The 495,196-nt window shown below is 34.0% G+C and overlaps 3 protein-coding genes and 2 long non-coding RNA genes across 34 annotated transcripts; 2 read left to right on the top strand and 3 right to left on the bottom strand.

Moving 5' to 3' along the window:
* The first annotated feature begins 41,586 nt into the window (after positions 1-41,586).
* Positions 41,587-286,136, top strand: SPEF2 (sperm flagellar 2). 13 transcript variants are annotated; one of them, XM_074282687.1, is made up of 38 exons: positions 41,587-41,736; positions 54,483-54,585; positions 75,188-75,440; positions 79,547-79,717; positions 82,641-82,781; positions 84,380-84,444; positions 97,307-97,487; positions 112,700-112,888; positions 115,161-115,348; positions 130,869-131,037; positions 143,886-144,105; positions 146,189-146,331; positions 147,248-147,311; positions 149,270-149,328; positions 160,223-160,326; positions 160,835-161,079; positions 162,249-162,360; positions 168,682-168,839; positions 169,363-169,515; positions 174,525-174,596; positions 180,333-180,404; positions 190,118-190,266; positions 194,021-194,148; positions 194,250-194,388; positions 196,494-196,631; positions 213,524-213,678; positions 216,637-216,820; positions 221,150-221,279; positions 232,815-232,934; positions 234,340-234,478; positions 242,074-242,303; positions 255,695-255,801; positions 258,332-258,514; positions 269,931-270,023; positions 276,788-276,973; positions 281,298-281,507; positions 281,742-281,864; positions 285,490-286,136. In XM_074282687.1, exons 1-38 carry the CDS (start codon positions 41,679-41,681, stop codon positions 285,571-285,573), a joined length of 5,418 nt encoding a protein of 1,805 aa, XP_074138788.1. In that variant the 5' UTR covers positions 41,587-41,678; the 3' UTR covers positions 285,574-286,136. The 13 variants fall into 13 exon arrangements, 12 of the variants coding, with proteins under 12 accessions (XP_074138788.1, XP_074138791.1, XP_074138790.1 ...); XM_074282690.1 differs by lacking the exon at positions 79,547-79,717; XM_074282689.1 differs by lacking the exon at positions 180,333-180,404.
* Positions 96,778-101,737, bottom strand: LOC141551253 (uncharacterized). Its single transcript, XR_012484815.1, has 4 exons — positions 101,566-101,737; positions 101,135-101,496; positions 99,063-99,248; positions 96,778-96,985 (listed from the first exon to the last, which is right to left on the bottom strand). It is a non-coding gene; the product is annotated as an uncharacterized LOC141551253 (long non-coding RNA).
* Positions 286,137-379,463: 93,327 nt separating the features above from the next.
* IL7R (interleukin 7 receptor) lies at positions 379,464-410,124 on the top strand. Its single transcript, XM_074282661.1, has 8 exons — positions 379,464-379,663; positions 385,591-385,729; positions 392,018-392,178; positions 395,376-395,533; positions 397,969-398,137; positions 402,998-403,097; positions 405,493-405,568; positions 406,113-410,124. Exons 1-8 carry the CDS (start codon positions 379,585-379,587, stop codon positions 406,599-406,601), a joined length of 1,371 nt encoding a protein of 456 aa, XP_074138762.1. The 5' UTR covers positions 379,464-379,584; the 3' UTR covers positions 406,602-410,124.
* On the bottom strand, positions 389,967-406,990 carry LOC141551250 (uncharacterized). Of its 2 annotated transcripts, none has more exons than XR_012484813.1 (3): positions 406,873-406,990; positions 402,713-403,083; positions 389,967-390,258 (listed from the first exon to the last, which is right to left on the bottom strand). It is a non-coding gene; the product is annotated as an uncharacterized LOC141551250 (long non-coding RNA). The 2 variants fall into 2 exon arrangements; XR_012484812.1 differs by lacking the exon at positions 389,967-390,258 and adding an exon at positions 404,840-404,983 and having other exon boundaries at positions 402,982-403,083; positions 406,873-406,978.
* Positions 410,125-421,876: 11,752 nt separating the features above from the next.
* Positions 421,877-462,038, bottom strand: CAPSL (calcyphosine like). Of its 17 annotated transcripts, none has more exons than XM_074282664.1 (8): positions 461,572-461,600; positions 441,934-442,013; positions 441,362-441,567; positions 434,106-434,283; positions 433,459-433,668; positions 430,510-430,602; positions 423,935-424,052; positions 421,877-422,399 (listed from the first exon to the last, which is right to left on the bottom strand). In XM_074282664.1, exons 3-8 carry the CDS (start codon positions 441,496-441,498, stop codon positions 422,359-422,361), a joined length of 777 nt encoding a protein of 258 aa, XP_074138765.1. In that variant the 5' UTR covers positions 441,499-441,567; positions 441,934-442,013; positions 461,572-461,600; the 3' UTR covers positions 421,877-422,358. The 17 variants fall into 17 exon arrangements, 14 of the variants coding, with proteins under 14 accessions (XP_074138765.1, XP_074138767.1, XP_074138770.1 ...); XR_012484809.1 differs by lacking the exon at positions 441,934-442,013 and adding an exon at positions 429,242-429,281 and having other exon boundaries at positions 422,325-422,399; positions 461,572-461,659; XM_074282666.1 differs by lacking the exons at positions 441,934-442,013; positions 461,572-461,600 and adding an exon at positions 461,929-462,038.
* Between the last annotated feature and the right edge of the window lie 33,158 nt (positions 462,039-495,196).

The following is a 495,196-nucleotide window of genomic DNA, read 5'->3' as shown; positions in this document are numbered from 1 at the left end:
ATCTCTCCCTTCCCCAACCTAGTTGATAAAATCTAAGAAAAGGAAAGCATTGAAGTTAGTGTGTTAAAATAATTTCAAAGACATATCAATCTCCTATCTCTTTACAAAATAGGAAGAAGTTTCTCTCATAATACAAGCTTGTTGGTTCTGAGATATTTTTTTACTCTTTTTTTTTAATTTTAATTTTATTTTATAATTATAACTTTTTTTGACAGCACATATGCATGGGTAATTTTTTACAACATTATCCCTTGCACTTACTTCTATTCAGATTTTTTCCCTTCCTCCCCCAACCCCCTCCCCCAGATGGCAAGCAGTCTTATATATGTTAAATATATTACAGTATATTCTAGATACAATATATGTGTGTAGAACCAAATTTTTTGTTGCACAGGAAGAATTGGATTCAGAAGGTAAAAATAACAGTTTACACTCATTTCCCAGTGTTCCTTTTCTGGATGTAGCTGATTCTGTCCATCATTGATCAATTGGAATTGGATTAGCTCTTCTCTATGTTGAAGAAATCCACTTCCATCAGCATACATCCTCATACAGTATCATTGTTGAAGTGTATAATGATCTTCTGGTTCTGCTCGTTTCACTCAGCATCAGTTGATGTAAGTCTCTCCAAGCCTCTCTGTATTTCTCCTATTGGTCATTTCTTATAGAACAATAATATTCCATAACATTCATATACCATAATTTACCCAACCATTCTCCAATTGATGGGCATCCATTCATCTTCCAGCTTCTAGCCACTATGAAAAGGGCTGCCACAAACATTTTGGCACATACAGGTCCCTTTCCCTTCTTTAGTATTTCCTTGGGATATAAGCTCAGTAGTAGTATGGCTGGGTCAAAGGGTATGCACATTTTGATAACTTTTTGGGCATAATTCCAGATTGCTCTCCAGAATGGTTGGATTCTTTCACAACTCCACCAACAATGCATCAGTGTCCCAGTTTTCCCACAGCCCCTCCAACATTCATCATTATTTGTTCCTGTCATCTTAGCCAATCTGACAGGTGTGTAATGATATCTCAGAGTTGTCTTAATTTGCATTTCTCTGATCAATAGTGATTTGGAAAACTCTTTCATATGAGTGGAAGTAGTTTTAATTTCATCATCTGAAAATTGTCTCTTCATATCCTTTGACAATTTATCAATTGAAGAATGGCTTGATTTCTTATAAATTAAAATCAATTCTCTGTATATATTGGAGATGAGGCCTTTATCAGAACCTTTAACTGTAAAAATGTTTTCCCAATTTGTTACTTCCCTTCTAATCTTGTTTGCATTAGTTTTGTTTGTGCAGAAACTTTTTAATTTGGTGTAATCAAAATTTTCTATTTTGTGATCAATAATGGTCTCTAGTTCTCCCTTGGACACAAACTCCTTCCTCCTCCACAAGTCTGAGAGGTAAACCATCCCATGTTCCTCCAATTTATTTATGATTTCGTTCTTTATGCCTAAATCTTGGACCCATTTTAATCTAATCTTAGTATGTGGTGTTAAATGTGGGTCCATGCCTAGTTTCTGCCATACTAATTTCCAGTTTTCCCAGCAGTTTTTGTCAAATAATGAATTCTTATCCCAAAATTTGGGATCTTTGGGTTTGTCAAAGATTAGATTGCTATTTTTATTCACTATCTTGCCCTGTGAACCTAACCTATGCCACTGATTAACTAGTCTATTTCTTAGCCAATACCAAATGGTTTTGGTGACTGTTGCTTTATAATATAGCTTTAAATCAGGTACACTTAGACCACCTTCCTCTGACTTTTTTTTCATTAGTTCCCTTGAAATTCTCGATCTTTTATTCTTCCATATGAATTTTATTGTTATTTTTTCTGGTCATTAAAAGAGTTTCTTGGGAGTCTGATTGGTATAGCACTAAATAAATAGATTAGTTTGGGGAGTATTGTCATCTTCATTATATTCTCTCGGCCTATCCAAGAACACTGAATGTCTTTCCAATTATTTAAATCTGACTTTATTTTTGTGGCAAGTGTTTTGTAATTTTGCTCATATAATTCCTGATTCTCCTTTGGTAGATATATTCCCAAATATTTTATACTATCGACTGTTATTTTGAATGGAATTTCTCTTTGTATCTCTTGCTGTTGGATTGTGTTGGTAATGTATAAAAATCCTGAGAATTTATGTGGATTTATTTTGTATCCTGCAACTTTGCTAAAATTCTGAATTATTTCTAATAGCTTTTTAGCAGAGTCTTTGGGGTTCTCTAAGTATACCATCATGTCATCTACGAAAAGTGATAATTTGATTTCTTCATTTCCTACTCTAATTCCGTGAATCTCTTTCTCGGCTCTTATTGCCGAGGCTAGAGTTTCTAGTACTATAGTACTATATTGAAAAGTAATGGTGATAGTGGGCAACCTTGTTTCACTCCTGATCTTACAGGGAAAGGTTCTAGTTTATTGCCATTACATATGATGTTTACTGAAGGTTTTCAATATATGCTCCTTATTATTTTAAGGAATAGTCCATTTATTCCTATACTCTCAAGCGTTTTTAGTAGAAATGGATGTTGGATTTTATCAAATTCTTTTTCTGCATCTATTGAGATGATCATATGGTTTTTATTAATTTGATTATTAATATGGTCAATTATACTAATAGTTTTCCTAATATTAAACCAGCCCTGCATTCCTGGTATAAATCCTACTTGGTAATAGTGTATTATCCTGGAGATGATTTTCTGAAGTCTATTTGCTAATATCTTATTTAAGATTTTAGCAGCAATATTCATTAAAGAAATTGGTCTATAGTTTTCTTTCTCAGTTTTCGATCTACCTGGTTTAGGTATCAGTACCATGTCTGTGTCATAGAAGGAATTTGGTAGGACTCCTTCAATCCCTATTTTTTCAAATAGTTTACATAGCATTGGAGTTAGTTGTTCTTTAAATGTTTGATAGAATTCACCTGTAAATCCATCTGGTCCTGGGGACTTTTTCTTAGGAAGTTGGTTAATAGCTTGGTCTATTTCTTTTTCTGAGATGGGACTATTTAGACTACTTACTTCTTCCTCTGTTAATCTGGGCAAGCTATATTTTTGAAGGTATTCTTCCATTTCATTTAAGTTATCGAATTTATCAGCATAAAGTTGAGCAAAGTAGCTCCTAACTATTGTTCTAATTTCCTCTTCATTAGTGGTGAGTTCACCCTTTTCATTTTCAAGAGTAACAATTTGCTTTTTCTCTTTCCTTTTTTTAATCAGGTTTACTAACGGTTTGTCTATTTTGTTGGTTTTTTCATAAAACCAACTCTTAGTTTTATTAATTAATTCAATAGTTTTTTTTACTTTCAATTTTATTAATCTCTCCTTTTATTTTTTGAATTTCAAATTTTGTGTTTGTCTGGGGGTTTTTAATTTGTTCCTTTTCTAGCAATTTTAGTTGTAAGCCCAATTCGTTGGCCCTCTCTTTCTCTATTTTATGCAAGTAGGCCTGTAGAGATATAAAACTTCCCCTTATTACTGCTTTGGCTGTATCCCACACATCTTGGTATGATGTCTCATTATTGTCATTTTCTTGGGTGACGTTATTAATTATGTCTATGATTTGCTGTTTTACCCAATCATTCTTTAGTATAAGATTGTCTGAAAAGGATGCATTTACTATTTCTGCCTTACTGCATTTGATTTTGAGGTTTGTATGCCCTAGTATATGATCAATTTTTGTATAGGTTCCATGAACTGCTGAGAAGAAAGTATATTCCTTTCTGTTTCCATTTAGCTTTCGCCAAAGATCTATCATATCAAACTTTTCTAGTATTCTATTTACCTCTTTGACTTCTTTCTTATTTATTTTGTGGTTTGATTTATCTAATTCTGAGAGTGCAAGGTTGAGATCTCCTGCTATTATAGTTTTGCTATCTATTTCCTCTTGCAGCTCTCTTAATTTCTCTTTTAAGAATTTAGATGCTGCACCACTTGGTGCATATATGTTTAATATTGATACTGCTTCATTATTGATGCTGCCCTTTAGCAGGATATAATGCCCTTCCTTATCTCTTTTAATTAGATCAATTTTTGTTTTTGCTTGATCTGAGATGAGGATGGCTACTCCTGCTTTTTTGGTTTTCCTGAAGCATAATAGATTCTGCTCCACCCTTTTACTTTTAGTTTGAATGTCTCACCCTGTTTCAGGTGTGTTTCCTGTAAACAACATATAGTAGGATTCCGACTTTTAATCCAGTCTGCTAACTGCTTCCTCTTTATGAGGCAGTTTGCCCCATTCACATTTATGGTTAGAAGGACTAATTCTATATTGCTTGCCATCCTATTAACCCCTGCTTATGCTTTTCCCCTTTCCTTCCCTTTCCCCCCACCCTACCCAGTATTAAACTGGTGAACACCACTTGCTTTTCACAGCCCTCCCTTTTTAGGATCCCTCCCCCACCTTAAAGATCCTCCCCTTATTTTACCTCTTTTTCTCGAAATTTCTGTATTCCCTTCCCCTTAGCTTACTCCTTCCCTTTCACTTTTCAATGAAGTGGAAGAAGTTTCACCATAAATCGAATATGTCTATTGATACACGCTATGTTCATCTCCCTCCTTTCTTTCTCTCAGATGTAATAGGTTACCTTTGCCTCTTCATGAGGTGTAGTACCACCACTTTACACTTTTTTATGATATAATTTCCTTTCCACCTCTAGTTTCTAAGACAAATTGTACATATGTTCTTTACATATTTTTTTGACAGAAGTATAGTTCTCAAGATTTCTTTTTACCTTTTTAGAAATCTCTTGAGTTCTGTATTTGAAGATCAAACCTTTTATGTAGGTCTGGTTTTTTCATCAAAAATAGATGGAATTCATTTATTTCGTTAAATGTCCATCTTCTTCCCTGGAAAACGATGCTCATTCTTGCTGGGTAAGTTATTCTTGGCTGCATACCAAGTTCCTTAGCCTTTTGGAATATCATGTTCCAGGCCTTGCGTTCTTTTAATGTGGACGCTGCTAGATCCTGGGTTATCCTTATTGTGGATCCTCCATATCTGAATTGCTTTTTTCTAGCAGCTTCTAATATCTTTTCCTTTGTCTGATGGTTCTTGAACTTGGCCACTATATTTCTTGGCGTTTTGATTTTAGGGTCCCTTTCAGTAGGTGATCAATGAATTTTTTCAATGTCTATTTTACCCTCTGTTTCCAGAATGTCTGGGCAGTTCTCTTTGATAATTTCCTCAAAAATGGTGTCCAAGCTCTTTTTTTCCTCACATTTTTCAGGGAGTCCGATTATTCTCAAATTGTCTCTCCTGGATCTGTTTTCCAGGTCTGTTGTCTTTCTGGTAAGGTACTTGACATTCTTTTCAATTGTTTCATTTCTCTGGTTTTGCTTGACTACCTCTTGGTTTCTCCTTGAGTCATTCATTTCTACTTGTTCCAGTCTAATCTTCAGTGATGTATTTTCTTCACCCACTTTTTTTATATCTCTTTGTAATTGTCCAATTGAGTTTTTATCTTCTATGGAATTTTTTTCCCTTTTATCCATTTTATTTTTTAGAGAGCTGTTTTCTTTTTCCAGCTCACTAATCCTATTTTCCTTGGAGTTGTTTATCTTTTCCAGCTCACTAATCTTGTTTCTCAATGATTTGATTTCTTTATCCACTCTGTCTTTGAATGCATGGGATGACTTCTCCAGGCTCTCTTGCCAAGCTTCCCTTTCCTTTTCCCATTTGTCTTCCAGCTCTCTTGTGAGAGCCTTTTTGATTTCCTCTATGAGGTTCTTTTGTATTGAGGAGCAGCTTATATGCCTCTTAGGGGATACATCTGGGGACAGTCTGTTCCTAGTCTCCTCAGCATTTGAAGTCTGCTCCCTCTCCACACAGAAGCTGTCAATGGTTAGAGCCCTTTTGAATTTTTTGTTCATTTTGTCAGAGTAGGAATCAAAGAAAACAAACTGACAAGAGAAACAATTGGTCTGTTTTGCGGGGGATGGGGCTGGATGGTATTAATGGGCTTCCTCTACAGACTGGGGGTAGGGCAGCAGAGAGCCACTAACAGAACAGCAATGACTGTACTGAGTCTGCGCTCTGAGGCTCTGAGAAAGCACCGAGTCAGTCCAGGTGGGGGTTGGGCGTGGCCGGGCTCGGAGAGTCACTGTCTTTCTGGGGTTTTAATCTTCACCTCCGGTGTTTACACCCTCTCTGTTGCTCCTGGCTTGCTGCCAAGACGGAGCATCCACACTGGGGCAAAAGCCCTTTCACAGAAATGGCAGAGATCACACCCCTCCCCCTCTGGTCTGAGCTGTGTGAGCTGCCTGTCTTGCTCTGGCTGCCTGCCCTCAGTCTGTGCCCAGTCTCATTGACCCTTCCCTGAGCAAACACAGACCTTTTCTGGCGACTTTCAAGGATGTCTTCTCTTGGTGAATATTTGTGGATTTCTTTCTGGGTCAAGCATTAAGTCTGAGGCTTGTCATGAAGTAAGTTCTGAGAGAAAACGAGGAGCTCAAGCAGCTGTCTGCCTCCACGCAGCCATCTTGTCCGGAAGTCCGGTTCTGAGATAATTGAGGTAGAAGAGAATATTTTTAAAGTATTATAGAGGATGGCAAAGGGGATATTTCTTTCTTTCCCCTTCTTCAATGGATGTGACTTTTTGAAGACACTTACCCTATAGAAGATACTATATCCAGCAAGGGGGAAAGTTAGACAATATAAATTGAGACAGGAAGAAGCTTCAATGTGATACTTGGAAAAGAAATTCAACCATGGATTTAAAAGAAAATTAACCCTAGATGTTTTGGATATAGCAGTGGGGAAAAAAGGCCTAGAATGTACACTGACCAGCAATTCCAGAAATGTGTTGCCTTGGACACAAGTATCCTCAACATTTGTGCCAACTTGTGTACTATATGTGCTCATTCTTTCAATTGATTGTATATTTTTGGGACAGTGCACTCTAAGGTTGGGGAGAAGTGATGTTGTATAGCTATTGTTCTCACTATGTCATCTTAGTAACTAATTGCTTTTACCTTGAATAACTGTGTCCACTGGCTAGTTATTAAAGGTAAGCTTTCTGGTAGGGACTCATGAGTTCTACATCAAGGTAATATTCTTAAATCTTGAGGTATTATCCATTCTTGAGAGATCACAGCATGAAAAATTCTAAATGGCAAAACAAAAAGGTTTCCTACACTATGAAAGCTCATTCAAGACATTTTTGATTGGTCTACATATTTGCAAAGATTTACTGTATAGATTGTCCATAAAACCCTTGGATGTCTTTGTATTGTAATGATCCACTGTCTAGATGCATGATTTTTTTTTCTTTTAGTATTAGTTTATGATTGAGTAGTCAGTTTTCAGACATATTTCCCTTTTAAGTCATAGCGCTTGCTTTTAGGAAAAATTTATGTGGCTTAAATCTGTTGTATTACTGTCTCCATTTAAATATGGATACTGATATAAGGAGTATATATATATATATATATTATATATATGTATATATATATATATATATATATATATACATATATATATATATATATATATATATATATATATATATGTATATATATATATATATATATATATATATATATATATATGTATATTACATCCTTAGATTACTGGTGCCTGGAAATTAACCAAGAGAACCATGTGTGAACTCACTTGTGTTAATTTTTTTTTATTTTGTTAGATATTTCCCAATTACTATTTAAAAAATGTTGAATTCCAAATTCTCTTCCTCTTTCCCACCCTTTCTCTTCTATTACTAAGGAATTTGGCTTCAATTATATATGTGAAGTAATGCATTTTTCATATTATCAATGTTGCAAAAGAAAACACAAACAAAATAAAATAATAACAACAAGAAAGTTATTTTAAAAAAAAAAGCATGCTTCAATTTGCACTCAGAGCTCCTCATTCTCTCTCTAGGGATAGATAGTATTTTTCATTATAGGTTTTTAGGAATTGTCTTGGATCAGTATTGATCAGAATAGTTAAGTCATTCACAATCAATCTTCATACAATATTGCTATTACTGTGCATAAAGATCTTCTGGTTCTACTCACTTTTCATCCATTTATAAAAACCTTCCTAAGTTTTTTGAAAGCATTTTGCTTATCATTTCTTACATTTAATAGCTCACCAATGTAGATATAATTGTTCAAGGTACAAGCAGTTAGTTATTATGGAATACAACAGCATTGCCTCACAATCATATACCACTATTTGTTTAGCCATTCCCTAATTGATGGGAATCTCTTCCATTTTCAATTCTTTGCCACCACAAAAAGAACTGCCATAATTATTTTTGTACAATTGTGTTCTTTTTCTTTTTCTTTGATCTCTTAGGAATTTAGACCTAGTGGTATTTTTGTGCCAAAAGGTATGCAAAGATTTATAGCCTTGCTTGTTCTAAATTGCTCTCAAGAACGATTGGACCAGTTCATTTTTTAAAGAGAATATTTTGGGTAAATATATACTTATTTTACTGTGTCATAATTCCAGATAATCTGTCTCTAATGTTATGGATTGTAGTTACATAGAAAAAGGTATTCTTGATAATCCTCAAAATCTCAAATCAGAACTAGAAGTGTTTAATCTCTTTCTGTTAGGGAGATAATTGTATATTTGTTTGATTTCTTTTCAAATTACCCTGCTTGTCCCAGTAAGGAGTAAGTTTAGTCTTTAATTTGGATGGTTTTATATATTCTAGGAATCAAATACCAAAATTCCATGTTCATAATATTTTATAAAGAGCCAGAGGAAGATTCATTCAGGACAGTTTGTTTTCTTACTTGAAGATGTCAGTCCTTTCTTGCTATTAGGAGTCTTTCTGGAACCACATTTTCCCTTTTAGGAGAAATTTTCTTTTCTTTTCCCTTTTCATTATTTTCTTTGGGTTGGAGAAGGCTTTTGTGACTTTGTAAATTATAAAAATTTTGTAAATGATAATTTCTTGTTAAATTGCATAATTACATTTGGGAGGGTAATAGTAACATTTAAGTAACCAAATATGTTGTAAATATGAACCTTCTTGAAAGAATATCAATTTCTGGACTGTTGAATGTAGGCTATGCAAGATTCTTTTGGAGCCTTTTAGGCTCTAGATATGCTACTTGAAAGAATGGTCAATACAGGATTATTCAGAATTGGGAATATGAGTAAATGTACAAAAAGCAGCCAATTAATTTTATACAAGGCAGGAAATAAGTTGTTAAGGTGTTAAAGTACAAAGACATGTCTATTTTCTGTTATCACAAATTGTAAAATTGTTGTGATGAAATCAGAGGAACAGCTTGCCATTGGCTGACAAGAGTTTAGCCATATTCCTTGTAGCCCTTAAAATTTCAATTAAAATTGTCATCCTTGAGAGGTTTAAGGAAGAAAGCAACTTTGTGGAAGTTGGACACCAGTGCCTCTGCCACCCTGCAGTGACACAGACATGTGTACCTCACTGTTAATGTGTTTCATTCTTACAACTAATACTATAGGTCTTTGTGAGAGTGTACCCTGGATTTATGGTAGGAATGCTATATGATTTTTCTCAACATTCCATTTTAATAACTGCCTTTATATTGAATTATTTGTTTCTACTGGCAGCTTTTAAAGGTAATCAGCTGAGAGTATTTACCAGAGATATTCTGGAACCAGCTCATGCAGGTTCATTGAGAGCCAATTGCTAAACTTTTTTAGTGTGAACATTAATATTCATGAAATTTAAACTTATGAAATAAAGACTTGATTTATTATTTTGTTGGTTTTCTAAACTTAAGTGATAGAGGAAGTTGTACTGTACAGATTAAAATTAAAGAGCAAATTCATATTTTTAAAAGAATTAGTTGTTAAAAATTCACCAACAAACCTCTGGTAAAAACCCAGACTATCCTCTAAGATGTTAGGTAGTTTTTACCTCTCTAAGTGCCTGAATCCATAACTTGAGTGAAAGTTGAGAGAAATAACCCATTAGGGATGCTATAAAGATATCCAGAAAAATGAAAAGGGTGTTATAAATTATATAAAGTTGCTTTCACAAGTGACAGAAAAGTGGCATAAATTCAGAGAAGTTGATTTTACCTCCCTCAAATAAGCAAATTGCGACTTTCAAAGCTGAATTTTGTGAAGGAGGGTTTGTGTATGTATATGTTTCTCTGTGTAACATATTTGTGTGCATACACATAAACACATAATTTATGCATCTATATGTGTATACACAAGTATGTGCATTTATACAAATGTATATTGTGTTTGCATATATGAACATATACTGTATATATATATATATATACATATATATATATATATTCTTATAACCTAAGATATATGTGTAGGAGTCTACTGCTTAGATTTATATCAGATATTAAGTTAATTTAGGAAAAATGTTTATCTTGAACAGTCATAAAGAAATTATAGACCATATAATAACTTCAGTGTCTGTTTGAAAGAGTAAATAAATTCTTACCATGATTTCAAAAAGAGGCCTTTACAAAATGTCAGCAGGGCTTGAGTGAGAGAAGAAAAGGAGAAATAGTAGGGAGAGGTGAGTAAGGTAATAACCCAACTTTGAATCTGAAGTTCAATGGTTCTCTGAATTTCATAATTCAAAGGAATTCATTTCTTAACTACAAAAATTAAAGTCACACATGTTCTTAGATATTTCAGGTATAGGATAAATTTCAAGCCCCAACTTAATGATAGTAAAAGTTTTTGTGAAATTGGTAAATTTACTGATCAGGATGAGTTTGTCTATATAAAAGATTTCTAATATGTAATCCTAGAGAGTCAGAGAAGAATCTAAAAGGCATCTAGTTCAACCTGGACTCGAACAAGTATATGTTTTACAATATTCCTAACAAGGGATCGTCTAGCAGTTTCCTCCATCAAAGCTCCAGTCACAGAGAAAGAAGATTCTTTAAAAGAGGTCCATAGAATCTTTACTCAATTCTCATTATGGGGAAGTTTAGTTTTTCCTCTTAATTCAGGCTTTAATTTAGTACATTTTTCCTTTGATTAACTGTACCTAATTCTGCTATGCAACAGAGCATATCACGAGCCTTCATTATTCTTTCCTTATTCAGGCTCAGTATCCCCATTTTTTCTGACATAATCTCAATGGCTTCCAATCTCGGTCCCCTATCTCAGTCCCTCTCCTCTAGGTTTTGTCTATCTTAACAATAACCCTCTGAACACAATATTCCAAATATAGTTGGATCAGAGTAGTCTGTCAATACTAATCCTTGCCTACTCTTAGATGCTACGCTTTTTCAGCTTGAAATTACATTAGTTTTTGAGGCAGTCATATTATACTATTGACTCATATTGAGCTTTTAAAATCCACAGGATTTTCTCAGTTTTTCAGAAAACCTACCATATATCCTCAGTTCAAATATTTTCTGCCTGTGAAATCAGTTAGATTTGCTATTTCAACAATAACAGCTACAAATTTTATAATCCTTTATCTAAACCATTGGAAAAAAATATATAAAACTAAGCCCAAGAAGGAGCCCTAGAGAGTCCGCATTATTTTGTTCCAAGCTGATATAAAACCTTTGATATCTATTTTTGTGCCCAGGCATTAAAATAATTCCAAATCTCCCTAAATAAATTTGCATTTAGCTTGTAATCTGTCCACAAGAATGTCATGTTTAAAATATATATATATATATATATATATATATATATATATATATATATATATATATATATATATATATATATATATATATATATATAGTTAAATTGTACCTATAAAATCTTCCTGGTATATTTTCAGTTTATTAATCCTGACAGCAGAAGAAATGAGAATAGTTGGGGCATGACTTATTTTTAATTAACTGCTCTTTTTGTCAGAAAAGGAAAGGAGGAAATGTGTAAATTCTCCTTCGAGATGAATGAAAAAACATATGTTAAACACTTATCATGCATGTATCATTGTGCTAATTGTGGGTATGCAAAAATAAAAAAGACAAGATCTGCTTTATAAGGAGCTCATAATCTAATAGAAGAAGCTGGCACTTATGAAAGGTTTAATTTATAAAAGATTCCATGGTCCTTTGGGGTGCAGAGGCAAAGAAAATTTTAATGCCCCTTGAATATAATTTCTATTGTTAGAATCCTACCAATGTTGAACTCAATATTCTATTGATGTTGATAATGCTCAAGGACTCTGGTGCAAGAACATTCTTTCCTGAGTTTGCAGTCACTATGATTGTAGCACCCATAGAAACAATTTCCAGACCACATCCTCATGGGACCTGTTTCCATAGTGATGGAGACTGGGTCCCAGGTTTGGGGAATACTGACATTCCCAGGGCTCTTGGGTCTATCAGCCAATTGTTGGCAAATGGTATGTCTTTAGTATGATTGGTGATGAGAAAGGATAAATAGATGAGAAATTAAATAAAAGCTTGGAACAAGTCATCATGAAACTTTTTATTTTATACAGACTTTATAAAATTTGATTATTTAAAGGGACACATATAATTTTGTTAAATATGGATTTGTTAGATACATATTCCCATTACGAATAATAATGATATAGAATTAGATTTTGGTAATATTTTATTTGGAGCTGTTTAATCATTTGGAGGATCAGAAGAGGTTGTTAATAGTATATTGCATGGACTGCTATTGATATGGAAAGTGAACTTCATTTATATAGAAATGATACATACAATAATTTGATATTTTCTTTTGGGAATTACTGGATGACTCACATGATAACAGATCTATGGTAGAAAGGTCCTTAAAGGTCATAGAGGTTTGCCAAGCCCTTTTTAGGGCTGCTTATCCACCTTTTGTATCCATCTAGCCCTCAACTTCTTAACTGTGGCTCCAAAAAGCTATATCTCAGTAGGAGAGCTAAACAAGATTGAGGACTGCAGGGGTCCAGCCTCTGCAAAGGGTCCAGGCAGCTGAGCAGGAAAAATAGGGTCAGTGTCAAAGGAAGACAGGAGTTGTGGTTTAGTTTGAGTGAGGAACTGATGGAAGTGATGCTCTCACTTCTCTCAGGCTCCTTCAGGATTTTTTTTAAATACTGTATCATGATCATATACATTTCTTTAGGTGAACATAGTCTTCAGACATGTATCTGACTTATTGACCTTTATATATTACTATATTTGACATTTAGTATTTGAGTAAGTTTTCTATGGTAAAATGTTATTATTGCTTACATTACACAAAACTAATAATGAAAGGTAAATGTTATGCAAGGTGAATTTTGTTAGTTTACTTATGTCTTCTTTGTCAATGCTATGGATTGTTTGATTCCTCTATTTCCCTGACTTGGAACCGTGTACATAGGCATTTAGGGCAATTCCTAGTTATACATTAACCATCTTTTGGTTCCTAGACATACTTCTCTTTTCTGAGTAATTGGTAAGCACCATTATTTCCTAGGTCTTTGGATTCTCTCTGATAATGACAACGCTTTCCATGGTGTTCTCTCCTTTATCATTTTTCTCAGTGAGAGATTAGTTTTATTAGGACAGAATATGCATGTGGAATCATTTCTAGTTAACTTGCCCAAATTCCCCTTGTCACTAGACTTTTTTAGATAATGTTTAGTGCTGTAATCAAGCCAATTATAAGTAGCATGGGAAATAGTAGTCCACTAATGAGAATCATGGAAGGCAATGTCGTTCCTGCCTAAGTGCTGTGCACATTTGATCTCAGTGCTGGGCTTTGCCAATTGGCTTAGAGATTGCGGCTTCCAACAGAGGGTGAACAAGTTTCAAACCCATTGGTGAGTTAGAGGGGATGTCCACCCAAAGTATGTGAAGACTTCCTCAAATAGAATGGCCAAATGAAAACAATTTCTTCCAATGGTCTTGAAGGTGACTAAAGCAGAAAGCTTAGAGCTTGATCAGACACCAAAGACATTGTGGATGTCCACTGCATCTTGGGCCACTGCCAGTCATCCTGATTTTTGCCTTGCCAGTGTACATCACCTGAGTGGGCTAAGCATCCCAATGAAACTGACCTTTCTTGAAGTCCTTCTAGCCTATCTTGAGCTGGAGAATAGTTTCATTCTGTCTCTTCATAAGCTTTGTAATTCTAGATTCTGTTCAGAAGTTTAAGTTCATCTGATTTTTGAGGGAAATTGGGAAAGTTTGAGCATCTTCCTGACTTCACTCCATTATCTTGCATTAGACTTTGATGACTCTGAAAAGAGAGGGTGATGATTGACAAGAGTCAACATATCATTTATGACATCATTGGCTTTCTTTGTAAAACAAAGGACAAATAACAACAATTAAAACCCCTCATTTCACCAATTGAAAAGGCTGAAGGAAAGTGATTTTCTCAAAGTCACTTGAGCAATAAGCAGTTGATCTAGGATTTGAACTCAAGTCCCATGATTTTAAGATCAGAACTCCTTCCCAAATATGAGATCATTAAATTGTAGAACAGGCAGAGGATAATTTGGACAGCTAGAATTTAGTAATAGTTATTAAGGGCATTAACTTAATTAAATCTATAATGTTAATATAGCTGTTAATTAATCTATAATTAAAGATGGCAGAGGAAAGGGAAATGTTAGCTGATTACTGGTCAATCCTGGATCACTCATCAACATACTAGCTATGTGAATTTTGGTCAGTTGTTTAACTTGTTTGCCTCAATGTCCTCATCTGTAAAAACAAGTATAGCATCTACTTTGCAAAGCTGTTAAAGGATCAAATGTGATATTATGTATGAAGCATTCAGCATAGTGTCTGGCACATAGTAAGCACAATATAAGCACTAATTATTCGGGACAGTTCTGGTGCAATTGTGAACTGCTAGACAATGTATGTATGAAGACTTTAGATAGTATTTAGATAGATACTGAAGCGGTTTATCACTCCAAGCTCTTCATGTAAAAGCAAATGAGGCACTTTTGAAACATATTGAGAACTGAAAAGGTAGTTTAATGCTCTACTAACAGTGGAAGATTTGGCCACTGTGGCTCAAAAGTTGAAAATTCCCTTCTATTCATGAGAAGCTTACCAAATCATTGAATATAATTGAAGTTTGATTCTAATGAAGTTAATTGTAGAACTGGAAATCAATGGGCAGAATCATTCACCTACCACCCATGTTACTGTGGGCTATGTTGGAGAAACATTCTCTCAGATTATTATATTCCATCTTAGAAGTTTGCTGGGCAGTATCAGCCATGGAGAGCAGAGGAAGGACCCTTTTAAGTAACCTTCAAAAGAGATCTGATCTTTTGAAATAGAGGGAATTTTAAATAGCATACCTTATGAAGAGAGAAGCCTATGTGAACCCATATGAGAGGAACATTCAAAAGGGACAAAAAATACTACACAAATTACAGGACCTAAACTTTACACTCTGCTATTACAACAAATTATTTGAATAATGTAAATTTGGTGGGAAGAGAGCTTGCCTACAGTTGCAAATATTTTCCACTTATAGGAAAATTTCATTCAAGGTAAAAACACTGTGGGGCTAAAAAAAAGGACTTTTTTATGATTATATGGTAGTACTTATTAGCCCCCATTCTCCTTCCTTTCTAAGGGGAACCTTAAAGGGTGATGCTAAGTTTTGAGTAATTTAGAGCCCAGGGGAAAAGTGGAGTGTACAAGACAGGGAGAATTTTGTTATTTATTTATGCTCTCCTAATCATCAATTACAATGTTATTTTTTCGGTTATAATTCTTGACCTATTAGAAGCATCTGACAATGATAATAAGCTACTCTTTGAAACTATTCTCTCAATTTCCTATATTCCCTTACTTTACTTCTTTATCTGTTCCCTCTATCACATTTCCCCCTTTTTTTTTACCAACCCAAAAATGTATCTTCCAAGAGCTCCATTTTAATATGTATTCTCTCTTTCTCTTATATTCTTTAGTGACCTTACCTATTACAAAGCCTTTTACTGTCACCCAAGTCAATATCTTCAGTTAAATCTTTGTTCTGGATTCTAGTCTTGCATTTACAACTGTCTACTATCACTTGAATATCCTACTAACACTTCAAATCATCCATTGTCAAAACCCAACATATCATGTTTCCCACCAAAATATATCTATTTTTATCCTTAACACCTCTTTCTATAGATCAGTGAAATCACTATACTCTTCTCACTAAAACTTAACATTTTGATTTTTATCTTTGACAGTTTCCTGTCCATTGTTTCCCATCTCCAATCAGTCACTAAACCATGTCTTTTAGACCTACTTGCTGTCTCACATCTGTTTCCTCCTCTTCATTTTCTGGACCAGCATTCATGTAAGTCCTCATTACTTTTTCCTGGACTATTGTGCTAGCCTACTAATCTATCTCTCTCCTCATTTCTTTTCATACTAAAAGTCCTTTTACACAGAGAGTTACCAGATTAATCATATTCTCTTATATTATCTTCAAAGTCTTCCCATTAGATATTTCTCATTATTAATTATACCAAGCAAGTGACAGAATTGACAAAATAGTGACAATGTGGTATCTGGTAGAAATGAAAATCTGAAAATTCTAAAATTTAAAGTGAAGGTCCCAAGGTTTTGCAAAGTATGTCAATTCCTCCAATAGATTTTGATGGTTCTTGGCTTTATATATTTGTATCCTTTTCCAATAGATTTTGTATATCTGAAAACTATTGCTGTTGCTGTTCAGCTATTTTTCAATCACATTAGATTATTCATGACCCCATTTTGGATTTTCTTGGCAAAATTACTGAAGTGGTTTGTCACTCCAGCTCATTTGACGAATGAAGAAACTGAAGCACACATTTGAAGTGACTTGTGCAGGCTCATATTGCTCATAAGTATTCAAGATCCGATTTGATGTATTGATATATTACAGGAAATTTTTTCTAATTCTATCTTCATTGATTTTTCATGAAAAAGCTAAACGGCAAAGATTTGGAACAAAATGGATATCCATTAATGGGGGAAAGGCCTTAAAATTATAGTATTAAATATCATTGGTTACCAAAAAAAGGAATATGTGGTATTAAATAAACATGGAAAAATATGCATGAATTGATTTATATAAAAAGAAATAGAATCAAAAGAACAACATAAACAAACAAACAATATAAACAAAACTACCATAATGTACATTCAAAGGTCCCTAAATCAGAAGTTGAACACTTGAGTTGCTAAAAAAGAATAGCATACATGCCCTGTCATGGCAAAAAGGTATAGAATTACTAAGGTTTACTATTGTCATATGAAGCCATGCTTTATATGTTTTTGAATGATTGTTCTTCTTTGTCACAAGGGATAGGCCAGTCTATTATGTAGATACAAAAATATTACTAAAATACATATAAAGAAAAATTAGCACATTTGCAGTCACTTTTTAGCTATGATTTTGGATGGTGTTCATCCTCAGAGATCATTAAACCTAGGGTAGCTTTCTGGGTATCTATATATAGTGGGGGAACATAAAACAGAGTTCTACAAATCTTTAGAGTGACATGTAGAAGTTCTTGGATTAACCAAAACTATCATTTTCCCATACATTTTTTGTTTTCTTAATTTTTCTAGGATACATGTACATTAACTTGTTTTTAAAATACACATTTCTTTATGAGTCATATTGGAAGAGAAAAATCAGAACAAAAGGCAAAAAGCATGAGAGAGCAAAAAAGAAATAAAGAAAAAAGTGAATACAGCATGTCTTGATTTACATTCATTCTCTATAGTTCTCTCTCTGGATGCAGATGATATTTTCTTTCCAAAGTTTATTGGGATCTCCTTGGATCGGTGAATCACTGATAAGAACCAAGTCTTTGAAAATTGATCATTACACAATCTTGCAGTGCACAATACTGTGTACACTGTATTCCTGGTTCAACTTGTTTTGCTAAACATCAGTTCGTGTAAGTCTTTCTAGGTCTTTCTAAAATCAGCTTGTTCATTATTTTTATAAAACAATAATATTCCATTATTTTCATAAACCATAACTTATTAAGCCATCCCCCAATTGATGGGCATCTACTCACTTTCCCACTTTTTGTCACCACAAAAAGAGCCACTACAAACATTTTTGCACATTTAGGTCCTTTTCCCTCCTTTATGATTTCCTCATGATACAAAACCAGTTGGAGCACTGCTGAATCAAAGGGTATGCAGTTTTTTCTGTATACAGTAATTTTATTTTATTAAAGCTATTTATTTTTCAAAACATATTAATGGACAATTCTTCAACATTAGCCCTGGCAAAACCTTATGTTCCAATTTCCTCCCTTCCCCCACCTTCTCACCTAGATGGTCAGTAGTCCAATATATGTTAAACTTAGTAGAAATATGTCAAATCCAATATATGCATTAGAAATTATCTTGTTGCACTAGAAAAATCAAATCAAAACACAAACAAAAATTAGAAACAAAATAAAATGCAAGCAAACAACAAAAAGAGTGAAAATGCTATGCTATATTGTGAACCACACTCAATTCCCACAGTCATCTCTCTGGGTATAGATGCCTCTCTTCATCACTAAACCATTGAAAATGCTTTGAATCATCTCATTGTTGAAGAGAGCCACAACCATAAGAATTGATCATCGAGGGTATACCCAGTTTTATAGCCCTTTGGCATAGTTTCAAATTGCTCCACAACAATATATTAGTGTCCCAATTTTCCCACATCTCCTCCAATATTCCCATCATCTTAGCCAATCTGAGAGGTATAAAGTGGTACCTCAGAGTTATTTTAATTTGCATTTCTCTATTCAATGTTGAGTTAGAGCATCTTTTCATATAACTAGAGGTGGCTTTAATCTCATTATTTGAAAATTGTTCATATCATTTGACCATTTATTAATTTGGGAACAAAACTAGAATTTCTAATAGAAACTCCTTTCTACCTTTTAAGTCAGATACATTTACCTATGAAACTCTATTGCTGAACAAATCAACATCCAGATTCAATCCTTGATATGAGCAAATAATCATCAGTGGGCTAGAAAACAGTAAGCTTTTCTATATATTGATTAGTTATCAACAAAGGAAGTTCATACTGTGTTATAACTATTGATTTTAAAGTTAAAAACTCTTAACATTTAGAAATACAGCTAGGATAGATTGACTTTTACTTTTCAATTGGTAGTTCCTCAGTTCTGGAAAGTCTTGTTAGATATTCCAGATGTACTGAAGAATTACTGACTGAAAACAGAGTTGTGTACTTGGAAGAAGAATTAAGGAAACTTTAGCTAGAGAAATTTAAGAAGTTCAAATGAACTATAAAGAACTCTACAAAGAAAACTATATGATTGAATGAAAACAAATTGTAAACTTCATTTTTATCCTGAAGCTCAAATTTATTCTACTGTCATTTCTAAAATGAAACTCAAACTGAAAACTTGATGATTATGTTAAAGTTTTTATTCTTATTATTAAAGCTTTTTATTTTCAAAGCATATGCATAGAAAATTTTCTTTTTTAATTAAAGCTTTTTATTTTTCAAAACAAGTGCATGAACAATTCTTCAACATTAGCTTTTGCAAAACCTTGTGTTCCAATTCCCCTCTTGCCTCATGCTCTCCCCTAGATAGCAAGTACTCCAATACATGTTAAATGTAGTATAAATATATGTTAAATCCAATATATGTATACATATTTATACAATTATCATGCCACACAAGAAAAAAAGAGAAGCAAAATAAAATGCAAGCAAATGACAACAAAAAGAGTGAAAATGCTGTGTTAAACCATACTCAGGTCTCACAATCCTCTCTCTGAGTGTAGATAGTTCTCTTTATCACTGAACAATTGGAACTGATTTGAATCATCTCATTGTTGAAGAGAGCCATGTCCATCAGAATTGATCATTGTTTAATCTTGTTGTTGCTGTGTATAATAATCTTCAAGTTCTGCTCATTTCATCTGGCATAAGTTCATGTAACTTTCCCCAGGCCTCTGAAATCATCTCTCTGGACATTTCTTACAGAACAATAATGTCCCATAATATTCATATACCATAATTTATTCAACCATCCTCCAACTGATGGGCATCCATTTAGTTTCCTGCCACTGCAAGAAGGGCTACCACAAACATTTTTGCACATGTCCCTTTCCCTCCTTTAAGATCTCTTTGGGATATAAGCCCAGTTACCTTAAAGTTTTAAGAAACAAATCCGTTACACATTTTTAAAATTAAATTAGTTCTTAATCTTAAAATCTACCAAGCATTCTCTAAAATGAAAGACAGGCAAATGTCTTTACATACAAATCAGTATCATTTTGAACATATTATGAAGAAATTACCCTATCTCAGAGAAACTTTTGACTTATAAACAATAAACACCAATAAAATAACTCTAGATTATCAAAAATTAGTGCTTTAATAAATAGAGGATTTCAGCCAGTTTTCCAGTAATGTGTTACATTTATTCCTTCATTAGTTTATTTATTCATTAATTTGTTTGCTGTTTTATTTGTTTATTCATTCATTAATTCATTCAATAAACATTCTAAGGACCTGTAATGTGAAAAACACTGTGGTAGGAACCTGAATAAAAAAAAAAATTAAATTATATAATTCCTAACTTTCACAAGCTTTCATTTTTTGGGAGAAAACAACATATATACAAAAGGGATAATATAATGCAGACCAAAATAAGAACAAAAGTGAGATCCAAAATATTCGGGAAAGTTAAATAAGAAAGGTTTCATTATGTTGAAGGAATAAAGAAAAGTGTCATGAAGCAAGTAACATCTCTGATAAACTGAAGAGGAGAAGAATTTCAGTATGCAAAGATGAAGGAATACCTCCCATCAGTGGGAACAGGTAATAAGGAAGAAAGATATAAGATAAGGTAAGAAAATGAGAGGTAAGAAAAAGAGAAACCAAAACCAGTAGTCAGTTTAGTATGTATATAGAATATGTAAGAAAGGAGTAACATGAGATAAGAAACCTTAAATGCCAGGTTAAATAATTTATTGTGCTTTATAGTAATAGAAAATCACTATAGAGTTTTTGTTTATTTGTTTTTACTGAGGCAATTGGGGTTAATTAACTTGCTCAGGGTCACACAACTAGGAAGTGTTAAGTGTTGGAGGCCAGATTTGAATTCAGGTCTTCCTGACTTCAGGGCTGGTGCTCTATCCACTGAGCCACCTAGCTGCCCCACTATAGGTTTTTGAATAGCAGAGTGATGTTATACGTATCCTTTGGGAAGATTACAATGACAGTTATGTGAGAGGCATAGTGCATCAATATGGCTGGGTTCAAGTTCTATTCCTGACACATACTGATTGTGTGATTTCTAACAAAGTTATTTAAGTGCTCAGTGCTCTAAGCAATGCTCTAAGACTACATTTTGGAGAGATGTTCACCCATATAAGTAATGAGAGTCTTCTCACCAAGATGTTCCTTATACCAATGAAATCATGGGTCTCATATATACAAAAATATAGCAAATCTTTTTATGATAACAAGAACTTCCTAGAAATTAAGGATATGTTCATCAATTGGTTAGACAAATTATGCTATATATATGTTATGTAATACTATTGTGATGTAAGAAATAAACAGATAATTTAAAGGAAGGTGGGAACACTTATATGAATTGATGCAAAATAAAGTAGACAGAACGGGACAGTTTATACAATATGACACTCTAAAGACGAACAACTTTGAAAGCTCTGTGATCATCTATGACTAAAAAATAATTAACACCACAAGTCATAATTTTACTTCAAAGAAAAGTTTCATCACAGTACCCACTATATAGTGTTCTCAGAGATAAAACTTCAATGAATTGTTGGAATTCCTTGAAATGCCACAAAATTAATCTTGTTTGGAAGAATTTAAGTAGATATTATATATTTGTATGTATATATATATATGTATATCTACATATACATATATACATGCATATTTACTTATACATATACATATATGTGTGTGTATGTATGTATATATATATATATATATATATATATATATGTTGTTTAGGAGAGGTGAGATGTGAGATCTGTCACAGCTGTTATTCCTTCCACCAATTTTGTCTCCAGTGATAAAAGTATTTATAAAATATCTAATTATGCATAATACTATAAAGGTAACAGACTTTGCTGCTGCTTTCTAATAATTTACAATCTTAGGCAAACTGATATCTGATATTCAGTAACTAATTAGTTGATTAATTAATTAATTGAAAGTTTTAATTTATTTGTTGAATTTGATAGATACTTATTAAATATGGGGACACATAATGATGTTCTTCATCTAGGGAAACAAGATTTTTAGTTTGGAGATGAAAAGTCTTAGGAGAGACATGGAGAAACTTCAAATAACTGAAGAGCTATCAGATGGAAAAGGGATTATATTTGTTCTGACTGATGCTGGGGCAAGATTTAAGAACAGTGGCTAAAGATTTGAGATAAATTTATAATTTTTCAGAAAAACAGTCTAATGATTGTTGGTCTAGATCTATGATTTTTATCAAAGGAGATCAAATATCCAACTGTAACTATTTTATCTTATAGACTGGGGCACTAACGAGTTGGGTGACTGATCTGTGATCACATGGTTAGAGACAAAACTGGGAGAGACAAAACATGTAGTGGGTATATCAGAATGACTGTAATCCAGATGAAACGAACCAATCCATTCTCTGAAGGGAAGAGCTGCCCCACACTAACAAGTATACAAGTTCTCACACTTCTGTACTCAGGGCTCCCTCTTCCAGAAGAGGAGTGGGGCCCACTTCTAGCATGAAATATTCAAACAATTCCCTAAGATTCTTCTTTAATAAATTTTCCTCAATATCAGATTTTCATTGTCAAGAGTGTTATTTCTAACAGCCATGGTTGCTCTCCAGGATGATGGCATGAAGCCTTTTTTTGATCTCACACAACATATAGATTTACCTGTTCTCTCTCCTAATAGAATCTAAGTCTTTGGGAGCCAGAAATTTTCTTAATCTTATCTTTATCTTTTATCCACAACATTTACTTAATATGGTGCCTGAAAATAGTAGGTATTTAGTGTTTATTAATCGATGTCTCTTTCTAGGTTTGCCTACTTCTAATAACTTCAAGATTTCTTCTACAGGATTTTCATTTATCTCCTATCCCCTATACTGATCTCCAAGCTTCTGTTCTAAGGGTTTTTTTCTCACTTTCATTTTTTTTTTTTTTTGCTTAAGTGATTTCACTTATCTCAAAGTAGATATCAATAAGCCCAAACCTAAACTCTCCCTCTTCCATATCTCCAAATGTTTATCAGCTACTTCTACCTATCATTTATGGCAACATTTCTAACTCAGGGTGTCCAAAATGAAGCTCAGTGTCTTGCTCAGCAAACTTACAACTCCTCTAAATCCTATTGATTCTATTTCTACTATACTTTTCTCATCCTTCTGCTTCCTTCCACTGACATGGCTGCTAATCTAATTAAGTCTTTCATAATTTGTCACTTAATAGTTATATTAACCTTTGAATAATAGCTTTATTATTGGACCAGAATCTCTCTCTTCTTTTCAATCCATGCTCTAAGTGATTATAAAAATAGTCTTTCTAAGGCACAAGGCTGATTATGCTATCTCTCTTTTGATTTTTTAGGACTGAATTCCTACAAATGTTTCAGAGTGGCATTTAAGACCTTTCACAATATGACTTAATGTACTTTTCTAGCTTTGTTTTCTCTTATTACCCTTCACACATTGGACATTCTGGCCAAACTAAATGACTTTATGCTTCCTAAATTTGACATGCCTTCCCATAGTCCTCTACCTTTGCATTGATTTATGCGCCATATTTATAATTCACTTTTTCCTCATCTCTACCTTTTGAATCAACCTAGGTTTCTTTTCTTCTATCCCTACTCCTAACTGCTCATTACCATGAAAAACTCATACTTATAGAAAATATACATGGATTTTTAAAAGGTTTGTACAAGTTTACAATATCCACATTTAACTCTTAAGAGAAGTTGGGAAATATCTAACCATTAAGGTACTTATAGAAATCAATTATGTCATTTAAGGTGCTTTTATTCTTTGTCTATATACTATTCCCCCTCTCCATCCTCTTTATGAGAGACTGTAATCTCTCTCTTTGTGGAAATGGACTTCCTTATTTTTATTCTTATCCATAGCACTTCATATTCAGTGTTTTTCATATAGTATTCTAGAAAATGTACACCAAAAATGTATGAGCAAAACACTGAGTCATCCTGAGAATCTGACATAAACTAAGATTGGGAATGGCAGCATAATGTCACTTGGTAGAAGATTTCCTACTCAATGTAGCTAGGTGGAATGAAATTCAGTGAAATCATTGTTCATTTGAGTCATCTGATAAATATAGTTGACAAAGATTTCTATGGTTGATTTAATCTATAAAACCAAGATTTTCATGAACCTTTGCTGGTTGCTAAGAAAGGATATGAAATTATGACTGCTTAAGTTTGATGTTACTGAACAGGTTATTTCTCTCTAATATTAATAACCAACTTTTGAATTAGACTAAGATTTTCCCCAATTTCCTCATTCAGAAATCAGTCCCTATATGTTATTCATCCAACCTCTGAAACTCAAGGCTTACAATAAGATGAAATCTTGGGCAAAATTCCCTCAACTGGGGAAAAATACATTTGATCAAAGGTAGAGAAATTCTAGTTAGCCACAAGGTTGATTATGGTACTTTCTTGCCCTTCCTATTGATTTTTTTAGGACTGAATTCCTACAAATGTTTCAGACTGGCATTTAAAACAATTGTTTTTGTCAAGTCTGAGTAGAAATGAATTCCCTCCTTTATCTGGATTTCCCTAGACTGGGGTGTTCCAGCAATAAATAAGTCTCTGTGTCCAGGACTGAGTAATTAGTCATGCCACCCAGACCCTTGGAATAAACCCACTGCTCATTATAATATTCATTCATTCATAAGTTATCAGAGTTGATTGCCACTTGTTAGGAACACCCACTCTTCCATGGCTTATAGGTGTTGACAGGCCTGTCTTTGATTTATGAGAGACAGCCAAATGACCATCCTTTTATTAATTGCTCACTAGCCATACTTAACATAATGGTTGATTGACCAGAAATTATGTCTCTTGAACATGTTCTGTCACACAGATAAGTCATTTGTAGCCTGCAGAATTGGGAAGACTCATTTCTAAATTTAACTATTGATGGAGGAGGTGAAAAGGAATAGACAGCAGTATGATGGAAAAAATACTATCTCTGAAATCAAAGAATGTGGGTTAAATTCTCAGACTCTGCTTCTTATTGTCTATATTACTTTAGGTAGGTTATCCAACCCCTCCTTATCTTTGTTTCCTCATCTATAAAAATATGGAGGATTACATGATAACCAAAGTCCCTTCTAAATCCAAGTCTAAGTTGAAGAAGTACTCATGTTTGATTTGGTACCTTTATTAGCTTAAGTGAGGGAAAATAGAGAGTAAGTAAAATTTTATTTTATTTTGTAAAAAAGGTAAAAAAAAAAAAAAAAAAAAAAAAAAAAAAAAAAAAAAAAAAAACTTTGATAAATGAGCACTGAATCATCTGGCCTAGTCACATATTACATACACCATTATACATGAGATATAAAATTGGTTACTATATAATTTTATTCAAAGTTGGATTTTTTCTAAAGGCAAAAACTTAAATATTTCACTGAATTCAATAAAGTACATATACAAGTAAGTAAATGTCTGGTAGAAAAATATGGCCCATGAGAGAAAGCATCATGGCTTTCTATGGAAAATTACCAAGCAACTTCACAACTCCTGAAATGAAGCTGAAATTTTCCAGGAATTGTTATTTCTCTCTTTAAATAGCAAGAACTAAAGTCTATCTAGCCAAAGACTAAATCAACATCTATTGGACAAAGTACCGAGAAAGTGAACAAAAGGAAAACAAAACTGTATTTCACTTTTAGGTGCAAACCAGGTGATCAGGATAGGGGACACATACTTACACATAAAATTATGTGGAAGGCAGGTATCAGAAATAAGGGTTGGGTCAGTTGTGATTTAACAAATGTAATGTGGAGTAACAAAAGCTGGGAAAAATGTTGGTGGGACAAGAGTCAAGCAATTAGGTAAGAGAATTATCAGGCAGATAATTGGAAAACAGAGACTAGCTTTAGATAGGAAATTTGGATTTTGGAGAAGAGCATTGGAATTGGATCAAAATGTCCTGGCTCTTCTTATTGTTTATGTGACTATTCAATCCTCAGTTTTATCATTTGAAAAAAGAAAAAAAACCAGAGATGAATCATTATTATTGGATTCCTCATGTGGGTAAATATTAGCTTCAAACAAGATAATGTATGCAAAAACATTTTGGAAACTCTAAAGAAATATAGACATGTCAAAACTTGAATTACTGTATATTGTAGGAAAATCAAGAGATCTTTATAAGTGAGGAAGCCTTTGGCTTCTGTTACAGAAAGATTTACATTCTTCCTGCTTAAGCAAAATCTCATTTCAAAATGAAGTGGGCTAGTGGGCTTCTCAGGAGACAGTAAGAACACCTGGGATGTAATGGAGGAATGGTTAGCAGACATTGGCATTAAAAGTTGCAAAGAACCTTCCTGCTTGTCAATAATATTTTCCCATTTTTAATATCATTCAACTTTGAAAGTAATCTAGTTATTTCTGAGTTTACTTTTTGACAACTATGAAAATCCTGTCCATCCCTAAAGCATAAACACAGTTAAAATCAATCGGAATAATGTAAAAATAAAATTAAAAACCCAACAGCATAAAAGGCTGAGAAAATTCTATTTTTAAAAATATATTTGAATTGACAGTTTTTGCTTTTCTGTCTCTTACACTGCCCAAGGATCTTTCCTTTCCCTCTCTAGAAAGTCACTTAGAACAAAAAATTTTTAAAGTGGGGAAAAAACTTCAGCAAAGCTAATCAAAACATCAAAAATGCCTGAAATTATATGTTGTATTCCACAATGTTTCTCTTCCACATCTACAAAGAACCATAACTCCCTCATAGCTCTTCTTTGCAGACAACCTGAATCACTATAATTTCCACAGGATTTAGGATCAATTGTTTTATTTTTTTGCTCTTTCCATTTCCATTACTTTTAGTCTGTATGTATATTGTTTTCCTTGTTCTTTTTTCTTCACTTTGTCAGTGCTGAAAAGAAAGGTCATTTTTTTTTGCATTTTATTCTTCATCTTCCCATCATCATCTCAATCAGGACAATCTTCTCCCACCCAATTTAATCAGAGATAAGAATCCAAAAGCAACTCAGATGTTGCTTTCTGTCACTTTTACACAATTAATTATTTAATGTGGAAAAAAATATAAAGGTTATTAGATATAAAAAGATATAAAATAAGATATAAAGGATATAAAGTTATTAGGAAATTCATTTAAAATAATTTAATTTTTGAATTATTTGTGAAGATTTTTTTTCATCTTAATGTAAGGAAACCTCTCATTTTTATTTCACCCTGTGTGGGACAGTGAAGCCAAATTAAAATCAAAGACTCTCAAGATTTAAGAAAAAAAAAAAGGATTTATTATTATCTCCCAAGAAAGGGCAACACCCCACAGACAAGGTGTCAGTAGAAGAATACAAAGCACAAACTGCAAAACACAAGATTTATTGACTAGAGGCCCCCCACCTTCTTCCCTGACCTTTTCTCCCATTGTGTGGAGGAGTCCAGGCTTACATTCTAAGCATATAAGTCCATCCCAGAAACAAAAGAATATTATAAAATAACAAACTCTTCATTTAAATTTTCCTAGAGAACTGCTATACAAGCAGATACTCTCTGATGAGAGAATTCTGTTATCTGAATTGCCAAAGCCATCATCGCCTTTAAAAGAACTACTTAAATGTTCATCCAAGACAATCTAACACTTGCAGCTTTTTAGCTATAGCTCAACTTGTTATTGTAAAGTCTCCAGGTCATATTCCCTTGAGAAATCTTTATTCAGTTTATTCCATTCAGTCCTTCCTCTTTATTTATTAAACTTTGAAGACCTCTCACACCATTCTTGATATATTTCCTCAACCATCCCAGTCTCTAATCCCTTTGAGTCTGGTTTGTTCTTTTTCTCTAGAGGGTCCATCCTCCTCAGAAACCTATTTTCAGTTTGATTCCTTGGTCCCATCCTCTAAAGGTTCAAGTCTAACTGAACTCCCTCTCCATATTGTTCAAGCTTTCCTCTGTGGAAATTCCAATCATGTTCCTGAGGTTAAATCTTCCCTGTAAAACCTACTTGTGGGCTATCCCATAGCTGCTTCCTTCCTTTGGGTTAGCCCACCACAATACTCTGCCTAGTAGTGTCTTTTCCCTTCCCTCATACCAGATGGTGTCTCCTCTAACTCCACTATGCTTCCCAATCCCACTTCTTCTCCTTACAGCTAACTAACCCTTTTAGGGTACTAAGTCCCTTTTAGGATTTAGTCTGACAGCTTAGGACAGTACCTCATGGTACTCCCTTTCTATGGGGAAACTATGAGTTCCACTGAGGAATTTGTTTTTCATATGCTCTCCCAAATCTATTTTATATTTACCATCCCTTCATTTTGTCTGTAACCTATTCTCCAAAATAAATCTACCTTTTGCCAAAAAGAATGGCCATTATGAATACTACACATGGTTGAATTCCAACTTTTGGTGCCTGCCATCATTTGGTGACAAACCCCACACCATAAATAAAATTAGTGAGGACCAGGTCTGGAATGAACCTGGAATGTGAATCTACTTTCTGATGCCTTTGGCAATTTCCTTCACTACCTGTCCATTATCATCAATTTTCATGCAGCAAAAATTTAATTTCCCACAAACTATCTTCTTCAGCCAACAAGTAATCTAATACTAATCTATGTTGGAGTACTGCTTTTCTAGTCTGAGTGGCATAGTCTGCTAACACATCCAGTGCCTTTGTTGTCTGGTTAACAATTATTTTGACCATGACTTGGAGTCTAATGAGCCTATTTAGCATTCAAAACGAGGTTCTGTATCCCCAACTCCCATCTGGGGCCATCTATCACCCCAATCATTTGTGTTCCTAGTAATTAGAGTGGATAACCTTACACAAATAAAGATTCCTATCAGGAAAGTCAGCAACAACAGAAATGCTAAAAGAAACAAACAGGCATATACATCTAGCAACTGATAAATGAATAGGCCAAAATACTCAGTTACCTACTTATTTAGGATATAATGAGCACCTATTTTCAGATAAACTATTGGATACTTGCTCTAATTATAGAAATTTGGGATAAGAGGAAAAAGCAGAGACATAATTATAATACCATCATAACTAGTCCTTCAGGCCTCAGCCTGAGAGCATATACATGACAGGAGACAGCATCCTTAGCTAATTGTATGCAATAACAATTCCACCTTATAACCAGACTCAGGAATAATTAGGTAGGTTCTTATTCAAAGGAACACCACTGGAAAACTGGGTCAGAAGGATCCCACCTTAAGTGAAGGCCAAGTTTGTCCTCCCAACACTTCACATTGGTATGAGTAACTTGAGGCAAATTCCTTTCAAATGGTCAATTACTGGTTTGATGGTTTTGATGAATTCTGATTCAAAACTTCAAATAATATCAACTACAGTTTTAAGATTTTTTTTCTCAAATAGCAAGTCTTATTAATCAAAGCTTCAGGTGAATTTCACTCTTAAGGACCACATATCCTAAAAATGTATTGACTATAATCTTACATTGAAAACAGTAAGAGATTCATTCTAGAAAGTTCACAGCTTATCTTCATATCTAAGTATATGGGCTTTAAATCCAATATTTCACAACTTACTTTGTTTTAAGATGCTCAATAACCAATCTTTATCAAAACATGTTCAGATATTAACCATGTTCAAAGGGACAAAGACAGAGATTGTTCTCAGAATCTCCCTAGACAATGGGAACAGCTTTAAAAGGACTCAAAACAACCAATTAAAAGTCACATAGAATATAGAATATACTGTCCTAATTTCACATTAAAGGCCTCATTTCTAAAATATATAGATAATAGACTCAAATTTATTAAAATTTAAGTCATTCTGTGTAAACTGTGAGCATTTTTTTTGTTATTGTTGTTTTGTTTTGTTTTTCTTCACAGATTATTTTTACCTTGCGAATACAATCCTTCCATTGCAACAACAACAACAACAAAATTTGGTTCTGCACATATCTATTGTACCTAGGATATACTATAAGATATTTAATATGTATGGGAATGCCTCCCATCTAGGGGAGGGGGTGGAGGGAAGGAGGGGAAAAACTTGGAACAGAAGGGAGTACAAGGGATAATGTTGTGTAAAAAAAAAAAAAATTACCTATGCATATGTACTGTCAAAGAAAATGTTATAATTATAAAAATTAATAAAAAACAAAATAAAATTTAAAAATATGTTAAAGAAAAAAAAATTAAGTCATTCTCCAATTGATAAATAGTCAAAAGATATGAATAGGCAATTCTCAGATGAAAAAATGGAAACCATTTCTAGCCATATGAAAAAATGCTCTAAATCACTGTTGATCAAAGAAATGCAAATTAAGACAACTCTGAGGTACCACTACACACCTGTCAGATTGGCTAAGATGACAGGAAAACATGATGAATGTTAGAGGGGATGTGGGAAAATTGGGACACTGATACATTGTTGGTGGAGTTGTGAATGAATCCAACCATTCTGGAGAGCAATTTGGAACTATGGCTAAAGGCTATACATCTGTGCAAACTCTTTGATCCAGCAGTTATTCTACTGAGCTTATAAAGATATAATATTATTAATATTATAATATATTATTAATATTAATGATTTATTATATCTAATAAAATATTACTTAATAATTAATATATTATTAATTAATAATTAATATATTATTAAAGAGATAATAAAAGAGGGAAAGGGACCTCTATGTAAAACAATGTTTGTGGCAGCCTTTTTTATAGTGGTAAGAAGCTGGAAACTGAGTGGATGCTCATCAATTGGAGAATGGCTAAATAAGTTATGATATATTAATGTTATGGAATATTATTGTTCTATAAGAAAAAATCAGCCAGATGATTTCGGAAAGCCCTGGAAAGCCTTATATGAACTGGTACTGAGTGTAATGAGCAGAACCAGGAGATCACTACACATGGCAGCAACAAGACTATATGATGATAAATTAAGATGGAAGTGTCTCTTTTCAACAATGAGATAATTGAGGCCAGTTCCTATAGAGAGCCACAGCCAGTGGGGGAAATCTCAATGAGGTATAAGACCCTTCAACCCAGAGGAAACCTGGTAATGATGTCTGATTTGGCTTACATCTCCCTTTGGGGCATCTAGGTCTTCCTAAGAAGTGTGTGTATGTGTGTGTGTGTGGGGGGGTCACAACCTATGTTCTGCTTGAAGCAGAGATACTATGGTAAAAGAGCATTTACATATTAATATCAGGGTACTTATAGTTAGCATTTGCTCAATGTGCTGTGGTGATGCAATGATACTACAATTAGCACATGCTCCGTGTGCTGTAGTGATATAATTGTATTAAGGTATTTAGGGATGGAGAGGACTTGAAATAACCTGACTCCATGCTTGACCATCCCGCTTCATCACTTCTCCCCTAAGACCAAGACCTCGAGCTTGTCCTGAGATCCTACAGAGAGCTAGTCCAGATGGTATATTTTGTCACCACAGCATAGAGTCACTAGAAATCATAGTAGATTTTGACACCCCCAACTTGGGGGCTCTAGAAAGCATACTACAAGTTCCAATGAGCTTGTGGTAAAGAGAGCCATATATATCCAGAGAGACAACTGTGGGAACTTAATGCGGATCACAAAATAACATTCTCATTTTTTTGTTGTTGTTATTACTTGCATTTTATTTTCTTTCTCTTTTTTTCCTTTTTGATCTGATTTCTTATGCAGCAAGATAGTTGTATAAATATGAATGTATATACTAGATTTAACATAGATTTTTACCATGCTTAATATATATTGGACTAGTAGCTATCTAGGGGAGGGGTGGGGAGAAGGGGGGAAATTGGAACACAAGGTTTTGCAAGGGTTAATGTTAAAAAAAATTATCCATGCCATGCATATCTTTTGAAGATTAAAAAAGCTTTAATAAAATTAGAACTGTATATATATATATATATATATATATATATATATATATATATATATATATATTGGATTTAACACATATTTTACCATATTTAACGTATATTGGATTACTTGCCATCTAGGGTGGAGAGAAGGGTAGGAAAATTTGGAACACAGGTTTTTCCAAGGGTCAGTGCTGAAAAATTATTCATGCATATGTTTTGAAAATAAAAAGCTTTAAAAAAAAAACTCTATCAGAATTAACATTAATTTCTCCACCCTAAAAAATGTTAATTCAACTTCCTCCAATCAAGAAGTACCTATAAACTTTTCTGGAAATATAAATAACAGATATAATACCAATATTGTTAATTGCCTTTAAGCACAATTAATCCCCACTCCTACCAAATGACATTCCTAATTGTGAAGTCGATTTTAGACGTTATAAATTGTGTTTAACAATCCATTCTTGAGGTTCCTTCAAAGGTTCTTTAAACCTGGTATTCTCAGCCTCCAGACTGGAGTCTCAAGCATCTGTAATTTCTGGTAAAGTCCTTCTCACACTGCTTCTTCCAGGACATAGTAAGCCCCCACTCTTTAAGAACCGCAAACTCCAAAGGTGTTGTCTAGGTCAACAATACTTTCTTCCTTAGGTCTCAAAGGGATGAGAACAATGCCAGTATATAATTCTTTTAAAAAAGCTTTTCCCTTTTCCTCCCAAATGAAAGTAAACCAAACAGCATCTCATATGTGAAAAGCCACAGATCACTTCTGTGGACAGTTTTAATTCTTTAACAAAGCAACAAGCAAACATTTGGTCCAAGACAATTTAGTCTACAACATCAATTTATTAATCTGTTTCTTAAAAATCTGATTCATTCTTTCCACTTTTGATGAGAGTATATGCCCAGGTGTATGGAATTGCCATTCAATTTGCAATCCCTCCCCATTGTTTTTTTATAAAACTTTAGAAATAAAATATGTTGCTTTATCAGAATCAATGGTCTCTACCAATCTATACGATTTCTTCCAATGTTATTCCCACTAAATCCCTCTTAACACTTGGAGAGCTCAGGGGAAAGCTTCCACCCATTCATTATCTCAGTTTCCCAGCTAGTGTTATTTGATTAAAACCTAATTTGAATATTTTGGAGCCAGGCTCCCTCCCTCCAGAAACACTTCTTCAATAGCTTATTTATCTTTAGACATATTACCCACTTTTCAGATACAAATTCTTCTGCACTTACATATTTCCCTGTACTCCAAATTTTCTTGCTTTTACTTTTTTATTAAAGGGAGAAAGCAAATCTTAAGATTCAGAACATAGGTAATACCTAAATAACTTTAAACTAAATATCTCAAAATCTATGCCATATATCCAGCTGGGCTGCCAATTGTTAAAGTAAAGCTCATACAATTTTTAGAAATTATCCAGTATACATTTTAGAAAGCAATATAGTAGCTTAAATATATTTCATCTAATTAGGAGATACAAATGTGTTCTCTTTAAGTAAATTATTAGAGAACCAAAATTTTTAATTTAAAATCAAATCAAATGCAGATTTAAATTTCTAATGACAAGACTTCAATATTAATGCACATATTTCTAAAAACTTATACCAGATTAAACAAGTTCACAATTTTAGCATGCACTAATTAATAGTTATTATCTCATACAATTTCAGAATGAGAATTCTAATTTAAATCCACAGTCCTAAAATTTAAGGTGGCAGAAAATTACTCTTTCAAGTCCATCTGCAGGGCTTTAAGAAATTGGCAGACTTTAGGACCCTAGAGGAGAGGATCAGAAAAATTTAAATCCAGGTATCCAGCTACAGGTCTTTGCCCATTGACTAGCCCACTCACCATGGCAGAAATGCCAGGAGGACATGTCAAAGATGTTGGGCCACCAATGCAAATCCCAGATAAAAATACAATAGAGTAACTCAACTTAGCTGACAAACAGTGCCAAACAACTTAACACTTAGACTCAAAAACCCCAGAATGTGCTAAAATATTTTAACAGTTCTGTAACTTCAACTATTTCTGCAGACCCAAATTGGCCAGTTCTAGGTCCACAGAAAGATGTTAGTTGTTTTTGTTTGTTTGTTTGTTTGTTTTCTTTTTCCCTTTGGTGTAACAGTTAAAACCTTTCCCTATCTAAGAACTAATCCTTCCTCTCTCTAGCTAAAAGCTATAAATAAGTCTAATCATGAACAAAACAAGCACTTTTAAATCCCAAACACACACACACACACACACACACACACACACACACACACACACACACACTTACTTTTCTAAATCAATCAAGCTCCCTTTCTTGGTCCCACCTTGAGGTGGAAGCAAGGAGGGGAGTACTGGAGTCCAAGCCACAGGAGCCGGCCAGCTGAGTATTAAAGGCTTCTTTGAATTTACAACCACTCCTTCTGAGATGGACAGATCTTCAGGGTGAGTGGCCCTACCCAAATATAACAAGAATATTTAATCTCTATACGTTCTGGTACTTCAATTCTTTCTAACGGGCTATCTTCCCTGGACACTTATTAGGTCCAGCTAGATTATTCTTTCCCAGGATTTATGGTATTTTATCTTCTTTATGGAGCATTCATAGGACCTTACCAAAGGAAAATAGGAAAATCCTTGTGGACTCGAACAGTTTAGAATTTTTCCAATATCAAAGGAAAATGAGAGCCTTTTGTATACTTTACCACCTAAATTCCCTCAATTCCAATCCCAGTCACCCAGAAAGTTCACCAGTTCTTGGCAAAGGGAAAGATCTAACCAGTCTCTCCCCACCTCACCGGTTGCTTGCTCTAGCTGGACTGTTCTTTACCTCACTGATTTCAAACTTTTCTCAACTGGTATATCTTCTGAACCAAATTAATTCTTTATCTGTGCTAGCCCACTGCTGTTTTTGCTTTCTCCCAGTGTCTCTCTTCAGAATTTTACCTGATTGAAGTGTGAATTCCCTTCAAGAATTAGATCACAAGTCACAACCAGATTCTGATTTCTTTCCTCCAATATTTGTAGTATCTTTGGATTTGCATATATATTTTATATTTATTTGTCTATAAATATGCCCTCTGGTAGAATGAAAACACCTCGCGGACAGGACTTTTTCATATTTTTTCATTTATTCCCCAGTACTTATCATGGTATTTGGCATATACTATGCCATCAATTGAGATAGCTAGAAGGCTCAGTGGAGAGAATGACAGTCCTAAAGTCAGGAAGACTCATCTTCCTGAATTCAAACCTGTCCTTAGACACTTACTAGATATATGAACCCGGACAAATCACTTAATTCTGTTTGCCTCAATTTCCTCATCTATAAAATGAGCTGGAGAAGAAAAAAACAAAGCACATCAGTATTGTTGCCAGGAAAGCCCAAATGCAGTTACAAGAAGTTGGACACAATCAAAAGAGATTGAACAATAATGCCATTAATAAATGGCATTTTTGGCATGTAAAAGACATTGATAAAGGCTTCTTTTTTTACAGGTTAAATATATTTCCGATAAGTATGAATTTTTTCATTCTTTGCATTTATATCTGCAAGTTAGGATAGTACCTGACATATAATAGACATTTAATAAATACATGTTTTGACATAAAATGGAAATATAGAAATATCACTTTTGAAAGCTTTCTTTTGCTTACAAAGATCTTCATCATTAACAGCAGCTGATTTTCATAAAATAGTTAAATAGATGAGAAAGCATGCATAGAGTTTATTTGTATGTTTTCTTGATCAGCTTTTTTTCTGATGCCAATAAGATAAAGAATGAAAAATGATGAAAGGTGTAAAAATACAAGATCCTTCTTTTTTGCTGTATATTGAGTACCAAAAATCACTTGGTTTATTGAAACAAAAGAGGGCTTTAAAGGCACTCTTACAATAATGCTTCTGCTATCTGCAAAGCAAAATTATTTGAGACTTTTTGGAAGACAGAACAAGAGTAAAACAAATGTTTGAAATGAACTTTTGATCATAAATATTATCAGGAATAAAACAGGGAGAAGAATTATTTGCAGAAGCACATGAAAAAAAGTGGCATAGAAGCTTAGAGCACTATACCTGTGGTAGGAAGATTCATCTTCCAGAGTTCAAATCTGGCTTTAGACATATAAACATTATGTGATCCTGGGCAAATTACATGACTTTGTTTATTTCAGTTTCCTCCTCTTTAAAATGAGCCAGAGAAGAAAATGGCCAATCATTCTATTATGTTTGCCAAAGAAATAAAAAAAAATGGGATCATGAAGAGTTGGTCATAATTGAAAAATTAAATAGCAACAACATGCTTGGCAAAATTGTTCCCTATTAAGAAGGAGGAGATCTAGCAGAGGATCCAAAGATTCCCTGTGGATGGTAAAGCCCTCCTGATGTTTCTCTTGGGAATACCATTATGCTGGTTGAACCAAGCCTAGGAGAATTAAAGAAGCCTGTGGAAGAAACTCGTAAGCTTCCAAAAGAATTTTGCCTAATCATTAACACAGAGAAAACTAAGTGAATAAAATTGTTTCTTACACAGATGATTGTTATGCCATTAAATAAACAACCTAAAGAGCTTGTTTATTAATTTATATAAGGATGTAGAGAGATATACTTATATAGGGAATATCTGGTGTGGAACTTCTCTCTAGCAGTGTAGGTTAATATCTTGTCTCCACCATTAGTCTTTAGAAAGATGCCGGGAGCACTGAAAGGTTAGACTTCCCCAGGTTCACGTATATTTGGTCAACCTCTTTCTGGAAGTGACTGAAGATGTGGAATAAAGGGCCCCTGCTCTCCATTCAAGAGAATGCGCAGACTTATTCCAATCTGGAGCAAGAAGATGCCGAGCTACTACTACTAATATCTCTGGCTTTCTCTCTATACCTCGGTCTCTCTTGAGAATTAAGAAAACTCTGGTAACTTTGGAGAGAACAAGTTCAGGGGAATAATAAGGTTGACATCAGACTGTAAGGCATTAAGAAGAAACTGAGAGGGAAAGTGGAAACACCTATTACAGATAACCTTTTCAAGGATTTTAGCTACAAAGTGCAGAAGAGATACAAGATTATGACAGGGATAAAAGGATCAAGAGAACATTTTCTGAATTTGGGAGACACACGGGCATGTTTGTAGGCAGTAGAGAATGAACCAATAAATAGGAAGAGCTTAAAATTAAGTGATGGAGAAGTGATGGTGGAAGGTGAAATCTATTGAAAGAGACAAGATGTGTCACTTGAGCATGTAGAAGAGTTAGCTTTGGTAAGGAGTAGAGTCTCTTCATCATAAGAGAAAGGAGTAAAGGAAGAATGTAAATGAGTACAATGAGATTATGTTTAGGGAAGAAGAGGGCTCTCATAGTGAGTAACCATCAATAATCAAAGTATTTTAGATCTAAAGGGACATTTTTGTTGTTGTTCAGTCATTTCAGTCATGCCTAACTCTTCATGATCCCATTTGGATTTTTCTAGATTTTTGTTTGTTTGTTTGTCTTCTGTGACTTGACTGGGATCTTAAAATAAGTTAGTGGGCAGAGTTGGAATTTGAACTCAAGTCTCCTGGTTACTAAACCAGTGCTCTTTCAACCCTCTTTCTATTACTTTAAAACATACAAATGTTGCTAATTAAATACTAGTCCATGCTATAAGTAGAGAGGAATCTGAAACCTTAAATCTTCAAAGGGACCAATAACCTGAATGTTCAAACTCACAATGATGAATGTATTAGAAACACTGAGATGATAAAAATAGAGCTTTCTAAAGGTATGTGTGTGTGTGTTTGTGTGTGTGTGTGTGTGTGTACCACTTTACTAAAAATGTAACCATCAATGACATTATAGTTTATCTGCTGTTCACCCTACCTATTTAGGAAAAGAAAAAATACAAAACAAATATAAACAAGTACTCTCTGGCTCATTTTCTTAGAGCCAGACTGGTCATATCTCCCTTTAATGGTTATGTCTCTCTCTAGGAGTAGCAGTCATATCTCCCACTACTTGCTATCAATTAGCTTTTACACTGATATATATATATATATATATATATATATATATATATATATATATATATATATAGAGAGAGAGAGAGAGAGAGAGAGAGAGAGAGAGAGAGAGAGAGAGAGAGAAAGAGAGAGAGAGAGAGAGATAAAGACATAGATAGATGGATGATGGATGGATTTCAAAAATATAAGCAAGAAACAAAAGAACTTAGATTCTCCTGCCCAACACCTCAGTGACACATTTTGCCCTATCTCACCTGAATTTCTGTGGTTATGGTTTCAACCTTAGGCCAATTTCTATTTAACAAATTCATTTCTAAATACAGTTGGTTGAGCTGTTGTCTCAGCTATTAATTAAATATCGAGAGCTAGAACTCTGGAGAAGTACACTTGAAACAAGGTGTTAACTCAGAGGAATTGATGATATAATGGTTATCTAGTTAACATATATACTTAGTACTTATCATGCTGATGTAATAGTTCTCTAAGTTCACACATAATCAGTACGCTGTAATGACGTAATTACAATAAGGTATATAAGAACCCACAAGGACTAGAAGAGAGATGCTCTGTCTCCCACCATCCTGGTGGCTCTCCTGCCTTCTGCATTCCTCCACTGAGACCAATCTGAAGGTCCCTCAGAAAGCTAGCCTGGCCCAGGCAAAAAATACAGACTGTGAAGGAGATAATAAAGACTTTGGACTTTATTCCTGACTATTTATGTGGTGATTATTCTGCTGAAATCAAGGCCCATTCAGAGGACCTCCAGAGATCTATCCAGAACATTACAAGGCTATGTCCCAAAGGTCACTCCTTGCTTCTCTGGAGAGTGGCACTGCAATACCTGAAAATGTCAAATTCTAGTACATGGTGCCCATTCATTGGGATATCTAGTAGCCCAGATACATGTTCTCCTGATTTATCAAAACTTCACAAATTTGAAAGCTATAATTCTTTCACCTCACACAGAAAAAAACAGACCAAGAAATAAGACACATTTGATAAAACTACATATATGCCTAAGATGGAAGGGCCCAAGGCCTTTCACCTTAAAACCATTTATTTCTCACTAGGTTTTATCATAAGTAAGAGCAGAACTGCCAAGAGAAAGGGAAAAAATGGTCAAAATTCCGACCTTTTGAAAGTGGCTTGAGTTCCATTTTTGTAACTGAAGCCAATCAAATAGGCTGCCATCCTACTCTAGGTTAGCAGTACAGAACCAGTAACAGCATGGTAACACATAATTCAGCATCCCTCCAAGGAATTTTCATTACATGTTATTGCAACACTCTCAGAAGCAGACTTCCAGCTTCTTTCAAAAGAGAAACATGATCTGGGTATGTACCAATTCCATTAAACAGACAAAGCAGATGGAGGCCTATTCTCAAGACAACTTGATTGGGCCCATGTTCCACCTGAAAATAAAAGCTGAAGTAGAAGCAAAGAGCACAATCTTTCCCTCTATAACTTCAAGGGAGATTAGGGACAGGTTACATACTCTTTACCACATGGAATAGAAACAAAAAAAGTCCCATCCAAATAGCTATTTCTCTTTTGAAAAGCAGAATCACCAGCTCCTGTGGATGAGAAGTCAATAAAAGCATTACTTCATCTTTCCAAAGCTTCCAAGTTCTTCAATGCAAGGCCATCGCATGGCCATAAAACAGCCAGGAAGTTCATCATCTTTTATGTTCCCAAATGCTGAGTCACTATGTCTCTGGAGTCCCTAGGAGTTGCCAGGGAAACACCTAGAATATACTCCCTGGGATGATTCCTAAAGACCAGTTTAAATTCTGCTACAAAGTAAATTAGTTTAATTCTTTCTATGCAGACAATAAAGCAGCAAATAAATATTTTTAAAGTAATCTTTTAAAAATAGAAATAAATATTTTAAAGCAATCTTTTAAAAATAGAACTTTCCACTTTGATACTCCTAAAAACAAATCACTATCTTTTAAAAGCAAAATTTTTCACTTCAAGGTTTATAAAAAGTCAACACCTCAGGGGTCAACAGATATTTTTACTACATTGCCTGCATGAAACACAATTTTCTAAGCAATCTGGAAAACATTTATTCCAATCCACTAGTTTATATGTTTCTGAAATTAAAAGTTTGGAACTATTTTCCCCAAGGTAGCTATGGTCATCATTTAGAATATGCCACTAGACTGACAACAAACAGAATTGTTGTTAAAGCTACTTCTAGTCCTATATTGTGACCTTTTACAGTGTGTTCTGGGATAAAGTGTGCACTGTAGGTTTTATGAGATATTTTCCCCAGGCTCTGGTGACTATTTAGAAACTTAATGTTTTGTTTTGTTTTGTTTTTTTCCAATTTGTCTAACTCTAAGGCAAAAAATTTCAACATACCAGGACCTATTCTGCTGACCATAAATCTCCCACCCATTTGAGTAATGACTGCAACATTGTAGGTGTGCTAAGACTTTCCTAGCTCTGCAAATAATATTTCCAATTCCTTACAAGATGCTATCCTGCTTGAAACAGCCAGTCCTCAGATTTATCACCCTTTTGGAATTACACCTAAATAGGAACAAAATGATTTGATGGGGTTGAAGTTATAAGGAAAGAGGGTAGTTTTGATACTCTGAGAAGAATTGAAGAACATTTAGAAGATAACCTAAAATAAACAAACAAAAATCAATATAAGATGGCTTGACCAAATTGAACTCAAGGTTGATGACAGCTTATTAGAAGTATTTTTTTTAATATTGTGTAAACACAACTAATGAGTTCACTGTTAAGAATTTACATTCTTTCACTCTGATCACACAGACTAATTTCAAGGGATACTAACATTATGATACAGAACATTAGTTTTGGGACATTGAAGAAAAGAACAAGGCAGCAGGAGGGAAAGCAAACCAGGTTTTGTGGACTTTCTGTAATCTCTAAATTCTAAAAACTGACAGGCCTGTTAAGTGCCATGTAAAAAATGCTGATTTAGAAGAAGTTTAAAATATTACTGCCTTCTTTGAGCAAGGAGTCCCTTTGAGCAAGGTCTTTTGAACCTCAGTTCTCTTATCTGTAAAATGACTTCTTTTGTAGGTAAACTCCAAAACTGTTGTTGTTGTTGTTTAATGCAATTTAAAATTATAAAATAGATGAAAGGAGGTTTTATTGACTTTAAAAAAAAAGATAATAGGGTAGCTATAAGGGGGAAAATGTAAGTCAACATTAAAACCTTTTTTTTTCTCTTTCCCAATTTAAAAAGCATATTATTTTTCTTTCTTTCTTTCTTTCTTTCTTTTTTTTTTTTTTTTTTTAGGCTTTAAAAATTGTTTTAGAGGTTTAACTTCTTCTAGTTCTGACTTGGAAATATTTTCGGTGTATAACTTACTCCTTCTTTCAAATTCTTCTGCTCCCTCCCTAGGACTTTTTTTCAGATGCCTGTATCTTTTACCATTAATTAAGTCGAATCCCGAGAGCCTCTCACCTGTTGCACCTTTGGGGCTTTTTGCATCTGCGCGCTACACCTTTCGGGCTGCCTAGCCCCAGAGCCAGGACTAAGCGTCCTCTTCCCCAGAGGCTGCTTAGGACTTGACTCCGCCTCCATACTTAGCGACGTGGAGCCCGAGCTAGGAGACGCGCCCTTCGCTACAGGTTGCCCCTAACAACGAGAGGACGCGTCCCTCTCAGCCAAACGGATCTCTCTAGCCTGCAGGTGCTTGCTATACAGGGGAGCAGGTGAAGCCATGTCGGACATTGTATGCAGGTGGTTAAACCAGGAGGTGAAGCTGTCCCGGACCGTGAGTGAGTGACCGCCGTGGGGTCTGGTGGGGTTGGAGAGGGGAGGGAGAAGCCCCTTTCTCCACTGAGTTGGAAGATGGAAGGGCAACCTGTCTTGAGTTTTTGGTGCAGAAGGCCTAGGTAACGGCCCTTAGGCACAGCATCATAAGTAGAGCTGGAAAGGATCTTTGACATTCTTTTCGAAGTTATTTTCAATCCCCTCAATTCTATGGGTAAGGAAACTGAGGACCAAAGTGATTTCCTTGAGCCCTCAGGGGTAGTAAGCATCATAGAGCGGGTTCTTACTCCAGAGATTTTTTTAGCTTTTAGAGGGCCATGGATTGACCCCCTTTGGCAGTTTTTAAGACCCATTCTCAGAATAATGTTATTAATACAAAAGATAAAATACATATATTCACAAAGGAAAACAATTAATATAGTAACATAGTTATTAAAATATTTTTTTCTAAAAGTTCTCAGATCCCAGATCGAGGGACTAGGGCTGACCCCCTTAGCTATTTTCTTCAGTAGCCTTTGATTTCTCAGCCCATCATGGAACTAATCCCATAGGCCTTCTCTTTCCAATCCCCATTATAATATACTGCCTTGTTAATGTAATTAAAATTTCACATAATTTCATATCATAAGGAATTTCCTTTCTCATTTGAGCAAAAAAAGTTTATGAATGTTTCTTTTACTATATAGAAAGAGGGAAATACCAGACATTAAAAACAATACTTGAAGGATATCTTATATTATAGATTTATGAGCAGAAAAGACTTTAGATTATCTTGTAGAAGCCTCTTTTTTAAAAGTTAAGGAAACCAAGGGTCAGAGAGATTACATTATTTGACTTGATCAAGCGTGAAGTACTGCAAAGTAATATAATTCAAATTTAAGTCCTTTCGACTCATATTTAGCCTTCTTGATATTCATCTTTGTGTAACATCAATTATCCTTGCCTTGTGTTGGATTTCCCAGCAGTACACACTACCAGAGCAAATATATGACAAGCAGTCATATTTATAAAGCATTTTTAAGGTTTGCAAAATGTTTTGTACACATTATCTAATAAGATTCTCACAGCACTGCTATAAGTGCTATTATACTTACTATTTTACATGAGAAAACTAAGGCATGTATAGGTTGTCTCATTTGCCCATTTTCACACAACTAATAAGTATTTGATATACAGCTTAAGTCTACATCATCCTTAATTGTATATCCAACACCCTATCCACTACTTCTACATAATCATTAAGAGATTGTTGTTCAGAATTCATCCTTAATGCCCATCAATTAGGGAATGGCTGAACATATTATGGCATATGAATGTAATGGGATAATATTGTTCTATTAAAAATTATGAGCAGATAGATTTCAGTAAAACCTGGAAAAACTTACATGACTGATACTCAGTGAAGTAAGCAGAACCAGGAGAACACTGTACACAGGAATAGGAACATTGTATACTTATCAACTTTGAAAATTTAGCTCTTCATAGCAATACATAGATCTAGCACAATTCCAAAAGATTCATAGTGGAAAATGCTATTTACATCTAGAGAGAGAATTAGGGAATCTGGATGCAGATTGAAGCATACCATTTTCACTTAATTTTTTCTCATGGTTTTTACCTTTTGTTCTGATCCTTTTTTCACAACATGACTAAGGTGAAAATATATTTAATATGATTGTACCCATATGACTTATATCAGAATGCTTTTTGTCTTTGGGAGGGAGCAGGAAAAGGAAGGAGAGAGGGAGAAAAAATTGGAAATCAGAACCTTATAAATGTTGAAAACCATTGTTAAGTATAATTGGACAAAATAAACTACTATCAAGTAAGGAAAAAAAGGATAATCAAAAATACTATCTCTGAAGTATGACAATAACTTTATCACTAAATCTCTGAAGCTAAATTTTCTTTTTTTTTTGGTTTTCTTTTTGTTTTTTCTTTTTATTTATTTTATTAAAGTTTTTTATTTACAAAGCATATGCATAGGTAATATTTCCAACATTGACCCTTGTAAAACTTTTTGTTCCAAATTTTCCCCTCCTTTTCCCTACCCCGTCCCCTAGTTGGCAGGTAATCCAATGCATGTTAAATATGTTGAAATACATATTAAATTCAATATATGTATACATATTTATAGTTATCTTATTGCATAAGAAAGATCAGGTCAAAAAGGAAGAAAAAGAAAAATTAACAAAACATAAAACAAGCAAATAATAACAGAAAGAGAGAGAATACTATGTTTGTTTCACACTCAGTTTGCACAGTCCTTTCTCTACATGTAGATGGCTCTTGTCTTCACTAAACAATTGGAACTGGTTTGAATCATCTCATTGTTGAAGAGAACCATCAGAATTGATCATTTTGTAGTCTTGTAGTTGCCATGTATAATGATCTCCTGGTTCTGTAAAGCTAAATTTTCACAACTATAAAAGAAAAAGGTGGGACTAAATGGTTCCCAAGGTGCCTTCCAGATTGTAATCCTCTGATTCAATTTAGGGCAAAGGCTTACTTAAATTGGAATTACCCCACAACTGCAAGATTCTGCAAAAATGATATTCTAGGACTAGACCTCCAGTGGTCTAGTACATAAACAGATTGCTATATCTTTGCAGTAAAAGATGGGATTAATTTCTGTGATGACTTAACAGCCTTTATGCCTTTGTCCCATTACTGAGCAAATTTCAGCTGCCAGCAGACTCATATGACACATTTTCACAGCAATATGCCACATCAGTTGTGCTGGTTTGATTTGTCCCTATTCATTTGAAAAAAATTCATTATACATTTGGTGTCAGTTTACCTCTTGACTTTTGCTAAAGAGATCTATAAATCTGTCCTTATTATGGTACCAATCAGCTTTTAATAGCATTGGTTTCTTTAATATAGTAGTTACAGTGTAATTTCATGTTAAGGCCATTTCTACAAAGTGAATCAAATTTTTTTAGAGATAAGTTAGTCCTACTTTGTGGATGGGGAAATTGTATCCAAAAGAAATTAAGCACCACAAATATCAGCTTTCATACAGTAGTGACAAATTTTCACTAACAGTCACTGGATTTTCAAAAAAAACATTGCATTATGCAACAGAATCTGAATACTGTTCCTTTACCAAATTCCAACTCCTACACTGACAAATAATAGGCAAAATAAAATACTCAGCTCTCTCATGGTCCCACTGTGTATCTTGTCTCCCTAAAATATAATAATAGATAATATTTGGTATCTTTTACACACTCAAAAACTACCTCTTCTTTCATTACACAACCCAAAATTGCAATATTAAATTATTAATTTAGATTTCTTTTTAGTAAAATTGTTACCAGATTGCTTAGCCTAATTTGGCTTATTTATTGGCTCAATACAAAACCATTTGCTCAAGAGTCTCCAGGGCTCAATTGCAGCATTGAAGTGCTTAAAATAGAAATATAAAATTATTTTTTAAATAGCAGAAGAGTAACACCATTAAAATTGTAATCAATTTTGGTAATGCCAGCTTGAAAAAAGAGGACTTGTTTTAAGTTTAAAAAAATTAAAACTCTTCAAGTCCTAAAGACATGGGTTGTTAATGGAAAATTCCCAGCTTATGCTTTCCTGCTGTACAAACCTGGTGCTTGTTAGCAGAAATACCCTTGCCTAATATAATGCTCAAAACCCCATGTACTCTCACTATATATTACATGTAATTTTTTTTTCATTTTAACTGCTGGGACAGTATATTGAGAAAAAAAGACAAATCCCCAGAGAAACAAACTCTAGACTATGATAGTGCTTTTTAAAGTAAAGTTATACCTTGGGTTGTACTTGGAAACAGACATCACTGGAAAACATAAACAAATGGTGTAGTATCTCCCTTTCTGTTAAAACACATAATTATATAAGCCATTCTGTACTGCCTACACTAAAACTTATAGATGATAATAAGGAAAATGGGCAATCATATTCTAGATAAAGGAACTTGAAGAAAAAAAATCTAATTTTCCAATTGCAATAAAGAAAGAATTACTGATTATAAAGCCATGAAAGTTTTTGCAGAAATGTGCTTCCCCCACCCAAATAAACTTTGTTTTATAGGATTTTTTTCTTGATGGTTGAACCATGGAAGGATATTAAGAAATTAACTCTTGGATCATTTATTTCTTTATATCTCCTATGATAGTCCATATGCTATCTTCATGTAGTAGAGTCCAGAATTTATGAAGCAATGAATAATTTGTTATGCTAGATTAATTTCCTTGGCCAGAAATACAAGGATTCAATCATGGAGGAATGCTTTTACTTCACAGCTCACTTACTGGTCCCAGTTGGAGTGAAAAATGAGAGGTAGATTTTGATATTTCTTAGGAAAGGTATGCCAACTACTAGCCTTTTACTAGCCTGGATGTCAGGTTCCCAATCTATGAAATGAGCTATTGGGACTAAGCTACCTTTTAGTCACTTCTAAATTCTACAATCCAGTGATAATCCTAAAGATCTGCTCAAATATTAGAAATAAAATATGATTGACAAGATATGCCCTTTTGTTGCCTCAATGACTGTGATTCTGCTTTGCAGATTGAAGAGAAAAAGCCAAATCTGTTGAATGTTAACTACTATTGGTAGCTGGAAAGAGCCAAGAGTTTAGTCAGTCATATTTTTCTGCATCTCCCAGGAGTCATAGAATTTTAAGGTGAAAAAAATCTATTTGGAGAAAGAATGATATTAAGGGATCTTTAACTGATGATAGTTAATATCCTCTTAATCCTTACTATATTCAGCATTTTCATCCTAATGACAATATAAATTTGGCATCTACTACCTTCATATGCCAGTTAAAATAAAAATTGTAGAGATCAGTAGGTTACAAATGAGTTCCGATACATGAAAATCCAAATCTATTTAAGATTCTGGCATTGAGAACTGAAATAAAATAACTACTTTATACACAGCCATTAAACTAAAAATATTCATTAAGGTAAATGTAATAATAATTTCTTTCAGAAAATAATCTAAGGGCTAAAGAAATTAGTTAAAATAACTACTAAATTAGAACAGAACATGAAAGACTAATCTTAGCATAATTATTTTTTAGGTTTAAACAATTCTTTATTAACAGAAAAGATTACATGGATGATAATACTGCCAAAAAGCTTTTGAATAATTCTTGATGCTTTTTCTCACTTTCCCCCTAAGAATATGATCTCTATTTTCTTACTCAAGGAAGAAGTTATTCACTCATTTGGTCAAGTTTATTGTTGTTCACTTGTAGTATTGTTGCTCAATAGTCTTTGTGATCTCATTTGGAGTTTTCTTGGCAAATATGCTAGAGTGGTTTGCCATTTTCTTCTCCAGATTATATTACAGATGAGGAAACTGAGGCAAGTAGGCTTAAAGGACTTGCCCAGGGCCACACAAATAGTAAATGTCTGAAGCAATATTTGAAACCAGTTATCCTGACTCTAGGCTTGGTATTCAATCCACTGCACCATCTAGTTGCTTTTCAGTCAATAAACATTTGTTAATGAATACTGGTATAATGCACAGTACTGAATACTTAGAAAACTCAAAATTAAATCAAGCCTTCTGCCCTTAATAACTTTACAGTCTTCTAGGGATTGAGTTACAAAAAAACCAAACATTTAATTTAGGTAAATGGAAACGCTTTCAACTCCATTTAGCATCCAAACCAACTTAAATATACAAGAATTTCAAAGGACTGTCGAACTATTTTTACTAGAATATATTACTTTTAAATAGTTATATGGACATATGATATTCAATATATGTCAATACTGGATTAGAAAATATCATACAATGACTTATATTTCTTATGTATTACAAATGCAATGTGTTTAACTAGATTTTGTCAAAGTTATAAAGTACTATTTAAAGGAAACAATGCATAGTAAAATCTCCAAATAGTTTCCCCAACCACCCCTGCCCCCACTCCTGGATGTATTCATAGTATAACGTAGAATTTTTTCCTTTTAGATTAATATTGTTGTATAATCAGAAAATTTTATAGAGAGAAACTTTGAGCTAAACTTTTTTTCTCTTAAACATTTTATTAAACTGAGAGGTTAAGGCACATGCATGCCTAAGGTTTATTAGTGGCAGATCCAGGTCTCCAGTGTAGGACTTTTTCCACAGATGATCACAATCCTGATTTGTCTCAAATTTCAGACACTATGTTCATCAAAAATTTTATTCCTTTTGGTATCGATGCAACAGTTTGATTTCTTTATTCTGTGCATAACCTGGAACTATTGTACTTTATAACAATATGGCTCAGAATGAATATGAGTTGAGATAGTGAGTATAATAGCATTTAGGCATTGTACACATTAAGATCAGACTATTCATATCATAAAACTTTGTATTTCAAATTCCCAAGAAGAGGATGATGGGCAATAAGGTAATAAGGTAGCAATTGAGGTTTAATATTAAATATTAAAGATTTTTGTAATTTCTATTAAATGCTTGAAAGGGATGGGTTATCAGATATGGTTTCAATCTCATACTGTTGAAAAAAATTAAAAAAGAAGTAAATCTGTTTTTCAAGTGGGCACAGACACAGGTAGCTCTTTATTTGTTGAATGTGGGTCTTTTAATGAAGTCATCCAAATTATAGTAGTATTGTTCAATCATTTTCAGCCAGATATTTGAGTCTTTGTGATGCTATTTGGGATTTTCTTGGCAAAGATACTGGAATGGTTTGCCACTTCCTTTACTATCTCATTTTACAGATAAGGAGACTGAAGCAAACAATTGTTAAGTAACTTGCCCTGGATCACACAGTTAGTAAGTGTCTGAAGCTATACTTGAAATCAGGAAGATGAGTCATCTTGACATTCTAGGCTTGACATTTTATCCACTATGTCACTAAGCTGCCCCAAATAATAGAATAGTATCTAAATTTTATTGTTAATTTTTTTCCATTGAGCAATGTAGGGGGGAAGGGGAAGAGAAAAAGAAAAGAAATTTGGAATGTAAAGAGAAAATGCTAAAAATTGTTTTTACATGTAATTGGGGAAAATAAAATATTAATTTTTTTAAAATTTCATTATTAATGATAGAGGAAAAGAAAGGTGCTGTTTTTCTAATAATACTATAAGAATTAAGATTTTCTAGAATATATTCTGAGTTCTTTTTCATTAGAAATGTTTATATAGAGCTTAACTGACATCTTCTCTGGCCTATTAGAGGAAATGTTCAATCAGTAAGTTAATAAGTATTTATTAAGCACCACCAGGCCTTGCACTAATTATTAGGGACATACAAAAAAAGGACTGTCCCATCTCCCAAGGAAATTATAGTTTAATTATTGGGAGATTAAGTAGAGAGTTGGACTAGAAAATATTTTAAGTACTTTTTGTATTTTCAAGATTCTCTGACTACCTCAATAGTCTTAAAGGACATTAACTGATACCTTGGAAGGTCATCCTCATTGATGCTCCATCAATCAATACAGCTCAGCTATCACATAGCTTAGGAAAAAACTGAGTTATGATGCATGATAACACCATATTTATACAGGAATTTATACAAAAACAATAGAACAGAGTTCTGTATTAAATAAGTTTTTTTTTTTTCTATTGTCTGTTGGAAAGATCTAAGGATGTCTCAGTTCTGGTTCAGGGTTAAATGAAAATGTAAAACCTGACCTATGTTATTATTTGGAGTGGAAGCTTTTGCTGTAGACACAGACACACAGACTCAGATACATATACATTCATATATGTTGTATATGTATATATGGCATGTATAGATTGAATGACATAGATATGTGATAGAAGCAAGCAAATTATTTGAGGATTGAAATGAAATAGAATGTTAAGCACAATAAAATAATATATTTGGGGGAGAAGAGGACAAGAAGTTAGTGACTAGATCATTGCCTTTTTTTCTCTTGCAAATATAATTATTGTTGGACTGAATAAATGTGATTACCAGGTAGGAATGAGAAAGGAATAAATGAGAAGGTATTAAGAATAAATTTAGCTACTACCCTCAATAAATTCAAATTACTGGGCTCCTACAAACCTTGTTGAATTTTTGAAAAAACTATAGAAGGTATATGTTGTCCCACTTTTTTTAAAGAGAGGAATGAGTGGGATTGATAAACTGTAGATGAATGAACTTAATATTGTATCCAAGAACAATTCTAGGACACATTAAATGGATATGTAGCATCTGAAGGTACCCCTATACTCACATATGGATTCTTCCAAACAAACTAGGCCAGGTTCAATGTATTTTGTGGGTTCACACTTATAAAAAAAAGCTCAGGTGCCCTTAGCTAGACATTTACTTTTAAAAATCAGCCAGAGGACACAGCTCGTAAAAAATTCTTTCTAGGAAATAACATAGGAAGGAAAATAGCAACACAATATTATTTATATAACCTCAGGAATACTCTTCCACAAATAGTCACACTATCATTTGGATAATAATAAGCATTTATAGAAAAGCATACAACATGTAGGGAGCATGGAGTATTCAAATTACACATTTGGAAATGAACACCAGTGGGGGTATGTATGGTTGTGGTGCATGTGTAAAAGTACATGTGACTAGAGCACGGGGAGGGAACATGTGGGAGGGCAAATTCAATAAGTAACCCCTTCTTACTCTGCTCCTACTGGACCTCCTCCCAGCAGGTCATTTGTGACTTGTAGTCCCTGCTATGTAAGTGTCATGACATGGTTGCTTTTGAATGTTGTTCTCCAAAGGTTTCATGGTACCTGCTTAATGTCTCTGTTTGCTGCCAGAAGGAGCTACTTAGTAGCACAAGATTCTCTCTCTGCTTCCTCCTTCCAGCTTCTGATTTTAACAGGAGTCTTATTCAGCTGATAGCCTCATCCAGCTGGTCACCACGCTAGGGAAAATTGTAGAAATGTTTTTATTCTCTTACACTAAGTGCCTGTGATTCTCCAGAAGAACTCTGTCTACAATAGGCTTTTCCTCTGCAAAAAGAGAATTCTTGTCTGAGAATTCTAATCAAGATCTTTGTAATACCAAAAGACCAGTTGGCTACCTAATATCTGCAGGTATTAAGTCTATTTTTTAAACTTTGCCTTCTAGGTCACCAAGAATAATATCTTGGTCTCAAGGCTCTTGAATAATAATAATAACATTAATATGGTGCTTACTATATATTCCAGGCATATACTAAATATTTTACTATTAACTCATTTTATCCTCACAACTCTTGAGATGTAGATACTATTCTTTTCCCTATTTTATAGATAAGGAAACTGAAGAAAACAAAGGATATGCCACTTGCCTAAAAATCTGACAGGTAATTAGAAAATTTGGGAGCAGCATTCAGGGGTTCTCAAACTACGGCCAGCGGGCCAGATGCAGCCACTGAGGACGTTTATGTGGCCGCCTGGTTATGGCAAATAGGCTGAGGGGTGGAGACAGAGTGTGAGCTTTTGTTTTTACTATCGTCCGACTCTCCAACTGTCTGAGGGACAGTGAACTGGCCCCCTATTTAAAAAGTTTTGAGTACCACTGAGTACAGTAGTTAGAGCAGTAGGCCAAAGGTCAGAAGGATCTGAGTTCAAACCCAGCCTCAGATACTTATTAGCTGTGTGACTCTGGGCAACTGTGTTAACCCGGATTGTCTCAGAAAAGAATCCAAATATTATCTGCTAATATCAATTAGATTGTCAAATTGCATCTAGTCAGTATAATTTTACAGACTAAGGGCCTCCAGATTTTTCAACTGAGTTTTCTTTTTTGTTTGAAGGGAAAGGAAAAGGGCAAAAAACTTTATTGTGTATATGTATTTTGCAACAAGTTTGGTGTTTTTTTGTTTGTTTGTTTGTTTTAGTTCTGCCCTATCAATGATTTATAAATATTTAGAAAGTTAGCTGAAATCATTAAAAGCCAGCATGTCTTTACTAGGCATGCCAGAATGTAAGAATAACCCACAGTTCCTATTGTGATAGGGTGCTGTTGAAAGACTCTTGTTATTTGTATGGACAATCTGAGGAGATGTTAATTATAGGATAATACTATTAAATCGATTCACTAAAATTAATTGCTCATACAGAAGTCTTCCCTACAGTGCCCTAAGGATCTATTTTTGACCCTGTGCATGCATCTGGGTTGAAAATGTAGCAGATGATCAAATTCACAGATGACATATAACTGTGAGAGAGAGAGGATTCTAAAAGACTGATGAATGGTCAAAGTACATAAAATGAAATTTTAATAGAGATAAATGAAAATTATACATTTGGGTTTTTAAAAACCCACTTCACAAATGTGAGATGAAAGTTATATGGCTGGATAGCATTTGCTGGAAAAGTATCTTGGGGTCATAATGAACTAGAAGTTCATCATTGAGAAGGCAGTGAAGAGAATGTTGGCATCTAAACTGCATCAAGAAACATATATTCAGAGGGTTATTCTACTTTTATTGTACCCTGGACAAAGTAATGGAATATCTAAGCAATGGGAACTGAATTTTAGGAAGCATATGGATCACCTTGTCATTTGAGAAGAATAGCTGAGATAGTAAGTGAACTGGTGAACTTTCCATATGAGATATAATTTAAGGAAATTGGGACATTTGGGAAATAAAAAACATAGTGGGAAACTGATAGTTTTACATATTTGAAGAGATTTTATGGAAAAAGCATATTATTTGGACTGCTTGGTCATAGAAATTAGAACTAGAGATAGTACATACAACTTTAAAATGATTCATATTTCAGCTATATACATAGAAAGCCTCTTGACAATTAGGGCTGCCTAATATGGAATTGGTTGTCTCTCTTCACTGCCTTTAAGGTCTTTGAATAGAATTGGATAACTATTTTTCTACAATGTTGTACAAGAGTCTTTTGTTTGTATTGAATAAGATGGATCTTTGTGGTCCCTGTCAATTCTAATATTATGTGTTAGGATATAGTAATATTTTTACATCTTCCTTCTTGTCAATGTAGTCGCATATTTAACTCATCTGCTAGGGCATTGTTATCTGGAATAAATATTATTAAAGAAGAGATTTTGTGACAAATTGTTTTTATCTTTAGCAAAGATTATATGTAGGATTTTCAATATCATCAATAGGATCTAATCCTCAAATTTCAAGGTGTTCATCTTTGAAGTTATATTAAAATACTAAGAAGGACATGGAGAAACCTTTCTCATTATTCCTTAATATCAGTGCCTTTCCCCTGAGGTTATCATAAATTTATCTTGCATATGTCTTCTTTGTATTTTTTTTCTGCTCATTGTCTCCCTCCATTAGATTGGGAGATCCTTAAAAACTAACTTAATTTTTTTTGTTTTAATTTTTTATCCCCTTTGCTTAATCAAGTACCTGGCAACTGTGATGTTAATAAATGCTTAATTACTTAACTGATCACTTCATTTGATGCTAGACAATTAAAATAGCATAATAAGATTCTCTAAATATTTTAGCATCCATGCTTTTGTTTTTAATTCTAGCATTATAGTCATAGAATATTAAAATTACAAGTAACTCTACAGATCATTTCATTCAACTCTTTCATTTTACAAGTAATTAGAGAGAGAGAGAGAGAAATGAGATGATATATAGTGATTCAAGTGCAGAGACAAAGTTGGGATACAGTTCTCCTGAGCGAACATCCAGTACAGTTCTACTATATGGTTTTTAGTTTTATCAACTTCACTTCTGTTTTATCTATTTCTGAATGTGGTTATCTTTGGCAGCTAATTGGAACAGTGGATAGAGTACCAAACCTTAAGTCTGGAAGGATTCCTCTTCCTAAGTTCAAATTTTGCCTCACACACTTAGTGGTTGTATGACCCTGAGCAAGTCACTTACCCCTATTTACCTGTTTCCTCATCTGTAAAATAAGGTGGAGAAGAAAAAAGCAATCCACTCCAGTGTCTTTACCAAGAAAATTCCAAATGGAGTCCTGAGCAGTCAACTCTTTCCCTTCTTTCTTCTTTCCCTTTCTCTTTCCTTTCCTTTCCCTTTTTCATTTTCTTCTTTCCTCTCCCCTTTCCCTTTCCCTTTCCATTTCCATTTCCCTTTCCCTTTCCCTTTTCCCCTTTCCCTTTTCCCTTTCCTTTCCCTTTCCCTTTCCCTTTCCCTTTTTCCTTTCCTTTCCTGATTGGAGTAATTTGTCCCCAGGAACTCTGTTTACTGCAGACTGCCTAACAAAAGCTCTTATCTCAATGTCTTTTCTCTTATATCTTCTTTTGTGCTTCTGTCTTTGCCACTGTTACTAATCAACAACTGTAGTCAACTACTGAGTACTCATGTAACCTGGCCAAGCATGAATAAAAGAATTCATCTATACTGTGCCCAAATTGCTATATTTTGGCAATACTAAGTTTATCATCCACATCAGCAAAGGGAAACTAATATCATTTAGTTGTCTCTTTTTCTTTTTCAAAATTCTGCTCTTTACCTTCTCCTAGCCATATACTCTCATGATGGCAGGTCTGTGAACTTAGTCCCTCCTAAATCCTCCAGCATACAGAAGGAGGGAGTTAGGAGTAGGCTTGCTCCCAGATGAACTTGCCCTCCAGTCAGGGCAAAGAGAGGAGGAGACTTCTATTAAAGCTCAATTGTCTTTTTTTGTTTTTTGTTTTTTTTGTTATTTTGTTTTTTTGCCTTTTGGTTCCTGGAAGATGGGTTACTATTTCTCAAAACTCTATTTTTATAACTCAATGAATTTTAAAGAATTTTTGTTTTGTGTAATTTTAAGAGTTTCATATGTGTTATAATCACTATTTTAAAATATTTACATTTTTTAAAATTCAGGTCCAAAGGCACTTGAAAAAGATTTTTCTAATGGCTTCTTACTTGGAGAACTCCTGTACAAATATGAACTTCAGGATGACTTTTCTCAATTTTTAGAAGGCAGGTAAGAATACTTTTATGCACTAACTATTCTTATTGTTGGAACTTCATGAGACTGTTGAGCCAGAATGAAAAAAAAAGACAAACAAATGTGCCTTAGAGGCTACAAAGGTACATGCCTGCCCACAATTCCACTGGGCTACTGAAAAGTTTTAGGAAATATTCTCATGGCTATTTCCATGCTTTTCAACTTGGAGGTTGAGAAATTAGCTTGAATATGTTGTAAATGGCAATGGCACCGACAGCATCAGAATAGATTGTCTAATCAAAGTCCTCCATACTTTTTTACTTGAGGTTTACAACAGTACTTGATCTAGAGAATACAGAGGAGGTCTCTGAAACCTTTTGAAAGGATTTACAAATTCAAAATTAGTTTTTATTTCTAGTATTATAAACATAAATAAAATTCACATAATCAAAAACTCTTTGGACAGATCCTCAATAATTTTAGTAGTATAAATAGTATAAAATATGATAAAAAGTAAAAATTTTTAAAGTATAAAGTTTTGAGAACAAAAGTTTGAGAACTACTGATTTAAAGAACCAGTTACAGATTGTGTGGCCCCCTCCTCTCCTGTAAGGAGAGGAAAAGGAACAAGAGGCATCTGGACAGAAATGATCACATCATAAAAGTAAAAGTAAAAGGATACTTATGGATAATGATAGGAAGCTCCACATGTATGGAATACTTTGATGCTAGACCATACTCATAACAATACCTTCTGGGGCCTCTCCCCACCAGTTCTTAGAATGCTACTACCTGTTTGGTGCCCAGGTATCTCCTGCTCTATATCTTTTCTCTGAAGGGGGTTGAACAGTCAGGCTCAAGTAGATAAGCACTGGTAAACCTGTGGGTTCATGTAGTTTGGGAGTGAGTTGAGAGTGAGACTGATTTTAGTGATTACATAAGGGATTGTAAGTGAGCCAGTGTAGATCCTGGCTGGATATTTGTGAACTGATGTGAGAAAAGTGGTTGCTCATTCTGTACCCACATTTCAACATATATCAGTTGACTTAACTATGATCAGAAGTCTATAAGACTGATAGCATATACCACACTGGACTCATGGATATGAGCTCTTCCTAGTTTGTTTCCATGAAATGATTAATCACACCTTGGAGTGATTAAAGACATTTCTAGTTATGATTGGCACTGCTTTAGTAATTAAAACATTTATGGTGTCATAGATTTGAAGAGACTTCCCCCACTGATGTATATCACATCTCTCTTATGTGTTCTTTGAGAGTGGCTCTGGCCAAAAATTCATTATCCCATTATTCATTAGCCACTCAATAAAGAGTTTCTCTATTCTTTAAAGAATACATAGCCTGGCACTAGTTCCAGTATTGAAAGCAGCAGAGCAAATTGGAATACATACTGAATTGCAATCACAGGACATGGATTCGAATCCTAGTTCTGCAATTTAATATCTTGACAAATATGGATAGCCATTTTCTAGTCCCCCATTTCCATAAAATGAAAAGTTTGTGCCAGATATCTTCTAAGAAACCTTCAAGCTTTAAATGTCTAATCCTGTGATCCATTCTAACTTGTATTTCCAGTCCATTCCAACATGTGGAATCCTTCCAAAGCCTGAGGTCTCTTCCATACTCTTACACAAGATGAGCTTGTTGTTGTTGCTGTTTGTTGTTTTTCAGTCAGCTGTGTCTAACTCTCCATGACCCCACTCAGAGTTTTCTTGGCAAAAATACTGGAGAAGTTTACCATTTCCCTTTTCGGCTCATTTTACAGATGAGAAAACTGAGGCAGACAGAGTTAAGTGACTTGTCCAGGATTACATAGCTATTAAGTTTCTGGGACTACATTTCCTCCAGACTTAGTGCTCTCTGTGCATGATGAGGCAGTAGTGAAGGCCTTTAGCAGAGAATAAAATATCTCTAGAACCAGCAAATTTCTTTTGTGTTTTAAAATGTTTTAACCTCCAAAGTTAACTTTGAAAAGCATTCTTTTCAAAATCTAAGCAACAGAGAAAAAGTTGTCTCTTTGTTTAGGAGGTATTTTCAAACCATAGTCATCTCTTTTGTATTACAATCACTCTCAAACTCCATTATTTCCTCTGTTTGGTTGCCTCCTTACACATCTCCGGCCTCAACCTTAGAACTTGTATTTTGTTGGGGATCAGCTATTTACAACATCAAGTTGAACAGAAATATTTTGTGCTTGGTAGAAGGTAGTATTTTTGGTTTTGGATTTTTTAATGCATAACTAAAAGATGATTGTAATAAAAATAGTAAGAGTGGGTCTCTAATTATTGAATTTAATTCCACCCTTCAAGCTGAAAGGAGCATGCTAAAAAAGAGGATAGCCATGTGGTTTTATTGACCTAGAAGGAGCACTGGGAAAAATTGTTCTTCTGTACCCACTTCCTTCATTACTTCCTTCATTATCAATCAAACAATAAAAATTTATTAAGTATCTACTTTTAGGTAACTGTTGTGGTTAATGTGGGGTTACAAGGACTAAAATGAAAGACACTTCTTTGAAGGAACTTATTGTAGTCACTTGCAGGAGAGAACATGAACACATACTGATTTTAGAGAGAATAAATTTTAGAGACAACAAATTAAATTGAGGAGGAAGGATTCTAGTGGTTGCAAAGATTATACGAATCATATTCCTACCTACCCTGGAGAAGCAGTAGGCTAGAGAGAAATCTTGTTGTGCTAAATATACTTGAATCTTGAGCTAATTTCTAAATTTCTAGGACACATTATTTTAGTAATTCCCTTCCATACATTACCAGTTTTCCTCTCCCACTCCTGCCTTTCTCTTTTACCATAATAAATCCTGTGAGGGATGATGCAGAATAAGATTAACCCCAATAGTTGAAACATTTTGAGTTACTGGGTCAATTCTTACTTTTTCCTTTTTTCTCTTGCATGAGATCAGGCATGGTCTTTGAAGGCCATTACTGTTCTGATATATTGTCATATTCTGGTATCTGGTGATGATGACTTTGTTGTTAGAATGGTCCTTTGGGGACAGTCATTTCTAAACTGAAGGAAATTATTCATACCCCTGCTTCCCACATGCCCTCATATTCTACAGAAAATCTAGAAATCACACCTATGATCTCAGCTACTAAGAGGACTAAGGTTGGTGAATATTTTTCCCTTGGGAATTCTGAGTAGCAGTCAACTAAGCTGATCAGATGGTCTGCCCAAACTCCAGTATCAATGTGGTGATAATTGGGAACACCAGGCTGCCTAAGAAGGAGTGAACTGGCCCAGCTCTGAAACAGAGCAGGTCAAAGCTCTAGTGCTGATCAGTATTGAAATCAATCAGGTCCATGAATACCACTAACTTCCTGGGCAATGCAGTCCTTAAAATAAAAATAAAGAAAAGAGCATAGGATAGTAGAGAGAAAAAAGAACAGAATTTAGATTTTCCAGACCTTTGGGAACTGGGTCAAATTCAGTACAGAATGTCTACCTATAATCATAAGGGGTTTATTTGTAAGTCAGTCTTAGCCAAATGATGTTATGTGACATTCTAGGGTCACCAAATTATATCAGGGTTCTTTCTGAAAGGGATAAATTTGATTTCCCACTAAGGTAAACATAATTTTATCCTTCTGGATCAGTACTGGGAAACCAGATATTTGAGCAGCAGAATAATCAGCCATCTTCAATCTTTGGCCTTATCCTTCCTCTTTAGACTATACCTTTTTGGCTGTCATATAAATCAGTAAACATATTCTGGGGAAAAAAAAAGATTTTCTTTTCTCTTAACCTTGAAAATATCACTTTTAAACCAGTTTCCAATTCTGTGGTCCATCATCTTTTGAAATTATGTTTAAAGTTTGAAAAAAAAGTTTAAAATATTTTTAATTAAGAAGCATTAATTTTCTCTCCTTCCCACTTCCTTGCCAAAAGAAAAGTAAAATCTATGCTGATTATATTCAGGATTATGTTTCATTCTGTGTGTCATTTTTATCACTACTAAGAAGATGGACAACTATTTTCATTATCATTACTTTGGAATCATGGCTGATCATTGTATGGATGCAAGATCTCAAATATTTCAGAATTACTCCTTTTCATGATGTTTTTATTGTATAAATTGTTCTGATCTGTTTACTTCACTGTGTATCAGGTCATATAAGTCTTTGCAGGTTTCTCCAAAGTGCTTTTGGCCCTTTTCTCATTTATTGGGAAAAAATATTCCATTACATTCATGTAATATAATTTATTCAGCAATACTTCTTGGTTTCCAATTCTTTACTACTACAAAAAAGCTAATATAAGTATTTTTGATAATATGGGTCTATTTCCTATTTCTTCCATTTCTTTGATCAAGTAAGGATATCATAAGTTAGCATTTTTTAGAGACAGGGTTCCAAATTGTTTTCTATAATGGCTATTCTGATTCTTATCTTTACCCAAAGTTCTTGAATGTACCTGTTCTCCCATAGTCCTTCTAACATTTGTCATTTGGGGAGGTTAATTCTGTCAACTAATGAGTACAAGGTAGAACTTCAGGACTGCTTTAATTTTCATTTCTATGATTATTGCTGTTTTGGACTCTTCTTTCTTATAGTTGATAGATTTCTTCCTTTGAAAACTACCTGTTTATATCCGTTGACTATAATTGAGGAATCATGCCTATTTATCTTTACATTTTACATTTTTAACATGCATAGTTGAAATCTAAAGGGTAGCAATAGGAACTGAATCTGTGATTTCACTGTTATAGGGAATTTCTTGTACCAATGAAACTTAGCACCTTCTCTAAAAATTATAGGCTTACAGAATAACTTAGAATACTGAAAGGTTAAATGACTTTCTAAGAGTACCAAAACTACTATGTGCACCCTCTCTAAAAATTATAGGCTTACAGAATAACTTAGAATACTGAAAGGTTAAATGACTTTCTAAGAGTACCAAAACTACTATGTGTCAGAAGTGAGAGTTGAATGTGGGTCTTCTTGGATTAGAGGAAAATTCTCTTTATGTTATATTGCTTCTCAAATTGGAGTAAAAAGTGCGTTTTTAATTCAGCTTTAAAAAGGGTTCTAAATAAGTTAAGAATGTAAAATTGTTATAATCCAATTTTGAGCCTTCCTTATAGTATGGAGGTGACTGAATTCTCAAAAGGTATTTAAATAGAAGACAAGCTCCATAGATTTTGGCTAGAAACAGACTTTGGGAATAAGCTCAGACATGAAATATGTATTTCTATCATTCAAGAACCAAATAGCCCAGTATGGGGTAGTTAATCACCAGAAGAATGATCCTAATTTTTCAGTAATGGAAATGTGAATGAATTGTGATCTTTATTGCCACTGGAAGAAGTTTCTATTTTAATGAAATCATTGTTCTTTCCAAATATCAAAATAAAGTACTAGTTTGAAGGCATTTGCCTTGGTAATTGCCCATGCTAGGGACAATATTCCTCATTCTGAAAGAATGCCTATCAATATGGTTAGCTCTCCTGTTTAGGGTGAAAAGTGAGCAGAGTATGTTCAAAAATGAACATGGATTTCCCTGGGAGAGTGAAATCTCCTCCCTGTACAAGAGAGTTATTCCCACAACACATTGGGCACCAAAGGAGGAGAATGGAAGTCCCATGACAAATAAGAAGAGAGGGTAGAGAGGGAGAACACTTTTCCCAGAATACTTATCTTGGTTCTTAAGAAGTCATCATTTACATCATATGCTCTGCCTCTAGAGTAAAGAAGCCCTTAAGGCTTAACTTACATACAAACAACTGTAGCAGAGAGCCCATAATGATGATTATGTTGCATTTATTGAAGCTAGATTATGGGCTCACCATTTCCAATTTGTGAATAGATTATTGTTAGGTTCTTACTAAGTGGTAAATTGGTACTTGGCATTTCTCTAGCTCAGGGTTCACACCTTTAGTTCAAATCTTTAAAGGAGTTTACACTTTTAAACTTCTGAAAGGAGTTTACACCTTTGAAGGAATACTTTAAAGTAGCTTGCTCATTGGTCAGTAAGGAGTTCCCACAAGCCCCTGGAGTACCCACAAGCCCATTCTCTGGGAAGATAAAAGGAGGGGCAGTCTAGAAGGAGAGCAGTCTGGATTGGGGAAGAACAAGACTTCCTGAGAGATCTTCAGGGAAGCTGGAGGAGATTCAGAGCCAGGATTCAAGAAGAAGGGAATTAGAGATTCTACCTTCACTCTGGCTGGAGGCTCCAGAAGCTTCCCAAGAAATCTGCTTACAGAGAAAAAGATTCGCAGACAAAATAAACCTCCTCCCAGAGAAGTATTACAATTGAGAGAGAACAGAACTTTATAGTTTGGCACCCCACGTTGGATGTTTTAATAGAATATAATTAGGCAAAATAACTTCAAATAATTACTTTGATTTCATCTTCGTTGATGGTACACTCATTTATTTTTGATGTAGTAATTTGGTTGTCTTGATTTTTTAAAATCAAATTAACCAATGATTTTTCTATTTTTTTTCCCTGAGGCTGGGGTTAAGTGACTTGCCCAGAGTCACACAGCTAGGAATTGCTAAGTGTCTGGGACCAGATTTGAACTTGGGTCCTCCTGAATTCAAGGCTGGTGCTCTACCCACTGCACCACCTAGCTGTCCCCTGATTTTTCTATTTTATTTTTTCTCATAAAACTACTGATTTTATTAGTTCAATTTAAAAAAAAATTCTGATTTTCAGGATTTCCATTTTGTTATTGAATTGGGAATTTTTAATATATTCTTTTACTTTTTTTTCACTGCATGCCCAAGTCAGTGATATGTATTTTTTATGTTTTTTTTAAATGTTTATAAATATACATTTTCCCCTAAGTATGCTTTGGCTGAATCCCATGAATTCTGCTATGTTGTCTCAAAATTATTCTCTTTATTATTCTCTTTAATAAAATCGTTGGATTTGTTTTCGAACTTAGTCTTTGGAATTCGATTAATTTTTGCTTAACTTTAATCTATGTTTCCAAAGCACTCTATTGAATGTAATTATTGTCCAAAATAGATACATTTAATAGTTCTCTTTTTCTGCATTTGTTTTTTGGGGGTTTCATGTCTTGGTATATGATCAGTTTTTGTAAGGGAACTATACAACTAAAAAATGCTATACTTCTATTCTCACTTTTCTCCAAAGGTCTATTATGTCTAAATTTTCTGAAACCTTTGTCTCCTAAACTTATTAATTTTGTGATTATAGGTACCTAAAGGGAAAAGCTAAAGTCTTCCATTGCTTAGTTTTACTATTTCTGTAACTTTTCCTTTAAGAATTTGGATGTTCTTACCCTTTGATCCAGCAGTATCTCTATTGGATCTGTATTCCAAAGAGATAATAAAAAAGGGAAAAGAACCCACAGGTGTAAAAATCTTTGTAGTAGCCCTTTTTATAGTGACAAGGAATTACAAACTGAGTGGATGCCCATCAGTTGGGAAATGGCTGAATACATTATTGTATATGAATGTTATGGAATATTACTGTTCTATAAGAAATGATCCCCAGGATTTCAGAGAAGTAATGATAAATGAAGTAAGTAGAACCAGGAGAACATTGTACACTGCAAAAACAAAATTATACAATTATCAACTCTGATGGACATGACTCTTTTCAACAATGAGGTGATTCAGGACAATTCCAATATTCTTGTGATAGAACCCTCTACACCCAGGACTATGGGGACTAAGTGTGAATCATAACATAGTATTTTCACCTTTTATTGCTTGCTTGCTTTTTCTCTCATTTTATTTTCCTTTTTGATCTGATTTTACTTTTGCAGCATGATAAATGTGGAAATATGTATAGATGAATTGCATATGTTTAACTCATTGGATTACTTGCTGTCTAGACAGAGGGTTGGAGGAAGGGAGGAAGAAAAATTTGGAACACAAGATTTTTCAGGGGTGAATGTTGAAAACTATCTTTGCATCTATTTTTAAAAAGCTATTAGTAAAAAAAATAATTTAGATGCTCTGCTATTTATTACATATGTTTAATCTTTCTAGTAATTGTGGTATCTTTTAACAAAATGTTTTACTGATCATCTTTTTATATAGGTCTGTTTTTGCTTTTTTTTCCTCTGAGATCATGATTACTATTCCTGCTTCCCCAAATTTTTTAACTTTAACTAAAATGTAATAAATTTTGCTTTAGCTCCTTATTTTTTTTAATTCTATATATTCTTTTTTGTTTCAAGCACATTTCTTGTAGACATCTTGTAAACAATATTATATTATACTTTCTAACATTCTGCTTTATGTTTCCATTTTATGGGTGAGATTATCCCATTCACAGTCAGTTTTGATTAAGTAGTTCCCTTCATCCTATTTTCTTCTGTTCTCCTGTTTATCTCTTTTTATAATGTTCCTCCTCAAAAGTCTATTTTCCTTTTAATCAGTGCCTTCTTTAATCTTTCATCATCACAACCTTTTCTCAACCATTTTCTTTCCTACTTCCTGTTAGATAAATTTCTTAAACTCTGTCTCTCTGAGCTTCTTTGTGTGTGGGTGGTGGTGGGGCGACATTTTTGTCTCTTTGAACTAATTCGTGAGAGTTCAGTTCAAACATTACTCATGACCCCCCTTTTCCCCTTTTTTGTGTAAAGCATTTGTGTAAAAGTTCTTCCTTCTGTGCCTCTTTATATGAGAGAATTTCCCTCTTCTCCCAATGCATCCCTTTTTCTCAGACATTTGATTTATTCAGAGACTATTCCAAAACAATCATTCAGATCCATACCTTCTGTCTTTGTAGGCTCCTTCTAGCAACCACAAAAATAATAGTTCTGAGAACTTATAATTATCTTTTCATATAGAACTATTAACAGATTAACTTTTTTTCTCTTATTTCTCTTTCCTGTTTATCTTTTTTTATTTTTCTCTTGAATCTTGTGTTTGAATGTTAAATTTCCTAGTCACCTCTGGTCTTTTCATCAGAAATGTTTGAAAGTCCTCTCTTTAAATGACCATTTTCCTTTGAAAGATTATACTCAGCTTTGCTTGGTAAAGAATTCTTGGTTTTAATCCTAGCTCCTATGACTTTTCAGAATATCATATTACAAGCACTCAACTCCTTTAACATGGAGCTGCTAAATCTCAGTCATCCTTAATATCATAGAACAATATTTAAATGTTCTCATTCTGACAGTTTGCAATATTTTCTCCTTGACCTGGTAGCTCTGGAATTTACCTATATAATATTCCTGGGAGATTTCATTTGGGATTTTCTTTCAGGTAGTAATTGGAGGATTCTTTTAATTTTTACTTTACCCTAGGAACTAAAATTTGGGGGCAATGTTTTTTTATAATTTCTTGAAAGAAATGAAGACAAGGCTCTTTTTTTCTTTAATTACTATTTTCAGGTAATCAATGAGTCCCTAATTGTTTCTATTTGCTTTTATTTTATTGGTAAGTTGTTTCTTCTAATTATATATTTTACTTTTTCTATTTTCTCCATTATTTTAACTTTGTCTTATTGTATCTTGATTCTCTTCCATGTGTCCAATTCTAAATTTTTAGTTAATTTTTTCAGTGAGCTTTTGTATTTTTGTCTACTTCCATTTAGCCATTTATGCTTTTTTAATGACTTATTTTCTTTAGTGAACTTTTGTTCTTTTTATTACTATAAAGCCCATTCTCTTAAAAATTTTTTCAGTATTTTTGTGTCTATTTTATGGTTGTTATTGTTCAGTCATTTAAGCTCTATCTTTTCATGACTCATTTGGGGTTTTGTTGGCTAGGCTTGTCATTTTCTTCAACTCATTTTACAGGTGAAGAACTGAAGCACATATAGTTGAGTAAATTGTTCGGGATTATATAGCTAGTAATTGTCTGAGGACAGACTTGAACTCAGAAATATAAATCTTCCTAATTTAAAGACTGGCATTGTATCCACTGTGCCTTCTGTCCAAGGAAGCTACTTCATTTACCAAGCTATTCTCTTTTATGATTTTTCTTGCAAATGGTTTTCACCAAATTTTTCCTCTACCACTTTTATCTCTTTATTTAGGTTTTATTGAATTCTTTTTTGCACTTGTCAAATCTGCACTTTTTTCTTTGAGGCTTTTCTTTGTAGCTGTTTTCACTTCATTTTTTTCTGAGTTTGTGTCTTGATCTCTCCACTGGGAAAGGACTGTTACTAGAAACTGAATATGAGCATATGAATTGCCAGTCAGTGCCAATTGTAGGAGAAGAAGAAGAGGAAAGGGAAGAAGAGGAAGAAGAAAAGGAAGAGAAGAAAGAAGAGGGAGAAAAAGAGGAAGAAGAGGGAGAAGAAAAGAGAAAGAGGAAGAAAAAGGAGGAAAGAAAAAAAGAAAGAAGAAAAGTCTAATATCCTTTTGTCAACTATGCTACTTCAGAATTTGATTTGACACATTATTTTATGTTATTTGGAAGCGAATTTGGGAAGAATTTGGCTGGGTTGCTGTATCTACTCCACAATTTTGGCTCTTTCCCAGTTTCACTCCTGAACTATAGTCTACTATCATCAACAGCTTGTTGAACATTTACGTGTGTGCATGTATTTAAATGTATATATATATATATATATATCCCATGGACATCTCAAAATTAACAGAATTCGTTACCTTTCTTGTATTCCAAATCTTTCCCCTTTCTTAACTCGTTTATTTTAAATCTCAAGAGTATCATCATCCTCTGTCATAAACTTAGAAGGCAACCTAGACTCTTCCATTTCCCTTATTTCCTGTCTTATTGGATGAGAAACCTTCCCTATTATATTTATAGTACACTTTAACATTATTCTCTTTTCCACTGACATGATCACTAGTCTTATGCAAACTGTCATCATCTCTTGTTGGGAGTAACTTATCTGCTTTTATGTCTCTCAATTTATCCTTGATATAATCACAATATTTGAGAGATTGTAGCCATTGCAGTCCAATATACCTAATGAGTAACCATTCAGCCCCTGTTGAAGACATATAAGGAGGGGTGGACATTCTACAGCATATTAATATCTTTCTTAGACCATGATGGTCAGAATTAAACACTACATAGGAAAAAGTCAGATAAAATCAGAATACAAAGGCATTCTCACTTATATTATTTGAGGAAAGCAACTTCTCTACCTTCTCTCTGTTGTTTGATTCTACCCCCATGTAAAGAATGTAAATGAATTTGTATTGTTTGCTGTAATCTATAAACTTCTAAAGATACTTATATTGGTAAACTGAGGTTCTTTTCTCTAAACATTAGAATTTCTGTGAAAGTGTCCCTCCTTTATTTAGAGATTAGCAAAAAATATTGCTAGGTCAAATTCAATCTTGTATTTTAAAATGTTAAAACTAGTCTTAGGTCAGAGGCCATAGGAAAATAACTGGTGAGCCAGATTTGTTCCTTAGTTGTAATTTTCAGACCTATGTTCAGACCCATAAAATATATTTAGGACTTAGATTTAGAATTTCAAGGGGAAAATCCATAGTAAACACTTATATAAAATCTTTGACTTCTTACTTGTGAGAAAAACTGAAGGCCATTATCCCAGTACCAGACAGGCAGTTAAAGAGGCAGAACAACTGAGAAGATTCACAGTCATATCAAGTGCCTAATTTCTTACAAGTGATTATTGTTGCTTTCTCTTTTTTACTTTTCCCCCTAAAATCTGTGCAAACATTTTCTTTTCTTAGTAATAATATTACACATTCACATCCATCTGGCCCCTATTTGGCTCCAAAGCGATCTAACATTATAAATAAGGTCATTTATCTTATTTTCTTGAATAAATAAGGAATTCTCTCTTCTTTCGCACCCCAAGCAATTACTTGGTCTGGGGAAAAAAACACAGAAAAGTTAGCTCTGGAAATGGTAGTAATGGATAGAACGTTGGTCACTATCCAAAAAAACTGTCTGTGAGTTATCAAAAAGTGAAGTGTTTCTCTAATAGATGTAAACCACAAATAAAAAAGTAAAGAAGTCTCATTTGGAGGTAGTATATAATCTGGGACCAGATTTGTAAACCCATAGAATAAGGCATAGGAAAATATATTTATGAAATTTGTGAGATTAAGAAATATGAGAAGTAACTGTACTTAATAAACTAGTGTTTGATAAACTTGAGCATGAAAATTTCTTAGGGAATGACATAATATTCATCATGAACTACTGAAAAAACAAAGAAGTTTATTGATTCAAAAATTGTTTCAACTCTCATTTTAAACCTCAAGAAATTCCAAATTGGTATTCAATAGATATACAAAATCATCTTATTTCAAAATAGAGGAAAATAGATGGGAGTTGTATTTTGAAATGGGCCAGGAGAAAAATTAGATGGCCGAATAAGAAATAAAACATCACAAAATAAAAAACTGAGTGATTTGGATGACCTGAAATTGAAAAGCCTTTGCATGAAATATATTAAACCTGAATGGAAAGTGCTATTTGGGAAAATATTGTTATATGAGGTAACTGTTAATACTCTGATAGACAAGACATATAGGAAATTAGCACAAATATTTAATACTAAAAGCCAATTTTTGATGGATTAGTGATCAAAGGATATGAACAAAGGTCATTAAAAGCATTGCAAATAGATAACAATCAAATAAAAATGCTCTAAGTAATGACAGAAATATACATCAGAATGAGCTTGAGATTTTAATCTCTCACCTATCAAATTTTCAGAAATAGTAAAACATAGGAAATAGTCAATGTTGAAGGAAGTCTGGGAAGACAAACATATGTATACACTTTTGAAGAAATTGGTTTAACCATTATGCAAAGTATGTGGAATTATGCCTGTCAAAGTGACAAATGTGCAAACAGTTTGTCTTCACTGCTAAGACATCATACATATCCCTCCAGGAATTTAAAAACATAAAAATGGTTCCATGTATGCCAAAATATTCCTGAAGCACTTTTTATAGTTCAAAAAAATTGGAATCAAAATAGATGTTGATCACTTAAGAAAGGCTAAGCAAATTGTGGTATATGATTTTTCAAATTGATGAATGTGAACAATTTAGAGAAACATAAAAAGACACATAAACTTATCTATAGTAAATAAGTCCATAGTAAAAATAAAAAGAAAGGAAAAATACAAAGAATGACTATTAAAAATGTAAATTGAAAATAATAGAATAGAATGTCAGAATTCATCAAATAAACAATAGAAGCAAGAATCAGAGATAACTAAACACATTAACACAATGCTTGATATACCTAGACATGTAACTTTCATATTTAATATGAACTGTTGAAAAAAATGGAAAACAACTTGATAAAACCAAACAGTTTAAACCAACATCTTAACACCATGCATTTTGTGAATTCCAAGTGGATATTCAATAAATATCAAAGATTATCTAATTTTAACATATAAGAAAATAGAGGTATATTTTGAAACTGGGGTGTTCAGTTTCAAATGAGCAGGCTGATCATTTGAATTGAGAAAATGGATCTTCCTTAATTGCAGAAGTGGAGAATAATAGATGAAGAATATCATACAGTATCAAAAACTGTTGATGTGTTGATTAATTTTTACAGAATTTCCCTCCTATATTTCAACAAAAAGCTCGCTGAATAAAAGAGCTTTCTCCAATTTTTTCTTATAATTTATCTAATTATTTAACCTCTGCAACCCTTTCTATCTCTCTATTCATGTGAAATACACCATTATTTTCATGACAGCATTATTGCAAATGCTTCTCATAAGTACTGCAGTATGAAATAACCAATTATACAATGAAATAGTGTTTCTTGTTGCCTTTAGATGCTTGAAAAATTTATAGCAACTCTTTATCTCTCCAAGGTGAATCTATAACTGGTTACCTTCCCATGTAGCAATGACTACCTTTCTTCTGGTTATTTTTATAGTGATAATTTCAATATTGACATGATTCAGTGCCTCCACTAGTATGTTCACTCATTGGTCATTAGATAAGCATCTCACAGTTATATTACTAAGAACTATTACCAAGAAATTTCAGTAAGGAGAAAACCTGAAGAGCTGTGATAATGTGGTAAGTAGGTTTAGGAAATGATACATTAATTGTTCTCTGAATGAAAACTGGAGTTTTATGATATAATGTAGGGCAGGAGAAAGACTTAGAGGACCTAAATGTGAAAGCAAAGGATTCAGATGCTTTATCACTGACTGTAAGATCCTGGAAAGTCACTTAATCTCTGTGAGATTCAATTTTATTATGTATAAAATAAAGGAGTTGGACTAAAAAGTCTTTAAATTTCTTTCCAGCTCTAAATAATGATCCTATGATATGAAGATGAAGAGAAAGTATTTTTTCAGATATGACGGACCACCTGTTCAATGACATTCAGGCAAAGTATAGTATATTTATGTAGGGAGGGAAAATAGAATTTTAGAAGAGTTTGAACAAACAAAAACGAGAATAATTTAAAACAAGTATAAGGATCCCTTAACAAAGCAGGGAATGATATGGAGAGTGAGGCAGAGAGAATGTTAGAAGAAATACTCAGTAAATGCAGAGATTAAACATTCTGCATAAAGTAAACACTTCCATAACAATATTATAGTTGTGATTCTCAACTTGTAAAATTCATCAAATTTTGTTCCATTTATTAGGATTTCCACTTCACCATACTTCATATTTTGTCCATTAATATGTCACCATCAAAGTGTAATAAAAGAAAAAGCAACTCTTTCAAGGCAAATTCAAAGAAATAATCTGACAATCACTAATTTCCAAGAAAAACAAAACAGCTTATTTCAGAAAGTCACAAAAGAAAGCAAAATCTTATATCTAATGAAACTCCAAGTTTAGCTCTCCTAGACATAGTTGCCAAATTGAGATTGCCAAATTAAACCCTTAATGAAAAGCCTTTGCTGCTACCAACATTGCCAACCAGCTTGTACTAATTTGTAAGTAATCCTTGGGCACTACCTTCAAGCTTACCATCCCTGGTGTCAATCTGGCTCATGTAGCCAGTATCCAAGACTTCAACTTACATCAGCTACAAAAACTCAGAAAGTTAAATTCTTGGATCATTTCAAAGTAAAATGGATCATTCTCAGAATCAATGGAAATAACAGTATCTGCACACATCTATGTGCATTATCTCCACATATTAAATTGAGTTCCCTCTTACCACATAAGATTGTTGTGAGATAAATGTATTTATTAGTATGGTGTGTGAAACATAGTTGGTCCTTGATAAATGATCTTTACCTTCCCCTTAGCTTCTGTCATTTGCTTCTATTTATTTTGCAGTACTCAATTCATCTTGTTTATCTAAATGCTTTCTATTCACTATTTCTTCCTGCCTAATAATGTTCTGTTGCAATCATACAACATTAAGTCTTTTAGCTATTAATCCACTCAATGGGAACCTGTTTTGTTTCTATTTCTTTGCTATTGCAAAGAATACAGCTATGTCTATTTTTGGGATATAGGGAAATTTTATTTCACTGGAGTGTATGTCTAGAGAGGCATTCTTTGGGTCATAATTTATGAACAATTTAGTCATTTTTCTTTCATCATTCATAATAGCTTTCTGAAACGGTTGGGCCAGGTTCTCTAAGAGACCATTTAATATTGCTTTTCTTCTACACATCCTCTTCAACATTGTTTCCATCATGTGTCATCTTTACCAATTATTTGTGAGTGAAATGGAATTTGTATCTAATGGTTAGCCACCTGACACATAGTATTTTTTTTGTTAAACATGGTAATAGTGTATGTCAAATCCCATATATGCATACATATTTATGCAATTATATTTCTGCACAAGAAAAATTAAATAAAACAAGAAAATAAAATGCAAGCAAACAGCAAAAAGAGTAAAAATTATATGCTGTGATCCATACTGTTTCCACAGTCCTCTCTCTCAGTGCAGATGGCTCTTTTCATCACAAGACCATTGGAACTGGCTTGGATCCCCTCATTGTTGAGAAGAGCCACATTCATAAGAATTGATCATTACATAATCTTGTTGTCATGTATAATGTTTTCTTGATTTTGCTCATTTCACTTAGCATCACTAAATGGAAGTCTCTCCAGGCCTCTCCGAAACCATCCTGCTAATTCTTTCTTATAGAATAATGATGTTAACATTCATTATACCATAACTTAATCAACCATTCCCCAGCTGATGGGCATCCATTCAATTTCCAGTTTCTTGCCACTACAAAAAAAGCTACCACAAATCTTTTGCACATGTGAGAGTCCCTGTCCCTCCTTTAAAGATGTTTTTGGGATATAAACCCAGTAGAAATACTGCTGGATCAAAGAATATGCACATTTTAAAAGCCTTTGGGCCTAGTTCTGAATTACTAAGCATTTTTAAAAGAGATTGTTGATTAACCAACCTCAACATTTTAATTTGCTTTTCTTTTACTATTAATGAATTGGAGCATGTATTCTTGTGATGACATATAGTTGACAATTCATTTGAAAGCTATTTTTTCCAACCTTTGAGTATTTATTCATTGGAGAATGGTTCATGATGTTACAAATGTATCACATTTGTAACACTGATTTTTATACAAGCATATTTTCCAAGACCACAGATTTTCTTTTAATCCTATTGCTTTTAATCCTATCCTATTCACATGAAATATAGGTTTCATACTTAGATTGTTTTTAACTCTATCCATTGCTTGATTAGGAATTATACTTCTAGCCATATTTGAGAAATATTCTTGATCTCATTTTCTTATAATTTTTAAAAAATTATGTGAACTTTTATATACTGATGAGCTGTCTATGCTAGGCATATTGTAGTATGTGGTCTAAGATGGTGTTCTAAATGCCATTTCTTCCTGCTTTTAGTTTTTATAGATCTTATCTAAAAGGTAGTTCTTCAACTCAAGTTATATTCTTTGATTTAACAACTTGCTGGATTATTGTCTGTGTCTTTTTATATTGGTAAACCAGTTTATTATACCTATAGAAAACTCCCTCCACATCAGAGTTACTTTTCTTCAAATCTAAGACAAAATAGTCATTTTCTTTAATATTGCCATGATTTCAACCCACAACTGTTTCCTCTTTATGAGTGAGATACAAGACTAGAAAAGTAATTCCCTTTGTTAGCTCCTCCATCTTTCGAAGGATGAAATTATTGTTAAGTAAGCCAAGAAATTATCATCTATTCTGCTTTTGGCAGAGAGAGTGAGTTCTAACTAGATGACTGAAAATTTCATTACACTATGCCTCAGTGCTAGGTATTAAATCTGTTTCATAAACTCTTCTCCTATGCATGTAGTCAATAATGTATTTTGCTGACAATATCACTTATGTTTCTGCCTCCAATGATATACACATAAACATTCTTCATCATTCTTGGCTCTTCTCTTTAGCGATCATTTCATCAGATATATTATAAATTAAAATGTCACTCTACTACCAACCCTTTTTTCACACCCAGTACTTACTGAATATGATGCATAGTTCTGGAGTCCTACACTAGTGTTGGATTCTATACCACAAAGATTTACGGACACTTATGAAGTCAAATTTGCTTCTTTGTGTGCTAATCTGTATTTCATCCTGTTATGTACATTTCTGTATTAATATCTGACATGTGATCTTTAGTTCTGACTCTCTTGGGGGGTTTTCTGTGTTGAGAATTTTGAGATCTTTCTTGTTGCTGTTCAGTTAATCATGATCTTTGTGACCCCATTTGGAATTTTCTTGGCAAAGGTACTAGAATAGTTGCCTTTTCATTTGCAGATAATTTTCAAATGAGGACATTGAGGCAAGTTTAAATTATTTGTCCAAGATTGTACAGCTAGATAGTGTCTGAGATTAGAAGTGAATTTTAGATTCTCTCATTAACAGTAGTTCTGAGGGAAAATGTTAACCTAATCTCTCTCTCAGCCTCAGTGTATTCATCTATAATATGAAGATTTTAGTATTTTATGGAATTGTTGTAGTAATCAAATAAAATCACATATGTAAACCACACTTGCATACTTTAAAACACTAGATAATAGTACTACTTTTCATTATTGTTATTACATTCCTTTTGAGCAAAACTGAATGATCCTAGTCACATCCCCTAACCCCTCCTCAGAAAAAGCCCACTTCTCCTTGTAATGTTCATTTCTTGTTAATCACTCAGAATTGATTTCCACCTTCAGGAACACCCCTTCTTCTAAGGTTATATAAACATTAAGTATTTTTTATCTAAGAGAGATGGCCAAATAACCATCTTTCTATTAATAATGTGCTAGCATTATTAATAAAATGACTATCCAGAAAAAAAAAGATAAATATATGCTGGAAAGGAAAATAAGGCTACTGTCCTTAATAAAGTCTGATGCAAATAATTTTAGAGAGAATATTATCAAGTAAACTACAACAGCATGTGAATTAGAATAATTGTATATTATGACCAGATTTAGTTTATACCAGGAATGGGAGATATGCTCAACATAAGGAAAACTATGAATATAATAAATCCTACTAATAATATAAATAATATAATAAATCCCATTAATAATATAAATAATATAACATCATTAAGTCAATAGATACTTAATAGGCTTTTGAAAATCTATTACCTATTTCAATTTTTTAAAATGTTTCTAAAAATCTTAGGAATAGGACATATTCTTAATAAAGCTCTTCAAAGAGCACTTATTTAAATGTAAGAGCAAATGTATATAATGAAGAAAAGTTACAGAACTTAAAAAAAGCAAACAAATAAACTTCAGCAAAGTTTCAGGATATAAGGTGAATCCATATAAATCACGTGGATTTATATATAACTAATAAAACCTCACAAGAAGAAACAGAAAATTGCATTCAAAAGGAGTAGGATATTTGGGAGTATATCTATTAAGATTCCTCAAGAAACAACATAAACCTAATTGTGAAATAGTAGGGTTTTTTTAAAATCCAAAATACTGCCAGTATTGAGGGAAGGGATCTTACTATTTAACAAAAACTAGTGGGAAAATAAATTATATTAAGGCCAAAATCTCACATTAGATTTCAAAATAATCTCAAATGGATATGTGACCAGACATAAAAGTTCCTATCATAAACAAATTAGAAGTGTAAGGAATTATGTTTTAGATTTATAGATAGAGTTTATGATAAAACAATGCATAGATATAATTACACAGGATATGTAATTCTTATTACATAAAACATGAAAGGTTTTACACAGCAAAATCTAAAATAATAAAAATTAGAAGGGAAATAGGTAGATGGGGAATTTTTTTATGAGCAGACCTTTCGGATGAAGGTCTCATTACCAATAAGTATGTGGAATTAGTTTAAAGTTATGACTAAAAGCTATTCTCCAATAGATAATCAAAGGATATAAAGATATACTTTTGAAAGAGAGAAACAAGGTATCAACAATCATATTTTTAAAATGCTTCAAATCACTTTAATTAAATACTTAGAAATTTTAAGCAATTCTGATATTACACTATATATAGGACTGTTAAAGACAACAAAAGCAGAAAATAACAAATTTGGAGGAGGTTGGAGAAGGACCCTAGTGAACTCTTAATATTGAGCTGTAAGTTTGTCTATCTAACCATTCAGGAAAGCAATGTTGGAACTATGCCTACAAAGTTAATCAGCTATACAAGTATAAGAACTCTACCTCAAAGAAATTTTTCAATAAAGGAAAAGGATCTATACTTCCAAAATATTTGTAAGCAGATCTTTTCATGATAGTTAAAAATTTGAAACTAAAGGAGTATCTTCCTATTGGGGATTGGTTAGTGTGGTACAAAATAATAATAATAATAATAATAATAATAATAATAATAATAATAATAATAATAATAATGGAATGTTATTGGCACATAAGAAATTATGAATTGGATAGTTTCAAAGGAATCTAACCTTACTGAGACTCAGGTTCCTTATTTGAAAAAGGAAGGAGTTAGAGTAGATGGTTTCTATGGTCTCTGCCAGTTCTAATTTGATTGGAGGGTCTTATGATTACTTTTGCTATTGTTGTCATGTCCAACTCTTTATGACCATAAGACTACAATTGTTTTCTTGGGGAAAATACTAGTGATTTGCTGTTTGTTTCTTTATCTCATTTTACAGATTAGGAAATTAGTAAATGGGATTAAGTGGCATAAATCACTGAGCTAGTAAATGTCTGAGGCCAGATTTGAACTCAGGATTCTTCCCTAGCATTCTTATCAATTGAGCCATCTAGCTGACCATTATGACTACAATTACAATGGCTAATAATCGGTGGAGCTGAGAATAGAATCAAGGCCTCCTGACTCTGGGCCTGTGTTCCTTGGTATTTGTTTATATGAATATGTATATGTACTCACACATTTGTGTATATGCATACACACAGATATGCATATATAATATGTAGGTGATTCATAAAGATATATATGTGTGTATGTACTTTTTTGTGCATGTAACTTTCTCTAGAAATTTTGAAATCTTAAAGTACAGAAATTTGTCCTTTTCATTCAAACCTAATATATAATAAATCACTGTCGTGATATGAAAAAATGGTATTAAACTTTGAGTGCATGGGAAAATAAAACTTTTTAAATGTCATACAATTTGGAATTGCATAACATGAAAATACTTGTTACTTGAAATATTTGCTTGAAAAGAAATATTTACTACTATAATTAATGTTTTCATAGCTTATATGTAATTGTTTAGATAGATCAATATTTAATAATGCATTTTTTTTTCATTTTAGGGTTTCCAATGTCAAGCTTAATAACTTTTCTCGCTTAGAACCAACATTCCAACTCCTGGGAGTTCAGTTCGATCAAAATGTGGCCCAAAATATTATGACAGAAAAGCATGGCTCTGTAACGAAACTTCTTTACCAATTATACATTGCACTCCAAAAAAAGAAAAAAAGTGGACTGACTGGAGTTGCAATGCAAACAATGAGACCTTTAGCACCTGCAAAACTACAAAGTATGAAGAGTGAAATTTATAGAGAGGTAAGTATGCCTGTAGAATTTAATATATTAAACAGTGTGAAGAAATGGAAAGAACTTCACGTAATTCCATTAGAGTTCCCACTGGATTTTTGAACAGTGTTATCTTTTTTGTTGTTGTTAATGTTTCCTTTTGGGGCAGCTAGGTAGCACAGTGGAGATAAAGCACCAGTCCTGAAGTTAAGAGGGGCCAAGTTAAAATCTGGTCTCAGACATTTAACACTCTCTAACTGTGTGACCCTAGCCCTAGGCAAGTAACTTAACTCCAATTACCTCAGAAAAAAAAAAAAAGAAGTAGTTTCCTTTTTATTGTATTATTTTTGTAGTAATGGTAGTTCAGAAATAAATTATTCCTCTTAACATAACTAAGTGGTATAGTAGGTACAGTGATGGACTTGAAGTCAGGAAGATCTGAATTCAAATCTAGTCTCAAATAGTTAATAACTACAATCCTGAATTCAAATCTAGTCTCAAATAGTTAATAACTGCAATCCTGGTCAAGTCACTTAATATTTACCTGCTTTAGTTTCTGCAAAAGTAAAATATGGATAATAACGACACTTGTCTTCCAATGCTGTTTCAAAGATCAAATGAAATTATATTTATAAAGTGTTAGACATAGTGCCTGTGTTTTAATAAATAAAACTGATATTTCCTTCTTTGCTTCCTTCCTTTCTTCCATCTATCCATCCTTCCTTCTGTTTTCCTTTCTTCCTTCTTTTCTTTCTTCTTTTTTCCTTCCTCCTTCCTTTCTATTTCTCCTTCTCTCCTTTCTTTCCTTTCTCCTTTCTTCCCTCTACTCTCCCTTCCTCTTTCCCTCTTTCTTTCCTTTCTTCCTTTCCTTCTTCCTTCCTTTCTTCCATCCCTCCTTCCTTCTTGCTTCCCTTCTTTCCTTTCTTCCTTCCCTTCTCTCATCCCTCTCTCTCTCTTTCCCTCTCTGTCTCTCTCATACATATACATACACATACACACAAACACTTAAGGTTAAGAATGACATGTATGACTTAGCTCTCCCTTATCCATGTATCTTGTCAGGATCATTCAGTATTAGAGCTGGAAGGGATCTTCTTACAGATATTTAACAAAATAAGGAAATTGAAGCCAAAAGTTGTAATAGCTTGTCCAGGATCACACAGCAATCAAACTGCAAATGCAGAACTCAAATTAAAGTCCTCTGAGGCTGGTTAGCCTTCTGTCTTTCCATTATGCTGCATTTTTCATCCCTAGAGAGTCTATCAATGCCACCACCTAATTTAAAACTTCTTCACTTTGTCTTCCCTGCAGTAGGTTCTTTATTGTTCTTATCGCCTCCAGGCCCTTTTCCTTCCAAACCATCCTGTACATTATTGCTAGCAAAATCTTCTAATGATATTGCTCAGATGATCTCACATCTCTTCAGTCTATCCTATCCCATAACTATGGGGTCAAATCCAAACTCTTTAATGTGGAATTCATAAGATCCTATGACTTTATCATTTAGAATTAAAGAGCTTATGGAATACCATCTGCTAAAGATCAAAATGGAAAAAATAAACTGTGGACCAGGACTATTGACTAATTTCCCAATAGCTGAGATTTAAATACATGTCCTCTAACCAGCATTAACTATCCTACACTTCAAAGCATTCAATTTATTTTGCAACTAGTTCTCAACTTACCTTTTGGGTTTTAAGCATTAATTGTACCTGACTCTATAGCCAGATTGGTATTTTCATTTTTCTTTAATATATTTCATATATTCCTACTCTCTTGGTTTGCTTATAATATTCCTCCACTTTGAATGAGCCACCCTCTTTCCAGTTTCCTTTTTGACTATACTCCTCCTTTAAGGTTTAGTGACAGCACAGCCTCTTCCATGAAGCTGGTTGGCAGAGGCCACTTATAAACTCCAGTTTAGCATATTCTCTAGGAGATGCTTCAAGCTTTTTGATTTACTCCCATACATTGTTAGATAATATTTTATATGCATATGTTTTATTATGTTTTATTTCTATTTGTAAGTCTATATTGCAAATCCTAACAGGAGGAATCATGTAATATATGCCTATATCTTCCCCAATTCCTTTACATAGTACCTTGTGTGTGGCAGGTACATAATTTGTAATGAGATAGGAATGAGATCATGTGACTTCATTGACAGTTTATAAAAGAAAATAGAAATTATTTTCTGCCCTAAGAAATTTGCTTACATTGAGCAACATATACTATTAATTTTCTAAACTAGTGGGGTGACAGGTAGCATTTTATTAATACAGTAGTCAAAACAGAGTCATTCAGTCATATAGGAAAATGTAATAATTATTCAGACCACTAGTTGGCCATAGCAACTTAACATGGTCCATACCTGAAAACATCATGAACACACAAAATCTCTTCTATTTTCCAGACATCTTAATGGAAAATGATAACAGTTAGGACTCAAAAAAAATGAAATAGTTAATGAAAGAAGCAGTGTTTCTCATTTTATTTAGTATTAAAAAATATAACTATAAGAAAATATTTTTTTACCTTTTATTTAAATTTTAAAACTTTTTATTTTCAAAATATATGCATAGGTAGTTTTCAACTTTAATCCTTGAAAAACTTTTTCTAATTTTTTTCTCTCCCTTTCCCCACTCCCCAAGTAATCCAATATATGTTAAACATTTGTAATTCTTCTATACATAAGGAAATAATTTTTAAACAAATATACCAGTATTCAAATGGCCAGAAGGTTCTAAAATTCTCCAAAATTAGTCAGTCACCATGAAAAACTTTTTTATATTTATCAGAATTGCCGAAAGCATATTTAAAATTTCTCTTTAGGAATCACTTTTAAAGGTATATTATAAGCAATATACTTTCTCTACCCTCCCCCTCAAAAAATCAGCCTTCCTTTGTATATAACTAAATGAAAATGTTAATATTATAAGATGGAATTCTTTGTAACTTATAGATACTTGAGAAAATCAAATGCACCTTCAATACACCAAAACTTAAATAGCAATGGAGATCAGTCAATAAACAGAGTGTGTATTATATGCCAGATACTATCCCAAGTGCTGAGAATGCAAAAAAGAAGCAAAAGGCAATCATTGACTTCAAGGAGCTCATAACTTAGTGGGCCAGATAACAAATAAACATATACAAACAAGTTATATACAGGATAAAGAGGAAAATGTTAACTAATAGAAGACAGTGGAATTAAGAAAAGATGAAAAAGACTTGTTACTGAAAAATGGAATATCCAAGTGATTCCATTGTCTTTGAAAGCAATTCTCAGCAGCATCTTCAATAAAAGCAATTTTATTCATTCATTCAAACAAATAGTTATTAAATGCCTTTTATGTGCAGAGCATTAATTTAAGTGCTGGAGATATAACTTTTAACTAAGATCCCAAATGTTTATCTCATTGAGATAAGTGTATAATGCCAAGAAACTCTTTTAGAAGGTCTTAATCACATACTCAGATTTAGACCTTTTGGTATGAATGTCAAAAATACTCTTATCAGATTGCTTGGCAAGATGTCAGTCTCATCTCATGGAAGGTACATTGCATCAGGATAATCAAGAAGTAAAAATATTAACTCTTATGAGTCATGTTGCCTTTACCACAGACGATTTGTTGACCTATTTGATTTCTAAAATTCCCTCCAAATTTAAAATATTTGCTTGCCAAATTACTTTACAATGCAGAGACTGGTAATCTAGTGACTTCAAGAAGCTAATGTATATCATTTCTTTCCTAGTTGCTAAAGAATGGTTTAAGTAAGTTGTAAGTTAAGGAGAATTTGTTAATTTATTTTTCATGTGATGTTGATTCAAATGAAACTTAATTTTTTAAAAATATCAAATACAGGGCAAAGAATTTCATTAGAGTTGCAAATGAGAGATTATTATATAAGAATTCAAGTGTTTTGTCTTTAGTTTTAGTTCAAATTTTCTTCAATTTTTTTTACTTTATAACTAACATTTTAAAGACATTTTCTAATACACTTGTTTATTTAAAAATTAGTTCAAATTATTTGTTGAATATTTAAAAATTTTTATTGTAAAATTGTTATTTAAAAGAAGAACAAGTCCATTCATTTCTAACCTTAGGATGTTTGGAAATGCTTTCTTTATTTAGAGACTTAAGAACCTGGTGCCTCGACAAACTGATTTGAATCTAAAACGGGTTTCAGAAAAGTTTCAAGCAAAGTTTAAACAGATGGAAGAAAAAATTAATCGTGTACATTTTGAAAATGCCCAAAAAATTATTATGTTAAAGGAAGAACAAAGAATACAAGATCTTGAAAAGGTTCTATAAAACAGTATTTTTGGAGAAAAAAAAATTGATGCAAAAGGCCAAAGATATCAGATTGTGTCAATTGTAATTTCCTGCCTATAGTGTATTAGATATGAGCACTGACATACAAAGTTAAATTTCCCAAATGCCTATCATATGTCATCATCTCAGTGCTTCTGGAAATCATTTCTAGGCACTGTTTTATGGAGGGATAAGAATTCCTCCTGCATATCTTGACAGAGCTGCTACTATAATCTGGAGAGTTGTCCCATTCATAGAAGGCAGGTCCTGCCATCATTACCAAAACAAAAGGCTAATGTTGAGTACTGTCAGGAGTAAAAGAAAACATGGCAAAGGACTGTTGGGATCTGCTCCTATTGGGGCACTTTCTCCTGCTTTTATGAATTATTTCTTAGTAGTCTTGCTTGCTTTCTCCCTCTCCCAATGCCCTGCTCCTATAGATTCCTTTTACTTACTCCCTTTAGAAACTGCCTCAGCTGCCTCTTTAATACCTTGCTTTGACCACCCACCTGCAAGACCTAAATTTTCTTTAAAATATCTTTAATGAATTCATATATATTTTTTAAAAACTGAAAAGGAAAATGGTATTTTAAACCATTGAAAACTTTTATGAGAATTTTAGGATGATGGATATATGAGAGGTATATACATACTATAGGCATGAAATTACAGTTCCTATTGCTATTGCACTATAAATTTATTTTTTTGTTTTTTATTCTTGTGTTTATAATGCTAAGAAACTAACATCTAGGATCTGAATGTGATTTAACTAATAAATAGATACCTGGATAAGGAATGATTCAATGTATATCCTCAAAGGAAAAAATTTAAAAAATAAATAAAATTAGAAAATTTTGTGATTTAAATAATACAAAGAGAACAGAGAATTGGGCTCCCCAACACCACACTATTTTAGCAACTGCTTCTCTTTTAAGAAGTAGTTCTGAAAATTTTGTCAGTATTGCTTTCATTGCAGTGAGGGTACAATTATCCACTTAGATGCTACTACATAAATGAATCAAAGGAAGACTCCCAATGGAACACTTTAGTACCAAATTTAAAATCAGAAGTCCTCAGAGAAAAAACAGGGAAGGGAAGGAGGGAGGGAATGAGAAGAGAAAGAAAGAGGGAAAAAGAAAGAGAGAGGGGGTAGAGCAAGGGAAGAGGAGAGGAAACAACCAAATAATTTTTTAAACCATTTTTTGGTAAGACAATGCAAATGTAACAAAATAAGGCTCGTATTTCCCCCATTGTGGAAAAGAATATTATTTTAGAAATTAAAATTTTATGCTAATTTATATATGAATATTCACTATGCATTATATTTATATGATAATTGTATATATTATATAATCATATATGTAAATTGATATTCTTATCTTCTACATTTTAATTTTCTCAAGTACATATGAATTTTCATGGTTCATTTCAGAAATTATAAATTTACTAAATGTCAAAAAATTTAGAATGATATGTACAAAGGAAATGGCAGAAAAATAATTAATTTTTGAGTGACCTTTATAGAGTTGTTCATATACTCACTGCCTCCATTTCCTCCCTTCTTTTTACACTTTTGCCATCTCACGTCCAATCTCACTTCCAATCTTACCCCTACTGAAACTTCTATCTTTAAGGTTACAAAGAACCTTTTAGTAAATTGTTCAGCCTATGTGATTTTTTGTCATCATCTTCCTTGAATTCTTTACAGTTTTGATCTCTGTTGGCTATTCCCTATTTTGAGACGTTCTTTTTCTCCTTTGGTCTCTATGGCATTTATTTCCCTTTGTTGATTTTTTTTCCTGTCTAATCCTTCTGATCACCTTTCTTAGATCATCATCTATATATGTACATATGTCATTAGGCCTTTGTCCCTTTCCCTGTTTTTCTATTTTATACTTTGTTATCCGCTTTCATAGATATATCATCTCTACTGAGATGACTTGCACATCTATACATCCAGTTCTCATCTCTCCTGAGTCTCTCTTGTCATCAGCCCATTGGATTTCTCTTAGAAAAACAATAGGCATCTCAAACTTAACCTTTACAAAATGGAACTGATTTTTCTTCCCCCCCCACAAAAAAAAACCCCTCCATTTCCCAAAAGAGCCCATTTCTATTGAACTGAATTTTAAATGTTATTTAAAATCCCAATATTTTGCCTAATAAGTTGATGTTACTTATCTGAATATATACTAAAGATTTGAACCACAATTTATGTTTTAGATTAAATTTAAAGAATTTGGGGTATAACTACCTAATTATTTTCATAAGAGTGCCTAATTGGCAATTTTAAAAAATATATATTTTTCCTCTTCATCATGTCCTAATAATTCTGTTTTCAAAAAACTATTATTTCTTGCATATAAGAAATGATAACCACAAATAATTCAGAATTTGGAATAAATTCTTAAATTCATTGTTTAAATATTGTTGATTTGTTGGTAGACTTATTTAATTGACCTGTTTTCAACAGGAATTTTCCAGAATCTTTTAATAAATTCCAATCTCTCTGATAGTTTTATTTTTCTGCCAGTATTCCACAAGCATGACAATATGTTATCACTTCCCATCATATGATAGACTGGGAGCTATATATTTCCTATTCTTTCAGAACCACATAACCAGCACCTTCATATATCAAAAAGGAAACAAAGGATCATAGAGGACAGTAGATTGGCAAGCCTGGTTTACCTATTACTAATATGTTTTTTCAAAATTTGTCAGATCATATAAATGATAAGTTTTGTTTTATATATATATATATATATATATATATATATATATATATATATATACATACATATATACATAAAGGACATCAATTTCTTTGATGTGTTCTATGAAATTTTTTGTTGATTGAATTTTAAATAGAAGAAAATGACAAAAAGAATTAACTTTATATGTAAATACACAGCACCGCTTAAACAGAAGACGGCAACATGAAATGATGGCTAGAATTCAAGCCGCCATTTTACAGATTCCAAAAGTCTTACCAAACCGTACTTTGAAAACTATTGAAAAACATAAAATGATGATGAAGAAAAAAGAGGAAGAGGTTAGTTATCTTTATTTTGTATAATTTCCTATCTCATTGCCTAAATATAGAATTTTAAAAGGATAAAATAGATTTGAAATACTGAACATGTTAGGCAAATTCCTCAAAATTTTAGTCCTACCATGCTTTTTTGTCCTAGGAATGATTGTTATTCTTATTAAATCATAAAAATAATCATAAAGCTTAAAGGGACTAAAAAACCATTTTATCTATCCATGTACTTTACAGTTGAGGAAACAAGACTCAGAAAAGTGAGATGACATTCCTCTCTCTGCCTCTTAGTATAAGCTTCAGTTTTTATTTCTGTACTTCACTTTGTTTACTTAAAAAATAAGAGCAATAAAATATGTACAACTTACCTCATAGAACTGTGAAGATCAAATGAGCTAAAGAATTTGAAATGTTTTGTAGCATTTTTTTTTTGGAGTCTTTTCAGTTCTGTCCAATTCTCTGTTATCCCATGGGGGGGGGGTGTGGGGAGAGAGAGAGAGAGAGAGAGAGAGAGAGAGAGAGAGAGAGAGAGAGAGAGAGAAACAGAGAAACAGAAACAGAGACAGAAAGACCTTTGCATTTATCAGTCATTATATTAGATGAGCATAATCTAATTACATTTGGATTGCAATTTACTGGACTTCAATTATCACATGAAGACCACTAGATAGCTCAGTAGACAAAGTAACTGGGCCTAGAGGCAGGGCCTAGAGTCATATCCAATCTCAGATATCTACTAGCTCTGTGATCCTGGGCAAACAGTTCATTTCTGTTTGCCTCAGTTTCTTCAGCTAGAAAATGGGAATAATAATGGTACCTATATCCAGGTGCTTATAAAGATCAAATGAGATTGCATTTTAAAAACATTTAGCATAGTGCCCAGCTTGTAGTAGATGCTATATAAATATTATTAATCCTATTGTTATTATTATAATAGGCAGTATACTGTTATGTGAATGTCCTCACTGTATAATTGTGTAGTATTCTAAAACACTCTTTCATAGAAACCTCCTCTTGAATTTTTTAATATTAAAAAATATCATCTAAACTTAGTAAGGAACTCTCTTATTTTCAGATTTCATTTCACTACAAAGTTCAGTTTATTTTTTCCTATATGTGCTAACATTTAATTAAGAACTTATTATGACATAGTACTAATGAGACTTCAGAAGAATATTTAAAATGTTTAAAAGGGAGGGAGGAAGTATACTTTTATATTAATCTGGTCATTATGGCTCAGAAACAGATTTATTATCATAATTACTTTGGATCCTAGAATGACTTATCTTTTGATATAAAAAATATTCACAATCATATATAGAATTTTGATCTGTTTGGAATAGAGGGGAAATTGAATATGATAATTCTCCTGACCTCTTAGGCAACATTTAAGTTGCTAAAAGTAAAAAAACAGTATTCCTTTTAAAACAAACCTGTAATTCAATCTTTTCACTAATTCAAAACTAGCCTTGAACATAATTAACACAAATTAATGATATCTGACTATAGCCTATTATGCATAATAACATTTTATACATTCTAATATAGTAATTGAGTGTCTTTATTTTTTAGAAAAGTATTAACTGACAATATATATATTTTTTTAGGATGTGCTTAATGAAATTAAGAAATTTGAAGTGTTAATAAAAAAGGAGATTGAAGCCAAAGACAGGTGAGATTTTGAAATAGCTCAAAATTTATGAAACTGTGTTCTGCTATAAAAGCTTAACTACCTAATGCAAACTGATGTTTTTAATAGGGGAATAAACAAGGATATGCTGAAGCCAGATCACACTATCTCTCAAGAAGTGATTATTAAATTTTATATGTGAGCATTATTTATATTTGGAAATTGGCAAATGCTAAAAATCAGACAATGATTTACTTTCTTAGCAATTATATGTACTTAGGAAAGTAATGGAAAAAATGTTTATAATGCAGATTAAACTTTAAAATGTTTTACATGTAAAATTTCTCTCCAGAGATCCACATGCTCATCATTTACCAGCACATCTCTAGGAATATTTCACATAAATTATAATACATAATAGTACATGAAAATGTAGAATGGTGTAAAACAAATTGCCTTGTGAGATTAAAAGGGGAAAAGACTGATAACATTGGGGGTAAGGCTGTTTGTTTAGGACTATGAAAATGGCATTTGATTTGAACCTTGAAAGATGATAGTGGATCAACAGATGAAGGACAAAAAAATGGGGTATTATAGGTTTTGGAAACAGTATTGAGCAAAGGCACATAGGATTAAAAAGAGCAGATTGTGTTTGAATACCAGAATAATTTAGTTGTTTGGCATATAGAGTGAATGGATTGAGTAGTATAACAAAATAAACCTAAAAAACTTGAGTGATGCCAGTTTGTGGAGGGCCTTCAAGTTTAAAGTCTACTTTATAGGAGACAGGAAATTATACTTAAGAATTTGGAGCAGAGAATCAAAGCATAAATTGTAGTCTGATTAGCAATATGAAGGAGACATTTTTTTGGAAAAGAGAGGAAAACTGGAAAGTCCTCTTAAAATGCAGGCAATTCACAATTCCAAAGACCTAGAAGATCAAAGAAAACATTATAAAATAAAATTTAATCAACAAAGATAAGTGATGAAATATACTAAAACTTAAAGAATACAACTAATACTGTTCTAAGGTAAAAATTAATATATCTAAATTATTTAATGAACAAAATAAAGAACAAATCAATGGAATTATAATTTTAAAAATATTTAAAATTTGAAAAATCTTGAGCAACAAAAATGAAAAAAAAAAAGCCTAAGTAAATAGCAATGTGAAAATTGTGGTAATTAAAGGAGAAATTAATTCAATTGAAGTAAAAAAATACTACTTTATAAATAAAATAAAGAGCCTATTTCAAAAGAAGCAAATAAACAGCTAATCTTATTTCAAAAGAAAAAAAAATTGGTCATATCAAAAAAGGAAACAATACTTTGAAAAAGAAATTAAAGTATTAGAAAGTACTTTGCCTAATATGCTTACAAAATCAATGAGTTGGAGAGAAAAGATAAATTCTTACAGAAATATAAAAATATTCATTAATAAAAGAAGACATTAACTATCATTAACTATGATATTTAATCAGTTAAAATAATAGAGAGAAAGGCAGGTATTTATCTGAGCTCTCCCTAGCATCCCTCAGATCAACACCAGATCAAGCCTCTAAATTGATTTTGGAGTGACAAAACCAACAAATATTTAGAGTGTAACAAATTCCCAGCAGAAGATATTTTGGAATAACTTCAGAAAAATTCTGTTTCAATCAAGCATTGCTGGAGGGGATAACAAAGGAAGGCAGACGTGGCCAAACACAGGCCACAGGGCAATAACCCAAGACCTGTGGCGTATGTGCATCAGGGAATGTATCAGGAGACTCTTAGCCAAAATACAGCAGCCTTGGCTACCCTGTCCTGGTTATGAACCAGTAGATGAGCAGATTAGCTGTGAAACATCCAATGCAAATACCAAACAAATAGTGAGCCTCTGAACCCCAGAATCATGGGACTAACCATGCCCACCCAGCACCAGAAGGAATTGTAACACCATTCTAGAGGATTCTAAAGCCACTGCCATCTGTAGAGGAAGCTTGGAAGAATCTCCCCTCTGCCATCAGAGGGGACCTCAACCTTTTAAAAAATAAGCAAAAATGCAAAAAGAACTCTGACATTTATGGAGAAAGAGAAGGAAAGTTTTCAAATCCTGAGGATCTTAAAGGAAAATCATCTAGATCTCTTAAAGATAGTTAGAAGGAAATGGTGAAAGGAAATGAGAACTTTTTACAAGAGAGTTTGAAAAAGGAAACAAATTATTTGAAGAAAACTTTTTTAAAAAATAGATTTATTGAAATAGAAAAATCATATAATTCATTACAAACTAAATTTGAAAAAATAGAAAAGGCAAATAACTCCTTACAAAATAAATTTGAAAAGGAAACCAATTCATTAAAGAACACAATTTGTGAAAAGGGAAAAAAATGAACAAAATACCTCATTTAAAAGTTAAATTGGCCAAATGCAAAAGGAGATTAAAAAAAGTTAGGTGAAGAAATTAAAAATTAGAATTGAATAAATGAAAGTGAATGACTCAATGAGACTTCAAGAATCAGTCAAACAAAACCAAAAACATGAAAAATATAAGAAAATGTAAAATACTTCATTGAAAAAACAAATCTATAAAATATATCTTGAAGAGACAGTCTAAGATTTATTGGACTTCCTTTTTTATAATAAAAAAGAGCCTAAACACCACTTTTCAGGAAATCATCAAGGAACACTGCCCTGATGTCCTAGAACTAGAGAATAAAATAATCATTGAAAGAATTCACCAATCACCATCTGAAAGAAATCCCAAAATGAAAACTCCCATGGACATCATAGCTAAATTTAAGATTTATTAGAACAATGAGAAAATATTGCAAGCAGTCAGAAAAAAAAACAAGACAAAACAAAACAAAACAAAAAACAAATATCAAGGAGTCACAATCAGGCTTACACAGGACTTAGCTGCTTCTACTTTAAAAGGATTAAAGGGCTAATGTCTGATACTCTGAAAAAACTTGGATTGCAGTCTAGAATCAATTACCCAGCAAAATTAAGCATTATCTTCCCAATGTTTCAAAAATGGGACATTCAATAAAACAGGTAAATTTCATTTGTGATGAAAATAACAGAGCTGAACAGAAAATTTGATCTCCAAATGCATAACTCATGATGAGCACAAAAATGTAAAAAAGGAAGAAGAAAATAATTTTCTTTTAAAGTTAAAAGGCTTATATCCCTATATGGGAAGATGATATCTTTATATCTCTGTTATAAATATACTTAGAGAGTACAGGTACATTTCATTTTTATTGTAACATAAAAAAAGAATCAGAGGATGAAAGAGAATTCTACTAAAAGAAGAGGGAAATGGAGTTAAAATGGTGTGAAATATATATCAAGGAGAAGCACAAAAGACCTCTTGCAATTGAGAAAAAGAAGGGAGGATGATAATCATTGTTTGAATCTTACTCTCAGACATATTTAGATTCACAGAGAAACTTTTCTGATCCAATAAAAAAGGAGGGAGGGAAAGGGGATAGGAAAAGGGGAAGCTAATAAGAGGGAAAATAGAAGGGGAAAGGTATAAAAAAGGGGAAAGTCTTTTAAAACGGGAGAGCTGTTTGAAGTAGGTAGGTCTCAAAAGCAAATTACAAGGGAGGAGAGAAAAGGGGAAAGGAAAAAGAAAAGTATAACTTGTGGAAAACAAGATGGCAGGAAATACAGAGTCATTTAACGTGAATGTGAATGTGATGAACTCTCCCATGAAGTGGAAATGAATAGCAGACTGGATTAAAAGCCAGGATCCTGCAATGTGTTGTTTACAAGAAACACATTTAAATCTGAGTGATACATTCAGAATAAGGGTAAAAGGCTTGAGCAAAATCTAGTAAGCTTCAGCTGAAGTTAAAAAAAAAAAAGTAGGAATGAGCTCAGATGAAGCAAAAGCAAAAATAGATCTAATTAAGAGATAAGAAAGAAAACTATTAAATAATGACGTAACATCAATAGTAAATATATATGCACCAAGTAGTATAACATCCAAATTCTTAGAGAAGAAAAAAAATTAAGAGAGCTGTAAGAAGAATTAAACAGCAAAATTATACTAGTGGGGGATCTCAACCTTGCTCTCTCAGAACTAAATAAATTGAACCACAAAATAAATAAGAAAGAAGTCAACGAGGTAAATAGAATTTTAGAAAAATTAGATATGATAAACCTTTGGAGAAAATTGAATGGAGACAGAAAGGTACTTTTTTTTTCCTCAGCAGTACATGGACACTATACAAAAACTGATCATGTATTAGGGCATCAAAAACCTCAAAATCAAATGCAGAAATAGTCATTGAATTTTTTTCAGATTATGGTGCAATAAAAATTACATGCAACAGAATGCCAGATGAAGGAAAATAGACCAAATATTAACCGGAATGTAAATAAAGAGATTAAAGGAATTAGAGTAGGTAATGAGGAAATCAAGTTATCACTCTTTGCTTAGAGAATTCTTGAGAATCAAGTAAAATTACTAGAAGCAATTCACAACTTTTAATAAAATTGCAGGATTCAAAATAAATCTACATAAATTATGAACATTTTTATATATTACCAACAAAGTCCAGGAGCAAAAGATAAAAAGAGAAATTTCATTTAATATGACTATAGATAACATCAAATATTTGGGAGTCTTATCTGTAAAGGCAAAATCAAGAACTATATGAACACAATTACAAAACACTTTCCACACAAAGTCAGATCTAATCAACTGAAAAAATATCAAGTGCTAATGGGTAGGCCCAACAAATGTAATTAAAATGGCAATACTACCTAAATTAATCTACATATTAAGTGCCATACCAATCAAACTCCCAAGAAATTCTTTTACAGAAATAGAAAAAATAATAACATAGTTCATCTGAAAGAACAAAAAGTCAAGAATTTCAAGGTAATTAATGAAAAAAATGCAAATGCATATGGCTAAGTTGTATCAGATCTAAAATAACAAAATCAAGGTCATCAAAACTATTTGGTACTGGCTAAGAAATAGAGTAGTCAATCAGTCCAATAGGTTAGGTTCACAGGACAAAATAGTCAATGACTATAGTAATCTAGTGTTTGAAAAACCCAAAGGCCTCGGTTTTTGGGATAAGAACTGACTATTTGACAAAAACTATTGGGAGAATTGGAAACTAGACACTGAACAATATCCAATATCGTATGCCAAAATTAGATCAATGATTTAGACATAAAGAATTATATTATCAGCCAGGATGATGGAAAGGACACACACATCTAAGCTTCTTCTTGCTGTCAGAATACTTTATTTCATGACAAGGCCTCAGAATTAGGGCTCGATTGAAGAAACCCATGAATACTTACCAACAGAAGATATCCTCAAAATTCTCTGGAAAAAGGTCTGTTTTTGCTCATGGTCAGGGATGATTAGGTCAGACTGAAGGCAGGCAGGGAGAGCACAGCAGTGAGAGTACAGAAGGCAGCTCACACAGAGCAGACTTGAGGGGGGTGGGGTGTAATTTCAGCTGTTTCTGTGGGGAGAACTTTACCACAATATGGTTATTTTGCCCTGGCAGCAAGTCAGTAGATCAGCAGAGAAGTTATAAACATAGGCGATAAAGACTATAACCCCAAAAAACTAGGGTCTCTTGGGACCTGGCCACACCCACCAGGAGTGACTCAGCATGCTCTCAGAGTCTCAGAGCACAGATGCAGCACAGCCATTGCTGTCCTGATAGTGGCTCACTGCTGCCCCCTGCAGTCTAAAAAACTTGGTAATATCATCCAGTCTCCCCCCCCCCCAAAAAAAAGACTGCATTTGCTTTTTTTGTTAGTTCGTTTTCTTTAATTCTTCTTTGACAAAATGAGCAAAAAAGTAACACGTGCTCTGACAATAGAGAGATTCTATTTGGATAGAGAGCAGACTTTAAACCCTGAGGAGATTAAAAACAAAATGTCTCTAGATGAATCCCCAAAGAAGAATATGATCTGGTCCTCAACACACAAGACTCTCATAAAAGAAATTAAAAAGGCTCTGGCAAGAGAGCTAGAAGAAAAATGGGAAAATGAAAGGGAAGCTTGGCAAGAGAGTCTTGAGAAATCATCCCAATCATTTGAAGATAAGAGTGAGTAAAGAAATCATATCCTTGAAAAATAGAATTAGTGAACTGGAAAAAAGAAAATAGCTCTCTAAAAAATAAAATTGGAAAAATGGAAAAAAAAATCCATAGAACAAAACAACTCACTTAAAAACTTAATTGGACAGTTAAAAAAAGAAATTTAAAAAATGAGTGAAGAAAATAATTCACTAAAAATCATAATTGAAAAAATGCAATTGAATGACTCAAGGAGACACTAAGAATCAGTCAAATAAAACTAAAAAAAATGTCAAATGCCTTCTTGGGAAAACTACAGACCTGGAAAATAGATCTAGGAGAGACAATCTGAGAATTATTGGACTTCCTGAAAAATATGATGAAAAAAAAGAGCCTGAACACAATTTTCCAGGAAATTATCAAAGAGAACTGTCCAGATATTATAGAAACAGAGGATAAAATAGACATTGAAAGAATTCATCAATCACTTACTGAAAAGGTACCCTAAAATCAAAACTCCAAGAAATGTTGTAGCTAAATTCCAGAACTATCAGATTAAGGAAAAAATACAAGCTGCTAGAAAAAAATCAATTCAAACATAGAGAAGCCACAATAAGGATTACCCAGAATCTAGTATCATCCACAGTAAAGGATGGAAGGGCCTGGAATCTGATATTCTGAAAGGTATGAACTTGGAATGCAGCCAAGAATAACTTACCCAGCCAAAATGAGCATTTTTCCCCCAGAGAAGAATATGAACATTCAATGAAATAGGTAAATTTCATCTATTTCTGATGAAAAAACTAGAACTAAGCAAAAAGTTTTATTTCCAAATATAAGACTCAAGAGAAACTTAAAAAGGTAAAAAGAAATCATGGCAACTATATTTCTGTCATAAAGATACATAAAGAGCACATATATAGTTTGTTTAGAAATTAGAGGTAGAAAGAAAATTGTACCAGAAAAAGAGTAAAGTGGGGATACTACATCTCATGAAGAGGCAAAGGAAACCTATTATATCTGAGAGAAAGAAGGGAGGGGGATAAACATAGTGTGTATCTAATTATCATCAGAATTAGCTTAAAGAGAAAAATATTAGACATATTTGATTTACAGAGAAACTAATCCCACCTCATTGAAAAGTGGGAGGGGAAAAGTGAAAAGGGAAGGAGTAAGCTAAGCGTAAAGGAATACAGAAATTGTGAAGAAAAAGGGTAAGAAAGGGGGAGGAACTCTAAGGTGGGGAGAGGGATCCTAAAAAGGGAGGGCTGTGAGAAGCAGCAAGTGAGCAAGTGATGCTCACAAGTTTAATACTGGGGAGGGGGGTAAGAGAGAAGAAAAGGAGATAAGCATAAGCAGGAGTTAAAAAGATGGCAAATAATACAGAATTTGTCATTTTAACCATAAATGTCTATGGGGTAAACTCACCCATAAAGAGGAAGCAGATAGCAGACTGGATTAAAAGCCAGAATATTACAATATGTTTTTTACAGGAAACACACTTGAAACAAGGCAATACATACAGAGTAAAGGTAAAAGGTTGGAGCAGAATCTACTATGCCTCAGGTGAAGTCACAAAAGCAGGGGTAGCCATACTGATCCCAGATCAAGTAAAAGCAAAAATTGCTCTAATTAAAAGAGATAAAGAAGGGCACTGTATCTTGCTAAAGGGTAGTATAGATAATGAAGCAATATCTATATAAAACATATATGTACCAAGTGGTATAGCATCTAACTTTTTAAAAAAGAAATTAAGAGAGCTACAAGAAGAAATAGCAAAACTATAATAGTGGGAGATCTCAACCTTGCACTCTCAGAATTAGATAAATCAAACCACAAAATAAATAATAAGTCAAAGACATAACTAGAAGTAACTAGAAAAGTTAGATATGATAGATCTTTGGAGAAAACTAAATGGAGACAGAAAGGAGTATGCTTTCTCAGCAGTGCATGAAACCTCAAATTCAGATGCAGAAAGGTAGAAATACTAAATGCATCCTTTTCAGATCACAAGGCAATGAAAATTACATTCAATAAAAAGCCAGGGGAAAACAGACCAAAAAATAATTGGAAACTAAATAATCTCATACTAAAGAATGATTGGGTAAAACAGCAAATCATAGACATAATTAATAATTTCACCCAAGAAAATAACAATAACGAGACGTCATACCAAAATGTGTGGGATGCAGCCAAAGCAGTAATAAGGGGAAAGTTTATGTTTCTAGAGGCCTACTTGCATAAAATAGAGAAAAAGAAGGTCAATGAATTGGGCTTGCAACTAAAAATGCTAGAAAAGGAACAAATTAACCCCTAATTAAACACTAAAACTTGAAATTCTAAATAAAAGGAGAGATTGATAAAATTGAAAGTAAAAAACCATTGAATTAATAAAACTAAGAGTTGGTTCTATGAAAAAAAACAGTAAAATAGATAAACCCTTAGTAAATCTGATTAAAAAAGGAAAGAGGAAAATCATTATTCTTAAAAATGAAAAGGGAGAACTTGCCACTACTGAAGAAGAAATTAGAGCAATAATTAGGAATTACTTTGCCCAACTTTATGCCAATAAATTCAATAACTTAAATGAAATGGAAGAATACTTTCAAAAATATAGCTTGCCAAGATTAACAGAGGAAGAAGTAAATTGGTTAAACAGTCCCATCTTAGAAAAAGGAATAGAACAAGCTATTAATCAACTCCTTAAGGAAAAATCCCCAGAACTAGATGGATTTACATGTGATTTCTATCAAACATCTAAAGAAAAATTAACTCCAATGATATATAAATTATTTTTAAAAATAAGGATTGAAAAAGTCTTACCAAATTCCTTTTATGACACAGACATGGTACTGATGCCTCAACCAGGTAGGTTGAAAACAGAGAAAGAAAATTACTTATACCTAAATCTAGTAGATTGAAAACAGAGTAAGAAAATTATAGACCAATCTCCCTAATGAATATTGATGCTAAAATCTTAAATAGAAACACAGTTTGATAACTTTTTGAGTATTGCTTTCCAGAATGGCTGGATGTATTCACAAGTCTACCAACAATGTATCAGTGTCCCTGTTTTCCCACAAACCCTCCAACATTGCGCATTATCTTTCCCTGTCATTCTAGACAATCTGACAGGTGTGTAGTGGTATCTCAGAGTTGTCTTAATTTGCATTTCTCTGATTAATAATGACTTGGAGCATCTTTTCATATGGCTAGAAATAGTTTCCATTTCTTCATCTGAGAATTGTCTGTTCATACCTTTTGACCATTTATCAATTGGAGAATGGCTTGATTTCTTATAAAGTCAATTATGAGTGATGGAAGTGGATATCTTCAACAAAGAGAAGATCTAATTAAGTTGCAATTGATCAGTGATGGACAGAAGAAACTACACCCAGAGAAGGAACATTGGGAAATGAATATGAACTATTTGCATTTTTGTTTTTCTTCCCAGGTTCCCAGATTCCCAGAAGATTCCAATTCTTCTTGTGCAACAAAAGAAATTTACAGTTCTGCACACATATATTTTATCTAAGATATACTATAACATATTTAACATGTATAAGACTGCCTTCCATATAGGAGAGGGGGTGGAGGGAGGGAAGGAAAAGTCAGAAGTGAGTGCAAAAGATAATGTTGTAAATAATAACACATCCATATGTTCTGTCAATAAAAAGTTATTAAAAAAAAGAATTATAAGTTTGAAGAAAAAGCTCTCAGATCTGTGGAGAAGAAAGAACTGGAGTGCATTATTGAATGCAAAATTGGTGATTTTGATTATATTAAGTTTAAAAGATTTTGTACAAATAAAACCAATGTAGACAGATTAGAAGGGAAACAATAAACTGGGGAAACATTTTTAAGTTCAAGGTTTTCTGATAAAGACCACATTTCTTCTTTTTTTTTTCCTGAGGCAATTGGGGTTTTAAGTAACTTGTCCATGGTCACACAGCCATGACATGTTAATTGCGTGAAGTCAAATTTGAACTCCTGTCTCCTGAATCCAGGCCTGATGCTCTATCCACTACACCAAGTAGCTTCCCCCCACATTTCTAAAAATATATAGAGAACTGATTCAAATTTATAAAAATTAAAGCCATTCCACAATTGATAAATGTGGATCAAAAATATGAACAAGCAATTTACAGCTGTAAAAATTGAAATCATTTCTAGTCATATGAAAAGGTGTTCTAAATCACTGTTGATAAGAGAAATGCAAATAAGACAATTCTAGTTAGCCCTTCACACCTTTCAGATTGGTTAAGATGACAGGAAAAGGTAATGATGAATGTTAAAGGGAATTGTGGGAAAACAGAGACATTAACTCATTGTTATGGAGTTGTGAACTGATTCAACCATTCTGGAGAGCAATTTGGAACTATGTCCAAAGGAATATTAAAATGTGCATACCCTTTGATCCAGCAGTGTCTCTCCTGGGCTTATATCCCAAAGAGATCAATCAAAGGAGGGAAAGGAATCCACATGTACAAAAATGTTTGTGACAGCCCTTTTTGTAGTGTAGAAACTGGAAAATGAATGGATGTCCATCAGTTGGAGAATGGCTGAATAAGTTATGATATATGAATGTTATGGAATATTATTTTCTATAAGAAACAGAAGCATGATTTCAGAGAGGCCTGGAGACACATTTACTGCTGCTAAGTGAAGTGAGTAGCAACAGCAAGATGATGTGATGATCAATTCTGTTGGACGTGGCTCTCTACAACAATGAAATAATTCAGGTCACTGAATATAATACAATATAATATAATATAAATGTAATATAATATAATATAATATAATATAATATAATATAATATAATATAAAATATTCCATAATATTTATATATCATAACTTATTCAGCCATTCTCCAATTGATGGGCATCAATTCAGTTTCAAATTTCTTGCCACTACAAACAGGGCTGCCACCAACATTTTTGCACATGTGTGTGTCCCTTTCCCTTTTTAAAGATCTCTTTGGGATATAGGCTCAGTAAAAACACTGCTGTATAAAAGGGAATACATAGTTTAATAGCTTTTTGAGCATAATTCCAGATTGCTCTCCAGAATGGTTGGATCTGTTCACAATTCCACCATCAATTTATCAGTGTCCCAGTTTTCCTCATCCCCTCCAACATTTGTCACTATCTTTTCCTGTCATCTTAGCCAATCTGACAAATGTGTAGTGTTGTCTTAATTGCATGTCTTAATTAAGAGTTGTCTTAATTTGCATTTCTTTGATCAATAGTGATTTGGAGCATTTTTTCCATATGACTGCAAATAGTTTCAATTTTTTCATCTGAAAATTGTCTCTTCATATCCTTTGGCTAGTTATCAATTGGAGAATGGCTTGATTTTTTACAAAGTTGACTCAATTTTCTATATATTTTAGAAATGAGGCCTTTATCAGAACCTTCAAATGTAAAAAATTTTACCAGTTTATTGCTTCCCTTCTAATTTTGTCTGTATTAATTTTGTTCATACAAAATCTTTTAAACTTAAAAAATCAAAATTATCTATTTTGTGATTAATAATGATCTCTAGTTCTTCTTTGGTCACAAATCAGGATGGGTATTTTATAGGGAAAGATAGGATGGGGATGGGAAAATGTTTACTCTGTACTCATTTGGTTAGATATTTTTTACTTAACTATTAGCCAAATTTTGAGGAAAAGCAAGGAATAGGAACTGTGGCAGAACCCAAGCTTTCTAGCACCCTGTGTACTAGGACCTAAGTTCCTTGCACCTGAGTTTTTAGCTAACTGCAACCTAAGGTCCCTGCACTTGTCCTGGTGGGCAGCACCAACTTGTCTTTCTTTCCCTGCACCTAACTACAACCAGAGGCCCTGCTGGGGCATATTCCAAATCTAAGTCCAAATTCTACTTCCTCTGTTTAACTCAATTTTCTTAACTGTAAAAAGGTAAAAATAACCCCTAACTCCCATGATTGTTAAGAACAACAAAGAGGAATCTCCTAGTTCTTCTTATAATAAGGCTGTCTCCATTAGTGCTATTAGATAATGGTCCAAGTCTCCTAGAGTTAGTTCATACAGGATCATCAGGATAGTACTTACCATAGTATAAGCACAGTTAATGAGGACTACAGGAGAAAAGGACAGAGATTTTCATTGAGGGAGATATCAAAACCATCCCCCTTAAGGAATACTTAGTCTTTGAAAAAAATCTACAGAACATATATTCTCCCTAACCAGGAATGTTGGTCTTGAGATGAATGTCCCTAGTGATTCAGTCTCAGATTCCTCATTTGTGAAATAAAGAGGGACCAGATGGGATCCATTTTAAATCTATGTCTTATGATTTCCCTTTACTCTGATTTGCTTCTGATTTTTTTATTTACCCCTGGGATGAATTTAACATTCTCTGAACTCCTTGCCCTATCTCCCCCCCTTCTCTGGTAGTACAGGAATGCTTCTCACTTAGAACTCTTCTGAGTTAGACTCCTTGAGTTGTGTTCTCTGCTGGAGCAAGTACCTGAGCAGCCAATAATGCTTCAATAATGGGATAAGGGCTGATCCAGAGGCCTGAAAGAAAGGGAAGTAAAAGGGAATTAAAAGAATAGAAGAACAAAAACAGGGAGAGTTGAATGAGAAGGGAGTTGTAGTAGGTTAGACAATTTTGTAATAGGAAAGTCAAAAAGAAAGGTCTATAAAATTCAGAGCTAAGTATCATATACTCATGGCACAGAGTTTCTATTATTTGGCTGAATAGCTTATCTATATTCTAAAATTAATCAAATATTACTTCCTCCCAGCCAAAGTAGCCACCTATTAAATTATGCCATTTCCTCATATAGAAAAGTATACAAATTGTACTATCTTTTTTGTAAACATTGTTTTTCCTAGTGGATTAAAAATTCCTAGTGAATCCCAGACAGCTGCTGACTTGTTAAGCACTTATTCGGATGAAGAGTACATGAAGAAAATTCAAAAACGCCTAGAAGAAGATACCTTAGCCCGGGAACAAAGAGAGAAAAGAAGAAGGAAATTGTTAATGGATCAACTAATAGCTCATGAAGCACAAGAGGTGAGATTACAAAAGTCTAAGTTTCATAATAACATAAAATTGTAAACTCTGGGATTTTTTTCATTTTAAAAGTACTTTTATTTACTTTATAAATTTGAAATATTTTTTCATTGTTGTTATTGTGAAATAGTTTATGATCTGAAAATAAGAGCAGATTTTTTGAATGAAAGAAAAGTATTCAAATTTATTTAAGACTTTTTTGAGTTGTAAACAATTCATTTATTATAAAGATAAAGGGAAAAGTTTCTTTCTAAACAATATAAAAATTGGTTTATTTCCTAGATTGGTAATAATATTGGTATGCATGTTTAAAACTTAAATATATACATATATTTTTAAAATTATTATATCTTCTACTTACCTAGATAATCTGAATTTATATTATATCAAAATTGAACATATTATCAATCACTGTTCTTGAGTTAAAAAGTGGGCCTTTCTATGAGAATTTCAGTCTTTTCTTAATAGATATACTTTTTTATTTTAGGTAATAAGGCTAGAAATTCAACAACAATAATTTTAAAGTTAATATACACTAAAATTTATTAGATATTAAAACAATAATCTCTCAACTATATTATTGTGGGTATTTCAGACTATGACCCAGATTATAACCTTATCACCTTTACAGAGTTGCTAATTATTATGTGCTACTGTGGACAATAATATTCATCATCCATTGGCTATCTTTCTTGTAATATATCTTTCCATTCTTGCCCTTTTGGGTGTTTACCATGTTATAAAGGAAGCATTTTTAGCTTCTTATAAGACCCTTCAGGACTTGCCACCCATGGCAAATACTTTAGGAAGGTAAACTTCAACATGCATAGTGTTAACATCAGAATATCATTTTCTCTCTAATTACATATTAATAAATAATTATATATAGGCATGTGTAATTTACATGGTAATATATATATAGTACATTTTTATGTATGTGCATCATATATATACATAGTATATGTGTACATATATATGTGTGTGTATACTATATATATATACACACATATATAAATATGTAGTATATGTATATATGTAGTATATATAAATTAACATCTCATTCTTCCTTGTGACATGGAAATTAAATCTATGATCACATGATCTTCCCTGAAATTTTTTTACAAGTATCATCATGCATACATGGTATTGAACATAGAGATGTTTCTATGGCTAGAACATAGAAAAGTATCAAGCTTTGGCAGCTTCTATCACTAAGGAAAGTCTATGGATATTGTTCTGAGGAAAAATATATCTTATTCTTGAGGCCACACTAGCTAAGTATGAAGAATTCATCCCTTAGATTGGCCATATGATGACGAATTTTGGCCATAACAACTCATGGAACAAAGAAAAACATAGCATTGTTTTTAGTCCTGTGTGTATCCTGTCCTTTTCATTTCTAGAGTAGTCATGATAGGCTAATCATGATAGAAAAGAGAACAGAGGGCATCAATAATCACTTAGTTTCCAGACCATTGTTAAATATTAACTTACCTATTGGTACTATAAATATGAGAGATCAAATCCCATGACCACTTAGTGAATGCATGATAAGAGGAACTAAATCAGTTCTACCTTAATAGTTTGATAAAACAGAAGACAAAAGGATTCTGAAGCTAAATGGAAGAGCGAGCTCTTAGTTCTTCCCAGTGCAAATATAGGATCTGCTGGATTTTGGTTTCATCATTGGCACAAAGGCAACTAGCAGCATCATTTCAGTGATATGTCTATGGTCACCTTTGGTGGGTTCTTGATGATAATCTGCAAAAAGATTTCAAGAAAGATCACAAGGTTACAGATTAAGAGATGGAGAGGATACATCTAGTCCAAATCCTTTCATTTTAAAGAAAAGGAAGTTAAAATCCAGATAAGTGACTTTCTTCTCTATACCATTTACCATTGTTACATAAGTAATTGGTGACAAAGTCAATATTTTAACCAAGATCTTCCAATTTGAGATTGTGTTCTTTCTAGGGTCATCTGAATAATGCAAGAGATAGAACATTTTCACTGGAATAAGGAAGATCTGAGTTTAAATATGGCCTCAGACACCACTTAGTCATGTGATGCTAGACAAATCCCTTAATTTCTGTTTACCTCAGTTTCCTCAACTGTAATGTGGATAATAAAAGCATTTATTTTATAGGTTCTTGTGAACATTAAATGAGATTATAAAATGCTTGCAAAGAGCCTATTATGTAATAGGTGCCAAATAAATGCTTATTTCTTTCTCCTTTCTATTTGCACCATACTGCCTCCCTAATTGTAGCTTATGCACCAAGTCATGAGAGGTATCAAAATCCTAAATATCTGATAACATCTTCCAAAATAAATTAATGAATAATTTGATAACAGAATAATTTTACTGAGAAGATGGATATAAAGAAGGACAAAGAACAAATATATTTGAAATTGTGGTTCCATAATGTGAAGTGAAAGAGAAGGCAAAGACTTATTGACTTTGCAGAATACTCAGACCTGTATGCTTATTGTCAGAAATATTTCCCACAAGTAGAAAGCTGAAGAAACTCTGGACATGGTAAACAAATAAAGTAATATTCAAGCAGACAGAATATAAGTATATTACAATCATATATTGACTGGACTAATATCAAAACCAAATTATAAAATAAAATCAAAATGAGAAAGAAGCTATAAAATCAGTTAAACCACTTCTGTCCTGATTTATTTAAACAAACTATTAAGGATAAAAATAGGAAGTAGATAAAAGAACAAATAGTGATACAGCTTCTATATCTTAAGGAACTTTAATTGTAAACCAGATGTCATAATGGAGCCAAAAGGCCTTAGAATTAACAACAAACACTTGATTCTCTTTGCTAAACAGAGAGATATGACAGCCAAGGGCAAACTATGGCTTAGAATATAAACTGATTTATAAGATCTGCAGAAAAGGAGAATGGAAGATAAGAAACACCACAACTTTAAAAAATGGTAAGATGCTCTATAGATTGAGGGTGAAAGAGAATGGGACACATTTGTGAAAAGCTTAACAAGAAATCCGGTTAAGTTAAATGTTCTGGAAAACAAATGAAAACAATCCATTAAGGTTTCTATAACAGATTATTTTCTCCCAACAGTGAGAGTAGAGCCATAAAATTTGGAATCTACTTGAGTAGAGAATGCATAAGAAATTAGAAATGATGCTAAAAATAATGAGAACAAATGAAGTAGAGCAAACTTGAATTCAGTTTTGCTGGATGAAATTCAGTTTTTATGTTATTGAAGGACTGACCCATGAAACAACCAAAAATTATGGGGAAAAATCCTTGATACTATTGCTGACAAATGTAACCAAGAAAATTCCAGAAATGCATACTAATATGTATACTTTTCTATCTCTTCAAAATCTTTATGAGAATGAATTGAGATCATTTTTTCATAGCATTCTTTTCATACTTTCATATGATGAAAAGAAGACAGACTTTCCAAATGATTTTTTACAGCAAAATCTATATAGGATATCACTAACTCCATATTCTACTATGGTTATTTTTATTAGCTTTAAAACTTTTGATCCAATAATCTAAACATTCCTTTAAAGGCTTCTGACTAGCAAAATTTCTTCCATGTTCATGTTAAAAACATATGAAATTCATCGAAATATAAAGCAATAGGTAACTTACTTTGACAAGTCTTTGGTTAGTAATTATTAAGTGAAGCATAAAACAGTCATTTCCTTTTGATGGGCGTTTGTCATTTTCAGAAACAATGTGTCCAGCACAGAGTTCAAGTGGCAGATGAATTCTTCAGATCGTCCTGTTAGTAGATAATATTGTGCCATTTGAGTCAAATTCCAGAAAATGGGTTTCCTAATTTAAATCCATAGGATCTCAAAAAGAATTAGACCTAATTATCCATACTAAAAAAAACCAAGGTAATGAAAATGGCAGTTGTCTGTCACTTTGGTTCATCAGTGAATGAATGTCTTCTGGACCAACACTGCAAATCAACAGGATTACTGAAAAAGAAGAGGAGAAGCAGGCTTCTGTTTATTTGAGAAGTTGGATCATCTCTTAAAGATTTCAGTGACTTTAAGCTTCCCTCATCTTTTAACATCAATACTCTGCCACCAATACTACATAGCTAAAAACCTAGAATACCACAGTCTCTAAGTGATTAACAAAAAGCACCATTGATGAGTTAATCAATGCAATGGTGCAGCAAGTAGACTGCAAGTGAAAAGTTGCTCAAGAGAAGGGATGTGGAGGTTATCATCTGACTTATATATGACTGAGAAAGGTGGTGGTCTGATTGGGTAACTGAATGACAGATTAGGTGCTCCATTGATACCCTCACAATATCAAGAATTCTAGAGGAAAATTCCCCAGAATATTGAAGGTTCTTCCCATAGGGAGGATATAGACAGAAGCAGCATAAAACAAGGAGGGGACTGAAGTTGAAGATTGTCCAACTGGATTTACTGATACTGGATTTACTGAACTATCAAAAGATCCATGTTATTCATATCTTATTTTTCTAGGGTTTTTAAAAATTTTATGTCAAAGTCTTTCCATGTCTCATCTTTATTTCCTCCTCTAATTTTAGAGGGGCTTTTTCTGATTATATAAGGACTGTTTTTGTCCTCATATTACCAACACCTAGCACAGAACCTTGAAAACAGTAAATACTAAATGTTTATTGAATTAAATTTCTTTAGTTGTTTCACAATTATCTATAAATTACACATATGTTAATATATATTTTATTAAATGGTATTTTGCAGATATATTTTGTTTCACATTATATTTTTATGGTACATATACTTTTAGTAAACACATTTTTAGATAAATCAGAATTTAATTACCATTACAGGTGTATGCTTTTTTTGAGACATAGGAATCTTTATCAATTCATCGACACTCTCTTCATTTTTTAAAAATAAGGAAACAGTCTGAAAGTTTTGAAACATCCAATATCATGGATCATTTAGTGGAAGAGTTAGAGTAAGACTGAGTTTTTTTTTAATTAGATCTCTTCTTAGTTAATTGAAGGAGAGTGTGTGGTAGAGATTAAATATCAAATTTTGGAACATTAAATCTCAGTGGCCCTCTGAATGAAAACTTACTTTCCAAATTTTATTTCTTTTCTGAGAATATCCTTTGCACTTATATATGTGTACTGATATTTTCCTTGTCTTTGTCATCATTATGCCATTGACATTATCAACAATACTTTGATAGATAAACAAAATACTTTGCACAAAGATGAGGTTAAGGGATAACTACTATGCAAGGATTTTCATCTCTAATTCATGGATGAGGAGCCAGATTCAGGGAATTCTATATTGGGATATATGGCTAATAAAACTGGAACTTAATTTGAGGTCTGCTGATTCCAATATTTGTTCTCCTATGATAGATATTGTTACATCCAAGAATAAGTGGTATTGCATATTTTCCTAACCACACAGAGATAGTATATATTCTCCCCAACACAAACACATGCCTTCCTTCTCATATCCAACTACTGATAAGAATCAGAAACAGAAGGGACCATAAATATATTCTAGCCTGTTCTTTCATTTTAAAGACAAAATTAATGCAGCAAGGGTTTGAATCAGGTTTTCTTACTCCAAGTTTTATTTCCATCTTCCTTCTGATTTCATCCTCCCTTATAACAATATAATTTGCTTGCCCAAGATCTCCTCTTGCACAATTACAGAGAACTTTTTTATATGTTTCTAAGTAGAAAAAATTTGAAGAAGCTTGAGAAAAAGAAAAAAATTCAGATTAAAAAAAAAGAATTCATGTACTCCAACACCTCTTCCATATACCCTTTTTTCTTTGTTGCCTCTCCTACAAATCTTTGAAGTTTCTTAGAAGTAAAAAACTCCTCTTCTATTGTCATCTTTTTGAAAAGCATGTGTGTATGTATATACATATACATATATGTGTATGTAGTTATGTATATATAAGTATGTATATATATGTTTATACATAATTATATATATGCATATGTGTATTTATACTTTTCAAAGATATGATGATATACATATTGATATAAAAACATGTCCAAAACACATATGTATACACACATATATACATCTGCATATACACATCCACATACATATGTGGTGAGCATATGTGTATAATGTGTAGTTTCTATGCACACATACATAGATGTATACATAGTCCTTTGGCATCAGTAGAAGAAGTCTGGCTCAGTTATAAAAATACAAAGACATTCAACTAATAGAAAAAATTGTGCTATGACTTGGTAGCTTAAGTTCTGACATCAGAATAAGGATTTCATATGTGACACTTGAGGAAATCATTTAACCTATTGATGTCCCAGGCAACTTTTTTTTTTATGTCCCTGACCATAGATTTGCTTTGGCAGAAAAAGAGAATTTCCCTGGAAGTTCTTTACTCCAATCAAATCATGTGTCCAGTAAAATATAAAATACATAGTGTTTTATAATTTTCAAATCATTTTAACATACATTCTCCTATTTGAATCACTTCTTCCAGATAACATGATATCTTATTTTATAAATATGATCGTGTCTACATTTCAGAGTTGTGAGGAAAATGTGATGAGATTTATGAATATTCTGCAAACTTTAAACTATTCATTTTACACTCTGAAGCAGAACTCTGGAAGGTTTTTTTTTAGATCTTTAACAACCTACTTTCTCTTTATTAGAATGTATAGCCAGAACCTTACTATTAATGCTTCTTGATATGTTCTCTAGTTGGATATAATTATGTCAGTAAGTTCCATTAAACTGTTATGAACCTCTACTTAATTTTATATTTTACCTTTTGTTTAGAGCTTGGCATTTTCATGTAAACCTTGGCCTATTGGTTGAAATGAGATAGCCTAATTTTAATGATTGTTTATATCCCTACTGCTAGATAATGAGCTTTCAATATCACAGAAATTCAATTTACTGCTTACTAGTAAATAGCATAAAATAAAAGTTAATGAGCTTTTCCAATATGAATTTGCTTACCTTGAAAAGTTGAATTATCCCCACTAAGCATTAGTAAGAAATACTGTAATTCCAAAGAATGTGGCATTATTATCACCTAGTTGGCCACTTGGGGAATGTTAATAGTGTATATAGTAACCCTGCTCCTTGTCACCTTTTCATGAAACAACAGTAATGGTTCTGCAGTGAGAATAATCATTCGATATTTTGATAAGCCTCAATACTGAAATAAGAAAAAACAGCCAATAATAAGCATGAATTAAGTCCTGCTCTGTGTCAGGCACAATGCTAGTTGGGGGAGGGGTGGTATAAAATCAAATGTAAGAGAGTCTCTGAAGGTACTTCAAATAACCTGTATTCTAATATAAAATCAAAACGCACTTATATAAATAGCTATACATATATAGGATGCAATGTCCATAACCTTAGGCAGAGAGAAACTACAAACATCTGGGCAAGGTAGAAAAGGCCTTCCATAGAAGAACATAGCTCCAGAACTGACTGTTCAGGGATACTGAAGATTCCAAGAAACAGAGGTGAGAAGGGAGACAATGTGGGTATGGATAATGCTTATGCACTGAGATGCAAGATAAATGTCCCCCTGGGCACAAGGAGAGCAGAATATGATCCCAAGTAAATGGATAGCCATAGTGGAAAGTGGAGGAAGAGGTAGGTTAATTGTCTGAGCAAGACAATGACTTTGAGGCAGAAAGATTGAAGAAGAAGAGAAAACAAATCAGGGTGATATGAGAAGACTTTTTATATGAAGGAAATTATATTTCTTACACTATTAAATCCTACAAATAGCTCAATAATAATATAAACCAGCAAAAGAAGCTAAATAACTTATCTGTAATAGTGCAACTCTTAAAAGTATAGTCAGGTATTTAACATGATTAAAATATATTCAATTCATAATCAAAGAAAAAAGTATTATTTTTTATTTCAAAGCATATTTCCAAATCTTTCTTCTCATATTAACCAACTGAAGTCTTTTTTTAAAATGTTTTATTCAGCTTTTTAAAATGAAGCAATTATGTTTAGTGTATGATCAATGTTTCATTGAGAAGATGCAATTACTTTCCATAAACACATATTTCCTGTTGGGTTATAATATGTTGTTTCCTATTGAATTAAACATAATCCAGAAGCTTTATTTGCATCTTAATTGAAACTAAAGGCTTGCTTTTGTTTAGGTAACAGACTATTAAAAGAAGAAATCTTCACTTTCAGTGCTTTGTTCTGACTTGCCTCCATTGTGTAATTGATGAGAGATTGTAATAATTTTATAATGGGGGTGAATAATTAGCAAAAATTATTAATTGTCTATGAAAAATGTGAGACTAGGGATAATTATTAGTCCATCAAACTAATTTGTGCTTGATTTTGAATAAGTACTCTTTTAAAAAATAATTCATCTAGAAGGAAAAGATTATCTGAAAAAAAAGAAATATAATTTTTGACTACAACAGTTAACCAGTTCTTCAAATTGTTATGTAATAAAGACAACTTCCTAGAGAATACCTATAAAATATCCACCAAAGCAATATTAGAATAGTCCAAATATTGTTGACTTGCCCTTGTTTTAATCATACTTTTGATCCTGCCAAGTGCAAACAACCTTTACTTGATATACAAGGGTACACGGAGTTTCCAGAAATGGAAAGCCATGTCTGGTTCTTTTCTGTCATAGAAAGTGCCCAATGGGCAGATCACTCACTCAACAGGTCACCGGAAAAATGACCAATTGCACCTGGAGTGGTCCTATGCTGAGTAATATTGTTGTTTTGAATCAATTGACAGTCGTGATGGTACAGGATTTTAGTAAAGTTCAACAGTGGGAATTAGGGCTACTTTTCCTTATTCTATACTACATTGGCAAGGAGAAATGAATCTCACAATCATCTTTTTTCCAAGTTTTGAGGTGATCATCTGCTACCACTGTGGATTAAAAGTCACAACATCAAAATAAGTAAAAAATAATAGATACAAGTCACAAGACTAAGGTTCTCTTTTTTCATATCTAAAATGAATATAACACTTGCCCTTGAATCACTGTGCTTACAAAATTAAAGACTTAAAACAATAAATGCACCATCAAATGAGTATTTGAATATATTCTTTTTAAGTTTTGCTTGAGAACATCCAAATGCTAAATTGTTTGATGGAACTAAAACAGCCAAAAAAAAAAAAAAAAAGTGTATGGCAATTTGATCCACAATAGAGGCAACTCAATTTCTTCTCCCTCAGGTTTCTCCTGTCAAATCGCATGACAAAAGTACCTGTGTTTCATAGTTCTTTTTCCTTACTCCATTCATTTGTCAGTTCTTCAATGCTATGGGGTCCTCAGATGGATTAAAAACTCTGAGCCTTTTTCTGATCAATGAAGTATTGCCATCTAGTGGTATGAGAGAATAACTGTGGGCTGATGCAATGGGCTCATTATATATATGGAGAATATGTGTGTATATAGTCACTGTTTTTCAGTTCAATTTAATAAATATTAAATCTTTACTAGATATAAGGCAGTACTCTAGGTATTGAAATTCATTGAAAAATGAGAAAAGAAAAGTAGATGTGTCTTGTGTTAAGATCATACATAAAAGTGTTTTATAATAAGCTTATAAGTAGATCTAAGTGACACAGTAGATAAAGTATTGGATTTGGGGAGAGTAAAACCTTGAGTACAAATCTTTAGACATTTACTAGCAATGTGACTCTGGATCAGGCACTTAATTTCTATTAGACTCAGATTCCCCATCTGTAAAATGGAAAGAATTATACCCACCTAAATCACTGAGTTACTGTTTAAAGATTAAATAATATGACATATATGATATATACTTTACAAACTTTAAAGTATCATATAAATATTATCTATCCTCATACACCAAGTGCCAATTAACCATAATTCCTTTTTCTCAAGTACAGTATCAAATTGCTAAGTAAAGAGAAACCACATATAAATGCTTGAGTTTGGTCATTAAGATCACCAAAATATAAAGATCTTATTGGATATTGACAAGCCATTCATCTGAATACACCCTAAATTGCTTAACATTTCAGACAAACACACCAAAAAGAATGTTAAGAGATTTAAAATTAACTGCCTTTGTGAAATGAAAGATATCAAATATAGAAGTCATAGGATTATTATATTATAAAACTGGAAAGGATAAATACTGACAAACTTGACAAGTTCTCTTATTCCTATTGAGAACATCTTAATATGGGGGGAAGGAAGCACACCAAGTTTTCAACTGAACTTTTGCTGACTCCAAAGTTATTTGATCTTACAAAGGTATGATTTGAATTCTCAATTCTCAAGCTATCATCTTAGCTCTTTCCTCCCTTCCTTCATTATCAGACTTCTAAAAAAGAGTCTACACTCTATGTTGCTACTTATTCTACTGACTGACTTTTTTCCAGTCTTGATTTCTATCTTCACCACTGAATTAAAATTGCTCTAAAATAATTCTTTTGCCAAATCTACTGGACTTTTTTTCAGTCTCTACCTCCCTTTACTATTTGTAATTTAAATTGGATGGATAGATTTATTTATAGATAATATAAATATTTATTTACTATGTCAATAATAATGCCAAGCACTATGGCTACACATAAGAGCAAGCAAAAAAGTCCCTGCACTCAAGGAACATATATTCTATTCAGAAAAAAAAATCTTAAAGGGAAGCTGGAAAAGGAAATGATACTTGTGAAATAGCATGACTGGAGATGTGGAAGATCTCACTGGAAATGAGATAGACGTTTGCAACTCAGAAGGATCAGGTAAAAGATAGCCTGTGAAAGTCCAGGGTATCTTTAGTGGTTGAGTTCCATTCACGTGAAGAGTGGATATCATAAAGTGAAGTATAGACAATTTTGGCAACTTTTCTTGAGTTATATACAATATTTCTTAAGTTATTCCTGATGCAACCTGATCAGAACAGAGAATAGTAAACTGCCGCCTTATTAATCAAGTAAGCATTTGACACTCTTGATCCTCCTCTTCTTGATGAATCTAGTGCTTCCTTAGCTTACATGATCTGTACTCTTAAAAGTGCTTCTCCTGTTCCTTAAAACTATTTCTCTCATCTTCACTGGAACTTTTTAGCTTTCCCTTCTTTTTAAAAGGAGGGGAGTCTTCTCTTCTCTCTTTATGCTATCTCATTTGACAACTTCTGCTCCCTGACTTGAATTTCCCTTCTTTTAATTATCATTTTTAATTATCATTTTAATTATCACTCCACCTCCACCTGGTAAAATGTTTCTCTTCCTTTAAGGTCTGGTGCTTTGAAGGGCTGAATGATTTCCATCTCACCCCCCACCTTTCTCAAACTGGAAGTGATTTTCTATTCTAAATATCTCCAAATATTCCAAATACACAGGCTTGATTTTTGCATTTATTAATGCAAAATTTAATGTGTGTTATCAATCAGTTATAAAATATTAAGTACCTTTTGTGTATGGCCAATGTGTTAGGATGTGAGAATATACAAAAATGAAGCAGATCCTGTCCTCAAGGAAGGGATTTTTATTTCTTATTTTTTATCTCTTCTTCTAGTATATTGTTTGTGCAGTTATCTTAACATACTTTTGCTTGCTAAATTGTAAGCTCTTTGAAGACAAGTCCAAATTATCACACCCCCTTCCCAGTTCTATGTAATACTGTAGGAACAATGCTTGCTGAATGTTTGCTTGTTTTGTATAGTTGTGGTAGAGGAACTGCCTACATAGACTTTACTGTGATATATAAATGAAAATTCATAGAACCATAGATTTAAAAATGGAAGGCACCTTTGAGACCAGCTAGTCCAGCTTCCTCAGCTAATAACCATCAGAAATAGGATCTGAATCTAGCAAGACCCGAAATTTATCCACTCTACCATGCTGCTCCACTTTCTGAGTTGTTAGTTCTGCTGCTATTATTTATCTTATCAAAGCTTCAGAGTGAAGGTTCTTTCCATTATATTATGTGGGGGTGAAGGGGAAGAAAATATAGCATCCTTCCCTCAAAATCTTCTTTTCCTAATTTCTATCTGTTGGTAGCACCAGAAATCATAATTATTTAAACTTGAAATCCCAGTCAAACCTTTCCCCCTTTTTTCTTTATTCACCAAATTTAGTAAATGCCAAATCCTATTGATTTTCTGACATCCTTTTGATGTTAATATTTCCTGAAAATGGGATAGATCACAAACTTCCCATGCCTGATAATTATGTGTGACTCTTAGACATTCTCTATCCTCAAACCATCTATCGGCTTCTACCCAAAAAGCTAGTGTCTTCCTGGAAGCAGCAAAATATGGTGGAAAGGATATTGGACATGGAATCAGAGGTCCTAGGTGCAAGTTCTCACTTTGCTGCTTTCTATCTATATAACTTAGGATGATTCACTCAATTTCTATAGACTACAGTTTGTATCTGCAGGCCTCTAAAGGACAGGTCTCAAATCTCTTCTAGCTCTAGGATGGGCCTTATCTTTATGTGGGTTATCAATGGAGTGTCAGATCTGTCCACTCTTCTTTCTGGTTAACTACTTTCTTTTCTGGTCAATATTTCTCTTATTACCTGTCCACTTACTGATTTCATTCCTACAAATATCTCTCCTATTATCTTCCTTCTTTCTAATTACAACCTCAATCATCTAGGATTTTGTCACCTCTTTCCTTAACTGGTGTAACAAATCTCCAACATGTATTCAAGCCTATTTCCAGTTAATTCTTCATACAACTACCCATGGGATTTTTCCCTACACCATTCTGATCACATTATTCCCCTGGTATAAAATATTTTTGTGATTTCCAGGTCACCAAGTAACTTGGTCAATCAAGTAAAATACAACTCCCTGAGTTTAACTTAAAAAGCTTTTCACATACTGGCCTCAAAGATTGTGAGGAATGCAATTTGTAATCCTTAAAACAATTAAGTGCAAGTTGTCTTTCTAGATTTATTTCATAGCTTAGACTACTCTACCATTAAGTATTTTTGTCTTATCCTCTCCTGTCTCTTTGCTTTTCTCTTAGTTTTTTTTAAGTGGTCTCACTCCACCTCCACCTGGTAAAATATTTCTCTTCCTTTAAGGTCTGGTGCTTTGAAGGGCTGAATGATTTCCATCTCACCCCCCAACCTTTCTCAAACTGGAAGTGATTTTCTATTCTAAATATCTCCAAATATTCCAAATACACAGGCTTGATTTTTGCATTTACTAATGCAAAATTTAATCTGTGTTATCAATCAGTTATAAAATATTAAGTACCTTTTGTGTATGGCCAATGTGTTAGGATGTGAGAATATACAAAAATGAAGCAGATCCTGTCCTCAAGGAGGGGATTTTTATTTCTTATTTTTTATCTCTTATTATAGTATATTGTTTGTGCAGTTATCTTAACATACTTTTACTTGCTAAATTGTAAGCTCTTTGAAGACAAGTCCTATGTTTGATTTCATTTTTATAGTTCTGTAGGAGTAGGTGCTTACTATTTATTGAATTGAACTGAATAAAATATATAAAATCCTGTTATTTTAATCTTGATTTTCATAGAAATTAATTTCTACTCTGTCTTCTTAAGGTCTGAAAACCATTGAAACATGGAACCTTGCTGTTAAAAAAAAAGTTTCAGTTTTTAAAAATTTAATAATTTATCTGAACATTTTAGATAAAATTCCAATATTTCAGATTTCCATCTATCAATCTCATAGTTTCCCCTAATGATTCTATAACTGCCTACCCTCTCTTTCCATGGGGCTGGAAGAGGCCCTAGTAATACTATAATCCAACTCTTTTTTTTTCAGATAACACAATCAAATGCCAAGAGAAATAAAATGATATATCTAAGTTCACATTGCTAGCAAATGACAGATATAGGACAAAAACTCAGGTCTTTGGATTTCCAGTTTAATACTCTTTCCATAATACTGGTTTTTATTCAAGGTTTCTATCTAAGAAGCAATGTAGAATAAATAAATATTACCTCTCTCAAATAGCTATGGTGACAGCACTCCACACAAACCCACCTAACCTTTTCTTTATCTCTTCCTCGGGGTAAATATCCCCATCTTCCATAATTGTTGTTCATGCTAATATTTCAGTTTTCCTATTGGTAGCTAATCATATTTTCTTTATAGTCCATTTAACATCTTTAGCTAAAAGTTGTTTGCATTATTTTCAGATCTACATAACAGTGTGGTACATACCATAAAATTATCTAACCACAGGACAGCTTTAAAATAAAGTAAAATGTTTTTCATAGAGTAAGATTATTTATGATTAAATTTCAAAGGAAGAAATATTGCATTTGGTATGTGTTAAATTACAAAAAATTATTTAAAATATCCTCACCTTGCTATTTGCAAAACTTAATGTAATGCTTTGAACTCTGCTGTTTAAGAACTAGGACAGCTGGGTGGTTTAGAGCCCCAGGCCTAGAGTCAGGAAAATCTGAGTTCAAATCCAACCTCAGACTCTTGCTAGCTGTGTTACCTTGGGCAAGCCACTTAAACCTGTTTGCCTCACTTTCGTGATCTGGACGATCTGAAGAAAAGGTACAGCAGACCAAGAAAAACTCATTTGGGGTTGTAAAGAGTTAGCCATGACTAAAAAAGACTAAACCACAATTTCTAGAATAAAAATACAATGTTAAAATTTCTAATATTAAATTTAATTTTCAAAATTAAAAATATCACACATTTTTAAAGAAATATACCACCTGACGTAGCTCTCTTCAAGAATGAGATGAACCAAATCAGTTCCAATAGAGCAGAAATGAATTAAACCAGCTACACCCAGCAAAAGAACTCTGGGAAATGAGTATGAACCACTACATAGAATTCCCAGTTGCTCTATTTATGTCCACCTGCATTTTTGATTTCTTTAACAGGTTAATTGTACATCATTTCAAAGTCCGATCTTTTTGTACAGCAAAATAACTGTATGGACATGTATATGTATATTGTATTTAACATATACTTTTAACATATATAACATGTATTGGTCAACCTGGCATATTGAGGAGGGGGTGAGAGGAAGGAGGGGAAAAATTGTAACAAAACGTTTTGCAATTGTCAATGTTGAAAAATTACCCATGCATATATCTTGTAAATAAAAAGCTATAATAGAAAAATTAAGACAAAAATAAAAAAGAAATATACTATCTAAACTAAATATGATTAAATAAATACAAATTATAAGCAACAGGCATTTTTGAATTTTACTAAGTTTTGTAAATAATTTAATTTTAAAATGTATTTTTAGGAGGCTTACAGAGAAGAACAACTCATTAACCGTCTAATGAGACAATCTCAGCAGGAGCGTCGGATTGCTGTGCAGCTCATGCATGTTCGACATGAAAAGGAAGTTTTATGGCAAAACAGAATTTTCAGAGAAAAACAATATGAAGAAAGAAGACTGAAAGATTTTCAAGATGCTCTTGATCGAGAAGCAGTAAAATATATCTTCCTTAAAATTTTTTGTGTTTCTTTTTGATCCATTTTCCAGAAAATATTTTGCTTCTAGAATTTAAAACATTGCTTAAATATGGGGTTTTTAAATTTTTTTTGTTTTGTAAACTGATACATTCAAGACAGAGAATTGGTCCTGGTAAAGCAATAGGAAGACATAAATAGAAGATGGTCAGTAATTCAGTTAAAACTAAAACTTAACTTGTATTTTACTTATCTAGCTTCATGTATGTGGACTATTAAAGCAGATTGGCATCCAAAGAAATTAAATTACAAGTTTTATTTTTGAATTGTCTTCCATTCTAAATTTTCATCTGTGTACTAAAATGTTTAAATAGTTTGGCTTTGGATAAGATTTAATTTATAGAATAGATAATGAGAATGAAATTTTAGGTAGCTGAGCCTAATCTGTTTGCTTATATTCAGGAACAGTAAAACAGAGAAGTTGTTATTGTTATTATTGTTTCATGGTAAATATTTCTACATAATTACAATCTAACACACAATAAATAGAACTTCTTACATATTTTCTGTCTCTTAACTAAAACTTGCAAATCCTCTAAATTCTCACACCCAATGAAGCTTAACCAGCTCTCATTTACATCTGCTCATAAAATAATTGAAAGGTAAGGGGGATTCTAGACTGCAAATACTAGAGAAGATACTGATAGTACCTAAGTATATGGAAAAATTATGGTTCTGAAGACTAGGTGTGTGAATAACATTAAACATGCCTGGCTACTAGTTAGAATTTAATCAAGAATTACCATACCAACCAAAGGCACTTTTTCCTAAAAAAAGAGGTTGGAAATACCCATAAAAGGGAAGATATGGCCAGAAAGATATGTGGAGCTGTAATGCCGGAGAAACTGAGGCAAGATAGAGATTAGAGAGTTTTTAATATTTTATTAATTGGAGAGTTTAATTGACTAGATAGAACTCTTGTCTCAAAATATCCAGTGACAAATGGGAGAATGTCAAACCCTTTTATAGCTTTCAAACAAAGAAAATAACAAGAGCAGGAAAAGTTCTTACAGAAACTTTTGGTTCTGTCAGGATGGGGAGAGCAATAAAATCTTACTGAAAAGCCAGAGTCATGTTTGAATAAACAGAAGTAAGGATGTCAATTGAAGTATCCGGAATGATCTTATCTTTTAGAGGGATAGTGTTAAAAATTCTTTGAAAGCAGAGGGAGCTAGGAGCCAGGATGCCTGATCTGTTCCTCATCTCCCATTGACAATGTATAACCTTAGAGCAAATAGTCCTCAGTCTTAATGAACCAGAGGGGTTTTACAACTAAAGGGGACTGAGGCAGAATAGTTAAGGAAACTGAGATAGAACAATTCAGGGAAACTCAGTCAGGATGATAAGGGAAACTAGTGCAGGGAAACTGAGGTAGAACAGCTCAAGGAGACTGTGGCATAACAGAGTCATCCCATACACATCTCAAGGACTCCATTCTCACCTGCTTTGGATAAAAAGTAGGTAATTACACTAGCTTCTCACAAGTTGCAGTGCCAGTATACCAATTTTTGGCAAGGTCCAAAATACAATGTACGGAACATTAAATGACAAATCCAGGTCTAGGTAGCTTATTACAGTAGGTTAGCAGTGATAGTCTGAGTTCTTTCTCCTTTCTCCATGTTATCATTTTGGGTATTGCTGTTGAACAGATAGGGAATATAGTCAGAATCTCCTCTGACTTGATTATGTTGTTTTGAGTATCTTGTGTGCACCATAGTCACACTCCTTGCCACTCCAGAGCCAAGACATAGTACACCTAAGAGAGTCTGCATGCTTTTTTTAGCTTAAGTACTATATTACTGAATCTTCACAATTCCAATACAAATGGGGAACTTATTTTGTGGTATCCCTCCTGATAGTCAATAACCAATCTGTTTTTATATTCTAGATATATTAAACTAGAGCAACTAAAAACAAAAGTAATTTCTGGAGCATTTTAAGAAAGGTTAATTTTGCTTTAGAAAGTTTCAGTGGTACCCACTGAATAAATCTTTTTTTTCATTTAAAAAAGATCTTTCTAATATAAACTCAAAGTAATGTAATATAGTACTTTGGTCAGTTTTAACCAGGGCTGCTCTTTCATCCCTATGATCTAAATTATCTAGACAATTATTTCATCCATTTACTTTGACTTTTTGTAAATGTACATTTTTCCAATGATGTTTGCACAGGTATTTGTATCGTGGTTGAATTAAACAATTATTTACAAAGGTACTCATTTTATATTTTAGGCCCTTGCAAAACAAGCCAAGCTTGAATATGAAGAACAAGCCCAAAAAGAAATAGAAATTCATGAAAGAATAGCGGCAGAAAGAGCTCAAGCTCGTTATAAAAAGCATTATTCAATGTGTACAGAAATATTGGATGATATCATTGATCTCTCAACTAAAGTAGCAGAATATCGAAACTTAACTCATAAGTAAGTATGTGCTTTTAATAATCAATGCAAAAAAGAACAAATAAGAAGAGAAAGAATAGGAAAGGGTTGGTAAAGTCTTAGACTTTGGTAAAATAAATTCAAATTTTTAAAAGTACTGGATTAGCCATAAATGTTATTTTAATTAAAGCAGTTATGAGATGTAGGAATGTGGACAATCATTATGCTTCTATCTGTATGTCAGATTTTCTATTGATAACAATAGCTCTATATAACCAACATACAAAAGGGAATAAGATATTTCAAACTTTCTAAAGGATTAAAAGTATTCAAGAATTTAAAGTATTATCATTGTAGCCATAAGTATATCCAAAAACATGCCTTTATGATATCTGAATAATAAAGGTTTTAAGTAGTTCTTTTGTAAAATGTATGGGGTTCATATTAACTAGAGTAATAACAATAACAACAATAGTAGTAACTTTATAGTCCTTTGAGGTTTATGAAACACTTTCTGTATTTTCTGATTTTAGGCTTACAACATCCTCTATGAAGTAAACACATTATTCCTATATTATCTATTAAAAAACAACTGAATTAGCAATTTATTAGGTAATATAGTATAAAACATTTATGAATATATCCGTAAAGACATGATGAAATCACACATGTATTTAAGTATTCACTTATATACTTTCATAGAATTCCCTTAATTCAGCTAAAGGATGGGAAAAGTTTTCCAAAAGTGATGTTTCATTTTTGCCGTAACGCCATGCCTACCCCAAGTAAAAATAGATTTGGGGCATTAGCTCTCAAGCAATTAAAATGAAAACTAAAGCAAAGTCATAAGTATTCAGGAGTATATTAGTAATGAGAACAAGTCCTGGGAATCAAAATGAGATAAAGAAACCATCTTTCTGACTTCCTGACCCTTTCTTGTTCTTCATATAAGAGGGTTAGGAGTCAGACAAGGCTCAGGATAATAGATATCAGATAATAATGTCAATAGGAAGTTCATGGTCTTGGGGGGGGGGAAAGTCAATTCATTAGAAACTAATGGAGCAAGGTAAAATAAAGTTAAAACAAGCAAACCAAAAAACAAATAATAAAACTAGGTAATGGGGAAAAAAACCTTAAGATCTGAATGAGGAAATGATAAGCATCCTTCAGAGGGTCCTTAAAAAAAGCTCCTTAACAAGGACTAAACTGTGAAATTTGTCTGTATCCTCAAAGTTTGTGAGCAGAGGAGTGATATAGTGTGATTAGGAAGATTATTATAAGAACTTAACATAAGAGATGAATTGAAGAGGGAAGAGCCTGATAGTAGAGAAACCAAAAAAGGATGATCTTACAGAAAGAAATATCATTTGTCACCAGGCCCTACATCAAAGCTTAGGCACCAACATCTTTCTTTTTTTTAATTAATTTGTTTGTTTTAATATATATGTTGCTTTTTGAATCATGTTGAAAGAGAAAAATCAGAACAAAAGAGGAAAACCTTAGGAGGGAAAAAAAATAGAAGAAAGAAGTAAACATAGTAGTTTTTCCACATCCCTGTTAACATATTATTTTTTCCTGTCATCTTAGCCAATCTGAGAGGTGATATGGTATCTTAGAGTTGTTTTAATTTTCATTAATCAATAGTCATTTAGAACATTCTTTTATATGATTATAGATAGCTTTAATTTTGTCATCTGAAAATTGTTCATATCCTTTGACTATCAACTGGGGAATGACTTGCATTCTTATAAATTTGACTCAGTTCTCTACTTTAGAAAAGAAATCTTTATCAGAAACACTGGCTGTAAAGATTTCCCCCCTAGCTTTGTGCTTCTGTTTTAATCTTGTTTCTGTTGGTTTTGTTTGTGCAAAACCTTTGTAATTGAATGTAATCAAAATTGCCCATTTTGCTTTTCATAATATTCTTTAGTTCTTCTTTGGTCATATATTCCTTCCTTCTTCAAAAATCTAATAGGTAAATTATCCATTGCTCTTTTAATTTGTTTATGTTATTATTTATACATAAATTATGTATCAATTTTTACCTTATTTTGAGATGAAGTGTGAAATATAGATATGACATATTATTTTCTATCTTTCTCTACTATTTTTTTTCAAATAATGAGTTCTTATTCCACAACTTGGAATTTGGTGATTTATCAAATACTAGATTACTATCTAGTTATAGTGACTATAAGTCCTAATTATTATGTCTTGTATATCTAATCTATTCCACTGATCCATCTCTCTATTTCTCAGCCAGTACCAAATGACTTTGATGACTGCTGCTTTATAATGTAGTTTTAGTTTTGGTACTACTAATGTTGGTACAACACCCTTTGTGGTTTTTTCATTAATTCCTTTGATATTCAAGATGTTTTGTTCTTCCAGATGAATTTTGTTATTTTTTCTCCTTGTATAAAATAATATTTGGCATCAGTATACTACTAAACAAAGTAGATCAATTTAGGAAGAATTGTCATTTAGCTATCACTATTTCTTAAAGGATTTTAATGTAAATAACTCAGCAACTAAAAGACTAAATTATCTCAGAAACAACTTTGTCAAATAAATGTTTGATCACTAAGCTATGTGACAATAAAAAGAAATTATTGTTTAATATTATTACTACTAGTAGTAATAGCTGATATTTAAGGTTAATTTAATATTTAATTAATTGAATAGCATTTTATAAACATCATTCATGTGATTATACAATAGTCCATTGTCCATATACATATACATATATAGTTATATGTCCCTATTATATATATATATGATAATCCTCTGAGAAGATGTTACTTATACTTTTGTTGAAGTCAAATATTTGTTACTGAGACAGATAACCATCTTGATTGTAAATATTTATTGAAGAATGAAGCTGGTAGACATATGCTTAGAAAAGTAATGCCACTAATCATTGAGAATGTCCGACACAATTCAAATGGAAGAGGCTTTTTTAGAATTTCCTGTTTACAGATGAGGTTGTGCTAATTATATAGTCTTGAACCATTTTATGATTTTCTACATATAATTCACAATCAGTTAAATTACTTCAGCCAAACTATTTGCACTAGGGAAAATCAAGTGGACAAAGAATATATTTTGAGATAGACTAAAGCCTGTGTGGATTGTCCACTAGCACATAGATTTTGGGTTTACAATGTAAATGAGCAGTAATCTAGATCTAGAATGGAATAGGAGGAGAAGAATGGAGTAGATTACTTTTGCAATATTGTGCATCACTTTTAATGAATCCCTAAGCCCAAGCTTCTTTCTAAAACAAAGACCCATTTAAAGTACCAACAGTCCTCCAGGGATGTTATCATGAGTATGAAACATGAAATAGTATAATATCCAAAGAACTATAGTTCCAGCCAGCCAAATTTTAATAGAAGGACAAATGATGCATAGAAGATATGAATAGGTTAAAGGCTATTAACACATGATTAAAGAAGTATGTAATAAAGAAGATGAGCTTATTGTGTATTAGGAGTAAGAGATAATATAATAAATAAGCCAGGTTCTTCAAAAATATCCATGTGATATCAGAAGATAAAGAATATATATCTAATCACATTGTTTAGAGCCTCTGAGGATGTTTATAGGAGTATGCAGAAATACACTTAAGATTGAGAATACATTGGTCAGTTTTAAAATAGAATACCACTGGAGGGCATACTTTCATTCAAACAATCACAAATCCATCAAAGTATTGAAGTAAGTACAGGATTGATTTGAGGAAAGAGAGACTAGAAGTGGGGAACCCAATTCTTACAATTACAATAATCCAGGAAAGAAATCTAAATAAGGATGATGATTTGGTGTTTAGCAAGGAGATCAGACTATACCAAAATTGATAGCTATTTGCATATCAGAAGAACAAGTCAAAAGTTATTCACAAGTTTCAAAATTAGATAGCAAAGTGTCATCACAAGAAATAGAGATTAGAAGCCTCCTTTTTTTAAAGCAGGAGAGCAGAGAGAGGATAGTGATAACCAATTCCTTTTGAGGTTTAATAATTTCAAGATGTTAGTCTTGATTGATCATGTGCTTTAGGTTTTAATTGCAAGGTGCCATAATTACCATATGTAAGTTACTTGTATAGGATTAGACATGTTTATTGAAAGCTATATAAGATCAGGTAGAAATCAGTAGCCACCTCGCTTCCCCAATCTATTTATACTATTCTTAAAATGGCAGGTCTTTAAGCACAACTGGCCAAACCTTTATTTCCCATACACTGCAGTCCCCAGTAATCAGAGGTATGTGATAATAAGCAGATCTTTGCCCCAGTACTGAGATAGCTATATACACTCCTTAAAAGGGAGTTTTTGTAAATCTTTCTAGAAGGCTGAGTACAAGAGTCCTGTGTCTTAATGATATCTTCTAGTACATTGTTATATCAGACATTTCAGGAGAAAATAAAGAGTAGTGGAAATTTAATATATAGGAGATGAATCACCATCTCTAAGTGGGACCTGCAAGAACAAAGAGAATAAGATTCTTTGGAGACAAAAATCTTAAACAGAAAAGCAAAACACAAAGGCATGTGTACATAATGTTCATACTATTCAGTGGAATGAGTAACAATTGATTTTCTCCACTGTCCAGCTTTTCCACCTTAGAAACATAACAGTTAATGGGAAAGACATAGATAAGCAAGCTTTTATTTTCTGTCAATGTGGCAATGCCATAAGTAAATCTAGAGAGCCAAGAGCTAAGAACAATGACCTCTTTAAATGTCCACACTATTAAAAATAGCAGTTCATCAGCAGACCCATCAGATCAATAATTCTTTCTAACACCAATTTGTTCCTCTAATTTACTTAAGTCTACTAAAATAGAAGTGCTCAATCCAGTGTTTGAAACCAGGATTAATTTAAGATCACTAGTAAACATTAAGAACAATAGCACCAATGGATTCCACTTTTCTCAGTAAATTCCACCATTTATAATTGTTGCATTTTAAACTAGTATTAATATTATGGAGCCATTTATACTTTTTTTCTTTCTCCACATTAATGCCATAAAAAATGTAATTGTTGTATAGTTTCAATGTGGTGTCCAGCTTTCAATGGACTATATTGTTCTCTGTCTCTGTTGAACTTTTGATGTCTTGTCAAGGTTTCATTGCCCATAGTTCATATATATAAACTATTAACATATATATGCACTAAAAATGCATATGTGTATGTGTGTACATTTTCATTATTCTAGTAGAATCCCAACTAAAGCAGAAATCATAGAAACAAGTTAATAGTTCCATAAAGCAAAACAATTACATTATAAAATATACTGATACAGTTTAAAATAAACTTAAATTACTAAATCTACCAAGATGTAGCTCCATAAGCACATATTTATATGTGTATACATATATATATACACACACACACATACATTTCTATAGCTATGTAGCTATGCATGTAGATTATATAGAAATTTGTTGTTGTTCATTAGTTTCAGTTATATTTAACTCTTTGTAACCTCATTTGGGGTTTTCTTGGCAAATACACTGGGTGATTTGCCATTCTCTGATGAAACTGAGGCAGACAGAGTTAAGTGATTTGCCCAAGGTCATACAGCTAGTAAGTGTCTAAGGCCAGATTTGAATGAACTCAGGAACATGAATCTCCCTGACTTCAGGCCTGGTTCTTTCTCCATTATAGCACCACTTAGCTGCATATATATCTATAGATAGTATGTACATGTGTGTTTATATATAACATACATGAATATATATATATGTATATGTACATATATTTATATATATATATATATATATATATATATATATATATATATCTTCAGCCCTCATATAATTTAATTTAATGTCCAGATTACCATACACCTTATTTTTTTTCTAGTTCACTTTTCTAATGTGAATGGAGAATCTTATTGAAGTATGGCATTAACCTTTTCTTATCTATATATCATTATGACTATTTAATTCTCCACTTTTCTGCCCTTGCTGACAAAATTTGTATTTCAGCAATACTCCTAAATACATATAAATTATTCAGACTCACCCTCACTTCATCATCTTCTCTACATGAAGCATCAAAATTAATTCTGACACTTCAGCATTATATTGTAGGCTTTTTCTTTTTATTTCCCCACTGTGAAATTCTTAAGGCAAAAACTGCTAACTTGACTGGAATTATAGCAACTTGTTCTTTTAGGGCTCTGCATTTAGAACTCCTTTTCAAATAACAAAAATCAATTTAAAATGTTGCTGTTCAGGCCAGAGACAAGTATAAGAATTTTGTGTCTAGAGCCCTACATTTTTTTGTGGATGAATGACCTTTGTAGATTGACTCCCTAAAGGCCTCCATACTTTTCTTTGGTTATAAAGTTATAAGACCAATGAATCACAAATTATTCAATAGTTTAAACTTAGGAAAATCAAGAGAGAAGAGTAGGCTCAACACTGGAGATATTTAGGAAAGAGGAAGGATAATCTCGAACAAAAATCTAATTTCTTCTAGTCTACTAATCATAGAAGCCAATAGTGGTGGTAGGTAGTAGTGGTGATACTGGTGATGATCAGAAGAGGAAGAGGAGAAAGGGGAAAGAATGAAGAATAGGAGAAGTAGAAACAGTAGGACAACAAATGTTAGGAGAATATCTGATATTTATATAGTGCTTACTATATACCAGAAACTATGTTAAGAACATTACAAATATTATTTATTTGATCCTCAGAGGTAGTTGCTCTATAACAAAACATACAACTTTTTCAAGGTAGAACATCACTGAACACAGTTGGGAAACTTTGTAATCTGCATCTTTGAAAATAATAATAATTATTATTATTATATAAAATTATTTTCCATATAGATGAACAGGCTAGTGCTCCAGGATAGTAGCCTCATTGCAAATAACACTTTAAATTTCTACCTTTAATTCAAATGGGCAAAAATTATGATAGTCAACCAGGAATGAAAGAAGTATATTCAGAAACTGACTTGGCACTTAACTCTCTGTTATTTCTTCTCTTAGTGGCTGATCTTCCACTTCATGGTGGTAGGATTTTATTACATTCCAAATATATAGCCAATCAGTGAATTCTTTTTTATCAAGCTCTGGAATCTTATAGTGGTGAAAGTATTGATGTGCATTGTTTTATTGCCCTTTTATTTCATGTGTTTCAGGATTCCTTTTTCATACAGTTTTACTTTAAAGAATAATAATTCACATTTTCCCTAAGATAAAAAATCATTCCGTTCCATTAACATTGTTTTACAAATATCAATTGCAAAGTTGTATGTTTCTGAATTATTATTCAGAAAGAAACTTTTTTCTCTTTTTTTGTTTAATTTTAATATTTTTATTCTGAACTTGAATTCCAGGATAAGAAAGTAATTCTATATACCCAGCAGAACACAAAATATTTTATATGAAACTATAAGTCATCATATAATTTGCTTTAAGAACCACAAAGTTTATAATTTCTACAACTTTCAAAACTATTGCTGATCTATGCTTCTTTCTATTCTTTTAAAAGAAAATTTAAATGGCCTTTTTAGGACAACTATTGCTAATAATCTTTTCTACTCCAACCCTCCTCCACCCCTCAAAAATAAGAAAAATCTTGAAACAAGCATATATAAGCACAGTGAATCAACACTATAGTAATGTTCCACAATATATATGTCCCTTCACATTGAATCAATCACTTTCTTGTCAAGAGGTGGGAAACAAAACTTTTCATTGGCCTTCTATTATCTTTGCATTGATCTGAGCTTTTAAGTCTTTCAAAGTTCCTTTTCTTTACAATTTTGCTATTAATATAAATTATTCTTTTGGTTCTATTTAATTCACTCAAACAGTTCATATTACACAGTTTTTTGTGAAATTATTTTGTTATTTCTTATAGCATAACAGCATTCTATTCTTATCATATTAACATAGTATGATTTATTCATCCTTTACTCAATTGGTGGATACTCAATCATAAAATCTAGCAATCTGAACTCTCTCTTTGTTCCTCATTTCTAGACCACTGTGTTCCCTCTCTAACCTTCCCTTCTCTTCCTTCTTTTCAGGCATTTAAAATGCAAGCAATTTACTCATAGAGTCATTTCTCTTATTTGGCCATTCCAAGAAATACCTTTTGAAGGTATTGAGTGTCTAATAGGACAATGGTTAATCTCTTTCTTATAGCATTAGCACTTCATCATCATACAATCCCTGCAATCACCTAAATAAATGATTGAAAGTCCTTTATTTCATTAAATATCTATCTTCCTCCATGGCCCTATTTTCAGCTTTATATGGTAAGATTCTTGAACATAAAGCATTATCTTTTGCTTCTTAGAATATTATATTAAAGATGTCCTCTAATTCATAACATAAGTTGCCAAATCTTGTGTGATCTTCATAGTGTTTCCTTGGTATTTGATTCCATTGTTTATAACTGCTTGGATTCTTTTCTTTTACATGAAAGTTCTATATTTGAACTATAATCTTTCAGGAAGTCATGAATAGATTTCTCTTCTCTTTACTTTTCCCTTTCATTCTAATAGATTATGAGAATTTAATAGATTCTAATAGTTTTTACTTAACACTTTCTTGAAATAGAGTGTCTTAAGCTTTTGTGTTTTTTCTTTTTAATTGTGGTTTTCAGGAAGTCTGAGAAGTCTGTCTCCTTAACTTGTTTTCCATATCATTTTTTGTTTGTATCAAATCTTCCATTTTTCTCTTTTTTCAATTATTTTATTTTGTTTCTAATATTTCTTGATATCTCATGGAGTCATAGATTCCTATTTGCCCTACTATAGTTTTCAGGACATTCTTGTATAAGGTTTACTTCTCAGAATTCTAATTCATTTCTTCTCTTTTCATTTATTTCCTCCAGAAGTTTGTTTAATTTTAATATAATAATAATAGTTTATGTGTACACAATATTTACTTTGTGCCTAAGTATGCTAAGTGCTTTACAAATACCATCTTTGCTCTTTCCAACTACCATACTATTATAAACCCTGTTTTACAAATGAAGAAAATAGGACAAATACATTAAGTAGCTTGCCCAGAGTCATGCAACTAGAAAGTATATGAGACTATATTTAAGCTCAGGCCTTTGTGACTCAAATTGGGCACTGAGCTGTCTTCTTGCTTCATTTCTTCCAGATATTTATGTAGTCCTGGTAAAAACTCCATTTCCTTCCATATAGTCTCTTATTACATTTGTTATATATAGAGTTACTCTTTCTTTCTAGGTTGTATTTTGAGCATTTGTAGAAGTACAATAAAATTTAATACTGGTTACTGTGTTCTTTGGTTTCTTATCTTTAGTTTTTACATTTAATTTAGCAGTTAAATTAGAAGTTAAGTTGATAAATTTGAAATCACCAATTTCTATGGAATGGTGATGTTAGAAAATTTTAACAGGTTGAAAAGTTAGTTGATCATAAGAAAGTGGAGAGGACAAACATAAATATCTTCCAGGAGATTGGGAGTTTAAAAAAAAGGAGAGCTTTCAGGGTGATAGTTAAAGAAGATGGCAGGATCAAGAAAAGGAGAGCATCTTGTCCATATTTGTAAACAGCAAAAAATTAGATCATGAACAAGGCTCCCTTATTTTCTAATCTCATGTCTTCTATATTGAGCTGTTCTTTATAATAAAGGGAAAAAACTCAATTAAGCAAAATGACTATATGATATAATATGTAAGCATGTGACATTGTGCTTTGTTAGGCAATATATCCCTGGTAAAAGAAATTGTTTTTTGTTTGTTTGTTTGCATTTTCATTTTGGGGGATAAAGAATGATCATCACAATTAATATGAGTTTGATCGTCTTTTGGTGGCATTTTCATTTTCATCATTGTAATCTGTGTATGCTGCTCCTTTGATTTCACTTATTTTATTCTCTACCAACTCACATAAGTCTTTCCATATTGTTCATATTCATATCTTATATTCATCAGTTTTTATGACATAATAGGATTGCTTTCTATAGCAAAATTCAGCCATTTTCCAAATATTTCTAGATTTGTTTTTGCTCCTCTTCCCCCACTTTTCGTTACCACAAAAGTACAATTGTGAATATATTATATATATATGACCTCCTTCAGATAGATATACATCTGTTGTATTGCTGAATCACTGGATATATTCTTTTCTAGCATAATTCCAAATTATTTCCCACAATGATTGAAGTTAAAACTAAATCAAAATTCTATTAGTCTTCCACTTATTGACTGTTTCTGTTATTTTTTGAGCTAGGATAGATAAATGAGATCTTTTATGTGAGGTCTTGTCATATAGACATCAGGGTTGTTTTCATTTTCTTTCTATTATTGATTTAGAGCTTTTCATATGGTTATTGAAATGATATGGTTCTTGATATATTGTAATCATGGATAATCATTGATAATTTTGTCTTCTTTTGAAAACTGTCCATTTCCTTGAATACTTATTTGTTGTGGAATTGCTTTTATACATTGAATCAGTTTCCTATGTATATTGAATATTATAGGAGATTTTTTGATAAAAGATTTCTTTAATTTGACAGTTTGTCTTATTCTTAGTTATAGTGATTTTGTTAGTAAAAGCTTATCAAATCTTACATAATTGAAATTATTTATTTTTTTCTGTTTGCCTTTATGTCTTTTTTTGTTAAGTTACCCTCTAACCACTTATTGACAAGGTGTTCTCTTTCTTTCCCATCATTTTTTGAATGATTTGACTTTTTTTGGTTTTATTATCATTACTTTTAAATTTTACAGTATAATCAATTCTCTTTAATATCTCCTCATATCAAATTTTTCCTTTTACCAAAAAAAAATATTAACTTTTAACTATGATAGCAAATAATATTATATTCACTATAAGCCTCAAGTATTTTTATAAAAAGAAGAGGTTCATTAATTTTGTTTGATTTTTGGTTTGGTTTGCATCTATGATTTCACTAGTGTAGGAAACTCTAAATATGGAAATCCTTTCCACCAGCAGATCAATAATTCTTCTTCAACATTTTCTTTCCTTCTTTTAAAACATATATATACATATATATATACATATACCTATGTATATATATATATATATATATAAAATCATGCTTTTCTTTTTAAATTTGTTAATCCAGACTTCTTCCCTCTCAATACCTCTCCACCCTACTGAAAAGGCAAGCAATATATTACCAATTACACAAGTGAAGTCATATAAAACACATTTTCATATAAATAATATTTCAAAAAAAGTGGGCAAATAATGTTTAAATTTTTACTCTGATAACATCAGTTATCTCTCTGGAGGTGAATACTATTTTTTCATCATGAGTCCTTTGGAACTAGATCAGAGTAGTCAAGGCTTTCACAATTGATAATAATTACAACACTATTATTCTATGCAAAATGATCTGGTTCTTCTCACTTTGCATCAGTTCATATAGGTCTTGTCAGCTTTTTTTTTTTTGAAACTACCTCCTTTAGGGGCAGCTAAGTGGTGCAGTGGTTAGAGCACCAGTCCTAAAGTCAGGAGGATTTGAAATCTGGCCTCAGACACCTAACACTTTCTAGTTGTCACTTAACTCCAATTGCCGAAGGAAGGAAGGAAGGAAGGAAGGAAGGAAGGAAGGAAGGAAGGAAGGAAGGAAGGAAGGAAGGAAGGAAGGAAGGAAGGAAGGAAGGAAGGAAGGAAGGAAGGAAGGAAGGAAGGAAGGAAAAGGAAGGAAGGAAAAGAAAGAAAGAAAGAAAGAAAGAAAGAAAGAAAGAAAGAAAGAAAAGAAAGAAAGAAAGAAAGAAAGAAAGAAAGAAAGAAAGAAAGAAAGAAAGAAAGAAAGAAAGAAAGAAAGAAGAGAGAGAGAGAGAGAGAGAGAGAGAGAGAGAGAAAGAAAGAAAGAAAGAAAGAAAGAAAGAGAGAGAGAAAGAAAAGGAAGGAAGAGAAACTACCTTCATCATTTCCCACAGCCCAATAGTATTCCACATTCATATGCTGCAACTTACTCAGCTATTCCTCAATTATTGAATACCCCCTTGATTTCCAATTCTTTGCCATCTCAAAAAGAACTGCTATAATTTTTTGTGTATACACGCACGCACACACACACACACACATACATATATATATATATATATATATATATATGTACACGTATACACAAATTATAGCATATATATATATGCATATAGAGAGAGAGAGATACAGAGAGATGATAGGTAGATATATACATACATACATTCATAGGTACTTTACTTTTTCTTTGATCTTTTTTGGGATACAGGCCAGGCCTAGTAGTGGTATTGCTAGGTCAAACTATATGCATAATATTATAGACCATTGGGCCTAGTTCCAAATTGTTTTCTAGAACAGCTGGACCTGTTTACTATTCCACCACTACTAGATCATTAGTGTACCTACTTTTCCCTTATCCCTGCCAACATTTTGTCATTTATAATAAGTGCAAGATAGTATCTCAGATATTTGAGTTTGCCTTTTTCTAATTAATAGTGTAATTCTGAACATTTTTTCATATGATTATAGATAGCTCTGATCACTTCTTCTGAAACCTGCCTGTTTATATTCTTTCAACTTCCACCCCAGTAACATAAACTTTTCCTAGAGACCTTCTAAATGTTTTTAGGTTATAAAAATATCTCATCCTGGCCTTTTGTTATCTCTGCCATTCTTAAATTTGATTTGTGGTGTTATTTTAAAGTTTTTTTTCAGAGAGTAATGTTGAAAAAGTTCATTTGGGTTACCCCTAATTGCTGTCTTGGCTCTCCTGTATAACTTATAATCTTGGAATACTCAAAGGAGTAGGAGCTTGTTAGTGAGTTTTCATCCCAACTTGGATTCACACTAGAGCTAGCATAAACACCACTACATGCTGCCCTCTTGTTGATTAAAATTAATTGTATACTTAAAGTTTTTATATACTACTTTAGTTCTAATCAAGTTGTAATGCATTTTCTGAACCTCTTTACTTGAATGTATAATCAACATCTCAAATTCATTGTATCCAAAAATTAGTTTATTATTTTAATACTATCTTTTCTCCAAATTTTCTTTCTTCTTTTTAGATTACCATCATCCTTCCAATCACAAATGGTTTAACCACAAGAGTAATGCTCAACTTTTCTCTCTTCTTTATCATGACTTCCCCATATCCAGTCAGTTGCTAAGTCTTAATTGCCCTTTCTACAACATCAGTCACATCTATCCCTTTCTTTCACCTTATCTATTTATCACTTTAGGTCAAGCCTTCATCATCTCTTGCCTTTACTATTACTATAACCTCCCATTTGATCAAAAAGAGGGCTCATAAACTTCTAGAGAAGCTTTCTCTAGCATGCTTCATTGAACAGTTATCTTCTATAAGTTAAGTAAAATGTTGCTTTCTTTTTTCTTTCTCATTTTCCCCCTTTTTATTTGATTTTTCTTGTGCAGCATAAGTGTGGAAATATATTTAGAAAACTTGCACATGTTTAACAGATATTAGATCACCACTGTCTAGGGGAGAGGATTAGGAGAGGAAGAAAAATTTGGAACACAAGATTTTGCAAAGTTCATGTATTTTCTTTGCATGTATTTGAAAAATAAAAAACTATTAATTGTTTTAATTTAAGTAAAATCTTAGTGAAGAAACTATAAAATTGCATTCCAAACCTTATTCATTGGGACCAAGGTAAATTTAGAAAAGAGGGGCTCTGTGAATCTTATTTCTTCCATTGCCCTAACTTAGCAGTCTTTCTTCCATTGTCTCACAAGCATCCTGACTTCCCAGATCAGCAGTAAACAGTTCTTAACACCATAGGTAGCATCATTACTTCACTTTTATTATCCTCCTAACTGATTTCTCTGCCACCAGTCTTTCCCTTCTTCAGATTGTTCTTTACCTAGCTGTCCAAGTAATCTTCCCCAAAGATTCCCCCAAGAAGCAAGAAAGAGCACCATGTGGAAGAAGCATGCATAGGGTCTCACTGAAAGTCAGTGTTGGCTTCAGTGTGGTACAGGGAGATTGAAGATAAATACATTGATACATTCTTTTTATGATTAAGGATTTTTAATATCTCCTCTGATAAAATATCAATTCTTCACCTTAGCATTTAAAGCCCTTTATAGTTTGCATCCAATCTACCTTTTCAGACTCATTTCAAGTGATTTGCCTTCTTGTACTCCCCACTCCAGACCTGCACTCTGAAATCAGTTATATTATCTCCTATCTCCGTAAAACTTAGTGATTCTATGAAGAAAACAACTGCATGACTACAAAAGTATTGATATGATAGCAGGCAATTGAAATATGGTTGTTATATACATAAGCTAAGATTATATCAGCCTACAGATAAGCAAGACAGTTGTCTCAGATCTTCTGTGTATTTTATTGTATAGATAAGATCTACACAGATATTTTGCTTTGCTTTATTACAATAGTGATGTGTATATGTTTGTATATTTCACATCACCATCCCAAACTGACTTTAGTGAAAAAGTAAATATAATTATCAAATAATGGAAAATAGAGGCAGTGACTGCAAGTGTTAAGTAATGCTTTGACAATGTAAGATGCAATGACAATAATCAAAGTTAAAATTCATTTTTAAGCCAAGCATGAAATAGTATATATTTTATTCAGAGAAATATACAAAAAATTGGAAGAGATAGAAAAAATAAAATAGAGTTCTCTGACTTTATGGGACAGATAATTCAACAGAGAAAAGCAATACATGCAAAGGTAATATATATAAAAGAAGTCATGACAGTTGTATGTAAAAAGTATAAAGCAAAGACTATAAGAAGTTGGAGGAGTGAAAGAGTTAAGAATTTTACACACTGTTCAATGAAATAAGGCTTCATAGATGTGTTCATATTTGTATTTGAACTTTAACATATGAATGTAAAAAGTAAAGGTAACAGAGAGGACAATACAGAAGCAGGAAAGAGCACGATGTGGAGGAATCATGCATAGGATCTCACTGAAAGTCAATGTTGACTTCAGTGTGATACAGGGAGATTGAAGATATATACATTGATATATTCATTGATACATTGATACATACATTGATACATTGATACATTCAATTTAAATGTGATTTTGAATCTACAAATCATAAATATGATGAAAATTTATTTCTTGAAATAAAATTACTAATTTTGTGCCTCTCAATGGGTTTTTGACTCCTTTAATACAATACACATACATGTGATTGTACACATCTACACACACATACATACACACATATATATAGATAGACATATACATATAGGTACTCGTATTTTCTATATCCCCTTATATAATATAAGCTTTTTTAAGGATGGCATAGCATCTATGCACCATTCCTTTTTCTGTCAGTAATAGGGCTTTGTACTTTTAGAGGCTTAACAAATTTTGTTCAATTGAATTGGATCAATTAAATAGGCATTGCTACTTTTGTCATTCATTAAATAAGACATAGAAATATCATATGATTTAATATCTTTTATATCACTTTCTATTTATACTCATTAAAGTAGTATTAATGACATTGGTATGATAACACAAAGACTTTATTCCAGGTGGATATTTAAGTTAGCATTAATCTCTTGTGTTTTTTTTTTTGTCTCTGTAGTCTTATCCCAATTAAAATTATGCGTGATTGGAAGGAGCTGTTTTTTAGTGGAAAACCAATTTATGAGCAAGCTTCCATTGACCCCATGCCTACTCGCTTCACTCCAGAGCAACTAGTAGAATTATCCAAGAGGACTTTACTAGATGACAATGATTATGAGGAGTACAAGGTACCTACCTAAATGTAGGACAATTAAAGGAATTTACTTGAATAAACGATTTCTCTTTAATATTTTATGTTCTGTTGTGATATATTCACCTGATTTTAGTGTTATTCATTTTTAAAAATAGGAATCTACATGGTACCACAGGATCCCATGCTGCCTTCTTGTTTAGTTTTATTTTTTAATTGCAGTGATAATTAAGTGGAAATGTATCAGCATCATTTTGAAATTTATTTAATAATCACAGAAGTGTCGTAGTCTCAAAGTATTCAGTGAAGAGAAAGAAAACATCAATCTTGATTTATAAGATTTCATAGACTTCAGAGTTTTAACATTGTAATAAAACTATCATTTTTTCATTTTCCTGTAATTTCTTTTCCATTATTTCAGATAGCCCCATTAAAAATTGCTTGGTAGTAAGCCCTAAAAGACAAGTCAATTGTTTACACAAAAAAGTTTTGTGAGAGACAATTCTGGATATAATATAAGAATTATAACTTAAAACTGTTAAGCAGAGAGGAGAAACAGTAGTAATTGGGCAACAGTTATAAACAGAGTGAGAAGATAAAGGAATCAAGATTGGGCAATGTAGGCTGAATAAGAGACATGAAACATTGAGTCCATTGTGAAACATTAGGGAAGGAGTTTGAGAAGAAAAATCACATGGCTTGAACAAATTGAAGTGATGGTCATTTGGACCTTAACTAAGTAGTAGGTAAATCATCACTGTGATATTAAGCCCCAAAGAAAAAAAAGCTATCAACAGGGGAAAAAGAAAATGAAACATATTTCAGAAATGCTAGAGCTAAATTTTCATGATACTTTAAATAGAGTTAGTCTGAATTAATAGAGTTATATAAATACATGCTATGCATGTTGTATTGTAGCTATAGGATTTACTATATCAAATATGTCCATAAAAAGTATGAAAAATGATAGAATGTCCCAGACTGAATACACTTTATAAAAACCTTGCTCTCTTTTACAAAGTAGTTAAATATTGAACTGAAGTTTAACATACTGTGTTTACTTACAAGTAAAAATTAATTTTATGCTATTGCTGAAACCACAAAATATAAACATTCTGCTTGTTTTTCATGTTAATAGTAAGTCAAGGCACTTAGCACAGACTTCAATTTAGCAAAGATTTTTCTGTGTGTGTGTGTGTGTGTGTGTGTGTGTGTGTGTGTGTGTGTGTATGTGTAATGCTTACCACAGTAATATGCTTTTTTACCCACATCCTAAACCAACAGATATGCTTGCTTTTGCAGAAAATTATCAGTTTTTGTTAGGAGTGTGTAAATGTCTAGCAGGCACTGTCTTTGTTGTTTTCTAAAAAATGAAAGTTGTTTTCAAAAGTCCTATTTTATACATATATGGTACCAACAGGTTAAATTGTAAATGAACTCTCCATTGAAAGAAAATAAAATAAGTAATGTGTACATTTAAATATATTTGTTTACATTACATTTTAAAGTGTGTTTTGAGGAAACTATTAACTTTGTCAAATTCTCACGTTTTTAGAATTTAAATGTTTTGGAGATCAAATTTTATCTGAGCATACAAGTAAAAATGAAGTCTTATGACCTAGATTTGTAAAACATATGTAAAACATATATGTAAAACAGTTTGTTTGAAGAGTTAGTAGCTAAACTGTAGGATTGTAATAAGACTCCAGCAAAACATTGTAGGTTAACTAGAAAAAGTAACTAATCACTTTAATTAATGCTAAATTCATTCATTTTTTTCAATACAGCAAGCAATTGTATATCTTGTAACTCATCCAATTAGGGCAATATATAATGGATCTGGAAATATTTCTAACAAATGAGAAAATTCAACCTTCACTACTGTCTTATTTAGAGGCTTCATTTTATAGTTGCATCTGTATGTTTTTGTTTGTTTGTTTTGCTGAGGCAAGTGGGGCTGAGGCACAAAGTAATTTGCCTAGGGTCACACAGCTAGGAAGTTAAGTGTCTGAAACCAAAATTTGAACTTAGGTCCTCCTGACAGAGCTAGTGCTCTATCTACTGCACCACTAGCTGCCCCTAGGCAGCTTTTAAAGAACTACCCTAATAGAACAAAATTCTGGCAGGTTAGACTAAGCTAGAAAGGTTTTGAGTAAAGATTCAGTAGTCAAATCCAAACTTGGCATATGAAATTCTTATATTGACAATGAATTTCTAAAGAAGTTTTGGGCTACAGTAGCTCTAGAAAATCACCTGCTAAATGTCAATATGACCTTACACTACACCAAGAAGTAGAGTGTTAAATGAAAAGAAGGTAATAATTTTCTTGGGTATTGCCCTGGTTATAACACATCTGGAAGGCCATCACTAAGCTGGAGAGTATTTTGAATGATGAATGGTTTATAGTATAGATGAGTTGAAGAAAGTAGGAATGTTTAGCCTGGAGAAGAGAAGATTTAAAGGCAAGTAATAACCACCTTCAATTATTTGGAGGGCTGTCATATGTAAATTGGATTACACTTACTCTATATGGCCTCAGAGAATAGAAATGAGAGCAATGGGGAAAGAAAAACTAGTAATTAGAGCTATTCAAAATTGGAATGGGCTATCTTGGGAGATAATAGATTCTCCCTTACTTGGTGTCTTTAGACAAAGGCTGACCAACCAATTATTAAGCATTTTGTATATGAGATTCTTATTTAGATACAACTAGATGGCTGCTTATGTCCCTTCCAGCTCTGAAGTATTGCAATAAGAGTGGATCAGATATCCACACTAAAATAAATAAAAACAAATCATGAAATTTTACTGTTTTTAAAAGTCATTTTACCTTGTTGTTCTTAGTACAATGTAGGTCACATTGTAAGTGCTTAATAAATATTTATTGACTGTTTACTGACTGACTAATGCTCTTTCCACATAAAGTATAAAACAAGCTTGAGAATTAAAAAATCTGAAAAAGAGCTCCCCCCTAACAAACCATAAATAACATTAAAGAAGATTTCTGAAGAGTAGTTCATGTTTGATTCTTAAATCAAAGTTCCTGAATCCCCAACAAATATGTTTTTCCCCTAATGAAGAGCCATCAAAAGTTGACTTACAAATGAAACAATACAAAACAATATCTCAACTATCTCTAAAAGAGTTGTTGCTATCTAATTCTTTGTAACCCCCTTTGGGGTTTTATTGCCAGAGATTGTGACATGCTTCTACATTTCTTTCTCTAACCCATTTTATAGATGACAAAATTGAGGTAAACAGAATTAAGTGACTTGCCTGGGATCACACAGCTAATCAGATTTGAATTTAGGAATATAAGTCTTCCTGACTTCAGACCCACTACTCCATCTACTGTGTCATCTAGCTGCCTTTTCTATTAGGTAATGATTTCAACGGACAACATTTAACTTTAAAGGATACATGTAACTAGCATGTTTTTTTTAACATAGCTATAAATATAAGTGGCATTTGGCAACAGGGCTGGTTTTTTGTGGATAAAGTTAGTTTCATAAGAGTTGGTTGATAAGAATTTCTGCCCAAGGGACTGAATTGGAGTCTAAACATGTAAAGTTAAATAGATGAAAATGTGAATACTGGGAATACTTCCATTTACAGATTCTTTGAATCGCTATGAATCCAACCCATAGCTATATGAAATCAGTACCTTTAACAATTGCTATTTCCTGAAGCATGTCATTTAACCTTTAAATGGCTCTAATTGTTGAGAAGTTATTTTTTATACCTAGCCTGAACAAGACTCTGCATTTTCTATCCATAATCCCTAATTTTGTCTCTTGGTGCCAAGAACAAACTTCTTCCATTTTCTAAATAACAATAATTGAAATATTTGAAAACAGATACCATTATTTTTCTCTTCTCTGGCCTAAGTATTCCCAGGTTCTTCAATTTCTCCTAAAATGGTATGACTCTCAGGTCTCTTCTCATGGCCTAGATATTCTCTAAATTACAGAAATTCTTCCTAAATTGTGAGTCAGTACTTGATCCATCTGATCCAAGCAGAGTTCAGAGTGACTATAATTCTCTTAATTTAAACATTATTTCTTTTTTAGTGCAGTTTAAAATCACTATAGGTTTTTTTTTTTTGGCTGCATGTCAAACTGTTGAATGATTGAACTGGTACTCCCAGATCATTTTCACTCAAACTGTTGTCTAGTCAAGCCTCCTCATTCCAAAGGTCTTAGGATCATAGATATAAACCTAAAATAGAATTCAGAATTCAACCAGTCCAACTTGATTATTTTACTGACAAGGAAACCAGAGTTCGCAGGATTTCCCCCAAATTACTTAGATAATAAATTTCAGGATCAGAATTTGAACTTAGATCCTTTAACTTCAAAACTATTTTTTGTTCTGTTCTGTTCTGTTATTAACCTCAAATACTTTTTTAACTTAAGTAGAGAATATATATTTAACTTGGTTCTTAGCAATTGAAGTTTTTTTAATTCTATCATATCAGGTTTTACCACCCTTCCCAGATTAATGGCTTCTACTGATTTGACCTAAGTGCGGTCCAGTAATCAGTTAACTATATACATATATATATATATATATTATATATATATTATATATATATGTGTGTGTGTGTGTATGTACATTATTAATTACAGTGATTAGATTATAAAATGGCATTCTTATCCCATATGAAAAGGCAAAGAAAAAAAAGGGAGAAGAGACAGAAAGAATTAGAGAAAGAAGAAAAGAGAAAGAAGGAAGAAAGAGAGGGAAAAGGGAAGAAAGAAGGATAAACTCTTTGATAATAACTGCTAAGCTCTTCTGTTCTTCAAAGATCCTGGCACCACTCAAATCTTGGGTTCCATAATTTTATGCATGGTTTCATTTTTTTTCTTGTTAGAATAAATTTGGGTGTGAATTACCTAATCACATAAAAAAACTTATCAATCCCATCCCACCTAGGGAAAATAATCACCTTCCCCTTAAACACCACTGAGTTTATTAGTTGATTCATTGCTAACTGGAAGATGATGTAATAAGAGAATTCCTGGTAGACAGAAAGATTAGTTTGTTACCTAGTACCCTTTGTCAGATATTTGTTGCCAATATATATCCAGCTCTTGTGATCTAGTTTTTTGGTGTGTATTTATGTGGAACTAACCACAATGTGGGTGCTTCCAAGGAAGTTGACAAATGTCAGAAGCAATGGGTATATTGTATCTTCCAACAGATTCTTCTCCCCATTGCAAGAAAAGAAATCTTTCACCAATTTCCTTCATGAATATTGATGCAAAAATCTTAAATAAAATATTGACAAAGAGATTACAGAAAGTTATCCCCAGGATAATACATCATGACCAAGTAGGATTTATATCATGAATGCAGGGCTTGTTCAATATTAGGGAAACTATTAGCAGAATTGACAATATCAATAAACAACCTAATAAAAATCATATCTCAATAGATGCTGAAAAAAGCATTTGATGAAACAAAATACCCATTCCTATTAAAAACACTAAAGACTATAGGAATAAATGGAGTAAGAGTAGCATTTATTGAAAATCATTAGCAAGCATCATATGTAATGAAGACAAAGTAGGACCATGCCCAGTAAGATCAGGGGTGAAACAATGCTGCCCACTATCACCATTATTATTCAGTATTGCATTAAAAATGTTAGCTTTGGCAATAAGAGAATAAAAAAGATTAAATGAATTAGAGTATGTAATGAGGAAACCAAATTATCACTCTTTGCAGATGATATGAAGAAATCTGTCTTGCCATCCTAAGATAAGATGTTACCCAAAAAAGTTAAATAATAAAATTAATAGAATCCACTCTATTTGGGATTGTGGCATTTTTTGGTGAGGTGGAGTAAAAAAAAAGAAATATTTTCTAAATACTAGTAACCCATGAAATTTTATAATAAAAATTATTTGTTCTCAAACAGATACTAATATTACTGTAAGTCCTATCCCAAAGTCTATTGCTTATCCTAAACTGTATCACATAGACATCAGCTATCAAAAAAAATCAGAAAATAAATTCTGAGACCAATTTTGGGTTCCCACTTGCCCATATAAGAAAACAGTTCCATAATTCAAATGCACTAAACCAAGAGTTTAGGGGAGGGAGGAAAGAGGGAGACTACATTTAATAAAAACAAAACAAAGTCATTTGAACCTATGTAAGCTATGTTGACAAATGCTAAGGATGATCCCAAAATAAATAAGGCATGATCCCCCACCCTCATGGTATGGGGGTGGAAAGAGAAGTAGATGTTTTATATAAATTGCTATAATATAAAGTTAAGTGGATAAGTCCATAGGAGAGAGGTAAACAAAATGTGGTACAAGTTTAGAGGAAAGAGCACTTCTGGGTGGGAATTATCAGAAAAGGTGGCATTTAATCTTGGCCTTGAAAGTGATTAGAATTTGAACAGGCAAAATATTGGAGGAAGGAGAGCATTGGTTAATGGCAAAGTAACAGAAGCCCACCAAAACCAGGTGCTATTTTTAAAAGCAAAACTGGTAACTATTACATGGAGAAAATTCACATCTAAAAGTTGGTGAGCCTAAGAAATTACTGTACCATCTATATTTTAGTTGGTAACATTTAATTAGTTAAATCTATCAAAAAGAATTTGTAATTTTCAGGTTTCCATCTTCAAATTACACATTGTTCTAGATAAATATACAATTAGTGACCTCAAATATATCCCACAACAACCTGTTTTCAGGGAATGCTTGTTTTATGGGAGAAATGTTCTATAACTGAGTAATGGGATGAAAATATCAATATTTCATCAAAATTCATGACTAGAAAGCAGCCCAAGTGTTCCCAGGAACATGGTAGAAAATCTTAGAACTGTCATACTCCAGCAAAGTATTCAGAGTTCAGTTGAATTTTCACAATGCTACTTTATACTTGTTGCCCTTATGCATCCAGACTCAATTTTAGCATCTTCAAAGATATAATATAGTTAGCTGTTGGGTGACTTACAGATATCTGAATAGCTCTGAAATAAGGGGATATGAGTGCTGGTGAACTAATTGACTGACTTTATATTCAATTCAAGATTATAGTCCTTAATTTTCATTATTTTACAAATAATACTTTCCAATTTTAATATAAAATATAAAGACAATATCCTTCTTTACAAAAAAAAAGTTGAGAAATTCAAATAAACCTCTATTTTGGGGGAGGTAGACATAGGCTGGGAAATAATTTTAGGAAGAGTCTGATTCAAACTAGGGTTTGAATTACAAAAGGTAAATTTGGACAATATTGTACAAAAACTCCCTGAGATTGTTTCAAGGTCTAAGAGACTGTGATAAGGACAATATGGAAGGACTATTTCAGCAGCCTGTTTAAAAAAAGGATTTTCCTAGAAATCTTTATATACAAAAAAGACTTTTTGACTTGTTTGAAATTGTCACTGACTTAGGTGCATATTTCTTTTGATCCTACCATGAATATAGCTTTCTTTGTGTATTTTCTATAAAGAGAAGATACAATTATAGGATTAATGAAAAGAAATAGTACCTTAACTCCAAGTATTTGGGAAGTATAAAGACATAGCCAAAGAACTACAAGGTTCATGGAAAATGTAGTATTTGAGTTATCTGTACATAGATTATATCTATAATGTTTAAAGTCAATACCAAACAGAAGGGAAACCATCTTATGGGTAAATATTTCAGAGATTTTTAAGTTATTTCTTCCTACATATAATGTACACAGGTAAGGATTATATTATATATAGTCCTTCAAAATAATAGTTATATTGTATATAGTCCTTCAAAATAAAAATAATGATACTAGCTAATAGTATATATGTAGCTAGTAATATAGCTATTAAGCCAATAGTATCTAATAATATAATATATATACTACATATGCATATATAGTACTTTACAGATTTATATATTATTCATAATATATGAGAGAAAAAACAGAGCTCTTTAAATTTTGCAAAGCACTTTATAAATATTAACTAATTTTATCTAAACAAAAATGCTGTTAAGTAGATATTATGATCATCCCCATTTTATAGATAAAGAAACCATTTAGAGGAAATAGACTGGGATTAAATTATTTACTAGAGTCACACAGCTAGTAAGTGTCTGAGACTGTCTTTGAGTTCAGGATTTCTTGACTTCTGGTCCAATATTCTACCTACCATACCACCTACATGCTCCATGAAGTATCAGAATCTTTCAAGTTTTTAATGACTAAAATATTTCCCATAATCATCTGAACTCAAAGAAGTGAGGAAGAAGGAATCCTGGTGTCAACTTTTATCATTTTTTAGTATGGAAATATCATGGATAAAATAATTGGATCCTAGGAAATAGGATCTAAATGTTATAGGCTTTTACAGAATGTTCCAACTGAACATTTTTACTATCTATAGAATAATGCATACTCAGATTCTGAAGATTAAATCTAACATTACCTAAGTCATTTCCAGCGTATTAGTTGTATCCCACAGCCCATATTCCTAAGTATAGATGACCCAGTAGAACCTTTCTCCTTTTCAGAGTTCCAGAATAGGAATCTACCAGAATCAAGAAAGCCCTTAAATTATGAGTAGAGTGGCTCAAGCAAGCTTATCCTCAATGACTGAATTAATTCCCTGTCTAAAATGAAAATATTCTAGACAATTCATTTCAATTTGTTATTAGTGTGATCTGCAGAACTCTGTGGCTTATAGTACTTCAAGAAATTCTCCCCTCTACAAAACCATGAGTAGAAACTAAGCCAAATGAATTCTGTCTCATTGAACAGTGGCATAGGTAAGGGAATCAGTTACTAACCCCTTTGGTCCAAAACGATAACATTCCCCTCCAGTAGTTGGAAAATCTGACTAAATGCTGTTTTTATGCCAAGGTTGGAGGCATCGGAATGAGGGATTTATCTGCCATTTTAAAGTTTTCAGGAATCTTTTAACACATTCCTATAATATAAGCAGAACAAATATTCCATTTTATAGGTGAGTTTAATATAGTTTTATATAGTTTGTTTAAAACTTGAAAAGCCCAAGAGTCTTACCCATATTTACTATTGACCTTGGTACCAAGATGAAAACCCTAGACTCCAGTGCTCCTCACTTTATATATATCTGAATCCCTAAGAAGCAGTAAAGTTTCCATGGACCCTTATCATTTAGCACTTGTGAAGTAGTGCAAATTATGAGCAGTGAGGGTACAAGGAACATGCACATGAGTCTGCAGACTTAATTCTCAATATATACTGGCTCTGGATTTTTGGTACTTCTAGATGTTAGTTAAGGGAACAGGCTTGGGAAACTCAAATCAGAGCATGGTGACAATTGGCAGACGAGTGATCTAGGTAAGTAGAAGGGATTGGCAAATACCACAGCACCAGGGGGGTTGCATATCTTCCAGAGAATCCATTAATATGGACAACTACAAGTAAGTCCCAAAGATGGCAGAGATGTTATGGTCTGGGATATTCAGTGGGAGGAACAGATACAAGAAGGTCACCAATTAAGTATAGGAAGGCCAACAAAGGGCAGTGTATTAATAGGGTCCTCAGAAATACTATTAGTTATAAGGGTTACGACTGTAATTTTATGTGGAATCTGTATTCTTAGTTTTTCTGCTGTGTACATAGGGATGAAGGGGTTGGAAGAGAGAAAGTAAAAGACCCATGAGCATTTATTTCTGTGTATGTGAGTCAAACTATCAGTAGACCCTTATCAGGGGCATGAGATTTGCTCTTCTAGAAGATTATTATGGATGGTATATATACAATCAGAATGAAGCAAAAGATCATCAATACATCATTTTCTGGGTGTGAACTTGTAAACAACCAGTTTAAAATATATTGTCATATAATCTAAATAGTGCATTTAGGGACCTAATTTTGAGCCTGACTTGAATTCCTTTCCCATCTACCAACTTTCTAGCTCACTTGCAATGTTTTGTTTAGGTTTAAGATAGCCCATAAGTAACAATTTTTGTTGCCATTTTCTGTTGCTTAGTCTATGGCAACCATAAATCAAACAACACAAGGTTTAAAGCATACAAATTGTGAAATAATACATCAGAAGTTAGTAAACATTTTGATGCATGTAAATCCATTTTGTGTCTAATTACAAACAATTCAGATAATTAATAGAGTAAGGGGCAAAAAAAGGAAAAAAAAATCACTCAACCTAAAGTGAAAAATCTTGGGGCTATAAGTAGCAACATGTCACAGAAAAAGTATTTCACTGGGAGTCAGGGAGCCATTCTCTTTTGCTAAACCAAGAATTTTGGATAATAGATATTGATTAAAAGAGGCATTCTAGTAAAAATGAAGACAAGGAAATAAGTGGGTAGTTAATCTCTCATAACATTGATATGAATAGAATATAAGAACTAGCAGCTGTCAGAAGTATTTTGAACAAAAGATTAAGGTTCTTTAGGATCCTAACCATTTAATAAATATTTGGGGAAATTGGCACATTACTTATATTAAACAGTTAATATGAGTATTTCATATTAATCGAACAGAGAAATAACTAAGGATAAAAAATTCAACTTGGAAACTTCAACTTATAACTTAATATGGAATCAAAATATATTGTCATCTAATGACAAATCATTGGCCTCCATTAAACCCAGGATTCTCTTTAATCTCTGAATCCTCAACCACCCTGGTCTTATTCAGTGAGATTATAATTTTTAACCAATAATATACATTTAAAATGATCCTGTTTGAAACTAGGCATGGACCCACACTTAACACCACATACTAAGATAAAATCAAAATGGGTCCATTATTTAGGCATAAAGAACGAGATCATAAATAAATTAGAGGAACATAGAATAGTTTACCTCTCAGACTTGTGAAGGAGGAAGGAATTTGTGACCAAAGGAGAACTAGAGATCATTATTGATCACAAAATAGAGGATTTTGATTACATCAAGTTAAAAAGCTTTTGTATAAACAAAACTAATGTAAACAAGATTAGAAAGAAAGTAACAAGTTGGGGAAACGTTTTTACAGTTAAAGGTTCTGATAAAGGCCTCATCTCCAAAATATACAGAGAATTGACTCTATAAGAAATCAAGCCATTCTCCAATTGATAAATGGTCAAAGGATATGAACAGACAATTTTCAGATGATGAAATTGAAACTATTTCCACTCATATGAAAGAGTGTTCCAAATCACTACTGACCAGAGAAATGCAAATTAAGACAACTCTGAGATACCACTACACACCTGTCAGATTGGCTAAGATGACAGGAACAAATAATAATGAATGTTGGAGGGGGTGTGGGAAAAGTGGGACACTGATGCATTGTTGGTGGAGTTGTGAAAGAATCCAGCCATTCTGGAGAGTAATCTGGAATTATGCCCAAAAAGTTATCAAACTGTGCATACCCTTTGAGCCAACAGTGCTACTACTGGGCTTATATCCCAAGGAAATACTAAAGAAGGGAAAGGGACCTGTATGTGCCAAAATCTTTGTGGCAGCCCTTTTTGTAGTGGTTAGAAACTGGAATGAATGGATGTCCATCAATTGGAGAATAGTTGGGTAAATTATGGTATATGAATGTTATGGAATATTATTGTTCTGTAAGAAATGACCAGCAGGGTGAATACAGAAAGGCTTGGAGAGACTTACATCAACTGATGCTGAGTGAAATGAGCAGAACTAGGGGATCATTATATACTTCAACAACAATACTATATGAGGATGTATTCTGATGGAAGTGGATATCTTCAACATAGAGAAGAGCTAATCCAATTCCAATTGATCAATGATGGACAGAATCAGCTACACCCAGAGAAGAAACACTGGGAAATGAGTGTAAACTGTTAGCATTTTTTGTTTTTCTCCCCAGGTTATTTTTACTTTCCAAATCCAATTCTTCATTTGCAACAACAACAACAACAACAACAACAAAATTCGGTTCTGCACATATATATTGTACCTAGGATATACTTTAACATATTTAATATGTATGGGAATGCCTGCCACCTAGGGGAGGGAGTGGAGGGAAGGAGGGGAAAATTTGGAACAGAAGGGAGTATAAGGGATAATGTTGTAAAAAATTACCTATGCATATGTACTGTCAAAAAATGTTATAATTATAAAATTAATTAAAAAATAAAAAAGAGGAAAAAAATAAAATAAAATAAAATGATCCTGTTCAATGAAACCTCATCCAGAAAATGATTGGGAATTGTTGTTTAAATCTATGTGCGATATAGATGATAAATACTGGAACATGTTAATAAATACCAGAATAAATCAGAATGGAGCTAAATGCTTAAGCTGATTAGAATTGAGTGGTTTTAAAACAATATTGTGGTACTCCATCTTTTTTCTTATGATTTTTGGGGGTTTTATGTAAACTCATATTGGTGATGGAATCCTTAAGTTTATTTGCTACAGATACATGTACTCTTTAGGCTATTAATAGTGGAGGTGGATAATTGCTCTTCTTTGGTTTGCACCTAAGTAGCTTTTCTCCTCACTAATTAGATTATCACCATCTGTCTTGATTGTCTTCTCTATTATATCCATACCTAAAAGCAGGATAATTCAATTAATCCCTTTATGTGAGATTATGATCATTCTAGTTTCTTTTGGCCTTTATATAGTATGCTTTTTTTTTTCCTTTCCATTTGAGAGTATTGTTTAATCATGAAAATTATTGTAAAGAATGTATGAATTATTATATTGATGATTCATGTGATCAAAAATACAAATGGCTTGCATGGTATATAGTATATGTACTATATGTATACTGTAGTTAGTATATGTACTATATGAAATCATACTAAGTATGATTGCATTATATATTATAGCATATAGTATATGTTGCTTAATTATATATTATACAAATTATTATACATTGAAATATGCTTCCTATTTACATTTGTCATAGACGTTGACTGGAGAATGGGCCATCCCAGAAGAAATGGCTGATATTGTCCCACCTTCCAATAACAATATATTGGGTCATGTGCTTCGTGCAGTTAATGAAAAAGTTAATCCTCCAAAACCAGTAACTTATGAGTCTCAGATTCCTTCCTTTGCAACTAAAGGATGCATGTTGGGAAAGACATGTAGTGGGAAAACCAGCTGTCTGAAGATTTTGGAAGAAGGTAGATTTTTAAAAAATATCTAATAGCTGCCAAGCTGAGTGTCAAATATAACTTAGTGTTCCTAGTCATTTATAAGAGAAAATATACCATAATCTTGGCATACCATTTCTTGTGGGAAAAAAAAGTAAAAGGTCTTGTAAGTTTTAGCTTAAAAGTTCTGTGTTGCTTCCAGTTTTCCACTTATCTGCTCAAAGATATATGGTTCTGCTTAATTCATTTTTCATCAATTATATAGCATCTCCCATGTAAGCCTTAAATTCTTTGTATCTATTGTTTCCTATTTCACATTGTCTTCAATTCCCTCATATACCACAATTTTTCAGTCATTCACTAATTAAAGGTATTTGCTTTGTTTCTCATTCTTTTGCTTTCAAAAATATTTTGGTTGTACTTTTCGATATGTTTTTCACTTCTTTGGAATATATTACCAACAGCAAAATTAGTGGCTTGATTATTTTTCTAGGATAATTTAAACTTATTTTCCAGTTGACAGCCTATCAACACAGTCTTCCAAAAGCTCCAACAAAATTGATTAGTTTCATCTTACATCATCTTTTATAATTTGAAGGACATGAAATATGTTTTAATTGGCTTTTATCTCACTATTAAACATTTGGAGAATTTTTTCAAATGGTTATTAATAATTTCCAATTTCTCTTTTGAAAACACTTCATAATATTATTCCACTCTTTATTAGGCAATAATTCTTGGACTTAAATATGTCATTTCTCATATATTAGGAACTTCAGAATTTGTGTGGTTTTGCACTAACAGAAATCAAAGGTATTTGATGCAATTTATTTCTTATACTTTACAATGTCTCTTTTCATTTTTGTGAATTAATTTCATTGATTTGTGTAAAAGTTTTCTTTAGTTGTCTTTATCCCTTAGTTTTGAGTTTTCCCTTAACAACAACTGTCAAAGACAACTCTTTTCAATCTTTATGGGTTTTTTTAAACAACAGTTACTTTTTATATACAGGCAAACATATTTAATTTTTCTCTACTCGAAGGTAAAAGATCTTGATTCACACCTAAGTTTTACCAAACAGTTTTCCATTTTCCCAAGTAGTTCATGGTGAATTAGGTGCTGTCCCCTAACAGTTTGTTTTGTTAATTAGCCATAATTTTATGTGCTGGAAACTTGCTGTAATTCATAATAGAATATAAATCATAATGAAGGATTTAATTACTAATTTAAGAATCTCCTTTTCAAAAGGCATTTTATGTTCATGGCAGCCCTTTTGTGGCAAGAAATTGGAAACTGAATGGATGCCCATCAATTGGTGAATGGCTGAATAAGTTATGGTATATGAATGTTATGGAATATTATTGTTTTGTAAGAAATGACCAGCAGGATGATTTCAGAGACACCTGGAGAGACTTGCATGAACTGTTGCTAAGTGAAATGAGCAAAACCAGGAAATCATTGTATACAGGAACAGCAATATTATATGATGATCAATTTTGATGGACGTGGCTCTCTTCAGCAGTGAGATGATTCAGACCAGTTCCAATGGTCTTGTGCTCAAAAGAGCCATCAACATCCAGAGAGAGGACTGTGGGAACTGAGTGTAGTTCACAACATAGCATTCTCACTCTTTTTGTTATTTTCTTTCCTATTATTTTTTTCATCATTTTTTCTGGTTTGATTTAATTTTTCTTGTACAACAAGATAATTGTATAATTATGTGTGCATATATTGTCTTTAATATATTTTTACCATATTTAACATATGTTGGACTACTTACCATCTAGGGAAGGGGGATGGGAGAAGTGGGGAGAAAACTGGAACACAAGGTTTCTCAAGAGTGAATGTTGCATAATTAATTATGCATATATTTTGAAAAATAAAAAGCTTTAATAAAAAATAAAAAGCCTTTTTAGAAGAAAAAAGAAAAAGAAAAAAGGCAATTTTATATACAAGGCAATACTAGGGTACAAGGCAATACTAGGGTATAGATCCCAAACCAAAAAGACACATAATCTAAATGAAGAAATACATCTTACACATAATTGGTGCTAAATAAACACTTTTTAATTGTTTTAATTAAACTAACTCAAAATATTCCACTGTATCTTAGCTTTCCACATCGAGATACTTTCTATTGATGATCTGGTTCAAGAAGCTATTCAAGCTTATCTTTTAAATGAAACAGTACCTGAAAATCCGGATAATATTAAAAAAGAAGTTGTTGAAAAAGAACCTCTGATAAATGAAATTTCAGTAAGTATAATCCTAACTTGTTTTTCAAATCTATTACTATAGAATTATAGTGTTGGAAAACAAATTTCAGATTATTTTTTATCCTTACATTTTATAGTTATGGAAACATTGGTTCCAAAAGTGATTTAATTATGATTAATAGCAGAGATAGAACCAAAAAAAAAAAAAAAAGCTATCCTTTTTCCAGAATCATATATTGCTTCAAAGTAAGCATATTATCTTGGAGTTCTTAAATCTATTCAAGTACAGACTCTGGAAGGTACATGGACACACTTGGAGTATAGAATTTGGCAAGAGATAAAATGAAAGACCAACCTCATTGTGTTTCAGAAGACCAAAACCAAAACATTTGGTAAAGAGGTGATTCTTTTTTGTTGTTGTTGTTCATAGATAATCATCACAACTATCTCTTGAGGCCTAGAATGGTGGAGATCTGTCTCAGTGCTATTAGTACCTACATTGATGAAATTATGGATACTTGAAAAGTATTGAAGGAAGTAAACTGGGAATCAAATACAAATCTATAGAAATTATAATTCTGCTGTTGAGAGTGGTTTTTTTTTTAATTCTTGAAATATACGACCATTTATTGTAGATATCAAATCTTCACAATAAACATGTCCATCTTTCTCGTGTTTCCCTAATAGCTGCCAATTAGTGAAGATCCAAATTTGCACTGTTTGATCAAGGGATGCTTGTGATAAGCTAGACTTTTAAAAATATTGTCTCTTCCTCAGCCATAGGCTTCCCATGTATATTGCTTATAAAGAATTATAATCCACTAAATTATAATCAGAATCTCTGAATCAACTTTAATTTCACTTATTTTCAAGATATATGTATTCTGTCATTCAAGCTTTATTACAGAAACCTGAAATTATTAATTTTACTAAAATTTAAATAATTTTGATTTTAGAATGAACCACAAGAGTCAACTTCAGAAACAACAGTACAGCCCAAAAGAGAGTCTGAGATAGAAGGTAAAACTCTATTGAATTCATAGAGTGGTAAATAAATTAATGAAACATTTATAAGCACTTAACTATGTGTTACGCCCTGTACTAAGCACTGAGAATACAAATATATAAAGAGAGATAATCTTATTTTATGTAGATGATATTCTAATAAATAAATTATAGGTAGAAAGGCTAGGAAGGGGTGTTTTTGTCTGTATAGCTAGAGTGGAGAATTCTTATCCATGGCAGCTAATTTACATGTCCTCTCAAGAAATCCTTTCCATATTTGATGACTATGCAGAGAGAAAGAGATAGAAAATCATGGAGGTGGGATTGGGGTTTGTGTTAAGGGGAAGATGTGGGTACTTTGGCAGGAAAATAGCAAAATACTGAATGAATGATTGTCAGTTTGAATGAATTATGAAGGCAAAGCATGGTCCAGGAGCTGGGGCCACTTATTTGAGTACTAGAAAGAGAGTTCCCATGATGAGTAAATGAATTTCCTGATTCATTCAGGGCATGGATTCTGGATGTCCAGGATATAAAGTATTGGTTTAGGTGGGGAGAAGTGTATGTAATGTCATGCTTAAAAGCAATGGTGAATTGAGAGAAGGATTGGCTGAGGAGAGGTACATGCTCATGATCAAATAGAAAATTTATGTTTTCTTTATTCCACTTAGAAATAAAACAAAGAAACAACATTGGGATTTTTTCACCTTCATTTTTCTTTAAATTGTTACATATATATTTTTTAAAAGAAACTTGGAATTGGAATAATAATCAGATCACTGATTACCATTTCTTTATTTGTTTTATACAGGCACTTAATAGAATTCCATTACTTAAACTATGTGAATAATGTATAACTTACTTTAGAAAAAAATCAGCTATTTCAAAGTAAATTTAGTCAAGCTAGCCCAAAATTTAATATTTATTTTACTTGGGATCTGCTTCTTAGTCATTCATTCCCTTTGTTAATTATCTTAGAGAAACTCAACATTAAAATACAAAGTGACTTTGGTATATTAAATAAGTTTATAATTTTCTACCATGCTATTTATATTTCAAGCATCACATCATTAGTACCATCACATGGAACAGAAAGGAATTTATTACATACCAACCATTATGCTAAGCATTGGTTATACAAGTAAAAAAATAAAACAATCTCACTCTCAAGAAACTTATAGTCTAATTAGGGAAAACAACACAACACACACATATATATCTGCATGTGTATTACACACACATATGTATGTGTATATGTGTATGTGAGTTCAGCTGTGAGTTGGATGGCAAAATCCAGGTGCCCAGAAGGCATAATAGTAGGGCAGATGGTAAAGACAAGTGACGTACCATGTTTTCAAAAGGATACTAGTTGATGACTTGCAATTCACTATCATTGTCACCATAAAAATTAAGTATTAAATTTAGTTTTCAGTACCATTCCCAAGGTCACTTGCTCTTTGCATCTTTCACTGGTAATGCTGAGTTTTCCCATACCCCATTGCATTTATACTTAAAATCAAGATCAATTATTAGAAACTTGAAATTTTCAATTTTATTTATTGGTGGAAAATGTATTTGACTCAAATCCTACACTTTCTTAAAATCAATCCTAAGGAATATGACAACTTTTTTGTAAGCTCCTAAGTTGTTCAATTAGTGTATGTGTTAATTGCCTATAGACTTATAGTTTTTTTCTTCTAAACACTTGGACCAAGATCCAAAAAAATTAAAAAAAAAACCTAACTAAATAATCAGCATTAAATTAAAACAATACTAATAACCAAAGTAAAAGTAATATGAGAGAAGCGATTGGTCTATATAATGAGTGGTTTTACTATTAACTCTTTCATTAATAATTAAAGAAATAAGTATTTCCAAAAAAAATGGGCTTCTCCATATGGCAAATGTATACATTTACCTGTTAGATAAAAATATTAGAAAAAACCAGTTCTAATCATTTCTCCTGTCCCTAGGTGAGGATCTTGTTAAAGCACCATCAGTTCCAAAAAGGAAAGAAACCAATGTGACAAGAGTAAGTAAAGCATTCTGATTTTGACCCCGAAAGTCCCAAAGTAAATCCTGAAGCAGAGAACTCAGTTGTCATTATATTTCTCTTTAAATATAATAAATCAGCAAAATATTTTTTTCTCATGGGAAAATATATTGGCAGATTTGCCAGACACTAACAATGCTTTTTCAAATCTATTACCCATGTATGATGCAGGAAGCAAAAATCAATATTATGATTTTGTAAAATAAATACTTTTTTATTCTCAAAATATATGCAAAGATAGTTTCCCATAGTCATCCTTGCAAAACCTTATGTTTTAAATTTTTCTCCCACTGTTTCCCCACCCCTCCCCTTGACAGCAAGCAATCCAATCTATGTTAAACATGTTAGCAATTTTTCTATACATATTCCCACATTTATCTTGCTGCACAAGAACAATCAGATCAAATCAATTCTGTTGGACATGGCTCTTCTCAACAATGAGATTGTAGAGGGCTGGAACTCTGAAAAGGTGTACTTGAATCTAAGATAGCAGAGAATTTAAGGCTAGTTACCCACTCAATGTGAGATGAGGGTTCTATAAGCATATATTTAGATGATATGATATGGTAATGTGATGACTCTCCTCAGGATTAGCCCTTGCTAAATGTGTGGGTGGTGAGATAATCATAGGCAAGGATTGGAGGGCTAAGGGAGAGAGATCAGAGTCTCTCTGCCACAGAATGCTGAGGAGAGAAGACTTCAGACTCCAAATTCAAGAGTCCGGGATTCATGAGCCATGTGGTAGCTTGTCTGCCTCCTTCACTTCCCCTCCTAAAAACTAAAAACTTTGACTGATCTTGACTCTTGACTAATACTGAGACCCTCTAGAGAGCTAGCACAGGCATTTTATAAGGCTATTCATACCTGTTCCAATGATCTTGTGATGATGAGAGCCATCTATACCCAGAGAGAGGACTATGGGACTAAGTGGATTGAAACAGATCATTTCACTCTTTTTGTGTGGTTTGCTTGGATTTTATTTTCTTTCTCATTTTTTAAACTTTTTGATCTGATTTTTCTTATGCAACAAGATAATTGCATAAATATGTATGCCTATTTTGAATTTAATATATATTTTACCATGTTTAATATATATTGGATTACATGTCATCTAGGAGAGAGTTGGGGAGAATAGAGGGGAAATTGGAATACAAGATTTTTCAAGGGTCAATATTGAAAAAATTATCCTTGCATATGTTTTGAAAATAAAAAACTTCAATTAAAAAAATCAGATAAAAAAAGGAAAAAAAACTGAGAAAAGAAAAACAAACAATATCAAAAATGATGAAAATAAAAATGTTCTGATCCACATTCAGTCTCCCATAGTCCTTTCTCTGGATGCAGATGGCTCACTCCATCACAAGTTTATTAGAATTGATCTGAATCACCTCCTTGTTGAAAAGAGCCATGTCCATCAGAGTTGATAGTCATGTGATCATCACATAATCTTCTTGTTTCTGTGTACAATGTTTTCTTGGTTCTATTCATTTCACTTAGCATCAGTTCCTTTAAGTCTCTCCAGCCCTTTCTGAAATCATTCTGCTGATTGTTTCTTATAGGACAATAATATTCCATAACATTCATGCCATAACTTATTCAGCCATTCAACAATTGATGTTCATCCATTCAGTTTCCAATTGCTTGCCAGTACAATAAAAAGGACTGCTGCAAACATTTTGCACATGTGGATCCTTTTCAATTTTTTAATGATCTCTTTGGGATTCAGATCCAATATAGACACTGGATCAAAGATTATGTATAACTTGATAGCCCTTTGGGCATAATTCCAAATTGCTCTTTAGCATAGTTAGATCAGTGCACAACTCCACCAACAATGTATTAGTGTTCCAGTTTTCCCACATCCCCTTCAACATTTATCACCTTTTCCTGTCATTTTAGCCAATCTGAGAAGTATGTATCTCAGAGCTGTCTTAATTGCATTTCTCTAATCAGGGATGATTTTTTCATGACTGGAAATGGATTTAATTTCTTCTTCTGAAAATTATCTGTTTATATCCTTTGAGCATTTATCACTTGGAAAATGGCTTGTATTTTTATAAATTTGAGTCTATTATCCATATGTTTTAGAAATGAGGTATTGGATGTAAAACCTTCCCAGTTTTCCGCTTCCCTTCTAATCTTGGCTGTTTTGGTTTTGCTTGTACAAAACCTTTTTAATTTAATTTAATCAAAATTATTATCCATTTTGCATTACATAATATTCTCCACTTCTTCTTTGGCCATTAATGTCTTCCTTCTTTACAGATCTGAGAGTTAGACTATCCCTTATTCTACTAATTTGTTTATAGTATCACCCTTTCTGTAAAAATCATGAACACATTTCAATGTTATCTTGGTATAAGATATATGATATTGGTCATGCCTGGTTTCTGCCATACTATTTTCCAATTTTTCCCAACAGTTTTTGTTAGACAGTGAGTTCTTATCCCAGAAGCTAGAGACTTTGGATTTGTCAAACACTAGATCACTATCTTTGACTATGATATCTTGTGAACCTAATCTATTCCACTGATCCATTACTTTAACTTAACTAGTACTAAATGGTTTTGATGATTGCTGCTTTATAATAAAGTTTTTGGTTTGGTACAGCAAGACTGCCTTCATTTACTTTTTTTTTCATTAACTCCCTTGAAATTCTTGACCTTTTGTTCTTCCAGATTAATTTTATTATTTTTTAGATATGTAAAGTAATTTCTTAGCAGTTTGATTTATATGGCACCGAATAAGCAGATTATTTTAGACAGAATTGTCATTTTCATTATATTAGCTCTGCCTATTCATGAGCCTATTCACATTCTTCCAATGTGAAAAGTGTTTTGTAATTGTGTTTATATAGTTCCTGACTTTGTGTTGGTATGTAGAGTCCCAAATATTTTATATTATATGCAGTTATTTTAAATGGAATTTGTCTTTGTATTTCTTGCTGCTGGACTTTGTTGGTAACATATGGAAATGCCATTGAATTATGTAGATTTATTTTGTATCCTGTAACTTTGCTAAAGTTGTTGATTATTTCTAGTAATTTGTTAATTGGTTCTCTAAGATTCTCTACATATACCATCATATCATCTGCAAAGAGTGATCATTTTGCCTCCTCATTATCTATTCTAATTCCTTCAATTTATTTTTCTTCTCTTATTGCTAAAGTTTACTTAATACAATATTGAATAGTAATGGTGACAGTGGGGAACTGTTACACCATGATCTTATTGAAAAATGCTTCTAATTTATCCTCATTGCATATGATGCTTGCTGATGCTTTTAAATAGATGCTACTGATCATTTTAAGAAAAACTCCATTTATTCCTATAGTGTTTTTAATAAGAATGAGTGTTTGGATTGTTGAATGTTTTTTCTACATCTATTGAGATTATCATATGATTTTTGTTAGTTTGACTATTGATATAATCAATTATGCTAATAGTTTTCCTAATATTGAACCAGCCTTTCATTCAAAAAAATCCTATCTGGGCATATCCTGATGAAAAGTTGCTTCAATCCCTTTGCTAATTTTTTATTTAAGATTTTTGCATTGATATTTATTATAGAAATCGGCCTTTAATTTTCTTTCTCTGTTTTGACCCCCTTCCATTTGTTCAAGTCTAATTTTAGTGAATTATTTTCTTCAGTTATCTTTTTTACCTTCTTTTGCATTTGACCAATTGAACTTTTAAATGAGTTTTGTTCATTGTATTTTTTTCCATTTCACCAATTCTATTTTTAAGAGGTTGTTCTCTTTTTCTATTTCATCAGTTGTGTTTTTTAAAGAATTGTTTTCTTCAACCATTTTTATATTCACAGGTTCTGATAAAGGCTTCATTTCTAAAATATATAGAGAATTGAATCAAATTTATAAGAATCCAAACCATTCTCCAATTGATAAATAGTCAAAAGAAATAGACAATTTTAAGATGAAAGAATTGAAACTATTTCTAGCCATATGAAAAGGTGCTCTAAATCACTATTGATCAGAGAAATGAAAATTAAGACAACTCCAAGATGCCACTACACACCTCTCAGATTGTCTAAAATGACAGGAAAAGATAATGATGAATGTTGTAAGGGATATGGGAAAAGTCGGATACTTGTACATTGTTGATGGAGCTATGAATGGATCCAACCATTCTGGAGAGAAATTTGGAATCTGCCCAGCACCAAAGGCTCCATGCTCCCATAGATCTGATGGTGCTGCCAACTTCATCCCAGAACTGGGAAGATGTGGCCAAATGGAGCTCTCACAGCTAGTCTGATGATCCACTGGTTTCTGAATCAGGACACAGTAACAGAGTAGCTAATGTTACTGTATTTTGTCTTAAAAACCTCCCACTCGAGATCTCAACCTTGCACTCTCAGATTTAGACAAATCAAACCACAAAACAAACAAGAAAGAAATTAAAAAAGTAAATAGAACATTAGAAAAACTAGGTATGATAGACCTTTGGAGAAAACTGAATGGCAATAGGAAGGAATATACTTTCTTCTCAGCAGTTCATGGATCCTATACAAAAATTGACCATATACTAGGACATAAAGATCTCAAAATTAAATGTAGGAAGGCAGAAATAATAAATGCCTTCTTCTCAGATCACAATGCAATAAAAGCTACATTCAGTAAAAAGTTAGGGGTAAATAGACCAAAAAGTAATTGGAAACTGAATAATCTCATCTTAAAGAATGACTGGGTGAAAGAGCAAATTATAGAAACAATTAACAATTTCACCCAAGATAATGATAATGATGAGACATCATATCAAAATCTTTGGGATGCAGCTAAAGCGGTAATAAGGGGAAATTTTATATCTTTAGAGGCTTATTTGAAGAAAATTGAGAAAGAGAAGATTAACGAATTGGGCTTACAACTTAAAAGGCTAGAAAAAGACCAAATTATAAACCCCCAACCAAAAATTAAACTTGAAATACAAAAATTAAAAGGAGAAATCAATAAAATTGAAAGTAAAAAAACTATTGAATTAATAAATAAAACCAAGAGTTGGTTTTATGAAAAAGCCAATAAAATAGATAAACCTTTGGTAAATTTGATCAAAAAAAAGAAAGAGGAAAATCAAATTGATAGTCTTACAAATGAAAAGGGGGATCTTTCCACCAATGAAGAGGAAATTAGAGAAATAATAAGGAGTTACTTTGCCCAACTTTATGCCAATAAATTTGATAACTTAAGTGAAATGGATGACTTCCTCCAAAAATATAGGCTCCCTAGATTAACAGAGGAGGAGATAAATTGCTTAAATAGTCCCATTTCAGAAAAAGAAATAGAACAAGCTATTAATCAACTCCCCAGGAAAAAATCCCCAGGGCCAGATGGATTCACATGTGAATTCTACCAAACATTTAAAGAACAATTAGCCCCAATGTTATATAAATTATTTGAAAAAATAGGGGATGAAGGAGTCCTACCAAATTCCTTTTATGACACAGACATGGTACTGATACCTAAACCTGGTAGATCGAAAACTGAGAAAGAAAATTATAGACCAATCTCCTTAATGAATATTGATGCTAAAATCTTAAATAAGATATTAGCAAAAAGACTTCAGAAAATCATCTCCAAGATAATACACTATGATCAAGTAGGATTTATTCCAGGAATGCAGGGCTGGTTTAATATTAGGAAAACTATTAATATAATTGACCATATTAATAATCAAATTAATAAGAACCATATGATCATCTCAATAGATGCAGAAAAAGCATTTGACAAAATCCAACATCCATTCCTACTAAAAACTCTTGAGAGTATAGGAATAAATGGATTATTCCTTAGAATAATCAGGAGTATATATTTAAGACCGTCAGTAAGCATAATATGCAATAGAAATAAACTGCAACCTTTCCCAGTAAGATCAGGAGTGAAACAAGGTTGCCCACTATCACCATTACTATTCAATATAGTACTAGAAACGCTAGCCTCGGCAATAAGAGCTGAGAAAGAGATTCAAGGAATTAGAGTAGGAAATGAGGAAATTAAACTATCACTTTTTGCAGATGACATGATGGTATACTTAGAGAACCCCAAAGACTCTGCTAAAAAGCTACTAGAAATAATTCAAAATTTCAGCAAAGTGGCAGGATACAAAATAAATCCACATAAATCCTCGGCATTTTTATATATCACTAACAAAATGCAACAGCAAGAGATACAAAGAGAAATTCCATTCCAAACAAATGTTGATAGTATAAAATATTTGGGAATCCATCTACCAAAGAAAAGTCAGGAATTATATGAGAAAAATTACAAAACACTTGCCACAAAAATAAAATCAGATTTAAATAATTGGAAAGACATTCAGTGCTCTTGGATAGGCCGAGCGAATATAATAAAGATGACAATACTCCCCAAACTAATCTATTTATTTAGTGCTATACCAATCAGACTCCCAAGAAACTATTTTAATGACCTAGAAAAAATAACAACAAAATTCATATGGAAGAATAAAAGGTCAAGAATTGCAAGGGAACTAATGAAAAAAAACTCAGAGGAAGGTGGTCTAAGTGTACCTGATCTAAAGCTATATTATATAGCAGCAGTCACCAAAACCATTTGGTATTGGCTAAGAAATAGACCGGTAGATCAGTGGAACAGATTAGATACAAAGGACAAAAAAGGGTACATCTATAGCAATCTAATCTTTGACAAACCCAAAGATTCCAACATTAGGGATAAAAATTCATTATTCGGAAAAAACTGTTGGGAAAACTGGAAATTAGTATGGCAGAAATTAGATATGGATCCACATTTAACACCATATACCAAGATAAGATCAAAATGGGTCCATGATTTAGGCATAAAGAGGGAGATAATAAATAGATTAGAGGAACAGAGGATAATCTACCTCTCAGACTTGTGGAGGAGGAAGGAATTTATGACCAGAGGAGAACTAGAGATCATTATTGATCACAAAATAGAAGATTTTGATTACATCAAACTAAAAAGTTTCTGTACAAATAATACTAATGCAAACAAGATTAGAAGGGAAGTAACAAATTGGGAAAATATTTTTAAAAACAAAGGTTCTGACAAAGGTCTCATTTCCAAAATATATAGAGAACTGACCATAATTTATAAGAAACCAAACCATTCTCCAATTGATAAATGGTCAAAGGATATGAACAGACAATTCTCAGAGGAAGAAATTGAAACTATATCCACTCACATGAAAGAGTGTTCCAAATCACTACTGATCAGAGAAATGCAAATTAAGACCACTCTGAGATACCACTACACACCTGTCAGATTGGCTAAGATGACAGGAACAAATAATGACAAATGTTGGAGGGGATGTGGGGAAATTGGGACACTAATACATTGCTGGTGGAGTTGTGAAAGAATCCAGCCATTCTGGAGAGCAATCTGGAATTATGCCCAAAAAGTTATCAAACTGTGCATACCCTTTGACCCAGCAGCGCTACTACTGGGATTATATCCCAAAGAAATACTAAAGAGCGGAAAGAGACATATATGTGCCAAAATGTTTGTGGCAGCTCTTTTTGTTGTAGCTAGAAACTGGAAGATGAAAGGATGTCCATCAGTTGGAGAATGGTTGGGTAAATTGTGGTATATGAAAGTTATGGAATATTATTGCTCAGTAAGAAATGACCAGCAGGAGGAATACAGAGAGGGTTGGAGAGACTTAAATCAACTGATGCTGAGTGAAATGAGCAGAACCAGAAGATCACTGTATACTTCAACAACGATACTGTATGAGGATGTATTCTGATGGAAGTGGAAATCTTCAACATAAAGAAGATCCAACTCACTTCCAGTTGATCAATGATGGACAGAGGTAGATACACCCAGAGAAGAAACACTGGGAGGGGAATGTAAATTGTTAGCACTAATATCTGTCTGCCCAGGTTGCATGTACCTTCGGATTCTAATGTTTATTGTGCAACAAGAAAATGATATTCACACACATGTATTGTACTTAGACTATATTGTAACACATGTAAAATGTATGGGATTGCCTGTCATCGGGGGGAGGGAATAGAGGGAGGGGGGGTAATTTGGAAAAATGAATACAAGGGATAATATTATAAAATATATATATATATATATAATAAAAAAAAATTTAAAAAAAAAAAAAAAAAAAAAAAAAAAGACTGGTTCTGAAGGAATCTCATACAATAATCCGTCTCTAACATAATGCCCGTGTTTGCATGGAGCAGATGTTCTCTTCAGATGGTGCTTTGTTTGTATGATGCCTTTTATGGGTATTCTGAGCAAAATTAAAACCTGTAGCATCAAAAAAAAAAAAACAAAAAAAAAAACAAAAAAAAACCTCCCACTCCCTGCATGAGGCCTCTCTGCTCTGGACCACTCTGCACTGTACTAGACTGAGTTCTTTCACCCCCTATCCCTTTCCCTACCTTGCCACCTGCCCAATTGAAACAAACTTTTCCTAAAATCCTTCCAAGATAACTTCTGCTGGAAATTCGTTAAACTCCAAATATTTGAGTTCCATCATTCCGAAATCCATTGAGAGGCTTAATCTGGTGTTGATTCTGAAGGAAACCAGAAAACGCTCAGGCAAAGTCCTGTCTATTCTCTGCCATCGTGGTTCTGCCCCCAAATATAATTAATTTTATTAATAACTCAGTAAAATTGTTATTGAATCTTACCAAAATAGATAAGCAGACACTTGGAATATATTGTTGAGTGGCAAAGAATTATTTTCTGACTTTTTTCTCTTTTATATTTTGATTATGATTATGTTTGCTTTTCATATCCACTTTACTTTTCAACTTGCCAGAATTTATTCTTAAATAATACTAACTAGAGAAAATTATATTTATATCATAATAATTTTCTTAAATAATTTTACTAAATCTAAGTATTATGGATCTGTAGCATATATACCTGTATTAGTAAAGTTTAATTACATTTTTCTTCTGACTTCATACTGTTATTCTCCACCAAAGGACAAATTTTTCAAGTGTTCTGAATTTCAAAACTTTTTCAAGGTTATTTTTGAGAGACAAACATAGTAGAAAAACAGAGATTTGGCTTCAAAGCCTATTTCTGATATAAATTGACTCTGTGCCATTGGGCAGATCCCTGAATTCCTTGAGGACCTAACGTCTAGATGAGTCTTCAAACTTTAAATTCAAAGAAAGCACAACCTACACAGGAAGAGTGAAATTGCAGGCACAGCCCTCTCCAAATCCTATCCCTAAATCTTCACATCTTTCTGTATTTAAGTGATCTGTTCTTCAAGTAGATATTCACCATAAAACATAATTTCCAAAGCCAAAAACCTAACTTTAGATATATCATAAATACATATACTTGGAATGACTGCTACTACGACGACAACGATGACTACTACTACTACTACTACTATTACTACTACTACTACTACTACTACTATTGCTGCCACTGCTGCTGCTAATACTACTAGTAGTAATACTACTACTAATAATAATGACAATTATTATTTTTTGATGATTATTATTGAATGGCAATTATTCCTATTTTTATAGAATTTATAGTATTTTAAGGTTTCCAAAGCATGTTGTAAATATTATCTCTTTGTATTCCCAAAACAATGCTTGAAGGCAGGTACTATTATGGAATTGAGCATCTTAATGACTTAGTACAAATATATAAGTCGTAGAATAAAAATATCTCAAAATTCATTAGATGATGGAGAGTCAGTAAAATCAGCATCATATATAAATAAAAACTAGGCTTGCTCACTTGGCTTTTAAGAGATTTGTTCTCTCAATTGTTCATTATCCCATAAATGCATAACACACCTACTCTGCTTTGAACTACATCTTATTTTATTACTGAAAAACAGTTATTTCAATTCCATAATTTACTTATTTTACTAATTAATTAATAAAAATATTGTTCTCATAAGCCTTTGAGCTAACAATGTTTTATATCATGATTATAACTGTCACCTAATCATGTCTACTTGTAAATAAAACTTGAATTAGGGAGTTATTTTGTTGAAATATTGATTTTTTTAAAATGTTCATTTTGGCATGGGTATGACTTTCATACACATTTTAGTTTTTGTAGCAGTCTTTTCTATAACTGAGACAACAGATTTTGAATAACTGACTTAGCACAGCACTATCAGACCAAGGATTTTTATTAGTATTTGAAGTTTCTTGAGAACAGAAATGAAATCTTTCATGTCTGTGTATTCCTTATATTCTTGCTGATAGCAGACACCCAGTCGATATTTATTGAATGGATGAGTTTCTCACAGTGAATGGTGAAGTTCTAAAATTCTTATTTGTGACTTGTTCCATCCAGAGTTAGCTAGGTCACATGGGTTTCATCAAAAAGGAGCCAAGATGAGCTAGAATTCTTAGGATATTGTCATGCTAATCAGCCCTTTTCACCAATACTTCTGGCCTACCTTTCAATTACTTAAAACTAATTAACAACCTAAAGTAAAAATTATATTAAATGAACACATGATCCTGGGTTATTGGATAAGCCCAGCTAGACTAGAAAGATAGTAAGCTTTCAGAATAGTTTTCTTCTAAAATCTCTGCTTTGGCTAGGGATACACAACTCAATGCAATAGTAGACTGATTACAAAACTTAAGGCTTCCAATCCATTCTTCAAGCCTATCATTTTTTAATGATCTCTTTTATTGAGCCTTCAAAAAATTTTATTTTCTAAAAACTAAACCCAAGAATGGATAATTACTAAATTATATTTTCATAATTACTAAATCTCTTTTAGATTATACTACATAGCTACTTCTTAATGATACAATCGTTTCAACAATTTTGATATTATTGCACCAAAATGTTGTCATTTGTATTGTTTTTATTATATATACTGTATATCCTAATTGCTTATTTCCACAGCTTAGTAACCGTGCTCAGCTTGGCGAAAAATGTGAAAAATTGCTGAAGAAAGGAAAAAGTATCCCTGATGTACTGCTAATTCAAATCATGGTGGATGCCATTAAGTATGAATCAATTTTTTGTACTATCCTTAATACATTCATAAACTTGTTTAATTATGTATAGTTCAAGCACTAGATACTAAATCCCTACTCTTATAACTAGCACAGTTTAGCATAATGGGAATCCATGAGCTTAGGCACATACTGCCATACTGAACTTCCAGCATATATTTCATAATAGTTTAGCTAAAAACAAACAAATAAACAAACAAAAGATGGCTTGCACAAAAATAGTGAGAGATACATCTGGAAAGGTAAGAAAAAGACATTTTAAAATGTCTTAAATTAAAGACCAAAGGGTTTGAATTTGATCCATGAAGATGTAACCATTGAAGATTTTTAGCATGATAATGATGAGACAAGGAGACATTTTAGGGAAGATTAATGTGCTTTGCTCTAAAGTCGAAATATATACAATGAGTTTTTCCAAAGTTTTTAATTATAGTATTATGATCATGATTAGCTTTGTTTTTCCTAAATATTAGTGATTTCATGTTCTTTCAAACTTTAGTCAAGTACCTGTAGAAAAAGGATGGATCTTGGATGGTTTTCCAATGACATTAAATCAAGCAAAACTTCTTGAGGAAGCCCTTACCGGGTGTAACCCAGATCAGCAAGACCGAGAGGGAAAGAATTACAAATCTACATTGGCATTTGATCCAACGGCTCCCAAAGATCCCTCTTCTCCCCCACCTGCACTTGACTTTGCTATGTTGCTGGATATAACTGATACAATGGTGCTGAAACGTGTGGTGGGTAAGTTGGACAATTCATGAAAGAAAATTTTCAGACCTTTGTAGCATCTGTGCATTGAAAAGATGAGTGAAATGTATCATTAGAAGACATGAAATAAACTTCAACCATTTTTTAAAAAAATCTTGACACCTAACCCTAATTCTTTCTAGAATGGCTATTACTATTCAACTCTATACTCTGTACTTTGAAGGCATCTAACGTGAAAAGCCAAAGGCAACCTCACACTAAAATCCCTCAAAAAAATAACCTAATTGGAAGATGCACTCTTGGTGTAGCATTTTACATTAAGGCTCACCCAGAATTTTGAAATGTTTTGAAAGTTTTAATTGTGCAGATGCTATTCTCAGCATTTTAAAATTGAAAGGAACCTCAGAAACTACCTGGTCCAGCCTAGACTTGAACAGGAATCACTTAAAAACATATCAGACAAGTGGTTTCCCAACCTTCATTGACAGATTTCTAGTAGGGGAAGTCCACTGGTTCTGAAAGTACCCTCTAATAATTTTGGCTTGTTATTATTAGATTATTAGAAAATTCTTCTTTGTGTCAAGTCTAAATTAGCCACTTTGTGGTTTCATTACTGTTAGTTTTTTTGTTTGGAGACAAATAGAATAAGTCTATTCCCAAATAACTGTTTTAAATATTTAAAGACAACTAGCTATTAATTTGGAAAGGAATAGTGCCCCCAAATATATCTGCAGCAATGGAAATTAAGTGAAAGCTTTCATAGCCAGATATTTGGAGGTATGATAGAGATTTTATTATTTCTGAAATCTTGCAATAATACGTCTATCTGAATGCCATTTTTTCATTTTCCAAGGAAGTCTAATGCAGAAATAGAATACAAGATAGAAGTCTTAATTTAATGACTATCTTCCTTCTAGCCATGATTCCCCTACCACATCTCAAGTAGGTAAAAATCTATCCTGCTTATCATAAATCATAAACATATATGTATATATGTACATATGTGTGAATTAGGAACATATATAATATATAAATATATGTTTAAATATATATGTATAAATATACATAAAAATGTTAACCATTTCTGCACAAGAACTGACCAGCATCAAATTAGCATTTGAGATAGGCATTCATTTTGGCAGGTAGAAATGCCAGGCATTTATAGCTTTTTAATATTTCATAATGAAACAATTTTTATATAGGAGAGAAAACAAGTTCCCTTGACCCATCTTATGGATTGAGCATGAGAAGTTCAGAACAAAATCTTGAAGATCAAGAAAAGACTGAGCTCTTGAGGGATCAGATACAGCACAGGTCTGTTTAACACTCATTTTTCCTTCTTTTATTTAGTATTGATTTAATACTTAGAAAATGAAGTTGCAGATACTTTGAAATTACCGAAACTTGGGAGAAAATGAATTGATTGAAGTATTTACTATTTTTTAAATTCTACAACAAAAAGGGGCTATTATATGAAGAAATTCTTTTTTTAATTTTTAGTGAGATTTTATTGGTATTTTTTTCTTATTAATTTTATAATTATAATTTTTTGCAATACATATGCATGGGTAATCTTTTTTACAACGTTATCCATTGTATTCATTTTTCCAAATTTTCCCCTCCCTCCCTCTACTCCCTCCTCTAGATGACAGGCAATTCCATACATATTTAATGTGTTACAGTATAACCTAGGTACAATATATGTGTGTAAAACCAAATTTCTTGTTGCACAGTAAGAATTGGATTCCGAAGGTATAAGTAACCTGTGTAGAAAGATAATAGTGCAAACAGTTTACACTCAATTCCCAGTGTTCTTCTCTGGGTGTAGCTATTTCTGTCCATCATTGATCAATTGGAAGTGAATTAGATCTTCCTTATGGTGAAGATATCCACTTCAATCAGAATATATGTTCATACAATATCGTTGTTGAAGTGTATAGTGGTCTCCTGGTTCTGCTCATTTCACTCAGCATCAGTTGATGCAAGTCCCTCAAAGCCACTCTGTATTCATCCTGCTGGTCATTTCTTACAGAACAATAATATTCCATAACATTCATATACCATAATTTACCCAACCATTCTCCAATTGATGGGCATCCATTCATTGTCCAGTTTCTAGCCACTACAAAAAGAGATGCCACAAAGATTTTGGCACATACAGGTCCCTTTCCCTTCTTTAGTATTTCCTTGGGATATAAGCACAGTAGTAGCACTGCTGGCTCAAAGGGTATGACAGTTTGATAACTTTTGGGGCATAATTCCAGAGGTAAACTATCCTATGTTCCTCTAATATGTTTATGATCTCATTCTTTATGCCTAAATCATGGACCCATCTTGATCTTGGTATATGGTATTAACTGTGGATCTATATCTAATTTCTGCCATACTAATTTCCAGTTTTCCCAACACTTTTTTTCAAATAATGAATTCTTATCCCAAAAGTTGGTATCTTTGGGTTTGCCAAACACTAGATTGCTATAGTTGTACACTATTTTGTCCTGTGAACCTAACCTGTTCCACTGATTGACTAGTCTATTTCTTAGCCAATACCAAATGGTTTTGGTGACTGCTGCTTTATAATATAGCTTTAGATCAGGTACAGCTAGACTACCTTCATCTGATTTTTTTTCCCATTAATTTCCTTGAAATTCTTGACCTTTTGTTCTTCCATATGAATTTTGTTGTTATTTTTCTAGGTCATTAAAATAGTTTCTTGGGAGTCTGGTATAGCACTAAATAAATAGATTAGTTTAGGGGAGTATTGTCATCTTTATTATATTTGCTCACCTATCCAAGAGCACTTAATGTCTTTCCAATTATTTAAATCTGACTTTATTTTTGTGGCAAGTGTTTTGTAGTTTTGCTCATATAATTCCTGACTTTTCTTTGGTAGATGAATTTCCAAATATTTTATACTCTTGACAGTTGTTTTGAATGGAATTTCTCTTTGTATCTCTTCCTGTTGCATTTTGTTGGTGATGTATAAAAATGCTGAGGATTTATGTGGATTTATTTTGTATCCAGCAACTTTCCTAAAGTTGTGAATTATTTCTAATAACTGTTTATTAGAATCTCTGGGGTTCTCTAAGCATACAATCGTATCATCTGCAAAGAGTGATTTCCTCATTACCTACTCTTATTCCTTTAATCTCTTTCTCAACTCTTATGGCGGAGGCTAGCATTTCTAATACAATATTGAATAATAATGGTGACAGTGGGCAATCTTGTTTCATTCCCTGATCTTACTGGGAAAGGTTCCAGTTTATTCCCATTACATATGATGCTTACTAACAGTTTTAAATATATGCTCCTGACTATTTTAAGGAATTGTCCATTTATTCCTATACTCTCAAGTGTTTTTAGTAGGAATGAATGTTGTATTTTTTCAGATGCTTTTTCTACATCTATTGAGATGAGCTTTAGCAGATGCGTGCCTCCTCTCCACCATCTTGGCCAGAAGTCAATAGTATCTATTTAAAACTATCAGTAAGCATCATATGTAATGGTGATAAACTGGAATAATTCCCAGTAAAATCAGGAGTGAAACAAGGTTTCCCACTGTCACCATTACTATTCAATATTGTGTTAGAAATGCTAGCTTTGGCAATGAGATGAAAAAGAGATTAAAGGAATTAGAGTAGTAATGAAGAAACCAAACTATCACTCTTTGCAGATGATATGATGGTATACTTAAAGAATTCCAGAGATTCTACTAAAAAGCTATTAGAAATAATCTGCAACTTTAGCAAAGTTGCATGATATAAAATAAATCCACATAAATCCTCACAAATAATTACCAACAGAAGACATCCTTGAAATTTGCCAGAAAAGGTCTGTTTTTGCTCGAGGGTGGGTATGAACAGATCTGGCACAGGCTGAGGGTAAGCAGCAAGAGATAGTGTATGAGGATTTATTCTGATGGGCATAAAGTTGGGCAAAGTAATTCCTAATTATTGCTCTAATTTCCTCTTCATTAGTGGAAAGTTCTCCCTTTGATTTTTGTCTTTCCTTTTTCTAATCAAATATATCATGGGTTTATCATCTATCTTGTTTTTTTTTTTTTCATAGAACCAAATCTTAGTTTTACTTATTAATTCAACAGGTTTTTTTCAATTTTATTAAATTTTCCTTTTATTTTTACAATTTGAAGTTTAGTGATTGATTGGGGAGGGGGTTAATTTGCTCTTTTTTTAACTTTTTTAGTTACAAGCCTCTTTCTCTATTTTATGCAACTAGACCTCTAGAGATATAAAATTTCCCCTTAACTCTTTGGCTGGATCCTAAATATTTTGGTATGCTATCTCATTATTATAAATCTCTTGGGTGAGATTATTAATTGTGTCTATTATTTGCTGTTTCACTCATTCTTTAGAATGAAATTATTTAGTTTCCAATTACTTATTAGTCTATTTTCCCCTGGCTTTTTGTTGAATGTAATTTTATTGCATCATGATCTGAAAAGGATGCATTTACTGTTTCTGCCTTTCTGCATTTCAATTTGAGGTTTTTATGTCCTAATATATGGTCAATTTTTGTATAGGTTCCATGGACTGCCAAGAAGAAAGTGTACTCCTTTCTGTCTCCATTTAGTTTTCTCCAAAGATCTATCATATCTAACTTTTCCAGTATTCTATTTACCTCTTTGACTTCTTTCTTATTTATTTTGTGGTTTGATTTATCTAATTCTGAGAGTACAAGGTTGAGATCTCCCACAATTATAGTTTTGCAGTGCATTTCTTCTTACAGCTCTCTTCTTTAGGAATTTGGATGCTATACCACTTGGTACATATATGTTTAGTATTTATATTGCTTCATTTCTGCCCTTTAGCAAGATATAGTTTCTTTCCTTATCTCTTTAATTAGATCAAAAATGTTTTTGCTTGATCTTAGATAAGGATGACTATCCTTGCTTTTTTGACTTAAGCTTTACTAATTATTGCTTTAATAGATAGCTATCAAATTTTGCTCCTCCTCGGGCTCACAAAAATATCTCATTCTTAAGGAAAGAACTAAGACTTCCTTGCTTTGGTAGCATAAAGACCATTGGCTTTGACCAGCTCTTTCAGAATAAGCAGACATCCCTGTCTGAGAGCCAGAAAAAAAGCCTCTCCTGTCTTTTTCCCTTTAAACTCTTGGCTATTGAGTTCTATTTATCTCCCAGCAAAAGAGTATCAGCTCTGAGCACTAAATTCTTTAGAATAAATACACAGGTCCTCCCAGTTAGCTAATGTTCTTTCCTGGCCTTAGTTTTCAGATTTGGGGGGGGTCCTCTTTTTGAAATCCTCTTTCTTCTTCCAGAGTCTTGGGTTGCCTCTGTCATATACTTCATCCTTGATTATAGAGAACATACTAAATAATGTTTAGTTTTCAATCTATAAAGGTTAGACTAATAGCTAATAATTGATACTTGCCAATAATTACCAAATAGCTACAGGGTTCAGAGTTCTCCAGTTTTCCAATTCTAAATCTCTTCCATTTTCCCCTGTAGAAAAGGGATAGAGAAAGTCAAAAAGATAAGCTAAGATTGAGATCTTTGCTATTTTTCCTTAAACATATTCCACCTTTTTGTGCACAAACATGGCCAACAAAAACTTGAACCCCCACAACCTTACAACAGTAACTTTTATATAAAATTGATATGTCATTCACTGAGTTTTATATATAAATTTAAATTTAAAATAAGTAGAAATTAAGTACTACTGAATTTGTTCAATTCATATCGTAGATAGGATGCTTGCTAAGAAGTAAGAACATGCAAGGAAAATAATTGCATATCCATCAGACCAAATTGAAATTTCTTATATATAGGATAATTTTCATTACATGAAATCAGAAAGATTTTGCACAAACAAAATCAATGTTGATAAAATTAGAAAGAAAAAAAAACTGGAAGGGGGAGGGATTTTTACCACATTTCTGTGATAAAAGTATCATTACAGAAATACATAAGGAGCTCAGTCAAACTTAAAAATAAGAGGTAACTGTTGACAAGTGATCAAAGGATAAAAATAGTGGTTTTGAGACAAAAAAAAGTTATGTATAGTCATTCAAAAATATCTAAATTACTGTTAGAGATAATGCAGATTAAAACAATTCTGAGATACCATCTCATACCTATTAGATTGGCTAATGTGACCAAAAAAAGGAAAATGACAAATGCTAAAGGAGATGAATAAAAGCAAGGGCATTAATGTATTATTAGTGGAGCTGTGAAACCTTTCAACCAGCCACTCTGTAGAACAATTTGAAACTATGCTCAAAGGGCTATAAAACTGTGTATGTCCTTTAACCCAGCAATATCACTACTATCCCAAAGAGAGAAAAGAATAAAAAGGACCTATTGTCCTGTAAGTGTGTGTGTGTGTGTGTGTGTGTGTGTGTGTGTGTGTGTGTGTGTGTGTGTGTAGGAACTCTGTTTATGGTGGGAAAGAAATGAAAATTGAGGGACTATCCATAACTGGGGAATAGTTTGAACAAGTTGTGGTATAGGATTATTGATAGAATATTATTAGGTTATTAGAAATAATGAGCAGAAATTTTGGGGGGAAAACCTGTCAAGACCAAATGATTTTATAATAAAAGAAGTGAGCAGAACTAGGAGAACATTGTGCACTCTACTAACAATGTTGACCTGCTCTGATACAATTCCAGAATTCATAATAAAAAATTCTGTTCCCCCCTCAGAAGTTAGTGCATATTGAAACATACTTTTTTCTACTTTATTTTTCTAGCTTTTAACTTTTTTGCAGCATGACTAATATGGGAAGATATTTTGCATGACTTCCCATGTATAATCAATGAATGAAAGACGGAGCTGGAGAAACGGAGAGAATTTGTAACAAAACATTTTCTAAATGAATCATTTTGAAGAAAAATCCCTCCCACTTAATTTACATAATTACTTAAAATATTTAAATGTTGTATAATTTTTATTTAATTGGGATTTTGATTCCCTAAAATCAAGAGCTATAGATGAAATCATTTAACAATATTCACTAGAGGAACCTGTAAGACTAAAGAGAATGAATTAATCCACATAAGAATCATTTGAACTCTATTGACTATCCATTATCGTGGAAAGAAAAAGATTTTCAAAATTGTTCCAATTTCTCAGTTTCAAGTGAAATGAGTCCATCTAAATAGTAGCCCAATCAAAAAATCAGGAACTTCCCAGGTCCCCATTTACAACAAAACATTTTATGCAGCACCATGTATTAAAAAGAACTGGACAGTTCTGACAAGTCTGATGGTCAGAGTAGAATTTAGTTTTCTGCCCATGTGTGTAGAAAAAGTCTACGTCATTTCTTTGGATTTTTATTTAGCTATGAATAAAATGTTAAATCATGTTTGAAATGATGAAAAATTCTAACTACATCTTTTCCATGTAAATATTTCTCCAAAGCATAAAAAAGAAATATTTAATAATACCTTTAAAATTTAAATGCATTGCTTCTAACCATGTTGATTGTGCGTATATAAATAGATATTGCTTTGTATTGCTTTGTTTTGGGCATTTCTTTTTCAAGTTTAGCAAGTGGAATAATTTTCCACCTTACCCATTTTTAATAAAAGGCTGAAAAATGCAACTTACAGATTGCTCGACTAATTGATAACACTGATCTTTTGATGTTATAGAATTTTAGGTTTCTTGGACAACTGGCCAGAATTGGAGAAATGGTTTTCAGAAAAACAAGACATCTTAATCAAAATCAATGCAGAAGTGGATAAAAGGGCCTTAGCCACAAAAGTACAAGAGTATTTTATTGCTGAATTGAGGGAAAAAGAAGCTAAAGGTAATTGTCATGTTTAGGACATTGTATTAAACCACAGGTGACTTATCAGGGCAAAGCACAGTAAAACCATCATCTTATTATTTTTGGAAACTTATGTGTCACTTAATGGAGCCTGAGATGCCATTAGCTTTTATGACTAATATGCCTTAATAACCACTTCCATCTTGACATATGTTCCAACAAAGTGTCACTTTGAAAAGTTGAAATCAATCAATCTCTTGTTGATTCTAATAAAGCCATAAAGTGGGTGCTTGCTTTTTGTCAATTCCCTTTGTCACAGTTCCAAGTCGTCAAGATATGAGAAGACCAGTTTGAAGCTATTGATAAACTATGTTCATCAGAAAGGATCTAGGGTCCATGAGCCTCTCCATAGAACCAAAGCTTATAGATCCAACTCCACAGTCTTATCAGATTAGCAGATTCTCCAGTTCACTCTGAAATATATGTTTATAGTTATTTAAGTTTGAATAATGTGCTCTTATACTACTTAATAAAAATGTTTTCTATCTGTCCTTTTTTGAAGCTAAAAAGAAATTAGAAGAAGAAGAAGCTGAGAGGAAAAAGAAAGAAGAAGCCCTTTTGTCTGAACCTCCACCTCCACCTGCTCCTGAACCAGATAAAGGAATGGAGACTGAAAAGGAGACAAAAGGGAAAGGTGGAAAAGGGAAAATTACAGGTGACTGATGAAATGACGTATAATCCTGATTTTTCATGTCTCATATTAGTTTTGGAGATAAAATCTAAATTACAGTAATAGCCCATTCACCAAAGCCATGCTTCTCACTGCCTCAACCATCTGGGACAAAACAAAGCCCATTTCATTCTTACTGAGTTAAACAAGCATGAAGATACTTCTTTGCCAACATAGGACTACATGTAAAATATAGCAATTAACAAGAAACTGCAGTGCAGACAATGCAACCAGTATAAGAAGTGACCATTTACAAAGGGAGGAAACAAAGGGATGATAAATTCCAGAAAAATTCCCACAATCTGTTCATTTGGGGATATTTAATGAAAATTCAAGCAGTGCTTTACAACTTAAGGAGGGCATCAATGTGTTATAGCGCAATATAATAATTGATGTTACTATAGACCTATATCAAGAAAAAAAAAGATGATTTTAAGTCTAATGTTTAATCAGGTTGGGAAGTGGTATATATTATAAAGATTTCTACCAAAATGATTTTTTAAATTATTTTTGATGAATAAAAGTTTTCATAAACTTAAAAATCCACTTTAATTCATCGATTAACCAATTACTTATTATGAATAGGTTTCCAATATGTTTAAAGGGAATAAACTGAATGCTTCTTCTGAGGTTCAATTCCCACCTCTGACAAATTACTACATGTACAACCATAAACCAGTTAATTAATCTCTCTGAACCTCTGGCAATATAGACTTATTGATTGAGTTAGGATCTATGAGAAGGGAGAGGGTCTTCCTTGCTATGAAATCATAGATTGTGAACAAAATGGCATAATTTGGAAGAACTGTGATAAGCACCAGGTAGGTACAAAGATAATTAGCATGTAATACCTGCCTATATGGAATTTATAGTCTTATAGGAATACTCATTTTCCAATGATGTTAGGTAAAGGAAGCATTAAATAATAAATAAATGAAATGTAGATCAAGGAAGGGAACAGTTTTCACAGTGGTAGAAAGTCTCATTTGTTTTCCAGGTGATGAATGTCTTTCACTGACAAGAAAGAGCAATAATCTGAAGTCTATTTTTCTTTTGGCATATGCAGTACTGATATTGATTCCAAATTGGGAATATTATTCTAAGTCAGAGAACTTCACAAAGGTCAAGCATATTCCATAATTTTCCTATGGGTTTGTATTTATCAAACAGACATAAACAAAACTTTTCCCTGGTCAAGTCCTTAGAAAGCCTAGTATAAGAGAGTTGGTCTCTGAAATTTCAGGTTCTAGTAGCAGAAAGCAAGATCTTATACTGGGATAGTCAGCTAGGTGTAAAAATGCAGCCACATGGTAATTCCTTTTAAGAATTACAAATTAGTGCCTTGAGTGAATAAGAAAGGAAACAGTGATCAAAACAAAACAAACAAACAAAAAAAAACAAACAGAAAAACAAATAAAACAAAAGAACAAACAAAAACAATTGTCTGCATTCTGGTTGAACCTCAAATTAAAAGACAGTGGAAGAGATCCAATAGGGGTCACTGTAAGCGGCTCCATGCAGCAGTCATTTAGTCTTAAGGAAGGATCCAGTTCCCTAGGAGAAGGGAAGAAATAAGAGAAGGCCATCAGAATCCTTTGGAATGGCCCAAAAAAAGTAGTAGGACTTTTGGCGTCTTCTTCTTTAGCTTGGTGGATTTTCCTGGAAGCTAAATTCCTCCACAGTGTTGCTTCTGCTTAGAGCCACTCTGGATCTTCTGGATCTTTTTCACTGGCTTGTAAAGGATACTGAGGCTGCAGAAATCATTGCTTGGCCACTGGCATTGCTCCCTTTCACTGAAAGGGACTTTAATTCCCTGAAGAGATTTTGTCTATATTTCCTAAATGAATCACCAAGGCACATCTCATTTTTACATTTAGTTTAATACCCCATTTTGAGATTATTTATGCTCTCTAACAGAGGCCTGGGTCTTCAGGCCAACTCTGTCACACTTGGAACTTTGGAATACTGAACTAAATTCAGAAATCATTTCTTCTCTAACTTCCTTATATTAGAATCAGCCACTGACCCATTGACTTAAAGTGAATAGATTATTCTATTTGATAGATTGTGGACACATTTTGGCCTTATGCTTCCTCAATATGAAGAATACCTTTTGATATTTTTATTCAAATTTGTTAAGATTGTTCAAATATAATTCTAGATTTTTTAACATACCTAAAATCCTTATTATACATAGCTATTTTTCACTTCTGTAATTTATGTATGAGACAAATTCTTTGTTTTTTTTCTAAAATAGTTATATAGATTCAAATAAAAGACTTAAATTTAGTAATATTGAAATATTTTCTTTATATTACATTGGATCCTTATCTTAGATTGAATAGTAAAATGTTTATCAATATGCCATTAAAGACAAATGAAAATTTTCTGGATTTGTACTAGATAAAAAGAAATATGCCTCTTGAATAACATCCCTGGAAGATTTCAGATAAACAGTGATCCTATGGAAATTTTTTCTCTTTAAACTTTCCTCAGAATCAGTGGCAACAAACATAGAAGTCTTTGAAGTCTAGAAACAAGTAAATCAGTGTCACCTTGATTCTTCTCTTTCAACTCAAGAAAATATAGCAATGTTTCCATCTACACCTCAAAGAATTAAATCATTTTACTGTTCCCAAATTTTCCTCCAAACCTGGACTTCTGGCCAGCCTAATATTGATCTCTTACCTGACATCAATGCCCATTACAACCACTAGCTAACAGATGGTTGCCCAATTTTCAGAACTATTTAAATAAGTTCTTGTGGAGGACCCAGAAAGCTCCTCAGATTATCAAATGTTAGCTAAACTTCTAACTAAATACAACAGAGAGTTTATATCTACAGGTATGTGCATTGCTACTATTTGAGGGAGAAAGAAGTTTCTTCCTAAACTAGTTCTACACACACACACACACACACACACACACACACACACACACACACACACACACACACAAACCATAGTATTCACTAAAATCCAAACCCTGGTCATTTTCAACTCAGAAAAAAAAAAGTTTAATACTAAAAAACTTATTGGAGAAAAAAAGAAGACATTTCCTAAATAGGAAACTGGCAACTCATCACCTTAAAAAAAGCAAACTCCAACCTATATAAGTCTATTCTTCAACCCAGATTCCTTCTGAAATCTTAGACATGGTGACCTGGTATTCACTAAAATGTCAGGTGAGAACAATGACTTCAAAAATTTTTGCTAAATTGCTGAAATACATGATATTTTAAAGTAGTGTGATTGTTTTATATATGTGTCATGAAACCTTTCTTTAGGTTTGGCTTTTAATATGAATTGCTTTTGACCTCAGAGTTTAGAAATTCCTGAAAGTATGACAAGGTCATTTATATGATTTCTATGTACATATTCTAGAATAATATAAATACATGTATACATACGTATATGTACTATACACATATGCATATATATTTTACTACCATATTCATTTGATGGATTTAAGCACTCCACAATTATTGGTAAAATAAAGAATGATCTTTCTCCACAATAAAGTAAGGATATTTGTATTGGAATAAAAAGTCAATATCAGCAAAACTTTTAAAATTAACTTTTGTTGCACAAATTTGTTAAAGGTCATAGGCATGACCTCAACTTCTCTCTTTCCAGCTACCATCTCCTGTTAGCTTGGTAGGAATTGAGAAACATTGAGGGCAATCATAACTTTTAAAATCTTTCTTATAATTGGAAGCAATATGTTTAGACTAGCTAAAGCTATAAATAAACAAGAGGCTACAACTAGCTTACAACCCACAGTTTCTTTGCTTTTATCAGAGACAATAGGACCTACACATTTGTCTAAGCCAACCAGAAACTAAATGGTAATTCTCATTCTTTATCAGAGTCTTAAAGCATTAAAAGTTTGTTTGCAACCTTTAAAAACTGTATTCTTGAATTCTCTGAATTGCAGGAACAATAAATCTGTTATTGCTTCAAAGAGTGAGTGTACATGTCTTTATTTTCTCTCTAATTAAGGATAGGGCTAATTGCCAGATCCTTTAAAAAAAAAAAAAAAAAAAAAAGGTATCAAAGTGTTACTCTCCAAAGGCGTCATTGTGGGGAAGAGACATATGCACAACCATTTCATGCAACAAAAAAGTTTCCAAAAATATACAGTAATTTTTTGATAGACTGATCTAAACCCTATACCTTTATAATCTGATCTTTAAGTTTGTGTTGATGCCAAATCACTTAACAATTAATAATTTCACCTAGCCATTCTACTTACTAAAAGAGTAAATTGAATTGAGTATAACAGTGCTCAATATTAGTTGTTTTGTTTTGTTTTTCTGTCAACTATTAAGGTTCAAATTATGATACTAGCATGGTACTCCAGTGTCTGTCAAATTCTTGATTAGTAGAAATGGTAGATTATGAAAAAATAGAAACTAAATAATTAGGGCTCCCTAAAGAACATCAGATTACAATTTTAAATTTATTCTTCCTTTTTGTTAGTTCTTCCCAGTGAATTATATCCAAGCATTTCATGTCAGTACAAGGTTATTTATTCAAGCAAAACAAAATGGAAAAAATAGGTGATATTATACAAATAGCATAGTTATATTTTCTTCTATACAGAGTAAGTAACATTTGCTCAAATGACTTGATTATCACAAATGCTAAGATCATCATGACAGTCATGTCTTTGAATTAAGAATGGATTCAAGGGAATTTAGAACTTAATTTGGAAGAATTCATATCACTTCAATTAGAGTAGTCAGCTCCACCAAAAGTGGGCTAGACACACCATAGAATTTCAGTATTCAACCTGAATTCATATTTTTGTATATCAAAATTCTGGAGCAATATATCCATAGTCTTTTTCTTCTAATTTTCATTGCCATTGTAGTTGTATGTCAGTACCACCATTATAACAGGTTCAGTATGATAAGTGGCATTTAAAGTTTTGAATATAACAGGACACTTTAAAAACCCATCAGTGATATCTATGTATTGAATTTTGTCTAGAAGCTGGTAAAAGAGAGTCTCCTCCTAAAGAAGGAAAAGGAAAGAAAGGTGAAACTTCTCCCAAAGACAAAGGTACAGAAGTTAAACTTAGTTAAATTAGTTCTACATTTTATAAATATGTTAGTGAATAGACTTTTGGTGTTAGTTACCATTGTATTTCCCACACAGTTATGAATAGTAGGCAGATGTGAGAAAAAGTTTTAGCCTTCACCAGAGCTAACTCTCCCCAACTCATTCTTGAGGTATACATTATTTTTTTTTCTTTTAACAAGCTTTTAATTTTTCTCTCTCTCAACATGCTATTAAAAAGGGGAGAGGGGAACAAGGAGTAAAACCCTTTCATCAACTATAGAAAATCAAAGAAAATAAATTTTCATAGCTATAAGGCCTATCTTATTAAGCAAAATGTAAAATCTATGTTTTTAATATTTGTATTTTTGCAACAAAGGGATTAAAATTTGTAGTGCAGCTATATCTCCACAAAACCATTTTAGTAGTGTTCTAAAATGCTGGTGCACATTTGATGTCCTTTTTTACTAAGTAGCATTAATATAAAATACATATAAACCTAATCCAGGAATCTTCTTAGCTTTTTTTTTTTTAATCATGGATCCTTTTTGCAATCTGGTGAAGCATATGAAACCTTTCTTGTGTATTTATAAAGTCATAAAATAAAAAATACATAATATTACCAAAGAAATAAATCATATTGAAATACATACTAAAATTTCAATAGAATGGAGAAATCTTGGTTCTAATCCTATTTTTGCCATATTGATAGCCAATTTTCCCAGCAACTTCTTTATTGAATAAGTATTTCCATTGTGTTTTGTTACTTTGGTACCTTGTTTTGTTTCCATTGTGTTATCAAATACTAGAAAGGGGTCCATTTACAAAGGGGGTAGGAGGAAAAAGCATCTTTATAACTTTCAATTGTGCTGTGAATTCCACATATAATCTGTGGCTATAAAGTGGTGAGACTGATTTCCATAAATTCCACAAGGCATCTGTTTCCACAGTAGATGTCAGAACTGTCATTTGAAACCAGGCTTCTGGATTCTAGGAGTCCACAGGAGAAAATTGTAAAAATTTAGATAAGGATCTGAGCTACTGTGTGTATTTTTGTTGGTTTTGGTTTTGTGTTTTTTTTCTTTTTTGCATTGCCTTTGGAAAAGGCATTTAATAAGCAAAACATATAAAAGTAAGATTGAAAGATAAGGGTTTAAATACTGAAGAGGAGAAAAAACATTAGATTACTTAAAAGTACTTAACTTGAATGATCAATCTCTGCCCCAAGAAAACTCATAAATGAGGCACAAATGAGGCTTTCCTTTTAGTAAATAGGTTGGGACTATGGATGTGGATATAAAAAGTCAACAGAGGCACATGTGTGCATAAATTATACAGATATATACACACATAATGAATTACATACATATACATACATGTAAACACACATATACATAGATCCTTTTGACTTTTTTTTTTTTTATCTTGTGGACTCTTAAGACAAAATTGCTTTTGACTGCTTGTGGATCATATCTAAGAAAGCCCTGTAGTCTTGATGTTCTCAGCTGATTCATCTACAAAAAGACATTCAAATAACCTCCTTACTGCCATGGAAAGTCCAATTCAATTTAATGTTTTGGATGTCTTTAATGAGCACCATTAGTGTATGTGTGTATGTGTGTGTTTGTTTCAATATTTTAGATCTCATATTGATACTGATAATCAGAGAAGCATTGAACCAAGTTATCTCTGCCTTTACAACTATTTAGGAACCTTATATGACTTTAACAACCTTTTGGGGAAACACTTTCAAGACTATTTTGCATTATTGAGCTAAATACTTTTGGTGGGGAGTAATATGGTCTTTTTTGGTTATTTTTGTAATTCATCTTTTTCATTGCCATAGCTAACATTTTTAGGTTTCAAAATGAAAGTGAGAATAAGCTATCTGTTCCAGTTAATAAGTGTTCTTTTATTATCACAATAAATTTTATTTGGGCTCTTAAATGCTTTTAATTATGTTAAGAAAAAACCTTATGTTCCCATGCTTTTTAAAATGTTTAAACATGAAACCACATTATAATTTATTATTGTTTCTGAATTTATTTATATTATCATTTGGTTCTTGTTATGTTTATCATTATTCTTGTCTTAGTTCTTATGTTTATCATTGCTATATAAAGGGACCATTGGGCTTAGTAAGTAAAATGCTAATATCAGAGTCAGATCTCAAGACCTCAAGCTCCAAACTCTGATCCTTGTTGGCTCTGTGAACCTGAGTACTTCTTAGTGGTATCAGTAATACCTAAAGTAATATTTTCAATTGAAGAATAGCTGATAATTAGAATTAGTAGATAGGTTTTCCTCATTAATAACCTATATGGGTGAAATTATAGGTCTAAAAACCTCCTCTTCTATCCCCAGCCTAAATAAAATTAATATGCAAATTTTTCTAATACTGAACCATTTCTATTCCTGATAAACTTAATGTAATCTTAATTTATCCTGAGCATGCTTTTATTATCTTTACATACCTTTTCTGTAATTTTAAAAATTAATAATTCTCATCCTTCTTTGGTTTTATCCCTTATTTTATATTTCTCATGGGAAAAAGTTAGACATTTTCCTCTGTTTTTGAAAATAGCTCATTTGGTATAGGAGTTATTTAAATGTTTGATAGTACTCTCTAGTGACTCCATTTGATTCTTTTGGTAATTTTCTCTTGTTAATATGCTTTTATTTATTTGATTAAATAATTATCAATAACATATTAAAAATAACACTTATTTTATAAAAATTCAAATTCCAAATTGCCTTCTTCCTTCCTGCCTCTTCACCCTTCTTGAGAAGGCACCCCTCTTTGAATTAGGTTATATATGTGAAGTTGTGCAAAACTTATTTCCATGTTAGCCATATTGCAAGAGAAAACAAGAGCAAAAAAAAAAAAAAAAAAAAAAAAAAAAAAAGCAAAAGGACAGTTTTTAAAATTTGCTTAAGTCTGCAGAACAAAAAATTCAAAAAGTAACAATTTATTGAGGAATTATGAAAAGCAGGCGGAAAATTCCAACAACCTAATCATTTGGGAATATTTAATGAAAATGCAAGTAGTGCTTCACAACTTAATGTGGACATCAATATATTATGTTGTTCATAAATGGTTTCAGCCATGCTCAACTCTTTATGTCTCCATTTTTGGATTTTCCTGGGAAGATACTAGAATAGTTTACTGCTTCATTTTCCAATTAATTTTACAGACTAGGAAACTGAGGCAAACAGAGACTTGCCCAGGGATACGTAGCTAGTGTTTGAGGCTGAATTTGAATTCAGGAAGGTGACTCTTTCTGACTCTAGGCCTGGCATTCTATCTATCATGCTACCTATATGCCCTTACCTAATATATATATATATATATATATATATATATATATACACACACACATATATATATGTATATACATGTATACATACATATATATGTATATATATACATATAGGTAATGTGTTATAAACCTGTACAATAACTGATGTTTTTCATCACTAGTTATCAAAGGAGAAAAATGTTACAATATGTTTAATGTTTAATAAGGTAGGAAGGGGTTATATTAGAAAGATTGCTACCAAAATGTTTTTTAAAATTATTTTTGCTGCTGAAAGATTTCAGTATATTTTAAAGGCCACTTTTATTCATCCTTTGACCAATCTCTTTATTATGAATCAATTCCTAATGTGTTTAAAGAGAGGTAGAATGGCAGGTTCATCTCCCATTTCTGACATTTACTAGATATGCATAGCCAGTTATTAATCTTGCTGAATTTCTGACAATATTTCAAGACTTACTGAGTTTTGAGTTAGTATCTGCTTTAGACAAGAGATTCTTTACATCAATGCAATCACAGATTGTAGACAAAATGGCATAATTTAAAAGAACTGTGATAAGCACCAGGCAGGCACAAAAGTAATTAACATAATACTTCTCCACATCAGTATCTAAGTGGTTGGAGTGCCAGAGCTATAATTAGGAAGGTTTATCTTACCAAATTCCAATCCAGCCACTCACAAGCTGTGTGACTCTAAGTAAGTCACTTAAGTCTGTTTGACTCAGTTTTCTCATTGGTAAAATGAACTGGAATAAGAAAAGTCATACTGTTCTGGTATTATTGCCCAAAACAACAACCAAATCGAACAAATAACAAAAGATGACTAAAAAATAACTTAATAATCATAACCTTTTCATATAAAAATTTTAGTCTTTTATGGAATATTCATTCTCTAATGATGTCAGATATATGAAGCATAGTAATAAAAAGATAAAATGTAAAGTCAAAAGAAGAAACAGTTATATCTGAAATCAAAATTGCTTCTATTCAAAGACTCATTTATTTTCCAGGTCATAAATGTCTTTTAATAAAAAGAAAGAACAAGTTTCTAGTGCTATGTGCAATACTCATATTTATGATTCTGAATTGGGGATATTATTCTATGTCAGTACACTCCATAAAGATTAAGCATATTCCATAATTTTCTTATGGGTTTGTATTTATGATATAGACACAAACAAATTCTTCCCACATCAAGTCCTTAGAAAGAATGTAAGAGGATTGACTTCTGAAAGTCCAGGTCCTAGTTGCAGAAAACAAAGATCCCATAATGGGATATCCAGCTGCCTGTTAAAATGAAGCCATCTATGAATTACAAAGCAGTGCCTTGAGTGAATTAGAAAGGATGATCTGGTATTCTATTTCTTTTAGGATTTGACAGATTTTGTTGTGATCTACCTAGTTACAGGATGTACAGTATAGTCAATAAAGCAGAAGTAGATTTTTTTTTCCCCTGGAACTCTCTTGCTTTTTCCATAATTCAACAAATGTTGGCAATCTGATCTCTAGTGTCCCTGCCTCTAGCTTGCACTTCTGGTTATTCTCAGTTTACATACTGTTGAAGCCTACTTTGCAGAAAAGAATCTTGCTGACATGGGAATTGAGCATAATTGTTCAGTAACTTGAATAATTTTTGTAAGTGTATTTCTTTAGGCTTGGGACATGACCTGATGTTTTCCAGTCCCATGGTCAAGATGAATTTTCCAAATGTACTGCCATATTGAGTATATCTTAATCATTTTATCTTTTAGGAATTTAAATAGCTCAATCGGAATTATGTCATCTCCACTAGCCTTATTGTTAGCAATACTTTCTAAGACCCACTTAAAGTGCATAGCTTATTGGGGAATTGGTCAAATTCTTCATTAATAAAGATAGTAGACTTTTGGGGGGAAGAACTAAATATTTAGGTCCTCCTAAAAAATCAAATTTCAACTTATTATTCCTTTTTTATTGTTTGTTGATTCTTCCTACTAAACTATATTCAAGTGTTTGATGTCATTACAAGGTTATTTAGACAATGAAAATAAAATGGAAAATTGGTGCTATTAGACAAATAACAAATCTATTTCTTTCTACAAAGAGTTACATTTACTCACATGATTATCATTCATGCTATAGGTTCAACTGTCAGTGATAGCTTAGGGGAATGGATTCAAGGGAAACTAGAACTTAATTTGAAAGAATTCATATTGTTTCAGCTAATGTAATCTTATCCACCAAAGGCTTGGGTTTACAGCCAGACACAAAAACAAAATTTCAGTGTTCAACCAGAATTTAAATGATTTTTTCATCTATCATTATTTGCCAGCACCACCATATAACAGGTTCACAATAATAAGTGACATTAAATGCTTGATAATATTACAGAATATGTTTAAAGACCCATCAGTGATATATCTGTGTATCGGATTTTGTCTAGAAGCTGGTAAAAGAGAGTCTCCTCCTAAAGAAGGAAAAGGAAAGAAAGATGATACTTCCCCCAAAGGCAAAGGTACAGCAGTTAAACTTAGTTAAACTTGTTTGGCTAATGTAGAACACTGCTTCTACTAATAATAGAATAAATAGTGTTAGTGTACATTGTGTGTATTTCCTGTGAAGTTATAAATAATAGGCAGATTGAGAAAAAGTTTAGCATCAAGGTTAACTTCTCTCAATCCACTTCTCAAATATACATTAATGTTTTTTCTATTACCAGTCATTTTCTCTACCTCCATTCAGAAGAGAGGAAAACTCTTGCAACAAATATGCATAAATCAAAGGAAATATGTTTTCAAAAGAACCAGGCTTATTTTTCAAAGCAAGATTTAAGATGCATAATGTTTTCTACTATATTGAAATTATTGTCACAATAACTTTGAAGTACAGTTATAGCTTTACAAAATAATTTTAATAGTGTGTTCTCAAATGCTGATGTTTGATTTCCCCTTTACTAGAAATTATTATGTTATGACTATAAATCTAATCCCAAGAATATCCTTAACTTTTTTTAATCATACTCTTTTTGTAGTCTGGTAAAGCTTATGGAACCCTTCTCAGAATTGTGTTTTTTAAATTCATAAAATATGAAGCTATAGCTTAAAAGCAAATCATATTAGTATGGCTATAAAAATTTATAATATAATGGAGGTTAAGAAATCTTGGTTCTAATCCCATCTTTGCCATACTGCTATCTAATTTTCTCAACTTCTGTATTAAATAAGTATTTCCACTTTCTTGTGTTTTGTTACCTTGGATTACCAAATACTAGAAAGAGGTCCATTTACAAAGAGAATAGAGAAGAAGAGCATCTTCTTAATTTACAATTGTGCCATGAATTGCATACATAATGTGTGCTCAGACTGATTTCCATAAATCCCACAAGGTAATTAGTTCCAAAGTAAGTGTCAAGATTTGAATACATACTTCTGGATACTAGGAATCCACAGAAGAATACACTAGGTTGAAAGATGTATTCAAGAAACTATGTCATGTACCCTATTACTCTACAGTTATGAAGAAACCTCATTTGAAATTTGTGACAATTTAGATAGGATCTGGGTTATCATTTGCCCTTTTTGTGTTGTCTCTGGAGAAGGGGTTTAGTAAACAAACTATATAAAACAAGATTGAAAGGTAAGTTTTTAACTGCTGAAGAAGAGAAAAAAAGAAATTAGATTACTTATAAGTACTTACTTGGAATGACCAATATCAGTTCAAGGAAAAGTGATAATGAGGCACAATCTTTTTTTAATTAAAAGATGAGGAATAATATATGTACATATAAAAAACAAGTCTGTGTGCATGTGTGTATAATGTATATACATACACATGCATACAAGTATACACACATGTAGCAAAGGTGGATTCACAGATATCTCTCTGTTGATTTTTTTTATTGTATTTTCCCCTGTGTGGATTTCGACACAGATTTCCTTTGAAGCTTTTAGGTCACGTTGAGGAAGTCCATAAAATGCTTTGAGTCTTGATACTCTCCATCTACAAAGAGAGATGTTTGAATAACCTCCTTACCACCATAGGATCCCTTTTCAATTTAAAAAATTTAATGTGTCTGTAATGAATACCATTACTGTATATGTCTCACCATTTTAGGGCTTCCTTGATATTCATAGTCAAAGAACCATGAACAAAGTTATTTTTGTATTTTCAACTATCCGTGAATCTTACATGATCTTAATATTGATGTAAGACCTATTAGGTAAACATTTTTAAAACTATTTTGTTTTATGTTGGGGTTTTTTAAGGTAATTTCATTAATTTTTTTTCTCATTGCAATAACATTTTTCATATTTTAAAAGTAAAAATGAGAACAAACTGTTCATATTAAGAAATATCCTGTGGTCAAAAAATTATCATATGCTATCAAAATAAACAACATTAATATTATGTTATTCTATATATGTATGTATTTATTTCATTAAATATTTCTTAATTGCATGCAAAAGATTTTTTAACATTTTATAAAAATTTGAATTTTAAATTATCTTCTCCTTTCCACCACTCCAAACTCCTTGAGAAGGCAAGCAGTTTAATATTAATCATACATGTGAAGTCATACAAAACATATTTCTATATTAGTCATGTTGTGAAAGAAAGCATCATTTAAAAAACAGATAAAGTAGGAATATAAAAAGTGTACTTCAATCAGTATTCAGAATTTAACAGCTCTCTCTTATTTATCATCAGTTTTTTGGAATTTTCTTAGATCTAAGTAACTACATTTCACAGTTATTGTTATTGTATAAAGTATACTCATGATTGTTCCCTGCACTTTATATTATTTTCTGAAACCGTACTACTCATCATTTCTCATGATAATATTCTATAACAATCATATGCCACAACTTACTTGTTCAGCCATTTACCAATCGATGGTCATACAAAAAGATCCATTTTCCTTTTCTTCTCTTTGGGATGCATACCTGACAATCACTGTGTCAAAGGTTATGCATGGCTTTATTGTTTTGGGGGTATAATTTCAAATTGTTCTCCAGAATGATTAGTTCACAATGTCAACAACTTCACTTTTACCATATTTCTTTCGTCATGTGTTATTTTGCTTTTCTGTCATGTTAACCATTTTGATATGAGTAAGATGGTATCTAAGTTGTGCATTTCTCTAACCAGTTATAATGAAAAGCATTTTTTCTCATACTGTTAATATCTTTGGTGTCTTATAAAAAACTAACTTTTATTATCATTGACCAATTATCAATTAGATATGGCTCTTTGTTTTTTATAAGTTTGAGTCAATCTCTTATATATTTAAGAAATGAAAACTTTATGCAAAGTAAAGCTTATTGTAAAGATTTTCCTAATTTCCTGTTTTCCTTCTAACTTTGCACTAGTTTTGTTTGAAGATTTTTTTAATTCAGTTAAGCAAAATTATTTTACTTTCTGTAATGTTCTCTGGCCCATTTTTGGTCACAGACTCTCCCCTTATCCTTAGATCTGACAGGTACATTTTTCCATGCTCCCCTAATTCAGTATAACATCCTTTATGTATAAATAATTTATCAAATTTTATCCTATCTTGGTATTCAGTTAGAGAAGTGGTCTATATATAATTCCTGTCATGTTAGTTTCTAGTTTTGCCAGTAATTTTTGTCAAATGGTGGCTACTTGCCCCTAAAGTTTAGATCTTTGGGTTTGTGAAACAATAGATTACTATCATCATTTACTATTTTGTATTACATACCCAATATATTTCACTGATCAGCCATTATATTTCCTAGGCAATATCAGATTGTTTTGAGGATTACCACTTTAATATAATTTATAATCTGATGCTGTTAGGACACCTTTTTTGACATTTTAAAAATTGATTCTCTTGATGTTCTTAACCTTTTGTTCTTCCAGATAAATTCTGTTTTTATTTTTTCTAGCTTTATAAAATAGTCCTCTGGTACTTTGATTGGTATGACAATAAATAAGTAAATTAGAATTGTTCTTTTTATTATATTGACTTAGCCTACCTATGAGTAATTAATATTTCTTCAATTGTTTAGATATGTCTTTGTGTGTGAAGTATTTTATCAAATAGTTCTTTGGAAGGTAGACTCCCAATTAGTCTACATTGTCCTCAGTTATTTTAAAAGAAAATTCTCTTCCTACCTTTTATAAATGAGTTTTTTATATTGTATATAATGCTGATCACTTATGTGGGTTTATTTTAAATCTTATAAATTTGCTAAAGTCATTTTAGTTGATTCTGTGGAATTCTCTAAGTATACCATCACATCATCTACAAAGAGTGATAGTTTTGTTTCATCATTGTCTATTTTTATTCTTCAATTTCTTTGTCTTTTCTTATTGCTATAATTAGCATTTCTAATACAATATTAAATAATAGTGGTGAAAATGTATATCCTTGTTTCACCCCCAGGAAGTTTCAAATTTATCCCCATTATAAGTGCTTCCTGATGTACTACTTACCATTTTAAGAAAGGCTTCATTTATTCCTAGGCTTTTTAGTGTTTTGTGAGTGATATTTATTTTATGTTGTCAAATATAATTTTGTTTTTGTTATGATATAGTCAATTATGCTTGTAATTTTTCTAATATTGAACCAATTCTGAATTCCTGGTAGAATCACATCTGATCATAGTGTATGATCTTTGTTACATATTGCTATAATCTCATTATTACTATTTAAAATTTTGCAAGAATATTCATTAATGAAGCATAACTATAGTTTTCTTTCTCTGTTTTAGTTCCTCCTGGTTTAAGTATCAAAACCACATTTGTGTCATAAAAAGAACTGAATGGTGTTTTAACTTTTTTTCAAATAAGTTTGGTATTGGAATTATTTGTTCCTTAAACGTTTTGTAGAATTCATTTCTAAATCCTTCTGATTCTGAATTTGTGTGTTTGTTTGTTTTTTTCCCTAAGGGAGATTATTGCCAGCTTGTTCAATTTCTTTTCTTAAGATAGGGTTATTTAAGTAATATATTTCTGTTATCTGAGCAGTTTACATTTTTGTAGATATTAATTCTTTTCACTTACATTGTCAATTTTACTGTCATATAATTGAGTAAAATAATTCTCAAGAATTGCTTTAGTTTCATCTTCATTGGGTATATTTTCCCTTTTTGTTTTTGATACTTGTAATTTGGTTTCCTTCTTTCTTTTTAAAAATCTTTATGTATTTTATTGATTTTTTCATAAAATAAACTCCTTGTTTTATTTATAAATTTAGTTGTTTTTTCATTTTTAATTTTATTAATATTTCCTTTGATTTTCAGGATTTCCATTTTGATTTTTTATTGGAGACACTTAATTTTGTTTTTTTTTCCCAAGTTTTCAATTGCATACTCAATTCATCTGTTTTTTCTTTCCTTTATTAATGTATACATTTAGAGATCTAAATTTTCTCCTAAGTACTGATTTGGCATAAGTGAAAAATTTTGGAATATTGACTCTATGTGGTCATTTTCTTTAATAAAATTATTGTTTCTGTGATTTGCTTTCTCACTTAGTCATTCTTTAGGATTAGTTTCTAATTAAATTTTAATCTATGTTTTAATTGTCCTATATTTAATGTAAGTTTATAGCATTATGGTCTGAAAGGAGTGCACTTAGTATTTCTGCTTTTCTCCATTTGATTGTGAATTTTTTTGATTGTAAAATTTTTAATGCTATAATAAATAATCTGTTTTTTTGGGGGGGTGAAAGTGACATATGCAACTAAGAAAAGGTATACTCCTTTCCATTTCCATATAGTTTTCTCTGGAGGTCTATCATAACTAACTTTGGTAAAATTCTATTCATCTCCTAAATTTCTTTTTTCTTTATCAAGCTCTAGAAGGGAAAATTTGCAGTACCCAAATAGCATAGTTTTACTTTATTTTTTCTTGTGTAATTCATTTAATTTTTCCTTTAAAAATGTGTATGCTCTGAAATTTGGTCTGTTTATGTTTAGTAATCATATTTTTTTCATTTTCTATGATGCCTTTTAGTGAAATGTTTTTTTCCCACCTGCTTATCCCTTTTAGTTAAGTCTATTTTTTTGCTTTTGCTTTGTCTAATATCATGATTAGTACCATTGTCTTTTTGTTTTACTTCAACTAAATCAGCATAAGCCTCAGCTACTTATTTTGCTGTTTCAAGTGTATTTCTTATAAACAGCATACTGTTACTAATTCTGGCTTCTAATCAATTCTGATATCTGCAATTATTTGATATTTTCTTTTTATTATTTTTATGTCTCATGGAGTCATTAGCTTTAACTTGCCTAATACTAAATTTTAAGGAATTATTTCCTTCAGTGAGATTTTGTAGCTCTTTTTCCATTTTACCAATGCTGCTTTTAAAGAAATTATTTTCAGTTGTGAATTTTTTACCTCTTTTCCTATTAGACCAATTCTGTTTCTTAAAGTATTATTTTCTTCATTATTTTTTCTGCCTTTTTAACCAAGATGTTAATTATCATTTTAATAATTGTCTTTCTTTACTCTCATTTCATATTTTTTCTGTCATTCTTATTTGATTTTGAAACTTATTTTACCTCTTCCAGTAATTCTCTTTGGGCTTATATTCAATTTACATTTTTCCCTTTGAGACTTTGCTGGTACCTATTTTGACTTCACTGTTCTTTTCTGAGTTTGTGTCTTGATCTTCCCTGTCACTACATCAGCTTTTTGTAATCAGCTTCTTTTTTTTGTCATTTGCTCATTTTCCCACCACTCTTATTTCTTGACTTTGAACTTTTTGTTAAAATTGTGCTCTGTAACCTTCATAAAGTGATAGAAGAAACATTATCTAAAACTTCAGGTTTCTTTTTTTTTTTTTTTTTGCATTTGAAATTTTCATAACTAGTTGGTGAAGATAGGAGAGTATCTGAACATAGAAGAATGTTTACTTCTCTTCTGGCCTGCACTCTATAGTCTGGGAACAACCACAAGCACTCTTTTCCATCATGAAACTGTGACCAGGGCCTCTAACTTCCTATGACTTCAAGATCTTATATGCTAATACTCCTCTTTATCCTGGGACTGTGACTCAGTACTGCTACCCAGATCTGAGTATAAACAATGCAACTACATCCAGTGTCAACAAAATGAGCCTTTTAATTTTCTTCTGACCAGTTTGTCAATCCCTGACCCACCTGTGGGCTAAGAGCTCCAAAACCATTGCTAAGGCTGATTCATTAGGCCCCAACACCTACTGCTAGTACAATCTATGTTGGATTGCTCTCTACTCTCTGAGACAGACTGTTCCAGCTGATTTTTATGTTGTCTTTGCTTGAAAAATTGTTTTACTTATCCTTTAGTGGGAGGAGTTTGGTAGAGCTGTAGGGAGTCTCTTCTTTTTCTCTGCTGTCTTGACTCTGTCCCTAAACAATCTTTAATAGTTTCTTTCTCCATCCTTCCTTTTTTCCTGCTTTTTAGTTGGTAGTTATTCCCTTATAAATCTTATTTTAATTGTATATCACCAATATTGTATGTTTCATCTTATTTATTCTTTTCTATTATTATGTAATTATAATTTTTTCTTCCACATAAAATTGTAATTTGGTTTTTTAGATGTGACTTTTTATGTCTTATTTTTTTAGAATTTGCTCTACTATAAGAATCTGATTCTAACTGGCCATCAATAGGTCCTGAATCAAGCTCCATTTGGTCATTGTTTAAGTTCAGATCAACTCATTTTGAATGTAAATAGCAGTCATTTCTGCTTTTGCCAGAAACCAAGATCATCTTCCCCATCCAGATGCATTCACTCATTCATTTATTTATTTGTTTAGTTGTTTGTTTTTTGGGGTTTTTTTTTTTTGTTTTTTTTTTTGCCTAGGTAAAAGAGGAGATTCTTTGTCTCAATTACTATTTAGCCTTCATCATTGAATGTGTGCATCCTCAGACAAACTAAGACCTGTTAAAGACTTTAGCTTAAAAAGGCAAAGGTCTCCCATTTCATCCAAGGCCATCTTCAGTCATCTTGATCCATGTCTTGACACTAAATCCAGATGGCTCTGGAGAGGAAAGTAAGGCGAGTGACATTGCACGGTCTTCCCTCACTTAAGTCCATTCACTTGCATGTCATGGTATCACTTCCTTAATATCATGGTCCTCTTTGAGAATAAAAAACAAACTACAATTCTGATTATCCAAATCTATTTTAAACAAGTAGTTATCTGTTTTTCCCTAGTAAGGGAAATTGAGACCATTTATAAATATGTTTTATTGTCATTCAGAGTGACTTTGCTGCTGAGAATTCCATAATCAGTTGGAAGATTTTTTTGTACTGATCTTCTCTAATGACAAAACCATTCAAATGTTTTAACTTTACCAAAACTCTATTATATGTGTGAGAAAATTATATCTGTCATGCTTTACATTCTGAATCTATTCCATCTGCTTTTATTTGCCAATACTTGAAAAAACTTTAATAGATTTTATATACTAATCAAATAAAATAAACATATGCAAACATACCTACTTCTCTAGAAATTAACTAAGTCAAAAATCATGCAAAATTTACCTTATACAAAAGTGCAAATATGTTAAAAGAGAAGTCTTCATTTAAAATTTTTGGATAAAAAGTATTCCATTTAATTCCAGGTGCAAAAAGATCTTGCACAAAAATGTCTTTTGCTTCTAGGCTCAGGTAACTGTCTTTCCATGTATGAAAAATTGAATTTGCTTCCACCCCTTGACTTTTCACTAATTTTCCTTCTACATTTTGATTTATAGTTTCAGAAAAAAATTAAAGTCCCGAATACCCAAAATATTCTCATGGAGTTCAATAATTGTTTCTGAATTATTCAGTTCATTACTTAAAACAGTCATGATATACTAAAATAGTTATTTTTAATCTTACTCTAAATAATGTTATAGTTCAAGTAGGAATTAAGAGGAACTTAAAGAACAGAGGAGAGATTCTAAAAGAAACAATAATGACTTACAAAGGAAAAGGTCCCAACAATTTTAATTAACCAAATGAGGCACAAAAAATTGTTTTCTCTTTCTGTCAGAACAAAATTTGATTGGTTTTCTTGCTACCACTGAACTCCATTGAGTAATGAACACTCTTTTTAAGACCAAAACATTAAGAAGAATTTGGTGTTCAAGCCATCATGTGAGAAATTATTCTCTTGGCAGTCTACATTTTTCTATAAGTCTCAATAAGATAATATATAGCAAACATTATTTGCAAAGGGAACATGCAAAGGACTTCTTTCATGTGATCTTCATAATATTTTACATGTAAGTGGTAAAAAATAATTAATCTGCAGTTTATTATTTTGGTAATTTTGTAAATATAGTATCTCAATCCCATTTGCATTAATTTTCTACTAAATAGAACTAAATACATGGGGAAATGGCATGAATTCTTTTAGGTTATAGGGAGTCTTTTCTTATTCTGATGCCCAATAGGAGAGTGCTAGCTTTGTATCCTTGGAGAGAATAGGAATGAAAGAAATAGTAAAGAAGGGTATCTTTCCCCTTGGGTCTAAGGATTAATGGCCCAACAAAATTGAATTTAGGCCATTACCTCATTCTTGGGTGTATTTTTATACCATGCCAACATTTGGGTGGTCTTTAAACCTCTCCATGACATCTGGGGCACTATTTCTATAAAGAGGCTGCCCTAATAAGTGCTTTAGAAGTACATGCTTTTCAACTTTTCTATTGCTCTCATCAGATCTGCCTCTCCAAAGAAAAGAGATGTTCATCTCCATCCTTAAATTCTACAATCTACCAAAAGGCGTCTAAAGAAAATTTTATAGACTTTTAGCTTTTAAGTTGGGAGGGACTTTTATAATTGAGGAAACTGAGTTCTGGTGAAATTAAGCTACTTGAATGACTTAATACAAACAAAAACCAGTAAGGCCAAGATTTTCTTTCTACTGTACCATGAATTCTGGACTTTACCTTTTCTGCCTGTGCAAGAAAGAGAATTGAATTTGGCAAATTATTATGACAGAGCATTTGAACCAATGTTTTTCTCTAGATTTGAAAAAGAGCCATGCCCATTGTCATAAATTAATAATTTATGTCCTAAAGTATTAATTAATTAAAATTATTATTATCATTAATGTCATTAGGGAAGGTGTTTTTTAAGTGTGATAAAGTGAAGATAGTATTTATTTACAAAGCTCCTCAAGTAGCTAAAAGAGTTAATGTACCCCTATAATATGTAATAATCAAAGATCTGTTAAGCTTCAAAATCTAACTTGTGGATATTTTCCTTATGAACCAATCTAAGTTTCACCTAAAGGAAAAGGAGCAGATAAGAAAGGTCTGGGAAAGAAATCACCTGTTGAAGAAATAAGCCCACCTCCTCCACCTCCAGGACCACCACCAGTCAAACCAGGATCAGAAGAATGGGTCTATGTGGATGAGCCACTACCTCCGGTATAGTAGTTCAGGGGGAAAAAAAAAGTATGATAAATAACTTCCAATTTTTTCATTGGCCCAAATGAATTTTCATTGAAACATCTTAGCAATTGTTTTTACCCTCATTGGACCATGATCTGATTCTTTCCCCTGAGCTAAGTAGGGGTGGTTTATATTTTATAAATATTATCTCATTAAATCCTCACAACTCTGAATATATAAGTACTATTATTAAATCATTTTATAGTTGAGAAAACTGAGACAAACAGAGGCTTAAATATTTTGCCCAGAGTCACACAGCTAATGAGCATCTAAGGCTATATTTGCATTCAGATCTTCAACTCCAGATCTGGTAGTCTATTCTCTATGCCATCTAGCTGTCTTTCAATGAGATGTTTTTTAATTGTGAAGATTAGGGGCATTACCATAAACGTAGCACACTTGGATTTCTGGCATGCATTTACAAAATCACTCATTAAATCTTAATGGATAAAATGGGGAAAGTTGAGATAGATAATCCCAAGGTTAAGTAGCTTCCAATCTGGTTAAATAAATAAGCACAAAGATTATTGTTTAATAGATTATTTCAATGAAACCAGATGAGAGGTACAATTTCTATATTTGCTAAAGGGTCCATCTTTGACCCCTATTCTTCTGTTTCACAGTTTCTATCAGTAACTTGAATGAAAGCACAAAGAGCTGCTTATCAAATTTAACAAAGAGCTAACAAATTTAACAAAGACCAAAATATTAAGAAACATAACTAACATATTGAACAATAGAGGTAAGAATCTAAAAGGAGATCAGCACATTGGATTTATGAACTGAATACAATAAGATGACATTCCACAGAGTAAATGTAAGATTTTAATTGATCACAGTTACAGGACAGTGTAGATGTGTTTAGCTAATTCCAATATGCTAACAAAATTCACATTTTAAAAAAAATCTGAAAATTGTATGATATTCTAAATTCAATATGACTCAATCAATAGTATACTCTGATAGCCAAAAAGTTTCATGGGATTTTAGGCTACATTGAAAAAAACACAATGCTCAGAAAGTTTTAGAAAAATTTGGCTCTGCTCCTTTCCAACCCTATGGACCCTTTGGTCCAGTTTTAGATTACAATTTAGAAAGACCATTGACAAGTTGAAAAGTTGTCAGAAGAGAGTAACTAAAATTGTGGGAAAACTAAAAACCATGCAAAATAGGAACTGACTAAAGGATCATGGTATGCTTAAAAAGGACCAGAAGAGAACATTTTCAATTATTGGAGATTTTTCATATGGACTATTAAGTAGATCTAGATTACTTAACTTCATAAGACACAGCAAGTACCGACAGATGGAAGTTACTGAGAAGTAAAGTTTGGTTCTACAAGATTATGGTTGAGGGGGGAGAGGAAAGATGACCACTTTCTAATAGTCAGAACTGTCCAAAAATTAGTTGCTTTTGGATGTAGTAAATTTCCCATCTCTGATGTTATAGGATATCATAGTTTTAGAGCTGGAAGGGATCCTCAAGGCCATTTAATAAAACATCTTCCTTTTATAGATAATAAATAGAGATCTTGAGGCAGGTTAGATGAGCAATCATTTACTAAGTATGTGATAGAGAAGATTCTTATTTCAGGATTCAGATGATCTCTGATCTCTTCTAACTCTGGGATTCTATGATTCCTAGATCAGCATAGTTCATGTCCTGGAATTTTTTGCAGACCACAAGTTAATATGATCGAACTATTTTTTGGCTGCTCAAAAAATTTAGACCATTTTAGTAGAAGTAAAATGGTGATCAAGGAAAGTAATAGTCACACTGTTCTTTTTTGTTGTTTGGATCACATCTTGAAGAATCATTAGTCTGGTGATCTAATTTCTAAGTAGGGCATTAACATACTATATAGTGTCTCTTACAGGGCTTCTTAATCTTTTCTGAGTCATTACAAAAAATTAGTAAAAAAAAATTAGTAAAGCTAATGGTACTCCTCAAAATAATATTCTTAAATGCATAAAAACAAAACATATGGGATTATAAAAGAATATGTTATTAAATATATTTTAATTTTACTGAAATAATCATCAAAAAAATTAGGTAATAATAAGTAAAGAATTTACCCAAGGTTATACAACTAATAAATGCCCAAGGCCAGATTTGAACTCAAATCTTCCTGACTCTAAACCCAGTACTCTTATCCCACTGTACCACTTAGCTGTCCCAAATATTTTTTAAAAAAATTCTTGGACTCTGTTAAGACTCTCTGATCGAGAAGAAAAAAATAGGATAGTATAGAACCTGGAAATATTCTTATGCAACATGCATAACAGCCTAATGGACCAGGAATTGCAGCTGAGAAAAAGAAGAATTTTCCCTTTGTAAACAGTTTTGAGATCTAATAAGTGGCAGAGCTCACTTAAAAAAATTGGGTTTCCTAATCACTAATTCATTGCTCTTTCCATAAATGATAGTTTGGTTGGTTTTTAAAGAGGCATCATATAGAAAAGTATACTGAATTTGATCTGTTTTCCTTTAGAAAATAATAAAGTAAAAAATTATATACAGGCAGATTTGGGATCAATATATTAAAAAAAGAGTATAAGATCTCAGTATAAGGAAAAGACAGTCAACATTGGCTCATCTGCCTTCAAAAACAATATGATTTCTTAATTAATTTTGAATTGGCAAGTATCTACCAAATTCAGTGCTAGACACTTGTAATTCAAGTCTGAAACCAAGATAAGTGTTGCATTCACAGATGTTTCAATTCACAACATTGTTCAGGTGGGGTGAGACAAGGAGAGGAAGGGTGTTGGGACAAAAAAAAAAAAAGAGAAAGAGCATTGATCAAATAGTATAAATGCAAATGATTACTCAGTAATGGAATGGTATTAATTAGAGGAATCAGAAAAGATATATTGTAGAAGCTAACACTTAGCACAAAAGTCTTAAGGAAAGGTTGTCCTAATTGCATAAATGAGTTTGACATGAAAGTCTTAAAGGAAGGTAAGTTATGTAAATGACATGAGTGAGTTTGGGGGAACATTGCAGGAGGCAGGATGTCAATAATGCCATGCAGAAAAAAGTGAATCTCTTATAGAAGAGATTCCCTCCTTAGAAGAGACATTAGATTAGATGACCTCAAAATCCTTTCAGCTAAAATTCTATGCTTCTGTGAATAAATAAAGAGAGCATGGACCTAGTAAAGAAACATTTTTCATTAAATAAAATATATGTCAACAACTCAAATTCTTTTGCCTTCTTTGAGTTTAGATAATTAAACATTATATAAAAACTTTGACTATATCACACATAATGCTTTTTTCTCCTTTTTTCATGCCATCCAAGGTTATACATCCAGAGTAAAATACAAGACTGTGTGGCAAAATCTCCTTTCTAGTGTATTAGCTTTATTTGTACCTTAGGAATAATGAAACATTAAGAGGCTACTTCAACAAAGGGAAATACCTCAAGTGGCTGTTACTTTTTTCTTCCAGGATATGCCATTTAATGACATGCTGCTGAATGGGAGGTTCCCTGAAACTTTCTCCTATCTCTGTCCCAACCACCCTCTTATCACATGCTGCATATGGGAAAGGAACAATTCTCATTATCCCCTAAAATATATGAGAAAATGGTGAAGTTACCAACTGCTCTTACAACAGCATACTACCCTTGTCCATTAGAACTGAAACCCCCTTGATCTGTAGTTATTATGGTTCCATTTAATTAGTTATTCATGAAATGTTGATTTGTGTATTTTACTATTTAATAGGAAATACCTCGATATTTAGTGCCTTTTTGGGAAACAATAGAAAATTCATACATAAACACAACTAAAGCAATACTGAGACAGATAAGAGATGAAAGACACAACGTGCTTTATTATCTATATGACACCAGGTGAGTAAAAGTTAATTATATCAGAAAAAAATTCCCATTCTGTTGTGGGAAGGGAAATAAAATGTTTTATTTTCCTTTGAAATTATACTAATGTACCACAGACTAAATTATCAGGAATTCCTACAACGGCCAGACCACAAGCAAGAGTTTGTATCTCAATGGCAGGATGATTTTAACAATCTCCCTGAAGATTTGTGGGATGATGAAGAAACAAAAGCTGAACTACACCAAAGAGTCAATGTAAGTCAATACTCAGTATGGCAGGCTGTTGTACAAAGAGTTCTATTTTCTTCTAATTGATATAGTGCAAAAGGTTCAACACAACACCTGGCACACAGTAGATGCTTAATAAATGCTTAATTCCTTTCTTCCTCCCTCTTTCCCTTCTTTTTTCCTCCCTCTTCTTCTCCTTTCCTTCCCTCTCTCCCTTCCTAGAATCTTGATGGGTTGGTTGAAGGAACTCAGGATATTTTGCCTGAATAAGATAATGCTCAGTGGGATCATAGCAGCTGTCTTAAAGTTTTTAAAGAGCTATCACATGGAAGAAGGTTTTAAAAAAGAAAAGTAATTTTTTGTTTTTGTCTGACCATTCATGACAGAAAAGAATTCTTTTCAAGTGCTGCCCAGATAAAAATCTAACATCAGCTTATAAAATAATTTACTACTAAAGACTGTGAAAAACTTTAGTAATATTGGTTCTATAATACCTTATATTTGTATCATACTTTTAAAGATTATTTGCCAATTCTCAATAGAGTCCAATAAGCATGCATGATTGGTACCTACAGAATAGTAGATTCTACTCCCATTTTGCCAATGAGAAAATAGACTAACAAAAAATTAAATGGGTATCCCAAAATAAAGTAGTGAACCAGTAATCTAAACCAAAACAGATCAGAAGGATTTATAGTTGTCATCTTTTTTGTAGATGGCCTCTATATCTATATACCAGCTCTTTGTGGAGCACAAGTACTCTTGCCAACTATATCAAAATGAATGTCCCATAGGCATCTCAAACTTGATATGTAGCTTTCCACCTAAAGCCTTCCTTTCTCTAAAATTACCTATTTATGTTGCATACAAAATCACGCTTCTAATCACATGGGCTTAAAATCTTCAAACTTGACTCCTGATTCTTGAACTACCCATTAAATCAGTTCCATATTTTGTCTCTTCTGCTTCCACTTCTCTCCATTTAAGCAGCCATCACTTTAACCCAGGTTCTTTATCATCTCTTACCTGAACTATTAAAATAGGTTCCTAAATTGTGCCTTTGCCTCAATTCTCTCCTTGCTCCATATCAACCTAAAAACCACAAAAATTTTTTTTTCCTGAAGTACTGGTCTGATCATGCCATTCTCTTACTGAATGAAATCCAGTGGATCTCTATTACATCTAAGGAACTGATATATTATTAGTTCCTGTATTTGGCATTTACTAATCTTTAGAACTTGGCCCTACCTTTTCATGTTACCCTGACATATCACTCCCTTTTACTTTATGGGTCAGCTACATTTGCCTTCCCACTGTTGTTCACATACAATCCTCCATCTCCTATCCTCCAATCCTAGATTGTGAATCTTTAGTCAGGCTGCTGCACCACTATGCCTGGGATACATTCCCTCCTCACTTTCTAAAATCTATTGTTTCCTTCAAGACCAAGGTGAATCTTTTTCTGAGCTCCCTAATTGTCAATAACTTCACTCCAGGAAATTAATTATATTTATTTGCTTGTGTATAACTCAATATGCAAACATGTGGTCTCCCCCAGTGAGTTTAGAAGATGTTTCCATTTTGGGATTAGTTTTCTTTAGCACTTAACACATTGTTTGATAACTCATGGCAGATACTTAATAAAATCACTCTTCCTTGAGTTGAAGATTTAGAAAATATGATTGTAAGACCAAATAGTCTTTTGAGTTTCTTACAGTCATTGATCTATCTTTATATTAAAGTATGTCATTGAAAGCATACCCAATGGTGAGGATCTTCTTAATAAGTAAACGATGCCAATTGAGAATCAGACTTTTCACTGGTATTATTAAGCCACATATCCAAATCATCCCCCCTTTTCCCTAACCTCCACCAATGATATATTTTACCTTGGTCTTTTTTCTTTTTCCTTTTTAATTTTTTTCCAATTTTTTGAAGCAAAAGTTATACAGCTAGAGAGTATCTAAGGTAGGATTTCAATTTAGGTCCTACATGACTTCCTAGCTCATTCACTATCCACTGTGCCATCTACCCACTTCATCTTGTAGACTCACCTTGGTCCTTTGTAAAAATTTCTTGTTTTCATTGAGATCATTTAGGCTATACATATGAAAAATGCTTTTTCTACTTAGGATTTAAGAGATCGTTTATGGGATATATGTGATACTCGAAAAGAAGAGGCAGAACAAGAACGAGCTTCTATTATTGATGAATCCTGGTTACAAGATCATCTTGGAATACTCATGAATCATTTCTTTTCTTTGATGCAGGTATGAATGGTCAAGTAATTACAGTATAGTTACCATATGCCATTCCTCCTCCAGCCATTATTGTTTTTGTAAAATGCTAAATTTAGTATCAATCAATCAATATTTATTAAGTATGTGTTATGTGCCAGGAATTGAGATAAATGGGGGGGAGAGGAAAATATATAGATACAAAAGACAGTCCCTGTCCTCAAGGAGCTCATAATCAGCTAAGAATTAATATTGTAAACACTGTTTATCTTTAAAATTCATTGCAATTTGCTGAAAAGGTAAGCTTCATGTAATGATTGTGGTTAACAATAACAATATAAAATTTTCAAATATGTTCCCAAATATCAACTTGCAGGCTTACATTACTTAGCACCTTGGGAGAAAGAGAATAGGTATCTGACACTTTATTGTATGATACTCTCCTACTTACCAGTCATTCAATTTAAACAACCTCAACCTCAACATAAATCAAGATCCAAAATGACATAGTATGTAAGTGGTATGAACATAACTTCCATATAGATGTGGGGTGTAATAGACTGCCCATTCTCAAGAATCTTTTCATACAGGGACAGAGCCAAATGACAGAGACAACAGACACTCATTTCTTTCTGACCTTATCTTACAACCCTCAGACTAATTTACAAATCCAGTCTCTGAATTAGCTCTGGACCAGAGCTCCCACAAATATTGGAAGTACAACAAATTGCCAGCAGAAGATAATTTTGAAGATCTCCAGAAAAGATCTCTTTCAATCAGAAATGGGACAGAGGCAGCCAGCACAAGCAGCTAAGCACAAATGCCAGTGCAGACAACTCAGAGTCTTGGGCAGTGCAGACCCCACAGGACGTGAAGTATCCACATGATGGAGAGTCTATGGGGAGGAATTTACAGCAGCAGTGTTAGCTACTCTGCCTTGGTTGTAAGCAAGTAGATCAACAAAGAAGTTATGAAGCACCCAACACAAACACAAAAGGTAAATAGTGAACCCCAAAATGCCAGAATCTCACAGGACCTGGTCACACCCACCCAATACCAGCCGTGAGTCAGCACTGACCCAGCACAACTACAGCCACTTTTAGAGGAAGCCACTGCTTGTAAAGGAAGCTTGGAAAATCTTTCCCACCCTAAAAACAGACCTTAACTTAAAAAAAAAATGAGTAAAAAAGTAGAGAACTCTTATAACAGACAACTTCTATGGTGAAAGGGAAGAACAGATAACAAACCCTGAGGAGACTAAAGGCAGATTGTCTCCAGATGAAGCCCCAAAAGATGATATAACCTGGTCTCCATCACACAAGGCTCTTCTAGAAGAAATTTAAAAGGATCTTAAAGCTACAAGAAAAATGAGGAAAGGAAATAAAAACCTTGCAAGAGGGTTTGGAAAAGGCATATAACTCATTAAAAGATAGATTCGATAAAATGAAAGAAAAAAACAACTCCCAGAAAAATAGAATTTGTGAAATGGAAAAAGAAAATAACTCCTTAAAAAACAGAATTTGTGAAATGGAAAAAAAATTCCATAAAACAAAACAACTCATTTAAAAATTCAATTGTACAAATACAAAAAGAAGTAAAAATAAATAAATAAATGAATAAAATAATTCATTAAAATTCAGAACTGAACAAATGGAATTGAATGACTCAATGAGCCAACAAGAAGAATCAAGAAAAATAACAAACAAAAAAAAAATGAAAAAATAGGGGGAAAAGTAAAATATCTAATTGGGAAAACAATCAACCTGGAAAATAGATCTAGGAGCGACAATCTAAGGATTATTGGACTCCCCCAAATACATGATGAAAAAAGAGCCTAGACACTATCTTTCAGGAAATCATCAAAGAGAACTGCCTGGAAGTCATAGAATCAGAAGGTAAAATGACCATTGAAAGAATTCACCAAACACCTCCTGAAAAAGATCCCAAAATTAAAACCCAAAGGAAGGTCGTGGCCAAATTTCAAAACTATCAGACCAAGGGAAAAATATTACAAGCAGCCATAAACAATTCAAATACCAAGGAACCAAAATAAGGATTATTCAGGACCTAGAAGCTTCCACTTTAAAGGATTGAAGGGCCTGTAATCTGATATTCTGAAAGGCAAAGAAACTTGGAATGCAGCCAAGAATAAAATACCCTGCTAAAATGACCATTTTCTGTCAGGGAAGAAGAAGGGCATTCAATGAAACTGATGCATTCCATTTATTCGTGATGAAAAGACCAGAGCTAAACAAAAATTTTGACCTCCAAATATAGAGCTCAAGAGAAACATAAAAAAGTAAAATGGGAAAAAACTCTTGACAACTATTTCTCTATAGATAGAGAATACATATACCGTGTTTCCCCGATAATAAGACACTGTCTTATTATTTTTTTGGGACTAAAAAACACCAGAGGGCTTATTTTCAGGGGAGGGCTTATTTTATCCTCCATCATGCCCCTTTTATCCTCCATCATGCCCATTTTAGCCTCCATCATGCCCCTTTTATCCTCCATCATGCCCATTTTAGCCTCCATCATGCCCCTTTTAGCCTCCATCATGCCCCCTGAGTGCTTATTTTATTCTCCATCGCTTACTGAACTTACCGAGTTTTTAGATGGTCCTGTCTCAGCTCTACTCCGCGGCGCTGCTCTCAGTAGCGCCAGCAAGCAAATCACCAGGGAAGAAGAGGATGACGCGCTCACTGCTGCAGCTCTGATTGGATGCAGCTCGGAGCGCGACGTGCGTTTCACCCGGGAGGGGAGGGCGGCGCTGCTTACTGAAGGTACCGCTACGCAGCATATAGCGCAGGGGATCACCATGATGACCGTTTTCATAGTAAGTTCGATAGGGCTTATTTTCGGGGGAGGGCTTATTTTAGCGGAATATTAAAGAGTATGTGGGTGTCTTATTTTCAGGATAGGTCTTATTATCGGGGAAACACGGTATAATGTGATTTTACTGTTAAAATATAAAATATTTTTAATTTTTGAATGAATTTTTGAATGAAAGGAGAAAAGCAAAGAGAAAAGTATAATTTGGCGTTAATAAGATGGCAGGAAATACAGAATTAGTAGTTTTAACTATGAATGTGAATGGGGTGAACTCTCCCATAAAACATAAGCAGATAGCAGACTGGATTAAAATACATAATCTTGCAAAATGTTGTTTACAAGAAACACATTTGAGGCAGAGTGATGCATACAGAGGAAAGGTAAAAGGCTGGAGCAGAATCTATTATGCTTCAGGTTAAATAATAACAAGCAGGGTAGCCATCCTGATCACAGATCAAGCCAAAGCAAAAATTGATCTAAGTAAAAGATAAAAAAAGAAACTATATCTTATTAAGAGGTATCATAGATAATGGAGCAATATCAATTTAAACATATATGCACCAAGTGGTATAGCATCTAAATTCCTAAAGGAGAAGTTGAGTGTTGCAAGAAGAAATAGATAGCAAAACTATAATAGTAGGAAGATCTCAAACTTACTCTCTCAGAACTAAATAAATCAAATCACAAAATAAATAAGAAAGAAGTTAAAGAGTTAAATAGAATACTGGAAAAGCTAGATATGACAGATCATTGGAGAAAATTGAATGGAGAGAGAAAGGAGTATACTTTCTTCTTAGCAGTTCATAGAACCTATATATAGAACCTATACAAAAATTGACCATACATTAGGATATGACCTCAAAATCTTATCCAGAAAGGGAGAAATAATAAATGTATTTTTTTTCAGATCACAATGTATTAAAAATTACATTCTACAAAAGGCCAAGGGAAAATAGTAAAAACTAATTGGAAACTGAATAATCTCATCCTAAAGAATTCATGGGGGAAACAGTAAATCATAGACACAATAATTTCATTCAAGAGAATGACAATAATGAGATAACATATAAAAATTTGTGGGATGTAGCCAAAGCAGTAATAAGGGGAAATTTTATATCTCTAGATGCTTACTTGCATAAAGTGGAGAAAGAGAAGATCAAAGAATTGGGGTTGCAATTAAAAAAATTAAAATCAAAAAAGCTAGAAATAGACCAAATTAAAAATCCCCAATCAAATACTAAATTATAAAAATAAAAATAGAGATCAATAAAATTGAAACTAAAAAAACTATTGAATTAATAAATAAAGCTAAAAATTGGTTTTATTTTTTAAAAAAACAACAAAATAGATAAACTTTTAGTTAATTTGATTAGGAAAAGGAAAGAGGAAAATCAAATTAATTAGTCTCAAAAACGAAAAGGGAGAACTAGCCACCAATGAAGAGGAAACTAGAACAATTATTATGAGTTACTTTGCCCAACTTTATGCCAATAAATTTGACAACCTAAATGAAATGGAGAAATACCTACAAAAATATAGATTGCCTAGATTAACAGAAGAGGAAATAAACTACTTAAATAGTTCCATTTTAGACAAACAAATAGAACAAGCTAAGAATCAGCTCTCTTAAAAAAAATTCCCCAGGAACAGATGGGTTTATGTGTGAATTCTACTGAAAATTTAAAGAACAATTAACTCCAATACTATATAAAGTATTTGAAAAATAGGGAATGAAGGACTCCTACCAAATTTCTTTTATGACACAGACATGTTACTGATACCTAAATCAGGTAGAATGAAAACAGAGAAAGAAAATTATAGATCAATCTCCCTAATGAATATTGATGCAAAAATCTTAAATAAAATATTAGTAAAAAGATTACAGAAAATCATGGATAAAACACCGTAATCAAGTAGGATTTATACCAGGAATGCAGGACTGGTTCAACATTAGGAAAACTATTAACATAATTGACTATATCAATAACCAAATTAACCAAAAAATGATTATATCAAAAGATGCATAAAAAACATTTGATAAAATCCAACATCCATTCTTATTAGAAACACTTGAGAGTAGAGGAATAAATGGACTTTTCCTTAAAACAGTCAGTAGCATTTATTTAAACCATCAGCAAGCATCATATATAATGGAGATAAATTGGAACCATTTCCAGTAAGATCAGGAGTGAAACAAGGTTGCCCACTATCATCATTACTATTCAATATTGTATTAGAAATGCTAGCTTCGGCAATGAGTTGAGAAAAAGATTAAAGGAATTAGAGGAGGTAATGAGGAAACCAAATTATCACTCTTTGCAGATGATATGATGGTATACTTAGAGAGCCCCAGAGATTCTACTAAAAAGCTATTAAAAATAATCCACAATTTTAGCAAAGTTGCAGGATATAAAATAAATACACATAAATTATCAGCATACATATATATATATATATATATATATATATATATATATATATATATCACTAACAAAATCCAATAGCAAGAGATACAAAGAGAAATTCCATTTAAAATAACTGTTGATAGTGTAAAATATTTGGGAATCTTATCTTCCAAAGTCAGGAACTACATGAAAAAACTACAAAATACTTTCCACACAAAGTCAGATCTAAACACTTGGAAAAATATCAAATGCTCTTGGATAGGTCAAGCAGATATAATAAAGAAGACAATACTCCCTAAACTAATCTATTTATTTAGTGCTATACCAATCAAACTACCAAGAAACTATTTCACTGACCTAGAAAAAAATAATAACAAAATTCATCTGGAAGAACAAAAGGTCACAAATTTCAAATGAATTCATGAAGAGAAGAGCAAATGAAGGTGGCCTAGCTGTACCAGATCTAAAGCTATATGATAAAGCAGCAGTCATCAAAACCATTTGGTACTGGCTAAAAGAAGTTGATCAGTGGAATATATCAGGTTCACAGAACAAAATATTCAATGACTATAGCAATTTAGTATTTGACAAACCTAAAAGCCCCAGTTTTTGAGATAAGAATTCACTGTTTGACAAAAACTGCTAGGAAAATTGGAAACTAGCATAGCAGAAAGTGGACATAGACCCACATTTAACACTGTATACCAAGATAAAGTTCAAAATGGATTCTTGATCTAGACATAAGGAATGATATTATAAACAAATTAGAAGAACATAGAATAGTTTATCTCTTAGATTTGTGGAGGAGGAAGGAATTTATGATCAAAGAAGAACTAGAGATCATTATTGATCACAAAATAGATAATTTTGATTATATTAAGTTAAAAAAAAGTTTTGTATAAACAAAACTAATGCAGACAAGATTAGAATGGAAGAAATAAACTGGGAAAACATTTTTTACATCCAAAGGATCTGATAAAGGCCTCATTCTTCTAAGATATATAGAGAATTGATTCAAATTTATAATTATTCAAGCCATTCTTCAATTGATAAATGATCAAAAGATATGAACAATTTTCAGATGAAAAAATTGAAACTATTTCTAGCCACATGAAAAGGTGCTTCAAATCATTATTGATCAGAGAAATGCAAATTAAGACAACTCTAACATACTACTACCCACCTATCAGATTGGCTAAGATGAAAGGAAAAGATGACAAATGTTGGAGTGGGAAAACTGGGACACTGATACCTTGTGGGTGGAACTATTAATGAATCCAACCATTCTGGAGAGCAATTTGGAACTATACTGGGTGGAAGGGGGTAGCCAAGATGGCAGAGAACACACAGGCGTCATTCTAAGCTCCTCTCCTACCCTCATTACTAATTACCAAATTCAGCCTCAGAAATAGTGCTTGGTTGGTAAAATCCACGAATATTGGAAGTGAACAAATGTTGTACTGCTGCAGATAATGTGGAAGATCGCCAGAAATGTTTTTTTTCTGATTGGCAGGAGCAGGCCAGCACAGGCAGGGAGGCAGAACCAGAGTCCAGCACACTGAGTGGACCAGGCTGGGTGAGGTCTCCATGGGTAGAAATTTTGGAGTGTTGCATTGCCACAGGTTGGCTGCTCTGCTTTGGTTGCAAAGAAGTAGATCAGCAGATAAGTAACACAAACTCCAAAGGTAGAGTATACTCCAAAAAACACCAGAATCTAAGGATCTGGCTACAGCCATCCAACACTACAAGTGACTCAGCACAGACCATACCATAACTGTGTGGCCCCAGTCTGCAGTGTGGGGGTTTTTGCCTGGTGCAGCCACACTTCTGCATGGCAGGGGGGCTCTGCCCAGGGCAGCCACAAATCTGCACAGCTGGGGGAGGGGGGATTCTGCCTGGGGTGATAGAACTTCCACAGCATCCGCTGCACTTCCCAGGGCAGAAAAACTTCCAATACAGGGCTCTTCCCAGGGCATTTCTGCAGCTCGGTCAATCTTAGCAGCCCATTTGCAGGACAGCTACTGTCCATATATCCATCCATATGCAGAGGAAGCTAATAACCTCCTTGCCCTGAAGGCAGACCCTAAGGGCTTTTTAAAAAATGAGTAAAAAAGCCAAGCATAGCTAATCATCAATAACTTCTATACAGAAAGAAAAAAGGTTTTCAACCCAGAGGACACTAATAGCAAACAATCTCTAGAGAAAACCTCAAAGGGGGAGGTAACCTGATCCCCATAACACAAGGCTCTCCTAGCAGAAATTATAAAAGATCTTAAAAGAGAGCTAGAAGAAAAATGGGGAAAGGAAAGAGAAGCTCTGCAAGAGAGTTCAGAAAAGGCACATAATTCACTTAAAGGAAAATTTGATAAAGTGGAAAAAGAAAACAACTTCCTGAAATGTGAATTAGAAAAGGTAAAGAACTCCCAGAGAAGCAGAATTAGTGAATTAAAAAAGATAAAGAACTCCCAGGAAAGTAGGATTTGTGAATTGGAAAAGATAAAGAACTCCTAGGAAAGTAGGATTTATGAATTGGAAAAAAGAAAATAACCCAGTAAAAAAAAAAATAGTGAAATGGAAAAAATTCCATAGAGCAAAAGAATTCATTTAAAAACTCAATTGGATATATACAAAAAGAAGTAAAAAAAAAAGCTAATGAAGAAAATAATTCATTAAAAATCAGAACTGAACAAATAGAAATGAATGATTCATTGAGACATCAAGAATCGTCAAGCAAAACCAAAAAAATGAAAAAATAGAAAAAAAGTTAAATATTTATTTGGAAAAACAGCAGATCTGGAAAATAGATCTAGGAGAGATAATCTGAAGATTATTCGACTTCCTGAAAATTATGATGAAAAAAAGAGTCTAGACACTATTATACAGGAGAGGTAAAATAGGTATTGAAAGAATTCATCAAACACCTTCTGAAAGAGACCCTAAAATAAAATAAAGATATAAAATAAAATAAAAATGAAGAGACCCTAAAATTAAAACTCCAAGGAATATTGTGGCTAAATTTCAGAACTACCAGACTAAGGAAAAAAATATTACAAGCAGCCAGAAAAAAACAATTCAAATACCACAATAAGGATCACTCAGGATCTAGCTGCCTCCACATTAAAGGATTGAAGGGCCTGGAATCTGATATTCTGAAAGGCAAAAGAACTTGGAATGCAGCCAAGGATAAACTACCCATCTAAGCTGAGCATTTTCTTCCAGGGAAAAAGATGGACATTTAATGAAACAGGTGAATTCCATTGGTTTCTAAAGAAAAAACCAGCGCTAAACAAAAAAAAAATTGACCTCCAACTATAGGACTCAAAAGAAGCAGAAAAAGGTAAAAATAACTCTTGAGAACTGTATTCTGTTATGGACATACATAAAGAGTACTTGTATAAGTTGATTTTAATGATATAATATAAAAAATGGAAATAAAAATGGAAAGGGGATAGTATAGAAAATAGAAAAGGGGAGATAAAAAGAGGGAAATTACATCCCACCAAGAGGCAAAGGAAACCTATCATATCTGAAGGAATTTAGGGAGAGGGGAGGAACATCGTGTGAATCTTATTCTCATCAGATTTTGTAATGTTCTCTTTGATTCAGTTTTCTTTGGGTCTCTGGGAGAAGTTTCAGTTCAATAATCACAAGAGTTGCCAGGAATTAAAGTTCAAATCCTTTATTGTCTCCTTTAAAGTCCTATCTCCTTCACTTTGGGCTTGGCTAGTTTTCTAGGAAGCCTACTTCTCTCCTTCGTTTTGAGATCTCACTTGTCTTCTCTGCCCTCTGAATCTCTCAGAATGAATCCTGACTGAAGCTCCTAGCTTATGTTCTCTACACTGAATATAAACCAATCATACCACTAGGAAAATATTATTTGTTGTAGGATTAAATAAATCATACTGAACCATGCTAAATTAGATAACCATTGTCTCTATTAATTCCACTGATTTAGCACCTTGTAAGAATCCTTTGTTTCAAGTTCAGAATTCTGGCCCATAACAAGATTTGGCTCAAAGAGAAAATATTGACATATTTGATTTACAGAGAAACTTTTCTCACCTAATTAAAAGGGGGGAGAGGAAAAGGGAAAAGGAAAAATATAATAAGGGAAAGGTATAAGAAAGGAAAAGAGATTCAAAAGGGGTGAGAGGGATTCTAAAGAGGGAGACCTGCATAAGGAAAGTGGTGCCCATAAGTTTCATACTGGGGAGGGGGGGTAAGAAAAAGAACAGCATAATCTGGGGATAGATGGCAGGAAATACAGAATTAGTGATTTTAACCATAAATGTGAATGAGATGAACTCTCCCATAAAGCAGAAATGGATAGCAGACTGGATGAAAAGCCAGAACCCTACAATATGTTGTTTATAGGAAACACATTTAAATTAGGGAGATACATACAGAGTAAAGGTAAAAGACTGGAGCAGAATCTATTATGCTAAAAATAAAAAATAAAGTAAAAAAAGCAGGGGTAGCCATCCTTATCTCAGGTCAAGCAAAAGCAAAAATTGATGTAATTAAAAGAGATAAGGAAGGAAACTATATCTTACTAAAGTATAGCATAGACAATGAAGCAATATCAATACTAAACATATATGCTACAAGTGGTATAAGCATCTAACTTCCTAAAGAAGTTAAAGAGAGTTGCAAGAAGAAATAGATAGCAAAACTATAATAGTGGGAGATCTCAACCTTGCACTCTCAGAACTAGATAAATTAAACCACAAAATACATTAGAAAGTAGTTAAAGAGGTAAATAGAACATTAGAAAAGTTAGGTATGATAGATTTTTGGAGAAAACTGAATGGAGACACTTTCTTCTCAGCAGTTCATGGAACCAATACAAAAAAAAAATGACCATATATTAGGACATAAAGACCTCAAAATTAGAGGCAGAAAGGCAGAAATAGTAAATGCATTCTTTTCAGATAACAATGCAATAAAAACTACATTAAACAAAAAGCTAGGGGTAAATAGATCAAAAAGTAACTAGAAACTAAATAATTTCATCCTAAGGAATGATTGGGAAAAACAGCAAATCATAAATACAATTATTAATTTCACCCAAGAGAATGACAGCAATGAGACCACATACCAAAGTTTGTGGGATGCAGCCAAAGCAGTAATAAGGGGAAATTTTATATCTTTAGAGGCTTACTTGAATAAAATAGTGAAAGAAAAGGTCAATTAATTGGGCTTGCAACTTAAAAATCTAGAAAAATACCAAATCAAAACCCCCCAATCAAATACTAAACTTGAAATTCTAAAATTAAAAGGAGAAATTGATAAGATTGAAAGTAAAAAACTATTGCATTAATAAATAAAACTAAGAGTTGGTTTTATGAATAAGCCAATAAAATAGATAAGCATTTGGTAAATCTGAATAGAAAAAGGAAAGAGGAAAATCAAACTGTAGTCTTAAAAAATAAAAGGGGAGAACTTCCCACCAATGAAGAGGAAATTAGAACAATAATTAGGAGTTACTTTGCTCAACTTTATGCCAATAAATTTGATAACCAAAGTGAAATGGATAACTACCTTCAAAAATATAGGCTTCCCAGATTAACAGAGAAGGAAGTAAATTGCTTAAATAGTCCCATTTTAGAAAAAGAAATAGAACAATCTATTAATCAACTTCCTAAGAAAAAATCTCCAAGACCAGATGGATTTACATGTGAATTCTACCAAACATTTAAAGACCAAGACCTTTACACCTGGATAGAACTAGAAAGAGAAAATGACTCTTACTTCTGCCAAGTAGATATAAAGAAAGACTTTCTGTTAGATACTGGAAAGAGCTTGTCCCCATTCACATGTCTTCTCCCTGAAGCAAATCATTGGAGTCTCTCACATAAATGCCTCCCTTTTAAGTGACCTAGAAATGCACAACGTCCCATTATGCTTACTTATGTCTCCTATTTAGCAGGGCTTTTTAACTTTTTCTATTCACAACCCCAATTCACATGAGAAATTTTTTCGTGACCTGGAGTATATTTAGGTTTATAAAATAGGTATACAAATAAAACATACTAATAATAAATTATAATTTCACAATGCCCACATTCAGTTACAAGACCCTCCATGGAGTTGTGACCCAGTTTATGAAACTTTGCTCTATAGAAACTATTTCATTTTCTTATTTGTATGCTCATTTCTGGTACTTAATATATACCTACTAATCAAGTGATTTTCTTTAACCAATCTTACTTGTATCATCCCTATGCTTTCCTAGTCATTTTCCCTATACTGGATATTCTTCAGCTTATTATTGTCTTTCTAAAATGTGAAAGCCAAAACTGAATACAATATACAAAATGTACTCCAGGATGGAAATTGAAAAATGAATACAATATTAAAAATGTAGTCTTATAGGGACAAAGCACAAGATTTCCTATGGTTATTATGACTCTATTTTTCAATATTTCTGTTAATTATTATAATTTTTGTTAACTTTTAATAATATTCTTATTTAATGTTTCAATGTTTCTATTAACTATCCATGTTACCAATTTTTAAAAAACATTGAATAGCACAAGAACAAGCACAGATCTCTAAGGATATTCTGTCAGTCAATCCATCAATAAACAAGCATCTATTAAATGATGACCTTGTTTCAGGAACTATGCTAAGTATTGAAAATAGAAAGAAAACAAGAGAAATTGTTCTTTCCTTCAGGGCATTGATATTCTCAAGGATGGCAAAAAATTTGTAGTCAGCAAAGAAATATAAGTAGATAGGAAGAAAATGAAGATTAGAGAGAAGTGAGAAGTGAAATGAAATTAATAAGTCTTACAGAAAAGATAGGATGGGGTGGAGTCATAACTACATCTAGAGGGGGTAGACCATGTCAAGAAGGAGGACTATTTCTTTCTCGAAGATTAGAAGAGGTATTGTGGGAGATGATTTCAATAGTTTAAGATTAGGAGAAGGGATTTAGAAAAGGAAGTTAATAGCAAATTACCTCAATTTTCTTGGCAAAGACTGAATCATCTCTTCAAATTAGGGAGAGGATAGAGAGAGTATTACAGGAAGTTTGAAGAAAGAATATTTTTAAACTACTTCTGTGGTGGGTGAAATAGAGAATCAATAAATCAATAAGTACAAGGATTGATTTGCTTCATAGAGACCCAGTTGAGTCTAAATAACAAATTTATAGTGCAAGTAGTCTGCATGATTGCATTCTTTCCTTCCTATAGCTTCATTTAGAGCTCTTCCTCATCTTACAACACCTTAACATAGTCTCCTACTATTTACTCTTTGAGAAAAAATAGTCCTTTTCTTGACATTGCCTGCCCCTCTGCATGTAATTCACTAGAAGGCTGCAACTAATTTCATTTCACTTCTCACTTTTCTCTTTAGTTTCTTTCTATTTATTTGTTACTTCCTTGATGACTAATGCTAGTAAGAACAGTGTCAGTTGGATTTGGAAAAGTATAACCAGTTATAGAACATAGAGACAAGGAAATTAAGAATAGAGGATCATATAAGAGGTTCAGATTAGTAAGAGAGGGTAGTATAACCAGACTGGAAGTGATGGTCTGGGAAAGTACCGAAGACCGGAAGTACTGGAAATAATGATCAAGAGGAAAGAAGGAAGGAATAGATGGATGGATGGATGGATGGATGGATGGATGGATGGAAAGACTTTTAATAAGTACTTGCTACAGGTAAAGGTCCTATGCTAAGTATTGGGGATACAAACAATAGTATGACACACTAATCTAAAAGAGGCCATTCTTTAACACGCAAAACAATAAATACAGTAAATTTAAAAGAAGTGAAGCATAGAGTGAGTTTGGTAACAAATTATCAGTAAAGCAATTTTGATTCCTTGATCATGGAACATTTTGGGGAAGATCAGAGTTAAAGATATAACCATCCCTGTAGCTGGGAGTAGATGTCAAAGGAATTGAGTTGTAAGATGGATAAAGAATGTTGGAGGGAACATCCATATGAACATTCAAGTCCCCTAGTATGAGAGTAGGAATTTAGGCACAGAGAGACTCTCTGCTCATAAAGAAAAGAGAGAATATTTTGTGGATTTGCATATAGTAAACTTCAAAGGAGTTCTTTCAGTAACCTAAGATATAGTTCATCTGGGCCCATTACTTAAATTCATCAGAACAGATTAATGTTCACCTCTCTCATTTTTTACATCAAATCCATATTAGCTCTATTATTTTGACTTAAAAGATAGATTTTAGCTCCACACAAAGAAAACTTAACAGTCCTCTTCAACAAAATAACAGAATGCTAACAGGGTAATAAGCTGACAAGGAAATTGCCCTGGCAGAAATAGGATAAATATTGGTAAGGGATCCTTGTACTAGGATAAAAGGTTGTAATTAAGATTCTTCTTATAATACAGATTGAGATATATCACAAGGGATACTAACTTGCTATAACAATATTTCTCTTTTAATAAAAGGGGAAAACAATGTAACAAAGTGACCTCTTTAGGATAGGAAGTAAATTTTATCACCCAGGATTATAAAGATCTTCACTATGTTCTTTAGCTCCTTAGCAAGCTCAACCAACAAATAAATATATATAAAGTAAAATAAATAAAAATTAAAAATCCCTAATTTCTAAAATACCTACCCTAAATAGTATAGAACCAATTTAGAATGTTCTGAATATTTTATAACCTCCAAATGATTTCTTTATCCTGAAAAGTATTATTCTTAGTTACTTGTCAATAACTAATTTGTCCTGAATACTTTTTACAGAAAGTGATTTTCATCTGTCTTATTGTGAATGTGGTTTTTTGCATGTTCCCAGGAGGGTACAGTTTTGTCAGTTGGAGACTCAATTTCTGTTGGTCTAATAAATCAAAGCATGACAGGTGCAAGTGTTTGTTGCTAAACTTTCAGATTAGTAGGCAAAGGAAAATTTAAAAAGCTCTCACTTTCTCTGAAAGGAAATAGAAAAATGCTCAATCTTTTTCTTCCCAATCATTTCACAAGTGTTATTTTCAAATATAAGAAGTGCAATTCATATGTCTATGATTTTAAATCCAAATAAGCAACCTAAAACACCTTTTAAAGTGAATGGTTATTTTAATTTGAATGCACATTATCCTCCCTCTGATAATTATTCTTTTCATGACTTTGAGTGAATCACTTAATCCATTAGATTAAGTAACCATTGGGGGTCTCTTTGAATACTCTATGAATCTACAAGCCAAAAATAACTAAATATATTTCTTTCTTGATTTATGATATGTTGCTACAAAATATTTGTGGGGGATCTAAGCTGAAACTTTTTTTTTCAGAAGAGCATTTTCCAAGAGAGGTATAACATGTTTTCCATGTCATACAGCGGGTTGTAGATTTGCTTGTTTGGAAAATATTTGCTTTTTCAGTTCAAGAAAAGACATTTAGATGTCCTTCAGTTCACTTCAACTAAGTTTCAGTGAAGATGTAATTATTTTTGTCTGTTAGAAAATTTATCATTTATAACAATACATGCTGGTTCTTGGTAGTTGACTATAAATTGTAGGATTTTCTTGGCATAATTCTATGGATTGTGTTTTCCTGAAGATAATTTCAATAGAGCTGATAGCTTCAATTTTTTGGAGTTGAATAAATTTAAGCACCAAGGAAGTGTGAGTCATTGGAAAGGAAAGGCCTGGGAGTAAGAAGATCTGCATTTTAACTTTTATGTGATCTTAGGCAAAATCATCTTACCTCTTGTTGCTTTAGTTTTTTATCTGTAAAAAATAAATTTGCTCTAAATATAATTAATAATAATAATAGATAACTTATATAAATAAATTTAAAGAATGCAATACACTTTATATTCATTACCATGGACAGAGAACATGAAACCCCAAGTCACACTCAAATGTAATCACAGTGTCTTTTCAATCATAAGGTCTTGCCTAATAATTCTACCTTAGGTTGGATCTCTACTCAGTACTGGTACTAATTACCCATTTAATTTTAGATTATAAATTAAATAAATAATATTAAATTAAATAATTAGGTAATAATTAGATAATAAATAATTATATATTAGATGAGTAAATAAATTAGAACCTTTATTCTAAAATTCCACAAAGAAATAGAAATAAATCTTACATGTTGTACATATTGAAAAGCAAATATTTGAAATATTATCCATCACAATTTGTAGTTTATGTAGTATAAAGATTCATTAGAATGTTTACAACATCTTTTGCATAACGATCAAAGAGATTCTGCCTCACTTCATAGTTGGAGTTAGAATGTTACATAATGCCAATGTGCCCTTGCCTTTCTATTCTACCTTAAGACTTAGGCAACCTAAGAAGTCAGCAGCTACACATTTAACTGATTCTTTAACGATTCTATTCCATATACAATCAACTTCTCTATAACTTTTCAGACATAAATGCCAATATCTTTTTCTGAGTAATCCACAGCATGAGTGGTACCAGTGGTGAGGGTATTATTTTCCATCATACTATGATATGGAATGGGATATGCAAGAGGATTGTGTGAAATGGTGAGATTTTACTTATCTCTTTTATATATATGTACTATCTCTCTAACTAGAATACATACTTAGAACTCCTACCAAAGTATATTTACTTTATATATGTGTGTATGTGTATATTTGTGTGCGTGTGTATATGTTGACCTATCCATCTTTAGATTTATAAAGAAATAGAAGGAGGTAGGGAGAAAGAAAGAAAGAGAGAGAGAGCAACAGATGAGATGAGATTCCTATAAATTCCTATAAATAAAAAAGTATATAAACATACTTCATTAAATCCCCATTCTTCTCAAACCTGTTTTCAATACAATCAGTGAAGATTCCTATGAGCCAAGACTCATCATAGATACATGGATTGATCGATTACTGTGCTAATAGAGGACCTAACACCAAAAACTAGAAATTCCTAGCATATAAAGAAAGAATGAGCCTTGTTCCTTAAAAAACATGAAGAACAATTTTGTCTTAAATCAATGAAGCCATCAATATCACTGACAATTACATAGCAATTTGAAGGATACAATATATTTTATATTCATTACTATGAGACAGAAAACATGAAACCCCAAGGCACCCATAAATTGTAATCACAGTGTCTTTTGGATCATGATGTCCTGCCCAACAATTCTACCCCAAGTAGGGTCTGTGCTTTCGACTGGTATTGATTATCAGTAAATATAATAACCAATATCCTACCTCTGGCTTTTAAGCCAATGGTCATAAGTAAAAAGGCAGGTACTACTTAATGAAACTATCTTGCCAGTGGTTTCACATCCTACGTTCTCAGGAATAGTATTTAGAGATGTCAATGCCTAGCAGAGTTCAATAAATATTGATTGAATACTTGATTGAGAGACCTACAAAGACCCTAAAATGTTAGAAATAATACAAATAACTCTCCATATTGCAAATAATGATCTTTTGGTTTAATTTCAAAACCTAGTAGAAATGTTCTTTTTTTTAATGAGTAAATATGTTAACATTTGCATTAGGGAAGAGGTTGCAAAGTTGAGTGATAACTTTATACTCCAAAAGGTAAGATACACATTATTTCCTGACATAAAAAAATGCTTATCAGAATTTAAATGGTAATTGGAAAGAGAGATAGAGACAGAGAAAGAGACAAAAGAGACTGTCTCATTCTTTCTTATATATTAACCTTCATGTTTGCTTTTTTTTTGTTTTTTTTGTTTGCTTTTGAAGGTGGAAGTTTCACGTTTCCAAGATACAAAGAGACTTCTTCAAGATTACTATAGGGGAATGGAAGGCAAAATTCCCATTGAACTTGCTAAAAGTGGAGGCACTCGAGTCCCCCTGATAAATCTTGAAGATGAAGAGGTGCCTGAAATCTATGCCAAGTAAGAATATGGGGGATTAATGTAGATTTTGAACTGGGTACTTTTAAATTACATTTAGGTATCTTTTATGGGAAACTTCAAATTTATAGATTACTATCTATATAAGCTCTACATTTCACTGAAAACAGCAGGCATTATTATCCTAATTTTATACATAAGGAAGCAGAATTAGAAAGACAAGTGTATTATATATGTACTTACTCCAAACAGGTTAATGAATCTGATAAGAGACTATTTAATTAGGCCTCTAATAGCCTCTCTAATTCTAGTAAGCAAATGGTATATATAGTGAAAGAACAATTTATTTTAAGATAAAAAATATAAAAAAGTTTGCAAATTCTTGACTTTCATAGGCCAACTTCCTTTACTTCTCCTCCCCAAAAGATAAGAAAATACCTAAAACATTGATTATAAAGGAAATTTCAAGAAACAACAAGTATAGCAGTCAGGAAAATCGAAGTTTAAATCCTGTCTGAAATGCTAATTAGTTCATGCTAATCAAGGTTAAATCACTATACATTTCTTGGCCTTAGTTTCCCTACTGATAAAATAGGGAGAACAATATCACTTATTTCACTGGGTTGTGAACATCAAATGAGTTAAGTAAATTACCATGTAAATGCCAAAGAAATATATTGGTTTTATTATATAATATATTGTTAGTGATATTATATAATATATTAATTATATTATACATTTACATTCTATTAGTTATTTACAAATAACAGATTAAAACATAAAAACATTTATCAGGATAAAATATTAAATTATGGAACTTGAGAGAAAAGGAAGGATTAATTTGAAAGTAATAATTTTTAATCTGTCAAAGGATAACTTCAAAATAACATAATAAATTCCCTTGATTTAGAGGGGGAAAAAGAAACAAAACACACAGTGTTTTGTCTCATATCTCTTTTGACTGAGTAACTGAGCCTAGAGGAAGAAGAGGAATAAGGGGATATAAAAAAACAACAAAAGTGATCATTGATGAGTTTACATAGCCATAGAGACTTGCTGATAGCCAGCAAGCATTCATTATGTGTCATACACTGTGTTGAATGCTTAGAATACAAGGAAAGGGAAACCACAGTCCCTTACAAGTATCCAAGTATCTTACAATGTAATGGAAGGAGACAACATGCAATCATATACAAATAAGGTTTATGCAGTACAAATGGAAGGACATCTCTGAGGGAAGGGATTAGCAACCTAGTCAGAGACCAGAGGAGGCCATTTGCAAAAGATGAGGTTTAAGCTATAGCTTGAAGGAACTGTGGGTAATCAGGAGGCAGACTTTCTAGGAATGGAGGGTGGGGTAGGCAAGGAAAAGCAGGGAAATGAGAGATGGTGGAAGAAACTGTGAAGAAAGCATGTGTCAATTATGTAGATTCCTTTAGATTTTTCTAAGAAATAAATACTTTTTAGGTTCAGCTTCACCTCTGAATAGTTATAGAAATTCAAACGGTTATCTTCCTTTTAATAAAGGTTTGAACCACTAAGCTCATATATCAGACAATCTATCATCATTTCTGACTAGAAAATAAGGGAGAATGAGAATACTGGAGAGTTCTTCCGTCTTCTCTTTAGTCATCTTTACATGATGACTTCATGATTTGGTGTGATATGTTATTGATTCTCAAAATACAAAGAGATTGACCTAAATGAAAAAATGAATGAAAAATACTACATATTATGTATCATATATACATATATATCATATAGTGTATTATGTATCAACCAATTCTATTTAAACCAATATGAATCAATATTATTTATCGCATTCTATTCATAATCACAAAATTGCAGGATTGAAAGAGAATTTAGATATTATCTTCCCTGATCCTCTTATTTTGTAGTTGAAGAAAGTCATTTACATAGGCTTCCTAACTAGTTAATAGCAGAATCAGTCTTGAACCCAGGTCTCTTGATTTCTAATCCAGCAACCTTCTTCATTCAACAAATCTAAGTATGAAAATATCTTTGAAAGTCAATTATTGGTTTTAAATTTCCATTAATTTTAATCTTCTAGCATTAGCACTCAATTCCATCACCACAGAAATGAGTCAATAATTACATGTTTAATTAAACCAATAGGCAACAGTTAATTTGGCATCTTTTCTTTGAACTTGATTGAATTGATCTTCCCAATTATAACCAGAATACATAAATTGAACATTATCCAAAACTTATACTTTACTTTTCTTAATTTACTTTCTCTGGATTTATATCTTAATTCTTTTCTCCGCTCATTGTCTTCCCTATCCAGTCTCTCTCATTCTCAGCTTTATGATGTCCTCTTTTCTCACAACATGATCTAGTGTCCTAAGTACATTTAATGATACATTGACCTAGCTCCTAAACAAGTTTTATTGGCTCCTAATAGAGGAATATAAATCCACACTGATAAAATTAACGAAATATACGAAGCTTTTCTTCCCAGAAACCACTGCTTGTTAAAACCTACTACTTATTATTTGACATACTGATTAGGTTAATTTTGTTTACTGGTATTTATCCTGAAAAATATATCTTTGGTTTTTGTGAGTTTATTGCCCCTTCAAGAATTCTTCTCCCAGGATTTTTTTTTAATTGAGGTTAAAACACGTGTCTTTAGACTGCTACTGAAGAAGCATGAGACTGGAGAATCCTTTGAGTTCAGACAGTGTAACCTATATCAGAGATATAAGTCAAATAATCAGTTCAGTTTAGTCACCCTTAGAGTGGAGGACCAGCAGGAAAGCTAATGAAGGGATGAACCAGCCCAAGTAAGAAAAATGGAGCATGTCAAAACTGATCAATATTAGACTCAGCCTGTGAATAGCATCTGTACTTTCAGTCTGGATGAAAGGGAAACTTGGATTCAAAAAAGGTTAAAGTTTGGTAGTTAAAGTCACAAAAACATTTTATCCTGAAAACGGAAGTTTAGAATCAAAACTTAAGCTAATCTTCTTTTCTAAGAATCCCTGTAGTTCCCAGGAAATTTCCCTCTATTGAAGGAATAATAAGCAAGACCAAAAGTAGAGGATCCCTGAAAAGAGGCACAGCTGATTACTGCATAGATGTTGTTGAACTCAAATTTGAAGCAGATGAAAAGACTGTCATGAATGTGTGGCAGAATGCAAGTACAGCAGTAAGCAACATGGTAAGTTCAGTGGTCTTTGATTTTATTGATAATCATCTAGTACATGTATTCTAAGTAGAAAAGATTTCTGAAGGGCTCTTTGCCCTCAAAGAAATAGCTTTCCAAGTGTAAGAGTAGGGAAGAACAAATATGGGGTGAGGAAATTGAGTTTCCACCAAGTGCCTGGGACGGGTTTTGAACCTCAATTTTCCTGATTATAAGGCCAAAACCCTTATCCATTTCTATTCCACACTCGACACACATCACCCCACCCTGAAAATTCAAGGTTTTCAGCAATCTTAGTTTAACTCCTTCATCCTTAGCTCCTACTGTTCCAACACCCAAATCTTCAGCCTTTGCTAAACAAAAAAAAAAAAAAAAAAAAAAAAAATTATTGCTTCCCAAACTTAGCAACCACATCACCTTTCTTCTTCTGCAGCTCACAATTCTCTCTTCTTGGAATCAATTGATCCTCTCCTCTCAATTTAGCTAAATCCTAGTCTTCCTTCAGACACAGCCCACGTTCTGTTTCTTCTAGAAAACCCTAACTATCCCACTCTTTATGACTGCTTCCTCTTCAGGATCTCAATGTCAGATATTTACTCTTACATTTCGTGTAGATAGATAATCGATAGATAAACAGACATACAAGATAGATATTTTATATGTATATGTAATTTTTTAAATATATATATATATAATTCAAATATATATAAATAATATATGTAAATAATTTGTGTATATATATATATATATGCATATATATACATGTATATAAAATTATCTGCCTCCCAATTAGACTGTAAATCCCTTAAAGTTTGGGACTATATCTTAAACCTCATTGTTTGCCCAACACTTAAACCCACTGCCAGTGTCAATGAGATAACATTCAACCAATTTTTGATGACAAAGTTGACAGTAAAGAGTAGAGTGAGGGACTGTCCTTTCCTTCATAATTCCACCTTTTTATATGTCCTAAAATGTTGAGGTTTTTCAATAATTTTCATGATTTTCTTCTTATAGTGCCAAATAAATCATAAGGTGTGTCCATTTTAATTCTGTTAGTTGCATTAAATCTCTCTGAGGGAGAAAATATGAGAAACTTCTTAGGTTGAAAATTGTCCCTATATTTTCGGTTATTCCTATCTTCATCATAATCACCATTAAAAGCATACTAGTGATTTCAGAAGGGTTGTTCAATGACAAGATCATCATCATCATCATCATGCACTAGTGGAAAAACAGTGGATTTTTAGACAGAAGCCTTGGTTGGGTTTGTGTACTAGCTCTGTGTAACAGCTCTTAAGACCTGTGGGAAGTCACTTCATCTCATTTGATCTTCAAGGGGAACTAGTGGAAGCATTAGTAGTGATAGTGAAAAGAGACCCTTCCTGCTCCAAGAGATTTGACTTAATTTTAGTGAATTGCCACAGGGAAACAGGATCTTTTAGAATCAGTGCTGTTCAAATCATGTCAATTCAGCACTTGGGGAGGTGTAAACAAGATGGCAGAGAAAAAGACAGGAAATTTCTTGAGCTCTGTCCCCAATTTCCTTTGAAACAACTTTAAATCATGCCTCCAAATGAATTCTGGATCGACAGAAGCCACAAAAGGATATGATGAAACAATTTTTAAGGTCAAGATAACTTAAAAGGACTGCAAGAAAGATCTGTTTCATTTGAGTGAGAAGGGAGTATAGCCTAGCACAAGTGGTATCTAATAACCACACTCCAATTGCCCTTTCTGCCCCAGCCTAGCTACTTCTCCTTCTCCTGTCATCTCCCCTCCACCCTAGCTTCCTGCCTTTCCCCTTCTCTCTAGCCCCAGCCAGCACTTCTCCTCAGCTCCTAGTCATCTCCCCTTACTCCTTAGTCTCTATCTCCTCTTTCCCCACACTTTCCTCTTATCTCACCTGCCACCCCCCACCTCCCATCCCAGCCCCCTGCTACCAACTCCTCATAACTCTATCACCTACCCCTTCACTCCATCATCTCCCCTAGCCCCCCAGCCCCTACCATCTCTCTCTTCTGTCACCTGCTACCTTTCCTTTCCTCCACCTGATGTCTTCCCTCTTTCTTCTAGTTCCTAAAACCTCCCCTTTCTTCCCAGCCCCCATCACAATCTCCTGGCCTCTGCTCCTGACCCTTCCCAGGTTCTCTCCCAAGCCGTGCCACTTCGCTCCCCCCCCCCCACCTCAGGAGCCTTGGGACAGTGCCTCCTGTACCTCAGGAGCAAAGCTCAACTTTAAGTCTTAAAATAAGATAGAAAATGAGCAAAAAAGAAAAAGAAAAAAAGCCCTAACTATAGAAAACTATTATGGTTTCAAGAAAGATCAAAACAAACCCAGAAGAGAACAACAAGGGCAATTCAATACAAGTCCTTTTCTTTACAGCAGTTTCTGTCAGTGCCTATTTTGTATGTTGTTTTAATTTTAGCAAAGCATTCTTCTAATTAGCCAGGACAAAATGATTTCAAGGAAGCAAATTAGATTTAACTGTCACACATCAAAATGCCTTTTTACAAAATCCTCACCCATCTTATTAGCTAGGTAAGTAAAAATATTGCCTTTTCATTTTAATTTCGAAACGGACCCAGAGACCTCGAGGGAAACAGCCTAGGAAAATGAACAAGATAATAATTGTTATTATCATCATCATCACAGGGATGTTGACAAAGCAGAAATATCAGATTTAAAACAAAATTACTAGCTTGTCATGCTTTCCCATAGCAAGTTGGAAATGAATTGCCCACATTTTATAGGAGCAATACTAACTACCTTCAGTTTACCAAGAATTGGAAAGCACAGTTTTGAAATTGAAACATTCATAACTAAAAAAAAAAAGTTACTAAAGTAGGTTTCTTAAACCTTGAATCTGTCAACTTGTTTTATATGCAATGTGTATTTGTGTGTGTATACTTATATACGTGTGTGTGACTATTTCAATATAATTGGTTTTCTTTATATTTCTATGTATTTTATGAATTTAAAATTTGAGAGGGATTCACAGACTTCCTTAGGTTGTCTAATGGATCCAAAGAAGGGACTTGCTCTAAAAGAAAATTCATTCAATTCCTAAAAATCTTCAATATATCCTCTGAGAAAGGATATCAAATGAATACTGCATAACATGAAGAATCAGTTTTATCAGCATGCATTTATTGAGCATCTATTCCAAACATTTGACTTTGGAGCTTCTGATCTCAGGAAGCTTACAATTTTTTGGAGAGACATAACTAATTAAACAATAATTAAGTACTAAACTTTGTGCTGCTAAATATATAATATATAAATGATGTGGGAGTCCAGAGAAAAAAGAGTTTATTCTAAGCTGATTTATCCTTTTTTCCTAGAATTTAATTTGAAATCAGTTTTCACATGGAAGTAATATAAAGAGTGATTGTGTCCTAATAACAATAAAACAGCATTTTCCAAATTATATTCTATGTAAACAGTTCTGTTAAAAAGAGATGTAACCTGTTAACCATGATAAATGTTGTAAATCACAAATAATAAAAAATATAAGTTAAAACAACTTTGAAGTTTCACCTCCCAGCAAATAGGAAAAATGAAAAAAGATTGAAATAGAGTAAAGTTTGGATAGATACAGGAAGATAGTGAGAGTAATGCATTGATGAAGCTTTAAATTAGGTCAACCTTTTAGGAAAATAATTTTAAATTGTACTTAAAATGTCTAAAATGCCATTCCCCTCTGATGCATCACTGTCATTTCTAATAGTAAGGAAGCCAAAAATAGAAAGAAAGGTAGAGCACCTAAGAACTGGGGGTAGGGTGGAAGGGAAAAATCAGCTTCCTTTAATTGAGAAATAGCTAACCAAATTGTGGCACATCAATGTAATGGTATATCACGTCACTGTAAGAAATAGTGAATGAGGATGAAGGAGGCAGAGAGAGAGAAAGACAAAGACAAAGAAGGAGAGAGAGAGAGAGAAAGATGTGAGGAGGGAAGAGGGAACGTTTGCATTTGTATGAGAATTTTACTTGAAAATAACCAATATCCTGAGCCATTGTTTATCATCCCTCCTGAAAAATATCTTGCTCACTTTCTATTGCTTCCATATAAGGGCAATATATAATTTGGAAGATTCTGTTGTTAACAAGTCAGTTTCATTTATATATTAGAAAAATTTACAAACCCCTCCTTAAAAACATTAAGGATAGATACCTGACCTCAAAAGAATAACTTCTCTGATAGAAAGACTGAGTGTTAATTTTTTTCTCTTCCTTCCTCATCCATAAGTTTAACAGAAAATCAAATAATATTCTGACCACTAAATCCAAACAAATTATATTTTACAAAAATTCTTATTATAATAAAATATCATTTCTAGGTAACTAATGAAATAAATTTAAAGAAAGATGATGAAAGTGAAAGCAAGCTAGAAGAACCTAAAGAAAAATCTCCTCAACAAGGAAAAGGTGTCAAAACTGTGAAGAAAAAGGAAGAGAAGAAGAAGAAAGGTATTCCAGAAAATAATCTATATTCTGCTGTCACTTCCTGTTAGAAAACATATACTTACAAAAAAAACTTGGAAAAGAGGTACTGGTCATAAAGGTAGAAGGAGGAATAAGGTTTAGAGTTAAGGGATAAAATTGTATTCACGTGATGTAAAACAGCCAGGGGTCATCTTCTCTAGCACATTGGATGGTCAAGATTTGTGGGAAAACATGGTTTTAGAGTTGAAATGGGGTAAAAGATCTACATGCATTATAATCTGTACCATGAGAGAAAACAACTGTATTGATAAAATCCCGGCTCCAAAAAGGTATAGAGTAAGCTGAATTAAGCACAGTCACATAAATTTTAAGGAAAATTCAGCCCAATATTAATAAATCAAGAATCTATCTTCATTCAGTCAGACAAAAGTCACAGACTTTTGGGGCTTAAAGGACCTCTTAGACTAGAAAGGCCAATTTATTCCTAGGAAATTATATCGACAAGATTTCTGATAATTAGTCACCCAACTTGTTGTTTTTGTTGTTAACTTCACCCAGTCCACTTTTGGATAGCTCTAATTGTCATAATGTCGTCATTCAAGTCTGTCTTGCATTTTTAGCTTACTATTATAAGTGAAATCAAGCAGTAAAAGACCAATCCCTGTTCCATATGATTAACTTGAAAATAGCTGTCATATTTACTTTCTGAGTCCTGTTAGCTACACTAGTATATACACTTTTATATGCTACACTATTCCTAAAATGTGATGATTAGAACTAAAAATAGTAGTTCTGGTCAACATGTCCAAAGCAACGTGTATAACATGACTATATGCATTAGACATGATGCCTCACTTAGTTTATTTTAAGATTGTATTTTCTGGCTATCATGTAACATTATAGCTAATTAAGTTTAAAGTTTAACTAATTGCTGTATAGCCTTGTGATTTTTAAAAAATCATTCTTCCATTTTTTCTCAGGTTCTGTTCCTTACTGTTGAGACTTTTTCTCTTCATTCCCCAACAGCCTTCTTACCTTAGAAAATCATCTTGTTCATGAAACCCCTTCTTCTAGTTCCTTCCAGGGCCTGAATTTTAAGGAAAGTGCCCAGGTCACTCATGGTCATTCCTTCATTCTTGCTTATGCTCTACTCCAGAATCTCAAGACTTCCACAAGGCCCAAACAGGGTTCCTTTCCCTCTTTCTCAATTCCCTTAACCCCTTACTTTCTGAATTCTTTTACATGTTGCATTCCCTTATTTGAATTCAATTTCCTTGATGACAAGAACAGTTTTTATTTTCTTGTATTTAATTCTCAGTGCTTAGCACAGTGCCTATAACATAATGTTTGAATATCTTAAGTGTATGACATTCTAATTATTCCTATCAAAATTTTATTGGATTTTATTCTGTCAAATAGTTATAATAATTTTAGATCCTAATTCTGTCATCCATCTTCTTAGCTATCCCTCCTGGCTTTTGTCATCTGAAAATGTTATGAGTTTACTGTATGCCTATAAGTCTTTTATGGAAATGGGGTGAGGAGAGATCTCTGGGGAATTCCCAAGACAAGCCTCCATCCAAATTCATATAGAATTGTTGATATCTCTATTTTTGGTGTTCTGCAATTCAAAGAGTTCCGACTCCATCAAAAAACACTACTTTCTATCTCACTTTCCATCTTATGCATAAGTACAGCAAAATATGAAAAACATTGTCAAATGTTTTACTAAAAAATCTGGGCAAAATATACAGCTGTCAAACCTGGTCGAAGAAGGAAATGATTATAATCGGCCTCATATGTTTAATAAAATCTTTCTATCTCTTTGTGATCACAATTCCCTTGGTTAGATTTCACTAACTTTTATCCTCTTGCAAGGAATGAAAGTTCAGTTCTTTGATTTATACTTACATACGGTAAGCACTTCACAAATGCTTCATTCATCCATTCCACAGATCTTGAAGATCAGAAAGAATCTCATGGCCATCTGGTAGAACTCAAACATGAAAGGAATTCTACTATCACCTATCTAACTAACAAGTGGTTCTCTAGATTTTATTTGAAGCCCTTCAAGATGGAGGAATTGACCACCTCTTGAGGTGATAAATTCACATTTGGCTAGCTTTGCTTGTGAAGAAGAACCTGACATTATGTCTAAATATTCTTCATTGAAACTTATACTTTTTGTTTCTGATTCTACCCCCTGGAGTCAAATATAACCAATATAGTTTCTTCTCTACATGACAGTGCATCATATATTTGTAGATAGCTATTGTGCCCTCCAAGTTTTCTCCTTGCCAGTTTCTTTGACCTATTTTCATATAAAATAGATTTAAGTCTCTTCACCATCTTGGTTGTCCTTGTTTAAAAACTCTCCAGCTTATCAACATAATTTTAAAATGTGGTGGTCAGAATTGAAAAGAATATGAATTCTTTTTTTTTTAATTTTATTTTATTTTTTTTTATTTATTTTTTTAGAGTAAATTTTTTTTAATTTTTATTTTATTTTATAATTATAACATTTTTTTGACAGTACATATGCATGGGTAATTTTTTACAACATTATCCCTTGCACTTACTTCCCTTCCTACCCCAACCCCCTCCCCCAGATGGCAAGCAGTCTTACATATGTTAAATATATTACAGTATATTCTAGATACAATATATGTGTGTAGAACCGAATTTTTTGTTGCACAGGAAGAATTGGATTCAGAAGGTAAAAATAACAGTTTACAGAATATGAATTCTAATGTGAGCATGTATCACCTTCCTTTTTTTCTTGGAAATCATGCCCTTCTTAATATAACCTAAGATCACATTAGTTTTTTTCCATATCACAATACTGATTCATATGGAGCTGATAGCTCACTAAAACTTCCAAATCTATTTCAGAGCAATTTCTATCCATTTTATGATTCCCTCAGTCCCAATCATATATTTGTGAAGTTGGTTTTTTGATAACTATGTACAAGACTTTATATTTATCCCCACTGAGTTTATTCATATTAAATTCATACTGATACTATAATCTTTCTAGATGCAATTGTATCCTGACCTGCCATCCATTGTTTTAGCTATCCCTCCCAATTTTGTGCCATCTGCAAGTTACAAGGGCATGTCATTAATATATTTACCCAAGTCATTGATAAAATTGATAAACAGAGATCCAAACACAAATTCCTTGAAGATATCCCACCATAATGTCATTGAACCATCACAACTACTTTTGAATGTTTACCCTCTAAACATTCAATTGGCTCTGAAACCATCTGATTATATTATTGTCATGTCTCTCCTAAATTCACCACAATAATAGTGTAAAATCAAAAATTTTGCTAAAATCTAGGCAAACTATATTCCTAGTATTTTACTTATCTGCTAGTTTAGTAATCCAGTCAAAAAAAGGAAATACTAGGACTTAAGTCTTGATGAAGTCCTATTAGCTTCTGCATTCACCATTTTTCTTGCCAACCATGTCCTTAAAGATCCATCCAGGAATTTCCCAAGTCTCAAAGTCAATATCACTAGTTTACAGATTTTCTTAATTTTTTTCTTTCCTTTCTTTTTTTACATAACGACCTTTGCTCTTTACCTACTTTTGTGGCATCTCTTCTTTTTCCATATCATTAATAACCACCAATCAGAATATAATTCATCTGACTCAGGTAGCCTGACTTCAACTAGGGTAAGTAGATGCTATCTTACCATACTTACTTATTTTTGAGTATTAATTTCCGGTAATTTTTGTTGTCACTTCAAATGTGAAAATCATTCTCCTTTGCAGAGGAAAAAAATGATAGATAGATAGATAGATAGATAGATAGATAGATAGATAGATAGATAGATAAATGTGTGTATGTATGTGTATACATATAATAAACAAATGAATTAAATAAAAAAGGACATATTACTTCTTTGACTCTCCTTTTTTTCACAACATAACTTTTTTATAAACACTTTTCTATTGGTTTTAGCTTTTCTTGCCAGCTTCAGCACATTCTGAGCTTTATCATTCCTCACACTATTTTTACAAAAATGTTCTGTACTCATATCAGTTCTCTGTTTCGCAGGCTTGCTAACTTCTTTTGTATATTTCTTTTTTTAAAAAATCTTAACTTTGCTGATGTAGTCTATGTGAATTCACATTGGTCTCTTCATACAAATCCCATTTTTCCTTATCATTGGAATTATTTCCATTTCTGTCTTCATAATCTTATTCTTGAACTTCTACTATCCCCATTGCACTGAATTTTACCAAGGAATTTTACTTTATAGTATCCTTCCTCTCTTTCCTTTTAACTCTTTGAAATATACTTTCTCAAAATCTACCATACATGTCAGATCTATTCTGATTTCCTTTTATTCACCATCACAGTTTCTAGAATATAGTGGTCCCTTACTCCCATCACTGATGCTTCCAACAACCAGACCCTCCCTAAATCACATCCATAATGTAACTTTTTCTTTATAGATTCCTCTTCTTTTGAAGGATGGAATCTTCACTAAACCATGTCATTAACCAATTTACTTTTAAATTTTATTTTTCTTTTATCTTTACTTTTAAAAGATTTTGATTTTTATTCTTTTTCTCTCTCCCTTCCCTTCCTCTCCTCCAGACTGCAATAAATCTAAGTTAAACATGTACTGAGTTTATTGACTTTTGCAGAAAGCCCCAGCATATGTCTGCATAATTGAAGTTCCCCATCATTACTATATCATTCCTCCACAAATCCTGGGTTTGTGATCTGTTTTCCAAATGTATCTCTTCCTCTTTCTGTCCAAGTAGTCTGAATTATATTCTAATGACAAAATCACTTCTGTTTTCCCCTCTTTGACCTTTACTCAAATACTCTCCATTATGTTTTCCTGAATTTCCTGATGTGACTATAGACTTCTCCCCCCATTCTTACCCTTCTATCTTTCCAGTTCCTTTTGAATAAGGTATACTCACTCATCAGAGCCAGAAATGTTATGGAATTCTACTACTGTGTCTCAATAGTACTTATAGAATCACATGTTGGGATCTCTAGGAGCTTCTATTTATTGCCTAAACTTACTGCAGTTGCATTTAGATTCTTGAGGCCATGGATTTTACCATTTGCTCCTTATTCCCTGCAACTTTCTAAGTGTTCTACTTGCTCTTCTTTCTTCCTTTTGTTTACTCTTCTCAACCTTTTTCCACTCATGATCCCTTTTTATCTGAGAAATTTTAAGTGAGAAATTATATATATAAAACAGGTATGCAAATCAAACATTTATTGATAAATAAATCAGAATTTTGAAAACACCAATATTCAGTTATGCAACCCCACATGGAATCAAGGACCCACAATTTTAAAAGTTTTACTCTTTAGTACCTAATTTTAGGGTACACATAGGAAATCTCCCATCTATTTTAATTTGAAGTACTTTCAATTAGATTTGCATGTCCTCTGACAAATACAGCTTTATCAGCTATTGTTAGGTATACTTAATCTCTGTCCAGAGCTATGTCAACCCTACATTCTAAACCATGATGATGAAATCCAAATCTCATTCTCAGGCATCTTCCCCTTAGTTTTCTGCTCACTATTCAAATTAATTTTCTTTTCAATATCTCTTGCTCTAAATTTTCAAGTGAGGAAAACAAAATATGTGCCTCCAATGGACTTCAGTTTTATGCTCAAGATTTTAAAATGGTTGACAATATTTTAGGCTTCTTCTGGAAGCATCATATATGCCTATGTGACTCCCCAGAAGAAAACAGTTGTCATCTCTTTTGATAAATCTTGAGAGTTTCTTAGATTCAGTCCTTAAGAAGACAAAAGACATCTCTATTATCATCATATTGAAGGCAGCTGCTTTGGTGCCCCTGAGCAGGTAATTAGCAACTATTACTCTTTCTTCTTCTTCTGTCCATTACTGGGTGATCTCTCATTTGAGAGCTTCTGTGTCTATACTATATTATTCTTAGGACTAGTGGCTTCTTCATCTTTTGAACATCCAAGTCTATCATTTTTTATAGGAAAGCCTCCAGTTGTACAGGAGCTCCTCTTTCTCATTCTCTTCTACATAACTTCCATTTTCTACTATTGTAAACAAAGGTAAAGTCTTGCCTCATCTACCTCAGAAGCTCTTTTGTACCTTTGTGAAGTCTTCTGTTTACTTCATGAATCTTTCATCCTGTCTTAACAATTCATTATACAAAGAGGCATTTTTTCTATTTCCCTGAACTTACATTGTGAATATTTACAATTCAGCCCTATACATATAGTTAAAACTTTTTTACAATCAATTATTGATTTTTAAAAGAAAAAAAAATTGGCAGCTAATTTGCCTACCTAGCAATCCACTCTGTTAATTCACTTAATTTTCATTTGTTCTGCCTACTTTTTCTGACTTTACTTTACTTTCCTTGTTTTACCAATTACTTTCTCTTTCTCTACTTTACCAATTCCTTTCTTTAGTTTACTTTTTCAAATTCTATTTGAAGGATAAATACTCTTCAATCTTGCTAAATCCCTCTATATCTTCCTTAGTTTTTCTTCATCTTTTTATTATCACCCAGAAGTAGAAACTGAGCCAATGATTTATATTTTCCTCTTTCAATTTTTTTTCAGTTTATCTCACATTTTGCTAAATTTCTTCTCCTAAATTCAACTTCTGATTTTGTTTACTAGTCCAGTTCCCACAAGTCACATTATTTCTTTCTTTTTATTCAGCTCAAGCCCTTCTCTCTTCTTCTATTCTTCTGCCCATAATTTTATTTCACAGAAATCTCTTCCCTATTTTTGAAAATGAGGTCATTTACACTTTTCCCATTCTGTGACATCTTCTAAAACCATTCAATAACTGCTGACAGTGTATCAGCAATCATATATGCAAGTCTTTTTAGTACTCTAATTCTTATGTATTCAATGGCTTAAATTTATCAAAGTCTTTATAATTGATTTCTCTCTTTTCTTTAAGGATCAAATATAGAATAGAAGTTCCATTCAAGAAGTGGTTACAATAAATTATTATTAGAGTAAATTGGAAAAAAGTATTAACATTTGACTTTGAAAGGAAACAAGTATTTATTAAATGCTTACTATGTACCAGGCTTATGGCAAGTGCTTTTGAAATATTTATTTGATCCTCCCAACATTACACAATACTGCAAGGTAAATACTATGACTATATCCTCATCTTACAGTTGAGGAAAGTAAGGTAAACAGAAATTAAGTGAATTGCTCAGGGTTATATAGCTAGTAAATATCTGAGGCTGTTGGATCTTAACTGAGATCATCCTGTCTCTAGGTCCAGTCCCCTATCCACTGTACCTCTGAAGTTACTATCACTTATAACTACTACACAGTATCTATATGCCACAGTCATAATAGCATTTTATTTTTTCATAATACCTGCAAAAATAGTTTTCAGTATTCCCTTTTGCAAAACTTTGTCCAATTTTTTCTCCCTTGCTTTAACTCTCCCCTAGATAGCAAGTAATCCAATATAGGTTAAACATGTGCAATTTTTCTAAACATATTTCCACATTTATCATGCTGCACAAGAAAAATCAACTCAAAAGAAGAAAAAAAATGAAAGCAAGCAAACAACGACGAAGGTGAAAATAACTATGTTGAGATCCACATTCAGTCCCTATAGTCTTCTCTCTGGATGCAGATGACTCTCTCCATTACAAGTTTATTGGAAATGGCTTAAATCACTTCTGTATACCAAAATCATTATTAAATTCTTCATTCATTTCCCTTCTCTATGGATACTCTGAAGTGTTTTGATAATATCAAAGCTTCTGTTTCTACCTGATGATTTTCATCCAGATGTTCTCTATCATGATTCTGCCTCACCCCAACAAAATGACAATGACAACAACAAACTTTAGGGTCTAGAATTTTGTTTCACATAGTTTTTATCTTCTTAACTCATAAAATTCCTTTTTTTCCTCTCTTGCTGCACGTTGTGCCTTTTCATTTCTTTTGAATGAGCCTCCTTACAGAGTCATATTTCTATCACGAGTCACATCTGAACAAATGATATTCAAGGTATCAAATTTTCCTCCACTTTTCCATTACTTCCCAAAGATTAAAGGCAATAGTTACAGCAATCACATCCACAAGTACCCTTTCAATACCCTTTATATAATTTGGCTGAATCTAAAGAGACAGAAATTTATTTAAAATGGCTAGGTGGTTTTCCTATCTTTCTCACCTACCTTAGACTTGTATTTCCTTCCAGTGATGTTTATTATATTTTTTACATTTGAGAATAATAATAATAATAATATAATAATAATAGATAACATTTATATAATGCTTACTATGTGCCAGGCACTGTTCTAAGCACTGTATCTCTTTTGATTCTCATAGCCCTGGGAAGTAGGTAATATAATTTTCTCCATTTTACAGATGAAGAAATTGAGACAAATACAAAATAAGTGACTTACAGAGGGCCACAGAGCTTATAAGTATCTGGACTTGAACTTAATCTTCCTGACTTCAAGCCCAGTTCTCCATTTACTGTGTCACATAGAAGTTGGGCAATTCTGCTTCCTCTTTGCCATCTATTAATAGCATAGAGTTTGCCTCAATCAAAAATCTCTTTTCTGTTTTATTAGCATTTTTTAAAAATCCTTTTTGTTGAATTCAACTTTTGCAAGTGTTTTGGGCATGGACTGTCCTCTGTCACAAGTTCATAGCACTCCTTTGTATTTATTCTCAGTTGTCAAAATCAATAATATATGAAGCCATATAGAAACAATGGCTATTTTTACTAGTGTAGTTATTGTTAATCCCATTTTTCCATCATTAATTATTCTTAAATTTACTTCCAAAAATTGAATTGGAATGTTTTCTATGCAGACATATGTTTGTCTTTGGAGAGCAAAAGATCTCAAAGACCACTTACCCAAAATTTTACCACTGCCATTGGGTGAGCAAATTAAGATGAAGAGTGTTAATGAAACATGCTTCAAATTAATATTAATTCTTAGATACTTAATTCCAGGAACATGTTTACATACACTGAACTATTATCAAGAAATAACATGCATTGGTGGGTAGAAAATTGACCTCCAAGTCAAGAAGATCTGACTTCAAGTATAGCCATTAGTATCGACTGGCTGGATCACCTTGAACAAATCAATTCACATTTCAGTGCCCTCAAGAAACTCTTTAAGACTTTAAGTGATAAAAACAGTTGTTATATTACATCAGTAAAAGGAAGGTCATCAAAGGGAGTTGTCTGCCATTGAAATCCCAGATCTAAATCTCCTCAAAAAAAATTAATATGATTAATACATTAACACTTCATATATCTCAATATTATCTGAGACTTATCTTAACACAGTATAGGGGTTCTCAAACTATGGCCCAAGGGCCAGATGCACCCCGATGAGGACGTTAATTCGGCCCTTCGGGTTATAGCAAATGGGCTGAGGGGTGGAAACAGAATGTGAGCTTTTGTTTTTACTATAGTCCAGCCCTCCAACAGTCTGAGGGACAGTGAATTGGCTCCCTATTTAAAAAGTTTGAGGACCACTGGTCTAGAAGCTAAAAGCCAATGAATTAAAACTTCTGAAGAATGAAAATAGATGACACACATATCTGTATGAAACTTTATACTTACGGAAAGCCACTCAGAGCCACTTACTCTTACTGTTTACCTGGATTTCTCACAAGCCTAGATCTAGTTTTTATGTCCAAATACATTAGTAGCCCTAGATTCAAAGAGGTATGAAAGAAAGTCAGAAAGTGACACTGAACAGCAAGAGTATATATTGAAAACTATAAAAAGCACATATGAAAAGTGCAAAATCAGTGCCACTGGAGCCCATTTTGCTAATGGGCAAATAGTTTAACACATTTCAGAACACTGTAGATATCATTATATTATAGAGCAGGACTTCTGCTGATAAAGAAAATCCTGCCTTATCAAGAAAAGATTGAACTATTCAGTATATTTTTGTTAAGGGTAATGTTTAAGGAGAATTCCATTCAAAATTCTTGATAATAATTTAAAAAAAAAGATCTCACTTAAAAGGATAATCATAGATGAAATATGATAACCCCATATGAGAACTCATACTTTATGATATTAGTGGTCCATGGGTCACACTTTAGACTTCTGTCCTTAGGTGACTAAAAAATGAAGCTAATAATAGTCCCCCAGAGCTATTGTGAGGATATAATGAAATCAAATTTACCAAGTTCTTTACAAAGCTTTAACACTCTACAAATCCTAGCTGTTAGCTATCTCCCAGATATTAGCATTCTCCCTTTCTCAGGATATGTTGTTGTGGTTGAGTTGTTTAAGTCACATCCAACTTTTTGTGACCCTTCTTTGAGATTTTTTCAGCAAAGATACTGGAGTAGTTTGTCATTTTCTTCTCCAGCTCATTTTATAGATAGAAAACTGAGATAGACATGAATTAAGGAACTTGCCCAAGTCACACAATTAGGAAGCATCTGAGGTCATATTTGAACTCATGAAAATGAATCTTCCTGATTCCCAGCTCATTGCCACTCTGCTATCTAATGGTTCCCTCCTCATCTATATTGGGCATCCATATTCCCAACCTTCACCACTACCATCATTAGACTATAAGCTTTTTGAGGTTAATGACTGGTTTGTTTTTGTCTTTGTATCCCTAAGTACCTACCATGTGTTGCTGTTCACTCATTTTTTCAGTCATATTCAACTCACTGAGACCTAATTTGGGGTTTTCTTGGCAAAGATATTGAAGTGGTTTGCCATTTCCTCCTCCAGCTCATTTTTACAAGAGAATTACTGAGACAAAAAAGAGTTAAGGGACTTCCCAGAGTCACTTAGCTACTAAGTGTATAAGACCAGATTTGAACTCATAAAAATGAGAATTCCTGACTTGAGGCTACATGGAAGTACTTAATAAATATTTGTTGAATTGTATTGTTTAATAACTGTATATGCATATAACACATATAGATATGTTCATATTATATACATGTTATGTTATGGGCCAGAACTTTGAACTTGAAACAAAGGATTCTTACAAGGTGCTAAGTCAGTAGAATTGATGAGACAATGGTTATCTAGTTTAGCATGGTTCAGTATGATTGATTTAATCTTACAACAAATAATAGTTTCCTAGTGATATAATGATTGGTTTATACTCGGTGTAAAGCATATAAACTAGAAGCCTCAGCCAGGATTCATTTAGAGAGATTAAGAGGGCAGAGAAGACACATGAGAGCTTAAACTCAGAACCAAGGGGAGTTCAGTTTGGTCTTCGATCTTCTTGGTGGCTGACCTGGCCTCCTGCACTTCCCCTACTAACACCAAGGCAAGACTGAAAGGCTCTCCAGAAAGCTGCCCAACATCAGGCAAGGAGATAATAAAGGATTTGGACTTTAACACCTGGCTACTCTCCTGGTGATTACTTGAACTGAAAAGAAGGCTACCCAGAGACCCCAAAGAAAACTAAACAGAGAACATTACAATGTTATTATATATGTTATATGATTAGTTATGTGTACATACATATTATTTCATATATGTTATGAAAATATTATATTTATTCAAAGCATTTTACTTCTGTAGCTCCATCACCGGAAATCCCTCCCGTGATTCTTACACCAGAGGAACAAGAGGTACTAGAAAAGCAGAAAGAATTAAAAATGAAAATAAGGGATGAACATCTTACAGCCCTTCAGTGTGAAGGTATGTAATAATCACATCATTTTCATGGAAAAACAAATAGTCTCTAAACTTACAAACGATAGAAGAATTCTAAGGAAGGTTAGTTAGCCTATGTCAGCACTATGACAGAATAAATAGATAACAAAGTAAACAATTCAGTGTCATTCTTGTTCTGTCTGTGCAGGCCAAATATCTGACTTGATGATCTGCTTTTCCTAAATTGAACAAATGATTTGGTATCACAGTATTGCTATAGAGCATGTAGAGGTTTTGGAAAGGGAGAACAGCAACTAAAAGAGTCAGTAAAGGTGTGGGATGAGTGTAATAAGGGGAAAAGTAGGGGCACTGCTGAGATTTATTGGCCAGAGAAGAAGACTGAAAGGAGACTTAAAGAAATGGGGTGAATGAAAATGGGAATGCAATTAAGAGGGGGGAAATTCCTGATTGAGTGTTCTTAAAAAATAAAATTTAGTTCTTAAGAGTAGAATTTGTTAAAATAAAAAAAATTCCTCTCCCTAAATATAAAGGAGAAGTGGCCACCAGGCAGTGCTGGGGGAAGTTGATAGATATTTATCTTCTGATAGCCCATTAACAGGTCACCTCCTTCAGTTCTGAGATCTTGAAGTTCTGAAAACCAAATGAAAAAGGAAGATTTCAAAGAGATCAGGAAATAGAACTAAATCATTATAGCCAAGTGATTAGAGACTAAAATCATCTAAGTGCAGAATTATGGGGTGGGGAAGGGTTAGAATAGTGATCCCACTAGACTTCTTAGTATTTCCTGCCTATAAAAGTTTGACATAGGAGAAAGAGAAGAACCAGAATGACTGAAATCCTATGCTTTTGTTCTGTTGTTCACTCCTATCCTACATGATTGCTATGGCTTTGTATATCTTAACCATTTCTCTTCTGTTCATCATGTACCTTTCTAACCTTTAAAGCTTGTAGGATGACATCATCCACAAAGCTACTAATGTTCCCTTAATGAGTTTTTTGATTCTAAAAGAATGGAGTCACAAAAACTTAACCCTGTGGTCTTAAAATAGTGAAATCATCAGAATATATCTTAATTCTTAGTTATAATTTGAGGAAGAGTCTCCTGCCCAGTTTTTAAAGTCACCCATATGTGGTAATTCTATCTTTGCTTCTCACTTCAGAAATGATTACAGAGGTTGATCATGTCGTGTTATCCAGACTTGAAGACCAATTCTAGTCTCAATGTAAATATTTTCTATGTTTTCCTCCTGAATTAAATAAACCAAAGAAGTTTGCTTCTTAGGAGAAGTTGTTTGCTTAGGAGAGTTGCTTCTTGTTTATGGGAATACATGTGTTCAAATCATCACTATTGGACAGGGAGTACTATTGTTTGAAACTGTGTGCATATAGAATTCAAACAGTCTCTCCCTGGCTCACTTTTTAAATACAGCACAAGCAACACAGTTCCGACTTGAGCTAATCAAGACAAAGGCCCTAACTTATATGGAAGAACTTCTAAAAAGAGCAGTAGATGTGTACAAACTGATGGACAAGTGGCTCGGAGCCCGATACTTGGCAGAAATGGCAAGGTAATGTATGGCTAAAAATTAAAGATGCTTAGCAATTTACTTGAATGAAAAAATGACAAAGATTATAGGATGAGAAATATAAAATGTTACATGTTTTTAAATCTATTGACAATATCAGTACCTACATTAACATTCCATTGAAAGTTGATCTGTCCAAGTGGCCACACAGGCTCCAACTGCCATTTTTCAAACATGAATTTTTACAGGATACTGATGAATATGGCCTTCACATTACTAGATCAGGATTTCGGGTGGAATATCAGAGAAGTAATTCCTTGAATTTCTGAATGTTTTATACCATTAGGAATACCATACTAAGAATCATAACATTTTAATGCTTGAAAGGATCTTAGAAATCATCTGGATTGTATTTCAAATAAGAAAATCAAGACCCCAAACTAAAGGTGATCCAATGTGGAGCTAAGGAGGCATTTACAGAAATCCAATCAATTTAATTGACTTGCTTAGACAATCCCCACTGTTATTTTATAGACAGTTTCATCCTATCAATTACATGAGGAAATTATAGAGACCTGGTATATTAGGAATAAGAAACTTGAATCCTAGGTACAGCTGTACCCTTAATTTGATAGATAATCTTGAATTTATATTTTCTAGGCTTCAATCACTTTATATGTAAAAATGAAAATTTGGGGACTAGATTATTCTTCCTAGCACTACAGTGCTATGATTGTTTGTATTACAATATTTCATACTGCCCATATGTGACATTTCAGTTCTGAAATCCTGGAAATTTTATCAATTTGTCATTTTCTTTACTATTTTCCACTTGCTAAAATTCCTACTCTAAACTCTTCAGGATATATTTTCAAAGCTATAATCTCCAAAGCAAATAGAGTATATCATTTTTTCAGTCTGTTGGCTATACCACACCTCTAAGGAAAATGAATAACTCATTAGTCTTGAAGTCTAAATGTAGTCATCTTTATTGTCCATAATGACAATTGGTTCAGTGTGCTATATGCTGATTTCAGATAATGGAGTATCTTTCTTTGGGACATGAAAAGTTCTTCTCATTATCATTAATGTAACAAATATTTATTTATTTAGTAGCAAACAGGTGCTAGGTGCCAGAGAGATGTGATACATTTTATATAAAACATTGTCTTTCTCCTTTGGGCACTCAGTCTGGAGAAGTTCAGAAATTTAACATAGATCTTTAGTGTTATGAAAAGCACATCGAAGAGGCACACACAGAATACTATCTGAGGTCCAAAGAGGATCATTACTGATGAAAAAAGTAATTTCTAGAAAAAAGTAACATTTGAGAACCAAGAGAACATTGTACACAGCAATTATGTGATGATCAACTGTGATGGACTTGACTTTTTTCAACATTAAGATGATTCAGGGCAATTCCAATAGTCTTGTGATGGAGAGAGCCATCTGCATCCAGAGAGGACTGTGGGGATTGATTATAGTTCACAACATAGTATTTTCATCTTTGTTGTTGTTTGCCTGCTTATTTTTTTCTTTCTCATTTTTTCCTTTTGATCTGATTTTCCCTGTGTAGCATGATAAATGTGGAGAGATGTTTTTTAAAAATACATTCTTTATAGATTATTTTTATTTTTGCCTCCCCCACCCATGGAGGACCCTTATTCCTCAGAGGTACCAAAAGTAATAGGGTATATTGACCAATCTTTTCAACCTATATCCTCTAATGAAAGTTATCACAGCTCACATTCTATGAGTTTTCTCCTTTACTAAATGAAACATTGTGGCCCAATTTTATACAAATGATTAACTTATCAGGAGTTGATGCTCACCATTTTGGCTACCTGATTACTTTTGATTCTGACTCAGTTAACTTTGAAAGGTCCCCTTGCCTCATTTTCTAAATGAATTCAATACCATCATCAGTTTTTCGAAACAGGAACCAGTGAATTAATACATCTCATCTTAGAGACTATAAAGACACAGTCATTTAATTTTCCTGAACCTGTTGTCTTAATTTTCTCATAGATTTATTGCAAGTCATAACTTTTTTGCAGCACAAGTTCAAATGTTTAAGTTTAATTTGCTTTATTATTATTTTCTCCATCTCTTTATTAAATCTAAAAATTAACCAAACAAAAAATCAAGTTCTAATTTGTAGCATTGACCATACATGCTAACCTGAAAATGTAAGAGTTGAATCCCAAGAACTGTTTTGTACTGGCTTTAATACATTTCTGGGCTTAAATAAAATCATGAATTGAAAGAGTTTTGCAAGCCTTAAAGTAATATAAGTGTCAGATTGTTTTTATTTTAGAAAAAAAGCTAGTAATTTTTTCTCTTCAGAAAATGGGTATATTTGTGTACTTATGCAAATTAAGTAATATACACATGTATATATGTGAATATATGTATATTCATAGGTTATATGTCTGTTTTATTAAATAACTGAGATTTACTTACATTCTTAAATCTCACTATCTGGCTTCTCAAAACTCAATGTCTCAGACTCAGCACAGCAAAAATTTTCTTTTCTTATTTTTTTATTAAAGACTTCTATTTTCAAAACATATGTATGAATAATTTTCAACATTCACCCTTGTAAAACTTTGTATTCCAAATTTTCCCTCCCTTCTCCCTACCCCCTCTCCTAGATGGCAAGTAATTCCTTACATATTAAATATGTGTAATTCTTCTATACTATTTCCTCAATTATCATGAGAAGCAAATTTACTTATCCCACACTGGCCAGCTATTACCCATGTTGTAGGGTGATATTCAATTGATATTGATCTTGGCATCATTTAGTCCCGTGTGGAGATCTTTCAACAGGGGAAAGTAGAAATTAGCACTAATGACTAAGGAAGTAGGACCATCCCAAGCTAATTGTCACAGAACATTTCATCAATGATGCTACAAAGAATCAGTTTGCAATGGACCTCACCAACACATATTTTGATGCTAACATTTGATTAGTTTCAGATTTGATAATGCGATACTGTAATCAGGCACAAAGCATTGGCTTTTCACAGCAATGAATGACGCAGGCAGGGCTAAAATCCAAGTGGAGTACAAAGGATTATCCATAAGTTTCTATGAGATGTTCCTTCTTTGGTAATGACAAAAATGAAAGAAATTACTGAAGCTTATAATAGGAAAACTATTAGATATGTCTCATTAAAATACCAGCCTACATCAATGATTCCAAGTGCCATTGCTGATCTCAATATGTGTCAAGTCATCAATGAGCAATTGCTGCTGGCTTTTATTATTGTTTTGATAAAAAGATTGGTTCATCTACTGCTCCATTCAGTTTCAACTTCATGAAATAATATGCCTTTCCCAGATTAATCCCATAAGCTCTAACCCTCATTACCATGTTGGTGTAGCCTAGAGTGGGTATACACATTTGGATGGGGAGAACTTTGACAACTACATGGTTAATTGTTTAATTGATGAGTTCAAGCAAAAGCATAAGGAGGTCATCTATGAGAACAAGAAGGCTGTCTACTGACTATGCAGTACTTTTAAACATATGTAACATGCCATCTCTTCCCATAACCAAAATGATAGTAAGATTGACTCCCTCTGATGAATATCTTTATCATGTGTCCATTTTGAAAACTAAACTTCTTCCCTGATGATCTAACTCTGTAGAAAAAACCCTGAAGGAGATGCCAAGCCAGATACATTATCTTTGTAGGTACTTCCACCAATATCCTTCAAGCCCAGAAATTTCTGCAGAATTTCTTCAATGGGAAGGAGTGCAATAAAATTATCAATCCTGATGAGACTGTTGCAACCATCCTTCATCCTTCTTGAGATAAATCTGAGAAGGTTCAGCACTTGCTACTCTTGGACATCACTCCTTTTTTTTCTTGGTACTGAAACTGCTGGTGGGATTATGACAATTCTAATCAAATGTAATACCACCATCTTTACCATGCTGATTCAGATGTTTATCATGTATTCAGACACATTGCCCAGTGTGCTTATTCACCTTTACAAATATGAGAGAGCAGTGACAAAGGATAACAATCTGTTTGGCAAGTTTGAGCTCATCTCCCTTGTCCCTAGGGGTATTCCTCAGATTGAAGTTAACATAATGTAAATGGCATTCTCAAAGATTCTGCTGGAAATTTCTGCTGGGTTTAAGAGTATGGAAAAGGAGAATAAGGTCATCGTTACCAATTAAAAAATATAGTCTGAGCCAAAAAGACATTAATCATATGGTCCAGGAAGCTGAGAAATATAAGACTGAAGATAAAAGCAAAGAGTCAATTTATCCTTCAAGAACTCAACTTGGTTCTTAAGGTTATAAATCAAGATGAAAAATTCCAAGACAAATTAGTAATGAAGATAAACATAAAATCTTTGATAAATATAACATAATCAACTGTCTGAATAAGAATCAGAATTCTGAGAAAAAAATAATTTGAGCATTAGTGGAATGAATTGGAAATCTGCAACCCTCTTTACTAAGCAATGTGTCTGGCGGGTTCCCAAGTAGACCAGGAGGAAGAACATTCCACAAAACTTTATAAAAGCTGAAGAACTCAAATTTATAGCCAAGACAGTGACAATTTAAAAATAACATTTAAACTGCTGTGTAAATCTGGTCATTCCTACTACTTGAATAGATTCAGAGAGAGAAGTGGACAGTAGAATTTTATCAGTACTGTAGACAAGTGGAAATGCAATTCTTGTTCTGGGGAATAAAAACTATTTAAACTTGGCATCATAAAAAAATCTGAAGTAAAATTTGTTTTCTCAAATAGTTGTTTTTTGCCTAAACATTAGCATTTGTGTAATATATATTTTAGGCCAATAGTTAAAATGTTTGTCCGTGACTTTCTGGATGTCTCAAAAGCTATTCTTCCTACATTGCAGTTTATTTCTATTACCGAGCTTAGTTGATTCTACATTTGGTTTTCTCACCCCTTTATCCTTTTTTTAGCTTCAAGTTTTTTTGATTTATATTTTCAAGACAACAGATAAATATGTTCTAATCAACTTTTGTTCAGTGTATCCAGTCCCTCGCAAAAATCTGTCATTCCTATATTTTAAGCTAAAGTCTAAAAATCCATATTAACTTTCTGACATCAAATTCTTTGTTCCAATATCAGATTTCCCCACACCTCCAACCTCTATATCCCTTTTAACAAGCAACACTGATGGAAACACTACATTTGACTCCATGATCTTTTTCTTTGGACACTTGTCTGAGAATAATATTACTGTGTGAGAGAGTACAGTTTAGTGAAGTTTAGAGCATATTTCTAAATTTTTGACCAGTTCACAGATCCACCAACAGTGTGCCTGACCTCCCACAGACCTCCAACAATTCCTCTCTCTTTTGCCAATAACTAAGTGGAGCAGTGGATGGAACACTGGGCATGGAGTCAGGGAGACTTGAGTTCAAGTCTAGCTTCAGACACTTATTAAACTTGGGCAAGTCATTTGACCTATTTGCCTCAGATTCCTAGTCTATCAAATGGGGTTAATAATATCTACTTTGTAAGAATGTTTTAAGGATCAAATGAGATATTTGCAAAATACTTAGCATAGTATTTGGCATGTAATAGGCACTTTAAAATTTTAACTATTGTTGTTATTTTCATCAATTTACCAGTCTGATAAATGTAAGGTGGAACTTTAGTTATTTTATTGTGCATTGCTGTTATTATTGTTGATTTAAAACATTTTCGGTATGGCTGTTGATAGCTCGAATTTCTTTACTTGAGAATTCTCTACTTGTATTCTTTGACAACTTATCTATTGGAGATTATTATCTTTTATTAAACTTTTATTTGGAATTTTTTAATATCTTCCCCAAAAATTATTATTTCTGCAGATGGCAGGATGTATGGTATTTAAGAAATCCAAGGAATTCAAGTCTTCAGCTATATTTATTCTCTAAATTTTTTTCTTGTTTTATTGTTTGATAAAGAACCTTCAAAAAACACTCATATCTGTTTTTATCAGAGGATTTTTTACAAACCTAAAAGGTAAACAGGGAAGATATATTTTTATATAATGAAGTTTTATAGGTGAAGAAAAGGAGGTTCAGAGAAGCTGAGTGGACAAAAGTAGGGCAGAGCTAAGACTGTCCTGGAGACTTCTGACTCATGGTCTACTGTTATTTCCATCATACTACACTGTCTCTTAAATATAATAAAGATAATAGAAGATAGACTCAGTGCACTTCAGTTTACAAAGCACTTTCTTCACAAACTAACTGACTTATGTGGTTATAGATAATTTGCTGTAATAATTGATCATAGTTGATATTTACAGACTTGAGGTTCACAAAACACTTTACATAAATTATCTCATTAAACCATGGGAGGTAAATACTAGAGTTATTATTATCCAGATTTTACAATAAAGAAACTAGGGTTCACAGTGTTAAAATTAATGTCACAATAAGTGACATGTTCATTTTTTTTAGTTATGCCCTCCTCTCCATGATCCTATTTAGTGTTTTCTTGGCACAAATACTATACTGGTTTGGCATTTTCCTTTCCTGCTCATTTCACAGATGAGGAGACTGAGGCAAATGGGGTAAATGACTTGCCCAGGATCTTCCTGATTCCAGGTTTGGGATTCTATCCATTCCACTGCACAGCTGCCTATAAATGTCTAGAAAGTGCCATATCTGAGGCAGGAACCTAGACCTAATGGCTCAGAATCCAGTGCCCTTTCCATTACAAAAGCATTCTGTATTTGCTCATTGCCACATGATTTGATTGCAGCCCTAATGATGATTATGGAGCTATTTGGAGTCTTCACAAGTGATCACCTGTGCCATGATCCATTTTGAAAACTACTTTAGGTGAAAAAGCATTATGTTGGATTGGGTGGAAAGCTAGATCCAGAGCTAGAAAGGCTTGGATTCCAATTCTGTCTCCAGTACAAACTGGTGATGAGACCCTATGCAAGTCACTTAACTTTTGAATTACCTAAAACCAATATACCCATAAGTCTGATTCCAAAACAAAAACAAAAATAACTTTAAATGATATTGACTTGTGAAAATTTTGTTAGACATAGCTCTTCTTGACATCCTATGATACTTTACAATGTTCCCGTTTATAATCTTTACTGAATTTAACCTTTAAGATTATTTAATAGGATTTAATATCCAAAAGAAATTCTTAATGATGTGCTATTCACATTTGACCGACTCTCTGAATATGAGATCAATTCATATGTGCCTTATTGTTTAATAAATTATATTTTGTTTGGAAAGAGAGATATAGTATATAATGGTTAGAGGGCCAAGGGTTCAAATTGGCTGTGTAACCATCAATTATACTTCACTTCTCAAAGCACCCTGGGCCACAATCTAAGCTTGTATATTATAGCAACTTGACCAATCTATACCCATGGAGGGGTTTCTTAAACTGAATGAAATCACAGTTTTTAAAAAAAAGTATAAAAATACACAATCCTTTTATAAAATGCCTAAATTATAATGCTCATTATCCCCCAATTCACACTTTAATATCTCTTTTTTAACTAGACAATGCATGCTGACTTGTAGTATATGTCTGTTGCATAAACACCTAATATTATTCTAGCATTTTTTGAATTGAGAATTACAACCTTTTTGTAATTTTTTTCTTTCCAAACAGTGTGGAAAAGTTAACTGAAGTGGCTCACTACCATATTGAAACTTCAACTAAGATTCAGTATGAACTTATTTTAAATGGTGAAGACTTCTTCATCAATGGTGATGTTAAAGTCTTTCCAGATCCTCTTCCTCCCATCCGGCCTCCACCCGTGGAGAAAGAAGTAAATACTTGTCTCACTATCAAACAGCTGAACACCCTTCGAAATGAATTCATGGAAATGGCACCAAAAGGTAGGGAAGATAATTATTGATCCAGGCATCTCCAAGGAAATTTAAAGTTAACCACTACAATAACATAATTGTCACTTCTTTGAAGAGGTAGGTCAAGTTTGTTCTGTTCTCCTTTGTTTTAAAGGGACATTGTACTGAACTTATTCTTCAAGATTGAGGTAATCAAGTTCAGTTATATCTTACATACCATATAATGTGAGTCATTGCAGGTGTGTATTGGGACTTAACAGAGTTAATTGCTAGAAGTTCATTGCAAGAATTTTTGCCTCAAAAATCAACAAAAACTACAAATTGGGCCTTGGTTTATTTTTTTGTTTGTTTTCAATTGTTAAGACTTAAGAAGGTAAGGGAGGAAAATGTGAATAATGCAAATTAAGCTTAAAAGCACAACCTACACATATTTTCCCTCAGAGACCTTGTTGTTAAACCCAGGATACCTCTGTGTATGTGTATATACAAACATGAACACAATGTCTCCAAAGGGCATTGTAATAGGTAGATAAATCATTTTAGCTTCAAGTGTGATTTCTTGCATCAAAAAGCTATTGACCAAATATGTCGATTGTCTCCCTTCAAGCATGCAAGTACACAGAACAAGCATGTAATGATTATCTTCATTTTATAAACAGGAAAACAAAGGCAAAAATAAGTTAGGCTCCAATATTCTGAAATCTGTCTGTGTTAACTCTTTTCCAGGCCTATTACCTTGACCTCCTTTACCTGTGTGTCCTTTTAAGCTACAGAAATAATCTCCTTTGTGAAAAACCATAGCTCTGTATCAGCAAGGCCAGCTAGCTAGAGTATTTCACATTTAATAGATCTATTGAAAGAGTACTACTCTTTTTTTGTTTGTTTGTTTGTTAGATTACTCTTTAAGCCAGAAAGATGAAGGGAAAAGGAATAATTCTTTATATGGTGCAAACTATGTGTCAGGCACTGTGCTAAGCCCTTTACAAATAAGTACATTTGATGAGATGAGATATTTCCTTAAAGGGATCCTTATTCCTCTGTGAATTCTTCCACAGTTAGGCCTTAGGAGCATCCATACCATTGGTCAAAAATATGGTTATGCATATAGGTAATGAGAATCTGAACAGGCTGTATATTGCCTTTATGTGAATTCTTGTCCCTTCACAACTGATCTTTCAACCTGGGAGAAGAGGAATACTGTTTGTATAAAAACAAGTTTTTAGAGTGAAAACAACAACAACAACAAAAAAATATATGAACAATGCCTAAAAACCAGAAAATAATTGTTTTAACTTCTCTGAAAAATGTACTCTAGCAATCTTGGCCCAAGGTCATGCCTGGGAGTTCTCTGTTTGCTGACTAACTTCAACATTCCGGGCTCAGAATGATATCACAGAGCTCTGCTTTTGCCTCTCCAATTCCTCATTCGTGATCTAAAGGAAGTGCCTAGTTTCTCTTAGGGTAATTATAATTAGGATCATTAGAGGTAGAAACTCCCAGTAACATCATTGGCTTTCATGATAATACTCATTCATTTTTTAAGTTCCTCTAATTTAGAAAAAGGAAAAAGGAAATGGTTCCTGTTTCAAAATTCCATAATTTCAGAAAGATATGGTAGATGAGTTGATGTTCATCATAAAAGTGGAAATAGAGTTTATTTAAATTTAGTAAATTTCTTAATTTTTGCAAAACATTTTAAAATACAGATATGGAGAAATAAGCATTTTAGCATTTCCTCATATCTGTTCCAATATACATAATAATACATTAAAGGAATCTCTTCAGTTTTCTGGAAATATAATGAAATATGTTTTTCTTTTAAAAATTACATTTACTATTGCTCACATACCCTCACCAGGGCTTTTAAAATCAAATTTATAAGGAATATTAACTAAATTACTTGTTGACATTTATATTCCTGTGGCATTATATTACCTTAGTTAAATAAACTAAATGTCTAAGAATGTTTACAGGAGATGATAGGTATCTAATGCTTTCGTTACTAAAGAAATTGCTTCTTCTTCATGTGATTGAACCTATTTGAATATCCAAATTATTTTTTTAATTTAAGACTTTATTTATGATAATGTTACATAAAAGGTCAAAGAATCATAGACTTAAAGTTGAAAGAGATCCTTTAGACCTATTCTCTTTCCCCATTTTTAGCTGAAAAGAATGTCAAAAAGGTTAAGTGACTTCCTACATGAAGTAAAATTTGAGCCCAGGTTCTCTGAGTTACTTTGAAACACACACATATACACTCAAAAAACCTCTTGTCAACTTGTTAATCCAAAGATTCATACCTCAGATACCATCTAGCCCAATCTTTTTTATTTTTCAAATAAGGAAACTGAGGCATGGAAGGATCAAGTGATTTCCCCAAAACAGAAAAAGTAGTAAATGAGAGACAAAGCCAGGATTCAAATACAGGTCAGCTGACTATGGATCCAGCCTCCTTCCCAATCCATCACACTGCCCTTTCACATATTCATTGTCCAGTCATTTTTATCACATCCAATGCTCCATGACTTCCTATGGGTTTTCTTGTCTAAGATACTATTTGATATTTCCTTCTCCCACTCATTTTACAGATGAGGAAACTGAGGCAAACAGGGTTGAATGACTTGGTCAGGGTCACACAACTAAGAAGTGCCTAATTTCAAAGGAAAATGAGTCTTCCTGATTCCAGGTCCAGCAATTCTATATACTATGAAACCATTTATATGCCTGTATGCCCCCTCACATGGATAACTAGAACTACTAGAATTATAAGTAAGACAATAATATAGCAAGAGCAAAAGATGATTGATTGAATCTTTGTTCACCAATCAATAATACTGGAGAACACTCCTACAAGGTCCTTTGGACCTTCAACAAAGAAAAGACTCACACAAGATGTACTTCTTCCCACTGTCATATGTTATATGAGTAACTTACGATAAATTGCTAAAACCTTATTATGTTTGTGCAGTTCTCCCATCTAAGAAAGCCCCAATCAGTTCTTCCAGCAACTCTCTCACAAATAATAGCTCCCTGCCACCCCTCCTTCCTATACTCCCCTTTATGCCCTTTCAGGAATTTAGGAAGGACCTAATATATCCAGACATCCTCTCAAACATCCATTCTACTTTTGAATTTGCTCTTCAAGTGAAATTTCTCATTTTAGTTTTTCTCCCATAAAAATGAATTTAGGGGGGTCAGAGGGGCAAATATAGTATGTCTGAAGAAATGCTTTTCTTTGAATTATACCAAAGGAGATAGAAATTTGTTTTGTATTGTTACATTTTATCTCAGGGTTAATTCCTTAGAATTTGGTAGAATTCTCATTTCAGGGCTTATTGCTTTCATATTGTCACTAACCATTACCACTGATAGCTAGAGAAAGATGAAATTAGGATGATGTCATTTTGTTCTCTTGGTGCTCTCTGTTCCTGCCTGCCAGATGCTGATTCTCTGACAACTATTTTTGCCCTGGTCACCACTACCTTTTAGTCATGGCTCAAGCAATTTAACTCAATTTAAAGGCTCACAGAGAAAATTGTAAGCTGAAAAAAACTTAATAACTTTAGGAGATCTTGGAGTGAGGGCCATTGTAAGCTCAATAGAACCAAATCAATTAACTCCCAGAAATCTAATCTTTCAGGTGTCCAAGAATGATACCAGAAGAGAAGATGGACCAGTGCCATAAAAATACATCAATTCAGTCATTTTATGTAGCCCTTTGGGAAAGCAGCCCTTTGGGAAAAACCCCATAGTTCATGGCAAATAGCACTGCAATGGGATACTTTGAGAGCCTAATGTATCAAGCACACAAGCTTTGAAAGACTTCCATCAGGAGCATCACAGTGCATCCTGATTGTAGAAATGTTACCTGAAAAAAGCCAGAATACTACAACCTGTTCTTTTGTTCAAATGAAAATTCTCCCCTATTTTTGAGGGAATTTGTAGGGTTTCCATATAGGGCTCATTCATTAGGAATATTATTAGTATTTCAAAGAAAGAACATAACTTTTCAACCTTTGGTATCTAAACCCATGAAGCATCTCAAAGTACACTCCCTAAACGGAAACCATTGGACGCTTGGATGTTTTTACGGCTGTAGCTGTTACTGACTTTGTAACCTTGAGTTACTGATTTATCTTGTGTCTAACAACTCAGGCATCTTCCACTATATCACTATGAATCTTGCTAGTTAAAATAAAGGCCTGATTAAAGAGGCTCCCCAACTACATAGTGGATCTACATTTAAATTACATCTCTGATACTGGCCATTTAATCTTGTTGGGTCTCTTTAACATGAGGAATTCGGACTATATGTTTCCCTTTTGAATCACTTGAGAACACTGAAGTACTTAACTTGAAATTCACTAGCAGAATAGCTTGACTTCTCGCAATAATAGTAGATGATCTATAGTCTATTCAGATCAAAGGCCTAGCACAGTCTCAGAATTTCCATCTTCGCTACATTATTCTATTAACAAGTCCATGTTGGGAAAACAAGTTTTATAGTTGAAACTATGATATGTTGACCATTTACTTTTAAACTTCAGTTGATAGTGAGATGTCACACTAAACTAGGAAAAAATATACCCTTATGAAAATGATTGGAATACAATTATAGACAGGAGCCTGTCTGGGACATATATATGTCTAGGGAAAATTGATAAGAAACAAAATGGGCATCAATCTGAGTCTACTAAATATGAGATTTGTTCAAAATTTAGGCATGTATTGTATTATTTTCATAACTACCTGGTTATTGTTTAGACTAGGGGTATCAAAACATAATAGTCTCAAGACATGTGAACTAAATTAAAATGCAATTGAGAAATATTTAACAAAAAATAAATAAAAATATAATAGTACATAAATAATGTTAACATGGTTTTCATAAAGTCAATATGCTATCCACAGAAATTCTTATCTATGCTTTACTGGCCCATTTCTATTTGACATTTACAACCCTGATTTTAAACCATGTAAATTTAAATTTAAACCAGAGTTACAGGTCAGTCTTTTACTGTCACCAACACTTTTTCCTGATGAGGAATATTACTCCCTTCTCAAGTCATGTTTTAAAAATCATTCTGCAATGACTTGCTCCAAATACAATTATATTATTCATTGGCTGTTTCAGGAGTAATTAGGACCCTGTGAATTCTTCCACTTTTAATTCTTGGGAGCAACCACACTTTTGGTCATCATTCTGTCTATAATAATAATAATGATGTGGCACATTAAAGATGAATAATCGCCTTTTTGAGAAATGAGGCAACTTACTGATGTCCATTATTCCAAACATGCATTATCAATTACGCATTTGTTTCCTTTCCATATAGGGAAACAAATAATATGAGGAAATTGTTATAAAAAGAATAATGGAGACTGGAAAAGGGATCTTTTTAAATAAATCTCTCAGAATCACAAAAATTTAAAGGTGAAAAGGACCTAAGGGATCATTTTGTCTAGCATTCTCATTTAACAGAGGAAGAAACAGAGACACAGAAAAGTTAAGTGGAGTGGATTGTCTAGGGCAACAGTGCTGGTGAATGGCCCAGGACAGGAAAGGTCAAGGTTCTTGAATCATAAACAACTGTTCTTTCCTTTAGGATCAATCACTTCTCATGGAATTTCATACAATTATACATGTATAATAATAACATTTTTGTATTGTGACTTCCTTCATTTACTCTGCTTATCAAAGACTACTTACATAGATGTAGTCTTCAAATCATCTCTATTATCTTCAAACATCAAGTAGCTGAGAATTAAAAAGAAGCAGTGGAGATGGCTCCCAGTGGGGAAAATAGGAAGTTTCATTGCCTTCTCTCACATTTGGGTTATAGAACCTTTTAAAAAAAAAAAAAAAAAAAAAAAAAAAAAAAAAGCGTGGCAACTAGAGTAGCAATAATACACATTTGTAAGAAGCAATTCTGTTCAGCAAACACATATTCTGTAGCTGCTCTGTTCACGATACTCTATAATGTATTGGGCAGGCAGAGATTTAACACAGCAACAGCAAGATCTCTTATTGAAAATCATATTCTACTTGGGAGTAGGGAGTTATGGGAAAGAGAAACAGAGATGAAATCTATACAAAAATAAGCATGCTAATAGCTTAATTATGATGGGAGTAAAGAAGGTAAAAGTATTCTAAGAAAATCTTTAGAAAGAAATTCACACTAGGATACAATAGAAACAGCTGGATTTTAGAGTTAGAAGGCCAGGATTTGAATACTATCTCTGCTAAATACTCCTAGTCTGGGCATTGCCATTAACCAGCACATTTAACCTCTCAGGTTCTCAATTTCCTTATCTACAAAATGAAAGAGTTAGGTGATGTAATCTCTAAATTTTCTTTGAGTTCTACATATTAAACTCCATACTTTAGCCCTAATAAATGCTTCACTTACACTGTTTGAAATATGCAGAAATCAATAGGGAAAATTTCCTCTCAGTTCCTCTTAGGAAAAAAAAAAGAGTAGAACAAAAGAAAGCAATTCACTTCTCAGTAGTATTGTGTCACCTGTCTATACTGAGATTCAAAAAAAAAACTATTAAAATGCTTTTAAAGAGTAGCTAGGTGACACAGTGGATAGAAGACTGACTCTGAAGTCAAGAAAACCTGAAGTCAAATCCTACCTCAGATACTAGCTGAGTAAATCATTTAACCCTAATTGCTTCCAAAAAATAAAGTTAAATAATTATATTTAGCATGCTACAAAACTAAATGAGATAAAATTTAGTACTCAAATCTCTTTCAGTTTTATGTAGGACATGTTTGAGCTAGTGCTCTGCTCTCTTAGGCTTTACATATCCAGGACCACGTCCATGTCATGATGAAGCAGCCTGCAGAGGAGAGCATTTGTGGAGTATGGCATGTGTATCAGCATTATATGTATAGATGTATGTTTGTGTTGATATGTAATGGGGTAATCAGCCATGCAGTACAATTAGAAAAATAAAATAGTATAAACTGTTTAGTGGAGATAATTGTCCAGAGGATTTAGGAAAGTAGGCATGTTTCATAGAGATTATGGTACACCTTGTATAGAGAGGGAGAAGGGCAAAGAGGGGAACATTAAGGTCAAATGGACAGAGGTAGGGAAAATTATGGTTCACGTTAAGGTGAGAATGTGGGGAGGATACAAACAATAAGGAGTCATAAGCTTAAAAAATAAAGAAAATAAAATGCTATATTTTCCCAGTGAATTATATATAACTATAACAAAATCAGACATGACTGAAAAGTCTTTTGTCCATTTGTTTCTCCAGCTTCTACTACTAACCCTTAACAATAAGAACCTTGAACTATCTGCCCTGCTTTCTGTGTAAATTGGGCCAAATGAGATATACAATCTTTTTTTTTCTTTCCTAGATTCTTTTCTCTAGCAAAGTAGAGAATTAAATAGGTCAAGCATATAAGGTACATTTCAGTATAAGTGTAATAACTAGTGATTTTTGCCACAAAATTGCCCCCCTTTCATATATCTTCAATCAAAAGTAACAACACTGGAGGGCAGCTAGATGGCACAGTGGATAGAGCACTGAACCTGAGTTCAAATTCGGACCTCAGACAATTAACATTTTCTTAACTGTGTAATCCTGGGAAAGTCACTTAACTTTAATTGCTTCAGCAACAATAACAACAAAAACGTAACAACACTGTCCTAGTCAACTAGTCTAGAAATCTGGTCATCTTTGACTCCACTGTCTCTCTTGCCCTTTACACACAATCAACAAGTTTTGTTGCCTCTTTTTTTCATGATGTGGGTTGCATCCATCCCTTCTTTTCCATTCCTGTCACTAGCACTCTAATTCAATCTCTATGTTCCTCCTGTCTTTCCATCCTGGATAGTTCAAATCAAATTGATTAAATTTCTTTGCTCAAAAACTTCAGTGGTTCCTATTGGAGAAATTCCAAATTCTTTATCCCTGTTATTCAAGGTATTCCATAGCTGGAACTAGACTATTTTTTCAACCTCTTCCTACAGCTTGACCAAGGAACCCCCCCCATTAATCAAATTGGTCTAGTCACTATTTTCAGAAAATGGCTTATGCTTTTCTACCTTCAAGGCTCTGTTTATGTTTTCCCCTGCCTGGAATGCTTTCTCCCCATCCTTTCCACTTATCCAAAATGTATTCCTCCTTCAACTCTCAATTCCAACTCTGCCTCATCCCTAAATATTTTCCCATGAAATGATCTTTCTTGGCTCTGTTCCTATAGTACAAGTTTATGGATCTTCTTAAGAGTCTTGGGTCCTGGGGAGGACTGATTCATGGGGAATTCCAAAAGGTTTAAGTACTACATTATCTTGTTGTCATAGTAGAGAAAGTGTCATGGAAATCATGATTATGTATCCTTAATTGTTAATTTACTTTTTGAAACTATAGCCAAAATACCATGGAAGTATTTTAAAAAAGGAAGCTCTTCAGTTGATACCAGAAGATATGCTGAAGAAAAGAAAAGGCTGAGAAATCTTGACTATTACCTACCTAAGAGAACCAACCAATTTCTGAAAATTTGGCTTAAAAAATACCCCTGGCTGGTATATGATGACAGATCAGACCTAATGTTCTGTGGCTTGTGTCGCAAACATGGGGTGAGCTCAGGAGGAAACCAAGTTAGTTTTTTTTATGGCACTAATAACTTTAGGACTGAATTTCTCCAAGCACATGACAATAGTGAAGCTCATGCCAAGGCTGCTCTAGCAGAAGCAATGGGTGTTTCCACCTTGACTGATGCCGCCAAAGAGCAGATGATAAAAAATAGGAACAAAGTAATCCTGGGAAGAATAGAAAACCTTTTTAGGTCATGTCATGCTATTGCCAAGACTGGGCGTCCCCTCAAAGACTTTGTCTGGATGTGCAAACTGGACGATATGAAGGGTGTAGATATTGGCCCAATATTCAGAAGTAACAAGTCAGCCAGAACGTTCATATACTTCATTGCCGAAGTAGAACGCAGGTCACTGAAAGAGAAACTAGAAAAATGTAAGTTCTTCTCACTCATCAGTGATAGTGGCACGGACAGCATCATAGAGGACATCAAAGTCATTTATGTACAGTTTGCGTACGAGGGCAAAGTCCATTGTCAGATTGTTGGAGTGCAGACTGTGGACAAAATTGATCCAGTAGCTATAAAAAGTGCCATTGAGAAAACACTTGAGATAAATCTTCAACTGAACCTGTCCAGCTCAGACTGGTCCAAAAAACTAGTTGGGTTTGGGAGTAATGGCACAGCTGTCATGGTCGGAGAGAACAATAGCGTGGCTAGGCTTTTGAAAGAAATCCAGCCATGTGTGCAAACAGTCCACTGTTTTGCACATCGGCTTGAATTAACATATCAAGAAGCATTGCAGGGCATTGAGCTATACAATACTGTGAATGATCTTCTCCAGAATGTCTATTATTTTTACCATGACTCACCTTCAAATAAGAATGCTCTAATAGCCATCTTTGGAGACCTTAAAATCCGCCCTGTGATTCCCTCTCGAGTTGGCAGCAACAGATGGCTCCCTCGTCTACAGACAGCTCTCCAGATCTTTCTCAAGGGATATTCTGCAATTGTCAAGCAATTGAGAACAGTAAGTATTTTTGGATCTATATTTTTCTTTAAAATAAACAAAGAAGCATACACATACCCCCAACCTCTTTCATTAAACATTATATCATTTTGAAGAAAGTTAGCTACGGTTTTATTTCCTGACTATGCTATAGATACCTGAAGACAGAAGTATCTTGGAACATCAGAAAGCTACAGAGCTCCTACAATTCCTTCTCCAAGCTGAGGTGGTCAGATTTGCTCACTTTCTACTGGACATAACCAATGTCCTCAGCATTTTGTCCCGAGTTAATCAGGATAGAAATTCATCAATAGGAGATGTATTTGCAACCCTGCAATCAACACTAGGAACCCTCAGCATGTATAAAAGAAGGTAGGGTATCTTAGATGATTGGTGAGCTAGGGCATACCCAACAAGTTTTCTTTAGAAAATTATTCAGCACTTATTTTAATATGTTTCAGACCAGGTCCAAAGGAACGCCTGACTGAGTCTGCCACACATTTTCATGGTAACCAACTTACAGGAAATGGAAATATCTCTGAAGTACGGAACACAGTCTTAACAAACCTCATAAAGCATCTTCGTGATTGTTTCAGTGACGCCAACCATGATGTGGTGAGGGCAACCACTATTGGAAGTTTCAAATTATGGCCTGGAAAGATAGATCAAGGTAAAACATATTCATATATATATATATATATATGTACATATATATACATGTATATATAGGTATATACATATATGTGTACATATATGTGTGTGTGTGTGTGTGTGTACACATAATACTGATTTACTAGCCAGTATATACTGAAATCTATGTGGATAATTTCTCTTTCTCTGACTTTTTTTTTGGTATCCATCTATAGAGTTTGGTGAGAAAGAGATATCAATTCTTACAAAGCATTATGAACCTGTGTTGGAGGGTGCCAATGTGAAAATTGATGAAGTGGACACAGAATGGAGCATGATGAAATTTGAGATTTATAATAGGTAAGAAGGAAAGCTGAGAAAGCTCAATTGTGGTAATTTAATGTTGATGCTTTTGATGTGTTAATAGATCTTTGTACATACATACACATATACATATATATAATTGGAATCCACTAATTCTTGACACTTTTCTTTCATTCTTACAGATTTCAGAACATCCGAAAGTTAACATGGGATTTTGTGAATTCCATCTACTCAATCAAGTATCCCAATATATTGACCCTAGTGGATCTAGTGCTGACACTACCTGCAAGTTCAGCTGAAGCAGAACGTGGGTTCAGTCAGATGAAACTAACCAAATCACAAATGCATTTCAAAATAAAGCCTGAGAGCATGACAGACCTTTTAATAATTCAGCTGAATTCTCCAGACATCAACAAATTTGACCCCAAGAAAGCCATCCAACTATGGAATACCTCTTGGCAGAGAATTACACCTCCACCAACAGACCATATGATAGCTCAGTCCGATTGCTCCTCAAGTTCAGACAGCCTTTATGAAAGTGATTAATATTGTGAGGAAAACAAAACAAAACAAAACAAAAAACAAAACTTGAGCTCCATTGTTTTTCACACAGCATAAAGAGGTCTTCATACAACTGTTATTTAAAAGCAAATAATCAACTAAATTTCATCTAGAAGAAATGGTATCCAGATCTACTTTAAGTACCTTACAACTATGAAGGCAATGTCGCTGAAGATGCTTTTTGCTGAAATCACCTGGATTTTTGTTGGACAGAGTCAGGCTCTGTGAATTTGAATTCTGCTCTAGGCACTTACTAGCTCTGTTGCCAGAATCTGTTTCCTCCTCTGTAAGAAGGAAATAACAATATTAACACATGGGTTCTTATGATAATTTTGTAAAAGTACCAGTACCTTGGCTACAGAATAGCAATATTGTAGTAATGGGGAAAGAGTACTGTACATGAAGAAAAAAAAAGACCTGAGTTCAAATGCTGCTTTGTTACCTACTACCTCTGTAACCACTAAATCCCTCTGAATTCATGTTGAGCTTTATTTTCCTCTTCTGTAAAATGAGTGAGTTGTTGAATTAGGTGTTTTCTGTGGACCTTTCTAGCAAATCTTCTAATGCTTCCTCTCAAGAACTATTGCAACCAGAGATCAGCACAGAGAGGACTGAGCTTCCCCTTCACAAAGACATCACAGATATACAGCAGAGTTCCAATTAAGGGAAAATTCTAAACAAATGTGATTTAGATACTTAATCTCCCAGGATCTTATTGTCAGAGAATTTCTATTACATCCTTGTGTTAAATTCACAAGTGCATCTCTTTGGTTTTCCATTATCTTTATGGAAATCTTTTTTTTTTTTTTTTTGGTATGCTCCATGACATGATTTGTCTTTTTGAGCTTCCTAGAGGTAAAACACATAAATTTAAAATATCACTTTAATATAATGTTTACACAACAGCCAATGAGATAAACTAAAAAACACTTATAAGCTCTAATTCTCTCTTACATTTCTTATAATGTGTTTTCAGGATTTTTCACAATAATAACTTTTCCATCCCCACTTTTGTTTACTTTGATTAATCTTAATGAATTTAGAAGTTATACCTTTCTAAATAATTTGAGTTTGAATTCAACATTACTAACTGAATTCACTTAGCAGGAATTCTTGAGGTCTGTGAACTTTAAAAATATATATAGACAAACCAATTTCAGTATATTTGTTTTCCTTTGTAATATTGAGTATTTTCTTTTGTGCATTTAAAAACACTCTTCTGGGGGAAGTAAAAAGGATTCATGGGCTGCACTCAATGACCAAAGGAAACACTAGCCTACTCATGGCATGTCTACATAGAGATTATGGTAGCACCTTTGTGTCATTCAGTACCCTGAACTATTTAAAAAATAATTCACTTCTTAGTAGTCTGCTGAATAACCATTTCATCTCAGAGGAAGAGAAGATTATCTTTTTTCCATCCAAGAAATTATCTATCACATTTCAAATTGAGCAATTTGAACTCCTAAAATTTTTCATTTTTCCAAAAAGTATCAGAAAATAACAAAACTCATGCAGAATTTAAGAAATTAAGACAAGTTGATCATTTAAAATATAGCATCTCTCTTTCACTCTTTTCATTTCCAAACCAAGAACATCTATGTGCTTTGGACCTAAAAAGACCCCTGATTATCCATAGGATCCCCTCCTGACTGCCAAAGGTATTCTGTGATGTATTATCAGATATTTTCTGTTGGAATTAATTCAATTCTCCTTTTATTTTTAATGCATGTGCATGAAAAACAAGAATCAGTTCTTAAGGGTAGTGATTTTAGCTGGGGGTAGGAGTACACAACTTTAGGAGGGCTAAAAAATAAGCATGCTTTTCTTTCATGTGGTATGTGGAAATGTTTAGCTAATAAATTTCTTCATCAAGCAAATACTTTTCATTCTAATAATTCAAAAATGAGATCAATTCCCTTATCTACTGGAAAGCAAGTACATTATGATACATGGGATTAGGTGAGGTTGAAGTGTCTACTTAGAACATAATAGTCATTTCCATGCATGTAAGCCATTCAACTCATGTAGGCTAAAAAAGCTAAACTCAAATAACTCCAACAATGAAAAAAATTTAAGAAGGTATATTGAATATGGGAATGGATGCTCAATACATGAAACATAGAATGGGACTGAATTCTTAAAATATTGGCACTTTTCACTTTTAAGAGAGCAACTTCGGAGGGAATTTTTCTTTTGTTTCAAAGAGGCTACATATTTAAATATTACATATTTCAAACATATATTAACCATTTAAGTATTTCTTGGTAGTTGTTTCTTATATTCTAGGAGAGGAAAAAATCCATGTAATATAATTAAATGTTTTTATTCCTTTATTAGGTTATTTGGGAAATAAACATTTTACTGATATTTTGTATGATTTGGTGACTTTGAACCTTGGAACAAACCACCTTCCTGAAGCTTGGCTACATCTTACTGTGCCTGAAGTAGGTTTCAATTGTAAATGGGTATGTTGTCATTCTCTGAGTTTGAGAACTTTAGGTTTCTGTCCTTTTGTAAGTGAATTATTATTTCTGAAGTAGGTAGTCTGGGACTAAATGTTCATGTGTTCCTGAAATAATAACTTTTACAAGGAACTCTTAAGAGGTTATCTAGTATATAGTGAATTAAGTATGGGACTGAGAGGGAAGAAAACCTGCCTTCAGATTTGGCGTCTGATGTCTACTAGTAGTGTGACAATGAACAAGTCATTTAATCCTCTCTTGAGTCTCAATTCCTTCCTTGATAAAATACAGATAATATCTACCTCAAAAGGTTGTTTTGAGGACCAAGAGAGATAATATATTTGAAGGACATTGCAAACTTTTAAGCCTACACAAATGTCAGTTATCTTTCATTTTTCTGAACTAAATACTGAAATAGTTCAGGTTCCCAATGATTCATTTTATCAAACCTTTTTTGAGAATGATTAATTTATAAAAGAAACTCTGTTGGAAATTGTAGGAAGTACAAAACACAAATCTCCTCAGAGGGCTTATAGCTTTATAGGACATATATTCAATTAATGTTAATACTGTATATAATATGGAAGGACAGAAGAAATGTATATAATATTATATAAATAATGAGAGAGGTCACTTCTACAAGGAGAAAATGAGGAAAGTTTCATAAATAAATTGACATGATTGATGTGAAACCACTGCCATTATCATTGGACAGATGTTTAGGTCTGTACCACTATACTAACAAAATCTTATTTGTTCAACCTTATAATACTGTAGACGTGGTTTAGATGCCCAGGAGGTCTGAGCTTACACTTTCTAAAGCACAAATGTGACCAAGCACTGTCCTTCATAAGAAATCTCACAGGTTCCCTATTGCCTCTGGGATAAGAAACAAATGTTGGGGTTGAGGATTTTGAAAACCCTTCACAATCTAACTCCATACTAACATTTTGAGCTGATTTCACATTATTCTCCTTCATGTAATCCATGTTCTTTGCCGAACTGGACTATTTGATGCTCACTACTGATGACAACTTCATGAAACATGTGAAAATTAGGTTTATTACAAGAGAAATGAATATGTACATGTAATCCAAAGAATCCATATTCCATACAGACATTTGCTTTTTTATAACAGTACAACCACAAATCTTCACCTAACAGATATAACATGGGAAGGGAAAAGGTACAGCAAAAGTGGAAAAAGGATAAAATCCCTCTTGCACATAGTAGGCAATAAATAAATGCTAATTCCTTCCCTCTCTAGGAAAATCAATTGGGGGGGGGGGGAAATTAAATATTTATAAAGGAATTGCTGAGTATCCAACAAGAGGCCATCTAAGATTTGATAGCAATTTTCCAATACTGGAAAAAAGAATGGTAAAATGAATTGGCCAATTGGAAAAATGGGAAGAATGCAAGAAGGTCAGGTAAAAAAGGAGAGGAAAGTTTATTCAGATAGATTACTGTGAAGAAATCAAGGAAATGAAAAAAAAATGTTTATGGAAGGCCAACAGAAGCTGAAATTATTATTAATAATAACCCTTACAAAGCAATTTAAAGTTAGCAAAAGTCTATATTTACATTATTACATTTGATTCCCAAGAATAATTTTATTTGTGGAAAATAAAAAATAACTGTCTATGTCTAAATGTATATTTAACACTGTTTAAGAACATGTACAATTTCATATATTAGAATTCTGGATCTTAAAACCAAAGGACTATTTTTCAAGTCTTAACTCTACTACTTCTGTGACCTTGTGCAAACTCCATCAGAATTTCCTCATTTGTAAAATTTGGAGTTAGGACTAAATAAATGTCAATTCTCAATATGTGATCCCTTGAATTTTTATATTTGACTATTTACAATTCTCCAGAAATAGGTCCAATTCAAAAAGGCTGTATAGTTCACAAATCAATATTTAATGGAATAAATTTTAAAAAATAAAAAAATAAACTGAGTTTTAAGTTTAGAATTCCTGAGGTTCAAAACAGCCATTGTCATTACTATAGGACTGAACAAATGTGATTCTATTAGTGCAATGCTACATAACTAGACATTTTTCAAATGATAGTTGAGATCATCAGTCATTCTCACTTTTCATTGTAACAAATTCCTCTCCTTGTTTCCCGCACCCCCTAATAGAGAACAAAATATCAAGATATGGCTCCTTTCCCCCTGAACACTGCCCTGCCCGTAAAAATTACAGCTAATGTCTTGCTTCTTTTGAAATGAAAGGGCAACATGATGACCAAGACCTGCAAGGTAACAAGTGACAAAAAGCAAAAGATCAGTGCTATACAGTCTCCATCAGATGGATGGAGCAATGGCATTATGCAGTTTAGGACAGTCTATGTCATTATATATAATATATAATTAATCAATATATCATTAAAAGGTTATTTATTGGAATTCCTTAGCATGAAAAATAATGTAACAAACATTTTAAGAGTAATATAAAATAAAAATAAATATAAAGCATGATGATATTTTCTCCTTTTATTTACAGTTACAAGAGATAACAACTTTATTAACAGTGAATTCAGAATTTGTTGACTGGCGCAAATTTTTATTAGTCGTTTCACAACCTTGGCCACTCCCATCTGAGGAAGAGCTTCTTCAGACACTGGAAAGATTTAAAGAAATTGATAAAGATGGAAAGGGCACGGTTACCCAGGAGCAGTATGAACAGGTTCTTTATGCTATATATATAATTGGGTTATACACCCAACACACACACACACACACACACACACACACACACACATGTTTTTCATTGTGAGATGGCAGAGTTGATAGAGAATTAGACTTTATATCTGATATTCTTGGGTCAAAATCCTGCTTCTAACACATACCTGCTATATAATTCTATAGAAATCACTTAACCACTCCGGATCTTGATCAAGTCAATAAACATTCACTAATTGGCAGGTTAATCAAATATAAATTCATGTGATAAAATGGATAGAGTACTTGCCCTGGAATCAGGAGGAACTGAGTTCAAATGTGCCCTCATTAACCATATGATTCTGGACAAGTAATTTAATCTTGATTACCTCAATTAAAAACAACAAAAAAGCATTTATTAAGGACTTAGTCTATGTCAGGTGGGTAAGTGGCTCTGTGGATAGAGCACTAGACCTGAGCCATTTCAAATGAACCACTAACACTCACTAGTTGTGTGACCCTTAACTTCTGTTTGCTTAATCCAATACAATGTGTACAAACAAAGCAAAGTCTTTAGCTTTAAGGAAGATAAGAAAAGGCTTCTCACTGATGATGAGCTTTTAGCTGAGACTTGAAGAAATCCAAGGAAACCAGGAAGTAGAGATGAAAGGGAAATTCAGGCATGAGAGAAATTCAGGAGAAATTCATGGGATAAGGAGGTGGAGTATCTTTTTCAAGGAAAAGGAAAGAGGCCAGTATAACCAGATCACAGAGAAGGGGATGACGGAAGTGAACTGTAAGAATACTGAAAAGATAGGAAGGAGCCAAGTTATAAATGGCTTTGAAGGTCAAATAGAAGATTTTATATTTGATACTAAAATAACTGGTTACTGTTTGGTTTGATTTGATACTGAAACCACTGGAGTTCTTGAAGGCAGGAGAAGGAAGGGAAAGTATGATAAAGTCAGATTTACACTTTAATAAAACAGTCTACTCTACTCATCCCAGTCAACTCTCTATCCATGCTGATCTTCAAGTCACAGAAAAAGTTTTTTCATCTGAGCATTCTTTTTACCAGTGAAATCACAGATCTAGCTTCTATCTCTAATCTTTTTTCCATTAAAAAGCTGCTACAAAAAAGCTACAATATTCTGTGTCTACCAGTATTGTATCTTTTACCTACTTAAAACCTAATAACAGTGTGGGTAGTATCAATCAAGCATAAGAATTTGTCAGATATCTTCCAATAAGAATGGATTGAATGATGGATTGATATTGTGTGTTCTGAACTCTGTTAGGTATTAAGAAAATGACAACTTGATTCCTTCTTAAGTAGATTATAGATGAGATAAGATTCAATACACATAAAGCACCAGGTGATACAGGAAAGTACACAATAACATGATACAGAATATTAAGTAGTGTTCATAATAAAAAATATTACATCTCTAAGTTTAGGGAAGGGTTCATGGGGGAAGATTTGTTTAAATCTGCTTTGAACTATAGGAGATGGGATTTGGAGAAGAGGGAAAGGCATTTGAGGCAAGAACTGAACAAAAGCTTAAAAAAATAAGAATGAGCATAGTATGTTCTTAGAATAGTTAGAAAAAAATAGTATAGAAAAGGAGAATGCATATTATGGAATAGTAAGGAATAAAGTAGGTCAAATCAGGAAGTTTTGAAAACCAGAAAAAAAGGATTCAGAGAATAGGAAGTCACTGAGGATTTTTGAGTATAGTATAGGAGATGTCAAGACAAAAATGATGGTTTGGCTAGATTTTAACAGTGTTATCACAAAGGATGGATTAGAAAGGAGAGAATCAAATAAGCTAGCTTATATCAGATTTTCCCAGGATAGCCACAGTCATTACACATGCATTAAACTTTCCCAACCCTGTTATTACTATTTGCTTTCTTTATCTGGAGTTTAATTCACCTCATGCATTTCAGAATCCTGGTCTGAGTCAGCCTTGTTTCCTATCTTAATTCCCCTGTGAACTATGTGAACTCCCACATTATTTTTCTTCCTGTATCATTTTAACTCTTGGGTCCTATAAAGTTTCATGAAAGTGTCCTTATCTTTCATTGGCTAAGTCTACCAAAAACAAGTATGGAAGAATTGAGACAGGATTCAAATAATTCAGATATCCTCCTTCACTGAAAAGAGCCTAATTTGTTTTAATTTGGCTGTCAATATTAAGTTCACCAGATTGCTCATTTCAGTGGTTCACTTCATCCATGAAGATCCAAAGAGATGGGGATTTTAGTGAGATGCTATGTTTACAGTCACATGCTACTGTATAGGAGAGTGTATCTCATCAATTCAAAGATTTACTATTTCCCAGTCACCAATGAAGTAAAGTAGGGCTATATGCTTATTCTCATTCAGCAATGTTATTAGTCACCTTCTATGAGGATGAAAAGATCATCAAGATCAGATATTATTGTGCTATAAGAAATGACAAGCAGCTTACAGAAAAGCCTGGAAAGACATGAACTAATGCAAAGTGAAGTAAGCAGAACCAGAACATTGAACATAGTAACAACAGTATTGTTCAATGATTAACTATAGTTGACTTAGCTTTTTCCAGGAATAAAATGATCCAAGACAATTCCAAAAGACTCATGATTAAAAATGCTAGCCACATCCACAGAAAGAACTGATAGTCTGAATACAGATCAAAGCATACTATTTTCAATTTATCTTTTTGTTTTTTTCATTTGCAAACAAATGTATAATTTTTATAAACTGTTTCTTTTATAACATGAATAATATGAGGTTTTACATGACTGAATATACATAACCTGAATCAAATTGCTTAGCATCTGAAGGAAAGGGGAGAAAATGTGGAACTAAAAATTTCATTTAAAATGAATGTCAGAAGTTGTCTTTGGATAATGCATAATAGACAATGACTTCATGATTTTCATGAGGATGAAAATGGCATCAAGGTCGGATATCATATTGACAAATTAATTTACCTTAAAAAGATCTACAAGCCAAGATTAGAGTAGAGGGAGAGTTGGTACATAACTTTTTGTTCACTAACCATGGTCTCTTAGGCTGAGTTGCAACAGAGTATGGATTGATAATCTGTCACTTGTGCTAATTTTGGCCTAGTAATTAATATTAAGAATACAGATGTTCTCCACCAGCCAGCACCAACCACACTATCCACTTGTGGAATCATCCATTAAACAAACAGAGCAATTTTGAATGTTGTGGATGAGTTCACGTACATTGGCCATATACTTTCCAGAGGTGTACACATTGATGATGGAATTAACATAGGCATTTCCAGAGCTACCTCAATGTTTGGGAGATTCTAAAGGAAAGTGTGAGACAAAAGAGGTATTAAACTACTTACTAAATTGAGGATCTACAGAACCATTCTGCTGATCTAATTGTTTGTAGGCCTATGAAATCTGGACAGTCTACCAGCACCATTCCAAGAAACTTAATCACTTCCATTTGAATTGTCTTAAGAAGATTCTGAAGTTCACTTGACAAGATAAGGTACTAGACAATGAAGTCCCCTCTCAGGATGAACTGTCAAACATTCAGACTTTATTGGGGAAAGTGCAACTCTAATGGGCTGTTCAAATGCCAAACATACTTTTGCTTAAAAATCTATTTACAGAGGACTCAAACAGAACAAGTAATAACACAGAAATCAGAAGTGACATAAGAAACCTCTCTGAAGAACCTTGAAATTGATTGTGGGACATGGGAGACACTGGCATGGGACTGTCCAGTATGATGTGCCCAGCTGCCCTGCCTGCATCAAATAATGATGAGCAAAGCATCTATGAGAAAAGCAGAATTGCAGTAGCTCAAAAGAAACAAGAAATGTGCAAATTTAGGGACATTTCTACTCCAAATATTCATAAGGACTATTTGGGCCTGATCTATGGTAGAATCTTCTAAGCTTGTATTGAACTGATCAGCTACAGTCAAGACACCCTATACCTTGACCCTGACATAGTGATGCTAGTTTTGTTCTCTTCAAGCAAAAAGAACAACATTACTTTGCAGAATTATAGAGCTGGGTCACACAGATGCATGGAATCCTTCATACCAATAAGATGGCATTAAAAGCACAGGGATTCTCCATAAGATGCACTTTCTCTTCCCCATGACCCTATAACATTGAAGAACTGTTTCAACTAAACTTTGCCTCGAGATGGATTGAAACCAAAAGTCTGAGAAGATGCCTTTACTACAGGAGACTTCTCTTGGAAAAGAGGCCCATGGAAATTTCTCACCTCAAACTACTATGGACTTGCTTAAGAAGTAGATTTGCTGGCCTTTCAACAAAGCTGATGAAATCTAGTTCTATACAATGCTCATAAATATAAAAAGTTATTTCTTCATTGGACAAAATATTGAGCTAGATTATCTGAATATTCTATTTTAATTCCTAGAAACTTTTGTTCTCTCTTCAAGTCTCTAACTGCTAAAGTTGAATTAGTGATCATATATGTGATTTTGCAAAGAGCTGGCATTTTTTAATTTATAGAAATTTTTATTATTACCTCCCTTATGAAAGAACAAATAAATAAGGCTCTTAGGGAGGGGGAAAGTTACATGCCACTATGTACTATTTATGAAAACCCTAATAAGGAAGCTATGAAATAAATAAGTGAACAAATAAATAAATGATTAAAAAGACATGTAGATATAGTGGGTGTATGAGTAAATAAACATACACAAATGAATGAATAAAGCATTTTCATCAAATATAGATTGCTATCCTTGAATCACGACCTTGCCTGGGTAGATATACCTGTTTTGGGACTATCATTGTTTGTATCCTATTTTTATGTTATTGCCTAACTGCAAATTCATAGCAACTTAAGGACTCTGATTTCAAGGATATAATAAAATGCCAAACTTTTGAAATCAGGTGAAGCAATTGTATACATAGACTCAGCAATTAAAAAATATGACAAGAAAATGTCCTTCTGAGTTTCCTTGCCATCATCTTTATCATTCACATACTACCCTTTGTCACAAGTAGTTTTACTCCCAGAGAATTTTTTGTTTTCAAATTACTGACTCATATTTTATCAGTTAGCATTATTATAGGGTTAATGAGTCAAAAAAACTTCCAGGATATAAGGTTTGCATTTGTTCCATACAGAAAAGTAGGGCTTTAAGATTGTCTGGCCATATTTTAGAGACATAGCTCAAGATATTTCCATATTTTAAAAGTAATCATGTAATAATCAAGTAAAACAGGATGTGGTTGACTTAGCCTTCCTTATCAATTTGAACCTTACCTACTTAGTTGTATAAACATTAAGATTTTATGCAGCTACAACTGATTCTTTTTTTTTTCTAAAACTATTTTTAAGCCTTTATCCTGCCTTGCCCATACTTTTGGAAACAGCCTCATAATTGGTGTTTTTGCCTAAAATCTTTCTCCTCTTTAATTCATTCTCCAAACAACTACCAAAGTAATATTCCTAAAGCACAAAGGGGGCTGACAACAGGTTACTCCCCTACTTTTCCTGGCTTGTTATGCACTATTTCCTCTCATGAAGGCTACAGTCCTGCCTAACCTCCCTGCTTGCTGTTCTTGTCATAAAAAACTAATCTCTTTTCTCTATGCCTTTGTACAGACTGTTCCCCATGACTAGAATGCATCTTCTCCTAACTTCAGCTTCTTGGAGAATCTAGTTTCCTTCAAAGTTTGTCTCAAATGTAGCTTCTAACACAAGGTTTCTCTAAATCTCTCTTGCTGCTAGTGCATCCCTCAAAAAAAAAAATAAATAAATAAAATAAAAAATAAAAAAATCTTTGTATTTATTTTTACATATTTATAAATATTTACATATTTATTCACATATTTTACATAAATACATGTGTCTCTACCAAAAAAAAATCTAGGCTACTTATAAGCAAGGGCTATTTCTTTTTTTGTTTGTTTCTCCAGCACTTAGCAAAAGCAGTGTTTGAAACATAGTAGGTATTTAAGAAATGCTTTCTGTTTAGTTGATTTTTCTTCCTAGGATCAAATTATAATTATTTCCTTTCTTATATGTGAAATATTTTGAGACAGTAATCTCTATATTAAAATGACATAATTTGTACTTGTCATAAATTTTAAAAATCAAAAATATTACAGAATTTGAAAACATGATTGTTGGTTTAAAAGATATGTTTGAAGATAAGCAATCCTGGCCACTTGACCAGTGCCTCCATGCCATTTCTCCTTAGGTTCGATTGATTCTTAATTAAGCCAACCATCTTCACCAACTGAGCATCAAAAGCAAGTCATTTTGCCATAGTGAAAAAGGAGAGGGTATGGGACTAGACTAGATCTATCCCTTCTTTTGAGGAACATGACAAACTGGTAGAAATTGTGCATTTTGAAGGGCATCAATAACTAGGAACCAATCAACAAATATTTATTGAGTGTCTACTATAAGATTAGATGTCATCAATATAACAAGAGATCTGTAGCTTCACTGGTGTGAAATCTCTCTACCAATGCAAGTTTCAACCCTATAAATATTTATAAGCTCCCAAATTGCAAAGGAATCTGCCAGTGATAAGAACTCATGTAGTGGTACTTAGAACCAAGCCAGATCCAGCCCGGTTCTTTGTTAGGTGCATCTGGTTAACTCTTTTCAGTTATCCAGAACCCATCAGAACCTACACTCTGAGCCTTCAGGAATCAAAGTTCACTTGTAGTGCACAATGAAGCAGCAGATTAGTCTGTTCATAAGAATACCTGAGCTTAAAAGACTTCATATGAAAAAGAGCTAATGTGTTATTCTAAGCTAAATGTTATTCTAAGATTAGAATCCAGACAGAAGAGAGGTCGTTGGTGGGCTGTGAGAGCCAGAGAAGTCTTCACAGAAAAGCTTAGCACTTTTTTTCTCACAGAAAAGCTCCAAACATTCTATTCTCCTTAAGCCACTAAGTCTTCTAGCCACTCTCCATACTCCACACCTCTCCTTCTATTCCTTTGAATCTCACTCCTCCTTGCCTCTAGTTTCAGAGGAAGAGGTGATCCTTCTCCATGCTAAAATTAACCTTTTACTTAATGTGTACCTTTGTTCTCTTCTCACACCTGTCATCTTGTTCCATCTCAATCATGCTGTCTCTTGCATCTTTAAACTTTGTTCTCTCCTTTTTCTTATTTCTCTCTCTCTCTCTCTCTCTCTCTCTCTCTCTCTCTCTCTCACACACACACACACACACACACACACACACACACACACACACACACACACACACACACATTCTTTCCTCTTCTTGATCTATAAAAGGACTCAGGTCTTTTCATCTTAACAATAAAAATTTCTCTTGACCCTGATGATACCTCAGGTCGCTATCCTTTCTCTTTCCTCCAACTTCATAGAAGTTTGTTTTTCTTATTATATTTATTGAAAACTAAATACAAAACAAGAAAAGAAAAATAGAAAAAGAAAATAAAAACAAAAACAAAACAGAACATGTTCATGAGTCCAGTGGAACATCAGAAAGAATTCAAAATATGTATCAATTAATTTCCATTTCAAGAAAGCATATATAATAGAAGAGATTATATATTCATGATTGTCCATCTTTTCTTTGCTTCCTTATAGGTTATTCTTTTGTTTTCTGATGCACACCCTTTACTTTGTTCTTTTTTTATCCTTTTCAGCCCTCCCCATCTCTCCCAAGCAGGCTATAGTTAGACATGGGCATATTTATATACGTGTATATATGTGTATGTATATACACATATAGACACACACTATATATATTTTTCCACATCCACCCACATATATCTGTTTACTCAAATACATATACCTACATGCATACACACATATATATATATATACATCGATTTGCATATGTATTTGTACATATATTTTATATGCATCTAAAACAATATTAATATGGCTTACATATAATGTAGTTCTCTATTGACTGAATCTGTTTGACTTTGTCTGAAATGAATAATTACTAGCCCTCCTTTTTTTCCCGAGTGAATTCTACTCTTGATCTTTTTTCCTATCCCTGCTAACTCTTCTCCTTTAATTTTACTCCTTAACTTGCCTTGCTATTACTTGGCAGAGTCCCACCCATGGTTCCCTCCCTTATCTTCTCCCCCACTATTTCCTCCCTCTTCATCCCATTCCCATTAAGCTATACATCTTGTCCTATTGCCATAGTAATATGGCATATATATATATATATACACATAGTATATATACACAGCCTTCTATATAAAACATTCTATTTTTCTCCCCCCTAATTTCTTTATAGATTTTGGAGGGTACAATATCCTTCATAGTATATAGATAGATAGAGAGATAGATGTGTGTATATGTATGTATGTATGTATATGCATACTGTTCTCTATTTAACCCCCCCATTTAATGTTACTCTTTGGGGGTAGAATAGATTTTTTTTTTACTTCCTTGTTCTCCTCTAAAGATGATTCTTACTTTCCCTATTCCCAAAATAAGGTTCTTTTTTTCTTTGTCTGTTCATTTTTTTTTAAATGAGAACTACTGATATAATCACCTCTACTCATGGGGTGGGGAGGGATGGTAATTCTAGTTTCACTTCAGTTCTTCCCTCTGACCTAGAACCCTAATTCAAAAACTCCATCTTTCTTGCAAGGGCCCTCAGCCGGCATTGTACCTGTCCCACTGCTTCTGCACTCACCAGATATACTGGTGCCTTCTTGTCCAGGGCTGCAGTTCTGCAGCAGAGCAAGGCCTCCCATTCCTAATCAGCTGAAATTCCCTCAGTCTTCCCAGACTTAGACTCCCAACTCCTGTCACTACTGGGGAGGTGAAAGTTCCTGTGGTTCAAGCTGAGGTTACCTCTAAACCCTTCTGCAGAGATAGACTGGAGGTGTTTATACCTCACACTTGGTTAAACCGTAGACCTGGAGTTGACCTTCCAGTTTTCTTAGGTCCTCCTTTACAGGAGGACCCTTATTCTGCCCTGAGTCTATTTTGTTTTCTATCAGTCTATTTTTGTCCTAAGGCACAATTTTGCTTTATTCATTGGGGAAATCTGAAGAGCTTGTAATTTTTTAACCTATTCTGCCATATTTCCAGAATTCTCCAACCTTCATTGTTAAACACTTAGAATATTTGCTAAAAAAAAAAAAAAAGCAAAGGAAGAGAAGGATCAATAAGAAATAGATAGAATACCATGTCCAGTGTACAGAGAGAGTCAAAAAAGATAAACAGAGAAGGGCCACTAAATTTGGCACTATTGTCTTATGTCAGAAAGAGCTTGATCAATACAGTTATAAGAATTTCCAAGTTATGTTGTTAGAGGTTAAGATATGAGTAGATGGTAGAGAAGTTAAGGTAGCAAGTATAGAGTAATCTTTCAAGATTCATGATAATGAACATTTCTCATCCTTTTGTCTCTAACTTTTTGTCTTAGCTTCTCTCCCTTAATCATCTCATCTATTCCCAAAGTTTCAATCATCTCCATGCAAATTTTTTTTCAAATCCATATCTGTTTACAAGATTTGCATTGCTGGGCAGCTAGGTGGCACAGTGCATAAAGCACTAGTCTTGAAGTCACAAGGACCCAAGTTAAAATTTGATCTCACACACTTTCTATTTGTATGACCCTGGGCAAGTCACTTAATCCCAACTGCCTCTGGAAAAAAAAAATTTACATTGCATAACATTTATATCTCTTTAACCAGAGGTTATTATGCATTTCTAACTACTTATTAGAAAATTTCATACTGCAAGTCATTTAACCTCAATGAAACTAGGTTCTCAGCTACAAATCATAAGGGGGTTGAAGTAGATGATTTTTCATTAAAGCCTTTGTCTCAAACTGAAGTCATTTGTTCATTCATTAAATATATATTTATTTAGACTCTATTCTAAGCATGGCACTTTGCCTTGATAATTCCCCTGATAACTGGCAATTAGAAAATTTCAAGAAAAACTACTATGCTCATATTTATGAAAACAATGTTTTAGAAAGATTGTTTTACTATGTTCAGGGAGAGGTTGAAAGCAAAACAATTTGTAATCTATAGCACTCCCCCAGGGATGAGGAATAAAGGTATCAAATAGAGTAGTACCAGTTAGAATGGAAAAGAAGGAATAAAATAATAGACACTTTGAAGGTGAAAATAGGAAGTTAGAAAGACTTGTTGGTAAATTGACTAAGTAGGATGAAGGAGAAAAAGTCAAAGACAATTGATTCTAGAATCTTGAAGCCAGCATGACCAAGAAAAGTGATGGTAGTGTCAATATTAGAAATCAGGAAGTCAGAAAAAAAAGAATTTGTCATTGATGGAATGGGATAACCATGTGGGGAAGACAAGGTTGTTTTGAATTGTAATACTAATATGTAATAATAATAGCATAAATATAAAATAATATAACATAAAAGTCAAGATGCTATAGAAATGTAGGATTAGAACCCAGAAGTTATCAGTTCTGGGGATAAAGACTTAGGATTAACCTTGCATTTGGAGGTAAGGGCTGAAATAGTAAGAATGGATGAGATTGCTGAGAGATCATCTTTAGAAAGAGAGGAGACTGGTTACTAAGTGCTTTCTCAATGGAGAAAGATGTGCCTGTGAAGGATTTAGAGAAGGAGAAATAAAGGAAGAAGTTTACAAGAGAGTATCTTGTCCCAGAAACTTCAATAGGAAAAACATTTAAAGGAGGAGACAGTAAACAATGCCAAATGCTACCAGGCTCAATAATGAGGAAGAAGAAGAAAATACCAAATTTAGAAAATTTTAAACTCACTGATAACCCGAAAATATTAATAGACTTGTAGATACTGAATGAATAAAGAAATAGGGCTAAGAAAAATAAAGAACACAAATAATAAATTAAAATGTGAAATGTTGACCACTAATTCTGGAAGCCTGGAAGCAAGAAAGTAAGACTATTCACTAAAAGTACCTGAACCATAATTATAGAAGACCATAAACTGATATCTGAAGGAAACCTTTAGATCTTCAATTCCAAACTGACCCCCCCTTTTCTAATTACAAAAACTGAGACACAAAGAAGTAAAATATCTTGCCTAAATACACTCAGGTATTAAGAAGCATCACCAGAATAATGATAAAAATAACTAATATTTATATAGTGCTTCTGCATTTACTTATGTTATTATCCCTATTTTACTTATTAGGAAAGTGGATACACAGCTAATAAGACTCAGCACTATATCCACTATGCTGTTGAACCTAAATCTAGGTTCTCTGGTTCCAATTCCATAGCTTATCTCACTACAGGAGATTATATATGCTGCAGTTTCTTAGATGTGATGTTACTTTTAAACAAAAACATCAAAAATCTATCATTCAAAATAAAATGAAACAATCCCAGATACAGAGAGATAAATTATGTTGGTTCACTTAGAAAAAAAAATTCTGCTAAATGAAAAATAATTAAATAAAATAATTACACTTCTTTTATTTATTATATAGGTTGGCTTGTGGTTTACAGGTGATACCTATGTCAAAATTCCAGAAGACCCACATGAACCTTTACCATATAATAGACCAGAGCATCTTATAGAGGTAATTATTAATTTTTTAATTGACTGTTATAATGTTTCTGAAAATGGTTTTGGTTTTCATTGCCAATATATGGGGTATTTTGCAGTTTCTACAACATATTCTTTAGTTACAGCCTGGGCTATAATTTGGGAGACACAGGTTTCAGCTCAAGTTCTAAAAATTACTTAGCCATATGAACTTTGACAAATAAGTTATTATCACTGTGCCTTAGTTTCCTCATCTAGAAAAAGAGAGGATTAAACCAAATGATAAACATTACTATTAATCACATGCCCCAAGAAGGTCAAAGACAGAAAGACCACAACAAATAACAAAGCATATGTAGTAGTACCTTTAATGATTTAAAAAAAGAAACAGAAACAAGCAAGCAAGCAAAACCTGGAAACAATGAAAGCCCATAATTGGAGAATGAATAAACAAAAAAATGGTGCATACAATTAAATAGTATTATATTAGAAATTCCAAGCAGGAATATATATATTTACATACTGTTATGCATTTATACATATTTTACATATGTTTGTGAAAGTTTCTAAAATATTTTACTTAGAACTTCTAGGGTGTTTTTTTTTCCATTTCATTATAATGATATGTGTCCTATAATTTAAAAAAACATACTGAATTTTATATATCTTGCATGATCAGATTTAATTTATTTTATATTCCTAGTAGCCATGATGCTCTTAAGTCTTGATGCACAAAATAAAATGGAAATAGCATAACTAGACTTTGGTATAAATGTTTACTTTCAGAAATACTAATATATCAAAATGTTTAATATGTAAGAGGTGATCATTTCCCAGCCCCATCTATCAATATCTAGATAATCAAGAATAATATAAGTAAAGAAGAATGGGAGATTTGAATAAAGGACAATATGAATAGTTCTATACTAGACATGTGTCTAACATCCATCCATTTGTGAAAAATTTGAACTAACTATAGTTAATTGTATGTGATTATAGCATGTGATTTAAGGGGTACAGAAATTAAATCCCTGAAGTAGGCAATTTCAGGCACAATTTTGTGTATATGCTAAGCCCTTGAGTTTGTCACACAAGATAGTACTTAAAACATTTGTAAAATGTTGGTGGCTGGGATTTCTTGTTAAAACAATGGCAAGAAATTTCACAAGGAAGTTCTGTTGCCCCACAACTACTTTAGAAATGACCTAAAAATTATATGAAATTGAAATATGGTCAAGAAATCTGAAGACAAACATTAGTAAATTCCCTTCATCCAGTCCAACACTACACAAAAAGATGGTACAAAACTGCAAGTATTGGAATAAGGGTCCCACTATGTAAATAAAGCATACGCTTACATGCATAGACAGACAATCCACAACATTCTTATGACAAGGAAAATCTTGAGAGCACAATAATACCACAGTATTCTGACTAAAAATGCTCTTCTAGAGTTGGAAAAATCACAGAATTCTAGAGACATTGAAGTGCAACCACATTGGAGTCCAGACACATCAGGGAAGATGGAATCTAATAGTAGAAGCCCAAGAAATCAATTGCAAGACTAACATCATCTGACCCGCTTAATGAAAGGCACAAGAGTGATAAGAACCTTCCATGGAACAAAATCACAAATCATCAACTAAAGCTGGAGAGATAAAACCACAAAAAGAAATAACAAAATCAAGTCATAAAAATAAAGATAATATGAAGCATCTACTATCAAAAAAACAAGTTACCTTTTTAAAGAGGTCAGTGAGAGATAATTTTTTAAATCCCTGGAAACTCTGAAACTTAAATTTTAAAAAATCTGGATATCATTTCTCAAGAAATCACAAATGAAAACTGATCTAGTAGAACTAGCCAAAAGTGAAAAAAGATTCAATCTATCAGTTACCTTCCAAAAGAAATCCCAATATGAAAACTCCAAGAAATGTTGGTCAAATTCAAGAATTTCCACATCAAAGAAGAAATATTTCAAACAGCCAGAAAGAAAAAAATTCATATACCAAGGAACCACAGTCACACAAAACTTGGCAGCAACTACATTAAAAGAGAGATAACCTTGGAATATGAGATTCCTAAAAGAAAAAAATATAAATTCTCCAATGATGAATAGTTTACACACTACAATACTTAATGCAGTCACATTGGGGTGGATAAATGCTCACTAATAAAATAGAAAATATTTGAGCAACCCTAATGAAAATTTCCCACCCTGCTGCATTCCTTTGGCTCCTCTATCATGCCCCAGGAACTTCATCATTCTGAAACATCACTTTAGCCCTGGAATTCAAATTCTTTGCTGCTTCCAGCTCTTGGAGCTCCTTCTACTAATTAAGGAAGCCTTTAATGAGGGCACTCAAACCAGCTATCTCTTCATTTCCTTTGCCATCATGCTAACCCTAAATGCTGAGTACTTCCTCCTTCCTCTTTCAGCCTCCCTTTATGTCTCCCCATGAGATTTCAAGATCCTTATTTTCAGTGGTTAGCACTGTTTGGCACATAATAAACATTTAATAAATGTATTGATTGAATTGAAACTTTGAAATATACGCATGGAAGTGAAGATATAGCTAGAGATGCAAATATAACTTGAACACTTGGAAGGGACTAAGCCACCAAATGATGATAAAATACTTATATTCAACTCTAAAATGAGGATAATAGTAGTACCTATCTCCCTGAATCATCATGAGGATCAAATGAGATAATGTTTGGAAAACCCTTAAAATAGAATCCTTGGCACATGGTAACCAGTGCTTAATAAGCTCTTATTTCCTTCCTTTTCTTTTAATAGTTCTGTATATGCCAGCCATATCTATAATATGAAAAACAGAAATATAAGTAATAAAAACATACAAAGAAGGAAAAATATTACTTTTGCATGTGATAGGATAATTTACTTAAAGAAACCTGGAGATTCAACAAGAATTTAATTGAAACAATAACTTCAGAAGGTAACAAAAATAGGAAACAAACCCACACAAATAATCAGCTTTTTTGTATATTACCAAGAAAACTGCAGGGAAAGTTAGAAATTTGATTTGAAAGATGCACAGTGTATAAAATATTTGAGATTCAATCATAATACATATACACAGGAATTATATAAATACAACTAAAAATACTCTTTATGGAAATCAACACAAGCAGTTAAAGAGAAATTGTTCTAATTGGATCATGACAACATAATAAAAATAACAACACTAACTAGATTAATTTTCCATTTTACTGAGTGCCACAACAAAAACCATTCAATTATTCTTTTATATTGCATGTACAATTTTTGCATAAGTAACTCAAAATTCAAGCTTAAGTGCATTGACCTATAAAAAAAATCTTTATATTTCTTTGGTGTTTCTCAAATTCAGGACAAGAAGATATTTTAAATTCCCCCCAAAAAATGTTGTTCTCACATTGTGAACATATCAGCTAATATTTTAAAGTTCTTCGTTTGATAAAAAAAGAAACTACCTTGATGGCAAGTACAATACCCATATAAAAAGCCTCATACAATAGGATTTTTCATTCAGTAGTAGTTGGAGGTACATTCAAAGGCCTGGCAGCCCTGCTCATAACTGGAGGAAAGGGGAACCAAGTAACTGAAGAGAAATGGGAAGAAGGGAAAGAGTGATCTACCAAACTAGGAAGGGAACCAGTATGCCAATTTCTGTCCCAGAAAGTCTTTCAATCTATGAATAGAAAATATGCCACACACATCCCACCTCTGTCTCACTTGCTTCAGTGGCCCCTGGGTATGGGCCAAGATTTCTTCCAATTATCCCAGATGATTTCTGAGCCTCAATCTTAAATCACCAGCTGAATAATCTAGTCACCATCCTTGTTTTTACATCCTCTTCCCCTGACAGCTACAACTCATTTCTTTATGTTCAGGTTTCAACAAGAAACTGCACTCTTTCTCTCCCCTCCTTATATGTCTTTTTCTCTAGCTCCTCAGTATTCTTGTTCATGCTTTACAGGTCCCATGCAACTTTGCTGACTTGTCTGATAATGACCCCAGACAATAACAGCAATAAAATTCATACTAATGTAATGCTTAAAAGTTTTCAAAGTAACCAATTGCAGATAGAAGTTGCAGAGAGGCAGATTTAAGCCTGAGGCAAGGAGTAGATTCAAATGATAGCTAGATGACAACTTATCAGTAGGTTACAGGTTAGTTGCTTTTATTGGATTAGATGGCCATTGAGGGCCCTTCCAGCTAAGGTTTTGAAATTTTGTGATCGTATACAGTGGCTACTTTCTATTCCATAGGTCATATCCCTAATTTTCTTGAATACATACCAACTAGGTAGCTATGTAGAACAGTGTATAACACATTGGGCCTGGAGTCAGAAATCTGACCTTAGAGACTTACAAACGGTGTAACGCTGAACAAGTCACTTAGTTTCTACCTCAACATCTCCTGCCTCACAGGGTTCAAATAAGTACTGGTGCATGGAAGTCATTTAATACTTATTCCATTCATCTTCCTTATGTCTTATTCTTAGTTTTACCCCAATGAACAAAGTACAATAGTAAATGTTGGAAATAAAAACAAAATTTAAAGACAATTTGTTACCTTAAGGAGCTTATATTCAATTAGGGAAATAAAACATTTTAAAATACAATACAAGTAGAGAAGAGGAACAGAACAAAGAACCTGAAGGAATGAGAACAAGCTTTCTCTGATAGTACCTGAATTGAACCTTGAAGGAAACCAAATATTCTAGGAGTAAAAGTATGGATGTGAAGCATTGTCTAAAATCAAGTTGGAAATGGAATAGATGAGGTTTCAAAATGGAAGCGTTTGTAATTATCCTAGAGGAAATATTGAGTTACTGAAGATTTTCAAGCAAAAGAATGCCATAGTTGAATTATTTTGACATGGGAAAAGATTTGGAAAAGGAAATATGTGAAGTAAAAGAGAAGAAAAAGTTTATGAAAATTCTGAGGTTGAGGAACTAGACAGATAGGAATATACTTGAAAATTAAAAGTTTGGAGGAGGGACATGTAGTGGTGGAGTTCCATTTTGGACATGTTGAAATGCCTACAAGACTTAAGATAGAAATGACCAGATAGAGCTCAAAATTGTATGTAGAGAGATTTGGGAATCATCTTCAAAGAAATGATTACTGAATCTTTTGGATATAATAAGATGACTGTGAGAAAAAAAATGAGGAAAGAAAGTGAAGAAGAGCCAGGATAGGGTGATACCTTCAATTAGGGGTAAAATATGCTTAACAAAAGAAAATGATGAGAACCATAAAAAACCTTAAGACTTGGAAAATGAAAGGGTATTCAATAGCATTAAGAGTTACAAAGATAAGAAGGATGAGAATTGAAGGGGGTAAGTCCTCATATATGGCCTTTAAAAGATATGAACTGTAAAAAAAATCTGATCTTGAAGAGAACCATTTCAGTAGATAATTCTATCAGAAGCAAAGAGTTAAGAAGTAGTAGGACATGAAAAAAGCAAAATAAAAAAGGGTCAATGGAAGTTTGAAAGAGAGAGAAGGAGAAGAGCTGTGGTATGAAAGCTGAGAGTAGAAGAGTCAAGAATTTTTTAAGGATAGAGAAAGAGAAGGAATCAGAAAAGAATTGATGGTAGGGACTAGTCACTGCCAAAGGAATTAGGAATGGATGAAATTGATGGTACAAATAGAGGTAATAGTATTGAGGAGGAGCAAATAACTAGAGACTAGAGCAAATAACACCTTCTGTCTGACTTTTCACATATCTCTGACTATTAATGTTTGTTGAACACATTGTACAAAATTTTATGTAGATTATGTAAAAGATAGCTGTCTCCTTTGAGGACAAATTTTAATTTATTTAAATATGAAAGAAATTTCCTATTAGTTGGGAAGGAGACATATTTTTTCCCATTTTTAAAGTCTTATCTATGTATGCCTTCTATCACATAATGGATGATATTAAATGACTGAGTCATTTAACTTCTCTAAGATCTGGCTAGGTTGTTGTGAGATCTAAATAATATATTTGATGTAAAACACTTTATAATCATACAGCATTATACAATTGTATCACAACTGTGACTATTAAAAATTATAATCTTAAATAATAATATATTTAATCATGTGGAACTTTATAAGAGCAGTTCAATTTAAATACACAATCAACTTATTGACATAGCAAGGAAATTGAAATGTACAGATAATCCCCCAATCTCATCATTTTTCTGATAATTCCACTCACTGCCTCCACCAAACTTCTTATTAATAAAGAAATCTAGTTTTGCTTCTTTCTCTCTCTTTTTCTGCTAATAGACTTAGAAATAGCCAAAATATTGATGTTAATATGGAGGGAAATGTCAATATGGGCCTAAATAATCTACAAACTCTATAATTAACCCCTTAGGAGTGATAAAATAGATGGCATACCATAAAAAATGATCTTCCAGTATCTCATACTGGGATAGACAGTGCTTTCCCCATAACAAAGACTCCAAAAATATTTTGTTTTATTGATGAATTGAGTTTGAAAGTACATTCATATTTCCCGATAAAACATTCTTTTTTGCAGTATAAATATACATGTACAATTTTTCCTGAAAGATCTCAAAGAATTTCTAATATATTCTATGCATTTTTTCTTTCTCAGGAAAAAAAAATCTCTCAACAATTTATTTTAGGAATGTATAATAAAACCTCCTAGCACTTTATTATTATTATTATTATTATATATATTATATTATATTATATATATAATATATTATATATATATATTATTATTATCTTTCAGATGAATTAATTAAAATTCTTTTTCTTTGACAGTTTTTCTTTGACTTGTTTGCTGACTTCAAGAAAGACCCACCAGAAGTGGACTATTTTCAGATGCTTCTTTACTTTGCATGTCATCCAAATGCTGTGGAAGGAATCTACAGAGCCCTAAGTCTAGCTATCGGAACCCACGTCTTTCGAAAAGTTGAAACCCGAGGTGTGGATGTAGAACATGTGATGGTAAGAGCTAACAACTCTTTCTGGTGGTGGAAAGCACTATATTCTGATGGCCTTTGGCCACACGAGTGTTTTGTCTTCAAACTGAAGGAGAGATAGCTTTCTTTTGGGTAAGAACACTGGCTTTGCCATCAGAAGACCTGGATTCAAATCCACTTTTGATTAGCACTATGACATTGAACAAGTCCAACTACTTTCTGTATCTCAGTCTATCAGTCTATCATCTATAAAATTAGGGGGCTGGGGTTACATAATTTTCCATCTCCAAATGCTATGATCCTAAAATTATGCACTGCTTGCTTTTCTATTACCTCTCTTTAATCTTTGGTAGGAAAAGCAATAATTGTGAAAATTGTCCCTCTCCTTAGAATGATAATGCCCATTCTTCCTTTTTTGCTACAGCGAGAAGAATTATGTTGCTCCTTCCAGCCTTCTCTCTTAATTTTTGATTTAGTAGTATCCCTTTCAGCTGTGTCCATAGCTATCTTGTTATGTTACTTGATGTATTAAACTTCCCTGGACATGGAAAGAGCAACAGATTTGATATTCAACAACCAGAGTCTGTTGCAAACTACCAATGTGATTTTGACCAAGTTGGTAAATTTGTCTGGATCTCATTTTTCCTCAATCATAGAATAAGAAGTTTAATGCAATAATTTCTAAGGGTCTTCTGGTTCTAAATATTATTATCCTTTTTCTTCTCAATGAATTAAATATTTGATGAATGAATAAATGAAAAAGAAGCCTCCTATGCTTATCCTAGCTATACTAAAAGTAGGTCTTCCTCTCTCTACTGCAGGGAAAACTTCTATGATTAATTGTATAGCCAAAGCTAGAAGACATTTTTGTGCTCTGGGCTTATAAAAACTGAACTCTCTTGAATATGATAACAGTATACCCTTCCACCTATATTTCTGCCTATTGGTACTTTTGAGCATTCACAGGAATTATGGGTGTGTGTGTGTGTGTGTGTGTGTGTGTGTGTGTGAGAGAGAGAGAGAGAGAGAGAGAGAGAGAGAGAGAGAGAGAGAGAGAGAGAGATGTAGATAGATAGATAGATAGATAGATAGATAGATAGATAGATAGATAGACCCAATCCTAAAACAACTATCTATATATGATGGAAACACATGGAGCAAAGGGGAAGAAAGGAGCACTAATCATAGCCTTCAGTTAGTAGTATCTGAGTATTCAAACCTATACTGCTTTACTCAAATTTATAGAATCAAACTACAAGAATCTCGTATTCTCTTTTCTTTCTGTTGTGCCACATAATTGACCAAATACAAATTCCCACCTTTCCAGTTAGTCAACAAACATTGAGTTAACTGCTAGTATTCCTAAGTATATTCAAGAGAAATACAAGAAGAAGAAAACATGGCCTAAATCCTAAGAAGCTTTCAGTCTTATGCCAAAGATTTTATGATGAGAGAATATAATCAAATGTATTCTAATGTGATACAAATTGTATAAAAACAATGAAAGGGAATATGAACTAAAGAACAAATTAAGTGTGGTGATTTGAGATAATTCCAATAGACTTGGAATGGAAAATGCCAATCACATTCAGAGAGAGAACTATGCTGACTGAATGTAAATTGAATTATAATATTTTCATCTTCCTGCTTGTTTTCTTTCTCATGGTTTTAGTTTTCCTTTTGGTCTGATTTTTCTTATACAACATGACAAATATGGAAACATGTTTTAAAAGATTGCACATATTTAACCTATATGAAATTTCTTGATGTCTTGAAAAGAAGAAGATAGGTAATAGAGGGAAGGAGAAAAAATTAAAACACAAAGTTTTACAAAAATAAATGTTGAAAACTATCTCTAAAATGTATTTGGAAAAATAAACTACTATTGGCAAAAAAAAGTTTAAAAAGAATGAATTGAGTTAGAAAAGACTTCATGGACAAGTGCATAAACAGCAGTGGAAATTGCAAGAGCAAAATCGAGGAAACAAGAATATAAAATTCATTCCAATGGGGAACATCATCACAGCAACATGAAAAGAAGGAATTGATGACAGTGAGAGAGGAAGGACTAAAATGAGACTAGCTCTGTACCCCCCTTCCAATTCTAAAGTATAATGCCTGTTATTTTTTTCAGATTATTGGCATTTTTAATCAAATGACATTTTTGTTTTAAATTAGAACACTGTATGGTATATGTATCCACTAGAAAGAACAAAAAGAGGTAACCCCAAAGAGGTAACGCCATTGTGGGAAAGAGGTGTATGTGTATGCTACTTCATGTTTCATCCAAGTCACTTGCCTCCCCCCTCCTCCCCTCCCCCCAGGTGTTCTGAAACACAATAAAATGCTGTATCTTCATCTTGATCCTTCCTAGCTCTAGCCCTTACTACAAAAAAATACTCTGATTCCATGTATTTTGACTGTTTGGTTTTCTATATATGAAGTCCTCCCTAATAAGACTGCTCTGAAACTTAAAAAACTGAAATTTTCAGGTTTTCTAATCCAACAATTCAGTTTTTTTTTCAATTGTCGAAATAAATCACCAAAGATGTTACCTAGGACTCTCTATCTCACTCTTTCTGCTGTTCATGCCAATTTTACTTAGTGAAGGAATTGACTTGAATCCATGGCTTCTAGGATAATCTTAAGGAAAGAAAAGAGACATTATATTTATTAATAGCTGGACAGTCTTTGGGAAACTTGTCCATTATATGAATAGTCTATGTCTAACACTTTGGTATATACAGTACTTTTGGTATATAACAGCATCAGCACTGCAGGGGAAAAAATGAGAAGCTACTTAGTAAAGTAGAAGGAATACTGAATGTAGAAGCCCAGGACCTGATTTCAAATCCCAGCTCGGCCACTTAGAACATAGGTGGCCTTGCACAAATCAACTTCATTTTCTCCATCTGTTAAAAAGAAGCAGAACAGAAGAAAAAAGGAGGAGGAGGAGGAGGAAGAAAAAGAAGAAAAAGAATTTCAAGGAGGAAGAAGACGACAAAGAAAATGACCTATAAATTCCTCTGTAACTGTATGAGAGTATCACAGGATCATATATTCTATGTTTTGGCCTTATAAAATCAGTATAAATCAAATGACATAGGCTCCTGGAGCTTTAAGGGTATCACAAATCACCACTCATTTCTATACTATAATATCTTTAGCCACATAACCCCAAGTACCTGACTTTTGAGAATGTTTAGAATGATAAGTATTTGATTTGATTGGATGACAAAAATAAAAAATAAACATAGTTTATCATTGATCAACAAGACCATTTTTTGCTTAAGGACAATGTCTTGTTAACAGATTTTCACAATTTCTCAAAAACTAGTCAAAGCTAGCCCAGATTGGCACCATTTCTGCTTTTCAGCCATCTATTCAGCTGTTTCTACAATTGCTGTTCATGTTTGCTTTTGCCTTTTCCAACTCATTTTATAGCTGAGGAAACGAGGGTTAAATAATTTGCCCAGGATTACACAACTTACAAGTATCTGAAACCAGATTTGAACTCAGAAAGATGAGTCTTCTTGAACCTAAGTTTTGTACTCCATTCACTGTGCCACATAGCTGCCTATTTATTTAGTCTATTAAAGCATTAGTTTATCTCCAAATTCTTGTTCACTAACTTTGTATAAAAATTCTCAAAATCTCTATTCTTTGATAGAAAAGAGAACAAGCTTTTCTGTCACACACACCCCCAAGTGCCTTTCTGAACTAAGCCACCTTTGTTCATAAGCAATCTCTCTCCTCTCATGCAGCCACAAGGCTGCTGCTTCCTGAACTTAGATATCTCTAACGGTGATAGAATTGAAGTGAATAATTAAAGTTTTTTTCTCATATAAAATTTTAGACTTTTAAATTATTCATTTAAGATAAAAATTGCCAGCTTTATCAACGTATATATAATAGTCATGACCAAATAGTAGAAATAATAGAGAAAAGCAATCCATCTCATCTTGGGTACATGGCCAGTAATCAAACATTCAATGAGCATTAGGCCGTGGGGATACTAAGATAAAAAACAAAGCAGTCCTATCAATCAAGGATATTATATTCTATTGGAACAAACACCAAATACATGTATTAATAGGTACAGAGATATGTTTGTGACTAAATATTGCATGTATATACAAAGTGACCTCAAAATCTTTATTCAGTTTTAAGTTTTAAGATGTGTGTATGTGGGTGTGCACACACATATGTACATGTAACCAAATAGTGATAGACACATTAATTTCCATTGCATAAGAATGGAAAATGTGTATCCTAAGTAAGTTTCTTTGTCTGATTTGTAAATTCAGTCCCACTTTCTTCTGAATCAATTTTCCATTCATCTTTCCCAGATTCCCTCTGACATTGATACAGTAACAACTGAAGGACTTGCTGAAGTAGAAGAAACAAAAAGAGGAAAAGAGAAAGTAATAATTCCAGAATTTCTGAATAAGGAGACCATTTCCATTCCAACACTACTTAAGGTGTTCCAAAGCATAAGAGATGCACAAGATAACCATCGGTTTTTTGATGATGAAAAGATGGAAAACACTTTTTATGAGGTTGGCCATGACATCATAATTGTTTCATTTCTTTTATATATTTCATATATAGGGAAACATGTTGTTCTGAATATCCTAATCATATGCCTTTAAAAATTTATTGTGACACAGAAAAAAAACTTATTGTGACCATCAGCTGAAGCTTCTTGGGATTTTATCTCCATACTATATAAAATAAATGAATTAAAATAAAATCTATCAATTAATTCAGCTTCTTTTTTTCTTCTTCCAAAGGTTTTCAAAAAAGTATACCAGGTCATAGGTAGCAATAACTTGGAGCCAGTTGAAATTGCTTCTCTTCTCAAGCACCCTTTCATTCAAGATTTACTTTTAACTTATAAGGAATACAAACTTCCAGTAAGTATTATAAGAAAGTTACTTTCTTTGCTACCATCCTCTTTTAGCATTTTAACAGCATAAAATTATTTTCATGGCTATCATCCTCTCAGCATTTTAACAGCATGAAATTACTTTATAAGCTGTCTGTCAGACACTTCTAGGACTATGTAAGATGTGTTTTATGTGAAAAGCATTTCTCCTTTATAGAAAAGAAAAATCAAAGTTTTATGATTAAAATAAAGTCCATTCTAACTTTGTCAGAAAGTATACTTGTGGTTTTATAATTAAAGGCTCCATCTATGCTTTTTAAAATCATTCTGTATGAGAATAATTATATTCTTCCACCTGATTAGTCTATTGTTTTCACAAATGTCATTATTTGATTTAATACAAAATTTATCTACATCATGCAAAAAGCATATTTTCCCAAAAGTTGCATCCAATATTATAGCAGATTTTTTTTTATTTTAACAAATCAAGTTAACAAGTATTACTAAGTATTTACTATATATCCAATCTTTTTTCTGGATTTTGTGGAAGTTGTAAAGAGGAAAATATAACTCCATCCTTAAGGAACTTGCAGTCCTATTTGGAAGACAACTTACTATTCATTGACTATTTAAGCTATATAAGGTTATCTATAAACAAGTATCTCTTAATCATTTGAGAACCTGAATTATATGATTCAGGTTCTCAAAAGATTAAGAGCTTTTGGTGAGCTGAAATAGGGAAGGCTAAAACAGGATATGGGACTTGAACTGAACCTTTCAGGATACCTAGGATTTAGAAAATGTAAAGATTCATGTGGCCCACCAAGTGGAGAGAATAGCAAAAATATGCAATAAGGAACAGACATTGTTAGTGAGGAGAACAGTGACTATTGGATATTTATAATGAAAAATTATAGAAGTAACATAGGTAAGAAGGTGATACAATGTAGAAGGCTTCTCAAGCAAGAGAATGTCTTGATATAAAGTGTATCCATTTCACCTCTGACCATATCATTGTCTTCTTGTCTAAGAAGGCTCATTTTTACTTTATATTTCTCATACTTGATCATTTAATTAACTGTGATACCTTAAAATTTTTCCTTACGCTTCCCTATAATGTCCGTTTCAATACTATAACTATCCCATTGGATAATTTTTCAGAAATAAGGAAGGGAAAGAAGGAGGGAGAGGGAGAAAGAGATGGAGGGAGGAGAGACAGAGAGAGACAGCAAAATATAGAGGCAGAGAAACAGAGAGTGAGAGACAGAGACATAGAAAGACAGAAACAGACACAGACAGAGGAAGAAGAGAGAGAGAAGGAGAAGAGAGAGAAGAGAGAGGAGAGAGAGGGGGGGAAAGGAAGGGAGAGAAACAGTAAAGGAAGGAGGTAGGGAAGAAGGGAGAAAGTGAAGGAGAGAGTAAAGGAGGGAGAGAAGGAGAAATAATAGCAACCAGAATGATTCCCTGAAAATACTTTAGCTGGAATTCTTCCTTTCATCTTTCTCTCCCTTCACATCCTCTTTGTCTTCCTGTCTACCTAAAACATCTAGTGAAATATTAGTGAGCAAATAATGTCTAATGAATATGTTCAACAGTGAAAGTTAAATGGTAAACCCTATAGTCAGATTTAGTCTCAACTCTTAACTTTTCTTGCTTTGAGTAATCAATCTCATAAAATACTCATTGTTTTCTTATAATTGGTTAAAAAAAATTCACTTACAAACTCAAGAAATAATACAATAAATCCAGCATCATTTTCCCCTCCAAACATTCACTCAGTCAGTCACTTGTCATGTGTCAGGCACTGTGCTAAATGCTGGAGATGCAAAGAAAAAATAGTCCCTGCTCTCAGTCAGCTTGCTACCCAACGGAGCAGCTATGTGCAAACAAGATAGTAACAGAATAAATTGGGAATAGTTTCAGAAGGAAGGCACAAAGATTAAGGACTGGGAAAGATTCCTTGCAGAAGATGAACTTATCTGAAACTTGAAGGAAACTAGGAAAGCCAAGAGATGAAGATGAGGGGGAAGAAAATTCAGGGGTAGGAAACATAGAGTGAAAATGCACCTATTTCAGGGATGGAATATCCTGTGGGAGGAACAGCAAAAAAGTGAGTGTCATTGGCTCATAGAACATAATGCGGGAGGAGGAGTCACATGTACAACTGGAAAAGTAGGAGGGCCATAGTGTCTGTATCCTTACACCTGTTTTGTGTGTGTGTATATGTTTTTTTAATCTCATTACAAATGAACTTTAACCACAGTGATGTTATTTTGAGATATTTTTGTAGATAAGTGGAGCAAAAAATAGAGTGTGGTTTTGAAGGGAAAAATGTTTGCTATTATAAACAGTGAGAAATGCAACATGTTGCTAAACAGCTTTTAAATTTGTTACTCATAATTACAATCAGCAACATTTTCAGATATGCCTAGGAGAAGAAACAATTGTAGCTGTTTTCCCACTAATGTGAAATCATTTTGTCATTACATTTGAAGATTTAATTCCTATGGGATGTTACCAGCTGTGTGGACTTCAAATACTCTCATATCACATTCTGAGTATTTATATAGTTCTCTTTGAATTTCTATTCAATTGAATTCCTCTTTGGTTCTATTCAGTGCTGTTTCTACAGTACCAAAATCAAGCACAGATGCATTTATTAAGCACCTGTTATGTGTATGACACTGAGCTAAAGTGCTTAGTAATATAAACCAAAATGGTCTAATGAGAGAGAGACAATATGCAAATAAGGTGAAGAAAGATTAACTTAGAGATTTATAGAGGCAGTTATCCATGGCATAGAGTACCTGGAATCAGGAATACCCAAATACAAATTTACACTTAAATATTGTGTGTGACCCTGGACAAAATATGGACATTTAAACTCTATTTTTGCTTCTTCATCTATAAAGTGGAGGTAATAATATTTACTTCCTAGAATTATTGTGAGGATAAAATTAGATAATACCTGTAAAATGCTTCTGCAAACATTAAATTGTTATATAAATGTTAGCTATTATTATTGTTGTTATTGTCACTCTTGGAGATAATGTCAGGAGGAAAGCAAGCACTAACACTAAGGGAGACAAAAAAAAAAAAAGACTTCTTGCAAAAGGGAAGATTTCAGCTAGGCTTGAAAGAGGCTGAAGAAACCAGGAGGAATAGTTGAGGAGAAAAATACATGCTATTCTTGTACTTCCCATATAAGGTGCCATTACCTTGGCATTTGGAGATACTTAAAATCTTTGAGAAATTAAATATATGTGATAGAGAGCTAAAATAATAACTTTTCTTAAAAAGCGCAAATGAAAAACTCATAATTCTATAAGAAGAACAAAAAAATACATATTAAAATCTTTAAAGGAATATAGATTTTTACCACAAAAATAAACCAGATAAAGTTTGAAGCTTTATCTTAATGTCTGAGAAATTTGTTTTTAATTCAAGGAAATGCTACTGTCACTTAAACTCAAGACATTTATGAAACACAAGAATTTCCACAAACAGAATTAGAAATTGATAAAGCTGTCTTCTGTCAAGGGGGTGGAAAATGTATTACTCTTTAATTCTTGCCATAAATTTGGTAAGTACTACTACTGAATTATTTGCTTACTTAAATGTTTATAATTGCCATTTGAACGTTTTTCTCTTAGAATATTAAAGGAATTCTTCAACGGGTTGACCAACTGCAAGTCGTCAGTGAAGGGGACCAAAAAGTTATTGAAGAAAAGAAATAAAACAAGAATAGCTTGATTGTGTCAAGAGAGACAATGATCCTTCTGGAGAGCCCAAGTGGACACATTTACTGTTGTACATGTGTTATTTTCATTGCAGAAGCAACCACTTATCAAGCTTTGTGAAGAACTGAAGACAAGGTGGTCTTTAGATATCAGGTCTTTTGGAAATTCACCTTGAAGTGTGATAGCAAAACTACAAATGAAAAGGAAGTGCTTACTTAAATAGAATGAGAATTAAGCAGAACTACATGTTGCAGGAACAAAGTACAGTGATTAAATCTGAAAGTGCCCTAAAAGACAGTGTCATCATTAGGAGAATTTAGTTCAAAATTTCCCAGGAATTTACATGATCCATGTGGTATCTGCAGTGCACTCCAATTCAATTCATAATCTTGGACCAAAGACAATTATTTCCCTATATATTTCCAAGATAAACACTGCACTGTGAAAATGTTAGTTATAGACATCCCCAAGCCATTCTTTCCTAACTGATCATCTTTTGTCTTTATCTGTAACATGGATGTTCATGTACGTCTTTAAATAAAATAATGAATTAAATTACATTATTTGTCTCACTTAAAAATAAAGTAAAAATAAAAACAGTGTGATGTAGTGGAAAAACAGGGAATTCTAATTCTAGACCTCCTACTAATCAGCTATGTAAACCTAGATAAAGGACCTCCCCTTTCTGAGTCTCAATTTCCTCACTTCCAAAAATTTGGATTAGGTTTGGATTTAGGTGATCTTTGAGGTCCTTCATAGCTTTGGAGGTCTGAGGGCATGATACTGCTTATTGACATTTGTGGTGGCACATCTCTTTACTAGAAGTGACACACAATGGTTATCCTGTCATTAGACAGGATTCTTGGATGGCATGGAAGATTCCTGGCTGTTTCCTCTCTCTTAATTATGTATTCCAGTCATCCTAAAACATAAGTTGTTGGGTTTTTTTTCTCTAATCTGCAAGTGCAATTGTAGGTACTCAAAATTTTCTGTGACTTTTCACAAATCACATTGAAAAAAGTATCATTATTTAATATTGAAATCAATACTTCTACTCCCTAGAACGATATAAGAAGGAAAAAGATATGTCCTTCTTGAGTGTCTTAGTTGGGTATCAAAAATGCAAAAGGTAGCAATGGCAATGAACAAGCAATTAGGGAGTGAGACCAATAAACAAGAGAGTGATACAATTGTGCATAAGAAAAACCAGCAAATGTTAATATTTCTACTCATTTGAAGCATCTGATATATTTGGGGACCACAATTTTCCTTCTTCAGGATATAAAATCATAAAGCCTTAGAATTAAGAAAAACTTTGATGGAGACCTGTCGTCTCCAGAAGCTGCCAGATCGCTCTCTGGGAAGAGATCTGTTGTGTCTACTCAAATCTCTCAGACAGATTCTTCTTCCTGTAGTGAACCGTTGTCTCCAGGCAGTTGTTGTTAACTCTTGTCCAAAGAAGTGACTTCTCTTCCTGCAGAGAGCCCCGTCAGGGCTGATGTAATGCAGAGTCTCTTCCTCTTCCTGGAGTGCTGTCCTCTTTATCCTCCCAGAGAATGGGCGTGGGATAATGCAAGGGCTTCTGGGAAGAACCACCCCAGCCAATGAGCTTGCCCCCTCTATCAAGTCAACCTGAGTTCTCACCTTGTAATTGTCCAGAAAACCTGAATTCTCACCTTGTCACTGTCCAGACAACCCGAGTTCTCACTTAGTAATCCTAACATCTCCCCCTTTCTTTTGATTTAGAACATAGGACAGTCATGACCTTGAAACATAAATCCATCAATATGGGAAGTATTACAGATAATTACATAAATGACCTTGAAACATAAATCCATCAATATGGGAAGTATTACAGATAATTACATAAATTACATAAGCACATAGTAACATAGTAACGTAACACATGCTAGAAGTATATAACATAATCATAAATTGAAAATTTATAAATGTCCATAAGTCCATTGTCCATTAGTCTCATCTTGTGTGAGGAAGTCCAATGATTCCTGCTGGTTTTTAAAGTTCTTTAACAGTCTTCTTATTATCCATGCTCTTTCAGTGTCAGATGTTTCTTAGATCTTCTCCTTTATTTTGAGGTCTTTCTCTTTTTCTGTCTCTCTCTGGTGGACAAGGCGAATATGACTCGTTGGCACCCATCTGATTCCTTCTCCTGCTGAAGAAATACAAGCAAACCCTCTCCCCCAGGCAGTTAACCTATCTGGTCCCTTCCATTCACCACTTTCTGGATCTCTCCACATCACCTGGCGATTATCTAAGGACAGTGGAGATGCTCTCACTGGACACTGCCCTTCTGGTGGGTTATAAAACCTGTCTGCTGGAGCCAGTGCATCTTTGTCAAAAATTAGAAAATTAATGGTATAGAGAACTAAATTTAGAAGTTCCCTAGGGCTACCTGTGGCTCCCCCTTTCTTTTGTTTTTGGAGGAGTGTCTTAATATCTCTGTTTCTTCTCTCTACTATTGCCTGCCCTTGAGGATTAAAGGGTATGCCCGTGGTATGTAAAATCTTATACTGTGCACAAAAGTGTGTAAAATGTTTGGACGTATATGCAGGTCCATTGTCTGTTTTTATTGCTTGTGGCACACCCATAATTGCAAAAGCTTGTATAAGGAATTCAGTGACCACTCGGGCTGTCTCTTTTGCTGCTGGCATTGCAAATGTGAATCCTGAAAAGGTGTCTACCACTACATGGATAAAAGATAGACGACCAAAAGATTTATAATGGGTCACATCCATTTGCCAGATTTCATTGGGTCTCAAACCACGAGGATTCTTCCCTGGAGGGAGTGTAGGAGCATGGAAAGGAAGACAAGCTGTACAGCTTTTTACTATGCTCCTAGCTTCCTCTCTTGTGATTCCAAATTGTAAACGTAAAGCTCGAGCAGCCTGATGATATTTAGAATGAGATTCTTGTGCTTCCTGAAATAAAGGACTACTGGCTAACATGGTTAGAAGGCTATCTGCCTTTGAATTTCCATCAAAAATGGGACCTGGAAGTCCACTATGTGAGTGGACATGCAAGATATAAATCTTGCCTGGATGTTTTCTCACTTGCTCTTGAAGTTCCTTAAAGAGCTGATAAATATTGGAGGCTGCAAATTTTATTTGGGCTGTGGCAATTCTTTGTACTACACCTACTGAATAGGCTGAATCAGTAATTATATTTACGTCTCCTGGGTAATAAGTGAGAGCTAGCATGATAGCAAATAATTCATTCTGTTGAGTGGATTCAAAAGGAGTCCTGATTACTCTCTTTATGGTTAAATCATGAGAGTATATGGCACAAATATTTTCTTTGGAGGCATCTGTAAAGATTGTTGGTCCTTTAAGAGGAACCTTAGAAACCTTTTCTTCAAAAATCCATTGCCAATTATGTAGTAGCCGGGTAATCTTTAATGGAGATCCATGTGCAAAATTTGGAGCGGTGGCCAATAAAATTTGCCATTCTGGGATGTTCTCACAGCATACATTAATCTGTGCGTTAGTATAGAATGTGTATATTTTTTCAGGACTTATCCCAGATAATTGTGTTACTCTCTTAATAGCCTTTAATAAAATCCTAGCCACAAGCACTGGGTAAGGTGTAAGGCTTTGTTCTGGTTGTGCTGGGAGGTTCACCCACTCAATCACTCTGTCTCCTTGGTGAAGGACTGCTGTGGGTGCCTCTTTTGTAGCAAAAACTGATATTTCCAAGGGTTTTTGAGTGACTCTTTCAACCACATTGGATAAAGCCAGTTCAACTTCTCTCAAAGCCTTTTGTGCTTCTTTTGTAAGCTGGCGTGGTGAATTTAAAGCACTGTCTCCCCTTAAAATGTCATAGAGAGGTTGTAGTTGATTGGTAGTTAAGCCTAACACTGGACGCATCCATTGGATATCTCCTATTAATTTTTGAAAGTCATTTAAGGTGTTCAACTTCTCTGTTCTTAAAGAAAGCTTTTGTACTGTGAGTGTCTTAGGATATACTTCATATCCTAAATATTGAAAAGGAGCATGTCTTTGAATTTTTTCTGTAGCTATATGCAGTTTGTAGTACTTTAATGTTTCCATGGTCCTTTGTAGACATGCCTCTAACATTTGTTCCTCAGGTGCACATCCCAAAATATCATCCATATAATGTAACAATATTACTTTTGGAAAGGCTTTTCTTACTGGAGCAAGAGCAGCTGCAACATACATTTGGCACATAGTAGGGCTGTTTTTCATTCCCTGTGGCAAAACTGTCCATTCATATCTTTTATAAGGCTCAGCCAAATTAACACTAGGCACTGAAAAAGCAAATCTTTTCATATCCTCCTTATCTAGAGGAATAGAATAGAAACAATCCTTAATGTCTATAACCCATAGAGGCCATTCTCTTGGCAACTGAGTAGGAGATGGAAGTCCAGGCTGAAGAGTTCCCATAGTTTCCATCTGTTCATTTACTCTTCTTAGATCAGTTAACATCCTCCATTTTCCAGATTTCTTTTTCACCACAAATACTGGGGAATTCCAAGGACTTAGAGAAGGCCGCAAGTGTCCTTGGTCAAGTTGTTCTTGCACTATGTCTAATAAGGCCTGAATTTTATCACTTCTTAAGGGCCACTGTTCTACCCACACTGGTGAATCAGTCTTCCACTGAATAGGAACTGGTGAAAGTGCAGGTAGGCCTTCAACAGCAGCCCTGCCTAAAAAGCCGAAGTGCTTATTTGTAATCCTATCTGCTGTAAAATGTCTCTTCCCCACAGATTGATGGGGATTTTTTCAACCACAAAAGGAGTAAAAGCTCCTGTTTCTCCTTCAAATACCCATCTCAAAGGCCTAGCACTAACTTCTGCTGCTATTGATCCTCCCACCCCAGACATATAGGTGTCTGCTTTAATCTTTGGCCAGTGACCGGGCCAATTGGCACCTCTAATAACTGTATGATCTGCACCCGTGTCTACCAATCCTTCAAATGGTATTCCGTTTATATAAATAGTAAGCATAGGTCAGTCAGCTGTCACAGCTGCTGTCCAATATATTCCTGGATTTTGTTCATTGGAGTCAAAATCTAGGCGACTATCACTAGGTTGCTTATTAGGGGTCCGTAACAATAAGCCTGATGCTACTACTTCTCCTGGTTGATAAATCATACGTTGTCTGCCTGTGTTAGTGACTGGCATATTAGATACACGTTCTCCAGTCTCCCACATCAGTGTATGGATGGACACTGTTTTGTAGGCACTCTCAGAAGGTGAAATGGTCAAGCCTACTGTGCCTGGAGGCAAAGGATCCATAGGCTCAACAGGAACAGATTTCACTTCTCCAGGGAGTATCTCGGTAGTCTCTACTGCACACAACTCTATTTTTCCTAATTTCAATCCCTTTCTTCCATCTGATTGCCTTTTGGCTGATTGATCGTGTCTTAAAATTCTCTGGATGTAACCTCGGCTGCCATCATGCCCCACTTGGGGGGCTGAAGCTGGGCCCCACCTGTCATTTCCCTGTGTCAATCTACATTCGGAGGCCCAGTGGAGGCCCTTGTGACATTTTGGACATGGAGTTTTAGGTCTTCTCTCACCCTGTCTTCTCACTGTATCTCCATATCTACACTGAGCTCTTAGATGCCCAATTTTTCCACATTGAAAACATCGCCGAGTTTCTCTAGAAGGCCCTTGCCATGAGGGACCCTGTCTTTCCACATTCATCATTGTCCGGGTGTAAAAAGCATTTGTTCCCACTGTAGCACAGCGTCTTATGATCTCCTCTAAAGGAGCATCTTTGTCTAATCCCCATATAATTCTTTTGCAAATCTCGTTGGCATTTTCCTTAGCCAGATGTCTGGTCATTATTTCTGTAGCTGAATTTTCTCCAATAGTTCTTTTAACAGCAGTTTGCAAACGTCCCACAAAATCTGCAAAAGGTTCATTGGGACCTTGCTGTATTTTAGTGAAAGCCTCTCCACGATCTTTCTGTCCAGGAAGGACACCCCAAGCTTTTATTGCAGCCTTAGCAATTTGCTCATATATTGTCATGGTATAATTAATCTGTTCCGAATTCTCTCCATACTGACCTTCACCAGCTAAGTGCTCAAAAGTGAATTGTGTGTTAACTCCTATTTCCAAATTGCATCTGACTTGAATTTTACATAATTCATGAAATTCCGCAAGCCATAATAAATTTTCTCCAGGTTCCAGTCATGTCCTTGCTATGGATTTCCAATCATTCGGGGTTAGGACTTCATAAGACAAACCATCTAGTAACATTTTGACATAAGCTGATGTAGCCCCATAAAGGGTACAACCTTTTTTCAAATCCTTAATTTTATTCAAATCTAAAGGTGCATATCTTCTCCTTTTTTTACCTACAGAGTCAGTATTTTCAATCACAGGATATGCATGTATAAAATCACTTATATCCTGTCCTTCTCTCTTAGCTTTAACCAATGCTTTTTCTAATCTTGTCATAGGCTTAGGCTTCTTCACAGGCAATTCTGTTTGTGTTTCTGCCTCTTCCCCTCTTTCTTCCTCCATCTCTGAAGGTGGGGTTGATGTGGGCCTGTCAATAATCTGTTCTCTAGGCAGGGTTGAAGCTTCTTCAAGAGAATCATACCATAATTCCTCATTTAAATCCTCTTGCTCTAGGGAAAGATCTTGATCTTTCCTTTTTTCCTCACACTTCCTCCTCTGTTCATTTTTAGAACTTTTCCTTCTCCTACAACTTGCTTGATAGTTTAAGGCTAATTGAACTATGTTGTAGATATAAAATACTTCTGCAGAAATTGAACGAGGCCCATTTTTTGCTTGAAATTCTTTCATTTCATATCCCACTAGCTTCCATTTATCTACATCTATCTTTTCTTCCTCTAAGAACCAAGGGGATGTGCGTCTTAATGCAGCCAAGAGTTTAGCAATCTGTACCCAGGTTACAAGTAAACTCTGCTCCTCAATTATGTTGATTATACTCTCTATAGTACCACTCCTGAATGGAGCTGAGGTTGCTTCTGGGGCTGGGGTTGAGTCGGCTGAGGTCCAGGGATTGAATATAGCTAACATCTGCCCCATTTCAGGTATAAGAGATTCCTGGTTTAGCCCTTAACAAGTTAAGTTCCTTATTTATCTATTAGCACGCTCACTTAATCTTTAACAAAGTTTCCTCCTTACTCACGGTTCTGGGTCAGAGAGACTGAGATCTAGATCGGAAGCTTTTCCACTGGAATCAGGACTGTGTCTGTCCCTGTTCGGGCGCCAAATTGCAAAGGTCTGGTCTAGCTCCTCTTGTCAGGATAAGCAAAAGTCCTTGCCCCACGTTGGGCGCCAATTGTAGCGAGCTGTCGTCTCCAGAAGCTGCCAGATCGCTCTCTGGGAAGAGATCTGTTGTGTCTACTCAAATCTCTCAGACAGATTCTTCTTCCTGTAGTGAACCGTTGTCTCCAGGCAGTTGTTGTTAACTCTTGTCCAAAGAAGTGACTTCTCTTCCTGCAGAGAGCCCCGTCAGGGCTGATGTAATGCAGAGTCTCTTCCTCTTCCTGGAGTGCTGTCCTCTTTATCCTCCCAGAGAATGGGCGTGGGATAATGCAAGGGCTTCTGGGAAGAACCACCCCAGCCAATGAGCTTGCCCCCTCTATCAAGTCAACCTGAGTTCTCACCTTGTAATTGTCCAGAAAACCTGAATTCTCACCTTGTCACTGTCCAGACAACCCGAGTTCTCACTTAGTAATCCTAACAGAGACCATCTAGTTCAACTTCTTATTCATTATAGCAATCTCCTCTACAAGAAAGAAATTATCCAGACTCTACTTGAATTGCTCTGGTAAGAGGGAACTCAATATATGGGGAATTTTTTTTGTTCTGTTCTATCAAAACATTTTGTTTCATACAAGCTTTTCTTAATATGTTCTTCACTCCCATACACAAATCCTCCCTTGGTTATAACAAAGAATAATGGTTAGCCAAAACTAATACAGCAACCATATCTTTTTCATGTGTACCATTATTTACCCAAAGTCCTCTGCCTTTCCAAGGAGGGAATTGTTTTTCCTCATCAGTCCTCCTAGAATAAGATTGGCAATTGCATTTAATCAGTATTCATCTGCCTTTAAGTATTATAGCCTGGGAGGTGGAGCCAAGATGGCAGAGAAGATACACATGTCCTTACTCCCTCACAACCAATTAGATAAATCAGCCTCAGAAATAGCGCTGGACTGATAGATACCACAAGGACTGGAAGCACGACTTACCAGCTGAAGAGAATCTGGAGTTTCAACAGAAAGGTCAGTTCCCAGGGGAGGAAGAAGAGGGGCCAGCCAGCACAGATGGCGGGGTGCTAGCACACTGCGCTGATCGCACTGGGAAGGGGTCTGGGATCAGAGAAGCCACTGAGATAAAGGAATCTGGCACAGGCTGTTACCTCTTCTCTGCTTATAATACAGCAGTCCAGAAGAAAAATCTAAACCACTTTAAAAATTCAAAGATAGATTAGAACTTCCCGGATCCTGGGGGTGACTCAGCAGATCTCGGCACTGTGGGTGTGGCCCCTAGCTCTCACCTGTGACTAGTTAAGAGATTGAGAAGTGGGCTGATACGGCCCAAGACAACACACACTGCCTAGCTCAGCTGAAGGCTGTGGAACTCAGTCCCAGAAGCCCCAGAGAAGCGGAACCTTTGAACTAGGGACCGCGGTTTCTGGCAGACACTTCCAGTTTGAGCGCAGGGGCTTTTCACGTCACCTGCTGCTAACATCCACGCCCCACCGGGACGCATAGGCTGGGCTTTGTGTCGCCTTTACTGTTCAGTCTCAAACCTCAGGGAAGCCGCTAGAACACAGCGCCCTCAAAGCACAGCAGTGCTAGTCACCTGTGAGGCACTTCCAGGAAGGGGGTGGGGAACTCTCTCCCAGAGCGCTCTCTTAGCTCAGGCGCAGGAGCCACTGCATCCATCCGGTCTGGGAGGAAGCTGGTAAAGAAATAAATAATTTCCTACCCCAGGGACAGATCCCAAAAGATTTTTTAAGTATGAGCAAAAAGCCAAGAAAAACTATAGATTCCTTCTACACAGAGAAAGAGCGGGTATCCAACCCCGAGGAAGTTAACAGCAGAGAGTCAGCAGATAACAACCTAAAGGGGAATGATTCCTGCCCCCCATCACATAACTCTCTCCTCGAAGAGACTATTAAAAAGCTAAGAGAGTTTGAAGAAAAATGGGGAAAGGAAAGGGAAGCTATGATAGAGAATAACAACGTCCTGAAATTGGAGTTGGAAAAAATAAAAAATTCACAGGAGATGCAGGGAAACAAAATTTGTGAATTAGAAAAGGTTAAAAAATCACAGGAAAGTAGGATTTCTGAATTGGAAAAGATAAAAAAGTCTCAAGAAAATAGAATTTCTGAATTGGAAAGAAAATAATTCTCAAAAAAAAAAATTAGGGAAATGGAAAAAATTTCAATAGAGCAAAATAATTCATTTAAAAACGAAATTGGGCATTTACAAAAAGAACTAAAAACTGTGAAAGAAGAAAATAACTCGTTAAAAGTTAGGATGGAACAAATAGAAATGAATGATTCACAGAGAACCCAAGAATCAGTCAAACAAAACAAAAAAAAAAAAAAAAAAAAAAAAAAAAAAAGAGAGAAGCTGGAGAAAAACGTCAAATACTTACTGGGAAAATCTATAGACCTGGAAAATAGATCTAGGAGAGATAATCTGTGGATCATTGGACTTCCCGAAAACTATGACCAAAAAAAGAGCCTAGATTCTATTTTACAGGAAATTATCAAAGAGAATTGTCCAGAGATAATAGAAACAAAAGGGAAAGTAGATGTGGAAAGAATTCATTGAACTCCTTCTGAAATAGACCCTAAAAAAAGAACACCACAGAATATTGTGGCTAAGCTGCAGAATTACCACACAAAGGAGAAAATCTTGCAAGCAGCTAGAAAAAAAACAATTTAAATACCAAGGTGCCACAATAAGGGTCACTCAAGATCTGTCTGCCTCCACATTAAAAGATAGAAGGGCCTGGAACCTGATATTCCGTAAGGCAAAAGATCAAGGACTGCAACCAAGAATGAACTACCCAGCTAAGTTTAGCATCTTTTTCGATGGAAGAAGATGGTCATTCAATGAAATAGAGGAATTCCATATGTTTCTAAGAAAAAAACCAGACTTAAACAAAAAATTTGATCTACATCCACAAGACTGAAGAGAAACAGAAAAAGGTACACAGAACCCTTGAGAACTGTAACTCTGTTGTGGTTATATAAAAAGTACTCAAGGATAATTTGATTTTACTGATATAAAAGAAAAAAAGGGGGGTGTAGTAAAGGGAAGGAGGTCGTTTCAGAAAAAGGGGAAGGAATGATAAAAAGAGGGAAACTACATCCCAGGAAGAGGCATAGAAAATACACCATATCTGAGGGAATTTAGTGAGGGGGAGAATCATTGTGTGAATCTTACTCTCATCAGAAGAGGCTCAAAGAGTAAATAATTGACATATTTGTTTTTCAGAGAATTTTCTCTCACCTCATTAAAAGGGGGGAGAGGAAAAGGGAAAAGGAAAAGGAGAATAAGTGAAGGGACTTGGAGGGAGGGGGAGGGATACTAAAAAAAGGGAGGGCTGCACGTCACAAGGGGGGTCTATAAATTAAATACCGGGGAAGGGGATAAGGGGGTGTCAAGGGAAAAAGCATAATCTGGGGATAATATGATGGCAGGAAATACAGAATTAGTCATTTTAACTGTAAATGTGAATGGGATGAATGCTCCCATCAAACGGAGATGGATAGCACTTTGGATCAAAAATCAGAACCCTACAATATGTTGTCTGCAGGAAACACACTTAAAGCAGGGAGATACATACAGAGTAAAGGTAAAAGGTTGGAACAGAGCCTATTATGCTTCAGGTAAAGCCAAAAAAGCAGGGATAGCTATCCTTATCTCAGATCAAGCAAAAGCAAAAGTTGATCTAGTTAAAAAAGAGAAGGAAGGAAACTATATCCTGCTGAAAGGTAGCATAAATAATGAAGCCATATCAATACTAAACATATATGCACCAAGTGGTATAGCATCTAACTTTCTAAAGGAAAAGTTAAGAGAATTGCAAGAAGAAATAGACAGTAAAACTATAATAGTGGGAAATCTCAACCTTGTACTCTCAGATTTAGACAAATCAAACCACAAAACAAACAAGAAAGAAATTTAAAAAGTAAATAGAACATTAGAAAAACTAGCTATGATAGACCTTTGGAGAAAACTGAATGGCAATAGAAAGGAATATACTTTCTTCTCAGCAGTTCATGGATCCTATACAAAAATAGACCATATATTAGGACATAAAGATCTCAAAATTAAATGTAGGAAGGCAGAAATAATAAATGCCTTCTTCTCAGATCACAATGCAATAAAAGCTACATTCAGTAAAAAGTTAGGGGTAAATAGACCAAAAAGTAATTGGAAAATGAACAATCTCATCTTAAAGAATGACTGGGTGAAACAGCAAATTATAGAAGCAATAATTTCACCCAAGATAATGACAATGATGAGACAAAATCTGTGGGATGCAGCTAAAGCAGTAATAAGGGGAAATTTTATATCTTTAGAGGCTTATTTGAAGAAATAGAGAAAGAGAAAATTAACGAATTGGACCTTCAACTTAAAAAGCTAGAAAAAGACCAAATTAAAAACCCCCAACCAAAAATTAAACTTGAAATACAAAAATTAAAAGGAGAAATCAATAATATTGAAAGTAAAAAAACTATTGAATTAATAAATAAAACCAAGAGTTGGTTTCATGAAAAAGCCAATAAAATAGATAAACCTTTGGTAAATTTGATCAGAAAAAAGAGGAAAATCAAAGTGTTAGTCTTACAAATGAAAAGGGGGATCTTTCCACCATTGAAGAGGAAATTAGAGAAATAATGAGTTACTTTGCCCAACTTTATGCCAATAAAGTTGATAAGTGAAATGACTTCCTCCAAAAATATAGGCTCCCTAGATTAACAGAGGAGGAGATAAATTGCTTAAATAGTCCCATTTCAGAAAAAGAAATAGAACAAGCTATTAATCAACTCCCCAGGAAAAAATCCCCAGGACCAGATGGATTCACATGTGAATTCTACCAAACATTTAAAGAACAATTAGCCCCAATGTTATATAAATTATTTGAAAAAATAGGGGATGAAGGAGTCCTACCAAACTCCTTTTATGACACAGACATGATACTGATACCTAAACCAGGTCGATCGAAAACTGAGAAAGAAAATTATAGACCAATTTCCTTAATGAATATTGATGCTAAAATCTTAAATAAGATATTAGCAAAAAGACTTCAGAAAATCATCCCCAGGATAATACACTATGATCAAGTAGGATTTGTTCCAGGAATGCAGGGCTGGTTTAATATTAGGAATACTATTAATATAATTGACCATATTAATAATCAAATTAATAAGAACAATATGATCATCTCAATAGATGCAGAAAAAGCATTTGACAAAATCCAACATCCATTCCTACTAAAAACTCTTGAGAGTATAGGAATAAATGAGTGACTATTCCTTAGAATAATCAGGAGCATATATTTAAGACCATCAGTAAGCATAATATGCAATAGAAATAAACTGCAACCTTTCCCAGTAAGATCAGGAGTGAAACAAGGTTGCCCACTATCACCATTACTATTCAATATAGTACTAGAAACGCTAGCCTCAGCAATAAGAGCCGAGAAAGAGATTCAAGGAATTAGAGTAGGAAATGAAGAAATCAAATTGTCACTTTTCACAGATGACATGATGGTATACTTAGAGAACCCCAAAGACTCTGCTAAAAAGCTATTAGAAATAATTCAAAATTTCAGCAAAGTGGCAGGATACAAAATAAATCCACATAAATCCTCAGCATTTTTATATATCACTAACAAAATGCAACAGCAAGAGATACAAAGAGAAATTCCATTCCAAACAAATGTTGAGCGTATAAAGTATTTGGGAATCCATCTACCAAAGAAAAGTCAGGAATTATATGAGAAAAATTACAAAACACTTGCCACAAAAATAAAGTCAGATTTAAATAATTGGATAGGCTGAGCAAATATAATAAAGATGACAATAATCCCCAAACTAATCTATTTATTTAGTGCTATACCAATCAAACTCCCAAGAAACTATTTCAATGACCTAGAAAAAATAACAAAATTCATATGGAAGAATAAAAGGTCGAGAATTGCAAGGGAACTAATGAAAAAAAACTCAGAGGAAGGTGGTTTAAGTGTACCTGATATAAAGCTATATTATATAGCAGCAGTCACCAAAACCATTTGGTATTGGCTAAGAAATAGACCGGTAGATCAGTGGAACAGATTAGATACAAAGCACAAAAAAGGGTACATCTATAGCAATCTAATCTTTGACAAACCCAAAGATACCAACATTAGAGATAAAAATTCATTATTTGGAAAAAACTGTTGGGAAAACTGGAAATTAATATGGCAGAAATTAGATATGGATCCACACATAACACCATATACCAAGATAAGATCAAAGTGGGTCCATGATTTAGGCATAAAGAGGGAGATAATAAATAGATTAGAGGAACAGAGGATAGTCTACCTCTCAGACTTGTGGAGGAGGAAGGAATTTATGACCAGAGGAGAACTAGAGAGCATTATTGATCACAAAATAGAAGATTTTGATTATATCAAACTAAAAAGTTTCTGTACAAACAATACTAATGCAAACAAGATTAGAAGGGAAGTAACAAATTGGGAAAATATTTTTAAAAGCAAAGGTTCTGACAAAGGTCTCATTTCCAAAATATATAGAGAACTGACCCTAATTTATAAGAAACCAAACCATTCTCCAATTGATAAATGGTCAAAGGATATGAACAGACAATTCTCAGATGAAGAAATTGAAACTATATCCACTCATATGAAAGTGTTCCAAATCACTACTGATCAGAGAAATGCAAATTAAGACAACTCTGAGATACCACTACATACCTGTCAGATTGGCTAAGATGACAGGAACAAATAATGATGAATGTTGGAGGGGATGTGGGAAAATGGGATACTAATACATTACTGGTGGAGTCGTGAAAGAATCCAGCCATTCTAGAGAGCAATTTGGAACTATGCCCAAAAAGTTATCAAACTGTGCATACCCTTTGACCCAGCAGTACTACTACTGGGCTTATATCCCAAAGAAATACTAAAGAGTGGAAAGAGACCTGTATGTGCCAAAATGTTTGTGGCAGCTCTTTTTTGTTGTAGCTAGAAACTGGAAGATGAATGGATGTCCATCAGTTGGAGAATGGTTGGGTAAATTATGGTATATGAAGGTTATGGAATATTATTGCTCTGTAAGAAATGACCAGCAGGAGGAATACAGAGAGGCTTGGAGAGACTTACATTAACTGATGCTGAGTGAAATGAGCAGAACCAGAAGATCACTGTACACTTCAACAACAATACTGTATGAGGATGTATTCTGATGGAAGTGGAAATCTTCAACATAAAGAAGAGCCAACTCACTTCCAGTTGATCAATGATGGACAGAGGTAGCTACACCCAGAGAAGAAACACTGGGAAGTGAATGTAAATTGTTAATACTAATAACATGCCCAGGTTACATGTACTTTCGGAATCTAATGCTTATTGTGCAACAAGAAAATGGTATTTACATACATGTATTGTATCTAGGTTATATTGTAACACATGTAAAATGTATGGGATTGCCTGTCATCGGGGGGAGGGAGTGGAGGGAGGGGGGGGATAATTTGGAAAAATGAATACAAGGGATAATATTATAAAAAATATATAATAAATAAAAAAAAGAAAGAAATTTTTTAAAAAAAGTATTATAGCCTGTAAATTGTTCTCCGGATTCTGATTTCTTTATATCAGTTCATGCAAGTCTACCTACATTTCTCCAAAATCCTCCTACATTTCTCAGCATAATGTTCTTTTACATTTATCTACCACAATTTATTGTGTTATTCTCCAATGGATTAATCCTTTCTTAAATTTTGGAAATAATCTGCCTCCCTTCATAGAATTCTTTTTAGCCCATGTTGTTCACTTGTTTCAACCATGTTGATACTTTGTAAAATTATTCAGGGTTTTCTTGCCAAACACATTGGAGTAGTTTGTCATGTCCTTCTCCAGCTCATTTTACAGATGACAAAACTAAGGCAGAGTTTTGACTCGTCTGAGGTCACATAGCTTATAAGTGTCTGAAACCAGATTTGAATTCAAAAAGACTAGATTTCTTACTTCAGCCTTAGTACTCTAGTCAATAATCCAGCTAGCTGCTCTATCCATCTAGTAGGTTACCTTAAAATGAGTTTGCATTGCCAGAGGAATAGGAAATGGGAATTTCAAAGCATCTAGCAGAATGAAACCAGAATAGAATTAACAAAAAAAAAAAAAAAAAATACTATGGAGAATATATATAAGCATAAAAATTTTAATCTATTTTAGATTAAAGAACAGTGACATTTAGTTCTAGATCTGGAATCAAGAAGACCTAGGTTCTAAATTCTGCTTCTGACATCTATTTGAACACTCTCAGTAGTAGAGAATAAATGATATACCAAAAATTTTGCTCTTTTTTCTGTTTTATTGAAGCATTTATAAAACAAAAATTTTATGTGACCATGGGAATATCATTTAATCTCTCTGAGCCTTGGTTTCTTCTTCTATAAAATGAGAGGACTTTGTTATATGGCCTTTAATAAATCTTCTAGATCTAAATATGTGATCTTCTCATTCTATTAACTAATGCAAGGCATCCCAAAAGTTTTAATGTAGTTTTAAAATACTAAGACTCATAACTCTTTTAAGCTACTGAAGCTTAAAACTCCACTAAGACTTTTGGGCACACATATTTGCATACATTAATACACAATTGTCACAATCTAAAATAAGTAATGAAGATTTATAGGGAATGACTGAGCAAGGATTTGCACCCAAGTTATATGAGAGCAAACATAATTTTCATTATAGCATGGTGATAGTACTTAAAGGCAATTAAAGTTACAGTTACCTTATATTACAATAAGAATGAAACTGTTTTCTTCACAGAAAGAGTTTTTTATTTGGAATTTAATTATCCTTAGGAAATGGTTCAATACCTTCCTTAGAAATCTTTGGGGGGTGGGGGGGAAATGCTACCCAATTTTAGATCCTTCCAACAATTTGGAGACCAACCAGTCCATTTTAAATATCAAATGAGGCAGTGTACATGAAAAAAAAAAATTGGGAACAGCTATATGACATAGTGGATATGAGTACCAAATCCAGAGTTAAGAAGACTCATCTTACTGAGTTCGAATCTGACCTCAGCTTACTAGTTGCGTAACCCTGGTCAAGTCACTTAACCCTGTTTGTCTCCATTTCCTCAACTGTAAAATGAGTTAAAGTATCTTTGTCAAGAAAACCATAAATGGACCAAAAATAACTGAACAACAACAAAAATGGAGAAAATGCTTAAACCTGACAACACTGCATAAATGTTAGCTATTACTGATATGAAGAGTCTTCAATACACTTAAAATCTGCCAAATAAAATCATCCTCTAGCCCATTTCCAATCCCTTCCTCTCATTTTTTCCTTTCCCCAAATTTAAAGTAAACAATAATCCTTCCAGTCATTTTCTAGGTAAAAGATTGAGTGAAGTTTCCCAAGTTAGAGCAAATGAATGCAGTATTCCTGTTCCAGAACTGTGGTGATATTTTCCCAGCAGAACAAAGAATGGACCAGAGAGTGAGGTCTGGAATATTTTCCTAGTGCTATTATTCTACAAAATGTTACACCACATGTTAAGCACTATCAGTGCTATGCAACTACTACTATTTTCAATTTCTATATTTTCTATACAAATTTTTGACATCTTAATTTTGGTGAATTCTTATTTTCAGTGTTTCTGAACCAATGGGTAAAGTTCTTTGATTTTCAAGAAGAAAAGATTCCAACCAATAAGTATTAAGTATCTAGTATGTTCAAAGGATATGAAAAGACAATTTTCAGATGACAAAATTAAAGTCATACATAGTCATATGAAAAAAGCTGTAAATCATTATTGATTAAAGAAGTACAAATTACAATTCTGAGATATCACTTCACACCTTTAAGATTGGCTACAATAACAGAAAAAGATAATGATGAATGTTGGAAAGAATGTGAAAAAACTGGGACACTAATACATTGTTGGTGGAACTGTGAAATGATCCAATGATTCTAGAGAGCAATTTGGAACTATGCCAAAGAGTTAAAAAAACTCTGCCATCCCTTTGACTCAGAAGTGCCACTACCAGGTCTGTATTCCAAAAAAGATTAAAGAACCCACATTCTACTGCTAAGGAAAATAAGACACAAAGAGTTCTGGCCTTGCTCAAAGCGACATCACCAACTAGTTCTAGATCCAGGTCTAAAGTCTAGAACTCTCTATATAGGTTAACATAATAGGTCCCTATCCCTTGTAGCATGCATTTAAGAGGTTCTTCCACGCTTGCTTTGAGACATGTACTTCTAGCTATTCCTATCTTCAGGAGACCTTATCAAAATATGGGTATACTCAAATGTATCTATTATGTCGATATATGAAAATCACAGGGTTTAAATTGATTGATGAAACTAGAAAAGATGATGTTACAGGGTGAAACATGTAGTTATAAAAAATAAAGGCAGCTTTTGGTGGTTGAGAGTCTTGTGAGTAGCTTTCAGGAAGACAAGATATGATTGGAGGGGACAAGGAAGGAGGCAAAGTAGAGAAAGTAAAGTTCCTTCCCTTCTATAAAGTAGTATTCAATCAGGGCCCACATTCCTAATATGAAGCTTGAATTCAACTAGTGTGATTTTATATCAGAAGTCTCTGGTCAGAAGTCTCTAATTATTTTGCTACTCTTTTTTACTCTTTTACTTTCTTTGTCTCTAGCATTAAGCTCAGGAATACAGAAATTTCCTTCAACAGTTTAGTGTCTCATCTCCTTCAATAGACAGAAATTTGTAGCGTTTGTGATGGTCCAGAAGCTGTCAGGTATCCCAGGTATCTCTAAGTAACTCTGGACCATCACTAACACTACAAATTGGAAGTCCTTCTCCACCACCTACTTCAGTGAATTTATCTCCTAGATTCTGAGCCCCAGAATACCCTCTAGGGACAAGTCTCCTTTCATATCCTGTCCTCCAAGGTATTTTTCAGGACAAGTATGATAATCTTGTCTTCTGCTAGTCCTTCCATAATTCCACTAGCTCCTTCCTGCTGAAGTTGGTCTACTAGGCTCTCATGAGACACAGCATACCTCCTGTCAGGAAACTGAACATAAACAAATTTCCTTCAACAATCTAGTGTCTCGACTTCCGGCCAAGATGGAGGCGTGGAGGCAGACAGCTGCTTGAGCTCCTCGTTTTCTCTCAGAACTTACTTCATGACAAGCCTCTGACTTAATGCTTGACCCAGAGAGAAATCCACAAATTATCACCAAGAGAAGACATCCTTGAAAATCGCCAGAAAAGGTCTGTGTTTGTTCGGGGGAGGGTCAATCAGACTGGGCGCAGACTGAGGGCAGACAGCCAGAGCAAGACAGGCAGTTCACACAGCTCAGACCTGAGGGGGAGGGCTGTGATCTCTGCCGTTTCTGTGAAAGGGCTTTTGCCCCAGTGTGGATGCTCCGTCTTGGCAGCAAGCCAGGAGCGGTGGAGAGGGTGTAAACACCGGAGGTGAAGATTAAAACCCCAGAAAGCCAGCGTCTCTCAGAGCCTGGCCACCCCCAACCCCCACCTGGACTGACTCGGTGCGTTCTCAGAGCCTCAGAGCTCAGTACTCAGTACAGTCATTGCTGTTCTGTTAGTGGCTCTCTGCTGCCCTACCCCCAGTCTGTAGAGGAAGCCCATTAATACCATCCAGCCCTATCCCCCGCAAAACAGACCAATTGTTTCTCTTGTCAGTTTGTTTTCTTTGATTCCTACTCTGACAAAATGAACAAAAAATTCAAAAGGGCTCTAACCATTGACAGCTTCTGTGTGGAGAGGGAGCAGACTTCAAATGCTGAGGAGACTAGGAACAGACTGTCCCCAGATGTATCCCCTGGGAGGGATATAAGCTGTTCCTCAATACAAAAGAACCTCATAGAGGAAATCAAAAAGGCTCTCACAAGAGAGCTGGAAGAGAAATGGGAAAAGGAAAGGGAAGCTTGGCAAGAGAGCCTGAAGAAGTCATCCCATGCATTCAAAGACAGAATGGATAAAGAAATCAAATCATTGAGAAACAAGATTAGTGAGCTGGAAAAGGTAAACAATTTCAAGGAAAACAGGATTAGTGAGCTGGAAAAGGTAAACAACTCCAAGGAAAACAGGATTAGAGAGCTGGAAAAAGAAATCAGCTCTCTAAAAAATAAAATGGATACAATGGAAAAAAATTCCATAGAAGATAAAAACTCAATTGGACAATTACAAAGAGATATAAAAAAAGTGAGTGAAGAAAATACATCATTGAAAATTAGACTGGAACAAGTAGAAATGAATGACTCAAGGAGAAACCAAGAGGGAGTCAAACAAAACCAGAGAAATGAAACAATTGAAAAGACTGTCAAGTACCTTACCAGAAAGACAACAGACCTGGAAAACAGATCCAGGAGAGACAATTTGAGAATAATCGGACTCCCTGAAAAATGAGAGGAAAAAAGGAGCTTGGACACCATTTTTGAGGAAATTATCAAAGAGAACTGCCCAGACGTTTTGGAAACAGAGGGTAAAATAGACATTGAGAAAATTCATCGATCACCTACTGAAAGGGACCCTAAAATCAAAACGCCAAGAAATATAGTGGCCAAGTTCAAGAACCATCAGACAAAGGAAAAGATATTGGAAGCTGCTAGAAAAAAACAATTCAGATATAGAGGATCCACAATAAGGATAACACAGGATCTAGCAGCGTCCACATTAAAAGAACGCAGGGCCTGGAACATGATATTCCGAAAGGCTAAGGAACTTGGTATGCAGCCAAGAATAACTTACCCAGCAAGAATGAGCATCGTTTTCCAGGGAAGAAGATGGACATTTAACGAAATAAATGAATTCCATCTATTTTTGATGAAAAAACCAGACCTACATAAAAGGTTTGATCTTCAAATACAGAACTCAAGAGACTTCTAAAAAAGGTAAAAAGAAATCTTGAGAACTATACTTCTGTCAAAAAAATATGTAAAGAACATATGTATAATTTGTCTTAGAAACTAGAGGTGGAAAGGAGATTATATCATAAAAAAGTATAAAGTGGTGGTACTACATCTCATGAAGAGGCAAAGGTAACCTATTATATCTGAGAGAAAGAAAGGAGGGAGATGAACATAGCGTGTATCAATAGACATATTCGATTTATGGTGAAACTTCTTCCACTTCATTGAAAAGTGAAAGGGAAGGAGTAAGCTAAGGGGAAGGGAATACAGTAATTTCAAGGAAAAGGGGTAAAATAAGGGGAGGATCTTTAAGGTGGGGGAGGGATCCTAAAAAGGGAGGGCTGTGAAAAGCAAGTGGTGTTTACCAGTTGAATACTGGATAGGAGGGTAAAAGGGAAGGAAAGGGGAAAAGCATAAGCAGGGGTTAATAGGATGGCAAGCAATATAGAATTAGTCCTTCTAACCATAAATGTGAATGGGGCAAACTGCCTCATAAAGAGGAAGCAGTTAGCAGACTGGATTAAAAGTCAGAATCCTACTATATGTTGTTTACAGGAAACACACCTGAAACAGGATGAGGCATTCAAACTAAAAGTAAAAGGGTGGAGCAGAATCTATTATGTTTCAGGCAAAACCAAAAAAGCAGGAGTAGCCATCCTCATCTCAGATCAAGCAAAAACAAAAATTGATCTAATTAAAAGAGATAAGGAAGGGCATTATATCCTGCTAAAGGGAAGCATCAATAGTGAAGCAGTATCAATATTAAACATGTATGCACCAAGTGGTGCAGCATCTAAATTCTTAAAAGAGAAATTAAGAGAGCTGCAAGAGGAAATAGATAGCAAAACTATAATAGCGGGAGATCTCAACCTTGCACTCTCAGAATTAGATAAATCAAACAACAAAATAAATAAGAAAGAAGTCAAAGAGGTAAATAGAATACTAGAAAAGTTTGATATGATAGATCTTTGGCGAAAGCTAAATGGAGACAGAAAGGAATATACTTTCTTCTCAGCAGTTCATGGAACCTATACAAAAATTGATCATATACTAGGGCATAAAAACCTCAAAATCAAATGCAGTAAGGCAGAAATAGTAAATGCATCCTTTTCAGACCATAATGCAATCAAAATAACATTTAATAAAAAGCCAGGGGAAAATAGACCAAAAAATAATTGGAAACTAAATAATCTTATACTAAAGAATGATTGGGTAAAACAGCAAATCATAGACATAATTAATAACTTCACCCAAGAAAATGACAATAATGAGACATCATACCAAAATGTGTGGGATACAGCCAAAGCAGTAATTAGGGGAAGTTTTATATCTCTACAGGCCTACTTGCATAAAATAGAGAAAGAGAGGGCCAACGAATTGGGTTTACAACTAAAATTGCTAGAAAAGGAACAAATTAAAAACCCCCAGACAAACACAAAACTTGAAATTCAAAAAATAAAAGGTGAGATTAATAAAATTGAAAGTAAAAAAACTATTGAATTAATTAATAAAACTAAGAGTTGGTTTTATGAAAAAACCAACAAAATAGACAAACCCTTAGTAAACCTGATTAAAAAAAGAAAAGAGAAAAAGCAAATTGATAGTCTTGAAAATGAAAAGGGTGAACTCACCACTAATGAAGAGGAAATTAGAACAATACTTAGGAGCTACTTTGCTCAACTTTATGCCGATAAATTCGATAACTTAAATGAAATGGAAGAATACCTTCAAAAATATAGCTTGCCCAGATTAACAGAGGAAGAAGTAACTAGTCTAAATAGTCCCATCTCAGAAAAAGAAATAGACCAAGCTATTAACCAACTTCCTAAGAAAAAGTCCCCAGGACCAGATGGATTTACAGGTGAATTCTACCAAACATTTAAAGAACAACTAACTCCAATGCTATGTAAACTATTTGAAAAAATAGGGAATGAAGGAGTCCTACCAAATTCCTTCTATGACACAGACATGGTACTGATACCTAAACCAGGTAGATCAAAAACTGAGAAAGAAAACTATAGACCAATTTCCTTAATGAATATTGATGCTAAAATCTTAAATAAGATATTAGCAAATAGACTTCAGAAAATCATCCCCAGGATAATACACTATGACCAAGTGGGATTTATACCAGGAATGCAGGGCTGGTTTAATATTAGGAAAACTATTAGTATAATTGACCATATTAATAATCAAATTAATAAAAACCATATGATCATCTCAATAGATGCAGAAAAGGCATTTGATAAAATCCAACATCCATTCCTACTAAAAACGCTTGAGAGTATAGGAATAAATGGACTATTCCTTAAAATAATAAGGAGCATATATTTAAAACCTTCAGTAAACATCATATGTAATGGTGATAAACTGGAACCTTTCCCTGTAAGATCAGGAGTGAAACAAGGTTGCCCACTATCACCATTACTATTCAATATAGTACTAGAAACTCTAGCCTTGGCAATAAGAGCCGAGAAAGAGATCCAAGGAATTAGAGTAGGAAATGAAGAAATCAAATTGTCACTTTTCGCAGATGACATGATGGTATACTTAGAGAACCCCAAAGACTCTGCTAAAAAGCTATTAGAAATAATTCAGAATTTTAGCAAAGTCGCAGGATACAAAATAAATCCACATAAATCCTCAGGATTTTTATACATTACCAACACAATCCAACAGCAAGAGATACAAAGAGAAATTCCATTCAAAATAACAGTCAATAGTATCAAATATTTGGGAATATATCTACCAAAGGAGAGTCAGGAATTATATGAGCAAAATTACAAAACACTTGCCACAAAAATAAAGTCAGATTTAAATAATTGGAAAGACATTCAATGTTCTTGGATAGGCCGAGCGAATATAATAAAGATGACAATACTCCCCAAACTAATCTATTTATTTAGTGCTATACCAATCAGACTCCCAAGAAACTATTTTAATGACCTAGAAAAAATAACAACAAAATTCATATGGAAGAATAAAAGGTCGAGAATTGCAAGGGAACTAATGAAAAAAAAGTCAGAGGAAGGTGGTCTAAGTGTACCTGATTTAAAGCTATATTATAAAGCAACAATCACCAAAACCATTTGGTATTGGCTAAGAAATAGACTAGTTGATCAGTGGCATAGGTTAGGTTTACAGGGCAAGATAGTGAATAAAAATAGCAATCTAATCTTTGACAAACCCAAAGATCCCAAATTTTGGGATAAGAATTCATTATTTGACAAAAACTGCTGGGAAAATTGGAAATTAGTATGGCAGAAACTAGGCATGGACCCACATTTAACACCACATACTAAGATTAGATCAAAATGGGTCCAAGATTTAGGCATAAAGAACGAAATCATAAATAAATTGGAGGAACATGGGATGGTTTACCTCTCAGAGTTGTGGAGGAGGAAGGAGTTTGTGTCCAAGGGAGAACTAGAGACCATTATTGATCACAAAATAGAACATTTTGATTACACCAAATTAAAAAGTTTCTGCACAAACAAAACTAATGCAAACAAGATTAGAAGGGAAGTAACAAATTGGGAAAAAATTTTTACAGTTAAAGGTTCTGATAAAGGCCTCATCTCCAAAATATACAGAGAATTGACTTTAATTTATAAGAAATCAAGCCATTCTCCAATTGATAAATGGTCAAAGGATATGAACAGACAATTTTCAGATGATGAAATTAAAACTATTTCCACTCATATGAAAGAGTGTTCCAAATCACTATTGATCAGAGAAATGCAAATTAAGACAACTCTGAGGTATCATTACACACCTGTCAGATTGGCTAAGATGACAGGAACAAATAACGATGAATGTTGGAGGGGCTGTGGGAAAACTGGGACACTGATGCATTGTTGGTGGAGTTGTGAAAGAATCCAACCATTCTGGAGAGCAATCTGGAATTATGCCCAAAAAGTTATCAAAATGTGCATACCCTTTGACCCAGCCATACTACTACTGGGCTTATACCCCAAGGAACTACTAGAGAAGGGAAAGGGTCCTGTATGTGCCAAAATGTTTGTGGCAGCCCTTTTCATAGTGGCTAGAAGCTGGAAGATGAATGGATGTCCATCAATTGGAGAATGGTTGGGTAAACTATGGTATATGAATGTTATGGAATATTATTGTTCTATAAGAAATGACCAACAGGAGAAATACAGAGAGGCTTGGAGAGACTTACATCAACTGATGCTGAGTGAAACGAGCAGAACCAGAAGATCATTATACACTTCAACAATGATACTGTACGAGGATGTATGCTGATGGAAGTGGATTTCTTCAACATAGAGAAGAGCTAATCCAATTCCAATTGATTAATGATGGACAGAACCAGCTACATCCAGAAAAGGAACACTGGGAAATGAATGTAAACTGTTATTTTTACCTTCTGAATCCAATTCTTCCTGTGCAACAAAAAATTCGGTTCTACACACATATATTGTATCTAAATTATACTGTAATATATTTAACATATATAAGACTGCTTGCCATCTGGGGGAGGGGGTTGGGGGAGGAAGGGAAAAAATCTGAATAGAAGTAAGTGCAAGGGATAATGTTGTAAAAAATTACCCATGCATATGTACTGTCAAAAAATGTTATAATTATAAAATAAAATAAAAAAATTAAAAAAAAAAAAAAAAAAAAAAAACAATCTAGTGTCTCATCTTCCTCAATAGACCTTTCTCCAACTACTTATGCTATTTCTGGAATCACTGCTAAGAGTTTAGCATACTTCCATGATATTATACTCACTCCATGCAAATCCAGTTTTCCATCCTCAACTCAACTCTTCCTTACATATCTATCTAAATCCTTCCCCTTTACTACCTCCATTCCACATTTGTGCCATTCTGCTGTGACTTCCAGATTACTGTTCCATATTTAATTGGCTTCCTTTCTTAAAACTTTTCCTTTCTCATTCTTTTCTACCTCACTGAGACATTTCTCCCTTAAGATGCTGCTATTGCCCTTGACAATCTTTCCAATATGGCCATAGTATTTTTCAGTGTTATACTTTTGTATACCACTAACTCCCTAGTCATAGAAAAATGGAAGAATTTCAATACTCCTTTATCCCCATTGTCACTTAAATGCTCTCTCTACCATGTTTATTAAACAAGTCTTCCTTTGTAGTCCATGCTATACAAATTTATCAACCATTCCAGAAACTGGTGGTTGTTATCTATCAATACAGCTTTCTCCTACCCTCATTAGAATTTGGAATAAATATTGATATCCCCTCAAGTATTCTGATTTCCAATTCTTCAATTTACTCTAACTCGGAGCAAGTTGGTGGTGTAGTCAAGAGGATCTAAGTTCAAATCTGGATTCAGACATTTACCACTTCCTAGCTATGTAATCCTGGGCAAGTCACTTAACCCCAATTGCCTCAGGAAAAAAAAAAAATTTACTCTAACCCTCAAGACCCTAGTCACTACTGTCTTATTTCCAATTACGCCTTATCAAGCCCTGTACTGAATTACTCCAAAGATCTGACTCTTTACTCTTATTTCTTTACTACTGAATAGGTCTGGAAGAAACCATAAAAGTGCAGGTTTATATTAAATATATATAACTCAACTGAGCTCTCATTGCAGAAAAAAATATTAATCCTTCCTATCTAATTACCTATTCAACTCTAAACAGAGCTTTCTTTAAAAATCTTTATTTCTTTTCAAATTTCCCATGGAATCTTCTCTCTATACCTTCTAAACATATTATTTCACCTCTTTCTTGATCATTCAACAAGAATTCCCCCTTCTTCACACTTCATTTCACATCATTCAGACATTTTCCACTACTATCTCCTTTTTCACTCAGGTTTATCATATAGATAAGGCCTTTCTTCTTGCCACAGTCAACCCCTCTAATAACTCCTTGATTGCATGTCTTCCTTCAGCAGATTAATCACATCATAGTACAGTCTCTATTATTTTCCATTTATATCTGCTTATTCCTTCTTTACTACCTATAAACATGCTCATATCTCCTCCATCCATAAAAGTCTTCCCATTATCTCACCATTCCCATTGTTATCCTATGCTCTTCCCCTCTTATTTAAACTCTTTGAAAAAAAAACATCTATTTTGTTGTCTCTACTATGTTTCTTTTTCCTCCACAATTTGACTTCTAACTTCATCATTCAATTGAAATTGTTCTCTTAAAAATTACCAAAGGTCTCTTTATAGCCCAAATCTAATGAATGGCCATTTCTCAGTTCTCTTCCTTTATTATTTCTCTGATGAATTTGATGGCATTGGTCACTCTCTCCTTCTAGCTAATTACTTCTCTCTGGTTTTCACAACCTTTTTCTCTTCTAGTTCTCCTATCTGTTGATATGCTCCTTATTAGTCATCTTTGCTTATTCTTTATCCAAGTCATGTCTGCTAATTATGGTTACTCCCCAAAACTCTGTTTTGGTCTTTCTCAACTCTTCTCCCTTTATATATTATCTTGTTTGATGAGATCAACTATCTCATGAATTCAACCATCATCACTATGCAGATTTCCAAATCTGCATATCTCCATAAAAGCCATAAACTCTTTACTGAGCTCAGATACCACATTACCAGCTTCCTCTTGGACATCTTGAACTGGATCTCCCATAGATATTAAATTCAACATATCCAAAAGAGAATTTATTTTTCCCTTAAACTTTTTCTTCTTCCAAACTTACCTAATGCTGTCAAAGGCACCAAATTTACAGTCACTGAAGCTTCTAAATTCTGCATTAACCTCAATTTTTCTCTCTCTCACCTCACATTTGCAGTATATTGTCAAAATCTGTCAATTCTACCTTCACATTATGTCTTATTTAGATCTTCTCTCTACTCATATTGCTACAAGTTTCATTCCTACCCATTTAATCTCTCATCTGAGACTTGTCAAGTCTAACTTGTTCAAGTCTCTCCAATTTATTTTCCATTCAGCTAATAAATTTATTTTAATAAAACATATGTCTTACTATACCACTATACCACTCTTCTGTTCAAGGAGTCCCAGTGGGTCCCTATTATGACCAAAATTAAATGTAAACTCTGGTATTTAAAATTCTCTATAAAATTTACTTCTTTCATTTTTTTAACCTTTTCAGACTTCTTACATTTAACTCCTCCACACACTCCTTGTGATCCAGTCACACAAGCCTATCTCCATTTCTTCTAACAGTTCTTCTAATTACATTTTCAATCTCTGTGCCTTTACCCTGGCTGTCCCTTATTGTTATGGGCCAGAACTCTGAACTTGAAACAAAAGATTCTTACAAGATACTAAGTCAGTGGAATTGTTATCTAATAGTTATCTAATTTAGCATGGTTCAGTATGATTGATCTAATCCTACAAGGAGATGTTATGGGCCAGAACTTGAAACAAGGTACTAAGTGGAAGAGATAAAACAATGGTTACATCTAGTTTAGCACTGATTTAATCCTGCAACAAATAATGATTTCCTAGTGATATAATGATTGGTGTATACTCAGTGTATAGTTTGTAAGCAAGAAGCTCTCAAGGCCAGAAAAGACAAGCGCACTAGAAACTCGCAGAGGTTGAGATAGATTCATTCCATCTTCCACCTTTGTTGTGGCTGGAGGCTAAGACACAAACCCTTGCAATTTGGAGAGATTCAAAAACCAGAAAAGGAGGCAGGAGCTCAAGCTCTCAGAACCAAGACTAGAGAAGATATCCAAGAAAGCTAGCTGAAGCCCCAGGAAAAGAGATAAGACTTAGAGATAATAAAAGATTTGGACTTTAACCCCTGGCTGCACTTGTGGTAATTACTGAACTGAAATGAAGGCTGCCCCTAAGACCCCCCTCAGAGACCCCAAGAAAACCTCAACAGAGAATATTACATTTTAGAGAGACTATTACACCTCATGACTGGGATGCTCAGATCTATCACTGTTGCTTTTTGGTTCCCTTGGATTCCTTAAAAATATGGCTCAAATTTTGTGTTCTATCAAAGGCTTTGACCAGTCCCTCCAGGTATCAGTGCTTTTCATGAGGTTTAGAATTGGGTTACCTAAATGAGGTCTAGTGGCAGGTTTGGGGTACAGGGAATCAAATAGAGCTCCCTTGCAACTCCTTTGGATTTGGCACAAGGATGCAGAATTAAATGAGGTCTAGTAGTGGGACAAGAGCCCCCTGTAAAAGAATGAACAGACCCGAAAACCTAAATTGATAAAATAGGTTTATTATGGGGTTTGGAAGTAAAGTCTAGTTAGTAAAGTTGAAGGTAGACATAAAAGGCACCGGAACCAGGGTTCCAGTGGACAGAGATCCTTTGGAGTGCTAAGCGTGGTATAACTGCCATGTTTGTGACCTCTTATTGGAATTCAAAAGGGTGCTTTGACCAGTATTTGTGAATCAAAAGTCTTAGCTGCTTCAGCTAGGAGGGGTTGGGAATCAGAAAGAAATAAATCAATCTGAAAAGACTAGTCTTTTTTTTTTTGCCCTTGCATGATGAAATTTTTTGATGACAATGAAATAAATTGATGACAATTTTAAAAATTGATAAGACAGAAAACATAACTTTTACTTTAAAAGTTAAAGACAACTCAAAGGTTGCAAGCCTGAGAGCTTGAAAGGATGGTAACACAATCTACAGAAATGGGGAAGATTGGAGAGATGGAGTTGGGGGTAATATGAGTTCTGTTTGGGATATGTTAAAATTTGAGACAACATATTTAGTTGCAGATGTTCAGCAGGTAATTAGCAATGAACGAATATTCAGAGGGGAAAATAAGAGCTGGATTATTAGGTTTTTGTAGTTATCTTCATAGAGATGCTAATTTAACCCATGGGAGTTGATTGCAAAAAGAGAAATCTCTTAAGAAAAAGAATGTAAAGTAAGAAAAGAAAGGAAAACCCAGTATAGAGTCTTAGGTATTTCCCTCACTTATTTGGAAATGAAGATCAAAGGGATAAATGGATCAGAGGGGTAGAAAACCAACTAAGAAATACATATCACAAAAGACAAGGGAGGGTAAAGAGAGAGTGATTAACAAATATTCTGGAATCAGATGATAAAGATGTTACACAGGCATTTTGTATTTGTCCTCTCATTCCTGCCAAATTGTACATCTTAAATCATACTATTCCAGGGTGTAGTAAAGAATGAATTATGGTTACAAATCCAGCCAATCCCACATCAGGATTAATATTACATGCTCAAATTGAGGCTTAAAATATAAGCTTCATTTTGAGCCATTAATTTACCTATAGAGAAAAAAGCAATGTTCCATTGGCTATTGATAAAAGGGGTTTCCAGAAAGAAATCCTAATAAACTCAAACATACCATTCTTGCTGTGTTATCATTGGCCAATAAGAACTATGTTGAATTCATATGCCTTCAGTCCTGAATCTTACTTCTCTTAGTAGAATAAAGCAAATGATCATTTAGGAAAAGTCACAGCCTCTCCCCAAAAGCTTTCTCAGATGCTGACGCTCCAGTGTCCCTAATTTCATTTATAGGGTTTATTCTTCCATCTTATTCATCTAGTTTAATCATCTTTCTGATAAATAATGCACATAGAAAATCAAAAATAAATGATATCTCATATGGTGCAGAAATCCCAGGGTCTCCTGCAATTAATAGAACCTGAGGTTGCCCCTAAGTTTAATTCAACATCTCAATGTAAAAACAAAAAACAAAAAAAAAAAAAAAAACACATAGATTTATTGAGCACCCAAAACTGACTTCATTCTATCCATTGAAATAAAATCTCTACACAATTATAAGGAGGAGAATAAGATCCAATATTAGGAGTATAGTATAGAGTTGCTTATTAAACTGAGAAAATGAATAGGAAGCTATCACTCACTTCTGAAATGTGTTTGGAAACTTTTACTATTGCTGGGCTTCCTAGAACATTCTGTATTCACATAATATTGCTGAACTTTATCCAGGAACAATAAAATCCATGTTCTCATCTGGAAATGGATGATATTGGATCCTCCTCCCTCCCACTAGAGTATTTTATTTTTCACTAGGGATCGTACATAGATATAAAGTTAGAAGAGACCTCAGAGATTAATACAATTCCCTCATTTGACAGATGAGGAAGCTGAGGGTCAGGGAGTTTACATGATTTGTGCTCAAGGTCACAAAAGTATTCCATAAAGTGAAAAGCAGGATAAGTGGGGGTAGGGAGAGAGAGAGACAAAAGTTGTGACGTTGAACCCAAGTCTTCTGCTTTCAGAACCAGCGTTATGTCTTAAACATCCATGCTCTTCTTGGTATGATTCTCTTGTGATCAATGAAGGCTTCACTTCATTTTAGGCATATGACTTTCCTCTGGCACTGCTTCAATATTCTTTCTCTTCTAGGAGAGTCTTCAAAAGCTCCTCCCTTCAGCAAAATATCTCTATTTTGCAGGTTACTCAGGGGGACCTCCCAAGGTCTTTTACTCTCTGAAACTCAACATTCCCTTTACAGGGCAAGCTTATTCTTAAGTCCATGGCCAGCTCTCTTCTTTACTGCCAACAATTCTGCTTCTTGATGCTGTTTCCAGTCTTCACAGCTGTCTCTCTATATGTTTCTTTTTGGGATATGAGTCTCTCCTCCCTCAACTACATCTAAAACTCTCTGAAACAGATTCTCCTGTTAATGGATGAGGTGTCTCCTTTTGGTCAATGGAAAAAAAGGGAGTGGGAAGGAAAATTGTATGTGGAGAAGAGAGAAAGTCTCTTATTGCTGTCCAGAAATAAAGAGCTGGATTCTTTCCCAACTCCTGCCTCTGAAAGGATTAGTCTTAAAGGGACCACAACCGCCTCATTTTCATCTCTTAGATTGTCTTTTATCTACTCTGTATAAAAGCTACATAAAATTCATTATTTACATGCCTCACCCACTAGAATATGAACTCTTCGAGGAGAGATACTACTTTTGCCTCCCTTCTTATCTTCAGTACTTAACAAAGTATCTGTCAAATTGTAAATATTTAATTATTTGTTGATTTAATGGCTATGTAAAGTGGGGAACCTACTTCTCCATTCCCAATCAAGTCATGCAGATATTATTTACTAGAGTAACAATTTAAATCCAGATCTTTCTGACTCCAAGGTTGTTTCTCTATCAATCTTGTGTTTGTTCATTGATAAATTGATAAAAATTAGAATCAGTCACATAGAATTTATAAGACTCTTTTCTCTTGCAGAAAACCTGTTGCTTTGTGATCAAATTCTCCTAAATTCTTAGACATCTGCAAGATGCTCTTTCTACCTCTTTACCATGAAAACTGGGCCTTCTCCTTTTCCCCAAGGGTTCCTCTATTTCTCGAAATACTCTGCCATGAAGCCTGTTCCTTCTCCTATTGTTTCTAATACATAAGATGAAAAGAAATTGGTAATCTCCCCTGCTTATCCCTACCTTCAGTTAGAATCTTTCATTTGATTTTTGAAGTCTTTTTTGAGTTCTTCTATAAATCCTTTCTGGGTAGGTAGCAATTTAATGTTACTCTTTGAGGTAGAAGAGGTTTTTTTATTTTGTTTTTATTTTTAATTCACTGACCACCTCTGAATATGAACCTGTCTTCTCTATTCCCATACTAAGTTTCTATGATTGGGGTCTTTCTTCTTTAAGTTTGTTTTAATGAGGGGAGGGGGCAAGAGAGGAATAGTGCCTGTAATGTTCTTCTCTAAAGTATAATGTTCTCTGGGAGCAAATTTCTTTCAGGGCTTCTGGAGGCAGCCTTCATTTCAGTTCAGTGTAATAACCCCAAATGCAGTCAGGAGTTAAAGTCCAGAACCTTTATTTTCTCTTTCCAAGTATTGTCTCCTCCCTTGGGCCCAGTTAGCTTTCTTAGAGGCCTATCTCTCTCCTTGATTCCAAGAGCTCTTGCCACTAGTCCTTTGCCTCTGCCAGCTTCAGCCTCTCTTTCTCCAAATGTCTCCAGCCAGCACAAAGGTGGAAGTTGGAATGAATCTGACTCTACCTCCGAGAATGGGCTTGTGCTTTTGTGAGCTTGTCCTTTAGTGGTCTCCTTCTTATATATGCTTACTTAAAGGTATGAATCTTGTGGAACTCTAATAAGTACTAAGTACATCTAGAAAACTGTTAAGCACTCTGCTAAACAACCATTGTCTCTATCAATTCCACTGACTTAGCACATTGTAAGAATTCTAACATCTCCTGCTTTCTTTTGATTTAGAACATAGGTGGTCATGACCTCCCTGACTTCTCAAGGAGGTGAGAACCCCAAAAAAGAAGGTGATCACGCCTTCCCTAACTGCTCAAGAAAGGAGTGAAAACACCATAAAAAGGAGGTGATCATGCCCTCCCTGACATCTCAGGAAGGGAGATGAAAACACCAAAAGAAATGGGAAATCAAATCAGATGGGTTTCTGAAGGGACTCACTCTTAAAACAGGTATACATAAATCCATCAATATGGGAGGTATTACATATAATTACATAAATTACATAAGTACATAGTAACATAACACAGGGTAGTACTGATGTAACAAATAACATGAATCAACATGTGGAATTAAACATGTCCATAAGTCCTAGAAATAGTCCAAAAGGAATCTATTGTCTAATCTATAATATAATAATACTGTCTAATGTTCATGCGCCAGGAATCCAATAATTCCTGCAAGTTTTGAAGTCCTGCAATGGTCTCACCTTGTGTTAGGGAATCCAATGATTCCTAATGGTTTTCAAGTCTTTATCAACAATTTTTCATCTCAAGGAATCCAATGATTCCTAATGGTTTTCAAGTCTTTATCAACAATTTTTCATCTCAAGGAATCCAATGATTCCTGCTGGTTTTGAAGTCCTGCAACAGTCTTATCTTGTGTTATGGGATCCAATGATTCCTGCAGATTTTGTTCTTAAGTCTTCTCCTTTGTTTCCAGATTTTTTCTCTTTTTCTGTCTCTCTCTGATTGACAAGGTGAATGCATCTTGTTGACACCCAACTGATTCCTTCTCTATCTGTGGAAATATAAGCAAATCCTCTTCCCCAAGGAGTTAACCTATTTGGTCCTTTCCATTCACCACTTTCTGGATCTCTCCTCATCGTCTGGCAATTACATTGGAGCTGCTCACACTGGACACTGCTCTTCTGTTGGGTTAAAAAAGCCTGTATTTTCCCCAATTGTAATCCTTTTCTGCTATGTAATTGCTTTTTGGCTGACTGATCATGTAATCCCTTTCTGCCATGCAATTGCTTTTTGGCTGATAGATCACATTGGAATCCTGACTCTCTGGGTGTAAATTAAGCTATCATGATGCCCCACATGTCTTTTGTATGATATCTTGGAGCGGGACCCTGCCTCTCCCTGGGTCAATCTACATTCTGAGGCCCAGTGGAAGCCCTTGTGTCACTTTGGACATGGGGTTTTAGGTCTTCTCTCAGCCTATCTTCTCACTTTATCTCCATATCTACACTGAGCTCTTAGATGTCCAACTTTTCCATATTGAAAGCATTGATGAGTTTCTCTAAAAGTCCCTTGCTAAGAGGGACCCTGTCTTCCCATGTTCATCATAGTCTGGGTATAATAAATAGTTGCACCCACTGTGACACAGCATCTTATGATTTCCTCTAAAGGATCATCCTTGTGTACTCCCCATATAATTCTTCTGTAAACCTCATTGGCATTTTCCTTAGCCAGATGTCTGGTCATTATTTCTGTAGCTACATTTATTACAATGGTTCTTGTGATAGCTGTTGCAAATGTCCCACTAAATCAGCAAAAGGTTCATTGGGACCTTGCTCTATATGTATGAAAGCTTCCCCTTGATCTTTTTGTCTGGGGAGGGAACCCCAAGCTTTTGTTGCAGCAGTGGCAATCTATTCATAAGCTGTTGTGGGGTAATTAATCTGTTCTGAGTTCCCTCCATATTGACCTTCACCAGGTAGTTGGTCAAAACTGACTTGTACATTAATTCCTGTTTGCCTATTGCATCTGGCTTGAATTCTACATAATTCATGATACTCTGAAAGCCACAATGAGTTTTGTTCATGTTCTAAGCATGCCCTTATTATGGATTTCCAATCACTGGGGGTTAGAATTTTATAAGCCAAATTATCTAGTAACATCTTAACATAAGATGATGTGACCCCATAAAGAGTGCAAACTTTTTTCAAATTCTTAATTTTTTTCAAATCAAAAGGAGTGTACCTTCTCCTTTTTTGGCTTGAAGAGTCAAGCTCTTCAATCACAGGGTATGCATTTATTTTTAAATCAGATATATCCTGTCCTTCATTTTTTGCCTTAACAAATGCCTTTTGTAATCTTGGCATAGACTGCTTTATAGGAGGTCCTGAATGTGTTACTGTCTCTCCCCCTCCTACTTCTCCCTCCACCTATGAAAGGTTAATTGAGGGAGGTAGGTTAGAGGATGGGGAATTCTCCCTCTGTGAAGTGCCACACTCAGAATTGTACTTAACTCCATTCTTAACTGATTCTTCATCCTTTTCACCTAGTTTAGTTGGCACCTCCCCTTCCTGTCTTTTTTCTTTTTCCTTATTCTATAATTTATATAATTTCCTAAAGCCAGTTGTATTAAGTTATATGTATTAAGTGTGTCTTTGGAAATTGAGTCAGGCCCATTTTTATTGCAGAGTTGACATAGTTGCTCTCCTACTAATTTCCATTCCTCTAGTCCCAATTCTTTTTCCATAGAGAACCAAGGATATGTGTACTGTACAGTTTAGTCTCCTCAGGGTTTGAAGTCTGCTCTCTTTCAGTATAGAAGCTATCTATAGTTCGAGCTAGCTTTTTTGCTCATTTTTTAAAAACCGTTGGGGTCTGCCTTTAGGGCAAAGAGTTTCCCAGCTTCCTCTAGTGAACAGGGACAGACAATGATAGACAATGGCTGTCCTGCGAACAGGTTGCAAAGAGCGGCTATGTTGCAGTAATGCGACTGTCCTGAGAAGAGCACTGTGGAAGTGTGACCATCCTGGGAAGAGCGTCCAAGCTGTGGAAGTGGGACTGCCTTGGGAAGAGCAGCTGCACTGTGATGCTGCAACTGCACTGAGATGCTGCAACTGCACTGAGATAGTGCTGAGTCACTCCCTGCACTGGGTGGGTGTGGTCAAGTCCTGTAAAACTCTGGCATTTTGGGGTATACTCTACCTGTTGCACTTGTGTAATTTCTATGCTGATCTACTGCTTTGCAACTAAAGCAGAACAGCCAACCTGTGGTAGAGTCCTCACTGCAACTTCTCCACCCACAGAGATTGCACCCCACCCCCAGTCTGCTTAGTGTACACTAGCCTCTGTGTTTTGCTTCCCTGTCTGCGCTGGCCTCCTTCCACCCAATCAAGACAGACCTTTTCCAGTGATCTTCCAGATTATCTTCTGCTGGTAATTTGTTGTAATCATAATATCCGTCAATTCTATCAGTCAAGCACTATTTCAGAGGCTGAATTTTGTAATCAGTAGTAAGGGTAGAAGGGAGCTCAGAATGAAGCATGTCTCCTCTCCACCATCTTGGCTCCACTCCAAATTCCTAGTCTAATTTCAAAGTTACTTCTACCTCAAAAGATATCTTCCCATCTGCTTATTTATGCCTGAAAATCATTTAATCTAATCCTCCTCTTCACTCCCTCCCCTACCATTCCCTTCTTCCTTTGTTTCCCTCTTCCCTTCATCTTCTTTCCCATATTGTCTTTCCTACTCCCAACATTTCTCTCCTTTCTTGGATTTTCCTATAAGCTGAGATTTTCCTCATCTAGCACTTTCCCAAGACTCTCAGATAAATTTTATGTTTCAATAATAATTCAGGTTATTATTGTACCACCACAGTTTTCCTTACCAAAAACTCTGGAACTTATCTCTTTGACCTCTATATTGTCACTATCTCCAGGAAGGAAAGTACTTATTTACTAATTCATACTGTTTGTTGGTTTTTTGCATCTTCTTTATACATAGAGGTATTCCTAAGATCATAAACTTATGCTATAAGGGATTCAGAGGCCATTCCATCATCATCACTACTACCATCATTTTATGGAAAAAGAAACTGAGGTTGAATGAATTGACCAAAATCGCACAAATAGTTTGAGACTCAGGATTTGAATCCAGGTCCTCTGATCCCAGAGCCAGGACTCTTCCCACTGTATTTTTTATTATTATAGATACTGCCAAGGGCTCTGTAGATAATTGCTTAAGTCTTTCTTCTTTTCATTTAAACTACTTGGTATGTGTGCAACATTTCCATTCCAAGGACAGAACTACATTTGTTTTGTTTTGTTTTTAGCTTATTTCAAATCAAACTAGAAAGATGTGCTGCCTGACTGGCATAGCTAAAATTCAGAACCTTGCTATGTGACACCTCCCTCCTCTCACCCCAGCTCTGGAACCCTGAGTATCAACCTGGGACTGGGGGCAGAAGTTGTTGTGCCTTTTTACCCTTCATGCTAACCACAAGGAACTGGAGCAGCTAAACAAACACTAGCTGAAAGTCTACCCTTGCCACACTGCCACAAACCAGGCTGAAGCCACAACATCCTTCTCACACTGAAGGAAACTTACAATAGCCCTGAAGTGATGGGACTCCCATCAGCACTTTATCTTCTACCACAGGTTTCTCAGCCAATACTTCTCCTTTCTGGGGCTGCTGAGAGCAAGATTTGACTTCTCAGCCACCTTTGCATTTGTGCTATGGAAGGGGAAGAATGTCCTCTTGCAGCCAGGGGCCTGAATTTCTTAGCTTCCTGCGACTAAGTTCCCTTTCTCAGGTCATTCAAAGTTGATCTGTACTAGATAAAACTCATGTGTTGTTCCACTGTTGTGAATAAAACACTGAGGCTCCACTAGTAAAAATGAATTAATGCTATTTCTTCTGAGAGGTTAATTTTTCTAGAGGAAGGGTTTTTATTCTCAGCTCCATCAACCTTTTTTGTTTTGTTTTATTTTAATTGTCCTTTAGCATAACCTGTTCCCTTTGTAATCCTGCATATTTAAAAACACATTTTCTGAGAGGGCACCCCATTGGCTTTACCAGATTATCAAAGGCTCTGTGATACAAGATTAAAAACTCTTGCTTGAGTTTAAACACAGGTCTAACAAACCTGTCAAGATTTTAGTTGGTTGTTCTTCACTTTCAAAGAGGATCAGTGATATCTCTTCTTATACATGAATTGGATTTAAGTGAGCAAAGTGACACAAAATCATGAGCCTTGTTTTTACTTCCATTGTTATTCAAGTCTAATGGCAGAGAAAAAGTCAAGATGGCTGGCGATGACCCATTGATGACTTTGGCATCTTCAATGCCTGATCAAGCTCTAATCACTCCACAGCACTTGCTTCTGCTGCCTTCATGACCATTGAAACAAATTGTTCTCATTTACCCATTCCACCAAGATTTGAGGCTTGTCAGTTAAGCACATCAGCCCAGATGGTTTTACCAAGTGTGGCTACTGTATATGCTTCAGCTTCTGGAGCCACAAGTGAGTGTTGGGTGACAAGTGGACACCAATGATGAGCAGCCCTAAAAAGGGGTCAGCAAGCCTTCACATCAGAAATGTTTGTCCTTCCTTAGTACCCCATAGGAAGACCCTGAGAAGAAATAGGAAGACTGGGCATCTAGAATCTATGAAGGAGATAGACCCAGGGATGAATACATATTTAAACCTCCAGTTTCTACAGCTTCTTTAATCCTATTCTGTGAGTCTGAGTTGCTGGGCAACATGATCTATTCTCTAAATTTGCTCATTGGTGATCCTAGCCTAAGCCTATAAGATATTATAGTAGAAAAAATGCTGGAATTGGAATTAAGAGACTTTTTATTGAATCCTACTTCACAAAAACAGTAGCTGCAAGGTTGGTTGAAATAAAAGGGATAATAATAGCAATGTGGTGTAATAGAGAGCTGGGTTCAAATATTGGTTTTGTGACCCTGGGCAAAAGGTACTTTAAATTCTCAGTGCCTCAGGCAACTCTTTAAGAATAAAGTTGTAAAGTAGATGCTTATATTTATCAGTACTGTTTTCTCACCCTATACCCAAGAATTTACAGGTTCAGGCCTATCTCTACTATTTCTACCCTTGCTTTGCTCACATTTGTCTTACTTGATCCTCAGAGCAATCCTGTGAGATAGGTGCTACTATAATTTACATTTTTCCAATGGAAAAACTGAGTCTCAAAATAATTTGAAGTAATTTGTTCTAGATCACAGAGCTAGAAACTTTCTGAGGAAAGATTTGAACTCAGATATTCTAGATGCCAAATTCAGTATGCCAAATTCAGTATGCCATGCCTCCTTTCAAGAATATTTATGTACATGTATACTAATATTGTATTTAATTTATACTTTAATATATTTAACATGTATTGGTCAACCTGCCATCTGGGGGAGGCGGGGGGGGGGGGGAGGAGGGGAAAATTGGAACAAAAGATTTGGCAATTGTCAATGCTGTAAAATTACCCATGTATATAACTTGTAAATAAAAAGCTATAATAAAATTTTTAAAAAGAATATTTATGTCCACACTCTTTGACTTATTTATCTACATATAACTGGGGGTGAAAACAGAGGTGAGACAACTAAATTGTGCAGTGGATAGTGTTCTCAGCCTGGAGTTAGAAAGACAAGTTCAAATCCAACCCTAGAAACTTATCAGTTATATGATCCTTGGAGAGTGACTTAACTTCTGTCTGCCTCAGTTTCTTCAATTATAAAATAGAGAACACAATGGCACCTAGCTCTTGTGTTTGTTTTGAGGATCAAATGAGATGATATTTATAAAGCACTTAGCATTCACTCAGTAATTAAATGTGTCTATTATGTGTAAGGTACACTGGGGATACCAAAAAAAGGCAAAAGATGGACTTGGACAGCAAGGGACTAACAGTCTAATGGAAGAGACAACAAGCAATCAAATTACCCACAAATAAGTTATATACAAGATAAAAAAGGAACAATCCACAAAGGAAAGCATTAAAATAAAAAAAGCATTAAGAAAGACTTCCTAGAGAAGACTGGGTTAAGTTGATAATTCAAGGAAGCCAAGAAAGCTAGTAGGTAGAAATGAGGAACGAGAACATTCTACGTGGTAGACAGGGACAGCCAAACTGAAAGATAAGGTGTCCCCGGATCAGTAGTATATGGTGGGGAGTAATGTATAGGAAGACTGGAAAGACAGGTGGAGATTAGGTTATGATGGACTTTAAATGCCAAAAAGAATATTTTGTATTTGATTCTCAGGGCAATAAGAGAATCACTAGGGAGAGACTTGTGGCATGCAAGCTCTCCAGCAGGCTACCATAACCAAATATCAATGAAAATGGCCTACACTAGGGTGGTGACAGTATGCAAGGAGAGAAAATCCTCCAATTTTTAAAAGATGTTGCAAAGATGATTCCATGATTCTATATGGAACTTGGCATCCCATGATTCCAAAGAGGTATCTTTCCAAAATGACGTTTTTTCTCTCAGACCACTTCAGAAGCCACAGGCAATCACAGGTCAGGATTTCCCCTGATTGTGCAAATCCCATCCTGGAAATTATTACTAAATATATTCCCATCAGCTGTGCTTTCCCCACATTGTCTGACTTCATCAGCTATGACATTTTAATCATCTCTATTTTTCTACCAAATAAATATTGGGAAATAGAGTTATTCTCATGCCAGTCAACTCCATAACTATTCCTTAAAGATAAAGTGCAACAAGCCTTCCAATGACTCATGGCTAGACTAAGCATAGATCTCTAAAATCAAATATTCTGGGTAAATTCTGGGAATGAGGTTACTGTTACTTCTTAGAAGTGTATTCTAGTATGTTTCTACAACCACTGGGGACCAGAGAAATATTATTTACTGGACTCAGGAGAAACTTTTTGCACCCTCAAGTGGAAAAGAAGGTCAACAATCTCTGGCATTCTTTTATCATTACAGGTATACTGGAAGCTCTGATGTTTTTGCATATAATTAGTTCTTAGCAAATGTTGGTTCTTTCATCTAATCATTCATTTACTTCCAATACAGCTAATAGCTAGAGTACTTAGCTCAGAACTAAATCTCTAGTGAAATCATTTATTCATAACAACTGTGTGATAGGCCATCAAAGGGATATGGGGTTATTGTGAAGACTCCATGGGGAAAAGAAGTTTAGACCCTCAGTAAGCATATTAGAGTTTTTAGCTTGGGCTCATTCTACTAGCCCATGTGAAGGGGACTAAATGAAGAACATCTGACATGAAGAAAACAGAAAGGGTTGCTATTGAAGCCTGGAAGCAGGCCTCTGGGATTGAAAAGTCAATATGCTAGCATGGCAGACTGGCAGCAATAAGAGTTGTGCACTATGCAGTTTTGATTTTTTTCCTGTTTGTAAGGGAAAAGAAAGCAAAATGAGAGATATGGAGAGGATGGCTAGAATGACATAGACTGCTCTCACCAATAGTAATCAATCATTGCAAATGAATCATTCTTCCTACCCTCTACTTCACCTGAGAGGAACTAGAGTTTGTCTATAATCTTCAATAAATTGTGTTTTACTGAACAAATTTTACTTCTCCTAAACTTTCATGATTGAATGGATTAATTGCATCAATTGATTTGGAATTAAAGAACAATTCTATGAACAACCTAATTTTGTTCATTTTAAGTCATTTTTAGCCAGGTCCAATTCTTATTTTCCCATTTGTGTTTTTCTTAACAAAGATACTAGAGTGGCCTGCCATTTCCTTCTGCAGCTCATTTTACAAGTGAGGTCATTGAGGCAACCAGAGTTAAGGAATTTGCCCAGGGTAGCACAGCTAGTAACTATCTAAAACCAGATCAGATTCCAGGCCCAGTGCTCTATCCAATGCACTACCTAACTGACCTCTAAATAGTGAATGTAAAATAACCAAAAATAGCAACTTTTTAGCATGTCTCCCTCTCCTCTCCATTTTACAATTAGAGCTTCTCTATCAGAGTTATAAGAGGGAGAGGTGGGGACTGCAATCATGAGTCATTCACATGTTTCATAACTAAACTCCCAAGGACAAAATTCAAACAAATCTGAAGTTTTCTTTCTGTCTTCCTCTTAGACCATAAACCTAAACTTTTTATTTTTGCTTTTAATTACCACATGACCCTAGTATCTGGCTCACAGCAGCAGGGAGGATATATCCTTTGCTGCTTTCCTAATTCTAGAGAAAAGGGGAAGAGAAAGTAAAGGAAGAAGAAGAGAAAGAGGAGGAATAAGAGAATGAGAAAGAGAAGAAGAGAGGAAAGAGCATAATAAAAAGGGACCAGAGAAAAAAAGTGCTGCCTTTGATCTGACCCTAGCGAGAGTTCTATGAGATGTTTGATCCTACTCCCTTCTGATCTACAGGATCAAGTGAAGAAAGCATGGTCTTTTGGAGTTCCATAGCAAAACCAAACATTACATATGTAAAAACACTTATTACCTGAAACTAACCAGCTAATTTTATTAATTTCATGAGGGTAGTAGGCTAAAAAATGAATGAAATGCATATATTAGGGACTGTGTTATTTTTTTCCATCTTTGTACTCCCAAGACTTAACCCAAGTCTTCCATGTGTGTCTTCCATATAATAACTGATCAAAAATGTTTGTTAATAAACTGTAACTAAGTTTAAAAGAATCTGAATACTTAAGTCTGATATAGCTTGTTGATATTAAATGTATTAATATTTTCTCAACTAAATTTTGACTTTCCATTCTTCTCTCAAGAACTATAAATAAATATCTAGCATCTGATAAAATTTTGGAAATATTATTTATGCCCTTGAGCTAAGACTATGCATTTTCCATCTTTTTATCTTCTCTGGCATTTAACATAATTTTCTGAAGTAGGGAGGTACTGAGTTGAGTTGAATTAAAGCATAAAGATTGAAGGATTAGAGTGGGAGTTAAGATGACCTTCATAAAATCACAGAATTTTTCAGTTTGAAAGCACCTCAAAGACCACCTAATTCAGCCTCTATCTGAACAAGAATCCCCTCCAATATTCATAGATCAAGTGGTCATCATGACTTTCTTGGTCACCTACAAAGGAAACAGCGTTGTCCTGGCAAATAATTCACAAACAGTTCTCAGAGGGGGGAAAATGTTGACACATTTTGAAGTTTATTCTGCATCATTAACATTTTGTTCACAGCTTCTTAAGTCTAGACATCAACAAAACAATCAAGTTCTGATTGATAACATTTGTTGATTTCTATGGTATAAATGTTCATACTGAAAATTTAACAAGAACTTGTTAACTGGTTGAAGCTGGCTCCAAGACATCCTTGTAAGGAACTCACTACTCCTTGAGATAGTGTATTCTGCTTTTGACTAGCTCCACTTGTTAGTTTTTTTTTCTTTTGTTTTGTTAGTTGAAATATGCCTCACTGCAACTTCTACCAAGTGCCCTTAGTCCCCAAGCTTTTGAGAAAGATTAGTCCTAATCTCCTAATGGGAGTCATCAATCTCCACAACCAAAGGCCTTATGGAATTCTGATTATGAATGGTGAAGACTGCCTTGGGCTGAGAGGAGCAAGAGTTTTCCAAGTACTAGAAAAAGTGATATGACCTAATAGTACTGGGATAGCATGAAAGAATTATATCTCAAGGGTTTATAGTTTCCATAAAAGAGGTAACTCAGTTAATATTTATTTAATCACCAAATAGATAACACTTCCCAAAAATTTAGGAAAGAAGGAGAAGGGAGGGAGGGAGGAAGGGAAGTAGGGAGGAAGGAAGGGAGGGAAGGAGGAAGAAAAAAGGAAAGGAGGTAGGGAGGGAGAAAAAGAAGGAAGAGAAAAAAAGAAATGAGGGAGAAAGGAAGAAAAGAAGAAAAGAAAGGAAAGAGGGAGGGAGGAAGAAAAAGAGGGAAGAAAGAAGAGAGGAAGAAAATAAGGGATGGAGGGAAAAGGAAAGGAGGAAGGAAGGAAAAGAGGGAGGGAGGGAAAAAAGAGAAAGGGAGGAAAACAAGGAGGGAGGGAGGGAGGAAGGGAGGAAGGGACGGAGGGAGGAAGGGAGGAAGGAAGGAAGGAAGGAAGGAAGGAAGGAAGGAAGGAAGGAAGGAAGGAAGGAAGGAAGGAAGGAAGGAAGGAAGGAAGGAAGGAAGGAAGGAAGATGGTATTGTTAGAAGGAATACCAGTAGTTTTGAGCCCACAAATTTGCAATCTTGAATACATTTACAATTTCTCACAGAGACTATTTTTCAGTTTTTTGAGTTAAAAAATAAGATTAAAATGACAAAGCTTGGTGTACATGACTGATATCACAGAATAAAAAAAGTCATATCTGAAAGTCACCTCAGTAACAACCCAGTCCAAATCATATTATTACAAATTCCATTCTAAGATACCCAACACGTGGTCATCCATCCTTTGATTGAAGACCTTTTAAAAGGGAAAATCCCCGACTTCTTGAGATAGTCTATGTATTACTCATCATTCTTTCTGTGTTCTGGATTTAGGGTCAGAAAACCTGGATTTGAATCCTCTTTCTGTTATTTTCTTACCTTCATGACCTTGGCCAACAACTTTTCCAGTCTTTTTATGCATTATTTCCCCCCACACTACCAGCCAGCTCATGCTGGACTATTTGCCCTTCCATCTTATATCTTTATCCTGCCTTTACACCAGCTCTTCCCCATTTCTAGACAATTTTTCTTTCCTCATTCCACCTCTTGGAGTCCTTGGTTTCCTTAAAGTCTCAGTTCAAGCACCACCATTTCTATGGGGCTTTTCCTGGTAATTTCCTCCTAATCTAACCATAGTCCTTTGCATCTGCTTTGTACTAATGTTGTACCTATCTATAAGATGTACATATTGTCTCCCACATTAGAGAGCAAATCTCTGTAGGGCAAGGACTGTTTTGCTTTTGTAATCATATTATCTAGAATAGCACCTCACATGTAGTGAGTGCTTAATAAATATTTAATTTACTGTGAGTGAGTGAGTGACATGATGCCTGCCTTCAAGTATTTGAACACCCAAACTATATATAATTTATATATTTTATATAATTTCAACACTGGGTTTATATGATTTCAACAAATCATCTAATCTAATAGAGAATTGTTTTCTTTGTTTCAACAGAAGTCAGAACCAAGAAAATGAGAGGATATTAACAGGAAAGTATTAACAGCTCATGAGAGAAAAGAATTTCCTAATCAATACAACTGCCCCAAAGTGGAAATCTGCAGAGAAAATAATCAAGTTGATGATGTTGGGTAGATCATTTAAATCATTAGAGATACTAGAATGAAGATTTCTAAAACAAGAGAAAAATTAAGTCAGAAATCACTGGTAAAGTCTCTTCAAATACTAAAATTCTATGGTTATTATAATTCAAATCTCTTTAGGTAACACTTAATTTTCCATCCTGAACAAAAGGGAAATATTCTAATCCTTATTTATTGAAGTAAAAATCAGTCAAGTGCCCAGTAGGCCCCATTCCTAAGTCCAGCCAAAAAGGTAGATCTGTTTGAGGTAAAGACCAACCTCTATCTATGTGAACATATTTAGAACACATCAAAAGCTACCCTCTAAAATAGGTATCTGTTGTTCTCCACTTTCATTTTACCTGGCAAAGTGAAATTTGAAAGTGACTGCACAAAGCCACTTCCTGCTTTTAATTTTTTTGTTAGCAAAAGTAAAACAAAACAAAAAAAAAAAAGTAAAAATGTACACAAAATCATTGCCATTAAGTTCTTAACTTGTGTGTGATAAAAGAGGGGAAAGAGACACAAGAGTGGGAGGAAAGGAAGAAAATGAAACTGCAGAAGAATTAAATAATGTTCTCTGAAACTATTGAAAAGTACCTATCTCTACTCTTTGTAGGAACAAAAGAGGCTGGTGGAAAAGCACATTAATTCTAAGAAAGCTGTTTTATCCCTCACAACTGCAGCTTTATATCTTTCTAAAGCTGTGATTTAAACTCCTCCTACCAAGAGTCCTGTGAACACATAGGAGAGAAATAAGAGCCTTCATAGCCCATCATGGGAAAGGTCCATTTTTAAATCCTAAGCACAATCCCGTTAAGGCTTAGAATAGTTTCTCACCCCCTTTACTTCAGTTTTTCCATCTTAAAAGTGGGAAAAGTAATGGATAGCTGGAAGAAAAGAACCCTAGCTTCTACCAGCTGTTGAGTCTATTGAACACTCAAATCAGGTGTCAGAAATCCTGAAGTCTTTTTGATCTTAGTGACAGTATGGCTTCAGAACTGAATATTAGAAAATAATAATGTAATTTTGAACTAAGAAAGAAAAATATATTTATTAAAGATCATCAGCTCATACACCAAAAGAGAATTGTTAGCCTAATAATAAACATATCAATCTATCAAAAATCTATATTTGTTCAGTCATTTTTCAGTTGTTCTGAGCGTCTGATTCTTAGTAACTCATTTGGAGTTTTCTTGTCCAAATATATTGGAGTGTTTTTGCATTTCTTTATCCAGTTAATTTTATAGATGAGGTACTTAGTCAAACAAAGTTAAGTGACTTTCCTAGGATCATTCAGCTAGTAAGTTTCTGAGGCCATATTTTAATTCATAAAGATGAGTCTTTCCAACTTCAGGCTAGGCATTTTATCTACTGTGTCATCTAGCTGCCCCTATCAAAAATCACTCATATAATTAAAATAGAATCCTTAGCAATAATATAAAATTTTTACATATATATACATATATGTATACATATCTACATATACATGAATAAAATATAATTATTTCTTTAAAAAGTATTACAATACATTGCCTTCCTATGTTCAATAGTATATACCTAAAAATAAGGTCATATGAACTTCCCAGCAAATGACAAAAGATGGAGGGAGGAAAGGAGGAAGAGGAAAGAGAAAATTGATTTTTGTCACTCCTCTGATCACCAAAACATTTTTATGTCTTTTTCTTCCCCTAGAGAAAAAATTTCTTTGTTAGAAATAATAAAGCCAAAAAAAAAGTTAAAATATACACAAAATCATTACCATCAATTTTTTAAATTGGGTGCCATAAAAGAGAAGAAAGACACAAGAGTAGGAGGAAAAAGAAGATGAAACTGTAGGAGAATAAAATAATGTTCTCTAAAACTGTTGAAAAGTACCCATCTCTACTCTTTATAGGAACAAAAAGATTTCTCCTCTGTTTTGGCAAAGGAGGAATCCAAAAAAGAATGAAATATCAGCTTCTCAGCTCATCAGGAAAATGACGACAGTGTCAAATCAATGCTGAGAACAAGAGATCTTGACCATTTTGTGTTATAGATCTCTTTGGCAATCTGGTACGGACTATGAACTCCTTAGAAAAGTTTCTAAATGAATTAAATGAAATTGATGGGATTGCAAAGAAAAGCAATTATATTGAAATACACTTATCAAATCTTTGAAATAAGTTTGGAAAGTTTAGAAACTTTGGCCTAGAATCTTTTGTGAAAAGCCAAAAGGAAGAGCGAGGAGAGGAGAGGAAAAGAAAGTAAGAGCTAGACTATAGGAAGGCCAATCCAGATGACTAAGCTGAAGGAAATAATAGATCTGAGTTCTTTCCCACAACTGTTCCACAAATTTCCAGTAAATGCACTAGCCAAAGACCCTATCATCCCCCCAAAAAAATCTCAGTGAGTCATTTTTTCTACTCAAAATCAGCTTCGTCTAAAGAATGTAGAAAAAATATCCAAGGCTAGAATACCAGATCTAAATTAATTCTACAATTCTATCTATTTCTCCTGTGTCCAAGTCTAGGTATAGTCTACACAAGCTCCAGTGCAACAAGTTCAAAATTATATTGCTCAAACCCTGACTCAGATCATAAACATGCAAACCTAACACAAAGACAATAGTGCTCAGATTTCACCCTGGATTAAACTCCTTTAGACACATTAAAAGCTTGAAAACTTATAGATCTTCAGCATTTTCCCCTGAGATCCTAGAAAACTGCAGCACTTATTACTCCAGAAAAACAGCAGCAAGATCCCAGAAGCACCATAGCACTGACCAATCATTTACTCCAGAAGTACAAGTACTAATCCTAATACAAACTCCAAAGTAAGGAAACATGAGAAAGAATGAGAAAACAAAATAATAATAATAATAATAATAATAATAATAATAATAATAATAATAATAATAATTCCATGATTTTGGCCACAATGTGAAAAAGAATTCTGGAAACAGATGAAGAAAGATTTCTATAAAAGAGCTAAAGAAAAAAATTATAAATGAAATTAAAGCACAAGAAAAAAATGATTGAAAAAGAAATGAGAGTTATAGAAAAAATAGTTAGAAAAAGATTTAACAACGTGGTACCAAAAGTACAAAATTTTTCCCAAACAACCGATTTTAAAATTAGGATCATTATAAGTAAATGACTCTTTGAAATAAAAAGAAATATTATAACATAATCAAAAATATAAAAGAAAGTACAATGTAGTTCATAACAAGATACAACTGACTTGGAAACCAGATTAAGGAGAGAGAATCTAAGAATCATTAAATTCTCTAAAAATGATGCCTTCAAAACCAGAGACTAGTTATATTTCAGGGAAGAAAACTGCCCAGATCTTTTAGAATCTCTTACAAGGTAAAATGAAAATACAATCTATTAGTTATCTTGGGAAAAAAATGCCAAAAAAAACTTCCCAGGATCAAGAGAGACAAAATCTAGAGTTTTCAGATCAAAGGAAAAAAAATCATAAATATCATCAAAAGAAAAAAAGAATGAAAGTGCAGAAAAGTTATAGTCAAGATCATACAAAATTTAGTAGCTACCACTACTAAAGAAGTAGGAAGATTGAAATATATTTCAAAAGGCAAAATATATATAAATTTAGAACCAAATCAAGTCAAATTAATAAGTATTAAGTACTTGGTTTTTGTACTAACTACTAAGACTATCAGTAAAAGCAAAAAGGTACTCCCCTGACTTAAGGAGCTTACATTATAATAAGGGAAACAATACAAAAGGAAACTGAAAAGGAACTTTTTAATTAAAAAAAAAAAAAAAAGACTGATTAAAAAAAAAACAAGAGGTCAGTAGAAATCATGGAAAAATATGAATCAAGAAGAGCATGAAAGGGTAAATATGAGTAAGTGATAATCACAAGGAATTTATCAAGGATAAACTATTTATATTCTAATATAAAGAGATGATACATATATTTGCTCAGAAGTGTAACATCATCATGTAAGACAAAGTTTTGATGATATTAAAACAAAAAATTGGAGGAAGGAATATGCTGGCAAAGCAGGGATAGGTGGAAATTATCTCACAAATAGAAGATTATAGAAAAAAGAAAAAGAAAGGGAGAATTGGGCAGCACTTGAGCTTCTAGTTTGATGTGGAAATATATTTTGCTAAACAGAGAAACAGGAAGAAAAAAAGAGAAAGAAATAAGAAGGACTTGGAGGGTAGATTAAAGAAGGATTAGTCCTAAATCAACCAGAGGGAATATTAGCCCAGATCCTGTCAGAAAAAAAGTTTAGACTCAGGGTGCAGAGTGAAAAATAATTTATTTTGGAGGTGACCAGTAAAAGAATTTCTTTTGCTTTTGCTTATTTATTACTTTTTCCAAAGGGAGGATATAGGGAAAGAAGGTGGATTTTCATTAATTGAAAAAAATAAAATTAAATTAAATGAAGAAAAAAGAGACAAATTTTGAAAGTTCTACCTATTTCAATCAAAGCAGGTCACATATTGTCAGGCATATATTTTGCAGCTACTTAAAACCTAAGGCTATACCTCAGTTCTACTTCTTTCACCAGTGTAACTTCCTATTTGAGGGAATCTGATACTAAAACTGCTTCATTTCAGTCCATACAATTCATCAGACACCATATCTCTGAACAATAGAGTTCCTACTGCATTCAACAATGGAAACCATTTGGGAAATAATTCTGTAGAGGAAAGAAAGAAAAGACTTTACCCTCATTCACAGCTAGAGGGTATCAAGTGCTAAGTATAATATTTCAAGGGATACAGAGCTATAATGATAGCCATAATGCCTCAGTTATTAGCTATGGCATATGGGACATAGTATGGGATGATTACCGTAGTATAAGAAATGATGAACTTGGTGATTTTAGAAAAATATGGTTAGACTTGGGCAAAATAATGAATAGTTGTAAATAATAGATTTGTAGTTTCATGTGCAATCATCTTTTTATTATATTATTTTATGAAATTGTTTTATTCCATACATTTAAAATATTTTTGAAAAAGAAATTGAGTGATATTGTAAAGACTTTAAGGGTATATCTTGAATTCTGGCTAAATATTCCAGCTTTTCAGAACACTGACTACTGTACCACTAACCTGAGAAGTGGTTGGCAATTAATTTCCTAGCAATGGAATGTTTGTTTTTGCATCAACTCTTCAAGTTAAATTTAATTGACCAAAAAAACAAAACCCTAATGAATAAATAACACTATAAGTTCCTTAAGATTCATAATCTTATCCCCTCAAGAAGAAACTTCTTTGGAAAAATTTAACAGCTTACTACCTCCTGCCACCCTCAGAGGTAGTTATCATTGCTGATGATAAACACACAAAGATTCATATATTTCAAGAAGAGGAATCATTTAAAATGTTGCCTGTTTAAAAATAAAAAATTAATTTTCCCTGTAGAGAAAAATACAAATGGCCAAGTGGAAACTAATGACTTTATAAAACATCAAGAATAATAAAAGAAAATGAAATTTCTCATTGGAAAACAAGTGACCTAGAAGACAGATTCAAGAGAGATAATTTTTGAATTATTGGGCTACCAGAAAGCATAATTTTTTTTAAAGTCCAGACATCATCTTCCAATAAATTATCAAGAAAAACTTATCATGATATTCCAGAGCCAAAGAGTAAAATAGGTATGGAAATTCACTGATCACCTCCTGAAAGAGATCCCAAAATGGAAACTCCCAGGATATAACAGCCAAATTTCAGAGTTCCCAAGTCAAGGGAAAAAAATATTTCAAGTAGACAAAAAAAGAAACAATTCAAATATCATGGAGCCACAATCAGGATAACACAAGCAATTTCTATGTTAAAGTAATAGAGGACTTGGAGTATGATATTCAAAAAAAAAAAAAAAAAAAAAAAAAACTAGAATTACAACCAAGAATCACCTACCCAGCAAAACTTTGTATAATCCTTTTGTGAGAAATGGAAATTCAATTAAATAGAAAACTTTTAAATATTTCTGATGAGAAGACCAGAGCTGAAGACCAGAACCAAATCTGACTTTCAAATATAAAACTCAAATACAAAAAGATAAACAGGAAAGGGAAATCATAAGTGATTTAATAAGGTTAAACTATTTACATTCCTACATAGGAAATGATACATATCACTGTTTAAAATTTTCTTATTATTAGAGTAGTTAGAAGGATAGAAGGACAGTAGGCTTAGGTATGAGTTAAATATTATGAGATGATCATCTGAAAAATCAAAATTAGGGAATGAGGAAAAAGTAATGCACTGGGAGGAGGTATAGTGAGAGGCATATTGGGTAAATTATCTGATATAAAAAGATACCTGAAAAAGCTTTTTAGTGAAGTAGAAGATGAAGGGGCAGGGTTGGGGTAGCACATAAACCTTACTCTAATCAAAATTGGCTCAAAGAGGGAATAATAGTCAGTTATATAATCAGTTGGGTGTAATCTATCTTATCCTACAGGAAGGAAGTAGAGGAAGGGAATAAGAGAAAAGGGGAAAAGCTGATGGAAGGAAAGGCAGTCTGGGGAAGGTCACAAACAAAACATTTTTGAGGATAGACAGGGTGAAAGGAGAAAGAGTATAAAATAAACAGGAAAAATACGATGGAGAAAAATGCATAATAATTGTAACTACAAAAAAAAAAAAAAAAGCTTTCAGGAAGTTTCTCTGATAGTCTTTATTTGTCCAATATAGGGAGAACTGAGTCAGGTTTATAGAAAGAGCAATTCCTCAATGGACAAATGATCAAAGGATATGAATTGGCAGTTTACAGACAAGGTAATCAAAGTTGTGGGGAAATGTTCTAAGTGTTCTAAATCACTATTAATTAAAAAAAATGCAAATCTACCACCACACACCTATCAAATGCTTAATATTACAGAAAAGAAAAATGACAAATATTGGATAGGATTGAGAAAACTGAGACAATAATGCACTGTTGGTGAAATTATATAATGATTCAAACATGCTGGGGAGCAATTTGGAACTATGTCCAAATGGTTATAAAATTATGCATACCCTTTGACCAAGCAATCCAACTCCTAAAAGATTAAAAAAAGGATCTCTATGTAGAAAAATATTTATAGCAGTTCTTTTAATGCTGTCAACGAATTGGAAATTGAAGGGATGCCCATCAGTTGGGGAATGGCTAAACAGTTATATATGATTGTGATGAAATACTATTGTGCTATAAGAAATGATGTGTAGGGTGGTCTCAGAAAAACCTAAAAAAGTTTACATGAATTGATGCAAAGTGGAATGATCAGAACCAGGAGAACATTGTATATGGTAAGAGCAATATTTTATTATGATCAACTGTGAATGACTTAGAAATTCTCAGCAATACGCTGATCCGAGACAATTCTGAATGACTTAGGATGAAAAATGCTATCGATCTCCAGAGAAAGAACTGATTGAGTCTGAATGCAGATCAAAGAATACTTTTTCTTTATTTTATTTTTCTTGATAGTTTTTATCTGTATTTTCTTTCACAATGTGACTAACATGGAAATATATTTTGCATGATTGCATATGTTTAACCCATTTCAAATTGCTAGCCTTTTCAATGAAGGGGAAGGAAGAGAAAGAATTTGTAACTCAAAAAAAATTTTAAATGTTAAAAAATATTTATGCATGTAATTGGAAAAATAAAATATTAAAAAGTGTCTAAATACAACTTAGATTTATTTTAATGCCTTTGTATTCATAAAATCTTAATGTGTTAAAGTTGAAAGAGACTTTTAAAATTTTCCAATTCAACTTTTCATTTTATATATGAGAAAACTAAACTCTGGAGTAGTAAAATGATTTGCCACATTTATCTAGCTATTTAATGTGTTCTGATAATATATTGATAATGGCTATAAGACCAAAACCCAAAGAGCATATTTTCTAATATCATTTTACACACCATTCTTGGAAATCAAGTGCTCTGATACTTTTCAAACCAAATAATTATCAGTGACCAAAATTCTTGATTATGAATATTTCTTTCAAGTTCCAGAGAAAATTCCACCTCCTATAGGAAAGCTTTGCCAATCCTTCTTTATTCTAATGCCTTCCATCTGTTGATTATTTCTCTCACCTATTATCTATAGCTTTTTGAAAATACATGTTGAAATATTGCCTCCCCCATTAAATTGTGAGCTCTTCAAGGGCAAGGACTGTCCTTTGCCTTTCTTTGTATCTCTAGTTCTTAGCACACAGTAAAGTTGTCAAATAACAGGCACTTAATAAATAGTTTTAACTGACTGATCTTTATTCTTAGAAGTTTTGAAACAATTGAAATATCTACCTTTAATCAAAGAATTCTTTATTTTACAGAGCCTTGAAAGTTAAATTGATATCTAGACTCTAAATGTCCTCAACCTACCAATACTCCATTTTTAGCTGTCTCAGGTGACAAAGCAATCTTTATCTGATCCTACTAGGCCACTCCTAAGCAACCTTTCATATCTTTTGTGAAAAAAGTGGCATCTGATCTGGGACTTGAAGGATGGGTAAGATTTCAGAAAGAAGAGATGGTGCAGAAAGAGATTCCCTATTCACCCTGAATCTTTCCTTCCTTAGAGGTGACATAAGACAAAATAAAGTCATGGGAAACAATACGGTTTTATTCCTCTATTCAGAGAAAAGTATCTTGAGACAAGCAGGAACATAGAATATGCAGAAATAATGGAACAAATTAAAGAAGTAAAGATAGGGTAGCACTTGATTGCATAGTGCCTTATAAAGCAGGCTAAGGATTTTGGACTTTATGTGATTAAAAAAAAGGGGGGACCATTGAAGGATTCTAATGAATCCAAAAGTATCTAACACCAGAGGGAAGTATGAATTGGTGGGGAGAAAAACTAGAGGTGGAAAGATAAGTCAAAATTCTGTTATATTACTCCAGGCAGAAGTAATCAATCCACAGATCTGCCTAACCAACAATAACTTCTTATATTCTCCTAAACAGTACTGGTCCTGCGGGTCCTTGAAAGGTTCTTCTAGATTCCACCAACAATTCAAACATTAACATTGAATAGGAATATCTTCATCCTCAATAGTTTGGGTTGGGGTTTTTTTCCTCCTTCAAAGATAAACCTGAAACAAGAATGATTTGTGTCAGATCAGAAAGCTGAATTTGGGACAGAGAAAAACACTATATAGATCAAAGTATTTAATCTTCAAGGTTAAGAAAAAAATCATGGGTTCAAATCTTTATTGGGGAAGTAATTAACTCTCTCTGAGCCTTGGTTTCCTCATCCATAAAATTAAGTTAATAATAACAACTATCTCCCAGGACTATTACGAGAATCAAATTCAATCAAATAATCGATTGTGCTTTTTATTTCTAAAAGTGCCAAATAAGTGTCAGCTATTTTTATTGTTAACATTTTTCTTTCCTACTATAACTCATATCCGAATGTGTTCAGACACCTTCCCTTCCCCCTGTTCCCCCCACACCAAAAAAATTTTTTTTTAATTTTACAAGAATGGTATATCAGTTCAAGTAAAAGGAGGCCAAATTTGCTTTCTGGTTTGGAGATTTACTGATAACACAAAAGATTATTTCCTATCCACAGTTCACATTTTAGTTGAGAAATTGCAAGTTAACCATTTCTGGATTAAGTAGAATACAGACAAGGTTCTTCTTTCTTGGAACATCGAATTTCCACATGTAGTATATTTTGACCTCAGTGGTTTGGCCTAAATGACAAGATGATCAGCTTCCACTGTCAGCTTTTTTTTTTTTTTTTTTTTAAGAAAACTTTCTCTTTTATGGGCCAATCAAAGGCATTGTGGTTTCTGGAGCTCTTTGTGTCTTACCATTTTTAATCTGGATTCCCTAAAATTTTGTCCAGCATGTTACTATGTAGAAAAAAAATCTCTCTAATCCTCCTTTCTCTAGGGTAACCTGAACTATATTCTTAAACAGTAGATGAGTGATTTTTATAAAGACCTTGAACCATTTACTAATGGGTACTTAATGAGCACTTCTAAAATGAATGATATGTAAGGAGAAAAGTTTTTAAAGGACTTCAAGTTTGTAGTATAATGACTTCATAAACTTTGAAGGAATAACGAACAAAAAGGCAAATGTTTCTTTCTTTCTTTTTTTTTTGAGGCTGGGGTTAAGTGACTTGCCCAGGGTCACACAGCTAGGAAGTGTTAAGTATCTGAGATCAAATTTGAACTCTGGTCCTCCTGAATTCAAGGCTGGTGCTCTATCCACTGTGCCACCCAGCTGCCCCAAAGCAGATGTTTCAAATGCACCTTCCTTCCCTTTGTGGGAAAAAAAAAAATTAGGTTAAATTAAATTAATTCAAAATAATTGAAGGGAGAGCTCAATATGGTTTTTTAAGTCTGAATTGCAGAATATTTTATAAGAAATAAAGTTTTACTACTCTAAGTACATTCATCAATTAACTAAACCAATAAATGCTTTCTATATAGAATACTTGTAGAACCTATTTTAAAAAACAGAAGAAAAAAAAATTGTAATTTAACCTATCGCTACTTTTTATTTTATTTGTATTTTTATTCACCGCTAGTTGGTACTTTTCAAGCATCAGATGGTGCCTTAAAACTATGCTATTCCCCTCCTGAAATAGTTTTTAATCAGTGGATTTTCTTTATACAAGCATTGTTCCTGGTTAGTTTGCTAAATTGTATTATCACACATTCTAAATTAGTAAAAACTGTCACAACCTCTCCAAGCAAAGATAGAAGAGAGAGAAAAGAGAGGAGAAAATGGATGGAAATGACTTCTGATAACATCCTTGATCCTCCATCATAAATCTAGAATTGGAAGGGACCTTAGCAATCTAGTCAGACTCCCTAATTTTAGACATGAGGAAGCTCAGTCCCAGACAGATCACACAAGTAATATGTGGCAATAGCAAAGGATTTTGTTTCCAGCTCCTCTGATTTTGAGTCCAACCTTCCTTCCATTGGTCTACAAATTATCATTTTGTTTCTACAACATTCCATGTTAGCCCTTGACCATTTAAATGGGTTTCCTTTTTTTTTTTTCTTTTGGCTGTTTCACAACCATTAAAGCTTATCTAGTCCTAACTCCTGCATCATCTTCAAAGTGATCATATTTTTTTCTCTTTTTCTTTTAAATGTAACCGGTGTTTTCTGCCCAAAGACAGAGAAAGTATCCTCTGCAGGACATTCTGACCTGACCTACTTTGGCTGGAATGTGTTTTTGTCACAATTAAGAACCACTCATAAACACAAGCTGACCTAGTTCTAATTATGTAATACCATGGTGAATTGTTGCTGATACCTGACATTTTAACAGGGAGGAAATGGTCTCCAATCATTATGCTATTGCCATTTCAGTCAAGGAAAGGAGAAGCAAATTAAACCACACCCTACCCCCAATTAATGACCTAAGTCCAGACTCATGTCTTCTTTCCTCACTCTCTCTTTCATATATTTAAATATTCATTATAATTCTATAGCATCATTAATAGCTAAGTGTTATTCAAGCTACCTTCTTTCTTCTATCAGAACACCTTCTGGTTGAATTAATTACTCAGATTAATAATAATAATAATTAGCATTTATATATTTCTGTAAGGTTTATAAAATGCTTATAAAAATAAGTATTTGATCCTTGCAACAACCCTTGGAGGTTATTATCCCCATTTTATAGTTGAGAAAACTGAGGCACACAAAGCCTAAATGACTTGCTCAGAATCACACAGCTAGTATCTGAGGCCAGATGAGAACTTGGGCCTTCTGACTCCAGATCTGGTGCTCCATCCACTATCCTCCCTTGCAGATTTCTTCACTGGATCAACCAGTTGGCCCAATTTAACTAGGCAGAATGGATAGTTTGGTGTCTCAGGGAGAGTAACCCTGCTTCTAAAAACTTGCAGTTTCATCTGGGATATTTAAATCTATCCCTACCCTCATGAATGTATACAAAATAATTAAGCATAACAAACTATATACATAGAGTTGATAATATGAGATAATTACTGAGAAGTGAAAAAGCTTATCACATTATTTTAGATGATCCTGAAGGAATGAGATGATTAAAGGGGGAAGCCTTCAAAGCTTTTAAACCACAAGTCAAGTGTCTGATCAAGTAAAGTTCTTGTTTCCTCTCAGTCTTCTCAACTAATTTGAATTTGTAAGCAAAATGGTGACCAACCACTATTTGTGCTGAAGCTTTCAGATTTCAGGGTCTTCTCCCTACTGGTTGCAGGGCTGAGTCTGGAGGTTGTTTGTTTTTAAAAGCAATATAAAATGTTGTCAGGTTTGCCTTGTTTTGTTTAATTTCACTGTATAATTAATTGATTGAGGTTATTTGATTCTCCTGATTCAGGAAAAAATCTGTATCATTGACTGACTGAGGTCTCATAGTTTGAGACCTCTGTCCTGAGGCCCAGCTGTGCTTCATGGTGGCTGAAGACAAAAGCGGCCCCTGAGACTTTGAAAACGCAAGGTTTTGTTTCAAGATAGAACTGTTGTCTGAAGTGTGTAAACAGGAAAACCCCATCCCTCTGCAGTTTCCTACCTGAATACCTTTTTTGTTGTTGTTGCTATTACAAGCACGTCTGTAAATCATCAGGAAACTCCAAGATGCTACCTGTTATTGTGACAATACCACTTCTGTTCTAGCATAAGCCACCGCAAAAGAAGAAAGGGCCTGGAATGGTTTGAGCCCACCAGAGCTACGCTTTATGTTTTCTGAAAGAAAACAAGAAGTGACTAAGTCTGGGCCCTGTTCAGGAAAATCATGATGGTACAATTGAAGAAACACTGGATTTGGAGTTTTGGAGACTGAGTTAGAAAACTCCAAATCTGTTTGGGAAACCTGGGTCCAAATCCCAGCTTGACCACATGGGACCATACAAGACTAAATAAATTCTCTTTGCTTCCATGGCTTCAGTTCTCCTATCTATAAAATGAAGGGCAAAGGCCAAGTTATTTCTAATCTTCAGTTCTCTATTCTATTATCAGCTAGTTACCACAGTGAATGAACTTGTAATTGGGGAGACTTATTTTCCTGAATTCAAATCTGGCCTCAGACATTTACTAGTTGACTGACCCTGAACAAGTCACTTAATCTTGTTTGTCTCAGTTTCCTCATGGTAAAATAATCTAGAGAAAGAAATAGCAAATCATTATAGTATCTTCGCTAAGAAAACCCCAAATGGGATCATGAGTCAGATATAACTGAACAATGTTATCTTCTTTGGATTTGTAGTTAGGAGACCCTGCTCAAAACTCACCTTTATCACTTATCTGACCTAAACAAATCATTTCATCTCTTTGGGTCTCAGTTTCCACATCTGCAAAAGGAGATGAAACTAGAAGGCTCTTCTAACTCTAGATCCTATCATTCTTTTTCATGTATTAGTTCAAATAACAATGTGAGTAAAGTTAATTCATCAGATTCAATCATTCTTTCTTGCTTAATCCCATCCCAGTTGCAGAACCAAAGAAATAGCAAGATTAACCTTTTTGGTAGATCCTCTACTTTGTCCCTATAAACCTCATTTGTCACTTTGCCCTTATATTCATTCAGTTAAGCAAAAAAAGCAGGTATTAAATGCCCACTATTAACACTGTTGTAGGCACTGAGAATACAGAGATAAAAAACAAATTGTCTGCTCTCAAAGAGCTTACAGTTTAATGGGAGGATAAATCACATAGTCAAATACATATAATACAAAATAGAGTTTAATTGGAGCAAAGGAGAAGAATCCAATTCAAGTGATCCAAGAAAATTAGACAAGATTAGAACACTTGAAAAAGACAGTGAGGTGCCTTATGATAGAAAGATCTGAGTTCAAATCCAGCCTCAGACACTCTCCAGCCATACAACCCTGGTCAAGTCATTTAAGCTTATTTAGCTTAATTTTCTACCCTATAATGTGAGCTGGAGAAGGAAATGCCAAGAAAGCCTCAAAAGGGGTCACAAAGAGTCAGACTGACTGGGAGGACTAAACTACAACAGAGCACTTTCACCTGGGAGATAATGTACAACTTCATAGAAGAGGTAGACTTGAAGGAGGACAAGATTTCCAGTAAGTAGGCAAATGCAACAAGTATACTCCATACGAAGATGTAAATGTAGAGAAATGGCATCCTTCAATGTGCAAACATGAGGAAGTTCAGTAGAAAGATTTGGAGAAAACTTATAATCCAATTTGGTTGAAACAAAGTATATAAAAGTATAATGGTGGAAAATAAGCATGGAAATTTAAATTTGAGACATATAGAAGGTTTTTATATGCCAAGAAAGTTTTTAATATGCCATTGTATTTATCTCATGGGATAGAGTTGGAACTAAAGCAGATATTATTAAGGTAATTCAATAGAATTTGACAAATGATTAAGTTGGAGGCTGAAAGCATAAAGCTATCTAGAAGAAGCTTGACTTTCATCTAAGATAGTTTAGGTAAAGTCTTATCTGAATATTAGTGATGGGACTACTTTGTTTCTTTAGGCCTATCCAATTTTAAGAATCTACAACCAGATGAAGGATACTTATAATCTCTGCTATGGGGAAGACCTTGAGGCTGTTGGTCACTTCAGCATGAGAGCTTTAAGCCAAAAAGGTGTCAATTATATTGGTACCATGATAATGAACTCTCAAGAGTGGAGGATCACCAAGCTGCCTAAGAAGAGGCAATTCAGCCCAGGTAGGAATAGAAGAAGTCAAAGTTTCCATTCCAATTTTAAAAAAAGATCAATGTTCTCAAAAGTAATTTCTATTCTGTATTGAGAAGGATGGGTGTAAATACATTGATTCAGTTGGTTGATTTTGATCATCTCGTACACAATGTATTCTCTTCCCCTCAGTCTAGGTCAGTATTCCAAATCTTCTTTCCTTATTCTTTTCTCCCTTACTGGAACCAGAGCTCATTCTTTTCTTTTCCCAATTCTGTTCATTTCCACCACTTTATTACTTTCAGCTTCTCCTTTCTGGTAAGATTGAATGATGCTTTCATCATGTTTCTGCCAGAATAATTCTCATTAACATGTTCACATTCATTTTTGACTTGTATTTTGCATCATAGACATTCCCTCAACCACTTTTACAAGTGTTTCATACAAATGTTTCCTGTAATTGGGAAATGCCTGCCTAGAAAGTTAGAGGAGGGGAAAGGTAGTGGTAATAGTTTCTGCTTTCAGAATTAATCAGCACTCTGTCAAGGAGAGGAATCTTATGACTAAACACTTGAATAAAAAAAATTATACTGATACATGATGATGAAGTTCCTGTAACATCATATACCTAAAGAGACATCAGAGAGTTAGTAGACTGTAAGTTCTATATGAGTCAACAATGGCATGGCAACCAAAATACTTAATGTATTTTAGATGAAAAGGTTTTAGAACAAGTCAGGTGATGGTCTTGTCATTTTAAACTATTGCCAAGCCTCTTTTGGTATGGAATTGAGCTCCAAGCAAGATACTTATGAGGTATATTAATGAGACTGAAAATTCTAGAGGAAAGTAGCAGATCAATAGAAGCAGGTAAAGTACATAATACAAAGTAGTTAATGACTTTAGTATGATTGTTTGATAAACTCAAAGACTCCAGCTTCTGGGATAAGAATCCACTATTTGATAAAAAAAAAATGCTGAGAAAACTGGAAAATAATATGACAAAAACTAGTTATAAATCAATATCTCACATACTTTGCCAGGATAAGGTCAAAATGGGTTCATGATTAAGTCGTAAATAATGATATTACAAGCAAATTAGGAGAGCATAGGATAGTTTACATGCCAGATCTTTGAAGAAGGGACACATTTATGACCAAATAGGAAATAGAGAGCATTATGAAACACAAAAAGTATAATTTTGATTACATTAAAAAGTTTTTGCACAAAAAAATACAGCCAGATTAGAAGGGAAGCAGAAAGCTGGGTAACAATTTTAGGGCCAGTGTTTCTGATAAAGGTGTCATTTCTGAACTATATATTAAACTGAGTCAACTTTATAAAAATACAAGTCATTCCACAATTGATAAATGGTCAAAGTATATGAAAGATAATTTTCTAATGAAGAAATTAAAGGCATCTTGAAAATATGCTCTAAATCACCACTGATTGGAGAAATGCAAATTAATACAATTCTGAGGTATCACCCCCCCCCACCTAGCAGACTTTAGACACCATTAGTATACCCTTCAATCCTTAAAGAAAAGCAATAGTAGAGAGAAGGAAGAAGAGACAACAAGATGCTCCTCCAAAAACTTCTAAACTTAACTCTTTATATTATTTTTTTATGAGGATGCACTGGCTCTACCAGACAGGTTTCCTAACCCTACAGAAGGAGAATGTCTAGTGGGAGCAACTCCAATATCTTTAGGTAATCTCCAGGTGATGTGAAGAGATCCAGGGAATGGTGAATAGAAGGGATCAGATCAGTTAACAGCTTGGGGGAGAGGGTTTGCTTATATATCTACAGATGGAGAAGGAATCCAGTGGGTGTCAATGAACCATGTCTTTCTTGTCCATCAGAGAGAGACATAAAAAAGAGAAAACCCTTGAAATGAAGGAGAAGACCCAAAAAATATCAGGTGGTTCCATCTATGACTATGTCTGTCACTGAAAAAGCATGGCAGTTATTAGCCCTATGTGTATGGCAATTGACTAAGGAACATCACCATGACCATAAAAATAATTTAATGAGACTGATACAGGACGTCAAAACCTACAGGAAACATTGGATTCCCTGTCACATGAAGTGATAGACAATAGATTAGCTGTGAAATCTTTCTTGGCTGCTGAAGGAGGTCTATGTGTGGTTGTTATTTACCCTCCTTATGGGACTCATAGAAGTCTTTTATAGTACCTTGTTTATTCATATTGTTTGTTACATTATTATTTGCCCGTGTGATTTCATCCACACTGATGGATTTAACACTGAAGTAAACCTGCTTCAATTAAAACAGAAGAAAGTGAGAGATGTAGCCGGCCACAGATAGTGGGGGAACTCTGGATGAGGTATAAGACTCTTCAGCCCAGCCAGGGAACCTGCTGACAGTATCTAGTTTGGCTCTCCATTCTCTTTGGGGGCATTGTAACCTTTCTTAGAAGTCGGGGCCATGACAATCTGTGTTGTGATTGAAGCAGAGATAGTAAAATGTAACAAGGAGACATCTACACAACAACAGTAAGTTACTTAGGTGGCTCCACATGCGCAGTATCCTACAGTTGGCACATGCCTAGTATAGTTAGCTTTTGCACAGTGTGCTATAGTGATGCAAATATACTAGGATATTTAAGGCTGAAAGAACTTGAAATAAGTGAGCTCCATGTTTGACCATTCATATGAGTTTCAGCCCTTCACTCCTCATCTATGATCAGGATTAGGGCTGTTACCGAGATCCTACAGTGATCTAGTCTGGACACTATAGTTTCTGAAAGAACTCCTAAAAAAAACACAGAAACAGATGAATTTTTACATGAATGCTATCAAATATTTATATCATTAGAGATGATGTATTTTTTAAAAGCGTGGTATAAGATTTTAAAGATATGAAAGAGACTAGTTATGAAGAATTTTAAATACCAAATGGTTCATTTTATATTTGATCTTGAAGATAATAAAGACCTATGAGGATTTATTGAATGGGGGGATGATAAGATCAGTCTTGTATTTTTAAGGAAATTACCTTAGCATCTAGGTGAAGAGTATATTAGATTAAGGAGAAGTGAGGTGGGGAGATCAATAGAAAGTTATTCAATAGGCCCCAGGAATAAGGAAGAAAGCCTTCAATAATAAAATATTATCTAATGAGAATAAAAAGAAAGAAATCTTTTAATAACTGAGTAATAAAATTAAAGCATGAGGAAAATCAGCAAAGGAAACAAACCAACTTGTGTAAAAAGAAAACCAAATGATATTCAAGAACAAAAGTGAGATTAAATAGGCTAGCCAGTGTGTATTGTTCTATTATTGAATGAAGGATGTTTTTCACACTCTTACTCCTGACCCACAAAACCACAACAGAAGGCCCCAGGCTTATCACCCATTTTCTTTTGCATTATCTGTCCATTTCACATGAATACATGATCCCTAAGCATCATAGTGTGTCCAAACCAGTCCCAATTTCAAGAAAAAAATCCTTTTTTAAGTAAAGCCTTGAAAAAACCATAGACTCTGTGTAGCCATATGTCCTGATTTTGGTTTCAGAAAATATAATCTTATCTCAAACTCCCCAAGTAACTTAGAAGTAAAAACACAAGGGCTGTGCTTTATTATTGCTGAAACAATGGACTGAAAAGTGAAACATTTGGTTTAATGACTGCCATAAGCACTGATGACCACTTCAACTTATATTGTTCTTCACTAAATAATTGTGGTGGCATAAAGATGAAGCTTTGTATGGACCAAAGTAAAGTGAAATAAAGAATGGAGTAATTCTTCCATGTATTTGATCTGCATAGAAAGTAGATCATAATTTCAAAAATCAGCAATTTCATTAAAGACAATGAGACAATAAAGCAAAACCTTTGGGATATATCAAGAGCAGTGATCAGAGAAAAATTTATATATCCAAATCCTTACACCAATAAAATAGAGAAAGATCAGATCAATGAATTGGGTATGCAGTTATAAAAGGGGGGCAGCTAAATGGTGCAGTGGACAGAGTAAGGAAGACCTGAGGTCAAATGTGGTTTCAAACATTTAACACTTTCTACCTGTGTGATCCTAGACAAGTAATTTAAATCAATTCACATATCAATTCACATATACAAATACATACATACATGTAGTGTTCTGGTTGGTTTTCTGGAGGTCTCTGGATCAGCCTTCTTTTTAGCAGAGTAATCACCATAAGAATAGACAAAGTCCAAAAATCTTTATTGTCTCCTTCACAGTCTTGTCTCCATGCCTGGGGCCAGAGCTAGCTTTTTAGAGGTCCTCCAAAATGTGTCTTGGTTTCTGTGGAGAAGACATGAGAACCACCACAACAGTCTCTGTCTTGAAATCTCTGAGTCCAGGAGCTTGTGCTACAGCCTCCAATCCTCTGTCTTCCCCAAGTCTGTTCCGGTCCCCCATGGTGGTGGGAGATGAAATGAATGTCTGAGTCAGAGGGCTTGTGCTCCAGCCTCCAGCCACCACAAAGGTGAGAGATGGAATGAATATCTCTAGCTGAGTTTGTCCCAACTTATATGCAGTAAACTCAGTTTAAGCCAATCATTGTATCACTAGGGAACCATTATTTGTTGTAAGATTAAATCAGTCATACTGAACTAGAAAACTATTAATCACCACTCTAAACTAGATAACCATTATCTTATCAATTCTACTAACTTAACACCTTTTAAGAATCTTTGTTTCAAGGTTGCCCACTATCACCTTACTATTCAATAGTGTACTAGAAATGCTAGCCTTAGCAATAGAGCCGAGAAAGAGATTCAAGGAATTAGAGTAGGTAATGAGGAAATCAAACTATCACTCTTTGCAGATGACATGATGGTATACTTAGAGAACCCCAAAGACTCTGATAAAAAGCTATTAGAAATAGTTCAGAACTTTAGCAAAGTTGCAGGATACAAAATAAATCCACATAAATCCTCAGCATTTTTATACATTACCAATACAACCCAACAGCAAGAGATACAAAGAGAAATTCCATTCAAAATAATGGTCGATAGTATAAAATATTTGGGAATATATCTACCAAAGGAAAGCCAGGAATTATATGAGCAAAATTAGAAAACACTTGCCACAAAAATAAAGTCAGATTTAAATAATTGGAAAGACATTCAGTGTTCTTGGATAAGCCCAGCAAATATAATCAAGATGACAATATTCCCTAAAACTAAAGAAGGGAAAGGGACCTGTATGTGCCAAAATGTTTGTGGCAGCCCTTTTTGTAGTGGCTAGAAACTGGAAAATGAATGGATGCCCATCAATTGGAGAATGGTTGGGTAAATTATGGTATATGAATGTTATGGAATATTATTGTTCTGTAAGAAATGACCAACAGGATGAATACAGAGAGGCTTGGAGAGACTTACATCAACTGATTCTGAGTGAAACAAGTAGAACTAGGAGATCATTAGACACTTCAACAACAATACTGTATGAGGATGTATTCTGATGGAAGTGGATATCTTCAACATAGAGAAGAGCTAATCCAATTCCAATTGATCAATAATGGACAGAATCAGCTACATCCAGAAAAGGAACACTGGGAAATGAGTGTAAACTATTAGCATTTTTTGTTTTTCTCCCCAGATTATTTTTACCTTCTGAATCCAATTTTTCCTTTGCAACAACAACAGCAGCAGCAGCAAAATTCGATTCTGCGCATATATATATATTGTACCTAGGATATACTATAACATATTTAATATGTATGGGAATGCCTGCCATCTAGGGGAGGGGGTGGAGGGAAGGAGGGGAAAAATTCCAAACAGAAGGGAGTACAAGGGATAATGTTGTAAAAAAAAAATTACCTATGCATATGTACTATCAAAAAAAAAAAAGTTATAATTATTAAAAAAAAAAAAAAAAAGAATCCTTGTTTCAGAGTTCTGGCCCATTATTCACACACACGCACACACACACACACACACACACACACACACACACACACACACACCTAATTTAAAAAAAAAAAACCCTAAAAATTCTCAATCACTCAGTTGGAAAATTTAAAAAAGTAAAGATGAGAATAATAAAATGGAGTGTAATTGAATTAATAAATACAATTACCAGTTGGTTTTATGAAAAAATAATTGGTTCATTGTATTTTTATAAAGAAAACCAGATTACTAGTATTAAAAATGTAAGAAGTTATTTTGCCCAATTATATACCAATAAAGTTAACAATTTAAGTAAAACAGAAGAATATTTTTTTAAAATATAAATTGCCACATTAGCAAATGAAATAGAATATCTAAATGGACCTATTTTAGAAAATGAAATTGAACAGACCATAAATAAACTTCCTAATTTTTTTTAATTTTTATAAAGCACCAGGATGAGATATATTTATAAGTGAAATCTATCAAACATTTATAAATCAACTAATTCCAATATTAAATAATTTGGAATAATAGACAAAGAAGGAATCCTACTAAATTCCTTTTGTGAAACAATAAGATACCTACACCAGGAAAAATAAAAAGAGAGAAAGAAAAATATAGACCAATTTCATTAATGAGTATTAACATAAAAATTCTAAATCTATTAAAAACTACTTGAAAGTATAAAAAGATTCTGCCTGAATTTGTTTTTAAAGCATTTCTCTAAAACCTTCAACAAGAATGCCCATTGTTACCATTATTGGTCAATATTGTAGTAAAAAAACAAATCCTATCAATGGCACTAAAAGAAGAAAAAGAAATAGAAGAAATCAGAATAAAGAATGAGCAATAAAACTAACTCTTTTTTCAGACAATATGATGATATATTTTTAAAATCCCAAAGATTCAATTAAAAAGTTATTTGAAACAATTACTCATTTTAGCAAATTAGCAGGATAGAAAGTAAATCCATATAAATCATCAGCATTCCAATATATCTCAACAAAACCTTGCAAAACAAGAAAGTATGAGATGCCTCATTTAAAAATAATCCTATGCAGTGTAAAATACCTGAAAGTACACTCATCAAAACAAACCTAGCAACTATATAAATAAAATTATAAGAATACTTTTTAATAGAAATAATAATAAAATTTAAATAATTGAAAAAATATTAATAGTTCATGGGTATGCAGGGCCAATATAATAAAAATGAAGATTTTTTACCTAAGCTAATTTGTATATTCAATGCCATCCTGATCAAATTATCAAAAAATATTTAACTGAATTATTAAAAAAAATTTCAAAAAATTCATTTGAAAGAATATCAAATGAACTAATGGGAAAAAATGTAAAGAGTACTAAGTCTTGAACTATATTAAAGGCAATATATCTGTTACTATTTTTTAAATGGAGCACAAAAACATACGACTTACAAAAGGGAATAAATATAGCAATTTTGTATTTGATAAGTGTAAAGACTTAAGATTTTGTAATAGGACTTCATTATTTGGTTTAAAAAAATTATTGGAGAGAACTGGAAAGCAGTCCAGCAGAAATTGGACATATGTCAATACCTTATACCAGGTACCAAAGTAAATTTGAAATGGGTACACGAACTGGATATAAAGAGGAATATTACATGAAGAACATAAAATATATTACTTATCAGACTTATGGATATGGGTGAATGATTTATGAATAAACAAGAGATAGAGAGCAGAGTGGGATATAAAATGAATGATTTTGCTTACACTAAGTTTTAAAAGGTTTTGTACAAATAAAACAAAAGTAACCAAAATCAGAAGAAAAGCAGAAAATATGGGGAAAATAATTTTATAGACAGTTTCTCAGTTAAAGGTTTCATATTTCAAATGTATCAAGAACTTTGTCATTACTATAAGAACACAAAACATTCCCCAATTGATAAATGGTCAAAAATTATGAACAGGCAGTTTTTCTACAAAGAAATAAAAAAAAAACATATTCACATGAAAAAATGCTCTAAATCATTATAGATAAATTAGATAAATTCAAATTAAAAATAACTTCAAGATATCACATATATCTATCAGATTAACTAAAATAATTGAGAGGAAAAATGACAAATGTTGGAGGAGATATGGAAAAATTGGGAGACTAATTCATTATTGGTGAAATTATGAGTTGGTTCAACCTTTTTTGGAGAGCAATCTGGAAGTATGCTCAAAGAGTTATTAAATTACCTATATCCTTTGACCAAGAAACACCACTATTTGGTCTGTTTCCCAAGATGACTGGGGAGTAGTGGTGGAAAGAATCTATATATTCTAAAATAATTATAACACCTCTCTTTGTGGTAGTAAAGAAGTGGAAATTGTGGGGATGCCCATTCCTCAGGGAATGGCTGAACAAGTTGTGGCATATGATTGTGATGCAATGCTACTATGCTATAAGAAATAGTGAGCTCAATGATTTTAGAAAAACATGGAAAGACTTGCACAAAATAATGAAAAGTGAAATGAGCAAAACCAAGAAAATATTGTATACAATAATAGCAATCTTCTTTTAAGAACAACTTTGAACAAATAAAGCATTTTGACTATTATAAATGCCTAAATTAACTACAAAAGACATACAAAAAAAAATCCTATCTCATCCAGATTAAGAAGTGATATATAAATTTATAGAATACATATATAAAGAGGTATACATATTTGTGTCTAATGGTAGCCTTTTTGAGGTGGGGAGGAGAAGGACAAAAAAAAAAGGAAGTTACATAATAATTATATTTTAATTATTTATATACTATTTTAAATTATATATTTAAAAGGAATATTAAGTTATACATAATAGATTTGTACTTTCATTATGTTTTTTCTATTCTACTATGTTGTAGAAATGCTTATTTTATTTCTTGAGATCACAATAAAATAAACTTTAAAAAGAAAATAGATATAATATCAAAAAGTTAAAGCTAGTAGTAGTCTCAAAGGTCATCTCATCCAAACATCTCATTTTCCAGCCTTCCTTAATTCTCCCAGTTGAAAATGACTTCTATTTAATCTTTTATATTTTTATCATGTTCTATTTTTTATTATTATTTACATTCATGTCAACTTTGCTGTTAGATTATCAGCTCTTTCTCTAAGTTCACTTTGTACTCCATTACATCTACTTGTTAATCCCCTTCATTGAGGCAAGGCACCCCACCATTTGGTTTTCTAAATAAAAGACTCTGAGTGAATGTTAACCTGTTTACTGCACCTAACTAGCTTTTGAGTCTGGAGTTAATCCAAATAAAGACCTTAAATAAATCTCAGCATCTTTTTTTTTTCCTTTAACATTGCCTAAACTTTAAATATTCTAATAAGCTATATATTGGAGTAGGGATGAAATAAGGCCTAAATTCAGAAAGTTAGTAATAGGGATTTCAAAAAGTTCAGCTAGTACTATAAGAATTAGCCCAATAAATTTGCAAAGTCATCCATAACATTAGTCCTAAAATCATTCATTCTATTTCTGTATCCTTCATTACATCAAATATGTTGCTCAAAATCCCTCTCAAAAAAAAAAAAAAAAAAGATACGGGAGAAGGAAAAAGATGACATCTTATTTTTCTACCAATCACTGCTTTAGAACCCCCCCACAAAAAAAAAAAAAAAAGCCTGAGAAGCTACTGAATCATCACTGAGTAAAAAGGGAAAACTGAGAGGTCATACAAGAAGCTACAATGGCCATGATTGTAGCTGCTCAAATTGATTGCTGAGACCCAAAACAAAGAACTTAAAGTTTCATGGTATCCTGTGTCTCCAACTCTACTCAAGGATTCATTCAGTTTTAAATACATTTTAAAAGTCTTCCACATAAGTTGTCCTTCCTTATCTAATTAAGTCATTAATTAACCACACAAAAAACATTCATTTAGAAAAGCATTTGTTGCTAAGCATTTAGAGTTGTCTAAATAGATAGAGAAGATTAATCAGCTCTTATTTTCATTTTAAGAAAAGTACTACAAACCGCAAATACATCTAACTCATCTCTATAGTATCTAATATAGTGAAACAAATAGTGAACAGTAAGTATTCAATAAATATTTGTAGAATTAGATAAATAATTAATCTTGCTTCCTCTTCCTCTCCCCATAAATAATTTTCCACAATATAAGGATTTAAGGATCATAAAGAAAAACTGAAGTTACATTCCAGCTTTGCTACCTGTAAAGGTTTGAATGATTTGGAGCAAGTCACGATTTCTTTGAAACAGCTTTCTTAGCCATGAAAATTATATAGAATAGGAATTCATAGAAAGAAAAAGAGATCAGGCATTTAAAAATAACTATATTATCAAATAATTCTGTAGGACTTTGGATGAATCACATCCTCTCTAAGTATCATTATCCTGATCTGAATATCCAGTCTTAAAGTCTCCCAAAGTTCTAGCTTCATATAATCCTAGGATTCTTTGAATGCCAAAGAGCTAAATCAAACAAGCACAAACAAATACTGTCATTATTAGAAGCAGAAATGGATATTCATTTTTAGCAAATAGAACTTCAAAAGTATAGTGAAATAAAAATAATTGATCTCTGCAGAAAATCATGATGACATGAAATTCAAAACTAAAAAAAATGAGTTGAGATCTTATCAGTGATCTGGGGACTGTGGCCAAAGGTGGAAAAATATGCTAGAAACAAGCAAAGAAAAATCAGGTTAATAAGTAAATTTCAGAACAAGAAAACACAACTTTTTATTGCTTTAACTCTTAAGATTTTATCTTTGAATGTTCTCTCTCTCTAGGTAGTCCTTTCTTTTCCTCTGAAGTTTATGGTAGTATGAAACCTTAGAAATCCCCAAAGGCTTCTTCTCTGTTGAAAAGTGGCAAAAGCAAAAGCAATGGGCCCCAGAGTTGCTTGCATATTTACAGCTGGGGTAGGGAAAGCTGACTCTCCAATGGAACTGTGTAGTTGTGGGCATGAAGATGTGAACTAGCTTTTTCCTGAAATAGACACCTTGGGACTATGATAAGTGATTCCAAACCATAGGCCAAAATATCATACCTGCCAAAGCACCGTGTCCTTGAAAATATACTCTATGTAAGAGAGGCAAAGATTTTGATAATAAAGTTAACAAGGAATGTGGTGAGGGAATCTCCAAGTGGGACATATGTCAAGATGATAATACATGTGGTCATTAGTCTCAAAGTTAATTAAATTCTCCTCTTTGGGCACTACTTCCCTTTGTTATTAATTTTCCCCACACTGATGCGTAGGTCAATAGAACTATCCGTGACTGACAGTTAAGAAATTGAGGTTTCTTATCTCCAGCTCTCAGCCATCAGATAGCCATCTATTCATTGCACTTCCCAGAGCCCCTAGCTCAAAAGAAGGACTCAATTTGATTTCCTTTATCAGTTAGGAGGAAGCACAGTCAGATCTTCTTCCCTCAATGAAAGGAAAGTTTTATTTCACAAATTTGTGGAATAGTAGCATGAAGGGATTTTACAATGTTCAAAGAGTAGAAATAGTGCTGGGTTTGAAGAAAGATAATCTAACTTTACTACTTAGTCCTTATGTTATCTTCAGCCTCAGGTTCCTCATTTGTACAATGAAACAATTAGACCTGATCATCTGGAAGGTTCCATTTAGCTCAAAAAGTTAGCCTTCGTAAGTCATCTTATCCAACTTTCTTCCCAAAACAGGAATTCTTTCTTTAAAATCTGGAATAGCTAATATCTTCATGGTGTTTTAAAATTTGTGAAGCATATCTTCAGCAATGAGAGGATCCAAATCAATTCCAATTGATCAGTGATGAATAAATCAGCTACACCCAGCATAAGAACACTGGGAAATGAGTGTGGATTATAACATAGCATTTACACTCTTTCTGTTGTTGTTTGCTTACATTTTTGTTTTTCTTCCCAGGTTCTTTTTACCTTCTTTCTAAATCCAATTTTTCTTGTGCAACAAGATAACTGTATAAATATGTATAAATATATTGTATTTAACATATACTTTAACATGTTTAATATGTATGGGACTATCTACCATCTAGGAGAGGGGGTGGAGGGAAGGAGGAGAAAAGTTGGAACAGAAGTGTTTGCAAGGGTCAATGTTGAAAAATTACCCATGCATATGTTTTTTCAATGAAAAGCTATAATAATAATTTTTAAAAGATTTGTGAAGCACTTTACATATGCTATTGCATTTGAAACATAATTATACCGTTAGATAGGTGTATCCCCATTTTGCAGAGTAAGAAACTGAGGCAGAGATTAAGTGATATTTGAGGATGAGGAATTGTTTGTATTCTGGTCTTCTGGCTAGTGATGTTTGAAATTGGATTTGAGCTCAGGTCTTCCTGATTCTTCTTACTATAGCACTTAATTGCCACTAATACTTGTTTTATATAGTAGCTAATAATAGGGAACTTTATAAGGCAACCCATTGTACTTATGAAAAAATATTCATAATTTTTCCTTGTATTGCACTAAAACTTGTTTATCCTGAGCAATTTGGAACTATGCCCAAAAGGCTATTAAACAGTGCATACCCTTTGATCTAGCAGTATCTCTACTGGGTCTGTATCCAAAAGGGATCATAAAAGAGGGAAAAGGATCCACATGTGCAAAAATGTTTGCAGCAACCAGAATTGTTGTAAAAACCAAATGAGACAAAATCTATAAAGCACTCTACAAACCTTAAAGTACTATATAAATACTAATTATTGCAGTAATAGTTGTTATATGTAGTGACTAGAAAGGTAAAAAACTTCAGTATCTCAGTGAATGTAAAATCTCCTCAATGGGAGTATCCAGTGGTAGAGTTTGCATTTCATTCATTTCTTACCTTAAACAATTTTAATCTGTTATCATCCATAAATCCTCCAGAAAGGAGGAAAGAGGTGGCTTCCTAAAGGTAGTTTGTCATTATACCAATGAAAAACACAAGCCATCCATTAATTATCTATTGCTGTCACTGCCTGGCCAAACCACACTCATTTCTATGACAATGTCTTTTATGCCACTTCTGTATTGGTCTTCATTGGCAATCTATTTCATTTTTGTGTCTCTTCATTTCCTTTTAGATAACCTTCAACTTTAATTCTTCAGAGAGACTGTGGTATTTAATGCTTTTATAGCCATGAAATAGCCCCATTGGAAATATTTTGAGGTTTGAAAGATGGAGCTATGTCTCAGAAAAAGGGGGGAAAAGGCCGATGAAGCCATTAGAAATTATGAATAATTTCCCACATGTAATAAAGCCAGTTCATCTCCTATTTAATTTTGAATCCAACTCATCACCCTTCTACAATGTCTGTCTAACATATATATGTATATTTAGGAACCAACTCTATTGACTATCCATCCAACTACAAAGGCATTCTTAAGCCACTTGAATTTTCCTATGTGAATAATTAAGCCATACTCTGAAGTTTTAGTTCTTATTTAGGAAGATCTGCAATGTTCTAGAATTTGATATCATAAGCACATAGTCATCTGGAAATAGGAGCCATGAAGCATCTCACCATCTACAGGCAATCTTCTTCTCCATGCCCTCTTTATTTCAGTCATGCAATCTTAACTTGTTATCCTTCTTCTGTCTTCATACCTTTACATTCTACATTGGTCGGAACCCATGTGTAGAATGCTCTCCCTTCTTACATATACTTCTGGCTTCTTTCAAGCATTATTTGACATTTTATTTTATGCAGGATTCTGTTCCTAATCTCCCAGATGCTACTCCCTTCCCTTCCAGAGTTATCTTTTGTTTATTTTGTATGTACCCATTTATACACGTCATCTCCCCCAGTAGAATATGAGCTCCCAAGTATTGTTGTTGTCTTTCTTTGTATCTCCAATTCCAAGAGCAACCTTGGCACATAATAGATACTTAATGAGCATGATAATGATTGATCAATTGATAGTCTACATGGCAGCAGCTAATTCCTTTGTCAAATGTATGTCTCCTTGTTTGATGCTGTTCTTATACCTATCATCAGAAGGTTGTCTAACAAAATTATCCCTCCTTTTAGTTTTCAAAGAATCTTATGTGATTTTTAACATGTATGAGAGACACTTCATTGGAAGAGAACCTTTATCAAATCAAGCACCACTTTTATAGTCAACAAACAATAGTCAAGGAGTCAATCAATCAACCAGCATTAATTAGGCACCCACTAGAGTATTATCTTGCATCATACTATATGTGCTGGATATGTAAAGATAAAATGGAAATAATCACATCCCTTACGGAGCTCACATTCCATATGGAGAAGATAATACGTAAACCAGTAACTATATGCAAAAGAAATACAAGGCAACTTGGCTTGAGAGAGGCACTGGCATCTGGAGGAAATTAAAAAAGGCTTCATGCAAAAGATGATGCTCAAGTTGATTTTTGTGGGGCCTGGGATCGTCAGAGATGGATATGAAGGAAGAAAATATTACAAGCATACAATATAGAAACAAGATATAGAATGTTGTATGTGAAGAGTAGAAAGAAGACTGAATTGGATGAATCAAAAAATGCATAAAGAAGAAAGTAATGTATGATAAAGTTGAAAAGATAAGTTAAAAATATTTTAAAATCAAACCAAAGTTGGTATTCAATTCTAGAGAGAAGATGGAGCCATTAGAGCTTATTGAGAAGAGAGTTACACAATCAGACTATAGCAATCACTTTGGCAGTTATGGGGAAGATAGATTAAAGAGGGGAGACATTTGAAACAGAAAGACCAGGGAAAGGCTTATTTTCTTTGTCTCTCCAAAGAGAATCTGTGTTCTGTCCTTCCATTTATTTCTAATTTCCATTTGCCTCCTGGTTTCATTTATTAAGATAATGTCAATATTTATTTATCAAAGTCATGCATAGAGACTAAACTGATCCTGTTGGCACTCCCAGCACACACTTCATACATACCTGCTATTCATATGATTCGATATCACTAGCAGTATAGCTACACATCCACTTGTTTGTCATTCTCTAAGGAGTTCACTGGGCCCCAACAAGATAAGTTAACGCTTTTTACATATTAGACTTAGATCTAAAAACTTGATGTCTCTTAAAACTCTCTACCCCTTTTCTACTCTTTTGCCACCCCATCACTATAGAAAAAGAAAAGGTTTTAAGACTGGAAATTATTTTGTACTTTTTTTTGTTTAATTTCAAAGAATGCATAGCTTAGAGGCCAAACTACTGATTATTAGTCTCTCCATAATTTGTTCGGTTAGTCCTTGGAAAACAAAACTCTGTCATTGAGACTGTCTAGAATGTTGGAAGCTGCTAGATTATGCACTAAACTATAATTAAATCTTAAGAATTAAGGATTATCTCTATGACATCAGAATAATTGTGTGTGTGTGTATGTGTGTGTGTGTGTGTGTGTGTATTGGTGCCTATTATAAGAAAAAGTGAAAATTCTTTGTTTTTAAAGATGAATAAATTCCTTCAGGGCATTTAGAGGTGCTTTTTTTAAGATTGAAAATAGTAGTATGACACATCCATTCATTTATTCTAAGCATTTATTAAACACTTATCACATGCTAGTTTTCGCACTCAGAAAATTGGGCTATGTCTTTCTTTCCCATGAATATTATAACAGAATCATAGAATCAGAGATGGAAAGGTCCACCGTAACTATCTATTTACTTGTATATCTATGACATGTGTTGTGAGTAGAAAACTGGACTTAAAGTCTAGAAGAATCCAGATCATATCCTGCTCCAGACTTTAATAAGCTTGAGACTCTCTTAACTCAAGTTTTCCATTTTTCAGTCCCTTCACAGGGTTATCTTGAAACCAAATGAATCAGTGTATTTAAAGTGCTTTGGAAATCCTAAAAAATTATGTAAACATGAGCTATTATTTCTCTAGGAGACTACAATGAGGAGGAATTTCAAGTACCAGACAATTCAATCAATTCTTCTACTGTTGAACTGTCCTAATTGTTAGGAACATTTTTGTTAGAGCAAGCATAAATTTTTCTCTTTACAATTTTTACCTGTTGATCCTATTTTTGTCCTCTGAGGCCAAGTGAACAATCCTTCTTCTATATGACAGTCCTTCAGACACTTGAAGGCCACCATCATGTTGCTTCTAAGTTTTTTCTTCTCCAAGTTAAACAGAAGCTGTTACTTCAATAGGAGTTCACGTCCTTAACTATCTTGGTTAACTCCTATGGATGTAGTCTAGTATATCAATGTCCTTCCTAAAATATCTTGCCCAGAAACTAAACACAGGATTCCAGATGTAGTCTGACCAGGATAAAATACAATTAAGGATATTAAAGGGGAGGGAATAAGCATTTATTAAGTACCTACTATGTGTTAGGCACTGTGCTAAGCATTTTTTATAAATATCATCTTACTTTATCCTCACAATAATCCTACAACATAAGTGCTGTTATTATTTTTATTTTATAAATAAGGAAACTGAGGCAAATAGAGTTAAATGACTTGTCCAGGGCCACACAACTAATAAGATAGTGCAGTGGATAGAAGAGTAGCCCCAAATCAGAAAGAGTTATCTCACTAAGTCCAAATCTGTTCTTTAGCACTGAAGCAACTCTGTTTTGGTTTTTGGGGGTTTTTTTGGGTTTTTTTTTTTTATCAATGTAACCATTAAATATCAGAAATCCACTGATTTCAATCTTCCTGAATTTGCCTCAGTGTCCTCATCTGTAAAATGGACTAAAGAAGAAAATGGCAAATCACTCCAATATCTTTACCAAGAAAATCTTAAATGGGTCATAAAGAGCCAGATGCTATTGAAAATGACAGTCAACATCAACTTCCTGACTCCAGGCTATTAATTATATCAAGTCCTAAGGTATTATTGCTTCACTAGTCTTAATTATTTTGCTTTCCTTAATACACTCTAAAATAGCATTTCACAATGTTAACTTAAATTGAGCTTTCAGACCACGAAATGTCCCAGATCTTTTTCAGAAGAATTTCTCCCTAAGCACACTTCCCCATCTTGCATTTGAGTATGAAGTATCTGAGCTTTTATAAAAACTAGTCTGTCTAATTTCTTAGAACATTGAACTTGAAGTCAGGAAGACCTGGATTCAAATCCCATCTCAAACACTTACTACCTCTTTAACCTGGAGCAAGTATCTTAATTTCTTTGTGCCTTAATTTTTCTCATCCCTAACATGATAGGATTAGACTTCTCCTATATACTGTTGTAGCTTTAAATCTGTGACCTTGTGTTGCTGACAAGGTTTTTGTAAATCTTTACTTGGTCCTCAAGTGTGTTTATTGTTTTTATTAGGGAAAAAAAACATGATTTTGGTAAACTAGAAGTTATAGAAGTTATATATAGTCTTAATATTGGAAGGAACCAGAGGTCACATCTAAATAGGAATCTCCATTATTTTATCTTTACTAAAGTATTATTCAGCTTCTGCTTAAAGATTTCAGTGATGAAAACACAATTTCTCGCAATAGCTCGTTCCAGTTGGGGGAAAGCACTAATGGTTACAAAAGGTTTTTTCCAAGGTATGAACACTGAACACTATATTCCTAGATGTAGTCTGCACAGGGCAAAGGACAGGACAACTATTTCTTCCCTAGATCTTGGTGTTAGACTTTACTTAATCGATTATTATTTGTTTTTGTTTGTTTGTTTTTTTAATACCATGCCACAGAGCTAATTCTTGAAAAGTTTTGTTCCATTCTGGTTTTTAGTAGTAGTTTACTCTTTGGGTCATATTTAGAACATTTTGTTCTAAATAACTTATTTTCATTCATTTTTTCTCAAACACTCTGATTTCATTTTTTATTTCTTATTTCATTTCTTCCACCCATGCTAATAGAATTTGTAGCCATTCTCCCCCACCCCCTGGCTCAAATGCTCCAATTTATTTTGGAGTTAGTCTCTTTCTCTTCTCAGCTAACTTCTTAAATAACTATTAAGCAATAGTATCATTTTACTTTATTAGCAGTTTTATTCTGTTTACTCGTAGATTCAAGCTTCAGTTTTTAGATTACTACATTGTTCCAGGGCCAAGTTCTGCCCCCTCTTGAACTCTTGGATTCAGTGGATAGGTCCCAATTTTACCCCCATACAGTCTAGAAGCTGCTATTCTGACACAGATAGATAAGGTGGCTGATTCCTGGTCTCCTTCCCTATTCTTTTTTCACAGTCCTCACCTAAGACAGTGAACTGGATCTTGACCTGGCACTAACCACTCCCCTCTGCCTCAATCCCTAACTTCTGTTTCCATCCACTATAGGCAGTGGCATTGTCCCCTTCCCTGTTACCTTGTCCTTATACAGTTGCCAATCAAGATTTGGCTTTGTCCACATGGACAAAGTTGGCTTTGTGGCCCTGAAGACTGACAGAATATTGAATATCACCTTGACTTCAAGCTTCATGGAAAATGGAACAACTCTTCTTGTCCTCCATCTTTTTGATTCACCAAAGTAGTCACTAAATACCAGAAATTCACTGATTTCAAGTTTTCTGAAGCACCCCTAATGAATGCTACCTGGTTTCTATAGACCTTCTTTTTAGGCATTCACCTCCTATGGATTGTCTTTGCCCCTTGGTTCTGATGAGCTAGGTCCAAATTCTTATTGGTTTGTTTGTTTTTATTTGTGAAAGAAAACAAGCATTTCCATAGCATAGCACAATAAAAAAGATGGTTGTACATTAAACTGAAAATTTACTATGCACAACTTTATATCCCTTTCAACCATACAGCAAAAATTATATTAACTTCTTTTTTCCCCTTTTCTTCTTCCTTCTCTTCTCCAACCTTAGTGACCAACATTAAACATAAATGTGTATGTATGTGTGTGTGTGTGTGTGTGTGTATTTGTGCATTCTATTCATCTATCTGCAAATTCTTTCTCTGGGTGCAGATAGCATTTTTAATATATCCTTTGTAATTAATTGAGGTCTTTATAATAATCAAAATGACTTATTTGCTCTGTCACTCATAAAATAATATTGGTGTTACCATATACAATGTTTTCTTGGTTTTTCTCATTTCACTCAATTATTTTGTGCAAGTCTTTCCACATTTTTCTAAAATCACTGAGCATACCATTTCTTATGGCAGAGTAGTATTCCATCACAATCATATGCCATAACTTGTTCAACCATTCCCTGATTGATGGGCATCCCCACAATTTCCAATTTTTTACTACCACAGAGCTACTATAACTATTTTAGAACATGTATAATTTTTTTCTTTTTTCCCTAATCATCTTTGGAAATAGACCAAGTCATGGTATTGCTGGGTCAAAAGGTATAGGCAGTTTAATAACTTTTGAGGCATAATTCCAGATTGCTCTCCAAAATGGAGCTGTTCACAATTCAACCAATAATAAATTACTGTCCCATTTTTCCATATCTCCTTGTCACTTACTCTTTCAATCATTTTGGCCAATCTGGTAGGTGTAAATTATATCTCAAAGTTGTTTTAATTTGCATTTATCTAATCAACAATGATTTAGAACTTTTTTTCATATGACTACAAATTATTTTGATTATTTTCATCAAAACACTGCTTCCTTTGAACACATCAATTTGGGAATGACTCATATTCTTAAAGATCTGACAAAGTTCCTCATATATATTTGAGACATGAGACCTTTATTTGATAAACTGTCTAAAATTTTTCCAAATTTTCTGCTTTCCTTCTGATCTTGGCTACATTTGTTTAATGTGCAAAAACTGGTTTAATTTAATGTAATCTGTATTATCCTTTTTACACCTCACACTGCTTTCTCTTGTTTATTTATAAATTGTTCACATATCCACAAGTTTGATAAGTAATATACCTTGGGTTCTTCAAATTTTCATGAAAAACATCTTTTTTACATCTAGATCACATATCCATTTTGACCTTAACTTAGTAAATATTGTAAAATATTGATCTATGCCCAGTTTCTGCCATATTGATTTCAAGTTTTTCCAAAAAGTTTTACAAAATAATGAATTCTCATCCCAAGTTCTTAAGGAGTTCAGTGCTCCTGGAGAGCCCTAACCAAAGTACTAAGCATTCCAATAATCTTCTAATGCAATCCCTGACTAAATAGAGAAGCTTGCCAGTTTTTCACAATGATTTTATTGATCATTGCTTAATCTAATGCCTTTTTCATCTTTTCAGGTAAGTTTCTTAGGGGAGCTGATTACCCTAATTGTGAATATTCATATCAACTTGTTTGCAATGTCCTACCCGGATTTTTAACATGAACTTTTGTCGCCATGCCTCCTCTATCTCAACTAAAATATTTCTTAAGCTGATTCTCATAAAGTGTAGTTGTGAGTGCCTTGATCATCTTTGTTGCCCTCTTTTGGACTCTTCCAGTTTGTCAATGTCTTTACTAACATTTGTGAACAGTATACCCCAGATGTGTTCTGTCTAGACACAGTGGAACTTTCCCTATTCTCACATTCCTCTTCTATTGATATATAGCCCAAAATCAATTGGTTCTTTCACTGGCAGGTCTTCTACAATTAACTCAATGAGTTTGCAGTTGATTAAATTAGCCACTTTCTTTTCTATGAACATCAAAAACATCAGCAATGTGGAAGTTGCCTTCCTTCTCTTTGTCAGTTGTCATTGCTCCATGGAGTTTCATCATCAATCCTATTTCTACTTTGAGCTTCTTTCTTCTTCAGTGCTTCTTAAAATACCATTTATTATAAACTTCGACTCATTCTGAGTTTCAGCATTATTCTCTCTCTCTCTCTCTCTCTCTCTCTCTCTCTCTCTCTCTCTCTCTCTCTCTCTCTCTCTCTCTCTCTCTCTCACTCTCTCTTTTTGCTGAGGAATTTGGGATTAAGTAATTTTGCCCAGAGTCATACAGCTAGGAAGTGTTAAGTGTCAGATTTCAACTCAGGTCCTGATAACTTCAGGTATGGTGCTCTATCCACTGTGCCATCTAGCTGCCCCTTCAGCATTATTCTTAAGGTACAAGTCTGTTTTTTTGTACTCAGCCCTAATTAGCTGCCTTTTCTCCAATCTTTTGAAAATTTCTGTTTGATGTAAATTTAGTCAATGAATTACCTATCATATATTTCTGCCTCTATTCACTTTTTCTTCTTCTGAGTCATCAAAAGCGGTCATTTTTGGGATCAGAATTCCATTTTTATAGTATCCCATAGTTAGCCCAAAATAACATTTTCAGCACAAACCTCCAGAATTTCCACAGGTTTCAGCACAAAGTTCAGTCCAGAGTTTCCAGAAGCCTCTTTGAAAAAGCAATCTTGTAGTATTATATTTTAGGGATCAAAATGATACTCCAGTTCTGCCAAGAAATGTCAGAATGATTATGTTGCTAAGGAGAAGTCTTCAGTCAACAATAAACACTGCTGAAACTGTCAACAGATCTGGACCAGGTCCTAGAGAGATGGATGAATCTCATTCTGGATTTATAAAATTCAAGTAAGTTACAGATGATTCTTTTTCACTTATATCATTCATTACTAAATCTATTTTCCTAGAAGATTTATATTCTGTCTCACTAATAAATGAAATAGAAGCAGATGCTCAGAAGCTGATTCCTGGATATTTTGCACAGAATTGCCATATGATGTCATTGTTTAGTCATTTCAGTTGCTTTGTAACCCCATTGGAGGCAAAGATACTAGAGTGGTTTGCCATTTCCTATAGAGGAGCAAACTGAGGCAAACAGGGTAAAGTGACTTGTCCAAAGTCACACAGCTATTCAGTATCTGAGACCATATTTGAACTCAGGAAGACACTGAGGGCAAGGACTATTTCTTGGCAATGTGCTAGGTGCACAGAATGAATTAGAGCTAGAAGAAATGTTAAATGTAGCATAAGCCTACCTTTTAATTTTATTGATGAGCAAACTGAGGGAAATAAGATTAAGTGACTTCCCAGAATCACCCAGCTAACAAGTATCTGAGTCAAATGTGAAATCAGCTCTTCCTAACTCCAAGCCCAATGCTTTATTTGATGCACCATCTTGCTGCCCCAGAATAAAATAAAGTAATTAAAAAGCATGTCATTTATAAGCTAATGCAGAGTGCATTATATTATGTCTGAGTACTGAAGATAATTCTGTGTTTAAATTTTTAACATGCAATTGGGAAATATTTAATTAAATTAATAAAAAATAATTTTGACAAAAAAAGAGTGTCTATTTAAAAGTATGGAAAAAAGAAATGTAGTTAAATAGCAAAATCATCAACCAAAGCCGTGGATGACTTACTAGAAATGCATGAACTGTTCATGTACTGCTTAAAGGAATAATGAAAAGAATTCTTGGCAGACAAGTATGATCAGAATTATATGATCCAGAAAACTGGAGACCCCTTAGCATGACCATTTTCAGATGAAAATTGAGGAAAATTCAAGAAAAATATGGTATATTTCGTTGTGGTCAAAATAGAAATGTCTTTCACTATAAGGAACAGCTCCAATAAAATAAGAAATTGCAAAACATGAAAAAGAAAATTAGCAGCTTCTTCATTGTGAGATCTTGGTGTTCAGAACTTCACTACTCTAGTGACTTAGCACATAACCAAGTACTCTGTGCTAGTGGAGCACATTATCAGAATACTGAACTGCTACTGAAGATTATGACCCAGACCTCTGACCTAATTAAAAACAATAAACAACAACAACAACAACAACAACAACAACAACAACAACAACAACAACAACAACAACATGCAAGTTGATGATAAAGTGAATGAGTATGAGAAGAGGCACCATTTTTTGACAGGAAGGATCTCAAATCTTCTAGCAAGCTCAAAAATGGGTTCATCCTCCCAAAGGAGGCTAAATTACACAGGAATCTTGCTAGAGAGTTATGCTGAGAAACTTCATCAAGGCATCTGAAAATTGTTCTTGATCCTGTTGACAGAAGTACTTTTGCTACTACAAGAACTAAAAAAAAAAAAATTGTGTTTGTGTCTGTGGACTCAAAGCTCCCTCTTATTTCATTACAAAAATCAATTGTAAAAGAAGGAAAAAATGAGGAAAAAGTGTTTCTGATTTGTGCTTTTCTGAAAGTACCAGAAATGTATGCATGTATATATTTGAAATATATTTATGTGTGTATCTGTTCTAAAAGAGAGAAATTTATGGATGACTTATCCCTAAAGCTGTAAAGAATTGTCCTGCTGGGGATGAAAAGTCAATCAGGAAGGTCAAAGAAGAAGAAAAAAAAATGGCCAGAGCTCAAATGATAAAACTGAAAGAATTCTATGAGCTTTTAAACAAGAAAGATGAGTTAATTGCTCAAAACCTCAATGAGAAATAACAGATTTATTTGGAAATGTCTGAGATAAACATCTTTGAGGATCCTCCTCCAGGTCCTTGGCCTATGTTCTTTTTCCAAGAAGAGGAATCTTCAAAGAACATACAAGACAAGATGATTCTGAAGTCAGCAGTGTCTGAAACCATGAATAATCAAAACCCAATCTGTTAACAGATGAGCAAAGTCAGCTAAGCAGATGAAGGTGGTGGTAAAGATGAATTCTAATTACTCTGACACCAGAGACTACAACAGTAATACAAACCCAAATAAAGGCTCTTTTTGTTTGTTTGTCTGTTTTTAAGATGCTAGTTTTATGGAGGAGGGGGCAGTGTAGAAGTCTGCAATAGTAATATTAGGTTCAAAGACCAGAGAATCCTTTTATCAGCTCAAACTTATGGCTTGATGGCCTTTCAGGAGATTCTAAAGAGTCACATACAATTAAGGTAACCCAAGTGTACCAGAACAACATGGCAGACAACACAGAATCTGAATTTGTACAGAAATACAGGTGTTATAACAGTTGTTTCTCAACCTTCTGACATAGTTGCTCAACAGGACAGGTATGCTGAAAAGCAAAAAGCCAGACAGCTAGATAATTCATGTTTAGAATGCTGGGCTAGAGTCAGAAGATCTGAGTTCAAATCCAGACTCTGATACTTCCTAGCCTTAGGACTATTTGCTTTAACAACTGGAGAAGGAGATGGCACACCACTTCAGTATCTTTCTAAAGACAGCTCTGTGGACATTATGGTCCACAGAGTCACGAAGAATCAGACACATATGAATCACTGAAAAACAACAATATGATACCAGACTGAGAAAAACAACATGGGCTACCATCATCATAGGAAACCTTCCTATGAGAAAAGCAACAAACAGAAACTTCAGAATCTGCTCAAGTAGGATCATAATACTCAGAGTTCAAGTGGGATACACTGAAGGTAGGATCCAAGAGTGAGAAAATGAGTTCCAGCAACTTAGGAAATTGATAAAGAAGAGCTGGACCAGCAATCGAGTAGGGTATTGGGGGGTGCTATCAGCATGACCTAGAAAGGCTCTGGGCATCTCAGCAAGCAGCAGAAAAGGAAAAGGAGATGGCTGAATGTCTTTTAAAATTTTTCAAAACAAAATATTTTATCTGTATTATCTACTTCCTAAAGGATCAGAGGGTCAAATTCTATACATCCCTTTGAGATTTAGTGGAGAAGATCTAGTAGGGGCTATAAATTTTGGTCTTTGAAAGTCAGCTAAATCACTTAGAGATTACTTGAATAACCATGAACCACATAGCCAGTGTGTGCCAAAGGTAGGATGTTCTTGATTGTTCTCTCTAGTATGTCATGCTGATTCTCATAGGGTAGCTTTAAGTGTTAGTAATTTTATCATAATACTGAGTCTGAGCCAGGAGCCAGATCAAAGATCAGGCTTTTTGAGGAGCTTTTGTCTTTGTACTACTATGTCTAGCATCTCCAGATGCTTCAAATGCTTGATGATTTAATGGAACACCACTTGAAAAAAAAGAAAAGGGACTGGATTTTTTAGGGGGAAAGAGGGAGTTTCTATTGCTAATACTTAGCATGGTGCCAAGATGCTCAGCAGGTACATAATGAATGTTTTTGGTTAAATAAATTATAGCTATCATATAAAATTAAAGTTAGTCAAATAAATCTAGTCAAAATTAAAGCTAAGTCAAAATTTTTTAAATGCTCTAAATCACTATTGATTAGAGAAATGCAAATTAAAACAACTCAGGCACAACTTCATATCTATAAGATTGGCTAATATGACAAAAAAAGAAAATTGTAAATGTAGGAGGTGATGTATGAAAATTGGGACACTAGTACATTGTTAATGAAATTGTGAAATAATCCAACCATTCTGGAGAGCAATTTGGAACTATGACTAAAGGATATAAAACTGTGCACACTCTTTGATCCAGCAGTGTCTACAGGATTTGTATCCCAGAGACCATAAAAAAAAGAAAAGGACCAACAAGTACAAAAATATCTATAGTGATTCTTTTAATGGTGGCAAAAAATTAGAAAAAAATTAGATGTCCATCAGTTGGGTAATGGCTGAGCTATAGTATATGAATACAATGAATATTATTGTGTGAATATTATTGTGCTGTAAGAAATGCTGAGCAGATGGATTTCAGAAAAGCTTGGACAAACTTAAACAAACTGTTGCTGAATGAGGAGTAAGGACAACATTGTATTCAGTAACAGCAACATTGTGTGATGATCAACTATGATAGACTTAAGTCTACTTAACAATATAATCATACAAGATAATTTCAAAAGATTTGTAATGGAAAATGGCATCCACATCCAGGGAAAAAATATGAATCAGAATTCAGATTGAAGCATACTATTTTCATGTTTTATATTTGCTTTTTTGTTTTTTTCTTTCTCGTGGTTCTTCCTTTTTGTTCTGATTCTTCTTTCATAACATGACTAATATGGAAGTATTTTCAACATTATACATATGTAGCCTATATCAGATTGCTTGTGGTCTTGGGTAGTACAAAGGAAAGGGAAGGAGGGAGAAAAATTGGAACTCAAAAATTTTACAAAAGTGAATGTTGAAAACTATCTTTACATGTAATTAGAAAAATAAAGACAATTAAGTGCAAAAAATTGTTGAGGAAAAAAATGAATAATGAAACTAACCTGGATTGATAAATAACCAGATATGAACAGTTTTCAGATGAATTAATCAAACTATTCATAGCCATATATAAAAAAAACACTCAATTGACTGAAGAAATGCAAATTAAAACAATCATGAGGTACTACTTCATACCTAGTCTCAATCTGTATGACCTTCAGGAAGTAGATTCTTTTTCTTTTATTCTCTCTTTTCTTTTCTTATTCTTCATTTATTTCATCTACTAATTCATTCATTGATTCAACAAACATTTATTAAGCATCTAATATCTGCTGTCCTAACTGTGGGAACATAACAAAGTGAAAAACTGTTCATGCCTTATCAGGCAAGATGATTCTCTGTCTTCAAGCAAAAGCTGGAAATTTTCTGGTTAAGTCATGTAGTTGAGGTTCCTATTACAAAAAGATTATATTAGATCATCTCTAAGGTCACTTCCAATTGTGAAATTCTGTAAATTCCTTCCAAAAAAAGCAAATCATGTCTAGTTCTAACTTAATGACATCCAAGAGATAATGAGGGCGGACATTAATTTATAAACATTTTACTGTTTCCAAAAACCCTTCATATATATTATCCCACTGGATCAGCCCAACAGCCTTGTAAGACAGTTTTGAAAGTACTATTATCCCCATTTTATAGATGAGGAAACTGACACACATAGCAGTTAAAGGTTGATCATGGTCTCAAAGTTTGTGATTTCTAAAAATGGGATTCAAACCTTAACTCTTGTGGTCTCAAATTATGTTAGGGGAAAGGGAGAATTCTAGCCATATTAACCCAACCAAATAATTTGAAAAGAAGAAAAGAGATTATATCCTGTCCTATATGCATCCTCCCTTTTTACTTCCTTTGTTCTTTTCTGCTTACTGCTTACTTCTAAATTGCCTGCCAACAAGTTATCTATTTGACTTTTATCCAGATGACCAGGGCAGATCTCTCTACTAGCTTACTGTGTTCCACATAATATGCTAAACAATGGTAACACACACACAAAAAAAAATTTCAAAAGCAGTCCCTGACCTCAAGGAGGTTATGTTCTAACTGGGGAGTCAGTGCAACAACAAATAGATACAAATGTAATACATATTAAATAAATAGAAAGTTATTTTAAAGAAAAAGGTTTTAGAAGCAAAAGGGACCTCTTGTGTTCTGCCTTCTGCAAAAGGGTTAACTTGAATTGAGATTTGAGGGAATGCAGGTAAGGAAAGAGAGTATTCTTAGACTGGGGGCAACTGGTAAGAAGACAGATGGGAAATGGAGTGCCATATATAAGAAACAACCTTAGAGTGTAAAGAGGGGGAATAACATATAAAAATTGTTGACAGATAGCGAGGATTGTAAAGAGCTTAAATGCCAGACAGAATTTGAGAGTCCCACAGTAATACCATGCCACGTTCCATCTTTTTGGACTTCTAGTTGGGTTCCAAGCAGGTTTGGTAAGACTCTTTTTTTTCTGAAATAGGATGGAGCCAGACAGAATATCCCATATTACCCTTCATACTTTTTGTACCAAATGGCATTTTCCCAGTTGTCCAAATTTTGAAACCTGGCCTATTTGCGGCCTGCTAAAAACTTCTTCAATAGCAAGTGACTCATATAGAAGTACTTCTAACAGCTGGAGACACAGTGTTAAAGTGCACCAGGGCAGGATACCCTGATCTCTGACATTTCAAACACTGTCCAGGATGCAAAAAAAGATACAAAAAGATACAAAAGCAGAACATATGGGGTAGGGAGGAAAGGGAGATGAAAGAAGAGCCACAAAAAAGGAAAATGTTTTATTTCTGGAAATGAGACTTCAAAATGATGGGACTCCCCCAATCACCCCAGAGTCTGAGTCAGCACAGAATGATAAGCTGATGAGGCTAACTCATTTTACCTTGGAACAAAACCAGGGTTCCCCACTCAGTGTGGTTTTTCCCTCCAAGAACTCATTATTCTTCTCTTTAGAGTTTTATAGAACTTACATTCCCATTAAAATAGAAGCATGTTTTTCAGGGGGAAGATTATTTCCATGACTTAGTCCTTATCATGAAGAAAAGAAGGTCAGGCTCTTAAACATGAAGAGAAATAAAAACTAGAATTTGAACTAGAATGAGGCAAACAGGGCTTTGTCTAAGGGCACCCATACACAGGAGTGTAGTTCCTCCTTAGAGTCTTCTGGCACTACATGGCACAATCACCTCCAAGGGATCCCTGCCTCAATGGGGTCCCATCACCATGCCATCTCTCTCACAGGATTCAGGTTCTTTTCTAACCTCTTTGGAAGGAAGAATCAAACTGTCCTTTCACCCAAGATGATGGCACATGTGGTCAGATTGTTTTCTGTGCCATGCACCACCCCCAACATTGTGTTTTGTCCCATGTAAAAGTATTATTCATTTTCGCTCTAAATAAGAAATCACTGGGATATAAATGTACCAGAGCTTTTCAAACTATTTATTAAAAAAACAGACTTTTCCAAGAATTTTCTTGCTTTCCTGCTACTTGCGTTTCAGATTTCCCAAAGCATCAAAACTATTTTTCTTTATTTTTTACCCCTAATTGCCTCAATGAGTTCCAATATATATAAAGTGCTGATCCTGAAGTTAGGAAGACTCATCTTCCTAAATTCAGATTTGGCCTCAGAAACTTAGCTGTGTGACCCTGGCCAAGTCACTTAAACTTTTTGCCTCAGTTTGCATCAGTTTTCTCATCTGTAAAATGAGCTGAAGAAGGAAATAGCAAACCACTGCAGTACTTTTGCCAAGAAAACCTCAAATGGGGTCAAGAAGAATTGGATATGACTTTAAACAATATCATTGTCATTGTATCACCAGTTGAGTAAATTTTAACCCTTTATTCTTTTTTCTTAAGTATTGTATGTCACCTTAAGGAAAGTCTTAATTTAAAAGCAGCATGGTAGCCTGGAGATACACATGAATTCACAAGGCTACACACATGCTGGTAGATCCTATGCAAGCTGGGCTGCCCAGAGGAGGACAAAAAGTCCTTGCCCAGAGAAGTTCCAATAGAGTCCTCCCCAAAGTGATGTTTTGGCCACAACTCACAGAGATCACCTTCAGCTTAAAAGTGATTCTCTGCCCTATTTCAGCAGAAGGAGCACTCAGAATAAAATATCATTGAGGTAGTTTAAGCAATTCCTGAGTTCTTAGGTTCTATTTTGCAAGCTTCATCTGAAATCTAACTTAGAGAAATGTATGTATTGTGAATGGAGCTTGTTCCTCATCCTTACCCTCTCCCTAAGGTTGTTGAAAGAAAAAAAAATGTGAAGGTCATTGCTCCCAAATCTTTTACCTTCTGTTAACGGCAGGAAAAAAGACCTTTTTTGTTGAGAGAGAAACATTAAAGAGTAAAAATGAAGTCAGCCTGGATCAAGTCCTAGGGGTGCCGCTTACTAACTTCATGAATTCAGGTGAGCTTGTCCTCTCAAACACCTCAACTTCCTCATCTAAAAAATGAAGATGTTGGATTAAATGACTTTTCAGGTCCCTTCTAACTCTAACAATTCAATGATGTAAGTTCAGCCAAGATTTGTTCTTACAGATAATTAATAAGGTGTTCAAATGGGATCTGTAGAATGAGAGCTGAACCAACTGCTTTAGAGACAAAATGATGCCAAAGTGTTTCCTGGACTAGAATGTATTCCTGTATGACTCTGAGAAGAAATTATTTTTCATTGTCTGCTTTAGATGTAAAAGCATATTGAAATTCTCTGCTTCTGAAACTGGAAAATACACCATTCTGATTTAAAAGGAATAATAATGATGGTTAACATTTATGCAATGCTTATTATGACTGAGGCACTGTGCTAAGTATTTTACAATTATTACCTCCTTTTATCCTCATAACAATCTTGGGAGATCGGTATTGTTATTATTATACCCTTTCTACAGAAAACAAAACTGAAGCAAATGACAGTTAAGCAGGATAACACCGCTGGGAAATTTCTGAAAAAGGATTTGAACTCAGGTCCTCCTGATTCCAGGACCAGCATTCTGTCTACTGTGCCAACTAGCTATGTAACAATCATTGATATTTATATAGTACTTTAATGTTTGTAAAGTTAATAATCACTGGCATTTATATAGTACTTTAATATTTGCAAAGTATTTTATATATATATATATTGGTTCCTTTGGTCCTCACAGCTAGCTCAAAATATAGGTGCTATTATTGTCCCTATTTGATAGATGAAAAAACTGAGGCAGAAGGAGGTTAGGTAGCTTATTTAGGGTCACACAGTTAATAAGTGCTTAAGCCAGATTTTCATTTATTTATCTGTATACATCATTTTCATCTAATGCAAGGAAAAGGAAAGAAAAAAATGAATTTGACTAGACCTCTAAAGAGTTTTCCAATCCAGGTCTAACCTTTCAAAATAATAACAATAATACATAGTAGCAATAAATTAACAAAAGCTAATATTTATATTGTACTTTAAAGTTCACAAAAACTTTCCATGTATTATCTTCTATGATAATCATATTAACTTTTAGCTAATTGCTATTCTTAACCCCATTTTTCTGATTATACAGCTGAATCCCTTCAAGTGGTTTGTCCAGGGTTAAAAAGCTACTCAGTGCCTGAGGAAGAATTCAAATCCAGGTTTTCAAGACACCATTTTTTGCTCCACTATGCCAAGCAGATTCACCTCTCTGTGATATTCACCTTCATCTGCTTTATAGTTTAGCCCAACTGTCCTACTAAATATTCTACTGCTCAAGAACTTCCACATCACATTTCCATGTCCTTTGTACATACTTAGAAAGCTTTCTCTCTTCCCCCTCTGCTTCTTGAAAGGCTTAGTTTCCTCACAGTTTTGTGTTGTTGTTTGATTGTGACCAACTCTACATGACCCCACTTCACAAATATACTACAATGGTTTGTCATTTCTCCAACTCATTTTACAGATGAGAAAACTGAGGCAAACAGGGTTAAGTGACTTACCCAGAGTCACATAGCTAGTCAGTATCTGAGACTGGATTTGAACTCAATAAGATTATTCTTGTTAACCCCAGGTCTGGAATTTTATCCACTGCACCTCTTACAGCATACTAGGCAGGTTGTGCTATCTCCTATAAGAAATTTTTCCTAATCCTGATCTCTTTCAATTACTAGTATTCCAATTCCCTCTCCCACTAAAAATGATAGTTTGTTATTTGTACACTTTGCTTTTGGTTGTATATATTTTGTATTTATTTATCTGTGAATACTTTATTTCCCCTTTGGGGAAAATAATGAAAAAGAAGGGAACAAAAGAGAAGGAAAACAGAAAGAAGTAAATCTTTTCTTTCCCATCCTCACCCACCCAGAGCTGCCCTCATATCAGCTTTTCTCATGGATCCCAATGTTTCTCACTGGAGTCCAGAGAATCAAAGGTTTGCTCCTGTATTTCCCCTTTCTCCTCTCCCTCATCATCCTTCTCTCAAAGAAAGTCAAATTATTCTCCAGCAGCCAGTCTTTGGGAAGATCTTGAACAATGAAGCTCATTTGGTTCATCTCTTCTGACAGTTTACTTTGGACTCTTCTCTCTAGTTCTTCAGAAAGCATCCCCTGTCCCCACCCAAAGAGAATGTACCAGTGGAAATCCCCTGAACTGAAGATCAGAAGCTAAACCAAAATATTGTGTCCTTTTTTGTTCTTTTGCTTCTTCACATCTGAAGGAAAGAGATAAAATCAAAATGGTAGTCCATTTAAGTGATAAACAAGAGAATTTAAAGAGACATAACCCAGTTCAACTTCCAATTCATGGGCAAACTCAACAGAGGTAGGTATAAGTTTAATATTGGGAATGGATTTGGTACTGATTAACTAAACAGATTGTGGTTTTATGAAGGATTTACCCCCCCCCCCCATGGATAGCTGCATTGATTTTTATCACCTGATTTCTTATTTTTCCTAACCAAATTCTTGAATTAACAATATTAAAAGGAGAGCACAAAGATGCTAAAAGGATCATTTAGAGTTTGAATTTTCCTGATCCTTTGGGAAAAAACTCTCAAAGGCAGAGCCAAATACTATGCAGCTTCTGCCTATCTTATCCTTCTTCTCCATCATCATTCCTCCATTCTACACTCTGGAATATTCTGCAGAGTCTAGTCAAGTCTACAAAAGGGCCAGAAGCAACAAAGATTTATTCCTCTTCCATCTAAAGAGCACCTTCAATCCTGGGGTTAATCATAAGCCTCTCATTGAGAGCAGGCTTATGGTCCAACAGACCTCCTCATCCCTGTCTTTCTGTTTGTATAAAAACAGGGAAGAAAGAAACAGACTAGTTCATGCAACACAAAAACTTTAGGCTGAGGATCACTTTAAAATTTTTAATGGTTTTTTTAGAGACCCAGATTCTAAATCTATATAATGACAAGTCTAGATGCAGTATGGGAAGATACAGTTCTCCTGGACCCAAAAATTCCTCCTTATATGACAGATTATATAGTATCATATATTTTAGTCCTGGAGGACTTCAAGTTTTATGGGATCACAGGGGCATGGATTTAGAGGAAGAAGTCCTTGGAGATCATAAAATGAAGTATTAAATCTCACTATTTTCTAAATGAGGAAACTGAAGGTCAGAGAGTTAAGTGATTTTCACAAGAAAACAGAGATAGCCAAACAGTAAAATAATTAAATTAAAAATGAAGTTAAATATATAAATATATCTGCATATTTATATATTATATAATCATATAATATATATTACAGATATATTAATTAAACTAAAAATTAATTTAATTTAAAGATTTAAATTAAAATCTTTTTAAAGGAATTAAAATTAAAAGAATTAATTTAACTTTGATTAAGTCAAATTAAAATCTGACTTCAGATCCAATACTCTTTTCAACTAGTTTAGCTCTCTTATTTTATAGATAAGGAAAGTATTTCCCAGATATCCCATCCAAACAAGGATGAAAAATAACATGCCAAAGGGACAAAGTGACATACATATAGAAGCTTGGTCTCCTATGTATAAATCAAGAGTGCTGTATAGATCTCTCTGAGGTCCCCCTACTCTGTGACTCACCTCTTCCCTCCCCAACCTGATCAACATTGTGGTTCTTACATCCCTATAACTCCAATCAGTTGGCTCCAATCAGATCTTAATTGGATCATAGACCACACTCCTTGGATCCTAGAGCAAGATTTTTTTGATGGAAAGGGTATAGCAAGAGTGTTTGCTTTCTAACTCTTCTTAGAACTTGTTTCCTACACATATATCTGGATATGGAACTCTGAATTGGAAGAAGGCATTTTTCTGGACTACAGGAAAATATCTCCAAGAGCCTCATGCTGATTTACATCAAATTTGTTATGGCTTCCTTCACCTTGCCTGGAGGTCTCTATTGTTCCAGAAAGTCCTATCTCACACTTGATCTTTCTCCTTTTCATTCATTGACCAATAACTATGACTGATCTTTGGGTTGGACTTGGTTTCATTACCTCTTGTCTTAAAACAGTCTCTAGACTTAATTCTCCTAAAAGTTTCAAGTCTAGAAAGTAATACATTTCCAACTAGATCATTATATTTTAAACTAGGTTTCCCCAAAGCAAATATCAACCAGAGGTAGTATAGTGGGATAAGTCTAGGACTTAGAAGCAGGACACCAAGGTTTAAGCAATATCTCCATTCATATCTCTGGGTTTCAATTTCCACTCCTGCAAAATGAGAGTTGATGACTTCTAGGGTACCTTCCACTCTATTGCTGTGACTGAATTTTTGTCAATATATTTCAAAGATCCTAACCTGTTACTATTTCTGTCCCATTTCTAAAGGTCTTTTCTTTTTTTTTTAGAGTCTTCTCTTGAATCCTTACTTATACAAAGGAGATGTGCTAATGATTATGGCTCAGGTAACCAGACACACTCAATTCCCAATTATTTTTTGGTAATTCATCCCCACCATGTTTTTTGAAATTCCATTATTATAGGTAGATAGCTTTATTGATGATAGATAAATAGATAATAGCTACATATAAATCTAAAGAGATAAATTATATAAAACATAAACATATATGATGAGCAGATATATAATATAATATATGTATATATATACTATGATATGTACCCTATCTACAATACAGTATAGTATCCAGAATATCTGTATTACGTAGCATCTATCCTGTATAGATATGTTTTATATATAAATAGATAAAATAGATATAATTAATACTATCTATACTATATATTATGTACACATATATAAATGTTTAGATAAAGATTTCCAAACTCTTTCCATATTTCCATACTCCACACACATATACATATAGACATAGGGACTGTATCTATGATTTTTTGGTATAGGGATCCTCCTATATGAAGAGCCCCCTTTTATCAATGAAGTATCACCTTTTCTCCAATTTTACAATTCTAGATAATTTCAAAGAACACTGAGAGCTTAAGTGACTTGACCAGAATCACATGGTCAATACATGCTAGGGGATTCATCCCATTTTCTAATTCCAAAATCAGTTTTCTATTCACCAAACCTCATTGTATATTAATATACAGTTATTTAGTGATTTGACCTTAGAGAAATAATGTGTCTGTCCAAAATAAGGGAATAATGAATTCTTCTCATGCAAGAGGTTTCTAAAAAGTTATGGTCAAATTAGGTTTTGGTAAATCCAACTCAACAAATATTTTTGTAACCACCAGCTGTGTGTTAGGTACTGTACTAAATGCAGGACAAACTCAAAAGAGCAAAACACAGTTTCTGCCCTCAAGAAACCTGAATTTGACTGAATATACTAAGGAATTAGTTTATTTTAAAGAATTCTGTGATAAAAATCTTTTGGAGGACATGTAATCTCCCCTTCAGGTAAGAAATCACACCCTCTGGAGAACTGGAAGGACCTCATTATTTGTTCAGTTTTAACTATAGGTATTTTTTATCCTGAGTGGAGCTTGCCTATGTGGCTATTTGTCCTCAGTAAGAAGAGAAACCACTTAGGTACTTGATTTGTAACCATTGTTGTGTTATGCAACAAGTTTAGAGATAGGGGAGACCAAAAGAACCCAGGAGCTTCAACAGAGACTCACAAACCCCTATTTCCAATAAAAGTCAGCACTCCCCTCTACTTACTACAATTCTTGAAGTACTCAGGCTTCCTGTTACTGACACTTGTCTTCATTTCTCATGTGTTTATATTTCCTCCTGGCTGTGGTTAAGCAAGACAAAATTACTTAGTGCTGGTTTATAAAGCCGCATCCCCAACTTTTTCTTTCACTTACACAAGCATTGGTTCTTACTAGCTCTGATTCGTTCTCTCCTCTTCTCTCTCTCTCTCTCTCTCTCTCTCTCTCTCTCTCTCTCTCTCTCTCTCTCTCTCTCTCTCTCTCTCTCTCTCTCAAAATGACATTTCTCAGTACAACTTTTGGTATCATACTCTTTTTATTTAACTCTTCTGGAGAAAGTGGCTTCGGACAGGATGGTGAGTCATTTCAAACTTTTCTTTAGGATTATGGGACTTTGACACTTTTGGGGGGGGGTTATTCAGAGTCATGAGAATTTTGGGGACTCATGGAAAGTGATGAGGACCAGGGCATATGCTTCTGATCAGGACTAAGGATTTAGATGATCATTTGAAAACTAGATTATTCTGGGAATCAAGAGCATTGAAGAATGGTACTCATATTGACTTCTGCTTTATAATTTAACTCTTAAATACCCATTAAAAAAGTACTAGCATTTCTGAAAGTTGGACCTTAAATCTGCTGGATATCATTTCTTTAAAAGAAAGGATAAAGACTTATAACTTCCACAAGTAATACATTTTGAGAGTTGATTCTGAGAAAACTCCATGCCAATTGCATCCTGTGAGTTTGCTCAATATGTTTTAAAGAACTCCTGAAGTGTGAATTTGGTGACAAAACTATGGTGCTTGAGAAGTCCCTCTAAAGCTTGAAGTTTTTAACGGAAGAGATCACAAAAGTTGACACAAGAAGCCATGGTAGAATCCAATTCCTTCATTCAATAGTTAATAAAACATTTAGAGAGATTGAATGAATGGCCCCAGTTTTCCTCCCATGTAGGAGATCCCTCACAATTTGCCATTCTATAGAACAGCCACCACAGAACCAGAATCCAGCTCTTCTGTTTCCCAGACGATTGCTCTTTTCACAGTACCCCATGGTTTGATTTTAAATTTTCTCAAAGATATTAGTCAAAAAAACTGAACAATTTCCTTGAAGTCAGATTACCAGAGATGCTGAATAGGTTAATTTTCTTTAACAAATCACTATTAGTAAGTCTAAGTGAGGGGATGAATCATTGCTATGATAATCCTAGTGTTTAGGAAACACAGATACAATGAGATAGCACCAATCCATAAAACTTCAAGCAAACAGTTGTAAAAGGCAAGCAACAGCTGTACTTTGGGAACTTGTTCATATCAATTCTTTCCTGTAAATTAAGTTCTTTTACTTTGATAGTTTGAAACATTGCCCAAGATATGGCATCAAACCCACTAGTTCTGATGACTCAGTTTAGATATTTTACATAATATAACTAGCAAATAGGGAAATCACTGACATTTTCTCATCAAGCCCAAAACTCATATGGTTGACATTTTCTCACAATTTGACTATATTATGAATCATTTCACAGAAATATTTATTAGTTCATAGTAAATGCAAGCTTGTTACTTTGAACAGATGAATATTGAACATAGAAAAAGCATGTTAACACACATTGTGATCTTAAATGTGATCAAATTTTTACATAATCTCTTTTAAATCCTGAAATATGACTCAAGGAGAAAATTTGGTTTTTACTTGGAATATGTTTTAAGTTCTGAGGAAACGGAGGAAAATACTATATATCCCTTTAGAGAACAGTCACCTTAACTCTGAAATATTTTAATTTGAGAGTAATTAGATACAAGTCAGTAAATTAATCACTTTTTCAAAAGCATTTCTTTAGACCCTATTATGTGTCAGACATTAAGTTAAGTTCTGGAGACACAAAGCTTATGTTCTACTAGGGAGATGCAATATATAATCATAGACGAATAAAAATAGAATTTTTGAAAAATGAATACAAAGTAATTGATTAGCAAACAGCTAGGTGACTCTGGATAGAGCACAGAGTTTAGAGTCAGGAATACCTAAGTTCAAATGCAGCCTCAGACCTTTACTAGTTGTGTGATCCCAAGTCATTTAATTTCTGTTTTAATTCATTAGAGAAAGAAAGGGCAAATCTCTCCAGTACCTCTGCCAAGAAAGCTGCATGAACACTGGGGTGTTATGATCTATGGTGTCACAAAAGTTGGACACAAGTGAATGACTGAATAAAAACAATTGGTTAGGAGGCACTAACTACTAGCAGATTCAGGAAAAAAGTGATGCTTGAGCTGAGCCTGGAAAGGAAGCAAGTGTCTGAAATTTGGAGATTATATTTAAATTATCCTCTGAGCCATCAGTAGACTTTTCAGCCTCCTTGGATTTTGAGAATTCCAGGTACTCCTCAGACATTATTTACAAAGTAAAAAAATGAAAACTCTGGTAAGGTCAAGGATGATGGTCCCCTAGCAGCATCCTTAGACTGTTTCTTCATTTTAATTCACTCACAATTATATAACTATTACAGGTTTACAAAGTTTCTGTCTCAAAATTATCCTGCTGGGTAGAAAGTGCCAAGTATTATTCCCATTTTACAGATGAGTAAACTAAGGCTCAATAAGGTAGAGAAACATGTCCATAGTTATACAGCTAATATGTGTCAGAACCAAGATAGGTTAAGTAGTTGCTTCTAAAAAACAAGCATTTTAATGAAAGGATGATGGATCCTACACAGTTTAGCCAATGCAATTAGGCAAACTAAGTTCCACAAAACATCTTTATAATACCAGTGCTAATCACATTATAGACTAATCTCACATTTCTCTTGAGTTAGATACATTTAAAGGAACATAATTTAACCCATGATGAGGAAGCCTGACAGAGGAAGACTGGAGTTCAAGTTCTATCTTTAGTGGACAATGGAACTATGGCAAATTGCTTCTCAATGCTCTAGGCAACTGTCTAAGACCATATAATACAGGCAAGTAGTTGATCAGCATTAGTGAGGGTAGGGAGGAGTCTCCATACCAGAAATTCCCTTACGCCAATGAAATCACAGATCTGAACCCCAATCCACTACCAAACGTCCCATAGTCTGTCTTATTTTGTGCATTAATAAGACATGTTATAATGACTATGTATGATAGAACCATAAAAGGTCCAAAGAGGAGCTGATAGAATGGGAAAGGAAAAGGTAGGGACAAAAATGAGGAAAAGAGGAGGAGGAAAATAAGGAGGAGGAGAAGAAAGAGAGGGAAAAGAAGGAGGAGGAGGAAAATAAGGAGGAGGAGAAGAAAGAGAGGGAAAAGAAGGAGGAAGAGGAGGAGGAGGAGGAGACAAAGAAGAGATGAAGAAGAAGAGAAGAAGAAAAATAAGAGAAAAGATGATAATAATGATGATGAAGATGATAATGAAGAAGATGATGGTGAAGAAAAGGAGGAAGAAGAAGAGGAGAAAGAAAAAGGAGGAGGAATAAATATTTTCTGTTTGGGAAAGCAAATATGAAGAGGGAGATGATGGATTCTATAAATTCATGAAGTGAGATTCAGGTCAATCTATACTCGTACCCTTTGAAACTTGAACAAGATAAAGGAAGACAAGTAAGGAAAAGGCTACTTCACATGTTGGTTATGAAATGTAAAAAGAAACTCTTTATCTTAAAATGCAATATGTCCAGTAACCGTGGAATCAAACAGCTGTGACAATCTTAGGAACTAGAAACAGTGACTAATAGAGGCTTGAATATGCCTATTTTTTAAGACTTACATCAGGGAGAGGAAGAATGCATGTTCTTTGCCCCTCCATTGAAAATTATAGCCCTGAGCTGAATGGGTTATGGATTTGATTCAGTGTGATCATTCTTAACTTCCTAGAAAATGTCTTACCCAGAAATTCTGCCTTCATGGGACCAGCATAGAATTTTAAAGTTGAAAGACAACTAAGAAATCACCTGGTCTAACCTATACCCAAAGTTACCCCCAAATAGGTTAGATTGTCTAACAAACCCAATAAATAGTTATCTAATCAATACTTGAAGATTTCTAAGGATGAACAATTCACTACCATTTCTAGATAGCTCTAAACATTAGGAAATTTTTCCTGACATCAAATTTAAATTTGCCTCTTTGCAGCTTTTACTATTGTCCTTGGTTCTATTTGTTGACGCCAAATAAAATAAGTCTTATTCCTCTCCAAAATAACCACTTTTTAGATAGTTATCATTTGTCCCCAAAGTCTTCTCATTTCTAAGTTAAGTTTCTTAAACTTAATTTTCATGTGATAGAGACTGAGTTTTCCCATTCTAAAGTTACAGTCTTTTTATCGTCCCAGTTGTCTCCTGAAATAAATTGGTATATCATAATCTGTCAGTGGGGTTGTGCATCTTAGTTTCAACTAAGATCCTATAGCAAGTGGGTAGGAAAAGTGAGCCATGGAGACTCAAGTCTTTAACTGTAATAATAAGCATAACAATGCATAGTGTTAGAGTCAGGAAGATTTGGGTTCAAATACTACCTCAGAAGCTTACTAATTATATGCCCCTGGACAACTTAACCTTTCAGCCTGTTTCCTCATCTGTCAAATAAGCATCTATAGCACTTGTCTTATAGGATTGTTAGAAGAACAAATCAAGATAATGTTTGAAAGTTATTGTAATTATTTAGAGCACATAACAATCAATTATTATTATTGGAGGCAGCTAGATGGTACAGTGAATACTGGACCTGAGTTCAAATTCAGCCTCAGATACTTAACAGATGTGTGATCTGGAAGTCAATAGCCTCTGCTGCCTAAATTTCTTCCTCTATAAAATGGAGATAATAATTACATCTACCTCACAGTGTTGTTATGGGGATAAAATGAAATTATAGTTATAAATTGCTTAACAGAGTATCTAGCTATTATTTATTATTATTACATACATGTCAATTGTCATTATCAAAGGCAGCTAGGTAAAACAGTGAATAGAGTGCTGAGCTTGAATTTAGGGAGACCTGAATTCAAATTTAATCTCAGAAACATATTAACTATATGACCCTGAACAATTCACTTAATCTGAATGCCTCAAATTCTTCCATTGTAAAATGGAGACAATAGCTTCTACTTCACAGGGTTGTTGTAGGACTAAGATAAGATAATATTTGTAAAATGCTGAGCATGGTACCCAGTACATAGTGGGCTCTTAATAAATATATATTCCATTTCTATGCTTATTGGCTCTCTGTCTCTAATAAAGAAAAAAAAGAAAATGTAATGAAATCTTAAATTAAAATTCTAGGTGAAGAAACTAAACAATGGTATGCATTTTCTCTGACTTAATAATTAGCCAAGCAAATAGATCAATGAAAAGATCACAGAAAAATTTGATACTGCCAGGAACCCTAGAACTTATTTTATCTGCCACCCACCTTTTACAGATGAGAAAAATGAGGACATAACTGAACTTTATTATTTTCAATTATAGCATGAGCCCTTTGAGAGTAGATACTATCTTTCATTTTTTTTTCCATTTGAATCTGCAGTCTAGGGCTTGGCAATAGAAAATACTTAAGAAATGTTTTTTAATTCATTCAAGTGGCAAAGCTAAACTCAATCTGAATGAACACATTCAGTTATTGCACAAAGTCTATTTCTTTCAGCTATTCAACAAATTTTTAAAATTTATTAAATGGCTAAGACAGCATGTCATGGACAGAAGGCTGAGTATAACATCAGACAATTTGGGTTTGAATCCTTGCTCAGCCACTTGAAATGTTTATAACTTTAGGCAAGTCACATATGTCTCTGGGACTCAATTTCTCATCTGTGAAATATAGGAGGGTGGACAAGATGACCTCTAAGTTTGCTTATATCTTTAACTCTATAATATATATATATATGGAATATAAATACCATGTGTGAGATGCTTTGCTAAGAATGGTTGGAAATACAATGATAAAGAAAACAATCCCTTTCCTCTAAGACTTTACTATTTATTGTAAGTAATTGATGGCATATTCATAAGTAAATATAATACAAATTAGATATGTTAAGTAGAAGAGAGCACATCATCTGCATCTTTTAAATTATGAATTTTTTGGTACATGTTAGATAATTTTAACCTCATTCCTCTTTCCCCAAGGCCACCCTATTTATGATTATTTTTATTTATGAGTATTATTTTATTTTTTAAAAACTAACTTTAGTCTTTGGCTCCCCTCTGAAAGTATCTTAAATAATAAGTCCATTCCCTGTTAGATATCTCACATTTCAAATAAATGAAATCTCTTACTTGACTAATAATCTGTGTGTTGCTCTATAGATGAATTTGGAGATGAGGAACAAGATGACTATGAATTCACTTGCTATAGCCAATTGCAAGTCTATGGGCAGCTGCACACACTGACTTGTTCTTTCAATGACTCATCACTCAATAGCACCAATTTGGAGCTCAAACTATGGTGAGAAACTATTGTAGTTTTTTGTTTTTATTTGGGGGGGGGGAATAGAGGCTAAGAAGTCTCTATTAGTACTCTGTGTGTCTATTCCTTCTGAAAAAAAAAAAAAGTTTCTTCTATATTGATACCAAAATTATCCAACTCTGTCATTTCATGAATGTCCTAAATTCCCTTATAAAGATTGTTACTAGATGCACACATGCATCTATACATATATGCATGAACACATAGAGATTGTATAGTCATAAACACATTGATCTTTAATTCATCTTCACACTCTTTCCTTGGTAACTCTGTAGCTCCTATTTCCTCCTTAGATTGATATTACATCCCAGATTCTAGGAAAGAATGAAAGAGAGAAAGTATAAAAGAAAAGCAGAGGAAATGAAGGATGGAAGTTCATATTCATTTAGCAGAATTTGCTGACCCAACTGCCAAACTGTCATGCAGATCATTATAGCTCCAGATCCCTCTGAAGTTTCTCCATAACCACCAATTGGAGAAACACTCCATTGAGTTTAACAGAGATTTTCCTCTTAGAGGACATATAGACTCATATGTTTTTTTAGATGAGGAAACCAAGCATAGGAGAGATGAAATGATTTGAATAGGATTACAAGCCTAATTGAAGGCAGATAGATCTTTAATGACAGGGGCAGCTAGGTGGCGCAGTGGATAGAGCACCAGCCTTGAATTCAGGAGGACCTGAGTTCAAATGTGGTCTCAGACACTTAACACTTCCTAGCTATGTGATCCTGGGCAAGTCACTTAACCCCAGCCTCAGGGAAAAAAAAAAAAAAGATCTTTAATGACAAGATTAACAACACCAACAATTAATATTTAGATAGTACATTATGGGTCTTCAAAGGATTTTACAAATATTATATCCATGTATTTTCATAATTATCCTAGGAGGTAGGTACTATTGTTATCACCTCTGTTTCAGATGAGGAAATTGAGGCAGAGGTTAAATGACCTACTCAGAAGTATAAAGCTAATAAGTATCTGATGCTGAATTTGAATTCAGGCTTCTTGAGTCCGGGTCTATTGCTCTATCTAGTGTGCCACAGGCTGCATTGAGTCCATTTTTCTTAGTAAGCCAGCTGCAGAACCATCCTGATAATGTCAAACCAGCCCTATCTCATTCATGATGTATATTTAGGTGGTCCAAATATGAATGAAGCCCAGAATTTCTACGTAGTAACCATATATACTTTGCCATAAAAGGAGGGGGACATTTCTTACCTAATTTTTTCACAATATATCCAAATGCCCTGAGCATCTTTACAAAAAATCTTTCATTTCCCCAAGGAAGAAATATCAATTTTTCTCTACCTGTCAATTTCTAATTGTAAAATGAGCAACAGACATGAAAAATGGAATAGATTTTCATGATTATGAAAGTCCATATTAAAGAACCTTAATCCCAAATCCTGGCTGAAATTACTGAAGGGAAAATTACATCAAAACCACTTCAGAAAAGGAAAAATATATATATTTCTAGCTGCCCTTTCACCATGTTGCTTTGAATCAATTAAAGACTTCCATGACTTTTGTGTTCCTTGCACAGTGCCTTGCTCACTCTTGCTTAATAAATATCTGCTTAATTTAATTAAATTTACACACATCTATAGATAGAATTGGGATCATCATTCTCATGAATACTAGGAGACATGAAGCAAAGGGAACAATATAAGTGTTTGTGACATAATGAAAGAACATGCATCCAGAGATTTGAAGTCCTATTCTCTCTCTTCCTAACTATATGACCTTGACAAACATCTTCACCTTTTTTCAATCTCAATTTCCTTGTCTGAATAAATGATTTATTCTCACCTCAACAAAGTTATGAAGACAACAAGAGATAGTATAAAAGGGAGGTACTATCAATTCAGTAGGAAGACAACTTACTTTGTCAGAGTATCTTTTGGCTGTCATTAATATCTAAGATATAATTTGTCTATATGTGTGTGCATGTGTGTGTATATATATACATATATATACACACATTGTTTATATATTATATGTATATACATATATGTGTAAATATATTATATGTATATTATGTTATATATATTTGTGCAAGTATTATTTATGTGATATATGTATATGTACACATACATATATGTGTATATATATAATGCTTTTCTGAGCCTTCACTTCATAAAGGTTAGATGATCTTAATTTTCAGCTTTGAAACAGATCTAAGACAGTGATCCAAGAGGTTGGATAATTCCAATGTCTTAGAGCTACTCAACTACAATACAATCTCTCATAGTGCCTACCAGGTCTGTTATTGTTGTTTATCTTTTGTTTTCAAAGAAAACCAATGACATAACTGGGTTTATGATTTCATTAACAAAGGAAATTCATAGTGAGAGGGCTTTTCCTACCAAAGGAAATTAGCATTTTCTCTGCAATTCATAGTCTTAGCTGCCTGGGGGCATTGGCAGGTTAAATGTGCACATATGATAAACATTCAATCTACCTTTTCTTGCATTAGTACTTGGCCATACTACAGCTCCCATACACTGTCAAATATTTGGATTTATCTCACAGCATATTTCTGATATTTCTATTTCTATGTCTGTTTTATGAATCTAGTGAAGTAATCTATGAAAAAGAATTTATTAACTACTATGTGCCAAACACTGTGCTAAATACTAAGTATATAGATTAAAAAATAAGATAATTCATACTCTCAAGGGAAAGACATTCTAATTAGAGGAGACAAGATAAAGGAAGGATTAGGCAGCAGGATAGATGTAAAGGCACAGAGTTCATAAGGATACAGCAGCAGCAGAACAGATAGCAAAGCCCAGGATTCTTTAGGGGAGAAGAGAGTTTCTGTACTACAGGGTAGGAAGAGAAGAAATTTGAACGGACTGCCTGACCACCATGGAAGTAGAGAATTTATGAGCCTATGTGTCAGAATGGAGAAGTGCATTCTGGGTACTCTCTAGAAGAGATGGGGTTGGAAATGAGGTCAATATCTGGACAGGAGGAGAAAAAGGGAAGGGAGAATTGACAGAAAGGAGCCTAGGAAAAGTTCACAGTGATGTGAGATGCAGGAATGGAAGGATGACTCCACTTGGTGCTATTTCCAGCTGGGGCTCTCCAGGAGAAATAAATGAATTGTGTCACATTATAATCCTACAATGGATTCAGAGAATGAGATCTTTCAAGCCATCAAAGTTAGCATCTATACCACCAAATTGGCATTTCATTAATTTCAAGTATTTTGGTAGAAATAAGATAAATAATAGTAGTAGTAGCACTAGTAGCAGTTGCAGCAATAGAAGTAATAATAATAAAAGTAATATTTCTATAATACTTTAAGGTTTCTAAAATGCTTTACAGTTATCTTATTTTAATCTCTCAATAACCATGGGAGGTTGGTGCTATTATTATTCCTATTTTGCAGATTCCTATTTTGAAACAGAGACAGACAAAAGTTAAAAAATTTGCCCAGGGTCACACAACTAGTAAATAAATGTCTGAGGCTGGTTTTGAACTCAAGACTTTCTGACTCCAGGTCCGGCACTCTATCCATTGAGACACCTAGCTACCTATGAAGATGCTAGATTCCAGTGGGTCTGGGAACTGATGTAAAAACCTGACTCTGTTGGCATTAGCTAGCAGGCGATTCTTTCAAAAGAAGCCATTTTGGTGGGAAGATACAGATATCTCTTAGGTGTACATAGAGTATGTGAAATCAATCCACTTGAGAAGTAAAGGGCTATGACCATTTAGCTGCTTTTAAATACATCATAAGCTTCAAATTCATTATACTCCAATTAACTTTGGAATCAATTTCTATTATAAAAATGACCTAGCAAATATCTTTGCCACAATTCTTAGTTTATTTAAGCCAACATGCAGATGAATTAAAGGGATTTTAAAATACCATTGATCCAGATTCATCTTCCTGGACTAAAAATATTACAGGAATAACTCACCAAAAATCATTGATAGGTTCTTTGAAGACCTACCTTCAAATGAAACATGGGAGAAGTGAAGGAAGAGTAATTAGTTCCATAGTCACAACACTATAAAATGTGAGATTATTTCCAAATAGCAAAAATTTATTCTATGAAAGCTTAAAATCCATATTTGCAGAAGCCTGAGATGATGAGAGAGAATCATGCATGGAGAATGACTAGGGCTTAGTTGGGCTGTGTTAGTTGAACTTTGAGAGAGCTTTTATGGTGTCTTCATATGAAAGACTCCAGAGATTTCAGGGAATTTCATCTGGATATAAAACATGAAAAGATGGAATAGATAACATGCACACTGGCTGGCTGCCTGGATTCTTGGACAAGGACAAATTTGTCAAAGTTTTCCACACCCCCATACTGCCCCATATATCCTGATGAGTATACCCTAGTCCTCCTTTCTTCCGCAGAACATCTATTCCCATCATTTGTGCTGCTAGATGCTTCCATCGCCTCCTTCACAGTAAGGGTGGCCATTCCTCTTCAGCAGCCTAGGAAAATCTGAGCTCAAATTCCCCATTCTATCTCCAGGTACTCCTTCAAGAACGGAAAGAAGACAATTTTGTCTTTTTCAAACTATATTTCCTAGAACTCATGCAACTAGGCACCATGTCAAAAGTATACTAGAACTGGATAATTTGAATGGTACATTTAGCAACAGGAGTGGAAATTAACTCAAACTCTCAAAGACTTAATATGCCAGGATAAAGGAATTGATGAGAGTACAAAATGTAAACTCCTAATTTTAAAGTGGGTGTGGTAAGCAGCAGTTCAGTGACTTTAATCAAAAAAATAAAAAACCATATGTGAGTATGTTTTTGCTTGGTCTTTCAAAACCCCAAGACAAAGCATCAAGAAAATCAATTTACTTAGCAAAAAAAAAATTTTTAGACTGAGATAAAATAAGATTTCACCTTGATTTATAAAAACTTCTATTGATAAACTACATATGTATTTTCTAAATATTTTATTAGAGTAATTTTAAGTGATTCCCTACAAGTGAATATATATATAATTATTTGTAAGCATGTATCACAGCAGTATCATATAAATGTGGCAGATTTACCTCAGAATTAATCCCCAGGCTTTATCTACCAAATAGGTAGAAGGCTACTCTTTAGAAAGTCCAGGAACCAACACATAATATTACAACTTGATTATACCAAGAAAATAAGAAGAGGAATAATAAGGAATATTAAGAGGATAATAATAATAATAATAATAATAATAATAATAATAATAATAATAATAGGAATATATATAAAATCATTCTGTCATACCCAAAACCCAAATCCAACAATTAGAGATAAACATTTTTCTGTAAAGGAGAGAAAATATCCCTAATGTAATTCTCCATTTTGCTTCATCCCTTTCTTTATCTCTAATCCCAGGGGAACATCATTTTCCTTTTAAAATAATGCTGGAATGTGAATCAAAACATAGTATTTTCACCTTTTTTAAATTGTTGTTTGCTTAATTTTTTTCCTTTCTTATGTTTTTCCCCCACTCTTGTTCTAATTTTTCTTGGGCAGCATGATGAATATGGAAATATTTTTACAAGAATTGCATATGTTTAATTTATATTGGATTTCCTGCTGTTTTGAGGGAGGAAATGGGGAGGAAACAGGAAGAAAAATTTGAAACACAAGATTTTGTGAATGTTGAAAACTATCTTTGCTTGTATTTGGAAAAATAAAATACTATAAAAAAAGAAAAGAGAACAACTTAGGGAAAAAACATGGAAAGACTTGGACTTATGAAGGAAGATGCTATTCATCTTTAAAATAACAGATGACAGAAGGAAATAAAAATATAGTATAGTCTTTCACTTAAAAATAAATAAATAATAATGATATCCCTCCCTCTTCTTGGTGTGAGTGAGGAACTATTGGTGCAAAATAGGGCACACTATTAAACAAAATCACAATGTCACTTAGTTGTACTTGGCTTTATTTATAAAGGAGAGTTCTATAAGGGTGGGAATTTCATCAGAAAATTAGTCATATAAAAGTCATGAATTTTTATTTTAATTTTTAATTTAAAAAAATTAGTTAAGCCCGGCATTCTATGGAGAATAATCACAGTCTATTTTTTATGGTACTGAGTCATTTGTGGACAACAGACCTGCCCTGATCACACTGCCAAGACTGTTCATCTGGTATTATGTTCAAATTTACATCGTTGGGGTTGGAGAATATCCTCTCCTTTAGTTTTCTATTAGCTAAATCTTGGCCGATGGGATCATTATTGTTAGCAATAATTCCTGGATTAATACTGACTCTATCTCATTCCACAGTGACGCATTTATGTCTGATTCACGATGTGAGATAATGATGAAAAGGGAAAAGGATTATTTTATAAAATCAAGATCATTTTCACTGATTAAACCTTGTGAGATGTGTGTGATACTCAGAAAAAGTAAGGTGAATTGCAAAACACTGAAGATAACCAAAATAGGTAAGACCTTATACAGTTTAAATTTCTGAATATACTCTCTGTCACAATCCCTTTAAAATGTGTTAAACTGACTAATTGGGAAAGCTATTTTACATCAAGAAGTTCAGAATTTCTGGCAAAAGACTGGGAAAAACATTTAATACCTCCTGAAAAAGTGATGATGGATACAATATACTAAAAAAAAAAAAAAAAGAAGAAGAAGAAGAAGAAGAAGAAGAAGAAGAAGAAGAAGAAGAAGAAGAAGAAGAAGAAGAAGAAGAAGAAGAAAAAGAAGAAGAAGAAGAAGAAGAAGAAGAAGAAGAAGAAGAAGAAGAAGAAGAAGAAGAAGAAGAAGAAGAAGAAGAAGAAGAAGAAGAAGAAGGTAGAAGGAGTAGCACTTGATGACCTTTAGAATGGACTTTGTTTAAATTGAAGTATAATTTTTCCGTTTTATTTTTCTCAATTTAAAAAAAATATGGCTAATATTTTTACATAATTTCATATGCATAATTTATATATTGTTTGCTTAGTAGGTGGGGAGAAGATGAAAAGGAGAGAATTTGAAATTTAAAATTTTAATAGAAAAGTATGTTAAAAATAAATAATAATTTTTCAAAGAACAGACTTTGCTCCTTCTGCCACCAATGAAGTACAATTCTTCTTTTTGTGACTCTTTCTCCCTTTTCCTTTATTCTTCTTAGAGCATTTTCTGTATTGTTACTTTGCTTGCCATAAGGAAACCAACAAGTTTCGATCCCTAGCTTTGGTACTTGCTGTGTGGCTTTGTCAGATAATTTCTCTGAGCCATCATTTCCTTAATTGTGAGTGAAAATAATAAAACCTTAATATCTATATCACATGGCTATAATAAAACTAGACTGAAATAATGTTTAAAAGTATTTAGTAATTTTGATCTCCTTTGGCTGGAAACCTTTTTCTTCTAAGATTATGCCTTTGTGCACCTCCAATTTAACCATTTTGATTGACTTGACTAGTTATTGAGCAATCATTTTTAACTTTTATCAAATGCATATTATAAACAACTTGTCAATCAACTGATCCAAATGATTCAGATAAACAAATATGTGCTTATTGATTCATATCAGTAGGTTCACAGAGCCAAATAATAATAAATGACATATGTATGCATATATATGGGGAGGTAATATATGTACATATGTGGGCATGTATGTGTGTGTATATTATATCTTTCTAAATAGAATGTCTTGAGATCCAGGATGGTATTATTTTTATCTTTGGTTCTTCAGCAGTCTAAGTCAAGCAACTCATGTTTGTTAAATATAGTTGAACTGAATTTATTGAATTTTTGGGACCAGATTGAAGGGAATCTTGAATAATAATCTTGATTCTGTGGGCAAAGACTAATTAAAGGAATTCCATATAGAGAAAATGGGGAAAGGGAGAGGAAAAGGAAGAGAAAGAGGAGTGGACTTAGGTCCTGAGATTTTTAATGGAAGAGCAGACACTGAGTCTTGAAAGAAGAAAAGGATTTGGATTGGAGGAAAAAGTGTTCTATCAGTAATGGAGTCAGGAGAAAAGATTAGTACTTCCTCTTTGATCTTTATTTTTGTCCCCATCTCCCTCTTTCCTTTGCCTTTCTGATAACTATTAATGTGTTTTCCCATGCAAGTGGTGTTATAGAATAGACAAATTGTCCAAGAGACGGCATATGTTATAATAGGTCTTCACATAACCACATAGAATTGATTTTACTGAACCTTCAAAACTGGAGAAAAGTAGATACAGTTACCACAGGAGATAAGTTTGCATTGAATTGCTTTTCTCTATAACTCTAGATTTGGTTAGATGCCAAACCTTCCATAGATCCTATCTCAGTTTGAGATCAGCCCTGCAAACAAGCAGGCAACCCACTCAGTAGCAACCACATCTTCAGAGTGAGTGGGCGACCTCGGGCTAGGCAGAAGAGGGAACTCTACAAGAGGTGGGCAGGAAGCCTAGTGTCTCCAGCTCAGCTAGCAACCTTGGAAGACACTAGAGACACTTGCTATCCTAACAACCCTTATGTAACTAAAACACTGCTTTTCTACAATCTCCTTTTATGATCTTCATGGAGCCGCATCCCCATCTTTACTCTTTCCTTTCTTCCAGACTCAGTTCAGGTGTCATCTCCCCTTTGGGGAACATTTGGTTAAATGTTCTTGTCCACCCCTGGCACTAATTTGAAGCTCTCTATGAGCTTTCAAGCTAAAAGTGATGTCCTCTTCTTTGAATCTCTTAAACCACTCCACTTGGACCTCTTCAATGAAATTTCTACAATCTAACTCATATTTGGATATTATAGCTATTTGGATACTTATATCCCTACTATTTTATATTGCTTGGAGGCAGAAATCTATTTTTTTCCAATATTATATCTCCACTAACTCAAACAAGGCAGGCTTTCATTTGATCATTATTTTATTTACTCAAATGATTTGAAATCTGGGCATAGATAGCCACAGGCAATCTGGAGCAGCGCAAACCAGACTGGGTAATGGCTTAGAAATTGCTTATAGGAAGATAGGCAGGAAGAAACAGAACAGGTCAGAAAGGGCCAGATAGGCATTTACCTAGGAAAAAAGAAATGAGGTCCCTGATAGCTCCCTATTTTAACTAATTCTCCTTGCTAATAAAATGCTATAAAATGTTGTAAGTATCCTCTGCAAGTGCTTTAGGTATCCTCTAAATATGGAGCTCTAAGTAAGACCTGGCAGCCCTGCTTTAAATATAGCTCTTGGAGGGCATAGCAGATGACTAGACCAAGATTTCATAGTAGTAGAACCAGAACTAAACCCAGGTCTCTGGATTCCTCTAGGTCAAACCACACCACTCTGCCTCTGTGCCATGTCATTGTTACTCTTAGTTGTGGCACTGAGGGTACTTAACCATTGAAGTATCCCACTCCAGTTGCTGCTAAACATAATAATGTTATTGAAACTTTTGTTTTGCTCTCCTTTTAGAGCCAGGCAGAGGAAAGGAGATAGAAAACAAGCATTTATTATAAACTGAATATGTACTAGGCAAAAGTTATAAGTGCTTTACAATTAGGATCTCATTTTATCCTCACAAACCTTGAGAGATAGGCCAGGAAATTAAGAGTGGGGTTCAAAAGACAGGGAGCTCTGGAGAAAGGGGTACTTTGTTTATTCTTTCTATCTGCCCTCTATACTGACCTCTTTTTCTGTTATCATCTCTAGTTAAGCCTGAAGCTCCTTTTAACATATCTGTCACCTATCGCAAGGCAGCAAATGATTTTGTGCTAACATTCAATACGACACACTTATGGAAGGACTATGTGAAAGAGTTAATCCACGATGTAGCCTATCACCAAGAAAATAATAAAAGCGACTGGATGGTAAGTTAGTTATATCTCTTATTTCACCTGATCTTCTTGCTACACTTTTATCCCAGCAGAATAAATAGGCAACCTGATAGTTTGTGGTTATCAGGATCAAGTCAATTCTTAATATTTCTGAGTCCCTTCAAGACCACTGTTTTCTTGTTATTTATGCAGTCAAAGGAAAGTTTTCAACAAGTTGTGTAGGAGCCTCTGATATCAGGTAGAAAAAGATTGAACTAGATGCCTTTTTAACTCTGAGAAGTGGGAAAATCTAAATTCTTTTCTATCATGTGCCTTCAGGATATGAAGGGTTTTAGTGACTTCATTTAAACCAGGCCAAACGCTGGATGAGATTCTCCTGTGACCAGAGTCCACTGGAGTTAGGCTTAGCAGCGCAGCAAATATCAAAACTTTGATTGCAGGGCTCTTCCCCTCCGTTGTTGATGTTTAGACATATTGAACTCTTCATGACCTTATTTAGGGTTTCTTTGGCAAAGATTCTAGACTGCTTTGCCACTGCCTTTTCCAGCTCATTTTATAGAATAGCAAACTGAGGCAAACAGAGTTAAATGACTTACCCAGATGCATAAAGCTAAATAAGTATCTGAGGCCAGATTTGAACTCGTGAAGATGAGTCTTTGTGATTCCAATTCCAGAGCTCCATCTACTACACCACCTAGCTGCCCATCTCCCTCTATAAGTCTGTAGTTGACATTACATCCCTCCTCTGGTCTGAGGACTTGAAAGACTCCAGTAAATCAGCAGTAAATCTGCTCCCTGAAAATAATTTGTCATTCCTTTTAAAAGTGGTTTAAAGGGCTTCCATTATTTCAATTACAGGGGAAAATAAATATTTCAAGGGTTTGTAGGAGTAACTTTCAGTTGAACTCAAAGGGAAATATCAATGATGTTTCAAAGGTCTGTGGCTCAATGTGATTCCTCCCAGTCAGATCTCAGCTTATACATCTAGTTCATTCTCTCCTGCTTTATTATTCCTCTTAGTTTTTGTCCAAAAATTTGTGATTCTGCTACACAGGTTAAATGTGCTGCCACTTTGGGATCTCTAATGAATAGACTGGCTGGAGGAAAGCTGTCAGAATCTTGGCCCTTCCAGATACCACATTTCTTAACTTTAGGAAAGCTTTATGTCCAGAAGCCCTGGCTTGGACAAACACTCACATTCTCATACTATCTCCCCACCCCACCCCCAAAATCACACTGCTCTTCCTATCCCCCTCCTGATCCATGCTCCTTGGATCCTTGAATGAAGAAGCCACTTATGTTTCTAACCTCTAAAAAATTCTCCTCTTGGGCTTCTGGACTATCTCAACCTGCCTATTGTTTCCCTTCAGATCATCCACTTTGGACTAAACTACCATAATCCTACCTGCCTAAATCTGATTTACCCCTTTTAGAATAAAGAAGAGGCTCCCCTTCTAACTCCATTCTCTTTTTCTTCAAAATTTACTATCTCATTCCATGCTCTTTTGTTTTATTATATATAAGAAAATGCCCATTTTAATTGATGTTTTAGTTCAGAATTTATTTTAATGTCTTACAAATTTTACCTATATTCTTTTGTGGCCCCTCCACCACAAATATCTGGTGGACCCCAAAATATCCAATCTATAGATTGTGCATCAATAGTAAATATGTCCTGGGCCCAATCAATAATCAAAAGGTTACTTTTTCCCAGCCTTTACCTTCCCAGAATTAGCCCAACCCCCAATTCCCATCCTCAAGCCCTCTTCTAGGGAAATGACTTTTAAGATTTCTCACTGCACAATTATTTTAGACAAAGACTAGGGAAATCCAGTACATAACATAAAATGTACTACTCAAACAATAAGCAATGTGGACCATATCACTGCAATGAAATGAAAGAGTCCCTGCATATATTCACTAAGTCGTAGACTCTTTGGAGCTAAGCAAATAATTCAGGTATCATTCTTCTGAACATAATGATATTGTTTCTTCCTTCCAAACCAAAAGCATGCCTCTACCTTATCTTTTGCATTTTCATGTGCTTGTGATTATCACCATCATCTACAGCCAGGCTCATGACTTTCAGGACAGAGGTTCCACTTTCCTCACCCCTCTCTTCTTCAGTTCAGAGAATGGAAGTAAAGTGATGGATGAAATGGACTCTATTCAGAGGTCTAGTTTACCTAATCCATTTTTCCTAATTCACTTTTCTTTTTCTCCTGGTATTGACCACAAACAAAGAAGATAGCCATCTATATAATGTAAAATTATTTAGGTTCATCTGCCCAGTGTAATACCTATTTTCTTACTAAAAACCTGTTGAAAAACTCCAAGGAATTTGATCTCCAAAAAAAGAAGCCCCTTATCACTGAATTAAATGTGACTTGTTTCAACTTGAATATGACTATTTAACAAATGTAACATATTTAACAATGTAACCTATGTATTACATTTTTATTCTTTAGCACATAAGCTCACGATATCCTCAGGTAACACTTCTGGAGAGAAAGTTGCAACCAAATTCACCATATGAGGTTAAAATACGGTCACTTCCTGGTGGAAACTTTTTTGCTGGGTCTTGGAGTGATTGGAGCCCCAGTGTCTACTTCACGACACCATCAAGACCCAAAGCAGGTATGCTCAGCTTATGCTCTGTGTTTATATCTGTGGCATCTTTTTCAGAAGGAGGAAGGGACAGAGGAATGGAGGAATGAAGGAAAGAGGGGAAAAGGGAGAAAGGGAAAGGAGGAAAAATGGAGGAAAATAAGAAGGAAAATGGAGAGGGGAGGAGGAAAGGGAGAATAAAGAGGAAGAAAAGAAGGGAGGAAAGAAAAGAACTAAGGAAGGAAAGATGAAGTGAAAAAAAGGAAGGACTGGGTGGAAAAGGAGGGGAAAGAAGAAGCAAGAGGGACAGGGAAAACAAGAAGGTTAAAGAGAAGAGAAAGGAGGGAAGGAAGGAGGAAGAATATAAAAATGAAAGAGAAAAAAGGAGGAAGAAGAAAGGATTTGTTAAGCACCTACTATATGCAATCTGCTAAGCACTTTTAAATTTCATTTGATTCTCACAACTGTTGGAAGGAGTGCTATTATCAGCCTCATTTTATAGTTGAAGAAACTGGGGGAAACAGAGATTAAGTAATTTGTCCAATATAATACATTTGAACTCAAATCTTCCTGACTCTAAAACCAGTGCTCTATCCACTATATTATCTAACTACTGCTTTAATAATAGCTAGCCATTCCACAGCATTTACTATGTGCCAGACACTGCAGATCCACAGCACCTTACCTAGATAATCAATAATGATATCTTGGTTGAGGCAGCTAGGTAGTGCAATAGGTAAGATCATTGGCCTTGGAGTAAGAAAGATTCAAATTCAAATCCTGCCTCAGATGTTTACTAGCTGTGTGACCCTGGACAAGTCATTTAACCTGTCTCAGCTTCCTCATCTATAAAATGGGGGTAATAATATCACTTACCTCAGAGTTGTTGTAAGACTCAATTAAGATAATCTGTAAAACTTTAAATATTACCAACAAAACCCAACAGCAAGAGATAGAAAGAGAAATTCCATTTAAAATAACTGTAGACAATATAAAATATTTGGGAATCTATCTGCCAAGACAAACTCAGGAACTCAATTACAAAAGACTTTACACACAAATAAAGATTTAAACAAGCATAGTAGATTCAGTTGATGTAATAAAAATGACAATTCTACCTAAATTAATCTACTTACTCAGTGCCATACCAATCAAACTGCCAAAAAATAGTTTATAGAGCTAGAAAAAATAATAACAAAATTCATCTGGAAGGACAAAAGGCTAAGAATATCCAGAAACTTACTGAAAAAAAAATTCACAGGAAGGTGGCCTAGCTGTACCAGACCTAAAACTATATTATAAAGTGTAAGTCATCAAAAACATTTAGAACTAGATAGGAAACAGAGTAGTGAACCTAAAGTCAATGACTATAATAATCTAGTGGTTAATAAGCCCAGGAATTCCAGTTTCTGGATAAAAACTCACTGTCTGACAAAAATTGTTGAGAAAATGTATGTCAGAAACCAGGCAAAGGCCAACATCTCACATCCTATATCAAGGTAAAGTCTTATTCATGATTTAAACATAAAGGGTGATACTATAAACAAATAGGGAGAGCAAAAAATAGTTTACCTGTCAGATATTTGAAGAAGAGCTGAATTTATGACCAAAAAAGAATTAAAGAACATTATGAAATTCAAAATGGATAATTTTGATTATATTACATTAAAGCATTTTTTGCACAACGAAAACCAATGCAGCCAAGATTAAAAGGAAATCAAAAAACTTGGAAATAATTTTTATAGCCAGTGTTTCTGATAAAGGCCATGTTTCTAAAATAAATAGAGAGAACTGAGTCAATTCCCCAATTGATAAGTGGTCAAAGAATATTATGAATAGACAATTTTCAGATAAAGAAATAAAATCTATTTAGAGTCACATGAAAAAATGCTCTAAATTTCTATTCACTAGAGAAAAGCAAATTAAAACTCTGAGGTACCACCTCACACCTTCAGATGACCTAAGATGACAGGAAAAAAATAGTGATAAATATTGGAGGGGATGTGGGAAAACTAGAACACTAATGTAGTATTGGTGGAGTTGCAAACTGATCCAACCATTTTGGAGAGCTATTTGGAACTATGACCAAAGGGCTATCAAACTATTTAGGCCCTTTGATCAAGCAGTGTCACTACTGGGTTTTTATTCCAAAGAGACAATAAAAAAGGGAAAAGGATCCACATGGGCAAAAATATGAGTAGCAGCTCTTTATGTGGTGGTGAGAAATTAAAAATTCAATGAATGCCCATCAATTGAGGAATGACCAAATAAGTTATAGTATGTAAATGTGATTGTATACATCACATTTATATATGATGTATGAACATAGTAAGAAAAAATGAGCAGGATGATTTCAGAAAAAAAAAAACTTGGAAAGACTTAAATGAATTGATGTTGAGTGAAGTGAGCAGGACCAGGAAAACATATATAGTAACATCAAGATTATGTGATGATCAACAATGATAGACTTAGCAATGCAGTGATCCAAGACAATTCCCATAGACTTGGTTTGGAAAATGCCATCCCCATCCAGAGAGAGAGAATTATTGAGACTGAATGTGAATCAAAGTATAGTATTTTCACCTTTGTTGGTTTGTTTGCTTTTTCTTTCTCATGTTTTTTCCCCTTTTGATCTGATTTTTCTTTCACAACATGACAAATATGAAAATATGCTTAAAGGTATAATACGTGTATAACCTATATCAGATTGTTTGCTATCTTGGGGAAAGGGAAAGGAAAGGAAGGAGGGAGAAAAAATTGGAACAAAAAAAAACTTACAAAAATGAATATTGAAAACTATCTTTACATGTATTTTGAAAAATGAAATACTGTTAACAAAAATAAATACTTTTGTCCACTTTTTAGAATCCTTAGCTTCCTTTAAAATTCAGCTTGGCTCCATAGGAGTAGCCTTTCCTGATTCCCCACTACAATATTAGCATTCTTTCCATTGTCAATAATGAATATAGTTATCAATCATTCATTATATAAATAATAATAATAAATCAAGCATTTATTAAGCACTCACTTTGCACCAGGCACTTTGACAAGCACTAGATATGTAAACTATATATATATATATATATATATATATGTCCTACAGGAATTCACATTCTATTAGGAGAAAAATGTATAAATCGTATTGCATATTAAATCACCCCACTGGAATGTAAGCTCTTTTAAGGGCAAAGACAATTGTGCATTTTGTATCTGTATTCACAGTGGCTGGCAGAGTGTCATGTATGTAGGATACACTTATAAATGCTTACTAAATTAGATTGAATTGCCCAGATAGCTGAATCTTTATAATTAGTCCACATCTTGTTCTTGCTTCCAGGAAGGTTCTTTGCTTAGTAATTACCTTCCTAAGCCCTTTTTGTAGTGGAAAGAAAGTGGAAACTGAGTGGATGCCCATCAGTTGGAGAATGAGTGAATAAATTATGGAATATTATTGTTCTATAAGAGATGATTAGCAGGATGATTTTAGAGAGGCCTGGAGAGACTTATAAGAACTGCTGCTAAGTGAAATGAGCAGGGCCAGGAGATCATTGTACACCATAGATTATATGATGATCAATTCTGATGAATGTGGTTCTTTTCAAAATGAGATGAGTCAGACCAGTTCCAACGATCTAGTAATGAAGAGAAACACAGAGAGAGGACTGTGGGAACTGAATGTGGATCACACCATAACATTTTTACTTTTTGTCATTGTTTGCTTGCATTTTATTTTCTTTCTCATTTTGATTTGATTTTTCTTGTACAGCAAGATAATTGTATAAATATGTACAAAATATTGGATTTAACATATGTTTAACATATATCGGATTACTTGCCATACAGCAAGAAGGGAGGGAAATTGGAACACAAGGCTTTGCAAGGGTTAATGCTGAAAAATTATCCATGCATATGCTTTGAAAATAAAAAGCTTTAAGGAAAAAAAAAAGTAATTATCTTCCTATTAAAGGCGAGATGGTAGGCATCTTTGATGATTGGTCAAATTTCATCTTGCAAGTCATGGTAATTCCACCACTCAAATTACTGCTATTTAGTAGAGTAACAATTCCCCAAAACATTCAGAAAATCACTTTTATCTTGGGCCTGTGATTATAGAATCATTTTTTCTTTAAATTATTACAATTTTATTAATATACAATTCTAAATATAAAGTAAAATGATATAACATAATAATAATGATAATAATGATGGTGAAGGTGATAATGATGCTGCTACTGTATTGGATGGACTTATTATTTGGGCCAGTTTCCCAAGTAAGGTATCTTTTGTTATACTGCTACTCAAACTCATATTCAACTACTTACCTTTTTTTCTTTTAATAACGTCCCTCTCTTACTGTTCTACTCATTATCCCTCTATTGAATGACTTTTTGAAAATGAAAAACAAAGTCTTTAATACATGCTTGCATAACTTGATGAAAAATATTCCCTCATAGGCCATGTCTGACAATTTCTCTCTGCCTCCCTTCTCCCTTCCTCACTCTCACTCTCTCTCTGTCTATCTCTCTCTCTCTCTCTCTCTCTCTCTCTCTCTCTCTCTCTCTCTCTCTCTCTCTCTCTCTCTCTTTCTCCATTTTAAATTCATACCTGTTCTGGTAGAAGATGAGTAGTATGTTTCATCTTCAGTCCTCTGGACTTTCATTTCATTATTCATGGTTATTTAATCTTTCAAAGTTAATTTTTCTCCATCATGTTACTGTTGTATGAATTGTTTTCCAAGTTATAGAACCATTTTCAAAAAAAACATTGAGCTTGCCCAAGTATTTAAGTAAATGAAAGAAGGGGGCAGGCAAAGCCAGGCCTGTGGATGTGGATATGGATATTGATTTTTAAAAAAAGATAAATTATAATAATCTTGTCCTTGATTTTCAGTGGAGCTGAATTCTCTCATGGTCATCACTATCATCATCACTCTGAGCTTCTTCTCTGGGATCCTGGGGATTGTTGTGATGTGTTTTCTATGGGAAAAAAGGTGAGATACTTTTCTCATTCAGAGGAATTGTATTAAGTTAGTATTGTAGGAATTGAAGTCAACTGTTTCTGCCCCATCTCATCTAATTCTCTTTTTTTTCTGAATCAAGAGCTATAATCAAGAGTTATAAAATACCTTAGAATTCAAACTCCTCCTTTGCTTAAACTCCCTCTTTTTACAGAGAAGGAAAACAAGAGGCTAAAGAGGAAAAAGAGAGTCACAGAATTAGACTTGAACCCAGGTCCTCAAATTCAAAATTCAGCAAACTTACCACCATACCAGGCTGCTTCTCCTAAAGTATTTCTTAGGAAATCAAAAAATAATAAACAAGCTTAGGATGAAATACAAGAAAGAGGAAAATTTAAATTTTTCTCCTTGAATAATCTGAATCATTATTTCTGGATGGGCCATTGGGCCAACTTTGGGTTCCACCATCTGCATCAAAAACAATGTATTGATATTCAGCTTTGTCCTTTCGCTAAAAATCTCTTTCACAATGGTCTAAAATTTTCTGCTTCCTTTCTGCAAAAATCCATGTGAATTTAGCACCAAGGCTAACACTTTTCTAACTGTTACCTAGCACCATAGGATGATAAAACTGAAAGGGGCCCTAGAGGTCATTTGGTCAGTCAATGAACATTAAGTAAGCCCTTACTATGTGTCAGGCTCTGTGCTAGAATTACAAATACAAGCAAAAACACAGTCCCAATCTTCATGAAGCTTATATTCTGATGGGGAAAGATAGAACATAAGAAAAAGATGAAAAGGAGGAGAGGGTAAAAGAAAAAAAAAAAAAAAAAGCCCTGAGGAGGTGTGGTAAAGAGATTACAGAGTCAGGAATGGACCCTGAGGAGAAATAAAGACATGGCTTTAAGTGGATATTCTGGGAGAAAGAGAATGCAGGGCTGGAGCATACTTCTAAGGTAAAAAGTCAAGTCCATAAAGTCAAAGTTAAAAGGCTTCTGTGACATACTAGAGAAAATCTTGAGCTAAGAGTAGAATCTATAGGTTATATAATCAGAACTCTTTATGTTAGAGAAGATATAACTGAGGTCAAGGGAGGTGAAAATTTGCACATAATTCCACAATTATTTAATTACAGACTCCAAATGTCATAAATACTTTTATTGATTTGATCTTAGATCTGGAATTTCATCAATGTAACAAAATTCCGTTGTGAAGGCTTCTTCCAACACTAGTTTCAATTCTCATTTTATCTTAGAGGACCGTCTGGGAGGAACTTTGATGGTGCAGTGGAGACACTTAGCTCTGGGCAAAGAGTCAGGAAGGCATGAGTTCAAATCCAACCTGCAACACTTTACTTCTAGTTGCCTCAGTTTCCTCATTTGAAATGTAGAGTTAATAATAATATTAATATTATTAATTATATACATAATATATAGTAATTGTAAATAATATTAATTATAATTATATATTTACATCTAATATGATTCATTTATTTATTATATGTTAATTATATTATAATATAATGTTATATTATATAATAATATACTTATATAATTATATATTAATTATATATAATATAGTTTATTTATTTCTATTATATATATTAATTATATTATGGTACAATTTATATTATATTATTACATAATATAATATATGGCATATATAATATATAAGTATATATAATATAGTACATATAATAATATATTATATATTATATAATATAATAATTATATATTAATTGATATATACATATTAATTAATTAAAGAGTAATCACCATGAGAATAGCCAGGGATAAAGTCCAAAAGTCTTTATTGTCTCCTTCACAGTCTATCTCCTTGTGTGGGGCTTGGCTAGCTTTCTGGAGGCCCTTTAGATGGGCCTTGGTCTCAGTGGGGGAATCAGGAGAGCCACCATGAGGCTAGTGAAGATAGAATATATATTAATATACTATATATATTTATATATGCAATATGTCACATAGTACATATAATAATACATTGTATAATTATATAATAAATCATATATAGTATATTATAATAATTATAATAATATTTAATATTATTATTAATAATATTGTTAATAAAAATGCCTACCTCCCACAGTTGTGAGTATAAAATGAAATATTTAAAGTTTGTAAACTTTTAAACACTATATAAATATTATGAATTTATAATATATAATATAAATATGTAATATGTAATAAATATATTGTGTATGACATAAACATATAAAATATAAAAATATTATTATTAGGTAACTTTTCATGGTCTGTTGGTCTTTATCAGCTAGTCTATATCTGATATTACTGATTCCAAAACAGGCTTTCAATCTATTATACTTCTTATGAATTTTGATCCAGTAGGAAATAGTGCTGCTGTATCACATTGTTTCTACTGCCTCTTTCATTACAAATTTTTGTTATTTCAGTATTAAACCTGTTTTGTGGCCCAACCTCCCTGACCATAAGATGACTCTGGAACAGCTGTGTAGGAAACCACAAAAGGTTGGACTTTTTCTGAAACTTTCAGAGATTAGATAAACGAATTGTAGCATCCCAAAGGAGGGATTACAGGATAAGGGGTAGTGGAGCTTACAATCTTGGACCTTTTTTGAAACACTATCTGGTGACCAGAAGGATGCTATGAACAAGTTATGGGGGAAGATGACCATAACAAGATACTAGTCTCATTCTCTTATCCCTGCATTTCCCAGATTTGTAGAGTATGACCATAGCACCACTGAATGCAGATTCTAAAAGAGCTATAGCACCTCTAAAGATTTCACTATCAAAGAGTGAAAGTAACCTGGGGATACTGGGGAGTTAGTCTTTAGAAAAGGGGACAAAAAATCATTGTTCAGAATTTATAACTTTTTCTGGAAACTTACATCTCAGTAATACCATGTCTTACCATCTTCTGATGAATACTTCTTATATTCTGTGGATATATATATTCTAATCCATTGTCAGAAAAAATGATATTAAGGAACTCTTGTTAGCATGTTCATCTAGTTCAATATCTGAACCAATTATCTCTTTTCACATCCAGAATTACAACATCAGTTTCAATCCAGAAAGTTTCCTGGACTATCCAATTCATAAAGTGGATGGCATTCAAGCCAAAGAAGAAGTGGAAGGTTTTCTGCAAGTCCCAATCCCCCGAGATATTGATGTCACAGAGAAGATTGGGCTCAACCCTGACTGGCCATCTGAAAATAACATCATCCCACCACTGGCTTATGGAGGAAACTCACCCTCAACTTGTCTGTGTGGGAACTTTAATACATGTGACCTTTCTAAGGTCACAGCCTCAAAGTCACCCAACCATCAAGAGAATAGCAAAAATGAAGCTCATTTCTGTGGAGGTCTGCTCCTTAACTCTGACTCCAAAAACAGTGCTCTAACATTCCCTTTTCCACTCAGAATAGGAGTCTTGGCTCCAAGTCCAACTGCCCAAGAACAACCCATAAGTGAAAACCTGAGGTTAAGCCAAGAAGATGCATATGTCACTATGTCCAGTTTCTACCAAAACAAGTAAGCTTCAAGAAATCCATCATATGGACATACAACCAACAAAGAGAACGGAGGGGGGTGGCTTAGAGACCCTTTTTCCTAGACAGAATCCAGTCTCTGATAATAAAACTCAATATGAAAAGGAAAATACAACTTTTCTCTTTGTAATACGTCTACATTTATCAAATTTTGGATGTTATTTGTTCTTCATTCTCGAAGAGGACCATGACATTAAGGAAGTAATACCAGACATGCAAGTGAATTGATTTAAGTGAAGGAGAGTTGTGCAAAATCACCTGCCTCACTTTCCCCTGCAGAGTCATCTGGGTCCAGTGCCCAAATATAGATCAAAACAACTGGAGATAAAATGGAAGATCTTGGTCTTTTAAGCTAATGTCTTCAACAGGTCACAATTTTATTGATGCAGCACCCATTCAGTGATAAGGTTATCTCTCACCTAGTCCAAAAAAAAAAATCTAAATAAATAAATAAATGAATGAATGAATGAAATGAATGGCCAAAGCAGAAATGACAGCTGTTTACATTTAATTTTAATTCCTACCAAATTTTGGAATATCTCTTTCATCATTCCCTGGTTAAATACTTCCTTCTAACAAGATTAGAGTGCCCTTGCTTCTATTGTTATTGATTTCAAAAACAAATTATCAAGCTATTCAATTTTTTGAAAATGGAAGAGGAAGAAAAAAACAGGAAGGGTAGAGGAAGTGATGAAAAGGAAGATCAGAAAAAAAGAAGAAAAAAAGAAGGAAGAAAATAATGTACAAGTGATGGATAAGACCCACAAGTATAAAACTAGGATACACTCTCATAATCAGGAGCTGGCAATGTAAGCATAGAAATGGAGATTGCCAAAGTCTGTATCATTCTGATTTTTCTCTCAGCTGTCCTGAGTCATCTGTCACACACTATTTTGTAGTTGACAATTTAACCATAATTCCCAGCAGTGGAAATATCACACTCAAGTAAGGCATACCATATCTTGGGGAATATATTCTAGTTCTAAGGGTGGGAAATGAACTTTTTTCTGGTTCTCAAGAATCATGTCTGCAAAGTCTGAAGATATAAAATGCAAAGGACTTTCAAAATCCAAACACAGAATTACCAAATCTTAACATTGAAAGAGACTTTAGCAATCATCTAGATCAAACTTTCACCCAATTCTCTGCAATTTGAGAAAAACGCTACTTCGCTGGCTACATCCCATTTGGGAGTAAAACAAACCTTTTCTATATTTCTATAATAATCCTCAATTTGAAATTGATTAGTAATAGAAAAAATAATGATTTCTGAATTATCAAGAGTATAGGGTTCACTATCAGAACATTTCAGTCCTGAATGAATAAACCTTCATATTAACATCAGTGAGTCAACAACTTGGACTTATCCACAAATTATCCTGACCTTCCACAGAGTTAGGAAATGACCAAATACTTCAGGGAGCATATTATATTCATTGGTAGTTTGTAAATTCTGGCCAGGTTAAGGATATTCATTGGATTTCATTGGATGTCATAATATGTGGGCTCTTAGAGACATGTTTGCTTTTTGCCTTTTGTCTCTTACTCTGCTAGAAATTCAAGTATATATATATATATATATATATACATATATATATATATATATATATATATATACATATATATATATATATATATATATATATATAGCAAACTACAAGGATAGAAGAATATGACAGATATAAGAATTAATCCAAATCTCAAGGACAGAGACTAGAGCAGCTAGCTTTTACAGTCCTCCATTTGCTGCTGTCCCCATCCCTCTTCAAATTGAATATTATCTCCTTTAGTACAAGGCAGAGACATTAAAAGGAGAGAAGAGAAATTGGAAAATTAATATTGTATAATAGATCTAAGACATCCTCTCCCTTAACTAGTTTAGTGCCTCGATGAAGACAATATTACTACATTAGATTGCTGTCATGCTTTGTACAACAATCTATATGATCTCAGTTGATTTTCATAATAATTCTATCAGCTTGGTATTATTATTTACATATGAGATATGCAAAAAACAAGTTAAAGAGAAGTTAATTAATTTGCCCAAAATCTAGTTAGTAGAGTCTGAACAAGGCTCTAAATGTAAAGAGCAGCTAGGTGGCACAGTGGATAGAGCACCAGTCCTGAACTCAGGAAGACCTGAGTTCAAATTTGATCTCAAAATACTCAACACTTCCTGGCTGAGTGACCCTGGACAAGTCATTTAACCCCAATTGCCTCAGGGAAAAAAAGAATTTGGTTACAAGCATACATATTATGTGTGTGTGTGTGTATGTATGTATGTACATAAGTAGTGGATTTTTATATAAGCAGTGGATTGGAGTCAAGGGGAAATGTACTATTTTCTGAACTGAACTCCAACACTGTACTGGAGAACTTCTAAAATCCCTAACATTCTATAATTCTGTGATTTGATATAACATGTGATCATTCGAAATGTTAAGCATGAATGAAAATAGACATATTTGATATCAAACACATGACTATAATCATTACAGCAAAACTAAAAGTCAATTGGGCATCTACACTGTCTGTAATCACTATGGTGAGCCCTCTATGAATAAAAGATCACCAGGCTGCTTAAAGAGGGATGAAAGGGCCCAGGTTTGAAATTGAATGAGATAAAGTTTCTACAGAAAGAAAGAGAGAGAGAAAGAAAAAGAAAGAAAGAAAGAAAGAAAGAAAGAAAGAAAGAAAGAAAGAAAGAAAGAAAGAAAGAAAGAAAGAAAGAAAGAAAGAAAGAAAGAAAGAAAGAAAGAAAGAAAGAAAGAAAGAAAGAAACCACATTTATTATTTCATTTATTATGAAGAATAGGATCATTACATGTATAACTGCTGCTAATGCTTGATGCACATATTGACTTGTAATATATAGCATTTAAATATAACCAATCTCTTTCCTCCTTAAGGCAGAAAATCTGCCCAATCTTTAACAGACTTTTAAAAAGAAGGAAGGTCCTCAGATCACATTTGAAACAAAATTGTACATTGTCATTTCTCTTACTAGATGGACCTAAACTCAGAATTATGAGTAAAGAGATTTACAAAGCATTGGACTGGTCTGATATTGAACATGGTTGAACTGTATAAGAAAGAAAGAAAATTAGCCCTAAACTAAATTGCTTTTTGATGGAAAAGAACTGAATTATTGGTTTTTGGCTGCCTGTAGTCACTTGCCTCTTGTTTCTGATTGGTTTCCATGTAGGAATCATCATCAATGGACAAATGGATGATGAACTTAATATACGGTGTCAATGTTGGGAGAGGTACTGAAAGTATTACATATCAAAGGAAACCATTATAAGCCCATGATTTACATGGCAATGTAAATGACAATGATTTACAAACATTTATTTACTAACTTAAAAAACAACCTATAATTCACTACTCCAAAGATCTCAGCTTGGGCTCACATTTTCCACATGCACAAAATACAGAGCTGCTAAGTGTCTGAATAAATAAACAATGTATATTATTATGATTTATTTAATTAAATGATACTAAATTCAATTGTTCCTTTATGTGTCCTCTATGAATGCTAGTAAAGCAAACTTCCTAGGGATGGACCATCCTCAATCACTGGCCTGTGATTCTGAAAACTAATAACCCTTTATGAGTTTTGGTCTTCAGGACAACTCATATACTCTTTCTTCATCATAAATATGTGCCCAAGATTTGAGTTACTAACAGAAGAGGAGCCAGTAATGTCTGAGTTTTAACTATATCATTGGAATGCTTCTCATGAGCATGGATAACTAAGAAAGGAAAGGATTCTGGGATATGACTGGATACTTTTAATTTTTCTTGCTAAATGAATTATTAAGCAACATCCCTGAATAGTAGCTTCACTAGTTATTAACAATAACACAAGACATTCATTAAAATACTTTGTATCTCATTAAAGCATACAGGTGAGCCTGTATGGTTGAAGACTGTGGTAAGTTCAATGCAAAATCACCAAGTGAAGAATATCACAGAAGATCAAGTCTTAACTAAATTGGTAAAACTTTGAGTATGGGGACAATGATAGACCATATATTTATTGATATAAAGACACAAACATCTATCCTGTGGCTTCTGTCTTTGCTCTAAAAAATGCCCAGTGAATTCTGCCCCTCCCAATGCAGTCTCACCTTACATGTGGTTTCTGTCTTTTTCTCTGAAACTTTTTGGGGAACCTCCTATTCAGCCTGCATGCCTAGAGTCTCTGCCTTTACCTCAGTATCAATCAGCTCTGATTCAGTTCCTCCCCTAAGGAATGCTCCCTTCTGAGCCTCCCAAAGTACTGTGTGTTAACCCCATTCAAGTCTTAGGTCACTAGCTTCTGCTTCCCCACTTTCTTCCCCCTCTAATTATCCCAAGGCTTTCTGTACTTTCTAGAACATGGCTTCTTAAACTTTTTCCACTCAATATCCCTTTTTACCTAAGAAATGTTTATGCCATTCCAGGTATATAGGTATATAAAATAGGTGTGCAAATCAAACATATACTGACAATAAATCATAATTGTGTGACCTCCACATTCAGTTATGCAATCCCATATGGGGTTGTGACCCATAGTTTAAGAAGTTTTACTCAAGAGACCTTTCCTAGACCAGACCCATCACAAATTGCTGGCTCCTGCTTCCTGTTCAGATGTACTGATCTTACTTACTGGGGGGTGGGCCTTCTAGGCCTTGTACAACTTATAAACAGCATTTCTCACAAAGCTGAACATTAGGAGAAAGCCCTGAAGAATCTAATCACCTCTCCTGCAATGGACTTTTCTCCAGTCACTAATAATCTGACTAAATATAGTCGTTATATTCTCACTCCATCATATATTCCTGATTCCAGTAATTCTGAGCCTCCAGATGTCATTACATAAGTGTACCAATGACACCCATCCTCTCCTAACACTGGCTCTAATCTGCCACCTTTCACTGTGTTCTCTGGAATGACTGGCCCATAAATCAGAAACTTGATTTTATATTAACTTTTTCCTTTCTCACTTATGCCAATTTCTCATGTTCCCTGAGATCTGGCTCTCTCTTAATGATGCCTTATCTGAGTCACCTTTTCCAGCATTAATGTACTTTTACTCATATCCCCAATTTACTGATCATGGAGAATTAATTGAAATTCTTCTTGCTTCCCATTGTTACACTCTGACACCTTTACTCAGTAATCTCTCCTCCTTTAAAATTTATTCAATTCATATTTATCTCTCAATCAAGATTCTGTTAGCTTTTGTCCATCAACTTAGGACATTCTGCTTCCTTCCTCAGTGAGTTCATGGTTTTTCTCTATATTGATATTCCCTCAAATACCCTAACTGACAAATTCCTCAATTTACTCATTTCTATGGCATACTCCTTCAAACCATTTCATCTTCAAACTGAAGTGGACATAGCTCTGATTTTCCATTACCCACAGAAGTTCTGTTTCTATATTTATGAACTCTGAAATTCCTTAATTTGACCATAATCTTTTATCATTTGATATTTTCCTTTAATTTACAATCTCTGTTTTTCATCCTCATCGAGAATCCACCCCACATGTTCATAGGGACTATTAATGTCCAACCTATGACAGAGCATTGTGAGCTCATATTGATCTGATCAGCCATAGTTAGACACATTGTCTGACTGTGATATGACATGACAATGATGTCATTTTGTTCCTCTTGGAGAATGCAGGACATCAACCAATCTCTATTCCTTCCTTCAGGCCTTTCCTAGGTCATCATCCTTGCACTGACTATGCTCTTCTTTTTTTCCCATCTTGATTCGTTGGTAATCCAGTTTAATTCTGTACTCTACTATACAATTAAATCTTTGCCTCATTGTTCTATTGTTATTCATGCCCTGCCAAGCCCCAATCTTAAATTACCCCAACCATTTGCTACCTTTGCTCTTATTCTCATGTCCATAAATGGAGATGGGGAAAATCATAAAACCCTACTGATTGGGTACAACCCTATTAATTGGGTACACTATAAATTTGGGGACAATATGAACAAAATACCAACTGAGACCTCACAGAAGCAAAGCAATCATTTTACACCTCCCTAATTGATTTACTACTCCAACTCAATACACCAGGTTCTCCAAATTTTCTCATTCATCCTTAGGCCTGCCATTGTCCCCTTTTTGCCAACTCTCAGCTGAGAATCTTGCCTTGTTTTTCCCTTAAAAAAAAAAAAAGTAAGGTCATTAACTGAAAGTTCCCTTTTCTCTCCTCATCTCACTCAAAATCTTCTGCCACCATTTCTTCTTTTCTCTGTCTCATGTGAAGAGGTGGTCCTTCTTCTTGCCAAAGCTAATATTCCAATAGGCACAAGTGATCCCTTTCCTCCTTATCTTCTCCCTTTATTATTTCTAGTCTTTCATTTATCTTGAATTTTTTCCTATCAACTAGTTCCTTGCTACTACTCATCCCAAAAAGTTATCATCTTAATATCTCTCATCCATTTCACAGCTAAGATAATTGGAAAACTTCCTTTGATTTACTTTTTTTTAACTCTCATCAGTTTAGCTTCCCACTTCATTATTCAACTGAACTCTTCCCTCCAAAGTTATTAGTGATTTCTTAACTGCTGAACCTAATGACCCTTTTTCAGTTTTCATTCTTCTTGACCTTCCTTGTAGGGTTGGACACTGTCAATGACCCTTCTTCTCAGAAATACTTTCTCCTCTCTAGATGTTCATGGAAGTACTAACTTCTGGTTCTCTTTACTAGATCTTCATTCAGGTTACTCTGATTAATCATGAACGTCCCTAAAGCTCTATGTATTCCTCTCTTCTTCCTCTATGCTATTTCATTTGAACATCTCATCAGCTCACATTAATTGTATTATCACCTCTATGAAGATGATTCTGTTGACCTTCAATAATGTTTTCAACTACCTATGGGATATCTTGAACTGCATGCCCTACAAACATCATAAAATCAACATGTTCAAAACTGAACTCATATTTTCCCCAAAAAACCCTCTTTCCTCCAATCTTGTTTTATTATTTTTTTCCTTTTTTCTTTTTGTTGTTGAGGCGATTGGGGTTAAGTGACTTACCCAGGGTCACACAGCTAAGAAGTGTTAAGTGTCTGAGGCCATATTTGAATTCAGATAATCTTGACTTCAAGGCTGGTACTCTATACACTGTGCCACCTAGCTGCCCCCTTCTTTATCATTTTCAAAGAATACTACCATCCTCCCAAAAAAAACTAGATAAAATTGACATTTTTCTACTAAAGTAAAATTATTATTAATCAATACTTAATTTCATGTCCATTTTCCTGATCCATTTTTCAAAATAAATCGTGAACTATTCTCTTATCAATGTTAACTTAGAACATAAGCTCTTTGAGTAAGAATTCTTTCCTTCTTCATGCCTATATTCCAGGTCTTAACAAAATGCATGGAACATAGTAAACACAATAAATGTTTGCTGATTTATTTATTGCTTGATTAAATAAAAGATATATAATTCCCTGACCCTGATGTGAGAATGCTGTTACTGCTGATTTCAATATGGTTCTCTCAGATTTCTTAGCTTTCTTTCTACCTTTTTCACCATAGAGCAAAATATGACAATTGAAAGAGACTTCAGAAGCTACCTATTCCAACCAGAACAAGAATCCTCTCAGTCTAATAAGTCATCACCCAGAGTTTATTTGATAACCTCCAGTTAGGTACAATCTACCACCTATTCACTCCATTATTAGTATCCATTCTACTATTAGACAGCCCCATTTTTTTCTTTTTTTATGTGTATGTATTTTTATTTTAATTTATGGAATAAGATGAGCATTTTGTAACATAATATAATAAAAAAGATGATTGCACATGAAACTGTAAATCTACTATGCACAACTTGTTTTCCTTTTCTAAGACTTTTGTTAATAATTTATTGAACATCAGTATAATTTGAGAATAGCTTGACTTGGCTTTAGCTGGTTACTCTATTCTTGCAGTAGATGTTCATTGCAATCAAGTTTCAACTATCCACATTTACATTTGTATAATATTTTGTAGATTTTTAAAAATTTATTTACAAAACATATGCATGGGTAATTTTTCCAGCATTGACCCTAGCAAAACCTTTTGTTCCAAATTTTCCCCACCTTCCTGCCACTCCCTCCCCTAGCTGGCAGGTAATACAATACAAGTTATATATGTTAGAATACATGTTAAATCTACTATATCTTTACATATTTATACAGTTGTCTTGCTGCACAAGAAAAATCAGATCAAGAAGAAAACAAAAACTGAGAAAGAAAACAAAATGCAAGCAAATAACAATAGAAACAAACTATATTGTGTTCCAAACTATGTTCCCATGGTTCACTCTCCACATGTAGATGGCTCTCTTCATCACTCAACAAGTAGAACTGATTTGAATCCTCTCATTGTTGAAAAGAGCCACCTCTCCATCAGAACTGATCTTCATATAGTCTTTTTGTTGCTGTGTATAATGATCTCCTGGTCCTGCTCATCTCACTTAGCATCAGTTCATGTAAGCCTCTCCAAGCCTCTCTGAAATCATCTTGCTGGTCATTTCTTATAGAACAATAGTATTCCATAGCATTCATATACCATAATTTATTCAGCCATTCTCTGAGCATCCACTCAGTTTCCAGTTTCTTGCCACTACAAAAAAAGCTGCCACCAACATATTTGCACATGTGGGTCCCTTTCCTTCCTTTAAGATCTCTTTGGGATATTAACCCAGTAAAAACACTGCTGGATCAAAGGGTATGCACAGTTTGATTACTTTTTTGACATAGTTCCAAACTACTCTCCAGAATGGTTGGATTTGTTCACAGTTCTACCAATAATGTATCAATATCCCAGTTTTCCCATATTCCCTCCAATATTTGTCATTATCTTTCCCTGTCATTTTAGCCAATCTGAAAGGTACATAGTGATATCTCAGAGTTGTCTTAATTTGCATTTCTCTGATCAATAGTGATTTGGAGCACTTTTTATGAGATTACATATAGTTTTAATTTCTTCATCTGAAAATTATCTGTTCATATCCTTTGACCATTTATCAATTGGAGAGTGGCTTGAACTATTATAAATTTGAGTCAATTCTCTATATATTTTAGAAATGAGGCCTTTATCAGATCCTTTGGGTGTAATTTAATAGGAATTTTTTGTAACAATCATGTAGGAAGCAAGAAAGAAGGAGGAGAAGAAGGATAAAAAGATCAAAAACAAAAATAACAAGAACAAGAAGGAGAAGGAAGAGGACAAGGACAAAGAGGAGGAGAAGGAAAAAGAGGAGGAAGAGGAGGAAAAGAAAGAGGAAGAGAAGGAGGAGGAGGAAGGGGAGGGAAAGGAAAAGGAAAAGGAAGGAGACGGAAAAGAGGTAGAAGGGGAGAAGAAGCTCACCTTTTATTATAATATTCATATCCTCATTACTTATTTACCAATTAGAGTTAATTTCCACCCTCAGGTACAACTACTCTTCCAAGGGTGTATAAACATTGAATGGGTTACATTAAAGTGTCACTAAACCCTTTTATTAATTACCTTTTTATTGCCTTAATTTTATTAATTAGCACTATGAACAAAATGATTAATTACCCAGAAAAAAATCATGCATCTGCCTTTTCACATTATTCAAAGATCTATCCTTTGAAAGTTCAGTGTTTGAAGGCAAACAATTCTAATCCTCCCTTACTTTCTCTTGGACATCTCCCCTAGAAAAGAGTATTGGAAAGAATTTCATAGGTCATATAACACCTTTATTTTGTAGATGAGGAAATAGAAGCACAGAGAAATTCACTGATTTACCCAAGTTCATCTGATGAAAAATCTCCCCTTAGCACATCTGCCACATATTAGGCTCTTAAACAAATGTCTATTTTCTTTCTTTCACATCTGACAGGGAACTACACTCTCATTGGAGCCTGTCAACGATCTGATTTAGGGTTAGATTTATTGTTCTAAAATTCTAAATTTCTAATTTTTTTCTAAATATGATTCATGTCAAATCACTGTCAGGCTATATCATTTGGAAGGCTCCACTCGATGAAACTACAAAGAAGTTTTATGTAGCTGGAATGATAAGACTACCTTCTGTTCTCATAATGCTCCTGGTTACCATATAAATTAACTTAGAGACAAGGACAAAAAAGAGTTAAATAAAACCACCCAGACACAATAATATAACTTCTTCCCCAAAATTATTCATGCTCATCTAACCATCCCCCCCCTCCTGTTGGCACTTGGGGTTAAGTGACTTGCCCAGAGTCACACAGCTAAGAAGTGTTAAGTGTCTGAGGCCAGATTTGAACTCAAGTATTCTTGACTTCAGGACTGATATTCTATCCACTGTACCAGCTAGATGCCCCATCTAACAATCTTAATACCTTTTTAAGATCCTTACCAATGTATGTCATTTTTTGTCTTTATAAAGATTTTTAGGAGGCAAAATACATAAAGCTAAAATTAGCTACTAAGAAATTAATAGGCTCCTTATCAGTCTGATATCCAAATGGTATAACTGGGTGAAAGCAAACCTTTTTGAGAATAGTTGAAGTATTACAATGAGAGCAGAAATGGAGTGACAGGACCAGAACACACGATGCATTTTAGGAAAGACAGGACTAAATGTTAAACTACGGGACAGGCAAAATACATTAGGTGATATTAAAGTATCTGAAGGAGAAAGGAAATTGCTATAAATCAATAAAGATATCAACGAGGAGGAACCAGTATAGGGTCAAAAGGGAGGGGAGAAGATATAGGGAAACAAAGACTACAGAAAAGCAACTTCAATTAACCAATATAGTAAACATCAATCATGAACAAAGCATTATTGCTCCTGTGTTCATTTATTACCCTGTTAATGGTTAGTTAAATTGTTAGTTAATCAACCCTGTGAAGTGACAATACCATTTAGATTATAAGTTATGAAGAAGTGGTAGTTCTACATTTGGTAGAGAGAATTCCCTCACCAGAGCATTCCTTATACTGATGAAACTGTAGATTTAGCCCATATATATTTGTTAAAAGGGTTTTTTTTTCCCCAACAAAAATAGATATAATATGTTAAACCTGGAAGATGTCTTAGAGGTCATATTGTCCTTGTTTTATATGTGTATAAAACTCCTTGTTTTATACACAATATTCACTGAAGGAGATTTAAGGAGACATATCACAGCTGTACTATTTTTTCATTTGCAAAATAAAAGATGTAGGATTAGATCAGGACTTCTTAAACTTTTTCCACTCAGATTATCTTTTTCTCCCAAGAAATTTTTACACAATATATAGGTATTTAAAATAGGTATATAAATCAAACATTTCTGATAATAAAGCATAATTTCATACCCCCACATTCAATTATGTAATCCCATATGAGGTCCCCACCCACAGTTTAAGAATCTTAGAGTAGATGACTATAAGATTCCCCCAACACCTTCTTTTAGTGGAGATGCCCAAGTGAAAGTGTGGGAAATGAGTTAAATTTGTTTTCCCCCAAACACTAAACATCCAAAGTATAGACTGTGGAATGATGTGAAGAGGCAGATATATGACTGATTGTTATAAGAAAATCTCCTTAAGAAAGTAAAATAGTAAAATGAGCCCTAGTAGCGTGGAGGTGGTGACTATACTTGTCTGGATAATACAAGTACAGACTATGACTGCTTTGGGAGAATATATTAATGTTCATTGTGACATATGTAAAGAAAACATCCAAATTTCCAATAGTTTGAAGAAAAACTACATTTTAATTGCTAAACTGTGAAGCAACACACATAGTGCTACCCAAATAAAGCTCAGGGAATCAATAAGATTTTGAAAGGGAAATAAGAGAGGAAATTTTATGCACAGAAGGGGAAAAAAGTATGAATAAAGGTCTGTTGCATAATTTTGCTTATGGCTGACACTGATCCTTTTTATTTCTCTACCTAAGTAAAATCTTCCCTAAAGATCACACCAGAAGCCCAGCCTCCAGACATTTAAATATAGCCAGAAACTTCAGCCCTGGGAAAGTTAGCACATCTGTTGACTGACGGTCAAATAATCAACCAACTTCCTAATTCACAGTCACCTCTCCAATTGTACTGCTAACCACTGTAGCCACAAAAGAGAGAGTTCCATAAGGCCCAATTTTACTAAATTTCTGCATTTATTTGCAAAATGGATGAAGTGGCCTAGAGTCACAAAGACAGGTCCAAATCCTGCCCTAGACAATTACTAGTTTTGTTGTCCTGGGCAATCAACTTAACTTCTCTCTCATGCTTGGTTTCTTCATTTATAAAAAGGCAATAATAATCTTTGTAGTATTTGTCTCCCAGAATGATTGTAAAAATCAAATGGGATAATCATTATAAAGTGCTTTACAAACTTTAAAGCTCTCTCTAAATGTTAATATTGATTGTAATTAATAGTATTATTATTTATTATTGATTAGCCATTTTTCAGTCATATCTGACTCTTTGATCCCATCTGGAATTATTTTACAGATAAGGAAATTGTGGCAAATAGGGTTAAGTGACATCCCCGATCACACAGGTAGTACGTGTCTGAGGAAGATGAGTCTTTCTGGCAGCAGGCTATAAAACAAGGGCGGGGAATCTTTTTTTCTATCAAGGGCCATTCAGATATTTATAACACCATTCACAAGCCATACAAAATTGTCAACTTATAGAAGTAAAGTAATGAGAGATTGTTATATAGCAAATGATTTCATGGGTCTTATATGGCCAGACATTCCTCCCCCTGGTATAAAGGATAAAGGCCTGGTCTCAAAGCCATGAACCAGTGGATTCAAGTCCTGCCTCTGACACATGCTGGCTGTGTGTCCTGGCTTGGCCAATTAAACTCTAAGAGCTCCAGATACACTCTAAGACTCTAAGTTGCAGAGAAGGTGCCAGTCTGAGTTAGTAGAAGTTTCCTCACAAGGAGTCTCCTAAACCAATAAAATCACAAATCCAATCACTATCCTTATACTTGGATTTATTATATTTGTCAATTATTCTATTTAAGCATTATTTATATTATTATATAATATTTGCATGTTTTATATGTAAATAATATTTAAAATATATTATAAATTCTAAAGCATGTATCAGGCTATCTGAACCTAGACAGTAAAGGTACAGGAAGTTTCCCCTTCTGGAGTTCCCCTACACCAACGAAACTGTACCAATATACCGGATCACACACAAATACATTAATTAAAAGATTTTTTTTCAAAAAATATTAGCTTACAGTATATTAATGTTGAAAGATGTCTTAGTGACTATATAGTGCAGTCCCTCACTTTAGATTAATGTACTATGCATTAGGAATACAAAGATGAAATGGAAATTATCCCTCCTATTTGCTATTGGTAAAATATTCATATAAATAAGTATATATCCAAAACAAAAACTATTCCAAGATAATTTAAGAATGAGGCACTAAAAGGAAAAGCTTCCTGAAGAAGATGGCATTTGAGCTAATCCAAAGGATTCTAAGGAGGTGAACCCAAAAAAGGCAGTGACAAAGATAGGTAAGCAGCAGAATAGGATTGCTAAACTTCTTTTGATGATGATAGTGCAGATTTTGCTTGGTTCCAGGGAATATATTACTCTTCACTGTGACATCTATAAAGAAAACATCCAAATCTCCAACGGTTTGGAGAAAAATCAGATTTTAATTGCTATAGTTAAAGAACACACACGAGTGTTACCCAGATGAACATATGAGACTATAAATCCCACTTTGTTCTGTCCACAGATATTTCGTGGTAATCAGGAGCCAGGAAAGAATGTGGCTTGTGCTGTTTCAAAGACAAAACTCCTTGCCCAAAAATCCTGGATATGTTTACTCATCCTTGGATACAAAGGGTTAAATGGTTTCCATTTAGAGATAATACTGAGAAGCTTCACTTTATCCTGAGAAGTAAAAATGCTGGTTTATATATAGATCCCTGGACCAGATAAGCTAATTAGAGATGGTATTGCTACATGCTCAAGGATGAGACTGGTGGGCATGAGTGCATGGAGAACAACATCCCAGGTGAACACAGTAAAATTTTAATAAAAAAAGTGTTCCCAACAAAAGTCAGTTTAAAAAATGACTAGATGCCATTTGGGATTCTGTGTAGCCTAATTCATGACTAAGAAACTAACAGAAACTCATGCTTGAATTCCTAGTATAGGAAATAATGGAAAATTTTTTTCAACAAAATTCTCAAGGTAAATTTCCACGCTTTTCTCCCTAAAAATGCATTTTCATAGTAGTTCCCTTGGTTCCATTATCATCTATGAGGGTAAAATTCACTGCATTAGAAAAAGATGAGTGAATTGAAAATCCTGAAAACCCTCAGAGTGGCCCTTAGCTCTGCACTATTCCAGACCTTCACATATTCTTCTTTCCTTCCCTTCTTTTACCATCTCTGACTTTAGTCCATTTATCCTTTCTCCCTTTTACTGAAAAAGAAAGCTTCTCAAATCCACAAGAAACAAGTAAATGAATATATTTTTCTTCTGAAATTGTAAGGGTTAAGCTGAAGGTTAAACCTGAAATCTAATTAAAGTTGCACCAATTTTCCCCCTCAAACTTTCTTTTTCTAGCTGAAATAATATCCAATTACATTCATTAGTTTACTAAATTCAGATGTAGCATCATTCCTAAATCAATATTTATTTTTAAAATTATTTCACCTAGCAGAATAAATATTTCAGTATTCCATGGACCAGCAATCCCCTTAAATGATTCGAAGATGTTGGGATATAGTGGAAAGAGTTCTGACTCTGCAATTAGAGAAGTCCTACTCTGACGCTGTATGAATGACTTTGGACAAATCACAGAATTTCCCTGTACCTCAGTTTTCTCCTCTGTAAAAAAGAAGTGAATGGAGAAGGCTGATCTTGTAATGAGTTAAAGAAAACTAGAGGAAAAAGAACCCAGAGATTAATGCCCCAGACACAGCATCAAAAGTATGAATTCTTAAATGTTTGTTGTTTGTAGCCTAATGAGCAGACATAGAATATTATTCCCATCTCTTACTTAATGAAATTATGAAAGTTCATTTAAAAGATTTAGTATCTCCTGGCACTATTCTTATTACCACATTTGTTTACCTGATCTACCCAAGTGCATGTGTTGGGGGGAACAAGTCCCCATTAAAGCTCTTGTATGTGCATCTAACACCCCATTTAAAGTCTAAATATAATTGTTGGCTTTGGGTGTTGGTTTTTAATAAACCTCGGATGAAGTATGCCTTCATGTTGTTTGGAAACTATTGCCAAAGAACACACTCAGAAGCACACAGTAAGTTCAGAATAATTTATGAAACAGACATTTTTTATTTTCCCCAGTTCTCATGCTGATTCCTTCCAGGCTAGACTTCAAGAGATGGGGAAAGAGAACAAATGTAGAATAACAGATATTGTCTTAATTTTTTAAAGATGCTTAAAATGTGGTTATTTTATCTGAACATTAGCCAAGTCCATGCCTCTGTTCTTTTTCTCTTGATGTTTAGAGTAAGTTTTTTTGGTTATTTGTGAGGAAACAATAGCACTTACATAACTTCCTTAAGAGAAATGAACTGTCCCTGCCTGTTTAGGAGAAAAAAAGCAAATCATTCAGAAGTTCACTTATATATGATCATTCTCAGAATTAATAGTACTGAAAGCCTTTCAAAAATCATCCCTTGGAAAGGCTTTGATTCCAGAAAGAAACAAGAACCAGAAAATCACAATCTCCAGGTCTTTCGCATAATAAGAATGAAGTAGGCGTCACTGTCAATGGAAGCACTAACCCCAGCATAATATTCCAAAAAGTCCTCTTGGGAAACCTGTATATGAAAGGGAAGAAAAGGGGGGGGAGAGATAAAGTCAGGGAACAGTGTCATCAAAGAGCTTTCTGGGTTAATAAAGACTACCGGGATCCTGGTCTGACTTGCCTAACCCAAAAGCAGAACACAGATGATGTGCATGAAGAGGACAACTGATAAATAAATAAATATCCACACCATGCAAAGGGTACCTACAATTCTATCTTAGACTCCTGTGAGTTAAGATATTGTTTCTGGGAAATACTTGTTAAAGTGCACATGAATAAACTTGGAGAGGTAACGCTTTAACCCATTTGTACCTGCTAATATTTGAGTTTCCAGAGAACAGAGCTTTTAGAGAATAGGGAAGTAGATAAATACATTAAGGAGAATCACCCTAAATTTTGTTCATGTAGGGAAAGCTCATTGGTGTACTGAAATGAGAATTCCCTAACTAGTCAGGGGTAACAGAAGGAAGCAATGTCATATGTCATAAAATGTTGAGAAGAAGGGGAAGGCCATACAAAAAGGAGATAGTAGGCTGTTAGAAAACTAGCTATTCTGATTTCACAGTCTTCCTAGAAGAGTCTATTTGGGTACTGGGGAGGAGAATGGAAGATATTCCATTCAGTGTAATTACATTCCATGTAAGACTTACATCAAATTTTCAAAATTATTATTCTTAGCTGAGGGAAGGAGGAGTTATCAAGTTTAAAAACTGTAATGAGAGAATTCAACTTAAATAGTATTTTATCCATATAAATGAATGAAATAATATCTAGTAATTTAATTGCCACTGAAATAACATGTTAATTCTGATCCAGAATTAGCAAAACCATTATCAGGAAAAGAAATGACATTGTGAAGCGTGCCATTTGTATAACAATATGTTAGCAAAAAAGAGGAAGCATGTCTGAGAACTAAACTAAAAAGTGAAACAACAAAAATAAAGAAATTGCAACATCAGTAGAAATTACCAAAAGTCTATCTCCTCATATCATCTATCATTAATCTTGCATTTTCAGTTTTTTTTCTCAAGCCTGGTAATAAGTTACATATATCTAATTACATTTTTTTATCTATTATCCTGCATTTTTGAGAAGTTTAGCTGGAGTTAGGACTTTTGGCAAAATAATGTTAATAGACTTTAAACCACAATAGAGAAGGATTGCATTATATGTCTCAAAGTCCTTCAGTAGAAGAAACATGCCAGCATCAAGGTGCTGGTGCAAAGCACATGTTAACAATACAAACACAAAATGTCTGGTTGTATTATAAATGAAGTCCATTCATTCCTTCAACATACATTCACTGGCTGCCTATTACATACTGAATGCTATACTCAGTTCTAAGCTATACCAATAAATAAAACACAATTTATTTAGTTCCCAATAACCAGACTGAAATATAATTGAGAAAATTTAATAAAGCAAAAAACTACAAGAAAGCTAATGTTAATTATGGTTTGCTAAGTCAATATAGGGCAGTTAGGTGGCACTGGGCTCGGAACCAGAAAGGTTCATCTTCATGAGTCCAAATTCAGCTCAGATGCTTACTATCTGTGTGGCCAACTTGCTTTGCCTCAGTTTTCATATCTGGAAAATGAGCTCCAGAAACCACTCCAGTCTCTCTGCAAAGAAAACCCCAAATGGAGTCACAGAGAGTCAGACACAACTGGAAAAAAAAAAGAATAAAGAACAATAACAAGTCAACATGCTGCCAGCAATGATCTATTTCCAAATGAATTTGATGCTGCTTCTCTAGGCAACTCTTGAAGACTTAAAAATGCCAACATGCATTTTAGGGAAAAGAATGTCCCTAACAAATTAATGATCAATGACTGCTAATATTTGTGAAGTACTTATCATAGTGCCTAGCTCATAGTGTTATATAAATAGTTCTTTCCTTCTCTTCCTCCCACTATGTCAACTAATTCACAGATCCAATTGATATCCCTACATTTATATGTATAGATCATATTCTATTTAATTATATATGAATATATATCAGGCTATCTTAGCCTAAAAAGCTCCAAGATGCTTTCAGCCAAATGTTACTAAATGCTACAAGTGTACTTTATGAGGGCATTAAAAGGACATTTAATGGCAGAGACATGCATTTATATGCACTTAGAAAAAAACTTTATAATCTCATTTAGTTCTCACCTTGCTGTGAGTAAATTTGGTGCCATTATTATTCCTACTGCATCTTGAATTTCAGAGAGGTTAAGTCACATCTGTAAAATGAGCTAGAGAAGGAAATGGCAAACCACTATAGTATCTTTGCCAAGAAAAAACCAAAGGGAGTCACTTAGGAGAGTATATGTTTGTATAGTATTTCTATATGCATATTTTTGCTGCCATCTCTTACAGGATACTCTTCCCCTAGGGAAGGATTCATCTCCTATCTTCCTTAGTTACTCTCCTCCTTTGCCTGTTCCTTCTATTATGTCTATTAGAAAAACTCCCTTTGTGCTTTCCTTTGTTTTTTATTTTTCCCCTTATGCTTCATCATCTGCATACATTAACTGAAAGCTGAAGATAATGCATGTCTTGCTACCCTTCATCAAGACTGGCCACAGCAGAATTGTCCCACATGTTTCTAATGGGTAAAATCAGATCGATTTCATGACTTTTTGCTAGCATTTAGTAGTCCAGGAATAGGAGAGGAAAAATGGATGATGAATTCTGAGAAAAGAAAATTAATTAAGAATTATATGAGACTAAAACATTCTAGAATGATAACTAGCGACATCTACTATTGATTACTATTTAAATAATAGACTGTGGAGTTAAAGTCCAGTGAGAAGCAAAATGAAGATAAAATGGGGGAGGTAAATTAGAAGAAGAGGGATTGATCCAAGGACTTGAGTCACAATGAAGTTAAAGCCTAAATTTAGAGAGAATGAAGGAGTAGGGGAAAATAAAGGAAAGGTGTTTATGGTCAGTGAGTAGAATTTCCAAGTTCTGTATCTTAAAAGTGGTACAATTCCCTGTGACAATGCAGCACGACCATGTTATCTGATAACTGAAGCAGGAGTCTTAATGCCTACAAAACAATAATTCACAGGACTTTGTAGAAACCAAGGAAATAATGCATATAACATATTTGGAAAACCACAAAGTATATATAAACTTCAGCCACTAGTAAACATGTCTAGTTTATGTGTTGTCTTTTTAAGCTGGTAGGTAGTTAGCATAGTGAATAGTTTATTGGACCTGGAGCCAGGAAGATCTAAGTTCAAATCCAGTCACCAATACTTACTAGCTCTGTCACCCTGGATTAACCTCACTCTGCTTCAGTTTCCTCATTTGTAAAATGGGTGTAATGATGGTACCTACCTCATCAGGTGAATATAAAATGAGATTATTTATAAAGCGCTTCGCAAACCTTACAATGCTACATAAATGCAAACTATTATTTTTATTTTTAGATCTCTCTTAGGACTTATGCTCAGTTGTGGGTCCAATTCTACTTTAAGACATAACTTGAAACTTCCAGTTCATGTCCCTAGCAAATTGCTTGTACTGTAGAGTAAGAATTTCTAATAGAAAAGATCAACTAAGTTCAAGCAAAAGAAATCAGGATTTTTCCACATTTAATATGCAAATATGAACATCAAGCATTCAATTTAATATAAATGATAATGTTAAGGCAGATGCATTTGAAACTTGATTTGAGTCATCAGGGTTTGAGACTATTGCCCATATAGATGACTAGTTACCTAGACATTTGTGTTGAGACCCAATGGGATCAGCCAGGCCTACCACTAAATTCTATAAAGTTTCATTTTGGAGGGTTTTTTGAGGGTTTTTTATGTTGTTCTTTTTTCCATAGAGATTTATAAATTCAATTGCTTGGTCAGTTCATTTTCATAGCTATAATTTTTCATAAACTACTAGAGAACTAAACCCACCAAATTCCATTTAAATAAAAATTGAAGAAGGAGAAAAACGGGGAATTTAAGGACTGATAAATTCTATATTTCCAGGTCATTTTCTCATAGTAAATATACTGTAATTTTCAAGTAGTCATGAGGGAGAGTTGCTTCAAAAACCTGTTTACTCACATTCTCATTAGTTTGTGCTATGCTCTGAAAAAGGCTTCCCATTATATTTGGAGGATAGAAGAGGGTTTAGACAAAGTCAGTGCATAAAGCTGGGAGGAAGCTCAGGCAGCTTTGATCCAAGGAACTGTTTTACCACAACTTATTGCCACACTGAGAATGCCAAGTATAATCTGCAGCTTTCACAGTTTTTCCATCCCCTAGCTCAAGATGCTCTTTTGCTTCTACTTTCTAAAAGTCACTCCCTTACTTTTATTAAGCAAAAGTCACATTAATGAATTAATTTTTTTTCAAAAACTAACAGTTTCCTCACTTCTTGAGGTTAGAGCTGGGGGAGGGGGAAGAGATAGATATTATATGACCTCCGAGGCTGTGTGTGCATTCTAAAGAATCTAGGTTCAGAATCTGGTATCTGCACTTAGTACCTGGTCACTTAAACCCTCTGAAACCTTTCTTTCCTCAGCTGTCAAAAGACCATTTTTATAAGAAACATGAAAGCAAAATGTGTATGCTTATTTTTTCTTTCAAATTACAAAATTTTCTAAAATTAAAAACTTTGGACTTAAGAACTCCAAAGAATAGAATGATCAGACATGAATCCAGAGGATAAATTCTAAAAAATGCTCCTAATTCACTTCTTGGTAGAGAAATAATAGGCTTGGGGTACAGAATGATCTACACAGCTAATATGGGAATTTGCTTTAATTATGCATACTTGTTATAAAAAGTCTGGTTTTCTTTTTTTTCTCCAATGGAAACACAAGAAGTGAAAAGGAGAAAATATGGATTTTGAGTTATTAATCATTATTTATTTTTTTCAATTTGCTACTGTACTCACCCAACTCTTAAAAGAAACTATCTAGAAATCAATATCTGGCATGAATCATCCTTCTGTTAACAGAGCTAAAAGGGATAAGGTTTTAACATTCAGATCTTAAGGAAGGATGGAACATTGCATGCGAAAGAACAGATCTAGCCTAAAAGTCTGAAACACTTAGTTTCAAGCCTCCCACCCTAAAACATAATGGTTGACATAATGGACAAAAATCTGGCCTCTGAGTCAGGGCTAGATTCATGTGCCACCTCTGGTTCTGTGATTCTAAGCAAATCATTTAACTCTTCTGTGGCCTGGGGACACCACCATCCCATCTCCCTCTATCAGGTGCAAAATCTGATTTCTCGAACTTAGACTTTCTTTGTGCAGACATAGCTTAGTGTTCGCATTACCCTGGAGTTCAAAGCTCTAGCAGTGCTCAGAAAGAAATTGTTTCTGTTCTCCTTACATCTTTCTTCTCTCTTATGGGCTGTTATCCCCCTTTTAGCAAATGGTTTGCTTTTTTGTTCATTTTTTCTCTTTTCTTGCATTTAAAACCCAAAAGGACCCAATCTAGGACTTGGTAGTCAAGGTTTGCTTCAGGATACTTAAATTTAAAGGGCACAGATAGTACTTGCAATTCTTCAGCAACATAAATACAACTGAACTTAGCACTCAACTAATAAGACTAGTTAAAATAGTAAGTTATCTGATAGAAAATCTACCCCAGATAAATTCTTGGTAAGATCTCTGAGATCTCTGAGCTCTAAATATATGACAATAGTGTGATCTTATGATCTGCAGCTATACTATAATTTGACAAATCAATTGACTATCACATAATCAGTGAAGCTGAAGAAAGACTGTCCTGAAATTACTTATTTATTGATTGATATTTTAATATGGCTTCATAAGGTAGCCAAGGCTATGAACAAGAGAAGAGCCTGTGACAGCCAGTATTATTCCACTTCAAACAACAAATCATATCTTTATACTTTACAGATAGGCCATTTCTTTTGCAATCAAATCAAATTATTGATCTCAGTCTGTAAAGCCCCACCAGGGCAGGGTGTCTCAGAAACTGTCTATTTCTCCCCCTGCAATTTACAAATACTTAAGATCAGTCAGCCTTTCCTGTCTACTGGGCACATATTGGTACTTTGAAGAATGAGATGCAGGCATTAATTGGGAAATGCTTTTATTCTTTCTTCTAGCTCCTCTTGGACTTACCTGTTTCAGGCAGCCTGACACCATAATAAAGCAGCAGAATGGCTGAGGCTCCTAAAGCCATGCATTTTGTTTTTTTAACATTTTAATTGCTTACCTAGATGATCAATATCTATAACAATGCCAGGTAAGCTGCTAGACATTCTATTTTCAAAACTGACACCTCAGGGCTAAATCAAGAATGTGATTTTAAAAATATGAACATCTAACAGAAAATATTAAGAAAAAGTGCTGGTAAGTTCTGAAAATGATTATTCATTTTCTTCTCCCTACTATCTAGACCAGGTATAAAGACTAAACATAAGGAGAGAATTCCAAAGCTTGCTAGAAGCCATAAGGTTATATGTTATACTGTCTTTGTATTTCTAACTTGAGCACCACCATCACTAATGACTTTTGTTGTTGCTCAGCTGTTTCCAGTCACATCTGACTCTTCGTGATCCCATTTGGGGTTTTATTGGCAAAAATACCGAAGTGGTTTACCATTTTCTTCTCTGGCTCATTTTACAGAGGAGAAAAATGAGACAAATGGGATTACCTAACTTACCCAGGGTCACACAGCTAGTAAGTGTTTGAGACCAAATTTAAACTTGGGAAGATGAGTCTTCCTGACTCAGGCTGTGTACTGTAACCTCTGCACCATCCAGCTGCCCACTAATAATAATAGTTTGCATTTTCCTGTTAGCTTTAAAATTTACATTATGTCATTTCAAGGAAAGGGTTCCTCTCAGAAAAGTAAGAAATGTAAATATTTACAGAAGGTGAGGTGGCCTCCTCTGGATTTTGACTTGTGGGCCTAAAATTTAAACAGAAAGAAAGGAGGTTATTGAATCTGATGACATATACCTCCCAGCACCACAAGCATTGGTTAACTGAGATCTGATAGTGACTCCCCAAACCCCTGTAAAACAGGAAATAAAACACAACTGGGGAAGACAAGCATCATATCCACCATCTAGTCCTGGTGATGAATCACTCTCTGGCTAAATAGGCACCCACAGAGTGGAGGACAAGACCCGTTCAGCACTGGAAAACAGCATCTAAAAGCCAGGAACCAAGGAACACAACACCAATGGATGCTAACAATCGGTAGGCTGCAGGCCAGACAAGATGCGGGGTTTCTTTTTAACCTCTTTTCTTTGCAAAAGGCAAGGGGCCTCACCTAGTCATCACTACACAAGCAAATTTCAAAAAGATTTATTTCTGCAATCATTTATTTCACCAAAGTGTTCTTTATTTTTACAGATCTACTCCCTCATTTTATGTAAAACCAGTTTCTGGGAAGGATTAATTGATTTTCCCTAAATCATAAAGATAGAATGAGCAATAGTGGTAGGATTGGAAGTCAGAGTCCTTTGCTTCCAGAACCAGAGTCTCTTCATTATACCTGTTCCTTCCCCTAAAATCTGTTTTCTGGTTTTGGGGATCACACAATCCAGCAATAAGCATTAATTGAAAACTTACTATATGTAAGGATTCGTGCTAAGAACTGAAGTATACAAAGAAAGGTTAAAAAAAAATAAACATCTCTTGCCTTCTGCCTTCAAGAAGTCAGCATTCCAAAGAGACCCACTAGAACAATAGACTTATAATAATAACAAAAAATAAAATATTTTTCTAAAAAAATTGGACTATATTTTATCCTTCTATTGCAAAGGAAAGGCATAACTTGTTAGAACAAACCAATTGAAGATTTACAGCAACTAAAACTGGACTACTTTTCCATCTAGAATTAGATTATATAGGAAGAGTAGGGAAAGCATTTGTGGCAAATATTCCAGCCTAAAAGTTTTTATTACTGAGTTTCTGTTTTTTTCTCTTTTCTCTTGACATAACAACACACTCCTTTGTGACATGGAGATAAAAATAGAAGCAAATATGATCATATCAGTCAGCATATGTTAATCACTTGGAAGAAAGTAGTTGGAAAGAGAACCCTGGTTCCCCAGGCCATACATTTAGAGTTTCCATGCAATTGTCATGATGATGATGAAATAGATATCAGTATCTATCAATACACTCACTCCTGCATAGTAGTTCATAAATTCCTCTGGGTAACCTGCAGTGGCAAAGTTTAAAACAGAAAGAGAAATCTTCTTATCTTGTTGCTGCATTGCCTGGATATAGAAAAAGAAAAATTGGAATCTAAAAAACTATCAAGTTAAAGCAGCTAAGAAATGGAAATAAGAGAATGCAGTAATGGACAGTAAAGAGTATGAGGGAAAAACACTTTCAAAAGGGAATGTGTCTTTTGAAGGAAACATAAGTTGAGGAGGAGAGAAGGATACAAAGAATAAAGAAAGAAGGCTTGGGAGAACATTGTAAACAGTAACAAGAAGATTATGTGATGATCAGTTCTAATGGACTTGGGTCTTTTTGACAATGGAGTGATTCAGGCCAATTCCAATAGACTTGTGATGGAGAGCCATCTGCATCCAGAAAGAGGACTATGGGGACTGACCGTAGATCACATCATAGTATTTTTCTCCTTTTTTGATGCTGTTTGCTTGCTTTTTTTTCTTTTTGATTTGATTTTTCTTGGGCAGCATGATAAATGTGGAAATATGTTTAGAAGAACTGCACATGTTTAATCTCTATTGGATTACTTGTTGTCTAGGGGAGGGGGGAGGAGGAAGGGAGGGAGAAAAATTTGGAATACAAAGTTTTACAAGGATAAATATTGAAAACTAACTTTGAATAGTTGAAAACTATTTTTAAAATAAAAAGTGATTATTAAAAAAAAAAAGAAAGAAAGAAGGCTTGACAATTTCTAGGCCAATTTAGATTTTTAAAAAGTGGCACACCATCAATATCATCTTGCTTTAAGATCAAGAGCTGTTGAAGATATATGAGACTGATATTCAAAACACAACTAATTTGTTTTCTTAACTATGGTTAAGATTGTCATTCTGCAACATAACTGAAATTGAATGAGCCGTTGCTATGGTAGACTAAGCACAGCAAAGTAATTTTCTGTCTTTGAAAGATTGGAGTTTAGTTCTAAGTGCTGAGACAAAATTCCAGTTTAATGATCTCCTATTATCTGCTTTTATAAGACACAACTGTTTCATTGCTTAAAGAGCAAGAGAAGACAAAACTGGCTTCTGGTTGTTTGTTTTTGTTTCCAATTTTATGTGTATGTTTATGCTCAGTTTTATTAAGCCAATGAGATCCTTCATCTCAGTTTGGAGTTCAAATTATCTTGCTTTTTGAAAAAAGGGGTGGAGGGAAAAATATCTACCTTATTTTTTAAACCTTTTAGGCTAAAAATATAGACATAACTAGTTTAAATGGAGTTGATTTAGTGGTATTCCAGTTGATTTAGTCATCAAATTCCAATCAATTATCTAACTGATTTTCTTGGCTTTTTGATGACTTTACCTATGAATCAACCCACAGAATACCACTATTTATATATGCAGAAAGAGTGATTATCTAAGAAATTCACATTTCTAGTCAATCCTCAATTATACTTTAAGGAATAAGGATGGTAAGGAAACTTGAAATTCACAGAGGAATTTTAAAAACTCTTTACAATCCGTAACTTCAACTTGCTCTTCTACTTCATTTTTGTGATGTTTTAAATCTCTATGGCTACTAAGTAATAAGAGTTGCTTGGAATGTTATCTTTATTTCTTTTTGATATTAGTGTTAAGGAGAAAAAAGGAAGGAGAGAAAGGGAAATAAGAGAGAGAAACACCTAAAATAGAAAGGACACAAAAATGGTTCTGAATAATCCATAGAACAGATTCTCCAAGAAATCAACAGTAACTAGAGAAATAGAAAGAGAAAAAATTGTTTAGATATCTCAGAATTCAACATTTGTCAGTGACTTTGTTATCTTTAATGTACCTGATAGGATCCAGTAAATTTGAAAGTACTATTATCTGAGCTCTTAGTTTCACTAATGGCTCATTTATATAATAATCAATTTGCATACTACTTCTTAAAAGGTCAACTTCCACCTGCCAATAGTTTGATTTCCCCTGTGGTTTAATTATTGTACTCAGCATTCTTCTCGCTTAGTTTTCCAAAATATCTTTAGCTTATTGTCCTCTACCATCTTTTCTTATAGATTTCTCATTCTTTACCTTCTAATCCCTTGTCTAGTCCTTCATCTATCTTTCTATTATTATTTCTCAAACTTCAAAATACTTTCATGACTATTCCATAAAGGAATGTTTGACTCTAAAAGAACCCAATGTTAAAAAAATAATAATAAAACAGGGGTTGATAATTTACTTTACAAAGGATTCAGTGGATGATTCCTTCCTATGGTAAGTTTTCCTGGTATCATTAAAGCATGGTACATTCAAAAAAGTTTGATTTATATGAAACTTTTCAGGGAACAATTCCAATGTTTAGAAAAAGGCTTACTTAAAAGCCTAAAAACCTTGAATATTAAAATATTTACTTCTGGTACCTTCAACTACTACAAAAGTAAAGAAATCATCATGCTACAGTTTTATCAGTATACTTCAAAAGTTAAACTAAGCTGTTAATAGGAAAATTGATACTATTGGTTGAACCAATGACTAAAAAGATCTTTAAATGTCTTCAAAATCATGCTCAGAAAGATTAGATCATGTTGAGAAAGTGTCTTCAGGGTTGAGTACATTTTATTGCTTCTAATTCTTGAGAAATTAATCATCTACAGATGAGGCTAATGGTAACTCTTTGTTAACCAGACTAAGGTATAATTAAACAAAGTAGCCCATTCTCCACTATGCATGGAGATCAGATAACTGAGAGGCTATACTGACAACTTAACTGGCTGCTTTACTTACTTTTAGTACTTCAGTGTTTGTTAACATTTTAAAACTTGGGTAAAGAACTTCCTTGCTTTCTTTCTTTCTATTCACAGCCAGATATGATGGAAAATGTTTTTATTCTGAACTCACTAGTCCCTTTTCATATTAAACAACAAAAATTGAATTAGCCAAGCTTCACCTAGCTTAAGCCTTTTCACTTACCAATCCATCTTTGTCATAGGGTGAATCAAAGCTATCCAGAAATTTTCTGAAAACTTGCTCTTCTGTCCACTCTCCATTCTGGTACTTTGGATGGTGTTTTACATTGTACACTCCACGTAAATCCTCAATTGTTATTACACCATCACCTGTCTTGTCTAACTTCCGAAAAGCTTGCATGATGACTTCCTTCCTGGCTCTGGACATTGGAGGCTACAGAAAGAGAAAAAAAAAAAAAATACAAACCTAATAAAAAAGCACTGCTCTGGGGCCTCTAGGTGGTACAGTGGATAGAGCACCAGCCTTGAATTCAGGAGGACCCGAGTTCAAATCTGGTCTCAGACACTTAACACTTCCTAGCTGTGTGACCCTGGGCAAGTCACTTAACCCCAGCCTCAGGGGGGAAAAAAAAAAAGAAAAGAAAAGAAAAGAAAAGTACTGCTCTAGTGACATTGATAAGCTCATATACTGTCACTAGGACTCAAAAAGTAATTGCATATCTATATGTGGTCCAAATAATGTTAAATCTTAAAAATTCCCTTTCTTGTCCCCCAATGTCCTTCATTGTACAAGAAGAATCAAAGATAAAAACCAAATTAGAAAGAAAACAATTGGAAAATCAAGCACAGATACAGTGCTCTGATACTTACCCTTAATGTGAGAAGAAATTCATTAAAATCTATTTTCCCATTTCTGTTTTTATCAAATCGATTGAAGAGCTCTTGTGCTTCTTCTTTTTCCAACACAACAGCATAATCATTTAACCCTTTCATGAACTCTTTGAAGTCAATCGTTCGGCTGTTATCATCATCCATGATTCGAAATACTCTGAAGAAAACACAGACATACAAACATATGCACACAGCCACTAAGAGCAAAATAGGTGTGGGAGTACAAAGGAAAAAAGACAAATCAATGTCAAGGTTTTTCATCATAAAAATACGACATCTCAGAAAGGAGATAATGCACGCACACAAAGTGCTTTGCAAAACTCAAAATGAGCCACTAGTATTATGCCAACCAAACCAAGATAATATTTTCTAAACTTTTTTTAAGACAGAAATGGAACTTAAAATAAAACACATAAGAGCCATCTAGAAGTTATCTAAGATGAGCCATCATTTAAAAGACAAAATGATTGGCTCTCTTCCATTTGGGAGAATGCAGCAATATCTAACATTCACAGGCAGGAAATCAAATCATGCAGATATTAAGTCCTTGATGATTCCAGAATCCTGGGTTAGAGTTGTTAGGACATTAGAGATCACCTAGTCTAGCCCCCTCAAAAATGAGAGAATTGAGGAGAAGAGACTTTTAGTAACTTGCCTGAGATTACAGGAGCTGATAAGAGATAGACAGGAAGCAAACCCAAGTCTACCAATTATCCATCCAGTAGGCTCTTGACCTCCCACAATGTCTCTCTGCAGATATTCATTTTCCTTAATAGGACACTGAACAGTAAGAGCAATTTTTTTCCCATTCAGAAAGAGTAAATCCATTCCAAGGTGAAGAGTTCTATTATAAGGGGGGAAAAGCTGGCTTCAAACCAAAGTTTGGAAAACCAAACTATGAAAAAGAGCCACAACTTCAAGACTTCCCTGTTTGTTAGTATAAAGCTGAAAGAGTTTGGTAGCCTTTTGAGTTATCATGGCCGGACTTCCCTATCTGGGAAAATTGGGGAATGAGAAAACTTAAGGGGATGTGATAGCTGTCTCCACTATTTAAAGAGCTGTTACACAAAAAGTGATGACTTCCAGTAGTCTACAAATCAAAGAGGGCATTTGTCAGACTCTTAGCATGTCTCAGGAACTGTGTCAGGTATCAGAGAGACAAAGACTAAAACACCTTCCTTCCTTCCTTCAGGAACTGAAAAGTAAAGAACATATACATAAATACAGAAATATAAGAAGTACAAAGAATAAGTACATGTTAATTTTAGGGGAAAGGTGCTTGCATCTGGCAGGAAACTGAGTCAAACTTTGGGGGAAGCTAAAAATTCTAAGAAACAAGACTAAGGAAGGAGTATATTTCATGTATGTATGCAAGGACCTGAAGATAAGAAATATCACGTGTAAGGTCAAGCACATAGGCCAGCATGGCTGAATTTGTTCTGTATGTATGTAAAGTACAGCCCAAAAAGCAAAGAGTATTAGTTGCAGAGAGTCAGATTTAGACTCAATGTTTCCAAAAAATTTAATATGTCCAATGGTGGGATGAGTTTGGAAGTATTACCAAAGATTAATAAATGCTTGTTGAATTGAAAGGGATTTTTTACTTCTTGATAAATACTATCTCTGGCTGACATTTAGCTACCCAAAGCAATTAGTTTTGAAGAAGAGGAAACAATTAACTCATAATTTTCTATCTCCAAAAGAATGTTGACTCTTCCTTTCTATAATGCAGGAATGTTCTCAGTATGAAAATCTATTCCCAAACTGAGATCAGCAACTCATTGAACAAGTTAAGCTTAGAGAACTGCTTGGGGATGCTGGAAAGTGTAATGATTTGTGGATGGCTATATAGAAATCATGTCTCAGAAGCAGAAATTAAAGCCAAGTCTTCCCAGCTCCATGACTGACCCTCCATGTCCTCTGCCATGTGACTCCCTCACTAAAGGATCCCTGAGAGACATTATTTTTTTTTCCTCTGTTGTTATAAGGAACAATGACAGATCTTTACATCTTTTGTACCTCTCAGCATCATAGCATTTATAGCTGGAAGGGACCCTAAAGGTCATATTAATAGAAAATGAAAAGAGAAAAGTTTAGATAGAGCATTCATCAGAGAGTGAACCTAACCAATTCCCTCCAGGAACAGAGAATTAAGGTATATCCAATCAAGTTCATAGGCATTTATTAAGAATATATTGTAGAGTATGTGCAAAAATGTTTATAGCAGTCTTTTTTGTAGTGATAAGGAATTGGAAATTGGGTGGATGCCTATCAATTGGAGAATTGCTGAATAAGTTATGAATGTAATGAAATATTTTTATTCTATAAGAAATTGTGAGCAGGCTGATTTCAGAAAAGCCTACAAAGACTTACATGAACTGATGCTAGAATAAGCAGAACTTGGAGAATATTATATAAAGTTTCAGCAAGATTATGTGATGATTAACTATGATGGATCTTGCTTTTCTCAGCATGTGGCGATTCAAGAAAATTCAAATAGACTTGGGATGGAAAATGCCATTTGCATTCAAAGAGAGAATTATGGAGACCGAATGTGGTTAGAATCATAGTATTTTCACCTTTTTTGTTTGTTTGCTTTTTCTTTCTCATGTTTTTTTTTTTCACATGACAAATATGGAAATGTGTTTTAAAGGATTGCATATATTTAACCTTATAAAAGAGTGATTGCTGTCTTGGGGCAGAGAGAGGCAAGGGAAGGAGGGAAAATAATTTGAAACACAAAATCTTACAAAAATTAATTTTGAAATTATCTTTACCTATATTTGGAAAAACAAAATGTTTTGAGGGGAAAAAATGAAAATAAATATTGCAAGTATCTAGGAAAAATTCAAATTCTGAGAAACCACAATCAGAAGCACAAATGAACTAGCAAGCACCTCTATTAAAAACCCCAGTTCCTTCTTAATTAAAGTTCAATATTTGGATAAAAAAAATATTGTGGAGACAGTGAGGTGGCACAGTGGTCCTGAAGTCAGAGGATCAAAGTTCAAAACCAGACTCAGACACTTGACACTTAAGAGCTGCATGATTCTGGGCAAATTACTTAATCCCCTATTGCCTCAAAAACAAAACAAAACAAAATCATACGGTGCACCAGGATGTATAGTGTGCCACATTTGGAGTCAAGATGGAGGTTCAAATCCTGCCTTGGCAATTTATTAGCTATATGACTCTGGGGAAGGCCCAATGTCTCTGGAGGTTAGTTTTTTCATCTATAAAATAGCACCTTTTTCACAGCATCTGGGGGAGGCTCACGTGAGGTAGCTTTACAAACCACAGAAAACTTTATAAATGTGAGTTATTTGAGGCATCGAAGTGGGCATAAAATTGAGATGAAAGGCATAGTTCCTGTATTCACGGTGCAAAGAAGCTGAGTTCTGCCTCAGTGTTTTAGATTGGAGATAACACCACCAGTGTACAACCTGGGTACAACTCACCCAGCTTTACAAAAAGGTTGACTTGTTGGTGAGCAAGGATGAGCTAGATTTCCACCAGAGATGGAAGGGTTACCTCCAGATGGATGTGGCCAGACAAAATGACGTCAGTGACTGTGGAGCCGTTGTGGCAGTATTAAAAGCACCTGGCCCTGTCTCGGGCTTTCATCTTCATATAGCAGGATGTCTCGACCTCATCTGCAGATTCACAACGGACTATCACCTGCAAACTCCCCATATGAATCTTGATCCCTGGGGCACCAACCCCATGGGAAGACTGGGGAACCAACATTTTTCCCCTCTCTGACCTGCAAAGCCCTATTTGTTACTCTCCCTGACTCCCGAGTCACCCTCACTTACCTGCTTTGCATAAAATCTTTCCCTTAAAGGGACTCACATGTGCAAAAATGTTCATGGCAACCCTTTTTGTCATGGCAAGAAACTGGAAACTGAGCAGATGCCCATCAGTTGGAAAATGGCTGAATAAATTGTGGTATGTGAATGTGATGGAATATTAATGTTCTGTAAAAAATGACCAACAGGATGATTTCAGAAAGGCCTGGAGACACTTACATGAACTGATGCTGAGTTAAATGAGCAGAATCAGGAAATCATTATACACAGAAACAACAAGATTATATGATCATCAACTCTGATGGACGTGGCTCTCTTCAACAATGAAATGATTCAAACCAGTTCCAATTTTTCAATGATGAAGAGAGCCATCTACACCCAGAAAGAGGACTGTGGGAGCTGAGTGTGGACCACAACATAATATTCTCACTCTTTTTTTGGTGTTGTTTGCTTGCATTTTACTTTTTTTCTCATTTCTTTCCAGTTTGATTTGATTTTTCTTGTGCAGCAAGATAAATGTATAAATAAATATATATACATATATTGGATTTAATATATGTTCCATGTTTTACATACATTGGATTACTTGCCAACTAGGGGAGGGGGTGAGGGAAGGGGAGGGAAAATTGAAACACAAGGTTTTGCAAAGATTCATGTTGAAAAATTATCCCTGTATATGTTTTGAAAATAAAAAGCTTTAATTAAAAATAAATAAAATAAAACTTTTCCCTTGATTTCTGTATACTGGACTGTGTTCTGAACACACAGAGTGCACACTGGCCTATATGCAGGCAATGATCCAATTCCCTCTAAAGTAAGAACAGGTCTTTTCAATGCTAGTAGCTGTCAGACCCAGCAGGGAATGCCTCAGTGTTCCAAGAAGTTTCTCAGGTATCTAAGAGTGCCTGTTCTTGGTGTCAAAGTTATGTAGTTGCCAAGGGAACAAACAATGTCTACTTTTGCCCTATGTGTTGATAGAACATGAGCTGCTGTGAAGAAAGGATTGTCTTTTCTTTTTCTCTTTTTTGTCTTTTGTTTTCCCAGCACTTGGCAAGTGAAAGATAGATGCTTAGCAAATTCATGCTTATTGTCAATTGATTAATTGAATTAAAGGTAAATACATCTGAACAATGTAAAGAGATTATAAGATGATTTATATACAAATGGAGGAAGAAAGGGACTTTTGTCCCTTAAAACTCACTACCTTTCACAGTCAAAGAGGAAGCAAAGGAAGAAACTCAGCCTAGATAAGAGTTTTGAGCTTTTTTGGTATGATTTAAGAGAGTAGGAGAAAGGGGAGGGATGGGAAGAATAAAACTGTCACTTAGGGAGGTTGTGATATTCACCCAGTCCTTCTCAATATGGCAGAGAATCTACTTTGGAGATAGTCACTATGAATCAAAAAGGTGCAAATACTCTGAAATAATCCAGCCCAACATACTTAACTGATGATAAAAAAAAAAAAAATGACTCGGGTTTAATTAGCTTTTAAGTTTTCATAAAATCATATTCTTAGAGGTATTAAAGACTATGGTCCTCCAGCTATATCACCTCATTTTACATCTAAGAAAATCAAGATCCAGCACAAGGTCACACATACAAGGAAACAACAGAGCCAGGTTTTTTAATTCAAGTCTCCTGGCCCTAAAAGACAGTGCTCTTTGCATTCGTTCACACTGAAAATATCATAAAGAACTTTCTTTTCAACAACTGCTTGAGATAGCAAATAAACTCCTTCAGGGTAAAGACTTTCTCGGCCTTCTCTTCACATCCTCAGAATGTAATAAAATGCCAGTACATTGTGTATCCTGTATCCTAGCTATTCATTTGTATGACCTTTTCCCTTATGACACTGTTTTATCCCACAAGAATAGGATCCTTCAAGATTAGCTCTTTCTTGGTATCTCCAGCTTCTCTCAAGATTGTCTTGCACATAGCAAACACTTTAATAGTGCTTGAGTTGAGGTGTGTTAGATTGAGATAGGTACTAAAAACACAATTATTCCCATTTTGCAGACAAAAAAAAAAATCTTAGAGATTACACAATTTTTCTGCAGTCGCATTGCTCCTCAGTGTAGCATTCAAAATGACTGATGCAAGGTAACATTGCTGAATTATTGGCAAAGTCAGGATTTGTCCCCAGTATTAGTCTAGTGCTATATTCAAAAGCTATAGTCAAAAACTGTAGGTCTGGGGGGGGGGTCGCAGTCCGATTTGGGATTGTGGGGGTAACAAAATTATGATTCATCAGTAAAAATTATGAATTGTTATCGGTAAATGTTTGATTTATATGCATATTTTATATACCTATATACCCAGAATTGTGTAAAAATGTATTGGGAGATCACTATTGTTCAGAGAAATGCAAATTAAGACAACTCTGAGATACCACTACACACCTGTCAGATTGGCTAAGATGACAGGAACAAATAATGATGAATGTTGGAGGGGATGTGGGAAAACTGGGACATTGATGCATTGTTGGTAGAGTTGTGAAAGAATCCAACCATTCTGGAGAGCAATTTGGAACTATGCCCAAAAAGTTATCAAAATGTGCATACCCTTTGATCCAACAGTGCTACTACTGGGCTTATACCCCAAGGAAATAATAAAGAAGGGAAAGGGACCTGTATGTGCCAAAATGTTTGTGGCAGCCCTTCTTATAGTGGCTAGAAACTGGAAAATGAATGGATGTCCATCAATTGGAGAATGGTTGGGTAAATTATGGTATATGAATGTTATGGAATATTATTGTTCTGTAAGAAATGACCAGCAGGAGGAATACAGAGAGGCTTGGAGAGACTTACATCAACTGATGCTGAGTGAAATGAGCAGAACTAGGAGATCATTATACACTTCAACAATGATACTGTATGAGGATGTATTCTGATGGAAGTGGAAATCTTCAACATAGAGAAGAGCTAATCCAATTCCAATTGATCAATGATGGACAGAATCAGCTACACCCAGAAAAGGAACACTGGGAAATGAGTGTAAACTGTGAGCACTGTTTTGTTTTTGTTTTGTTTTGTTTTGTTTTGTTTTTCTTCCCAGATTATTTTTACCTTCCGAATCCAATTCTTCCTTTGCAACAACAACAACAACAAAATTCGGTTCTGCACATATATATTGTACCTAGGATATACTATAAGATATTTAATATGTATGGGAATGCCTGCCATCTAGGGGAGGGGGTGGAGGGAAGGAGGGGAAAAATTCGGAACAGAAGGGAATACAAGGGATAATGTTGTAAAAAAAAAAAAAAAATTACCTATGCATATGTACTGTCAAAAAAATGTTATAATTATAAAATTAATTTTAAAAAAAGGAAAAAATGTATTGGGAGAAAAGGGGCTGTGGATGGAAACAGTTTTAAACTCTGCTCTAGCCAACATATGACGCTGTCATTGGTTCCTTCCTTCTTACCTGCCAAGACCCTTGATACCAGCTGACCCCCTGGCTAAGCACTGAAGCCGAAGTCTTTCCATAGGGTCCGTGGCTGTAGTAAGCCTTCTCTTGGCCTGGATTGCCATCTCCCGGTCATGCCTTGCAGTCCCAGACATCTGAAGGAAGATTTTCACCAAATCCTTCCTGAGGAGCTCTGCCTTGAGGAGAAGTCTGGGACTAGAACCCTGGTCACAGAGGAGGATACATGAGAAAAAAACAGTAATGCAGTCTGTCCTTTATTGGCTAGAATTTATATCCCCTATTCATTGCTTGTTTTGTCATAACTTCCCAAGAATTGGCTCAGTTTCTAGAATTTCCCACATTCAATTCAATCCAGTTCTATTAATATTTATGGAGTACGGACAATGTGTCTGGAATATGTATTACTTATTTATCCATTTCCAGGTACAGTTGGTTTTAGAGTTGAACAATACTCGGTAGTTCTAAAATATTCAGCCAATTTCTACTAGGTTTTATTGGGTCATATATTTTAAAAATCATAATTTTCTTACTCTGGGGGGAGGGAATGTCTATGGGGCCCGTGTACCTACCACCTGCCTCTCTGACTCAGTTGTCTTAGTTCTTGCACTTCAGCAACGTGGGCCTTCACTTTTGCATTCTTCTGCCAAGCCTGATGATAAACAGGACCCATAGGAATTCTCTTGATTAGCTCTCCAATGATTTTATCTTTGCTCACTATTGAGAGCTCTCTATTGATTTTATCTTTGCTGAAATTAGTTCTTTAGTCTTTACTGAACTTATCTGTGCCTCTAGGTTTTCCTTTATTGATCGGTTTGTATTTATCAAGTCCTAATGAAACCAGAGAAGCAGCTTGGGTAGAAAATAGGGAACCTGCTTTCTCTGAGTCAAGACCTGAGACAAACTAGCTATATGAAGCTGAACAAATCACTTAATTCTGGCAATTCTCTAAGACCATGAAGTATAAATCAGTTACTGATCTGCACTGGAGGAGAAAGTTTTCTTACAGAGACCTCCTCCCACTCATTAAATCACAAGTCAGACAAAAACAAATTAGAATGAGACAACCAGACTGCACAGAAAAAAAAAAATGTAAAGACTTAGATAAACAGATGAGGAATAAAATCATGTAAATCAGGAAAATGGTAGAGATGAATGTTATGGAAATGAAAATGGAGAGACACAACCAAAAATAATCAAAATAATCAATATTAAATATTTCAAAAGTATAAAGAACAAGCTTGGCCAATTAGAAGAGGTGTGAGAAGATATTGCCTCTCACAGCTAGCAGATATGGAGCCTACAGACATTAACACTGCCTAAAATGCCCAATTTTTTCAATAGATTAGTCAAGTTTTGGGGAACTTTTTCTTTCATCTAAAAATAATTCTTCATTAAAAGGGATGATTCTTTGATAGCAGAAGAGTGATAGATACAAGGAGAATTTGAGATGATATAAAAAGTTATCCATAGAACCTATTATTTTTCAAAAGTGTCTAGGATGAGGCAGGTAGAGAGGAATGGTTATTTCTCTCCTATTAATAATTATTGAATCAGAACCAGGGGTTTTTCCCTCTCTGGGATGACCAGTTCTAAATTACTTGGCTATTCTCAATACAATGATCCACAACTACTCTGAAGGGCTTATGATGAAAAATACTATCCCTATCCAAAGAAGGAATTGTTTGTGTCTGAATACTGATTAAAGCATTCTTTGTGTGTTCTCATTCTCTCTCTCTCTCTCTCTCTCTCTCTCTCTCTCTCTCTGTGTGTGTGTGTGTGTGTGTGTCTTTTTCTCTTAAAAATTTTTCTTGGGAAATCTATGTTTTCTTTCACAACATGACTTTTATGGAAATGTTTTGCATAACTTCACGTGTAGTTTCTTCATTGGGGATGGGGATAAGGGAAGAAACTTGGAACTCAAAAGTTTTAAAAACATGTAAAAATGTTTTAAATGTAGCTGGGGAAAATAGTAAATAAAAATTAATTTATTTTCTTTTCTTTCCCTCAAAGCAGTGATTGGATCCAGTAACCCTGAAGTCCATTAGCCATTCTAGCAAGTCATTCAAATACATTGGTTGCTTCAATGTTCCCATCTTTAAAATGGAATGGTAGCAGCAGCTGGCACCTGTCCATTTCAAATTCCACCTCCTATGCCTTTGCCAAACCAAGAATGCCGTCCCTCTTCACTGACTCCTTCTAGCATCCTTAGCTTTCTTTAAGGATCAGCTCCAGCCACACCTCATATGAACTTTCCTGATCTTGTCATACAACTCATGCTTCTCCCCTAAAATTACCTCCTATTTCCCTTTTATCTGTTTTGTATATTTGCATACATATGTGCACATTGTTTCCCCCAATTGAGGGTAAAACTTGACTATTTTTCTTCATTATCTGCAGCATAGTATCTGAAATATAGCAAGCACTTTTAAGTGGCTGATGTGATGTGGACAGAGCACTCACCCTGAAGTCAGGAGGACCTGAGTTAAAATCTGGCTTCAGACACTTAACACTTACTTGCTGAGTGACCCTGAGCAAGTCACATAACCCCAGATGATTTGCAAAAAACAAAACAGAACACAACAGACTGATTTGTGGATGGCAAGGATACTGTGGACATGAGATATCATGGACAATCCTGCCAGCTCCCAGAAGAATAGACTGTTAGCAGATCTGCATCGTTGCCTAGCTATACATTTTGCTTTTTTTTTTTTTTAAAAAGCCAATTTTATAAGCCCAAGATTAGAGAAGGGTGTCATGATGATTCAAAAAAAAAAGATTTAGGAATATTAGTGGACTGCAAGCTTGATATGGCCCAGCAAGGTCACAGAACAGCTGCAAAAGCTAATTTAGTCTTAAGCAGAATAAGAGTGATGAGCTCTGACTTCATCTACAATGCTGAGTTTTATTACAGACATCTCATTTTAGGAAGGACACTGGAAAATGGTGTGCATCCCACAGGAGAGTGCTCCAATATGAAGGGATCGTGCAAGATCATGCAAAATAAAATTTTAAAAAAGCCCTTGAAGGATCTGGGGAGGGACGGCTGGGGAGAGCAGGGTGGCACCTGGAGAAGCTACCTGCCTTCATTGCCTACATTTCCTCTCCTCCCACTCATTTCTCAGCTCCTCGCTGTCTGGCTTCTAACCTCACCATTCTACTGAAGCTTCTCTCTCTGATGTTACCCAGGATGTTTTAATTGCCCACACCAATGGCCCATTCTCAGCCTTCTTCCTCCTTGAGCTGTATAGACCGTTTACCACTGGGGACCAGCCCCCCCTCTACTCCCTCCTCTCTCCTGCTGTGTGACAGGATGCTTTTTCCTGCATCTCCTCTTCCCTCAGGTCCTTTGACAGAATGTCAGTGCTGCCTTCCAGCTGAGGTGGCTAGCCCCACAGACCCCTTTTTTCTTTCTGTATCTTCTCTCAAAGATCCTATCACTTCCATAGATTCCATCATTTCCTCTATATAGATGACTCCCAAGTCCATATACCCAGCTAGGGGTCCAGTTCTGTCTCACCTCCAACTGAATATCTCATAGGCATCTCAGACTCAGAATGTCCAAACCATAACTAATTATCATCCCCCATTTTCAAATCTTCTCCTCCTCTCACTTTCCCTATTTCTGTAGGTAATATCCTCAGGCTTCTCAGCAAGTTTCTAATCTTCAAATTATCTTTTGTTTTGTACTAGAGCCTGTTATGAATTAGTTCCTAATAATGGCTTGTGGTTTTTCGGAGACCTTTTTAATACAGTATGTGTAAGGATAGGGTCCCTTCTTAGAATGGTATAATTTCAAGAACCCTTTTCCCTCTGGAGAATGGAAACAAATAGCCAATAATTACTACTGATATAATACCTTAAGGTTTGTTCTACACTTTGAAAGCATTATCTCATTTGATTCTCACAATTCTAGGAGAATGGTGCTATTATTAAACTATTTTACAAAGAAGGAAACTATGGTAAATAGGAATAAGTGACTTGTCCAAGTTTGAGGCCACATCTGAATTCAAGACTTTCTGACTCTAGATACAGTGCTCTATTCACTTCATCACTTCACTACTTGCTATAAAATGTATAACTATATGTTCATATTTATATAAATATATATATGCATTAGGAATAATTTATCATCATATTTTATTACCAATTTCTATTACATTTTATACATACCTTTATTCATAATGAAAGTCTTTAAAGGATCTTTGTTTATAAGATATTTATTCTCCCTCCCCCACAGAATCTGTTACCCATCTTATCACAAAATTCTAAGGTGGAAGTGAACAGATGGGGAATATAAGAACAACATAAGAACTCTCCTTCTGAGAGAATAACCTAAGGTCACCTCCTGACACTTGCCAATTGACTTAGTAGCATGAATCCCCCCTCCTTCTCTGAGAAGATCCATGCCCATGTCTATTGGCCTGTATCCTGTGTTATTATTGCTTGCTTTATTTTGCTTTCATGCCTCGAACTATACCCCCCCAATAAAGCTCCTTCTCTCTCCCAATAATAAGTGGGAAGATAAAACATACTCCTTGACCCAAATGGCTGCATAACATCTGGCATCATACATGAGATCCTTCACTTTCTCTCATTAAACCAGGAAATATTCTAAACTCATTTTCATTCCCTTCAACCAATCAACACAGTCAGAAATGAAACGCATGAAGGAGGCACATAACAAAACACTACAGTCCATTAGTCACCACCTAGAAGAGGCAGGGTCATCTCTAACACATCAGATATGGGACTTTTCCCACAGAAAAAAGAAAAAAGTTTGGAAACTGTCTCCCAAACAGCCACCCACTATCACACTGCAGAACTGCCATATCATCAACACCAACTTGCAGGCCCACAGCATCCTACTCCAGGTTCTAGCTGGCTTTAAATATTATATAATTGAGAAAGGTCTTTTGGACCTATGTTCTGTGGACATATTTCCTTTTCCACCATTCCCCCAACCATCAACTCGAATGCTGATGCTGGATTACCACTTAATTAAACAAGTAATTAATTAATGCTTAATCACTCATTTAGGAAAGACATTTGCCACTAGCTGAAAGAATTGAACTGATCATATCCCCATTTCATTTTTAAACTTCTTATTGAGTCCTCATAATAATAAAAATACTAATAGTCAGGATTGTTGTGAAAATCAAATGGGATAATATATGTAAAGTACTTTGCAAATGTACCCTAAAGCACTGTGTGAATGCTTGCATTTATTATTAATTCAGTTCCTTGTCATTTCTCCCCTAGATTATTATAATAGCTCTGACAGGACCTCTTAACTTTCAATTTCATCCTTCTCTAACCAATTCTCCACAGAGCTAACAAAATTATCTTTCTACAGCATAAGTCCATGCTATTCCCCTCCTCAAGAATCCTTAGAAAGTCTCCTCAGCCTTTCGCAAGATTGTTCCAATCTACCTTCCAAATTCCTACTCATGTAGTGAATGTTCCACCCAAATTGGCCACTTGCTGTTTCCCAAACTCTGAATGATCCTACATGTCAGTCACCTCGTTCTCATGTGGGAATAGTACTGGATATGGATCAAAAGGACCAAGTTTGAATTCTTATTCTGCAATCACTTTACCTAGGCAGGTCTAAGTTTTTTCAAGCTGAGAAAATAAGAGGGCTAGATTCATCCTCTACATCTCTCCATCTACAATCTTGTAACAGAACCTCAGTTCGAACCTAGGTGCTCTAATTCAAAATCCTGAGCTCCTTCCTCTGCAATCTTTCTACCTCAGTTCCTCCATTTGTAAAAAGGGAGAAATAATACATCAGCTTTCTGACTCACAGTGTTGTCTGGGGGAAGCACTTTGCAAACTCATGACTTGAAAGATTTTACAATTCCAATTCTGTAAGGCGCATCAGGAAGACCTGAATTCAAATCTGACCTTGGACATTTATTAGCTAGGTGACCCCAGGCAAGTCTTTTATTCTATGCTTGCCTTGATTTCACCAATTGCAAAAAAAGGAATAATAATAGCATTTACCTATCAAATTGTTGCAAGAACTAAATGAGACAAAAATTTTAAAGTGGTTAACACAGTACCTGTCACTTAGTAGTAAATATTAGCAATCATTATTATTAAGGTGAGGACTGGAGTACAAGTCAGGACTAGAGTACAAGTCTCCTATTGTTTAGTCCAAGGGTCTTTCTGTAATAATACCATTGCCAACTTGATTAGAAAGCAACTTTCCATGATAGATGTGGAAATATGTATAGAAAAATTGCATTTGTTTAATCTCTATTGGATTACTTGCTGTTTAGAGGAGAAGGATGGAGAGAAGAAAGGGAGAAAAATTTGGAACACAAAGTTTTGCAAGTTGAAAACTATCTTTGCATGTATTTTGAAAATAAAAGCTATTATTTTAAAATTAATTTCATTAGTAAAAATTATCTTTTTACAAAAAAAGCAGTTCTCAATACAACTGATTATAATAGCAACAAAATACAATTTACTAAAAAACAAAACTCTCAGCTATAACTCAGTCATTAGTATTTAGTTCTGGGTGGGAAATACTCTCCTATTTCACTTCACAGGAGTTACATAAAGTAGGCAGCTCATTCTAGGCTGTGTTTGAAAAGTGCTCAACAAGCCTCTTCTTTCCCCGATCTCGTCTCCCTTTCCCAAGATGGGGGGAACCACAGGATCATAGAGAACTAGAAGGAACCTTAGAGGTCTCTGAAATGAAAGCCCTCATTTCACATATGAGAAAACTAAAATTCAAAGAGGTTAACTTGCACTGTGTTTTGGGATGCTGCCTGTAAATTTCCCAGGTAAAGCAGGATACACATGGGACATGGCCCGTACTGTTCTGAGATACTAGACACTGAAAGAAGGATTGAGCTGCAGACATTAAACCCAAGAGCCTTTGCTAGGGACCAGTCAACTTGGGAACTGCCAATTACCTATTCTGGAAAGTTGCTCAGTCTTTTTATTTACCCTTTATATGCTTATGTGTTTTCTTAGTTATTTGAATGCAACCTCCTTTCCAAGAGACAGAGATTAAGTCGTTGAATATGTATCCTTAGCACCTAGTGCAGTGCCAGACACACAGTAAGTGCATATTGATTGATTGATTGCTAGAACCCAGCTACCTGCACCTGTTCCATTATCTCTGCTGTTCCTGGATGGATGATGCTAGGGTCTGATCAAGACTGAGTTACTAAAGGAGCTTCTTGAAGATTTGTCTCTTCTTCATGTTTAGAAATAAATGATCAGAGCAGTGTTCATCATGTCAAAAAAAAAAAAAAAATCAAGTTGATCTTAAAGACAGAAACACGATAGAACAACTCCAGATTAAGCTGTCTTTGAGCACCCCCTGGTGGCATGTAGATAGCTACACAGATTCCATCCAAGCAACTGAGCCCAAAGCCCACCTTAGTTTCTAAGACTTCGGATTCTTAGCTACTAAATCCAGATGTAAAATAAGATTTAATTCCTGCTTTCAAACTACAGCACCTGCCCTACTCTGTGCTCTTACATCCTCATGGTGGAAAGGAAACAAACAAATAGAATTCAATATAAATACAAGAGCTTATTTATGTACATGTTTGTGCAACTAAGTTCAGTTATACAGTGATATAAATGGTAGGACAAGAGAGGGAGGAAAGAGGGTATCCGACACTGCTGGACTGATTAGATAGAACAGAAGCAAATAATTAACTTTGAAGTCAACACACCTGGATTCAATGTTTGTTGTGTTTATTATCTGTGTTACCATAAGAAAATCATATAAATTTCCTATGCCAGTATCTTCCTCCACAAAATGAGTGCCCTGTGGGGTCCCTTCCAACAAGGCAGACAAAGATAGAGACACAGACAGAAACAGAGAGAAAAAAAGAGAAAATGGAAGGCTGAGGAATAAGGAGAGAGAGAAAGGGACAGTCTGAGAGTCTCAAGTAGGATGAGAAAGGAAGAGCAGGTCATGGCTCAAAACAACCAGGGAAGATGTTCCAAGCAAGACAAATAATCTACTCACAAGTACAGAAACAAGAGAGTATGAGCTAAACGTGGACAAGAATAAGCTGACTGATCTGAAAAGTTTTAAAAGAAATGTGAATTATAATTAGTTGGACTGGTGCACCTTGGCAGGATTCTGTTGTCCCCACCCCCAATGTATTTGGTATTATGCTTTTCTAACTTCAATATCACAGTGAGAGGGATCCCAAATGTCATGTTAGGAGAAAGGGAGATGTCACTAACAGTGGTTGGAATGTTTAACACTAAGACACCACTTCACCCAACCCTTCAGAGTCCTCCTCTTCTCCCCATAGAATATCTCATCTGTCTCTGTCTCTGTGTATCTGCCTCTCTCTCTCTCTCTCTCTCTCTTTGTGTGTGTGTGTGTCTTTGTCTCTCTCTCTCTCTCTCTCTCTCTCTCTCTCTCTCTCTCTCTCTCTCTCTCTCTCTCTCTCTCTCTCTCTCTCTTCCTTTCTCTCTGTCTGTCTCTGTCTTTGTCTCTGTCTCTGTCTGTCTCTATCTCTCCTTCCCTGCTTCCTCTCCCTCCCTCCCTCCTTCTCTCTCCTTCCCCCTCTCCCTCCTTCCCCCTCTCCCTCCTTTCCTCCCTCCCTTCTCTCTCTCTCTCTCTCTCTCTCTCTCTCTCTCTCTCTCTCTCTCTCTCTCTCTCTCTCTCTCTCTCTCTCTCTCTCTCTCTCTCTCTCTCTCTCTCTCCTACTTACTACCAAAACTTTGTTTAAACTAAGACAGAGTCGCATTTCTGTGGTGAGAAGTTAGTAATTATATTTCAATTTTTATTATATCATGAAAAATACTTCCAGGAATAGAAATTTTCATGATAGCTCTTATATCTGTCATCTTATCATTTCTCTTACAACCATCTTAGCTACGACATTCACTCACTCTTAACTGGACTATTACAATCACCATAACAACTAATTTTCCTACAAATCCATGCTTCCTGTTACATAGCTCTCATCACATCATTACTTGCTGTGCTACAACTGGGAAAGCCATTTGCCCTCTCCAGCCCTGTTTCATCAATAAAATGGAGATAATATTACCTCTGGCAATTAGCTCATAAAATAGTTGTAAGAATCAAATAAAATTAATGTACTCTGCCAACATCATTGTCAGTTCTTATCATTCAATTCTATGGTTATTTGGTCCCTAGAGTAGTTCCTCCCATGACTTTATATTCCACAATGTAAAAGTTTATGTGTTATCTAAAGTTTTGTCTCCCCAAACACTTAGCAGGGTGCTCCAAACATAGTTTTCTTTGGACTCAGAACTGTGATTTCATTTTCAGAGGCAATTTCTCAGAAAGGAAACATTAAATCAGATGAGCAACTATTCTGCAACTTAGGAATCTTAAGGAGTTGCCTGGGGCACTGGAAGTTTTGATTTTCCCAGAATCACACAACCAGTAAGTGTCAGAAATGAGAGTTCAACCCCGGTCTTTCTGAGTCCAGAGCTGGCTTTATCTGCTGCTCCATTACCTCTCACATATCTTCTTTACAGATTAAACCCTTAATAAATATTTGCTGAATCCAATTATGTGGAATTATTCAAAGATCTTTCAAAGGATTGGACTCTCCTATGATTCTACTTGTAGTATTTGAGATGAACACAAACATCATCATCAGTTTCTTATAACTCACTCCAACTCCTGGCAATCTACTTTCAGGTCCCCACTACTCTATTGAAATTCCTCTCTTTAGAGTAAAAAGCAACCATTCTAATCAAAAAATATGTTTTCTCAGTCTTTATCTTGGACTTTTTTGCTGCATTTGAGTCTGTGCACCATTCCTTCCTTCTGGACCCTATTCCTCCTTTGCTGTCATGGATACTACATTGCCCTGATTCTTCTCCTACCTCTCTGATTTTTCTTCTGTCTGCTTTGCTAATTGTATCTTCCTATTCCCTCAGAGTAGGTTGTTATCCAAAGCTAGGTCCTCAGTACTCTATTCTTTCTCTTGTCTCATCAGAAAATTAACCTTCTCCCACCACTTCAACTATTTCCTTTTTATAGGTGACCTCCTAGCCCTCTCTGATCTCTCTCCAAAACTCTGGATTCACAGACAGAAGAAAAATCAGAGAGATAGGTCCAGAAGGAAGGAATGGTGCACAGACTCAAATGTCACAGAAGTTGGAATAGATCTTGACTCCTGCCTCAAAGAGTAGCCTTCTGGGTTCCTGTGGGCTTGTGGGAGCTCCTCCTTATATTTGCTCTCTTAAAGGTGTGAACTCTAATAAGTACTAATTAGATAATCACTTAGCACCTTGTTTCAAGTTCTGGCCCATAACAGGTGACCACTTGCCAGGAATGTTTTAGAGAAAATTTCTAGACAGGTACATATAAACTACCTGGCCTGAGGGGTCCCATTCAATTCTATGATTTTTCCAATTAATCCATAGTCATAACTTTAATTCTTCTCTTTCTCTTGTTCACACAATTTATGGTTTGCTAAGGGATAGATTCTATTCCATCCTCTATTTTATATCTCCCTCATCTCTCTCTGTTGGCATCCTAACCATTCTTCAAATCCTAATTCCAATGTTGCCTCCTCCATGAAACTTTCCCTAATCCCAAACCACATCATCTTCCATTTAATGTCATAACACTGTACTCTTCATTTTCTAATGCGCATTAATATGGGAAACATGGTGTAATAGACAGAAAAGCAGCCGTGGGATCAAGAAGATCTGAGTTCAAGTCTTCTCCCTTACACATATTGACTGACTCTGGGCAAGTCACTTAATTTCTCAGTAAGTTTAAATAGTTTCTGATCTACTTTGGTAGAGAAAATGTCCTTCCTTAGGGAGCCCTCTAGTGGGAGAAAAATCACATGCATATGTTGTATTCATTCTTGTGCAAAAGTCTTCTCCCTCTTTGAAGATTGAAACTCCTCAGAGGCAAGAATTGCATCTTATAAAGTCACAGAATTATAGAAATTCAGAGTGGGAAGTGTCCTTCTGGATATCTAGTGCAACCTATTCTTGCAAAAGGATGCCTTCTATCACCTCCCTATCAAATGATCATCTGTCTTGTCTTTGCTTATGAGAAGGCACACATTACCTCCTAGGGCAGAACTAGACATGCTTTCTTATTCATCATATCAAATTATTTCACATTTTCACAAATACACATACATACACATTGTGCCCTGCACAATACATTGCATGCATGTATGCAGGCATATTTAATAATTTTCAGTCATGTGCAACTCTTCATGATCCCATCTGCAGTTTTTCTTGACAAAGATACTGGAGTGGTTTGCTAATTCCTTCTCCAAATCATTTTACAGGTGAGGAAACTGAGGCACACAGGGTTAGATGACTTGCCCAGAGCTAGTAAATGTTTACAGTTACAATTAGATTTGAACTCGAGGAGATGAGTCTTTCTGACTTCATATCTATTTTCTATCCACTGTGACATCTAGTTACCTCGGATTGCATGTAATCAATGCTTAATAAGTGCTTACTGAAAGAGAAAGGAAGGTGAAGTATTTTAAGAGTAACTCAGTGCTCCTTGACAATTGGGAAGGGATTTTTTTAATCCCTTCCAACTTCTTTTTCACAATTTCATTAATATTTACTCTCAAGAAAGATTATATAGCAATGGTCACCAGGCAAAAAAACAGTATCAAAGTCAAGAAATCCTACTCCAGACACCCTGTCACCTGTGTGACTCTTGACATATCATGTAACAGTTTAATGATCTAAAAACTCCCACTTCCCTCCCAAATGATAAGTTTGATCAAAATTAGTGAGTGGAAGATGGCAAAGTAATAGGAAGGCAAAAAGCTGAGCTTCCACCCATAACTCCTCTAAATAGATATAGAAAGTGTACCAGACAATTCTGATGGGGAAACTCAGAAAAAATCACAGTAATTCATTTGTCCAGTACATATCAGCATAAGGAGAAACATAGGGATTTTCAGACATGAAGACTGGGTTGAAACAGGAGCATGCTCTGCTTAGAGCACTCTAGCACCCAGGAAGAAACAAGAAGAGATCCCCAAACCAATACGAGCTACCCCCAGACCCATAGCAGGGTTCTGTGATGGGACAAGTACTAAATGGCAACTTTTGTTGCCCACTATTCAGTTTTGGGCCACAGATCCAGAGCAAACTATACAGTGGGTCTGCCCAAGGAGATGGAATTCTGAGGTTGGAAGGTCCAAGGCTATATATCTAGAAAAAAGGAAGATAAAAAGCAATAATCTGGCTCAGACCCCAGGAACAGAGAAGGATTTCAGTTCTAGCATCTAGGCAGTTGGTAGAGCAATACGAAGAATAGAAAACCCAAGCCAAAGGAGAACTTGTAGTCCTCTTTCTATGAAACCAGATCAACTTCCTACCTGGCTAATAAGGCTAAATCCAAGTGTTCTATTATTGCTCTGATCAAAACTCAGATCAAGAACTTACAAAGCTCGGGCAGGCCAGTGGGGCAGCAATCATATTTTGGCCTGGATTAAACTACATTGGAAGCAGTAAAAGCTTACAGATCCCCAACCTATCCTTAAGATCCTAGAATAACACAACATTAAACAACCCAAGAAAGCAGCAAAAGGATCAACCCAGAACTTTTTTGTAGAAGTGCCACAGAGCCCACTCATAATACCAAGTCTGAAGTCAAGAAGAAAGCTGGAAGAAAGAATAAGCAAAAGAAGACCCCTACTATAATGAACTATGATGGTGACAGGGACGCTAAAACACAAATCCAGAAAAAGATAATAATTCCAAAGCATATACAAGCAATGCCTCAGATAAAAACACAGCTTAGAAACAAACAACTAGAATTTTTGGAAAACACAAAGGAAGAGTTTTTGTAAAGGAATTCAAAAATTTATAAATAAAATCAGATTATTTGAGGAAAAATAGAAAAGAAATGAGAATAATAGAAAAAAGATTTGCAAAGTGAATTAACAATTTGGAACAAGAGGTTCTAAACTTTGACCAATCAATATATTCCCTGACAAATAAAATGAACCAAACAGAAGCTATTTACTCCATGAAAGGAAAGAAGAGGGGAGGGCCAGAGAGGGGAAAAGAGAGAGAGGAGAGGAGAAAAAGAGAAGAGAGCAGGAGGAGGAGGAGAAGGAGGAGGAGGAGGAGGAGGAGGAGGAGGAGGAGGAGGAGGAGGAGGAGGAGGAGGAGGAGGAGGAGGAGGAGGAGGAGGAGGAGAAGGAGGAGGAGGAGAGAAACAGAGAGAGAGATAGAGAGAGAGAGACAGAGACAGAGACAGAGAGACAGAGAGAGACAGAGACAGAGAGAGACAGAGACAAAGAGACAGAGAGAGAGAGACAGAGAGAGAGTTTGGTACAGAAGAACATTTCACTCCAAGAGAAATAAGAGGGAAAGAGAAAGGAAGAGGGGGAATTAGAGTGAAGGTATATCCAAGGAAGGATTAATCCTACGAAAAATGAACTTTAAGAATATTCATAAATATTTATCACTCTCCCAAAGTGGCAAAGAATGAGAAAGGTATTCACAAGTTAGGGAAAGAATATATGTTATATATGTGATGAGATAGTATCATATTATAAGAAATTAAGAAGGGCATGAAATGAAGAAGAGAAAACTGGGAAGACTTAAATAAGCTGATGCTGAGTAAAATGAACAGAACCAGAAGAAGAATTTACAAATGATAATAAAGCTAAATAACTTTGAAAAAATTAGGAACTCTGACCAATTCAATAAAAGTTCATGATTCCAAAGAACTATTGATGCAAATGCTATCCTCTCCTGATAAAGAACTTTAGAGTGACAAATGATATAATTTCTTTTAAATAGTTAATGTCAACATTTGTTTTAATTGATTGTACATGTTTGTAATGGGGTGTATTTTTCTTTAGGTCTCCATTAGGAGGTTAGGTGGGAGGATAAGAAGACAAAATTTTGCCTATTAAATGATTTTTAAAATTACATATATGAGTACATGTATATAATTGTATATACACATATGTGTCTATATATATATATATGTATGTGTATAAACAAACACACACATAGACATATATATGGAATTTCTCATTGGTAGAAGTTCCACACATATCTCAGCCCTGAATTACTCCCATCATTCACTGTCTTTACTCCTTCACACATACCACCAACAAAACTGGAAAAAAAAAATCACAAAAACATATTGACTAAACCTATTATCAATTTATGTTAAACAATCTCAACGGAGTCCTTATTGTAGCAAGTTAATTATTTTACACGTCATCACTACCTCCCTCATCACAACTTTTGCAAATGTATTTACCTCTTCTGAAATCTCCCATACCTTACCTTTCTCCACTCTCTCAATTGAGGATCTCACCTTATAATTAATAAGGGAGGTCCACCAAGAACTTCCTCTTCTCTTTTCCTCCTCACCATATATCTGCCAGAAGCCCTCTGCTACTTTCTCCCCTTTCATATTTCTCACACAAAGAGGTTGCCCTCTCTTTTTGCCAAAGCAAAAAAAAAAAAAAGTCCTCCCTGCACACGTGTTCTCATTTCATCCCATCCTCTCCAAAAAATTGTTCCCTTTATCATCCTTATTCTCTTGATTATCTTCAATCTCTCCCCAGTCTATGGACTGCTCTCCTCTTGCTTGAAAACATGCCCCTGTCTTCTCCCCAGCCTCAAAAAACTCACTTGATCCTTCTGTTCCTGCTCTATTGCTCTATCTCCCTCTCTTCTCCTAATTTCCTTGAGAAGACTATCTATATAGTCTTCTATAGGTCCCTCTGGTTTCTTTCTTTTCACTTTCTTAATTCTGCAGTCTGGCTTCTGATCTCATCATTCAACAGGACCTGTTCTCTCCTAAGTTACCATTATTCTCTTAATTACCTAATTGAATGTCCTTTTTTTTTAGTCCTTATTCTTCCTGACTTCTCTGAAATTCTTGACACTGTCTTGACACAGATCTTTTACTTAATACTTTTCTCTCTTAGTTTCCATGACTTTTATTTTCCCTAGTTTCCCCTCTTTCCTATCTGACCACTCCTTCTTACTCTCCTTTCCTGGACTTTCATACAGGTCAAAAACCCTAACTTTGGATGTCCCTCAGGACTCCATCCTGACCATCTTCTCTTCTCCCTCTTCTCATCAGCTCCCAAGGATTTAATTATTGTCTCTCTTCTGATGATTCTCAAATCTACTTATCCAGCTTTAACTTCTCTACTGAGCTCAAGTTTACAACTACTTACTGGACATCTTTCCTGGATGTCCAAGAGACTTCTTAAATTCACCTGTCCAGAACTAAAATTATAATCTTTCCTGTCTAACTCTTCCCTATTCCCTTACAAACGTCCCTATTACTGTCAAGAGTACCACCATCCTCCCAGTTTCCCAGGCTCACAACTTATATGCCATGCTTGACTCCTTTCCCCATCATCCACCCCCACCTATATTTAATCTGTTTACAAATCCCATTGGTTCTACTTTTATAACATCCCTCACATATAGTCTCTTTTCTCCTCTGATGCTGATATCATCCTGTTGCAGGGATGGTCCTACACCTGGACCATAAAAATGACCTGGTTACAAATCTCTCCCACTCCAATCCATACTTCATATAGCTGTAAACATGATCATTCTTTAGCAGAGTTCTGACCATGTGGCTCCCTATTAACTCCAGGATCAAATTTTAAATACTCTACAGAGCTTTTAAAATTCTTCACAATCTGTTCCTCCTGGTTTCTAGTATTCTTATCTCCCCTCCACATACTCAGTAACTCAATGATACTGAACTTTTTACTGTTCCTCAAACAAGATATTTCATCTCTCAGCTCCAGGTATTTTCTCTAACTGTTCCTCATTCCTGGATATCTCTCCTTCATCTCCATCTCATGACTTCCTTCAAGTTCCAACAAAAGTCTTACCTTCCATAAAAAGATTTTTCTGATTTCCCTTATTTTTAGTGCCTTTCCTTTCCTGATTTTTTTTCCTGTAGATATCATTTGTGTATATTTGTTTGTTGTCTCTCATTAAGTTATGCGCTTCCTGAGAACTAGAACTGTCTTTTCCTTTCTCTGTATCTCTAGAACTTAGCACACTGCTTGTCACCTTGCTATTTTCTAATGAAATAATAGTTTCAAATAAAAAACAAGGAAAACTCTCAGGCCATCCATCCAGTATTGACATATGATCTCCCTTTTCACATGGGAGAAAGTAAGCTATACAAAATTCTTCATGGGACCTGGAAGTGATTTAGAACTCACTGACTTGTATCCAAGATACCTCTTTGGAGTTCAGTAGAAACTGGTAGGACCATGTAGAAATCCAAATAAGATTTCCCCTTAAAATTTCCCTTAAAATAGTAAAGTCCAGTCTATATAAGACAATTCCAGTCTCCCATAATTAAAAGTTTTAGTGTAAAAGCTTTAGAAAATTATTTTATTGGATTTGTGCCCTATGAATTTAGTGTCTTTAAAATAAAGAAAAGCTGTAGCAAAATACTCCCAATTTTAAAAAGATTTAGTTTTGTGAGATAAAAGAGTTAAATTGTTTGTCTACTGGGGATCACAGCAGGTACAATCTATTTCAAGTAGTTATGTCTCTCCCTATGTCACTGTGTTCCTCTTCTCTTCTGGCCTAGGTCCCAAAGGCATTTGCCAGGAAAACAGTTTGTTCCCAACCAGGGCAATCTGCCAGATCTTCATCCTAAGGAGACATAAAGTTAGCAAACTAAAGAGATAATATCACACACCAGAGTAAAAATTTGGCAGGGACATATTTGATTATTGAAATAAACAAGTTCGAGGGGAAAATTGTAACTACATTGCCTTGAGCAGGCAAAGGACGTCCAATTACTCACTATCATTAATGTAAACTCTTTCAGTAGAATGAACTGTCTGCAAGAACAAGGACCTTTTCATTTTTGTCTTTGTAACCCCTGGATTCAACAAAGCACCTGACATTTGATATGTATTTAATAAAGGGTTATTGAAACAAATCAACTAACAGTAATCAGGGCAGATGTAGCCCCAAATTTTCAAATCCATTCCATGAACTATGTTTAGAACTTTCCAAGTTGAAATTTCTTCCTTTGGTCTTCTCCAAAAATTGGTGTAAGATAAAGCTGTACACTTGTGCTAATGGCTACTCTTACACAGGTAATATAATCAATTACATATACAATCAATCATTCTGTGGAAATTTACCTTATACTCATTTAGCTATTCAGTCTTTAATCTACAAAGCTAATATGCCATAAGTGACACTTCCCAAGGAAACCAGAAGAATTAAGAGGTAAAGTAAATAATTCAATGCCATAATTTGATGTCAATGACATTCAATACTAGTAATAAGGTTATATGATAAGTGTAAGCATCACCCTTTTGTCATCCTCCTATGATTTAACATTTACTACAGACCAGCTCTAAACTGGACCATTGAACATTACCTACAACCACCCTTACTAACCTACACCTGGATGTTGATTTTTCCTAGCAGCAAAAGTACCCATGAAATCACAGTTTCCAATTCAAAAAAGGAAGGAAGGAAAGAAGAAAGGGAAAGAGAGGGAGGGAGCAAGGAAGGAAGAGAAAAAGGGTAGGAAGGGAAGAAGGAAGGAAGGGAGGGAGGGAGGAAAGAAAGAAGGGAAGAAAGAAGGAAAGAAGGAAGGAAAAGAAGTTTTCTCTATTTCATTATCTTTAAAATCAAAATACTAGAATAGAATATCTCTAAAATCCTTTCCTGTTCTAAATCTTTAGGAGTCTGGGTAAACTGGCAGCTTTTCAGAAGAACATTTATTACATAAAAGTGATGTATCTCTGAGATTGTTGTGTAGCTCTTCACATGTAAAAGTTCCCACCAAAATTGGCAAGAATAAGTCCAGTGCACACTTAGCTTGAGTGTTTAGCAGTGATCATTCAGAGTGTCCATATATCTTTTATGTTTGCAGAGTCTCCTCTGAAATTAGAGGGATCAACTGAGGGTGATACACCAGATGGATGTTCAAATCAGATTAGCATATCTAGTGGCTGAACAAACTAGTCTGTGATGTAATGGAATATTACTGCAAAGAAAAAAAGAAATGGAAAATTCAGAAACATACAAGGAGAGGAACATGACTTAAGAATGAAGGAAGCAGGATTAGGAGAATAATAAACACAATGACAAGAATAATGTAAATTTTCTGAAAATGAAGGAGGAGGAGGAAGAGGAAGACAAAGAGTAAGTATAATGGACAATATTGATTCCTAGGAACAGATAATAAAACATATCTTCCTCCTCTTAAAAGAGAAAAGAATGCTGTATATAACAGTCAAATTCAGTCACCATGTCTGCTTAAAGAAGTGTTCAGTGCTAAGGAAAGAGACACTATATAGAAATGATTGTGATGTTAAAACAAAAGGCAGCAAGACAATTCTTTTTAGCCCACCACTTCCCAGTCAACAGAGAATCATTAATTGCTTCCCACAGTTATATTTTTCAGCTGGTAAAACTTTAAAAAATTTTACACTTGACCTTGTCCCTGGCAGCTCATAACATTGGAAATAAAGAACATTGCCATCAGAAAATTCCCAAACTGGAAATCAAGAAAAGCTAGGAAGTAGCTAAAAAATATAATATCAACTTGAAATAGGTGGAGAATTTTCCATGCAGGTTGCCATGGACATCTTTTCTGTAAGCATGTCAATATGAGGACTACAGAGAAAAGAGTTGCAAATAAAGAGCAAAGCCCATTCAAGGAATATTCTCCCTCCTCACCTCTTGGAATCCCTAGTTCCCCTCAAGGCTTAAGTGCTCTTAGCAGGAAGATGTCCTGATTTCTTCAGTTGTTCATAATCCCACTAATAAGTGGGTATTTTGTTTTGACTCATCTGTATGTATACATACCCTTTTCCCCAGTAGAATATAACTTCCTGGAAGATAGGGGCTGATTAGTTTTTTGTTTTTGTATCTCCAGTGACTACCACAGTACCCGGACACATGGCAAGTGCATTAGTAAATGCTTGTTGAATTGAATCTATCTCTCTTGTGTGATCTAATCATTTTGTAAACAGGATGAGTTCTCTTCTCTTAAACACTGCTTTTGCTTCTGTATCATATATATTATTTGTAATAATGACAATATTTATAAAGTGCTTAGTACAGTGCCTGGCACAAGGTAAGTTCTATATAAAAGCATGCAATTGTTATTATTGTTACTATTATATTCTGAATGTTGATCAGCTAAATAGTCATTTCCCATTACAAAGTCTGACAAGTAGCACCTTTTAAAAAAAAAAAAAGAAAAAGAAAAACATTATTCCCATAAAGTGTGGGTCTTATTCAGAAAGATGCTGAAAAACTCTAGTTTAGAAAAACACCTGAGCCAGAGTCTAATGGATGGCCCACTCATACCATCCACTATTTCTCCTTTTTTCACTACACAATTGCTCAGAATTCACATATTAAGTACCTACCCTTTCCTTAACAACTATAAACATGTAACATCTGTACAAAACAGTATCAAATATGTTGGCAGAGAACCCATGATTCAAAATAATAATGTGAATATATATTCTATACTAGTGAGACTTAAGAGAAAACAGGACCTTTAAAAATAGATGCCGTCCAGTCTGCTAGTGCTCCTGACACATAGAAGATGGAGGGGCTAGAAGGCCTCTCATAATATAATTGTGATTCTTTGAGTGAATAAAAAAGGACAATATAAGAATTACAGAACCTCATGAACTGCCTAGTTTGACCTAAATCCAAAAGCAGTGAATTTAACAATTAGTTATCCATTATTTCTTGTAGTAATAGGATTTCCTAAATGGTATCATGCATTTAGAACTGGGCGGCACAACCCCTTTTTTACAGTTGAGAAAACTGATGTCCAGTAAGGTTAAGAAACTTGTCAATTATCACGCTCAAAGTAGTCAGCAAACCAGGGATTTAAACTGTGATCCTGGTTCAGCCCTCTTTCCAGTGCATCTTGCTGTCTTATTAAGTTTGATGTTTTCCGATTAATGTAATTTAACTGTGCAATTTAATACTTTAATACAAAATGCTCAGATCTGTGGCACCTTATTGGCCTTAGCTCATTCTGCAAATCTTGCAAGAGCCTCCCCCACTACACAGAACCTGTTTACCTCTAAGGATGGCATCCCAGTGGCAATAATAACAGATATTTTCATTGTTTGAAAATTTCCTCATCAGAAGATGCAGTGACATCTGTCATCTTTTTAGAATGGGGGCAAATAAACTGGACCACAACAGCATAACACACCAAGCCATTAATTTACCTTAAATGTCAACCTGTTGCGAACAGTCGCTTCAAACTGAAACTATGGACGCTGCCTCTTGCTTGTGGGAAAACCTGCCCAACCCCTCCTGCCTCCCAGGTACTCCCTCTCAGCTCCAATTGGATGTTTGGCGCTCCTTGATTCGAGCCCACAGGTAACACTGAAGACTGATTGGAAGAATTCCCCATCAGGCAATTCCTGTTCCCCCCTCCCACTTCAGAGCCCGAAGTTTACAAACCTGTTGTCTAGGCAATTCTAATCCCTAAAAGGCCCTACCGCTTCATTATACTAGGCAGCCAGGAACTGTTCAGTCTGAACATTCTAAAATTTGACTTTTAGAAGGACTAGTTCCACTACCTTCTCTTCCGCATGATTTTTAACAGGTCGCAAAACGGGCTCTTTTCTTCCGAGCAACCTTTGTCTAGGCTTCTACAATTCCCCAAATGACTTTTTGTAGAATATCTCTTTTCAGTGTGTGACTTAACACAGGAAAGATCTTGTTACAGTGTGTGACTACACCGCAGAGTAGCCTGGTAACATTACAAATGATTCATTTTCAATCTTGCCCTTCCCCCAACTCACACTATCAAGTTACCTGAGTGGATAATCATCCTTTTTCTCTCTGTGCAAAGTAAGAAAGCAATAGGTTTGTCTATGTCGCAGGCTAGCAGATGACCAAGCTCTATAACGACCTGAGGGTATGTTGGGATGTTGCCTTATTCATTTGCAATCTCTTTTTAAACAATTAATTGACTCAAAACCCCATTAGAAAAACTTTCTTTCTCAAGAGTCATTTCTTTCATTTCTCTATAAATATATTAAAATTAGTGCACTTTTAAAAAATTATTAACAAAAACAACAAGAAATCAAGAACAAAATAATTATTTATAATGTTTATATGTGTATATATATATGTATACACATATATAAAGATATATATATATATATATATATAGTGTAATTTGTATGCTTTAAAGCTTAACAAATATCAGCTATCATTAAGTGTGAAGGGTAGGAGAGTGGAAGGGGTAAATATTGGTCAACCAGATCTAATGGAAAGAATAGTGGGTTGGTTCAGATACAGCGTTACTGTTTATTACCTGTGTAAACTTAAATAAGTCACTTCTCATCTGTAAAATGAGAATGCTAAAGTCAATGATCCAAGATTTCCTTAAGTTCTAGATCCTAGAACAGATCATAGGTAAATTCCAATTCCTAGTTACCTTCAAGTGGACTTCCTTTCTAATTATTCCGTTTCAAAAACTGTAGACAGCTGAAAATGCAGGATTCCAACATACTTTTGAATCAGTGTCTCTTTGATGGTACACCCATCTGTAAAAAAAATAAATAAAAATTTGAACATGTATCCCCAAATGTGTGAATATATATATATATATATATATAAATTATATTCATGTATTGTACTAATTTATTATATATTATAAAGCATAAAATAGAAAAAGTTAAGATGATATAATAAAAATAAAATATGTGATCAATAGAGAGCCTACACTCTTCCTTCAAGGATGAGCTGAATATGATGCCACAATTTAATTCTCAGATGAGCAAGATATGCCTTAATAGAGAGCAAAAAGAGATGAGGTCCATGATAATTGCTTGTCAAGAATGGCTGTGAATGGAATTCATGAATTCATGAAAACAGAAAGGGATTATTTCTAAGTAAGTCTATTTCACTACTAAAGACTTCATGATTTAAGACTCTATGATATGAAGATTTGGGAAAATCGGGTATTAAGAGAGCAGGACAAAGGTATTAGATATTTAAGAGAGAAGTGAAAAGAGTTTTGAAGTTTCTCTTTGCCTACTAATTTTGCTATGAAGTGGCCTTACAGATGTGGTTTTATTTGTATCCAATGATAAGGTATCACACAAGATAGGGAAGCGTGAAGAGGCGCTGTAGAATATACCAAGGCTGGAAAGTCCCCCACCATGAGATCCAAGGTATATCTAGGTATTCATAGATCAAGCAGGTACAGTTACTGGTTAAAGCGGAATGACTGGCTCTTTAAATAGGAAAGAGATGGGGAGTGAATATGAAGAAAGGAAGTAAAGGAAACAGGTATAGGCACTTTTTCAAGGAGTTTGAGAAAACATAGTGATAGGCAATACTTTGAAGATATAATAGTCCAGATTTTTTTGAGGATGAAGGAGAATTTAGCATTTGAAGGCAGTAGAGAGGATCCCAGTTAATAGAGGCTGACGATTTGAGAGATACAAAGGGGGAAAAAAAGGGAATACAGAAACAGAGATACAGAGACAAAGATTATTTAAGAAGCAATCTTCTGAAAAACATTTATAGGGATGGGATCAAATGCACATGTAAAGGGTTAACCTTGGCCCAAAGACTACAGCTTTTCAGAGACTGGAGAGAAAGAGGACAAAGCAAAGATATCAAGGAGTTTTGAAATGAAGAAAATGGAAGAAGAGGGAGCTCATGCTAACTGGCCTCAATTTACTCAGTAAAATAAAGGTTAACATTCTCAGCTTGGAAAGTGTAGTTAGGGGAGAAAAGGAACGTATAAGAAAAAAAAAGAATGTTTGGAATAGCTTCCATGAAAAATGATAAAGGAATCAATAGGAAAGAATAAAAGCATGGCTTGTTGTAGTGAATCCAGTTAAGGTTAGTTGACAATTTTGTAATGCATTTAGTTAGCAGAATTGTGAGACTTCCTCCAGTTCAATGGTTTAAACTGTGGGAGTAGGAGTGGACCAGGTAACTGGTGGGAATAATCTCAGGCTACATTTGGTGAGAGAAGAGTAGGAGAAAGAGGCAAATTATTTGAAATACTGTATTAAGTTCCAGGCATCATATATTAGGAAGGATATTGAAATACTAGAAAACATCCAGGGAGGGCTGACAAGGCTATTGAGGGAACTCTAAATCCTGTTATGAGGAATGGTTGATGGAACTGAGAGTGTTTAGTTGGAGAAGAGAAAATCTTAGAAGGAGAAGATAGCTATCTTTGAGTATTTGAAGGACTGTCATTTGGAAAAGTTAAGACTTATTTTATATAATACCAGAGAACAGACAAAGAATGCACAGATTGACAAAGGATGAATTAGGCCTGCCATGTTTACCCATTGAAGCACCCCAACAGTGGGGTTTAGGTTGTCTCACTGAAGAATTATTTAAACAGAAACAAGATGGCACATCTTGGATATATAATGTATAGGGAATTCTTGTGCAGGAATAAACTATTCTAGTTTTATGTCTGCAAGATCCCTCTCAAGCCTGAAATTCCATTATTTTTTTGAAGACCACCCTAAAGGGAATATAAAATGAATTCTTTGTCAACAGATCTGTAACTAACTCACTGCTATCTTGATTCCCTGCTCAATTCTGTGATTGAATTAGTAAATCAATTAGTACATTATCATAATGAATGAATGAGTTAAAAACAAATCATCAACTATTTGAGTGTATTCTTTTCACTCTTCATATAGTTATTTACCATTTAAATAATTAAATAATGGGTCTTAAAGAATAGAGGCATTTAATTTTGTTTGTTTAAGACTTTATATATTCACACATGCATAAGCACACACACACACACATACACACACACACACACACACACACACACACACACACACACACAATCATCTGTTTCCACCCCTAGGTTTGGAAAGCCAGAAGCCAAGTTAAAGAAGAAAAGGATTCAGTTAAAGATGGCTTAAAGAAATTAAATTAACTCTATAGTTTCCATGAATATAAATCTTTGGGATTTTAAAGACTTGAAGAACTCAAAAGACAATCAATCATTGTTATTAAAACTGAAATTCCATTGGAGATATGGTCAGTGTATTCACATATGGCAGAGAATAAAGAAATATATATTGAATTCCATTGAAAGCCCTCAAATTATAAAGACAAATGTAACCCAGAAAAAAATAATTTAATAAACAATATACTCAGGAACTGGCTGAATTCTAATAAATTCACTTTTATGGTTGATTAAAGGCTAAAAGGAAAAATCTTTTGGTTTCAACTCTTTAAGTAAAAAAAAAAAAAAATACACTATGATTCATTTTCCTCACTTAGTAAATATAATTTAGTAAACACTGTTGAGGAAATAGCTACTCAGAGAGGTGACAGATAGAAAGTAACAAAATTCCAACTCAAAGTCTGGACTTTTTTTCTTGAGTACTGCAGTTTATTGACTTTGAAGAATTTTTTTTAAAGAATGTGGAAAATGGGATAAAACTTGAAGGATAATGATATTCCCAGTAATTAAAATATGTAGCATATCCAAAGAACTTATTTATTTTGGGATTTGGGATGTTTTGTCTTTTTTCTCAGATTTGAAAGATAAGAAAGGAGAAATATATCAAAAATAACTTGGTTTCTTCCTGAACATTTACTAGAATAGGTCAAGATTATGCAGAGATATATGTCTGCATGCCAGGTAATAATTTTTGTTTTGTTTTTCTTTTTTATATAGAAAATACAAATTATCATTTCGATGTTATTCCTCTGAATGATGGAAGGAATACTTCACACTTCACATGATGTACACCACCCATGAAGGTTAGATGGCTGGTGCAGAAGTCTCTCACTTTAGCTCAGATGGGTGCTTTGTCATATGATATTTCCACACTAGGGAGTGCAATAGAGTGCTGGACCTGAAGTCAGGAAGACTCATCATCATGATTCAAACCTGACCTCAGATAATTCTTAGTTATGTGACTCTGGGCAGGTCACTTAATCCTGTTTGCCTCATTTTCTCATCTGTAAAGTGAGCTGGAGAAGGAAATGGCAAAACACTCAAGTATATTTGCCAAGAAAACCCCAAATGGGATCACAAAGAGTGAGACACAACTAAAAAGATATTAAACTAACAAAAATTTCCAGTCAGTTCAACTTTCACTCAAGCCCAGAGTAAATCTAGAATGAAATATATTTTAAAAGGATGTCTTAATAACAATAATTATAACTGACACTTATATAAGTACTTTAAAGTTTGCAAAGTACTTTATGAGTATTCTGATTTGATCTTCATAATAACGCGGTGCTATTATTTCCTTGTTTTTAAAGAAGGGAAAACTGATACTGAAAGAGGTCTAATGATTTGCCCAGAATCACAAAGTTAGAAAGTGTCTGAAGCAAGACTAAAATTCAGACTTTTCAAACTTCAAAACTATTACTCCATTCCCTAAACACTTTAATTGCCTTTATAATGCCTCACCATTTCTAGTTTTTCATCTCCTCCTTCTTCCTCACTTCTATGGCTCTCTAACTTTTAAGGCAGCAATGGAGGAAAGAGTGGGAGGTACCAAGAACTTGGTCTCCTTGATCAACCCTGTACTTGGAGATACAAAGCCCTTGTAATTGAGAGATTTTCAGAGCCTCTCATTCCCTTATCTCCACACATCTATTATACCCATTTGTTTGGAGGTAAAATACAAATATTTGTTGGACTGAATTGACTTATGAAAATCCATTTATTGATAAGTGCTTGAATATTTTTACAAAATGACTAGCAAGTAAAATGGCTCCATACATGATAAGTCATAAAGGCCATTGCCCAAAATGGACAGTTTTTCATCATTTATATTATGTGTATGTGTGAGTGTTTTTAAACATATCCTTAGGAGTGGAAACCATGTTTACTTTTGTAAAAATACTCTTTTAGCATAGAATCAATCAAAAAAACCATAGGTTCTCAGATAGGAAATGAGATGGATCAAACTGAGATCCTGCCTGGGGGTTTGGTGTGAATTGTCTCTTTTACTTTTTATTCAAACTTTACTAACCAGAACACAAAGGCTATTAGGAGAGGGTTCCTTCTGTGCTCCTGGTGCTATTACAGCTAGCCCATGTTAGGGCCATCTGTTTATTCCAATGTTCCAAGTTTTTCCAGTCCTCCACCTTTCTTCAGCATTTAGGACAGCTTATCAACCAGACCTCCAGAGGATATGCCTGCTACTATGGAGCAGCTTGGCAAGTCCTCCCAGACTGCTTCCCACTTATTAATCAGAGAACTATAATTAATTACTTCAGGGAAGAATTATCAGTGGATTGCCCAGTTGTACCTTTCCTCATGTTTGTGACTTCTCAGTCCCTTCTGCTGACCTTTCTGATCCATTCTAATTCCATAAACATTATTAAGTGCCCACTGACTCGGTCACTATGCTAAATCCTGGGAACATAATTAAAAAACAAAAACAAAAACAAAAAAACCCTGCCCTTAACAAGTTTACAATGTAAAGGAGGAGAGAACATAAAGCTGGAAAGTAGGAGTAGAAGGAAAAATTGGACTGAGGATTCCAGGCAAGGAAGGGTTTTCGTCTGTAGATTTAAACTAGGCTGGGCAGCAGATGCAAAATGGAGTAGCTTTATATTGTGTCTTTCCATGTGAATTGTAAGCCACCGGAGACTAAGGACTATATTGCTTCTGTATTTGTAGCCCTAAAAATGAATCCAGTGGTTGGCTCCTAGTGAATCCTTCATACTTTTCATTCACTTTTGGGGCATCTGAGTGGCACAGTGGACACTTCCTAACTGTATGATCCTGAGCAAGTCCCTTAACCCTGTTTGCCTCCATTTCCTTATCTGTAAAAATGAGCTGAGAAGGAAATGGCAAACCATTTAAGGCGCTACTAGTAGTCGGAAGCTGCAAAAAGATCAGTTTCTGTTTGATGTCAGGAAAAACTTCCTAACAATAAAGCAGAACTGGAGGCCTTGAGGCAGGGGGCTCCTCCTCTTTGGAGGTCCTCACGCAGAGACTGAAGGGCTACTTGTTGAATGTGTTATAGTAGGGATTTCTATGGTATCTGAATTGAGCCAGATACTGAGTTTTCTTCCAATTTTCCATTTCTCTGTTTCAGTGAACCTTAATCTAAGCCTTCCTGTTACCTCTAGCCCATTTCTGACCTAGGACTACAGAGCAGCAGCTATCTGGACTTTGGAGCAAAATATCATATACTCCCTTAGTCTTCTATTATCTCTGCTCTCTTTTTCTACTAGCATTCCCCCCCCAAAAAATAGGTGGTATTTGAGTCAGTTGAGTGTCTCCATATCTACAGCCTTATTTCTTCATAAAGGATGGCCTTCAAGTTGACCTTCAAGGCCCCTTGCAGCTCCAGATCTATTATCTTAAGAACTTATAAGCAAAAGCTCAGAAAAGAAATAAGCATGGCCTGTTTGGGAGGTACATTGAGAATGGATTAAAACAGTGTAGGAGCATGTTGGAGAGCAGGAGCTAATCAGGCACTTTGACTATACTTTGACTATAAGACAGATATTCACATGCACACATACATGCACATAAACACACATACACATGTACACACAGGTGTATACACATATGCACATTCAGAAGTGGGACCAGATCAGACAATTCTCCTTTCTCTTACACTACTTCTTCTCTCTCCTCCAGATACTTCTTTAAAATCTACTTCAAGGTTATAGAATTGCTTGCCAAATATGGTAGTGCTTTGCTGAATAGACACTGGGAGACACCAGCATAAGATTGCCCATCATGGTGTGCCCTCATCAGAGAAGGTGTGTAGAAAAGAAGAGAAGAGCCTTGGGGGATACTCCTGCTTAGAAGGTGCCAGCTGAGTGAATATCCAGAAAAGGAAACTGGTGAAGGAGCAGGTAGACAGGTCAGAGAAAAGTTAGGAAAAAGGAGAAGTCTCAAACTGAGAGAGGAGAGCTGAGGAAAGGAGGATGATAATGTCAAAGGCTTTAGAGAGGTCACAGAGGATGAAGACTGAAAAAAGGTCATTGAGATTTGATGATTAAAGGATCACTGGCAACTTTGGGGAGAGTTTTAGTTGAAAGATGAAATTGTGATGGGGTACAGTGGTGCAAAAGAGCCAAAACTGAAAAAAATATATTGGGATTCCAAGATTCACCAATCAAATGATAGGGTATGGAGGTTGAATCCCCAAAGTATATTGGGGTTTGGGGACTGTGTTGCTAGATATCTCAAAAGAATTTTGTAGGACTGATGAGGTTTAGAATTGGGATACCTAAATGAAATTAGGTTTAATTGAGGTCTAGTGGCAGGTTTGGGGTACAGGGAATCAAATACAGCTCCCCTGCAACCCCTTTGGATTCAACACAAGAATACAAAGTTAAATGAGGTCTAGTAGTGGCGCAAGAGTCCCCTGAAAAGGAATTTACAGACCCGAAAACCTAGATTGATAAAAGAGGTTAATTATGGGTGTTGGAAATAGAGTCTAGTTAGTAAAGTTGAAGGTAGAGATAAAAGGTCACCGGAACCAGGGTTCCAGTGGGTAGAGATCCTTGGCATGCCAGGCGTAAGACTGCCATATTTGGAGCCTCTGCAAAGAGAGGGCTCCAGCTTGGCTCTTTTATAATGAGAGATTTAGCTAAAGGGGGCCGTGAGTGGAGTCCCAGGTTGGCTCCTAACTGGGTTTCAGCCAAGGTTAGAATTTGAATTCAATTCAATGGGTTTGGGGACTGAGCCAGATAACAAAGATGAAACTGTTTGTGCTTAGGGTGGAGTCCTCTCCCTGAGGCAGAGTCCAAGGAGGTTTTCTATTTTAAGGATTTTTCAGAGTTTTGGGGTTTCCTCTTCAGAACTATCTCCAAATCAAGAGGCATAATTATTTTGCCATCAACTGGCAGGCTAAGTTTCAAAATGGATTTAGCAATTAACAAGGGGAAAGCTGCTAGCTAAGTTTCTTAGGGGAACTTGCCATTAATTAGGGGCAAGATACCATAAAATGGGCAGTTCCTAATGAACCTGCTATTGTGATGTTTGTGAACTAGCCATTGTGACTCTAAGTAAATAAGTTCCTAAAAGGAGTTAGCTATTAAGTGGGGTATCAGTAGGTTCTTTTGTAAGAGAAAAGTAACCAAAAAGTTATAGGTTGACATCTATAACTTGACCTTTGGATTGGATACAGCGATTATAAGGTCATGATAATTTTGTCAATGCAAAGAATTTGACAAGGAATTCAACAAGAGCCCACTGAAACAAAGTCTCACTTAAATTTCACAAAAGCCTTCTCCAGTCTACACTTTTCCTAAAGACTCACCTGGTTACCAGAAATCAAGTTGGAAGCTAGATTAAAGAGAGTTTAGAAGAGATGAGAACTGAAGTGGAAGCATTGATGTTGGCACTTTCAAAGAGTTTAGCCATGAAAGAAGGGAGACATATAGGGCAATAGCTAGCAGGAATTGGAAGATCATGTGAGAGTTTTTGAGGATGGGGTGAAATGGGCATGTTTGTAGACTATAGGGAAGCGGCTGATAGGGAGACTGAAGATAAGTGAGAGTAGGAATGATCTATATTGAAGACAGAATGAAATGTAATCATCAGCATACACCCAGTTTGTCTTTCCTTTTTTGTTTTCAAAGAGAACCAATGACATCATGAAAGTGACATCTTGTCTGGCTCAAGAATAGGATTTAAATGAAAAAAAAAAAAAAAATTAACTTAAAAGCCATAAGTATCAAGCTCTTCTACAGAATTCTCGAAAGTCCAATGGTATGATCAAGATCAAAACAGCTGAAGATGGCCCAGGATGTAGTGGTTGACCTTGGCCTTTCTAAATTAAGATCTTTTCCAGGTCTCAATTTGTCAGATGAAATGCCCATTCAATGATTTAGGGCTTAGTGAGAAATAACAAAAAGACAGCCTAATTTACCATTACAAAGATATAAATATGGGGAAGACCCTCAAAGCTTTCTGTCCCAGAACAAAAAAATAATTGCTATTTACATTCATTTATATCAAAATGTGAACAATATAATCTAAACAAAAACTAATCAAAACCTAAACCAAGACTTGAGTGGAGGGAAACTAGAGACACACTCTTCCACTTCAAGGAAGACACACTCTTCCACTAGTGTCAAATCTTTCACTTTCAACTTATTCCCAAATTATATCATGTTTCCTCCAAGCATGATCTGCAAAATTTGAAGGGCTTTTTTCTCTAGTTTCCATCTTCATGCCTTTATATATAAATGTAAAAATTATGCCTGCAAAGTCTATTTACTTCCAACCTACTTGGGTAGCTCCTATCTTTCATTTCAACTTTTAAAATCTCAAGATATCAGATATGCCTACTGGGAAAAAATGAGGAATACTTAAATTGCTACTGTGTGGAATTAAATAAGTGAATATACTCTCATGGGAATATAGTCTTAATTGTGACTTGAGACTTTATAATAAGAAATAGAGGTATACCTAAAAGTTGCAGGTGTTTGTCCCATTACCTCTTAATTAGCATTTAAATGCCTCTTTTAAAAGTGATGATGGTTTTGAATTTAATTATCCAAGGATATTTGATTGTTTAGCAGTTCTTTAGGGAAATTTAAATTGAGTTTAATATTATTGACATATATTCTTTTGTTTCTGAGTTAGATATTCTTGATTAAAATGTAAGCCTGGACCCCCACAAACAATGGAAGAAAGAGCCAGGCTGGGGAGGGGGCTTCTTCATTCAGGGTATGTAATCTTGTGTTTTGCAGTTTATGCTTTGCACTGTCCTTTTGCTGATAAACATCTTGTCAGATAGAAGATGCTCTTTCTTGCCAGATCATAATAAAACCCTTTTTGCTTTTTCTTACTCTGAGAGTCTCTGTTTTGTGGACAATATTGTTCCACATAGTTTGGGGGCTTGTCCGATATTTTCTGTTCATGAGGGGTCTCTCCTATAATGAATCCTTGGGCAGAAATCCTCCAGAAGTTCTCTGGTGGTCCTTAGATTTGGTTCAGGAACTCCTGCTCTGAGCAGATAAACTCCCAAAGAGACAGCAAAACAAAGACTTCAGAAGTAGGCTAGAGAAATAAAGAATTAATTAATTTGGCCCAGGAGATAAGGCAGCTGAGAAAAGTTTGAAATCAGTCAGGAAAGTTGTATAACACAGCCCAAATAAAGGCAAGAACTGGTATTGGGGAGAGACTGCCAAGTAACTGGTGAGCTATCTGGGTATGTGGAAAGGGATTCTAGACTCCCTTACCCAAACAGACTATTCAGAGGCATCTCCAGATACAAACAGAAAGCATCTATTCAGTCCTTGCAAGGAGAAGGACTGTTAAAAAGACCTATCTCGATAAATTCTGATAGAAGTGGCCATCTTCAACAATGAGATGAACCAAATCAGTTCCAATTGTTCAGTAATGAAGAGAACCAGCTACACTAAGTGAAAAAACTCTGGGAAATGAGTGTGGACCACAATATAGCATTTCTACTCCTTCCACTTACATTTTTGTTTTCCTTCTCAGGTTATTTTTACCTTATTTCTAAATCCAATCTTTCTTGTGCAGCAAAATAGCTATAGGGACATGTATACATATACTGTATTTAACATATACTTGAACATATTTAACATATATTGGTCTACCTGCCATCTAGGTGAGGGGATGGGGGGGAAGGAAGGGAAAAGTTGGAACAGAAGGTTTTGCAATTGTCAATGCTGAAAAATTACCCATGTGCGGCCAAGATGGCGACATGGAGGCAGACAGCTGCTTGAGCTCCTCGTTTTCTCTCAGAACTTACTTCATGACAAGCCTCTGACTTAATGCTTGACCCAGAAAGAAATCCACAAATAATCACCAAGAGAAGACATCCTTGAAAGTCGCCAGAAAAGGTCTGTGTTTGCTCGGGGGAGGGTCAATCAGACTGGGTGCAGACTGAGGGCAGGCAGCCAGAGCAAGACAGGCAGCTCACACAGCTCAGACCTGAGGGGGAGGGCTGTGATCTCTGCCATTTCTGTGAAAGGGCTTTTGCCCCAGTGTGGATGCTCCATCTTGGCAGCAAGCCAGGAGCAGTGGAGAGGGTATAAACACCGGAGGTGAAGATTAAAACCCCAGAAAGCCAGCGTCTCTCAGAGCCCGGCCACCCCCAACCCCCACCTGGACTGACTCGGTGCATTCTCAGAGCCTCAGAGTGCAGACTCAGTACAGTCATTGCTGTTCTGTTAGTGGCTCTCTGCTGCCCTACCCCCAGTCTGTAGAGGAAGCCCATTAACACCATCCAGCCCCATCCCCCCCAAAACAGACCAATTGTTTCTCTTGTCAGTTTGTTTTCTTTGATTCCTACTCTGACAAAATGAACAAAAAATTCAAAAGGGCTCTAACCATTGACAGCTTCTGTGTGGAGAGGGAGCAGACTTCAAATGCTGAGGAGACTAGGAACAGACTGTCCCCAGATGTATCCCCTGGGAGGGATATAAGCTGCTCCTCAATACAAAAGAACCTCATAGAGGAAATCAAAAAGGCTCTCACAAGAGAGCTGGAAGAGAAATGGGAAAAGGAAATGGAAGCTTGGCAAGAGAGCCTGGAGAAGTCATCCAATGCATTCAAAGACAAAGTGGATAAAGAAATCAAATCATTAAGAAACAAGATTAGTGAGCTGGAAAAGGTAAACAACTCCAAGGAAAACAGGATTAGTGAGCTTGAAAAGGTAAACAACTCCAAGGAAAACAGGATTAGTGAGCTGGAAAAAGAAATCAGCTCTCTAAAAAATAAAATGGATAAAATGGAAAAAAATTCCATAGAAGATAAAAACTCAATTGGACAATTACAAAGAGATATAAAAAAAGTGAGTGAAGAAAATACATCATTGAAAATTAGACTGGAACAAGTAGAAATGCATGACTCAAGGAGAAACCAAGAGGGAGTCAAGCAAAACCAGAGAAATGAAACAATTGAAAAGACTGTCAAATACCTTACCAGAAAGACAACAGACCTGGAAAATAGATCCAGGAGAGACAATTTGAGAATAATCGGACTCCCTGAAAAATGGGAGGAAAAAAAGAGCTTGGACACCATTTTCGAGGAAATTATCAAAGAGAACTGCCCAGACGTTTTGGAAACAGAGGGTAAAATAGACATTGAAAAAATTCATCGATCACCTACTGAAAGGGACCCTAAAATCAAAACGCCAAGAAATATAGTGGCCAAGTTCAAGAACCATCAGACAAAGGAAAAGATATTGGAAGCTGCTAGAAAAAAACAATTCAGATATGGAGGATCCACAATAAGGATAACCCAGGATCTAGCAGCGTCCACATTAAAAGAACGCAGGGCCTGGAACATGATATTCCGAAAGGCTAAGGAACTTGGTATGCAGCCAAGAATAACTTACCCAGCAAGAATGAGCATCGTTTTCCAGGGAAGAAGATGGACATTTAACGAAATAAATGAATTCCATCTATTTTTGATGAAAAAACCAGACATACATAAAAGGTTTGATCTTCAAATACAGAACTCAAGAGATTTCTAAAAAGGTAAAAAGAAATCTTGAGAACTATACTTCTGTCAAAAAAATATGTAAAGAACATATGTACAATTTGTCTTAGAAACTAGAGGTGGAAAGGAGATTATATCATAAAAAAGTGTAAAGTGGTGGTACTACATCTCATGAAGAGGCAAAGGTAACCTATTATATCTGAGAGAAAGAAAGGAGGGAGATGAACATAGCGTGTATCAATAGACATATTCGATTTATGGTGAAACTTCTTCCACTTCATTGAAAAGTGAAAGGGAAGGAGTAAGCTAAGGGGAAGGGAATACAGTAATTTCGAGGAAAAGGGGTAAAATAAGGGGAGGATCTTTAAGGTGGGGGAGGGATCCTAAAAAGGGAGGGCTGTGAAAAGCAAGTGGTGTTCACCAGTTTAATACTGGATAGGAGGGTAAAAGGGAAGGAAAGGGGAAAAGCATAAGCAGGGGTTAATAGGATGGCAAGCAATATAGAATTAGTCCTTCTAACCATAAATGTGAATGGGGCAAACTGCCTCATAAAGAGGAAGCAGTTAGCAGACTGGATTAAAAGTCAGAATCCTACTATATGTTGTTTACAGGAAACACACCTGAAACAGGGTGAGACATTCAAACTAAAAGTAAAAGGGTGGAGCAGAATCTATTATGCTTTAGGCAAAACCAAAAAAGCAGGAGTAGCCATCCTCATCTCAGATCAAGCAAAAACAAAAATTGATCTAATTAAAAGAGATAAGGAAGGGCATTATATCCTGCTAAAGGGAAGCATCAATACTGAAGCAGTATCAATATTAAACATGTATGCACCAAGTGGTGCAGCATCTAAATTCTTAAAAGAGAAATTAAGAGAGCTGCAAGAGGAAATAGCAAAACTATAATAGCGGGAGATCTCAACCTTGCACTCTCAGAATTAGATAAATCAAACCACAAAATAAATAAGAAAGAAGTCAAAGAGGTAAATAGAATACTAGAAAAGTTTGATATGATAGATCTTTGGCGAAAGCTAAATGGAGACAGAAAGGAATATACTTTCTTCTCAGTAGTTCATGGAACCTATACAAAAATTGATCATATACTAGGGCATAAAAACCTCAAAATCAAAGGCAGTAAGACAGAAATAGTAAATGCATCCTTTTCAGACCATAATGCAATCAAAATAACATTTAGTAAAAAGCCAGGGGAAAATAGACCAAAAAATAATTGGAAACTAAATAATCTTATACTAAAGAATGATTGGGTAAAACAGCAAATCATAGACATAATTAATAACTTCACCCAAGAAAATGACAATAATGAGACATCATACCAAAATGTGTGGGATACAGCCAAAGCAGTAATAAGGGGAAGTTTTATATCTCTACAGGCCTACTTGCATAAAACAGAGAAAGAGAGGGCCAACAAATTAGGCTTACAACTAAAATTGCTAGAAAAGGAACAAATTAAAAACCCCCAGACAAACACAAAACTTGAAATTCAAAAAATAAAAGGTGAGATTAATAAAATTGAAAGTAAAAAAACTATTGAATTAATTAATAAAACTAAGAGTTGGTTTTATGAAAAAACCAACAAAATAGACAAACCCTTAGTAAACCTGATTTAAAAAAGGAAAGAGAAAAAGCAAATTGATAGTCTTGAAAATGAAAAGGGTGAACTCACCACTAATGAAGAGGAAATTAGAACAATAGTTAGGAGCTATTTTGCTCAACTTTATGCCGATAAATTCGATAACTTAAATGAAATGGAAGAATACCTTCAAAAATATAGCTTGCCCAGATTAACATAGGAAGAAGTAGTCTAAATAGTCCCATCTCAGAAAAAGAAATAGACCAAGCTATTAACCAACTTCCTAAGAAAAAGTCCCCAGGACCAGATGGATTTACAGGTGAATTCTACCAAACATTTAAAGAACAACTAACTCCAATGCTATGTAAACTATTTGAAAAAATAGGGATTGAAGGAGTCCTACCAAATTCCTTCTATGACACAGACATGGTACTGATACCTAAACCAGGTAGATCGAAAACTGAGAAAGAAAACTATAGACCAATTTCCTTAATGAATATTGATGCTAAAATCTTAAATAAGATATTAGCAAATAGACTTCAGAAAATCATCCCCAGGATAATACACTATGACCAAGTGGAATTTATACCAGGAATGCAGGGCTGGTTTAATATTAGGAAAACTATTAGTATAATTGACCATATTAATAATTAAATTAATAAAAACCATATGATCATCTCAATAGATGCAGAAAAGGCATTTGATAAAATCCAACATCCATTCCTACTAAAAATGCTCGAGAGTATAGGAATAAATGGACTATTCCTTAAAATAATAAGGAGCATATATTTAAAACCTTCAGTAAACATCATATGTAATGGTGATAAACTAGAACCTTTCCCTGTAAGATCAGGAGTGAAACAAGGTTGCCCACTATCACCATTACTATTCAATATAGTACTAGAAACTCTAGCCTTGGCAATAAGAGCCGAGAAAGAGATCCAAGGAATTAGAGTAGGAAATGAAGAAATCAAATTATCACTTTTCGCAGATGACATGATGGTATACTTAGAGAACCCCAAAGACTCTGCTAAAAAGCTATTAGAAATAATTCAGAATTTTAGCAAAGTCACAGGATACAAAATAAATCCACATAAATCCTCAGGATTTTTATACATTACCAAAACAATCCAACAGCAAGAGATACAAAGAGAAATTCCATTCAAAATAACAGTTGATAGTATAAAATATTTGGGAATATATCTACCAAAGGAGAATCAGGAATTATATGAGCAAAATTACAAAACACTTGCCACAAAAATAAAGTCAGATTTAAATAATTGGAAAGACATTCAGTGTTCTTGGATAGGCTGAGCGAATATAATAAAGATGACAATACTCCCCAAACTAATCTATTTATTTAGTGCTATACCAATCAGACTCCCAAGAAACTATTTTAATGACCTAGAAAAAATAACAACAAAATTCATATGGAAGAATAAAAGGTCGAGAATTGCAAGGGAACTAATGAAAAAAAAGTCAGAGGAAGGTGGTCTAAGTGTACCTGATTTAAAGCTATATTATAAAGCAACAGTCACCAAAACCATTTGGTATTGGCTAAGAAATAGACTAGTTGATCAGTGGCATAGGTTAGGTTCACAGGGCAAGATAGTGAATAAAAATAGCAATCTAATCTTTGACAAACCCAAAGATCCCAAATTTTGGGATAAGAATTCATTATTTGACAAAAACTGCTGGGAAAACTGGAAATTAGTATGGCAGAAACTAGACATGGACCCACATTTAACACCACATACTAAGATACGATCAAAATGGGTCCAAGATTTAGGCATAAAGAATGAAATCATAAATAAATTGGAGGAACATGGGATGGTTTACCTCTCAGACTTGTGGAGGAGGAAGGAGTTTGTGTCCAAGGGAGAACTAGAGAACATTATTGATCACAAAATAGAACATTTTGATTACACCAAATTAAAAAGTTTCTGCACAAACAAAACTAATGCAAACAAGATTAGAAGGGAAGTAACAAATTGGGAAAAAAATTTTACAGTTAAAGGTTCTGATAAAGGCCTCATCTCCAAAATATACAGAGAATTGACTTTAATTTATAAGAAATCAAGCCATTCTCCAATTGATAAATAGTCAAAGGATATGAACAGACAATTTTCAGATGATGAAATTAAAACTATTTCCACTCATATGAAAGAGTGTTCCAAATCACTATTGATCAGAGAAATGCAAATTAAGACAACTCTGAGGTATCATTACACACCTGTCAGATTGGCTAAGATGACAGGAACAAATAACGATGAATGTTGGAGGGGCTGTGGGAAAACTGGGACACTGATGCATTGTTGGTGGAGTTGTGAAAGAATCCAACCATTCTGGAGAGCAATCTGGAATTATGCCCAAAAAGTTATCAAAATGTGCATACCCTTTGACCCAGCCATACTACTACTGTGCTTATACCCCAAGGAACTACTAAAGAAGGGAAAGGGACCTGTATGTGCCAAAATGTTTGTGGCAGCCCTTTTCATAGTGGCTAGAAGCTGGAAGATGAATGGATGTCCATCAATTGGAGAATGGTTGGGTAAACTATGGTATATGAATGCTATGGAATATTATTGTTCTATAAGAAATGACCAACAGGAGAAATACAGAGAGGCTTGGAGAGACTTACATCAACTGATGCTGAGTGAAACGAGCAGAACCAGAAGATCATTATACACTTCAACAATGATACTGTACGAGGATGTATGCTGATGGAAGTGGATTTCTTCAACATAGAGAAGAGCTAATCCAATTCCAATTGATTAATGATGGACAGAACCAGCTACATCCAGAAAAGGAACACTGGGAAATGAATGTAAACTGTTATTTTTACCTTCTGAATCCAATTCTTCCTGTGCAACAAAAAATTCGGTTCTACACACATATATTGTATCTAGAATATACTGTAATATATTTAACATATATAAGACTGCTTGCCATCTGGGGGAGGGGGTTGGGGGAGGAAGGGAAAAAATCTGAATAGGAGTAAGTGCAAGGGATAATGTTGTAAAAAATTACCCATGCATATGTACTGTCAAAAAATGTTATAATTATAAAATAAAATAAAAATAAAAATAAAAATAAAAAAAATTACCCATGTATATGTTCTGTCAATAAAAAAAGGAGGATATATACTTAGAGGAAGATTGGCACATATGTCCCTTGGCAGGGGCTTCAAACAGCTTTTAGTTTTTGTTGATACCTTTACTAATTGGGTACAAGCTTTCCCTAGTAAGAAAGGAAATCATACCCACTTAAGATAAATTATTATCTCCACTCTGCATGTCATTGTCTCCACCCAATGGTTAATGCCTTTTAAACATTATGGTGCTTGCATCCTAGTCCACTAGAGCACTCCTTTCACTTGTACAAGGCCACACTGTTCCACCCATCTCCTTTGAGGAAACAAAAGCAGAATTTTGGGAAAATGTTCTTTGATATTTATTCTATAAAAGCCATCTGAATGTCTTTTTCTGCTATGTAATCCAGTTTCTGTTACTACCATGTGCCACACACCGAGCTGGACTGTCTAGTTGATGTATGTGGACCACATATTTGGAACAGATAAATATGGACCAGAATTTACTTGAGCACAAACAGACTGGACAGACCTAATTGATTCTCCTAGCCCAGAGAAAATAGATTTCCTAAGGGATTGGAGAGCATTTATTTTTCAAATGAGTAGTTTGATATAGGCCAAAGAGAAGTTTCCACTGGGATTAGAAGTCAGCTTAAATGTGTTTGAAACCACTCACAAGGAAAAAGAGTATATCCTCTACACAAGGAGTGTAGGAGTCAGGAGTTGGGAAATTAAAGGTGCCATGGTCAGGGGCAAATGGGCAGTAGCTCGGGCAGCTAAATCTGCAAACCTGCTTCTCTTGGCCTGAAGTAAATCCTTCTTCTGTTGTCCTTTACAAAACAACAGAAATTTCTCTAAGTCCAGAGACATCTTGCAGTAATTGTTCCCCTGCAGACTTAATGGGGGAATGTTTGATTGTCAAAAATCCCCTTTCTTTCCATATAGCTCCCATATATATGCAAAACATGAAAGGCATATTTGGAGACAGTATAGATATTCACTCTTATTCCTTTCCCCAATTCTAAAGCTCTGGTTTGGGCAAAAATGCTCTGAACTCGGTGGGGAGTTAGAATTGTCAATGACTGGCCTAAGGTGAGCTTAGAGGGAAGGCTATGGCAGCCACTGCTCTAAGGCAGGAGGGTCACCCTAAAGACACCAAGTTTTCTGAGAAGTAGTAAAAAGCTTTAGACAGGGCTAAAGCTGGGGGAGAGGTTGGTTAAAGGTCTTAAAAAACCTTGACCTGATCAGGGTCTTGAGTAGAATCATAGAGGGGTGTGGCAATGCCCAAGAAAGTATGCAGCTGTTGTGCAGCTCCAAATACTTAAGAGACTGATAGGCAAAGTAAACCTTCAGACAAAGAAACTCTGGCCTCAGGAAGCCAGAAAGTTAAGGGTTTTTATGGCAGCAGATAGAGATTTGGGTTGGGCTGCAGATCAAGTTATTCATATCCTGGATAGCCAGTGCCTGTCCAAATATGTGGGGGCTGTCACAGAAGCCCTGAGCTACCTGCATATTATGAATGTGACTGTGCATGTTAATTGGTGAGAGTTACATTCCCCTGGATTTGCCTCTTCAAAGGCAAAAAGAAATTATGAGTCTTTATGCAATGTTATGCAAAAGAAAGCATGCTTAAGATCTAAGGAAGAAAACCATTGTGTCCCTTGGGATGCTCATATTGGGCTCATGGCTTCTGCTGACCATTTGCTCTGATTATAGAAATTTGCTATAAGGGAAAAAGCAAGGTCATGATTATGATAGCATCAAAACAGGTCCTTCAAGTTTCAGCTTGAGTGCACATACATGGCAGGATAAAGCATTCTTATCTCTGTTTGACAACCAGTCATGCAGTAATAATTCCACCTCATAGCCAGACTCAGGAATAATCAGGTGAGAAACAAACAAAACTAGGAAACTGAGTCAGAAGGATCCTACCTTAAGCAGAAGTTACAGTTATCTTCCCAGCTCTTACCCAGGTAAGACATTCACTTGTAACAGTTCAGAAAGGCATCCCTCTAAGTAACTTATGGAATTTCTCCCAAATAGTGGGAGAAATGAAACTTAATGATTCATCAGGTAATCCCAAATTCAAAACTCAAAACAATAGTTAGAGTCCCAAAAGATCTCATCTGCATAGCAAGTTTCACCAATCAGAGGCATCAGGGCTATATATTAAAAAAAAAAAAAAAACTTTGTGCATAATATATCACATGAGCCTGCAAGACACAGTAAAAATTAATGCAAAAAAAATTCTGCTCTAGGTACTTCCAAGAAAGCTATAGATCATATTTGTTATATTCATTAAACAAGGAGACCATTATGCACTTAAATAAATATTAAGTAATTTTGCTGAAGACAGATGGAGACCTTGGTAGAAATAATCATTTTCAGAGAACTTGCAGTTATAACAAACTTCTTAAAAGTTTCTTGCATTGCTAAGCAGCATAATCTTTGATAGAGCATCAAAAATGACTTTGCCTTAAAGCAGCCATAAACTTGAAAAATAAAAAACCCAAATATTTAGTTCTTAATACCATGCAAACATAAGCCATTCCATTAAACCTTTGAAATAATTAATGTTGAAGGAATTTCTTTTAACCTACAGAGGGTCCAGGGCAGGGACTATATTGTTGGATACTTCACCTACTTTGTAAATGGTTAGGGAGGAAGGACTTAAGTCAGAGCATCCCATAATTATTCCTTCATATTCCAATTGATCTAAAGTAAAACATGAAATCATGCAATTTTATTTTTTTATTGAAGCTTTTTATTTTTAAAATATATGCAAGGATAATTATTCAATGCTGACCCTTGTAAAACCTTGTGTTTCAATTTTTCCCCCCTTCTCCGCATCTTCTCCTCTAGATGGCAAGTAATCCAATATATGTAAAACATGGCAAAAATATATGTAAATTCAATGTAGGGATACATATTTACACAATTATCTTGCTCCACAAGAAAAATCTGATCAAAAAGGAAAAAGATTACATGTGAATTCTACCAAACATTTAAAGAGCAACTAACTCCAATGCTATATGAACTATTTGAAAAAATAGGGATTGAAGGAGTCCTACCAAATTCTTTTTTTATGACACAGACATGGTACTGATACCTAAACTAGGTAGGCTGAAAACAGAGAAAGAAAATTATAGACCAATCTCCCTAATGAATATTGATGCTAAAATCTTAAATAGAATATTAGCAAAAAGAATATAGAAAATCATCCCCAGGATAATACACTATGACCAAGTGGGATTTATACCAGGAATGCAGGGCTGGTTCCATAATAGGAAAACTATTAGCATAATAGACTATATCAATAACCAAATTAACAAAAACCATATGATCATCTCAATAGATGCAGAAAAAGCATTTGATAAAATCCAACATCCATTCCTACTAAAAACAATTGAGAGTATAGGAATAAATGGACTATTCCTTAAAATAATAAGGAGCATATATTTAAAACCGTCAGTAAATATCATGTGTAAAGGCGATAAACTGGAACCTTTCCCAGTAAGATCAGGAGTGAAACAAGGTTGCCCTATATCACCATTACTATTCAATATTGTACTAAAAATGCTAGCCTCGGCAATAAGAGCCAAGAAAGAGATTCAAGGAATTAGAGTAGGTAATGAAGATTCAAGGAATTAGAGTAGTTAATGGGGAAATCAAACTATCACTCTTTGCAGATGATATGATGATATACTTAGAAAACCCCCAAAAACTCTGCTAAAAAGCTATTAGAAATAGTTCAGAACTTTAGCAAAGTTGCAGGATACAAAATAAATCCACATAAATCCTCAGGATTTTTATACATTACCAACACAACCCAACAGCAAGAGATACAAAGAGAAATTCCATTCAAAATAATGGTCGATAGTATAAAATGTTTGGGAAAATATCTACCAAAGGAAAGTCAGGAATTATATGAGCAAAATTACAAAACACTTGCCACAAAAATAAAGTCAGATTTAAATATTTGGAAAGACATTAAGTGCTTTTGAATAGGCCCAGCGAGAGAATTTCAAGGGAAGTAATGAAAAAAAAAAAAAAAAATCAAATGAGGTGGCCTAGTTTTACCTGATCTAGAACTATATTATAAAGCAGCAGTCACCAAAACCATTTGGTATTGGCTAAGAAATAGACTAGTTGATCAGTGGCATAGGTTAGGTTCACAGGGCAAGATAGTGAATAAAAATAGCAATCTAATCTTTGACAAACCCAAAGATCCCAAATTTTGGGATAAGAATTCATTATTTGACAAAAACTGCTGGGAAAACTGGAAATTAGTATGGCAGAAAATAGGTATGGACCCACACTTAACACTACATACTAAGATAAGATCAAAATGGGTCCATGATTTAGGTATAAAGAACAAGATCATAAATAGATTAGAGGAATATAGGATAGTTTACCTCTCAGACTTGTGGAGGAGGAAGGAATTTGTGACCAAAGGAGAACTAGAGATCATTATTGATCACAAAATAGAAAATTTTGATTACATCAAATTAAAAAGCTTTTGTACAAACAAAACTAATGCAAACAAGATTAGAAGGGAAATAACAAATTGGGAAAACATTTTTACAGTTAAAGGTTCTGATAAAGGCCTCATCTCCAACATATACAGAGAATTGACTCTAATTTATAAGAAATCAAGCCATTCTCCAATTAATAAATGGTCAAAGGATATGAACAATTTTCAGATGATGAAATTGAAACTATATCTACTCATATGAAAGAGTGTTCCAAATCACTATTGATCAGAGAAATGCAAATTAAGACAACTCTGAGATACCACTACACACCTCTCAGATTGGCTAAGATGACAGGAAAAGATAATGATGAATGTTGGAGGGGCTGTGGGAAAACTGGGACACTAATACATTGTTGGTAGAGTTGTGAAAGAATCCAACCATTCTGGAGAGCAATCTGGAATTATGCCCAAAAAGTTATCAAAATGTGCATACTCTTTGATCCAGCAGTGCTACTACTGGGCTTATATCCCAAGGAACTACTAGAGAAGGGAAAGGGACCTGTATGTGCCAAAATGTTTGTGGCAGCCCTTTTTGTAGTGGCTAGAAACTGGAAAATGAATGGATGCCCATCAATTGGAGAATGGTTGGGTAAATTATGGTATATGAAGGTTATGGAATATTATTGTTCTGTAAGAAATGACCAACAGGAGGAATACAGAGAGGCTTGGAGAGACTTACATCAACTGATGCTGAGTGAAACGAGCAGAACTAGGAGATCACTGTACACTTCAACAACAATACTGTATGAGGATATATTCTGATGGAAGTGGATATTTTCAACATAGAGAAGAGCTAATCCAATTCCAATTGATCAATCACGGACAGAATCAGCTACATCCAGAAAAGGAACACTGGGAAATGAGTGTAAATTGTAAACTGTGAGCACTGTTTTGTTTTGTTTTGTTTTTCTTCCCAGATTATTTTTACCTTGCGAATACAATACTTCCTTTGCAACAACAACAACAACAAAATTCAGTTCTGCACATATATATTGGACCTAGGATATACTGTAAGACATTTAATATGTATGGGAATGCCTGCCATCTAGGGGAGGGGGTGGAGGGAAGGAGGGGAAAAATTTGGAATAGAAAGGAGTACAAGGGATAATGTTGTAAAAAATTACCTATGCATATGTACTATCAAAAAATGTTATAATTATAAAATTAATAAAAAAAAAAGGAAAAAGAAATGAGAAAGAAAATAAAATTCAAGCAAACAATAACAAAAAGAGTGAGAATACTATGTTGTGATCCAGACTCAGTTCCCACAGCCCTCTCTCTGGGTGTAGATGGCTCGCTCTATCACAATATCATTGGAACTGGCCTCAATCATCTCAATGTTGAAGAGAGCCATGTCCATCAGAATTCATCATCGTATAATCTTGTTGTTGCTGTGTAAAATGATCTCCTGATTCTGCTCCTTTCACTTAGCATCAGTTCATATAAGTTCCTCAAAGACTTTCTAAAATCATCCTACTGATCATTTCTTATAGAACAATAATATTCCATAACATTCATATACCACAAGTTATTCAGCCATTCTCCATTGATGGGCATCCACTCAGTTTCCAGTTCCTTGCTACTACAAAAAGGGCTGACACAAACTTTTTTTTCCCCCCAGGGACTTACGATGATAGATTTTTTTATTTTATTTTATTTATTTATTTATTTAATTTTTATTTTATTTTATAATTATAACTTTTTTTTGACAGTACATATGCATGGGTAATTTTTTACAACATTATCCCTTGCACTTACTTCTGTTCAGATTTTTTCCCTTCCTACCCCAACCCCCTCCCCCAGATGGCAGGCAGTCTTATACATGTTAAATATATTACAATATATTCTAGATACAATATATGTGTGTAGAACCGAGTTTCTTGTTGCACAGGAAGAATTGGATTCAGAAGGTAAAAATAACAGTTTACACTCATTTCCCAGTGTTCCTTTTCTGAGTATAGCTGATTCTGTCCATCATTAATCAATTGGAATTGGATTAGCTCTTCTCTATGTTGAAGATATCCACTTCCATCAGAATACATCCTCATACAGTATCATTGTTGAAGTGTGTAATGATCTTCTGGTTCTGCTCGTTTCACTCAACATCAGTTGATATAAGTCTCTCCAAGCCTCTCTGTATTCCTCCTGTTGGTCATTTCTTACAGAACAATAATATTCCATAACCTTCATATACCATAATTTACCCAACCATTCTCCAATTGATGTGGCTTCTAGCCACTATGAAAAGGGCTGCCACAAACATTTTGGCACATACAGGTCCCTTTCCCCTCTTTAGTATTTCTTTGGGATATAAGCCCAGTAGTAGTATGGCTGGGTCAAAGGGTATGCACATTTTGATAACTTTTGGGGCATAATTCCAGATTGCTCTCCAGAAGGGTTGGATTCTTTCATAACTCCACCAACAATGCATCAGTGACACAAACTTTTTTGCACATGTGGATCTCATTCCCTCCTTTAAGATCTCTTTGGGATAAAAGCCCAGTAGAAACACTGCTGGATCAAAGAATATGCAGTTTGATAGCCCTTTGGGCATAGTTCCAAATTGTTGTCCAGAATGGTTGGATGCATACACAATTCCACCAACAATGTATTAGTGTCCCAATTTTCCCACATCCCCTTCAACATTCAACATTACCTTTTCCTGTCAGCCAATCTGAAGGATAGTGTTACCTCAGAGTTGTCTTAATTCGCAAAATCATGCATTTTTCAAATCCCTATTCCAGATAATGTACAAAAGGAAATTTAACCAAAAGTTTTTCAGAAGTGATAACTAAATTGTCACTTGTATTTTCTTTCTTAGAAATTTCATGTTCTATATCAAGCTCATAATCTAATACACATTAGTTAAACTACATTTGTTTTAAAATCTTAACTTCACAAAACAAAACTTACAAATTGCATAGAAGGAAATACAACATTTTATGTAAATATGTGATATCATTAGATTAAGTAGTTATCAGAGAGAACTTTGCTTAAATGTAGATTTAAATTTCCAGTAGTAATGTTTCAATATTTGCACACAAATTTCTAAGATCTTATCCTTAAAGTAAATAAATTCACAATTCTAGCACACATTAGTTAACAATGATCATCTCATGTAATTTTAATAGTGAGAGATTGATCATATAAAATTTATAACTCATATTGATATCTAAGAAGGTGACCTTAATTAAGCTCAACATTCCTGGCATAAAAGCCAATCATTAGAAATTGTTCTTACTTAATAAAGTTGTAGATTATCAGTAAATTCATTCCTTCATTGGGACCTATATAGCTCAAGTTATTTCTCAAGGACAACAATCTTATTCACAAGATAGTTTTAAGAGGAGTTCCAGAAAAAAAAAAAAAAAAAAAGACTCTCCTTCACTTCCTGTCTCTTTACTTTCTTTGAATGACTGTAAAGGGCTGAAACTTTGTGATGCACTGGGGTCAGACAACTGAGCCTTAATTTATCTCAACATTGGCACAGTATACACACACACACACACACACACACACACACACACACACACACACAGAGTATATAACCCATATAAAGTTATCAGATATGAAGCAATTAAGTCCAATAAAAAGTTAACATTCATATAGCATTTCTTTTATGCTAAGCACTTTTGTAATCTTGAAATAAACAATTGCCAAACTACCTAATCGCTCTCAAAAATTAGATGGGAGTCAAGTGTGTTAAGAAATATTTCCCACATTCTAACTATAGCATAGAAGTTTTTCTTCTTGCTTGCTGCATTTTAAATCTTTCCAGATAACAATATCTAGCTCACAGAACAGATATGACAGACATTCTGCACAAAGACACAGATACAGATAAAAATGACATGGATGAGGGCAGTCCCATCCTTTCAGGCAAAGGATAAAATTTTAAGAAACGGTATATTGGCCATGTCCTCATCTCTTTTTATCCCTTAGCAAACAAAGATTGCTGATTCTGAGAACACCTTTGGAGTTTGCAGTTTGTAGGAGAGTGGGCATTTGCTAAGTCCTGGAAGAATCAGACATTACAGATGAATGAAACTGCAATCTGGAGGCTGAGAACACTAGGCTTAAAGGATCTTTGGAGGAACCTCAAGGATGGACTGTTAAAGACAATTTGTTTTTTTTTTTTGTTTTTTTCCTCATTTTTTTCCCCCCTGAGGCTGGGGTTAAGTGACTTGCCCAGGGTCACACAGCTAGGAAGTGTTAAGTGTCTGAGACCAGATTTGAACTCTGATCCTCCTGAATTCAGGGCTAGTGCTCTATCCACTGTGCCACCTAGCTGCCCCTGTTAAGGACAATTTGTAACCTCTAAAATTGACTTTACAATTAGGAATGTTTTGGTGGGAGGTGGGAATGTTTGTGGTTAGAAGAATTTTAACAATATTGATGTTGTCCCTGTTATTTATATTTTACAAGGACTCCTAGGTTGGAGGAAGTTGGATTAAATTTTTTTTTTTTTTAGCATGAAGAAATTATTGTAAATTCTGATAGGGTTCTTTAATGAAAAATTAGGACAGTATGTTCTATATTCTATGTGAGTTTTGATTGTTTGTATTGAGTCTTTTTAAAACTGTTCCCATTGTTTAGGGAGATTCTGGAAACAGTGGTCTATGTCTTTGTCCTTTTGAACATGGTTAGTAACATGTTTTGTTATAGGTTGGTTATTGAGCATCTAAAAGTAAAATGATATGTGTAATGTTGAATTTAAAATCCACCTACTTAGAAAGATAAACCGTGATCTTTCTAGAATCTTTCTCTTACTATTATTAATATAAGATTATAGTCAATACTTATTTAAGATATATAATCCTTGAGAGCTAGATTCACCCGAAGCTTTGATTAATGAGACTTGCTATTTGTAATAAAATTGCTTGGAACTGTAGCTGATTTTATTTGGAATTTTGAGTTCAGATATGATTGTCTGATGGATCATCAAGCTAGTAATCCACAATCTGAAAATATCACAGAAACTACTCAGAGAAATGTGATCCTTAAATTGTTACAGGTGGAGGTTAGTATCTAGGCAAGAGTTGGGAGGACAACCTTGGCCTCCACTTAAGGTGGATACTTCTGTTTCTCAGTGGGGTAAGAACCTGCCTGATTATTCTTGAGTCTGGCTATAAAGTGGAATTGTTAAACTGAGTGAGCTAAGGATGATTTATCTTGATATGTATATGCTCTCAAACTGAGGCCTGAATGACCAGATTTTTATTACAATCATATCCCTGTTTTTTCTTCTCATAGCAAATTTCTATAATCAGGGCAAGTAAGTGTTCAGTAGATGTAAGATCTTGCAGTTTTTTATCTGAAAATATGTGGTCATTGTGAGGAATTAACTGAATGAAGATACTATAGCCTTAATTGTGACTTGAGACTTTAAAATAACAAATAGAACTATAATAAAATTTGCAGGTGTTTGACTCCTCCTATTTCCCACCACCTCTTAATTGGTATTTAAGCATTTCTTTTAAAGTTGATGATGGCTTTGAATTCTCTTATCTAAGGACATATGTTTGTATAGCAATTCTCTAGGGAAATTTAAATTGAGTTTATTATTATTAACTTGTATTCTTTTGTTTCTGGATTAGATTTCTATAATTGGAATGTAAGTCTGGACTCCCCCAAACAATGGGAGAAAAAAGATCAGGCAGTGGGGAGGGCTTCTGCACTTAAGGTATTTAATCTTGTGTTTTGTAGTTTATGCTTTGCCCTCTTCTTTTGCTGGCAAACACCTTGTCAGATGGGAGATGCCCTTTCTCGTGAGATCATAATAAACCCCTTTTTGCTTTTTCTTACTCTGAGAGTCTCTGATTGCTTTTGTGGCTGATACTGTCCCACACACTACCATTCCATCTTCAGCCAGGTTTGCCTTAAGGGATCACTTCCCTAACAGAGAATGCAATATGACTTGGATGAGATAGCAGCTGTAACATTCTTGGAATCTTCTTGGTTTGGTGATATTACTTTTTTTTTTTTTTTTCCTCATGTCTCACCATAATGAGATACATTTCAAATAAAGAAAAAAAAAATTTTTTTTTTTTTTGCTTTTGCTTTTATTTATTTTCAGCTTAAAAATTTTTTCAGGCAGTTATATTAACAAAACATAAAAAGAAGATTCAATATGAACCCCACGAATTTTCATTTCAATTTACTTTTGGGGGGCAAACTATATACTAAATATTATACACTGCTTTTTTTTTTTTTTTTGCTTCCTTCTAAGTTTTCTTTTGTTTTCTTCTGTGCATTTTTTTCTTCTCCCTCCTTTCATGTATAGATTGGACTAGATAGCTATAGTTCCAAAACTGTTTCATCTATGAAATTGGATGAGAATTTAGTTTCCACAAGTATAAAAATTAAATTGGAGGAGATATGTGGGATAGTGTGACCCCTGACCAAAAATGACTACTTAGATTTCTCAAAGTACAGATTAGAAGTTTTGTTAGAATCTCGTGAGAAGCAGGCAGGCCGTTCCTTGAGAACTCAGAGAGAGGAGGCCAATTTTAGAGGTTAGAAGTGATTAAATAGTAGACCAAAGGAACCCATGACCCTTTCCCCTTATCTGGCTAATTTTCACTACCTGTTTAATGTTTGCTCAAGTGGAAGTAGCAAAGGTTTGCTAAATTGTAGTCAAGCTTTAGTCAAGCAGGTGTGTTTACCTAAGTTTATTGCTTATTACAATATTTGCAAATGCTTTGCTTTCTTGAGCTGATATGACCACTCTATTGTAATGTTTGTACAAAGAGTTTCATTTTTCCCAAACCCATAAGACTTTCATAAACTAAAATTTAGGTTATAGGTTCAATCTACCTTAGTTAATGGTTTTATGAGAAACCACATAATCCCTCACAATAAGGAGATTTATTTAGAGGTAAGCAATCCATTAAACCAGAGTAAAGGTTTCCTAGATTACTTGAGCTAGTAACTGAGGAGATTCAATCTACATTTACTTCAGGTAAGAAATCAACAAATAGAAATAGTCTGTTTGGAGACTTCTCTTATCTCCAGGCCATTAAATAAGTAGTCAGATTCTTCTCTAAGCAGTTGAGTAAAAGTCAAGGGGTAACCTCAGGTATTTTCTGCTGGTGAAGTAATCCCTGCTCTTCTTCCCAGAGCCTAATGATTAAACAGATCCTTGGTGCTGAGTCTTGAATTACCCAAAGTAATTATTCTGAGAAGTCCCCAGTTTCTCTTTTCACTCAGAGGGAAACTTAAATTAGAAAATTGAAACCTAAGGAATGGGAATCTGGGACCCAGCAGGACATCAAAGAAGGTAATCAGGGGCTGATATTTTAGATTTGAACTGGATGCCTCTGGATTTTGCCCCTAACCTTCCTTGGGTTAGATTCCAAAAGAATGTAAGGATGTAAGCTCCTTGGGGGCAGGGACTAGCTTTTGTAATCAGGGGTGGTAGTTTTAGATTTGAAAAGAATCCTAGAGACTTTGCCATCTAACCCTACAAGGTTATCTTCCCTTATAAGAATGTAAGCTTCGTGGGGGCAGGGATTGCTTTGTGTTGAGGGGTGCCTATTTATATTCTATAACTTCTGTAGGACCCAATTGATGGGGAATCAAGGAAGGGGCTTGTGCCTCAGGGCAGGAAATAAAATAGTACTAACCTAGTCTAACTTAGGCATCCATTTTTGCAAGAATGTAAAATAAATCTTTCCTACATTCATCAGTGAATCAGTGAAGCTCTTGGTAAGATATTTTGTTTCTTACACTTTTAAATATCAAAATTCAAAAGAAAAAGAAAGAAAAACTGAATATATTAGGGGTAGTTTCACAAAAGCTGTGATCAATTATTAAGAGTGTTTAAATTTCTGTCCTTACAAATATTTGAAATACCAAATGTTGTGAATGTTTCACATTGCTTTAAGTATATATTCCTTACGTTTGCTGCTCAATTCTTCATACACCTATCAAATCTATTTCTTTTCCACTTTACTCTGTAACATCTTTCTTATTCTGTTGAATAATCTGTTGACCTTATTCTGTTAGAAAAAGAATAAAAGATTTCAATATTCCATTAAGATCTCAACACTTTCAGTAATAAAAATATTTCCTATTGTTGTGTTGTATCACTTAAGAGTAGTTCACAAGAAGCATGATTATTACTATGAATAACAATGTATTAAGGTGAGCATTAACAATTTAGTCCCCCAATTTTTTTGTCTGTATCATAATTATATGTGTAACTGTTCTCTTTATTAAACTGTAAACTCATTTTGAATAGTACTGTGGAGTTCATACCTTAATAATCCCAGCACCTAGCACAGAGCTCTAAAAATAATAGATCCATGTTAGTTGAAATGAACTGAATCTTAATGATCCCCATCTACCTATGTGACTTTAGCCATGTTGATTACTGCTATTTTCAAAGTTCAAATTATGGATAACCATTACTAAAATATATGAAGTTCCAACCTAGCTTTATTCAGAACTGATATGAAAAGATGTGGTAGGTGGGAAAGAAAAGTTAGGGGAGTCCTTAGCATAAACCTAACAGAAGTTGTAGGTGTACAGATTTTGTGTTTTTGTGAAAGAGGGTATTATGGATTCACTAAAATAACAGTGATGAATATAATGTTCATTCTAGTTTCTATTTTGATAAGTCCTTGGCTTCTTGCCAATTTAGAAAGGTAAATAACCACTTATTCTGTAATAATTCAATAAAAGTAATCACACACACATACAAACTGTGCTTTAGAAAAATGACATACACTATCAAAAAAAATTGGCACAGTTTACTGGTTATATTATGAAAACTAGTTCAAAATGGTTGCACTAAAGTTAGCTACAGTCATATGAAAAATGCTCTAAATCCCTATTGATCAGCGAAATGCAATTTAAAACAACTCTAAGATACCACCTCATACCCCTCAAATTAACTAGTATGACAAAAAAAGAAAAATGATAAATGTTGGAGGGGATGTAGGAAAATTGGGACATTAAATGCATTATTGGCATTGTGAACTGATCTAACCGTTCTGGAGAACAATTTGGAATCATCCCCAAAGACTATAATATGGTGTATACTCTTTGATCCAGCAAAACCACTAGTAGATCTATATACTAAAGAAATTATCTTCTCCCCTCAACCTTTCCCTCCCCCTCCCAAGAAAAAGTAAATGGATTTATTTGTAGAAAAATAATTATAGCAGTTCTTTCTGTGGTGGCTAAGAATCAGGAAGCAAAGGGGTGCCCATCAATTGAGGAATGGCTGAACAAGTTGTCATATGTGGTTGTGATGGAATGTTATTGTGCTGTAAGAAGTGATAAGCAGGTTACCAGCATAGCCTTGAATCCCCATGACTCCAGAATTTGTACTAATCCCATTACTGCTACTCCATCCATTGTCTTGGGGATGGCACTCCTGTTCAGCAAAAAACTCCATGTAAATAAGACTCTGCTCACCAGGAACTTCCTTTCTATATCAAAAGTGGTCCCTGCAGCCCTCTAAATGTGTGGAGCCTGCAATTCAATGCATTACTGTACAATACAGTTCATTTTCTGAGGGCACTGAAGTACCAACAAAACAAAACAAAACAAAACAAAACAAAACAAAACAAAACAAAACCCTTTACTCCAAAAAGTAACATTAAATGGCCATCTATTCCAAGAAGAATTTATAGAACTCAAAAAAGACGACTTTGAAAATCAAATGAAAGAGACTGAGGGGGGGCAGGGGGGAAGACCAATCCAGGAAAAACAAAGAGATCCAGAGTCTTAAAGAAGATAAATGACTCAAAGTTAGAATTGGGCAAGAAGTTACAAAAGACCAAGAAATAATGAAACAAAATATAAATAGAAGAGAATTTGAAACTTTTTTTTTTTAAATCTGGAAAACAGATCAAGAGAAAATAGAGACTTGGACCACCTGAAAGCTATGACAAAAAAAAAAAAGAACTTTCGACATATTAATACTAGAAATAAAAAAAAATTGTCAAAGAGTGATAGAATATGAAGGGAAAGTAGAAATAGAAAAAATCCACCCATCACAAACTTCTAAGAGATCCTTCAAGGAAAATATATCATTGCTATAGCAGATTTCAAAACTTCCAGATCAAAGAGAAAATTTTACAAGCAACAACATTATCAATATCAACAACACACCAATTCAAATATGCTGGAACTACAATGAGAATCGCAAAAAGATTTATCAGTGGCTACAATAAGAGACTGTAGGTCCTAGAATACTACATACCAACAAAAGAACTAGGGTTGTGACCAAAAAAATACATCCAGCAAAATTAACATACTGAATGAAAAAAAAAAAAATGAACATTGAACAAACTGTCAGATTTTTGGGATTTTGTCTCAAACTTGAATTCAACAGAAAAAACTGACATATAAGAGGCAACATCAAAAATTAATTTCAATGGGTTCAATAAAGACAAATTGTTTTATATGGGGAAATGTAAGCCACAAAGCTAAAAGTGATATTAGTAATTAGGTAGTCCAAAAGAAAGATTGGGCTAGAATTGAAAATGATATGACTCTCAAAATCAAAGTTGTCTAGGAAAAGGTAAGAAAAAAGTAATTATCTCATACAAATGAGGTATCACAGCAGGAACACAGAATAGATGGTGGAAGAGGCTGGTAGTTCTGAAAACCTACTCACATGGGAAATGAGTAAAAGGGAAATATATGCATACATACATATATGTGCGAACCTAGACATACACATACAAGAAGAGCATAGCATTTCAAAATCTACAAAGAAATAAGGGGAAGAGGAAATAGGATTAGGTGGGAGTATAAAAGGGTATATAAATCAATGGGAGTGGGATAAAGTATGTAGATTAACTACAAAGGAATAAAGAGGGAAGGAAAGGGGTCATAGGATAAAATGTTGTACAGAATGGTGTTTAGATTAACCAGAGAGGGAAAAGGTATATATTAATAGACATGGGATAAAAGGAGGAAAAGGTGGAGGAAAGATGGAGGTTGGGGTAGGGGTAGGGGTTCATAGGAATGATAAGTAATAGCAAGGCAAGTCAACAGATAGAAGTATAAGAGTTAGCTGGGATAGGAAATGAGATATACACACATTAATAACAATGATCAAGAGAAGTGATTAGAGGTAGGGATAGTAATCACTTATCTTAGACAAAATCAAACTTAAAGATGAAATCAAGAGAAATCTAGTTAGCTATATTGTCCTAGATGTACTACATATATGTATGTGTTTATGCATATATGTGT

This window comes from Sminthopsis crassicaudata, chromosome 1, assembly GCF_048593235.1.
Source record: "Sminthopsis crassicaudata isolate SCR6 chromosome 1, ASM4859323v1, whole genome shotgun sequence".
Lineage (NCBI taxonomy): Eukaryota > Metazoa > Chordata > Mammalia > Dasyuromorphia > Dasyuridae > Sminthopsis > Sminthopsis crassicaudata.
Note: the sequence above shows the minus strand (reverse complement) of the source record. Positions and strands in the feature narration are given on the sequence as shown.

Coding starts and splice junctions, on each gene's coding strand:
- CAPSL (XM_074282666.1), bottom strand. CDS start 441,498: ATGTCTGGGACTGCAAGGCATGACCGGGAGATGGCAATCCAGGCCAAG. Junction 434,284..441,361: donor GGTATCAAGGGTCTTGGCAG/GTAAGAAGGAAG, acceptor TGTTTTCTTCAG/AGTATTTCGAATCATGGATG. Junction 430,603..433,458: donor CCTATGACAAAGATGGATTG/GTAAGTGAAAAG, acceptor TTCTATATCCAG/GCAATGCAGCAACAAGATAA.
- SPEF2 (XM_074282679.1), top strand. CDS start 41,679: ATGTCGGACATTGTATGCAGGTGGTTAAACCAGGAGGTGAAGCTGTCC. Junction 97,488..112,699: donor TAGCTCATGAAGCACAAGAG/GTGAGATTACAA, acceptor ATGTATTTTTAG/GAGGCTTACAGAGAAGAACA. Junction 161,080..162,248: donor GGTGCTGAAACGTGTGGTGG/GTAAGTTGGACA, acceptor ATTTTTATATAG/GAGAGAAAACAAGTTCCCTT.
- IL7R (XM_074282661.1), top strand. CDS start 379,585: ATGACATTTCTCAGTACAACTTTTGGTATCATACTCTTTTTATTTAAC. Junction 395,534..397,968: donor ATAATAAAAGCGACTGGATG/GTAAGTTAGTTA, acceptor TTTATTCTTTAG/CACATAAGCTCACGATATCC. Junction 405,569..406,112: donor TGTGTAGGAAACCACAAAAG/GTTGGACTTTTT, acceptor TTTCACATCCAG/AATTACAACATCAGTTTCAA.